The 576,716-nt window shown below is 41.2% G+C and overlaps 2 protein-coding genes and 1 long non-coding RNA gene across 9 annotated transcripts; 1 reads left to right on the top strand and 2 right to left on the bottom strand.

Annotated features, from left to right (window-relative positions):
- Nucleotides 1-15,462: 15,462 nt before the first annotated feature.
- LOC133381079 (uncharacterized) lies at nucleotides 15,463-28,991 on the bottom strand. Of its 2 annotated transcripts, XR_009761617.1 has the most exons (5): nucleotides 27,362-28,991; nucleotides 23,206-23,344; nucleotides 22,102-22,165; nucleotides 18,745-18,833; nucleotides 15,463-15,546 (listed from the first exon to the last, which is right to left on the bottom strand). It is a non-coding gene; the product is annotated as an uncharacterized LOC133381079 (long non-coding RNA). The 2 variants fall into 2 exon arrangements; XR_009761618.1 differs by lacking the exon at nucleotides 23,206-23,344 and having other exon boundaries at nucleotides 27,362-28,990.
- On the top strand, nucleotides 27,468-468,038 carry MAST4 (microtubule associated serine/threonine kinase family member 4). 6 transcript variants are annotated; one of them, XM_061619535.1, is made up of 30 exons: nucleotides 27,468-28,441; nucleotides 106,268-106,421; nucleotides 120,078-120,199; nucleotides 171,519-171,593; nucleotides 209,222-209,253; nucleotides 346,902-346,990; nucleotides 366,192-366,261; nucleotides 371,522-371,600; nucleotides 380,519-380,676; nucleotides 382,615-382,690; nucleotides 383,882-384,091; nucleotides 389,993-390,094; nucleotides 397,686-397,818; nucleotides 403,391-403,458; nucleotides 412,339-412,424; nucleotides 425,982-426,190; nucleotides 427,978-428,116; nucleotides 429,464-429,596; nucleotides 430,282-430,447; nucleotides 433,718-433,819; nucleotides 437,608-437,730; nucleotides 437,921-438,033; nucleotides 440,357-440,484; nucleotides 440,989-441,221; nucleotides 446,572-446,772; nucleotides 448,430-448,602; nucleotides 453,416-453,538; nucleotides 458,025-458,161; nucleotides 460,503-460,684; nucleotides 461,922-468,038. In XM_061619535.1, the coding sequence occupies exons 1-30, from the start codon at nucleotides 27,962-27,964 to the stop codon at nucleotides 465,746-465,748; spliced, it is 7,923 nt and encodes a 2,640-aa protein (XP_061475519.1). In that variant the 5' UTR covers nucleotides 27,468-27,961; the 3' UTR covers nucleotides 465,749-468,038. The 6 variants fall into 6 exon arrangements, with proteins under 6 accessions (XP_061475519.1, XP_061475510.1, XP_061475540.1 ...); XM_061619526.1 differs by having other exon boundaries at nucleotides 27,469-28,441; nucleotides 448,373-448,602; XM_061619556.1 differs by lacking the exon at nucleotides 171,519-171,593 and having other exon boundaries at nucleotides 27,469-28,441; nucleotides 209,225-209,253; nucleotides 448,373-448,602.
- A 9,874-nt stretch (nucleotides 468,039-477,912) lies between these two features.
- Nucleotides 477,913-500,070, bottom strand: CD180 (CD180 molecule). The gene is made up of 4 exons (XM_061608622.1): nucleotides 499,985-500,070; nucleotides 489,850-489,973; nucleotides 481,225-481,391; nucleotides 477,913-479,641 (listed from the first exon to the last, which is right to left on the bottom strand). The coding sequence occupies exons 2-4, from the start codon at nucleotides 489,937-489,939 to the stop codon at nucleotides 477,913-477,915; spliced, it is 1,986 nt and encodes a 661-aa protein (XP_061464606.1). The 5' UTR covers nucleotides 489,940-489,973; nucleotides 499,985-500,070.
- Between the last annotated feature and the right edge of the window lie 76,646 nt (nucleotides 500,071-576,716).

Consider the following 576,716-nt stretch of genomic DNA (forward strand, 5'->3'; position numbering starts at 1 on the left):
TACTAGCCGAAGTCCAGAGCCTTCAAACTGAAACCGTCTCTTCGAGCCAAGAATCAAGCCTTGCACCTCCAAATGACTCAGCTGGTGACCCAGGGACTCCCTGTACAACAGGTGCAGGGAGGTGCCCAGCCCCAATCGGCACCCTGAAGCAAACCTCTGGTGGGAATGCCAGCCCATTATGGGGGAAAGGTCAAGCAATTTTTCACATTCCTAGCACAGTGTGAACTGTATATGGGAGTGCGTCAGTCGGAATTCCCCAATGATGATGTGGAGGTGGCATTCATCATCAGCCTTCGGGAGGGCTGTCCAGTGGGCCACCCTGTTGTTGCTCAGAAATGATCCTGTCTTGACCCAGTATATCACCTTCGTTAACGCCATGGCTAAGATCTTCTGGGATCCCCAGCTCAAGGAAATGGTCTCCAGGCAACTGGAACACCTGAAGCACGGGAAAAACTCAGTTGGAACTTAAACCAATTCCTTTCACATCCTGGCACAAGAGACAGACTTAAGTGACTTTGGACTGATGTTCTTGTACTGCCAGGGGCTCAATTCAGAGGTACTGGATGAGTTGGCTCGAGCCCTGCAGCTGAACACTTTCTCAGAACGTGTTCAGTTATGCCTACAAATTGACGGCTGGCTTGGAATGAAGGGCTGAGATGGCTTGATCCCTGCCCCCCTTATAGCTCCTCCACATCCACAATCCACCCAGTGTGGGAATTTCACTGCAGTTGGGGGTGCAGCCCATGCAGATAGTGGGGGCTCACCCATGCCTGACAGAGAAGGAGAAGGAGCAAAAGGAGGGGCTATGTCTATACTGAGGGAAGGCAGGGCATATGGCCACATCCTGCCCCACTAAGTTGGAAAAGGTGCAGGTGCAGGAAAACTACAAATCCCAGCCCTTGTAGAGGTCCAAGAGCTGCGATTGACTGCAAGTCAGCGACCTCAAGTTAAGCCCTTCCCACCGAGATCCGCCTTACACTTACCCGTCCACTTAGGCTTGCCTGCAGGGGAAGAGGTTCAAGTGTTTGCCATGGTGGACTCTGGAGTGTCAAGTAATTTCATGGACTTGTACTTGGCATGGAGGCACAAAGTGCCTATTATGGAGCTCGAGTTGCCCCTCATGGTGGAGACCATAGACGGGCAGCCGTTGAAGTCTGGAGCGGTCACCAGAGCTACTGACCCTTTGAGGGTGGAAGTGCCCGGGCATGTGAAATAGATGTCCTATCTAGCCGCCTTACCCCGTTTCCCGGTGGTGCTGGGTATGACATGAGTGGCCCAACACAATCCTGTTATTTCTGGAAGGCTACCATGACATTCCAGTCGGACTATTGTGAGCAGCATTGCCAAACCCCCCCCCCCCAAGAAAACCATGCCTTTAACGCTGGCAGCTACGTCCCCGCCTGAACAGGTGCACCTACCTGCAAGGTACCAGGAATCCAAGGATGTGTTCAATAAAAAGGAAGTCAACCCACTGTCCCCTCACCATCCCTATGACTTGTTGCCAGGGGCCAGCATCCTGTCGAGGCGTATCTACTCCCTGTTGCCAGTGTTGTGGGAATTCCTGGATACTAACCTGCAGCAAGGTTTCATACAGCCATCCAAGGCTTCCACTGGGGCGCCACTGTTGTTTGTCAAGAAGAAGAGCAGGGAGCTATGCCCGTGTCAGGATTACCATGAGCTGAACAAAATCACTATCCCCAACCATTACCTCCTCCCGTTAATTTGGGAAATGCTGGAGTGCTTGTGCTCGGCAAAAATTTACACCAAACTGGATTTACCCTGAGCTTACAATTTGGTCAGAATCAAGGAAGGGAATGGGTGGAAGACTGCCTTCAAGACACGTTATGGACACTTTGAATACTTAGTCATGTGGTTCAGACTCTCAAACACCCCTGCTGACTTCTAGAATTTCATGAACGACATCTTTTGGGACTATTTGGACTGCTTCATGACAGTTTATTTAGATGACATCCTCATTTACTTGGACTCCCGCAAGCAACATGAGGCGCACGTAAGGGCTGTGCTGCAGAGACTCAGAGAGCATCACCTGCACGCCAAGCTGGAGAACTGCGGGTTTGATCTGACCGCTTTGGATTTCTTGGGCTATCGCATCTCCCCCGCAGAACTTGAGATGGATCCAGAGAAGGTGCAGTGTGTGCTCTCTTGGCACCCCCCTAAAACCAAGAAGGATCTCCAGCACTTTTTGGGGTTCGCCAACTACTACTGGCGTTTCATCACTGCCTTTTCTAACAAGACAGCCCCCCCTTACTGACTGTCTAAAGGGTTTGAGGCCCTTTCATTGGACTGACTCGGCGCAACACATGTTCAAAGAGTTGAAGCAGCTGTTCACTTCAGAACCAGTACTCCAGCACGCCGACCCCCAGCAGCCTTTTGTGGTGGAAAGTGATGCATCAGATGTAGCTATTGGAGTGGTGTTATTGCAGCCAGCCCAGAAAGGGGTAACCCTGCACTTACGTCTCCAGAAAGCTGACAAGTGCTGAGCGCAATTATACAGTGTGGGAGAAAGAGCTCCTGGCCATTCGGGATGTTTTTGAAACCTGGTGTCACCTTTTGGAGGGGGTGCGACACAAAGTGGAAGTGCACATGGAACATCGGAACCTGCAGAGCCTTCAGACAGCCCGGAAATTGAATCAGCATCAAGTGCATTGGGTGCAGTTCTTTGCCAGATTCCACTTCCACATTAATTATATCCCTCAAGCACAGAACTGTCAGGTGGATGCTTTGTCCTGCAAGCCAGAGTTCAGGGAGGATCAACCTGCTACTCCATTACATCACATTATACTGTTGGATAAGATGGTGGTTGCCAGTTGCCCTGATTCTTGGGTCAAGAATTTGTGCGGTGCTCAAGAGAAAGACCAGTTCAGTCAGGAGCAGGTGCAAGAGTTGGAGCACCTGGATTAACTAAAAGGGGAGGGCTGCTCTACCACTATGAAGCTTTGCATGTGCCTCCTGGAGAGTTGCGAACCAAGGTGCTCTGCTAGTGTCATGACACCCCCACTGCTGGGCATTTTGAGGTTTTTAAAACCTTGCAGAAGGTCATGCAAGACTTTTGGTGACCGAAAGTTAAACGATGTAGAGAGGTATATCCAATCCTGTCCAACATGCATGAAGGCTAAACATGTGCAGGGACGACCCACAGGCCTGTTGGAGCCTCTACCCATCCTGAGGGACCTTGGCAAATGGTGACTCTTGACTTCATCACGGATCTCCTTGCTTCCCAGGAGATGACTGTTTTGGTGTTTGTAGATACCTTCAGTAAAATGGCTTAGTTTATCCCCTGTGCTGGGTTGCCAACTGCTTGAGACACTGCCCAGTTATTTGTAGAGCACATTTTTCAGATCCACGGACTCCCCTCCAGTCTGGTTTTGGACTGGGGAACCCAGTTTACAGCCTGGTTCTGGCAAGCATTATGGCATTTGCTGGGAAGTGAGCTAAGACTATCATATGTGAATCACCCCTCCCGAAAGATGGACAAACAGAGAGAGTGAATGCTACTTTAGAACAGTATCTCTGTTATGTAAATTACCAGCAAGACAATTGGGTGACTTTGCTGCCTTTGGCGGAGTTTGCATATAATAACTCTGTGCATGCCTCAATGCAGCAGGCTCCATTCTTTGCCAACTTGGGGTATCACCTGCGCACTTTCAGCCACCCCAGTGCTACTCCGGCCATGCCAGCAGTGGCAGAGTTCATGTAGGAACTGCAGGCAATGCAGTATTTGCTAAAGGAGCAATTAATGCAGGTGAAAGCTGATTATAAACAGCTGGCAGATCAACATTACCAGCCTGGCCCAGAAATTCAGGTTGGAGATAAAGTGTGGCTGTCCATGTGCTATTTGTCCACACAAGTTCCTAGTCAGAAATTGCAGGCTCGAAGACTGGGACCTTTTGAAGTAGAGGCACAGATCAACCCCATGGCATTTCGTCTCTGCCTCCCTCCTTCCTTGAAAGTCCATCCCGTCTTACACCGCTCTCTGCTTACTCTAGAGCTGCCACCAGATCCCCACTGAACTTTGGAAGCCCTGCCTCCACCCCTTTTAGTTGATGGTCAGGAAGAGTATGAAGTGGAGCAGAACTGGATTCTCGACAGCGTCGGAGAAAGTTACAGTACTTGATCCAGTGGTTGAGGTAAGATTCAGAAGAACGTTCTTGGGAGGCAGTGATTGACGTGCATGCACCAGATTTGGTCAGAGAGTTTCATGAACCTTTTCCAGATAAGCCAAACCTTGGGTGCTTTGGCATGGAGGGGATGATGATGTTGTGACCCAGAAGGCGGGGGCTTCAAGGAGGGGGACTCTGACTTTGAGAACTGGGGCAACAAGTTGAGGGAGGAGGGCTCGCAGCATGCCAAGTCACCTGGCCACCCCACGGAAGCACAGGGAGAACTGTCAGAGACTGTTTCTGTGGACACCACCCCCTCGCCCATGCCCAAGACGCCACCTTACCAACTTGCTGATCCCCAGCTGGGCCCCCAGCAGCTTCCCATGCCTGAACAGACTGTTAGTCCCCACCATTTGAAAGGGGAAGCCAAGATTCAGCCCCCTTCACCCTGCTCCTGGTGGCTTCAGAGGCGCAAAGAGCAACAGCTGGGGTTAAGGAGGAGCCATCATTTACGTGTGAAAGAGAAACCTACTTAAGTGGATGCTGAGGAGGGGGGAGTTGCTGAGTCAACGTCTGTGGATACAAAGACAAGCTTAGTCAGTATTAATAAGTGAATTAGTTCCTAGAAAGCATAGTTAGGTGAATGAGTCGAAAGGCTTTTGACATATCTATAACTTTAATAAAAAGAGGAAAAATCACAGAACTGAATGCGCCTGAATTTCTTGGCTTTGGGCATGACACCCTGGTGCTGATCTTTGACCTCCACCTACCAAGCAGCAGAACCCACTGAATTACTTCTGAGGCAAGGGAGTGGACCAAACAGCTGGAAATTGCTCAGTCCATGATGGAGGCAAGTCTTTCCATGTTGTCAGTTGCCAGTTGCCAGCAATAGGTCCCACTAAGGACCTCTGAGGTGAGGCCTTGATGAAGGCAAGTCTTCCCTTGCTCCTAGATGAAAAAAGAGAACAGAATGCTGAATTAAAGAATAAAAGAAAGGCAATAGCTTTAGGGAGCAATCCAACTTGAGTTTACACTGGGCGGGGAGGGAATTGGATGTGGCAGACCCCCAGATGAGCTGGCAGGCTCCTGGCACCACTGGACTCTGCCAGTAGAAGCCCCCTGTCCCGGCTGAGCTGCGGCAGTGCTGGGGGTCCACTAGTCTGGTGAATGGAGAGCCAGTGGAAGCCCCGAAAATGGGGCATTCTGAGGGTGTGGTGAGGGAGGAGCTGAGAGGGGGGCTTACGCGGCATCCAAGTCCCCCTCACAGCACTCCTGTGGGTCCTGATCCACACAGGAATTCCGCCAGCAAAAAGGATGGCAGAGGAAAACAATTGAACTGCGAGTAAATGGGGACTGCTTACTCTCCAGTAGTGCTATTCTTAGGAGCCAGCTCTTCCGGCTCCTGCATGCAGTTCCCAATGGAGCCTGCTTTCAGCTGGGCCGGCAGCTCCCAAGCAGCAAGTAGATACCATGGAGATTTCTGCTGGCTCCTCCTCCTCCTCCGCCCCCTCCGCTGGCTACCCCTGAGTTGGATTGCTCTGGCCATCAGAATTCCATTTGAAGCACACTTCTTAATGGATAAGTCTGTTTTGATCCAAATAGTTTATTCATTATCATTTATTTGCTTAAACAACTGAAACCACAACAAAGAAACTGTATAAAAATCAGGTCGTATCCAACTCGGTTCTACTCAGAATACACTCATTGACATTAATGGACCTAAATTAGCCATGCCCATTAATTTCATTGGGTATACTCTGCATAGAATTTAGGTGCATACAACCCACAGTTTTTATACATTCTGTACAAAATGCTTATTTTTCTGGGAAGACTGTGTTTTGATGAGAGCTATTAATATATACACTTCACTTAGACAACTCTATGGGGAAAAGATAACTATTCATGTGCCACATTGTATATTTACTGTTAGATTGTCTGCAGATAAGTTCACGTGCAGAAGTTGTGCTGTAGTGGTCATGCTCCCAAACCCCCGATACAGTCAATGTATTCATGAGGTGACATCTGCTGCAAGCCTCAAAGACATGATTGGAAGAAAATCAACTCATCTGTGGCGAGCAGGAACTTTTCCTGGTGTGTGATGGTTGAGGGTGTCCTTTCAAGCAACCAGTTTGCATAATATTCTGACTTTCATACAGAAAGTTGTTCCTTCTGGAGAGATAACTTTCTGAATGCTAACTGCAGCATTCGTTTCTTCTTCAGCCTGCAGAGACACAACTTGCAGCACATCTGGGCTGTCCCTTCTTCCCAAAGCATTAGTATGAAGCCAATGCGTTTGCTATTAAAAACACTGTAGGAAGTGGAGAGATTAATAAAATGAGATCATATTTATAATGCTGATGGGCCAAGGAATCTGGGTTGACAGCTATAGTGTGTGTGAATGAGAGTGAGTGAAGCATCACACTTCTTTTAACATTGAAGAAGCTTGTGGCACTTTAAAGACTAGCAATTTTATTATGGCACAAGATTTTGTGGACTAGAGTCAGATGCGTGATATGTAACCCTAAATTTATATATCCAAATACAATTTACACAAGTTTTAATTATGGATGTTCTAATGCCTTTATTAAACTGTTTTAATATTATTTTAATTATGGGCAGCTATATTTTATAATTCGTTTTCATCTTTGTACCTCCAGTAGGGATGGAAAGATTTGTCAATTTTGGTTCTCTCTGATTCTCATTTTCCAAACTAAAATTCAGATTTTCACATTTCTGCAGCAATTTGAAATTTCGTTTTTAAAATCCCTCATGACAATTCTTCCGCATTTTAGTGCATATTTCTCCTAATAAATACCTTTTTGTAGGCAGGTTTGACTAATTTACACATTTTTGCAAGATTTGGCTTGAAATGTAAACTGATTCAAATTTCTTGCTCATCCCTAATCTGAGGTAGAGGACAGGCTTTTGGGGACAGAAACTGAGAAAGTGTTGTTCTAATTCAGCCACAAAAAATTGGGTATACTGTGGAGTAAGGTTGCCAGGTCAGAAGCATTCCAAACCCTAAGATTTCAGGGGCAGGCCCTAGTGATGTCATTAAGTATGATACCTTAAGCATCAACTACAGTTGCTTGGAGCATACCATTCAAACAAAAACATTTCTCTGACTGGAAATTAAGATAGAAATCTTAGCTAAAAGATTGTGTTCCCAGGTCCAGCTGGAGTGTCAGGATCATTCCTTCTCACCTGCTTAAAGAGCTTACATAGGAAACATTTAATCTAGTTTAGAAGGGTTTAAGTGCCCTCAGGCCAGGCCAGTCACCAGAAGGAGAAAGAAAGGAGCCTAGAGTTGTGGAGATGTTAGATGGGAGCACTCAGCAATAAAGATGGATGCTCCTGAAGGCTGCAATTCTAAGCACACTTTCTAAGAGACTAAGCCCCATAGAACTCAATAGGACTTCTGAGTAGAAATGGTTTGGATTGTACTATTGGTAAAGCTTGACTAAGAGATCCTCTGTGAAGATATCCATTATCCAGGCAGGGTTGGCAACCCTCTGCCCCTGACTTTTAACATGGCTGCTCATTTTTTGAGTTTGGATTGACATTTTTGGTAGTGTTAGCATTTCAGTTGCATTTGCAACTTTTGAAAAATAAAATCAGCATAGATGGTGTTTGTGCCTACCGCTTCAATTTTGATTGCCAAGAGCAGCTTGAGACACTAGAGTCTATAGCCAATTGCCTTCTACATTCCCTGAAGTCTTGATTAGGGGAAGTGATAAAAACTGCAAAGGATCTGATGGCATTTTAGAATTTGAGCCAGACATGTCAAATCAGTCAGAGAAATCTTTGTCCTCTTAAAACAAAAACAGGGCTCACAACTGTGAGACAGAAATTAATGAGATGAAACTTTCCTTAACATCAACATCTCTGTTCTGAAAAGGCTGTGCCAGTGGACTTTTTCCATAGCATGGAGCTGCTAAACAAAAAAGAAATCATTCTTGTTGCCATGCTCAGTGCTGGTCATTGCAAGCTGGTCAATGGAATCATGCACGCATTTCTGAACTGTACCAGAAAGTCTGTTAAAATAAGAGGTGGATGTCAATGTGGTACACATCCCTACCAATTCAATAAGTGTGTGGTCACACTTTATACCTGCTCATACAAAAATGAGGATATCCACAAATACGGAGTTTAAAAGGGTCAGCCAGAAATTTGCACATCCCTTAGCAATAGCTTGGGTCTTCTAGTGAGATTTGTCTCACATCTGAGAACCTTTGCATACAAAAAGTTCATGTTGTAGAACAGTAATAAAGAGTCATATGAATTTAAAATCCATTACATTACAGATAAATCAATTTGTGAACTGCCCCAAGGATATGGTCATTTGTATAGTATATAAATGCCATAAATAAATAATAAAAGGCATCCGTTTAGCTTACCCTTACATCTGTAGTTTAAAGAGAAGCATCTGGCAACCAAGTACAGCTCTAAGGTCACTATAGTTATAGTCTTTCCCTCTTACACAGTCTAATCACTGCACAGTGAACAGATCTACAATTTAATATAAAACGGATTCTCGGCCTGTAGTGAAAGCACCTTCTTTCATTTCTTGTCTTCAGTTCTAATGTGAAATTATAGCTACTTTGGAAGAGAGCACATTGCTAGAATTTTGCAAACCCTGTAAACGTAGAACCATTTTTTTTAAAAAAAGTAGTATCTCGTAACCTACAGCAACCATTGTTTCTAATCTCAGATACTTTTTACACTATTATCGAGAGGAGGCCAATAAGTCTGACTGTCATTGTCTTCATAATGCAGGTAACATTTAGTGAACTAAAATGTAATACTACCTTAGCTTTACCTTCAGAATAGTGTGGTGGCTGCAGTGCTTACTCCAGTTATTCTGAAGAGTCCAGTTGAAGTAAATGGCCTACTTCAGTATCATGTCAGAATTGTATCTTTATTATTATTTTCTCCACTGTACTTTCTACTTGTACATATAAAACTGGAAATTATGGACTACGTTCCACACATTAGATAAATGAAGATACAGTGCTAATAGATGAACTGCAGGAGGTGGTTTTGCAGGCAATATCGCTCTCATTGAAATAAATGGCAGCAAGATCCATTCCTAAAGTAGCAAATATATGCTTAGAAATATATTTAAATCAAAATTTAGATAGTTATGACTTATTGGTGCTTTTATAAGTCCACTAAAAAATTCTCTACAATCTTGGCCTGCTTGAGCTAGCCAGGATTCAGCTCTGAAACTTGTTGTTTCAGTCCTACAATGTGAACAAATGAAGTAATAAAAATAATACCTCTGACTGAGAATATACACACTGCTTTGCTGTGTCAGGGACAGTCCATTTAAACTAGTATTCTAACAGTGGCATTCCATAATCTGAGAAGACAACATATGGGTTCATTTTTTACATAAAAAAACAGTCTGGCTGATCCTGCTAAAGTTAGTGATGACTAAGTCCCATTGAAAGCCCCACTGTGATTTAAAATGAATCACAACCAAACTGAATTGCCCAATTGGTTAAACGGTTCTTGTGTTCACATTAGGTGAACTGGAGGTAATGTATATGGGAGAAAGGCACTGACTAAATTTTAAGAATCAACTATAGGTTTAAAATGCTTGCATTCATGTTTAATTTTAATCACATTATATTAAGAATAAAAGCATTGTATTTAAACACTTATGCAACTTCCGTGAAATGATCTCTTAGCTGGCTGCTCTAACCCCACCCTTTCAGGTTTGTAGCCAATAAGTGAAGTCAATAAGTGAAATGTGTTTTTTCTCTCTGTCAATTATTACTCACTGGAATTGGATTGGCAGTCAAAGTGAGTTTATAGCAGCCCGCAACGTACACAGAAAAGGGTAGAGAATCTTCTTACTCTTATTCATTTCTCAGACCTCTTTCAGAAGTGAAGGGTCAAATCTGTAAAGACGTTTGGAACAGCCATGTTGAAAGGTACGGGCAGGGTATTGTAGCCAGGGGATTGCCAACCCTGCTTGGATATGGATATTTTTTGCTGAGGATGCCTGGTCAAGCTTTACCAACACCACAATCCAAATCATATCTCCTCGAAAGTAAGTCCTATTGAGTTCTATGGGGCTTAGTAAGTGTGTTTAGAACTGCAGCCTTCAGGGGCATCCATCTTTACTCCTGAGTGCTCCCATCTAACATCTCCACAACACTGGGCTCCTTTCTTTCTACAGTGGCCTTCTGGTGACTGGGCTGGGTTGAGGGCACTTAAATCCTTCTTGCCAGAATCAAGTAGGCTAGATTAAATGTTCCCTATCCAGGTTCTATCTTTCAGCTAAGATTTCTATCTTAATTTCCAATCAGAGAAATGTTTTTGTTTGAATGGTATGCTCCAAGCAACTGTGGTTGATGCTTAGTGTATTATGCTTAATGACATCAGCGAGGCCTGCCCCTGTGATATCACTTGGGCCTGCCCTGTGACATCACTAGGACCCACCCCTGAAACCTCAGGCTTTGGCATGCTTCTGACCTGGCAACCCTATATATCACATATGCTTTTTTAAAAACTAGGACTGCATATATAGCTTTATTTGCATTCAGATTTGAACTGAGGAGTCCTGGAACTAGGAATGGGGGAGAAATTAAATTTAGTTCGCATTTAAACATGAACCTAACTTTACAGTTTCTGAAACAATATGTGAACCAAAACGAAGCCATCCTTTGAAATGCACATTTCTCTAAGTTTTGCGTTGTAGTTTTCCAGATAATATGTAAAAAAAAATGCATATACTGGGATAAAGTGTGCATAGAAATTCATATATTAGTGGGAAGTAGTCTACAAAAATGCATTGTATTCAGGAAGATTGCTTTGCAAAAAGGTGTATATTAGACAATATTATGTACAAAAAAGTGTATATTAGGAGAAATTTGCAAAAAATGTGGATGTATTTTCATGATGGACTTTAAAAAATCACAAACTGATGTGGAAATGTGGACAACTGAATCTAAGACTTGAAAAATGAGAAACAGAGAGAAACTGAAACTTGTTAGATTCACCCATCCCTACCTGGGACACACCTAAAGAAACAGAGAAGTAGCTTAGGTTGAGGGTTTGGGGAATTTCCACAGAGAATGAGTTACTGAATATATTATAAATGCAGAGGAAAGTGGTAGACTTCTTATAACTGAAAATAACGTCTTTGTGGATATGTTTCAATGAAGAAATACAGTTATCACAGGAGAAATAACTGGTTGGCTGCATGTTTAAGACTTTGAATAAACTAAATTAATTTGAGGGCACTCTTATTGTGACCTTGAAAGAGATAAATGCTTTCTGGATTTTCAGGTGAATGAACTCCACTGCCAATGGTTTGAAGCCATTTGTTTTAATTTCTCTTTCCAGGATGCAGACATGTTAGGATAAGGGCACGTACACAGCTTAAAGAGGCCATTCTGCAGACAAATGTTTGTTCATTCTCCAGCTTGAAATAAGCTCTGTTTATTACAAACACAAGAACAGTTCTGAAGAAATCTTGCATCAAACTAGCCTTTTGAACACAAACTGATCACAATGCTGTGGGGGAATCACACTTTTATTCTTGGTAATCAGCCTAGATGTTGGGGTTTTGTTTATTTCTTATGGATGAATAATGTACTTTTAGTTACATGCTAGAGAGCCAGTGTGGCGTAGTAGTTAAGGTGTTGGACTATGACCTGGGTTCAAATCCCCACACAGCCATGAAGCTCACTGGGTGACCTTGGGCCAGTCACTGCTTCTCAGCCTCAGAGGGAGGCAATGTTAAACTCCCTCTGAATACCGCTTACCATGAAAACCCTATTCATAAGGTCGCCATAAGTCAGAATCGACTTGAAGGCAGTCCAGCAGCAGTTACATGCTACATGCAAAACCCGCTCAGGTTTTGTTCAGGACGATGTAACATAACTGAAACTTCACTTACACTTTTATGGAGAAAAGTTTGCTAAAGAGTAGTAGCTTAAAAACTGTAATACTGCACTGACAACTTTATGTTGTTTCTTTTAACTTCTTAAAGACTCTTCCACTGAAATGGTGATTTGCAGTTATGCAACAGATGTTATTTTTGTTGGGTCAAATTCCCTTCTAGCTTTTGGCATCCTGTGGCCTCTAGGGCTGCTTGAGCTTTTATGTGCTGATAAGATTTTCCCATAGTCTGCTGTAAACATTGTTGCAGAAATGACAACAGGAAGGCTAGTTAACTTTTTTAAAAAAAACTTCTTTGGCTTCCCTGGCTTTGGCAAGGTGCCTGTGCAGCAGGGCTGTGGAGTCGGTACGCCAAACCTTCGACTCCGACTCCTCTATTTTTCTACTGTCCGACTCCACCCAAAATTGCTTCCAACTCCACAGCCCTGGAAAGGGCTGTAAATGTCTTCTTCAATTGGAAGCTCTCATAGGAGCATTTTTATCGCTGCCTGAATATGCGTTCATCTTGGCATCACAGCATTTGTCTTCATCTGGGTCCTGTGTCATACACTGACACACAAAATGTTTTCCATCTTGAGTTATGGTGAAATGCTCAACTACAGCTGACTTCATGGGAAGCTTCTTTGACATTTTGAATTTATATTTTAAAAAAATTGTCAATCAAAATTTATTTTGAAGCCGGAGTCGGAACATTTCTTCTGACTCCACCCAAAATTGCTTCCGATTCCGACTCCACGACTCCGACTCCACAGCCCTGCTATGCAGCCCAATATAAAGGCAATGAGGTATACAAACAGCTGATACTATTTCCATGAGATATCAGTAGGTAGTGCCTTAGTTAGATGAATTGGTTTGGGAGCCTAGGAAAAAAGGATCTGGCCATATGAGAAAGATTAAGAGATCAGTGTGAAAAGTAGTTAAACCATGGGGGGGGGGGAGAATGTCATGCTCTGTCATGACACAAAATATAGTCCATGTATAGATCTGTACCACCATCCACTCAATGACCTGAGATGGCATAGAACAAGGGTTCCCAAACTGTGGTCTGTGGACTACCAATGGTCCAGAAGCTTCATTCAGGTGGTTTGCGGCCTGTCCATATTACAATCTGAATTCTATGGTATGCAAATTATAATATCAAAAATACAATATAATAAAAGAAGAAAAAAATACAATTAAAAATCACATATTTGTCACAGTGCACTACAATTACTACAACAGGCAGAGACATCCTTAAGATCATCAAAAATTTTCAAGTGGCCCATGGGGAAATTTTTTTAGGAACCATCGGCATAGACCAAGGTCAAATTCTTACCTTGTTGCATATTTCCCATGTAGATATGTACTAGCTAAGCAGCAGACACTGGAGTGAACTGACTCATGTAATCAGGATGTTGTGAGTGCACCATCTACTTTTTGCATATTTGCATATTTTACATGCAAATGTGTGTAATAAAACCCCAGCAACTGCTTCTTCTAGGCTAGTATACCTCTTCATAATCTGTGGTCAACTTTAACTCTAATGTTAAATCTTCTTTACATTTTTTTTTAGATCATATTTCTCTCCTTAGTAAAAAAGAGAGGCAGTGACTGGCATGACCCATCTGAGGCGGAGTTGCAACCCACCACTAGAAGTCGAGACACTTTTTAGACCTGGAGCCCACCTTTTACCAAATCAAGTTATTTGGGGATCCGTTTCTTAACTTTTTTGTGTGTATGGTAGTAGTGTTGCTATTGAGACCCACTTTAGATGAGGCTATGACTCAGTTAATGGGTCTTGACCCACGAGTTGAAAACCAGTGTTTTAGACAAAGCACCAGTGGAGAGGTGGGAAGAAAGGGGTGCTGAATCCTTCCCCATCCTCCCCTGCTCCCCACCAATTCATTATCACTTCAGAGGGTTCCAGTGGATGTTTGAAAGAAACATCTCAACAACTTAATGGTGGAAAGAGCAGCTTGAGAGGAGGTTACAGGAGTAAATGGTAGTGGGGTGAGGGCTTAACACCCTTCTCTCATGCTTTACTGAAAATGACCCCCTCTCAGAGCTGCTTTGTAAAGAAGGCAGGACTAGTTCTCAGAGGCTGAAGTTACAAGATAGTAGATTTCAGTTGAACCTTAAGTGAAGCCTCTTATGGTAAGAGCAGTTAGACAAAGAAATCAATTATCTGGGGTGGGCGGCTTCCCCTTGCTGGAGCACCAAGCAGAAGCTGGTTAGCCAAATGCTGGGAATGCTGAGCTCTGGATTTCCTGTATTGAATGGGGGGTTGAACTAGATCAGGGGTGAGGAACCTTTTTGACCCAGAAGGTCAGATCTTTGTCTTTCCCCTGCCATGGGCCACCCTCCTGCCATTCATCTGACATGGTGATGATGTTAGGTGACTGATAGGTGGGCACTTCTGCCCACCTGTCAAAGTTGACCCATATGGGTGGGAGGAAGGGTCTGCTTCACCAGTGCATTTCCCACAGGAAGGGGGCTGGCACAGCAGCAACCAGCAGGATTGAACTCTCTGGCATGAGCTGATGAGTGGAGGATTCAGTCCTGCTCTCTGCAGGGGTCTGTTTTGGCAGCGCATTCCCTGTAGGAAATGTGCTGGCAAAGCAGCACCTATCAGGATTGAACCCCACCTGCCCATCAATTGATGTCACCTAGTGACATCAGCTGATGGACAGGTGGGCATGGTTTGGGGGAAATGGCCTCATGGGCCAAATTGGACCCTCTGGCAGGCCACAATTGGCCTGTGAGCTGGAGGTTCCCCACTCCTGGACTAGATGGATTACAAGGTCCCCTTCCAGATCATGGATAACCATTATGTCCATTAACATAATGGAGATTTATGGGTTCCAAAATGAGTTGATACTGTGATAATTCCTATTGATGACACTTGCCTTGCCTTCTCTGTCTCCTTGCACTCCTCTTCCTCGTTTGTGTTTAAATGTACATGTACAGATTCATGCAAGTGCCAACCATCCAGATTCATGCCCATAGAAAGTCTGGTAACATTAGCCTTACACAAATTGCTGGGGATTTCACCAATTCAAAAATATCCTGCAGGTATAGCCTAAAGTGCTTAGTTTGTCTGTAAAGTCTTCCTATGAGTCTTTACTGAGCAAGGTAGTATTAGGATGATTTCACATACTCGCCATTCTAATTACCACATTAAATGCTCCAGAATGACAGGCATAACTTACAAGATAGTCTATGGGTTGACTCTGAAAACTGAAGATATTCAGTTTGAAAGGTGAAGCTATTGAAAGAATCAGAGTAACATAGCTGTTATCAATAAATGCTGTCTACGTCCTTAATTGCTTTTGGGGGGGGGAAATTAATAACTTAATTTAAGAAGATTGAATAAGACAGCATGCCTATTTAAATGTCTTTCATACAAAGATTTAATATATATATTTTCTGTACATAACAATGTGCAGCAATATATTTATGATCTCAATCAATATATACAACTCTGAAGGAAATAATGTAGTCTAATACTTTGAGAAGACATCAAGTGGAATATCTGTGAAAATAAAGAATATATTGCTGTAACATTACCTTATTGTTGCATGTAACATGATTCAAACTACTTGGCACAGTATGTTCTGAAGGGAGATATAGGCACCACTTCCCTAACACTTTGTTCTTAATCTCTGGGGTCATCTAAACCTGCTGCTAGTGGTTAGCCAACTCAGGCACTGTCCAAGGGCTCCTCACCAGCATCACTTGGACATGCTGCCACTCACTGCCCTGAGGGGCCATATCAGCAGTGCACAGGTGGTGAAGTCACTTTTGAATGGGAGCTCAGCTCAGCTCCCATCCACTGAACTGTCTGCTAGGAGGAGGCAAATGTGTCAGTTTTGTTTTCTCTCCGTTTCTCATGTTTCCAATCTTAAATTCTCAGCATTTCCACATCAGTTTTGCTTAAAAAAAGTCATCATGAAAATTCATCACCATTTTAGTGCAAATTTCTCCCATTTTTGTATGCAATTCTCCAAAATGTACACATTTTTGAAAAACAATTTTTCCCAATATAATACATTTTGTATTTTTTACCAACATATTGTATTTTAACTGTTTTAAAAATGGTTTTAATTACTTGTTTTTAATTTTTATTATTATTTTTTGTAAACCACTTAGAGGGTTATTACAATCAATATAAAGTTTGTTAAATAAATAAATAATGCATTTTATGCACACTTTACACTAGTATATGCATTTTTGAACACATTACTTGGCTGGAGAACTGCGTTGCAAAATTTGGAGAAGGGCAAATTTCGGAAGATGGCTTTTGATTTGTGTACTGTTTCAGAAATTACCCATTTTTTTCCTTAAATGAGAACGGAATCAAATTTCCCTGCTGTCCCTACCTGCAGATAGGGGTGGAGAACCTTTTCTGACTGGTAAGGCAGACTGTTATCTGCCCACCCTGGGAGGCCAAATTTGACAGGTGGGCTGAGCTGCCCACTTGTCAATCATCTAATGTCATAGTGACATCAGATGACACTGCATCAGGTGATGCTGTCCTTTGAAGCCTGCTTGTTGGGACTTCAAAGCGCATCACAGAGCTGTTTGAAAGCCCTTTGTAAGGCTGCTTGCAAAGGGTTTTCAAACAGCCCCATGCTGCTCTTTTATGCTTCCAGTTTTCAGAGGTTTAAAGGAGCCGTGTGAAACTGCTTGCAAAGGACTTTCAAATAGCCATGCACTGCTTCTTCAGATCTCTGACTGGATTCTTCTGTATGGGTTAGATGTTGCCATCCCTCTCTACATTTTTTTCTAGTCTTCACAATCTTAGTTTTCAGAGAATACAATGCATTTGTATAACCATATCTGATCTGTAAACGATATGATGCTTTGGGGAAGATAATTTTGCCCGTCTTCAGCCTGAATCATAGTAACACATAATGGCCTTCTTACACCACTTCCAGTTCCTAATATCTCCTTGGCAGATCATTCCAAAGAAGATATGCATTTCAAATGACAGGCTGGATGCAGATCCAGATCAGTACCAGCCTATACCATATGCTTAGTAAGCCTTCCCATGTACTCCTAACTTTAAAATACATACTATCATTTTTTTGGTTCCATAGCTCAAGGATCTCAGTAGACTGGTAAGTAATGTCAGTGAGAGTATTTGCTGTTTTCTTAGAATTCTCTGTTCCTAATTCTTCATAGACCTACTCAAAGGCTAAACAAGGTACAGATTCAGGGGCTTTAGCTGGATTTTCTTGTAGTCCCCAGTATCTATTTTTGCTGGTTTTTTTCATTATACTTTGCAGTATATGCTCCCCAAGGGCATTTCTGCTTTCAATATCTGTCAGGTAGCACAATGACAGAGGGTTGTTGATTTGCTAGTTGAGCATGTGGTTAAACAGTCATACAGCAACTTCGCTGCATTCTGAACTCTGTTCTGATCATCCAACCCACATTTTCAACCTGTTGTTTTTATGAATTGTTAAGCTTGTGTAACAGATTCTTTCTGCACCCTTGTAGTCTGCTAAAAATTGACAGGGAGGAGGGAGCAGAACAAAGGGTATTGAAGAGAGAAAGGAACATTTGAAGGGTGATAGAATGGATACTATAACTATAACTTATAGCAGTATCTGTGAGACATAGAATTTCACATTCTAATCGCATTGCTCCCTGCTGGTTCTTCTTATCTTTCAGAGTTACATTGGAAATCAAAGTGGTTAGAATGAACTCTCACTGACTGAGCTCCCTAATGAAACATTTATATATCATGAGTGCAAGTGTTGCAGAATTAAAAATTAAGAAGGGCTCATATTATTATTTACATGAGGACTGGCACTAATTGGCAATACTGTTGACAGACTCAACAGGGAGGCCAAAGCCTGAGCAAGCATGGAAGACTTGCTCAGCTTTGAAAGTGTTTACTCCAGGTCAGTCATGGCACACGAAAACTGCTGAATCTCCCCAGGCCAATGTGGATAACTATTTTATGGAGAGGCAAATAATTGTCAGTGCTATCAGCCAAATCACCTCTCTCATGTGCTAATTCTATTTTTTAAAAGAAGTGTTTCTTTTGCAAACTGTCTCCTTGGGACCCTGGTGTGGAATCTTGCAGTTTCATCCCCATCCTGCCCTGTATAAATATGAAACTAAGCAAGAATGTATGGAGGTTTGGAGTCTGATGTAAACTGTATGCTGATGACACGCAGTTCTGTGTGTCCCCCCGCCCCGAACTCACATCCTGCAGTCTTGATGTTGAGACAATGATGAGAATGTGGATAAGCTAGATAAGACTGAAATCATGGAAGAAGATATAATCTTGTGACTTGCTGGGAAATAAATATCTCGGTGCCTCAGGTTTGCAAACATGCATGTTCCTAGACCTGCAGCTGCCCCTACAAGCCCAGATATTGATAACGGCTAGGATTCTGGAATGACTATCATTCATGCTTTTAACTTTGAAGCTAAACTAATGCTCTGTGTTGTGTGCCCTTAATTATTTTCCAAAAGTTTCACCTAGCTCAGATCATAGCAGCCTGTATCCTGACTGGTGAGTCAATTAGAATAAATTATATCTGCATGTACACAGGTCCAAAATCTATACATGCCCTCCATTAATATCCATACAAAATTCAAGTTTTGTCTAAATATTTTAAATGGCTTGGTTGTAATGTAACATGGTGACTGTGCCTTTAGAATCCCTCATGATTAAGATCAACCAACTCTTGAATATGTAAACATATTAAACTACCTTTTGCTGAGTCAGACTATTGGTCTATCTATCCCAGTAGTATTGAACAAATGTGGGTGGGCCACAGGACTTGTCTCATTTGTCACAGTCTAGAATGGAAGACAATAGAAACTGGAATAAATAAGAATGATAATAAATATATTATCTTTGCATTGTAGGGGGCAAACTTGATAAATCATTGTACAACTTCAGAATTTTTACAGTGCCAGTAGCAGTATTTGGTCAGTAGTTTTGGCCTGGCAGATAATAGTTGTAACTTGAGGTATGTTCAAAACCAGCTCTGTAAACATCGATATTTAAAAATGTTTGCATCTGATCTCTCAAAGGCTTATCATCACCACTTCTTCAATCTTGCCCTAATTAGACTGTAAGAATATCTACCATATTTTATTGCATGCCTGCGCCATACGAGTTATGGTGAGACTGCAATTCCCTTTAATGCCTCTTGGCACCACATCAGTGCAGCTTCTGTTATTGCTAATAATATAATGCAATAGAACTGAGCCTGTCTCCTGTGGGGAGTATGAGAATTTTAAAATAAATGACCCTTGGATTCTTTAACATTATATAGAAGGATTTCCCCTGCAACACAGCTCTCTTCATTATTTTCATAAGTGCTGCCCTTTGGCCTCATCATATCCCAGGCTTTATTTAGCCTTCCATCCTATTGGAGTACTGCAACAGAAAACACCACTAATAATAAACACAAGGTACAAATGTGTGTTTATGTACAAACAAGTATATTATTTGTTCATTCTCTACAAATTTACTTTTTAAGGGATGTTTTTTAATGCTGTGTCAAACTCTAAAGCAGGTGTAGGGAACCTTTGGCCTTCAAGGTGTTGTAGAACTACTACTCCCATCATCCATGGCCATGCTAGCTAGTGCTGATGGGCACTGTAGTCCAGCAACATTTGGTGGGCCAAAAGTTCCCCACACCTGCTCTAAGGAGTTAGAGTTGTATCCAACTAATGTCTACTCAGAGTAGACCCACTGAAATTCATAGAAATACCAATTTCAGTGGATATATTCTGAGTAGAAGTTAGATGCATAAAACTCCTAATTTTTTAAGAATAGCAGATCTGATATTGGAATACAATGTAGTCCAATGAAACAGGATGATATGGGTTAGACTTATCAATTGTCATTTAGTCCAAGTCCTGAAATAAAACAAAATACCCTACATCTAGGAGTCTCCTGGACAGATGTTCTTCTTGGCTTATCTACATTGTCCATTATTTTTAGGATTACATTGTCCATTGTCCTTATTTTCCAGAAAACTTAGGAAACTTTTGCTACTATTTACCCCAAATCCACAATTGGAAATATGGGAATAACAGTTTAAGAGGCTCCTCTAAAGAGGATATTTTCTCCCAATCCTTCACAGCACTGTTTTGATTTGTGTACCAGGCTAGTCACAACACTAGAAACGATCCTTATGTCCATAGATACTGATATAATGGTATTTTACTAAAGTGTGGTTCCAGTGGCAGTTCTTAGCTCCAAGGAGGGATTATGCTGCATAATTTCCTTCAGGGTTCTACAATCTCACCAAAAGGAAGGAAATGTGTGGCACTATTATCCAAGGCTGCAATCTTATGCACATTTATTTAGAAGTAATTTCAGTCAATATGGTGGGATTTGCTTCTGAGTAAATATGCACAGGATTTCATTGTACGAAACTGATTTTTTAGCCTTGGTTTATGAACTCTTACTATGACTATACCTGGGAACTGAAATTAACTTCATGCAGTATAGTTGCTGATCGTTCTGGCCCTACTGGTTGCAAAAGGTGACAAATTTTAATCTCAATTTTATTTATGACAGACTTCAAATATTTAAAACACCATATCATATCCTGCCTTTAACATTTCTCCAGGTTAAATATATTTATTTTCTTCAATTTTATCAAAGGCTTCTATTCTGATAACCTGATCCTCTGGGTTGGCACACAGCACTAGCCTTTAACAGCAATCTGTGTATGTTGGGAAGAATGTGTATGTGTAGGAAAAAACATTAGATTCTGCAGTTGTTGTTTTTCCCAGAAAAGGAGTAAGTTGTGAGTCCCCCCCCCCAACCTACTGCTGTGTGACATTGCCAGCTTCAATACACATCTTCCCCCAGTTAACTATTGTAGTTCCTTCTTAAGGTTCAGGCTACTTACCTTCATTCATCATTATTGTTTTCTCCTGTGCTTTCTGTGTTTTCTGTATGATTATCCCAAAAGGCTACACATGTATCCCCAACACACATGTATTGGGGAGTAAGTCCCATGTGGGAGTGACTTCTGAGTAGACATGCATAGGATTGTACTGTCAGAGCTTAAATTCAATTTTTCCTCCAAAAGCTGGCTAATACATGCAGGAAAGGGATAGTCTTATTCCTTTTAAAGCAAATAAATCCGAGGAGATATATACTCTGGTTCACATGTCACAGCAAGCCAAACTACTACTTACTGGGACAGTGAAAACCAAAAATAAACCTTGAGTATAGCTCATGTTTAATGAGGAGAGAGCTTGACACAAGCTAAGTCAAAACCCTTCAGATTATCTACAGTATGCCTGTTCCTGCATGAAGAAGGAAGTGGTGATTGCAATCTTGGTATATGCCCACCCATGTCATTGGGGAGGTGTGGATAGGAATGGGGGAGAATATCTGCCAAATTGGACCTGGCACCGGAGTCCAGCTGAATTCAATAGTTCTCCATCCTTTTGGACTGGCACCTATTTCTTGCTGAGGGCCGCAGCGGTTATTGGCATGGATTTTGCGGCTGCAGCTGCAAATTGGCAAGAATTTATTCTTTCAAACTTTCCCCCTATTTTACGTTATTTTCGTAATGCTCCATAAATGGCGCATTTCCATTAAGAAGCCAGTGTTTCATGCCCTTATAACCTCCATCACTTGTCAATCAACCACTCGCCAAGCCCTGGGCGTCGCCAACAAGGAAAAGCAGCTTCTATTAGCCAATTTAAAACTGCATTTCATTGTACTTGCAAATACTTGTGCCGTGAAGCCTCCTGGATTCATTGTTTAGCCCCGTTTTTCTCTACTCTCATGTCCCCTCACTTCCACAAATTTTAGGAACCTTAGTATTTTACAGAAATGTTCCCAATGAAGCCAGTTTTGAATCTAGATCATCCCAAGGGTAAAGGGTAACCTGTTCATAAGCCTGACACCATTTGGCTCCAATCAGGTAACCTCTGAGGCTTTTGCCTTGGAATCCGGAAAGCACTTGGTGCAAGAGGAATGGGAAACTGTTCCTCTCTTCCCAGAGGGTCCTTTGCAATCTGCCTTTCTTTGGTAAAGAAAAGATGAACAAACAACACATATACAGACGTTTAACATACATTATAATACCTTGTGATCTCCATGGCTCCCGACGTTGATAACTACGAAATTTTGGCCACAAAAAAAAAAAAAGCTGTGGATTGAATCACACAAAACGCACACAGCAGATCAGTAAGAATGAGAGCAAGTGGGAACAAAAAAATGGTGAATTGGGATTAAACACCCGACTATTGGAATGCAAGTGGATTGGAATGATGCAGTGAACCCCATCCCTAACCTCTGCCCCCCAATTGCTGGGACCACTGCCTACATCTGTTTTCAAATAGACACACAGTGCGGTAAACAGAATCAATCTGTAATGAGCATTTATTTTTGGAATGAAACCAGTTTCTCAAGAAGTGCTTTTCAGAGGCAAAAAAATGCAATAGATCTAGACAGTGTGTGCGCTATGTAGAATTAGTATTTAGTCCCCATTGATTCTAGAATAAAATGATGTGTGTACATAGCCTGTCTCTTCAAAAGCCACCTTTTTAGAGATGTTGGCACAACGTACTAGTTCCCTTTGTAATTCAGCTGCAGCTAAGGGTAGAAACATGCTCCCTATTCTACTGGTTCCAGTGCATCTCTACTACTCTCTTCTGAAAACTGGGGCACACAAGACTACTCAAACCCCACCCCTTTTTCCTGCAAAACCTGGTGGGAGATGTTTGAGTGCATTTTTTAAAAATAAAAAATCACTTCTAAGAGATTTCACAACCAATCAGCAGATAAACCCATTTTCCCTCCGGATGTGGCTAATGGAAATGCTTTGATCCGGCGACTAGTGAGTTTACAACCTAAGGTTATGTATATGCAACTGCAGCAACTGCATACGGCTTCCTCATTTATCCCAGCATCTACTTGCCTTCCCCTGTGACAAATTTCAGATTAGAAGCACTTTGGGGCAGGGATCTGTCCTCTTGTATGCTGGTAAAGCATTACATGCACTGATGATGCTATATAAACAATGAAAACTAGCAATATAGAAAAGAAATGAGTTCCTTATTTCTTTTTTCCCTGCCTAGAAAGAGCCACAAAATTCAGCCTCTTCCTTCTTCTGTCTTTTGTATGTACCTTTCCAGCCACTCTCACATTTCTGCCTCCCTCGCCTTGCTCACGAATCTTACCACTTACTCTCACCCAAGCAGGCTACTCCATGAGGAACCTTCCTTTCCACTTTCCAGCTCACTAAGCCTTCCCTTTTCTTCCACCACTCCAGCGTCTGCGTCTGGGGGCTACGGTACATGGGACTGTTCCTGAACTCCCATACTTTCTGTGTAAAAGTAGAAAAAAATAATTACATCAAATGGAATATTAGAAAAATGGATAACCACTCTGTTATCTGTGGGGAGAAGGGGAGGTCAAATTCACATGTAAGTGAAATTTTATTACTTTATCTTATTTTTATATCTGATACCCATTAAGAAGCTGCCACAATCCAAGTCCAATCTATATCTTTCATATGTAAAGTGATGATGCTAGGGAAGTCTCCCAACATTAGTGATGTGTGATTTATCTGATACTGAAGGAGTGGGTTGACTGTAAAAAGAGAGCTGAAATTAAAAGGAGGAATTAAGCTGATTATTAATTTCTGAAATGAGATGTGATGGATCCAGACTTTAAATTAATTTGGATGTGATTGTTGGAGGAGGGGGTGGATTATGCAGGGCCACATGGTACATATCTGTAATCAGATCTCCCAAGTTTTAAAAACTCTTAAAACAGGAATAGAAGGGCCCTGAATTTGATGGAAACATGTATTTTACCCTCCCAATCCAAATTGCTCCTCAAACGTGGTATTAGTTCCATCTGAACCTGTATTTTTCCTCTGTGGGGTTAATTAGTTTCAGGAGGGGAGAACCGAGATAATGATAAAGGATCCCCCTTGTTAGTTTGGGTCTCAGTGATGAAGAAAACACTTTCTGTAGATGAAACCACTTCATTATTCTTCTGAAAATAAATTTTGGGGGTACCTTTGGCTCAAGTTACACAAGGGTGCTACTTCAAATTTTGGGAGAGCCACAGGAATGATGTCTCATGGCGTTCTTAGAGCAGGGGTGGGGGACCTTTAGCTTATGGGCTGAATGCATCCCTCTAAGCTTCTCTATCCAGCTCTTTTGGGGCTCTTATCAGCCCACTGGCACTGTGTGCATCCCCCTCAAGTGCTTTTGCCTGACTGGAATGCGCCCTTCAACTGTAATGCCTCTCGCTTACCTGGCTGGAGAGAGAGAGAGAGAGAGTAAAAGCCACTGGACTTTGCACAGTTGGAACATAGTCTATGGTAAAAAGGTAACAGTTGCATCCATCCACTTTTGCCTCTGATCCTGTCCACTTTTGTGTCTGCCTCTGCCCACCACAGGCATTTTGACATTATTTATAAGCAGGTGTGCAGCCCTGTTGGGGCACTCTAGAATGCTGTCCTGTTACTTTTTTTGCAGGCTGCTGCCTTCTGGCCCCTTCCGATCTGCCACCCCTACTGCCACCCCAGAGAAGGAGAATGCAGAAGAGGATGGTCTCCTGGGCTGAATGACTGGAGCGGAGGCCTCAGCAACAGCCTCCCCAAACAGGGCCAGATCAAGGAAGAGGAAGGTCATACTGTGGGGAAAGAGACAGGTTGCAGGCTGGGATGTGCAGAAAAACTGGGGTGGAATTAAGTGGGTATTTGCCCACCCAAGCATGCAGCATGTGTCTTGCCCCACTGCATGGTGCCTCCTCTTCCTGTTTCTTTTTCTTCTCCACAGTCTGGCCCTGTTGTGGAAGCTGTTGCCTCCTTCTTCTCTGTGGTGGCAGTGGCTGATTGGCGGCAAATCCATAGTGGCTACCAATCTCATCCCTACAATCCACTTGCATGCTGATCGACTCCCACCATCTGTTGTGGGAAGGAGAGAGTCATGAGGAGTTGAGAGTAAGAGGTTTAAAGAGGGGCAAAGAGGGCAGACAGTCAAGCCCAGGTATTTACTTTAATTCTTTAGGCAGAGTTTCTCAAACTGTGGTCTTCGCCTCCTTTGCCCTGTGGCTTGGAATTACTTAAAAAAAAACTGTGTTGGGGGCTGGGGCTAGGGCTAGCTGGGAGGGTGGGAAGGGATATCACTGCATGCTCAGGCTACCAGCCAGCAGCAAACGTTTGGTGAGATGGGGGCTTGCTTTTAAAAAAAGTTATGGAGGGAAGGATGGAGCAATGGGTGGGTCCCTGCATGCTCAGAATGCTGCTCATTGCTAGCAAGGTGGAGCTGGTGGTGGGTGCTTCCTTGCCCCAGGGAGGATCTTTGGTGAAGGGTGTGTGTGCTCAAGTGGGGGGGGGAGGTATGTATGCAGGTGTGCTTACTTACTGAAGGGGGGTTGCTCAAGTAGTGAGTGAGTGAGTGAGTGAGTGAGTGAGAGAGAGAGAGAGAGAGAGAGAGAGAAGCTGTAAGGGGACATGGCATGACTCATGAAGGGACCCTGCACTTCTAAATTTGCCACTACACTACTGTTTGGGAATTAATAATATTAATAATAATAATAACAACAGTGTAGTGATTAGAGTGTTGGACTTGGACCTAGGAGACCAGGGTTGAATCCCCACTTGGCCATAAAGCTCAGTGGGTGATCTTGGACCATCCGCTGTTTCTCATCCTAACCTACCTCACAGGGGTGTTGCGAGGATAACATGGGGGGGGGAAACCATGTTTGTATGCCTCCTTGAGCTCGTTGGAGGAAAGGTGGGGTAGAATATAATAAAAAAATAAAGTGGTCCCCAGGGAGAATGAGTCCCTTGGGCTGAAAAAGATTCCCCACCCCTGCCTTAGAGAAAGGGAAGAGAACCTCCAGCAGTGGACTCTGCAACAAAGAATTCTCTATAGCAGGGATAGGGGCCATGTCATCCTCTAGACGCTGTTGGACTCCAACTCCCATTATTCCCAGTCTACATAGCCAATGGTCAGGAATGATGGGAGCTGCAGTCCAGCAGCACCCGGAGGGCCACAGGTAAGCCGTTCCTGCTTTATAGTGCTGCTGCCTTCTTTTTAAACACAGGCGATGCTTTCCCCATCACTATGTTGAAAAAAGAGCTTCATTCTTGCCTGCCATAGAGCTATTAGAGCAGGGTTGGGCAGCATGTGGGATTTGTTATTTATTGCAGGTGGAGAAAGCTTGAGAAGGGAGAGAGAGTAAGGGCTGGAGGGGATAAAGCTAAGTGGATGGAGTGATGGGAGGACGAGGAAGGGAAAAACTAAGTGATCGGTTCAGACCTCTGGCAGAGTGATTTATTCCTCTACTGGCAATCGGCTAAGCAGGCAAAAAGAGGAGAAAAGGGGCTACAGAGAAAAGGGCTGGCCCACCCACCATTTGTTTGCATCCTCCCCACTGCTGGCATGTGTCCCACCCCAGACAGATTACCCCCACCCCAAAGGAAAGTGGCCTTCTGTAGAAAAAGTTTTCCCCACCCCCTTTAAAACCCAATCTCACCCTGTATTACTGGAAAGAAACATCTTTCTTGTTCACTTGGTTAATACATCAAGCCAAAACCCATAAGATACTGTGGCTGTTAAATTTTAAGTAACCTGCTAACCACAGAGTTCTTAAATTTATTCATCATCTTTTAATGCCATCCTTTTTCTAAGGAAATAAAAGTAGCATTTTAGCCTACTGGCGGAGGTAAATTAGGCTGAGAGATAGTGAGGCCCAAGGCCACTCTGCCAGATTTACAACTGACTGGGGATCTGAACATAGATCTGCCATGTGGCTGTAAGCACACTAGTCGCCAGATCAAAACGTTTCCATTCACCACACCTGAAGGGGGAACGGATTGATCTGCCGATCAGCTGCAAAATCTTTGACGCTGATTTTTTTTTTTTTAAACAACACGCTCAAGCTGCTGGCAGGAGGCTTAACAGTGAAAAGGGGCAGCGTTTGACTCGCATTGTGTGCCCCCATTTTCAGAAAAGAGAGGTGGAGGCACACTGGAACCGGCAGAACAGGGAGTGTGTTTCTGAATGTTCTGGAAACGGCTGTTTTAGAATTGCAACTCCCTTGCAAAAGCAAAAAATCTTCTACAGTCGGATCCCAACCAAGGCCAGTGGAAGTGAATCCTACTTATTTCCAAGTCAACATGTTTAGGATTACATCCTAACAATCCAATCCCAAGAAGGTTTACTCAAAAAGGAAGTTCCTTCAGTAATACCTTTTATTGTCTGTATACGTTATTATTAAAATATTTGTAAATCACCTCGAATACCTTTTGGTATAAAGGCGATACATAAATAAATAAGCCCCTCTGGACACAACAGGAGCTTGCGGCCAGGTTACGTACGCGTAAAATTGCAGCTGAATATTGTTGTTATATACCCTCAAGTCGCTCTGCCGTGTTCAACGGGGCGTACTCCCAAGTAAGTGCGCACAGGGTTAGCAGCCTTGATTTCTGTGAGTTGCTTTTCTCCCCTGCTACAGCTTTCCCGGCTCCTCCTACCTACCCCTGCTACCTGCCGCTCTCTCACGTTGGCTTCTGAGCTTAGGATTCATCCCTCAGCAGGGCCTACCCACCGTCGCTGCCGCCTTCGCCATTGGCTGCGCAGGCTGCTCATCTTCCCCGCCCATGGCCCGGAGGCAGGTTCACGGAAGGCAGGAGCCGTCTCAGGGGCCGGCGAAGGAGAGACCTACTCTCCTGGAGCCCTTCAGGGTCCCCGCAGTCCTTAAGACAAGCTTCTGAGCCGACGGCGTTTCCGTGGCGGGACAGGGAGGATTTAGCAGGCGGTAGGCGGTGCCCCGGTGTGGCGCGGCTCCTTTCCCTTCCCCGTAAAGGATGCTGCCGTTGCTGATGCCGGCGGTGGAGGCGGGCGCCTGACTTTCTTCCCCTACCCGCCCAGGCAGCAGCGGTGGTGGTTGTCCCTTCTCAGCACTGAGCGGGGCGGCAATGGGTGAGAAAGTTTCGGCGGCTGCTGCTGCTGCTGCTGCTTCTGAGAAAAAGGAGGAAGAAGAGCAGCAGCAGGGCGATTACGGCGGCCGGAGGGTCTCGTCCTCTTCTCCCAGCTCCTCCTCGTCGTCGTCCTCTTCCTCGTCAGGCTCCCAAACTCTCTCCGAGGAGGAGGACGCTGTAGCCGCAGCCAGCCAGCCCGGCAGCGTTGGCGGCAGTTGCTTCACCCGCTTCATCCGGGCTGCCCCTCTCAGCCGTAGGACCCCCGAGTGGCAGGTGGTGGAGGTGGCTGGCCCGGCGGCGACAACTCCTGCGATTTTTCCCCTCGCAGGGGACCAGGAGAAAGGGCACCATGTGGACGGCAAGGAGGGGCAGCAGCAGCGCCGGCGGGAGAGTGAAGAGGAGGACTCGGCTAGTGGTGGCGGCGACGGCCACCTTCGTCCTGAGAGTGACGCCTCGCTGGAGGAGCAGGACGAGGAGGTGCGGATGCCGGTATTGGGGGGGGTGTATATTTGTGCGCGCGGGTTATGTGGGAAGAGAGACCTCGTTCTCGCGCCCGGAGTGATTTGTGGGAGAGCAGAGACGTGTGTGGAAGGGTGTGTGCGTGTGTGGGGAGGTGCAGGCTGGGCTCCTCTGCCTTATGGCTGCCGCCCAAGGGGCGAGCCCTGGCCAGTTGTGGCGGGAAGTGGGTTGCTGACCTCGCCTGACTGGTTCGGACAGGAGGCACCGACCGCTGGGTTTGCCTGCTGTGCCTTTTTCCGTCGGACTCGTCCGTGAGGTGGCTGTCTGTGGCTGGGCTCCCTGCCCGGTGTTGACGGGGGCGGGTATGCCTCTCCCTGATTGACTAAGAGGGCTGTGTTTATATCTGTGGGGCGTCTCTCCTTAATGTTCCCTGCGGCCTGCCAGAAATGAGGCTCTTGGAGCCGCTGCCCCGCCCCGCCCCGCCAGATTTGGGTCAGAGTCTTCGGCTGTGCCGCCACGATGACATAACGAGAGGTTCTTCTTTCCCCGCCGGTGGAGCTCGTTTCAGCTAGTGTGTTTGCGTGTGTGAGCGACAACACGGGGCAACGTGCTTGGATGGGGATGGATGGCCGCTGAAATGGCAGAGCCGGAGAGGCGAGCAACGGAGCAAACTGTCCCGAGAGTAGAGTCTTGAGTCCTTTTCCTCCAGTAGGGGGCTCGTTAGCGTGTGCAATCATTATTATAGTGTTCGTGTCATTTGGGTCCCTCGGAGCCACACCAGTACTGACTCTGGTAACAAAGTTGGAGCGTGTATCTTGTGCTTCTCAGAAGAACAGGCCCTTTGGGAGAGATATTTGTGGAGAGGGGACAGATTCCAGAGGAGTATCCATGTTAAATCGGCATAATGCACACAAGTGTCTTTAGATACTAGTTTGGTGCTGTTGACCAGTCTTCCTAAATCTGGAGAATTCTGAAGCCTGAGGGATTTTGTGTGATTTTTTGGTGTTTTCATGGTTACTCTTGAAGACAGGCCCAGTAATTAATTGTTACAGATGTGGAGTGGCCTTGTATCCTTTTAAAAACTCTGGTTAGGTGAAGAAAGCTGCTTCTGTGTTCACAAACCTGGCTGCTATCCTCTCTGAAGAAAGAATCTGCTTGCCTGAACGGGAGAACTAGGTTGCAAAGCCACTCTTTTTTAAAAAAACAACTCCAAGACTTGCATTGTAGGGAAACAGGATTTAATTTAGCCAGTGTTTGGTCCTGGCATCTGTTATCAAATGCTAGGACTCCAACTTGGAACACTAGGAAATGGTCCTGAGCAGGTGTGCAGCATCAGAAGAGGTAGTGTCTGCAAACAGATATGAGCCCCTACATCTTTCTAGAAACTAAGCCTATACTGTAGTAGTAGAAAAACTCCCCCCCTTGTGGGTTTTGCTTCTGGATGGCATTGCTGCTCTGATGTAAACTTGGTGTCAAGTCTTCTTGTAAGAGCTAAGTAGGAGAGAGACAGGGGGAGTGTGACTCTGTTGATTCTCCTTGATCTCTCAGTGGCTTTCGATACCATCGACCATGGTATCCTTCTGGGGAGACTGGCTGAGTTGGGAGTGGGAGGTACTGCATTGCAGTGGTTCCGCTCCTACTTGGCAGGTCACCTCCAGAAGGTGGTGCTGGAGGAACATTGCTCGGCACCCTGGACTCTCCAGTATGGGGTTCCGCAGGGGTCAGTTCTGTCCCCCATGCTGTTCAACATCTACATGAAACCGTTGGGTTCGGTCATCTGGAGCTTCGGAGTCCGTTGCCATCAGTACGCTGATGACACGCAGCTCTATTTCTCCTTTTCATCTTCTTCAGGTGAGGCTGTCAGTGTGCTGAACCAGTGCCTGGCTGCAACAATGGACTGGATGAGGGCTAATAAACTGAGGCTCAATCCAGACAAGACTGAGATGCTGCTAGTGGGTGGTTCTTCTGACCAGATGGTGAATGTCCAACCTGTCCTGGATGGGGTTGCACTTCCCATGAAGGAGCAGGTTTGTAGCTCGGGGGTTCTCCTAGAACCATCTCTGTCACTTGAGGCTCAGGTTGAAAAATACAGGCAGCCAATGTAAGCGGGTCAGAATCGGTTTTATATGTTTGAACCGTCTGGTCCCTGTTACCAATCTGGCCACTGCATTTTGCACAAGCTGCAGTTTCCAAATCGTCTTCAAAGGCAGCCCCACGTAGAGTGCATTGCAGTAATCTAACTTGGAGGTTACCAGAGCATGGACAACTGAAGCCAGGTTATCCCTGTCCAGCTAGGGACGTTGCTGGGCCACCAACTGAAGTTGGTAGAAGGCACTCTGTGCCACCGAGGCTACTTGAGCCTCAAGTGACAGAGATGGTTCCAGGAAAGCCTTTCCCAACTAACCTATAAAGCCTTACATGGCTTGGGACCACAATACCTGATGGAATGCCTCTCCCGATGCGAACCAACCCGTACACTACGCCCTCCTCCGGGTGCCTACTCCGGGGGAAGCTCGGAGGGTGGCAACAAGGGAGAGGGCCTTCTCAGTGGTGCCCCCCAAATTATGGAATGATCTCTCTGACGAGGTGCGCCTGGCACCATCACTGTTATCTTTTCGGCGCCAGGTCCAGCGTTTCTTTTTCTCCCAGGCATTTTAGCATGTGTTTTTAAATTGTTTTAAATGTTTAAATTGTGTTTTAAATTGTTTTTAAAAGATGTTTTAACTATGTGTATGTGTTTTTAGTGTTTTTAGGTACTGTAAACCGCCCAGAGAGCTTCAGCTATGGGGTGGTATATAAAGACAATAAATAAATAAACAAATAAATAAATAAAAAGAATAGTTTTCTGGATTAATGGGAGATTTTGCAAGTGACAGATTTTTTCCTGATCTAGTAGGTGAAAGTGCTCACACTTTGTATTAGTCTACATATTCTCTCATGTGTTTTGCAAACCGATACATCCAGATCAATAAATCAGGCTCAGCATGTGTAGAAAGCATGCATGTAAGAGGGAGTGTAGCCTAACATGAAGTGTGAACACTTTCACAACTACTGGTAATACAATAATACCTCAGTTAACAAATCTTCCATGAACTGGCTCCTTTTGAAAAAATGAAATGGACTGTCTTCAAGTCGTTCCTAACTTATGGTAACCCTATGAATACGGTTTTCATGGTAAGAGGTATTCAGAGTTAGTTTACCATTGCATTCCTCTGAGGCTGAGATGCAGTGACTTGCCCAAGGTCACCCAGTGAACTTCACGGCTGTGTGGGGATTCGAACCCTGGTCTCCCAGTTTGTAGTCCAACACTCTAACCACTACACCACAGTGACTCTCTACCTCCTCTTAACAAAGGCTTTTTAAAAGGTGAAACTGATTAGCTTTACTTTGCTATGGATAAACTTTCAAGCCTGTGCCTTTGCTTTAAGGAGACACTGACCAGCCATTGTCTTTGCTTTGCTATGGATCAACTGATAAGCCTGTGCCTTTGCTTTGCCAGGGTGAAACTGACAAGCCTGTGTATTTGCTTTGCATTTAAAAGATCTCTTGCTTTCTCCCAGGGCTGGGGAGAGAAGGATCCAATACGTTTCAGAGGAGAAGAAGGAGGGGAGGGGGATGGAAGGGATGTGGATAGTTACCAGGTAGGCACCCTTTAAAGCCCCGGTTGAAGCTGCCCCCACCATCTATGAGCGAGTGTAGGAACCTATCCTAATTCCTTCATGCTATTCCTACCTCTGGTACCAAAGTTTCTGTTAAAAAAGTAATGTTCAGAAACGCATCTCCTTTGAGGTATTACTGTACTTTTTAGTGACAAGTGTCCTAGGCACTACATAGAATATATGATTTTTGTGTAACAGACACTAAAGTAGTGCAGAACTGATCATTAACGATTTGCACTGCCTTTGTCTTATCTATAGGCAGTTGTGTTTTCTTTAATTTGAGGGCCCATTAATCTATTAATACTTTCAGATTCCTTTTATACCTTATACTCTCTAGTTCTCAAAATGGCCAAAGGATGTTAACCACTTCAAGTAAGAAGTACTTTAAAAAACCTGCTAGTTTAGAATGGATAAAGTAATGGTAGAGCTTCCTTTGGAGGAAGTTGCTGCTGATGCCATAATGTCACTGCTTCAATTTGTACATTAATAGTCTCTCTTCTTGGGAATAGAATTTTATACTATCTGCATTAATTATTCCAGGTCACTTTGCAGTTTGGTGTCTGGTATGCAGTTGCTATCATGTACTTTTTCTCAGTTTTGTTACAGTCAGCAAACTTGCTCATGGTTGAAATTGAACCTTAACAGTATGCTATACTTGGCCTCTCACATGTACCATACAAACAAACTGATATGTACTCAGGTAGAACATAACGTTTTCTGACTTTAATTGACTTCTAAGTTGTTTGAGGGATCTTAAGGGACCCTTCTTTAGTCAAGGAAAAACTGTTGGGTCTGTCCAATATTAGCAAAAATCTGTGAAAAGTAAGGGGCTGTCTGGGTTGGTTCTGACATAACACTAAATCGTAGCGTGGCATTATGACAACAAGCCTAGCTTTCCCCTGGGCTCATGCACTCCCTGTGCTGTGAGATGTGGCTGTGAGAAGGAGTTAATTTTTTTGTTTTGATTAACTACAGTTTGCTGTGCTGTCCAAACCTGGATAAAATGTGCTTAATATTAATTTTTGTTAGTAGAAACCAGTCAATTTAAAATATCATTTATGATTCTGACTTGTTTTCATTAAGTACAGTTAAGGTTCACCACAGTTTAGGGCTTGGACAGCATGCTAAATTGCAGCTAATCTAAAATGGAAGCAGAAGCTTCTGATCAATCCCACGTGGCAGTGCCAGGAAGGTGGGGGAGAGCTAGATCCATTATGTCCAAACAGTGATCAAATCCCAGTACTGAGGGCCACCTAATCAGAGTGGTGTCTTTTTGTTCATAAGTCTTATAAATTGAAATTTGACTCATAAAATTTCTATAAATCTCAGCTGGCTGTTTATACAGAAGCCATTTGTCTGTGGACCTGCTGTGATGTATATTTCATTTGAAAGTCCTGTGATACTCCTGCTCTGCTCCCCTTTACTGGCAAGGATTATGTGAATTTGAAAGGAATTCTGTAACGGAACAATGCATTAAAACACCAGCAGCACTACCACCATACATATATATGGTTAACATAAAATTAAGAAGCTGGTCCCATAATTTGTGTTTGAGCTAAAGGTGGGTCCTGGTTCAGAACAGACTACTGCATTAAAACATGTGGTCTTTTGAAAAGTCACTGCATCCACAGAGAGCAGCACAAGACTTTCAGAGGAATTAATGGAAACAATATGAAATAGATGAGCTTAAACTGTTGTAATAGTGCAAGCCAGCATTTCTCAAATAGTAAGCTGGAGACCACTACAGGAGCAAAAAATGAATGTAAAATGAGCAGGGAGGAGGGATGAAATTAACATGCCTTTATTTTGTACGTCGCTCAGAGTGGCTGGGTTTCCAGCCAGATGAGCGACTAATAAATCGAATAAAATAAATAAATAAACATCGGGGGTAAATAGGATACATGTTAAAGGTGAAAGGAGAAGGGGACAGGAATGATGAGAGAGAGTAAAATTCTTTGAGAGTCATATAGGTAGGGGGAAAGCTTGCTCCATTTGGAGCCTATGGATCATCAAATTCTCCCTGAAATGAAGCTGAGTCACTATAGCTCCAGAGGTAAACTGAACTGTGGCATTCCTTGCCACAAGGAATACATTGTGACTAATAATTTAGGAGTTTTCAATGAGGAATAAGTTATCAATGGAAAATTGCCAGCTAATTATGCCAAACACCACTTTCATCCACCACCATTTTGGGACTGGCAGTGTCCTTTTGTTATTAGTGGGCCACGGTACTTTTCTGGCCCCTCTAGTGGGCCCTGGCAATAGAAAATTTGAGAACCCCTGGTAAGCCATTAATTAGTTTGCCAAAGCTAAGACAGGTATATAGGATTGTTCTGTTAAAGAAAGCAATATATCGTTTTAGAAGGTGAATATAGCAACTCGTTCTTCTGAAGGTGCTTGGACACCCCACTTCTACACACTAATGTGCACATTTTAATTTTATTTGTAAAATGTAACAGTTTTACTTCTTCAGAGTATCTTGACATGACATTCAGATCAGACAAACTAGATTAACGGAGCAGGGGAGAAGCCAATATAAGACACAAATATTTCCAGATATTCAATATTTGTGTGTGTTTTTTCCTGCAATTTTTATTTAAATAAAGTTGCTTATATGTTTCATCATTCTTTATCAAGCTCTTTACTGATAGATTTTTAGAACTGTAAAGACATATATTCTTTTAATAATATTGCTGTTTGATGACACTCCTACCGTGGGAAAAATCAAATGCTGTGCGCAGTTCAACATATCAGCATGTGTCTGAAAAAGGAACTGATTACTACTTTTGTCCTAACTAAATGTTAAACTAGTATTGTTATAACATTATGATTGAGAGGATAGTGTTATAGAATGCTTGAAAGAGAAATTGATTTTTAAAAATGCTGCTTTGTCATGCTTAATTCATGCTTGCTTTGTATATGAAAAAATGAATTTGTATTAATAAAGTTGCAGTTAGTTACAGTCTTGAAGCGGGGCAAAACTTGCTCCCTGCATTTAATGTTTTGGGCTGCCAGCATCAAGCAGGGTGGCAAGTCTTGCTCCCTCCTAAGCTGCTTCTTGACTGTAGTTTTGTAAATGTCTCAATAAGACATGGCAGGTCCAATGATGTTGAGAACTCTAAAGTGCCATGTGTCTGGGAAAAGCAGTGTCGTTTCCTACCTGTGTGGATTTGTGTTGTACAGGAAGGAAAAACCTAACCCATAGAAGCCCAGCATTACCAAGTAACTGGAATTTATTTATATATTATTTATTACATTTATATCCTGCCCTTCCTCCCAGTAGGAGCCAGCTCCACGAGCTAGAGGGAGTCCCAGCTGACGAAGCATCAAGGCCCCAGCTGACAAAGCGTCAAGGCGAGTTAAGCAGCAGTTAAGCACCACTCTGCCCATCTGTTCCCTGACCTCAACTAAACCGCAGTTTCCAACCCATTGACGTAATAAACCTTAAACAAAATTATGCAGGTAAGAAGCCAGCAGGGGTGTGGGGGCTTTCCAGTGTTTTGTACCGCCTGCAGCATGTACGACTATCTGCCTGTTGGACAGAAGTCGTGGGTGTGCTCTTGGTGCAATGAGCTCCTGGCTCTCCGGGAACGACTTCATTTCCTTGAGGCCAAGGTGGCAGACCTGGAAAAGCTGAGAGAGGCAGAGAGGTGTGTGGAGGAGGCCTTCAGGGACGTTATAGCTGTGTCCCACTCCAATGATGATAGCTCTTCTGCTATCATGGAGAACGACGGTCTCAGGGAAGGAAAGCATCCAGCTGAGGAAGAGGGAAACGATCCCTTAGAAGGGACCCATTCCTTGGGGGATGAGCAGCTATCCTCTCGTGCCAAGGATATATCTCCAGGGGGTGGAGGGATCCTTGTAGTGGGTGATTCGATCATTAGGAACATAGACAGTGGGGTGTGTGATGGGCATGTAGACCGCAAGGTGTTTTGCCTGCCTGGTGCGAAGGTTGCGGATATCGCCCGTCGTTTAGATAGTTTGGTAGACAGTGCTGGGGAGGAGTCAGTGGTCGTGTGCACGTTGGCACCAACGACATGGGGAAATGCAGCCGTGAGGTCCTGGAAGCAAAATTTAGGTTGCTAGGTATGATGCTGAAAGCCAGGACCTCCAAGGTGGCTTTCTCTGAAATGCTACCGGTTCCACACGCAGGACCAGCCAGACAGGCCCAGCTTCGCAGTCTCAATACGTGGGTGAGACGATGGTGTCCGGTGGAAGGGTTTGGATTTGTTAGGCACTGAGGAACATTTTGGGACAAGCCGGGCCTGTACAAAAGGTACGGGCTCCACTTTGAACCAGAATGGAACCAGACTGCTGGCACTTAAAATTAAAAAGGTGGCAGAGCAGCTTTTAAACTGACTGAGGGGGGAAACCCGACAGGAGCTGAGGAAGGTCCAGATCGGAATAAACCTCCCCCCTGGGATAAAAACCAAAGAAATGATGAAATTTTAAAAGGGGTAGGCCTAGAAGTAGGCATTGTGAGAGCAGGGGCACAGGATATAAATTCAGAAGAGCAAAATTACCACAGGCCAAACCACAAGTGCCAAAGACACTTGAAGAGAGACACTGCTTACAAGTGCCTGTACGCCAATGCTAGGAGCCTGCGAACCAAGATGGGAGAACTGGAGTGCTTGGTCTTAGAGGAGAGCATTGATATAGTGAGCATAACGGAGACCTGGTGGAATGGAGGAAACCAGTGGGATACGGTTATCTCTGGATATAAACTATATCAGAAGGACAGGGAAGGACGTATTGGTGGCGGAGTCGTTCTATACGTGAAAGAAGGCATTGAATCCAGCAAGCTGGAAACCCCAAAAGAGTCGGACTTCTCCACAGAATCGTTGTGGGTGGTGATACCATGCCCGAGGAGGGATTTAATTCTGGGAACGATCTATCGTTCCCCTGATCAAAATGCTCAGGGAGACCTTGAGATGAGATATGAAATTGAGGAAGCATCCAAACTAGGAAATGTGGTAGTAATGGGTGACTTCAACTACCCAGACATAGACTGGCCGCATATGTGTTCCAGTCATGACAAAGAAGCAAAATTTCTAGATATTCTAAATGACTATTCCCTAGACCAGTTGGTCATGGAATCGACCAGAGGGACGGCAACCCTGGACTTAATCCTCAGTGGGGACCGGGACCTGGTGCGAGATGTAAGTGTTGTTGAACCGATTGGTGTCATGGCCCCATCAGAGGACTCCTCCGATGAGGACGACTCGGGAGTAACAGCAGCAGACCCAGAAGGAGACATGGAGGAGCCTCCTGAGAATCCAGCTCCTTCTCCCCCTCAGCTGCAGAGCACCCCAGAGACAGCGGAGGCCCTGCAGCCAGACGCAGACAGTGAACAGGATACTCCCCCCTCACCTGCAGAACATAGACAGCAGAAGGTCAGGCAGAAGAGGGGCAGGCCTGTCCCCTTAAGGCCCAAACGCTGAGGGCTCACACCTGCTGTCAACCCTGCTCTTTATAAGGCACACCTTGGCTGCAGCTTGTTGCTGACTGCAACGTCAGGCGTGGCTTCGTGTATTCCTTGTTTCCTTGCAATGTCTCTTGGACTGACCCCTTGGCACTTGACCCTGGACCTCTACTGACCTCGCTTCTGGACTTCTGACTCGGCAAGTAAGCTTCGGACAGGCCTGGCCCTTATCAGGTTCCCTCCTCATAGACCTGGCAGATTTACGACCAGACTGCCGGCTAAGGACTTTCCTTCCCTGCCAACGACCCAGGAATTTCCAGCCCCCACCGGCACTGCTGACTCAGTGCAGAGCTGACAATTGGGAGCAGTGACCATAGTGCTATTAAATTAAACATAGATGTAAATGGCCAATTGCCAAGAAAATCCAACACGGTCACTTTTGACTTCAAGAGAGGAAACTTCACAAAAACGAGGGGATTGGTAAAAAGAAAGCTGAAAAACAAAGTCCAGAGGGTCACATCACTCGAAAATGCTTGGAAGTTGTTTAAAAACACTATATCAGAAGCTCAACTGGAGTGCATACCGCAGATCAGAAAAGGTACCGCCAGGGCCAAGAAGATGCCAGCATGGTTAACGAGCAAAGTCAAGGAAGCTCTTAGAGGCAAAAAGTCTTCCTTCAGAAAATGGAAGTCTTGTCTGAATGAAGAAAATAAAAAGGAACACAAACTCTGGCAAAAGAAATGCAAGAAGACAATAAGGGATGCTAAAAAAGAATTTGAGGAGCGCATTGCTAAGAGCATAAAAATCAACAACAAAAAATTCTATAAATACATTCAAAGCAGGAGACCATCTAGGGAGGCGATTGGACCCTTGGATGATAAGGGAATCAAAGGCGTACTAAAAAACGATAAGGAGATTACAGAGAAGCTAAATGAATTCTTTGCATCTGTCTTCACAGTGGAAGATATAGGGCGGATCCCTGAACCTGAACTAACATTTGCAGGAAGGGATTCTGAGGAACTGAGACAAATAGTGGTAACGGGAGAGGAAGTTCTAGGCTTAATGGACAATATAAAAACTGACAAATCACCAGGCGCGGATGGCATCCACCCGAGAGTTCTCAAAGAACTCAAATGTGAAATTGCTGATCTGCTAACTAAAATATGTAACTTGTCCCTCGGGTCCTCCTCTGTGCCTGAGGACTGGAAAGTGGCAAATGGAACGCCAATATTCAAAAAGGGATCCAGAGGGGATCCTGGAAATTACAGGCCAGTTAGCTTAACTTCTGTCCCTGGGAAACTGGTAGAAAGTATTATTAAAGCTAGATTAACTAAGCACATAGAAGAACAAGCCTTGCTGAAGCAGAGCCAGCATGGCTTCTGCAAGGGAAAGTCCTGCCTCAGTAACCTATTAGAATTCTTTGAGAGTGTCAACAAGCATATAGATAGAGGTGATCCAGTGGACATAGTGTACTTAAACTTTCAAAAAGCGTTTGACAAGGTACCTCACCAAAGACTTCTGAGGAAGCTTAGCAGTCATGGAATAAGAGGAGAGGTCCTCTTGTGGATAAGTGATTGGTTAAGAAGCAGAAAGCAGAGAGTAGGAATAAACGGACAGTTCTCCCAATGGAGGGCTGTAGAAAGTGGAGTCCCTCAAGGATCGGTATTGGGACCTGTCCAAACTGAGTGAATGGGTGGAAAAATGGCAAATGCAATTCAATATAAACAAGTGTAAAATTATGCATATTGGAGCAAAAAATCTTAATTTCACATATACGCTCATGGGGTCTGAACTGGCGGTGACCGACCAGGAGAGAAACCTCGGGGTTGTAGTGGACAGCACGATGAAAATGTCGACCCAGTGTGTGGCAGCTGTGAAAAAGGCAAATTCCATGCTAGCGATAATTAGGAAAGGTATTGAAAATAAAACAGCCGATATCATAATGCCATTGTATAAATCTATGGTGCGGCCACATTTGGAATACTGTGTACAGTTCTGGTCGCCTCATCTTAAAAAGGATATTATGGAGTTGGAAAAGGTTCAGAAGAGGGCAACCAGAATGATCAAGGGGATGGAGCGACTCCCTTACGAGGAAAGGTTGCAGCATTTGGGGCTTTTTAGTTTAGAGAAAAGGCGGGTCAGAGGAGACATGATAGAAGTGTATAAAATTATGCATGGCATTGAGAAAGTGGATAGAGAAAAGTTCTTCTCCCTCTCATAATACAAGAACTCGTGGACATTCAAAGAAGCTGAATGTTGGAAGATTCAGGATAGACAAAAGGAAGTACTTCTTTACTCAGCGCATAGTTAAACTATGGAATTTGCTCCCACAAGATGCCGTAATGGCCACCAGCTTGGATGGCTTTAAAAGAAGATTAGACAAATTCATGGAGGACAGGGCTATCAATGGCTACTAGCCGTGATGGCTGTGCTCTGCCACCCTAGTCATAGGCAGCATGCTTCTGAAAACCAGTTGCCGGAAGCCTCAGGAGGGGAGAGTGTTCTTGCACTCGGGTCCTGCTTGCGGGCTTCCCCCAGGCACCTGATTGGCCACTGTGAGAACAGGATGCTGGACTAGATGGGCCACTGGCCTGATCCAGCAGGCTCTTCTTATGTTCTAGGAGCCCAGGATGGCAATTTATGTCTGTGACCTCCAAAAGAAGTTGTCTTTTGATGTATCACACTAACTGGTATTTCTAGATGTGACCTAATAAAATGCATCCTTCTAGGAAGTAAGTAGTTGAGTTTGTTTGTGTGTTTGCTTAGAGTTTCTTGGAAACACCATCCATTTTCCTTAATCTTGAATTTGATTGCATTGCATTCTAGATTTGTTAACAATTTTTCTTATCTGTTGTCAAACCAGATATCATTTATTATTATTCACTGGAAAGAATACTCAACTGCATTTATTTTGGAAACCATTGAAAGCTGCAAAGCTGCATTATTTCTTGAGCTGTCGCTAGTAAGAAGGATCACTAATGCTCTGACAGCTGAAATACTTTTTCTTTGGAGCTCTAACTGCAGACATTGGCAAGATTCAATCTATTAGATCCAATTACCTGTTCAAACACTGCATTTCTGCAGCGTTACTCAGAAAATTTAAAGTGATGCGCTTCCATGTTCTGCTCGGTTTCATTATCTGTAAGGAGAAGAGTAATTAGACAGAAGTTTAGGCAGACTGCTGTAATTGTCAGCAGAGTTTGGTGGGAGAATGTGTTAACATAGGAATATTAAATTCAAATGGGCATAGAGGGGCACATTCCTCACTTAGCAAATGTGGAGTGTTTGCATCCATAATTTTTTGCCAAACAATGTTACTACAACTTCCTTATAGATGCTATGCAAAAGAAAAGATTGCAGCAGTATTTACTGTGTCAGCTTTACCCTAAGTAAAATGGGTAACTAGGGAAAAAAACACTGGCTGAATACATTAGTTATTCTTGTAAATAGCTGAGTGACAGCTGTATAAACCAGGGATGGGAAACCTGAGGTCCTCCAGATGACTTTTCATTTCAGTTTGCATCACATGCCCAGTGTTCAGGAATGTTTTGAGCTGTACTTCAGCAATTTTTGGAGGGCCACAAGTTCCCCATTCCTGATATAAAAGCTGTAACTTTTGATATGTTAGCATAGCATATTAAAAGAGCTTTACAAACTGATACACACTAAATGCATTATTTTCCTTGTTCTTTTCCACATGGCATGCTGTGACATTTTAAAATGCCATAGCACTTTCAAAAACTGTATTATGTTTAAAATCCATACTTAACTGGTGTTTGTAGTTCTCTGTTTATTACAGAACTTTATGATTTTTGAAGATTGATGTAGCTTCTACTTAAAATTGTTTGCATCAGTTTCAGTTTCATCGTGCATCTTTTAAAAAACTAACAATGTATGCATGTGTAGTTGAGTATAATAGTGACATTCTCAAGTTTTATGGTGGCGTGCTACTTGAGATAAGAACACCTGGGCTGAAAGAAAAGGTTGGTATATCAAACGACTTCATAAATATGCTTCAATGTCATCCGTGCTCCCTTGATTGTTCTCTTGTACTGTAATCAGAAATCTGAGTAGCACACAATTATATTAATTGGGGAGGAATTGGGAGGAAGGGCGGGATATAAATCAAATAATAAATAAAATAAATATTAGCATTTTAACAAACTAAATATTGGTATCACTGAAAGCTGAAGGAATTTTATCTAACATTTGCATAATGACTACAAAGAACAAATAAGACAAACTAGAAATTTAGAAATATATTTCTACCTATATCACAAATAATTTCATAGGGTTGTATCAAACTAAATAATTGTTGTATAAAACAACTGCTGTGAGTGCAATGGAACTTCCCCTCCATTTCCCCCATGCCACTCAACCTGCTCTGGGGGTTCCACTAATTCCCCATCAATTTTAATCATAATAGTCAAGTGATGGGGAGGTGGTTTAAATGTGTGTCAAATTTTGAAAGTGTAATGGGGTTTTCTGAAAGAGGATTACAGAAAGGCAACACATGTTAGTCACTTTTTTGATGATTGATGGTTCATCATTTTTTAGCGATTCAGTCAGCAGTTACATTCCTTTGGAACCCTGGTATCACAGTGGGCCGTTCTGTTTTTTCCAGTATCTGTCAAAAAGTTGCTCTAGTACTATTATTATTATTTCAATTTATGTCTTGCCCTTCTTCCCAAAGGAGCCCAGGGTAGCAGAATACCCATAAAAATATTGTTAAGACATTCTAAAAACAGCTAAACAATCACATTACTCAATCATTAATTTCAGGGTTGCCAAGAACAGCATCTTTCAACCTACAAACACCTAGATAAAGAGGAATGTTTTTAATATCCTCCTGAAAAATCAATAATGAGGGAGGCTGTTTTTGGCAGAAGTACTGATGTTTTGGGGTTAATGGGGCTAAGCGAGTATATAAATCAGGGTTGCCAACCCTTTTGGACCAGTGGGCACATCTTGAATTTTGAGGAAGTGCTGTGGGTGCTAGTCATAAAATGATTGCTGGGGTGGGGGGATAGCATAACACAAAACTATAAAGTACAGTCATTGCTCCTCTCCCCCTCCACGGACAGCCCCATGCTTGAGTGGGAAGTCACCTATGTTTTGCTGGTCCTGATTGTGGAGATCACACAATGTTGATTTACAAACACACAGTCTAATAACAGGGAGCGTTCCCAGTACCAAGAAAAATACAAAGTGGCTATACCACACTCTGTCTCTCACCCCTACAGACTATGGATATGCATGCATCTCTCTCTCACTCACTGTTCGCATATGCATGGAACCACATCTCCTCTCCACATGTGCATTTCTCCCTCGCTCTTAAAGACCACACATCTATTTATTATTAAATTTATATCCTGCTCTTCCTCTCAGGAGGAGCCCAGGGTGGCAAACAAGCAGCGATATAGCAAGAAAAACAATTCTAGGACGGGTGCAGACTGGGAAAGAACTCTACTTAAAAGGCTTGTTGGAAGAGGAAGGCCTTCAGTAGGTGCCGAAAAGGCAACAGAGATAGTGCCAGTCTAATATTTAAAGTTAGAGTATTAGGTGCCACAACACTAAAGTTCTGATTCCTATATTGTGTGGAACAGGCCTCCTGAAAAGATGGTATCCGGGTTTATAAGGGGTGAGACAATCTTTCATGCCACACAGACCACACATTCCTACATACCTCTCCCCCCCCAGACCACAGATACATCCTCCCTCTCTGCCCAAGTGCATCTCTGTCAATCACACAGGCACAGCATATTCCAGAGAAGCCACTCCACAGGTGAAGGAAGTGTCTGTCATGTTGATGGTGGCGGTTCTTGCGTGACACAGCATACGTTACTTTGGAGTTAAGGTGAGCAAGAAACTTCTCAGATGCATTAGATCAGGTTAAGAGTCTTTATTAAGACATTAGGGCCAACAGGCTTAAGAGTAAATACATGTAGAGTTTCTTCAGTCACCCCCCCTTCTGGTACATCTCTCTCCAAAGGTAAACACAGAAGACAACCTCTCAGTTCAGAGGCAATATACAGAAGACACAACTTACAGACTCCGTTAGAACTTTCCCAGTTGCTATCTCACGTTACTATGACAACCGCTGGCCTTGGATGTCTGCTCTCTCTCAGGCCAGGAGATAACAGTTACTTCTCCAAACTTGCAGGCTTTATGGAAAACAACTAGAGACAGTAATGCCTATGGGTCAAGAGCCCAACATGTCATTCCCACTTCCCCCTATTCAAAAAATGGTATAAATGGTTAATAACTTTACTAGTAAGTTATTTTTCAAATGACCACTCATGGAATCTTTCCTCAAGGGAGTCTACTTTTCTTGGTATAAGGCCCAGAATTCTCAAACTGTGCCATGGGCAGGTTGGGTAAAAACATATTTTTTTGTAACATCACGTAATTTTTTTTTAATGTTAATAAAATGCCAGATATAATTCTCATTTTAAAATTACTTGATTTAGGGAGCAATCCTAAGTCTTTTGGAGGTCGTCTACCTGAAACAACTTTGAAGGAATAACAAGCCAAACAAGTCAAGTGTGGTGCGTTGAGGTCTCTAGCTGTTTTTTTAAAAAAAGCAAAAACGTTTATAAATTCCATATAAGCATCAAATAACTGGATCCCCCCTTAGCTTACAGTATATGCATTTCAAGATAAATAGTTAAATGCTTCTGCAGTAACGGAGGTAATTGGCTATGTTTGCTTTGGTTTTTAAGATAAGAGATATGTGGTATTTGACAAAACCATACTTCAGAGTAGGTCCATTGTAATCTACAGATTTAAAGTTAATCTAAATCCATTGATTGCAGAGGACTTACTCTGAGTATACTTAGTCAAGTACCACCCCGTTCTGTTTTTTTTTTATGGGGGCAGGGACCCACCAACGTTTTCTAATAACTTTATCTTTTGATCATCAGTTGAAATCTGCTATTGGATCCATAACAAAACATGATTAGCTCTCTAACAAGAAGATAGGATTGCATTTGAAAAAATGTTAACATGTCATTTTATAAGATGTAGAACTCCTGCAATAAACAACATTTTGGAGGATTGTTCTGAGCCAAATGTTAGGCTAGAATATCTCTCTTCCATCTGTTCGGTCATCAGTTGCTCTGTTCCCATAAGAATTTTTTCTCTTTCCCTTCCTCCCCCTCCATCTTAAATTTGCAGTTATGAACACTGGGCATAAATGAAGAAAATTATATTGTAACCATTTATTTTAGTGAAAGCTTACTGTCCTCTTCATTATACTTCACTCTGTAGATATTTGCCCAATAATCTGAACCTGTGATAGCTGTATTTTAGTTCTGTACTATCTTCTACTTGTTTACATGGGCTGAATTGGTTTCTTAACAGCTACTTTCTGATACCAGTCCAGATCAGTTTTTAGCATCTAACTTGTCTTAAAAACTGATGCTGGGTTCAGAGTTTGGTTGTCAGCTTTATTCTGATTTAGCATGCATGTGACAAGATGGTGATTAGAGTGATTGACATAAAACTTACAGCTCCAAACAGAGGTATGCATGGGGTCAAATGGTTGTGTGAAAATACAGGTTTCTGGGTAAATAGGGGACGGTCCTGTGTGGCAGGCCTTTTTAACCGGAAAGACAATACAAATTTCACATTCACAACTAAATTATCCTAGTATTATTCCTGCTGCTAAAATAATTCCAAATTTTAAGAAACATAATTAAGGAACAATAAATATTTAAAACAATGTACATAAGTAAAACAAACAAGAACCACAAAAGCAAATCACATCAAAGTACATCAAGATACAACATCAAAGTACAACATAATTATAGTGTATATCATCTAGAAAATCTCATAAATAATATAATCATTGAAATAATTCACATACACATTCACACTACACTAAACTAATATAAATGCACAAGCCCCACATACCCAATCATTCAAGTCACACTCTCTTTACACCCACTGCATCATTCCATTTGCTCAGTTCTCACGTCAATAAAACACTTGTTCAACTGGCCAGTCAAAATGTACATAAAAATAGATCTGCTGAATAAGAACAATCCAATAGAAACAGAAAACAATCACCCTTCATTTTCACTTCATCTTTCACCTGTGGCAATACCAGTACCCTCTCCCTATGTCTCACCTAGGGAGATTAAGCTCTTCCCCTTGAACAGATTCTTATCCTGTAATGTGTTGGGCACAACCACCAGCACATATGATGCTTACTGCCTCACAGGGAGCATCTCAACCAATCAGATACTAATTAAAACAATCTCCCTTAAAGAACAATAATGACCCAAGAACAAATCAAGAAGGGGGGGTATTCTCGCCCTCATGACTACCCACAAGTGGCAACCCAAAAGAGTGATCCTATTTGGTGCTGGCCTGGTGGCAGTTGGACTTGCTTTTTATCTCTGGACAGAAGATGATACTCAGCTGATTTGAGTCCTCTCAGCCATTTTTACACCTCCAGCTGGTTCTGCTGCAGCTTCATAGACTATATTGGGAGCCAGAGGGAGGGGGCAGGTGTCCAACGCTATTGTACATCTGGATGTTTTATACTGGATGTACCCTAGTCACTCAACTGGATGGCTTTCCAGTTTGGATTTGGGGCTGAGGACATGTGAGATGCTCATTTGTGAAGCAAATAATTATTATTCTATTGCCTTCTGTTGATTTGTTCATATTTAGGCAATTGATTTCTAGCCCACCTTTTAGGGTAGATACCCTCCCATGGTAGTTACAGATCAATAAACTATAACATTAATTCCAAGGACTATAATAACAGTAAAAACAATTAACAACATTAAAAAGTTCTTAATAAAAAACCATAAAATCATTCAAACGCAAGCTGCAATAGTAATATGTCTAGGGTTTTACTAAACACCAATGGAAGAAAATGAATACGAATAAACCAGTAATGATTTGAAACGAATGCCGATGAAAGTTAAAGAGGAACGCCCAAAAGCAGGACTACAGCTGAATGTTAAGACTAAAGTAATGACAACAGAAGATTTATGTAACTTTAAAGTTGACAATGAGGACATTGAACTTGTCAAGGATTATCAATACGTCAGCACAGTCATTAACCAAAATGGTGACAATAGTCAAGAAATCAGAAGAAGGCTAGGACTGGGGAGGGCAGCTGTGAGAGAACTAGAAAAGGTCCTCAAATGCAAAGATGTCTCACTGAACACTAATGTCAGGATCATTTAGACCATGGTATTCCCGATCTCTATGTATGGTTGTGAAAGTTGGACAGTGAAAAAAGCAGATAAGAGAAAAATCAACTCATTTGAAATGTGGTGTTGGAGGAGAGCTTTGTGGACACCATGGACTGCAAAAAAGACAAATAATTGGGTGTTAGAACAAATCAAACCAGAAGTATCACTAGAAGCTAAAACAATGAAACTCTGGTTATCATACTTTGGACACATAATGAGATGTCATGATTCATTAGAAAAGATAATAATGCTGGGGAAAACAGAAAGGAGTAGAAAAAGAGGAAGACCAAACAAGAGATGGATTGATTCCATAAAGGAAGCCACAGACCTGAACTTACAAGATCTGAATAGGGTGGTTTATAACAGATGCTCTTGGAGGTCGCTGATTCATAGGGTCACCATAAGTTGCAATCGATATGAAGGCACATAACAACAACAACAACAACAGCTTTCACTGGTGGATCAGAGAGCAGCACCTCAGATGCTTATCTTAAAGCTCAGGGAAGTACATGTGAGTGTAGGTTGGCCTTCAGATAGCTTTTAAAAGCTGTAAATGATTTTGGGCCAGGCTAATACCAGCACCTTGAATTGGGCCTGGAACTGAATAGGCAGTCATGGTAACTAGTGAAAAATAAATGTAATATTCTCCAGGTGCATGGCTCCTTCAAGTGCTCTTGCTGCTGCTGCGTTCTCAATTAATTGAAGCTTCTCAGCCATCTTTTAAGGACAATGCTTCAACAGATTCTGTTGTTTGTCTTCTCTTCCCTCTTTCACAAAATTGAGGGAAGGGCCATAGTTCAATGGTACAGTATCTGCCTTGTATGCAGAAGGTCACAGGCTCAGTTGCCACATCTCCAGATAGTACTGGGAGAGACTCCTGCTTGAAACCCTGGAGAGCTACTGCCAGTCATTGTAGACAGTACTGAGCTTGATGGACCAGTGGCCTGACTCAGCTTCCTAACTTCCTAAAATAATCTATTGGTTATTAGAAAAACAATTCCAATGAGGACTTTAGAAACATTCCTCACTTGAGGTGATATCTAACATGAGTCATACTTGGAACAGAACCATTAAAATCAGACTAACTTAAGTACACTAATTTCAATGGTCTACTACGAGCAGGACCTAATTGGATATCGCCCTAAGTGAGAAACAGCATCTGAGGTTAATACTTGGTTTTTCTTATGTCACAAACTGTTTCACTATGGTAGAAATATGCTGAAATCTTTGGTTTCTGACCTACTTAATTTCTCCCAAAGTCTCCGTTACAGACTCCTTAGTTTTCTCTTATAAACAAGCATTACTTATTTTGTGATTTCAGCTGTAAAAGAAAGTCAGTGGCAGGTTGCCATTAGTATTCAGTTGCAGTGTGCAGTGTTTCTGAAATCCTACTGGTCTTATCTTTTTAAAGGGCAAATTAAAATCAAGGTTGTCTCAAAAAGGAATCATATGTTACATGATCCTGGCACTATTTGCTTTATTCAGTCCAGAATATTTGTCAGTGGGGTGTCTCCCCCCCTATGCAAATGCTAGAGAGAAGAGGGTAATATATAGACCCCCTGGAGTTCTTCTTTGCTTTGCAGGGAAAAAAGATAGGTACAGGTAATGTCAGTTTATGGGGAAATGGTGAAGAAGGAAAGAGTTGAATATTTATTTATTAAATTTACATCCTGCCCTTCCTGCCAAAGTAGTCCGGGGCGGCAGACACTAAAGTGATAAGACAGTACAGTTAAAAATAAAAACATCTAAAACAGTCACATACTCTCACAGCTAAAAATTTCAAGATTGACAGGAACAGGAACTTTCACCCACCACATGCCAGGGTCAACAGGAATGTTTTAAAATTCCTCCTGAAAGTTGTTAACGAGGAGACAGAATGACCTCACCAGGAAGTACATTCCACAAATGGGGAACTGCTACTAAGAAGGTCCTGTCAGGGGATGTCAGCCACCCAGCAGCAGCACCCCCAACAGGGCCTTCGCTGCTGACTGTAGGGCCTAAGATGGATGAGGGAATTACTTTTTTACTTGGGTCCCAAGTAGGTTGCCAGGTCTCTGGTTTTTGCATGGAGACTCTGGTTTTGGGGGGTTCTCTCCAGGTAAGTCACCTTAATCTCCAGACTCTTGGCTTTCATCTTAAAAAATGTAAGTTTCTAGGTGGTCTGGTTCAAAAGATATAAACCAAAATGTCAGCCTCCCCCCTCCCCACAACTTCTGCTAGTACTGGCTGCTCTAATTCTTGCATTGCAGGTTTTTAGCCAATAAGTGAAGTCAGGGCTGTGACTGATGAGATTTGTTGATCCCCACAGTTTCCTTTTCCTGTTTGTTTCACATCAGGAATATGAATATTCATAAATATATAACTTTCAGCTGCATAAAGAGTACTTCCTTTGTACAGGATTGGGACTTGCTTCTAAGTTAACATACATAGGATTGCACTACAACATAAGACCACAACTGGATCTTGGTACACATAAAAGTGTACATGCAGGGTTTTTTAATTACTTGCAAATATGGCATATGTTTTAGCTTTCAAATAGTTTTTGAACAGAAGTCTTAAAATGTACATGCTACAGTGTTATACTTTGCTAATTAAGGAGGCAAACTAGTTTAAATTTTACTGGACTGTTGAAGAGGGCAGTTTATTTGTCTTATTCATGACCTGTTTTGAAAACCTTCCCAATATGAAGCTTTTCTGGGAGTAAAGCTGCAATGTTAATTCCACATACCTGGGAGCTAACCCTGTTGAATTCAGTAGGCCTTACTTTTGAGTAGACATAATTAGGATTGTGCTGAAAATCAACTGGACTTTTGAGTGAAGGATTGTGTTATGAATTTCTCCCCCTCTGATCCTTTTTTTTAAAGCAATTAGGCAGGGCTTACTTAGGTGTCACTGCTTTTATTTGGCAGGAAACTAATACTTATTTTTTTAAAATGTTCTGCAATGACCAACTAGTTTTGACAAGAAACTTATTATATGGGGTGTATGTATTTCTACATCTCCAGTATGTGTATATATGGAATACTTCCAACAATCCTGTGAGATAGGATTGGAAACCAAGGCAGCTCACAACAATAAAGCCATTTAAAATCCAGTAATCATAAAACAAATATAAACAGTTGCAAAACAACTTAACATGGTGTAACCCACAAATATCACTACATTAAATAGAAGTGGGCGGGTTCAATCTTTTCTGATTCCCATCCATGGTTGCAGGAAAAAAACACAAGGATCAAAATTAAATATATATATTAAAGAAAAACAGTTCTCATATATTATCAGAACAGATAATAATATTTAGTACTATTAACAATCTGGCTGCTATTTCTTCATAGCCATAAAGCAATTACAATTCTTTTCTTTTTTTTAACAACTAATAAGATGCAAAGAAGAAAAAAAAAACCCAAACAATGAGTTCACAGTCCTTTAGATTTGCTGTTATTTTCTTGTGCAGGTGGTAAAATCTGCTTTTGTTGCTGCTTGGCTCCTTAAAACAATTAAAGCAGGCCTGTGAATAACATAGAGTTTGCTGGCCTTCCCATCCCCTCTGGAGCAGCTTCCTCTTCTTGAGTTGGGCTCGTCTGCTTGAATCTTCTCAGAGAAGCCAGACCACCCTGGAAGTTACTTACTGATCATGTTCCAATAGCTGGTTCTAGAAAGAGAGGGACTGACAGGGCACATAGATGGCCTCACCTCTGCAGGTATCCTGCCTGCATCTTCAGATGGCAACAGCCGAAACTGATCCCACAGGCTGTAACCTGGTGCTCCAGGAACTTCCAGTGGGCCTAAACCTATTGTGGTGTCAAGTTTGGCATGGATTTGAGCAATTTTGCTCTCAAAAGCACTTCGCAAATCTTTCACAGCAGGCTATTGAGTAGTCCTTTGTTAATGATGTGGTACTGATCAGCACATTAGTTTACCATTCTAAACAGTTCTGCTGTGTGATCCACTGAGGAAACGATAGAAACGGAGATATATGTTCTCTTTGGTACCACCACTGTGATGATATAGGCATGACTGTGTTCTTGTTTCACTGAAGTCACAATAGAGGCCAAAAGGGATGTTCTCTTTACCATCACCACTGTTAAGTGTTGTTTGCTGCTGCTCCTCTGCTCCCAACAAACCTACCTAGCCTGCTATTTGCTGTACCATCCTCTTCCAGCTACCCTTTCCCAAATGTGTAGATACAGATCAGTTTTGGAGGAAATGGTAAAGGAGGAAAGGGTTAAATACCCTTTCCCAGATTTAAATTTGTCACTCCACATGGCTGTTTCTTTTTTTAAAAAAATACTGATAAAGTGGGAGATCGTTATTATGGATCTTCTGCACCATATCTAACTTGGTTCTCACCTGCCCTAGTTCTCAGTGCATGTGGACGACTTGGACTTGGCAGCATTTGTTCTCTCTCTCCCCTTTCTGCTGTGCACAAAGAATTTGGTGGAGGAGAGAGGTGCCTAATTTTGTATTGGATATCCAAGGTAGGCAGTAAAATAGAAGGTTTATAGTTCCCTCTGGCAATCTGATGGCACTGTGCATCTGTACCACAGCATTTTTGTAAGGTACAGATACAAAATGTGTTCTTACTGTAACTGGATTAAAGGAAGAAGACAAAGTCTTGGATTTGAGCCCAATCAAAGCATACATTGATTGTCCAATTGTCATTTTTCCTTTTATGGAGTAGTTTTGGATTTGAGTCAATTGAAAACATTTGTGGGTTGAGCATGAAGGTAATGGCGTTCTTTTAAAAAAATTGGACTGACTCCTGAATATGTTTGGAAAAATGAGGATGTCTGCATAGCTACAGCTAAAAGGTTAGTAGAAGAGTCATATAGATAAGCGGCAAGCACCTTAAAGTAATTTTAAACAGATTGAGCAAATGTATTATGTGTAGAAATTCTGCATATCCAATCAACAAGATGGCCAGTTTCCAATGATAACTTCTGGGATTTAATATAGAAGCTGGATGCCGAAGTAAATAGTACTTGGAATACTCATGTTAGAACATATTTGTTTTGGAGATATTTTATGAAGCTTTAGACATCGGAGTGAAGAATCAAATGCAAAAGTATAAGATGTAGGACAGTAGACTAAGCAACAGTATTTGCATGGAGGAAATAAGAAAGCAAAACAGAACAGGAACCAACAATGTGATGTTTGGCACAAATGACAAATGCTACTTTAGGTAATAAATCTAAATCAGGACTTGGGAAATAACGACTTGGGTTACAGGAAAATGCTCCAAGACAAGACTATTGTGCTAATAGTAGGAAATATAAGTCCTTGCTTGAGAAGTTTAAAATTTACTTAGTTAATTTTCTGGGAAGTACATTCTTTAATCATTTCAAACTGAGAAAGATATTTGATAGCCTGCTAGGAGTGCCTGATGGAGCAGGGAAGGTTAGACAACAATGTAATGTGAGGAGGATGCCCAGCTGCCAACTTCTTCCTTCTATTTTGGCAAGCTATTGCTTTACCATGGCCAGCTGGATGCAAGCCCCTCTTTCTTGCCCTAGGCTCCTTTGGGAGGAAGGGTGGGATATAAATTTAACAAATAATAAATAGGCATGCAGATGGTTAAGTGGGAGCCAGCACTTCAAGTCTCTATCCTATTCTCTATTCAGTGTTCTGTGTTTGCCATGTATTTGTCACATGAATAACAATAAAGATTATCTGGTCCATTGTGCCTACTTTTTCCCTTTTAATGGGTAGATTCCTCTACTATCTCCGCATACAAGGTGCTTCCAAGTTTGGTGTTCAGTGTGAGATTACCATGGTTTATTCACTCACTTTTTATGGGGCTTTCACATAATACAGTTATAGAGTTATTGTGCTCCTGTATTTTCTCTGGGTCTTCCATCCAGATTGCAGAAAGAACAGAAGAGTTGTGAAAGCTCCACAGGTGTAGATGCCTTCAGTGCTGTTCTTCCATCTTTTAACAAGGGTGGGGTTTGACATGTGCAATAATGTACTAGGAAAGTGAACTTATCATAGCTTGGCATATATTAATTTTAGCTTTTGTGCTGGGCACTATCTTATGATCCATATTTGTTAATATTTTAATTGTCATTAAAACACTTCTACAGCTATAATCTTTAATGAAGGAGAGGTATAGTACTAGTAACACCATGCTGCTCTTTAAAATTATTTTTAAAAATAACTTTCTGGTAACCACCATTAACTGGGTTGCTAAAATGGAAGTAACCCAAAAGGGGTTTTAAATATGATTTTTGAAGATCACCATTATTATAACAGAGTGTTATAATGTTATTTTTTTGTATTATAGTACTATAGCATTATGGTGTTATAATGCTGCACATCTCTTTCACTTAAAGAAAATTATACCTGGAAAACTGTTTAAGTGATAATTAAAAAAAAGATTTTTAAAATAAAAGTAGTCATAAAATGGCACTGAATGTGACTATAATGAATGTGTGCTGAGCTTCAAATGGCCCCATCTACAGCAGCTGTGTCATGCTGATTGGCGTGGATGGAACTTGATGGGATGTACATATACTCTGATAGCCTGGAAAGTCAATTACAATCCTGCTTATAGTTTACAGTGGAAGAACAAACATTGGGTAGTGCTAGGAGCCACCTGTCTGGAAATAACGAGAGATCTGTGGGTGAGACAATAAACCAGGAATATTTTTAAATTGTTGTTGTTGTTATGTGCCTTCAAGTTGACCATGACTTATGGCGACCCTATGAATCAGTGACCTCCAAGAGCATCTGTCATGAACCACCCTGTTCAGATCTTGTAAGTTCAGGTCTGTGGCTTCTTTATGAAATCAATCCATCTCTTGTTTGGCCTTCCTCTTTTTCTACTCCCTTCTGTTTTTCCCAGCATTATTATCTTTTCTAATGAATCATGTGTTCTCATTATATGTCCAAAGTATGATAACCTCAGTTTCATCATTTTAGCTTCTAGTGACAGTTCTGGTTTCATTTGTTCTAACACCCAATTATTGGTCTTTTTTGCAGTCCATGGTATCCGCAAAGCTCTCCTCCAACACCACATTTCAAATGAGTTGATTTTTCTCTTATCCGCTTTTTTCACTGTCCAACTTTCACATCCATACATAGAGATCGGGAATACCATGGTCTGAATGATCCTGACTTTAGTGTTCAGTGAGACATCTTTTTGCATTTGAGGACCTTTTCTAGTTCTCTCACAGCTGCCCTCCCCAGTCCTAGCCTTCTTCTGATTTCTTGACCATTGTCTCCATTTTGGTTAATGACTGTGCCGAGGTATTGATAATCCTTGACAAGTTCAATGTCCTCATTGTCAACTTTAAAGTTACATAAATCTTCTGTTGTCATTACTTTAGTCTTTTTGATGTTCAGCTGTAATCTTGCTTTTGTGCTTTCCTCTTTAACTTTCATCAGCATTTGTTTCAAATCATTACTGGTTTCTGCTAGTAGTATGGTATCGTCTGCATATCTTAAATTATTGATATCTCTCCCTCCAGTTTTCACACCTCCTTCATCTTGGTCCAATCCTACTTTCCGTATGATATGTTCTGCATATAGATTAAATAAATAGGGTGATAAAATGCACCCGTCTCACACCCTTTCCGATGGGGAGCCAATCAGTTTCTCCATATTCTGTCCTTACAGTAGCCTCTTGTCCAGAGTATAGGTTGCGCATCAGTACAATCAGTTGCTGTGGCACCCCCATTTCTTTTAAAACATTCCATTGTTTTTCATGATCTACACAGTCAAAGGCTTTGCTGTAATCTATAAAGCACTGGGCGATTTTCTTCTGAAATTCCTTGCTCCGTTCCATTATCCAATGTATGTTTGCGATATGATCTCTGGTGCCTCTTCCCTTTCTAAATCCAGCTTGGACGTCTGGCATTTCTCACTCCATGTATGGTAAGAGCCTTTGTTGTAGAATCTTGAGCATTACTTTACTTGCATGGGATATTAAGGCAATAGTTTGATAATTACTGCATTCCCTGGGATCCCCTTTCTTTGGAATCACCAAAGGCTTCTGAGGAAGCTTAGCAGTCATGGAATAAGAGGAGAGGTCCTCTTGTGGATAAGGAATTGGTTAAGAAGCAGAAAGCAGAGAGTAGGAATAAACGGACAGTTCTCCCAATGGAGGGCTGTAGAAAGTGGAGTCCCTCAAGGATCGGTATTGGGACCTGTACTTTTCAACTTGTTCATTAATGACCTAGAATTAGGAGTGAGCAGTGAAGTGGCCAAGTTTGCTGACGACACTAAATTGTTCAGGGTTGTTAAAACAAAAAGGGATTGCGAAGAGCTCCAAAAAGACCTCTCCAAACTGAGTGAATGGGCGGAAAAATGGCAAATGCAATTCAATATAAACAAGTGTAAAATTATGCATATTGGAGCAAAAAATCTTAATTTCACATATACGCTCATGGGGTCTGAACTGGCGGTGACCGACCAGGAGAGAGACCTCGGGGTTGTAGTGGACAGCACGATGAAAATGTCGACCCAGTGTGCGGCAGCTGTGAAAAAGGCAAATTCCATGCTAGCAATATTTAGGAAAGGTATTGAAAATAAAACAGCCGATATCATAATGCCGTTGTATAAATCTATGGTGCGGCCGCATTTGGAATATTGTGTACAGTTCTGGTCGCCTCATCTCAGAAAGGATATTATGGAGTTGGAAAAGGTTCAGAAGAGGGCAACCAGAATGATCAAGGGGATGGAGCGACTCCCTTACGAGGAAAGGTTGCAGCATTTGGGGCTTTTTAGTTTAGAGAAAAGGCGGGTCAGAGGAGACATGATAGAAGTGTATAAAATTATGCATGGCATTGAGAAAGTGGATAGAGAAAAGTTCTTCTCCCTCTCTCATAATACTAGAACTCGTGGACATTCAAAGAAGCTGAATGTTGGAAGATTCAGGACAGACAAAAGGAAGTACTTCTTTACTCAGCGCATCGTTAAACTATGGAATTTGCTCCCACAAGATGCAGTAATGGCCACCAGCTTGGATGGCTTTAAAAGAAGATTAGACAAATTCATGGAGGACGGGGCTATCAATGGCTACTAGCCATGATGGCTGTGCTCTGCCACCCTAGTCAGAGGCAGCATGCTTCTGAAAACCAGTTGCCGGAAGCCTCAGGAGGGGAGAGTGTTCTTGCACTCGGGTCCTGCTTGCGGGCTTCCCCCAGGCACCTGGTTGGCCACTGTGAGAACAGGATGCTGGACTAGATGGGCCACTGGCCTGATCCAGCAGGCTCTTCTTATGTTCTTATGTTCTTATGAATTAGGATGTATATAATACGCTTTAAATACATAATTTATATTGTTGTCAATGTCAGTAAACAAAATTAATAAAATAAAATCCCCTGTTCTGTGATGAAAAGTCAGTGCAATCTATTGTTGTGTCTTAGTATGCAGTATAAGCATATTTGTTGATTTCATGTGTTCTAGTGGCATTCGATATATTTTTGCAGTAAACTGCAAAAGAAAGTTTGAATCCTGAGATTGTGTGTGTAAATTAGAGAGAGACTGGGACTGTTGCTTTACTAAGTGGAGCTTCCTGTTCCCTATCCTCCTAAAAATGGAAGCCCTGCCGGAGAGCTTTAAATAGTTGTTCTCCGCAAGTATTAAGGCTAGTCACTTAATTGTTTCCACTTCTAACCATTTTCATGTGGATTTCTGGGAGTCTTTACTCACTAGAGGCCATACTATTTTCTGTCAGGGTGGTTCCTAGATCCTATTTCCTAGGTGTGAGTGCCTCCAGCTTTGTTAGTTTTCAATAATTCTTGTTATATTGCTGCAAAGTATACAAGGATCCCTTGGTTCAATACACTCAATGAAGTCTGAATGTTTTGCCTCTCAGCAAGGCAGAGGATATCTAATAGATGCAGTATTTCTAAGTACCCATTTAAGCTACATTACTAAGTATTCTGTTTAGTATAGAATGGCAACATTAGCAACGTTGGAGCTTCATGGATCATGATTCCTAATTGACATGATGACATGGTAGCAGCAGACTTCTGTGGCAAATAAAGAGCTATGGGAGCAATAAGTAGTATGTAGCAGGCCATAAGTTAGTCCATTTTCCGTGGAAGAACTTTGCCTCTATGATGACAGGGTATGTATTTGCTTTTGGACATATAGAGTATATATCTGAAAGGCACTAACTTTGTCTCAAATAATTTTTAACCAGCAAAATCCATGTTTGGCTTTGAAAACAAAGTCAAGAGTTTTTGCATTCTTTTACACTATGGTTTGGCCAGTGCTCCTGTACAAATATTGCCAGACACATATTCCTTGCCTGCTTTGGTGAAAACATTCACAATGAACTTAGGGGCTCATTTGTAACAATGAATGAATGAATGAATAAATGTCTGCTGTTATCATTGGTGTGAGCACTGGGTCATAAATGGCCAGACCTCGTTAAATATGCTAAGGTGAGAACTTCATCCATTGTCAAAGCTCACAAAAAGATCTTAAACAGTTATTATGTGTTTCAAATTGCTTACAGTTTGTATGGCCAATTGTGCTAAACTAAGTTTGAATAGCACACTTGGCAAAGAGAAAAAGTAATTATTTGAGTAATAACCAAAAGACTGACTAAATGGATTTTTAACAGAATTTTTTCTATTTTAAAAGGTGACAGCTTTGGTGTAGAGGAAGGAGCAGAAGAGATCTTGTAAATTGCAAAGGATGAATTTCACCTTACCTTCATAAGTGTTTAATTTTTAATATTTAGAATTCAATCTGGAGTCATTAGAACAGCTTCTTACAATGTTTAGAGACACCACAATTGTCCTGGCTAATAAATGAAATGGATGTTTTTTACATAATGTCTGATATAACATAATGGTAATTCATAAATCTGAAATGTTTGTTTTTATACCTTGGTGAGATTAGGAGCACTACAGAAACAAATCTTTTCATGCTGAATGATGGTTGCAGGTGACCAGAAAACAAGAAAACAAACAGAGCAGTACTTTGCTCATGTTTCTGGAAATACTTTTGTCTAGAATTGTTTGTTGTCTATCTAGAATACTGAGGGCCAAACGTCACTTTATCTTTTGTACTTGGGCATAGATACCAGAGTATGAAATAACTGGCCTCTTCTAAAGTTGGAAGGGTACAGTTTGTTTTTCAATATACACTGCCTTGCAAAAGTACTCAGACGCCTGACCCATGCTCTCATATTACTGAATTATAAATGGTACATTATAATTTTGTTCAGTATGATATTTTATTTTGAAACACTGAAACTCAAAATCAATTATTGTAAGGTGACATTGGTTTTATGTTGGGAAATGTTTGTAAGAGACATAAACTGAAACATATTGCTTGCATAAGTATTCAACCCCCACACATTAATATTTGGTAGAATCACCTTTTGCTGCAATAACCACTTTAAGTCTTTTGGGGTAGGTATGTGCCAGCTTTGCACACAGTGTTGGAGGGATTGTGGCCCATTCTTCTTAGCAGATTCGCTCCAGGTTGTTCAGGTTGGTTGGGTGTTGTTTGTGGACCGCAATTTTCAAATAGCACCACAGATTCTCAATGGGATTGAGATCAGTACTTTGAATGGGCTACTGTAGGACACTCACCTTTTTGTTCTTGAGCCACTCCAGTGTTGGCTTGGCCTTGTGCTTGGCATCATTGTCCTGCTGAAAAATGAATTTTCTCAGAAGCTTCAGCTTTTGAGTGAACTGAAGCAGGTTCTCTTGCAGTATTTCCCTGTATTTTGCTCCATCCATTCTTCCTTCAATTAAGAACATAAGAACATAAGAAGAGCCTGCTGGATCAGGCCAGTGACCCATCTAGTCCAGCATCCTGTTCTCACAGTGGCCAACCTGGTGCCTGGGGGAAGCCTGCAAGCAGGACCCAAGTGCAAGAACACTCTCCCCTCCTGAGGCTTCCGGCAACTGGTTTTCAGAAGCATGCTGCCTCTGACTAGGGTGGCAGAGCACAGCCATCATGGCTAGGAGCCATTGATAGCCCTGTCCTCCATGAATTTGTCTAATCTTCTTTTAAAGCCATCCAAGCTGGTGGCCATTACTGCATCTTGTGGGAGCAAATTCCATAGTTTAACTATGCGCTGAGTAAAGAAGTACTTCCTTTTGTCTGTCCTGAATCTTCCAACATTCAGCTTCTTTGAATATCCACGAGTTCTAGTATTATGAGAGAGGGAGAAGAACTTTTCTCTATCCACTTTCTCAATGCCATGCATAATTTTATACACTTCTATCATGTCTCCTCTGACCCGCCTTTTCTCTAAACTAAAAAGCCCCAAATGCTGTAACCTTTCCTCGTAAGGGAGTCGCTCCATCCCCTTGATCATTCTGGTTGCCCTCTTCTGAACCTTTTCCAACTCTATAATATCCTTTCTGAGATGAGGCGACCAGAACTGTACACAGTATTCCAAATGCGGCCGCACCATAGATTTATACAACGGCATTATGATATCGGCTGTTTTATTTTCAATACCTTTCCTAATTATCGCTAGCATGGAATTTGCCTTTTTCACAGCTGCCGCACACTGGGTCGACATTTTCATCGTGCTGTCCACCACAACCCCGAGGTCTCTCTCCTGGTCGGTCACCGCCAGTTCAGACCCCATGAGTGTATATGTGAAATTAAGATTTTTTGCTCCAATATGCATAATTTTACACTTGTTTATATTGAATTGCATTTGCCATTTTTCCGCCCATTCACTCAGTTTGGAGAGATCTTTTTGGAGCTCTTCGCAATCCCTTTTTGTTTTAACAACCCTGAACAATTTAGTGTCGTCAGCAAACTTGGCCACTTCACTGCTCACTCCTAATTCTAGGTCATTAATGAACAAGTTGAAAAGTACAGGTCCCAATACCGATCCTTGAGGGACTCCACTTTCTACAGCCCTCCATTGGGAGAACTGTCCATTTATTCCTACTCTCTGCTTTCTGCTTCTTAACCAATTCCTTATCCACAAGAGGACCTCTCCTCTTATTCCATGACTGCTAAGCTTCCTCAGAAGCCTTTGGTGAGGTACCTTGTCAAACGCTTTTTGAAAGTCTAAGTACACTATGTCCACTGGATCACCTCTATCTATATGCTTGTTGACACTCTCAAAGAATTCTAATAGGTTACTGAGGCAGGACTTTCCCTTGCAGAAGCCATGCTGGCTCTGCTTCAGCAAGGCTTGTTCTTCTATGTGCTTAGTTAATCTAGTTAATCTAGTTAATCTAGTTAATTTAACAAGATGCCCAGTTCCTGCTGATGAGAAGCATCCCCACAGCACGATACTGCCACCACCACGCTTCGCTGTAGGGATGGTGTGTCTTGAGGCATGGGCAGTGTTAGGTCTGCACCACACATAGAACGTTTGGGCAAAACTGAAAGCGCTATCTTGGTCTCATCTGACCACAAAACCTTTTCCCACATCACAGCTGGGGTACTCTCATACTTTCTGGCAAACTCCAGATGTGCTTTCAGATGAGTAATGGCTTCTTTCTTGCCACCCTCCCATACAGGCCAGTGTTATACAGAGCTCTTGATATGGTTGACTGGTGCACCATTACTCCACTCCCAGCCACTGAACTCTGTAACTCCTTCCAAATGATTGTTGGTCTCTCTGTGGCTTCTCTCACAAGTCTCCTTGTTCGAGTGCTGAGTTTTGAGGGATGGTCTTTTCTTGGCAGTGCCTGGGTGGTGTGATGCAGCTTCCACTTCCTGATTATTGATCCAAGTGTGCTCACTGGGATATCATAACACTTGGATATTATTTTGTACCTTTTTCCTAATCTATGCATTTGTATTAGATTATCTCTCTCTTCTGTAGAATGTTCTTTGGTCTTCATTTTCCTTCAGAACCACAGCCTGACCAACGATCCTTCAACAGCGGGGTTTTTATCCTGACAATGTGACAGCAACTTTAATGGTTCACAGGTGGAGACCAATGGTAAGATAACTGTGTCCTCAATAGGGCAATTTCTTTCATCTGTGTAAACTGGGAGCTTCCACAGCACAGGAGTTGAATACTTTTGCAAGCAACATGTTTCAATTTTGTATGTTTATTACAAATATTTCCCAACATAAAACCAATGTCACCTTACAATAGTTGATTTTGACTTTCAGTGTTTCAAAATAAAATATCATACTGAACAAAATTACAATGTACCATTTGTAATTCAGTAATATTGGTGAGGGGTCTGAGTACTTTTGCAAGACACTGTATCAGAAAGAGGCATGATTACTTCTATAGCATTTCAATTCATCTGTGGATGGATTTTGAACTGATAGGATTCTGTTTGTAGTATAAGCTTCTGGTTGTGTTTCATTTAATTTACATATAAATTATAAAGTCTGACATGACATGCATCGAGGTTGACAAGTTTCCATTATAATGGCAATATGTTTTGAGTTTAAGCATGTCTATTATGGTTGTTGCTACTTATTGCAGCTGTTCTAGTTATAGCTGAAAGCCCTTATTTTTCCCAGGCTTGTAACGTTCTGTAGAGCCACAATTTTCCAATATTTGTTGTTTGTTTCCCCCCAATAATACTCTGGGGGATCGAAAACCTAATTTTGCATGGAAGGAATTCCAAGAGCTTAATGTGTGTGTTTTGCTGGGGAAATGTGTCTCACTGAGAATAAGGGCTTGCACTATAGCTTTACACAGTTTAATTTAGGGCCAAACTACATGTTATATTAAATGCACTTTTTTTATTAAAAAAAAGACAAAACAGCAGGTGTAAGGAGTCTGATCAGGACTGCTGTTGGAAAGGAAGGAGAGATTAATCTTTCCCCCCTGCTGTGGTCCTGAAGCTGCTATTAGTGTTAGTTCCACCACTGTGGTAATTCCAGTGGTGGTTACTCTTGCAGATTGTATTTGTGTGGAGAGGACTTGTAGTATTGCACTCATGCGTACTTGTGCATGTAGATGATTTGCTAATTTTGGTATATTATGTTAGTAGTTAATGGTTTACTGTGGATGTACAGATGGCTCCTGCTCCACTTCTTGGTGTGAGTGGAAACGACAAGCTACGATTATTTGCAAGCATCGCATCTGAACTGGAGATTGTGGTTTGTTATGCTTCAAAAAAAGCATAAGAACATAAGAAGAGCCTGCTGGATCAGGCCAGTGGCCCATCTAGTCCAGCATCCTGTTCTCACAGTGGCCAACCAGGTGCCTGGGGGAAGCCCGCAAGCAGGACGCGAGTGCAAGAACACTCTCCCCTCCTGAGGCTTCCGGCAACTGGTTTTCAGAAGCATGCTGCCTCTGACTAGGGTGGCAGAGCACAGCCATCACGGCTAGGAGCCATTGATAGCCCTGTCCTCCATGAATTTGTCTAATCTTCTTTTAAAGCCATCCAAGCTGGTGGCCATTACTGCATCTTGTGGGAGCAAATTCCATAGTTTAACTATGCGCTGAGTAAAGAAGTACTTCCTTTTGTCTGTCCTGAATCTTCCAACATTCGCTTCTTTGAATGCCCACGAGTTCTAGTATTATGAGAGAGGGAGAAGAACTTTTCTCTATCCACTTTCTCAATGCCATGCATAATTTTATACACTTCTATCATGTCTCCTCTGACCCGCCTTTTCTCTAAACTAAAAAGCCCCAAATGCTGCAACCTTTCCTCGCAAGGGAGTCGCTCCATCCCCTTGATCATTCTGGTTGCCCTCTTCTGAACCTTTTCCAACTCCATAATATCCTTTTTGAGATGAGGTGACCAGAACTGTACACAGTATTCCAAATGCGGCCGCACCATAGATTTATACAACGGCATTATGATATCGGCTGTTTTATTTTCAATACCTTTCCTAATTATCGCTAGCATGGAATTTGCCTTTTTCACAGCTGCCGCACACTGGGTCGACATTTTCATCGTGCTGTCCACTACAACCCCGAGGTCTCTCCCTGGTCAGTCACTGCCAGTTCAGACCCCATGAGCGTATATGTGAAATTAAGATTTTTTGCTCCAATATGCATAATTTTACACTTGTTTATATTGAATTGCATTTGCCATTTTTCCGCCCATTCACTCAGTTTGAAGAGGTCTTTTTGGAGCTCTTCGCAATCCCTTTTTGTTTTAACAACCCTGAACAATTTAGTGTCGTCAGCAAACTTGGCCACTTCACTGCTCACTCCTAATTCTAGGTCATTAATGAACAAGTTGAAAAGTACAGGTCCCAATACCGATCCTTGAGGGACTCCACTTTCTACAGCCCTCCATTGGGAGAACTGTCCATTTATTCCTACTCTCTGCTTTCTGCTTCTCAACCAATTCCTTATCCACAAGAGGACCTCTCCTCTTATTCCATGACTGCTAAGCTTCCTCAGAAGTCTTTGGTGAGGTACCTTGTCAAACGCTTTTTGAAAGTCTAAGTACACTATGTCCACTGGATCACCTCTATCTATATGCTTGTTGACACTCTCAAAGAATTCTAATAGGTTACTGAGACAGCACTTTCCCTTGCAGAAGCCATGCTGGCTCTGCTTCAGCAAGGCTTGTTCTTCTATGTGCTTAGTTAATCTAGCTTTAATCATACTTTCTACCAGTTTTCCAGGGACAGAAGTTAAGCTAACTGGCCTGTAATTACCGGGATCCCCTCTGGATCCCTTTTTGAAGATTGGCGTTACATTTGCCACTTTCCAGTCCTCAGGCACAGAGGAGGACCCAAGGGACAAGTTACATGTTTTAGTTAGCAGATCAGCAATTTCACATCTGAGTTCTTTGAGAACTCTCGGGTGGATGCCATCCGGGCCTGGTGATTTGTCAGTTTTTATATTGTCCATTAAGCCTAGAACTTCCTCTCTCGTTACCACTATTTGTCTCAGTTCCTCAGAATCCCTTCCTGCAAATGTTAGTTCAGGTTCAGGGATCTGCCCTATATCTTCCACTGTGAAGACAGATGCAAAGAATTCATTTAGCTTCTCTGCAATCTCCTTATCGTTCTTTAGTACGCCTTTGACTCCCTTATCATCCAAGGGTCCAATTGCCTCCCTAGATGGTCTCCTGCTTTGAATGTATTTATAGAATTTTTTGTTGTTGGTTTTTATGTTCTTAGCAATGTGCTCCTCAAATTCTTCTTTAGCATCCCTTATTGTCTTCTTGCATTTCTTTTGCCAGAGTTTGTGTTCCTTTTTATTTTCTTCATTCGGACAAGACTTCCATTTTCTGAAGGAAGACTTTTTGCCTCTAAGAGCTTCCTTGACTTTGCTCGTTAACCATGCTGGCATCTTCTTGGCCCTGGCGGTACCTTTTCTGATCTGCGGTATGCACTCCAGTTGAGCTTCTGATATAGTGTTTTTAAACAACTTCCAAGCATTTTCGAGTGATGTGACCCTCTGGACTTTGTTTTTCAGCTTTCTTTTGACCAATCCCCTCATTTTTGTGAAGTTTCCTCTCTTGAAGTCAAATGTGACCGTGTTGGATTTTCTTGGCAATTGGCCATTTACATGTATGTTTAATTTAATAGCACTATGGTCACTGCTCCCAATCGGTTCAACAACACTTACATCTCGCACCAGGTCCCGGTCCCCACTGAGGATTAAGTCCAGGGTTGCCGTCACTCTGGTGGGTTCCATGACCAACTGGTCTAGGGAATAGTCATTTAGAATATCTAGAAACTTTGCTTCTTTGTCATGACTGGAACACATATGCGGCCAGTCTATGTCTGGGTAGTTGAAGTCACCCATTACTACCACATTTCCTAGTTTGGATGCTTCCTCAATTTCATATCTCATCTCAAGGTCTCCCTGAGCATTTTGATCAGGGGAACGATAGATCGTTCCCAGAAATAAATCCCTCCTGGGGCATGGTATCACCACCCACAACGATTCTGTGGAGGAGTCCGCCTCTTTTGGGGTTTCGAGTTTGCTGGATTCAATGCCTTCTTTCACGTATAGAGCGACTCCGCCACCAATACATCCTTCCCTGTCCTTCTGATATAGTTTATTCCAGGGATAACCGTATCCCACTGGTTTCCTCCATTCCACCAGGTCTCCGTTATGCTCACTATATCAATGCTCTCCTCTAAGACCAAGCACTCCAGTTCTCCCATCTTTGTTCGGAGGCTCCTAGCATTAGCGTACAGGCACTTGTAAGCAGTGTCTCTCTTCAAGTGTCTTTGGCACTTGTGGTTTGGCCTGTGGTAATTTTGCTCTTCTGAATTTATATCCTGTGCCCCTGCTTTCACAATGCCTACTTCTAGGCCTACCCCTTTTAAAATTTCATCATTTCTTTGGTTTTTATCCCAAGGGGGAGGTTTATTCCGAACCGGACCTTCGTCAGCTCCTGTCGGGTTTCCCCCGTCAGTCAGTTTAAAAGCTGCTCTGCCACCTTTTTAATTTTAAGTGCCAGCAGTCTGGTTCCATTCTGGTTCAAGTGGAGCCCATCCCTTTTGTACAGGCCCGGCTTGTCCCAAAATGTTCCTCAGTGCCTAACAAATCCAAACCCTTCCACCCGACACCATCGTCTCATCCACGCATTGAGACTGCGAAGCTGGGCCTGTCTGGCTGGTCCTGCGCGTGGAACCGGTAGCATTTCAGAGAAAGCCACCTTGGAGGTCCTGGCTTTCAGCATCCTACCTAGCAACCTAAATTTTGCTTCCAGGACCTCACGGCTGCATTTCCCCATGTCGTTGGTGCCAACATGCACCACGACCACTGACTCCTCCCCAGCACTGTCTACCAAACTATCTAAACGACGGGCGATATCCGCAACCTTCGCACCAGGCAGGCAAAACACCTTGCGGTCTACATGCCCATCACACACCCCACTGTCTATGTTCCTAATGATCGAATCACCCATTACAAGGATCCCTCCACCCCCTGGAGATATATCCTTGGCACGAGAGGATAGCTGCTCATCCCCCAAGGAATGGGTCCCTTCTAAGGGATCGTTTCCCTCTTCCTCAGCTGGATGCTCTCCTTCCCTGAGACCATCATTCTCCATGATAGCAGGAGAGCTATCATCATTGGAGTGGGACACAGCTATAACGTCCCTGAAGGCCTCCTCCACACACCTCTCTGCCTCTCTCCGCTTTTCCAGGTCCGCTACCTTGGCCTCAAGGAAATGAAGTCGTTCCAGGAGAGCCAGGAGCTCATTGCACCGAGAGCACACCCACGACTTCTGTCCAACAGGCAGATAGTCGTACATGCTGCAGGTGGTGCAAAACACTGGAAAGCCCCCACACCCCTGCTGGCTTCTTACCTGCATAGTTTTGTTTAAGGTTTATTACGTCAATGGGTTGGAAACTGCGGTTTAGTTGAGGTTAGGGAACAGACGGGCAGAGTGGGGGGCCCTGGCCTCCTCGCCCTGCTGCCGAACTCGCTCTGCTGCTTAACTCGCCTTGACGCTTTGTCAGCTGGGGCCTTGACGCTAGCTCGTGGAGCTGGCTCCCTCGCTAGGGTGCTCTGACTTTATATGAGTGGCTGGTTCCTCCCAGCTACTGCTGCCAGCCAATGATGTGTTACTTGAGGCTGATGGCTCAACTTATCAGCTGGGGCTTAACTCTTTATGATTATCTCAGGCTTCCTTCCTTTGAAGGCAGGAAGGCAGGCTTCCTTCCTGAGCGAGGGGCGGGGTTGTTTAAGCTTTTGGCTGATTTTAATCTAAGCAAGGGGCTGCGACTTCCAGGCAAGTCTTTTTTGTTTCTTGTTTTCCCACCTAGAACAGCTTGACCTTTCTTTAACCTAGGGAAACAGAGCTTGTGGTTGTGTTTCAGGAAGGCTAAAGCTGCCCTTTTTAGAAAGGACTGAGCTGACTCTCTCCCTGTATGTATCGGTGGAGTTTCCTTTTTCCCCTTCTCTCCGACTGGAATTTAGCCTTGTTTACAGTGTCCCCTGAAGCTTTCCTGCTAGGGTGGTGTTGAAAACTAGCTTTCTATAGGCTTCCTTCTCCTAGGATCTGTCTCCTAAGATATAGGTTCTTTCAGGATTTGGCTCCTAGCTCAGGGTGACCTTAATAATATAATAATAATAATATTTAATTTGTGTGTCGCCTATCTGGCAGATAGCCACTCTAGGCGACGTACATTAAAATGGGATAAAATACAATAGTATCAAATGCAGTCACATTAATCTCAATAAATAAAATACTGGACAGTCATCAGTACATTTATAAAAACATTTACATATACAGCATATAATAGATAACAAAATCATGGAGATTAACCCATCCCAAAGATCTCTAAGGCCTGTTGAAATAGCCACGTCTTCAGGGCCTTGCGGAATATATCCAGGGAAGGGGCATGTCGGAGATCAAACAGGAGGGAGTTCCAGAGACTGGGGGCCACCACAGAAAAAGCCCTCTCCCTAGTACCCACCAACCTAGCTGTTTTGGTTGGTGGGATTGAGAGAAGGCCTTGCGTAGCTGATCTGGTCGGGCGGCATTTGGTGGCGGTGGAGGCACTCTTTCAGGTAAACTGGGCCGAAACTGTACAGGGTTTTAAAGGCTAATACCAACACCTTGAATCGGGCCCGGAAAACAACCGGCAGCCAGTGTAGATCAAATAACACCGGCGTAATCTGATCACGGCGGCGGCTGTTGGTAAGTAAGCGCGCCGCTGCATTCTGTATAAGTTGCAATTTCTGGGTCGTTTTCAAGGGTAACCCCACGTAGAGCGCATTACAGTAGTCCAATCGAGAGGTGACCAGGGCATGTATTACGAGTGGGAGCTGTTGAACAGGGAGGTAGGGTTGTAGCCTACGTATAAGGTGTAACTGATACCAAGCTGCCCGGCTCACGGCCGAAATCTGAGCCTCCATGGACAGCTTGGAATCAAGAATGACCCCAAGGCTATGGACCTGGTCCTGTAGGGGCAGCCTCATCCCGCCAAACACCAGGTCAGCATCTCCCAACCTTCTCTTGTCTCCCACAAGTAGTACCTTGGTCTTGTCAGGGTTCAGCTTCAGCCTGTTCCTGCCCATCCATCCACTCACGGATTCCAGGCACTTGGATATGGTCTCCACAGCCCTCTCCGGTGAAGATTTGAATGAGAGATAGAGCTGAGTGTCATCCGCTTATTGGTGGCACTGCAGCCCAAATCTCCTGATGATCGCTCCCAGCGGCTTTACATAGATGTTAAATAGCATGGGAGAGAGGATAGAACCCTGTGGCACACCACAATTGAGAGGCCAAGGGTCTGAAACCTCATCACCCAATGCTACCTGTTGACGCCTATCGGAGAGAAAGGAATGGAACCACCATAAAACCGTGCCTCCCAATCCCAAACTCTCCAGGCGATCTAAAAGGATACCGTGGTCGACGGTATCAAAAGCCGCTGAGAGATCTAGGAGGACAAGGAAGGTGAATTCTCCCCTATCCAATGCCCTCCTCATATCATCTACCAGAGCGACCAAGGCTGTTTCAGTTCCATGTCCAGTCCTGAAACCCGATTGGTATGGATCTAGATAATCCGTTTCATCCAAGTGTGTCTGCAGCTGATTAGCCACCACTCGCTCAATGACCTTGCCCAAGAATGGTAGATTCGAAATTGGGCGAAAGTTGTTTAATATTTGGGGATCCGAGGAGGACTTCTTTAAGATGGGCTTTATAATAGCCTCCTTGAGGGCTAGTGGCATAACACCCTCTTGCAAGGATGCATTGACCATTGCCTTGATCCCCTCGCCCAATATCTCTTTGCAGCTCATGAGGAGCCACGACGGGCAAGGATCAAGTAGACAAGTGGTAGGCCTTACAGATGAGAGCACCTTGTCCACATCCTCAGAAGGAAGAGGCCGAAATCGATCCCATTTGACCGGTTTGCAACTGGCCAACTCTAGCTCACTCACTGTATCCACGGCGCACGGAATCAAGCTCCTCAGGTGCTCGATTTTATCAGCAAAGTGCTTTGCCAAATTGTCACAGGAGGCCTTGGACTGTTCCAAGGGTTCCTGAGCAACTGGACCGACCAGGCTTCGGACCACCTGGAACAACCTCCTGGGACAGCACTCTGCTGATGCAATAGAGGCAGCAAAGAATTCCCTCTTTGCTGCCCTTACCGCCACCTGGTAGGCAGCTATTGCTGCTCTAACCTGTGTCCGAGCATCTTCGGAGTGTGACTTCCGCCACCGGCGCTCTAGTCGTCTCACCTCCTGTCTCAAAGTACGCAACCGTGGTGTGTACCATGGTGCTACTTGAGTTTTGTTCAGGGGGAGAGGACGTTTCGGAGCCACTCGGTCTAACGCCCCGGCGATCCTCTCGTTCCACTCCATCACCAGGGCTTTGACCGGGCGACCTTCAGCAGGTTCCAATTCCCCAAGCGCCGTCAGGAAACCATCTGGATCCATCAGGCGCCTGGGCTGCCCTTATTACTTATTACTCTGAGCTGTTTTACTTCAATTAAATAACGGAATAAATGGGAGCTACTTACCGTCTTTTCGCTCTGCTGCTTAACTCGCCTTGACGCTTTGTCAGCTGGGGCCTTGACGCTTCGTCAGCTGGGGCTCCCTCTAGCTCGTGGAGCTAGAGCATGATGTGAAGCCAAGGTTTGTTCATGTTCAAGGTTGTGAAATCTCTAATTTAGATGTAATGTTAATCCAGGGATAATGTTTGTTGCTTGAGCTGATTCTAGGGGAGGAGCGATCTCTTTGTTCACTGTAAACCATTACCTATTGTTTGTGATGTGTGAATGGAGCCTTTGACTGCCAGAAAAACTTTGATTTCAGAATGTCTGTTTCATGGTCCTGGAAATGGACTGTTTTATGATCTCATCTCAGGGTCTTTATCTCCTTTTTCTTCCCCCTCTCCCAAGACTATATATAAAACTATTGAAATAATTAATTGCACAGCTCATATGCTGACAAGAATGGACGTTTGGCAGTAAAATGGCAATACAGTGCAAACAAGTGTAAAATTGGGGCAATTTTTTTTCATTTCACACACATTCTCATAGGATCTGAACTAGCAATGATATTCCAGGGATAAGACCTTGGGATCTTAGTGGATAGTTTGATGAAGATGTTGACTCAGTGTACAATTCTGGTTTCCTTACTTCAAAATGGGAATTGTAGACTTGACAAAGGTTTGGAAAAGAGCATCTAGCATGGTGGAGATAGAATAACTCCCCTATGAAGAAAGGTTACAGCATTTAGGACTTTTTAGTTCAGAGAAAAGGTGAGTAATAGGCGACGTAATGGAAGTGTATAAAATTATGTATGGTATGGACAAAGTGGATAGAGAAAAGCTTTTCTCTCTAGAACTCATGGACATCAAACGAAGCTGAATGTTGGAAGATTCAGGACAGACAAATGAAACTATTTCTTCACACAGTGCATAGTTAAACTGTGGAATTTGCTCCCACAAGAGGGGCTGATGACCACCAATTTGGATGGCTTTAAAAGAGGATTAGACAAATTAATGGAGGATAAGGCTATCAATGTCTACTAGCCATGATAACTATGTTCTACCTCCATTGCAGTATGCTTCTCAATACCAGTTGCTGGGAAAAAAACAGGAGGGGGAAGTGCAGTTGTGCTTAGGTCCTCCTTGTGGACTTTCCATAGGCATCTGGTTGCCCACGTGAGAACAGAATGTTGGGACTAGATAGGCCACTGGCCTGATCCAGTAGACTCCTCTTATGTTCCCATCAGGGTATGACAATGAATGAATCCAATCAACAAGTTTTATTCTTTTATGAAAGTAGTTTTAGCATTTTATTATAAAAGTTTTAAATACTGATACTTCAGGACTAAATAAAACAAAATTTAATGTAAATCAGCCATGTGGTTACTGAAATGACAGTAATAAAGATTACTGAAGAAACTGTGGGCACAAGGGTATATCCTGTAGCACATTATCTTCAGTTTTGCTGAAGCAGGTTTTTATGTATCTGTTAAAAGTACTGCTGAAAGTTTTAAGTGGCTTAATCAGTAGATTATCATCTTAAAACTTTGTTTGCAAAGTGCCAGGTTTAATTGGTAGACCTGTGAATTAAAAATGGAAATAGACTGCCTTCAGGTCAATTCCAATTTATGGTGACCCTATGAATAGGATTTTCATGGTAAGCGATATTCAGAGGGGGGTTACCACTGCCTTCCTACGAGGCTGAGAGGCAGTGACTAGCCCAAGGTCACCCAGTGAGCTTCATAGCTGTGTGGGGATTCGAACCCTGGTCACCCAGGTTGTAGTCCAGCACCTTAACCACTATACCGCACTGGCTCTCTGTTGTTGTTGTTAAGTGCCTTCAAGTCGATTACGACTTATGGTGACCCTGTGAATCAGTGACCTCCAAGAGCATCTGTCATGAACCACCCTGTTCAGATCTTGTAAGTTCAGGTCTGTGGCTTCCTTTATGGAATCAATCCATCTCTTGTTTGGCCTTCCTCTTTTTCTACTTCCTGCTATTTTTCCCAGCATTATTGTCTTTTCTATTGAGTCTTGTCTTCCCATTGTGTGTGTGATAACCTCAGTTTCATCATTTTAGCTTCTAGTGACAGTTCTGGTTTAACTTGTTCTAACACCCAATTATTTGTCTTTTTCGCATTCCATGGTATCTGCAAAGCTCTCCTCCAACACCACATTTCAAATGACTTGATTTTTCTCTTACCTGCTTTTTTCACTGTCCAACTTTCACATCCATACATAGAGATCGGGAATACCCTGGTCTGAATGATCCTGACTTTAGTGTTCAGTGATACATCATTGCATTTGAGGACCTTTTCTAGTTCTCTCACAGCTGCCCTCCCCAGTTCTAGCCTTCTTCTGATTTCTTGACTGTTGTCTCCATTTTGGTTAATGACTGTGCCGAGCTATTGATAATCCTTGACAAGTTCAATGTCCTCATTATCAACTTTAAAGTTACATAAATCTTCTGTTGTCATTACTTTAGTCTTTTTGACGTACAGTTGTAATCCTGCTTTTGTGCTTTCCTCTTTAACTTTCATCAGCATTTGTTTCAAATCATTACTGGTTTCTGCTAGTAGTATGGTATCGTCTGCATATCTTAAATTATTGATGTTTCTCCCTCCAATTTTCACACCTTCATCTTGGTCCAATCCCGCTTTCCGTATGATATGTTCTGTGTAGAGGTTAAACAAATATGGTGATAAAATACATCCCTGTCTCACACCCTTTTCTATTGGGAACCAATCGGTTTCTCCATATTCTGTCCTTACAGTAGCCTCTTGTCCAGAGTATAGGTTGTGCATCAGGACAATCAGATGCTGTTGCACACACATTGCTTTTAAAGCATTCTGTAGTTTTTCATGGTCTACACAGTCAAAGGCTTTGCTGTAGTCTATAAAGCACAGGGTGATTTTCTTCTGAAATTCCTTGCTCCGTTCCATTATCCAACGTATGTTTGCGATATGATCTCTGGTGCCTCTTCCCTTTCTAAATCCAGCTTGGACGTCTGGCATTTCTCGCTCCATATATGGTAAGAGCCTTTGTTGTAGAATCTTGAGCATTACTTTACTTGCATGGGATATTAAGGCAATAGTTTGATAATTACTGCATTCCCTGGGATCCCCTTTCTTTGGAATTGGGATGTATATGGAACGCTTCCAGTCTGTGGGCCATTGTTTAGTTTTCCATATTTCTTGACAGATGTTTGCCAAAATTTGGACATATTCAGTCTCAGTAGCTTGTAGCAGCTCTATTGGTATATCATCTGTTCCTGGTGATTTGTTTCTTCCAAGTATTTTAAGAGCAGCTTTCACCTCACATTCTAAAATTTCTGGTTCTTCATCATACGGTTCCTCCATGAATGAATCTGTCATCCTTGCATCTCTTTTATACAGTTCTTCAGTGTATTGCTTGCATCTTCCTTCTATCTCATCTTGGTCAGTCAGTGTGTTCCCCTGTTGATTATTCAACATCCCTACTCTTGGTTTAAATTTCCCTTTCATTTCTCTAATCTTTTGGAACAGGGCTCTTGTTCTTCCCTTTTTGTTGTCCTATTTCTATACAATAACTATTGTAATAGTGCTCTTTGTCTCTACGTACTAGTCGCTGTATTGCTGCAATTAGGGTTGTAACCATATTTCTGTTTCCTTTTGCTTTTGCTTTCCTTCTCCCTTTAACCATTGTAAGAGTTTCTTCAGTCATCCATTGAGGTCTTTCTCTCTTTTTAACTAGAGCAGGGGTTCTTAACCTTTTTTGTGCCATGGACCCCTTCTCAGAATAATGTTTTTAAATGCATAAAATAAAATGCATAGAATTACAAAGGAAACCAATTATATTGAAATACATTTATCAAAATATTAAAAAAACCAAATGTGTGATATATTAATATATGTGCTTCTTTATTAATGCATTAAATCACAAGACAATACATTTAAAATATAGGCAACTTAAAGTTAAATTTTATTTTTTAAAGACATAGTGAAGGCTGTTGTTGCTTAGCTTGAATAAGAATATTAAGCTGTGGGGTGGTCTTTGACGAGGCAACACGCATGTCATGTTGGACATCCAGTCAATTTTGTTTTTGATGATTACAAGTGTTGAAAATCCCAGTTTGCAAAGATATATTGTTGCTAATGGAATTAAAGCTTCCATAGCTTGCTTTACAAGGCGAGCATAGGCTTCTCTCAAGGAACACCAGAATTCTCCAAGGCTTTTTGAGTTAAACTCCAATTGTAGCAAGTTTTTTTGTCCTAAGAGCAATGAGTTCATCTTTGGCTAGGTCAACATCTTCGATACGGTTTATATCAGAAAGAAAGGATTGCGGATTCATGGTTCAACTTTAATGTCATCAAGATAGAAATAACTTTTGAAAGAGTTCTGAAGTGTTTTCAGGTGTTCGCAGATTGCTCTTTTCGAAGAAATTGACAGAGAATTTTGTATCTCAACTCCATCTTGGTAAATCACTTCCTCCAACATTTGAAAGTTTGCAAGGATGTCGGCCTCTACTCTCTTCTTCCATATCAGTAGCTTAGCCAAGAAAGCTTGTAATTTTTCAGTAGCATCCATAATGGTGACTTCAGGACCTTGAATTGAAAGATTTATCTCATTCATGAGAGCCAGTGTGGTGTAGTGGTTAGAGTGTTGGACCATGGGAGACCAGGGTTCAAATGCCCACACAGACATGAAGCTCACTGCCTCTCAGCCTCATTCATATGGTTAAAAATATCTGCCAGGTAAGGAAATGCTAAATTTCAGTTAGAGGTTAGTGAAAATAAAGATGTAATTTTTTCCCCATCCAAGTTCATGGACCCCCTGAAATCTATCCACAGACACCTTGGGGGTCCATGGACCCCAAGTTAAGAACCCCTGAACTAGAGGTATTGTCTTTTTGCATTCTTCCCTGATAATGTTTCTGACTCCAGTCCATAGTTCTTTTGGTTCTCTGTCAACTAAGTTTAAACCCTCAAATCTGTTCCTTATTTGATCTTTATATTCTTCTGGGATGTTATTTAAATTGTATTTTGGTATTATGATTGCTTTGTTGTTGTTCTTTAGCTTTACTCTGATCTTTGATACGATCAGTTCATGATCTGTACTGCAGTCTGCTCCTGGTCTTGTTTTTGCAGAAAGTATGGAACTTCTCCATCTTCTGTTTCTAATTATATAATCAGTTTGATTCCTATATTGACCATCTGGTTGCTCAAAAAATGTGTTGGGAAGAAACAAATCATTGGCTTCACAGAATTCAATAAGTCTCTCTCCTGCTTCATTTCTGTCTCCTAAGCCCCATTTCCACACAATTCCTAGTTCTTCTCTGTCCCTATGGAATGCTTTTAAAGAAATTTAAATTAAATTAAATTAAATTAAATCTAAAGAAAATAAATTTTAAAGAAATGGGGGTGCCACAGCATCTGATTGTCCTGATGCAAAACCTATATTCTAGACAAGAATACTGTAAGGACAGAATATGGAGAAACCAGTTGGTTCCCCATCACAAAGGGTGTGAGACAGGTGTATTTTATCACCCTAATTTTTTAATCTATGCGCAGAACATATCATACGGAAAGTGGGATTGGACCATGATGGAGGTGTGAAAATTGGAGGGAGAAATATTAATAATTTAAGATACGCAGACGATACCATACTATCAGCAGAAACTAGTAATGATTTGAAGCGAATGCTGATGAAAGTTAAAGAGGAAAGCACAAAAGCAGGACTACAGCTGAACATCAAAACTAAAGTAATGACAACAAAACATTTATGTAACTTTACATAAAGAGATGTATCGCTGAACAGTAAAGGCAGGATCATTCAGACCATGGTATTCCTGATCTCTATGTATGGATGTGAAAGTTGGACAGTGAAAAAAGCGGATAAGCGAAAAACCAACTCATTTGAAATGTGGTGTTGGAGGAGAGCTTTGTCTATACCATGGACTGTGTAAAAGACAAATAATTGGGTGTTAGAACAAATTAAACGACAACTGTCACTAGAAGCTTAAATGATGAAACTGAGGTTATCATACTTTGGAGACATAATGAGAAGACATGATTCACTAGAGAAGACAATAATGCTGGGAAAAACAGAATCGAATAGAAAAAGAGGAAGGCTGAACAAGAGATGGACAGATTCCATAAAGGAAGCCGCAGACGTGAACTTACAAGATCTGAGCAGGGTGGTTCATGACAGATGCTCTTGGAGGTCGCTGATTCATAGGGTCGCCATAAGTCATGATCGACTTGAAGGCAGTTAACAACATCAAAAATTCTAAAAATACCATTTAAACAGAAACTAATTTTGCTGATTTTTTAAATTGCAAAATTACATTATCTTTACATAGATAAAGTAGATTAAGTTAACAACATTGTTGCAGCTTCTCTACATTGTGCTGCAAAATATGGCATTAGGCTAGGTGGAAATAATAATTTAAGATAACTTCCATACAAATCTATATAACCCTTTCAAGCTTAATCGTAAAACTTTGGTGTCCCTCTTACCTCTTCAGCAACCAACGTTGTAGAAACAATTTGCTTCCCTTTACTGAAATAATTTAATATGGAGTGCTTCCACATGAGTTGGAGCTGTTTTTTGTAATACTCCTATGAAAACCTATCAGGTTTACTACATTTTTTGTGGCTGTCTATTCCCCTGAAATAGTAATCACCTTAACTTAGCTTTTTTAAATGCAACACGCACTATCTGATCTTGTATGTATTGGCCTGAATTCAAAAAGCTCCTTAACGTTCTGGAACAGGCAGGTGCTAACCTAGTGGAATGGTTGGGGGTTTTCTTTTTGGACAGCCAAGTTGTGTGTCTCACTGAAAACTGATTTACAAACTCTCCTCCATTTCAGAAGCAGCTGCCCATGTGGGGGCTGCTGTACTAGGAAAAACAAAAGCCCTGACCATATTGGGCTCAAACTATTTTCACAGGTCTTGGATCATAACCATTGATAGCAACTAACTACTAAAGTCATAAAGAACTACTAAAGCCATAAAAGAAAAATACTAATGAGAAGTTTTTTTTACACCAAGAAAAAAACCCTAAAGTATGTACAAGTAGATATAAAAATAGTGGTGGCATTGTAGTTTTTACCTTTCTTTGGACTTCAATATTAACTCTTCCGGAATAATAGAATATATACTTCTCTTGGTAGTTCCCAGTCACATGAATATTTGGCGAGGTAAGTCTTAATAGTCAGAGTTGATGCCCCAATGGAACAGTTTCCTGCAGAATGAAGTCATTTCTGAAAATTTTCTTAGTTGTGTATCCAAGAATACTTATGACCCTGAATATTTATTCTTCACATGGCAATTTATCAGTCTCCTTCACTCAGCTTCCTGCTGTTTGTTTTATTCTTCCAGTTTTTAATATTCTTAAAGTAAAAATAGATCCCAACATACCAGAAACCCTCCACACATTATCCATCATCTGGGTAGATGTACCCACTATCTTTCCTTTTGAGTATATTCCTCCAGTTAAGCTTTCCAGTTTCTTAATTCAGGTTTATTTTATTTTATTATTTATTGTTCAGCTATCTTATACAGAGCAGTGTTGCTCTGGCATCTTCTCAACAGCCTGAACACTTTTAATGCAGCTAGCTAGTTAACAGTTTAAAAGGGTGACAATGCACTCCTGGTATGGGAGGAAAGATTGGTTTCTTTATTGTGGTTTTATGTAGGTATCCCACTGGAAGGGTAAGATTGATTCTTTGTGATAAGGATTTCTAGATGGATGGATATTTAGGCAGGGATCATCCTGTTTTTCTCTGAGATAGTTTTCTAGGTTGGTAGTATGTTGCAGGTTTGAGTTTTTAATGGCTTAAGATTAAAGTTAGGGATGCTTTCCTGTTGCAGTAATGGGGGAAAAAGACAGTTGTGCTTCCTGACCAGAGAGGAGTCTGGGCTTCCCCAGAGTAAAGAATACCTTCCTGACAATATCAGGTATAGGAAATGTACTTATCTTTCATTTGCTGCTTAGTCTTTACTGCCTTAATGTTTTTGCATGAAAAACATGAAAGTGTGCTTTTCTGAGGGTCCTGAGATTGTGATGGAATCCTTGATGGCTTACTTCTAAGCTAAGCAAAATACTCATTTTTATATTGCTTAATAATAATGTGGGTATGAAAATGATACATTATTCAGATACCTTTATCATTTTTATTGCTAGCTTGACGCTTGCCATTAGATGGTATTAACAGTATATTATGAGGTACTTCTACATTTCAGGTTTTTTTAATTTATTGCAATGTATAGTAGTTTTTCTGCAGAATTGTTTCTAATATTTATTTATTTATTTGTCCTACCCTTCCTCCCAGTAGGAGCCCTGGGCGGCAAACAAAAGCACTAAAAATACTTTAAAACAACAGACGTCAAAATATATTAAAACAACAACCATTAAAAACATATTAAAACAAAACATATTTAAAAACATTTTTAAAAAAGCTTAAAAAATTAAAAAGTTTAAAAATATATTAGAAAGCAATTCTAACACAGATGCAGACTGGAATGAAGTCTCTACTTAAAAGGCTTGTTGAAAGAGGAAGGTCTTCAGTAGGCGCTGAAAAGATAACAGAGATGGTGCCTGTCTAATATTTAAGGGGAGGGAATTCCAAAGTGTAGGTGTTACTACACTAAAAGTCCATTTCCTACGTTGTGTGGAACGGTCCTCCTGATAAGATGGTATCTGCAGGAGGCCCTCAGCTGCAGAGTGCAGCGATCGACTGGGTATAGAAGGGGTAAGGCGGTTTACGATTTAATTCCTTATAGTTGTAGTGAGGAAAACAAATGATGTTTCCTTTAAAAAAAACACCTGAGGGCAAGAATCAACTGAAAACACTAATTTTACCAAGGAAACTCAGTCCCTGTGCAAAAGTCTTAAGTAAACAAACTGCTTCCTGTAAAGAAATCTACAGTAACACACAATTTATAGTTTAATTTTTAAAGAACTAAAGACACTTTGGCAGGTGCTAATTTAAGGGATGTGAGTCGTATATTCGTTAGGAAATTGCGGTAGTACTGGGAGGATATTTTTATGTTGCCACTTTTCATAAAGATCAGCTTTCCTTGTGAATGTTTTATTAAATCTTGTGGAATACAACTACCTCATTGTACTAGCTGTAGCTACTATCCATGCAATGATATGATAGTGTAGGCAGCTCCTCTTAGCAGAAAGCCATCCTCTCATATTGTGCTGCTTAGACCATTGTGTCATGCAACATGGATGGCATGTCTCTTGCCTCAGACCTTTAATTATTTGGCTTATTTTGGACAACTGCTGCCAAAACGCCCAGCCAGCACAGCTATGGAGGCTAGGACTGATGAGAATTGTAGTTCAAAACAGCTGGAGGGAACAAGATTGGAGAAGGCTGCTATATTGGCTTTTCCCTTTTTCATTTCTCTGATCGTTACTCAAACTCAGTCCATTGTGGTTCACATTTTGGTAAGGGGAACGCGGCCCAGACATGTCGTGACTGTGCCGTGTTCCGGTCCTTCTCACACCCGCAGGGTTGTTGGTTGTCCTGTCAGCCAACTCTCAGATCTCCAGTTGCTGCTTCTTAATGCCAGATCGGTACTTAATAAAACCTCCCGCGTCCACGACTTAATTGTGGACGAGGCAGCCGATCTGGCATGCATAACCGAGACCTGGGTGGGTGAGCAGGGAGGAGTTAGTCTCTCCCAGCTATGCCCACCGGGATACTTGGTTCAGCACCATGGTAGATCTGAGAGTCAGGGAGGTGGGGTTGCTGTGGTCTATAAGAGTTCCATCTCACTCGTCAAGCACCATGTCCATACAGTTACGGGTCTGGAGTGTTTGCACCTTGTGTTGGGCCAGAGGAACAGGCTGGGAATCCTTTTGGTGTACCGCCCACCTTGCTGCCCAATGGCTTCCCTAAATGAGCTGACGGAAGTGGTCTCGGAGGTATTGCTGAGATCTCCCAGACTATTAGTTCTGGGGGATGTCAGCATCCATGCCGAGGCTACTTTGTCTGGGGCAGCTCAGGACTTCATGGCTTCCATGACAACTATGGGGCTGTCTCAATATGTTAATGGTCCAACACATGTGTTGGGGCATACTCTAGACCTTGTTTTTGCTACTGGACATGGGGATAGTGATCTGGGTGTGGGGAGTTTTACATCTATCCCTTTGTCATGGACAGATCACTGCTTGTTGAAGTTCAGACTTTCAGTAGCCTCTTCCCTCTGCAAGGGTGGGGGACCTATTAAATTGGTCCGCCCATGGAGACTACTGGATCCTGAAGGTTTTCAAAGGTCTCTGGGGTTTTTTCCGGCTGATAGGACAGGTGCTCCTGTTGAAGCCCTGGTTGATCTGTGGAATGCGGAGATGACCCGAGCCATTGACACGATCGCTCCTGCGCGCCCTCTCCTGTGTAGAGCTCATACAGCTCCTTGGTATACTCCAGAGTTGAGAGCGATGAAGCAAGATAGGAGGCGGCTTGAGCGGAAATGGAGGCGAACTCCTGACGGATGCAATTATGTGCTGGTTAGTGCTTCGACCAAGCTCTATGTAGGGGCAGTGAGGGCAGCGAAAAAATAACATTTCGCTGCCACTATTAAGTCATCCCTCTGCCGACCAGCGGAACTCTTTAGGGTTGTCCGGGGGCTTCTTCAGTCTGGCCCTCAGGACACGATAGACTCATCGGTGGTCCGCTGTAATGAGTTTGCCGATCACTTCCAGAATAAGATCTCATGCATCCGTCGGGACATAGACTCCCAAGTTATAGCAGTTGATTCTAGTGAGGTGTCTGGAGCACAGTCTTGTCATGTTTTATTGGATGAGTTTCAGCCGGTTCAGCTCGAGGACGTGGACAAGGTGCTTGGACTGGTATGTGCAACCACTTCAGTACTGGATCCTTGCCCCTCTTGGCTAATAAAATCTAGCAGGAATGGAACAGCTGGTTGGGCCAAGGAAGTGATAAATGCCTCCTTACGAGAGGGAGTGGTCCCTAGCTGTCTAAAAGAGGCAGTGGTGAGACCACTTCTGAAAAAGCCCTCCTTGGACCCAGAAAATTTTAACAGCTATAGGCCAGTGGCGAATGTCCCATTCCTGGGCAAGATCCAGGAACGAGTGGTTGCTGACCAGCTCCAGGCATTATTGGATGAAACCGATCATCTAGATCCATTTCAGTCAGGTTTCAGGCCCGGTTTTGGTACTGAGACAGCCTTGGTCGCCCTGTATGATGACCTATGTCGGGAGAGAGACAGAGGGAGTGTCACTCTGTTGATCCTCCTTGATCTCTCAGCGGCTTTTGATACCATCAACCATGGTATCCTTCTGGGGAGGCTCGCGGAGTTGGGAGTCGGAGGTACTGCTTGGCAGTGGTTTCGCTCCTACTCGGCGGACCGTCTCCAGAGGATAGTGCTTGGGGAACATTGCTCGACACCGTGGGTCCTCCAATATGGAGTCCCGCAGGGATCAGTCTTGTCCCCCATGCTTTTTAATATCTACGTGAAGCTGTTGGGTGAGGTCATCAGGAGTTTTGGAGTGCGTTGTCGTCAGTATGCTGATGACACGCAGCTCTACTTCTTTTCATCTTCTTCAGGTGAGGCTGTCGATGCCCTGAACCGATGCCTGACTGCAACAATGGACTGGATAAGGGTTAACAAGCTGAAGCTCAATCCAGACAAGACTGAGATGCTGTTGGTGGATGGTTTCTCTGATCGGATGGTGGATATATACCCTGTCCTGGATGGGGTTACACTCCCCCCAAAGGAGCGGGTTCATAGTCAGGGAGTCCTTTTTGACTCTTCCCTCTCACTTGAGGCTCAAGTAGCCTCGGTGGCAAGGAATGCGTTCTACCAACTTCGGTTGGTAGCCCAGCTACGCCCCTATTTGAGTAAAGAGGACCTTACATCAGTGGTACATGCTCTAGTAACCTCACGCTTAGACTACTGCAATGCGCTCTACGTAGGGCTACCTTTGAAGACTGTGCGGAAGCTACAGCTAGTGCAAAATGCGGCAGCCAGACTGCTAACAAGGACCAAGCGGTCCGAGCACATAACACCTGTTCTGGCTCGCTTGCACTGACTGCCAATAAGCTTCCGGGCTAGATTCAAAGTGTTGGTATTAACCTATAAAGCCTTATACGGCGCAGGGCCACGATATCTGTTGGAACGCCTCTCCCGATATGAACCGGCCCGTACACTACATTCCACAACGAAGGCCCTCCTCCAGGCCCTGACTCATAGGGAGGCCCGGAGAGTGGTGACAAGATCTAGGGCCTTCTCAGTGGTGGCCCCTGAATTGTGGAACACTCTCCCCGTGGAGGTGCGCTTGGCGCCGACGCTGTTTTCTTTTCGGCGCCAAGTGAAAACCTTTCTTTTCACCGAAGCATTTTAATTTAGTTTAATTTAAATTTATACAAATTGTTGTAATTGATTTTTGATTGTTTTTATGTCCTGTGGTATTGTATTATCATTTTACTGTACTCTGTTCACTGCCCAGAGAGCTATTGCTAGTCGGGCGGTTTATAAGCTTAATTAATAAAATAATAAATAAAATAAATGTTGGCCTGGTACGGCAATTTGCGAAAATAACATTGTTGTTTTCAATTCTGATGATCTTATCTTACATAATGGATATCAGTTTTATTCCTATATTTTTTGCTATTTACAGTACTAGAACTGTTATTGATTGCTTCTCATCAAGTAGCCATCTGCTCCAGGCAGGTTTACTTTAATCCTTATTTACTTGGGGGGGGGACTATGACAAAACAAAATATTTTAAAATCATTGTCTGTGTGTGAATGCCACGGATCATCAAGACATCCCCAGGAGAGGAAATAACCCACTTTCACCCATTGTAACACAAAAACAAATCCAATCATCTTCACCCTGCTTTCCTCTTCCTCTTTCAAAACTGTGAATGGCCACATAGAGAAGAAAAGGTGACAAGAGCAGTTGCTCAAAATGCAAAGAGCAGCAGTGTTGTAAATATTGACCAGTAGTTTGAATTATGGCATATATGTGAGTCTGGGGAGGAGGATGCCCACTGATGATGATGAAAGGCAGAACATGAAGTACATGGTTAGGGTTACGTTCCCTTCCACCCCATCAAATAACAAACAAAAAATAAACCCCATGAAAATGATGCAGAAGCTTGGGGAACTGAGCTGGCTGAATTTTTCCTTAGTATTTTGCAGTAGTAAAACTGATTTAGTTTTTGTACAACAATGTGTGAGACTGATTCTGAGTAGCTCAGGGAATCATGCTTTCTTTTAAAATTTGTTTGTACATTTATGAAGCTACTGTGATTAAGCATTACTAACATAACCCCCCCCCCCCACACACAATCATGTAATGGAAAGCTATATAAGTAGGAAGACAGGGTAAGAAACATAACAATAATAATAATAATAATAATAAACTTTAATTTATAGGCCGCCTATCTGGCCAATGGCCACTCTAGGCGGCTTACAGTAAAATATGATAAAATACAATAAGTAAGATATAGTCAATACATTACATACAGTTCAGTATAACAAATTATCAGCATTTCAATACAAGGCTAATTTACCCTAGAAGTCTCAGAGGTTGTAAAGGCCTGGTTAAAGAGCCAAGTCTTCAGGCCCCGGCGAAATATTTCTAGGGAAGGGGCATGTCGAAGATCTATTGGGAGGGAGTTCCAGATCGAGGGGGCCGCCACAGAGAAAGCTCTGTCCCGAGTCTTCACCAACCTAGCCACTTTAGTTGGCAGGACTGAGAGCAGGTCCTGTGTGGCCGATCTCGTAGGGCGGCACAATTTATGACGGTGGAGGCGCTCTGTCAGATATACTGGGCCCAAACCGTATAGGGCTTTAAAGGTTAATACCAACACCTTGAATTGAGCCCGGAAAATAACTGGAAGCCAGTGGAGATTGTAAAGCATTGGAGTAATATGATCGTATCGGCGGCTATTCGTGAGTAAGCGAGCCGCCGTATTTTGTACCAGCTGTAGTTTCCGGACTGTTTTCAAGGGTAGCCCCACGTAGAGCGCATTGCAGTAGTCTAAACGAGAGGTGACCAGAGCGTGCACTACAAGTGGGAGCTGGTGAACAGGAAGATAGGGTTGCAGCCTTCGAACGAGGCGCAGTTGACCCCAAGCTGCTCGGCACACCGATGAAACTTGGGCCTCCATAGACAGCTCGGAATCAAGGATCACCCCAAGACTGCGGACCTGATTTTTCAGGGGCAATTGTACCCCATTAAATATCAGGTCGATGTCTCCCAATCTTCCCTTGTCTCCCACGAGCAGTACTTCAGTTTTATCAGGATTCAGCTTTAGCCTGTTTCTTCCCATCCATCCACTCACAGATTCCAGGCACTTGGACATGGTTTCCACAGCCGACTCTGGTGAGGTCTTAAATGAGAGGTAGAGCTGAGTGTCATCCGCATATTGGTGACACTGCAGCCCAAACCTCCTGATGATGGTTCCCAGCGGTTTTACATAAATGTTAAATAGCATGGGAGAAAGGATAGAACCCTGTGGCACACCGCAATTGAGGGGCCAAGGGTCTGAAACCTCATCTCCCAATGCTACTTGCTGTTGTCTACCGGAGAGAAAGGAACGGAAGCAGTGTAATACTGTGCCTCCTATTCCTAATCCCTCCAGATGATCCAGCAAGATACTGTGGTCGACAGTATCGAAAGCCGCTGAGAGATCCAGGAGGACAAGAAATGTGAGTTCTCCCCTATCTAATGCCCTCCTCATATCATCCACCAGAGCGACCAAGGCTGTTTCTGTTCCATGTCCAGTCCTGAAGCCTGATTGGTATGGATCTAAATAATCCGTTTCATCCAAATGCGCTGACAACTGATTGGCCACCACTCGCTCAATGACCTTGCCCAGAAATGGTAAATTTGAAATTGGGCGAAAGTTGTTTAAATCTTGGGGATCCAAGGAGGACTTCTTCAGAATTGGTCTTATAACTGCCTCCTTGAGGGCGAATGGCAATACACCCTCATTCAAGGATGCATTTACCACCGCCTTGATCCCATCACCCAATTTCTCTTTACAGCTCATCAAGAGCCATGACGGGCAAGGATCAAAGAGACAGGTGGTAGGTTTCACAGTTGACAGTACCTTGTCCACATCCTCAGAAGGAAGAGGCCGAAACCGATCCCATTGGATCACATTATGACTGGTCAACTCCGGTCCACTATCTGCATTCACGGTATGCGGAATCGAGCTTCTTAGATGCTCGATTTTATCAGCAAAGTGTTTTGCTAAATTGTCACAGGAGGCTTTTGAACATTCCAAGGGTTCTTGAGCAACTGGACCGACCAGGCTTCGGACCACTTGGAATAGCCTCCTGGGACAACACTCTGCTGATGCAATAGAGGCAGCAAAGTAGTCCTTCTTTGTTGCCTTCATTGCCACATGATAGGCAGTTACTGCTGCTCTAACTTGTGTCCGGGCATCTTCGGAGCGGGACATACGCCACCGGCGCTCTAGTCATCTCACCTCCTGTCTCAGAACACGCAACCGTGGTGTGTACCAAGGTGCCGTTTGAGATCTTTCCAGGGGGAGAGGACGTTTCGGAGCCACTAGGTCTAATGTCCTGGTGATCTTTGTATTCCATTCCGTCACCAGGGTTTCAACCGAGTGACCTTCAGCAGGATCTAATTCCCCAAGCGCATTTAGGAATCCTTCTGGATCCATCAGACGCCTGGGGCGGACCATTCTAATAGGTCCTGCGCCTTTGCAGAGGGTGTGTGGCAACGAGAAGTCTACATTTACCAGACGGTGGTCTGACCATGACACAGGGGTAGAAGTCATAGTCCCTAACTTCAGAGCACTTTCCTCCTCCCCCAGGACAAATACAAGGTCGAGAGCATGACCGGCTACATGGGTGGGCTCAGTATTACTAAGGTGCAGTTCCCAGGAAGTCATGGTTTCCAGGAAATCCCGAGGGGCTCCCTTGAGAGTGTTAATGGCTACCATCAGCATCTCAATAAAAGAGTTCAATGTAATACACATTTCAGCACATCTAGTAACATTGTTGTTATGTGCCTTCAAGTCGATTATGACTTATGGCGACCCTATGAATCAGTGATCTCCAAAGTAATATTAGTATACAAAATCATTATTAAATATGTCCTGCATTCAAAAATGGTGTGAATTTCCTGAATTTTTTTATCTGTATCTACAAAGATAGCTAGTGCTCGCATCAAAACAAATGGCTAGCTTAGTAGGCAAATCAGTGAACTGCTACAGAGCTTGCATTTATGTTCAAATATTGCGTAACTTTCCACCAGCCCTAGTTGTCTCTGTATACTTCTTAAATATCTTTGAATTCTGTTTGTGCTTTTGGTCAAACCTAAAATCTTTACATAATTGCACCTTTTTCCTCTGGCTGCTACATACCGCTGGAACATTTTTCGACTTGGCATCTTCTTGACCCAATTGATTCTGACCATCAAACTATTAAAAAATTGCCTTTCCCATGCGTAAGTTTACTCCTTTTGCCCTCTTTGTCTATTTCCCCCTCTTGATAGATTCATGTATATTTTTTATAACAAAGTGGATATTTTTGCCTAAATCACATGGCATTCCTTGGTGTATACAATCTATATGAAGAGAGCTGTTTTCTCCAGGACTCATCTTCTTCTCGAACCTACCCACTCACCTGCCTTCCCACACTTCTGTTTAGTTGTATCACACTGCCATAAGCAGTGGAGGCATAGCCCAGGCTGTGTTGCTGTTATGGGGAAAATAGAGCACAACACTGACTGTTGCATGTGCTTTGTTCCTCTGTTCCTTGTCTTAACATTATGAATGCTTAACATATTTAATACTGGAATTTAATGCAGGAATACTACATATTTTGTACTATACATTACAAAAAATAAGCTATCAAATTGCCTAGAAACAAAGACCTGCTCTGGGAAATTAAAGCCACTGCAATGCACTAGTAGCCCTGACTTGCCTTACTTGACTCTGCTTACTTGCTAAACTAATTTCAGTCAGGAAATTGAGGAAATCTGAATCCTGCTTAAGATTTGTGGCCCCTGTGTTTGGATGCCACCTTGAGCTCCTTGGAGGAAAGGTGGGATATAAATGCAATACACTAATAAATAATTTAACAATCCCAGTTCACTCTTTAAAACAGCTAAATTCTAACCCTGTGGTGTGCAGATGACTTCGGGGGGTGGGAGATGGCTAGAGGATAAGACAAAGTTCTAGAAGAACAAGCCCACTATTATTGTTTTTCAGGTCCTAACTTTTAGCTCTGGGATTCGAAAAATGTTAGTTTGCATTTGTAGTTTTATACTTGCATGTTAACAGAATGGAAAATGAGAACTAATTGAGCTTGGGTCGAAGTGCATAGACCTGAATGAACTAGTTTTCTGAAACCTACATTGTATCCGAGCAAATGAAGCCATTTTAGGTAGCTTTGAAATTAGTTGGTGACAGATTAAAAATGGATTGTATAAATGAAGTAAGTACTAAACTTATTAGTATTCCTGGTAAATACAAAACTCTCCTTCCTGTGAATAAGTATTCTATTCTGCAGATTAAAGCATTTTTACTAGCCAGATGATGATGATGGTGTCAACAAACTATGAATATGAATGCCTCTTTTTTTTAATATAATTTTTTATTCAGATTTCTAAAACAAAACAAAAGAAAAAGAAAAAGAACAAATTAATAACTAATACAATAAAAATATTGACTTCTGATTTGTCTTAAATCAGCTATAGGTCTATAGTATATAACAAACCTGTCCCTTAATATATTACAAAATCACTTTCCTCCAGTGGTTATCTTGGTTGATCATTAAATCTCATTAACGTCATATCATTTTATTCTTTCCACAAAAAGTCAAAGAGAGGTTTCCAGTTCTTGAGAAATATTTCTATCGATTTTTCTCCAAATAGACATGTCAATTAATCCATCTATTCAAGTCTAATAAATCCAGTAGTTTCAACAGCTATTCTTCCATTATCAGTGTTAGTTCCATCTTCCATCGTCCATCCTTGCACACATAATTCTGCTGTCATAGTCATATAGTAAGAGTCTAATAGGAATTTCCTTCATCACAAATATTTTCTTGCCATCAATTCTGACTGTGTTACTGAAATATTGTTGTAAAGTCATATCTCTGTTCTTTTTTACGGGGTGCACTAGCACATCTCTTGAGAGTTTTTCCATTGTCACATATCTGGAATTAATTCTATAAGCTTTCTCTATCTCAGGTTCCATCAGATCATTCCAGTCCAGAAATTTTTTTGAAACATTGATAAATTTATCTCTGATATCTTCACCAATTCCTTCAGAGACAGCGCTGAATTCCAAGCAATAATCTTTGTCACTAGGATCCATCACAGCTATAAAGTCCAAATCTTTTTCAAATTCCACATTTGATATATCTATTCCAATCTCCAGGACTTGCACCTTCCCTTTAATTTTTCTTTCATTTCCTGTTGCTTGTCCAGTTATATCTTCTTTTCTCATAGAATCCTTTATTTCTTTCAGCTCCTGTTTCATTTTGCCAAATTCAATGTTCATCTCTTGTCTGCTCTGTCTCAATTCTTGTTTCGTTATCTTAATCTCATCCATTATTTTCTGAAACATGTTTAAAGAGAGAACCCCTTCCTGTACATCCAGGGTCTCGGCCGCTTTCTTGATTGTCATTCTTAAGACCAACCCCCCCCCTTCAATTTCCAATATAGCCACTATTCTCAAGCAAAGAGCAATTTATTTTTTTTTCCAGCAACAAAGGAGTTAATAGTCCAAGCCTGTTGACATCATCTTCTAGACAGACTGCCTTATCTCTTATGTTACCAAGAGTGCAAAACAAACTTAGTTCCCAGCATCAAAATAATTAGTGGCATAAAGAATAAGCAGATTCGTCAAAATAAAGTAGACCAGAAAAAATAGTCCCAAACAAATAGTACTCAAATGTTCATATTAATCAGATATTTCTCTTCAAATTAGATGCCCCTCATCCATTTATATCTTTATAATGCTCAATTCCATGCCAGCTTTTTGCAATAAAAACAAAGATAAGCTATTTCGATTTTCTTCTTCCTTAATTCCGTGTATAAAAAAGAAAGGTATAACTCACCCAGGGATTCTTTGTTGCTGATTCTATAACAAATCTCTTTTACTGTAACAATGATAAGAGTGATAGTAGATAGTAGTAGAAAGAAGGATGCTTGCCTGTTAAAATCCATTTTTCTTTAAAGAAAAAAAAAAGTCTCGCTTAGTCAGTTTGAGCTTGCTTGAATTCCCTGACTCCGTCAGATGCTGCTGGCTACACCTTCGTTCATAGGCGATCCTAATGAATTCCAGTCCCCAACAAACACAACGAAGCTTCTGTGGGTGATCTCTTCATTTCTCCCTTGCCTGGGAGAAAGTTTTTACCAGTCAAAAAATTCTTCTGACTGGTTTTAAAACTGAAAAAGCTTCCTCTGAGACGGGAGCTCGTCTCAGAGGCAGTCACAGGCGGAGCAATCCTCCTGGGAAGTCCGAATATGAATGCCTCTTTAATATGTAATTAATTTTTGTCCCTTAAGATTGAAAGTGACTTTAAAACTAAACTCGCTGATTTTATCCTGTGGCTGTGAAACTGTTACATTTTTTGTCTTTTTAAATAAATCCGCATTTAAAACCAACAAATATGTTAATGGCTGTTTAGAAATACAAACTATTGTAAATATATTACAGTTGATATGAGTATTCAACAGTTTTAACAACTATTTCTATGCAATAAGAACGCTGGTTGGGTTTCAATATTTTCCTGAGAGCAATGAAAAATGATAGCCTTCTAAATTAGGGAACCTGCCTATTTTGTCTGCAAATCTCTTGACTGTCTCAACATCCTGTAAAAAGCACCACATCATACTTTTCCCCCATGGACTGCCATAATATAGCCCTGAAGAGCCAAAACAGCCCTTTGATGAGCATTGGTCTTGTCAACCGTTCTGGTATTAAGCCTGGCTAAAGAGGAGAATTCTTACATTCTTGTAAGAAACAGTACCTTTTTCAAAGGCAGCATTCTTCCATACTAATTGCATAGGATTATGGGGTGATCTGAAAGGTATTATAGGAAGGGTCTTGGGCAGTGGTGGCTGGTTGCCACTGAACTGGATGGGGCTGCTAGGTGGTCATGGAGGTGTGACCAATGAGGTCACAGAGGCATGACTAAGTTGTTCAGGGATACTTAGCACCTCACTAAACTGAAAGGTGTCTTACTTTGGTTCAGAAAGGGTCCCTGCTGTCACAGTTGCTTCTCTTCTGGGAGAAAGGTTATGTGGCCTCCACCTGTTTTGGCCCTCTCCATATCCTCCTCCTTTGCAAAGAAACAGTGAAACACTGCAGTTTTATTAATAAATAGCACCTAACTAAGTGCCTTACCTTTTTTCAAGAGGGGTGTCTGCTATCACAATTTCTAGTATGGGTTTATGCCACAATAACTGTACATTACTTAAAAGCAAACCCCACTGAATTTCATGGGGATTGTTCCTTGAAAAGTATGTACAGGATTGTAGTCTGAATAACCAGTTCAGGTCTTAATAGTGCCACACAGGCTGTTAACAAGGGGCCCCATAAATTCCCAAACTTACGGGAAAAAATTATTCCCCTTCCCTAGCTTATTCATTTCTACATCTTCTTTCAAGAATATGGAATAAGGTGGAGGAATACTAAGTGGACTAGGACCTGGAGACCAGGATTAATATAACCAGTCATCCATGAACCTCACTGCCACAATAGCTGTACCATGGGCCAGTCACTGTCTTTCAGCTTGACCTACCTCACAGGGTTGTTGTGAAGATAACATGGGGAAAAGGAGATTCATGAATCCCCCCTTAAACTTCTTGAAGGGAAGGAGGAATGGATATTAACATATTACTGAAAAATAAAAATGGACTGCCTTCAAGTTGATTCTGACTTATGGCGACCCTATGAATATGGTTTTCATGGTGGTATTCAGAGGTGGTTTACCATTGCCTTCCTCTGAGGCTGAGAGGCAGTGATTGGCACAAGGTCACCCAGTGAGCTTCATGGCTGTGTGGGGATTCGAACCCTGGTCTCCCAGGTCGTAGTCCAACACTCTAACCACTATGCTACACTGGCTCTCACTGATAAATAAAGAATAATCAAAATTAAAAGTATGACCATGCCTGCTGACCATGAATTGGGGGAGGTGTGTGTGTACGGGGCCAGGTTTGGAATAATGAAGAAACAATCCAAAAATAATAATAAAAGAAATCTGAGACACAACCAGGACATCCAGGCCTGCAAACATTGAACTTAACATGTAGGTCTTTGATAAACCCAAGGTATGGCTGTCTTTTGGAAGAAGCTTACATGGGTGGGATGTTCAGGCAGGGTGCAATACATACTCTGTTACTACATATAGATTGTGTGCACTGAATTCTCATCTCAACCATTCCCTACACTGCCCTACCTTTTGTAATAGCACTTTAAGTTTGCCAAAGTGTGTTATACAGTGCCTTGCAAAAGTAATCAGTCCCCTGACCAATGCTCTCATATTACTGAATTACAAATAGTACATTGTAATTTCGTTATGTATGATATTTTATTTTGAAACACTGAAACTCAAAATCAATTATTGTAAGGTAACATTGGTTTTATGTTGGGAAATGTTTGTAAGAAACTGATTACTTTTGCAAGGCACTGTAGTCTTGTTTCATTTCTGCTATTAGCCACGGCTAGTTGGGTATCCCTTTGATTGAAAGTATACAGGAGTAATTTACCGAATACTATGCAACGAACCTGTGTCAGAGAGGGAGAATTTTAAATTAAGTCTCCAGATTTTCTGTTGTTATTTTTTTTTAATGTAAAAGGAAAGGCTCTTGCAAGCTGGCTTACTGAAAAGGAAAATGTGCAGGCAATATGCTATCCAATGAAAGCATGATACTGCCTAAGGGGTTTAACTATTAGTGTGAAATGATCTCAAACCATTTCCTTTTTGTACCAACACAGAATTAAGAGTTTTTGTGTAGTCCCCTAGTTCATATCTACACAGACAACTTATTTGACAAATATTGTCACCTGAGCTTCCATGTTTTTTGCCAGAAGTTAGATCTGTCTAGGTCTAGGTGAACTACGGTTGAGGTCCCACCAAATGACATACTAAGGTATAGGGATATCTCAGGAAATATAATGGGAATTCAACAATGGAGCATCTTTATAAATCATATCATATTTGTCCTTTATACATTCATTTCATACATAGAAGTACATGTGTATCTGGCTTTCAGCCAGTAAATCAGAATCACATAGGTCAGGGTCAAAGTCCTGACTAGTTATACACATATAAAGCAGTCAGTCTGTAAGCACCTTGAAAACAAGGCAGCTATTACTAGGAGCCAACATGGATTTATGAAGAACAAATCCTGCCAAACTAATCTTATCTCATTTTTTGATCAGGTAACCTCCCTTGTAGACTGTGGGAATGCTGTGGACATACTATATCTCGACTTCAGCAAAGCTTTTGACAAAGTGCCCCATGATATTCTAATTAGCAAGCTAGTTAAATGTGGGCTGGATGGAACAACTATCAGGTGGATCCACAGTTGGCTCCAGAATCATACTCAAAGAGTGCTTATCAATGGTTCCTTCTCAAACTGGGCGGAAGTAACAAGTGAGGTACCACAGGGCTCGGTCCTGGGCCCAGTGCTCTTCAACATTTTTATTAATGACTTGGATGAGGTACAGAGCATGCTTATCAAATTTGCAGATGATACAAAATTGGGGGGCATAGCTAATACCGTGGAAGACAGAAACAAAATTCAAAGGGACCTTGATAGGCTGGAGCATTGGGCTGAAAACAACAGAATGAAATTCAACAGGGATAAATGCGAAGTTCTACACTTAGGAAAAATAAACCAAATGCACAGTTATAAGATGGGAGATACTTGGCTCAGCAATACGACATGTGAGAAGGATCTTGGAATTGTCATTGATCACAAGCTGAATATGAGCCAACAGTGTGATGTGGCTGCAAAAAAGGCAAATGCTATATTAGGCTGCATTAACAGAAGTATAGTTTCCAAATCGCGTGAAGTATTATTTCCCCTCTATTTAGCACTGGTTAGGCCTTATCTTGAATACTGTGTCCAGTTCTGGTCTCCACACTTCAAGAAGGATGCAGGCAAACTGGAACAGGTTCAGAGGAGGGCAACTAGGATGATCAAGGGACTGGAAACAGAGTCCTATGAGAAGAGACTGAAAGAACTGGGCTTGTTTAGCCTGGAGAAGAGAAGACTGCGGGGAGATATGATAACACTCTTCAAGTACATGAAAGGTTGTTACATAGAGGAAGGCCGGGGTCTCTTCTCGATCGTCCCAGAGTGCAGGACATGGAATAATGGGCTCAAGTTGCAGGAAGCCAGATTTTGACTGGACATCAGGAAAACCTTCCTAACTGTTAGAGCCATACGACAATGGAACCAATTACCTAGAGAGGTAGTGGGCTCCCCGACACTAGAGGCATTCAAGAGGCAGCTGGACAGCCATCTGTCGGGAATGCTTTGATGTGGACTCCTGCATTGAGCAGGGGGTTGGACTTGATGGCCTTATAGGCCCCTTCCAATTCTACTATTGTATGATTCTATGATATAATAACATTTATAAGGCTTACATTAGCCTTAGCCAGTAGCTCTCTTATATATTCTAGTTTAGGACTATCTGTTAGGCATATATATCAGTGTACATTGCAGTATACAGTTAACATAGTTTATAAAAGTATAAGGTTCTATTACTGCCTCCACAGCACAAGGGTTGAATACTTATGCAAGCAACATGTTTCAGTTTTTTATGTTTCTTACAAATATTTCCCAACATAAAACCAATGTCACCTTACAATAATTGATTTTGAGTTTCAGTGTTTCAAAATAAAATATCATACAGAACGAAATTACAATGTACCATTTGTAATTCAGTAATATGAGAGCATTGGTCAGGGGTCTGATTACTTTTGCAAGGCTCTGGAACTGTTTAGTGATATGATAAAGAAAAAGGGGCATCCAGTGCCATCTATGTAACATTTTAAGTACACCATTGCCAAATAAATATCCTTCGCAAGCAGCATGTTGTAGACTTGAGTTGAACCAGAGTGTTTATGCTCCTGTTCAAGCAGATCTATTTTAGCTAACAAAGAACTTGTCAAAAATTCCCTTGACTTTCAGTCTGTTCACTTCCATGCTGCAGTGCCCCCTGGCAACAGTCTTCATTGTGTCAAATAATGTGCACAATTCTTTTTTCTTTAAAAGAGTATTCTAGTCCAGATCTGATGTTGGCAGTGGCCACTGTATCAGCTAGTATATTACCATTACATTTCCAAGGATACGAACGAGGGCAATTAGCAGAGGCTAATAAGTTTAAGGAAATAGGGGTGTGATCCGAAAGAGATATAGGTCCTATCTCCGTGTCAAGGACCCTTCCCCACATCGCTTTGGAGATGAAGAAATAGTCCAAGTGGGAATATGAGTGACGCCTGGGGGTGAAGGTGTAGTCTCTAGCTGTTAGGTTCAAGTCTCTCCAGATCAAGCGACGTCATCAAGTTAGCAAACTTACAGCCAGTTTGGTTCTTGCATAACAGAGGGACACTTTTATCCAAATTAGCATTGCAAAAAGTGTTAACGGCCTCCCCAAATTGGACTCATAGCAAAGTCTTCCAATTGTTTCATTGTGGCAGCTACAAAATCAGGTGACCAGAGTTGGGCGAGTAGATGGTCGCTAATGTCGGTTCCTCTCCACATACAGAGCCTCGCACGAACACGAATCTGCCTTGCGCGTCTATGCGGAAGTCTCCAGGAATAAAAGGGCAAGAGCATGCAATTATGATGGCAACTCCACGTGATTTAGAGGAACCAGGTGCACACACCTGTTCTCCCAGCCATCCTCCCTTTAAAAGTTGCTGGGTGGCTAATTGCTTTTGAGTTTCTTTTAGCATAATGATATCACCTCTGCTCTTCTGAAGCATAAATTCTACTCTCATTCTCTTTGGGGCTGTACCCAAGCCTTTCACATTAAGTGAGAGCAGTCTGAGTGAACAGGGTTGAGGTAGCTTACAGTGTTAAATCTTCTGTGGAATTCTCAGCCAGCATCATTTTTGACAACAGCTTGAATCAGCAGAAAATTGTACACCAAGGTAACATATAATAAACACCCCCCCCATTAAAAACAATAAACAGAAAAATCCTTGACAGGGGCTCCCTTCCGACAAAGGGACACTAAGAGGCACTGCTGAAAAGTGTATTCTGCCGTGGCGAAATTTGGGGGTAGGCAGAAACCTGTCTAGCATTTATAGGTTCTCTACCTCCACAGGGCTGATTGTTAAGTGCAGAATAAGCAAACAACATGACAGTTCTATCTTAGAAAATGGTGGTGGCCAACAGTTGCAATGAGTTAAGAATTACCGTGCTGATCTGGAGGGATGACGTTTTTCCTTTTTTTGGTCTCTTTTCCCTTAAACTTGCTGCCATGGGTTATCCCCTTTGTTGTTTGCACCTGTGGCTTCTGGGATGTCAATATGCAGTTCCTTCAAAAAGTTTATCATTTGATTTTCCTCTGCAGCCATATATATTTTGCTTTTATCCTCCACCACCAGTTTAAAGGGAACACCCATCTGTCAGAAAGATGGACATGTCTGAGGGCTATGGTGAAGGGCCAAAAAGCTCTTTGACATTTAAATGTTTCTGGACATTGTCCTGGTGTATTTCTATAATGGAGTCACCATATTTAAGTTCTCTTTGGTTATATAGTTCTTTATATGCCAGTTCTTTAATTTTGTAACGTTCAAATCATGCCAGGATAACATGAGGGGAGGAATCTGATTTTGGACTGGGGCTGACAACTCTGTGAGCCCTTTCAAGGTCATCTATCGACAGGGTAAATCCTAATTTTGAAAAATCAAACCATTCAGCTATAAAAGAGGGCATTATCACTTCTTTCTCAGGCACCCCCCTCAGATGGATGTTTTTCTGTGGTCCTGATTCTGCCCCTCTTCCTGTCTCAGTTCAAGGGCCAACATCCTCACTTTCATGTGTTTAACTTCATTGCCTGTTTCCAGGCTTAAATTCATAGCAGTATTGGCTGTTTTGCTATACCAGCGTTACCCAACCTTTTTCGACCCAACGCCCCTTTGCAAAATCTCTTTGTGCCCAACGCCCCCCTCAGATTAAGTATATGCCAATGCTTCCTATTAATATACTTAACAACAAACTCATTCAGTTTACCGGCATTGTTTCATTAAACAAGTTCATTTAAACATCACAGAAACAACGGGTAGCGAGTGTGTCCCATTCCTGAAGAAAACCAGCGAGTAACTGTCTGCGTCACCAGTTTGCACACGGCACTCATCCGTTGGAAGAATGCGCCCTCCACCAATACACCCAGCTTATCAAACACTGTCTCGTGATTGGTTCCAACATCCCTCAAGACAGCATCAGAACATTACCTAGTGCCGGGGCGTGACTAATATCCCCTTTCCTTGATATGACACTGGCCGCTATTCAGAATTTCTTTACTAAAGAGCATACACTATTTATAGTGTTATTTCCATGAACTGAGACTATTAAATACATTCTAACTGGGGACAAAACAGTTTAAAAATTAATGATTTGTGTATTAAATAAAATTAAACTTAAATGCTTCACCTGTCGCATCAGACTGCCAAATGTAGATGCCCCCCTAATGAACCCAAATGCCCCCCTAAACTCTGTAGTCATGCCAATGCCCCCGGAAAAGCTGTAATGCTCCCCAGGGGGGTGCTACCGCCCATGTTGGGAATCGCTGTGCTATACCATTCAGTTTGAAAGAGACAGTCTCTATTTTCCCCGCTAGGAGTTGTAATGCTGTTTCCCAGGCTGTTGCCAGAGCCTTCCTCATGTATTTCACATGTTCATCAATGTTAGTACCGTCTGGAAGGCGGCTAGTCAGTTTCCCGCTCTTGGTCACTTTAGAACCTCTCTGTGCCATTTCAGCAGCTTCCTTGCTACTACCTGAGAGCTCTGAGTTCTAATATTTTCATGATTACCCAGTTTAGGGATTTTATGTTTTTCCAGGGAATGTCCCTATGCATTACCTTTGCTTAGCCACCAAATTCAAATAAATTTGCAGTGTTTAAGGAGTGATCTCTCTTGCCTTTAGCCCCATGGCTGCAGGAGACTCTGCTCTGTGCCATCATTTCTCTTGCAGGCAAGCCATGCCTCCAGTGTGATTCTTTCAACAGCTGGGTAACATGTTGGTGATATCCTGTCCTAGCAAGCAGTTGAGCCACTGCATTTTGCATCAGCTGCACCTTCCAGACCAGCCTCTAGGGCAGTCACCACATCGAGTGCATCCAGCCTGGAGGTTACTAGCGTGTGGACGACAGTGATCAAGCTATAAATCCTGGTCCAGAAACAGCTGTAGCTGTCTTACTAGCCACAGAGTCCAGGCACCAGTCCAGGACTTGCACGGCTTCTCCCGATTAAGATGTTAATGAGAAACAGAGCTGGGTATCATTAGGGTACTGCTGACACCTCACCTCAAATCTAATGACCACTCCCAATGGCTTCATATATCTTTCCTCAGGGTGTTGTACACAGTTAAATCTCCTCCCTCTTTCCCTCCCTCTTTAGAAACTATGTGTTAGGTTAAAGTGAGTGTAACTGACTTTAGTTCATGCAGTGAGCTTTATGGCAGAATGGGGGTTTGAACCTGGGTCTCAGTAGTTCTAGTCTAACCAAAGCACCATACTGGCTTTCAATTTCTTGCCATGATCATCTGTCTTTCCCCCCCCTTCTTCCTGTTTTTCTCTCCCTTTCATCTTTTGCTTTGACTTTTTTTAAAAAAACCTATAACCAACAACAAACAAAAAGGAAATTGTGTCACTGCTACAACCCACAGGCACTGATCCTAATGATCTTATGTGATATACCTTCCATATACATAGAGTACATTTAAAAACAAAACCTGCAGAGTGCATACAGTCCAAACTTGCACAGGACTGTGGTGTACATGCACAAACAATTACTCTGTTTTTGTGCTTGTTAGTCACTTCATATTCATAGTGATAATTCTTGTGCTCATATTAGAGCTATTAAATTGTGGCAAAACGTGCTAGGATTACAAACTAATAATCTAGCTGATGGTCCACTTCTGTGGAAAGAATCAGCTTTCATTATAAATCTCATGCAGTTTGTGCATTTTTGAGATGAATTTAGATAGGGATAAGTCTTATTCTAGTGCATGGGGAGGAGGGGATCCCAATTTCATGTTTCCATGGTTGTGGCTACCTAGGAAGGAAAACATGGGAGTGTGAAGTTTCAGGAGGAAAACAGAAGAGAAATTCATGTTGAGCATTAATAATACAGAGGCAAGCCTGAAGATAAGACTGTCAGAATTGTAATGCCTTCATATCAATCTATGATGTAGCCAGAATTGGAATACTGTGTATATTTTTGGTTGTCACATAATAAAAAAGACACTGTGGAACTGGCAAAGGAAGCCAAAATATTCAGAAGTTTGGAGTACCTTCCCTGTGAGGAAGGGATAAAGTATTTGGACTTTTTTTTTTTTAGTTTGGAAAACAGGCAACTTCAAGGAACATAGAAGAGGTTTAGAAAATGATGCATAGTGGAGAGAAATGGAACTGGAAGGGACTTCAAATGCCATCTAGTCCAGCCCTCTGATAATGCAGGAAATTTACTACTAAAGTTTCCGTGATAAATGAAGAAGAATGCACCACCTTCATATGTTCAGAATTAAAGTGTCATTCTCTAGCACTATTTCACAATGTGTACTTCACTGCCAAGAAGTGTGATGGCCCCAGGCTTAGATAGTTTGAACAAGTGATAAGACAATTCATGAAGGATAACTTATTGGTCACCGTGGTTAAATGGTTGCCTTCATTCTCAGTTTGTGGGCTTCTGGCCAGCCACTGTTGGAAATGGGATGTTGGACAAGATGATCCCTTGGTCTGACCTAGCATGGCTCTCTTTTATGGCAAGGTTGTAAATGGAATGTTCAAAACTTGATATTGTCTTACCTTTGTTTTGTGAAATAGATGGACTTCAGCATTACTTACGCTGGTAGAAACAAACTGGCTTGGCAGAAAAATAGATTATGTGACAGGAAAATTAAATGGCTATCTTAAATAAAACAAAAACCTAAGGCAAATTCTTCTTCCTGAAGACATAGTCTAAAGATAATTCCTTTTGTGTGTATTTGAAATGCACTTGGTGTTAATTTAAAAAAGGTAAAGGTGTCCCTGCACTTGTAGTGCGAGTTGCTTCCAATTCTTAGGGTGACGTCTTGCGACGTTTACTAGGCAGACCATATATATGGGGTGGGATTGCCAGTTAATTTAAGATACACTAAATTTTGAGACATGTGGAATTGTTTGTTTTGTTAATTATAGTATAGTGCCATCTGGTGGCTTTTCCACCTCTCTCTACAGTGTAATTAAAATGGAGCTCTGTGGATATGAAACCGCTGGAGTCAGTCAGTGGTAATTTCTCATAATGCTGCTCTTCCCAGCTCTAAAATCTGAGTGAGTCTTCTTAATATGTATATATAGCCACAAAAGTGGCTGTATACTATAGCCAGCGTGGATTTTTCGCATTCTGCAGTGTTAAATTGAAAATAGCCCCATGCCATTCTGATGCTTCCCATAAGCTCATTTCAAAACAAAACCTTACAAAACTTATAGTCCTGAATTCAGAAACCCTTGCTTAACAACCCTCTAAATTTTCATGGCGATACACAAAACAGCAAGAGAATCGAGAGTTCAAAGTTTAAAAAGAGAAAGAAACAACTCAGACCCCTTTTGGACTTTTTTCTGTTAGAGTTCATAACTTGTTCAAATTAACTAAAAATCAGCCCTGTTCACAGAGTACCTGTAATCCTGTTACTGACCTTACCCCATACTCTGACCTTCATTTTCTTCAGTTTAAAAGTTAAAAAAATGCCTACTGATTTGTAATTAGTTTAAGAAATTTAGCATTGAACTGTATGATAAGGCCAGGCATGCTCAGTAAGAACCAACTGTCAGTGTTCTAAAAGCCAGACTCACAGCTGCTGAGCTTGGCTAATCAGGGCCACACCCACACCAGACTTTTATTTCACTTGAGACAGTCATGGCTTCCCCCACAGAATCTTGGGAAGTGTCGTTTGTGAAGGGTGCTGAGAGGAGACTCCTGTTCCCCTGACAGAGCTCCAGTGGCCAGAGTGGTTTAACAGTCAGCTGCTCTGATTGAAGCTCTGTGAGAGGAACAGGTCAGTTTTACCTGTCTTAAGAATGATTGCATGGGAGTAAATCCCACTGAACTCAATAAGCATGCAAATGATCAAACCTGCCCTTCCCTCCTCCTTCCTCCCATCTCCAAAGATGAAGAATTACATTTTTTATGTTTGTTGGTGTTCTTACTTTGTTTCTTTCCTGTGTTACTATTGTTTCTATAGAGAATCTAATCTAGAAAATTTTATTTCCCTCATTATTTATCCTAGAAACTTGTATGAAATTTATTCTTATTAATTTCAAAGCCGTTTTATTGGTCAGTGTCATATGATCACGAAGACAGCCTTTTGCGTTTCAAATTGGAGGTTATGTTCTATTTCTAATTTGGGTGCATTGACACTTGAATCCAATACTGCAGTTTGATGTAAAATCAGACTGATTACAATATGTTGCTACTTAAGCAATGACTCTAGCTGTTGGAAAAAGCAAACTTGGCCTGCCCATGATGCATGTTTTCAGCCCTCCATGTTTAAACCACTTCATTTAAAGAAAGGTGGGCATGGTCAATTAAAAACATAGAGCACACCTAGAATTTTGCTAGAATATATTTCACCTCCCATTGTTTTATCTTGTGCAAACTGAGACACTCCTGATGTCCACTGGAGACTGTTCTGCGGAATAGTGAGTGCTATTATTCCACAATTGTTTTTGGTGTTTTTAAGTGTATATTTTGCAAAGTGTTGCTGTATTTTACATATTCACAGAAATAGAAGCAAAAGAAAATTATTTACTATAGCAAACTTCACTAAAATTGCAAAGTAAATCAAACATATTTAAAGTGACTATCTGAACTATATCAACTGTATCTTAATATTGTTCCTTCCTCCCTGATAAAACAAGATCAGCACGGCACATGTCTTGTTTCTGTTATTTGGGCTGATTGCAGGTGTTGCCACCGCTCACCATATGCCCAGAGGCACATGTTCCCAAATTCTTCCAAGCTACACAGGAAGTGGATTGGACTGTGAAAGACCAACCCAAATTGTGTTTGCATTTTGACAAATTTGTAGACCGGTATACCATCTCTCTGAGGTCAGGTCTCCTGTTCTCCTGGTGCATTCACTATAGCTGTCCAGTTTCCTTGCTTTTTAAAGTTCGATGGAAATATCTGTGGGCTATAAGTACATTCTTAAACCGCAAGGATTTTTGCCTGTTAGTGAATTGTGTGTAAATCATAAAAGCAAGTTTTTAATAGTCGGCTGAATGTATATCAGTTAATTCTAATTATATTTATAGGTGGTTGTGTATGTATTACAGATGTTTGTTTCATGAGATTAATAAATGCATATAATTTTTGGAGAAAATACCTGGGTTTTTGAAGTAAAATTTTAGAATTCATTTTGTTGACACTAATCAGGTGAACTTTCTGCATCTACAAGTAATGCTGTTGGTATTTCAGGCTGGAGCAATAGGCCTTAGCTGTGTTTAGAACCTGTTCGTGGGATTCCATCGAAAAGCTGTATATGAAGTCAAACCCAAATTCTGTTCATCCTTTTTACTGTAAAACCTGGTGGGATCAACTTAAGTGCTTTTTTAAAAATTCAGCTTCAAATAGATTTTGCAACTGATCGGCAGACCAACCCTTTGCCTCTCCAGATGTGGCGGATGGAAGCACTTTGATGCACTTTTTAAAAGAACTTCCCAAATTTGCGTCCCAAATGGTGGTCATAATTAGTAGGGAACAACTGGACTAATCTAGGAGACAAGAACTCTAAAGTCTGGAAGTCCAATTTTTTTTGTTGCCCTTAGTAGTTAAGCCAAACTCTGTGGTCATTGGGACCTTGTCCCTCCTTTTCAGCACACCCCTGCTCATCTTTGTTTGGAAGTAAGTCCTATTGCGTTTAATGGGAATAATTCATAGAATCACAGCCGTGGTCCCTGACCTGGAGCTGAACCTCCATGGGAGACCAGAGGCGATCCTCTGTTCTTCTCTCTAGCTAAAGACTTGGGGCTTGTTTTTGATCTGGCAGGCTGAGGGGCTCTGACACCTGCTACCCCCTTTAGTTTGGAGCTAAGCCCCTATCCACACAAAATCCCTTTCACAGAAGGGCTTTATAATCGAAAGTGGGCATGCCATTCCCCCCCTTTACCTCCTGAAATAACTGTGGCTTAATTTAGGTATTGCTCAGCCCCTTATTTGTTCTCACTACCAGAGCTCAGTCCAAGTACAGGAGTGATCTCGTTGAGGGACAAGTTACCATTACCCCTCTGTCATGGACTGATAGTTCCTTGGTCCAGTTTGGAATGACAATTCCCCTCTGCAAAAGGTGGGGACCCATTCACATAATCTTCTCCTGGAGATTTATGAAGTCTGAGGGATTCCCAATTGCTCTGGAGGATTTTCCAGCTAACATGGCTAGTGTTCCTGTCAGGGCTGTGGAGTTGGAGTCGGAAGCAATTTTGGGTGGAGGTGGAGTCGGAGTCGGAGTCAGAAGCAATTTTGGGTGGAGTCGGAGTCGGTAGAAATGTACTGACTCCGACTTCAAAATAAAATTAATATTTTAATATTTATTAAATTTATTTAATAATAAATTTAATAATAAATTTAATAATATTAATAAATTAATATTAATTTATTAATATTAATACATTAATATACATTTGCCATTTATGAAGGAGTCAGAGTCAGACAGTAGAAAAATTAATATACATTTGCCATTTATGAAGGAGTTGGACAGTAGAAAAATAGAGGAGTCGGAGTTGAAGGTTTGACATACCGACTCCACAGTCCTGGTTCCTGTTGGGGCCCTAGTTTCACTATGGAATAGTGAAAGGTCATTAACATGATTGCTCCTGAACATCCTTTCTATTGCTGTAGAATGAGAGCAGAACTGTGGGCCCTGAAGCAGGTTGGATGATGACTGGTTGGAGATCTTGCATTGAATATGACTGACCACAGGTATGAAGACATAATCATGCCTACTTGGTGGTGGTGAAGAGAGACCCTATTGCATCCTCAAGTTGTCATCCAGCTGAGCTTTTTAGGGTAGTGAAGGGGGTGGTTGGTTTCAGGCTTTCTTCAGGGTCAACAGAACTTTGAGACAAACTGTGGTAGATTTGCAAGGCACTTTGAGGGTAAATTGTTCATATTTGCTCTGAAGTGGATGTCATTGGGGCTGCAGTGCAAGCTGAGATGTCCAGGGCATCATTTGGTCTGATAGTATGGGATGAGTTCCAGTTGTGGCTGAAGGATGTTGACAATATGTTTGTCCCATCACTTGTGCTCTTGATCCTTGCCCACCTCAGCTTATAAGAGGTAGCTAAAGGGGATTGGCCAGGTAGGTCCAGGAGTAATAAATGCCTCTTTGTGGAAGGGGGAAATGCCAATGACATTGAAAAAGAAACTAGTGTACCCGCTCCTCAAGAGGCCCTCCCTGGATTCTGAAGTATTAAATAACAACCACCCAATATCCAGTATCCTGTTTGGGTAAAATGATGGAGAAGGTGGTTGCTGTTCAACTTCAGGTGTTGATTTTCTAAACCCATATCTATGTTATTTAGATCAATCTGGTTTCAGACCTGCATTTGGCACCAAAGCTATCTAGGTCACCCTGGTTGATGACTTATACCAGGAGAAAGATGAGGATGTGCAATTCCACTGATTCTCCTGGATGTCTTGATGGCGTTTGACATCAGTAGCCGTGGTATCTTCCTGGAGTGGCTCTGTTAAGTGAGAGTTGGATGTACAGTGATTCTGTGCTTCCATTTCTGTCTGCAGGACCATATCAAGAGAGAGGTGTGGGGAATCAGTTAGGCCTATGGTTGGTTATTGCACTACAGTACACTGCAGAGTTCTCTCCTGTCCCCTGTGCTCTTAATTTTTTTATTAGATTTCTTACGTACCCTTCACCATAAGATCCAAAGATGGGTTACAACAAAATAAAGTAAAAGTATAAAACCAGATCAAACCGTTATAAAACAAGTAAATTGTTCAAAATGGAACAAGACTGTATAAATTCAACAAAAGTTGTAGGTCTCTTGAAACAAGACTATATGAAGCCACTGGGAGCAGTCATCTGGGGATATGAGATGAGGCAGTATGTTGATGACACCTAGCTCTGTTTTTCCATTCTGTTGGAATTTGGCAAGGCAGTGAAGGTGGTGGGCTAGTGCCTGGAGGTGGTAATGGTCTGGATGTGGACAAATAGTCAAAAATCTTAAAAAAGTGGAGGCTCTTGTCAGTGGGTGGTCTGGTCTCTGGGTGATAGATAGAAGGCCTGTTCCAAACAGGGTTGCCCTTCACTTTAAGGAGCAAGTGTGTAGTCTAGATCCATTTTCATCAATGGAAACCCAAGTGTCCTCTGCCTAGTAGGGCCTATTTCCAGCTCTGTATGGTTCACCAGCTATAGCTGCTCATGGACTGGGTTAGCCTTGCTACAGTGATCCATGATAATTCTCATGTCTGGATAACTGTAATGCATTTGACATGGTGAAGATGGGTTGGAGGCTGCAGCAGGTACAGAATGCTGCCTCTTGGTTATTGAATTACATTCAAATTTGGAGTCATGGTATGCCTGTTCCTTGTGATATGCACATGCTGCTTATTTGTTTCTGAGCCCAATTTAAGTTGTTGTCATTAACTCATAAAGTTCTAAATAAGTTAGGGCCCAAATATTTGATGGAGCATCTCTCCTGTTATGTGCCAGCCTGGTCACTGAGATCACTAAAGGGGGCTTTTCTTAGGGTATTTCCACTGGGCAAAGTCTGAGGGATAGTGATCTAGTCTACTGCACCCACTTTGTGGAGCTTCCTGCCTTTGGAGATTTGTCACTCATCAACTGTAGTCCAGTTCCATTTGCTTTGTAAGATGTACCTTTTTACTCAGGCCTTTGGGTCTTCTTGAGGTTGCTGTTTAGTTAGGTTTAGGAAGCCTGTGACTTGTAGAACAGTCTATGAGAATGTTTTATTTTGCTGATGTTTAAAGGTTTGAGAATATATTTTATGATTTTATTTTGTTTTCTGGCTGTGTATTTTATATTTGTAAATCACTCTGATTTTTTAAATTGTGAGATGTATAAATTCATCAAATAAGTATACATGCACAATGATAATTTCTGTTAATGTGCATAATGTGGCCCCCAAACTATGGAACAGTCTCCCTGACGAGGTGCGCCTGGCGCCAACATTGCTTTCTTTTCGGCACCAGGTTAAAATGTACCTCTTTTCCCAGGTATTTTAATATATTTTAGTATATTTATAACATTCTGGTATACTAAATTAATTGTGTAATATGTTTTTAGCTTTCAGAATTGCTATTATGTGTGCGGTAATTATTATGTGATTTTATCTTATTGTATTTTTATATTTATGTTGTTCACCGCCCAGAGAGCCGTCGGCTGTGGGCGGTATAGAAACTGAATAAAATAATAATAATAATAATAATAATAGTTTTATTATTAAGTAATCATGATTGGCTCCCAATACATTTGGAACAGAAAGTGCTTTAAAAATAATGAAACATTGTCCAAACTCTACAGCTACACCTGAAAGCTACAGCTGAAAAACAAAAGAAGGAAAGTCATGATAACACTTGAATGCATCTTCAAGAATGCAGTACTTCTAGATCTGTTCCATCTTTTCCAAGTGACCACTTTTCCCCCCACATACTTACCCGTTTAACACACACTCACATAGTCAAACTGCTGGCTTTCCAACTGGAGGTGGATGCTTCCCTCACTTTGCCCTGGACATCCTGCTTTCCCATCCAGTATCTAGAACTTGAATCTCAACACTCAGTTGTCAATACCGGGACTCAGCCTAACAATGAAGTAGTATAGGATGTAAGCTGCATAGTCCCAAGGAGCCCAGTTGCCCCCCAGCTGGCAGTTGTGGACAAGGAAGGGGCTGGCTTTTGCAGCTGTGGCAAGCTGAGCAGGCCCTAGCCAGCTGGGGAGGACTAGCCTCAGAGGGAGGCAATGTAAACCCCTCTGAATACTGCTTACCATGAAAACCCTATTCATAGGGTAGCCATATGTCGGGATCGACTTGAAGGCAGTCCATTTCCATTTTTTTCTATTTGTTTGCAAGCCTGCCTTGGTATTGTTTTTTTCTTTCTCAGTAATAAATAAAAATTGTTAAATGTCTCCCCCTCTCCTCTCCATCCCGTTTTGAGCTTGCAAGTGAAGAGGCCCACCACAGCAAAGGACCACTGAAACATGGTCATAGTGGCATGGTCATCTGAATTTTGAACTTTTCTGCATATATAGTTACCAGTTGGAATTCCACAAGCAAATCTTAAAAATAGCTAGAGTGTGTATTCTTTCATCCTGAAATAACAATACTATTTGTATATTCAGAACACATTTTTCATTACCATTAGCAAATGAACTAGAATTATATGGAAAACATAAAGCTGACAGTTTATTAGCATTCAGACAGAGATGGCCCAAACAAAAGTTGACAGGCAATATTTTTTTGAAGAACTGAAAGTGGTGTGAGAGTTGGATCTCTTCACAATACACAGCCATTTGTTTTGTCTATTCTGGTCAAATAGTATTTGTAGGTTTTTGACATAATGTAAATTGCTTATATTTAAATGCATTTTTATCCTGCCCTTTCCAGATGCAAAAGTGGGATGTGCACAATGACCAGATACTCTTTCAAACTGCCTTCAGCTTAGTGGGAAGGGGAACATTTATTTATTTATTTATTCAACTTTTATACCGCCCGACTAGCAATAGCTCTCTGGGCGGTGAACACAAGTACAATAAAATCACAAGTACAATAAAATCACACAGTACAATACAACAGAGCATATAAAAACAACACAAACTAAAATCAATTACAACATATTTAAAATTGAATTAACTTAAATTGAAATTAACTTAAATGTCACCTGTGTGCCCCTACAGGCTTTGATAGCATTCCATCTCCTGATTCAAATAGCTTAAGTTAACTTGGTGTTCTCTGAGGCTAGTGAGAGCTCTTTTTTACATTTACAAATCTGTTATTCTTTTAAAACATTCACGTGGAGAATGAATTTTAACTCCTGCATCCGTTTGTTTCTTTACAGCATGATAGTATATTGTCTCCTCCATTTATGCCATTTCGGAAATCCAGCAATCCTGAAGTTTCTTCTGGCCCTGGCAAGTCACTGAAATTTAAAAGGCAGCTCAGTGAAGATGGAAGACCATTTAGAAGAGGAAGTCTTGGAGGAGCACTGACTGGTAAGGGAAATGGCACGTGTAAACACTGGTGGATATATTCTTAAACATGCCTATTCTTAAAAACAGAACTCTGCTAAAGCAAATGTGGCCAATCTTAAAAAAAGAAGTGGTGACACCATTCTGGCTCAGAGTTCTGTGTACTGACTAGAGACAGATGTCTGGGGGAAGATAACAGATAGATATCCCTATGAGCCCATCTTGGGAATCTCTAGGATACTGTCACTGTAAATTAAGATTAGCAGTTACCCCAGTCCCCCAGCAAAACCCATTGTATCAGTTATTGTAATCTTTTATTTAAACCAAGCGTGGGCAACACTTTTCTGCTTGAGGGCCACATTCCCTTCTGGGCAACTTTCTGGGGGCAACATGCCAATGTTGGGTGGGGCTACAGGCAAAAGTGAGCAGAGCAACAAATGTAAATTTTACCTTTGTACAGTAGGCTAGTTTGTATATACACCTCTCTGTCCCTCCTTCCAGTAAAGCGAGAAGCATTATCAGTTCAAGGGAATATTCCAGCAAGGCAAACACACTCAAGGAAAGTGTGAAGCAGGGCCAATGTGGGCTGTTGCCTGGGGGAGAGTGTGGTGTAGAGAGAACTCCAATGACCAGATAGGTATGGAAGGCTGCATTTCATCCCCCCCTTGAGGTTTCCCATCTCTGATTTAAGTGTTAGCCTGCTAGCTATAGGTGAGAAGGAACTGGATGCAGGTAAGTGAGCTGGCTGGTCCCAGTATATACTGTACTCAGTAGAGTGTCGCTAGCTCCAGCAGGCTAGTAATTGTTTTTGCAAGTTAGTAATTTTTGTGGACATATACAAGGCTGATTATACAGCCACAAGAGTGGCTGTATACTGTAGTCAGCATGGATTTTTTGCAGTCTACAATGTTAAATTGAAAATGCCCCCATGCCATTCTGCTGCTTCTGATAAGCTCATTAAAAAAAAAATCCTTATAAAACTTATAGTCCTGAATTCAGAAACGCTTGCTTAACAATCCTCTAAGTTTTCATGGATATACACAAAACACTCAGAGAGAATTGAGAGTTCAAAGTGCAAAACTGTTGGGTGTTCTTCTGTCAGTGGTTTCATAATCTGTTGAAATTAATTAAAAATCAGCCATGTTCACAAAGTACCTGTAATTGTATTACTGACCTTGCTACGTATTCTGACCTTCATCTTCTGCAGTTTAGAAGTTAAAAAGAAATGCCTGGCTGATTTTTGATTAACTTAAGAAATGTAACATTGGAGTCAATGATAAGTGTGGGCATGCTAAGTAAGAACCAACTGTCAGTGTTCTAAAACCCAGACTCACAGCTGTTTGGCTTGGTTAATCAGGGGGCCACACACACGCCAGACCTTTTTATTTCACTTTAGACAGTCATGGCTTCCCTGAAAGAAACCTGGGAATTGTAGTTTATGAAGGGTCTGACAGCTGGTAGGAGACTCTTCCCCTGACAGAGCTGCAATGGCCAGAGTGGTTTAACATTAACCTCCTCTTCTGGGGATTGTACATCTGTGAGGGGAACAGGGCATCTCCTAGCAACTCTCAGCAGCCTTCACTAACTACACTTTCCAGGGTTCTTTGGTAGAAGCCATAACTGTCGAAAGTGAAATAAAGGTCTGGTGTGGATGTGGGCAGGGACAGCTTTGGCTTAAATTTGGATGAGAGACTACATGTGCCTGCTGTAGAATAAAAAGGTAGGGGAAACCCTGAAAAAGAATGATACTGTTCACAATGTTTTCCTTTTGGACAGGAAAGGGGCTTTCCCTCTGCCCACCCAATCTCCTCCCTCTCTCTCCCATCTTCCCCTATATCCCTCCCCTTCCCTCCCCTTCTATCTCCCTTCCTCCTCCTCCCCCCTCCCTGCCTCTCCCCCAGGTCAGTTTCACCTATTCTAAGCATGATTGTGCAGGTGTAAATTCCACTGAACTCAATAAGCATGCAAATGATCAGACCTGCCTTTCCCCTCCTCCCTCCCGACCTCTCTCCTCCCCCCTCTTCCTCCTCCCCTGCCCACCCCAGCCCTCAGGCCCCCCCATGTGGTCAGTTTCACCTATCCTAAGGGCATGATTGCACAGGAGTAAATTCCACTGAAGTCAAGCATGCAAATGATCAAACCTGCCCTCCTCCCTTCCCCTTCCAGCCTACTCCCCTCTCCCTCCTCCCCTCCCCCCTTCCTCCTCCTCCCCTCCCCTGTTCCTCCTCCTCCCCTCCCCTTCCTCTGTAGTCAGTTTCACCTGTCCTATGCATGATTACAGGGGGGTAAATCCTGTTGAACTGAATAAGCATGCAAATGATCAATCCATTGCACAGGATCCCATTTCTTAATTCACTAATAGGCAAAAAACCTTGTGGTTAGCCAACAGATATTTCTTTGTTGTTCTTATGTGCCTTCAAGTTGATTATGCCTTATGGCGACCCTATGAATCGGCAACCTCCAATAGCATCTGTTATAAACCACGCTGTTCAGATCTTGTAAGTTCAGGTCTGTGGCTTGCTTTATGGAATCAATCCATCTCTTGTTTATGGAATCAATCCATCTCTTCCTCTTTTTCTACTCCCTTCTGTTTTTCCCAGCATTATAGTCTTTTCTAGTGAATCATGTCCAAAGTATGATAACCTCAGTCTATTTTAGCTTCTAGTGACAGTTCTGGTTTAATTTGTTCTAACACCCAATTATTTGTCTTTTTGCGGTCCGTGGTATCTGCAAAGCTCTCATCCAACACCACATTTCAAATTATTTCTATTAAACTTTCAAAAGCAGCTACAGTGAATGCACCAGGGGAGCAGGAGACCTGACCTCCTCTCTGAGATAGTGTACTGCCCTACAAATTTGTAAAAATGCAAACACAATTTGGGTTGGTCTTTCACAGTCCAATCCACTTCCTGTGTAGCTTGGAAGGATTTGGTAACGTTCCTCTGAGCATATGGTGAGTGGTGGTAACACCTGCAATCAACCCAAAGAACAGAAACAAGACATGTGCTGTGCTAATCTTGTTTTAGTAGGGAGGAAGCAACAACATTACTCCTGCTTGACACCCTGGGCTCCTGCTGGGAGGAAGGGTGGGATATATATCAAATAATAAATAAATAAATAAATATTTAAATAAATATTAAGACAGTCAATATTATAGTTTAGATAGTCACTTTAAATACATTTGATTTACTTTGCAATTTTAGTGAAGTTTCCTATAGTAAATCATTCTCTTTTGCTTCTGTTTCTGTGACTATGTGAACTACAGCAACACTTTGCAACACTAAAAAAAAGCTCCAAAAATAATTTATTTATTTATTTATTGCATTTGTATACCGCTGCATAGACGAAGCTCTCTGGGCGGTTTACAATAATTAAAAACATTAAAAACAAATATACAAATTTAAAAACACATTTTTTTAAAAAAGCAATTTAAAAACAATTGTGGAATAATGACACTGACTGTTCTGCAGAATTGTTTCCAATGGACATGAGGAGTGTCTCAGTTTGCACAAGACAAAACAGTGGGAGGTGAAATATAATCTAGCAAAATTCTAGGTGTGCTCTGTGTTTTTAATTGACAATGCCCACCCTTCCTTACGTGGAGTGGAAGACATTCCTCTTTCAACAAGCCTTTTAAGGTGAGACCTTATCCCAGTCTGCGTCTATGTTGGAACTGCTTTTTAGTATGTTTTTAAACCTTTTTTTAAAAGATGTTTTTAAAGCTTTTTTTAAAACATGTTTTAAAATATGTTTTCTTTTAATGTTTTTTAAAGTCCGTTTTCGTACAGCCATCCTATCCCGAACATGCCCAATCTCGTTTGATCTTGTAAGCTAAGCAGGGTCAGGCCTGTTTAATACTTGGCTGGGAGACTGACTGGGAATACCGGGTGCCATAGGCTGAGAGGAAGGCAATGGTAAACCACCTTTGAATACCTCTTACCATGAAAACCCTATGAATATAAATCATCTATCTAATCTATCTACTCTATCTATCTATGATCTATCTAATCTATCTAGATTCATAGGGTCGCCATAAGTCGTAATTGACTTGAAGGCATATAACACCAAAAAAAGTCTGTTTTAAAGTGTTTTTAGTGCTTTGGTTTGCCACTTTGGCTGCTACTGGGAGGAAGAGCAGGATATCAATCAATTAATAAACAATAAATCAAATAGTAATAGCTCTATTCTCTGTAACATCTGAATCGGAAGAGGCCGTGCAAGTCCTGGACCACTGCCTGGACTTGGAGGTGGACTGGATGAGGGCTAATAAACTGAGTCTGAATCCTAGCAAGACGGTAGCGCTGCAGGTTGGTGGTTCTGAGTTCAGATAATAGGTCAGTTACTTGCTTTGGATGAGGCCGTACTCCCTCTGAAAGAGTAGGTCTGTAATCTAGGGGTGCTCCTGGATCCATCTTTGTTGCTAGAGGCCCAGGTGACCTCAGTGACTAGGAGTGCCTTTTACCAGCTTTGGCTGGTCAGCTACGGCCATTTCTGGACCAGGATAGCCTGGCCACTGTTGTTCACACTCTGGTAACCTCCAGGCTGGATTACTGTAATGCACTCTATGTGGGGCTGCCCTTGAAGTTGGTCCAGAAGCTGCAGCTGGTGCAAAATGTGGTGGTGCGACTGCCCACTGGGGCAGGGTATCACCAACATGTCACCTCACTGCTGAAAGAATTTCACTGGCTGCCCATTTGCAGCCGGGCCAGGTTCAAGCTTCTAGTTTTGGTGTACAAAGCCCTATACAGCTTGGGACCAGGATACCTGAAAGGCTGTCTTATCCCTTATATACCCAGTCGATCACTGCGCTCTGCAGATGAGGGCCTCCTGCAGATACCACCTTATCAGGAGGTTCGTTCTGCACAATATAGGAAATGGACCTTTAGTGTAGCAGCACCTACCCTGTGGAATTCCCTCTCCTTAAATATTAAACAGGTGCCATCTGTTATCTTTTCGGCACCTATTGAAGACTTTCCTCTTTCAACAAGCCTTTTAAGTTGAGACCTTAACCCAGTCTGCATCTGTATTGGAGTTTCTATTTAATAATTTTTTAAACCTTTTCTATAAAGGTCTTTAACCTTTTTTTTTTTTTAAAAAAAGATGTTTTGAAAGCTTTAAAAAAAGTTTTTAAAGATGTTTTGATTCAATATATTTTAAAGTCTGTTTTTATGATGTTTTAAAGTGTTTTTAGTGCTTTTGTTTGCTGCCTTGGGCTCCTGCTGGGAGTCAATCTAGTCCAGCATTTTGCTTCTCACAATGGAAACTAGATGAAGTTCAGAAGCAGGGTTTGATGTCAGTCATGCTTTTCTGTTGTTTGCCTCCATCAGCATATTCGGAGGTACACTGCCTCCAAACTGGAAAGGTATCCGTCAATGTATTACTATATGGAACCTCCAGGTTTAGAGATCGTGTATCTCTGAATATTCTGAAGTTGGACAGAATATGCTGAAGTTGGTGAGAGGGGACTGCTTGAAGACAGAGGAGTGTGTGTTTTGAGGGCAAAAGCTTTTTTTGTTAAACAGGCCCCCCCACTCACAAAAATTCTCTCCACCCCTGGCAACAGCGCACATGTGCGTGTGTGCACACACATATCCTTTTTAAGCAGTCTCTCCACTTGCATTTCATCACAAGCCTCCAGAATGCATTCTTCTCCCCACCCAACAAAGCAATTGCTGATGAACATACACATCCCCACTCTCCCCTGCCTCCTCTTACAGCTCCCAAACCTTAAGAAAACCAAGCTTGGTTTTTTGTTTCCCTCCCAGGAGACAGAAGGTAAGCACATCTAGGAAGCCTGTCAGTCAGTGGAAATGTATTAATATTGTGGGTGTCAGAGAAAAACTGGACTATGGCTTTGGAGGTTTTGGGAGGTTCAGAATCTCAGGAGGGTGCCGCCCCAATTGGCCTGAGAGAGCAGCCTTCTCTGACTGACTCAGTTGAAGAGTTGTCCGTTACTCAAAAGATCTGTTGATGATGGAAGAAGGGAGAATTCTAAAGTCAAATTAGATGTACTGTTTTTAACTAGATTCTCCCTGCCACTCTGACATACTTAGCTACTTGTGTATCTGGGAGCTACTATTGACCTCAAGAGAGAAGCTTGTCAATCTTGTTACTTCATAAAATTGTTCATGGAGGATGATTTCTCCCACGCAATCATGCTTAGGATGGGTAAAACTGACCGGAGGACGGAGGGAGGGAGGGCTGAAGTGGGCAGAGGAGGAGGAGGGGAGAGGAGAAGAGGGAAAAGGCAGGTCTGATCATTTGCATGCTTATTGAGTTCAATGGGATTTACTCCTATGCAATCATGGTTAGGATGGGAAAAACTGACCTGGGGGAGGGGGAGGGGGAAGGAGCAGATTGGAGGGGGCAAAGGAAGGGGGAGGGGAGGGCAGGTTTGATCATTTGCATGCTTATAGAGTTCAATGGTATTTACTCCCATGCAATCATGTTTAAGATAGATAAAACTGACCATGAGGAGGAAGAGGGGGAAGGGGGGAGGGGATTGGAAGGGGATGGGGATGGGGAGGCAAGGGCCAAGGCATGGGGAGGGAAGGAGCAAGAGGGAGGGGATAGGAGGGAGAAGGGAGGATGGATTTGATCATTTGCATACTTTTTGAGTTCAGTGAGATTTATTTCTGTGCAGTCATGTTTGAAAATGGAAATGGACTGCCTTCAAGTCAATCCCCACTTATGGCGACCTTATGAATAGGGTTTTCATGGTAAACGGTATTCAGAGGTGGTTTTACCATTACCTTCCTCTGAGGCTGAGAGGCAGTGACTAGCCCGAGGTCACCCAGTGAGCTTCATGGCTGTGTGGGGATTTGAACCCTGCTCTCCCAGGTCGTAGTCCAACACTGACCCAGGGAAGGGGCAGGGAGGATAGGAAGGGAGGGGAGGAGATTGGGTGGGTGGGCACTGGGAAGAGGGGAAGCCCCTTTCCAAAAGGAAAACATTGTCAACAGTATCATGGCTTTTCAGCGTTTCCCCCACCTTTTTTATTCTACAGCAGGCACATGTAGCCTCCCACCCAAATTTAAACCAAAGCTTTCCCTGGCCACATCCACACCAGACCTTTATTTCACTTTAGACAGTCATGGCTTCCCCCAAAGAATCCTGGGAAGTGTAGTTAGTGAAGGCTTCTGAGAGTTGCTAGGAGACTCCCTGCTCCCCTCACAGACCTTCAATCAGAGCAGCTGACTGTTAAACCACACTGGCCATTGGAGCTCTCTCAGGGGAACAGGAGTCTCCTAACAACACTCAGCACCCTTCACAAACTACACTTCCCAGGATTTTTTGGGGGAAGCCATGACTGTCTACAGTGAAATCAAAGTCTGGTGTGGCCCCCTGATTAGTCAAGCCAAACAGCCATGAGTCTGGCTTTTAGAACACTGATGGTTCTTACTGAGCATGCCTGTGCTTATCATTAACTTCAATGTTACATTTCTTAAATGAATTAAAAATCAGCCAGACATTTTTTTTAACTTTTAAACTGCAGAAGATGAAGGTCAGAGTATGGGGCAAGGTTAGTAATAGGGTTACAGGTATTCTGTGAACATGGTTGGTTTTTAATTGAAAAAAAAAATGAAGTGGACTGCCTTCAAGTCGATCCCAACTTATGGTGACCCTATGAATAGGGTTTTCATGGTAAGCGGTATTCAGAGGTTGTTTACCATTGCTTTCTTCTGAGGCCGAGAGGCAGTGACTAGCCCAAGGTCGCCCAGTGAGTTCTTTGGTTGTGCGGGGATTTGAACCGTGGTCTCCCAGGTAGTAGTCCAACACTCTAACCACTACACCACACTGAGATTGATTTTTAATTAATTTCAACAAATTATGAGAACTCTGACAAAAAATTCAGAGTGGTTTGTTTTGTTCCTCTTTTTACACTTTGAACTCTCGATTCTCTCTGACATGTTTTGTGTATCACCATGAAAATTTAGAGGGTGGTTAAGCAAGGGTTTTTGAGTTCAGGACTATAAGTTTTGTAAGGTTTTGTTTTGAAATTAGTTTATGGGAAGCAGCAGTATGGCATGGGAGTATTTTCAATTTAACATTGTGGAATGCGAAAAATCCATTCTGGCTATAGCATACAGTCACTCTCGTGGCTGTATAATAAAAATAAAAGTTGAAGTTCTTATAATTAATTTACTATGCTCTGTAGCTATTTTAGTCAATTGTTTCAGGCAGTAAGATGCAGACTAAACTGATTTTATGCCATATTCACTAAGCTACAAAGGAAATGGATTGGATGGTGAAAGACCAACCCAAATGGTGTTTGCATTTTGACAAATTTGTAGGGCAGTACAATATCTCAGAGAGGAAGGCAATGGTAAACCACTTCTGAATACCTCTCACCATGAAAACCCTATGAATACATCCAAAGGATTCATAGGGTCGCATAAGTCGTAATCGACTTGAAGGCATATAACAACAACAACAACAATATCTCAGAGAGGAGGTTAGGTCTCATGCTCCCTTGGTGCATTCACTATAGCTGCCCAGTTTCCCTGCTATTTAAAGTATGATAGAAATATCTGTGGACTATAGGTACGTTCTTAAACCACAAGGTTTTTTTGCCTGTTAGTGAATTTCTCTGCTTTTTAATCCTGGAGGTAAGAAATGGGATCCTGTGCAAGTTTGCTGAGAATGGATTGCTCATTTGCATGCTTATTGAGTTCAGTGGGATTTACTCCCCTGCAGTCATGCTTAGGATAAGTAAAACTGACTGGGGGTGGGTGGGAGGGATGCCTGGAATGGGCAGGGGAGAAGGAAGAAGGAAGAGAGGAGGGGAGGAGGAAGGGAGAGGAACGGGGAAGGAGGAGAAAGGCAGGTCTGATCATTTGCATGTTAAGTTCAATAGGAATTACTCATATGCAATCATGGTTAAGATAGGTAAAACTGACCATGGGGTTGGAGGAGGGGGAGGGGAGAGGAGAGGGAAGGAGAAAGGGAGCAGAGGGGAGCAGAAGGAGGGGGAGGGGGAGGGGGAAGGAGAGGATTGGAGGGGGAGAGGCAAAGGAAGGGGGAGGGGGGCAGGTTTAATCATATGTGTGCTTATTGAGATCAGTGGTATTTACTGCTGTGTAATCATGCTTAAGATAGATAAAACTGACCTTGGGCAGGAAGGGGGAGGGGATGGGATTGGATGGGTGGGCACTGGACAGAGGGGAAACTCCTTTCCAAAAGAAAACATTGTGAACACTGTCATTGTTTTTCAGCGTTTCCCCCACCTTTTTATTATACAGCAGGCACGTGTAGCCTCCCACCCAAATTTAAACCAAAGCTGTCCCTGGCCGCATCCACACCAGACCTTTATTTCACTTTAGGCAGTCATCGCTTCTACCAAAGAATCCTGGGAAGTGTAGTTAGTGAAGGGTGCTGATATTTGCTAGGAGAGGCCCTGTTCCCCTCTCAGAGCTTCACTCAGAGTGGCTCACTGTTAAACCACTCTGGCCACTGGAGCTCTGTCAGTGGAATAGGAGTCTTCTCTCAGCACCCTTCACAAACTACACTCCCTAGGATTCTCTGGGGGAAGCCCTGACAGTCTCAAGTGAAATTAACGTCTGGTGTGTGCGCGGCCCCCTGATAAGGCAAGTGCAACAGTTGTGACTCTGGCTTTTAGAACACTGACAGTTGGTTCTTACTGAGCATGCCCGGCATTATTATTCAGTTCAAGCCAAAATTTCTTAAATTAATTAAAAATCAGCCAGGCATTTTTTTAAATTTTAAACTGCAGAAGATGAAGGTCAGAGGATGGGATAAGTTTTTGGATTACAGTTACGCTGTGAACATGGCTGATCTTTAATGAGTTTCAACAGATTATGAGAACTCTGACAGAAAAAAGTCCAAAAGCTGTCTGGGTTTCCCCCCTCTTTTTAGAATTTGAACTCTCGATTCTGGCTGTTTTGTGTATCACCATGAAAATTGAGAGAGTTGTTTAGCAAGCGTTTCTGAGTTCAGGACTATAAGTTTTGTAAGGTTTTGTCTTGAAATGAGCTTATGAAAAGCATCAGAATGGCATGGGCGGTATTTTCAATTTAACATTAGAGAACGCAAAAAATCCATACTGACTATAGTATACAGCCACTCTTGTGGCTGTGTAATAAAATTAGTCGCACAGTTCGCATGTAATACTATGCTAAACCATGGCTAAATGTGAATCAGTGAGTGTATAGTGCATGCATCAGAAATCGCAAGTGCTTTGCTCCTTCCTCAGTCCTCTTGCTGCTATGCTACTATGCACTAAACCATGGCTTGGCTTAGGGTTATGTCTGAATTTGGGCTTGTGGTTTGTCTTGAGTAAACAAAGAAGAAACTCTGAATATATAAAATTGTGAATAGTGTAGATAGAGTAATGGAGAATCCTCCCCCATCCCCTTATACCAGCGGAATTCATGAGAAACTAGTTTAGCTTTTGGTTCAGGATGGATAAATGAAAGTAGTATTTCATACAACACATATTTAACTTAGAGAATTTGCTGCCCTAAGAGAGCCAGTGTGGTGTAGTGGCTAAAGTGTTGGACGATGACCTGGGAAACCAGGGTTCAAATCCCCACACAGCCATGAAGCTCACTGGGTGACCCTGGGCCAGTCACTGCCTCTCAGCCTCAGAGGAAGGCAATGGTAAACCACCTCTGAATACCGCTTGCCATGAAAACCCTATAAATACAGGGTTACCATGAGTCGGAATCGACTTGAAGGCAGTACATTTCCATTTCAAGGTGTGGTGATGCTTTTGATGACTCTGTAAAAGGATTAAACAATCAAAGAGGCTAGATCTACACTACTATTAGCTATAATACTAGACTGTGACATCCATGTTCAGAGGCAGGCCCTGAATATCGTATACTGGGGACAAACATTAGATGCTTATTGTGTTCATGCCCTACTTATAGGCTTCTCACTATCTAGTTTGTGTTGAAAACAGGGTGCTCGAATACTTGGATCCTTGGAGTGATCCAGCAGAACTCTTCCTGTGTTCTTGTGCTGTTGGGGCTGACTGTTGTTTCTTCAATACTTTTTGTTTTAGTTGAATTTTAATTGAAGTTCAGTTGGTGTCTTTTTAACTTGATGCAAAGGTGCTGTAAATGGGAGGAAGAAATGTACGAAACTTAAAAGAACTTCAAACTGTTGTATATCCAGAATGACAGAAGAATTGTTATAAAGCAGTTAGACTTCAAACAGTTGAATGTTTCCTAGATACTTGAAAAAGTATTGATATGAGAAATAAATGTGAAGGTATTTTAAGCAGGACCTATTTTTCTCTATATCTATTTGCTTCTTTTCTCAGATGCAGTGAGCTATGATATTTTATTTAAGAAACAGGCTACTCTATCCAAAATAGTGTGCTTTTGCCACACTTTCTAAGACATTTCTGAAGACTTGTAATTGACTGAAGTTTATGGATGTTAATTGTGGCTTAAGGGTTGGGCTGAATCGCATTTCTTCATTTATTACAGATCATATTGAAATAATAGTAGTCATTCTAAAAGAGCAAAGAATTAAAATAACCCTAATTGTAAATGTTAACTGGGCATTTATTCCAAACTACTGAGACTATTTTAGCACCTCATTAATGTGAGCAAGATAGGTTTTATTACTGTGTGAAGAAGGGTAGGGGCATTAAAGTGCTGAATTTAGTTAATGGGGTTCTTTTTGTACAGTGGTTTCTCTTGCAATAGCCTAGGACAACATAATTAAGTCAGCTGTAATTCTAGCTTTGATTGAATTATATCAGTTTTAATGGACAGATGGGGGGGATGTTCATCTGTATTTTAAATCTGGCAGAGAAAGAAGCATTGTCCGTTAATTTCAACCATATACAGCTGAGCAATACACTTGACAAATGCTAGTTTCCTTAAGTTGTAAGCAGCAAATGATGCATGAATTAAACAGCAACATACTTTTTTTTATGCCTGCTGGTATTTCTCCCAAATTGGATTTAAGTAAAGTTTTTTGATGGAACCAATATATTTATTTATTTATTTATTAGATTTATATTCCGCCCTTCCTCCCAGTAGGAGCCCAGAGAGGCACAATAATGAAGTATTTCATAACAATGGTTTTAAAATTAATCCATTTTATTTTTCTTTTAAATCTAAAGGGGGATGGTTGTAATTCTCCAATATATGGAGAATTAATACAAACACTGATATTTTTTGTTTTAATTCTTTTTAATAATTATTTTAGAATTTGTAACCTGCCCTGGGACCTATTGGTGAAGGGCGGGCAAATAATAATAATAATTTATATATTTTTTCCTGGTGGCACTAGAACTGTTTGAAGACATGCAGTAATAATATATGACACCCTAAGGTTCCTAGAGTTTGTTGTGATCAGACTGTGAAAAGGTTAATCCTCTTACTGCTCCCAACCCTCCAGTTAAATGCAGCCATTGTTTCATGCAGATTATTTTAGAATTCCTGTATTACTGACTGTAGAATATATAGGCATGATCCAGCCACAGTTAATGTCTACTCAGAAGTAAGCTCCACTAAGTTCAGCAAGACTTACACCCAGGTAAGGGTACATAGGACTGTAGTCTTAAGCTTTTCTTAACTTTCTGTGTTGAAATGAATTGCACTTGAGTCCTTAGTTTTGGTCTGATAGTGCCTAGATTCTTTGTTGTTGAGATAATAGAAGGTTTTAAAAGGCATTTTCTATTTTCTTGTTTCTCGAAAGAACAAAGGGGAATAGTTCCTTTTAGGATTTAGCTGCCCAGCATGTATTTATATCACAAGAACAGTTCAGTCTTGCTTGGTATTTTGAAAATGCGGTATACATGGTGATTTACTAGAATATCAAAATGAGCATAAAGCTTCTAAATATATAAATTAAGAATATTCAATACCTTCACATTTCAAAGTAGCCCACATGGCGCTATTAATGAATCTCTTATAATCATAGATCTGTAAGTGATTTACAGCAAAATAAATCAGAATAGCAGCCCCCATCCCCGGCCCAAACACACTTTTATACCCAGACCTAACATGCTAACAGTTTTTCTGGCAGAAGTTTCCTTTTGAAGGCTCCTTGTGCTGGAAGACGGTGCAAGGTGGGTGGAATCTCCCAGTGGCAAGCACTGAATCTCTCTTGTCTCACAGTAGTTCCCTTGGAAACAGCTCCACTATGAAGGTTACTGGAACCAGAGGCTGAAATGTATTAGATATGTCACAAAAGGGTAAAGCAAGTCTTTTCCCAAGGAGTCCTCAATCTAAAAAAGCCAAAAAAAAAAAAAAAAAGCGAGAAGAAAGAAAGTGGACAGCAAGAATACCCAAATGGGCAAATTAATTCTTAGTGCAAGTAATGTAAACAAGGAGGCATTGAGAAAAATGTGTCAAATCATAAATGAACCAAATAGTCATCCTATGATCTATTCATAAGTCTCATTTCCTCCTACGTCAGTCCTTTATAAGTAGGCAAAACTGACCAGCTTGCCATCCGCGTGTGTGCGTGTGTGGTGGATTTAACATGCAGCGTGAACAGTAAAAAATATTACTTGGAGTGTATGACTAAATTCAAGGCTAGCTGAATATCTAATTAAGAAGTGTTTGTGTTTTAAAACTTGCTAAGTCATACCAAATGTGTCCAGTTGCAGCATGTTGCATAGAGTAATATTGTAGACTGTTAACTGTGCAGAAGGCTGTGTGTTGACAACTTTCCCCCTCCCTAAACTTTTGACAGGTAGGTACTTGCTGCCAAATGCTGTTGCACAACAGTCATGGCAACCTGGAGAAACTTCGAATCTTGTCCGAATGCGCAGTCAAGCTCTTGGGCAGTCAGCACCTTCTCTAACAGCTAGTTTGGTGAGTTATATTTTCAACTATTCATTTATTCCTAAAACTAATGTTAATATAATATTATAGCAAGGAGTTTATTTGCACAAGAGTCAAATAATCCAAAATTGTTTTCAAAAGACACAGTAATTCAGGGCCTTTTACATAACTATTGTTGGTTACTATATATAATGGTACTAAACATGTTCAGTGTATCTGAGTTATGTTTACTGGGGGAGCTGTAAGTTTGAATTGCCTTACTTGCTTTCCTATAAAATCTCAGCTGGGAGCACATTTTAGTGTAGGTTTTTTTCCATTTAAGTAGCCTATTTAAGAAAAAGAGGCAGTCACACTTCTTTAATAATACACTAGTTTCAAATACTGGTATTTTTTTTTGGAGGCATCTTATTCTTCTGTTTCATTTTGTGCATGTAACTGGCTTACTAAAGGAATGTGGTCTCTGGCGCATGTATTTGAAGCTCAGCATGCTAATAGGTAAAATAAAGTTGGATATACTATAGTACTTTTTTTTTTTTGCTTTGGGTGATGGAATTAAATCTCAACATTTGAGGAATGTTAGGCATGGATCCAGTTTTTGCACCACCACCAAGTTCTGCCACTCCAAGTGGTGGCAGAGTAGCTCCACAGCATTCCTTCTTCATTTTAAATAGAATAGAAATTACATAACATTATGAAGCATATGTTTTTTTAAAAATGATCTGCTGCATCACTGGAATGGTAAGCCTCTCCCCAAAATGTGGTGAGTCCCTGAAGATTATTCCAATCTTTGTGGGGAGTTTTTACCCGATCCCTCCAAAACCAGTGAAAAAGCTTGAGGCTGATACTTTAGCTCAGTATTAATACTGATAATAAGAAAATACTCATGTTTATCACAAAATGTCTTTTTAAACCAATAGTTATGTTTACTTCTGAAGACACAGAGACAATGAGCTTCATGTGTAAAACCAAATTAAAATAATTCATACATGAGAACTGCAGTATCAAGTAGGATCTGTAGTAAAACGTTGCTGTGTGGAGTGCTGCTCTTCTGGATTCTAGGCAGGTATGTTCTTTTCCAGGATATTGCATTCCATTCTGCCCCCCTCCCCAGTTTTCCATCCCCTCGCAACAGTCAGTCAGCTTTCTGTGTAGGCTGAGTTCTCACTGAGCTTTTTGGGGTGGTTTTTTTGATTTTTCCTAAAGATATTTTGTACTTCTGCAAACTTTGGAGTTTCCCTAAGCCTGCTGACACCTCTCCCTTTGCGTGAATTTGTTACATACGAGTATACACCTGGAGAATGAGTTTGCTATTAATATAGGATATTCCTTGGAGATGTGTGGGTATATCTGCATATCTGTGTGTACACAATTTCTTTGTTAAGTACATGTATTATACAGGAATTAGGTATAGAACTGCATTTGAGAGAAGGACAGGCTCTTCAGTACTCTCCTGCCCCTTGTCTTGAATGCTATAGTTGTTTGCCACAGTTACACTCGACTCAAGTTAGCAGTTTTAGCTCACCTTTCACCTCCTACTGTGGATATGGATATGGCACCTGAATAATCTGTAACCAAAACATATAGGAATGGATGCTAGCTTATCACTCTGAATATTGTACCAATAGGAAGAAGGCCAAATCTGTTTGTTTGAAATGCAAGGGTAGAAACTCTTCCCAACTGACTGTGCGCTCATATTATCAGCCCCAGGGTTCAAAAGACAAAGTCTGTGGTATTTATTTTTTATTTGATTGAAATTGATGTTGCTGCACATATTTAGCTCACTCGTCTTCTCGATGAAAGAGAACAGAATATAACAGCAGGTGTGTTTGTTGCTGACATACTTATAACTATGACACTGACAATATTTATAAAAAGGAGGTGGATGGAAACATCAAATAGTGAGGCAACCTAATTACCCTAGAAGAACCCACAAATGCTGGAGCAAAATGCAATAATGAAAGCTGTAGCAGAAAAGGCATTAATGCAGATAAGGAAACTAAAGACCTTAGATCATGACGTAGCTCTCAAAGAAGGACTCCTAGAGGTCTGGCTTGGTTCTGGAAGAGTGAAAAAGAACTATTATCTGTCCTTTGTTCTGTTTCTCTCACATGTATTTTTTCTGTCCAGATAGGCAGACAGAAGGATCTGGAAACTAGTATAACTTGGTAAAAAAAACTTGTTTGTGAATAACTTCAAATTACTAGCAGTCAACATGGCTTTATGTCACAATATAAAGTAGAACCTCAGTATAAAGTAGCTCGCTGTACCTCGGGTTTGGATATATCGCGGGTATGACGATGTCCCTGAGTACAATACTGTATGTAGTACCATAGATTTTGTTACAACGTGGTACTCTTATAATGCGAGTGCATCTTTTGTGCCCCAACCCCCACATTATAATAAGGTTCTACTGTATTCTTGCTTTACGTAGAGGAAACTAGATGATCAACTGGCTCTATAAATGAGGGAAATACATGTTATATCAACCTTACAAACATTAAATCAAGGATGGAGAAGTCACTCACCCCTTGCTCTGTTTGCCTGAATTCTGATCCACCACTATTGGTTCCCTTGTGCCATTAATATCTTCCTGCCTTCTGGTGAAGATGGTTGCTCCGTTCATCCACTCTTCAGCCCTGGAAGCAGTGGAGATTAATCTCCATGCTCATCCTCCCATTACAATAGATGGACTACTATAGATGTATTCTTCCCCCACTTGTCTATAACCCTTGTCTCAGTTCTAGGGGAAATTACAGTGGAAAGAGATCTCCGTATTGTCACTGCATCAGGAACATGGGAGACAGTCTATGCTGCTACTCTCTTTGGATCACGGCATGAATCAGTGATGTGAGGCTGTGGTACAAAAATCAAATTGAATTATCTGGTTTCTGTTTTAAAAACCCTTTCCCCATTTTGAGTTGCTTTTTGCTATTTCTGTGCATCTGCTGCATTTTCTGCCAAAGATATTTACCAGTTAATCTATATTACTCAAGCGTTGGTGCCCTAGTGCATGTCTTCAGAGAAACAAGGCACTTATCAGTTAACTAGCACAAATCTGTTAGTTAAGAATTGTCCACCTACAGGTAGGCATGACTGGAAATTTACTTTCTTTGGTTGTTCACTTAAGTAACAAATAAGAGCCCTGCTGGATCACATCAGTGGCCTATCTAGTCTACCACTCTGTTTCACAGTGATCAACAATATGCCTATGGGAAGGATAGGAGCACAATAAAAAGAATACATATTCACTGTTATTTTAGTCCCTTTGCACGTATACAGAGTGATTCCATGAAAGTTATAATAGTGGGATTTGTGTTAATGTGAAACATATAAAAATATTTCTGTCCATTTTTATGGTACTGAGTCTGGTATAGCAGTGAATGAGTGTTAAAATCTACTCACTTAGAAAAATAACTTTTAGATGAGACTTTGTGGAAATAGAATTGTGGTTAATTTGACTGAAAAAAGGCTTTTCATTTGATTATTGATTCCCAGTAGTAGAAGTTTTCTAACTTACCTTACTCTACAATTTTTCTGCATTACATTTTAACAATGAGATGTGTTGCTCTCTATCATTTGGTCAACATTGGCCTAGCTGAGTGCTGCTGGTTTATGCCAGCATGCTTGCTGTTGGGAAAGAGCTAAATATTAGTTGCTGAGATATTCCTTTCTTGCTTTTTAGAAGCATTCCTGTGTAATCACTATTATTTGCACAAATTAAAGTAGCATTGAGGAAAGAATTGGCCTTTTTTCTTGGAGTTTACTATACTTGTTTAGAAGACAACAAGTAAACCCGTTGTTGGATGTGATGACTGCTACTAAATTGTCATATATCTTTTGTTAAATTGGTTTCCAACACTATATAACTTTTCATATTTGTATGTATTTCATCAGTACTTCAACACCGTTTTATGTTTTTATCCCTCATATAAAAGGGTTCAATTACCTGCCTAAGAAGTTTACCTTAGGTACATAATGCAAATATAAATAAGTGTTCCTTCAGAAACATTAATTGGGAATGTATGTGAATGTCAAACACAGGGTTGGTTGTAAAATGTGCTTTTTAACAATACTGTTGAAATTGCTGCTCTGTAAAATGGGCTGTTTAGGCGTATTGAAATGGGTCAAATAACTTTCCGATTACAGAGCGATGAACACTGTAATAGGGTCTACATCTTCAACATAGTTAAAAAGAGTTATTGCAGCTGCTCCTCTCTTTACATACATACTAACACAATCTGTGAGTCATGCGGTCTATGCATTCTGTAGATGCTGCCTTCTGTGATCATCTCATAGACTTGCTGAGGGCATCCATTCTGTTGTATAATCTGGGGGTGTTCCCAGATAGGGAGCTCTGAGTGCTACAAAATAATTGCTGTTCTGTTGGGATTTTCTGCTCTTCTCTTTGGGAAATTTTTTGGAACAAATTTTCTGCTTCCAAGACTTAGTTATGTGGATGGGAAAGAGGATTCCTGCCCAGATCTCAGACCTGAGGCCTCTGTAGAAAAGGAGCAGCAGGACCCTCCAACAACCCTGAAGAGCCAATGGATCCAAATGTATTTGCTCCAGGACTAGAGGTCCCCACACCAACTGCCTATGTTCCTGGTGGTTCTCAGACTCCCCTTTCATATCTTCCAGGGCTAGAGGAGCAGAGGATATGGCAAGCCAGACAGAAGCTTCAGGCTTACTGCCAAAGTGTCTGTATGAGAGTCTACTTGGCAGGAAGGGGAAGCACATTGAAGCGCCTGCTGAGATCAGGGCCTTTCTTCCTCTGTTCCTCTGTCCCCAAGACATCTTTTTTTTTTTAATGCATTGTTTGGGAGAAAACAACGTACATGTAGTGCTTTGCCAGGATGGTTGGCAGCTTTTTCCAATGAGAGGTCGGATTCATTGCAGTTTCATGTCTTTTTTTTAAACTGAGGTGAGGCAGTATTTGAATAATTGTATTTATACAAGCGAGCCAGCTCTCAGAGAGCGAGTGAAGAGGAGTTCGGAGAGGAAGGTCCCTTTTCCCCCTGTTGTACAGTGCACCACATACCAGTGGGATTCTCTTATTTGCCCTGAAGGAGGACAGGACAAAGCATAGGCCATTCCAATACAAGTAGAAAGAAAGAGACAAAAGGCAAAGGAGACTATGGACTGGGAGGACGCTCCAGTGGTGGTGACCTGCAAGGTGTGTGCAATGTTTTCTTGCCTGAGAACAACATGGCGTACATGTGGAACAAGTGCAAGCTGGTGGCGATGTTGGAAGAAAAAGTGAGGGGCTTGAAATGGTGGGTGGCCACACTGTGGAGTATAAGAGAAGATGAAGAGTTCTTAGAACGTTGGAACAACAACAGCAAAGAGAACTACAGGAAGTGGACGAACAGCAGTGTGTTGAAGCAGAAGAGGAGACTGTTGCGGAGAGCAACAACGAAGTGGAGGAAACTCTGTCAAAAAGGGTGACAGTTAAGAGCAGAAGAGCTTGAAAACACCCTTCAGCAGTGGAACTACAAAACTGCTTCCAGGCACTTGAGGATGACTGGAGGACAGCCTGCAGAGGAATTACAGGAGACCTCATGTGACAGTCAGCAAGAGGCTGAAGCTCAGTCAAGCAGAGGCAATGAAACCATGCCCCACAACAAGAAGAATACTCGCCAGGTATGCTGCCTTCGTGGAGGACGAATTAGAGATATGATGGAAGGGTTGCCATTGCTCATAAAGCCCACTGACAGATATCCCTTTCTACTCATCCATGTGGGAATGAATGATACTGCCAAGTGGAGCTACGAAGAAATCATGGCAGACTTTGAAGCTCTGGAAAGGAAATGCAAGGACTTTGAGGCTCAGATAGTTTTCTCATCCATCCTTCCGGTACTTAGGAGTGGAAAGGGAAAGAAAAATACTCCAGATGAATGACTGGCTACAATGGTGATGCTGACGTGAGAGATTTGGGTTCTGGGACCACGGGCTATGCTTCCTGGAAGATGGACTGCTGACAAGTGATGGGTTGCACCTCACAAGGAAGAATGTATTTGGCCACAGCATGGAGAAATTCATCAGGAGAGCTTTAAATTGACTCCTAAGGGGGAGGGAAACTTGGCAGTAACGACTTACTTGTGCACAGTAAAAGGAACTGAGGGAACGGCTCTAATGGGGCCCAGTAATAGTCTTCATAAAAATGTAGAAAGGCCGACCAGCCATGAATCACATGGTTTTCGATATCTGTATACTAATGCCCAGAATATGGGAAACAAACAGGACGAACTTGAACTCTTAATACAGGAGAGTAAATATGACTTGATAGGTATAACTTAAACTTGGTGGGATGACTTCAGACACTGAAGGATATAACTTGTTCAAAAAGAACAGAATAGAAAGGGAGGCAGAGTTGCACTATATGTTAAAAAATATATATCGCTGCGCAGAAATACAGAAGAATGAGCTTGGTACCCCACCGAGAGTATCTTGATTAAAATAATTGGACCAAGGAATAAAAGGAACAAGGTATTTGGAGTCTACTACCAACCACCCAATCAAGGAGAAGACGAGGATGAAACGTTTGCAAAGCAAATTGCCAGTGTCTCGAGGAGGCATGATGTAATAGTAATGGGGGACTTCAATTATCCCGGTATCTGTTGGGAGACAAATTCTGCCAAACATGGCCCCTCCAAGAAATTCCTGACTTGTGTTGGAGATAACTTTCTCCTACAGAAAGTGGAGGAAGCAACTAGAGGATCAGCTATCCTTGACTTGATTCTAACCAACAGGGATGACTTGGTGGATGAAATGGCAGTTACGGGAACTCTGGGGGAAAGTGACCGCGCTATACTAGAGTTCTTGATTGTAAGGGAAGCAATAGCTGAGAGTAGCTATACGTGTACCCTGGACTTCAGGAAAGCTGATTTTAATAAACTCAGAACAATGGTAAGTAAGGTTCCATGGCAAATGACCCTAATGAGAAAAGGAGTCCAAGATGGGTGGGTGTTTCTAAAAGAGGAAATTCGAAAGGCACAATGGCAAACAATTCCAGCAAGGAAAAAAGGGGGAAGATAGCAGAAGAAGCCAATGTGCTTTCACAGAAAGCTTAGAGATGACATGAAAACAACAAAGGGCACATAAAGGAAGTGGAACGAAGGTCAGACCACAAAGGAAGAGTGCAGACAGGTATCACGGAATTGGAGGGTTGGCGTCAGGAAGGCTAAAGCAGAGAATGAGCTGAGGTTAGCAAGAGATGCCGAAAGCAACAAAAAAAAAAGTTTTCTTCAGGTACATCCATATTAAAAGACAGAGAAAAGAAATGGTGGAACCAGCTACTCAGTCAGGATGGCAAAATTGATAACAGATGACAAAGAAAAGGCAGAAGTGCTCAACTCCTACTTCGGCTCAGTCTTCTCCCAAAAGAGGGTCTATGACCCTCCTGGGAAATGTGAAATTGAAGGGACAGGATTGCAGCTTGAGATTGACGGACAAATGGTAAAGGACTACCTAATAACTTTGAACAAGTTCAGATGTGCAGGACCCGATGAACTGCATCCTAGAGTATTGAAGGAACTGCCTGAAGAACGTTCGGAATCTCTGTCTATTATAATTGTGAAATTGTGGAGGATGCATGAAGTGCTGGATGACTGGAAGAGGGCTAATGTTGTCCCTATCTTCAAAAAGGGCAAAAAGGAGGAATCTGGGAACTACATACCAGTAAGCCTGAAATCGATCCCTGGGAAAACTCTGGAGCAGTCAATCTGTAAGCACCTTGAAAACAATGTAGTGATTACTAGAAGCCAACACGGATTTATCAAGAACAAATCTATGTTTGGGCAGAGTTCATTGGCGTACATGAGGCTTTAAAGCTACTGTTACTCTGACCTTTAGTTGCATATTTTACATGTTTTTATATTGTAAGCAGCTTTGTGTTCAGGGTTGGCGCCAGGCAAGACTGGGACACCAACTTGTCCCGGGCCTGCAGAGCTTTAGCTCAGCACTCCCACATGGAGGTGGCATGGGGCTACTAAGCCCACCAACGTGCCCCACTTACCTTTTGTGTTTTTTGAATGATGTGCACACATTGTGTGTATGCCTGCCATCAACCAAGATGAGGGCATCAGACCCTTAGGGAAGTCTCTGCCACCATCGTGGGTGATGGCAGGCATGCGCGCACAGTATTCACACTGATGAGAGCGGTAGAAAGGGCATGCATGCCAGCTTATTTAAGCCCATGTTGTGTATTGAAGGGGTGCCTGGGAGCTCCCTCTCCATGATCCGCAGCAGGGTCGGGTTGCAGGACCCGATGCTGCCATGGATCACAGATCGGGAGATGCAAGATTTGCTGAATAGGTTGGTTTTGTTGGTTAAAGTTAACATTTGCTGGTTTAGCAAAAAATCTCTTGATTTAGTTTTTGGTATTCATTTCACTAGGAATAACGTAAGAGCAAATTGAATTGTGGCACAATCTTGAGAAAATGCTGCTGTTCCTCTTGTCTCTAAATATCTAGGCTACTTCACCTCAAGATTATTTCAAAAGCACACATCTTGAAATTATCTAAATGTGGTAGCTTCTTGCCAAAAGCTACTTTAGGGGTTATTAAAACAAAGATTTTATGTTAGTTTTCATCAATTTGGCAAGTAATTCTAGTGTACACAAAGCAACGAGTGTTTCAAGGTAAAACCAAACTATTTTCAGCAGTGGGTGGGTGATTTTTATAATGTATGAAGTAGACTACTATAAAAGTACAAATCTAATGTTTTGTGCATGTGATGTTCACTAGGTGGCACAAGAGCCAAGTGTGTAGTTGGTACTGTACTATGTCATATATCTGATACCTACTCTTATCTTCTCCTTTCACTTTAATTTTGTTTTAATTTGTTATAGTCAAACTGCACTGGCAATCAAGATACAATTATCACATAGATGCAACAGTGCCTATTTCAAAATATAAAAAGAAGCTCCCCATGTTGGGATTCTGAACAATTTTAGTTGAGCTCCCTCACCCCTGCATAGATACATATAGCTTTTACTTGTGTACTAAAAGTTACATTCAACACACTTAACAGGATCACAAAAGATTTGCTCCTCTTTGTGTAGGTGTACTGTGGAATGAAAATAATACTAGATTTTAATACACCTGTTGTTTGAAACCAGATAATAGATTTTGAATGGAAACTGAAGTATGTTCTTAGACATTTGGTTCATGTTTTTGACTGCTTTCACTGTCTGCTTATGATTACAATATGTACTTCAAAGGAAGTTTATTGTCTATGTCAGGAGTGGCTAACCTGTATCTTGCAAGCAAGATTTAGCCCATCAAACCACATGAAGTGGATTGCACTTCTCTGATGAGATAAATGATCTCTTAAGAGTAGGCAGAGGGATCTTGCATTGCTGATCTTAGTGCTAAGTTAAAGCCCCCTGCCTACTCTTTGAAAAAGGCAGCATTTCCACCCATACCCAGGTGTGTAGTCACCTGGAGCACGGAGGTCGTAGACGCATTGCTTTTTGGGGAAGGGGTCTCAGCCAGGTCCCTATGTATGAGCCAATCAGCATGCTTATTGACTCCTAGGGACATCTGCTGCAGTGGAGTGTGGACTCGCGAAATGACAGGGAGATGAGGGAAAGTCGAAAAGGGGGTGTGGCTGTAGGGGGCATAGTGTGACTGTTGTGAAGGGAGCCTGCATTTCTGAATTTGTCACTACACTATTGTCCTTACCCACTGCAGTGGGGAGAAATGCTGTGTTTTATGTCATACAGAATAATCTGCAAAGTAAAAGGCAGCTGGAGTGGAGAGGGCTGGAAATTCTCCTTCTCTCACACACACGTTATATTTTTGTGTCTGCTTTGGCAAGAGTTTTTATGTGTGAATGAGTGACAGTATGTATATATGTGTAAGAAAAAGAGGATGTGAATGTGGTGTGTCTGCATGTGTGGTGGTGAATGTGCATATGTGTGTGTGTATGCACATGTGCATACGTTGGTCACATTTGCTGCTGGCATGTGGACTTCAGAGTGATGATTGATTATCAGTGCAGCCCTTGTGCTGAAAATGTTTAGCCACCCCGGTCTAGGTATTCTTTTTTTTAGAAAGTTGTGCTGTTCCAGGCACAGTACCATTTGTCTGATGCTAGAATTTTGGCAGCAGCAAAGGGCCAGTTCAATCCTAGCTTCTCTTAGAAAATTTAGTGCTGGCATGGTGAAGACAGGGTCATTCAACTTATGATCAATGGAATTATCACATGGTAGCCTAGTTGTTTTGAAGCAGATAGATGGTGCATGTGCAAGGAGAGTAAAAAGTAATCTAGCCAAATGATTATATTTTTTCACCAGAACTGCCTCAGAACCTTAAACAAATCAGATTAATGCTTCAGAATAAATTAAAAACAAAAATATAGGCAAACCTGGTTGGATGATATGCTTACTGGATCCAACTGGAGTGACTTGTGATGATAAACATAAGTTCATCTAGGTTTCTACAGTACGCTATCTCCAAGTGATGTGAGCAATGGACAATACAGATCTGTTTCTATAATGCTTCGTTCCACTGAAACAGATTGCCTAGAGGAGAAAAGGAATAGGATTATATTCATAATCTGCACACTGTTCATCCTCAGTGCTGTAGTGCTAAACCAGTGTCTATACTATTAAGTCAATTGTCCACCATATGGATTTTTTTTAAAGTGAGTTTTAATATACAACAAGTATATTGTATATGTATATATCTGTGTTGGTTAGCTTTGCAGGATTTCAGGCAGTGCAGAATATATCATCCATCTAAATCCACATTCTGAGTAGATAAACTCCAAGATACTAGAAAGACAGTGTGTTGGCATTTGGAGTGGGAAAAGGTAGATGCTATGTGACTGAAGACTTATTGAATTCTGTGAAGCCAATAATTTGTTTCTTGCAAACACATTTTTTGAGCAACTGAAAAGACAGCTGGATACGTGGACATCACCAGATGGTCAATATAGGAATCAAATTGATTATATAATTGGTAACAGAAGATGGAGATGTCCCATACTTTCTGCAAAAACAAAACCAGGAGCAGACTGTGGTACAGATCATGAACTGGTCGTGTTGAAAATCAGAGTAAAGCTAAAGAAGAACAACAAAGCAATCATAATGACAAAATACAATTTAAATAACATCCCAGAAGCATATAAAGATCAAATAAGGAATAGATTTGAGGCTTTAAACTTAGTTGACAGAGAGCCAGAAGAACTATGGACTGAAGTCAGAGACATGATCAGGGAAGAATGCAAAAAGACAATACCTCTTGTTAAAAAGAGAGAAAGACCTCAATGGATGACTGAAGAAACTCTTAAAATGGAAGGAAAGCAAAAGCAAGAGGAGACAGAAACACGGTCAGAACCCTAAATGCAACAATACAGTGACTAGTACATAGGGACAAAGAGAACTATTACAATAGTTACTGTATAGAAATAGAAGAGGACAACAAAAAGGGTAGAACCAGAGCCCTATTCCAAAAGATTAGAGAAATGAAAGGGAAATTAAACCAAGAGTAGGGATGTAGAATAATCAACAGGGGAATACACTGACTGACCGAGATGAAATAAAGGAAGATGGAAGCAATACATTGAAGAACTTTATAAAAGAGATGCAAGGATGACAGATTCATTCACGGGGGAACGAAGAACCAGAACTTTTAGAATGTGAGGTAAAAGCTGCTCTTAAAATACTTGGAAGAAACATATCAGCAGGAACGGATGGCATACCAATAGAGTTGCTACAAGCTACTGCGACTGCTACTGCAGGGGTGAGACTGTGCTGGGACCATCAAGGGGCAAGCTTTTCCACTTGCTTTGCTTCCTCACTCCTGCTCTTAGTGACATTTTTCTGGGGACTGTCCTTTACCAGGAAGATGAATGCTTTTGGATTTTAGCCGTTGTTGCTTTTTAGAAATGCTAGGATTTTGTTGGCTTGAATTTTTGTAAATTGTGTTTTTATTTGTATTTTGTATTGTGTCTTTCTATTTGTGTGCAAGCCTCCTTGGGGGCCTTTTTGGCCAAAAGGCGGCCTAGAAATAAATCATAACATAACGTGTTTTGCTAGCCTTGCAAAAAATAGCTCAAGGACTACCTATTCCCATGTGAACCTGCCTCAATACTGTGCTTGCCATCTGAGGCCCTTCTTTATGTTCCACTGTCAAAAGGAGCATGGGGGGTGGTTACCAGAGACTGGGCCTTCTCTGTAATATCCCTCCCTCCTCTGGAAATCTCTCCCTAAGGAAACATGCCTCCTGCAAACTTTATTTATTCTTCTGGGTTTGTGGACACCTTTAAAGATAGTGTTGTTAATCACGGCTTTAGTGTGTGTTTTTAATTGTAATTGTACTTTGTTGGTGTGTGTGTGTATTGAGGTTGCCAGGTCAGAAGCATTCCAAACCCTGAGATTTCTGGGGTGGGGCCCTGTCATGGGCTGATGTCCATGGGCTGGGCCCTAGTGATGTCATTAGGCATGATATGTTAAGCATCAACCACAGTTGCTTGGAGCATACAACTCAAAAAAAGGTCTCCAACTGAAAATTAAAATAAAAATGTTAGCTAAAAGAGGGTGTTCCTAAGTCCAGCTGAAGTGACGGAATCATTCCTTCTCACCTGCTTAGGGAGCCTGGTTGGGGAACATTTAATCTAGCCTACTTGCTTCTGGCAAGAAGGGTTTAATTGCCCTCAGGCCGGGCCAGTCACCAGAAGGCCATTGTAGGAAGAAATGAGCCTAGTGTTGGGGAAATTTTAGATAGGAGCACTCAGGAGTAAAGATGGAGATCCCTGAAGGCTGCAATAATAAATACACTTACTAAGGGACGAAGCCCCACAGAACTCAACAGGACTTACTTCTAAGTAAATATGGTTTGGATTGTGCTGTTGGTAAGGCTTGATAATGTGAAACCAGATACGTCAGATACATATTGAGACGTAGTATGAGGAAATGTTTAAATAAGCATGAATGTCAAAGATGTTTGTTCTTTACACAACCTGTAAAAATATTTATAGTGCAATCCTATGCATGTTTACTCAGAAGCAAGTCCCAATGTATTCAATGGTGGCTTACACAAACAGGAAAGTGTGCACAGAACTGTAAACTCATGATAAGGAACTTCACTCATCCAACCCCAAATTCAGAATCAGGCCACTTTAAGCCGTTTTGGAATTGTTTTTACTTGTTTTATGGATATTGGATTTTAAATGAATTTATTTCTTGTTGTGAGCTGCCTTGGTTTCCAAAACTACCTCACAGAGTTGTTGGAAATATTCCATATATACGCACACTGGAAATGTGTGTATATATATATATACACACACATATATATATATGTGTATATATATATATACGCACACTGGAAATGTGTGTGTGTGTGTGTGTGTGTATATATATATACACTAATATATATATATATTAGTTTATTATCAAAACCGGTTAGTCATTGCTGAACATTAAAAAAATCAGTATTAGTTTCCTACCACATAAAAGCAGTGACACCAAAGTAAGCCGTGCTTTTAAAAAAAAGGATTGGAAGGGGAGAGAAAGATTTACAACACAATCATTTGCTAAGTTCACTCAAAAGTCCCACTGATTTACAGCACAATCCTATCCATGCCTACTCAAACGTAAATCCTACTGATTTCAATGGGGTTTACTCCCAGGTGTGTGGGATGCTCCTGAAGGCTGCACTTCTAAACATAGTTATGAAGGGACTGAGCCCCATAGAACTCAACAGGACTTCTGAGTAGATATGGTTAGGATTGTGCTGTTGGTAAGGCTTGACTACAGATCCTCTGCAAAGATATCCATATCAAAGCAGGGTTGGCATCCCCCTACCTGAAATGCCCTGCCTGCCTTTTAACGTCACTGCTCCAAACTTGTTTACCGGCTTGGCCCATCACTGCATGGAGAGGTTTGAGAAATGAGTAAGAGTTAAGGAGATCCTGTACCCTTTCCTGCCTATCCCGTGGGCTGCTGTAAACTCACTTCGACAGCCAGCCCAATTCTAGTGGGTAATAACTGACAGAGAGAAAACACACATGGTTTGGTCTACCTTCACAGGCAGGAGATTGGGAACAACAGCAATTGCAACCACACTTCCTAGTATGTGAATTCTCTTTTACCACTATTGGGCAAGAAGCAACCCATCATGCAAACAACTAGATGCATCATCAGTGGGTTTAAAGGGGTTGAGCTGATCACATGCAACCACTGTTACTGCTTTTATGGATGTAAGGGTGTAAGGTCAGAGGTAAATGAAATGCAAATAGAAAAGAAAAACAAAAGACAGTGATGATGCGCAAATGCAATACCATACCAACCACAACAAGATTCCCATGAGTAAGACAGAAAACTCAGCATCCCACAACCAGTCAGGGTTCCTAACCAAAAACCAAAACTAAAAAAAACCTGTCAGCCAAGGTCACAGAAATCCCCATGCAGCTCAACCTGACCTGGGGACTGCAATTAGTGCGGAATGCTGTGGCACGATTGCTGACATCAGTGAGACCCTATCAGCACATAACATCTCTGCTCTGAAATCTGCACTGGTTGTTGATTTACTACCGGGCCAAGTTCAAGGTGTGCTTTCCATGTTGCAACTGCCACTTAGTACTTGTTCTGCTCTTATAAGAAATCGATCCTTTAGTGTGGCAGCACCCACACTTTGGAACTCCCTGCCTATTGTCATTAGGCAGGTGCCTTCGCTGTACTCTTTTTGTCACTGCTAAAAACATTTTTTGTTTAGACAAGTCTACCCAGGCATATAGAAGCTATTATGCATTTTATCAGTTTTTAACTCATTGTTGGTTTTATTATTTTGAATGTTTTTGAATACCTGTTTTTAACTGTTTTTGCCAATAATTTTATTGTTTTAATTCCTTCTATAAACCGCTTTGAGGTTTTTCACAGTAAAGTGGTATATAAATGTTAGAAGCAAAATACATAAACAAATTTCGGAGTCACTGTGTCCCTTGGGTCTTTTTCTTCTTTTAGGAACAAAAGAATCTGCCTTATACAGACTCAGGCCATTTGGTACTAGCTAGCTCAGTCCTGATGACACGGATTAGCATTGGCTCTCCCGGATTCCAGGCAATAGTCTTTTCCACTGATTGGATTTTGAACCTTTGCATGCAAAGCATGTGCCCTACCAGTGAGCTACAGCCCTTCCCATGTTTAAAACTTATCTTTTAAAATTCATTAATTTTTAATTCACGAATGAATGCACAACATACCTAGGGCAGATCCACACCATGTATTTAAAACACATTTGTCATACATTTGAATCCCACGAATCCCACCACAGAATCATGGGAACTGTAGTTTAAGGATGGTGGGAACTATAACTGTGAGGGGGAATAGACCCCAGCATTCTTTGGGGGAAATCATGCACTTTATATGCAAGTAGGATGTGCTTTAAATGTATTATGTGGATCTGCGTTACTTCATAAACTTTGCCTGCATATAAATAATTTAAATTATTTTTTAAAATGGAAATCAGCTGCAAAGTTTACTTGGTGACCATGGGCTACTCACCATCTGGCAGCCTAATCTGCCCCTCAGGATGAAAACAGTGGAGGGGGATCATGACCACCCCAAGCAAGAAATATCACACTTAAAATGTAGAGGAAAAAATAATTTACAACCATATTGTGAAATCGGATACATTTTGAGACATAGTATGAAGCAATATTTATATAAACATGCATGCCAAAGTTGTTTATTATTTACACAACTGGGAATGATATTTATAGTGTAATCCAATGCATGTTTACTCAGAAGCAAGTCCCAATGTATTCAGTGTATTGAAACAGAGAAGTGTGCACAGGACTGCAACCTCAAATGACAAGGAACTTCACTCACCCAATCCAAAATTCAGAATCATGCCACTTTAAGCTCAAAACCAGTTGGCCATTGCAGAACTTTTTAAAAAATCAGTATTAGTTTCCTGCCAAATAAAAGAATTGCGCTTGGGTGAGGGTGGATAATAAATTCTAATTTTAATAATAGAATTATTAGAACACTTATTCACACCTGCACTGAAATAAAAATATTGTTTTTAATTGTTTCTCTGTGTCCATCCAATGGAGTGAAAAGCAAGCAAATGGTTAATGTATCTCTCCTAATATGACCCACTGAGAAGTTGGAGGTACCAGCATATTTGGGGCAACTCACAAGGTTCAAATGTGCAAAACCGAGCTTTAGAAAAATCCAAAGAGAAAAAAAATCATTCGGACGAGAACTGAGCTTTTTCAGTGGTCATAGAATGCAGGTTGTCTGGGGGCAAAACATGGGAAACTAGGGAGGGGGATTGGAATTTAATTATCCTATAAGAGGGCATGGATGACTGGCCGAACAAGAGCACTCCACACTACAGTGTTTTGTTGTAGGTCTCTCTTGTAGCACTTTCAGTTAGCTCAAGACTTAGCTTTTGTGCAGAATGACTTCTGTCAAGGTTGAGTTCCATTAGCAGGCTAATAAAGTCCTGGGATTGCTTTCAGTATGAAATGTACCTAAAAGTGAAAGGATGTTGTGGGGCAAACAATGGTAAATAGTTGTTACCTCAGAAATACAGTTTGACTAATGTGAAGTTGTCTAGTGCATTTACAACATATAAATTGTCAATAATGAATCAAGGATTTATATACATGCGCAATCAGTCACTACTTTCCAGCATGTAGATAGGTTTTTTTGTTTGGCCTTAAATATAAAGTATAAACTGGGTGGTGCGCTGTGAAATACTGGTGCATGCTTCCTCTCATATCTAGAGATCAGCTAAAAATTATTGGAAGGATATATAGAAGGAACACAGAAGGACAGAAGAATTATTGGAAGGAAATATAGAAGGATAGAAGGAAAGCAAAAGCACAAGGAGACAGAAAAATGTCAGAACCCTAAATGCAACAATACAGTGACTAGTACGTAGGGACAAAGGACTATTACAATAGTTATTGTATAGAAATAGAAGAGAACAACAAAAAAGGTGGAACAAGAGCCCTATTCCAAAAGATTAGAGAAATTAAAGGGAATGTTGAATAATCAACAGGGGAACACACTGACTGATCAAGATGAAATAAAAGGAAGATGGAAGCAATACACTGAAGAACTATATAAAAGATGTATGACAGATGCATTCAAGGAGGAACTATATGATGAAGAATCAGAAATTTTAGAATGTGAGGTGAAAGCTGCTCTTAAAGTACTTGGAAGAAACAAATCACCAGGAACAGATGGCATACCAATAAAGTTGTTACAAGTTACTGAGACTAAATATGTCCAAATTGTGACAAAAAATGGTCAACTATGGAAAATAAAACAATGGCCCACAGACTGGAAGCGTTCAATATATATCCCAATTCCAAAGAAAAGGGATCCTAGGGAATGCAGTAATTATTGAACTATTGCCTTAATATCCCATGCAAGTAATACTTGCATGGGATTCAACAACAAAGATTCTACAACAAAGGCTCTTACCGTATATGGAGTGAGAAATGCCAGATGTCCCAGGTGGATTTAGAAAGGGAAGAGGTACAAGAGATCATATTGCAAACATATGTTTGGTAATGGAATGGGCCAAAGAATTTCAGAAGGAAATCGCCCTGTGCATTATAGATTACAGCAAAGCCTTTGATTTTGTAGACCATGAAAAACTATGGGATACTTTAAAAGAAATGGGGGTACCACAGCATCTGATTGTCCTGATGCGCAACCTGTATCTGGACAAGAGGCTACTGTAAGGACAGAATATGGACAAACTGATTGGTTCCCAATTGGAAAGGATGTGAGACAAAGGTGTATTTTATTACCTTATTTGTTTAATCCATATGCAGATCATACGGAAAGCAGGATTGGACCAAGATGAAGGAGGTGTGAAAATTGGAGGGAGCAATATCAATAATTTCAGATATGCAAACCATACCGTACTGCTAGCAGAAACCAGGAAAGATTTGAAGCGAATGCTGATGAAAGTTAAAGAGGAAATCACAGAAGCAGGGACTATAGCTGAACGTCAAGAAGGCTAAAGTAATAACAGACTTTAAAGTTGACAGTGAGGACATTGAACTTGTCAAGGATTATCAATACCTTGACACAGTCATTAACCAAAATGGAGACCATAGTCAAGAAATTAGAAGAAGGCTAGGACTGGGGAGGGTAGCTATGAGAGAACTTAAAAAAGGCCTCAAATACAAAGATGCATCATTGAACACCAAAGTCAGGGTCATTCAGACCATGGCATTACCGATTTCTATGTATGGATGTGAAAGTTGGACAGTTAAAATAGCAGATAAGAGAAAAATCAACTCATTTGAATGTGGTGTTGGAGGAGAGCTTTGCGGATACCATGGACTGTGAAAAAGACAAATAATTGGGTGTTAGAACAAATGAATCCAGAACTATCACTAGAAGCTAAAATGATGAAACTGAGGTTATCATACTTTAGACACATCATGAGAAGACATGATTCACTAGAAAAGACAATAATGCTGGGAAAAACAGCAGGGAGTAGAAAAAGAGGAAGGCCAAACGAGATGGACTGATTCCATAAAGGAAGCCACAGACGTGAATTTACAAGATCTGAACAGGGTGGTTCACGACAGATGCTATTGGAGGTCACTGATTCATAGGGTCGCCATAAGTCATGATCGACTTGAAGGGACATAGCAACAACAATTATTGGCCTACTTTGCAGCTTTCATTTGGAATTGGAGCAACCACTTAATTGATCATTAATGAAGACTGTTGAGATGTTTGGTTTTAATGTTTTTTTCAATGCATGTCACATATATACTGTATGAATGTGGGATCTCCATAAATTTGTGATTCTGTGAGATCAAGGAGATGTTTATAACGCTCATGATCCAGGTAAGTATGAATATTATGGCTTATGTACAGTAATGGAGGTCATCTGCAAATTCGGAGACTTGGACTTTGTGTTGGGAAATGTAATGTCTAACCTAATCCCTAAGAAAGTTAGGTAAAATGTATGCAAGGCAAGATTATTGGTGGCTACTGGCTGTGATAGCCTCCTTTTGGGAGGAAGGGCGGGATATAAATTTAATAAATAAAATAAAATAAGAGTGTTTTAAAGCAGTACTTTCAGGATTAGAGCTGACAAAGTAAGGCTGAAGTCTAGTGTGGAATATTATAGTTTAATAGAGAACATGTCATAATGAGTGTGTTCTGTTTTTAAAGGGGAATCTCTTACAGGAGAAGTTCACCCTGTTCAGATATAATACTGCTAAAATATCTTGTTCCCATTGACAGGAGAAAAAAATGAAATTGTACCTCCTAATAAAACAAATTTGCAAATATTTTGTGGTGCATGTGCAACCAAAGTAGAACATCTTTCTGTTTGATTGATGAGGTGATATGTATGGAGACATTTTGGTATATATCATTAAGTATATGTGGGTGTCTTTGTTAGGCTGTTCAAACACACAACTTAAAATTTATGGTTTCCCTTTTGAAATGTCAGTTTTCAGTATCCTAATTCCTGTCATTCTTACATATCAGGTTGTGGTGGGCAATATGACAAACACAATTAGGCCAGGAAGAAATTCAACCCTGTAGTTTACAGAAAAAGATTAAGATAATTAAATATGCTGCATGTACACCACTGTTCAGACCTCAGATTATATTATAAAGCCCTATAATCCAAAACAATAAATTGCAAATGGTAGGATAGATCAAATAGCAAACTTCCATTGATCTGTTCTGTAACTGATAATAAATACTGATAATAAATAAATTAAAAAATCATTATTTATTTATTATTTGATTTATATCCTGCCCTTCCTCCCAGCAGGAGCCCAGGGCAGCAATTTATTTATTCTTTAAATTTTTAGAATTTACAGTGGGCATAGTGGTAGATCAGAGGATGGTTTTCCTTGTTTTAAAACTAATTTATATTTTCCGTTGAAGGGCCGTACTCTTTTATTTTAAGCCATGCCTTAGTTGCAGATTTTCAAAAAACTGCACACAATTGTATGCCATTAGAAGCAGTGATTCAAAAAGTAGTCATGGAATCTTGTAGGAACTGTGTTGCTAGTGATGATATGACACGAGCAACAACAAATGAGTCTTTGTAATGAATAGGTGTATTATGGACAGTTGTCTGCAGCCCTGGAGCATTTAGTAATAGTGATGAAGCTTTTTGTGGCATTTGTGATTCCTGACAAGCCATGAGATGGTGGCAGATGAAATAAAAAGCTGGAATTTGAATTGCTGGAGAAACGAAACCTGGTGGAAGAGTATCTGGAAGAAAGAAAGCAGGAGGAGAAATTGTCCAATAGAAGATTATTACATTCCAAAGTGTCAGTATCAAGCAGCAATGCCCTGTTTCTCATGCATTATAGTATATTAAGTTGCTTTGAGTCTATGAGAAAAAGTGGCACAAGTAGTATTAGGAGTACTATTATTACATAGCGGTGTAATAATTTGTGAATTACTGCAGATGAAATGTATCTGTCATTCTATTCTTTTTCTTAGTCACACTACAAATTACATTATATGTGTAGCTAGCAACTGGGTCTGGGATTTTTCTTTAATTACAGGTGGGGGAGGTTCATTGGCACCTCAGCGCATAGGGGAGAAGTTTAACTCTTCCCTCACCAACTGTCCCCCAGAATCTGAGAGTTAGGAGGGAAAAAAGTTTCCATTGGTGTTCTCGTACTTTAAAATATCTTGCTTAAAGTCCCCCCAACACCTGGTACCAGCACTCTACTTATCCATGTGACACAACATTTGAGTGGAATGCACTGTGTGCCAGCATCCTTCCCCCCCTCAGGCTATAATTATAATTATTAATTAAATTTCAATCCAACCTTTCCTACCTGATATGGTGCAATAAAGCATTCTTCAGCTGGGCAATAAAATGCCATGGCAAGTGTTCACATAGAGGCCAGCTAAGCGTGTTACTAAAACTGTAACATATATCATTTTGGGTTGAGGTGATTGACAATGTGATGGCCTCACAACTCAAGACACATCTGGATGATCCGAATTATTTGGGCACATTTTAATCAGGCCTTTGGCTGGGATATGAGCCTGAGATTGCTTTGGTAAACTTGGTAGATGACCTACGCTGGGAACTGAATGTGGGGAGTGAGGTCCAGTTTTCCTGGACCTTTTGGTGGCTTTTGATACCATCCTTCTGGACTGCCTGGCTGGATTGGACCTTGGGAGCAATGTATTGTAGTTGTCCTTTCTTTTATGACTGCTGTTTGACATCATGGCTGTTTGCCTTTTGTGCCATACATGATACCTCTGGGAGAGGTCATTTAGAGCTTTGTAGTGAGATGGTGAGATGTGACCAATATGTTGACTCAGCTCTCTTGCTCCTTGCCATCTAATACCAAGGAAGCAGTTGAGACTAAATCCAGACAAGATGAAAGATCTTCGCCTTGAAAGATCAGGTTCATAGCTTAGGAGAGATCCTTGATCCTGCGCTGCCCCTAGGTTCTCAGTTTTATCCATATCTGGTGGTTGTATAACAATGCTAAGGAATGTTGGCTACAAATAAGGAATGGAATAAAAAGAACAAAGAAAGTACAGTTGGATCTAGACCCTTTTTTATTTTCATTAACCAATACAAAATTAACCCATACAACAATGTTTGTTGCAGCAAGATTGTGCTTCGGTCAATATTGGGAAAAGGCGCAAATTCCTCTCATAACAGAATGGGAAGCAAAATTGTATGATTATGCTATTATGGTAAAGCTTGCAAATTATTTAAGACTGAAAGGCAGAAACTTATGTTTAGACAGAATTGGGCAATGTTTATTGAATGCTGGTGTAACAAAGAACATAATATTTTCAAAAAATATATTTGAGATTGTGGGTGGCATTTGACTAATGAATCCCATCAGTACAAGGATTTCTGCTGTATATCTTTCCCTTTCTCTTCCCCCTGGTGTGCCCCTGCCCTCCCAAAATCTGTTCCAGGGGCTTGCAGGAACCCCTAGAACAGATTTGGGGGCATGTAGGGGGAGGAGAGGGAGGGGAAAGTCCTGCTGTAGAAATCCTTGCACTGATGAGACCATGATGTAGTCCTATGTTGGATGCAACCCTATATATGATGTATCTAATTATTGTAATGTTTTGAATTTATCTTTTGTTAATTTTCTTTGTAAATATGTCTGGTTTTACAAAACTGAATAAAAAATACAAATTAAGAAGTCACTGTACAGTCCAAGGAACATCCCCAGGAAGGAGGCTGCAAACTTTCCTGCTATCTCTGGATGTAAATACTGAAGAATTTCCCAGCATCACTGACTGAAGGAACCAATGACGAATAGAGAACCTTAAAGAGCAAGACACATAATAAACAGCTACAGGACACTCAATAAGTCTCAACTAATTTGATAGTGTACAAAAAGCACACTACAAGGGAAAAATATAAATTGCATCACATTAACAAAGAAGAATGCTTCTTGAGCCTGAGTTGTCCCTGGGTTTCCAGGAGGTGGTGGTAAGGAGTGCATTTGCAAAGTTACATGTACCAGCTGCAACCTTTCCTGAGTTGGTCTGATTTGGTAACAATTATCTATGCCGTAGTCACATCACATTTGTGCTTCTGCAATGGTCTTTAAGGGGAGCTACGCTTGAAGAGTGTCTGGAAGCTTCAGTGTGTGTAAAATGTGGCAGCTAGGCTGCTAACCAGTGCACAGTGTTAGGATTGTATTAGTCTGATAGTGAAAGATCTGCACTGGTTGCCAGTTGTTTTCCAGGTTCAATGCAAGGTGGTGCTTTTAACTTTTTAAATCCTAAATGGCTTAAGACCTTTTGAGGATACCGTCACCTGCAGAGGCCTGCTTGAGATGCATGCATGAGAGGGCTTTTTCATTTATTGTTCCCAGATTGTGTAATGCTGTTTATAATTGTTTTGTTCCTATTCTTTTATACCATTTTGATGCTTTTGAGAAAGTTGGTGTAAAAATATTAAAAATGAAAACAAAGTGGTTCTTACTTTTATTGTCAAAGTATTGCATAGTTGCATTTTGTCTATGTCAGGAGCAGACTACTTCATTCTGATTTAATCAGTCTAGATTAATCATTATGGATTGGGGGAATCTTTTTGTAAATATTTGCCATGGTTTTAAAGTCATAGTATATGTTACTTGAACCACATTGTACTGGAGCATATGAAACCACACAAAAATCAACAATTGTGCTGGAATAGATTTTAGTTTCTAGTGGCAGCAATGACCAAACAGGGTATTCAATGAATGTTTGGTGACAAATGAGAGGTTGACGTACCTGTAAATCACATTTGGAATGTAGAATTTTAAAATACTGTTTGTTTATAGTGGCCTTTGTGATACTTGTGAATTGATGGATCTCAATTCTAGCATCTGACATTTTGCATGTGGTATATCTGGAAAATTCAGTCACGTTTCTGTATTCAACAAACTGACAAAAACTAATTCGCCAAATCTAAGACTTAACTTCTCATACCTGGCCAAAAATACATAAGTATGTAGCAAAGAGAGTCATTTTATTTTACTGCTTCCTCAATAGATATATTATTGCCCAGAGCTATTATTTCAACAGCCTTTTATTTTGTCCCACAAGTTTTTGCCCCCAGCGCGTAATAGAATTTTTTATGTATGTGTGTGCTTCTCAAAGTGATGCTTTCTGACAGGAAATCAATACTTTTTCAAACTAGATTTGATGGTGTGATTGTCATAATCCTCATCATAGACTTTGTTAATAGCTAAATACTAACCTGTATTTTTTATCTTTCTCTTTGGCCTTTGGTAAGAAATGTACCTTTCACCTCTACTGCACAGTGTCCTTGTTCTTCCCTCACTTCTCAAGTCTCTGCAGATATTTTGAAAAATGTGTTGGAACCAAGAATTTTAAACAGTGGTTGCTTTGGAGAGATGGGTACTACTTCAGTAGCTCCATGGAAATAGGAAAATAGGTTCAGTTTCAATATATTTCCAGATATACTTATACTCCTTCTGTTAGTTGGGGAACCATTACAAAGATTATTCTTAATGAGCCATACACTGCCAGTCACCATCACAGGATCTATCTCTCGCTTGAGTGCTACATAAAATCTATGCAATCCGTCTTGGGACCCGCATTCCAGGTGAGAGAAAACCAAAATATTTTTTAAATTATTATTATTATTACAGACTGAAGTTGGGTGGCAGAGCGCTGAAGTGGGGGAATGAATTTCAGCCTCCCTTTCTCACCAATAAAACTCTATGGAAACAGAAAAACTAGTAAATGAGGGAGAGAGGTTCTAGCTTAGTCCTTTGATTAGTCTTTTGCTTGCCGTGCTGCTTTTCTGTTTTAGGTAGGTGTCTATCAGAATTGTGATTACATTCCTGCAGTAGTTCTGTATATTCTGTCATCTCACAGTGTTTCATGTGTAAATGAGGCCTGAGAAACAGTATGTGTGTTTTGACCTCATGCTTTGTAAAATACCGAATGTATAGTTGTCAATTTGTCTGGATTTTAATCCTCAAATAGACTTTAGAGCAGCCTTCCCCTAACCTGATGCCTTCCAGCATTTTGGACTACAATTTCCATCATTCCTCAACATTGGCCATGCTGGTCTTGATGAGATTTGTAGCTCAAAACATCTGAAGCTTTTGTGGGTCATGCTGATGATTTGCAGAGAGGGCCACAGAGATAGGGAATTAAGAGCAGGAAGCCCTGAAGGAGAAGTTGGCTGAAGAAAAGATGCGGAGTAGTCTGAGCAAAAGGCATCTGAGGGACAGTAAGTGAAAGAGGAGATGAGGAAGATAACTTAGAAAATGGTTATCTGAGGAAAGAACAAGCAAATGAGAGAGAATGCTCTTAGGAAGGAGTGGGGAACCTGTGGCCCTGCAGGTGTTGTTGGACTCCATTTTCCACCAGTCTCTACCAACATGGCCAATGATGAGGAATAATGGGAGTTGTAGTCTGGCAACATTTGAAGCACCACAGGTTAGCCATCCCTGCTATAAGGAAAGGATGCTTATACTACTTAAGGTCTGGCAGGCCTGTATATTGTGTGATGTGGGAAGACAGGAGAGCTAGGGAAGCTGCACAAGTTACTTGGTAAAAGTGTGACATATTAAGCAGTTGAGCGAAAAACAGGGATGTGAGGAAACAATAGGTGATAGAGACATGGGGCCGAATAATGGGGAAGCCATACTGATTTTGATTAACAAGCTGAGTCTTTGGCTGCAGGTTTCTAGAAAGAATTACTATAAAGAAACAGTGCAATAACATCTTCCACCCCAGAAGTTATATTAGATGTATGTACTGCCTTCAAGTCGATTCCGACTTACGGCGACCCTATGAATAAGGGTTTCATGAAGCTGAGAGGCAGTGACTGGCCCAAGGTCACCCAGTGCGCTTCATGGCTGTGTGGGGATTCGAACCCTGGTCTCCCAGGTCATAGTCCAACACCTTAACATAAAACTAATAGTGATATATACTGTCAGTTAAGTTTATTGCGTGTGATAGGAGTGAATTCGAGCCCAAGTTTGTTGAAAGAATGGTTGCTTGTCAGGGGACCTTCCAGAAGAGCATGGGAGGTAGCTCTGGAGCTGCAGATGGAAGGGGCAATTGAAACTGCAGATTGACAATCTGAATAAAATCCCCAATGTGGAAGCTCCTTCATGAAGCCTGTGGACCGAGTAAACAGCCTCCTAGATCTTTCTCAGGAAAATGTACCAGGGGCATACTCTGGTTATTCTTAGTAAGTGCCTCTCCTATTCCAGGTGCTTATGCCCTTTTAGGGAAAACTTCAGACTGTGAAATGTGAAATAAGGGGGAAATACATTGTTTTCTTTTTGTTAGGGTTAAACATAAATTAGCTTTATACAGACAGCTTCCTGAGCCCCAGGCACCTTGGCCAATGGTCAGGGATGATGGGAGTTGTAGTCCAGCAACACCTGAAGGGCTGCAGAGTTTGCTTTCTTTCTGAATGGCCTCCTGGGTTCACTTATATAGTAATTGAGGGAATATTTGTTGTAGGTATGTCCCTGTGATGTAACTGGCATGTTTTTGTCCACATACATTGAAATGGAAAAAGATGGTATTTGTGGAGGCTTTTTCACACACTACCCAGGTAGTGTCTTGTTCCACTGGTGACAAGGTTTTTGCTCCACTGGGAATCAAATTTTGATAATGGGGAGTTCTGATAATTGTCCAGTGTATCTCAGTCTCTCTCCCCCATGCACTCTATCCATGAAATGCATTTGGTAATCTGTGATCAAGTGACCTTTTAAACAGTATAATCAGTTTAGTTCTGGTTTCTTATAGTTTAAAATGTAAGCATGTGTATTCTCTGTTTTTGCGTAGGGACATTCAAATGCTGTATTTTTGTAAGCGTTTATAACTTTCAATCCATGTATATTTATTGTGATCCTATATTCCTGGAGTCATCTTGATGTGGATGGGTCCAGGAAATGGTCAGTGTCTTACTATGGGAGGGAGTTATGCCCACTGCCTTGAAAGAGGCGGTGGTGGGGCCTCTCTTAAAGAGATCCTCCCTGGATCCATAGGTAGTTTTAGAAAACTACTATTCAGTCTCTAATATTCCCTTCCTGGGCAAGGTGAGTGAGAGAGTGATGGCTGACCAGATGCAGACATGCCCGGAGGAAACAGGTTATCTAGTTCTATTCTAGTCTGGTTTCTGGCATGGTTTTGGCACTGAAACAGCTTTGGTTGTTCTGCTTGATTACCTTCATTGGGAGAGAGAAAGGGGCAATGCGACCTATTGGTTCTTCTTGATCTATCAGCAGCTTTTGACACGGTTGATCATGGTGCTATTCTGGAGCAACTGAAGGAGGTAGGAGTTGGATAAACTGTATTACAGCGGTTCTGCTCATACCTGCAGGGATGCTACCAGAAAGTAGTACTAGGAGACTGTTGCTCAGCTCTATGATTTTTAAGCTGTGGGGTCCCACAAGGGTCCATTTTGACTCCTATGGTATTTAATATCTCTATGAAATGGTTGGGAGCTATCATCCAGAGATTTGGAGCAAGGTGTCATCAATATGACACCATCTGAATCAACATAGGTTGTTGAACAGGTATCTGGAACTAGTGATGGGCTGGATGAGGGTCAATAAACTGAGGCTGAATCCTAATAAGACAGAGGTTGCTGTGGGTGGATGGTTCCTTTGTCCAGGAATTCGGTGTACAACCTGTTCTGGGAGGGGTTGTACTACCCTGAAGGAACAGATTCATAATCTGGAAGTACTCCTTGATTCCAACTGGTCACTAGAGTCCCAAGTGGCTTCTGTGGCTAGGAGTGCTTATGCCCAGCTGAGGCTGATTTGCCTGCTATGGCTATTCCTGGCCGGGATAGCCTGGTCTCAGTTGACCATGCTGTGATGATTTCCCACCTGGACTACTGTAATGTGCTGTATGTGGGGCTTGAAAATGGTTCAGAGATTTCAGAATATTGCTGCTAAACTGCTAAGTGGAGCAGCCCAATGGGACCATGTCTTAAAAGCACTGCACAGGCTGTCAGAGAGCTACTGGTCCTAACTGAGGGTGTTAGTACTAACATATAAAGCCCTAAATGGCTTGGAACCCAAGTACCTCAAAGAATCCCAGGTTCATCCATCTTGGACCCTATGATCGGCAGGTGAGGCCTTGTTGGTAGTGCCGCCACTGGGGACTGCCCACTTGGCATTGGCCTTTCCAGTGGTGGCTCCCCATTTGTGGAGTACCCTCCCTGGTGTGGTGCATCTGTCTCCATCCTTACTGACTTTTAGGAAAACATTCCCATTTACTCAGGCATTTGATGGCTGAAGGAGACTGTTACTGGCAATCCTGTGATCTCTGCTTTAAAGAATGCCTTTATCTGTAACTGTTTTGTTATGTTTTAAATGGTTTTTAGAACGCGTTTGTGTGTTGGTTTGTTAAATTCTTTTGTTGATGTGTTTGCTGCCCTGAGCTCCTTCGGGAGGAAGGGTGGGATATAAAATCAAAAGATTATGATGTGTGCACTGGACTGAAAACTATACTCACGCTAGCCATTGCTATCTGATTAAGATGCATGCTTTTTCTTGCACAAGTATGAACACTCATATAATGAGCGTAGTATGTGAAGCAGCTCCTGAAACTGTATCAGAAGAATAATTTTCATGACAGTTCATTAGTATATTTGAAGAGATCCTCTCTGAGTTAGGAATTAAATATGTATTCACAAGAGTTTGTCCGGTAAATCTAAAGAGAGATGCAGAACCCATTTTTGAAGCATGACATGCAATCGATTTAGAGGTAGATAGACTCTTAAATCCCTAAGCAATTTTTAATGACACAGTCTAATCAATTGATATCAAGCCTAATAGCCTGATGACAGCTTAAAAAAAATCAATCATTGGTTTAACCTCAGCTGTACTGATAAGGCAAATCAAATAATCTTTCTCTTTTTCCTTTCAAAATTTGTTTGTTCAGAAATCATGGACTCTGATAAAGATGTGACTGTGGTTAAGGGGGAAGTTGGTTCCTGTTTTCCTTCTTTGACATTAAGTCTGCATTGTCTACATACAGAAATTTGAAAGTGTAGGAATACAGTTTCTTATAATCTGGTGTTGTGGTACACTATTGCTGTGGCAATATGCAAGCAATAAAAACTTAATATTCATCTGCTTCCTATCTTGAACTGGAATAAAATGGAAATGATCAGAGTAAGCAAGTGGAAACAGAGTGTGAAATTATGCATGATGGAGAGAAAATAGTATTTCTATACACTACTTCATCTCCTTAGCATAAATTAACTGTTTAACTGATTACTGTATTTAATCAGGTATTATACTATGAATGTTAATATTGTAAATGTTTTAACATCTATAGGTAGAGTGTACTTCCCAGGAAACAAAACAAATTTGCATTCAAGTTTTTACAATAAATGCCCCTGTCGCCTGGAAAGCTGCCAAGCAGCTCTAGTGTTTCTGCATTTTGTTTTCTTTGATGTCATTGAAACGATGAGAGCCAGACTTTGTTGTGCTGCTTGAGTGACCAGCTATGCTTCGGTTTTTCACTATCGGCTTCTGCCTTCTCTTGAGGTGTCACTGCTGATTAACTCAGACATTTTGACTTTACACTTCCTCCCAAATGCTTGACCTATAGTCTGTACATAAAACTGTTTGCTGTTAGCACAGGATGCCGGGGTTATTGTTTTTTGAGCGTAACAGTTCTCTTGCAGGATTTCCTCTGTTGAATAGCTGCTCCTGCCTAGATAAATGTGCTAGGTATCTGGAGCCCACTTGCTGCTTTGTAACGCAGTACTGCAAGCATGCATGAGCTCAGAAGTTACTGAGAGAATAACTGGCCAAAGTCAGCTGACTATTCCTCTCCAATCAGATAAACTGTGATGTAAGTGTTTAGCAGCTGCTAGGATCTGAATAAGTGTGCTGAAGTCTGAGGTAGTACAGCATGGCTATATTGTTGTGGAAGGAATGAGGGGAGCAATGGACGAGTCCAGCATTCTGAGGAGACGAGGGCTTCAGGTAGGATACCTACTTCATGAGTTATGCTTTTTCAGTGAACAATTCTTAATTGTAAAAGTTTGATTTACATTCATGTATTGTGCAAAAATGTAGGGGCAATTTTAAAGTGTTGGGTGTCATGTCACAAGTCCAGCATGATAGATGGCTCATCAGATAAGAATTCCTTATCATAAAACTGTCTGCTTCCCTTTCCTGGGAGAGGTGAAAAGTGTGTTATTTAGTCAAGTATAGTAACATTATGTTGACTGATATTTTCCAAAATAACCTTAAGCATGGAACCATTTAACATTCAAATAAATGTTGACAGCTGCTGATGGTTGTAATTCTCAGTATTAGCATCCATGGTATTGAGAGTTTTTCATTGCAAGTTTGATACTTGCAGTAATATTGGTTTTACAAATAAAGCACACATCTAAGGTACAATATGGTTTATTTTCAGTTCATAGGTAGATGGTGTTCTTTGTAAAAATGAGGGGCAAGCTAGGCTATTAGGACTTACTTTTCTGGGAATGTAAACAAAACTGTGGCAATATTTCAATGCACTGCCAAATAACTTGAGAATACTTGTTCTATCACCAAAGGTTTCAAACTTACAATTTTTTCTGTTCAGGCATGTTATGTCTTTTGTTGTCTGGACTTGGGAATGAATGCCACATAATTTTTAAACTATTGTTTTTACGCATTATTAAATTAAACACACATAATTCACTATTTTATCTGAACTACTAATTGATGTATCAGTTTTAAACAAAGTAATATAAATTATACAACTGAAGATGGGTGTAACACCACTTTTAAACTTCATTGTTGTAGTCTATTGTTTAGGAATGAATATTGCTTCGGTCATTCATCTTTGACTAAACTTCCTTTCCTGTGTTTCCTATACAAACCTATTGTTTCAGTGTGTAGTACAAAGAAGTTTTATATTTTTAGCGTGCTGGGAGTTTTATAAACTCTACAGCTTTTAGCAGAAAGTTCGTATTGAAAAATGCTTTCTAACTATTCAGTGCTACAAAGTGTGACAATTTTCATATACAAACAATAGCATCCGAAAGAATATCAGTGTAACTTGAGCTATTTGACACATTTTGATAAAATGGCTTTTTAGAGTCTGTGGAGCCTTTTTTTTAAACACAATATGGTTTCCTTTGTTTGCATTAGAACTATTAGACAAAATAATCATTTATAATAAAGACTGATTTTGAACTCATGTATCCTAAATCATTGGGATGATTGTGCTAAATTGAACCTTGCTTATTATTGTGGGAAGTATCAATGAATTTCTTAAAAATAGGGTTTAAAAGGAGAGGTTGTTACTGTTTTAGTGGAGATAGTCCTTGGGTAAAACAAATCAAGTTTGTTTTTTAATTGTAAAGGACTGTCTTTCAGTATAAATCAAGCAATTTCTGCAAAGATATAACACTATGCAATTCTGTTACTTCTTTAATGTGTTTCAACAAGTTTTATTATCTGTATACTTATTTCTAATTTACTCAATATATACTAACTTCATTGAAAATCTTTAATTTGTTTTCAGCTGAGAATATATCAAAATCCAACAAATGTCATTTGTCATGTGCCTAGGGGAAAACTATCCTCCCTACCAATATGCCTTTAGTACTTAATGAAGTGTAATATTTTCTGGTTATCTACCTTTCCTTTATGCATTACATTTTACATATTTTGCTATCATTGTGCTTGTATTTAGTCAAAGAAAATGATTCCTTAAACCCATTTAGTAAAATATTAGCACTGTTAACAGATGGCTAGGTATGCTGACTTCACTGTGCCTTTTATTACATTGAGATGTGTTAATTACTATATGACCCTCCCTGAGTGTTGTTAAAACTCTATAGAAACTTTCATAATAATATATCTGACCTGGTAGAAAGTCACTGCAAATATAAGAATGTCCTGTTTACTGATTTTGATGAGCAACAGTTAACTTTTTTTATATATGGGAATAGGGCAGATGAGATTAGTGTTGATAACCTGAAAGGGTTGGGTACATTTACTCCCTCCTCCTAATGTGTGAAGGACTATGGATTGAAGGATAAGAAGGTTAGGTTGTGGGACAGAGGCATTCCTTGCGTAAGTAGGTATTTGACATATTTCTCAACAGAGAGGCAGATAAGTGGTGCAAGTTGCATCAGTAGTAGATAAGACAGACTCTGACATCACATCTTTTAAAGAAGAGAGTGCTACAGCAAAAAAAAGTGTAGATGGCAACCCCCCACCACCACCGTTTTTGCTCCTGCATCATTGTATGGTGCCATTCAGTGGCTTTTATATACATCAGCCTTTGTTATGGGAGTGTGATACTGAGACATCCTTTTATAGCTTGTTGGTTAAGTATCCCTTGATCAGTGGGAAAACTTTACACAGTTCATATTTTTAGATCTTTCATCAGCTCATCACTATGGGCTTTTGGCATGGAACTGCCATAATTCCTGGTGGGGAATCTCAGGGAGTTTTTACGTTTTGTAGAATTGATTCTTCTCTCTCATCTCTATCTAGCATAGACTTTCAAGGGAGAGTGTCTGGGAATGCTTTTTATAGAAAACACTATCTGATGAGAAGACTGAATCCTTCAGATTCTGAACTAGCTATTGTCATTATGCTTTTATGTTCTCCTGTTGGAGCTACCCACAAAGCTTTAGATGGCATACAATATGGAACTACTGATAGGTTATGGGGTTTAGTTGCTTCCTATAGAATTCTGGAAACAATACTTTCTGATTTTAAAGCAGACTTGCAATTTTCAACTTTGCTTGATTTAGCTGTGAACCTTTCTGATGGAACTTCAAGGGAGAGAAAGTAATATATCTTCTGGGCAGGAGAAATGATAGCCTGAAAGATGCTATGTCACAACATAGCACCTTTCAGGTATAATGGGAAAGCCCAGATAATGGCTTACAATATGCATATAATGTGCTGAAATCATTTACATATGCTTAGTGTTGCTTAGAAGATGCTTAAGATTTATTGAAATAGTTTATAAAGTCTGCTTTATGCATAAGAGCCAAATAGTAAAATAGGAGTAGTTTGAAACTGCCTCCCTTATTCCTCTGTCTCCTGACTATAGCTGTAATTTTCTAGAGAAACAACTGGAATAGACAAAGCATTATTTTCCCATAAAGTTGAGTACGGTACAAGATAACAGGTCTGGGCAGACAGCCAATGTGTCATCTAAACTGTCAATATGAAGTAAGAGGAAATCCTTATATGGTGAGGTTAAGCTGACTAGTTGAGAAAGAAAGACTCAGAAGGAGCATCTGATGAGAGTCTGATGAGAAGTAGCAAAAAGCAGATAAGACCATGAAAACATACCTTCCCTTTGAAAAGAAAGAGTATAAAAGGCCAGGTTTTATAGCACTCAGGGCCCCTTAGCTCTGCTAGAGTGGAGGGTTGAAGAAAGCCAGAGAGAACCATCCATGTATGCCATCCATGACATCTCGGGTGATTTATCATGACATGCATTTTCATGTACTTTATACTTTGGCTCTGTGATATGACTTAGTGTAACTAAGTCCTTCAGCTATTGAAGCTTGTTTTAACCAAGATGTGCCTTCAGAGTCTTATACTTTGATGTTAAATGGATATCGAGCAATTTCTTTCATGCTGATACATGTATTACTGTTTTTTTGTTTTCTGTTTCTGCAATGATGGCTAAGGCCACCTACAAGGCATTTTATAAGTTGTAGTGTGCCAGATATGAATAAATAGCATATATTATAAAGACTGCTCTGCTGTCTGAAGTCTGACTCCCAAACAGAAAAATTTTGGTACCACCCAAGACTCAAGAATTCTTGAGTGGAGTCTCCTCTATTCTCTGCCTACACTAGATGACTGCTGTTGATAACCTGTGAGCTTAGGTGACCTAAAGTTCAACATACGAGGACTCTATGTAGACACAAGGGAAGGGAGAAGGCAAGAACCCTCAACCCTATGCATTCATTGGCAAGGGGGCTAGTTTTGCCTGTAGCACAGGGAAGGTATTGTGGGAAAGTGTTTTGAAGGAGAACTGTGGCCAAAAAATAAAGCACCAAAATAAATCATAAACCATGGAAAAATCAACTATTGCTTTTCAGATAAAGTTCTCCACCTCTCTGAATTCCGTAACTTTTCTCCTGCCTCCTCCAAATTGCAGAAAATGCTCCCCTTTTGTAACTTGTGACTTGGCTTATGAGAGTGACAAGGAATCTTTGACACAGCATTAGTTTAAAGCATTGCTTATTACCCGAAAAGCCCAACATGAGGACTAGAAAATGTCCAGTGTAATGCACATGAAAACGGATCTAGGGGGATGCATGAAAGTATAGGTCACCTAGTTTAATATTTTGTTCTGGATACTTGGGGGGGCTCCCTCCTTGCTCGCCAACCCCCACCCCAACACACACACACCAGGCCCCCCCAAACACACAGCCGGCCTCTCTTTCTCTCTCTCACACTCACACACACAGACTCCAAAACACATATACTTGCAAATGTCCCCAACCCCCTTTGCAATTTCCCCAGTGCCTCCAGGTGTTGCCCACTGCTGACCCATACTGTAACTCCCCCCTTGACAAATAGTGCCACCATCTAGCTGTGCCAAGCTTGCTTAGGCCACCTAGGACATTTACCTGCATCCCGCCCAGGATGCCATCACTTGTCCCCCTGGCTGTCTGCCCGCCTCACAGCTGCTCACTTGCCTCACTTGTTTGTCTGCCTGCCCGCCCCACATCCGCCCACTCGTCTCACTTGCCCTACACCTGGAGGCCCCATTTGCTTGGCCATCTGCCTCCTCCCAGCCATCCTTGCTTTTCTCTTGCCTTCGCCTCGCTTGCTGCCCTGCCCCTGCGTGATGCTATGTGATGGCTTAGGAATATATTATATAATTACAATGTTTTGCTGAAGAAAAGTCAAGATGGCATCTGCAATGGTAAGTCCTGTCTCACTAACCTTTTAGAGCTCTTTGAGAGTGTCAGCAAATGTGGATGGGGTGTTCCAGTCACCGCTGTGTACTTAGTCTTTCAAAAAGTGTATGGCAAAATCCCTCACCAAAGGTTCTTCAGCAGACTTAACAGTCAAGATACAAGAAGGTGGGTCTAACCCTCTAACACTAATTGGTTAAAGAACAGGAAGACATGAGGTGGAATAAATTGACAATTCTCATTACAGAGGGATGTAAAGTGGAGTCTCCAAGGATCTGTATTTGGAATGGTGCCTAGATTTAGGAGTAAGCAGTGTGGTGGCCAAGTTTGCTGATGACACAAAATTATTCAGGGTGGCAAACCATAAAAGGAAGTGTGAAGAGTTCCAAAAGGATCTCTCAGAACTGGGTATGGACATTAAATTGGCAAATGTGATTTAGTATCTTGGGTAAAAAAAGCTGAACTTTACAGACACGCACACACTGATGGGGGCTGAGCCAGCAAGTGGCCTGACCAGAAAAAGGATTTTGAGTTTTGTGGTAAATACCTCAGTGAAATGTTGACTCAGTGTGCAGCAGTGGTTTAAATGGTTAGGGATCATTCAGAAAGGTGTTGAAAATAAAACTGTCAGTATTTTGACACCTTATACAAAACTGTGGTGCAACCACACTTTGGAATATTGGCCTGCTTTACATGTCATGCTAAGCCAAATTGTGGCTTAGCTTGACCATGTAGCCTATAGGAGAGGAGATCTCAGTTATTTTGCTCCTCTCAGGTTGCTTTGCTGGTGAACCACTGCTTTTTAGAAATGCTAGGATTTTGTTAGTTTGATTTTTTGTAAATTGTATTGTTTTTATTTACATTTTGTATTTGTGTTTTTCTGTTTGTGTGTAAGCTGCCTTGGGGGCCTTTTTGGCCAATTCTCTAGCAGAACATTTCAAATATGTAAAAAGCTTTTTGCGACTCCCTTTAGTCCTGGCTTTGTATTGGTAACACAGCCGTATTTTCCTTGAAGGTCTGAGACTATTTAAACTAGTTGTTTAAAGATTAAGGTTTCATTCATGTTTATGTATATGGATATTGTTTATGTATTTTGCTTTGTAAATTAAATTAATTTGAAATGTTTTTATTGTACCTTGTGTATTCTATTGTAAACCACTTTGAGATCTTTTAGATATTAAGCGGTCTATAAATGGAAGTAGTAGTAGTAGTAGTAATAATAATAATAATAATAATTAAAAAAAATCTGTAAACTATGGGGCAAACTTTGTAATTAGTTTTGAGACCTTGAGCCTGATGACATGCTAACCCAAAGGTAAGGAGGTTTGAATTGAACTGATTTTATTCCTGCTGTTGTGGTTGGCCCCACTCCATGGGCAAACTTTGACAGGTGGGTGGGACACCCACCTGCCAAAATCCCTTGCCCTTTGCAATTCTCCCCATGCTTCTCCTTTCTACCCACAATGTTGGAGGTGGAAAGGGGAAGCATGGGGTGGCTTCAAAGAGCAGTTTATTTGTTTATTAAATTTATTTGTCGCCCATCTGGCTGGTTTACCAGCCACTCTGGGCGACGTACAACATAAAAACATATAATTCACATTAAAACCTTAAAATCCCAACAATAAATTAAAATTCCCCACCCCTGCACTAAGCCATGGCTTAATCCTGTGTGGCTTAGCAGATAACTATAGAGCAGTGAACTGGTGGGGATTTCCTCTCCAGGAGCTCACAGATTTGCCATGGCTTCACTTAGCATGACATGCAAACCAGACCATTGTGTATAGTTTTACTCACTGCATCTCAAAATTGATATTGTAGATCTTGAAAAGAGTAACCCAAATAAGCAACTTGCCTAAAAACATTAAGGGCTGTTTAGTTTAAAAAAAAAGGGGGGGGGAAACATGATAATGCTGTTTAAAATTATGCATACTGTGGAGAAAGTGCGTTGTTGTTATGTGCCTTCAAGTCGATTATGACTTATGGCGAGATCTTTATCTCCCCCAGCTCTATGGGCCAACTTTGATAGGTGGATGGGACAACCCACATGTCAATCATCTAACATCATGAAGACAGCCATGATAACTTATTGGTGGGTAGTTCTACCCACCTTTGAAAATAACCTGGGGGAGGGATCTGTTTCCTGAGTGCTGGGTGGTCTGGTGATGTTAGCTGATGAACAAGTGGACATGGCTTGGGGGAAATGGCCTCACAGACAATCTTGGACCCCTTGGAGGGCCAAGATTAGTGTGTGGGCTAGAGGTTCCCGATCTCTGCTTTAAATGTTAAGACCAGTATTTTGAATTTAGTTTGGAAACCTTGTTGTTGTTGTTATGTGCCTCCAAGTCGACTACGACTTATGGCGACTCTATGAATCAGCGACTTCCAATAGCATCTGTCATGAACCACCCTGTTCAGATCTTGTAAGTTCAGGTCTGTGGCTTCCTTTATGGAATCAATCCATCTCTTGTTTGGCCTTCCTCTTTTTCTACTCCCTTCTGTTTTCCCCAGCATTATTGTCTTTTCTAATGAATCATGTCTTCTCATTATGTGTCCAAAGTATGATAACTACAGTTTCATCATTTTAGCTTCTAGTGATAGTTCTGGTTTAATTTGTTCTAACACCCAATTATTTGTCTTTTTCACAGTCCATGGTATCCACAAAGGTCTCCTCTAACATCACATTTCAAATGAGTATATTTTTCTCTTATCTACGTTTTTCATTGTCCAGCTTTCACACCCATACATAGAAATCAGGAATACCATGGTCTGAATGATCCTGACTTTGGTGTTCAGTAATACATCTCTGCATTTGAGGACCTTTTCTAGTTCTCTCACAGCTGCCCTCCCCAGTCCTTGCCTTCCTCTGATTTCTTGACTATTGTCTCCATTTTGGTTAATGACTGTGCCGAGGTATTGATAATCCTTGACAAGTTCAGTTTCCTCATTGTCAACTTTAAAGTTACATCAATCTTCTGTTGTCATTACTTTAGTCTTTTTGACGTTCAGCTGTAGTCCTGCTTTTGTGCTTTACAGTAGGCTCTTGTGCAGAGTATAGGTTGCGCATCAGGACAATCAGATGCTGTGGCACCCTCATTTCTTTTAAAGCATTCCATAGTTTTTCATGACCTGCACAATCAAAGGCTTTGCTGTAATCTATAAAGCACAGGGTGATTTTCTTCTGAAATTCCTTGCTCAGTTCCATTATCCAACGTATGTTTGCGATATGATCTCTGGTGCCTCTTCCCTTTCTAAATCCAGCTTGGACGTCTGGCATTTCTCGCTCCATATATGGTAAGAGCCTTTGTTGTAAAATCTTGAGCATTACTTTGCTTGCATGGGATATTAAGGCAATAGTTCGATAATTACTGCATTCCCTGGGATCCCCTTTCTTTGGAATTGGGATGTATATGGAACGCTTCCAGTCTGCGGGCAATTGTTCAGTTTTCCATATTTCTTGACAGATTTTTGTTAAAATTTGGACAGGTTCAGTCTCAGTAGCTTTTAGCAACTCTATTGGTATGGCATCTATTCCTGGTGATTTGTTTCTTCCAAGTATTTTAAGAGCAGCTTTCATCTCACATTCTAAAATTTCTGGTTCTTCATCATACGGTTCCTCCGTGAATGAAACTGTCATCCTGGCATCTCTTTGATAGAGTTCTTCAGTGTATTGCTTCCATCTTCCTTTTATTTCATCTTGATCAGTCAGTGTGTTCCCCTGTTGATTATTCAACATCCCTACTCTTGGTTTAAATTTCCCTTTCATTTCTCTAATCTTTTGGAACAGGGCTCTTGTTCTACCCTTTTGTTGTCCTCTTCTATTTCTATACAGTAACTATTGTAATAGTTCTCTCTGTCCCTACGTACTAGTCACTGTATTGTTGCATTTCGGGTTCTGACTGTGTTTCTATCTCCTCTTGCTTTTGCTTTCCTTCTCTCTTTAACCATTTTAAGAGTTTCTTCAGTCATCCATTGAGGTCTTTCTCTCTTTTTACTTAGAGGTACTGTCTTTTTGCATTCTTCCCTGATAACGTCTCTGACTTCGTTCCATAGTTCTTCTGGTTCTCTGTCAACTAAGTGTAAAGCCTCAAACCTGTTCCTTATTTGATCTTTATATGCTTCTGGAATGTTATTTAAATTGTATTTTGGCATTATGATTGCTTTGTTGTTCTTCTTTAGCTTTACTCTGATTTTCGATACGACCAGTTCATGATCTGTACCACAGTCTGCTCCTGGTCTTGTTTTTGCAGAAAATATGGAACTTCTCCATCTTCTGCTGCCAGTTATGTAATCAATTTGATTCCTATATTGACCATTTGGTGATGTCCATGTGTACAGTCCTTTCGGTTGCTCAAAAAATGTGTTCACAAGAAACAAATTATTGGCTTCATAGAATTCAATAAATCTTTCTCCTGCTTCATTTCTATCTCCTAAGCCCCATTTCCCCACAATTCCTAGTTCTTCTCTGTTCCCTACTTTTGCATTCCAATCCCTCACGATTATCAGCACATCTTGTTTTGGTGTGTGATCAATTTCTTCCTGTACTTCTGCATAAAATCTCTCCAATTCCTCCTCTTCTGTGTTTGCCGTTGGAGCATAGACTTGGATGATGGTTATGTTGATAGGTTTCCCGTTTAGTCTCATTGATATAACTTGCTCAGACCTTGCGTTGTAGCTCCTAATTGCTTTTGCTACATCACTTTAAAGCGACCCCATTTCTTCTTAATTTCTCATTTCCTGCATAAAATATTTTGTAGTTGCCTGATTGAAAATGTCCCATTCCTGTCCATTTTAGTTCGCTCACACCAAGTATTGTAATGTTGATACATTCCATTTCTTGCTTGACAATTTCTAACTTTCCCTGGTTCATGCTTCTCACATTCCATGTTCCTACTGTGTGCGTCGTACAACTCCGGACTCTCCTTTCGCATCTGTGTGCATCAGCCTCTGGGCTTCCTTTCGGCTTTGACCCAGCTGCGTCATTAGTCACAGCACTGCTAGTACTTGTCCTTTGTTCTTCCCCAGTAGCTCGGTGAGTGCCTTCTGACCTGGGGGTCTCATCTTCCAGCACTATCTTGTGTTGCATTTTGGATATTCTGTTCATTGGGTTTTCATGGTAAGAGACATTCAGAGGTGGTTTACCATTGCCTTCCTCTGAGTTTGGATGCATCTTAGTCTGGTATTTCAGCTTTGATCATTTCGCCTTGTGTGCCCCTGCTAGGAGTCTAGCCTCTTGGTCTAGATTCCTGACGGCATTGCTCTTAGCTTCTTCAACACTCTCAAACCTCCTCACCACATTAAGGTGTGCATCCTAGAGGGGGTTGGAAACCTACTAAGAGCCTATGAAGTTGTTCCTACTGCAGGTCATGTTCTTACTGCAAGTGTAATCACAGTGTTCTGGATTAGTTGAAAATTCAAAATTTTCCATAGCAGCCCCACATAAAATGCATTGCAGTAATCCACGCAGAAATAACTAGGATGTGAATAACACTGGTCTCTTGGGACACTGACGACTGTTGTACCTATCCACTGGCCCAAATAATGCTTTTTCTGCATGGTGGTTTTAGGCATGAGTTAGGTGCCAAAACAACCTTGCTCACTCTTATGAACCACCTTTGTTGGGAGGAGTATGAGGGAGTGTGACTATTTGTTCAGATGTCAGTTTGAACAGGATTGCTAGCAAGCAGATAGGAAGTACTTTGTAAAAGTGGTACTTAATGTTGCTGGGATTTAAACCTATTGTTAGCTTTGCATTAGATATAGGTGTAACTCTAGTTATACCTTTGTGATGGATGTTGCTAGTCCACTGGAATTGGAATCATTTTGAAGATTGTTGGTGACCAGAGTGTGATCTGTGACTGTTACTAGAACCAGGGGTCTCCTGATCTGTTGCCTGTTGTCATTGTCAGTCACTGAAGAAAGTAATGAGACAGTTGTCACTGTTGTATTGTCCTCCCAGTGAAAGAGTGGATTAATTGAATTTAACTTGTTCTCATTGTGAATTTGATAGTGTGTTTAATGCCTATTACAAAAGTTAAAATTTCTAATTCGAAGGATATCATTTTTTTTATATTATTGTTATTGCCACTGGTATAATCACAAAATGTTACCCTCTCTTATGAAGTCAGTGGAGTCCCCATTTGCACAGAATTCTGGAAAGACTGAGATTTTTAGGCCTTACTGTGAATTTAATTGTAGAAGTGTTCCGTTCAATTTGCAGAAGCCTCAGTACGAACAGAGAGTGGTTGATCACAAGAGAAGGTTCGGATAAACTTCTAAGGATCTCTTAGAATGAAAGAATGGAGGTGTTCAGTGTAACACTCCCATGATGCATTGGGAAGTGTGGGGAAAAATCAAATTGCAGATAGGAATAGGTGGAGAGAGGAATAGGGAAAGAGAAGAAAATGATGAAAGAATACAAGATTTGATAACTACCAAGATTTTAGAAAAGGGATTGTGAAAGAAGTTGTTTTGACAGTTAAAAGTCTAGAAGGGCCCTGACAAGTCAGTAGCCTATACATCAGATAAGGAAAGCTATTTGATCATAGGTTATATTGAAGACCAACTTCAGCCAAGTGTTTGGCAGGCTGTTCTCCCCAAGGTGAATAGAGATATCCCCCACAGCCACTTCAAGAAGACAGGATATCCCGCTGCATGTTCCCCTTTACTAAACCACTAAGTAACCAATACCAAAGGAAGGTGCCAAGATCATTGGCGGCTGTCTGCCTCTTTGCCTGAAACAGAAGGTTGTGTCTGTAGATCTCAGTGCTACAAGGCAGTGAGCACAAAAGAGATGCTAATTATTGTAGGCCTTCAGTGGAGGTGACCACATCTCCCTTCTGCCCAGAAGAAGATGCTGTGGTAGCAGCTCCAGAATACTCCACGATGGTGATTCTGCAACAGAGGTGTTAAGTAGTTTAAGCCCTCTGTGATGCTGCCTACTAGGTGTGCAACCCATTTTCCCAGCCATCCCCTGAAAGCTGTTTTCTTCTGCCTGCCTTGTGTAACCCTTAAAGGCACTAGCTTTCAGTGTGTGTGGCACAAAGTGGGGACAGTCCTAAATGCCACTATAACTCTAATAGAAACACTGGTGAAATCACTATGAGGGAATAGTACCTCCCCCCCACACACACACCAGGGCTGGATAAGTATGGGGATCTAGAACCAGGGTTTATGCAAAACTTCCACTCCTCCCAATGCAGGATGAGTGAGTCAGCATTTGGGTTGCAACTGATTCTTGCACTGGCAAGCAACCAGTATACTCTTCATTTTGTGGCTGTAAGTGCCTTTTACCATCTTTACTTGGTAAGACAGCAATGACCATTTCTAGACCGGAATAGCCTGTCCATGCGCTGGTAATCTCCAGAATGGATTATTACAAAGCACTCTATGTGGGGCTGCCCTTGAGATTGGTCCAGAACTGCAGCTGGTGCGAAATGCAGTGGCTCAGCTACTCACTCCTGGGGCAGGATATTGTCAACATGTTACCCTGCTGCTGAAAGAATTGCCCTGATTGCTAATTACCTACTGGGCTAAGTTCAAGGTGGTGTTTTTTGTGTATAAGGCCCTGTACAGCTTGGGACGAGAAAGATTGTCTCACCCCTTATATACCCAGTTGATCATTTCACTCTGCAAGTGAGGGCCTCCTGCAGATACCATCTTATTAGGAGTCTATTTTGCACAATACAGGAATTGGGTCTTTAGTGTTATGGCACCTACCCTTTGGAATTTCCTCTCTTAAATATTAGACAGGCACCATCTTTGTTGTCTTTTTGGTGCCTACTGAAGACCTTCCTCTTTCAACAAGCCTTCTAATTAGATACCTTTATCCCAGTCTGTATTATATTAGAATTGTTTTAAATGTTTTAAAGATGCTTTGTTTTTGATATGTTTTGATTTTATTACTTGTTTGCTGCCCTAGGCTCCTTTTGGGAGGAAGGGTGGGGTATAAATAAATAAATAATTTAAGTTTAAGGAGAGTAGGAAAAGTAGTCAGGACTGTGCAAGCTGAAATTGTAGTCACCACTGCCATGTTTCCCAACTGGCCAAGCCTGACTGGCTCAACAGAAATTGAGAGAATATTGCAATTGGCATTACGATAGCTGCAGCTGTAAACTCCCCAGTTAAGGCAGGTCAGTGCAAGGAAGCCAAAGCCATTCAGCATACTTATCTGTCCTCTGTTCACAAGACCAAGTCAGCCCAATCAAGGAGACTCGCAGAAGAGGGCATTGTTGCTTACCAATGGCTGACATGCAGTCACCTCCCGCAGACAGCACTTGCATGGTTAGGAGATTAATCATTTAAAGTACATTTGGGCATATTTCTATTCTCATAGAAAGTATTATCAAATTGCAGATTAAGGTTATAATCAAATGGGCAAGGGAACTGTGCATGTGGCTGGAACTCCAACAGTCAAGAAGACAAACCACTTTGAATTCTCAAAAGAAGTTGCAACTGTGTGTGTATTTCCCATAAAAGTGCACAAACCATTCCTTTGCATTGTAACCCACTCTACTCCATTCCACACAAAGGGGTGTGGGGTGGTGGTGAGTGAGAATAGGTGCTCATTTAAAACAGCAATCATATCAAATACCGAAAGCAACTTGCATCACATATAAAAATACTGTTTTAAACAACAGAGTAGATTGAGTTCTAACATAATTTTTAGCATTCGTGGTCTCAGGAGTCTAGGGTAATTGGATGTCCTTGTGGGAAAGGAAGCTCTGCATCCTGTTGGTTATAGTAAAATGATATTTTTTTGTAAGGTACTGGAAATAAACATGAGTTGAACCATTACTATAAGCATTAGCATGCTTTATATCTGAGGAAGTGAGATTGAAAATTCCAGAGATTGTGTATGTAATTGTTCCTTTTGTTGATTTAATTTAGTGCTGAGAAATTTGTTGACTTAATCAGTATTTACCATGGTAATAGCATGATGAAGAAAAAACTGATTGTACAGGAAAATAAGTGCTCATTAGACCTTTTTTAAAAGGGCAAAATGCTTTTTAGTTCAGTGAAACAACTGAAGTTTTGAATGGATCAGAATGGAACTAAACACTGTTTTTCCTGGCGGGGGGGCACTTTCATATATTCCACATGGATTTTTTTAATGGGCTATACATCATTAATACTAACATTCTCAGCTATGCGCTTGAGCATACAAACATTTGATTGCGTAGTCATACTTTGCAACCATGGTTGGATGTAATCTCATATTTTTATAGTAGGTCAGAAGTTCAGTTTTGTAGTACAGAAGTACTGTTCTGTAGTTTACTAGATTCATTTTACAGGTTTAGCTGGGTAGTGTTCTAGAATCTAAACATCTTTATTTTGTCATAACAATAGGATCCTTCTTTATTGTTTTTATAATGCTTGAATGATGCACACCAATAGCTGTGGTACAAATGTCTAAAGCAAATTACTGCTGTGGCTTTCAGATGATATACCTTTTGACCGCATTGTCCACACAATTTAAATCCACAGTTTTGCCAAATAGGAGTCAAAGAGCAGCATTCAATGAAATAAACACACTATTATGTATGTATGTATGTATGTATGTATGTATGTATGTATGTATGTATGTATGTATGTATGTATGTCCCGCCCTTCCTCCCAGCAGGAGCCCAGGGTGGCAATTAGCACTAGTGCAAGGGGACTCACCAGGGCCGGTTCTAAAGGGCGGCCAGGTTGGGCACTAGCCTGAGGGCCCCAGAGCTACAGGAGCCCCTGAGGGGCCCTCCGTGCCCCCCCACCCCCACTTACCTGTCAGATGGCTTTTTAGCATTGCCGTTAATGAAGATGGCGGCCACAGCTTCCCTAAGGTACTGAAGCTGCTGCCGCCATCTTAGTTGATGGCAGAGATGTGCACGCATAACATGCACATGTGCCATCAACAAAGATGGCAGCGGAGGCTTCATTCCCCTTAGGGAAACCGCGGCCACCATCTTCATTAAGGGCAATGGTAAAGAGTAGACAGGTAGGGGGGCATGGGGGGTGCGTGCATGGGGGCGCATACATGCACATATGCATGCATGTGCACACCCACCCACCGACCAGGGGGCCAGGGCATCCTGATGCCCAAGGGCCCCCGCATGCCTGGAGCCGGCCCTGGGACTCACCGCTTTCCTCTCCTTGCATATGCCCCACAACATTTTCAAATATGCTCCTGAGAGTTGGGGGAGGCCCCCAGAACAATTTGGGCACATGGGGGGAGGAGAGGGGAAGAACATTCTGTTGCACAAGAATAAATCCTTGCGTGAATGGAATTGTTTGCTTAGTGCTACATTGAATACGACCCAAAGTGCGTATTGTCCCAGTGAGGAGAACCTAGCTTCTTCCTTTGTTCAGAATGTCATTGACAGATGTATTCATTAAATATGGATCCAGTAAAAGGTTTTGCTCATCTTGCCGTGCATGCTTTATGTGGGCTCACTACCTTTAAAAAGAAAAAACAAAGTGCTGAATATAAGTTCATGGTCACTATTACACCTTTTTTCTAAACTACTTAGAGGAGGTTTTCTATGATCAAGCAGTATATAAATCTTGTTAAATATTAAATAAATAAATAAATAAAAAATCTGCTCTGAAGAGACAGGTGTAAATGACTGTTGCCAGGGAGCCACTGAATCAACACTGCACAACCAGGTTCAGCTGCAAACAGGAAGAATATATATCTTGAGAACATGGTCCTTATTATAAGCTTGTACATCTGAACAAAATGTGATGATTGCGTTTCTATATCGGGGTCACTGCTCAAATTATTTTCTGATTAGGTGACTCTTCTATTGGCATAACAGAGAACTTGCTTTGTCTGATGTTTTCAACACATTTATCTATTATGTGTTTGCCAAGCTATCTCAAAGGCTCTATTTGTGACAGTCTATCGTGCTATTATTAAAGCTATATTAAGCTTCACAAAAGAATTAACAGTTTCCCATGGGTTCATTCCTTCTGTAGTCTAGTGGCCTCATGTAGCAGAAAAAAGAGCTGCTACATTAATAGCTGGAGCATTTGGCATTTGGCCAAACTAAATGTCTGTGGCTTGTATCGTACTTCTCATTAATGCCTTTTGATAATTGCACCAACATTTCTTGATAATGTGTACAATATGTTACAAAGCTGACTGTTTGGTGTTCTGTTTGAAAGGAAAACCATAAACTTAATGTTCCTTCATGTCAAATCCTTTAGCAAGCAATATGTCTCTATAGAGGTATCCGAGGATGGTTTGAATCCAATTCCATTGCATTTTTGGAGCCACACCAAATACCATTTTCCTAGTCCTCTGCATACTAGTTAGCTGTATTTTCCAAATCAACCAACCTGTTCCAGTTATCAGTATTTGGCATTATCAATATTTGGATATGCACCAATTTTCTTTAATTTTCTGTTGATAGTGCTGCTAAATAGTGCAAGTAGCTACTAGAGCTGAAATCTTATTTGTTTTATTTTTTTGAAGTTACCTAGATTGTGTGTGGCAACTTCTCAGACTGAACTGAGCAAATGTAAAAGTAATTGTTTCTGTTCCTACTTTACCTTTCAGACAAGACCATTATCCTATTGCTGTTTTACAACAGAATAAAAATACATAATCTAATTGCATGAATACATTTTAATAGTAATGGTCTTTCTGCCTCCTTTGAGAAATTTTCATTAACAAACATACTTTCATTCAGATTATGTTGTTGATATGTGCCTTCAAGTTGATTTCGACTTATGGCCACCCTATGAATCAGTGACCTCCAATAGCATCTGTTACAAACCAGCCTGTTCAGATCTTGTAAGTTCAGGTCTGTGGCTTCCTTTATGGAATCAATCCATCTCTTGTTTGGTCGTCTCTTTTTCTACTCCCTTCTGTTTTCTACCCTGAAATATTTGACCACTGAATTTTCAGATACATTTTAACATTAATATAAACATAATTTCTTGTATGAATTAAGGGATGTTTCTACTCAGAAGATATGTCATGTTCATATCACTCCTTATTACATAGAACTATAGTTTGTTAGATGGTGGCAATGCCAATTATCTGTCTTGGTAATAAAATGACCTTTGGGAAATATGCTTACAGAAAGATAATTTCTTCTGAGCTATTACCTTTCCACACAGCTTTGTTAAAGCATTAAATGAATTACTGCATTGAAAATGTCTTTCTGAAAACTCCTGATGATGGAGACAGGGTATGTTTATGTTGTATCATGTCACCCCTTGCACATATGAAATGTTAAACATTTGTGGTAAATGTGGGGCAGGAAATAAGGGCCATTTTGATACCTTATTGATAAAGATTCATTCATTCAGTAACTTGGTACTGATGCAGTCACAAGAAACAATTGTATATAACAGGTTTAGCTGATATGGTACCATCCCGATGTGGACTACAATTTCCATCATCCCTCACCATTGACCATGCTGGCTGATAAAAGTCCAAAATATCTGACAGGCACATTGGATAGTTCTGGTCCTGGACAACTAAAGACTAATGCATGGATGGGGAACATTTTCGGCTACATGGGCTAGGTCTTTATCAGGATCGGCCTTGCAGTCCAAATGTGACAGACAGGTGGGGCCATCTTCCTGTCAATCACACCCCATCATTGTGAAGCCACATGATTGACAAGTAGGCTGTTCTGCCTACTTGTCAAAATCCTTTGCAGTGTTCCCAAGTGCTTGATAGCCTGCTAGCTGGTGGGTGCTTTGACACTGTGGCAGGTGGGAGGGGAACAAAGGGGAGACAGAAGTTCCTTTCCTGTGCTGCTGCCGCCATCTGAATTTAAAGTGCAGCCTTCTTTCTTGTACATAGTGCAGCGGGGGGGGGGGGAGGCCTGCATTTTACAGGCCTACATTTTTCTTTGGCAATGCGTGCCTTTTCCTTTGATGCAATTTTTAAACATTTTGTTAATTCTTAAATACTTTAATTTTTTTACTTTTGAAAAGGTGATTCAAAAGTTCTTGTAATTAATATTTTTCCATTGGTGATTTATTGTTCAACTTTATCCAGATATTAACATTCCCTTTTATTAATATTAATTCTTATTATATTTCTTATATACCACCCTTTCTTTTATGAGAGCTCAGGGCAGCTAACATTAAAATACAGCATTAAAAGCAAAAGTAGAATCACAATACAACAATCAATAATTGGATTATATTAATTTGTCTAGTACCTGAAATGGATGTTAACATTTCACCCAATCAAATGCTTAAGCTGCATCCAAGAACAAAAGAGTTAGATTATTTATAGTTGAGACAATATTAATTGGTCACTAATGTCCTCCTTTTAATCATCCCAGTTTGATCAGTGTATCAGTTCCAGATAACAGAATTTAGGCTCCTTGCCACAGGAGGCCAGAATGTTATAATTACCTTTAATAATGGAGAAATTGATAATCTTTACTTTCTTTTAAAATAGGTGCAATCTTCAGTTTGCATGTCTTCTTCTTCTTTTTTTGGAAACTCAGACTGGTATGGTTTCTTATAAGCCAATCTCTTTGCCTTGGGAACTAGTCAATCTCCCAGTCACAGGAACTGGCCACACACAGTGCCTTTATCTTCCTAGGGTTTTAAGTTTAGTTTATTGGCCCTCATCCAATCCACCACTGTGCCCACATAATGGTCCAGAATATGCTTAGCTTTTCCTCACTCAGATTTTATTGAGAAATAAAGCCGTGTCTACCAATTACTGCACCGAAACTCCTAATAACCAGTCCAATCAGCTTCATAGAGATGTTGTACAGCATTGGTGACAATATTGTTCCATGCAGCATGCCATGATGCAAGAACAAAATCTTGCAGTGCTGTTATTTGGACATGGCCCTGCAGGTAGGAATGGAACCACTGTAAAACAGTGCCCCCAGTGCCCATTCCATAGAGCTGGTGCAGAGGGTACCATGGTCAGTGATATCAAAAGCTGCTGAGAGAAAGTGAAGTGGGAGCAGAGTTGCATTATCCTGTTCCACTCTTGATACAGGTCATCCATCATGATGACCAAGGCTGATTCAGTCCCCAAACTGCTTGTGAACACAGATTTAAATGGATCCAGATAATCCATATCCTTTAGGAGCTTTTGCAACTGCTCTGCTTTCACTTGCTCCATAACCATGCCCAAGAACCCCTTCTTAACGTCCAGATGGTGGTAGTTATAAACTACAGGGTCCAGAGTGGGCTTCTTCAGGAGTGAACGCACTACTGCCTATTTAAGAGCAGCAGGCATTGCATAAGGACATGTTCACCATACCCTGCACCCCACCCTGACTGGCTTTCACTAGGCAGGATGGACAAGGGTCAAGATATCAAGTAGCTGGTTGTATCACTACAAGGGTCCTGTCCAAATCGTCATCCACAACTTTTGATATGACCTATCATGAGACCCATGGTTTTGACAGCGTTTGACAGATGATGATGAGGAAGCAGAGTCTATGAGTGAGCCTGGACAAACCAGGAGGGAGGATGAGGATCCAGCTGCTTTGTCTTTAAATGTTAGGGAAGGACGGCAGATTCACTGGGAACTGAGGAAGTCGTTGACCAGTTGGGAGGGGTGGTAGGGCAGGTGGAGGAGGAACCAAGAGGACAGGTCACTTTCCATCACCAAAGGCTTGACAATGTCTCTGTTGTTGCAAGCAGATGCAGCCCCCCGCAGAAGCAGTATTCTTGTATGGGATGAAAGTTGCATTCACCGTGCCTTGCTCTTTAAAAGCTTGGTGGGAAAAGGTGTTGAGACATCTTCGTTGCTACTACCCAGTCCTGAATTCCTGGTTTTGCTTTTAGACTCTTGTATTGTGATCCCTGTAACCCAAGCCTATTGCTGTACCTACTGTATATCACAGCCTGTTTGAATAAAGCTTTCTCTTGTACTTGAAAGTAACAGCCCTTGTGGTGTTTTGGGATGGTGGGCCAGGATATGACCAGTCTCTAGACCACCTGAAACAACTCTGCTTGACAGTTCATTGAGGACACAATTGTTGTGGCAAAGTGCCTTTGCTGCCACATGGTAGGTAGAACTGTGTTATCAAAGTATTTGGAGCGGGTTTTCTGCCGCCTGTGCTCTAGTCATGCCCAAGGCTGCTTCATTGTCTGCAGCTCCTCTCTAAACCAAGGCATGGTGTGGACTGTGCTGCATCAGAGAGGACCCTTGGGAGTAGTAGCATAGTGGCAAATTCAGAAGTGCAGGGTCCCTTCATGATAGTCACAGCCATGTCCCCTTTTTTGCTGTGAGGTTGAAAATGAGATCCTTGTTAATGCCTTTTCACACAACAACAGACGTCTCTAGGAGCCAATAAGCATGAAAGGGGAGAGCGTTAGATACTGAAAAGAGTCTTCTCTGTGTCTCACTAATCTCCTTTCACTCTGATTGATTCCAATCAGCAGGAAAGGACAAGGAAGCATGATAGTAGACTCTTCTAAGCAGCTGGCACACTCCTTTTTCATGCTGAGTAGCTCCTGTCTGGAGTTAAACCTTCGTCATCTTCTGAGAAATTGTAGAGGTGTAAATAAACCCTAAACTTTATGTTGTATGGGTTTTGCTGACTTGAGCTTTATCCTGGGCACAGATCATTGTTTAGTTAAAGGGATTATTCCTGAGCAAACCTGGAATTTGAAACCTTCCTTATTACTTGTTAATTCTGTTGGTACATGTCTTTCTGAAGTCAGTACCTCCTTTTCTGACCCTTCTGTGGTTTGGGGTCAATGTAAGGCCTGTGTCATAGAGGTCACCCAAACTATAGATTCTGATCCACTGAGATGAATCAGAGAATAAAAACCATATTTTATGCACAGCTCCTTACATTTAGTACTTGATTGATTGTGATTCCTTGTGAACCCCATACGCTAAGGACATTTAAAATGCTGGTGTGATATTACAGGTGTTGTTGATTTAACTTGCATTCTTATCACTTCCATATCCACACCATATTTAGTTATTTAAAAATATCTTGCATGTAATAAATTGAGTGGTGTATGAATGTGGAAATATTCTGTATGGGGTTTGTTGGAAATTTTGGACCAAACAGGCTGACACTAACATAGATCAGAGACGGAAACCTCTGGTTCTCCAGATGTTGTTGGACTCTAATTCTCATTAGCCCCAATCAACATGGCCAGTGGTCAGGACTGATGGGAGTTGTAGTCCAACAACAACTGGAGGGCCACAGGTTTTCTACCCCCATCCTAGATGATTGCAGCTTTAAGGTTAACATTTTTTAAAAATCACATAAAGTTAATAAATCACTTTACCCACACTTCCCATACTTTACATGTGTTGTGATTTCTCTTATAAACACCATTTGCTCAGTAGTAGGGTATAGCACAACTGAGCATTTAAATATGTAGGTAGGTGTAGAGGGTTTTAATCCATTAATGCAATAGATTAAAAATAGGTGTATTGTTAGATGATTTAAAATTAAAAACAGCAAAGAAAAATAGCTAATTGTTAAAGAGTTCTGAATGGTATAGATACTAATTTTAAAGCAGTTACGTTTGATATTAAAATATGATTTTTATATTTGAGATCTTAATACAGTGTTTTTACCTTGTGCCTTTGTCAATGGTTGTCAATCGCAAGAGTATAATAAAGGTTTGGTTTAGGGCTACATGTTATAAAATTAATATGGTTAGCAGTTGTATTCGTTTTAATAGATACATTTACTAGTCATAAAGGATGCAATCCTTCCAGAACTGAGCCCTATGAAGACCTATGTGTGTTAAGCAAGTGTTTAAATGTCTCCCATGAAACTAATAAAAAATAACTATTCTATGGATGTGATTCAGCCAAAGTTATCACATTGTGATATTACTTTATATATATATATATATATATATTCTTCATATTGATGTTGCAGTATTGTTTCATTACATTCTTAGAAGGCGAGTGAAAGAACACTTTAGTTAAATAGTCTCCTTCTCCCTTCTCTGGTCATTTCCCATTTCATCCCCTCCCACGATCCATCTTTCCCTTTTTGTTTTTTTCCCTCCCTTTGCCACCTTTTATTCACTGTCAGGTAGGGACACCTCAGAAGAGCCATTTCAGCTCAACAAGACATCGCCAGAGGCTAGTGGAACCACCAGCTACAAAAGTGAGTGGATTTAAGGAGAACTTAAAGGTGCTAAACAAGGGGAATGTTTCAAAGCTTTTGTGAAAGTTTGCTGTACATTTTGTTAGTGCTGCTTTTGACATTGATTTCTTAAAAACCAATGATAGTACTTGGTCTGAAGAATGAACCCTAAAATTCCAACACTTTTTCTTGAATTTGGAAAAAGAGTAGTTTGTTTTGCCATCTTGGAAAAAAATGGTGTAAGTGAAAAAAAAAGAGAACCTCTTGTTTTTATCTTATCATTAATTGTAAAATATAATATGAAACTGATCTTAACTAGGAGCTGATCATCAGCAGTTATGTTGAAAATATCTGGAAATCCTATGGGAGCCATAAGAAATAGTTAATGTACAGTTCAGATTTTGTGCAGTAAAGAGAACTTTGTTAAATGGAACAATATAAAAATTATTAGAGGATTTGATAATTGTTATCTTTGCTCCTTAATATGAGGCATGGTAGCCGCTAAATATGCAAATAGATTTAAGATGATGGTGAGGACTGTGGATTTTTCAAAACCACTGGTGGCTCCCTGAAGCAGGATATTCTGAAGCAGGGTATAGTTTCTAGGGAAAACAGGACATTTGGTGATCTTTACTATCTTTCCATTCCTTAGCTTTCCAGCAAGGAAAAGACAACGTACAAACACTGGACATAAACCATCTGAAACTGGTTAAGATATTTATTCTGTTTTTTTATTGCATTAATCAATGTATAATGTGCCCTTCAATAAAATATATCAAAGCACTATACAAAACTCTATATTGAAATAGCATCATAAGCTAAAACACTGCAGATCAAACTTAGTACAACTACTGTTTTTATTTCCCAAGGCTTAAAACCTTCATCTAATATTGAGGGGGGGAAATCACTCTAATGGTTTTTCATGGTGTTTTTCTATCCCAGTGGGATTTTCAGTGTATGGTGGGCTGATAACTTAGCCCCAGATAAAATTTGTGTCAGATGAAGTGTGCTTGACAATATGCAAACACTCAGAGTCAGAAAACGCTTACTCAGAGGAGGTAGAACTTTTCTATGCAGTAAAGGTTTGCATGTTCCCCTGCATTTTGAGTAAACACAATTTTGTTTCCTTTAATAAACTATTATTTTTATTTTTAATCATGAACAAAAACTATATTTTAAAGTAAAATGTTATGAAAATATTATAATCTGTCTAGAAAAAACTTTATTATAACTGAGAACCAACATTAATGGTTTTGTGGGGTATTCCTCTCCTTTGAATGCCATAAAGGGGGTACTCGGAATCAGTGCTGGATGGATGCAGATTAGTTTTTCCCCTTCCCATCCCACCCCATTTTCTCCCATAAAATTGGGTGGGGGGCAAAAAATGGGCCTTTTCTCCTTTGAATGCTATAAAGGGGTGGGAGGGAGGGGTGTTCATAACATTTCCCTGGCATATATAATTCCCACCATTTGTAAAATAAAACTTACTTTGCTTGGAGAAGCCATGGTTTTTTTCCTCCAAGAGCCAAAGAGTGTCCTCCTGCAACAATGGGACCTTAGAGATGTGGTTTCAAGTTTGTTTACTGCTTTGGCATGTGACTGCAAGGTTATTTGTTTGGGCGAGGGGTTGGACTTGATGGCCTTATAGGCCCCTTCCAACTCTACGACTCTATGAGTAGAAAATTGTTTAAGTGCTCTTTGTTGACCTGTCCCAGGTCTTTTTTCTATGACAAAAGCATGGAGTGTTTAACTACCCCAATCCATTAACATTGGCTGGCTTATAAATACACTCCAATGGCAAACTGCTTTGCATTTCTGGGACATTTTATATCTTGGGTGGTTTTTTGTTTCGAGAAGGAAAATGGTAAGTGATAACTTGCTGAAATTTGGGGCATTGTACAGGTGACAATTTGTGACAATGTCTTAGAAACTGCTCCCAGGATAAGTTTTTATCCCACAAAATTGGATAAAGCAAAGGGCTTCACCTGTTGCCAAAAATATAACCTAGATGCCAAGCAAACTCCTTAGGAAGACCACTCCACAGAGCCATGTCACATCTCTTTTCTCAGTTGCCACTCTTCTCATTTGGAGAAGAGAGACTGAATATTACTTCTTGTATTCCAAGCAATGGCCTCAGATGTATGGGAATTCAATCTTGTGGGGAAGGGGCAAGGCAAACCTTCTGGTTGCAGCAAGGTAAACGTTTGCTATTCAGATAGTACTCTTGAGAACTCACTGTGGAATCCTGGGTGGAGACTCGTAAGACCAAGTAGAGAACCCTAGACTGAGTTTTAAATGCATCAGCTTGACTGGCTCTGCTTTTGGTGAGAGAAGCCTCTTCAGTTAAATGGGCACAGCCTATTTTAGTGTTAAATGATTTCATTAACTCCAATGGAACAGAGCTTTTGGGATGCAGTCCTCAATGTTAGAGGACAGCAACATAATATCCTTGGCCATAGAGGTTCTGGCACAATGCCTTTCTTTTTAGCTGGCACTATTGTAGGGACATCCAGGATTGGCTCTGAGGGAAGTTCCTTCTGCTTTGATACAAACCTCCTGATGATGAAGAGTTGGAACCGACTGTACAGCCAAGCTGATATGGAAATGCATGTCTCAAGCCATGAAGGATTTTAAAGGTCACAACCAGCACCTTGAATTGTGACCCGAAATGGTCAGAGATCCATTGCAGCTGTTTAAGGACTGGCAAGATATGTTCCCAATGCCTGGTCCTAATTAGCAACCTCACAGCTATATTTTGCAGCTTTTGGACAGTCTTCAAAGGCAGACCTATGTACAGTGCATTGCAGTAGTCTAATCTAGAAGTTATTGCTGTGGATACTTGTAGCAAGGCTGTTTCTACCCAGAAGGCCTTGCAGTTGGCACACCAGCCAAGTTGGTGAAAGACATTCCATGCCAAAGAGGCAATTTAGATTATTAATAACAAAACTGGATCAATGAACTCTGCCAAACTCTGATCTTTCATAGAGAGTGTAACCTCATTTAGAGGTTGAACACTATCATCCAAAGCAAGAGAACCATCTACTAAACGTACTGACTTGTTAGCATTCAATTTATTGGCCCTTATCTAGCCCACCAGCAAGTCCCAACATTTATTCACCACTTCCATTTCCTCACCTAAGTCAGATGTCATCAGCATAATGGTAATGCCTCACTTCAAATCCCAGGTGATCTTACTCAAGAGTTTCATGTAATAGAATTGGTTGTCTAAATAGGAATAGGAACAATGTAAAATGGTGCCCCAGTTCCCAACCCAGACAACCTATCCAGAAGGATGCCGTGGTTGATGGTATTGAAAGCCACTGGGAGATCGAGGAAAATGATCAGTGTTGGACTCCCTCCCCTTCAGTGCTTAAACTGCTTTGCGGCGTTGTGCTAATACGGTGGCTTTCAATTAGAGTAAGGCCCCACTCATATGGCGCTTGTTCCGCTTTTACGGCATTTTTCGGGTGTCGGGCACCATTCTATTGAATGAGTTCTGCTTTTCGGCAGGTTTTGCTTTTAGGTGGGGGTCTGGAACGTAACCCGCCATATGAGTGGGGCCCTACTGTATATGAGAGGCAAGGAGGCCTAAGTTTGAGTCTGGAGACTAAGGATGGCATTCAATGCTAGTCCCACTCAGAGTAAACCCATTGAAGTCAATAGACATGACTAAGTTAGGTTCACTAATTTCAGTGGATCAACTCTGAGTAGGACTTAGTTGAATAAATATACAGCCAAGGAGGCTCAAGTGAGGTCTGTGCACACCTCATGCTAAAAGGAAGCAAGTAAACATGCAACACATTGCAAAATGTCTTAAATTAACATATTTTTTGCCAAGCACTCTTCAGCTACTGCCATTGCTACAACCATTATTCCAGAAAGGGATATTTTAATTAAAAGAAAGGGGTGAGACACCTCAGACAAAGCAGGGATTACCTGAACAAGGTGAGGATGAACCATACCCCTCCCAACAACAATTAGAATCAAAACATCAGAAGAAAGATATATCATAAATTGACTGGTAATGCTGTACAAAAGAGGCAACCAATGTTAGGAGACTCCTATTCCTCCGACACAGCTCCAGTGGCCAGAGTGTTTATTAGTTAGCCCCTCTTCCCAGAGAATTCTGGTGATTGTAGCTCTGTGAGGGGAATTGGCTTTGTCTTCACCATCATATGATTTTGACCAATAAAAAGGCTTTGAAATTGATAAAAATAAATTTGACACATATTTCTAGCATGAATAATGAGTGAAAAATAATTTTCTAAGATAGATTCTGTGTAGAAACAGTAGTAACACAGGAAAGAAGCAAAGTAAGAATTTGTCCAATCCTCTTTTAAAGCTATCCAAATTGGTGGCCATCACTGCCTCTTCTGGGAGTGAATTCTAGAGTTTTAACTATACGCTATGCAAAGAAGTACTTTCTTTTGTCTGTTCTAAATCTTCCTATCTTCAGCTTCATTGGATGTCCATGAGTTCTAGTGCTATAAGAGAGGAAGAAAAACTTTTCTCTATCCACTGTCTCTATACCATGCATAACTTTATACACATAGATGATCAGTTCTGTTGTAGGCTTTTTAGTGTATCTGCCTGTAAAAGAAAAATCATTTTTTTTTCCAGTGAAGGCAAATATTATATGGGAACAAGTCCTAGCATTACTGCCCTAAGTAGCCTCAAACAAGGAAGTCTGATAGATTTATTAAGGGGAAACTGGCATTATGGAAATCTTTTTGTGCTACTTATCTTTTCTTGGTTTTGTTTGGCTTTTGTTATCTCAGAACTCAGCAGGCGGCTATCTAGATTGTTATGCCCCACATCACGTTTCAGATAGAAATCATTGCTAGGGAATCTGACCTGGCAGCAATTTACAACTGCAAGATGTTACCTTGATATCTTTTCTTGAAGGCAGAGCATACATTTGAAGAATATCTTGAGTGGATAAATGGGATTAGGTTAAGAAGATTTTCACAGCTGTATTTTTGCTGTCATAGAAGGGCATTATAAGGTTATAGAGAAGTGTTGGTTACTATAGCTCTGTGGATCTGAAGACTTTGAGAATGGATCACACTATTTCCTAGACTGCAGACTTCATCTGGACATGAGGAATAATAGTTCAGTATTAGTATCCTTCCTTTCAGCAGCACAGATGTTGGAGTAATTATTGAGTAAAATAAATCTGCAAGTTTCCAGGCGGTAGATGCTTGGTTAGCTGCTAAATCTAGAAAGGCAATTTGGCAAGTCAGGTCTTTGTTAGCAGAAGATTTTTGCTATTTAATTGTAAGTTGTTTCTCTGTAAAGTTTGTGTATGTGTTAAGTTGGTATTTACTAATTTGCTGTGTTGCTTTCTTAGTTTTAGATTTTTAACTGACCAAACTAATTATAGTAAATTTTGTAAGGTATCTTCTGGGTTTTAATTTTTTTTAAGGAGTATATGGTATATTAATATGTTTGGACAAGATAAATCGAGTTATCAATGGCTATTGTAATGTATGCACTATCACCTAAAATATCTGGCATGTGGCCCTTTAAGAGAAACAGATATGGTCCAGAAGGCTAGCTGACTCAGAGGCATGGTCTGGCTGGAGAAGTTGCCTGGTACTGTATGCAGGCTCACCGGCTTCTTCAGAAATTACATTTTTTTTTACATTGGCGATCACTCGTGGCCGAGTAAGATTGTCTTTCAAGACAAGGTCTTTAACAGTGGGTCTGTAAGTGACTGTGGAGGCCAATTCTGCATCCACACAGCCTCCCACAGTGAGGACATAGGTTTCCAGATGAAAGATGGTCACAATGAGGATTTGCTTGACGTGCCTTCTGCTTAGCTCGTTTGTCCCTTAAGCCCTGTGCTCGTGCTTCTTCAAAGTCCATAGCATCTTTGATAATGGCCGACCTCCAATTGGGACGCTCATGGGCCAAGGCTTCCCAGTTCTCGATGCTTATGTTACATTTTTTTAGATTAGCTTTGTGAACATCTTTAAACCTCTTTTGCTGTCCACCGATATTCCATTTTCCGTCCTTAAGTTGGGAGTAAAGTAGCTGCTTTGGAAGACGGTGATCAGGCATTCGAACAACATGGCGAGTCCAGCGAAGTTGATGTTGGAGAATCATTGTTTCAACACCGGTGGTCTTTGCTTCTTCCAAAATGCTAACATTAGTCTGCCTATCTTCCCAAGGAATTTGCAGAATTTTCCAGAGGCAGCGTTGGTGGAATCTTTCAAGAAGTTGGGAGTGGCGTTTATAGATGGTCCATGTTTCACAGGCGTACAGTAAGGTTGGTAGTACAATGGCTTTGTAAATAAGCATTTTGGTCTCCCTGCGAATATCCCAATCCTCGAACACTCTACACTTCATTTGGGAGAATGCGGCACTCCCAGAGCTCAGATGATGCTGAATTTCAGCGTCGATGTCAGGTTTTACAGAGAGATGGCTGCCAAGATAGGAAAAGTGATCGACATTCTCCAGCATCGCACCATTAAGCTGGATTGATGGTGCTACAGAGGGATTGGTTCGTACTTGCTGATGAAGCACTTTGGGTTTTTTGATGTTAAGCGAGAGGCCAAGCTTTTCATATGCTTCTGCAAAGACATTTAGGTTAGTTTTAAGATCTTCCTCTTAATATGTGGAGACTACATTATCATCGGCATATTGAAGTTCTGTGACAGGAGTTGTAATTACCTTACTTTTTGCTTTCAGCCTACTGAGATTAAAAAGCTTTCCATCTGTTCGATATGTGATTTCCACACCAGTGGGAAATTTCCCCTCAACAAGGTGTATCATGGCAATGAAAGTAGCAAATAAGGTCAGAGCAATGACACATCCCTGTTTGACGCCTGATCCCACTTTGAATGGATTATTATTATTATTATCACTTTGAGGGCCACTGTTATCCAAGATTGTTGTTGTCATGTAGGAGTCGCAAAATATTCACAAATTTATCACGGCATCCAATTTTCAGAAGGGTGGTCCAGAGAGCGGTTCAATTTACAGCATCAAAGGCCTTAGTCAGATCAATAAAGCCATATACAGAGGTCGGTTTTGCTCCCGGCATTTTCCTGATGCTGTCGTGCAGTGAAGATCATGTCCACTGTCCCCCTGGAAGGGCGGAAACCATTTTGGGATTCAGGGAGGATGTCTTCTGTGATAGGTAGGAGGCGATTTGCGAGGATCCTTGCAAGGATTTTACCTGCGGTAGCTAGAAAGAATATGCCTCAGTAATTCCCACAATCTGTTCTATCACCCTTCTTGAAAAGAATGATAATTATGGCATCCCTAAAGACTTTCAGGATCTCCTCCCTCATCCAGATTTTTTCGAAGAGCTTATGAAGTTGTTGTGTAAATTCAGGCCCACCTTCTTTAAAGACTTCAGCAGGAATCCCATCAGGTCCACCAGCTTTGTTATTCTTCATTTGATTAATGGCTTTACTGACTTCATCCAAATTAGGCAATACTGCAAGCTCATCTCTAATTTGTTGTTGCGGGGTTTGCGAGAAGACCTCCTCAGCCACAATGAAGTTACAATTAAGGAGGTTGTGGTAATGCTCTTTCCAACACAGTGCAATAGACTCTTTGTCCTTTAGAAGTTGGCACCATCTATTGAACATAAGGGATTTGTACCATAATTTGTTGGTCCGTAGATGGCCTTTGTGGCATTAAAAAAGCCCTGTGCATCATGAGCATCTGCAAAATGATGGATTTCTTGAGCTTTCTTTATCCACCAGGCGTTCTTAAGTTCTCTAGTTCTTCTTTGGACCTCAGCCTTTGCACTGGCATAGATTTCTTTCTTAGCAGCACAGTTAATATCTTTCTGTCATATCTGGAAGGCTTTCCTTTTCTCGTCAATGATATGTTCAATCTCACTATCATTCTCATCAAACCAGTCCTGATGTTTCTTAGTTTGGTATCCAATAGTTTGTTCACATGCTGCAATAATGGAAGTCTTCAGTTTAATCCAGTGTTCCTCAACGTTTTCAGGGAGTTCCGTAGGTAGATGTTTCTTGAGAGTTGTTTGAAAGCAAGCTCGCTTAATAGGATCTTGAAGGGCGTAGATGTTCATTTTACACCTTGGTTTTCTTCCTTGGAGCCTACGTTGAGGAACAATATTAATGGCCATAGTGGATCGAATTAATTGGTGATCTGTCCAGCAGTCATCGGCACTCGTCATGGCCCTGGTGAGGAGTACGTCATGATGATCTCTGGCACGGACAATTACGTAATCCAGGAGATGCCAGTGCTTCAACCGAGGGTGCTTCCATGATGTTTTAAATTAATTTTTCTGATGAAAGAGTGTGTTTATAATAACAAGATTATGCTCTGCACATTTAGTCAGAAATAGAATGCCATTCAGGTTGCTATTGCCAACTCCTTCTTTCCCAATGGTTTCTGGCCATAAATCAAAAACACGCCCAACTCTTGCATTGAAATCGCCCAGGAGGATAATTTTATCCTCCTTAGGTATCTCTGATAAGATGGTGTCCAGCTGGGTATAAAAATTTTCCTTGATGTCTTCATCAGCATCTAATGTTGGTGCATAAGCACTTACAATAGTTGCCTGCTGGTTTTTGGCAAGTTTTAATCGGAGAGTTGAGAGGCATTCATTAATGACAGTAGGGACTTCTGAGAAGAGCTTCACAAGATCATTTTTAATAGCAAAGCCTACTCCATGTATTTGTCGTTCTTGTTCAGGCAGTCCTTTCCAGAAGAAGGTGTAACCTCCTTTTTGTTCCTTCAATTGTCCCTCTCCTGCTCTTTGAGTTTCTTGGAGTGCTGCTATGTCAATATTAAAACGTCTCAACTCCCTTGCAATGATGGCCGTCCTGCGTTCAGGACGTTCACTATCTGTATTGTCCAGCAATGTCCATATATTCCACGTTCCAAAGTTCATTTGTGTTTTGCGACCGCTAAGTGGTGACCCCACTGGACGCGGTGATCCAGTCAGGGAGAGAGATGAGGCAGACTATGTTTAGGGCACCTTTTCCAGCCCCCTCCCCATATGGTGTGAGCAGAGTGGATCCTGAATAGGACTGCTCAGTCGTGGATACAGCTGCTGAACTACTCAATTGCCTCGGTCCTTGAGCTGGGATGACTGAGTCTGTATCCACCACCCATGTGCCGGTCTATGACTAGGGGCTTCCGGATTTCACAGTCCTGCCCCTGTTGCCATTTCGCAATCTCCATGGGACTTTTAGTTTGGTTCGGTTTGGTTGGAAGATGCCTGTGTGTGAATTTGTTTTATGTAGGGAGATCGGCGCACAACGATCAACACACAATCTTGACAGAAAAAGGCTTTGATGCAATGGCATGGATATCACCACAATTGGAAGTCTTTTATCTCTTGCAGCCTTCATTCGCCTTCACAGCCGTTGTAACATACACATTGTTATCCTCCGCGTGTTCTGCCATTGAGGGCTTTCTTGGATGGTTCTTTGTCAGCTTCCTCTCCCTTGACCTTACCACCATGAGTGACCCTGCTGGGAGTACAGAGTCAGAGGAGACATGATAGAAGTGTATAAAATTATGCATGGCATTGAGAAAGTGGATAGAGAAAAGTTCTTCTCCCTCTCTCATAATACTAGAACTCGTGGACATTCAAAGAAGCTTGAATGTTGGAAGATTCAGGACAGACAAAAGGAAGTACTTCTTTACTCAGCGCATAGTTAAACTATGGAATTTGCTCCCACAAGATGCAGTAATGGCCACCAGCTTGGACGGCTTTAAAAGAAGATTAGACAAATTCATGGAGGACAGGGCTATCAATGGCTACTAGCCGTGATGGCTGTGCTCTGCCACCCTAGTCAGAGGCAGCATGCTTCTGAAAACCAGTTGCCGGAAGCCTCAGGAGGGGAGAGTGTTCTTGCACTCGGGTCCTGCTTGCGGGCTTCCCCCAGGCACCTGATTGGCCACTGTGAGAACAGGATGCTGGACTAGATGGGCCACTGGCCTGATCCAGCAGGCTCTTCTTATGTTCTTATGTTCTTACATGACTCCCGACAGCATTGCTCACAGGGTTCATTGGGACATGCAAGCTCACTCACCACTGCAAGGTGATGATTCAGCGAGGGGATTCTTCAGAAATGTTTCTTCAGAAATAAAGTTTGTTTGACCATTAACTTAGATCATAGTGAGTTTCTACTTACATAGCAGTACATGGTGTTAGCAGTGGGATGGACCATGGTCTTCGCAGAGAGCAGGACAAGGATTCATGGATTTTGAAACTGGGAACACAGCTGAGAAATGGACAAGACAGAAGGAGTTAATGGAGCTGGTATTTGCAGGACCAGAGGCAGATAAGCGGTCTGCAGCCCAAAAAAGCTGCTCATATTCCAATATGTATTTTGGGCAAAAGGGCAGGGACATGTGTAGAACATGGATCTTTAGTGGAAACCTTACAGAAGCAGAGAAGACAGACCCAAGCAGGCTGTTTTAATTTTTTTAACCTATTGCATGCCAAGAAAAACCAGGGCCCAACAGAAACTACTGATGTATGGGTAATTCACCAGGACTGAATGCTAATGGAATCAAATTCAAAAGACATACAGGAAAAACTACTCATGGAGGACGACGTTACATTAGCAAAAGTATTAGGCAAAGCCAGAGTACATGAAACATCTAAAGCACAACTGATGATTAATGGCGCCGGGTGAGTTTCCTCTTTGCTCTCTCCCCGGCCAAACTCTTAACCTTATTTAGAGAACCCCTTGGACAGTACTATTTCAAAAGAGGCAAGATCCCTAATGCTTGCTGCTTGCTGCTCTGATTGTATCTTTCTCGGAAGAAGAAAAGCAGCCCGATATTTAGTCTAGTAAATAGTAACCTGATAAATCACTGTGTCAGCGGCCTTGAAAAATCGTCCAGCGCGTGCTTAATTGCATGGCTTACTAACTGAAGGCCTATAATTTATCCCCTCCCTCCTGCCAGATGTCAAACACTGTTCTTGGTTGAATAGGCTGGTTATTATTAACTCCAAATTCTCCAGGTGGTATGGAGTATTCAAGCAGGACCACCTTAGAGCGAGTTATTTGGCCTACCCCCTTGCAATAAATCTCCGGCAGGCCTTTACGGCACTAAGGTTCCAAACAATGCCGAATGCAGTGCTGCTCAGACGATACAAGCAGGTTCCATGGTCTCAGCGGCTCTGTATATGTAGAGCGGCAGTGGTTGAAGATCTGCCCCATTATCTATTGGAATGCCCTTTGTACTCTAATCCTCGGATCAAATTTTTGGGAGGTCTTCTGCCACGGCAGGGAACGCTTTCGGACCCACATATTATCTCCCTTCTTTTATCAGATAAGGATGACAAGATCACGTACAGAGTTGCTCAGTTTGCACTCGCGGCACAAAAGCTCCGGGTGAAGCACATAGAAGAGCAGACATGCAATTGCTCAGAGACGCTATAGGGCAAATAGCACAGTTTTAGATTACACCATATTCGTCTTATATTTTATTATGTAATTTTAATATGTGTGTAGACGAAACTAGATACTTTGTATTTTGTATTTTGTATGCTTTGCGATGGCCTATGGCTAAGCAATAAAGGTTGACTGACTGACTGACAACTGAAAATGCTTAACAATAACCAAAATGTGGATGTGATACAAGAGAGAAGCAAGGGTACAATTGTGCAGATTATAGGAAAAGAAAAATACATGACAAGAAAGCAAATCTCACAGGTCTGCAGAAGATGTGCATTGCAACATGCCAAGGGTGATTTATGTCATGCCATAGGACAAATATGCAGAAATTGCCAAAAAGCAAACCATTTTGAATGAACATCCATGCAACTACACAAAGATGCAAAGGGAGAACAATGGACACAAATCGTAGAACACATGCAAGAAGAATTCAGTAGGAATTATTCAACAGCGTTTCTAGCTACTATTCAGGGCAAAGAAAAGGAAAAGGATGAAGCCTATGTGACCGTCCTGATAGGCCCAAAGAGTGTACCCATAATGTTTAAAATTGACACAGGAGCACAAGTGAATTGCATTCCCACTAGAGAATATAGGAAACATCTAGGCAACAGTGTTACATTGATATCGCCTGGAGCAGAACACTTAGCGGGCTATAGAGGACATCCACTCAGCATTGTAGAATTCTCTGCTAAAAGCACATACAAAGACAGGTGCCAGAGACTGGACTTGTTTGTGATAAAAATGGAAATGGACTGCCTTCAAGTCAACCCCGACTTATGGCGACCCTGTGAATAGGGTTTTCATGGTAAGCGGTATTCAGAGGTGGTTTATCATTGCCTTCCTCTGGTGGTTTGTGATAAACACCTCTCAAAACCAGTATTGAGACAAAAGGCACTGCAATCCTTAAAACTAATAAAAATCCTAATGATAGTGGAATTGATAAATGGGCTTCTTACAGCACAAGAGATTAAGAAAAGATTTCCTGATGTATTGGAAGGCACGGGATGCCTACCTGGCTACTGTAGGATTAAGCTATCAAAAAATGCAATGCCAGTGATTCATGCACTACACAGACTCCTTCTAACAATGAAATCTGAAGTAAAAAAACAACTTCTCATGGAACAGTTAGGGTATTTGAATGGGTGGAAGAACCATCTGAATGAGTCAGTTCAGTGGTTGCTGTAGAGAGAGAAAAATACTGGAGCAATCAGGATATGCATAGATCCCGAGACTTGAATAGAGAAATCACGAAGAGAACACAGTAGTCAATCCACACTGGATGACATAACTCACAAACTATCAGATGCTAGGGTATCCAGTGTTCTAGGTAAACATGAGAACATAAGAGGACCCTGCTGCATGAGGCCAATGCCCAGTCAGGATATTGGCAGATCAGATTGGACAAAGACCGCAGCAAGCTCACAACCTTCAATACTCCATTTGGAAGATGACACTTCAAGAGAATTACAATAAGAATAATAAGAGACCCACAGTGTGCAAAAGGTTCTGTATTGAACTCAATAATAGTAATATAAAGATACAAAATGCAATAAAGTCCAAAAGAAAGTCTATGATCATGAATAACACCACACTGGTAGATACAAATCAGTTTTGACTAAATGTCTTCCTCAGCTCTTGTTGTAAATGTACTGTACTTGGCAGGAGTGATAATAAGATTTGTAAAATCTTGTAAGTGTAGAATTCCTCTTACATTTGGTATATGCCGCTGCTGCCATATGATGATTTGTTTTGCAAATGTTAGATCGCTGTAACAGTTAATTTACCAAGCTGCTTCCAATAGATGATTTCTAGCCAATAAAGAATTTTAAGAATATTTTTCAAACACTCCTCGAAGAAAAAGCCCAAAAGTCTTTTGGATTTTATTGTTTTTTGTATCTTTATATTATTACTGAGTTCAATACAGAACCATTTGTACACTGTAGGTCTTTATTAGTCTTACTGTGTTCCAAGAGAATGCCATTTGTTATCTCATCAGCACAGGAGATATTCCTTAAAAAGGTCCATGAAGTCCTAGAAGGTCTAAAAGAAGTAGAAGTTACAGTTGATGACATTCTGGTCTATGGAAGCACCAGAGAGGAATTTGACGTAAACCTAATAGTATTATGCAGTGCGCAGAGAAGAACCTAAGACTAAATCATCGGAAACTGCAAATTGGAGTAGAGCTACTTTGGTCACATTCTTGAAAAGGAGGCATTCGGCCAGACCTGAGCAAAGTGGAAGCCATGAAACAGCTAAGAGCACCAAAATTCCAAAGAACTGGAAACTATTATTGGGATGATGTTATATCAAAGGTCATGTTGAGACTCACAGGAATCACAGCCCCCTTAAAAGATCTAAAGAAAAGAGACACTGAGTGGTACTGGAATAACAATCTTGACAAGACACTTGAAAACATGAAAGAAGCAAAACGGAAGTATTACAATGAAAATAAAGAATTAACTCTGCAGGTAGATGCCTCACAGGTAGCCATTGGGGCAGCATTATTACAGAAAGGGTACCCTGTGGTATATGCTTCAAGAGCACTAACATCTACTCAGCATTGTTGTTATGTGCCTTCAAGTCGATTACGACTTATGGCGACCCTATGAATCAGTGACCTCCAAGAGCATCTGTCATGAAACCACCCTGTTCAGATCTTGTAAGTTCAGGTCTGTGGCTTCCTTTATGGAATCAATCCATCTCTTGTTTGGCCTTCCTCTTTTTCTACTCCCTGCTGTTTTCCCCAGCATTATTGTCTTTTCTAATGAATCATGTCTTCTCATGATGTGTTCAAAGTATGATAACCTCAGTTTCAACATTTTAGCTTCTAGTGACAGTTCTGTTTTAATTTGTACTGGCACCCATTTATTTGTCTTTTTCGCGGTCCATGGTAAAATAAGATCACAACATCAACAAAAAAGTTGTTCTTTTAACATGAAACACAAATGAGAGACAGCATGCACATAGTGCCATTAATTAGAACTAAAAATATATATCCTGATTTTGGATTGAAAAATATTTTCTGTTTTGATATTCTAAATATGTCAAATTGAAAAAGAGAGTGAAGCTTGTAATTTAGCCTTTGACAATGCCTGGATTCTTGAATTTTGTTTTGTTTATGCTTGTGTAATTGCTAAAGGTATAATTAGTGATATCTCAAAAAATTAAAAATAACACGCTTGGATAATTTTTTCCAGCTTGCAATGTCCAGATGTATTCAGAGGAGAAACCCCTTGAACTTTAACTCATTCTATGCTTATAATTCAAATCAAGAATGTTATGAGGTTATGTGCTGATTTTGTGTCTCTGCAGTTTGAATTCATCATGCTACATACTCAAGTCAGCAGCCATTGCTTGCCCATGCCCAGAAGTTGATTACTTTAACGTCTTATTCATAATACACTTACAGTGGCTTTTCCCCTCTGCAAGGGTGGGGGACCTATTAAGTTGGTCTGCCCCCAGAGACTAATGGATCCAGATGGTTTCCAAAGGGCTCTGGGGAGTTTTCCGGCTGATAGGGCTGGCGCTCCTGTTGAAACCCTGGTTGAACTGTGGAATACAGAAATGACCCGGGTGGTTGACATTATTGCTCCTGAGCACCCTTTCCTGTGTAGAGCTCGTACGGCTCCATGGTATACCCCAGAGCTGAGAGTGATGAAACAATATAGGAGATGGCTTGAGTGCAGATGGACACAAACTCCTAGTGGCTGCAATTATACAGTGGTAAGTCCCTACAGTAAGCTGTATTTAGGGGCAGTAAGGGCAGCAAAAAAACAATATTTTGCTGCCACTATCAAATCATCAATCTGCCTACCAGCGGAGCTCTTCAGAATTGTCCGGGGGCTATTACACTCTGGCCCCAGGGACATGGTAGAACCATCTGAGGCCCTCTGTAATGAATTTGCTAGGCACTTCCAGGATAAAATCTTTAGCATCAGCCAGGACTTAGACTCCAGTGTTATAGCAGGTGAATCAAGCGAGGTTTCCAGAGCACAGCCTTGTCTCAATTTCTTGGATGAGTTTCAGTTGGTGCAACTTGAGGACGTTGACAAGGTGCTTGGACAGGTTCGTGCAACCACTTCTGTGCGGGTTCCTTGCCCTTCTTGGCTAATAAAAGCTAGCAGGGATGGAACATCCGGCTGGGCCAGAGAAGTGATTAATGCCTCTCTGTGAGAGGGGGTGGTCCCTGGCTGCCTGAAAGAGATGGTAGTGAGACCACTCCTGAAGAGACCCTCCCTAGACCCAGAAAATCTTAATAACTATAGGCCGGTAGCAAACGTTCCATTCCTGGACAAGGTCCTTGAACGAGTGGTTGCGGGCCAGCTCCAAACATTCTTGGATGAGACCAATTATCTGGATCCATCTCAGTTGTGTTTCAGGCCTGGTTTTGGCACGGAAACAGCCTTGGTCGCCCTGTATGATGACCTTTGTCGGGAGAGAGACAGGGGGAGTGTGACTCTGTTGATTCTCCTTGAACTCTCAGCAGCTTTCGATACCATTGACCATGGTATCCTTCTGGGGAGACTGGCTGAATTGGGAGTGGGAGGTACTGCATTGTGGTGGTTCTGCTCCTACTTGGCAGGTCACCTCCAGAAGGTGGTGCTGGAGGAACATTGCTCGGCACCCTGGACTCTCCAGTATGGGGTTCCGCAGGGGTCAGTTCTGTCCCCCATGCTGTTCGACATCTACATGAAACTGTTGGGTGCAGTCATCCGGAGCTTTGGAGTGTGTTGCCATCAGTACGCTGATGACACGCAGCTCTATTTCTCCTTTTCATCTTCTTCAGGTGAGGCTGTCAATTTGCTGAACTGGTGCCTGGCTGTGACAATGGACTGGATGAGGGCTAATAAACTGAGGCTCAGTCCAGACAAGACTGAGATGCTGCTAGTGGGTGGTTCTTCTGACCAGATGGTGGATGTCCAACCTGTTCTGGATGGGGTTGCACTCCCCCTGAAGGAGCAGGTTCGAAGCTTGGGGGTTCTCCTAGAACTATCTCTGTCACTGGAGGCTCAGGTAGCCTCGGTGGCACGGAGTGCCTTCTACCAACTTCAGTTGGTGGCCTAACTATGTCCCTATCTGGACAGGGATAACCTGGCTTCAGTTGTCCATGCTCTGGTAACCTCCAAATTAGATTACTGCAATGCACTCTACATGGGTCTGCCTTTGAAGACAGTTCGGAAACTGCAGCTTGTGCAAAATGCAGCAGCCAGATTGGTAACAGGGACCAGACGGTCCGAACATATAAACCCGATTCTGGCCCGCTTGCATTGGCTGCCTGTATGTTTCCGAGCTCGATTCAAGGTGCTGGTTTTGACCTATAAAGCCTTACACTGCTTGGGACCACAATACCTGATGGAACGCCTCTCCCGATACGAACCCACCCATACACTACGTTCAAGATCAAAGGCCCTCCTCCGGGTGCCTACTCTGCGGGAAGTTGGGAGTGTGGCAACAATGGAGAGGGCCTTCTCAGTGGTGGCAACCAAATTGTGGAACGATTCTTTTGACGAGGTGCGCCTGGCGCCAACACTGTTATCTTTTCAGTGCCAGGGCAAGACTTTCCGCTTTTCCCAGGCATTTTAGCATGTGTTTTCAATTGTTTAAATTTTTAAATTGTGCTTTAAATTGTTTTTAAAAGATGTGTTTTTAAATTTATATATTTGTTTTAATGTTTTTAGTTACTGTGAACTGCCCAGAGAGCTTCGGCTATGGGGTGGTATATAAGTACAATCAATCAATCAGTCAATCAATCAATAACTGTGATTGACATGAACTTCTAAAAATGGGATGATAAGTGACAGAACAATATCTTGGTTACAGTCCTGAGAAACCAGTTAGCCCAGTAATGAGGCAGAATGAGACATCTTTCTTAGGCAGCAAGGGTGTGTGTGTGTGGTGTGTGTGTGTGTGTGTGTGGTCTGCACTCCCCTCTGTCCCCGCTCACTTTTATATTGTGTACCCAGTGAACCAAGGCTGTCTGCTACCTCCTCCACCTTCTCCTCCTTGGTCAGAAGAATGCCTGCACTGCTGCCATTTCCAAAAGACTGGGGTTTTACTCACACTACCTGCAGCCCATATTATCCACAATCCAATGGTCTGGCAGATTTGCCACAACACCTAGAAAGGTTTTCTAAACTTTATTTAAAAGTCCAAACAAAAAATCTAAAAAGGCTTTATAGCAGTGGCAGTGCAGGCACTCTCCTGACAGCATCACTGAGAATGCCTGGCTGTGAGGAAGCACTCCCTTGGCCCTTTTTCAGAGTGAGAAGGGGCAGGGAGGAGGAGGTGGTGGAGAACCTGTCAGTGCTGCTGCCATTAATACAGCAGTAAAAAAAGTGTGGTGTAGTGGTAAAGGTGTTGGACTATGACCTGGGAGACCAGGGTTCGAACCCCCACATAGCCATGAAGCTCACTGGTGACCTTGGGCCAGTCACTGCCTCTCAGCCTCATAAAAACCCTATTCATAGGGTTGCCATAAGTTGGAATTAACTTGAAGGCAGTACATACACACACAAAAAAAGTTAAAAATAAATGTAAAAAAGTAAGAGAGGGAAGCAGGAGGAGAAATAGGTGTGATGTAGGGGGAAAAGAGGAGGATGTGCAGTGTGGAAAGTGGAAGAGGTGGTGGACCTGAGCCCAGTAATTTCCAAGTTTGAAAATGTTAGGTCTGTCCCAAAGGCATGTATTGCCTATCGTCAGCATGATCCTAGACTGGGATGGGCAGTTGATTAATTTTGCTAATTGGATCCTGTCCTATTTGGCAAGAGCTACATAACTAAGCAGGATAGGTCAAAAGGCCCTGTGGCATGTGGAGAAGAGTGAAGAAGGTCAAAGTCTATCTTGCTTTGTTGTATGAAATATTCCTGTCTGTTTATTTGATATTTCCAGCTTGCTGCTTTTCTTGTACAGTAGTGTTGGTAAGGAAGAGATTTTAGCACTGAATGAATGACTTTTCCCCAAAGTGGCCGAGGCAATGTGCAGCCTTCTTGTACATTACATTGCCCAAGTGACATAGTGAATATGTGCATGTGTCTTGGAAAAGAATGTCTGTGCAAAAGAACAGTGAGAACATCAAAAATGTGAGTTTCTCTCTTCTCCCACCTTCCAGAAGTATTCACTGTTGCCTGTAATTGTTGGCTTGATTTTCAATCTAGTTAAGATTTTCTCATCATTCAGAATAATAGGACAAAAGAAAAGGGCTTTTACAAGCAAAGACCAGGTACAGATGAATCACGGTATCATAATTGGAAGGTCCATTGATCTGGCTCAAATATAATGTCATTTGAGATGCCTGTTCTTGTTAATCTAATAAAAAACAGCAATAATAATATGTAATTGTGACATAGGGAGATATTCAATATTAGTCATACTCAGTCATACTTGATTAGTCATACTTGTAATCAATGCACTTAAGTTCATTGTTTTTACTGAGTCTGCTCTGTGTATGACCATAGAGATTAGAATAATTTCTGCGTAAAATAGGTGAGGCTAGCACACTCCCCATGTACTGCATGGGGAGTCCTCCCACCAGTGGTTATGGATCAAATTTCAAGACTGCATGACAGTGGGCTGATGAGAAGGAAAAAGAATTATGCAGATTACCCTGTCTGAAAATTCTAAAATGTTCTGCCACTACTATATATTCAGTTGAAGTATTTCTCAGTACTGGTATGTTCTAGAATTATCATTTGGGGAAGAGCTATAGCTCAGTGGTAGAGCATTTGCTTTGCATGCAGAAGGTCCCAAGTTCAATCCCTGGCATCTCCAGGTAGGACTGGGAGAGATCCCTGCCTGAACTCTTGGAGAGCTGCTGCCAGTCAATGTAGAAATTACTGAGCTAGATAGACCATTGGTCTGTGTCAGTGTAAGGCAGCTTCCTGTGTTCCTACTTTCATTATTTTGGGGTGAATCTTTCAATGTATTACTAAACTGTAAGAATGGTTTTGGAAATCTAGAAGTGAAAATTCTTTTGATTTGTACAGATTCAGTTTTAAAACATTAATTGATCGATATATTTACCAGTCAAACATAGAGATTACACACTGCCAATAGCTAAAATAGACTATTCAACAGAAGATCAGCGTGCAGTGGGGATTCTCTTAACTGTTAGATGAAATTATTGAAAGGGAAAACGTGTGAATTTCCTACATGTTTTAGTTAAAGTAACATTATTCATTGATATAGCTAGCAACATATCTATGCTGGTCAGAGAAACAATATTTCTTTTACTTTTAAAAAATGAATTCATAGCAAAAATAGCATTCAAAACATGCGCGCTCACACACACATATACACACAATTGCAACAATAAATACCTGTTTGAAAACCCTAAAAACTAAGAAACAGTATATTAAAAAAAGCAGAATAATCACCAATAAAATCAGATCATCCAATAAAAATTAGTTACTATTAAAAGCTTGGGGAACAGCATGGATTTAGACTGGCATCTAAAAGATAAACATGGCAGCTGACAAATATTACCTGTAGCGAATTCCACAGCAAAGGTTCCAACATAACAAAGTCCCTGTCTCCACTTAACCTCTAAAAGTGGAGGCACCTGAAAAAGGCTTAAAAAGATAATCTCAATTGATGGACAGTAAGGCAGTCCTTTCAGATGGATGTTTTAAATACACAAACAAAAGGTATGAACCCAAGCGAATTTACAAGAGCTGGATCCAGGTTTTGTGCTTCTGCACTGTTCCCTCAGATAAAGGATCTGCAAGATACTGCAGTCCTAACACACTCTCACTGCTGGTTGTCTGAACAGTGCAGTAAAGAGCAGTAGAAGAGTAGTGTAGTCGTTAGGGATGGCACTGGTTTGGTAACTAAGCTTGATGGACCATCCAGCAATCTATGTAGTTTCTTTATTTAGAGAAGAGGGAGAATGCATGTTTTCCTCATAGTGATCTAGATTTGTATGTGCCCAGATCTGATGTTTGGAAGAAGGAGGAGAATCGTACAGCTTCAGCAGCAACTCGGTACATATCTCTTTCAAGCCACAAGAACTTCTACCAGCAGCGTAGTGGCAAATTCAGAAGTGAAGGGTCCCTTCTTGATAATCACAGTCATAGTCATAGTCACAGCCACATCCTTCCCCCCTTTTTTTGCTGCTGGGTGACAATGAAATCCTTATTAATGTCTTCTCCAACAACAACAGAAGACCCTAGGAGCCGATCAGCATGAAAGGGGAGAGTGTTAGCTACTGAAAGGAGTCTTCTCAGTAACTCATTTACCTCCTTTCACTCTGATTGGCTCCAATCAGCAGGAAAGGACAAGGAAGAATGTTAGAAGATTCTTCTCAGTGGCTCATGGGAAGCTGGAGACATAGGGACCCTGCTGGGACCGTGCTCCCCAAAAGTTAAGGAGTCTAAGACCCCCAACACCCCTGACTTCCACCTTAATTGATAGGGTCCAGTAAGTAGCTGCCTATAGTATGCAAATACAGTTGGTATAGCACAGTGGGGAGGAGAGCCTGGCTGGGAGTCCAGAGTCTGTGAGTTCACATCCCCACTTGTGTCTCCCGGGTGTAAAGGGCCAGCTAAAAAGATCACTCCCACAGTGAGTGGCTCAGGGGTTATGTTCCCTGCCACCTGTGCAGCCATGAGCAAGCTGCAGAGTCCCAAAGAGCCCAGTTGCCCCCCAGCTGCAGACAAGGAAGGGGCTGGCTTGTGCAGCTGTGGCAAGCTGAGCAGGCCCTAGCCAGCTGGGGAGGACTAGCCTCAGAGGAAGGCAATGGTAAACCTCCTCTGAATACCGCTTACCATGAAAACCCTATTCATAGGGTAGCCATAAGTCGGGATCGACTTGAAGGCAGTCCGTTTTTTTTTCATAGTATGCAAATGAACTTGGCAGCATAATTTTCTGAAAGAAGAAACATGAAAATGAACTGAATATTGGAAGAAGACTGAAGAGTTTTAGTTATAACTTATAAGAGACATTATATTTGTATTACAATATATTTTTTATGCAAACTGCTTTGAGAGTATCTGAGAAAGTGGAATAAAAATGTTCTAAATAATGCAGTGGTGATCTGAAAGTCTGCAATATAATACAGAGCTATATCTGATTCTGTGGGCCAGTAATTGGAAATACTGTCTGTGGACTTGGCTTTTGGTGGGAGCTTAAAGAGAGGTAGAGAGACCAAAAACAAATAATAAAATTATGTGTGTGAGTCCAGGAATTATTGCTATACAGAATATTTAAAGGCATTTATAAAACAGGTAAAGATGAATAATATTCTTAAAAGACAGAACTTGTTAACTTCCTGGAATATGGAAAATAGAGCTGTGCCAAATAATGAAAACTTTTAACAGTACAATACCAAACCTGCCTATTCAGAAGTAAGTCCCATTGAGGTTAATGACTTTACTCCTAGGTAAGTGTGTATAGGATTGAGGCCTAAGTTTATTATGAGTTTTAATTGTTGTTTTTGTTGTTATGTGCCTTCAAGTCGATTACGACTTATGGCAACCCTATGAATCAGTGACATCCAAGAGCATCTGTCGTGAACCACCCTGTTCAGATCTTGTAAATTCAGGTCTGTGGCTTCCTTTATGGAATCAATCCATCTTTTGTTTGGTCTTCCTCTTTTTCTACTCCCTTCTGTCAGCCACCCCCAACTTCTGTCAGAAGTTTGGCTACTCTAATCCCTGCCCTTTTGAGTTTTTAGCCGATAAGTGAAATCAGAGTTGTGATTGACAAGAGATTTGCTGACCTACAGGCAATAGCTAGAAACCATTGCTAATCTTGAAAAGAGTTTCATTTTCCTGCTTGTCTGCACATCAGAAGTGGAGTGAGTATACAGCAGCAGCAATATTGCCTTTCTACAACAATAAAGCAGGAAATCTAGAACTGAAGAACACAGCAGGATCATGGTAGGGCATGCACAGTAAACAATTTCAGTTATGATTATAATAAAAGTGTACATTAGGGATGTGTTCAAATTTTACAAAATTTGAATTTGAGTCTGGATTTCCTATTCGCTTATTTTTGTCCTCACAGATAAGGTTTTTTCTAGTGGACAGCTGATGGTGGAAAGAGTCTGGTTTTCCAGAAAGACAAAAAGGGGTTAAAAGGCAGAGCTGCTCAAGGACACAGCAGCTGGCACAGAAGCCATAAAACCTTGAAAATGAAACTGCACAGTGTGGGGGTTGTTAAGTTCGTGAAAGGAAGGTGTTTGTTACTGTCTGTTTGAATCTTGTTGAGCTTTGCCAGTAAAAAGACTGATCTTAACTAAAAGACTGGAATTTGTCTTTGGATCACTTCGGCGCTCATACACTCGCTACTGTATGCCACGCACATACACGCATCACACACCAACAAGGGTTATGGGCCCAGAGCGTGGCACGGAGCACGTACAGAGTGCATAATAGAAAACAAGTAAGGAACGACTTGTTCACCATCGGGAAAGGGCAGCTGTGGAGAGGTGACTGACGAGGAACAGTGACTGGCAAAACAAGAGAGACGTGTCTGCAGAAATGGCTGTGTCCTTATCAGCTGAAATGCCTTTGGAACGCCTCACTGAACAGAACTATTCATGTTGGAGGTTACGAATGGAGGCTTTCTTAACAAAAGAAGATTTATGGCAGGTAATTGAGAACGATCCACCGGCTGACCCACCTCCGGCTCCATGGAAACATATGGAAGAGAAGGTGAGATCATATTTAATTCTGGCAGTGGATGACTCTCAACTGCTGCACATTCAATACAAACCCACCACGAAAGAAATTTGGAATACTCTGAGAGAAGTGCATGTCAGAAAAACAGCGAGTAGTAAGATTTATTTAACACGTAAACTACATCAAATGAGGCTGACGGAAGGTGTGTCAATGTCTGCTCATTTGTTGGAAATGAAAATGTTATTTGTGGAGTTAAAAGAGAGAGAGGTTGTGCACTCTCAATTACAACAAGTGTATATAATATTATCATCACTGGACTCTTCCTGGGATCCATTAATCAGCTCGCTGGAGGCAATGCCAGATGAGGGTTTGACGGTACAGTACGTGTCAGGTAAACTGATCCAGGAGTGGGAGAGGCGTGCGGAAACAAACGGAAAACAAGAAAGGAGAACTGAAAGGAGTGAAACAGAAACAAGGACTTTTGGACTTAAGGCATGTTATAGTTGTGGATCAAGACAGCATTTACGGAAGGACTGTATGAACAAAAGGTATGGACATAAACAGTCACATGTGCAAATAATAAAAATGGCAAGTTCCAAGAAGATGGATGAAGAAAGCACTGACTGGGTTGTAGACTCAGGTGCCACCCACAGCATGATAAAGAATAAAGACTTGTTCAAAACCATGCGTCCCACGAAGGAAGCTGTAGTACTGGCTGATGGTACATTCAGGCAAGTCGTGGGGAGGGGTACTGTGCAATTGGGTGTACTCAATACTATAATGACAGATGTATTGTGTGTTCCTGACTTAGATAGCAACATCCTATCTGTAACGAAACTAAACAGCATGGGATATGTAGTCAAATTTGAAAAAGGGAAATGTGAAATTCAGCAAGGAAATGATGTATGTGTAAAAGGGAGTCTCAAGAATTCATTATTCTATGTAAGGCTCAGTCCAACAGGAAGGGCATCGAAGATAACGAATGAAAAACCGCATAATAACTGTGTCCACATATGGCATAGAAAACTAGGGCATGCCAACTTCGAAACAATTGAGAAAACACCCAAACATTGTGAGGATGTGACATACCAAGAATGCACGAGGCATGTGGAATGCGAAGTTTGTAATCAAACCAAAGCAACAGTAGCTCCAATAAACAAAGAAGCTATGAGCAATACTAGTCAACCGTATCAAACAATACATGTGGACCTAGCAGGACCATTCCAAAGGTCGCAAGGTGGTGCTAGATATTTTCTTGTAATCGTAGATGATTATACCAGATATTGCACTGTGTACCTGTTGAAATCTAAGAATGAAGCAGAGGAGAAACTGAAACTATTCCTGAAAAAGATTGAGGTGCAACATGACACACATGTGAAGCAAATACACTCGGACCAGGGTGGGGAATTCACTAGTCACACTTTAGAGCAGTATTTGGTGGACAAGGGAATAGAACATGCGAAAACAGCCCCATTTTCACCATTCCAGAATGGATTGGCGGAAAGCAAAAATAGGGCACTTCAGGATGCAACCAGAGCCATGTTGAAGGACTCTGATCTATCACATGTTTTTGGGGGAGAGTGTTTGCTATATGCCACATACATCCAAAACAGGCTCTTCCACAGAGCGCTGAATATGTCACCGTACGAGAAGCTTCATGGAAAGAAGCCTCGACTGCAGCACATAATACGATTTGGTGCAAAGTGCTGGGTGGATATTCCAAAAGGGAGGAGGCAAGGCAAACTAGCGCCCAGGGCACAGAAAGGTTATATGCTAGGCTTTCAAAATGCATACTATCGAGTATGGCTGCCACATCAGAAACAGGTTATTCTTAGTAGGAGCGTGAAAGCCCAGGAACAAGATTGGGAGAAAACTGTTTTAGTAAACTTGGAAAATACACAGAGGGATAATGAAATGACGGAACACAGCATAAAACAGGAGGAAGTAGAGTCAGTTCTTGTGACACCAGATGAGATTGAATCTCAGGTAATACCCAGAAGGTCTGAAAGGGCGAATATAGGGAAACCACCTGAGCGCTTTCAGGTTAGCACTATAAAAGCACAAGAAGCAAATGAAATCACACAGTATGCAGAAAGAAGGACTGATGAAGAAACGTTATACCTTGAATGTATCAAACCGAAACATTAAAACTGTGTAGTATAAACAAGTAACTGTATGTAAAATGTCTGTAAAAAGAATAAACGTCTTTATGGAAAAGGTGGGGGCTGTAGACAGCTGATGGTGGAAAGAGTCTGGTTTTCCAGAAAGACAAAAAGGGGTTAAAAGGCAGAGCTGCTCAAGGACACAGCAGCTGGCACAGAAGCCATAAAACCTTGAAAATGAAACTGCACAGTGTGGGGGTTGTTAAGTTCGTGGAAGGAAGGTGTTTGTTACTGTCTGTTTGAATCTTGTTGAGCTTTGCCAGTAAAAAGACTGATCTTAACTAAAAGACTGGACTTTGTCTTTGGATCACTTCGGCGCTCATACACTCGCTACTGTATGCCACGCACATACACGCATCACACACCAACATTTCTGTGGCTGAAGTGGATTTTTAAAAAAATTGCCTGAAAAATATTGATACTAATATCAACATTAATGTTGATATTTCTAAAAAAAATCAGTATTAATATTGATATTTTGAGGAAAATAGTGATACTTCTAAAAAAATCTATGAAAAATAATCTTTTAAAAAAATTCAATATTAATGTTGATATTTTTGCAGAAAATAACCTGAATCAGTATTTATTTCAAATAGTGAATATTGATCTCTTACCAAGTGGTACTGAAAGGAAGTTTAATGGAGCGAAAATCAAACCGACACCGAAATGCAGATCTCATTCCTTATGTACATGCAGGTTTTAAAAAAATTATTTGCAAAAAATAGCATGTTATACATTTTATCTTTGAAATAATTTTTCAACAGAAATTTGAAAAAGTGTACATGCTGCAGCTTATGAAGCCATTGCAATGTTTTATACTTTTCTAATTATAAGGAGTCAAACAACTTTACATTTTCCTGGGCTGTTGAAGAGGTCAATTTATTTGTCTAATTCATAGCCTGTTTCAAAAACCTGCCTTTAATCCTGTACCCACTTTTCTGGGACTAAAGCTGCAATGCTAATCCCACACACCTGGGAGTAAACCCCATTGAAATCAGTAGGGTTTAAGGCATGGTTAGGATTGTGCTGTAAATCAGTGGGACTTTTGAGTGAACATAGCAAATGATTGTATTCTGAATCTTTCTCTCTCCTTCCAATCCCTTTTTTTAAAGCAATTATGCAGGGCTTACTTTAGGTATCACTACTTTTATTTGGTGAGAAGGCAATACTGATTTTTAAAAAAATGTTATGCAGTGACTAACCAGTATTGATAATAAACTGTTATAGGGAGTATATGTATTTTTACATTTCCAGTATGCATATATATGAAATATTTCGAACAACTCTGTGAGGTAGTTTTGGAAACCAAGGCAGCTCACAACAAGAAATAAATTCATTTAAAATCCAATATCCATAAAACAAGTATAAAACAATTGCAAAACAGCTTAAAGTGGCCTGATTCTGAATTTGGGGTTGGATGAGTGAAGTTCCTTATCATGAGTTTGCAGTTCTGTGCACACTTTCCTGCTTGAGTAAACCATCATTGAATACATTGGGATTTGCTTCTGAGTAAACATGCATAGGACTGCACTATAAATATCTTTACCAGTTGTGTAAATAACAAACATCTTTGACATTCATGCTTATTTAAATATTTCTTCATACTATGTCTCGATATGTATCTGATGTATCTGGTTTCACACTATCAAGCCTTACCAACAGCACAATCCAAACCATATCTACTTAGAAGTAAGTCCTGTTGAGTTCTGTGAGGCTTAGTCCCTTAGTAAGTGTATTTAGAATTGCAGCCTTCAGGGGCATCCATCTTTACTCCTGAGTGCTCCAATCTAATATCTCCACAACATAGGCTCCTTTCTTTCTACAATGGCCTTCTGGTGACTGGCCCGGCCTGAGGGCAATTAAATCCTTCTTGCCAGAAGGAAGTAAGGTAGATTAAATGTTCCTTACCCAGGCTCCCTCAGCAGGTGAGAAGGAATGATTCCGTCACTTCAGCTGGACTTTAGCTGAGCTCATAGCTGGCTACTCTAACCCCGCCCTTTCAGGTTTGTAGCCAATAAGTGAAGTCAGGGTTGTGATTGACAAGGGATTTGTTGACCTCCAGGCAATAGCTCAAATGCATTGCAAGGCCAGAAAACGTTTCCTTTTTCCTGCTTGTCTGAACATCTCATAAACCAAGTAAATTTATAGCTTTCAGCAATAGCAAAAGTTTATCTCTTGTGTGTAGGAGATCTAAATGCTGTTACAATCTGTTATGCTTTTCTAATTATGAGTCAAATAAGTTTAAATTTTCGTGGGCTGTTGAAGTGGGCAGTGTTCTGAAAACCTTCCCAATATGAAGCCTTAATCCTGTGCTCACATTCCTGGGAGCAAAGCTGTAATGCTAATCCCACATACCAGGAGTAAACCCCTTGAATTCAGTAGAACTTACTGTTTAGTAGACAAGGGTAGGATTGTGCTGTAAATCAATGGAGCACTTGAGTGAACATGGCAAAGGATTGTGTTTGTGTTGTAAATCTTTCTCTCACTCTCCAATTCTATTTTCTAAAGCAATTAGGCAGGGATTACTTAGGTGTCCCTGCTTTTATTTGGTAGGAAACTAACACTGATATTTTAAAAATGTTCTGTAATGACCAACTGGTTTAGACAATAAACTATTATATGGGGTGCATGTATTTTACTTCTCCAGTGTGTGTGTAAAAGGTAAAGGTAAAGGTGTCCCCGCACTTGTAGTGTGAGTCGTTTCCGACTCTTAGGGTGACGTCTTGCGACGTTTACTAGGCAGACCGTATATATGGGGTAGAATTGCCAGTTCCTTCCCCGGCCTTTCTTTACCCCCCAGCATATGCCAGGTACTCATTTTACCGACCATGGATGGATGGAAGGCTGAGTGGTCCTTGACCCCTTTTACCGGAGATTCGACTTCCTCTTTCCGTTTGAATCGAACTCCGGCTGTGAGCAGAGCTTCGGCTGCGTTACCGCAGCTTACCACTCTGTGCCAAGGAGGATCTTAGTGTGTGTGTACATGGAGTATTTCCAACATCACTGTGAGGTAGGGTTGCCGACTGGAAACCAAGGCAGCTCACAACAAGAAATAAATCCCTTTAAAATCCAACAACCATAAAACAAGTATAAAACAGTTGCAAAACAGCTTAAAGTGGCATGATTCTGAATTTTGGCTTGGTTCCTTATCACTTGAGTTTGCAGTTCTATGCATGCTTCCCTGTTTGAGTAAGCCCCGTTGAATACATTGGGACTTGCTTCTGATTAAACATGCATAGGACTGCACTGTAAATATCGTTATGTGTAAATAATAAACATCTTTGACAGTCATGGTTATATAAATATTTCTTCATATTATGTTTAAGTATCTGATTTCTCCCTATGATTGTACATTATTGTTTCCTCTACATTTTAAGTGTGGCCTTCTTCTTTGGGATGGCCATGGCCCCTCTCTGTTTTCTCCCTGAGAAGCAGATTAGGCTGAGAGATGGTGAGTAGCCCATGGTCGCCCAGTAAACGTAATTAAAATGGTTTACATGCAGGCAAAGTTTATAAAGTAGATCAACACTCCAACGATGTCCCACTCCAACTATGATAGCTCTCCTACTATCATGGACAACGATGGTCTCGGGGAAGGAGAGCATCCAGCTGAGGAAGAGGGAAACGATCCCTTAGAAGGGACCCATTCCTTGGGGGATGAGCAGCTATCCTCTCGTGCCGAGGATATATCTCCAGGGGGTGGAGGGATCCTTGTAGTGGGTGATTTGATCATTAGGAACATAGACAGTGGGGTGTGTGATGGGCGTGTAGACCGCAAGGTGTTTTGCCTGCCTGGTGCGAAGGTTGCGGATATCGCCCGTCGTTTAGATAGTTTGGTAGACAGTGCTGGGAAGGAGTCAGTGGTCGTGGTGCACGTTGGCACCAACGACATGGGGAAATGCAGCCGTGAGGTCCTAGAAGCAAAATTTAGGTTGCTAGGTAGGATGCTGAAAGCCAGGACCTCCAAGGTGGCTTTCTCTGAAATGCTACCGGTTCCACGTGCAGGACCAGCCAGACAGGCCCAGCTTCGCAGTCTCAATGCGTGGATGAGACGATGGTGTCGGGTGGAAGGGTTTGGATCTGTTAGGCACTGGGGAACATTTTGGGACAAGCCGGGCCTGTACAAAAGGGATGGGCTCCACTTTGAACCAGAATGGAACCAGACTGCTGGCACTTAAAATTAAAAAGGTGGCAGAGCAGCTTTTAAACTGACTGAGGGGGGAAACCTGACAGGAGCTGAGAAAGGTCCGGTTCGGAATAAACCTCCCCCCTGGGATAAAAACCAAAGAAATGATGAAATGTTAAAAGGGGTAGGCCTAGAAGTAGGCATTGTGAGAGCAGGGGCACAGGATATAAATTCAGAAGAGCAAAATTACCACAGGCCTAACCACAAGTGCCAAAGACACTTGAAGAGAGACACTGCTTACAAGTGCCTGTATGCTAATGCTAGGAGCCTGCGAACCAAGATGGGTGAACTGGAGTGCTTGGTCTTAGAGGAGAGCATTGATATAGTGAGCATAACGGAGACCTGGTGGAATGGAGAAAACCAGTGGGATACGGTTATCCCTGGATATAAACTATATCGGAAGGACAGGGAAGGACGTATTGGTGGCGGAGTCGCTCTATACGTGAAAGAAGGCATTGAATCCAGCAAGCTCGAAACCCCAAAAGAGGCAGACTCCTCCACAGAATCGTTGTGGGTGGTGATACCGTGCCCCAGGAGGGACTTAATACTGGGAACGATCTATCGTTCCCCTGATCAAAATGCTCAGGGAGACCTTGAGATGAGATATGAAATTGAGGAAGCATCCAAACTAGGAAATGTGGTAGTAATGGGTGACTTCAACTACCCGGACATAGACTGGCTGCATATGTGTTCCAGTCATGACAAAGAAGCAAAGTTTCTAGATATTCTAAATGACTATTCCCTAGACCAGTTGGTCATGGAACCCACCAGAGGGACGGCAACCCTGGACTTAATCCTCAGTGGGGACCGGGACCTGGTGCGAGATGTAAGTGTTGTTGAACCGATTGGGAGCAGTGACCACAGTGCTATTAAATTATACATGTAACTGGCCAGTTGCCAAGAAAATCCAACACGGTCACATTTGACTTCAAAAGAGGAAACTTCACAAAAATGAGGGGATTGGTAAAAAGAAAGCTGACAAACAAAGTCCAGAGGGTCACATCACTCGAAAATGCTTGGAAGTTGTTTAAAAACACTATATTAGAAGCTCAACTGGAGTGCATACCGCAGATCAGAAAAGGTACCGCCAGGGCCAAGAAGATGCCAGCATGGTTAACGAGCAAAGTCAAGGAAGCTCTTAGAGGCAAAAAGTCTTCCTTCAAAAAATGGAAGTCTTGTCCAAATGAAGAAAATAAAAAAGAACACAAACTCTGGCAAAAGAAATGCAAGAAGACAATAAGGGATGCTAAAAAAGAATTTGAGGAGCACATTGCTAAGAACATAAAAACCAACAACAAAAAATTCTATAAATACATTCAAAGCAGGAGACCATCTAGGGAGACAATTGGACCCTTGGATGATAAGGGAGTCAAAGGTGTCCTAAAGAACGATCAGGAGATTGCAGAGAAGCTAAATGAATTCTTTGCATCTGTCTTCACAGTGGAAGATATAGGGCAGATCCCTGAACCTGAACTAACATTTGCAGGAAGGGATTCTGAGGAACTGAGACAAATAGTGGTAACGAGAGAGGAAGTTCTAAGCTTAAGGACAATATAAAAACTGACAAATCACCGGGCCCGGATGGCATCCACCCGAGAGTTCTCAAAGAACTCAAAGGTGAAATTGCTGATCTGCTAACTAAAATATGTAACTTGTCCCTCGGGTCCTCCTCCGTGCCTGAGGACTGGAAAGTGGCAAATGTAACGCCAATCTTCAAAAAGGGATCCAGCGGGGATCCCGGAAATTACAGGCCAGTTAGCTTAACTTCTGTCCCTGGAAAACTGGTAGAAAGTATGATTAAAGCTAGATTAACTAAGCACATAGAAGAACAAGCCTTGCTGAAGCAGAGCCAGCATGGCTTCTGCAAGGGAAAGTCCTGTCTCAGTAACCTATTAGAATTCTTTGAGAGTGTCAACAACCATATAGATAGAGGTGATCCAGTGGACATAGTGTACTTAGACTTTCAAAAAGCGTTTGACAAGGTACCTCACCAAAGGCTTCTGAGGAAGCTTAGCAGTCATGGAATAAGAGGAGAGGTCCTCTTGTGGATAAGAAATTGGTTGAGAAGCAGAAAGCAGAGAGTAGGAATCAACGGACAGTTCTCCCAATGGAGGGCTGTAGAAAGTGGAGTCCTTCAAGGATCGGTATTGGGACCTGTACTTTTCAACTTGTTCATTAATGACCTAGAATTAGGAGTGAGCAGTGAAGTGGCCAAGTTTGCTGACGACACTAAATTGTTCAGGGTTTTTAAAACAAAAAGGGATTGCGAAGAGCTCCAAAAAGACCTCTCCAAACTGAGTGAATGGGCAGAAAAATGGCAAATGCAATTCAATATAAACAAGTGTAAAATTATGCATATTGGAGCAAAAAATCTTAATTTCACATATACGCTCATGGGGTCTGAACTGGCGGTGACCGACCAGGAGAGAGACCTCGGGGTTGTAGTGGACAGCACGATGAAAATGTCGACCCAGTGTGCGGCAGCTGTGAAAAAGGCAAATTCCATGCTAGCGATAATTAGGAAAGGTATTGAAAATAAAACAGCCGATATCATAATGCCATTGTATAAATCTATGGTGCGGCCGCATTTGGAATACTGTGTACAGTTCTGGTCGCCTCATCTCAAAAAGGATATTATAGAGTTGGAAAAGGTTCAGAAGAGGGCAACCAGAATGATCAAGGGGATGGAGCGACTCCCTTACGAGGAAAGGTTGCAGCATTTGGGGCTTTTTAGTTTAGAGAAAAGGCAGGTCAGAGGAGACATGATAGAAGTGTATAAAATTATGCATGGCATTGAGAAAGTGGATAGAGAAAAGTTCTTCTCCCTCTCTCATAATACTAGGACTCGTGGACATTCAAAGAAGCTGAATGTTGGAAGATTCAGGAGAGACAAAAGGAAGTACTTCTTTACTCAGCGCATAGTTAAACTATGGAATTTGCTCCCACAAGATGCAGTAATGGCCACCAGCTTGGACGGCTTTAAAAGAAGATTAGACAAATTCATGGAGGACAGGGCTATCAATGGCTACTAGCCATGATGGCTGTGCTCTGCCACCCTAGTCAGAGGCAGCATGCTTCTGAAAACCAGTTGCCGGAAGCCTCAGGAGGGGAGAGTGTTCTTGCACTCGGGTCCTGCTTGCGGGCTTCCCCCAGGCACCTGGTTGGCCACTGTGAGAACAGGATGCTGGACTAGATGGGCCACTGGCCTGATCCAGCAGGCTCTTCTTATGTTCTTATGTTCTTATGTTAACACGATACATTTAAGGCACATCCAACTCACATTTAAACTGCATGACTTACCCCAAAGAATCCTGGGAAGTGTAGTTTCCCCCTTAAAGTTATAGCTCTCACCACCCTTTAAACTACAGTTCCCATGATTCTGTGGTCGGATTCATGTGCTTCAAATGTATGTTGAATGTACTTTAAATAAATGGTGTGGATCTGCCCTAGGTATGTTGTGCATTCATTAGCGAATTGAAAAGAACAATTTTAAAAGATTCATTTTTAAACGGGAAGGGCTGTAGCTCAGTGGTAGGGCACATGCTTTGTATGCAAAGGTCCAAAATTTCAATTTCTGGAAAAGACTATTGCTCGGAATCCTGGAGAGCCAATGCTAGTCCATGTCATCAGTACTGAGCTAGATGGTACCAAATGGTCAGTGTCGGTATAAAGCAGTTTCCTTTGTTCCTAAAAGAGGAAAGAGACCCAAGGGCCACAGTGACTCCAACATTTATTTATGTATTTTATTCACAACATTTATATATCGCTTTTTTGTAAAAAATAAAGCGGTTACAGAACAAATTAAAATGATAACATCATTGGCAAAAACAGTTAAAGACAGGTGTTTATAAACATTCAAAATAATAAAACTAACAATGAGTTTAAAAGCAGATAAAAAACACAATAGTTTCCACATGCCTGGGTAGGCTTGCCTAAAAAAACATTTTTTTAGCAGGTGCCGAGAAGAGTTCAATGAAGGCACCTGCCTAATGTCAATAGGCAGGGAGTTCCAAAGGGTAGGTGCTGCCACACTAAAGGAGTGATTTCTTACAAGAGCAGAACAAGTACTGTGTGGAACCCATAACATGGAAAGCACACCTTGAACTTGGCCTGGTAGCAAATTGACAACCAGTGCAGATTTCAGAACAGAGGTATTATGTGCTAATAGGGTCTTACTCATGTCAGCAGTCGTGCTACAACATTCTACACTAACTGCAGCCCCCGGGTCAGGCTGTGCTGCAAGGGGATTTCTGTGACCTTGGCTGACTGGTTGCCAGGATTCTTTTAGTTTTTGTTTAGGAATCCTGTCTGGTTGTGGGATGCTGAGTTTTCTGCCTTACTCATATGAATCTTCTTGTAGTTGGTATGGTATTGCTTTTAGGAAGTTATCACTGTCTTTGTTTTTGTTTTTGTATTTACATTTTATTTGCCTGTGACCTCACTCCCTTACATCCATGGAAGCAGTAACAGTGGTTCCATGCACTCGGCTCATCCCTCTTAAACCCACTGATGATGCACCTTGTTGGTTGATGGATGGTTTGTTTCTGGCTCAGTAGTGGTAAAAGAGAATTTATATACTGGGAAGTGTGGCTGCAACTGCTGCTGTTCCCAAGCTACTGCCTGTGAAGGTAGACCAAACCATGTGTGTTTTCTCTCTGTCAATTATTACTCACTGGAATTGGATTGGCTGTCAAAGTAAGTTTATATAGCCCACAGGGTAGGCAGAAAAGGGTAGAGTATCTTCTTACTCTTACTCATTTCTCAAACTGCTTTCTGAAGTGAAGGGTCAAGTCTGTTTGCAGCAGCCATATTAAAAGTCAGAGGCAGGGCATTCTAGACAGGGGGTTGCCAACCCTGTTTGAATATGGATATCTTTGCAGAGGATCCCTAGTCAAGCTTTACCTACAGCACAATTAAAACCACATCTACTCAGAAGTAAGTCCTATTGAGTTCTGTGTGTGTTTAGAATTTATTTATTTATTGTATTTGTATACCGCCCCATAGCTGAAGCTCTCTGGGCAGTTTACAGCAAATAAAAACATCAAAAACAAACATACAAATTTAAAACACATCTTTTAAAAACAATTTAAAACACAATTTAAAAAATTTAAAGCAATTTAAAAATACATTGCAGCCTTCATCTCTATTTTTGAGTGCTCTTATGTAACATCTCCTCAACACTAGGCTCCTTTCTTCCTACAAGGGCCTTATGGTGACCAGCCTGGCCTGAGGGCACTTAAACCCTTCTTGCCAGAAGCAAGTAAGGTAGATTAAATGTCCCCTACCCAGGCTCCCCAAGCAGGTGAGAAGGAATGATTCCGTCACTCCAACTGGACCTGGGAATGCCATCTTTTAGTTAAGAGTTCTATCTTAATTTCCAATCAGAGAAATGTTTTTGTTTGAATGGTATGCTCCAAGCAACTGTGGTTTATGCTTAATGTATCATGCTTAATGACGTCACTAGGGCCTGCCCCTGAAATCTCAGGGTTTGGGATACTTCTGATGTGGCAACTCTAGTCTTCAATCTTTTTTGAACCAGAGAACACATTTTAAATTTTGAGAGCGTGCTGGGGCACCAGTTCCAAAATCACGAAATGGCTGCCATTGGGGCATGGCATAACACAAAATTGCTGTCACGGTATCTCTGGCATAACACAAAATTAGACAGTAGTCATGATGAAGCTTGTCCATAACTATTTCCATAATAGAAAAGGCTTGATATTTTGAATTTCTGCCTGCTGTACATCTATTAAAGGCACAAGAACCCTCTTTTCCCCCAATGCCAATCCTAAACCAAAACCTAGGCTGTCATTCTGTATACAGTTATCTGGAAATAAACCCTATTAAACACAAAGAGACTTACTTTTGAGTAGACATGCATACCATTGTACTGTGTTAACTTTACAGTGAATTCATATTGAATCCCAAGCAGGAGACATGCTTAAGCCCCTTTGCAAAATTTTAACATTTGCCTTTGGGGGGGAGGGGTATTCTTTAACATTCACCCACACTTATCCTGTCAAACTAATCTCATCTCTTTTTTTGATCGGGTCACTAGCTTAGTAGATGGTGGAAATGCTGTAGATGTCATCTATCTAGATTTCAGCAAAGTGTTTGACAAAGTCCCCCACGACCTTTTGATTAGCAAACTGGTCAGATGCGGACTAGATGGAAATACTGTCAGGTGGATTCACAACTGGTTGGAAAACCGTACTCAAAGAGTGGTCGTCGATGGCTCTGCTTCGGACTGGAAGGAGGTTTCGAGTGGAGTGCCACAGCGTTCTGTCCTGGGGCCGATACTCTTCAACATTTTTATCAATGACTTAGATGACAGGGTGGAGGGAAGCCTTATGAAATTTGCGGATGATACGAAACTGGGAGGGATAGCTAACACAATGGAAGACAGGAATAAAATCCAAAGGGACCTGGATAGACTAGAAAATTGGGCTGAAATTAATAAAGTGAAATTCAATAAAGACAAATGCAAGATTCTGCATTTAGGCCACAAAAACAAAATGCACGGGTACAGGATGGGAAATACCCGGCTTAGCAGTAGTGCGTGTGAGAAGGACCTTGGAATTGTAGTGGATCGCAAGTTGAACATGACCCAGCAGTGTGATGCTGCGGCAAAAAAGGCAAACGCGGTTTTGGGCTACATAAACAGAGCTATAGTTTCCAGGTCGAGGGAAGTAATAGTCCCACTATATTCTGCATTAGTCAGGCCTCATCTGGAATACTGCGTTCAGTTCTGGGTGCCTCATTTTAAGAAAGATATAGACAAGTTAGAGCGGGTTCAGAAGAGGGCGACGAGGATGATAGCCGGTATGGAGAACAAGTCTTATGAGGAAAGGTTGAAGGAACTTGGCATGTTCAGTCTGGTGAAGAGAAGGCTGAGGGGTGACATGATTGCACTCTTTAAGTACCTGAAGGGCTGTCACATAGAGGAGGGTACAGATTTGTTCTCTGCTGCCCCAGAGGGTAGGACTAGGTCTAATGGTTTTAAGTTGCAGGAGCGTAGATTCAGATTGGACATTAGAAGGAACTTCTTGACAGTAAGGGCAGTTCGGCAATGGAACCGACTGCCTAAGGAGGTGGTGGGATCCCCTTCGCTGGATGTCTTCAAGCAGAGGCTGGACAGCTATCTGCGGGAGATGCTCTAGCTGTGGATTTCCTGCTGTGAGCAGGGGGTTGGACTCGTTGGCGTACAAGGCCCCTTCCAACTCTAGGAGTCTATGATTCTATTCTTATTGTGTAGCAGTATTTGCAGAAAATAACTTCTACCACTACTTGGTCTCAGGCGAACCCAGCAAAGGAAAGATGCTTTCTGGTTGCTAGGGAAAAAGGAAGGACAAACTATAGATCTTCCAAGGACTTAGAGGGGGAGAGACAGAAGTAGGAAAAGTTCACTAAAAGGAAGGGCAAAACGGCAGCTCTATAGGACCCAAGGGATTCCTATTGCCTGGTGTGCTAACAACTCATTTATTATTGACAGTTCTGACTTCATTCATTGGCTAATAATACTGAGTGGCAGGAGCAGTCAGGCTGGCTCATTTTGCAAAAATCTCCTAGAAGGGTATCTGCACATTTTGCTGTATACCTTTCTTTCTAGGAGGGCTAGAGACTTTTTTTTAATGAAAGCTCAGAGTCCAGACTAGCTGTGTGTGTGTGTGGGGGGGCACCACTGAAGGCCTTAGTGGGTTCCATGGTGACTGTGGGTGATGGGTTGGTGACCCCTGGGTTGGGGGACCCTGTGGAACAGGTGCAAGGGGAAATTCATCATAATCATTATAACTTCCACTCCATTCTGCCAGTGTAATCCATTCTCTAGATCAAAAGCCTAATGTGGATGGAAAGAACCCTTCTACTCATGGGTGATTAAATTTGGATTAAAGGCTTGCATTAAGCTTTTAAGAGAGAATGTAATATTTCATAAGGATCACTTTTACATGCCATAAAGGTGAGTCCAGCTGAAAACTATCCAGGGCCCATTTTATAATGAATACAAGACTGGCAATCAGGATACTTAGGAATTTTCTGAAGTTGAAACATCCAGTTGCAGCTGCTTCCAAAGATTTGGCACTTCAGAATGAGATTTCCAATTGCAAAATTACACATTAAAGAAAGCACAGGTTTTATATAGAACAAATTTAGGAGGGAATTGCTAAGGCAATTAGCATCTTATTAATGAGTATGAGTTTAGTCTCAGTATGATTGAAAAATATTCCTATTGTATGTCTGGAATTCATTGCATAATGATATTTTCCTTCTTTTTCAGAAGGAGCTGAGCCTTCCAAGAAGGGGAAGCTTGTAAGTAGTCCAAGTTCTTCCTTTCAGTTTGTTCACTGAATGGGACTTGTCAGTTCTTCAAAATCTCTGCTTTTTCTCACTGGCTGATGAAATGAAAGTTAAATGTGGCAGTTGATTCTGTACAAAGAAAGCTAGGATTACAAAGCAATGCCTTAGGTCCTTGTGCTTCACTGAATGTTTCTACTGGTGTAATTGAATTATGTTTTGTGAGAAAGCATTATTAAAGGCTTCTAGGTTATCAATAAGGACACTAATAAAAAATTAAAATTTCTTAAAAACAAACCTAGTATAGACTATGTTCCTTCAAACAAATTATTCTTTGAGTTTCATGTAGTAATGGCATGAATAGCTGAAAGTCTTTTATACATAGTAAATATGATTTTGCCTTAATATGGATGGCAAAAATTAAACGAATTCCACGATAGGTTATTCAGTGTAATATTTGAACAATGAAAGTATGGATTGTCACAGCGTTGCAAGCATTTATTGGTTTGGAAAATAAATGAGTTTATTCTAATATGCTGACACTTTATGGTTAATTCTGTGGTGTAGGTTTATGTGCTTTGACTTTGTCTAACTTCACAAACCCATGTGTATTTACCCCCATTTTGTGAGTCATACTTTGTTCAGTAGTACTTATTACAAGTCTAAGTGCATTTTAAGCAATTATATTTTAAGGCCCATGTAATTTGTTTGAGCTAGTTGTATCTTTTTCCTAATGATGCTTAGGTAGCATTGATAGTCTACAGTGCAAAGCTGTCCTATAATCATAATTGATTATATCTGCAATAGTTGTTCGGTATAAATGTAGTACTGCTAAATGTAGCACTTACCTTGAGTATACAGGAGTTCCAGTGTAAAATAAGCCATGATGTCCTACAGCTGTCATTCAACGTGAAGCAAAAGTATCACCAGTCTGTAGTCGCTTTATCAGCACCTCTGTATTGTGTAAGTGTAGAACTGTTCAGCTTAAAGTGTAGAAAGTTCAGCTTAAAAATAGGGGTGAAATGAATTTCAGGATGTGTTGGGGGGACGGACCAGGGTGTGACTTCAGGAAAAAAAATCTTAAAATTTTTTTGAGGGGGGATGGGGTTCACATAGGATATCAGCAGTTGCAATAGGCCTCTTTTAAAAAGTGCTTTGTTTTTGGGTGTTGCCAAGCCAGGAGCAGTGGGTCTTCTTATGGAAGCTATTAGCTGCTAGTTTTCTTTTCCTCAGTGCCCCAGATGTAGTGGTGACAGCAATAGCACCTGGCCCCTCCCCCCAATGGTGTCTCCTTTTTGCTGCTTGTCTTATTGGGGAAAAGGAAATGGCAGCTGACTTCAAGGAACTCTGCTCCCACCATCTCAGCAGGGTAAGGGATGGCTGTGACGGCTGTCACATGAAGACAGGATTTATAGGGAATATATGGAGAGACTCTGTCTAACCTTTGGATCAGTTTGTTCAGGAATTTTCCAGAGCTTGTTCTGAAAAACTCAGGGCTTGCTCAGCACTCCGGTCCCAAAGGCTTTGGAGTTTCCTTGCCCTGTTTTCTGTGGGTCATCTCATCAGTTTATATAGTTCCCAGGAGGCTTAAAAAAAGTTTTTTGATAAATTTTGGCCAAACAAATACATGAAATTTGTCAAAAGTGTTTGTACGCACGCACACACACACACACACACACACAAAATTGGAGTGAGAAAATTAAGATGAAAACAAAACTAAAATTGTCAGCTCAACTGTAATGCATATTGCCTCTGTGTGCATTATGTATTTATTTATTAAATTTATATCCCACCCTTCCTTCTAGAAGGAGCCCCAGGCAGCAAACAAAAACACTAAAAGCACTCTAAAACATCTTAAAAACAAGATTTTAAAAATATTAAAACAAAATGTCTTTAAAAACATATTAAAACAAAACATCTTTCGAAACATCTTGTTTTTAAAAGCTTAAAAAAATCTAAAGAAGTAATTGCAACACAGATGCAGACTGGGATAAGGTCTGTACTTAAAAGACTTGTTGAAAGAGGAAGGTTTTCAATAGGCGCTGAAAAGATAACAGATATGTCTGTCTAATATTTAAGGGAGGGAATTCCAAATGGTAGGTGCCGCAACACTAAAGGTCTACTTCCTATGTTGTGCAAAACGGACCTCTTGATAAGATGTTATTGCAGGAGGCCCTCACCTGCAGAGCATAGTGAGCTACTGGATATATACGGGGTACGATGATCTTTCATATATCCTGGTCCCAAGCTGTGTACGGCTTTGTACACCAACACCAGAACTTTAAACTTTATGCCTAACTCCTTAATGCAGGCAATGGTGGCTGTACTCTCTAAAAAATAATTGGCCAAGTTGGGGACCCTTGTTAATAATTGTCCATTGTATGTTTATGCCACTATTTCTTGGATTAATGATGAGAACATGTAGCATGAGTTTTTTGTTTTTGATTTAAGTACCACATATCTTGCGTTGGACTAAAAAGGTTGAGAACTGAATGTACTTTTCAGAAATAACAGCAGACCCAAGCTGTTGCTCTAATTAACATTTAAAGTAGGATGTTACAAGTATGGAAACTAAGTAATCTGTGACAAAGAAATCCTTTTTAGTGTTATGGCTTTGGGAAACTGCAATATCACATTTATTAATTGAAGCCCTAGCTTTGATACAGTCCTTGCCATGAGTTTTCTTTTATGTTAGAAGCTCTGCTCTGCGTTGTGGGAATAGAATATTATATGAAAATAAGGCTTTACTTTAAAAAAATGGTAGAGGATTTTGCAATACCATTGTACCAATGTTTTTGGTTTCAACACATTTTCAGACTTATTTTGTCTTTTACTGAATCTCATTTTAATGAAATATGCCAAACTGACATCTGTGAAGATTTTGCATGGGACCATTTTGTTCTATTATCTTAATCAGTTTTCACACATAGAAAAATCAGGCTGTTGCAAGTTTGCCATATAATGATTGTAAACCTCATTATGTGTTGGCTGAAAAGCAGCTGATACCATCAGATGAGGTGCTGAAGAGAAGACTCCAAATGCATACAACTTAATAGGAATTGTTAAGCTTCTTTTTGCTTAAGGCTCATTCTGACAGGTTTCCCAGAAGTTGATAAGAGTTTGTAATTGGTCTCTTTATCAGTGATTTTGAGTGTGGATTATTGGATTACTTTAGGGAAGAAGAGATAAAGGTAGGAAATAGAATGAAATCCTACTATTACAACCAAACAATAAAAGTACAATGGAACACTCATACATTTTTATGCAGAAGCCTGTATTTTTCTATTGTTAACTGTATTCAGCTCTGCAGGTTTCATAACTGATTTTAGATTTTGTGTCTCTGAAGAAAAAAATTGATTAGAGACAATGGCCCAAACAGTACTACATGCCTGTTTGAAATTGCAATATTGGCACAGCAGTGTTGAATAGGTCTCTGTCAGCTTTATGATAGTATTCTAGGAGTAATTAGCAGTGCATAGTTGTACCTCTTCTGTTTATGAATTGTTGTATGTATCTCTACTTCACAAGAAGGGAGAGGTAAAAGCGGTGTAGTACTGTTTTCAGAATGCTTGGCTGCATATCAGTAGCAACTTCTACAGGGGATTAACTACTCTTTAATCCATAGTAGATAAATGAGAAATCAATTATAGTTAAAAGACAAATACAAATTAAAGTGTAGATTGTCAGGCATTAAAATCCTTTATGAAAGAATGTCTTGAAACCAGGGGGAAATATTACTAAATTTTGTGTGGGGTGAAATATGACCCAAGTAAGCCTTCCAACTTTAAATAAACATTAATTTCTCTTAATCCAAGGGAGACTTAATATGAATTATTGTACAGATGTTATCTTATTCCTCAGATTGCGTTGGATCTATAGTGTGATACTCAGGTGTCAGAAATGTAATATAAATTGAACAGACTTAATACTGAGTTTTGTGGTTATGTCCCAAAGCCCAACCTTATGTATATAATTTACAGTAGGCATTATTCAGATAACAGGTGTAATAGGAGCATAAAAAGTTGCCTTATACCAAGTCTGACCAATGGTCCATCTAGTGTAGTACTGTCTACACTGGCTGGCAGCAGCTCTCTAGGGTTTCAGACTAGAGACATTGTTAACCCTATCTGGAGATGCATGGGATTGACCCTGAGACCTTCTGTATGCTTTACCCTTGAGCAATAGCCATACCTTCTTTGGTCTTCTTTCTGATGGTGAATCATGATGTTTTTAACAATTGTCTTTAATTTCTCAGAAGGCAACAGTTGTTTAAGACAAGCTAGTTATAAATATATACTTTCTAGTTTCTGCTAAAGTAATTCATGCTTGCTAATGGAACTCCTCTAATTTTTCTACTGTGTCAGAATGGCTTGTGAAAATATTTGAAATCGTACATATGAATAAATGAACAAAAACTTTTAAAAGAAAAAATAGTCTTAATTCTAAATGCTTACCCAGCTGTCTTATATTTTGAATTGATTTTATGTAAGTGCTGTTGTTGTTTTTAACTGCTTTTATATTCATAACTGTTTTGTAAAATTGTTCTCTCACTCTCTCGTTATATATATAAGTTGTTATATTGTAAATCACGATTGGAAGTCTTTTATCTGCTGCAGCCTTCATCCGCCTTCACAGCCATTGTAACGTACATGTTCTCCTCTGCCTGTTCTGCCGTTGAGGACTTTCCTGGATCGTTCTTTGTCTGGTTCCTCTCCCTTAACCTTACCACCATGGGTGACCCTACTGGGAGTACATGACTCCCGACGGCATCGCTCACAGAGTTCATTGGAACACGCAAGCCCACTCACCAGTGCAAGGTGACGATCCAGCGAGAGGATCCATGCCATTGGATCAAAGCCTTTTTCTGTCAAGATTGTGTGTTGATCGTTGTGGGCCGATTTGCCCACAAAAAACAAATTCACACCCAGGCATCTTCCAAGCAAACCAAACCAAACTAAAAGTCCCATGGCGATCGGCGAATGGCAACGGGGGCAGGACTGTGAAATCTGGAAGCCCCTAGTCATGGACCAGCACATGGGCGGTGGATACAGACTCAGTCGTCCTGGCTTAAGGACCGAGGCAGTTGAGTAGTTCAGTAGCTGTATCCATGACTGAACAGTCCTATTCAGGATCCACTCTGCTCACCCCGTATGGGGACGGGGCTAGAAAAGGTGCCCTCATCTGTCTGCCTCATCCCTCTCCCTGACTGGATCACCGCATCCAGTGGGGTCACCACTTAGTGGTCGCAAAAGACAATTGAATTTTGGAACATGGCATATATAGACATTGCCGGACAATACAGACAGTGAACGTCCTGAATGCAGGACTGCCATCATCGCGAGGGAGTTGAGACGTTTTAATATTGACATAGCAGCACTCCAAGAAACTGGAAGAACAGGAGAAGGATAACTGAAGGAAGATTATACCTTCTTCTGGAAAGGACTGCCTGAACAAGAATGATGAATACATGGAGTAGGCTTTGCTATTAAAAATAATCTTGTGAAGCTCTTGTCCGAAGTTCCTATAGGCATTAATGAACGACTCTCAACTCTCCAACTTGCCAAAAACTTGCCAAAAACCAGCAGGCAACTATTGTAAGTGCTTATGCACCAACATTAGATGCTGATGAAGACATCAAGGAAAATTTTTATAACCAACTGGACACCATCTTATCAGAGATACCTAAGGAGGATAAAATTATCCTCCTGGGCGATTTCAATGCAAGAGTTGGGCGTGTTTTTGATTTATGGCCAGAAGCCATTGGGAAAGAAGGAGTTGGCAATAGCAACCTGAATGGCATTCTATTTCTGACTAAATGTGCAGAGCATAATCTTGTTATTACAAACACACTCTTTCATCAGAAAAATTAATTTAAAACATCATGGAAGCACCCTCGGTCGAAGCACTGGCATCTCCTGGATTACGTAATTGTCCGTGCCAGAGATCGTTGTGATGTACTCCTCACCAGGGCCATGATGAGTGCCGATGACTGCTGGACAGATCAGCGATTAATTCGATCCACTATGGCCATTAATATTGTTCTTCAACGTAGGCTCCAAGGAAGAAAACCAAGGCGTAAAATGAACATCCATGCCCTTCAAGATCCTATTAAACGAGCTTGCTTTCAAACAACTCTCAAGAAACATCTACCTACGGAACTCCCTGAAAACGTTGAGGAACACTGGATTAAACTGAAGACATCCATTATTGCAGCATGTGAACAAACTATTGGATACCAAACTAAGAAACATCAGGATTCGTTTGATGAGAATGATAGTGAGATTGAACATATCATTGATGAGAAAAGGAAAGCCTTCCAGATATGGCAGAAAGACATTAACTGTGCTGCTAAGAAAAAAATCTATGCCAGTGCAAAGGCTGAGGTCCAAAGAAGAACTAGAGAACTTATGAACACCTGGTGGATAAAGAAAGCTCAAGAAAGCAGGGATGGAACAGTTGGCTGGGCCAAGGAAGTGATAAATGCCTCTTTACGAGAGGGAGTGGTCCCTGGCTGTCTGAAAGAGGCGGCGGTGAGACCACTTCTGAAAAAACCTTCCTTGGACCCAGAAAATTTCAGCAGCTACAGACCAGTGGCGAATGTCCCATTCCTGGGCAAGATCTTGGAACGAGTGGTCGCTGGCCAGCTCCAGGCGCTATTGGATGAAACCGATTATCTAGATCCATTTCAATCGGGTTTCAGGCCTGGTTTCGGCACTGAGATGGCCTTGGTCGCCCTGTTTGATGACCTATGTCAGGAGAGAGACAGAGGGAGTGTAACTCTGTTGATCCTCCTTGATCTCTCAGCGGCTTTTGATACCATGACCATGGTATCCTTCTGAAGAGGCTCGCGGAGTTGGGAGTTGGAGGCATTGCTTGACAGTGGTTCCGCTCCTACTTAGCGGGTCGTCTCCAGAAGGTAGTGCTTGGGGAACATTGCTCGACGCCGTGGGTTCTCCAATGGGGGGTTCCGCAGGGGTCGGTTTTGTTTCCCATGCTTTTTAACATCTACATGAAGCTGTTGGGTGCGGTCATCAGGAGTTTTGGAGTGCGTTGTCATCAGTACGCAGCTCTACTTCTCCTTTTCATCATCTACAGGTGAGGCTGTCAATGTGCTGAACCGTTGCCTGGCCGCGACAATGGACTGGATGAGAACTAACAAACTGAGGCTCAATCCTGACAAGACTGAGATGCTGCTGGTGGAGGGTTTCTCTGATCGGATGGTGGATACATATCCTGTCCTGGATGGGGTTACACTCCCCCTAAAGGAGCAGGTCCGTAGTTTGGGAGTCCTTCTAGACTCTTCCCTCTCACTCGAGGCTCATGTAGCCTCGGTGGCACGGAATGCGTTCTACCAACTTCAGTTGGTAGCCCAGCTACGTCCCTATTTGAGTAAGGAGGACCTCACATCAGTTGTACATGCTCTGGTAACCTCGCGTTTGGACTACTGCAACACGCTCTATGTAGGGCTACCTTTGAAGACAGTTCGGAAGCTACAGCTAGTGCAAAATGCGGTGGCCAGATTGCTAACTAGGACCAAGCGGTTCGAGCATATAACACCTGTTCTGGCTCGCCTGCACTGGCTCCCAATATGCTTCCGGGCCAGATTCAAAGTGTTGGTATTGACCTATAAAGCCCTATACGGCGCGGGACCACGATACCTGTTGGAACGCCTCTCCCGATACGAACCGGCCCGTACACTACGGTCTTCTACGAAGGCCCTCCTCCGGGTCCCGACTCATAAAGAGGCCCGGAGGGTGGTGACAAGATCTAGGGCCTTCTCAGTGGTGGCCCCCGAACTGTGGAATAGTCTCCCTGAGGAGGTGCACTTGGCGCTGACACTATTATCCTTTCGGCGCCAAGTTAAAACCTTCCTCTTCTCTGAGGCATTTTAATCTCAATTTAAGTTAATTTCAATTTAAATTAATTCAATTTTAAATATGTTGTAATTGATTTTAGTTTGTGTTGTTTTTATATGCTCTGTTGTATTGTACTGTGTGATTTTATTGTACTTGTGATTTTATTGTACTTGTGTTCACCGCCCAGAGAGCTATTGCTAGTCGGGCGGTATAAAAGTTGAATAAATAAATAAAATAAATAAATAAATAAGAAATTCAGCACTTTGCAGATGCTCACGATGCACGGGGCTTTTTTAATGCCACAAAGGCCATCTATGGACCAGCAAATTACAGTACAAATCCCTTACGTTCAATGGATGGTAGCAAACTTCTTAAGGACAAAGAGTCTATTGCACTGTGTTGGAAAGAGCATTACCACAACCTCCTTAATCATAACTCTATCGTGGCTGATGAGGTCTTCTCGCAAATTCCACAACAAACTAGAGATGAGCTTGCAGTATCCCCTAATTGGGACGAAATCAGTAAAGCCATCAATCAAATGGCAAACAACAAAGTTATTGGACCTGATGGGATTCCTGCTGAAGTCTTTAAAGAAGGTGGGCCTGAATTTACACAATAACTTCATAAGCTCATCAAAAAAATCTGGATGAGGGAGGAGATCCCGGAAGATTTTAGGGATGCCATAATTATCACCCTTTTTAAGAAGGGTGATAGAACAGATTGCGTGAACTATCGAGGTATCTTTTTTCTTGCTACCGCAGGTAAAATCCTTGCAAGGATCCTTGCAAATCGCCTCCTGCCGATCTCAGAGGATGTCCTCCCTGAATTTCAAAATGGTTTCCGCCCTTCCAGGGGGACAGTGAACATGATCTTCACTGCACGACAGTTTCAAGAAAAATGCCGGGAGCAGAATCGATGTTTATATATGGCGTTTATTGATCTGACTAAGGCCTTTAACACTGTGATCCGAACCGCTCTCTGGACCATCCTTCTGAAAACTGGATACCCTGATAAATTTGTGAATATTTTGCAACTCCTTCATGACAACATGACAGCAACAATTCTGGAGAACAATGGTTTTCAGAGTGATCCATTCAAAGTCGAATCAGGCGTCAAACAGGGATGCGTCATTGCTCCTACCTTATTTGCTGTCTTCATCGCCATGATTCTACACCTTATTGAGGGGAAAGTTCCTACTGGTGTGGAAATCATATATCGAACAGATGGAAAGCTTTTTAATCTCAGTAGGCTGAAAGCAAAAAGTAAGGTAATGTCAACCTCTGTCGTAGAACTTCAATATGCTGATGATAATGTAGTCTCTGCACATTCAGAGAAAGATCTTCAAACTATCCTAAATGTCTTTGCAGAAGCATTTGAAAAGCTTGGGCTCTCACTTAATATTAACAAAACCAAAGTGCTTCATCAACAGGTGTGAACTAGTCCCTCTGTAGCACCATCAATCCAGCTTAATGGCGTGATGTTGGAGAACGTTGATCACTTTTCCTATCTTGGCAGCCATCTCTCTGTAAAAGCTGACATCGATGCTGAAATTCCACATTGTCTGAGCTCTGCAAGTGCCGCATTCTCCCGAATGAAGTGTAGAGTGTTCGGGGATCGGGATATTCGCAGGGAGACCAAAATGCTTATTTACAAAGCCATTGTACTACCGACCTTACTGTATGCCTGTGAAACATGGACCATCTATAAACGCCACTCCCAACTTCTTGAAAGATTCCACCAACGCTGTATCCGGAAAATTCTGCAAATTCCTTGGGAAGATAGGCAGACTAATGTTAGCATTTTGGAAGAAGCAAAGTCTACCAGTGTTGAAACAATGATGCTCCAACATCAACTTTGCTGGACCGGCCATATTGTTCAAATGCCTGATCACCATCTTCCAAAGCAGCTACTTTACTCCCAACTTAAGGATGGAAAACGGAACATCGGTGGACAGCAAAAGAGGTTTAAAGATGTTCTTAAAGCGAATCTAAAAAAATGTAACATGAACATTGACAACTGGGAAGTCTGGGCCCATGAACATCCCAAATGGAGGTTGCCTATTGTCAAAGGTGCTATGGACTTTGAAGAAGCATGAGTACAGGGCAAACAGGACAAATGAGCTAAGCAGAAGGCACGTCAAACAAATCCTCCATCTGGAAACCTATGTCCTCACTGTGGGAGGCTGTGTGGATGCAGAATTGGCCTCCACGGTCACTTATGGACCCACTGTTAAAGACCTTATCTTGGAAGACAATCTTACTCGGCCACGAGTGATCGCCAATGATGAACGATATTGTAAATCGCTTTGGGAAGTGATAAATAAAATCTATTGAGGCAAAAATTATTGTTATTTTTGTTACATAAAAATTATAAAAGCAAGCAAAGTATCCCAGAATAGATACTTTACTATCTGCATACATTCAAATTATGTCCCCCTGTGCCCCCCAATTGATTATGTAATAGGTTTAAGACCAGCAAAATAACTTTGATGTGGCTAATAGATTATTTTTAAAAACAGATTAGTTAAATTCATAGATATGGAATCTCTGTAAAATTTTGCAATATTACCAAAGTGGTGAGGATGACTAGCATAGGGTGGCCATCACCTTCATGCCTGTCTTGAGAGTTTCCAGAGACAATTGACATTCTGCAAGATAAATGTGTGCTTAAAGATGACAAAAAAGCCTTTCTTGTTGTCAACCTATAAAAACAAACATTCTGTTCTGCTTATAAAACCAAGTTTAATAACTTCCTATATAGTTAGCAGGTCACCTTTGGAACTACATCTTAATATGGACACAAGCATCAAAGTTTGCACAGTTTTGCATAGCAGATACACTGCTCTTAGTTTTGAACTAGGTAAGGCCAGCCCTTGGACAAACATTTTAATTGATAACATATTTTCTTACTTCCTGCCCTTCCTATTTATCAGTTTCAATTTCATTGAGCTGCTTTTGCAGAGCCCTTACTGGATTTTGAATGAAAGTGTGGGCAATTAAACTTGAAATCCGTCCCCAGTAAGGGGAAGTTGATGGGCTTGAAACGCACAGGATTTGGACTACTTGGTTTTTTCATCCTCTTGCTTTATAGCTCACTACTGTACTCTTTATGATAAGAGTTAACTTTGTAAGGAGCATCCAGGTGAGAAGTACCTTGATGTGTAACTGAGATTACTTTAGATCAGGCCTGTATTACTTTCATCCAGTTGTACATACAGGGGTCGTTTCAGACCATAAAATGGCTGTGTAGGTTGGAGGCAAAGTCTGCTGTCATGGTGAACGCCCCACTCACATTCATTGTATGTGCTATGAATGTTTTAAAATGGCCAAGGTAGAAAGTGAAAAAAAGGAGTAAGGCGATGGAACTAATTGGTAGATAGAGAAAGAGAGGAAGAATGAGTGTAAGAGAGGATGGGGGCATGGAATAGGGATACAGATGAATCAGAAACAAAATGAGAAGAGTGGGGAAGAGAAGTGGGCTGATGCGATTAGGAAAGAGGGTGAAGGTGGAGGAATAGTGAATGCAGAATCACCTGGAGAAGAAGACAATAGGGTAACCAGATTTGAAGGGGCTTTTGCCACTTAAAATGCTTTGTTGATATTGTCAGTACTGACACCATATTGCAAAACTCCTTTTGGTCTTATAATGCTAAAAGGTAGCTTCAAAAATACTTGAAGTGAGCTTCTGTACAATATTACTTCCGGCTACAGCGTTAGTGAGAAGAAAAAGGAAGTATGTGAATTCTGCTTGGTGGATGATTAAGACGCCCCTCAGCCATCCTCTTCATCCTCTGCTTACCTGCAGTCTCCAGTTGTCCATAGCTATATATTTCTTCCCTTAACAGACTTGTTGGCTGACCAGGACCTATACACTCTTGACCCGTACTTCTCAAGGAATATGCCAACCTTCCTAATTTGATTGTTTCTACTGCAGTATTTTTGTTTGTGGATGATGTGGACACCTGAATGAATAATAGGAATATTTATTGCTGCAATACCAGCAATACTTCTTGGTACGTAACACAATCTGACAAAAGCTCTGCCTGCTTTTGAACACATTGTTTGGAAATAAATTGTTCCTGAATTCCGGGAAGAGTGACTTCGCTTGTGCCTGCTTTTGGGACGGGCTCCCGCCTCAAAAGAAGCTTATTCAGATATAAATCAGTCAGAACATTTTTTTTTTGACTGATGAAATTTCTCCAGGGCAGGGAGAAACGTAGAGATCAACCTCAAAAGCCTGTTTTTGTTGGGAGGACTGGATTTCATTTATTTATGAGATAAGGTCCAGCCAACAATGCCGGACGGACTTCCGAACAAGCTCTATCTGTTTAAGCGATACGTTTATCTTTTCTTTAAAGAGAGAACGGACTAACAGGCAAGCACCCTTCTTTCTATTATTTTTTTTTACTTGGTTTAAATTGTTGCAGCAAAAGGAGATTTGTCAGATTGATCGGCTTTGGACAACTTCTGGGTGAGCTATAACTCTTCTCTGTTATTCACGAAATTAACAGCTTATCTCTGTTTCTGTCGCAAAAAGCTGTCCTGGAAGTGCATTCTAAAGATATAAACAGAAGAGGGATTTCTATTCCTGATTTCTATTCCGAGGAATATTATATTGTCTGGGACTATTCTCTTTTTGGTCTATTTTATTTTGACGAATCTGCTTCTTCACGACGCCACTAACTGTTTTGATGCTGGGAACTAAATTTGTTTTGCATTCTTGAACATAGAGAGATAAGGCTGGCTGCTCTGTTTATACTGTGATGTCATCAAGCCTGGAATATTAACCCAATTATTGCTGAAATAAGAAGGGGTTCTTCTTTATTTTTGTTTTGTTTTGTTTTCGTGGTTTTAAAAATGGCAATCAAGAAAGTGGCTGAGAATCTGGAAGTAACTATGTTTCAGAAAATAATGGATGAGATTGAGATAACGAAACAAACCCTGCGACAGGGTAGTAAGGAGCTGAAAATTGAACTGAGTAAAATGACGCAGGAGCTTAAAGAAATAGGGGATCCTGTGAGAGAGGAGAATGAGATCAGAGATGAGAAAAGAAAAAATAAAGGGAAGATACAAGCCCTGGAGATTGGAACAAATGTGGAATTGGAAAAAGATCTGGAGTTTATGGATTTTAGAAAATCTACTGTTTGGAATTTAACGTTATCTCTGAAGAAATTAATGAAGATATTAGAGATAAAGTTATCAATGGCTTGGATAATCTTCTGGACTGGAATGATGTGATGGAGCTTGATATAGAGAAAATCTATGGAATTAACTGCAGCCATGTGACAATGGAAAAACTCTTAAGAGATGAGCCAGTGCATTTTGTAAAAAAGAAGAACAGAGATATGACTTTACAACAGTATTTCAGCAACTTATTCAGAATGGATGGCAAGAAAATATTTGGGATAGAGGAAATTCCCATCAGACTCTTATTATATGACTATGGCTACAACAGCAAGATTATTATGGAATACTGATAATGGAAGATTGGACACTGAAATTACTGGACTTAACAGGACTATTGAAGAAGGAAGATGGAACTAATAGGGATAATGGAATAATGGCTATTGAAATTATTGGACCTAACAGATTCTGATGAGATGGATTAATCGAAATGTTTATTTGGACTATGGTTATGACAATAAGATTATTATAATTATTAACGAGATGGATTAACTGACATGTTTATTTGGAGAAAAATTGATAGATATATTTCTTAAAGAATTGAAACCTCTCTTTGACTTTTTGTGGAAAGAATAAAGTAATGTTTATGAGATTTGATGATTAATTAAGATAACTACTGGAGGAAAGTGATTTTATAATATGATTTAAGAGACAGGATTGTTATATATTGTAGACCTATAACTGATTTGCTATGTGACAAATGGGAAGTCAACATTTTATTTTTTTTGTTTAATCATTTTTGTTTTGTTTTGTTTTTTGTCTTTAAATGTTTTATGATTTTGTTTTCTATGCTTTATGAAAATTTGAATAAAAATTATTGTAAAAAAAAAAAGGAAATAAATTGTTCCTAATTCTTTTGGGTAACAGGATATTATCTAGAGAATGCAAATCAACATGTTGAAATTCCTATCTACCTGAAAAGGGCAGCTGAGAAACTAAAGAAAGAACACTGTAGATTTTTAGCGCACGTTCTATATTTCTCAGTTCACCTCTTCCTTTGTGCAGCATGTGTGTTCCTGGAGAAGTGTATCATTATTAAAAGAAAAGAATACCCTGCAGGTAAAAGGTCTCTAGCAATCACTAACAAGACCCAATAGATGAACCTGACAAAATTGGTCAGGAAGCAGCAAGCAGGACGAAGCCAAAAAGAAATAAAGTGGACCACCTGCCAATCTTATTTTATGTGGTATTTCAATGATGCTTTTTCAGTCTCTTTGTATATCTGGTAGACTGCTTCGGTTTATATAGTTCTTGTCTTGTCCTCTGCCCTGACCTGTTGATCCTGCATTTTTAAAATGTTGGTCCTTTCATTGTTTGGCTCACAAATAGTGAACAGTGGGGCAAGAGCAACGCGAGGATTAGATAGGAGAACATGTTTTATGGGTAGAAAGATAAGCAGAATTGATAGAGAAGAAATTGCCCTAAACAAAAGAACATTTTAAGTGGGTTTGTTTTCATGCAGAATGCAATTACATTGGTAAGTAAACAGAATATGGTATTATAAAATGCATTCAGAATTACTGTATAAGAAACAAATCCTTATATACCCATGACATTTCCAAGATCCAGCTCATAATACTTATCTCTAGGGTGGTATTCAGCACTAGTCATACTCAGAGTAGACCCACTGAAGTTAATGGAAATGACTGCAGCAGTTTAATAACAAATTTAGAAGTGCAGGGTCTGGTCATGAGTTATGCACACTTCCTTGCAGCCATGCCCCCTTCTAAGGTAATCAGTAAAAATAAGCTTTGAGCCACTTATTTATTTATTTATTTAATTTCTTAGTTGCCCATCTGGCTGGCTATCCAGCCACTCTGGGCGACATACAAAATAAGCATACAGATATAATAAACATTAAAAATCTGAACACAAGATAATAAAATCTAGCCCACCTCAAAAGCCTGCCTGAACAGCCAGGTCTTCACGGCCCGGCAGAAACTCATTTTAGAGGGGCATGGCGGAGATCATTTGGGAGGGAGTTCCACAGGGTGGGGGCCACAATTGAAAAAGCCCTCTCTCTAGCCCTCACCAGTCTGGCTGTTTTGACTGACGGGCTAGAGAGAAGGTCTTTTGAGGCTGATCTTGTTGGACGGCATAGCTGATGATGCTCTAATCGCTCCTTCGGATAGACTGGGCCAAAACTGTATAGGGATTTAAAGGTCAAAACCAACACCTTGAATTGGGCCCGGCAAGCAACTGGTAGCCGGTGCAACTCTTTTAGCACTGGAGTTATGTGATCTCGCCAGCGGCTGCCTTTAATCAGGTGCGCCGCCGCGTTCTGTTGAGTGATGAATTCAGGATGAGGGTATGTCTTTTTGAGGTTCAACAAGAAGACTGATAGCTTCCAGAGGTTCCAGCCAGAAACACATCTTGTTATATTCTCCCTGTTAAGAGTGTTTGGTAGATATATATTGCAGCAGAGTGCAGAAATAACTGGTTTGTTAAGACTGGTAGTTGGAAAAATAAAGTTTTGTTACTACAAAGAGGTAATGCTATATATGCTGAAGCAGCCATGTGACTTCCACTCAGGGAGCCGTTACTAACTGAGAACAAAAACAGGAAGAGAAGGGAAGAAGGAGAGGAGGAAAGCCTGCAAAACTAATGAACACTTTAAAGGAGGAATCAGCAGAGGGAATAATAGATTGCATTTCTTTCCATCACTCTGCACTGGTTCAAGTTACTTGTAACATGTTTGGTTCTTTACTCCCAGTACTCCCAAGAGCAGCAGTATAGGTTGTTGATCACTGTTTTGGTTTATTTCAACATTCTGTGGCCTCTGCTACCAGTGACTTCTTAAGGGGTTTTTTATGAGTCCAGAGTCCATAATTCAGTGGTTACAGTTTCTCAAAATATTAAGTCATCTCTTGTGGTGTTTTAGTTGGATCTAGACTTAGTCATGCTTAGAGGAGACTCACTGAAATCAGCAGTAGTCATAACTCATGATTAACTTTTCCCATTGATTTCAGTGAGTATACGCTAAGTCTGGCTAAATCTGGATCCAATCCTTTATGTGACTTCCTGTCATGACAAAAGGACGTTACCACCAGTAGACTTTGTTTTGTGATTTTTTTCCCCATTAGGTTGATGGAGCTCAAGTTAGTGGGATTCTGAAAAAAAAGTTTACAGCAATGCCAATGTTGATGTGGGGCCCTCCATGTATTGAGGCCCCCCTCATATGTGAGGCCCAGGGTAATTGCCCCCTGTGCCCCCTTAAAAAGGCCCTGGCTAGTCTGCATTGTCAAACACAAGACAATCCTGAAATCCTTACTACCACAAGTCTTTCTATATCTGCTGCTCCATTTGGTGTAATAACAGCACAAGCCTTTTAAGCAGAGACCTTATTTCATCCTGCGTCGGTGTTGGAATTGCTTTTTAATGTTTTTAAACCTATTTTTTAAAAAATAGGTTTTTAAGGTTTTTTTTAAATGTTTTTAAAGATGGTTTGTTTTAATGTGTTTTAAAGTCTGTTTTTATGATGTTTTAAAGTGTTTTTAGTGCTTTTGTTTGCTGCCCTGGGCTCCTACTGGGAGGCAGGGTGGGATATAAATCTAATAAATAAATAAGAATTAATAAATAAGAATTTCCCCAAATTTATTAAATCTAGATCAGTGGTAGTCAAACTTTTTCCCCCTCACAGACCACTTGAAAATTGTTGACATCATTGGTGGACCACTGAATGGTTTTTCTGCCTGTTGTAGCAATTGTAATATGCTGTGCTAGGTGCTGTAAGATTTTTAATTGTACTTTTATTTCTTATATTTTATTACAATTTGCATACTAGACAACACCATTCTCAGCATTCAGGGATACACCTAGTGCTCCATCTTCTCCACAACCCTTTTTTAAAAAAGTAAGCCCCAGTCTTTTCTCTCTCTTTCTCTTTTTTACACACACACACTCTCTCCCCACACCTTTTTTTTTTTTGCAGCATGCCCAAGTCTCCCCCAAAGTTTGCTGCTGGCTGGCAACCTGAGCTTCCTACTCTCCAACTAGCCCAAAATCCCAGCACGGTTTTTTAAAAAAATTAAACCCAAGCCAATGGGTGAAGGAAGTGTGTATCTTAGTTTGGGAACCTTTGCCTAGAAAGTCATACCTGGACTTGGCTGTCCCTCCTCTTCTGAGTAAACTTCCCTCTCTTAGTTCCTGTTGACTCTCTCCCTTCTTCTGTTTCTTTCCTCACAACAGACAGTGGGAGCCAATTAGCATGCAAGGAGATTCATAATGACTGCTGATTGGCTGTAGTGACTGCTGACCTCACTGGATTCACGGCCCATCTCTCCCAAGGCAACAAGGCAAGGGAGAAACTTTTAAATGCAAGCGTGCTTGGTGTGCAGTGGCTTGATTGGTTCTAGAAACACAGATGGGCTCCTGAGAGGGTTGGGAGGGGACCGCCTGCAAAAAAGTAACAGGACTATGTCCTTGATTTTCTCCCGTAGGAAAACACAGCTGTTCATTACATTTCAATGGGTCTGCTCTGAGTAGCTGAACACCAAACATAGTCTTTGGATTTTATCAAGCATGAGTTCCTATATGGTTAAACCAAGAAGGCCAGATTTCATCCATAATTATAAAACCAGAAAATTCTAAATGAGGGGTCACCTACCTTTTTTGAACTAGGGCACATTTCAAATTTTGAGAGTGCTGGGGCACCATTTCCAAGATCACAAAATGGCTGCCCTGGAGGCATGGCATAACACAACATGGCTGTCACAGGGTGTCTGGCATAATACAAAATTAGAGAGTAGTCAAGATGAAGCTTTTCCATAATTGTATTTCCATACTAGAAAAGGGTGGACCTTCTGAACTTCTGCCTTCTGTACAGCTGTTAAAGACACAAGAGCCCTGTTTTTCTCCAGTGCCAATCCTCAAACAAAGCCAAGGCTACCATCCCGTACACACTTACCTGTAAGTAAGTCCCATTAAACACAGAGATTTACTTCTGAGTAGATATGGATACCATTGTACTGTACATTTTCACTCAGTGGCTAATACTGAAAGGCAGGAACAGCCAGGCTGGCTCATTTCACATAAATCACTTAGAAAGAATTAAAGAATGTCCACAAAATATGGACAGGTTGATATTGTATCAGGTGTTCCTGTGGATGCGTATATCTTAAGCTGTATAGGATTTAATAGGTGAGCACAAGAGAGTTTAACTGAGTTTGGAAACACTGTTAACTAGTCCTCTTTCAATACTGGTAAAGTGTGAACCCAATGGGTAGTTCTGTTATTGTGGGTTTGTGAAAGGCATTTGTTTGTAAAGTGCTTATGGGTGTTTGTACAAAGGCCTGGCTTGTATCTGAATTGCCTGAGAGCGGTTAGGCTGAGAGTGATGGGGTTTGCTCAGTGACTTAATACAACAGTTAAAGATGGTTTGGTTTCAGTATATTGCATATTAATGAGTTATTCAAGACAAGTTGTCATGTAGGAAATGATAAATATAATAGTAAGTGCTGTTCTTGCTGTGGTCTACATTTTCTGTGCTCTTTGGTATACATACTGTGCATTTTTAAATTACATATGTCTGCATATGTTATGACATAAGTTAGATTCAGAGGTCAATTTTTGTATATGATCAGCCAGAGAGTTTCGTGGTTGAGCATAAAGCTGAAATCTGTCATCCGAACCTACACTCCTTTCAGTGTGTATTTTGGTTCACTGATATTTAACTATTTTAGAGCCATGGTAAAGTTATATTATGTCTACCCCCACCCACCCTGGAAAAGTCCAGTGTATTTCATTATCTAAAAACAAGGTAATTCTTAAATTAAAAACAAAAGCAAGAAGACACAAAGAGTTAGGCATTAGAGGTAATTTAATTCTCATGAACCAATCTCTTGTTTAGTTTATCTTAAGCTGCAGTGCACAGTCCTATGAACGTTTAACAACAATTTGGTCTGTCGGGAATATAAATTCTAAACCTTTTAATTCTGCAACTTGAAATTATATTTCTAATATTTGTGGTTAGAATTAATCTTGTGCATATTTGACCAAAAATAAAACTAGCAAAGTAGCCATTTAAGCTTATCAGAACATCACATTTGCAGACTTATAGTGCTCTGCTTATAAATTCTAATAATTCAGTTCTTAGTTGATTTTGCATGGGGAAGAATGTGTCCAGGCCAATAGTCATTAACCTTGTGCAACAACAGTTGTTGTTGTTTTGCTATCTAATATCAACTAGCTTTTTCATCTCTAGGTACAGCTCTCTTCTCATTTATGCTCCTGCTCTTCCCTAACTCCTTCTAAAACATTGATTCAAGCAAATTGATTTAAGCTACTTAACTTGCAATAATGACTGTTTTAGCCCTTTGACAACTATTATTATTTTTATTATTAGAATTTATTACCTGCCCTTCACCCAGAGGTCCCAGGGTGGATTACATCAATTTTAAAACACATAATTAAAACCATTGAAAACAACCTAAACAACATCATGGGAAGTAGGATGTGTCCTAAAAATATACATCTCAGGTGGGTGTCAAAGGCCACGGTAAAGAGGTGCGTCTTCAGCATTCACTGAAAATTGTACAATGAAGTTGCCAGAAGCACCTCGGTGAGGAGGGAGTTCCACAGTTCAGGGGTTGCAACATGCCCTCTCCTCCCCCCCGAGCTTCTGAGGGTGGCAGAACTACAAAAAGGGCCCCCTCTGCTTTAGGGAAGGAGGCAGTCTTTCAGATATTTGGGACCTAAGTCATTTAGGGCTCTAAGCACTAATGTGAGCACCTTGAACTGGGCCTGGAAACAAACTGGCATCTGTGGCCAACTCTTCTCTGTCCAAAAGGGCCAAAGCTGGCGAACCAACCAGAGCTGGAAAAAGGCACTCCTAGCCACTAAGGCCACCGTCACTATCCAGGAAAGGAATATTCTTTGAATGTTCTTTCAAGGAAAGAACAACACCATCCAGAACATGCTGTCTTGCCACGTCCTGGACATGAGAACTCTGGACACATAATACCTCTGTCTTTTCAGGATTCAGCCTCAATTTATTGGTCTGCATCCAGTCCATTACTGCTTCCAAGCACCGGTTCAACATCTCAACTGCCTCTCCTGATTTAGATGGAATAGAGAGGTAGAGTTGGGTGTCATCTGCATATTGATGGCGCCTCACTCCAAATCTCTTGATGACAGCTCCCAGTGGCTTCATACAGATGTTAAATAGCATGGGGGACAAGATGGAACCCTGCGTAACACCAGGATAATTGCCATGGTGCTGAACAGTAACCTCCCGTAACTACGTTTTGGAAGCAGCTCTGGAGGTATGAGTGAAACCACTCCGTGCTCCCAATCCCCACCTCCTTATTCTAGAAGGATACTGTGGGCAGCAATATAAAAGGCCACTGAGAGTTCAAGGAGAACAAGCAGGGTCGCATTCCTCTTATCTCTGTCCCAACAGATGTCATCAACCAAGGCAGTTCCAGTGCCATGGCCAGGCCTGAAGCCAGACTGGAATGGATCCAAGTAATCAGTTTCCTCCAAGCATGCTTGAAGCTGAACCACCTTCACCTTCTCAAGCACCTTGCCCAAAATGGGGATATTTGCCACAGGGCGATAGTTGTTTAACACTTCTGGGTCCAGGGAGGACTTCTTAAGGAGGGGACGCACCACCGCCTCCTTCAAGGTAGATGGTACCTCCCCCTCTTCCAGTGAAGCATTAATCACTTCCTGGACACACCCAGTCAGTCCCTTAAGGATAGTTCTCAACAGCCAGGATGGGCAAGGGTCAAGGGGGCACGTGGTGGGCCGCACTTCTTCAAGCAGCGTGTCCACATTCTCAGTCCACAATAATTGAAACTGATCCAATACAGGTGGAACAAACAGTGCTCTGGACTTGCTCTAACTGTGGCATCCAACTCTGTCTGAATCTGATCGATTTTGTCCCTAAAGTGCCTTGCAAAATTGTTACAGCAGGCCTCCAGGAGTATCAGAGTAGCACTCTCTTGGCCAGATGACAAAAGCCCATTTGCAACTCGGAAAAGCTCTGTTGGCCGGCTGCTTGCAGATGCAGTGGTGGCACAGAAGTAAGCTTTCTTTGCCACCACCACTGCCACATGGTAGGCATGATAGTGCAGCTTTACCTGTATTCAGTCAGTTTCAGACTGAGATTTGTGCCACCTGCTCTCCAGCTGTCAACCCTCCTGTTTCATTGCATGCAGATCACTGGAATACTAAGATGGCTTGTGTGCTCCATAGTGATGGCAGGGTCACTTAGGAGTGATCGTGTAAATGGCTCTACACATCTCACCATTCCGCAGTGAGACAAGAGTCTTGACAGGAGCACCTGCCATGCCAGCTGGAAAATCCCCCAGAGCATTCAGGAATCCATCAGATTCCATACGTCTCTGAGGGCAGGCCATCTCAACCTTGCAGAATGGAGTTGCTACATTCAATTCAAACCTTACCAGGAGATGGTCCATCCATGACAACAAACTCACAGTGAGCCTCTCAATCAGCAGAGTAGTACCAATCCACTCTGTGGCAAAGACCAGGTCGAGGGTATGTCTGGCCAAGTATGTTGAGCTGTTGCTATACTGGGACAGCCCTATGGACTTACAAAGTCCTGAACTAGCCCATTTGAGGCAGTGTCAGCATGGATATTGAAGCCCCAACACCACTGTGAAAGAGTTCTCCAAAACCACATCTAAGATTACCTCCACCAGCTTGGTTAGGGAGGTTGTAGGGCAGCGGGGTGAACAGTACACTAACAGCATCCCTGTTCTGTCTCTCTGGCCCAACACCACAAACAGTCCCTCAAACCCAGACACAGTGCAAATTGGTCTCCTGGTGAGGGAGATGAATTTTTTATGGATGATTGCAACTTGCCCCTCCCTGCCCCTCTTACCTAGAATGGTGCTGCACCAAGTACCCAGGCAGGCACAGCTGGGTTAGCACTGGGCCACCAAGCTCACCTGCCCAGGTCTCAGTTATACATGCCAAGTCTGCCCCCTCATCCACAATCAAATTGTGGATGACAGATGTTTTGGGCAGACCTGGCATTTATCAACACCACCACAAGGCCAGGAAATCAGCTCACCGGCATTCCCAAATTCTGAAACACAGCAGGCGAAGCAGAGGGGGCGAGGGCTTTGATGTAACTATTCCTGCTCCTCCCCTCTCTATGCCTTTGCCTACTGCTATGTCTCCCCCTATCACAGGGATGGCAGTCCCACTCCCAACCCCTCCCTGTTCGTGACCAAGACACATACTTCCCTGACTCACCACTAGTAAACAAGATATGCAGCAGAGGTTGGTGGCAGGGGACATCAAAACTCGTTAGACAAAGAAAACTATAGGATGCAGAAGTGTCCTTTGCCTTGTAATCAGTTGGATATATAAAACACGCATGCTACTCCAACATATGATTGCTTCCAAGCCTGATTCTGTAGTAAGAGTTAGGGTCAGGGAAAAGGATGGTCCATGGAAACCATAAATATTTTGGACCTTTGTATCTATTCATGGATTGACGTCCTCTGAACTGGAATTTCAACTCCTAGATAATGTTTAATTACTATCAGTATTATGCAATATACTTCGTCTCTCATATTGGAGGAGATATGTGAACATGACACATTTTCAAAGTTGGACGGCACATGTGCAACATTTCAGGTTCCTAGTTCATGTACAATTTTACACCAACAACTTTAATATCCCATGAGTTAGTCAGTCAGCCTGTGAGTCAGGTTCAAATGTCTTTAAGTAGGTATTATGTGTGTGTGTGACTCCTTTCTTGGTTTTCCTGTTGCTATACGCTTGTTTGAAAGCCATATGTTTAGCTGTGACAATAACTGGAAATGTCACACGGTCCTATCTCACTTTATTTAAAATAGGTTATTTCATCGCCTTTAAAGTTGACGTTAGTTGTTTCAATGAGAAGTTGAAACCACACAGATCTTTTTAAGCATTTACCATTCCTTAAAATTATCCTCCCATCAGCTTCATTTCAGCTCTTTTCTTTAATGGTTCAATGGCACCTCAGTAGGAGCCTGTCAATTGAGAGCCTGCCAACATTCAATTCTAGCTTGGCTGCCAGGTTCTAAAAAGTTTGATTGCAAACTAGCTGAGCCTGACATTACACTAGAGAATAAAACAGGATGTATTCTAAAGCATTTCAGTAGATGACATCACCTGAAATTTCTGTGTGCAAATAAGAATGATGTGTTTCTAACAGAAAATGGAAAACTAGATTTTTGCTTGAGCTTTTTCTATCAATATTTTAAACTTATTTGGTGTCCTTTTGACATAAAAGTTACCATATACAATAATACCTCAGTTGACAAAGTAGATGTGTTCCTGGGCGTTCCTGGGCATTCCTGGAAAGAATAGGGATCAGTTCCTATACCACAAAAAAGAAGAGCAGTTCGACATATTTCAGCAAACTTTTTATTCAAAGCTAACAGTACGGATGCCTGAAATGAAACAAACAGGTCAGGTAAGCCTTCCATACAGACCGCTTGAAAGCTTCTGTCAAAATGCATCCAGGGATGCCTGCCTTGCCTTGCCTTTTTTCTTTTATCATGTAGCGTTTTTCTATAACAATCTAAAACTTTGAGTACAGTTCTCCTTTCCATACACTCGAGCAGGCAGGCAAGGGGCAGCTGCCACCCCTGCCGTGCTTGGTCACTGTCTCTATGCCATCCTCCCCTACACTTGAGCAGACACATCTGCATTAAACAGTGTTTCCATGGCACCTAAAGCACTGTTTAAAGCAGAGGTGTTTGGGCTACCTGGCAAGGAGCACTATTCCTGCCACACGTGAGAGAACTGCCTGCAGCAGCCACAATCCAGTAGACAAGGAGCCACATTCTGACTATGTCAGAGTGTGCGCCCTCTCCCCACGTTCCCTGCACCTCAAAAAAGGCATATATCAGTTGACAGATCAGCACAATCAAAGCCCTTCATCCAGGAAGCATGTGAGCTTCTTAACTGGGAGGATATATATTTATTGCTGAGAACAGAACACCTGGCTGGGGTTTGTACAGTCACTTGCTAAGCATGATGGTGATATCTGACAGAATGGAAACTCAACCCACAGTTATTTCAGCAGATCACCAGATGCTTTAGTCGGCCAGTCATGAATCTCTTTGCAACAGGGGTTAATGCCCAGGCATGGAGATTCATATCTTAGTTTCCATTTCCAGGTCTTCTTAACGCATTTCCCTCTTTTCCTCTTCTGACCTAGACTGAAATGGATTGGACTATTGGAAGTGAAAATGGTTCTGATGGCACCATTCTGGCCACAGAGGCCGTGGTTTCTGCAGCTCCTTCACATGTCATCCTAGTAGCTGTAACAGCCTGGAAGCTGAGTGATTCTGGTTGATGAAGATTGGGTTTTTGGTGGCAATCCTGGATAGTCTCCTTGCATCCCATATGGCTTCCACCAATAGAATGCATGGATTTACCTGCGAGGTGTTGTTGCCCTGGTACACAGCTCAGGAATATTAAGGACATCCTCAGGTTCCTGCAATCAGGGTTGGAGAAAGGGCTCATCACCAGTACCACTAGGCATCAGGACATTGCCATAAACAGCATTTTTGGCTGCACTGGAAAGTATGTGCTGTCCCCCCCCCCGCTATTCAAGCACTTCTTCAAGGGGGTGGGATAGCAGAATCTGCCTGTAGGTCATAAGTCCTTCACATGGAATTTGAACATGTGCTGCCCTGGGCTCCTACTGGGAGGAAGGGCGGGATATAAATCTAATAAACAATATTTTTTATTATTTTATTTATTTATTGAATTTATTAGTCGCCCATCTGGCTGGCTGTCCAGCCACTCTGGGCGACGTACAAAATAGGCATACAATACCTAGACATTAAAAATCTAAAAACAATGAAGATAAAATCTAGCCAACCCCAAAAGCCTGCCTGAAGAGCCAGGTCTTCAAGGCCTGGCGGAAACTCATCATGGAAGGGGCATGGCGGAGATCATTTGGGAGGGAGTTCCACAGGGTGAGGGCCACAACAGAAAAAGCCCTGAAAAATATGTTACTTGGTCTGCCTTTTGAGCTGATAGTCATGTGTATCCTCAAGTTCCTAACTCTAAAATGGTGGTGTTGGTAGATGTTATGTACACGCAGAGGGTCGCTAAACTCTAAACTTGTTCTGCGATTCCCAGTCATGTATTTTCCAACAGGATAAGGTGGTACTCCGGGCAGATCCATCTTTTGTTCCTAAGATTAATTCAGTGTTTCACAGGTCACAGGAGATTGTTCTGTCCTCATTTTGTCCAAATGTGGATATCTCTCGGGCAGCCATGTGGGTTTCTCTTCATACCTTTGCCAAACTTTACAAAATTGGTGTCTCTTTTTCAGTCTTTCGCAGGAAGGTTCTGCAGAAGGAGGTTAGAGACTGAGGTTGTTTGATCCTGGAAGTCCACCCTAGGCACTACTGCTTGATATATCCCAAGAGACAGGAATTATCTCCATGAGACACTGGGAAAAAATAAAAACAATTATTACCATGAAATTGTTTCCAGATGTCTCATGGAGTACATACTATCCACCCTTCTCTTCTGGGATTAGCATGATTGTATTCAGTTAGTGGCTTCTGCCTGCATTGTGGTAGTCAGGGTCTCCTGGAGTTGTTCCTTTCTCCCATTGCTTAAGCAAAACAAAAACAAACAAAAAACCCACTGTTTGTTCTGCGGTGTATTTCCTTTTCTACTGACATCTCTCCTCCCTCACTGAGGGAGTGGGTAGTTGTGTGGGTAGTTTAGTGCCCTGTATCATGGTCTTTTTTCCAAGGAGGTCTGCAGAATCATTGACAGGGACTGAGCAGTTTTTCTTGTGTTACGACATGTGCTCTTGGGAACCTGAGTGTGTGAACTTGCCACCCACATGTCCCATGAAACACACCTCCTTGAGAGGAGGCGGATCTTTTGCTAGGGATAAAACAAGTGCTTTGCCCTGAAGTGTGCCTAAATGGTGTATATATATAACCCAAGAAATGCAGGTCCAAACCAAAATAAAGCAAAGCTTGATTTTATTGAGAGAAAGAGAAGAATAGCATTACAATATTACTGGGTGTGTGGCAGCTTAATCATTATTATCCTAACCCATTCATAACTTTAAACTAAAGAGATCAAAGGACCTTATTGCTATAGAGAGTGACAGGTAGGAGAGATTACCTATCCTAGGCCCAGAGTGGGCAGTTGAATACAGCTGGAGTGATGTGTAAGAGCTCTGAACCCAAATTCAGGGAGGAATCTCTTGGACTCAGTGTTTGCACTGAGACCCAGACTCTCTCCCTGGTTCTGTCCCTGCCGTCCCTCGATGCATTCTTTGAGAGCATGGCTACATGTGTTGGAGCTCAGATCACCATCGCCCCCCTTCTTCTCTTTTCTTTCTCTAGATTCATGCCTCGGTTTTAAAAGACTTTTTCTCTCTCACTCCCCCCCTTCAAAGGAGGGGTCTGGGCATCTGGTGATTTTTATGTGTGTGCATGTTCTTGCTGACCCTGAGAAAACTCAGGCTACTTCTAATGAACAGTGGGATTATTCTGCTAGACGGGAGGGAACTCTGCCAAGAAGATAACACATATTCATTAGCTTTTAGTTAATTTTGTGTCTCAGCAGCTGCCCTTGTTCTTTGCACAATACTTCAGGAAAGCATATCCAGCCATAAAAAGGGAAGGGTGTGTGGGGGTGGGAGTTATAGTTCCTGGCCTTGCACCTCCTGGGTTCCACTTGAACCAAAATGGGGTTAGTCAAGCAGTCGTAACACTTGCTCTGCTAACCAGTCTGGAGGGTGAGGTGGCCCCTTCCCCAGTGAAAAATCTTGGCCTGTGTCTATCAGCCAATGGGAGGTGCCATCCCAAAAGATACCAATGCACTTTGTGAGACAATGGGAAACATAAAATTATGGTATGAAAATTTTGGTTTTTTCCTTTCTGTCCTTAAAATCAACATTCTTTTAAAACCTCTTCACATTATAAGTAACACTTGCTTTTTAAGATCCTTTGAGATTGCAGAAGTTCCAACATGTAAAGCTGTTCACCATAATTTCCAAATGTTACATGACATTATATGCTGTATATTTCATGCTTGGTTCCATGGGACCTCCAGTATGGGGTTCCACAGGGGTTGGTTCTGTCCCCCATATTGTTTAACATCTACATTAAACCACTGAGTGGGGTTATATGGAGTTTTGGAGTGTGTTGTCATCAGTATGCTGATGATATGTGGATGTATTTCTCCTTTTCATTTTCTGCAGGTGAGGCAGTAGATGTGTTGAATCAGTGCTTGGTTGCGATAATGGACTGAATGAGGACAAATTAATTGAAGCTTAATCTAGACAAGACTGAGATGCTATTGGTGGGTTGTTCCTCCAATTGGCTGAGTGGTGTGTGGCCTGCTCTAGATGGAAGGAGTGAGTTCATAGTTTGGGGCTTCTTTTGGATCTATTGCTGTTGCTTGAGGCGCAGGTGACCTCAGTGGCACAGAGTGCCTTCCATCAGTTTAGGCTGGTGGCCCAGTTGTGATCCTATCTGAACAGGGATCACCTGGCTATAGTAATCTATGCTCTAGTAACCTAAAGTTTGGATTACTGCAATATGCTTTACGTGGGGATGCCTTTGAAAATGGTTTGGAAGCTTCAGTTAATGCAGAATGTGGGTTACTGATTATTGACGGGTTCAAGGGGAACAGATCATATAACACCAATTCTATTCCAATTATACTAGCTGCCTGTATGCTTCTAAGCCCAATTCAAGTGCTAGTTTTACCTATAAAGCTCTTTATGGCTCAGGACCCCAGTATCTTCTGGAATGCCTATCCCAATATGAATCTACCCAGACCCGTAGATCTTTGGAGGCCCTTCTCTAGTTGCTCGTCTTGAGGAAAGCTCGGAGGGTGGTGACAAGGGAGAGGACCTTCTCAGTTGTGACTTCCCATCTGTGGAAACGCTCCCCAGTGAAGTCTGCCTGCCACCTTCATTAACATCTTTTTGGCACCAGGTCAAGACTTACGTTTTTCTGCAGGTTATGTTATGTTACGTTTTATTTCTAGGCCTCCTTTCGGCCAAATAGGCCCCCAAGGCGGCTTACACACAAAAATACAAATACAAAATACAAATAAAAACAATACAATTTACAAAAAAAAAAATCAAACTAACAAAGTCCTAACATCTCTTAAAAAAAAACAGGAGCAGCAAACCAAAAGCATTCATCTTCCTGGTAAAGGGCAGTCCCCAGAAAAACGTCACTAAGAGCAGGGGTGGGGGGCAAAGCAGGTGGAAATGCTTGCCCCTTGATGGTCCCAGCACAGTCCCATCCCTGCAGCAGTATGTCTCAGCCTGCAGCTCCTCCTGATAAGGCCCAGGCAGAGGGGTGGGGCAAGGCAGGTGTTTGGTAGACTGAGACAGTGTTATTTGTATTAGTGTGCTGCCAAAACTTTCTGTGTCAGTATGGGGGTAGTTGTTTTGTTTTTATGGTAAGGTATATTTACTTTTGTTTTTAACAATGTTGTAAGTCGCTTGGAGATGTTTGGGTAACAAGTGATTAATAAATCTAATAATAACAATAATTCAATATAAGTTATGCATTTGATATAAATATTGAACTTTTTTCTTGTAAAAGCCATAAACCATGCTGTACTTTCTGTTAAAAACAGTTTGAGAATTCGGAACCATTCTGCTTTATGCTGAGTACTGTTATCTTGCACAACTCCTATTCAATTTGATACGTTGTTCTAGATAGCAAAGCTATGGGTTGCATAGCTTTCGATGGATTAACATGGATGTGATTTTCCTCCACAAACTGACTTTTTCGTGTACCTATAGAGGCTCATCTCTGTTTTACAAGAACATTTAATGCTTTCATATTGTAAGTCTAGGGATATTTGGCTTATGATGACTTAGATGTCTTGTGAAGCAAAATACATATATTATGCCTTAGGTTTATCAGTGTTTTGATTTATATCTACGGGTCGCACACAAATGGGTGAAGTTAATGAGACCGTGAACGAAACTGATAAGAGTAAATTATGTTTGTTAATATTTTGAATAGCATACAATGAGGAAAAGACTCAGACTTTTTCCCAGTTTATCTTTTGACTCACTGCCAATCTTTTGATTTGTTTAAACATTCATGGGAAGAATCAGAAGCTGAAATGATTTGAAAGAGGATTTGTGTCCTGGGAAAACCTGGGATTTTCAACATATGTTTCTTCTGTCTTGGATATGGCGGCTATTCTGCTCTCATAATATAAGCATTCATGAGCGCCATGTAAACTGTAAGCGTTGTTCTCTTGAATGCCAAATCCTAGAACTATTCACCTGAAATGTTTAGTACTGAAAGGGGGTGTTGGTAAAATACCTTGGAACATGTTGTATCCATATACAAAGAGCTTGTTTACCAATCCTGAGAGCACTTTTGGATCCTAGACAACAAGCAGTTAAGGCAGGATGCTGAGAATTTGCAAACTGTTTAAGTAGTATTTTGTAACATTGAATGGAACTGAAGTAACATAACATTTATGGGTCTGTGGTAGAAGGCAGCTGAACGTTGCAAATTACAGCAGTGTGTAAAAAATCCACATAATATGTGTTTGAAAATAATCTCAGATTGCTTTTTACATTTCATTTAAGGTTTCTTAAGTATGATATGCTGCTATTTCTGATTTTCATCTTCTTTAAAAGGCTGAAGTTGTGTATTTTATAGTACCCTTGTTCACCAAGGCTCTGGTGCAAGGCATGACCATGATTTCATTTACAACCTCATTTGTTTTTGCAGTACCAGAAGAGACAAAATAGGACCTAACAGAGAAGTTCTGCATTAGTGATATAACCCCCCAAAGAAGTATTAGGAATATTGTAAATATCCTATCTGGCGACATCATGATGGAACTTAACAGCTGAACATCAAGAAGACTAAAGTAATGACAACACAAGATTTATGTAACTTTAAGGTTGAGGACATTGAACTTGTCAAGGATTATCAGTACCTTGGCACAGTCATTAACCAAAATGGAGACAATAGACAAGAAAGCAGAAGAAGGCTAGGACTGGGGAGGGCAGCTATGAGAGAACTAGAAAAGGTCCTCAAATGCAAAGATGTATCACTGAACACTAAAGTCAGGATCATTCAGACCGCTGTATTCCCGATCTCTATGTATGGATGTGAAAGTTGGACAGTGAAAAAAGTGGCTAAGAGAAAAATCAAGTCATTTGAAATGTAGTGCTGGAGGAGAGCTTTGCAGATACTATGGACCACAAAAAAGACAAATAATAGGGTGTTAGAACAAATTAAACCAGAACTGTCACTAGAAGCCAAAATTATGAAACTGAGGTTATCATACTTTGGACACATCATGAGAAGACATGATTCACTAGAAAAGACAATTCACTAATAGGCAAAACTTGCAATTTAAGAATGTACCTATAGCCAACAGATATTTCTATCCAACTTTAAAAAGCAGGGAAATTGGGCAGCTATAGTGAATGCACCAGGAGAGCAGGAGATCTGACCTCCTCTCTGAGATACTGTACTGCCCTACGAATTTGTCAGAATGCAAACACAATTTGGGTTTGTCTTTCACAGTCCAAACCACTTGCTGTGTAGCTTGGAAGAATTTGGTAACATGTGCCTCTGAGCATATGGTGGTAGTTCTGGCCAGGGTTAGTTCTCCTTTGTGCTGCCATTAAATCAACACACATGCTGTTCATATAGTCCACTGCCTGTGCCTTTGTGCCAAAGCGTTTTGCTTTTGTTGGAACAAAGCTTTAAAGTCCAAACAATAGATAGAAAAGGAGAGAAATGTAAGAAGAGCAAGTGTTCTAGAGTAGTTACTTAAGACAGTAAGAAGAGCCTGCTGCGTCAGACTAGTGGCCCATCTAGTTCAGCATCCTCTTCTCACAGTGGCCAACCACCAGATGCCCATGGGAAGCCCGCAAGTAGGATATGAGGACCAGAACAGTCTCTAATCCTGTTGGTATTTAAACTTGCTTAAAAACTTCCCTGCTTGCTGTTGCAAACTTAGGGCATTGGCATTGTGAGAATGTGAGGAAAGTAGTGGCACAGTGTGACATGAGCATTGTAAGTAGTTTGAAGTGTAGAAAGTGACTCTGGGAGGTGGTTTGTGAAGATCATTTGGTAATAGTGGGCTGGGGTTGTTTTTTAGGAGGGTTTAATGAGGAGTTTGTTTTCTGCAGATATCCTTAATTTTGATACTGAACCTTTTCCATATATATGGGACATAAACATGATAGAACCTTAAGTTCCAGATGCGTTGGGTATTTTTAACAGCCTTTGGGCTTTTAAGCTTTGCAGATGCAATTGCCAATAGTTAATTTTTCTTTTAAGTAAATGTCAACAATGTGTGTATTGTAGTCTCAGTGAGATCATAGAAATATCAATAGCATAAAAAGATGAAGGCACTGAAGTAGATTTATAAGTATGGTCAGTTACTGATTTGTATATAATCCTTGCATCTTACTCTTCACATACTAATTAAAAATGGTGCATAGTTTTGTAGAGATAGACTTAGTTCATCAACTTATTTCATGTAACAAGCAAAGAAGGGGTGGTTGGGATATATCTGAGGACCTGGGGGAAGTTTGTGTCCAACTCACCCTTCTCCCGATTACTTTTGTAATCTTGCTGCTGCTGCCGGGAACCAGGAGATAGTAGCAACAGCCTGGATGAGGAAACTCCATCCACTGAGGGACTTTGCCATTCTAATTGTATTGTATTTTAAATGTTATACATCCATGAGAGTGGCTGTGTATTATAGCCAGCGTGGATTTTTCACATTCCTCAATATTAAATTGAAAATACCCCCATGCCATTCTGATGCTTCCCATAAACTCATTTCAAAACAAAACTTAGAGTCCTGAACTCAGCAACGCTTGCTTAACAACCCTCAAAATTTCCATGGCGATACACAAAACAGTCAGAGAATCGAGAGTTCAAAGTCTAAAAAGAGAGAGAAAAAACCCAGCCCCCTTTTGGACTTTTTTCTGTCAGAGTTCTTATAATCTGTTGAAATTCATTAAAAATCATCCATTTTCACAGTGTACCTGTAATCCTACTACTGACCTTGCCCCATACTCTGACCTTCATCTTTTGCCATTTAAAAGTTAAAAAAAATGCCTGGCTGATTTTTAATTAATTTAATAAATTTTGCATTGAACTGAATGATAATGTTGGGCATGCTCAGTAAGAACCAACTGTCAGTGTTCTAAAAGCCAGACTCACACCTGCTTGGCTTGGCTAATCAAGGGGCTACACCCACACCTGACTTTGATTTCACTTGAGACAGTCATGGCTTCCTCCAGAGAATCCTGGGATGTGTAGTTTCTGAAGGGTGCTGAGAGAAGACTCCTATGCACCTGACAGAGCTGTTCCAGTGGCCAGACTGGTTTAACAGTCAGTCACTCTGACTGAAGGTCTGTGAGGGGAACAAGGCATCTCCTAGCAACTGTCACCACCCTTCACTAACTACACTTTTCAGGATTCTTTGAGAGAAGCCATGACTGTCCAAGGTGAAATAAAGGCCTGGTGTGGATGTGGCCAGGGACACCTTTAGTTTAAATGTGGGTGGGAGGCTACATGTGCCTGCTGTATAATAAAAAGGTGGGGGAAACGCTGAACAGCCATAATACTGTTTACAGTGTTTTCCTTTTGGAAAGGAAAGGGGCTTCCCCTCTGCCCAGTGCCCACCCACCCAATCTCCTCCCCTCCCCTGGGTCAGTGTTGGACTACAACCTGGGAGACCAGGTTTTGAATCCCCACACAGCCATGAAGCTCACTGGGTGACCTTGGGCCAGTCACTGCCACTCGGCCTCAGAGGAAGGTAATGGTAAAACCACCTCTGAATACCGTTTACCATGAAAACCCTATTCATAGGGTCATCATAAGTCGGGATTGACTTGAAGGCAGTACATGTCCATTTTCAAACATGATTGCACAGAAATAAATCTCACAACTCAAAAAGCATGCAAATGTTCAAACCCATCCTCCCTTCTCTTCCCTCCTATCCCCTCCCTCTTGCTCCTTCCCTCCCCCTTCCTTGGTCCTTGCCTCCCCATCCCCTTTCAATCCCCTCCCCCCTCCTCCTCATGGTCAGTTTTATCAAAAGTATGATTGCGTGGGAGTAAATACCATTGAACTCTATAAGCATGCAAATGATCAAACCTGCCCTCCCCTCCCCCTTCCTTTGCCCCCTCAAATCTGCTCCTTCCCCCTCCCCCTCCTCCCCCATGGTCAGTTTTACCCACCCCTAACCATGATTGCGTAGGAGTAAATCCCATTGAACTCAGTAAGCATGCAAATGATCAGACCTGCCTTTCCCCTCCTTTTTCCCTCTCCCTTCCTCCTCCCCTCCTCTCTTCCTTCTCCTCCTCTGCCCAATTCAGCCCTCCCTCCCTCCCCCTGATCAGTTTTACCTATCCTAAGCATGATTGCACGGGAGAAATCCGACTGAATTCAATAAACATGCAAATGATCAAACCTGTCCTACTCCTCCCCTCCCCTTTCTGCCTGCTCCCATTCCCCTTCTCCTCCTCCCACCTCCCCATCGCTTGCAGTCAGTTTCACCTATCCTAAGCATGATTGTACTGAACTCAATAAGCATGCAAATGATCAATCCATTCTCAGCAAATTTGCACAGGATCTGATTTCTTACCTCCCGGATTAAAAAGCAGAGAAATTCACTAATAGGCAAAAAACCATTTGGTTTAAAAATGTACCTATAGCCCACATATATTTCTATCAAACTTTAAAAAGCAGGGAATTTGGGCAGCTCAAGTGAATGCACCAGGGGAGCAGGAGACCTGACCTCTCTGAGATATTGTTCTGCCCTACAAATTTGTCAAAATGCAAACGCAATTTGGGTTGGTCTTTCACAGTCCAATCCACTTCCTCTGTAGCTTGGAAGAATTTGGTAATGTGTCTCTGAGCATATGGTGAGTGGTGGCAACACCTGCCATCTCCAAAGATGGAGAATTACATTCTCCATGTATCCAGTCTTCAAGTCCTGAGCCTGCTCCTTCAGTTGGGAGCCAGGACAGCTCCCCTCCTCATAAATGGAAATGGGCTGCCTTCAAGTCGATCCTGACTTACGGTGACCCTATGAATAGGGCTTTCATGGTAAACGGTATTCAGAGGTGGTTTACCATTGCCTTTCTCTGAGGCTGAGAGGCAGTGACTGGCCCAAGGTCACCCAGTGAGCTTCATGGCTCTGTGGGGATTTGAACCCTGGCCTCCCAGGTTGTAATCCTAGGATAGGTAAAACTGATCATGGGGGTGGGAAGGAGGAGGAGTAGGGGGAATGAGGGGATTGGAAGGGGATGGGGGATGGGAAAGGAGGGGTGAGGGAAGGAAGAGGGAAGGGGCAAGAGGGAGGGGTAGTGGGAGGGCAAGAAGGGGAGGGGAGAGGAGCAGATTGGGTAGGTGGGCACTGGACAGAGGGGTCCCCCTTTCCTTTCCAAAAGGAAAACATTGTGAACAGTATCACTCTTTTTCAGGGTTTCCCCCACCTTTTTATTCTATAGCAGGCACATGTAGCCTCCCACCCAAATTTAAACCAAAGCTGTCCCTGACCACATCCAAACCAGACTGTTATTTCACTTTAGGCAGTCATGGCTTCTCCCAAAGAATCCTGGGAAGTGTAGTTAGTGAATGTGCTGAGAGTTGCTAGGAGATGTCCTGTTCTCCTCGCAGAGCTTCAGTCAAAGCAGCTGACTGTTAAACCACTCTGGCCACTGTAGCTCTGTCAGGGGAATAGGAGTCTTCTCTCAGCACCCTGCAGAAATAATGCTGGGAAAAACAGAAGGGAGTAGAAAAAGAGGAAGGCCAAACAAGAGATGGATTGATTCCATAAAGAAAGCCACAGACCTGAACTTACGAGATTTGAACAGGGCGGTTTATAACAGTACTATAACAGAGGTTGCTGATTCACAGGGTCACCATAAGTCGAAATCAACTTGAAGGCACATAACAACAACAAAGTAGGAGATGGCAGGTGAATTGTCTGCCAGAATTTCTGAAAGCAAAGTTTTGGATGGATATAGAAACTATCGGTAGGAACATGGAAAGCTGCCTTATACTGAGGTAAACTATTGGTCCATCTAGCTTTACATTGTCTATACTGACTGGCAGTGACTTTTGAGGATATCAGTCTGGGTTGTCTCCTAGCCCTACCTGGAGATTCAACTTGGGACCTTCTACGTGGAAAGCAGATGCTTTACCACTGAGCTACAATTCTTTGCCACCAAATGGGTGATATAATTAATTGGGTGATACCCAGTTGGTGCCCTTGTACAAGGGCTTTTGATGCAAAGGGGGAAAGGGAGGGAAATTGGCTTGTGGAAGGAACAGATTTTCTGGGACACTTGAAGCTACCAGGGAAGGGGAACAGAGACAAATGCTTTCTTTCTCTCTTCTATGAATGGTTGGTGGATGCCTAGTGCCTTTGCTTTCTCCATGAGTGAATGGCACATGCCTCTGCTGGGGTGACATATTTGGATACTGCCCTCTGTGTTTAAATGCTATTGGAGATGTTTCAGCTTCTACCATGTCTGTGCTAGACTGAGTGTTAAGCGATGTGCATGCTGACCAGGGCTGTGGAGTCGGAGTCAGAGTCGGAAGCAATTTTGGGTGGAGTTGGAGTCGGTAGAAATGTACTGACTCCGACTTGAAAATAAAATTAATATTTTAACATTAATATTAATATTAATTTATTAATATTAATACATTAATATACATTTGCCATTTATGAAGGAGTCAGAGTCGGAGTCAGACAGTAGAAAAATTAATATACATTTGCTATTTATGAAGGAGTCAGAGTCGGACAGCAGAAAAATAGAGGAGTTGGAGTCGGAGTCGGATAGTAGAAAAATAGAGGAGTCGGGAGTTGGAGTCGAAGGTTTGACAGACCGACTCCACAGCCCTGATGCTGATATTCTGAAAGCAGTTTCCTTATGCAGATTCTTCCTCAGAAAAAGGAGGGATATATTTGATGTATCTACAGTCAGATTTTGGGGCTGTGAATGAATGCCTTTTGGACAGCAGTAGGAATGGACAGAAGAGGGAAGATTTGACGTTCTGCTGCCAACAAGGTTTGGAGTAGATTGCAGAAATTTGCGAAGAAACGTTTTGTTCACTAAGAGAAGAAATGCTGAGAGAACGCTCTGGGGAGTAATTGGAAACCTATCAGAATTGCCATAATGGCAAAAATTCTGAAATGCAGGCTATTTAGGTGTTGAATGTACGCATCTTTAATTTATATTTCCTTGTAACATACTCTGAAATGTGTTACTATTATTCCTATTTTGTGGAAGGGACACTGAGGCAGATAGTGATATCACTCAAGCTTTTTCCACTAACTGGGGCTAAGGTGAAAGTTGAACCCAATTCTCACAAGTCCATGTTCAATATTCAGTCTCCTGGACCATACAGGCTCATTCTTATTTTGTCACACAGCTTATTAGAGTGGAGGGTGCACATGGCAGGGACAAATTTCTGGAAGTTTAATTTAAGTTTAAACTTAAAACGCTGAAGCAAACACACATAGAGAGATATATGTGACAACATAATAAAAGAACAGAATTCTTTCTGGTCGTTGGTGGTTTCATCAACAACTGAGAGGCCCAGCTGAAGAAACTCATACTATCTTCTGCCTTCCTGTCATGGCATATGGACCTTTGAGTATCACCTGGAAAAGTGGGGAGATGGGCTGCCCCTGCTGGACACCCTCAGGCCACCTTGAGTTTTGTTTGCATTTGCTTTCAGATTTTGCAATACTGAATGCATGTTAGTTAGGTTTATGGATCGTCACCTTGCAGTGGTGAGTGGGCTTGCGGGTTCCAATGAACCCCGTGAGCAATGCTGCCGGGAGTCATGTACTCCCAGCAGGGTCACCCATGGCGGTAAGGTCAAGGGAGAGGAACCAGACAAAGAACGATCCAAAAAAGTCCTCAATGGCAGAACAGGTGGAGGATAACAATGTGTACGTTACAACGGCTGTGAAGGCGGATGAAGGCTGCAGCAGATAAAAGACTTCCAATTGTGGTGGTATCCATGCATGGATCAAAGCCTTTTTCTGTCAAGATTGTGTGCCGATCTCCCCACATAAAACAGATTCACACACAGGCGTCTTCCAACCAAACCAAACCAAAAGTCCCATGGCTATCGGTGAATGGCAACGGGGGCAGGACTGTGAAATCCGGAAGCCCCTAGTCATGGACCGGCACATGGGCGGTGGATACAGACTCAGTCGTCCCAGCTCAAGGACCAAGGCAGTTGAGTAGTTCAGCAGCTGTATCCACGACTGAGCAGTCCTATTCAGGATCCACTCTGCTCACACCATATGAGGAGGGGGCTGGAAAAGGTGCCCTAAACGTAGTCTGCCTCATCTGACTGGATCACCGCGTCCAGTGGGGTCACCACTTAGTGGTCGCAAAAGACAAATGAACTTTGAAACATGGAATATATGGATATTGCTGGACAATACAGATAGTGAACGTCCTGAACGCAGGACTGTCAACATTGCAAGGGAGTTGAGACATTTTAATATCAACATAGCAGCACTCCAAGAAACTCAAAGAGCAGGAGAGGGACAATTGAAGGAAGAAAAAGGAGGTTACACCTTCTTCTGGAAAGGACTGCCTGAACAAGAACGACAAATACATGGAGTAGGCTTTGCTATTAAAAATGATCTTGTGAAGCTTTTGTCAGAAGTTCCTACTGGCATTAATGAATGCCTCTCAACTCTCTCATTAAAACTTGCCAAAAACCAGCAGGCAACCATTCTAAGTGCTTATGCACCAACATTAGGTGCTGATGAAGACATCAAGGAAAATTTTTATACCCAGCTGGACACCATCTTATCAGAGATACCCTGGGTGATTTCAATGCAAGAGTTGGGTGTGATTTTGATTTATGGCCAGAAACCATTGGGAAAAAGAGTTGGCAATAGCAACCTGAATGGCATTCTACTTCTGACTAAATGTGCAGAGCATAATCTTATTACAAACACACTCTTTTGTCAGAAAAATTAATTTAAAACATCATGGAAGCACCCTCGGTTGAAGCACTGGCATCTCCTGGATTATATAATTATCCGTGCCAGAGATTGTCGTGACGTACTCCTCACCAGGGCCATGACGAGTGCCGATGACTGCTGGACAGCGATTAATTCAATCCACTATGGCCATTAATATTGTTCCTCAATGTAGGCTCCAACGAAGAAAACCAAGGCGTAAAATGAACATCCACGCCCTTCAAGATCCTATTAAGCGAGCTTGCTTTCAAACAACTCTCAAGAAACATCTACCTACGGAACTCCCTGAAAACGTTGAGGAACACTGGATTAAACTGAAGACATCCATTATTGCAGCATGTGAACAAACTATTGGATACCAAACTAAGAAACATCAGGACTGGTTTGATGAGAATGATAGTGAGATTGAACATATCATTGACGAGAAAAGGAAAGCCTTCCAGATATGGCAGAAAGACATGAACTGTGCTGCTAAGAAAGAAATCTATGCCAGTGCAGAGGCTGAGGTCCAAAGAAGAACTAGAGAACTTACGAACACCTGGTGGATAAAGAAAGCTCAAGAAATCCAGCACTTTGCAGATGCTCGTGATGCACAGGGCTTTCTTAATGCCACAAAGGCCATTTACTGACCAACAAATTATGGTACAAATCCCTTACGTTCAATAGATGGTAGCAAACTTCTACAGGACAAAGAGTCTATTGCACTGTGTTGGAAAGAGCATTACCACAACCAACTTAATTGTAACTTCATTGTGGCTGATGAGGTCTTCTCGCAGATCCCGCAACAACAAATTAAAGATGAGCTTGCAGTATTGCCTAATTTGGATGAAGTCAGTAAAGCCATTAATCAAATGAAGAATAACAAAGCTGGTGGACCTGATGGGATTCCTGCTGAAGTCTTGAAAGAAGGTGGGCCTGAATTTACACAACAACTTCATAAGCTCTTTCAAAAAATCTGGATGAGGGAGGAGATCCCGGAAGACTTTAGGGATGCCATAATTACCACTCTTTTCAAGAAGGGTGATAGAACAGATTGAGGGAATAATTGAGGCAACTCTCTTCCAGCTACCGCAGGTAAAATCCTTACAAGGACCCTCGCAGTACCCTGCGTGCAACATCGAAGGCCCTCCTCTGATTACAGACTCATAAAGAGGCCAGGAGGATGACGACAAGATCTAGGGCCTTCTCAGTGGTGGCCCCCGAACTATAGAATAGTCTTTCTGACGAGGTGCACCTGGCGCCAACTTTGCTCTCTTTTCCCAGGCATTTTAATATTTTAATATTCTTGGTATATTTATTACATCTTAGTATACTAGAATAATTATGTAATATGTTTTTAGTCCTTGAATTTTGTTATGTGTGTGGTATTGATATGTGATTTTATTATATTGTATTTTAAATTTATGCTGTTCACCGCCCAGAGAGCCATTGGCTGTGGGCGGTATAAAAATTGAATAAAAGAATAATAATAATAATAATAATAATAATAAATTGCCTCCTACCTATCTCAGAAGACATCCTCCCTGAATTTCAAAATGCTTTTCCCCCTTCCAGGGTGACAGTGGACATGATCTTCACTGCACAACAGCTTCAAGAAAAATGCCAGGAGCAAAACCGACCTCTATATATTGCGTTTATTGATCTGACTAAGGCCTTTGATGCTGTAAATTGAACCGCTGTCTGGACCATCCTTATGAAAATTGGATGCCCTGATAAATTTGTGAATATTTTGCGACTCCTCCATGACAACATGACGACAATAATTTTGAATAACAATGGCTCTTAAAGTGATCCATTCAAGGTGGGATCAGGCGTCAAACAGGGATGTCATTGCTCCAACCTTATTTGCTACTTTCATCGCCATGATTGTACACCTTGTTGAGGGGAAACTTTCCACTGGCGTGGAAATCACATATCAAACAGATGGACAGCTTTTTAATCTCAGTAGGCTGAAAGCAAAAAGTAAGGTAATTACAACCTCTGTCATAGAACTTCAATATGCCGATGATAATGTAGTCTCCGCACATTCAGAGGAAGATCTTCAAACTATCCTAAATGTCTTTGCAGAAGCATATGAAAAGCTTGGTCTCTCGCTTAACATCAAAAAACCCAAAGTGCTTCATCAGCAAGTGCGAACCAATCCCTCTGTAGCACCATCAATCCAGTTTAATGGTGTGACACTGGAGAATGTCGATCACTTTTCTTACCTTGGCAGCCATCTCTCTGTAAAAGCTGACATCGATGCTGAAATTCAGCATCGTTTGAGCTCTGTGAGTGCCGCATTCTCCCAAATGAAGCATAGAGTGTTCGAGGATCGGGATATTCGCAGGGAGACCAAAAGCCATTGTACTACCAACCTTACTGTACGCCTGTGAAACATGGACCATCTATAAATGCCACTCCCAACTTCTTGAAAGATTCCACCAACGCTGCGTCCGGAAAATTCTGCAAATTCCCTGGGAAGATAGGCAGACTAATGTTAGCATATTGGAAGAAGCAAAGACCACCGGTGTTGAAACAATGATCCTCCAACATCAACTTCGCTGGACTCGCCATGTTGTTCGAATGCCTGATCACCATCTTCCAAAGCAGCTACTTTACTCCCAACTTAAGGATGGAAAATGGAATATCGGTGGACAGCAAAAGAGGTTTAAAGATGTTCACAAAGCTAATCTAAAAAAATGTAACATAAGCATCGAGAACTGGGAAGCCTTGGCCCATGAGCGTCCCAATTGGAGGTCAGCCATTATCAAAGATGCTATGGACTTTGAAGAAGCACAAGTACAGGGTGAACGTGACAAACGAGCTAAGCGGAAGGCACATCAAGCAAATCCTCATTGTGGCCATCTTCTATCGGGAAACCTATGTCCTCACTGTGGGAGGCTGTGTGGATGCAGAATTGGCCTCCACAGTCACTTACGGACCCACTGTTAAAGACCTTACCCTGGAAGACAATCTTACTCGGCCACGAGTGATCGCCAATGAATGACATATCCATGGTGGCTAAAGAGTAATATTCTCACAATTTCTCCGGTTGTCTAATTATTTTAGGTTTAAAAATATCCTGGAATCGTAAAAAACTAACAAGCTGAGAATTGCTGCTGTGTGTATGCTATGTAATTATATTGTGAGATTAATGAGCGTTCTTTTGGATTCTCTGTCTTGTTCATATCTTGCTTTAATAAAATATTATAACATTTCCTTTTTTAGTAGTCAGGTACAAGCTGTTCCAGTAAGATGATTAACTTTCAATCACAAATTAAGGAATATCAGTGCTTCAGTGTCAGTGTTTTCTTCGTAAAGCTTATAATTTCTGTATGCAGGGGGAAGGAATGTAACTTCCTTTGATTTTCTGCAGAAACAGAATTTTGTTCACCTGTAAAAGGACAATAGGACAACATAAACATGATAGACAAGGCTTGTTGTATCTTAGGTGTGTGCTGAATAAGATTTTAAGTGAATATTATTGCACTTATTTTTTCTCTCTGTTGTGAAATCTGACAGTGTATGGCAAGGGGGACTTTCATTCTGAAGAGAAAAGTCTGCATGTTAGCAAGGAAACTGCATCTTAGAATACTAGAAATGAGGTGATTGAGATACAGACCCTGAAGCATTCTTTCTGCTGGCAAAATCAGTGTAGTATGCTTGAGATTAACCTGAGAAAAAGCAGCTGACATTTCTTCATGACAGCTAGAAGTGGAAGGATCCAAACTTGCAGTGCTCCCTCCCCCAAGAGATTGTTAGTCCATTCCTTTATAGTGGCTCATTTGGGCTCACTGTCATCACCAGGATGCTGCCACTGAATGTATGTCATGGTTACAGTAGAATGTGGTAATGTAACAGCCATGAAAGCCCAACGGGAAAGGCTGCAAATTCCAGGGCTGACCTTGGAGTAAGTATTGTCTGCCTTTTAATATTTTGATGCTTTTTTTGCATGGCACTAGCTTGTGCAAGCTGTAGTTATTTAACATGCGTTTGTGCTGACAAGCTCAGAGCACTGCAGCCTTAGGTCGCAGGAACATTTTCAAAAAGCATTGCAGTTGCTGTTAGCAAATGTGTGAGCCTAAAGCAAGGATATTGCAGTATATTTTAGATTAAATTATGCTGCATATTTGAAGTCACCGAATGCATGAATGTGGGCATCCTAAAAGCATACAGTGAAATAATGCTTCAGTAGGCCATGGTGTTCCTTTCCGCCCCCCTCCCCCACCCTCTCTGTTACTGTTTGTTTATCTCAGAGCTTCCTTTTTGAAAGGCCTCTTTCTCTGCTGAATAATAGACAGCTCTGCAAGAAATAAAGGCATAAGAGGAATGCTATTTGTGAAAATTCATTGCATATGATCCATGTTTTACTATGTAGCAGAATACTGGTGAATTGTCTTGCATTCTGACATTTTTGCTTGGTATTCTGGTCTTTGTATTAAATGTGTTTTACTAAGTATGGGCTTTGTTTACCTAATGGTGTTTTAGAACTGATGGATTCAGTTAAATGATTCCAGCTTGCATTTAGAAAACAGCTACATGAAAAGCATGCGTATATAGTTTACAGTGACTATATTGACCATAGCATCTGATTCAAAAAGTGTCAGCCAGTGCAAAATGTATCTATTTTTGTGCCCCTCATCAATTTGCTGCATGGATATAGATGTGTATGAACACACACATGCAGTATTCTTACAGATTTTATTTTTATAGCGATTGAATAGATTTCAGATACCAGAATGGGCTTGCTGTAAGGTTAGGTTACTTAACTATGAACCATTTTGCCCATCTACCTAATATATAAACTATTTGATATATATTTTTGCATTTATGTATGCAGTGCCACTTACAGTAAGTTGTAACTGTCACAAAATATTAATTCTGTACTAAAAATGGCATGCTGATATCTTTGAGCACTTTAGATAACTATATTACAGAAACACTGGCCTTAATAAAGGTAGTAGTTTCTGTTAATGCTTCATTTAGAGTATCTAATTTGTAGATAGTACCCTAAAAGAATTACATAAATCCACTGGTAATGGCTTGCTTACTTGTTTGTTTACTTAAGGTATTCCTTGCTATAAAAAGATGGAATCCAGACTTTCCCTATACATAGGGTTTCCTTAAGTGTAACATTACCATATAGTAAAGTAGTAAGAAGCAGTAAGAAATTATTTTGTAAAGTCGTAGAAATGATTATTTCTAGGCTCTAAATTTTATTATTTTCTGTTATATAGCTCTTATGTCTGACTTGGGCTTGACAAGTTTCCAAGATCAAAACAATTCATTATGTTGTTTGTCTGTTGTATTGACAACTTGATAAAATCCCAACTATTACTTTAGTTAATTCCTATTTATCTTTTAGACGCACACAGTGTCCTCATTTGAGCTTTCCATTATACTAAAATTAATACTAAAATTGGTGCATTGATGGATTTTTTCTTAACGATCTTGTATTTCAAACTTCTGGCTGGAAGTTTTTCCTTGGTGCATTGGAGGGTTTGAAAAAAAGTTTTTAACCCTATGTTTTAAATGTTTTTTAATAATTCAAATAGCAATATTCCTGAATGGAGCCATGTACTTCAGTATGCATGTTTGTATCTTCTGTTACCATTATTTCTCAACTACATTTGTACCCCAGTTCTGCCTAATTTGCTGATATTTGCCATTGCTCACAATAATTTGAATGACATGGAGTTTTAATTTTGGTGGTTGGGCTATTGCCATTACTATTAGTGTTTTGGGTGGTGGAGTTATATCAGAATATTTAATGATAGTATTTTAAGAAGATCCACAGCACAAACAAATTTGGAAAATATATTGAATGACCATAAATTGGAATTAGGTGCAATGATACAGGATTATTGTTTGCATTAGATGCAACACAGTTGTGTTAAAATTTTACAGATGCTTTTTTGGAATGAATTTGAGATATCAGATATGCAAATATTTTAATGCTGCTATCATCAGTGGCTGTACCATATTTTTCACAAATGGCATTCTCAAAACAAAAGCTAATAGCAATATTGTTCATTTTACTTGATATTATTTTATTTTTATTTGCTCTCTAGGCCTTTGCAATTTTTCTTTTGCAATTTTTCTTAAGTAGATGTGGTAGTGGCACTTTTAAAGTACTGAAATAAATTTTCAATATTTAATTCAGAGTTTACGCAGTGCAGTATCCTAGCCAATGAGGTTAATCTGAGGCATAGACTCCCTCTGGGAGGAAGGGTGCAATATAAATTTAATAATAAATACATTAAATAAATTATTGCTAACTGGAAACTTTTGAAATGCATGGGAATTCAGAATTGAGGACTATCAGTTTTCTTGACAGTTAGCAGACTTTCTTTTGTGCATCAGTTTGTGTACCCAATTATGTGCACTTTCATTTTTGTGAGCAATGTATGAAATTTTGATAACTTGATTTTTTTTTTAAAGTCCATGTTTTTGAACATTTTCTTATAATGAAAATTTGCATGGCTAACAGGCCTCCCCTCTGCCAATTTTAATTAGGAGGTTACTGGAAATTGTTGGATATTGATAGCCATAGAATTTTTTGTTTGGCTTTGCATCACAGTGGAGAAGACTAGTTTCCTGTCTACTGATTGTGCTTGAGGACAGACTCAATTCAGTCATACTGTAGGCTTTTTACTCAACTTTTGTTTACTAGAGATGACGTTATTTTAACTTTCAGTCTCACCCCAAGAAGCCTGAGCCCAACCCCAACCAGCCCTTGCAGTCCATGCAGTCCTCTGTACACTTTTCATTTTTGGAGGTAAGCAACTATACTTCCATTGTTGCAGTTCTCTTCCTTCCACATTGTGGGGGTGGGGAGTAGATAATTGAAGCCTTTATGTATACATGCATAGCCAAGCAAATATTGGTAATTCTGAAAATATTCCCTCCAAAGTAAATTATTTTCTGTGTGTGGTAAGATCATACTGGTAGAATCAGAGAAACAAGCAGTGTTTGGAATAGGGAACATTTTTAGAGATAGTTTTTTTTTTAATGTGCCTGGCTATTCCTTACAGGAGTGATCTGCAGTGAATCTTGGGGTCACACATTTCCTGCTCCCCTCTCCTCCAGTGAGGTCACACAGAGGAGATCAAAAGCTTTTGCTTCCATTTTTTATTAAGTGACATTTAGCCCAGTGTTTGAACTCAAAACTGTGGTTAATGTTAACAAAACAGCTTCATAATCCATGGTTTGAATTTGGCTTGTTTTAAACAAATTGTTAAGGTAAACCATAGTTTGTCATATTGAGACAAAGCAGCAAGCTGCTGATAGTTTAAAACAGAAGCAAAAGTTTCCAATCTTGTGGCTGACAGGAGGAGCAAATGGGAGGGAGGAGCATGTGAATGAAGTCTTGCTATGACTTGTTAAATTTTAGGTTCTGATGACTTTGCATTCACTCTGCTGTTCAGTGTACTGTTAAACGTACAACACCTGAATTCATCAGTTAGTTTGTTGTCTCCCAAATGGGTTCGTTGCCCGGTGCGCAGTACAGCCAAATGACCACACCCAGGTTGAAGGGTCCAACAACTTTATTTCGTTCTGGCCAGAAAGAGGTGCAAGGCGATAATTCGCAAAACAAGCACACCTCTTATGGGGGTGCTACTCTTTTATACATTGCAAGCAAAAATTCATGGCACATTCTAATTGGCCCCTTAGTGCCAACCTGTCATCTTTCCATTGGTTGATCTTCTAACTATGGCCTCCACTTCTTATGCACATGGCACATGAATTTCTCCACCCATATCTGCATTCCAGTTAGCCATTACAGCAGCAGCTTACAAGCACGTATTTTACTGATAAGCTTCAGCAAGCATGTGACTTGTAAAATTTAGTTTCTCTTTTTTGTTTTTTCTCATAAATGCTTGCTCTGAGTCATCAAGTTCAGCCTTCTTTTTCAGAAATTATTTCACCAGTGGTGAGTTGTCTAGAAACTTAGTTATCCTTCTGGTGTATCATTGTTAGGATTGCCAGTTCAGAAGTTTAATAATTCATAGCTTTCTCAAGAATATTTTTGTATTCTGAAATTTTGTTCTATTTGTCAGTAATAAAACTGGAGCCTGGAGTGAGTGGACTTGGGCCAATGTGTCTGCCTAGAATGCTGAAGGCATTTCCTTCCCATAGCTATCTCTTCAGAAGTATCTATACCTAATACAGGCATACCCCTCTTAACGTTGCTTCACTTAACGTTGCCTCGCTATAACATACATACTCCATACGTCCCCATACCCTGCTTAATGTTCGCGCGCTTCGCAATAACGTACATTTTATTGGCATGACGCCACTGCCATCTAGTGGTGATTGCATGCAGTACAAGTGAAGACAATTGCTTCACTTAAAGTAGATTTTCACTTAAAGTATACTCTCCAGTTCCATTGTGAACGTTAAAGCGGGGTATGCCTGTATTTGATAGTGGGGCCCAGTTAAACATCTTGGAGAAGCTGATGTTGCGACTTTGCTGAAGCTCCCTAGATATGCTGCACTGGGCTCCTTTGGGAGAAAGGGTGGGATATTTATTTACTTATTTATTTATTTCATTTCATTTCATTTTTAAACCGCCCATAGCTAGTAGCTCTCTGGGCGGTGTACAAAATACAGTTAAAATACCATGTCACAATAAAATCCGATTCAAATAACAGGAAAATTTAAAACATTAAGATGAACAATTAACATTAAACATTAAAACTTTAAAATGCCTGGGAGTATAGCCAGGTCTTAACCGGGCGCCTAAAAGAAAATACCGTAGGCGCCAGGCGTATTTCCTCTGGTAAGCTGTTCCACAATTCGGAATAAATGTATGTATGTATAGTATGTATGTATGTGTGAATATGACCATGGGAGACCCCAGGAAAGTATATGGAAAATGGAGTGAAGTATAAAGCTGGCCATGCAGTTTATTTTCTAGTGTGTGTGCACACATATGTACACACATATAGTATTGATATAGATATAGCATTTCTAAAGAGACCTAATTTATTTGCTTTGCACAGGATGTACAGTACTTATATCTGTGCCTCCCACTCTGTAAAGCAGAGGTGGCTAACCTGTAGTCTTCTAGATGTTATTGGAGTCCCAACTTCCATCAGTCCCAGCCAGCATGGCCAATAATTATGGGTAATGGGAGTAGTAGTTCAGCAGCATCTGGAGGGCTACAGGTTAGCTGCTCCTGCTTTACAATATAATAACTACACGTATATTTACAACTGGGATGTCAGTCTCTAGAGGGAGGTCTTCCGCTGTAGAAATCAATATCAAATAATTGGACCAGGATATTGTTACACAGATGTAGCCAAAGTGATGCCCTCTAGATGTTGTTGGACTACGACTCCCATCAGCCCCAGCCAACATGACCAAAGGTTAGGGACAATGGCAGTTGTAATCCAACATCTGGAGGACACCATGTTGGCTACTCTTGTTGTGAGAAGGTGTTTGACTTTAACAATGTATGTCCTACATACTAATAGCAATCTCAATTTTTGAATCTCTTATGCTCATGTAATCAGAGCAGTACTGTTCACACACAAAAGGGAGTTAACAGTAGGCTAGGGGGAGCCCCAATACTATCAGAGGTAAAGTAGGGACTCCCTCCCTAAAATAGTCCAGTTAAGACTGAGTGTGCTTAGTGGCCGTGGTCCTATGTCTTCATTAATATGCATTTCACTGTGTGTACATGATGACATCCTTACCAATAAAGCAGCTTTCCTCCCATAAATATTTAAAGACTGTATATAGAATCTGTTACAGTGTAAAAATATACGATAAACAAAAACTTCTTGAAGTTTGCATAATAGGTAAGAAATTAGTCTTTTATATTTCCATAGTTGTTTACAAAATGAGGTAAATTGTGTTGTCAATTTAATGGGCTCCACAGCAGTACAGAGAAAATTGGGAAGTAAACTAAATGAGTTGGGTGCCATGAAAAAGTGAGGATTTTCGAAGCAAAATGTTATGTTCCATGTTGTTGGTCAGAAAGCTGTAATTTGTAAATGCTAAGGACCCATTTCTAACTCTTTACTAATTAATGCTGAGTAATAACCTTGCACCCTTATCATTAGTTGTGTAGATCTGATACTCCTTACAGTTCACTTGTTGTTTGTCCTATATTGTTTCAAATGTTGTCTCATCTCTCTTTCGAATGTATGTGTCCATGGTTCTGCTGTATTGAATGGTCTTTTATGCTGTATAGGGAAGGCTTGCTCAACTTTTACCTACAGCCATATCTTTTAGCAAATAGGATCACTTGTGGGAGTTGCACAGCTGAATGGCCAGAACACCAGAACGGTAAATTTGCACATGGGTCTATTTATGCAAACTGAAATGGTGGTGGTGGCAGGAAAGTAAGAGCCAGATGCAGTATAGGTTCACCTAAGCCTTCCTAAAGACCTCCAGATAATAGACTACAGTTCCCATCAGCCTCAGGTTGGTGAAGGCTAACCTTGGCTCATTGATTTTTCACTTTGGGAAGTATATATTGGAAGTGAAAAACATGATGAATGGGAAAGGCAAGACAAAAAAGTACTGCTGGCCATGGCAGATACAAGCAAGCACAATCAGTGGCATAGCACTGAGTTGGCTCTCATGAAATATATTAACGGCTGATTTACATGAGCATGTTGGCCAGGACCTGAAGAGCCCTGTGTGTTGCTGTTTTATTCAGCTTGCTGCATCCTTCACCATGCTTCATTGCAAAGAACACTGAAAGCTTACAAGATTCTCACTTGGAAGGACTGCAGTGGGAAGGATGGTGTCTAGAAAATCCCTAGTGCACATAAAAAAAAATCATGTGTGGCTGTTTAGATCCTGGCCACTGCTTTATTAGTTAAGATTTAAAAGCTGATGAATTGTAGCTGAATGTATAGACAGTTAGCATAAAAAAGTATCATACCTGGATTGATGTTCAATAGTTTATTGCGGTCGTTGACCAGTGTAAAGAGAGCATAGAACATAGGAATAACACAGTTGATTGTTATAATGCTTATCTAAAAAATCAGTACAGAATTATGGGGTAAAAGAAATAAGAAATATAAATTATACAAATATGATAAAATTTAAAATAGGTATCAGCTATTAAGCTTTAGTGATGTATCCCCAGGAGTATTTTTCAGGGGAAGGATTTAGAGCATTTAATTTGGGCTGCATAAACATATTTGGCAACTGAGATCGTAGGAGCCTTATTAAAACGGTTCAAAAGGCATTCCAGCATCTCCTCTTGAGACTTATTATTGAGCTTTTTAATAATTGGAAGTAAATATCTAGAGCGTTCTAAAGAATATAGTGAGCATGCAAATATTATATGAGGAAGGGTTTCTAGTTCACCCGTCCTACAAGGACATAAACGTTGATCATGTGGAATGCCTCGGTATCTCCCTTCCATTAGTGCAGAGGCTAGACAATTAAATCTTGCCTTAGTAAAAGAATGTCGAAGTTTAGGTAAAGTTAAGAAATCCAGGTATAGTGCATGGGATTTGATATTAAAGGTTAAGTTGGAGTGAAGAGGAGAACATACCTTCGAAGCTGCTGTTACTGAGGATTGTCGATCAATGTCTTTTAATCTGGTTAGAATTGTATGTTTGGCCACTGTTGGTTCTACTATGGATAGGTATTCTAATGAAAGGCCTAGTTTAGGGAGTTTAGCATGAAGGGTTTTAGACCACTTGGAAAGGTAAGTATCTTTCCAGAGGCACGATAGATATCCGGTTGGAGTGTCATAGCAAAGTTTGACCCAATAGTTGAAAGCGTTGGACCACGCTTGACATTCTAACAAATTTAGTCCTGCTTCAAGTCTGAGAGCAGCATTTGGAACGCACCTTGGAACACCAAATATTCGTCGTAGAAAAAGGGAGAGTACTGAATCTACGGTGCCATTGTAATCTGAAATCCAGAGCGGGACCCCAAAAAGGAGTTGTGGAATTACCTTTGCTCTGAATACTCGAATGGCAGCTGGAATATATTGCCCCCCTTTTATGTGGAAATATCGCAGGATACTTTTCACAGTCGCACGGGCAGACAGCACAGCCTCACGAATGTGTGTAGCCCAGGAGAGGGAAGAGTGGAACGTGATGCCAAGGTACTTATAACTCAGGACTTGAGCAATTTTTTGTCCATTAATGGTCCACTCAGCCTCTATGGGACGGTTGTTAAACACTAGAATTTTGGTCTTTGAAAAGTTGATAGTTAATTGGTTATCAGTACAGTATTTCATAAAAACTCGCATAAGACGTTTCAGGCCAATTTTTGAGAAGGCTAGCAGAGCAGCAGCATCCGCATAGAGTAGAATTGGGCATGTTCATCTAGTTTGGGAGAATGGAATTTTGGTGATAGACAATAAGTTCTCAGATCATTTAGAAAAAGGTTGAAGAGTAAGGGGGCCAAAACACAGCCTTGCCTTACACCCTTTGTTGTGGGTATTGAACTGGTTAAATTACCGTTGCTACCACAGCGTACACGTACGGAGGTGTGCTGGTGAAGATGGTATATTAATAGTATTAGCCTTTTATCTATTGTTGTTTTTTCCAACTTAGACCAGAGTATGTCCCTTGGGATTGAATCGAAAGCGGATTTTAAATCCACAAAGGCAACGTGTAAGGCTTTCCCCATTTGTTTTCTATATTTTTCTGCCAAATGGTATAGAAGTTGACAGTGATCCAGAACGGATCTGCCCCTCCTAAATCCTGTCTGCTCCCATCCTAAGATGTCTTCCTCTTCCATCCAGGTCATCAGTTTTTCTTTCAAATAGCTGACATAAAGTTTCCCAACCACTGAAAGGAGACTAATGGGCCTGTAACTTGCGGGGTCTTCTTGTGGTCCTTTTTCGTAAATTGGGATGATATTTATCAGGGTGAAGAGATTGGCAAGTATGGGGGCCCACCATTCTGGGTGGCATTTCAGTAGCTCCGGGGGTATGTTATCACAGCCCGGGGCTTTAGCAGATTTCAGTTTCCCAATTAGCTCTATTATTTCGCTCTGCTTCACTATCGGCCATCTAGGTAAATGTTCAAGGTCGACGTCAAAGGGGTGCTCCGCAAGGATATTTTGGACAGTTCCATAAATATCTGTATAGAATTTTTCCCAGATGTATGCAGGGATATTGCATAAGGCAAGATTTTTAGGTCTAATGTTTCCCGAAACAAGGGACCAAATTTTTTTTGAATTTTTCGTCTCAGAGGCATGAATTAAAGATTTCCATCCTTCGAGAGTGAACTGTCGTTTTTTAGAAGCTATCAATGACTTGTATTTACGTTTAGTGGCAAAATACTCAGGGGGGAGATTGCTAGTTCTTTGCACTCGATATTGCCAATATAGTTGTCTCAGTTGTCTCTTTGTTTGTGCACATTCTTTATCATACCATCTAGGAGCGCTAAAATTAGCATTTTTTTCCCTAGCTTTAGGTGCCAAAAATTTATCCAAGGTCTCGTTTAGAGTATCGTAAGCTTTAAGGGCCTGATAAAGGTTATCAATTTTCCCTATTTTCTCTTGAAGGTTCAGGGCAGAGGCAGAAGAGATGAAAGTGGCTAACGTGGTGGCCAAATAGGGGGACCAAATGAGCCTCCTAAATGAGGAATACATTTGGTTAGCTACCAGATTGTTCCCCTTATCTATGCGACATTTGTCTTTAACTTGTACTAGTAGGGATATAGGTAGATGATCACTATCTTGTCTTGTACCTACTGTAAATTTGACTATTAGAGATAACAGCTGATGGGAAACTATCGCATAGTCTATTACACTGCTTCCCCTGCCGGATATATAGGTATACTCAGCATGAGTATCTAATGAGTTTAAACCATTGAGTATATAAGTCCGTGAGTTCCCACTAGGCGGGTCAAGCAAATTCCCGAGTAGTTAATTTTTAGATCTTTGGAGGTTCTATCATGTATAGGGAAGTAGTGGTTGTTGTCCTCTCCCTTCCAAAGTTTTGATGACCAGAGATTATCATTGCTGGACCCAATTCTGGCATTGAAATCTCCCATGATGACTAATAAAGCCTTGGGAAACCGTGCCTCCAATTCAGTAATGTAAGATTCCAATTCCTCCCATGTCTGCTCTGAGTGGTCTCTTGCTAAGTTGGGGGGCAAATAGACATTGATCAGTATTAAAGATATAGTATTGAACTCCAGCAGAACCGCCATTGCAAAATTATTACAGGGATGGAGATTTGTGTGATGAGCTGTCAATATTGTAGAAATAAATATTATCATGCCGCCTTTGTTTCTGCCTTTCCGTTTGTCCTGGGGCAGAGTTGCTGGTAGTGTCAAGGCAGCAAAACCATCCAGGGATACATCATGAGTGGTCCATGTCTCCTGAAGGAATATTATATCATACTGTTTCAAACAATTACACAGTTCTACATTGTTCTGTTTAGCATTCCATCCCTCAATATTCCATGATAGGAAGTGTAGCCGCTGGTTTGTTGGAGTTGTTGTGAAGTAGATGGAGGGAGATAGTAGAAGAGGGACTGTTGAATTAAGAGAGAGATCTCAATGTTCTACACTGATTTGGTTGAGGGAGTTTGTTATGTCCATGAAGTTTGCTCCAGATGACTTGGGGCGCACTGTTGTTCTTGTAATCAAAGGGGTTAAGCTGGAAGGAAGAAATGCAGGATCCAGCAGGGGTACCGTGGAGCTATCACTTCCCGGACTCCTGTTGGGCTTTATTTCCACTAGCCGCTCTATGAGTTGTTGGAGCTTATTAATAATCAACTTTCGCTCAGGTTCTAAAAGTTGAGAATATAGTTCTGTAAGATGGAGTTCCTCCGGTTCCAGTTCTTGTATTACATTGGAAAACGCTTGGGTACGGCTGGGAATAGTATTAGGTTGCATTGACATAGAAGAGCTAGATTGCGAGTTGGTCATATGAAGCTCATCTATTGTAGTCATCTCTGTCTCCGAGATAGACGATCTAGATGATTGTGGAGTGTGGAACCATACAGGGACTGGAGAAGATAAGTTTATGTACTATCTTTGAATTGTTATGCCCCTTTCCTCGAGGGTCTTCTGTATATGAAATATTTGGTTGGCTATAGAAGAGGAGTGTAGAGTGACAATCAAGCGACAATGGTCCGCTGCAGTGGATATATTGGTCAACAATTTGATATAATTGGTCCTATATGGTGGAAGAAGGGATTGTACAAAGCATTTATCTAGAAACGGGATACTTGGGAAGGAGGGCCAATGCCCATATGCCCGCTTGTTATAAGATAGTACCAGTTTTCCCGGTTGTAATATCAGATTCCATGGGATCTGATGGGATTTGTCAGCTGCTATCCGTGCAAGCATTGGAGAGGACGTTGGCAGGTGTCTTACCTCCAGGTTCCTGTTGTCTGAGACATAACTAGGTGAGTTGTCCTCCTTATTTAAGAGTATGTCATTCTTCTTTCGGTAACAGAGTTTGGGTTTAACAGGACATTGTTCCTTTGCATTGCCTTCCAACTGTTTAAACAGTGGTTTGTAGTTCATTTTTCTATCGCATGGGGGTTTGCTGTTTTTAATGTTTTTAGGTTTCTTTGATTTTAAAGTGTTTTTCCGCCTCCTCTGTATTGAAGATTTTGTTTTCATAAGGTTATCCTTGTTCATATTGATTTGTCCTTCATTTGGCTCCTGCGCAGCGATAGTGCTTAGTGGAGTTGTCATGATTTTAGATTCTGCAATATTTTGCTCAGGATGAAATCCAATTAATTTGACCAGTGTGGTAAGTAGACCATTAGTCTCAGCAATGTATGCTTTGCTCTTGTTCATTTCTCCAATTAATAATGATTGCCAACTTGAAGGCTTAGGATCAGAGGGGGCTGCAGAAGGTAAGTGATGAGATTCATAGCTCGTCTCTTGTGATAATTGTGTACAGCTATGGAGATCTTGGAGTGAGTCCACTGTAATTATCTCAGAAGGCAGTCCATCCTTCATTGTATTATAGGTACTGTTGTTATTGCAGTTAAAACCAGCATCCACTAGTTCCTCTGCCCAACTTTTAGCAGCCTTACTATCAGCAAATGCTTTTATGGAGAAAGGGTGGTCTAATGTCCATTCGTATGTCCTTGGAGTGGAGGAATTCGTTTCTTGTGGTTTTGGGGAGTGCTGTAACGTATGTGCTGAGTCATGCGTAGGTTGAAAATAGCTCGTGATTTTAGCTTGTAACTTATCCTCCCCCATGGCTGTTCCTGGCTCCTGATTGGTTCTCTGGTTAAAAGTTTTGCATATGCAACTTAAAATAAGAGATTCTACTATTTAGGGCTATTAAAACCAAGTTCCGTTACAAAATCCTGTTTGCCTCCAGCAGTCTTCAAGGTCTCCAGAAGTTTGTTAGTAGTAGAATTGCTTTATTATTGCTACTGCCTCGGGCGTTAAAATCCTCGGCTGACGTGATTTATTTGTAGATATGGAGCGGTGATTTACGATAAACAAGCCCCCCGTTTGTCCTTGCTTTATACCCTGTTATCTAGGGATTGTAAATTTCTGGTTGATTACAGCCTTAGCTTAGTAGGTATTAGCTTTTTTTAGCTTGTTAAGCTCTGAGAATAAGAGCTGAATAAAGTTGCGTCCTACCGGAAGACGAGTCAAGCCGGAAGTCCGAATTGATGTTTGAATTGGAATCTGTTTGATAATTGGAATATCCTCTCCTTTATTAAGTCTGTAAATAGCCTAACAATATCTTATAAGAGAAAATTAAAATGGTTTGTTTGTAATGTAAGTTTACATCTATAAATAAAAATTAATTGAAGAAATAAGAAATGACAAAAATATTAATGGAACAGGAATATAGAAAAAGAAATGCAAAGGAAGGCAAACATTTATCTGGAAGAGGGAATAAACAAGGGTACGGAATGGTCTTTCAGGTCTGGGCTTGTTCGTGTGTTTTGAGGCAGTGATAGAAGCAGAGACTGATTCTGAATCTACAGCAAAATATTGTAAACAAAGTGCAAGATAATCTTATGGAGCAGGTATTATCACTGTTCACCCAACTACTGTATTCCCACCTTGGGCAAGATGGATGGTAGTTTTGTTCAGGAACCTCAATTTAGAAACTGAAAAGAGTGTTTCTAAATTGAGGTTCCTGAACAAACAAGCCAGCAATTGAAACAACCACCCATTCTTTGGATGGGGAAATCACACAAGGCCTAGAGTGTCTGCTAGTCCAGATAACTGGAAAATACTCTGAGCAGAACCCAGATTTTGGGCTTCTGTGGGTAAAGAATCTTTCCCTTCCTGACCTAAGACATTCCTCGGTGAGAGGAAAGGGCCATAGCTCAGTTGTAGAACATCTACTTTGTATGCAGAAGGTCCCAGTTTCATCTCCTGGTAGGGTTGGGAGAGAATCCAGTCTGGAACCTTGGAGAGCTGCTGCCAATCAGTATAGACAACACTGAGCTAGATGGACCAGTGGTCTGACTCGGTATAAGGCAGTTTCCTATGTTCCTAGGAGAGACCACCAAGACTCTGGATTCAAGTTCTGGGGGCATAAAGAACTAAACTGTTCAGCCTTTTTGTTGTCTAGCTCTCAGTGCTAGGATTGCAGATTCCAATAAGGTGTTCTAAGTTGTCATGGTGCTGGAATTATTGAGAAACAAACACACATATTTAAAATTACGTTGCAGAACTCATCTGCATTTTTCTGCCTTTATACAGTTTGGCCTTATGAGGCAGGGTAGGAATTAGGATTGTAGAATTAGTAGATAATAATAAACTAATAATAAACTTTAATTTATAAGCCACCTATCTGGCCAATGGCCACTCTAGGCGGCGAACAATAGAACACGATAAAATACAATAATAAATATAGTCAGTACAGTACAATACAAAGTTTACAATATGATAGATTTATCAACATTTTAGTTCAAGGCTGATTCACCTTAGAGGTCTCAAAGGTTGCGAAGGCCTGATTAAAAAGCCAAGTCTTCAGGCCCCGGCGAAATATATCCAGGGAAGGGGCATGACGAAGATCTATTGGGAGGGAGTTCCAGATTGAGGGGGCCGCCACAGAAAAAGCTCTCTCTCGAGTCCTCGCCAACCTAGCCACTTGAGTTGGCGGTACTGAGAGAAGGCCCTGCGTGGCAGATCTTGTAGGGCGGCTCAATTTGTGACGATGGAGGCGCTCCATCAGATATACTGGGCCGACACCGTACAGGGCTTTAAAGGTTAATACCAACACCTTGAATTGAGCCTGGAAAGCAACTGGAAGCCAGTGTAGATTATAGAGCACTGGAGTAATATGATCATAACGGCGGCTATTCGTAAGTAAACGAGCCGCCGTATTTTGTACCAGCTGTAATTTCCGGACTGTTTTCAAGGGTAACCCCACGTAGAGCGCATTGCAGTAATCTAAACGAGAGGTGACCAGAGCGTGTACTACGAGTGGGAGCTGATGTACAGGAAGGTAGGGTTGCAGCCTTCGTATGAGACGCAATTGACCCCAAGCTGCTTGGCACACCGATGAAACCTGGGCCTCCATAGTCAGCCCGGAGTCAAGGATCACCCCAAGACTGTGGACCTGGTCTTTCAGGGGTAATCTTACCCCATTAAGTATCAGGTCGATGTTTCCCAACCTTCCCTTGTCTCCCACGAGCAGTACTTCAGTTTTAGCAGGATTCAGCTTTTACACTTTTATATTGGATAGTGTTAGGCACAAACCCAACACGTGAGGCGTCTCTGTCTCCTCAACTCACATTCACCCGGGAGGGGTGCGAGAAGTGAGCAATTTACCCCACTATCAGAGATCAAGCGAGCAAGACACAATTCCTTTGCAAAGGGGAACCCAATACTTACTAGCCCAAAGGCAGGTCAGCGTGGGAACCCTGATTTATTGACAGGTCAGAGAATATATAGCCTTTCCCCGAGGTTACAATATTGGGGAGCAGCGTCATAAATTATAAAGAAACACTTTGATTGTATACAGCCTAAAGATATGTAAAGGAGGTGAAGGGTGCAGAGGAAGAACATAAGTAGAAACATTAAAATATCTTTCAGACTCTGGGTCTGCATATTTCACATGTCCTTGAGATAAGCACTCTGCAACTAGGAACAAAGGGAGATACATAGGAGGGGCCCCAGCTGCAACCGGGCGCCCCTCAAGTGACACCAGATTTAATATTGCTGGTCTTGCATTTCAAAGATTCACAAGTTTTCCTTTGTGGGGCAAAGGAAAACTTTAACACTTTTATGCATGTTATGCTTTGTAACTATGAGCGAGGTAATAAGCATGAATGTGATACAAGCTTAAAGGAGGGGAGGTTTCCAGTTTAAACCGGCCTTTATTCACTGAGCCACTGGAATGCAAAAGGGTCAGGTCATTAGGAAATAAACCGACATTATTTTATATCATGATCAATTTAATTTTTATCCCAACGATAGTAAATAAAAATGAGTGACTAGCATTCCAAAAGCAGATGCTTTCAAACACTCTTTTATACATCTAAACAAATAGAATACAATTCTGCTTTGTTCTGAAAAGTGACATAGTCACTCTGTAGATTCAAGGAGTTTTAAACAAAATCATTTCTAATTGATTTGTACTAATCATTGCCAGCTCAAAAGTAAAGCTGCATTTTCTTCCATTTACCCTCTTGTTGTCCATCATAGTTGTCCCTCCACTGTCCTGCCACCATCTCTATGCTATTCTGCCTCACTTTTCAGCTTATCTGCATTGCTTGTTAATGAAAGTGCATTTCAAAAATGATCACAGGCTAGAAATTGTAACATGCTGGTGGTAGTTCTGGCCAGGGTTAGTTCTCCCTTGTGCTGCCATTAAATCAACACACATGAAAAGGTCCTCATATGCAAAGATGTATCACTGAACACTAAAGTCAAGATCATTCAGACCATGGTATTCCCAATCTCTATGTATGGATGTGAAAGTTGGACAGTGAAAAAAGTGGCTAAGAGAAAAATCAACTCATTTGAAATGTGGTGTTAGAGGAGAGCTTTGCAGATACTATGGACCGCAAAAAAGACAAATAATTGGGTGTTAGAACAAATTAAACCAGAACTATCACTAGAAGCCAAAATGATGAAACTGAGGTTATCATACTTTGGACACATAATGAGAAGACATGATTCACTAGAAAAGACAATTCACTAATAGGCAAAACTTGCGGTTTAAGCCAACAGATATTTCTATCCAACTTTAAAAAGCAGGGAAATTGGGCAGCTATAGTGAATGCATCAGAGGCACATGTTACCAAATTCTTCCAAGCTACACAGGAAGTGGATTGGACTGTGAAAGACCAACCCAAATTGTGTTTGCATGTTTACAAATTTGTAAGGCAGTACAATATCTCAGAGAGGAGGTCAGGAGTCTTGCTCCCCTGGTGCATTCACTATAGCTGCCCAATTTCCCTGCTTTTTAAAATTTGATAGAAATATCTGTGGGCTATAGGTACGTTCTTAAACCACATGGTTTTTTGCCTATTAGTGAATTTTTTTTTTATTTAACAAAATGTATACACTCCTTAATTGTAAAAAAAATGGTTTACAAAAACAAAAATTATCAATAAAACAGTTAAAAACAAGCAATTAAAATAATTCAAAACTATTAAAACAACTGTTCTGACACCCCCTTGCATATTGGAGGGGGGAGAACAATAGCAAACAGATTAAAATGTATCAACATCTGTATGTCTGCATGGGTTTGCCTAGGTGCCTATCTGATGTCAATAGACGGAGTTCCAAAGCGTAGGTGCTGCCACACTAAAAGAATGATTTCTTACAAGTGTGAACGACTATTATGCAACACCTGTAACAGCATCTGCTCTACAGATCGAAGTGCTTGAATGGGCACATATGGGCAAGTACACTGGTCCCAAGCTATTAAGAGTTTTATATACAATAGTAACACTGTGAACTTGGCCCATTAATAAATTGGCAACCAGTGCAGATTCCCGAGCAGGTGTGTCATATAATGACAGGATCTCACTTCAGCCAGCAATCTGGCTTCAGAATTCTGCACTAACTGCTGTTTTCAGGTGAAGTGTTAAAAAAAGCCCCACAGAGAGTGCATTGCAGCAATTCAGTGTTGAAGTCGTCAGTGCTTCAATTCCTGTGGCTAAGCTCTCCCAGTCCAGGAACGGTCATAGTTATTTTACCAAGTGCAGCTGGTAAAGGCACTTCTAACCACTGCAACTAATATATTGTTGCACACCTCCCCAATCTCCGAGCGGTGAGATCTCAGGGGTCGCTGCGCTCCTCCAGGGTTTGGTTTCCTTTGGGGAAGAAGGTCAGCGGAGACTACGGTGTCTTTATGAAATATGGTTTGTTTATTTACACACATTCCAACCTGAGCTTAAGATGGAGGGGGTTCAAGGCATCAGCAGTCCAATATCCAGCTTTCCCATCAATGTTACAGGAGGCACCCCAAACACCATGGTGCAGAGAGCCAGTCTCTCTGACTGCCTGGTCACCAGCCTTTCTCTAGACACAACTAAAACTACAAAATTCCTGGGCTCCAGGGGGGGGGCGGTTCTCCTGAAGAGTTTCAATGACAAAAGGGACTTCCTGGCCCATTCACTGTTGCTGGGCAACTGATAGACCCATTATCCTTCCTGGCCAATCTATTTAGTTAACAAAGGAAATTTATCTGGTCAGCAGAGCCAGCCCCAAGGCATGGGATTCCAAATCAGAGGCTGGAGAGGGGACCCACAGGAATCCTCCATCCCAGCCCCCATGTTCATAACAATATTGTAAGTGATCTTGATAGTTGGTTAGTAGGTGAGGTAGAAATATTTTGTATAATAAACTATGGTTGTATTTTTAGTCTACATGTTTATTTAATCTAGATTATAAATCAATAATTTACCCCGGATGACAATTTTACTAAAAGAAACTAGAACAACTCTTTACACTGTAAGCAGAACAAAGAGGCCCACCTTCCACAAATTATGACCTGCCAGGTGCTTGGCAACTGTTCCATGCTATTTGCTGTTCCAGACAGGCAACAAAAACAGGAGACTTTGACAGCTCTGGTGGACTGTATTTGGCTTTGTAGGCCACAGGTTCTGCAGGCCTATATTCAGGTTCCCTTCTTTCAAACTGAAATGTGCAAGAAATCTCTCCCTTGCTGTGGCTCTGCATTTCTTCAGTTTCCTCTACTTTTTAGCATTTGGGTTGTACTTGACAAATCATTGACATGTATTTGTCTATTGAATACTATCTTATGAATGAGATCTAGGTATTGGCGACTGTGGCTGAGTCTCACAGTGTTAAATAGAGCTGTCACTAAGAAATAATTAAATGTAGCATATAAAACATGTATTTGTAAGCCCCTTTTGCCTTGTAAGCTGTGTTTTATCACTCTTGTGTACACCTGTGAGTGAATTAATGTTTATTTTAATGTTTTATCTTTGTACCACAGCTGTAGTGTTCCTTTTCAAGGGCTTTGAGTTGGTGATGACTGAAAGGGAATTATTAGTTATATAACTGCTAACCTCATATACAGCTCAAAGTATTTGTGTTTCTAGTATATTTTATTTTGGAGCCGGATGTGCTGTGGATATGGTTTTGCTTGATTAGCTTGGCCTTTATGAAATGAAAACCACTAATAGCACAATGTTTAAACATACTAACAAATTTAAAAGGGCAAGTTTTCCACAGGTAGCCTGCCATCACTTTGGGTTATACTGCCAGCTAGCGTCCGAAGGCAAGAATGCACTGTAGTCAAAACCTGGGGCGTCCGGCCCCTCCCACTCCAGTTTCATTCTTGCCTTTGTCCGAGGTGTTTGGATATCTTCACTAGCGTGGATAAGTTCTCTTTTTGTTTCTGTTTTGCCCCTCATTTTTTGTTTACTGTGGCCCTTTATTGGATTGTTCCCCCCCTTGGTTAGAGCAGCGGCGGCTGTCTCTCCTTTGCTTGGGAGCCCGCGGCTGTGGCTCCCCCTCCCTCAGGCTCGGCGCCGGGAAGCCTGCGTTTGCGGCGTTCCCCCTTCACACCTCCGTGATTCCCCCTCCTGCCTCCGCCTCTAACCTCGGCGGCGCCTCGCCGCTTTGCAGCTAGGAGCCTCTGGCGGCGACTCCTTATTTTTGTAGCACAGCTTGTTTGGTGGCGCCTAGCCCTGTTGGCGGAGGCGATCTCCCCCTCCCCGTCTCGTTCCTGCAGCCTTTCTGTTCCTCCGGCGGCTCTGGAAGCTCACGGAGCTCCTTTCCCGGCTCCATTTGGCAGCGGCTCCTCCCGCCTGGCTGTTAAGGGTTGCAGGTGCCCACCCAGGCTGCCATTGCCCCCTCCTTCGCAGGCTGCCATTTGCTTTCATTTTTTCCCACCCCCTTCTAGCGGATGCTATTTTTGTTTTTGTCCCGCTTTCCCGCCCTTTTTGTTGTTCTTCCTGTTTCCCTCCCTTGAGGAAGTATTTTTTCTTTCTGTGTCTCCAGCATTTCCTTTTTTTTGGCTGCCCTTTTTGGACAAAGCTTCTCCATAGCAACAGCACTGCTACCTGTAGGAACTGCATAGCCTGAGCATGCTGTTTTAAAGCGATACCGCACCTTCCCCATTGTGTGCATGTATCAGACTCTGTGCGTGCCATACTACTGCAAATTTGTTTATTGTAGTGCACTAGCCTGGACAGTGCACATTAGCGGTACCACACCTTCCCCATTGTGTGCGTGTATCTAGCTGTGGGCCACAATGCATTGGATTTTTCCTTGGCATTGAGCAGTGTATAGTAGCGGTCTCGCACCTTCCCCATTGTGTGCGTGTGCTTAGCTTGGCCCATATTCCATCTCAGTTTACTTTTTGGCACCCTGACCTGACCAGTGCAGTAGCAATACCCCCATTGTGGGCGTGTACCCACCCATTTTATTTAAGGTGCCATAGTGAACCAAATCTATTTTTCTATTGGCACTCAAGCCTGCACAACGCATCCTGTTACTCACCGTCACATTGCACAAGTGTGATACCGCACCTTCCCCACTGTGTGCGTGTATCTAAACCCTGATATGGCAGATCAGCAACCAGAGGCAGCCAAACCTCAGGGGCAAGTCAACAGTGCAAAGCTCCAGTGCAGCAAAAAGCATCTAAGCACAAGCATTCCAAAGCTGTTGCCAAGATGAAACATCTCTCTACACACAAAGCTTCCAAGCAGGCCTGATATGTCTCCACCCCAGCCTTAGAGGAGCCTGCTCAACAAGCTTTACCTGCTCTTTTTCAATCTCCTACCAGGTCATCAAAGGACGAGTTTGAAGGTTTCCCTAGTCAAACATCTCGCCACTCTGATTTTCCTCCCACACCTCCACCAGTGCAGCCACCTCTGCCTCCCCGGGAGCTCACTGTACCTTCTGACCTTACCTTGGAGCTACAGTTGACCCCAGAATTTTTGTCACAGCTGCGAGAGGTCCTTGGCTTCCGCTCCCAAGCTCAGCCTCAGTCTGAGTCTCAGGCATACTTGTCTCCTCAGCCAGCAGTTCCATGGCAGCCCACCTCTACACGACAACCTGGCTGTCATGATGATGTCCCTCCCTCTTTGCCAAACCCATTCGATATTTCCAGAGGCAGTCTTGGCGGTGAGCCATCAGGAATGGACAACTATTCATCCCTTATGCAGCCAGATCCTGACGAATGGAGTGAAGACTCTGATCTGGACAAGGACTACTCCTATCGCCTCTTCGACTCGGCTGATTATCTCCCCCTTTGCCATAGAGTGATGGACACCCTGAGCATCCAATGTGCACAAATGCAGCCTGCTGCTCCACCTGTGAAAGGTGCCAGGGTTCTCAAGTCCCCTAGGTCAGCAGATCACTCGATCCCTGTGCCAGATCCCATCAATAAGCTTGCCAAAGAGGAATGGGTCTGTCCCCTGCGTCCACATCGCTTTTCACCGGTAGCCAACAGACTTTATACTTTGGCCCCAGAATTCATGTCTTTCCTGAACATCCCTGGCATTGACCAACCAATTTCGAACTTGATTTTTAGGTCCCTCCTTCCGAAGGATGGAGATTCACAACTCAAGGACCGCTCTGAAAGACAACTGGACTTTGCACTACATAAGAACCATGAGGCTTCTGCCTTTTCCATCCGGGCCTCCACTGGTGCCTCGATTTTCTCCAGGGCCTCCATGATGTGGCTCGATGACCTGTTGGATGATCCCAATCCAGACCCAGCCATACTGCAAAAAGGCCTAGTTAAGTTGCATAAGGCGGCCGCATTCGTGGCGGATGCCACTTTGGATGCGACCCACCAAGGAGCTCGGGCCCTGGCCGCAGAAGTAGTAGCTCGAAGGACTTTGTGGCTCTGGCACTGGGATGCTGACACCACGGCCAGAACCAACTTGTCCATGGCTTCATACTCGGGGTCGCTTCTCTTCGGGGAGGACGCCCTTAAAACGGTCTTGGTTGATCTCAAGGACAATCGAAAACCTATTTTAGCCACAGCCAAGATAGATGACCGCAGACAGTTTCGGTGGTATGCCCCATATCGTTCTTTCCAGCCCTTTTGGGGGACGCGGCCTGGGGGGCGAGGCCGAGACGCTCGAACTCCTGATTTCCGCTCCTCCAGGCCACCCTGGCCCAGACAGCACTACCAGGGCAGATTCCAGTACCAAGGCCGACAAGCTCCATCCTCATATGGCAGAGGAGCTCGTCAACGCAAGCAGTTCTGACACCATTCCTATTGGGGGCAGGCTTCTTCTATTCACAAGTTCCTGGCTCCCCCTAACACAGGTCTCCTGGATCAGAAGCATTTTCTCCCATGGATACAACATTATTTATTTATTTATTTATTTATTATATTTCTATACCACCCAATAGCCGTAGCTCTCTGGGCGGTGCACAACATAAAAACATCCAATATACAAGTAAAACATAGAGTTTTGGCTGCCACCTCCGGACAGATACTGCCCCTCTCCAGTCTCCAAATCACGTGGGAGGGTCATGCAGGATGTCTTACGTCATCTACTCAACATAGCCGCAATAGACCCTGTACAACCAGCAGAGAGGTTGCAAGGTGTCTACTCCATTCTGTTTGCGGTTCCCAAGTGAGATTCTTCATGGAGGGCAGTCTTAGACCTTAAATTCGTAAACCATTTTGTCAAGTATCGCAGATTCAAAATAGAGTCACTGGCGTCTATTGTGGAAGCACTGCAACAGGGGGACTTTCTGGCATCCATCGATCTAAAAGACGCTTACCTCCACGTTCCGATCTGTCCTGTTCACAGACGATTCCTAAGATTGTCACTGGGCCAGCACCATTTTCAATACCGGGCCATGCCGTTCGGCCTTGCATCGGCCCGAAGAGTGTTTACCAAGGTGATGGTCACCCTGGTGGCTGCCCTCCACCTACAGGGGGTCCATATTTACCCCTACTTGGACGGCCTTCTTCTTCAGGCTCGCTCCAAGGACCAAGCCAACAGACAGATCCATTACACTCTAGAGGTTCTCAGATCTCACGGCTGGCTAGTCAACCTCGAGAAGAGCCATCTAGAGCCAACTCAGCAGCTCCAGCATCTGGGAGCAATACTAGACATGACCCAAGTCATGTTGTTTCTGTCTCCAGAGCGTATCTCCACCATCCAAAGCATGGCAGCCTCATTGGCACGACGTGCAAAGGCGGACATCATGTTCCTGGCAAGGGTTCTTGGGACGTTAGTCTCCACCATTCACATTGTCCCATGGGCTCGACATCACACTCGACCTCTCCAATGGGCCCTACTACCTTTTCAGGCAGACATTGCTACTTCCACCCATCGCGTGATCCACCTGGAGCCATTGCTGAGAGCGTCATTTCGCTGGTGGACAATGCAGACACACCTCAGCAGAGGCACTCTGTTTCGGGAACCAGACAGAGTCATAATAACCACGGATGCCAGTCTGACTGGCTGGGAAGCCCACTGCAACTCCAGCTTTGTCCAGGGCGTATGGTCCAGAGCGGAGCAATGTCAGAATGTGAATTGGCTGGAACTCAGAGCTGTCCATCTGGCCCTCCGCCACTTCCAACCAATATTCTCACTGCAACATGTTCTAATCCGAACAGACAACACATGTGTGAAATCACATCCGAACAGGCAGGGGGGCACCAGGTCTCAAGCCCTCCAGGCAGAGGCAACCCTAATCTTCGACTGGGCCTAGAATCATCTACTGTCACTAAGGGCGGAACATCTCAGCGGGGTGCTGAATGTGACCGCCGATTGGCTCAGCAGGCAGCATGTAAGTCCAGGAGAATGGAAACTCCATATGATGGTGTTCGACCTCCTCCAGCAACGATTCGGCAGCCTCTTGGTGGATCTCTTTGCCTCGAGCCACAATCACCAGCTGCCCCGCTACTTCTCGAGGTACCTGGACTCGATGGCGGAAGCAGTGGACGCCCTGACAGCACCCTGGCCAGGCAGTCTCCTGTATGCTTTTCCAGCAATATCCTTCCTGGGCAGGACGTTGAGGAAACTGCAGCTCAGCTCCTCCTGATAGCTCCACACTGGCCATGCCGACCGTGGTTCTCGGACCTCCTCTCACTGTCAGTCGCAGACCTCTGGACACTGCCTGCACCTCCAAGGGTATCTTGCCATCTCAGGCCACTGTGCAGCAGGTGTTACAGTTCCTCTATAGAGGGCTCAGAATGGGTCTGAGACCAAACACCTTGCGTCGCCATGCCTCCACTATCTCATCTATCCTGTCCGTCTCTTTATCAGCCATCGCTGTGGGTTCTCACCCCCTCATCAAACACTTTCTGAAAGGAGCAGCACGTCTTTCTCCACCTGTGCGCCACCACTTTCCTTCTTGGAGTCTCTCTTTTTTTTTTTACAATAATTTTTATTCAAATTTTCATAAAACATACAAAACAAAATCATAAAACATTCAAAGACAAAAAACAAAACAAAACAAAAATAATTAAACAAAAAAAAATATTGACTTCCCATTTGTCACAGATCAAATCAGTTATAGGTCTACAATATATAACAATCCTGTCTCTTAAATCATATTATAAAGTCACTTTCCTCCTGTAGTTATCTTAATTAATCATCAAATCTCATAAACATTACTTTAGTCTTTCCACAAAAAGTCAAAGAGAGGTTTCAATTCTTTAAGAAATATATCTATCAATTTTTCTCCAAATAAACATGTCGATTAATCCATCTCGTTAATAATTATAATAATCTTATTGTCATAACCATAGTCCAAATAAACATTTCGATTAATCCATCTCATCAAAATCTGTTAGGTTCAATAATTTCAATAGCCATTATTCCATTATCCCTATTAGTTCCATCTTCCTTCTTCAATAGTAAGTCCAGTAATTTCAGTGTCCAATCTTCCATTATCAGTATTCCATAATAATCTTGCTGTCGTAGCCATAGTCATATAATAAGAGTCTGATGGGAATTTCCTCTATCCCAAATATTTTCTTGCCATCCATTCTGAATAAGTTGCTGAAATACTGTTGTAAAGTCATATCTCTGTTCTTCTTTTTTACAAAATGCACTGGCTCATCTCTTGAGAGTTTTTCCATTGTCACATGGCTGCAGTTAATTCCATAGATTTTCTCTATATCAAACTCCATCACGTCATTCCAGTCCAAAAGATTATCCAAGCCATTGATAACTTTATCTCTAATATCTTCATTAATTTCTTCAGAGATAACGTTAAATTCCAAACAGTAGATTTTATTTCTAAAATCCATAAACTCCAGATCTTTTTCCAATTCCACATTTGTTCCAATCTCCAGGGCTTGTATCTTCCCTTTATTTTTTCTTTTCTCATCTCTGATCTCATTCTCCTCTCTCACAGGATCCCCTATTTCTTTAAACTCCTGCGTCATTTTGCTCAGTTCAATTTTCAGCTCCTTACTACCCTGTCGCAGGGTTTGTTTCGTTATCTCAATCTCATCCATTATTTTCTGAAACATAGTTACTTCCAGATTCTCAGCCATTTTCTTGATTGCCATTTTTAAAACCACGAAAACAAAGCAAAACAAAAATAAAGAAGAACCCCTTCTTATTTCAGCAACAATTGGGTTAATATTCCAGGCTTGATGACATCACAGTATAAACAGAGCAGCCTGCCTTATCTCTCTATGTTCAAGAATGCAAAACAAATTTAGTTCCCAGCATCAAAACAGTTAGTGGCGTCGTGAAGAAGCAGATTCGTCAAAATGAAATAGACCAAAAAAAGAATAGTCCCAGACAATATAATATTCCTCGGAATAGAAATCCCTCTTCTGTTTATATCTTTAGAATGCACTTCCAGGACAGCTTTTTGCGACAGAAACAGAGATAAGCTGTTAATTTCGTGAATAACAGAGAAGAGTTATAGCTCACCCAGAAGTTGTCCAAAGCCGATCAATCTGACAAATCTCCTTTTGCTGCAACAATTTAAACTAAGTAAAAAAAATAATAGAAAGAAGGGTGCTTGCCTGTTAGTCCGTTCTCTCTTTAAAGAAAAGATAAACGTATCGCTTAAACAGATAGAGCTTGTTCGGAAGTCCGTCCGGCATTGTTGGCTGGACCTTATCTCATAAATTAATGAAATCCAGTCCTCCCAACAAAAACAGGCTTTTGAGGTTGATCTCTACGTTTCTCCCTGCCCGGGAGAAATTTCATCAGTCAAAAAAAAAAAGTTCTGACTGATTTATATCTGAATAAGCTTCTTTTGAGGCGGGAGCCCGTCCCAAAAGCAGGCACAAGCGAAGTCACCCTTCCCGGAAGTCCTTCTTGGAGTCTCTCGAAGGTCCTACAAGCCCTACAGCACCCTCCATTTGAACCTCTTGCGTCTGTCCCCCTCCGGCTACTGTCCTTCAAGGTCCTGTTCCTGGTTGCTATAACATCGGCAAGAAGGGTCTCAGAGCTGGGAGCTTTGTCATCGGCACGCCATCTCTGCATCTTTCATAAGGACTCGGTGGTGCTGTAACCCATACTTACAGAAGGAACTGAGCCACTCAAGTGGGTGTATTCTCAATTTTGCTTGTATGGTTTTAATTTCATAATTTATAATTCTATACAATTCTATAATATATTTTATTTATTTAATAAATGTACAGTAGGGGCCCACTCATATGGCAGGTTACGTTCCAGGCCTCCACCGAAAAGCGAAAACCACAGGAAATTGGGGCCCTACTGTATTCCAGCCGCCGGGCTCCAGCTGAGAGCGATCAGCTGTAGCATGGGGAGCTCCAGTCACTGCCCTCCACCTGACAGCGATCAGCTGGAGCGTGCGAGCTCCCCATATTACAGCTGATTGCCCCACTGGCGCCGCCGTATTAGCAGAATGCCGAAAAGTGGGGCCCTATTGTATATCCCATCCTTCCTTCCAGAAGGAGCCCAGGAGGGCAAACAAATGTCAGAACAATAAAACCACCTACAAAACATATTGAAAACAAAGCATGCATGTATATATGTCATATCCAATATGTAGGAAAAACCACAACTGATCTATGTGGACACTTCAGAAACCACAAAATGGCAATCTTAACAAAAAAAGTGGAGCAACCAGTTGCAAACATTTCAAAATTGAGGGTCACAGCCTGGTGGACTTATAGATGGACTTTTAGTCAAAGCTGCTGGGTCTGTTGGCATCTCTATAGCTGTTATAGAAGATGCCAACAGACCCAGCAGCTTTGACTAAAAGGGAGAACTTTTGGATATACTCTCTGGACACATTGGCACCACATGGCCTGAACCTGGAGGACAATACAAACATTACTTAGCTTATGCAAAGGAAGCCCCTCTGAGGATTCCATCCTCAAAGCTCTATAACTGCCACCTTGGTAACAGCATTTGTATGTTAGCAGCTGATGAAGGCAGAAGCCGAAACGTTTTGGTAATACAATAAAAACCTTTGTTTTGTTAATCACAATTACGTGCATATATTTTTAGGTGATTAACGGAATCATTATAAGGATCCAGAGCAAGCTTGGGTGAAGTTCTGTTTGTTGCTTTCAAAACTCTCTCTCTTTCTCTCTCTCTCTAAAAAACAAATCTTTAAAAACATCTTAAAAGCAATTCCAACACAGATGTAAACTGGAATAAGGTTTCTACTTGAAAGGCTTGTTGAAAGAGGAAGATCTTCAGTAGGCACCAAAAAGATGGTTCCTGTCTAATATTTAAAGGGGAAGGAATTCCAAAGGATAGGTGCCACAATACTAAAGGTCCACTTCCTATGATGTGCAGAATAGACCTCCTGCAGGAAGCATCTGTAGGAGGCCCTTATCTGCAGAATGCAGTGATCGACTGGGAATATAAGGGGTAAGACTATCTTTCAGGCATCTTGGTTCCAAGTTGTATGGGGCTTTATACACTAAAACCAGCACCTTGAACTTAGCCTGGTAACTAATTGGCAGCCAGTGCATTTCTTTCAGCCGCGGAGTAACATGATGGTGATATATTGCTCCAGTAAGCAGTTTCTTCGCCACATTTTGCACTATTTCCAGCTTCTGGACCAACCTCAAGGGTACCCCACTTAGAGCACATTACATTAATCCAACCTGCAGGTTACCAGTTCATGGACAACAGTGGTCAGTTTATCCTGGTCCAGAAACAGCTCCAGCTGTCTTACCATCCAAAGCTGGTAAAAGGCTGAGGTCAACTGTGTCTCTAGCGACAAAGATGGATACAGAAGCTCCCACTCACAACGAACTTGCTCTTTCAGAGGGAGTACAACCCCATTTAAAGCAGGCAGTTGACCAGTTATCTGAACTTGGGAACCAGTTACCCACACCACCTGCAGCTTGCTAGGCCTCTTCCAGCCCACCACCGAGTCCAGACACTGGTTCAGGGCTTGCACAGCCTGTCCCAAATTAGATAACTAATTTTCAAACGATGCATTTTATGTCTCTAAAGCAGTGAAATAAGTTTAGGTTTAATAAGAACATAGTCCTTATATTTCTGTTTTATTTTTCTTTTTAAGGGAGGTACAATCCTCTCCAGCTTAATTTTTTTTACATTTTACATCTATATCTGTGACTTTCAAGTTGACATGGAAGCTCCAGCACATGTAGGATGAATTATCTTTATAGGATTTCAGATTAAGTTTAGCTTTCAAGCAGAAAGCAAGCAATGTCACTTGAAGTAGTAGTTTCAAATTGTGTTTTGAGGCATTATGGACTTTGTCAGAAGTTGATCAGGGGTTCCTCAATTAGCAAAGCAATAATGGTGACCAAGTTTCCCTTCAAGACAGCTTTCTTTTCATTGCCAGTCTTCTGCAGCATAGTGTTTGGTATATTTTAGGGCATAATTCCAGGTCCCCTGATATAGGTATAGTCCCAAAGGCTGTTCCCCATATAACTGAGAATATATCTATGATCTGCTAACCTTCTGGCTGGATCCCTACAATGTATTTATATGTGGGCTGTTTTTGAATATGGTCCAAAATAGGGTGGCCAGGTTATTGATGGAGATGGGTTGCCACTGGACATGGAGAGGGTGATCTGGAGCTGGGGAATTTTTCATCTATTCCTTTGTCATGGACAGATCACCGCTTGTTGAAGTTTAGACTCGCAGCGGCCTTTCCCCTCTGCAAGGGTGGGGGACCCATTAAGTTGGTCCGCCCCCGGAGACTGATGAATCCTGAGGGTTTTCAAAAGGCTCTGGGGATTTTTCCGGCTGAGAAGACTGGCGCTCCTGTCGAGGCCCTGGTTGAACTGTGGAACACGGAAATGACCCGGGCCGTTGACACGATCGCTCCTGCGCGCCCCCTCCTATGTAGAGCTCATACAGCTCCGTGGTATACCCCGGAGCTGAGAGTGATGAAACAAGAGAGGAGGCGGCTTGAGTGCAGATGGAGACGAACTCCTGGTGAATACAATCTTGCACTGGTGAGGGCCTGTACTAAGCGGTACTCAGAAGCGGTGAGAGCAGCAAAGAAGCAATATTTTGCTGCTACTATCAAGTCATCTCTCTGCCGCCCAGCAGAGCTTTTTAAAGTTGTCCGAGGGCTATTACATTCTGGCCCTCTGGACATTATAGAGTCATCGGAAGCTCACTGTAATGAGTTTGCCAGGCACTTTCAGGACAAGATTTTATGTATCCGCCAGGACTTAGACTCCAATATTATAGCAGCTGAACCTAATGAGGTATCCAGAACACAGTCTTGTACTCATTTATTGGATGAGTTTCAATTGGTGCAGCTTGAGGAAGTTGACAAGGTGCTTGGACTGGTGCGTGCGACCACTTCTGCTCTGGATCCTTGCCCCTCTTGGCTGGTAAAAGCTAGCAGGGATGGAACAGCCGGCTGGGCCAGGGAAGTGATAAATGCCTCTTTACGAGAGGGAGTGGTCCCCAGCTGCCTGAAAGAGGCGGCTGTTAGACCACTTCTAAAGAAGTCTTCCTTGGATCCAGAAAACCTAAATAACTATAGGCTGGTAGCGAATGTTCCATTCCTGGGCAAGGTCTTAGAGTGGGTGGTTGCTAACCAGCTCCAGACACTCTTGGATGAAACCGATTATCTAGATCCATTTCAATCTGGTTTCAGGCCCGGTTTTGGTACTGAGACAGCCTTGGTCGCCTTGTATGATGACCTGTGTTGGGAGAGGGATGGGGGGAGTGTAACCCTGTTGATTCTCCTTGATCTCTCAGCTGCTTTTGATACCATCAACCATGGTATCCTTCTGGAGCGACTTATCGAGTTGGGAGTGGGAGGTACTGCTTGGCAGTGGCTCCGCTCCTACTTGGTAGGTCGGCTCCAGAAGGTAGTGCTTGGGGAGCATTGCTCGACACCCTGGGTTCTCCAGTATGGGGTCCCGCAGGGGTCAGTTCTGTCCCCCATGCTCTTTAATATCTATATGAAGCTGCTGGGGGCGGTCATCAGGAGTTTTGGAGTGCGTAGTCATCAGTATGCTGATGACACGCAGCTCTACTTCTCCTTTTCATCTTCTTCAGGTGAGGCTGTCAATGTACTGAACCGTTGCCTGGCCGCAATAATGGACTGGATGAGAGCTAATAAATTGAAGCTCAATCCAGACAAGACTGAGATGCTGTTAGTGAGCGGTTTCTCTGATCAGATGGTGGATATTCAACCTTTTCTGGACGGGGTTACACTCCCCCTGAAGGAGCAGGTTCGTAGTCTGGGAGTTCTTCTAGATCCTTCATTGTCACTTGAGGCCCAGGTAGCCTCGGTGGCACGAAGTGCGTTCTATCAACTTCAGTTGGTAGCTCAGCTATGCCCCTATCTGGACAGCGACGACGTTGCTTCAGTTATCCATGCTCTGGTAACCTCAAGATTGGACTACTGCAATGCGCTTTACGTGGGGCTACCTTTGAAGACGGTTCGGAAACTGCAGCTCGTGCAAAACGCTGCGGCCCGATTGTTGACTAGGTCCAAACGATCCGAACATATAACACCTGTTCTGGCCCGTTTGCACTGGCTGCCTATATGTTTCCGGGCCAGATTCAAAGTGTTGGTTTTGACCTATAAAGCCTTACACGGCGCGGGCCCGCAATACCTGATGGAACGCCTCTCCCGATATGAAACTACCCGTACACTGCGTGCAACATCGAAGGCCCTCCTCCGGGTACCGACTCATAAAGAGGCCCGGAGGATGACGACAAGATCTAGGGCCTTCTCAGTGGTGGCCCCTGAACTGTGGAATAGTCTCCCTGATGAGGTGCGCCTGGTGCCAACTTTGCTCTCTTTTCGGCGCCAGGTTAAAATGTACCTCTTTTCCCAGGCATTTTAATATTTTAATATTTTAATATTCTTAGTATATTTATTACATCTTAGTATACTAGAACAATTATGTAATATGTTTTTAGTCTTTGGAATTTTGTTATGTGTGTGGTATTGATATGTGATTTTATTATATTGTATTTTAAATTTATGCTGTTCACCGCCCAGAGAGCCGTTGGCTGTGGGCAGTATAGAAATTGAATAAAATAATAATAATAATAATAATTAATACAATTACATTACACCATTGATTCGCCATCTGCACTGGCTACCAGTCCATTTCTGGGCCCAATTCAAAATACTGGTTTTAACCTTTGGGGTCCTAACCAGCTGGGGGCCAGGTTACCTAAAGGATTGCCTTCAGGTTCTGAAGCAACAAAGTGGAATTCCATAGCAGATATGAAGCAGTTTCTCAGCAGACAGTTTGAAAAGGGGTTTCTCAAGTTAAAAATTCTAGAGCCTAGTGATCTACAAAGAGAACAAAGTGGTTTTGGATGCTAAGCCTTTATTTTGATTTTGTGGGATACATCATGTTGTGCAAAATTTTTGAAGCTCTAAACCTGCTTTGCGAGTACTTGCATGACTTTTGGATCCAAGATCTGAAATAGCTCAGTTGGGATCTTATGTGAAGTTTCATAGCTCTGTCCCAGTTGTTTTAACTTTGTTATCTCAGATGCATGTTTGTTGAAAAGAGGTACATCTGGGCTTAGTTCATAATCTTTTTAGTGCCGGTTAAATCATGTTTACCTAATCAGGTGTTTTAATTTGTATAATCCCCCAGTCTGCTCTGTCATTTTTCTCTGCTGTCTTTTATGAAGGTTGCTGATTATAGTGTCTTTTTGTATTGTATTAGAGTTTAATCAATTTTTAATATCATTGTACCTTTGTTGAAGGGTGGTATAAAATGTTTTAAATAAAATACATTAAAAATGAAAATATGAAATTGTAGAATCTCACCCCCCCCTTTTATTGGGCATATTGTCATAAAAAGGCATTGGTTTATTAAAGAGAGTGCAGCATTCTTTTCTGCTGATTTAATCAATAATTGTTTTAAGCATATGTGAGGAATATATTTTGTCTTTTAAATGGCAGGCACTGATTCAGCACTCCCACTGCCTTCACTTGCATTCGATGAAAATGATAATTAGAGTTGGGTGCCATCCAGATATTGCTGACACTTTACTCCAAATCTCTGGTTGACCTCACTCATTAGTTTCATGTAGATACATCCAAGAGAGCTTTCCTTTGGTTGACATCTACCCACCTACAGGAACGGTTATATTACAACATCCTTTAAGGCAGCTAGGACCATTCCCACTCCCCACCTTCTGGATCCAGGTGAATGCTCCCTCTCTGCTAGATATAAAAAGCAGTAAGGGTTGGGTGAAGCATAGAAGTGGTCAACTACACTTGGCCAAGCATCTTGTCCATGTCCTCAGGCCTTAATAACTGAAAGCCATCCAACAAAATTGGACCAGATAGTGTTCCGAACAGTCTATGGCAGTCATCATGTCCTAAACCTTCACAGACTAGGCAGCCCTGGTATGGATGTTGGTACCTCAGGCAGTCATCCTGGGAATCTTCATCACCAGTTCCAAGATCATCTCTTGTCAGGGAGGGAAACTGTTAGGCAGTGGGGTGGACACTATACCAACAGAATCCCTAATCTGCCCTGAGTGACCAACACATGATATAAATACTCAACAATGAGACTTAACTGAGCTGGTAGCCTTGAGAGCAAAATGAAGTCCCTATTGACCACAGCAATATTCTTCCCTGCCTCTCAGGTGTTTGCCGGTGCTGAGCAGAGTATCTGGAAGTGGGGGGGGGCAGCTGGGAGAGGCTCGGCCTAACTGGCCACTACTGGCCAGAGCAGCCCTCTCATCTACAATCATCTACTGTTATTTTGGACTGACATGTCATTCAACAGCAGCACCAGCAGACTGAGGACAGACTGATAAATCAGTCAGGGATCATTTGGCTCAAGCAGAAACCAAATGTGCATAAGATGTATAATCATTATTTCCCTTCCTTGGCTGATAGGATTCCAGCACCATATGTCCCCCTACCATGAATAGTACTGCCCATGAATATGTGTATGACATGTACTGTATTTGAGGAATAGTATAAGTGTATGTTCTGACTGGAATTTTAACTTACTGCTTCATTGTTGTTTTCTTGCTTGTACTTGTGGCTGAATTATTTTGGTGATTGTTGATGCAAAATTGTGAATTAAGAAATCCAGCAAACTATTACAGCAGTTTAAGTATGTAACACATAAGCTAGTCAAAACTCAATAGTCCAGTAATCCGTTGGCAGTCTTTTCTTTTGGATTTCAGGACGAGATATTAAAGGAGTAGAGAGTCTGTCTGTTCAATATAGGATTACAGCCACTTCCATAAACCATTTATTAATTGACACTGTGTTTAATGGTCATAAGTAATTAATTAAAAATAATTACTTAAAAGCATGAATGTTATTTTTGTGTTTCTCTTAAAAAGAGTAAATGCATAGGGACCAATTGAAATGGAGGTTTGCAGTTTGACAATTGAAATCCATGAGCATTATAGAATAGGTGGGCTTGGGTCCTGCAAATGGTGTTACTCATGCTGTGTTTTACCTCAGTAAAAAACAACCTATTACAGAGCTAAGCTCCTCTACATTTGCCTGTTTCCTTTGCCCTATCCATGCAGCTGATCAGCAAGCAGTTTCAGGATCAAAAATAATTTCCCTCTGCAAGAATTAATCTTACAGAATTTCTAGGCTCCAGAATGAAATATTTCATTTATTTATTATAATCATTTTCATGTATATACTACCATTCATTCAAAATCACAGAGTGATTCTCAGATAAAAGTATAAAAGGAACAACAGCAAACGATGGAACAATGTAAGATAAAAAAATTAAAATCACAAAGCCAATCTCATCCCAAATTCTTAGGAGCTGATCAGGCATCTAGGATTGTTCTAGTCCCATGCTTTATGTATCACACAACATTTAATAGCTAAGAATGATTATTTTGTAGCATATATTTCATAATAATGGTTTCTATCAATGAGTGTAATTCTTCTTGATGAATATGCCCTAAATTTAGGAAGGTTCTTATGGACAGAGAGTATGTGATTTGGTTTCTAAAATTGTATACAAACTAGTAAAAATAGTCATAACTTGTTAAACAAATGCTATCAAATTACAGTAGGGCCCTGCTTTACAGCACTTTGCTAATACAGCGGTCTCAATTAGACGCAATTATTTTTATTTATTTATTTATTTATTTATTAGGCTTATATCCCGCCCAGCTAGCGATAGCTCTCTGGGTGGTGAACAGCAAAAAAGTACAATAAATACAATAAGAAAAACAATACAGTGCAAAAATCCAATTAAGTTATAATAAGTTAAAAAGTACAGTTAAAATGCTTTGGGAAAGAGGAAGGTTTTAACTTGGCGCCGAAAAGATGACAATGTCGGCGCCAAGCAGACCTCCTTGGGGAGACTATTCCACAATTCGGGGGCCACCACTGAGAAGGCCCTAGATCTTGTCACAACCCTCCGGGCCTCAGTGTGAGTTGGAACCCGGAGGAGGGCCTTCGTAGCAGAACGTAGTGTATGGGCCAGTTCATAGCGGGAGAGGCGTTCCGACAAGTATCGTGGTCCCGCGCCGTACAGGGCTTTATAAGTTAGTACCAGCACTTTGAATCTGGCCCGGAAGCATATTGGTAGCCAGTGCAAGCGGGCCAGAACAGGTGTTATATGCTCGGACCGTTTGGTCCTTGTCAACAGTCTGGCCGCCGCATTTTGCACTAGCTGTAGCTTCCGGACTGTCTTCAGAGGCAGCCCAACGTAGAGTGCATTGCAGTAATCCAAACGTGAGGTTACCAGAGCATGTACCACTGATGTAAGGTCCTCCGTACTCAGATACGGGCATAGCTGGGCTACCAACCGAAGTTGGTAGAAAGCATTCCGAGCCACCGAGGCTACTTGAGCCTCAAGTGAAAGGGAAGAGTCTAGAACGACTCCCAAGCTACGAACCTGCTCCTTTAGGGGGAGTGTAACCCCATCCAGGACAGGGAATATATCCATCATCCGATCAGAGAAACCATCCAGCAACAGCATCTCAGTCTTGTCAGGATTGAGCCTCAGTTTGTTAGCTCTCATCCAGTCCATTGTCGCGGCCAGGCAATGGTTCAGCACATCGACGGCCTCACCTGAAGAAGATGAAAAGGAGAAGTAGAGCTGCGTGTCATCAGCGTACTGATGACAACGCACTCCAAATCTCCTGATGACCTCACCCAACGGCTTCATGTAGATGTTAAAAAGCATGGGAGACAGAACTGACCCCTGCGGGACTCCACATTGGAGAACCCACGGTGTCGAGCAATGTTCCCCAAGCACTACCTTCTGGAGAAGGCCCACCAAGTAGGAGCGGAACCACTGCCAAGCAGTACCTCCGACTCCCAACTCCGCCAGCCTCTCCAGAAGAATACCATGGTCGATGGTATCAAAAGCCGCTGAGAGGTCAAGGAGAATCAACAGAGTTACACTCCCTCTGTCTCTCTCCCGACACAGGTCATCATACAGGGCGACCAAGGCCGTCTCAGTGCCAAAACCGGGCCTAAAGCCCGATTGAAATGGATCTAGATAATCGGTTTCATCCAATAGCGCCTGGAGTTGGCCAGCAACCACTCGTTCCAAGATCTTGCCCAGGAATGGGACGTTTGCTACTGGTCTGTAGCTGCTGAAATCTTCTGGGTCCAAGGAAGGCTTCTTCAGGAGTGGTCTCACCACTGCCTCTTTCAGATAGCTGGGGACCACTCCCTCTCGCAAAGAAGAATTTATCACCTCCTTGGCCCAGCCAACTGTCCCATTCCTGCTAGCTTTCACAAGCCAAGAGGGGCACGGGTCGAGTACTGAAGTGGTTGTACGTACCAGTCCAAGCACCTTGTCCACGTCCTCGAGCTGAACCAACTGAAACTCATCCAATAAAACATGACAAGACTGTGCTCTGGACACCTCACTAGGATCAACTGCTATAAATTGGGACGGATGCATAAGATCTTATGCTGAAAGTGCTCAGCAAACTCATTGCAGTGGGCTACTGATGATTCAACCATGTCCTGAGGGCCCACATGAAGTAGCCCTTGGACAACCCTAAAAAGCTCTGCTGGGCGGCAAAGGGATGATTTTATAGTGATAGCATAATGATGTTTTTTTGCTGCCCTCACCGCTCTCACATACAGTTTGTTACAAGCACTAACCAGCGCATAATTGCATCCGTCGGGAGTTCCACTTTTACGGTGGTTTTCGGGCATTGTGCGCCATTCTATTCAATAGGTTCTGCTTTACAGCGGGGGTCCGGAACATAACCCGCCATATGAGTGGGGCCCTAACGGTAAAGGTGTCCCCGCACTTACAGTGCGAGTCGTTTCCGACTCTTAGGGTGACATCTTGCGACGTTTACTAGGCAGACCGTATATATTTTCATGCTGCTGGTTTGGCACTAGAGCTAAATTGAAGTGCAAGTTGTTTTAGAGTGTGTGTTGAACTTTTACAATACCATTTGCTTAGAGAGAGCTATTGAAATTAATGGACCCGAGTTAGTCATGTCCATTAATTTCAGTGGGTCTTCTCTGAGTAAATCTAACCAATACAACCCCACGTTTTACCTTGCTTTCTCTATTCTGGTCCTTGATTCTTAATGTTTTGTTTTTTTTTACTAGTAACGTTTTGCTTGAATTAAGCAATGGAGAGCAAGTTATTTTAGTGTACTTTTTCATAATTTTCACTCTATATTGCTTTTCCAGTGAGATGCAGCTAGTGGGAATGTCTATAGTGTTGTCTTGATATGTTTCTAGGTTTAGGTGTAAGATGCATTTAATCTTTTAGATGACAAAGAGATGACATGTTACCTCCAAACTATCTTCTGTTTTCTTATACTTGCTTTTTATTAAGCTAACAGAACAGAAGATTTGATTTAAACTCCAAATTACATGTTATGGGTTGAAATTGTATGTTATAGGTTAGGTATGAATGATTCGATTCATACTCAAATAGGGCTAGTTATCCCAAGGGACTGGACGCACATGGTGCTTAACTTGGAATTTACATTCTTCTTCTTACATTTCTCTCACTCTCCAGAGAACAAATGAAATGAATGTGGAATACTTTTTTTTAGGGAAAAAAAACCCTCTTAAAATAGGTAGCAGTTAATTAACTTCAACCACTAGAGGGAGCGAAAGGTCAATCGTGACTAGGGTAAAACAAAGGATTTCATCTCATCATTTTATTTTCTCTTATACATTTTATAATTAGCCTTCAGTAGTGAGTATAGTTTAATCTGTGTTATATTTTGTTATATATCCCCAGCCACACGTTCAAATATAGAATGATAAACTTTAAGATCTTTGCACTTCAAAGATTGTGGATCAAATGATATATGGCAATTATTATTAATAGTATTAACACAAATGTCCGTTCTAAACAGTGTTTAACCCCATTAGGAGTGCCAAAAATACATCAGATATTGAGATCAGATGGTGTCACCATCTCCATTTAATTTCACACAATGCTGTGAGAAGGGTGGGTTACACGGAGAGTGAGTGAATTGCCTTATTAGCTTCAAGATTAAGCAGGATTTATAACTGGTTTTCCCTGGTTTAATCCACCACTCCTACTTTTTAAATTAAGTTTGAAACCCAGTGCAAATTTTATTGGAATAAAATAAAATAAAACTGTGTTGGAGATTGTTATTGTGATTCTTTCTCTCACCTTTAAACTGCCAGAAATTTCTCAGATTTCTGACTTAAGACTGCCAGAAATTATCATCAGGTCTGGTGCCAGGCATGACTGGGCCCTTGGGCACCAGCCTGCCCCAGGCACACAGCTCCTGCCTGTTCCACCTACCTCCTATTTCCTGCTGCTGCGTGCGCAGGCCTACCATCAACCAAGATGGCGGTGGAGGCTTCTCTGATGGACTGATGCCCCCACAGCCATCTTGGTTGATGGCACACATGTGCGGTACACTACATGCACACACGCCTGCCATCAACCAAGATGGTGGTAGGGGCATCAGCACCTTAAAGAAGCCTCTGTCACCATCTTGGTTGATGGGAGCTCTGCGCTTGTGACACATGCAGCAGCAAAAGACAGAGAGAGGTAGGTGAAGCAAGTGAACGGGTGGGTGGCTTGGAAACTCCCTCCCTGAGATCCGCAGCAGGGGAGCTCTACTCTCCCACTCTAATGAGGGGTCCTTCAGGGGCCCCTCAGCCAGGGCCCAACCTGGCCGCCCTTTGGTGAGGGCCCTGATTATCATGCTAAAGTTAACCCTGCACTCACTCTGATTCAAAGTCGCAATCACGTTTCTCAAGGCTGCCTCCAGCTTTTCCATGCTATATTTGTCATGGGACCTATGGAGAATATTTGGCAGGATTGGGAGAATGGGGAGGGTGTTGCAGATGCTGGAGAAGGCCCTGGTGAAACCATGGAGCAAATGGTTCCTGAAACCCCTGTCAGCTCTGTGCCCAATGGTCTTGTTAGTGTTTCTGCTGAGGAAGGCCTCTGCAACCCTCCCTCGTCTGTGGCAGAGAGGAATGTAGTCTACTTTCATCGCTGGCACCTAGCCCAAATTTATTTGTTGAGCAGCCAGGTCTTAATGAATTTGCAGGACAATTCCAGAGAGATATTGAGGGGGAATCTCTCACAGTCAGAGCTGACAGTTTCGCCAAGGTCACAGAGATGGGAGAAGAGATGTTTACAACTTGAGAAATTATCCTCTTTTCCCAGAAGAAGCCCCCACCTTGCTTCAAAGACTGGAACGTGCCAGATTTATCTTGTACAAGTATAGTGCCCGCCCCCTCTCTTGTATTTGGAGTGTCTTGGGATTAAAGCTTTGTTGTGACAACTTTCTGTTGCTTCCACACAATTCATGCCTAGTATGTTTTGATGCTACGCTCCTTGCTAACCTCTGGAATAAAACGGTTCAAATCCAGTCTTTGAGTTTGTTTCTCTGGTCGGGAGCCAGGGCAATATTCTGGAAACATTTAGGATTTACCAATTCAAGGGTGACACAGTGAGCTAATTATCCAGTTCAGCATCCTTCACCTGCAGAGTATATTTTAGACTGATTTATAGCTAAGGAAAACAGCTTTAGCTCATGTTTCAAATGTTTGTTTACAGATCCTATTAAGACTTAGTATTCAGGATTCACTGGTGCCGGGAACTGTCTCTTTTGCTTTTTATCTTTACTTTACTTTAGGAGGTGAGTAAGTACTGAGGTATTCTTTCTCAACCTAATTTCCTACAGGTGACAAGGCAGGGAAAAACAGAAATAAGGGAAGGAGAAAGAAGGGGTGCCAAAGAAAGAAAGGGATGCCTCACCTACTTAGTCTCTGGCACCACTTGCTCCATCTTTGCCTACTGCTGTCATTCAGCACCCAGCAGATTAATCCAGCAGATTAATCCAGAGGAATGCACCCCTGATAGGTTAAGAAGAAAAAAAGGTTTCCACTTCTGGAAGAAAAAAAAAAGGTTTAACCCTTCCTTACAAAACAAGCAATAACAAAAAAAATGTATCCAGCACTTCTCAGCTTGCTGTTCTTCCTGGAATGGGAGGACTTATTTCATGACACAGAAAATACCATCTGAAAGCATTAATTCAGTGCTAACATATGTAGCACTGTAATATGTTGTTTGTTGGAAGATTCAGGACAGACAAAACAAAGTACATCTTCACACAACGCATAGTTCAGCTATGGAATTTGCTCCCATAAGAGGAAGTGATGGCCATTAACGTGGATGGATTTAAAAGAGGATTAGGAAAAGGCTAGCAGTGGCTACTAGCTATAATGGCTATGCTGTGCCTCCATAGGCAGAGACAGTATGCTTCCAAATACCAGATGCTGGAAACTGCAGGAGGAGAGAGTGCTCTTTACACTCAGGTCCTGCTTGTGGGTTTTCCATGGGCAATTGGTGGGCCACTATAAGAACAGGATGCCGGACTAGATAGGCCACTGGCCTGATCCAGCAGGCGCTTCTTATGTAATGGTCATGCAGTGGTTGTGTCCTTTTGTTACACTTCCAGGGCATGGTGCAGTAAAAATGTTAGCTTATGCCTCTTTTCGTTGTTGTCTCCAAAAGCCCTGCTATCTGGTATGCAGTTGAAGGCTGCATTTTAGCATGTGCTATAGGAAGATAAGAAGAGCCCTAATGGATCAGGCCAAAGGCCAGTCTAGTCCAGTATCCTGTTTTCATATTGGCCATCCAGATGCCTTTGGGAAAGCCATAAGCAATTGCCAAGTGAAATAGCACTCTGCTCACTTCTGATTCCCTACAACTGGTACAGAGGCATAATCCCTCTGACAGTGGAGGTTAGAAAGTAACCATCATGTCTAGTAGTTGTTGATAGCTCTATCCTCCATGACTTTGTCTAATTCTCTTTTTAAAGCCATTCAAGTTGGGGTGGTCACTACATCTTGTGGGAATGAATTCCATAGTTTAACTATATGCTGTGTAAAGAAGTACTTTCTTTTGTCTGTCCTGAATTTTCCAACATTCAGCTTCATTGGATGTCCCAGAGTTTGAGTATTATGTAAGAGGGAGAAAAACTTGTTCCTATCCACTTTCTCCACGCCATGCACAAGTTTGTATCTTTATCATGTCTCCTCTAGCTCGCCTTTTCTCTGAACTAAAAAGCCCCATATTTTGTAACACTTTTTCATCCAGCCCCTTTATCATTTTGGTGGCCCTTTTTTGAAGCTTTTGCAGCTGTAAAGTATCCTTTTTGACATGTAGCAACCAGAACTGTACAGTAGGGCTCTACTTCCGTTAGTACGGCGCCAGTGGGGTGATCAGCTGGAGGGGGGCTGGAGCTCCCCGCACTCCAGCTGATTGCACCGGAGGAGGGGAAAATCAGCTGTAGCGTGCTACAGCTGATCTTCTTGGGGGGGGTCAGACTCGCGCACTCCAGCTGATTGCGCCCGAGGAGGGGAAGATCAGCTGTAGCTCACTACAGCCGATCTTCTCTTCTGGCGCGATCAGACTCCCGCTCCAGCTGATCGTGCTGGAGGAGGGAAAGATCAGCAATAGCATGCTTCTCAGGAGCGGTCAGACTTGCGCACTCCAGCTACAGCTGATCTTCTCCTCCTCGGGGACGGTCAGACTCGCGCACTCCGGCTGATCACGCCCAAGGAAGGAAAGATTAGCTGTAGCTCGCTACAGCTGATCTTGTTCTCGGGGGTGGTCAGACTCGCACACTCCAGCTGATTGCACCCGAGGAGGGGAAGATCAGCTGTAGCTCGCTGCAGCCAATCCTCTCTTCTTCTATCAGACTCCTGCTTGAGCTGATCATGCCCGAGGAGGGAAGATCTGATCTTCTCCTCCTCTGGTGCGATCAGTGGGTTAGGTTCCAGACTCCCGCGCTACAGCTGATCCGCTTTCTGGCGGTTTTTGCTTTCCGGCAGGGGTCTGGAACCTAACCTGCCGTATGAGTGGGGCCCTACTGTACACAGTATTGGAAGTATAGTCACGCTATACATTTGTATAATGGCATTAGTGTGGTGGTTTTTCTTTCAACTTGTTTCCTAATTATTTAACTGGGATTGCCATGCCATACACAGGGTTGACATCTTCCACTGGAAATCCAGGTGGTGTTTTTGGTCAGCTACTGCCAGTTCAGACATCATTATTGTATATGTGAAATAAGGACTTTTTGCCCCAATGTGCATCACTTTATACTTGCTTATATTGAATTGCATTTGTCATTTTACTGGCTATTCATCTAGTTTGAAGAGATCCTTTTGGAGTTACTTAGAATCCTGAACAATTTCACTGCCTCACTGCTAACTTCTGACTCTAGATCATAGGTCCCAAAACAGATCCTTGCAGGATTCCACTTTCTACATCCGTCCACTGGAAGAACTACAATTATTTTTACTCTTTGCTTCCTGTTCCTTAACCAGTTAGTAATCCATAAGAGAACCTCTCTTTTTATTCCATGACTGCTAAGCTTATTTGGAAGTCTAGGTGAGGTACTTTCTCAAAAGCTTTTTGAAAATCTAAGTATCCAATGTTGATTGGATCACCTCTATCTATATGCTTATTGAATCTCTCAAAGAATTCATCCTGTTCTAATGAGACAGGACTAACCCTTGCCAAAGCCAGGCTGGTTCTGCTTCTACAAGACCTAGTCTTTTATATGTTTGACAGTTCTAATAATGCTATCCACAAGTTTCCCAGAACAAACATTAAGCTAACCAGCATGTAATGTCCTGGATTCCCTTGGTATCTCCTTTTAAAAACTGGTCTTGCATTCCAGTCCTCAGGTATAAAGGCTCATCTTAGGGACAAGTTATGTTCGTTAGAAAATCAAGAGTTTCACATTTGAGTTCTTTGAGAACTTGAGTGAAAGCTATCTGGAGCTGGTGATTTGTCAGTTTTTAATTTGTCAGTAAGGCCTAGAACTTTGTCTCTTCTCACCACTATTTGCCTCAGTTGTTCAGAAAGTTAGTTCAGGCATTTGGATCTGCCCTACATCTTCCACTGTGAAGACAGAGGCAACGGATTCATTTAGCTTGCCTGCAATTTCTTTACCCTCCTTTGGCTCCCTTGTTGTCAAAAGGTCCATCAACCTTCTCCTGTTTCTAATGCATTTAACAATTTTGTTGTTGTTAGTCTCTATGGTTGTTTTTTGCATCCCTTATTGTCTGCTAGCATTTATTTTGCCAAAATTTGTTACTTTTTATTTCCAGTTGGGCAAGACTTCCATTTTTTAAGGGAAGCCTTCTTGTCTCTGATAGCTTCTTGGTTCTGCTCGTTAATCGTGCAGGAATCCTCCTGGCCCTGGTGGTAGCTTTCTTGATCTGTGTATACATTCTAGCTAAGCTTCTAATATTATGGCTTTAAACAACTCCTAAGCATTGTGAAGAGATTAGACCCTCCTGACTTTCCCTTTCAATTTTCTTTTTACCAGTCTCCTCATTTTCGGAAAATTTCTTCTTTTGAAGTCAAATGTGACAGAGCTGGATTTTCTTGGCAGTTGTCCATTTACATACATACTGAATTTGATAGCAATGTGGTCACTGTTCCCAGTCAGTTTAATAATACTTACATTTTGCACCAGATCCTGGGTGCCATTTAAGATTAAGTCAAGGTTTGCCACCTCTCTGGTTGATTCCATGTACAACTGTTCTAGGACACAGTTATTTCAGATATCTAAAGATTTTATCTCTTTGTCCTAACTGGAACATGCGTGTACCCAACCTGTGCAAGGGTAATTGAAGTCACTTACTATACAGCATTTCCTCTTTTGGATGCCTCCTTGATTTCATTCTCCATGTCAAGATCACCCTGAGCATTTTGGTCAGGGGCACGATAGTACACTTGCCATGCCCACAGTGATTTTGTGGAGGAATTTGTCCCTTTTGAAATTTGTAGCTTGTTAGACTCTGTCCTTCTTGACATACAGAACACCGGTATGACCTTCCTTGTCCTTCTTACTGAGTTTGTAAAGGTGTAAGTGTGTGTTAGTTTTACGTGACAAATTTCAGCCTATCTATCATTATGTCAAAAAAATAAAAAAGTTTAAGTATCTGGGGTGGGTGGGAAGCGTGGAGTGTGAGACACTTTCGCTCCAGGTTACCTGCACAACTGCCTATGGTTTCCAGGCTGTTCTATCTTGCTTTGTCTTGAAGATGTCAGGATAAAATATGGCATATAAACAAAATTTCAAAATAAAATCTTAAACAGATAAATATTTATTTATTTATTTGATTTATATTCCACCCTTCCAATAAATACAAGCTTTACTGTGGACATTAAATACCAGTATTCACAAAAGGTCACTTTTACTTTCCATAGGGAGATTCATTATCGTTAAACCACAAACATGCTTCTCTACAAGGTCCCATCATTCATACTGGGTATATGGCCTGTATATCAACAGATGGGCACATTTTTTGTGAAGCTTTGAGAGCCCAGTAGAAAATAGGACAAAATGTTGGGTCAAGTATTAAGTGCTGAAGTCATTGAGCCAGGAGTTGAGCTCACTAAATAGGAGTAGGCAAGCCATTCTCTTTCAGCTTGCTTCCTCTTCTGCAACATAGGGAGAAAATAATACTCTTAATACACTAACAGTGGGTTAAAAAAAAGAAACATGTGGATGTGTCGCATCTGACCCCACCAGCTGCCCCTTAAGGAGCAGTTCACCAAAGAAAGTAGGGGTGTCTGATAGATGGCACCCACCAAGAAGAAACCCTCCCACACAATGAATTTCATTTCATCATTGTTGGGGAACATGAGATTTTATGTTGTTGTTGTTGTTTAATCCATCTGCGGATCAGGAAAATCCTAATTAAATGGGGGAGGGGAGGGGGGCTGCAACATGGATGAGGACGTCATGTGGACTATGTGAAAAACATGCACATGTGGATGCATCGAAGACCATTACATTGCTGTGTTTGCACAGCCTAAGATTAAATTTATTTATTACATTTATATCCCACCTTTCTTTTTTCATGAAACCCAAGGCAGCTTACATATGGGTTCCCAGGCAGTCTCCCATCCAGGCACTGACCAGACCTGACACTGCTTAGCTTCAGCAGTGAGCTAGCCTTATGTGCCTTCAGACCATAGCCTGGGACCTGTTCCACTTTTATTCCCTTTTCCCCATAGTTCCTCTGTGCTGTCTCTAAGACTTGGTTCCCACAAACCAAATATGAGATAGTAAGCCTGGGTCTCAGTAGTTCCACTTCAGACTGCAAGTGGAAGATCACAGGATGGTATATGTTTCTGTGGGAAACATTCCTAAACACAGTCTAGTATTCTGTATGAAGAGATGTTATTTATTTATTTATGTCTAAAGGAAAAATCAGGCATGTGAATCCTCTGCTATGTTTGGAGTACAGTCCAGGCCTAAGTTTTTGCACAAGAAAAAGAAAATGTGCAGGGCAAGGGAAGTGAGGTCAGTCATAAATAATGGGTTTAATCCAGATTAACAGTGCAATCCTAACCATGTTTATCCAGAGCAAGTCCTACTGAATTCAGTGGAGCTTATTCACAGGTAAGTGAGGTTAGGATTGCAGCCTTAGTCATGCTTAGAATAGTGACAGAAACAATTTCTGTTCTAAGCATGAGTCTCTCTGGATCCAATTTACTGATTTTAAAAATAACTAGGAATACACCTTTCTTCATTCAAGAGGAAACTGGGACAGCGTTAGAGATGTTTCTTTTGTGGAAACCACAAGTCATACTTTGTATCACATTATGGGGATGAGTGGAAGAGAAACCATTCGTTTGTTGGGGGAGAGGGGAATTATTGTTGTGAATGTACATATAATACAACATCTGATTCTTCCCAGAATTAGATCTGAATAACCTATCATCTTTTAAAAGCTGCTGTTAGTAGTTTTTGGCAGGAGGGGGAAGAAAAGAGGGAACAGTTAGTAGCCTGATAACACTTCCAGGGTCAATATAGTTGATGTCCCTAAAAGCAGTGGTAACACAAGAATGAGAGCCTGGAGAAAAGCGATAGAACATGAGCTGAAGTTAAAGGAACAATGGGAGAATGACAGATGATTCTAGCATATTGAATCTAAATGTGGCTAAGGATATAAAACTGCAAATATGGAAGGATTAGTATTGGGAGTAATGGTGAGTGGGTGCTCAAGGTGCAGTCAGCTCTTCACTGAGACAGCAGTGTCAGTGGGGGTGCAGGCAGGGCTGGAGATTCCTTGGTAATTGCCAGGCCGTAAGTCCTCAGCCAGGCTAGCAAAGAGGAAGCAAGATAAGGGCAGAGACCGTTCAAAGCTTACGTGCCAAGCCAGAAATCCAGAAGAGACATCAGTGAAGGTCCGGGTCTAGTTTGCCAAGAGATCAGGCCAAGTCAAGGTTCAGGGGATGACGTTATAGTCAGCAACAAGCTGAAGCCAAGGTTTGACTTTTAAGGAGCAGGTTTGAGCCATCAGCGTTTTGGCCTTAAGTGGAGAGGCCTGCCCCTCTTCTGCCTGACCTTCTGTTGTCTACGTTCTGCAGGTGAGGGGGGAGTATCCTGTTCACTGGCTGCGTCTGGCTGAAGGGCTTCAGCTGTGTCTGGGGTGCTCTGCAGCTGAGGGGGAGAAGGAGCTGGGTTCTCAGGAGTTTCCTCCATTTCTCCTTCTGGGTCTGCTGCTGTTACTCCCGAGTCATCCTCGTCTGATGAGTCCTCTGACGGGGCCATGACAGGTGCCTTGAAGTGGAAGAAAGTATGGGGTGTGTATCTGCAGTCATTAAATAGTTTCTTCTGCCCCACCCCGTACTCTGGCTTTGCATTCTGTTTTGTTTTGCTTTTATGTTGGAATGGGCAATGAGTTTTAGTTATGAGAGGGATGACGGGATACTACCACTCTTCCTCTCAAGGTCTGTTTGTTCCACCCATGGGACAGATGTCGCAGCTTTGCTTATTATATATATGGTCTCAGCAGAGCAAATCTGTAATCTTAACAAGTATAGATTTAACATAGCATTTCCTAGTGTCACTTTCCTTTTAGATAAAAATATAAATTCACTGATATTAGATATAAGCAGAATTTAGTAGCATTTTCCCTTCCTAAATTGGGTGAGTAATATTTTTCTGCTTTGAATATGAGTGGTGATCACATAACAAATAGGGATCAATATGTACTTATATTTGTAAAAGGTGGTTCTAGAACCCTCTGGTTTGGATAACTTAAACCTTTTTTGCAAGCTTCTTAACTGAAATCCTCTCCTTTTATATCAGTGACTCCTAGAATTCTGGAAGAAATGTGTATCTGCATCTGAAAGATTGAGGAAGATTTTTCTTCCTTCTGTGGTAAAGGAGCCCCTGGTTTCATTTGCAGCCCCTCAGTAATCAGGGAGATAAGATCAAAAGGGATAGGTTTAAGTCCTGGAAAAGTATTTGAAAGATGAGCTCATTTCTAAAGTTGCAAAGGGGTACGGTGTGGTCTTTTAGTTTTATTCTTCATTAATTCTGCAGGCATTAAAACAGAATATGCTATTTATTTAATGAGATTGCTTAAACAGAATTGCATGTTAAAATGATGATAACAAAAAAAAAACTACAACAAAGAAATAAAAAATACAACTCCCCCTTTTGTCTGGACCTGAATGGTATCTTCCAAACAGATGACAAAGTACCTTTGGCTGAATCACCCGTACAGGGACAGGGTTTTCAGCAGAATGGGAAGGGCTACTATTGTAATTTAAAGCTTAGCAGCACGCAAATCAGATCGTTTACTTTGAAAAGGAATTTTTTTAAAATTGAGAATAGAAAGTTGTTTACTACTAAGGAAGCCTTTGAGTATTCAGCTACTTTGCCGTGCTTAAAGTTGCACTGAGCGGCGTTAATGTTTACATTTTCAGTGGGGAGAGGGATAATAAAATCAGGATTGTTCTCCTTTTTTCTTTTGGTCTATAACCCACCTGTTTTTAGCAATCTGTGTGTTTAAGGAAGGAATATGGATATGTCTGATCCAAATTTTTGGACTGCGTTCTCAAGTTTTACATTGCCTCTAAGAAGTGGAAACAGGCTCCGGCGAACACAAAGGTAAAAACTGAGTTCTGCAAACTTATATACCTACTTGTTTGTTGCCGTTCTTACAAAGTTCTCAAAATGTAAATAATTTTTGGTCCCAGACAGTTGCCGAACAGCTTGTAATGCAGGTAAATACTATGTCAGTACTTCCTGCTTCTTCGTTTTGAGGTTTCATGCTTCTTTTAACACTTTTAAAGCTATAATTAGCTTGTAGACTAATGGCTATCTTAAATACAGTTTCTATATTTGAATTTGTGGATCAGTGGAATATAATCACTGAACCTTTTGTTGATTCTAAAGAACAATTGTATAGTTTGAATAGGGAAGTTCTATCAGACTTCTATCAAATTGATTTGTTTTTCAGAAAAGTTCTTTGACTTCAAAAATAAAAAAATAGCTACCATTAATATTATATTTCTACTTATCATGAAGTGTTTTTCTGGCAGATTGTTAAAATAGCTAGAGAAATGTGACTTCAAAATAAAGTTTATTATTATTTAAATTATTATGTTAATCTGGCACTTTTGCTTAATGTAAAGTCTCTGATCATAGTATCCTTTCCTGAGGATTGATAGCTTGATAGAGACTAGAGATATGCTAGAAGAAACAAAATACTCTTTGGAAAAGAACTAGCCAGCATTTTCTCATACTACAGCTCACATTTATTTATGGTTGAACTTTTAGGCTGTCCATCAGTTAGAATCCCAGAATGAGTCACAAAACAATTAAATAAAAAGACATACATCATGCTACCATATTAACATAATAAAACATTATAAAAACAAATTACTATCTTAAACAATTAAGTACAGCAGTAGCAACCTATCTTCTATTGGAGTCCAGGTAATACTTAGCTTCAGAAATATAGGAGTTCACCTGGAACCAAAGGACCACAAGTGAGGGAGACAGATATACCTGCATAGAGGGGGAATTCCACATGGCAGATTCTATGTGTCTCCTAATGGGCAATCTTCCCAAACTACATTCCATGCCACTAGAAGGGGGAAATGGCAGCTTCCACATGCAGAGGCACTTCTGGAAAATTATTTTCCTTTTCTTCCTAGAAGTGTTAATATGAAAACGTTTCCAATTGCTTGTTAGTTCTGCCTTCATTAGAGTAATATATTGATCTGTTTTGCATATAGCACTGTCTTAGTGCAAATGTGTGGGTTCCCAAAGTTAAGACAAACCCCCGGTCCAACTGTTGCTGTACTACTGGGAGCTAAGCCATAGTTTGGCCTGTACTACATTTGAACCCAGGCTTGTGGTTTGTCTTCCTGCAGATAAACTACAAGCTGTGATCAAAGTTTGTTTCTGGTTTATTGCTGGTGGATTGTCTGGCAGAGACAAACCACAAGCCATGGTTCAGATGTAACACTAAGCCAAACCATAGTTAGCTCTGGGTAGTGTGGCAGCAGCAGGAACTGGGAATGAGTGCTATGTGTTCTCAGGGAACTTCCATGTTTGTTTGTTCCTGGTAAGCCATGTTAGTGATTTAGTATTATGTGCAAACTGGGCCATTGTTTCTCAAGTGGTGTTTGTTTTGGAATTTTTTTGTACAAATTCCTATAACTTTTACATAAGAACAGCCTGCTGCATCAGGCCAATGGCCCATCTAGTCCAGCATCCTATTGTCACAGTGGCCAACCAGATACCTATGGGAAGCTCGCAAGTAGGACCTGAGTGCAGGAACGCTGTCCCCTCCTGCACAATAACGGTCTTCCCTCCTGCGGTTTCCAGCAACTGGGATTCTGAAGAATGCTGCCTCCATCCATGGAGACAGTGCATTGTCTCATAGACTGGCTACACATGTGTTCCAGTAATAACAAAGAGGTAAAGTTTATAGATACCCTAAATGACTGTGCCCCGGAACAGTTGGTCATGGAGCTGACCAGAGGGGCGGTGACCCTGGTCTTAATCTGGAGTGACACCCAGGACCTGGTGTGAGATGTAAGTGTGGTTGAACCAGTTGGGAGCAGTGGCCATAGTGCTATTAAATTAAACATACATGTTAATGGCCAGTTGCCAAGAAAATCCAACTTTTGAGAACTTAAGTTTCTATAATTTAACATATATTTATTTATTAAATGTATTATTAAATGTATATGTATATCCCATCCTTCCTTCTGAAGGAGCCTCGGGTTGTTTATTTTGTATGTGACACCACCAATATACTTGTGTTATGTTTGCCAATTGGTCTGAAAAGCAGGGTATGAGTTGTGTTCAGTGCTAGTTCTACTCAGTGTAGACCTGTTAAAATTAATGAACCTAAGGTAGTCATATCTGTTGACTTCAGTGGGTCTGCTCTGAGTAGGACTAGCATTGAATACCACCCATTTTTATGTTACATGATAGCTGGGATTGTTAAGAACATTGGTAGATCACTAAGGAAGAATGTGTAGAGCCAAAACATCTTTGGTTTTTCATTATATATGAAATGATCAATGTTTATTTGCCTAAGAGTTACTCTCAGCGGTTGTAGGTTCAATATGATTTTTTTTGTGGAAACATGGCTTAGAGTGACTATTAATTTATACAACTGTTTCTGTTTTTGTTGTTGTTAAATGTATGTTATGAATCTTGAAGTTGTTGGCATTTTATAGTTTTTCAGTGTTTGAATACTACACATCCGAACTTGCTGGTTGTTCTTTACATAAAATATAATAGAGTCCAAGCTATTTCATGTACATTCAGAGCAATGGTTAATCTAGTCTTGACTTGTCTGTGTTCATCAAGTGTATTTAATCTGATAGGTAGGATAGTTCTTAGGTGTGGTCTCTGTTTTCCTTTACCAATGTGCACTTTTTTAATTGAGCCAATTCATTAGCTTTATTAGTAGGACATTTCTTTTTTTTAAAATTCAAACCCACTGCAACAGAAATCAGGATTTGATCACAAATAAATTTAATCTAGTATAGCAATTTCTAATATTATTCATTGTCTCAAAAAGCACAAGTGTCATGTTTTGGGTTAAATAATTACTGCTCCAGATGCTAGTATTAATTGATACTATTTTTCAGAACCATTGGGTGTAATTAACATTCATATGCTTTATGATTACTTAGATTTGCTCTGGTAGAACACTTTGTTTCCATCCTGAATAAAATTGAAGGCCAAATCAGCTTCTGGTGAAATCTTAAACCATACTTGTGGTTTTGATGAAAATGGTCCAACAGAGAAACAGCAGGTGTTGAAACAGTAGCAGTTTGAAGATAGGCTCTAGTCCCAGTAGACAGAAACAAATTTCAGAAGTTTGGTATTGTACAGTTACTTCCATACTGATTTGACCAATGGAGAAAGTTAAAAACAGCAACTGTACAGCATTAACTTAACTAGCTGTTACAGGAAGAAAGTATTGTTTTATCAGGGGTAGTGTCAGTAAAATACAAGTCATATTATGGTATCTGTGCACAAGTGGAACTGATGTCCTTTTGCACAAGCAGACTTGCCTTCCCCTCTTCCCTCTTGCAGCCTCTAACACACCCCAAAAATCTCTTCCAGAAGGTGAGGGAAGGGAGTGCAGAGGTAGAAGAGGAGGGGAAGTCTTGTGTGAGCAAAAGTCCTGTTACGCAATGTTGGATTTCACACTCTGTAATTAAGAGATTATTTCCCCCCCATTGGTTTATGTCTGAAAATGCTCAGTTATTTTTAAATGTAACTTACATTCTTGTTTACTGCAAAATCACTTTATTGGATTTTTTCTAAGGGTACAGTACTGTGTACAAGTATCGGAGCAAGTTCTACTGAGACTCCTCAATAGACGTGCATAGGCTACATCTAAGTAAACATACATAGGCATGGACTAAACATGAAGTTAAAAAGTATGTGAGAATGGTGTCATTATAACACAACTTAGTTTTATTGGTACTGGTAGAATGGCTACCTAGTAATCAAGAGCCAACAATATATTCAGAATTCTAGCAAATAAACAATAATGGATTTTTAACAATAACAAACTTGATTTTTTTAAAAAAAACATATTTATGCAAATACAAGGGAGACTGAGTCTGTAGTACTAAAACACTTACTTGAAAATTAGTTCTACAGCCTGAAATAACTGGATGGTGTCTATTTGTGATTTACTTTCAGTTATGAAACTAGCAATTTATGAGAAAGAGAGCTACTAAATATTGAATCAGACAGTTAAAACTTAAGTAATATAAGTCAAATTGTCTATTATATTATTCAAAGTCTGTCTTGCGAATATTTTGTTAGAATTTTCAGATGAAGTTTTGATGACGTTCCACTTCCATGAGTAGAAAAGTATGTTGAATGTAAAACACAGATAAATTTCTTCTTAGTTTCTATTCTTAAAGTAGTCATGAACACCCTATTTGGCAAACATACCACAAGTTGAAGTACAAATTATGACTATGACATTCTAGTGTATACTGAACCATGCATGCAGTAGTTTGGGGATGGTTTGGCCTCTACTGTTACTGAGCCAGCAACAGAAATAGTGCAGCACTGAAGAGGCATGCAAGGGCATCGACCTGATTCTAAGCCATAGCTAGGCCAATAGGCCCTGCAGCCACAGAGGGTCTGTTGTACCTGTGCAACAGGTTGGTCACTTATGTCCTGAACTATGTACATCTGTATCATAATACTAAAAATATAATTATATTGAATCTTTATCATAATACTAAATGTATGGTTTTGTTGCAATACTTTCCAAATACTTTCAATATTTACAGATGGACAGTTGAACATAAATAGTTGCTTGTTCGAGAATTTTGTCTTGGACAGGTTATGCAAGAATTTAGTATAATGTGATAAAATAGTTCATCCAAGAGCAGTACTATCTGCAGCACAGACATGAAAGAACTTGCATCCTGAAGTACTCTCTTTTTAAGAAGGGATGTGTTACAAATGGTTGTATTTGTAGCACTTACCATTTCAAGAATTTTATATTAATATTACTACTTATTTTCTTCTTACATTTTATCTTCAGAAACCACCATAGTCCAGTATAGATGGGACTTCCAAAGAGAACTGAACTGCCTCTTTCACTTTAAACGGTTGACTTTAAATGCTATTAAGTTAACTGGTTTTGGATTCGCTTTGGAACTAATTATATTTCCTCCCCCAGGCCCCACCTTGGGTGTTAAAAACAAATATGCTTACAAAGTTAATAGTAATATCCTGCTAAGTCATACTCAGTCAATATATTTCAATGATTCTACTTTCAGGTATGACTAATGTTGGATGTCACCCAAAGTCTTTTATGTACTTCTGCCTATATGATAGGGATTTTAAAAACTTTGCTAAACCCTCCCATTCTTTCTTGCTCATTTTAAAACACCTTTTTCTGCTGAAAATAGTATAGTCAAGAATATATAACTCGGTGAGATATCTTGGGTTTAACTTACCCATCTTACAGAAAATTTGCTGCCTTTGCACAGTAGTGTCGTGTTGTGCCTGGCAGGTGGGTAGCCAGGTTATTGCTAAGCAGTGCTAGAGCAGCTTAAACCTTCAGTGCCACAAGGAGCCAGTCAGCACTCTTGGTTGGTTCTTGGGGCTGAGGCCTGGATGCGGACCAGGATGAAGCCTGTGCTGGCCGTGGTCCATGCCTGAGCTATAAAAGGAGGCCTGGGATTACAACAGCCCCAATGTTCCTGTGGCCAATGCCCGGCTGGCACACCCACCCTGCCTCCCTTTGTTTAAATGTGCTTTGTTGGGGACATCAGTCAATTGCTGACTGGCAGGGCTGGGAAGGAATTTTACCCAAGACCCAAATTGGGCCTCAGTTTTCTGGGTTCTTTGCTTTAATCTCAGTAAGCCTCTGTAATGTTTTACCTTATTAAAATGTGTCACAACTTGGTGGGGGAAGACATGAGGCAGGATTCTTACCTTTAGGAGAGATCAGTGACCCCCAAGAAGGCCCCAACCCTAGCTTGGGGAGGGCAGTGGCCAGAGACCACACACCAGGTTGCTGAGAGACCCACCATACCAGTCCATACTGTGGTAGGAAACTGTCCACTGTTAACTCCTTAGGTTGTCCAAGGAGATGGGCTGGATCAAAGATCCGTCCAGCAGGTGGGCTGCCTGGAGGAACGGATTGTTACCTCATGCCATGCCAAACCACAGTGTTTCTAACCAATATAGTTGTGTCCTTGTTTGTCACCCATACACTGCCTTTGTCTGGCTCTTGCTCGTGCCTGCCTGCCTGCCTCTCTTGCACCTGGTTTGCAGTAGGCCTTATCTCCAAACTATGAAGACTAAATGTTTTTGTAGTAAAGTCAATTTGGCGACTCACAACTGTATGAGCTGGATCCATGCTCCATCCTTTTGCCCTTTTTCTAAAACTTTATTCCTATCAATATCTATTTTACAATGAAGAAGCCTGCATTTTTAACTGCAGTAGCAGTGAGTAAAGAGCATTTCATCTAGTATAAGTCTGTCTCTTAGAGAAATATTTTCTATCAAATATTTTTGACAAGTTAGAAGCTTTGTATTTAAAGGACTGTGTCTACATCAGAAATATCCATTTCTTTTGGAACAAAGTCTAACATTGTAGATGATTATTGTTAATTTTGGCCCAAGAGTACTGTGTGTTGTCAATAGTTGAATGAGAGGTAGGCCTTGCAATGTAAAACAATGATAATCCCTGCTTGTTCAATAGGATTGTAGAGCTATAATTCCTATCCATCTAAATGTGGTTTTTAAAAAAATTTTTTTTAAAAATGTTTATTGTCTTGACCCTGTCTTTAATTCTACATCTTTTTATCATTCAACTTAAGTGAAAAGACATTAACAATGTAATCTGATGTACATAATGTGTTTGTGCTGCAACATATACTGCCTGAAAGAGAAGGAAAAGTAGTTAAGCAAGTTTTGTGGCTGTCTGGTTTTCACTTAGAAGACTTATGCCAAAGCACATGACTAATGCTGTGCCACCCAAAGATTATTAATAAATGGGTCATGCCTTCTTTTACTGAGGGCACAAGAAGGAACATGTAGAAAGCAGGAGACAGTTTTCACAAACATTCATTCTGACTTCAGGCCTATGATTACTCACTGTTTTTTCTCTGCCGCTTCCTCATGTTAAAATGACCCTAGCATGATGTAATAGTCTTCTCATATGATCTGTGAGGTAGTTTCAGAGCTGACCTAATATATGTCTCCATTTACATCACTCTCTATTTCCTCTTTGTACATTCAGCAGAGGACTTAAAAGGACTGGTCGGTGTTACTAATTCAGATAGCTGTAGTAGAATAGAAAACTGGGAGAAGTCTTCCTAGATGAAGGCTGCTTGTTTGTTTGTTTGTTGTTCAAAAGCTTCTATTGCCTTGGCTGCTGGCAAGCAGAAATTCAGTAAGTAAGTGATGCTTCTTATATTAAGTTAGGTGACAAATACCCTCACAATTCAGTTTTATTAAAGAGCAAGGACCCCACCATTAAGAAGCTGAAGGCTTCTTTAAAAGAAAGTAGTTGAAGTCCTGTTAGGGGAAAAAATGGCAACACTACATACTGGGTCAGTAATGTAGTGGCAAATTCAGAAGTGCGGGGTCCCTCATAATAGTCACATCACACCACTGCACAGCCATACACCCTTCTAAGATTATACAATAAAATGAGCTTTTGTTTGGAGTACTTTCCCTTAATGATGCATTGCAATGTTCAATGCAGATCTCCATATGTTGCCTTCAGCTAGATCTACTATTTTCTATACAAGTAAATGGGCAAATGTACTAAGATGCTGTAAGGTAAGGACCTTCCTTGTTTCATGGTTGTCATACTAAGATTCAAAGTAACTGTATTTGGGCAAAGCTTTAGGAGGAAACTTGAACATGGAAATTCCTGATATTTAATTTCTGGTGTTGGCTGCACCACACATTCACACGCACTTGGGCATATTCCTTTGCATTTCACCTTACCATGCACAATACATATATGCAGAACATCATTAAAAGTAAAAAGACCATCACACACACACTCCCCAACCCGAACATTTGTTTCTTTTCCTCTTCCTCCCTCACTCCTGTCTTTGAGTTGGAACAAAACCTCACAACTTCCCCCTCACCCCCTTTTGTTGCTGAGCTGAGAATAAGATCCTTGTTAAACAAGCAGTGCAGCAGAGAGTGAGAGCCCTCCCTTCAGCCCAAGTTCTCCCCTCCCCTATCTCCTTTAACAGTTTCCCCTGCTTTCTTGCTCTCTGCTGTCATCTCTACACTCCTTAGACCTTCCCTGAGCTTAGATGAGTAATGTCTAACATATAAAGACTCTGAATAGATACGAGTAAGGAGACAAACCAAGCACCCTTGATTGTGTGCATTCATAAGAAGGGGGCTGGTCTTGGCTGGTTTCAGGAGGATCATCTGTATCAACAGTGGCCTCCACTCCAGTCTGCAAATAGCAATTCACTGTAAGTAACATTTCTTCTTTTCTGTGTATCAATTGACACAGCATTTCTAAGAGATAAGAAAGCACCAAATATCTACTCTTTTTAGTATACCTATATAGAGCCTTACTTTTAAATGCTTGCCTAGTAGTCAATGGTGGCAAGAAATTGCATGCTGATGAATGAGAACTCTGTCCGTCCCCTGCTTATCCAACATAGAAACCAAGGTGGGTGCCAGAGGAGGGAAGCCACATCCTCCATGCCCAGCATAGAAATACAGCTGGAGGAGCAACAGAGCTCTTTGTTCTTCATTTGCTCTAAGGCTAGTAGAAAGTTTTGCAGGCTTAATAAAATGGAAATTGACTTCCTTCAATTTGATTTTGACTTACGGCGACCCTGTGAATAGGGTTTTCATGGTAAGCAGTATTCAGAGGTGGTTTACCATTCTCTTCCTCTGAGGCTGAGAGGCAGCGACCGGCCCAAGGTCACCCAGTGAGCTTCATGACTATGTGGGGATTCAAACCTTGCTCTCCCAGGTCGTAGTCCTACACTCTAACCAGTACACCACACTGGCTGTCGCAGGCTTATTAACCTTAGTTTATTTACAAAGATTATCATAATTGACATAATAGATAATTTTTATCTGTTCAAAATTAGTTTTTAATTGTATGCTAACACATGCAGTATTGCCATTTGCTGTAGCTGTTTTCCTATGTGTCCTAATTTGTGCTAAATAGATTGGCCCCATTTGGGTTTGAATGTTAACTAGTCAAATAAGTAGTCAACATTTGAAAGAGTAAGGAAACTAGGGAATTAATGGTTGCTTTCTCCCAGCTCAGTTCCCAGTATCATATTGAATGTGTTTCTGCATTTGTTTTTTGCATGACACGGGAGAGAAGTGCTTAGAGAGATCATCTCTTCTGGTGGGAAACATATGGGCTGGGTTCACACCATTTAATTCTTCCCTAAAATTATTATTACCCAGGAAATGTTGATATTTATATCTCTCTAGGTCTCCGCGGTGGAGCATTTGCATTGCATGCAGAAGGTCCCAGCAATTGCTGGTATCTCCTGGTAGGTTTGGGAGAGACCTCTTCCTGAAACCCTGGAGAGCCACTGTCAGTCAGTATGGCCAATACTGAGCTAGATGGACCAATAGTCTGATTTGGTATAAGGGAGTATCCTTAGACTATTGAGAATTGTCCCTTAAAGAAGAATTATTATTATGATTACTACTACTACTACTACTACTACTACTACTACTACTACTACTACTACTTCTTAAATTTCTATCCTGTTCTTTTTATTCTATCCTTCCTCCCAAAAGGAGCCCAGGGTGGCCAGCAAGCAACAAAACATCTCAAAAACAAAACATCTTAAAAACATCTTAAAAAGCCAATCCAAAGATGCAGACTGGGGTAAGGTCTCTGCTTTAAAAGGCTTGTTGAAAGAGGGAGGTCTTCAGTAGGTGCTGAAAAGATAACAGAAATGGTGCCTGTCTAATATTTAAGGGGAGGGAATTCCAAAGAGTAGGTGCCACAACACTAAAGATCTTCTTCCTATGTTGTGCGGAATGAAACTCCTGATATGACGTTATGTGAAGGAGGCCCTCACTTGCAGAGTGCAGTGACTGAATGGGTAAATAAGGGGTAAGACAATAAGTTTCCTGGTCCGAAGCTGTGTAGGGCTTTGTACATCAAAATCAGCACCTGGTTTTGCAATCCTAAGTATAGAAAGCCAGTGTAACACATGCCAGCGTAAATTACGCTGGCTTAAGTAACCTCTTTTCCAAACTGTTCAGGAGGAATTTGACTTACATCACCCTTTTTGTTGGCTTTTTTCTGCCAGGTTGCTTGGTCATGTGACTGAGCTGAAAGGGGTTTGCCATGTTCTGCTCCTGCCATACCCCTGTAAGTGGAGTGGAGGGACAACACCAGCATATAGTGCCTTGCAAAAGTAATCAGACCCCTGACCAATGCTCTCATATTACTGAATTACAAATGGTACATGTTTTATTTTGAAACACTGAAAGTTTACAGTATAGCTTCTGATTTTTACTGATAAATATAACAACATAATCCAACCATTTTGTCCCTTACTAATATTACTTCTCCAAGAAAAAGTGTCAGGATATCACTGCAAGGAAGCTCACCCTGTTGTCACACATTTTTGTATGATGGGATGGTTTGGCTAGTGTTGGTATTATCATGCCAGACTACATCTCAGTTCATATACTTTTAAGGTTTAATACCAGATGGCAGAAAAATATTAAGAGGAGTGAGCCAAAAACAATGTTGAAATACAAAAGGTTCCATAACTGTTATCACAGGTTACAATAGACATCTCTTAATGACAAGAGCTTAGTTGCAATCACATTTTCTCTCATGGAGATTCCTAATTTAGAATCTGAACCTTATCTAACATTTGCCAAATGGTTTGTTAGATAAATGTGAGTGTTTAGGGTGGAATATTCTTGATTATAAAATAATATTAAATTATATTAAAATACAATATCTGAATGACTGTTTCATTCCATTTGACAGAGGTTGTGAAATTTCCTGGATTAACAATCCCCAAATTCAGTTATCCTGTGCCTTATTTACACAAAGTGTGACTCAAAGCTTGAAGTGAGTAGAGTGTCTGGAAAGAAGCGTTAGCAAGAACAAGGAATCTTCACTCATCTCTTTTTCATAAGTGATTATGAAAAGTAAACAAAAGGATTGCTATATTTGATAGCTGGAGTTCACAGTACAGTAGAAAACACAATGACCTGTGAATGTTTAAATGGTCAGGAACAGTATTTGGCTTTAACACCCCAAGATGGTAACCTATGAATCTTAGTTGTGTGAACAGAGTCTGTCAAAGAACCCTCTAAATATAACCGTTTGCAGCTTCTTGTACATATAAGGTGCTAGGCTAGTTTTTCTGTCGGGAACAGCAATTGGTTGGGTGCAGGAATCTTCTTGGTACATACCTATATACTGTAGATAGGCTGGTGCATGTGATACAGGACAAGATTGGATTATGGTACATTTAGATTTGCATTTACATGTCATTTTATGTCATGTAAGGAAGCTTTTACAGCCCCATTCCTTTCATCTTCTATACACAACTGGAAATGCTCCTTGATGACACTGATTACCTGGACCAACTGAGTTTAGTCTTGATTTTGGGATTGAATCAGCCTTGGTTGCCCTGATGGATGATAACCTGGAGGAAGGACAGGAAGAGTGTAGACTCTGTTACTATTACTTGATCTCTTAGCAGCTTTTGATACCATTGACCATGGTATCTTCCTGGATCAATTGTGTGGGATGGGTGTTGAAGGCACTGTACTGTAGTAGTTCCGTTCCTACCTAAATGGTCAACTCCAGAGAGTAGGATTGGGGTAGTTCCCTTTGACTCCCAAGCACCTATATGAAGCCACTGGGAGTGATCATTAGGAATTTTGAAGCACAATGCCATTAGTATGCTGATGACATGCAGCGCTACTTCTCCATAGCATATGCATCAGAGGCTGTGCAGGCTCTGGACCCGTTTCTTAATTCAGTGGTGAACTGGATGAGGGCCAATAAACAGGTTGAATCCTAGGAAGATGGAGGCTGTCTGAGTAGGTAGTTCCTGTCTGGAAGATAGGCCAGTTGCCTGTTCTGAATAGGGCTGCACTCTCTCTAAAGGAGTAGATATGTAGTTTAGGAGTATTCCTGGATACTGTTTTGTCATTAGAGGCCCAAGTGATGTCGGTGGCTTTTAACAGCTTCTTCTGGTATGCTAGCTGTGGCTGTATTTAGATTGGGATTACTTTGCCATTGGAGTCTATGCATTGGTAACCTCAACACTTGATTACTACAGTACACTCGTGCTTTGGGTCTGGTCTGGAAGCTCCAGCTGGTGTAGAATGCATTGGCTAGAATGCTGATGGGGGCAGATTGACAACATGTGATGCCTCTGCTAAAACATATGCACTGGCTAGCCATATGTTACCGGGCCATGTTCAAGGTTCTTATGTTGATATACAAAGCCCTGAACAACTTGGATCCAGGACACCTGAAGAATCGCCTGTGACCTTATATTCCAGCCTGATCACTGAGATTATCTGGATGAACACTGTTATTTGTCACCCATATTACAGAGGTCTGGCTGGCCTCAACCAGAAGTCAGGCATTTAGTGTTGACGGTTGCATGCTATGGAACATTCTTCTGGAAGAGTCAGAAAACGCCTTTGTGCTGTTTTTTTGAGTAACCAGTCATTTTAATGATGGTATTGTCTTAAAATATTTTTGTGGTGTTGTACTTTTCCATAATGGCTTGTGAGAGGGCAGTATATAAATACTTTTATAAATAAAAATAAATAAAATATCAGATGCTTTGCTTCATATCTTAGTAATTTCAGCTGTCGTTTTACAAATTAACCAAACAGCTTAAGGATATAGTCCTTATGAACATGGGTGGGTGGAAGCCTAACACATGAGTTTTGCTGAATTCTTACGCAACGATGTTAGAGGGATTTTAGTCTACTCCATTACATTATTCTATTTCTAGTACTGTGTTGGGGTGGGAAAGATTTATGCAATTTAACTGAATAAGAATTAAATGTTGGACTAAGATTTGGAATTAGACTTTCTTTGACTTTATTCTTTTCTCCCAGCTCAGATATCATGATTTTCTCATGAGAATGTGATGACTGAACTTAACGCCACAGACCTGAACTTACAAGATCTGAACAGGGTGGTTCATGACAGATGCTCTTGGAGGTCACTGATTCATAGGGTCGCCATAAGTCGTAATCGACTTGAAGGCACATAACAACAACAGCATGGCACATCATGGGGACTAAAGGAAATTAACAATGTGGGCTCAAGTAATTTTTGGAAAACACTCAGAAAGGAACCAATTTTCATGTAGTGGTGTCACTCCAAATAAAGCCATTTTGAAAAGAAATGTTTAAAACTGATCTGTTTAGTAACACATTATCCAACCTTCTGGAACACCCTCAAATAGTTCTGTTTTGCTGTACACATGCAATTGTTTGAAAAGAAAACCAAGAACTTGGCCGCCCTGGGCTCCTGCTGAGAGGAAGGGTGGGATATAAATCAAATAACAACAACAACTTTGTGGAATGTTTTTTGCTAGCATCTAGGCTCTGTTTGATGAACAGTAAGATCACTATTGGTGCAACAGCAAGACTCAGAAAGGGAAGGATCATAGTACATGCCTTATATGCAGACAAACCCAGATTCAATCCCTGGTATCAGGATCAGGTAACAGATGATAGGGAAGACACTGGAGAAAGACTGCCAGTCAGAGCTGACAGAATTGGGCTAAACAGGCAAGGTTGCCACTATAAGGTAGCTTCCAATGCAAAGAGAAGCTCGATGTAGTGTGTATACATTGGATACATTTCAAACTAAGTAGAGATATTTTATAACGTTTTGGAATACTTGATTTTGATTTCTTGGATGCAAAAGCAGAACTGATGGTTCTGATTTGAATTCTAAATTTTACTGGGTGATGTGATGTTCCTCTATTAGTGTAAATAGGGTAAGTGCTGTTTGTATAGGAGATACATGGTAAGTAGAATGAAAGAGGAAGGGGGAGTGAATGGGCAGTAGAATGCTGGATGATTGGCTGAATGTTTAAAATGGCTGACAGTATAAAAGGAAGAATGACAGGTAAATCTGGGTGGATGTTGGTGGACTTGAGAGGGTTGTTTTGGTGGGTTTTGAGAGGAGATTGTGTGGAGAGTTGGTGGATGTGAGGAGAGGGTGGAGTTCGGATTAATACTAAGACCAGTACCTCAGGAATAGATGTAACCATATGCTTGTGCCTTTTAAAGAAATCTTGTTATCTTTGTTATATTTAATAAATACTTTTGGTTTACCAAAGGCCTGATCCTTGGCTGGGGTTTCACAGACCAGAAGGGAGGGTAAGGTAAATACCAAGGCTGAACTGTAACAAATGGTGGCAGCGGGGAAGGGAAGAATAACACCACAAGCAGTCTGAGTAAATCAAAGGGATTGGGACAGCTTAAGCACGCAGTCACAGAGGTAACCTAATTGAGGGAGACTCAGACCGAGTCTCTGGGACTACTGGTTATAGGATGTGACTGGTGGTGCTGCCTAGCAGGGGGATCTGTTGAGATCTGTGCTAGAGTGGGAAGAGAAACCATAAAAAAGGACAGTCCGGACTGGTGGAGTCCCTGGTGGTGCCTAGAGACAGGCAGTAACCACGAGCAGGTAGGAACCTGACAGAGAGAGCCAGGGAAGGGCGTCACAGGTGACCATACAGACTCTGCTAATAAGTGTTACTTTTAATCATTTTATCTCAAATGTTTCAGTCCTCTCCCCCTGAACAGAACTCAAGTAGCACCATGGTACACACCACAGTTGCGTACTTTGAGACAGGAGGTGAGACGACTAGAGCGCCGGTGGCGGAAGTTGCGCTCCGAAGATGCTCGGACACAGGTTAGAGCAGCAATAGCTGCCTACCAGGTGGCGGTAAGGGCAGCAAAGAGGGAATTCTTTGCTGCCTCTATTGCATCAGCAGAGTGCTGTCCCAGGAGGTTGTTCCAGGTGGTCCGAAGCCTGGTCGGTCCAGTTGCTCAGGAACCCTTGGAACAGTCCAAGGCCTCCTGTGACAATTTGGCAAAGCACTTTGCTGATAAAATCGAGCACCTGAGGAGCTCGATTCCGTGCGCCGTGGATACAGTGAGTGAGCTAGAGTTGGCCAGTTGCAAACCGGTCAAATGGGATCGATTTCGGCCTCTTCCTTCTGAGGATGTGGACAAGGTGCTCTCATCTGTAAGGCCTACCACTTGTCTACTTGATCCTTGCCCGTCGTGGCTCCTCATGAGCTGCAAAGAGATATTGGGCGAGGGGATCAAGGCAATGGTCAATGCATCCTTGCAAGAGGGTGTTATGCCACTAGCCCTCAAGGAGGCTATTATAAAGCCCATCTTAAAGAAGTCCTCCTTGGATCCCCAAATATTAAACAACTTTCGCCCAATTTCGAATCTACCATTCTTGGGCAAGGTCATTGAGCGAGTGGTGGCTAATCAGCTGCAGACACACTTGGATGAAACGGATTATCTAGATCCATACCAATCGGGTTTCAGGACTGGACATGGAACTGAAACAGCCTTGGTCGCTCTGGTAGATGATATGAGGAGAGCATTGGATAGGGGAGAATTCACCTTCCTTGTCCTCCTAGATCTCTCAGTGGCTTTTGATACCGTCGACCATGGTATCCTTTTAGATCGCCTGGAGAGTTTGGGATTGGGAGGCACGGTTTTACGGTGGTTCCATTCCTTTCTCTCCGATAGGCGTCAACAGGTAGCATTGGGTGATGAGGTTTCAGACCCTTGGCCTCTCAATTGTGGTGTGCCACAGGGTTCTATCCTCTCTCCCATGCTATTTAACATCTATGTAAAGCCGCTGGGAGCGATCATCAGGAGATTTGGGCTGCAGTGCCACCAATATGCGGATGACACTCAGCTCTATCTCTTATTCAAATCTTCACCGGAGAGGGCTGTGGAGACCGTATCCAAGTGCCTGGAATCCGTGAGTGGATGGATGGGCAGGAACAGGCTGAAGTTGAACCCTGACAAGACCGAGGTACTACTTGTGGGAGACAAGGGAAGGTTGGGAGATGTTGACCTGGTGTTTGGCGGGATGAGGCTGCCCCTACAGGACCAGGTCCGTAGCCTTGGGGTCATTCTTGACTCCAAGCTGTCCATGGAGGCTCAGATTTCGGCCGTGAGCCGGGCAGCTTGGTATCAGTTACACCTTATACGTAGGCTACAACCCTACCTCCCTGTTCAACAGCTCCCACTCGTAATACATGCCCTGGTCACCTCTCGATTGGACTACTGTAATGCGCTCTACGTGGGGTTACCCTTGAAAACGACCCGGAAATTGCAACTTATACAGAATGCAGCGGCGTGCTTACTTACCAACAGCCGCCGCCGTGATCACATTAGGCCAGTGTTATTTGATCTACACTGGCTGCCGGTTGTTTTCCGGGCCCGATTCAAGGTGTTGGTCTTAGCCTTTAAAACCCTGTACGGTTTCGGCCCAGTTTACCTGAAAGAGTGCCTCCACCGCCACCAATTATGCCGCCCGACCAGATCAGCCACGCAAGGCCTTCTCTCAATCCCACCAACCAAAACAGCTAGGTTGGTGGGTACTAGGGAGAGGGCTTTTTCTGTGGTGGCCCCCAGTCTCTGGAACTCCCTCCTGTTTGATCTCCGACATGCCCCTTCCCTGGATGTATTCCGCAACGCCCTGAAGACGTGGCTATTTCAACAGGCCTTAGAGATCTTTGGGATGGGTTAATCTCCATGATTTTGTTATCTATTATATGCTGTATATGTAAATGTTTTTATAAATGTACTGATGACTGTCCAGCATTTTATTTATTGAGATTAATGTGACTGCATTTGATACTATTGTATTTTATCCCATTTTAATGTACGTTGCCTAGAGTGGCTATCTAAATATTATTATTATTATTATTATTATTATTATTATTATTATTATTCAGTTGTTTGAGACGTTTTCAGTAAAAGGGGAAAAAATGAACAAACTGGCATTTTTAATGAAGAGTCAGTTCATTTTGCATGGAATACAGAGAGATGAGTTTAATTGTGCCAACCTTAATATGTTCTTGTCTAGATAGGCTGTTGTTGTTGTATCTTTGTGATACCCCTGCTGTACACTTCAACAACATTTGTTGCTTGTCTACATTAAATAATCTCAGTTTAAGTCACATATGTTTAGTTCCTGAGCAAGCACGTTTGGGGCTATTCCTACAGTTCTAATTAAAGCAGGTATGGGGAACCTTTGGCCTTCGAGATGTTGCTGAACTACAACTGCCATCATCCCTGGCCATTGCTTGCTGGGGCTACATCTTTGATTTAACAGGGAAAATGAAATAAATGTTGAAACTGGGGACCAAATCAACATATTTTCATATATAATTTCTTACAAACACTTATGAACGGAGAATACATAAGGGCGAGCCAGCTCATAAAACACAATATTTTTACTGGGTCATGGGGAAGGTGAATACATGTTTCTTTGCTGATAGGCAGGTTTTCAAGAACTGGCTTGTGTTGATTGGATTTCATGAGTTTATTTACTTAAGACTCACAAGAGTTTGTCTGCAATGTTCTATAAAAATGATTACAAATTATAAAGCCAAAGTGTGGTGTGGAGTTATAGTGTAATAATGTATGTGATATATAAAGATTGAGAGATCCAAAGAAGAACAAAGATGCTATTACCAGTACCAAGATGTATAGGCAACTGAGGTTTCCCACCATACATAATTAGTGATTCTTGGTCTGTGAAGAACTGTTTTGGGCTGCAATCCAAGACACACCTAGGAGTAAGTCCCATTGAACCCAATGGAGTTTACTTCTGAGTAGACATGTTTTAGATTGCACTATTTGTTAAGGGGCATATGGGACAACAGAAATGCAAGGGCAGGTCCTGAAGGCAAACAATAGGTTTTTGCAGAATGAAGGAATCCCAACCTTGTTTGAACAAACTTTAGGCAGAATTCCCTGAGTGAAAGATGTAACAAAAACATTTGTTAGAAACAGAAAGTTAATCTTTGTAATTTCCTTCTTGCTCTTATGTTGAAGGAGGGGGTGGTGGAGGATATGAACTCAAGGCTCTCTACCTGAACTAGGCCATTGTCTTGGTTAACTTTTAGTAACAACCTTTATATCCTATCTGGTAGAATAGTAGAGTTGAAAAGGGCCTATGAAGCCATCGAGTCCAACCCCCTGCTCAATGCAGGAATCCAAGTTAAAGCATACCCTACAGGTGGCTTTCCAGCTGCCCCTTGAATGCCTCCAGTGATGGAGAGCCTACCACCTCCCTGGCGCCAACATTATTATCTTTCCGGCGCCAGGTTAAAACATTCCTCTTCTCCCAGGCATTTTAAGCATCTTAAGCGTTTTAACATTTTAACATTTAACATCCTATTACATTCCACTATTTAGTATGCTAGTATATTGGTATTTTAATGTGTTTAAATTGTTGATATTGGTTTTAATTGTATTTTGATGTTTTACTTGTTTGTTGTGAACCGCCCAGAGAGCTTCGGCTGTGGGGCGGTATAGAAATTGAATAAATAAATAAATAAAATAAATAATTGGTGCTATTGTCGTATCATTCTAACAGGAAGTTTTTCCTGATGGTCAGTCAAAATCTGGCTTCCTATGAGTCCATTATTTTGTGTCCTGCACTCTGGGATGGTTGAGAAGAGATCCTGGTCCTCCTCTGTATGACAACCTTTCAAGTACTTGAAGAGTGCTATCATATCTCTTCTCAGTCTTCTCAAAGCTAAATATGCCCAGTTCTTTCAGCCTCTCATCATAGGGCTTTGTTTTCAGTCCCCTGATCATCCTTGTTGCCCTCCTCTGAACCTGTTCCAGCTTGTCTGCATCCTTCTTAAACTGTGATGTCCAGAACTGGACACAGTAAAGATGAGGCTTAAACAGTACCAAATAGAGGGGAACTATACTTCTATTAATGTAGTCTGAATTAGCATATGCCTTTTTTTGCAGAGACATTGCACTGTTGGGTCATATTCTGCTGGTAATCAACAACAATCCCAAGATCCTTCTCACGTGTAGTATTGCTGAGCCATGTATCCCCCACCTTATAACTGTGCATTTGGTTTTTTTTTCAAAGGTGTAGAACTTTCCACTTATCCCTGTTAAATTTCATTCTGTTGTTTTTAGCCCAATGCTCCAGCCTATCAAGATCACTTTGAATTTTGTTTCTGTCTTCCGGGGTATCTCTTTTATAGAGTTCTTCAGTGTATTGCTTCCATCTTCCTTTTATTTCATCTCGGTCAGTCAGTGTGTTCCCCTGTTGATTATTCTACATCCCTACTCTTGGTTTAAATTTCCCTTTCATTTCTCTAATCTTTTAGAATAGGGCTCTTTTTCTTCCCATTTTGTTGTCCTTTTCTATTTCTATACAATAACTATTGTAATAGTTTTCTTTGTCCCTACGTACTAGTCGTTGTATAGTTGCATTTAGGGTTCTGACCGTGTTTCTATCTCCTTTTGCTTTTGCTTTCCTTCTCTCTTTAACCATTGTAAGAGTTTCTTCAGTCATCCATTGAGGTCTTTCTCTCTTTTTAACAAGAGGTATTGTCTTTTTGCATTCTTCCCTGATCATGTCTCTGACTTCACTCCATAGTTCTTCTGGTTCTCTGTCAACTAAGTTTAAAGCCTCAAACCTGTTCCTTATTTGATCTTTATATGCTTCTGGGATGTTATTTAAATTGTATTTTGGCATTATGATTTCTTTGTTGTTCTTTAGCTTTACTCTGATTTTCGATACGATCAGTTCATGATCTGTACCGCAGTCTGCTCCTGGTCTTGTTTTTGCAGAAAGTATGGAACTTCTCCATCTTCTGCTACCAATTATATAATCAATTTGATTCCTATATTGACCATCTGGTAATGTCCACGTGTACAGTCGTCATTTTGGTTGCTCAAAAAATGTGTTTGCAAGAAACAAATTATTGGCTAAACAGAATTCAATAAGTCTTTCTCCTGCTTCATTTCTGTCTCCTAAGCCCCATTTCCCCACAATTCCTAGTTCTTCTCTGTTCCCTACTTTTGCATTCCAGTCCCCCATGATTATCATCATATCTTATTTTGGTGTGTGATCAATTTCCTCCTGTACTTCTGCATAAAATCTCTTCAATTCTTCTTCTGTGTTTGATGTTGGAGCGTAGACTTGGATGATGGTTATGTTAATAGGTTTCCCGTTTAATCTCATTGATATCACTCAGACCTTGCGTTGTAGCTCCTAATTGCTTTTGCTACATCACTTTTTTTAAAAAAAGCTTTAAAAACATCTTTAAAAAAGGGTTAAAAGCATATTGTTTAAAATAAAAAAAATATTAAAAGCAATTCCAACACAGACGCAAACTGGTATAGGTCTCAACTTAAAAGGCTTGTTGAAAGAGAAAGTCTTCAAAAGGCGCAGAAAAGATAACACAGATGGTGCCTGCCTAATATTCGTTGTTGTTATGTGCCTCCAAGTCGACTACGACTTATGGCAACCCTATGAATCAGCGACCTCCAAGAGCATCTGTCATGAACCACCCTGTTCACATCTTGTAAGTTCAGGTCTGTGGCTTCCTTGATGGAATCAATCCATCTCTTATATAAGAGATATATTTATCTCCTAATATTTAAGGGGAGGGAATTCCACAGGGTAGGTGCCGCTACACTAAAGGTCTGTTTCCTTTAGTGGAATATATATATGTTATGTCCACACCATTCCCACAGGCTACCAGGGAGGTTACCTGATCAAAAAATGAGATAAGATTAATCTGGCAGGATTTGTTCTTGATAAATCCGTGATGGCTTCTGGTAATCACTGCATTTTTTTTTTCAGAGTGCTTACAGATTGACTGCTTTGTAATCTGTTCCAGAATTTTCCAAGGGATTGATGTCAGGCTGACTGGTCTGTTGTTCCTCCTTTTTGAAGAAAGGGAGAACATTAGCCCTCCTCCAATCATCTGGCACTTTCTCCATCCTCCATAATTTCGCAAAGATAATAGACAGTGGTTCTGAGAGTTCTTCAGCCAGTTCCTTCAATACTTTAGAATGAGTGTTACCAAAATGAAAATGGTCTGCCTTCAAGTCGATCCTGACTTATGGCTACCCTATGAATAGGGTTTTCATGGTAAGCGGTATTCCAAGGGGGTTTATTTATTTTATTTTATTTTATTTATAGACCGCCCATAGCGAATAGCTCTCTGGGCGGTGAACAGCAGAGTTAAAATACAAAGTTACAATAAAACATACAAAATCACAACAAAGTAGAATAAAAACATTAAATATAAAACATGAACGTTAAAATGCCTGGGAGTATAACCAGGTCTTAACCTGGCGCCTAAAAGAAAGTACCGTAGGCGCCAGGCGTATCTCCTCAGGTAAGCTGTTCCATAGTTCGGGGGCCACCACAGAAAAGGCCCTAGATCTGATAACAATCCTCCAGGCATCCTGATGGGTTGGTACCCGGAGGAGGGCCTTAGATACTGAACGAAGTGAACGGGTAGGTTCATAGCGGGAGAGGCGTTCCATCAGATATTGCGGTCCCACACCGTGTAAGGCTTTATAGGTCAAAAACAGCACCTTGAATCTGGCTCGGAAACAAATAGGTAGCCAGTGTAAACGGGCCAGGACAGGTGTTATATGCGTGGACCAATGGGTCCCCGTCAACAACCTGGCTGCCGCATTTTGCACTAGCTGAAGTTTCCGAACGGTCTTCAAGGGCAGCCCTACGTAGAGGGCATTACAGTAGTCCAATCTAGAAGTTACCAGAGCTTGAACAACAGAGGCGAGATCGTTTACCATTGCCTTCCTCTGAGGCTAGTCCTCCCCAGCTGGCTAGGGCCTGCTCAGCTTGCCACAGCTGCACAAGCCAGCCCCTTCCTTGTCTACAACTGCTGGGGGGGGCAGCTGTGCTCCTTGGGACTATGCAGCTTGCCCACAGCTGCACAGGTGGCAGGGCACTTAACCCCTGCGCCACTCACTGTGGGGGTGATCTTTAGCTGGCCCTTTACACCCAGAAGGCACAAGCGGGGATTTAAACTCACAGACTCTGAACTCCCAGCCAGACTCTCCCCACTGTGCCATAGCAGCTGTTGAGTGTTATCAAGCATACATATAATATGTATCACTTTTAAGACTTTTGGTAACATTAACATCGTGTTTCATTGGCTTCTGAACCAATAATGATTTACTTTTTATTGACCATTTAAACTTTTCTCACCAGGTTTTCTTTTTTAAAAAAAAATTATATAAGGAAAGCAATATAAAAACAACAAAAGATGTTAACAATTAGGTATAATGCACATTGAGAAATAAAGATTAATTCTTAACAAAAAAAGAGAACAATTATAACATAAGGATGGAATAATTCATTACACATACCCCCACAAGCTTGCTTATTATCCTGAAATTATTACTATTATTATTATTATAGCAAATTTACAACAAGGGCTACCTGTCTGTTGATCTTTATCTCCGTGTAAAATAAGTACATCTTGTTAAAAAGGCAATTTCTGAGGTGATTTTTTTAGTGTAATTTGTTTTTCACTGAGAAGCTGTACTAATACTTGCAACTACAAGTAGATTTAAATATGAGCTGTAAATCCTTTATTATTATTATTTCTTCCTTTAAATAATCTAATACAATTATTTTAGATCAGATGTAATATGGTATCACATAATTTGATTTCTAGTATTTTTTGATAGTTGGACATAGCAGATCTGCATTAAGTGATTGACATCTCCAACAAATACATTAGCCACATTAGGGTGAATAGCATTTTATCTATGTTAAGTACCAATAATTAATTGTGCTAAAGTTATTCGACAATAGGGAACCTCTGAGGCTTCCTATCTAGTCACTGTGGAATCTCTTATTTGGTGTCACCCTCTCTTTCTTGAGTTCTGTGCTGGCTCAGGAGGGGAGAGTAAATCACCAAATTGCTGGCACTGAGGGCCTTAGAGTTGAGGGTAAATTTGCAGTTGTCCCCCCCTATCTGGGCTGGCACCTCAGCAGGGGGTCAAAGGGATAGAGTCCAGATTGTACTCCTCCCCCCAGAACTGCAGTCGACAAAGTATCCAGTAATTTCAGTGGCTCTTTTTTGGGGGGCAATGCCCTGAACTATATGGGATTGCCATGCAAGACCCTGATCTGTATGGCACCACAGTGGTGGGCAAAAAGTTAAAACACCTCTGCCCCTCCTAGTATTTGAATTTGCATTGCCAAAAAAGGATAAATTAAAATTATTGGATCCTTCTTGGCAATGCATGTATACATGGTAAAAAAAACTTATCTAGGACCTAGGTGTAAGTGTAGTGTGTTAAACATGTGTGATTATGGGCATGTGTCTGGCCCCACCCCTTGTTGAAATGCAAGCCCTAAAATCTTTATCCTGATGCAATGTGGCTGACAGAATGAAAAAATGTTCCCCACCCTTGCTTTAAATTACATTATGAAGCTTCCATGCCCATTCTTTTTCTAGTGTGTTATGATCAGGAGGGAGAGCCAGAGTGGTGTAGTGGTTAGAGTGTTGGACTACGACCTGGGAGACCAGGGTTCGAATCCTCACACAGCCATGAAGTTTACTGGGTGACCTTGGGCCAGTCACTGCCTCTCAGCCTCAGAGGAAGGCAATGGTAAACCCCCTCTGAATACCACTTACCATGAAAACCCTATTCATAGGGTCACCATAAGTCGGAATCGACTTGAAAGCAGTCCATTTCCATTTCATGATCAGGAGTAAGTAACCTGTTGGCTGACCAACCAACTAAGCCCCAGAAAATGACCCACTTGTTCTTGCAGCTGATAAAGTGCTCTGCCGGTTCTAAGAGCAGATAGAGAGATCTTTTATCTCTCAGTCTGGAGATTAAGTAGCAATCTCTAAAATTTCTGACTGGGAAATAAAGAGATCTCCCTGTCCTTTATAGATTGCTGTAAAGATCACTCTAGAAAAACCCCTTTCTTGTAGTTTGAGCCCATTGGTTCAGGTTTTAACTCTTTGGAACAACATACAATAAATTTGCTCCATTATCTGCTGTATATGTCAGACTTTCAAATATGAAAAGATAGCTATCCTATCCTATTGTCTTTTGAGATTATTTAGAGGTGATATGTTAGCCATCTCCAAATATTTGAAGGGCTGTTACATTTATTTATTTATTTAGCTAGCTAGCTAGCTACCTAGCTGACTTGTTGGCAGATCTGGCTGAGGTGTCCAATGCACTGTCAAATCCAGTTTTGTGGGGTTACTTCCAATTAATGCAACCTGGGGATGTTGGCAATGTGCTTGGAGCAATGTGATCGACTGTGTGCTCTCTTCACTCCTCTAATTTGTAGCTTATTAAAGCTAGGTAAGGAAATTTGACAAAGTGGGTTCTGGGTATAGTAAACACATATTTACATGAGCATGGTGGTACCCACTTCTTTGAAGGAGACAGTGGTGCAACCGCATCTTGAAAATTCCATCCTGGATTCAGTGGTGTTAGACAAGTACCACCCTGTCACAAATACCCCCTTATTGGGGAAGAAGCTCAAGAGGGTATTGGTGGCAGAACTGCAGGCACTTTTGAAGGAAACTGATTATCTAGACCAGCTTTCCCAACTAGTGGGCCACCAGAGGTTGTTGGACCACAATTCCCATCTTTCCTGACCATTGGCAATGCTGGCTGAGGCTGAGTTGTGGTCCAACAACATCTGGTGGCCCACTAGTTGGGAAAGTCTGGTCTAGACCCATTTCAGTCTGTGTTCTGACCCTGCTTTGGTCTTTATTGAAGGAGGTATGAGAATGGGTGTGACCTTGTTGCTGCTGCTCAGTCTCTCAGCAGGTTTTTATGCCATCAGTGATGGTGTCCTCCTGAATTACCTTTGGGGGTTGGGGACAGTAAGTTATAGTGGTTCCAGTCCTACTAATGAGGGCATTCCAGAGAGTAGCACTGGGTGATTGTGATTTGGACCTTTGGGCGTGGATGTCATAGAACACTGTATGGTCTCTAATGCTATTTAATATCTGTACGAAGCTTCTGGGAGAAGTCATTAGGAGATCTGGGGCTTGATGTCACTGGTATGCTGCTGACACACAGCTCTATTTCTCTGTAATATCGGAGTGAGAAGCCATATGTATGGGTGGTTCCCAAGTCTGGAAGATTGGTCAGTTCCCTATTTTGGATGGGGTTGCACTACGTCTGAAGGAACAGATTTGTGGCTTGGAAGCGCTCCTAGATTCAACTTTGTTGCTGGAAACCAAGTGTTTGCAACTTCTATCAACTTCAGCTGGTACAGCAGGTGTGGCTTTTTCCTAGAAAGGATAACTTGGCTGCTGTGGTGCGTACATTGGTAATTGGTTATTGCAACATGCTCTCTGTTAGGGAAGGTTTGTCCAGAAGCTGCAGCTAGGTTGCTTTGTAGAATGACCTACTGACACTGTATATCACTATTGTTGAAAGCATTTCTTTTTTCTGCCTGTATGCTATAATTCCATGGTTAAGGCCTTACTTCAAGTTTATAAAGTCCTGAATAACATAGGACCATGTCTTTGAGATTGCTTGCCTCCTGTGGCCCTGCAGTTGGGCCTTCAGTATAGTTGCACTGGGATTGGAACTCTGTTCAATTTATGATTAGACGGGTACCTTCTACTGTATTTCTTGTTTCAGATTCCTTTAATTAGTCTTTTGTCAACTGAATTGTAACTGCTTTGCCTGTAGATCTGTTCATAATGAAGAGATTTTATATGTTTAGTCTTGTTTTTATGGTTTTAATGTAATTATGTATTTATATATTTTATGCAACACTTGGATATTTTAAATAATGAGCAGTCTATAAATTCTCATACAAATATGCTTATATTAATAAATAATATACATAGCTTATATATGATTTATCATTCTGGATTGAAATTAGTTGTTTTTGTTACCATATGGATAAATCTTCCAGGTTTTGTATTTTGCCTATTATTCATCTATAATGTTCATGATAAAACAGTGATATAAAATAATACAGACCTGGGCTAAATAACTATTTGTGTTGATACCAGTAAGGTGTTCAGACAATAACATCCTTAAATCTCATTCTGTAGCCTGACTTTGAATCCATAGTAGATCAAATAATCTCATATTTGAGATTAAACATTTTAATAGTTTAATCCTGTTTTAATGCTGATTTTATATGTTTATATGTTTTATATTTTTATAGGTTCTTAATGATATGTACTTATTTTTATCTGGAAGCCGCCTTGAGTTCCAGTTTGGAAAAAGGGCGGGGTATAAATAAAGATGATGATGATGATGATGATGATGATGATATCAACATATTCTTGTTCCATTATAAGTGTCTGGTTGGTTTATGCTAAGATAATTAGAGACCTGATCAGGTTATTTAACATTAAGATGATTGCTTCTTATGAAGTGAGTTTATGGATGCTCCAGCTAACTGTCCCCATCATAAAAACAATACAATTTGGCATTAATTGGTAGTATCGGTAGAGACCAGCAATTGAATTTAATGGGATTTTTTTTTGTATATTACTGATTTTTTGTAAGCTACACAAGGATTTGATCAGTGGACAGCCTTGAAATCTATATTCATAAAAATGTAAGCGTCACAGTGTGCAGTTTGTAGCGCCACAGACAGGTGATATTGCAAACTGCAGTGTGAACGCTTCCCCCCACCTGCATGCTGCTCACACCGCCCAGCACCACCTACCTCAGCAAGCAGGCAGTGGTAGGCGGCAGCAGCCTGAGCAGGTGGAAGACAGGTGTGCAACCTATGCAGCAGCAGAGTTTCTCCAGGGGAGGCAGTGTGTGGGGCAGTGGCAGGCTGGGCAGGAGTCTGTTTTGCAGCCTAGATGCACTATGTGGTGACAGGTTGTTTGGGGCAGGGCTGGGCAGGGCAGCAGTGGTGGAAGAACAGATGAGGCAAGCAGGTTGGCGAGGGGAATGGGGTTGCCAGGGTGTGGCAGGAGGGTTGGGAATTAGTGAGAGTTGGTGACTGGAGCAAGCAGGGGGGCATAGCCCCCCAGTATAATAAATATATAAAGTGAATGGACTAAGAAACAATGAACTGTTAAGCCCTCTTGGTGACTGTTAAGGAATATAATTTTCCTAGACTATTAGTTAATAACTTAGCTTCCTTTTGCTAAACATAAATTGTAAGGGAAGGGAAAGTTTGAATCAAGGAGATTGCTTTTTGTTTGTAATCTTCAGTATCAATCTTCAGTTGCTTGTTACCAGGGCACAATGGCCCTGTGATGGTTATATAGCGTTTCCTAGGCCTGAACCCTTATATGCCACCAATTTGTGACCAATAGTATGTTCTATTGTGGGGTTGTGAGGCTATTTTATTATTAATTCCACTACTTATCAGGGAGTAGTATGTTTGTGGCCCTGGTATGCTCTTATCCTTCTAGTTGCCATTACTTTAAACCATAAATTAAAATAAATACCTGCTTTATTTATCCTTTTCTTTTTCTACTGACTGCCACATTTATTTCTATGCTTTTATTTACAGCTTACCCTTTTACAAATTCTATGGTTATAGGCATGGGACAACAAACCATCGAGTCCTACTTAAAAGTAAAACAAATATATTATAAAAGATTATCATTATTATTATAAATTACAGCATATGTTTATTTTCAGTTAAGTCATAAAGTAAAACTTATTTGTTACAAGATATTATTTGTTAGAAGGTATTATTAGTACTAAATGGTGTTACTATTGCTTTAAGAAGATAACTAGGTGCCTGCCTTAGTTCGTTTCCCTATACAATAATTTAAGCCAATTACCCTTCCTAACTACATCCCAGTTAACTAAAGGCTGGTTCAGAGGGCATTACGTGAAGTCTTCTTTCTGGTCATGGTTTCACTAAAAAGATACAACTGAACTCCAACTCTTAAGACTGTTGCCATCCCTTGAACAGGTTTGCTTTAGCACTCCTCTGAAGTATTCCTTCTTGTTATGTACTTGAACATAGGAAATTGTCTTATACTGAGTCAGACCATTAGTCCATCTAGCTGAGTACTGTTTACACTGACTGGCAGAGGCTCTCCAGGCTGGTTTCAGGCAGGGTTCTCTCCCAGTCCTACCTGGAGATGCCAGAGGTTGAACTTGGGATCTTCTGCATGCAATGCACATGCTCTACCACTGAGCAGTGAAGACCAGGACTCAGCCACAAAGATGTCACAGTTGCCTCACATGATGTCTTTCTGCTTCCCAAGGCCACTCTGGCCAGAAACTATCCTGGAGAATTGCCTCTGGAGTTCCTTTCTCCTGGCTGGCTTCCTTCAGCTTCTACTTTCAGGGATGTTCTTCCTCTTCCTAGCTCTTAAATCCCTTACTATACCTAATCACAGGCCACCAATGACTGCCCAAACAATTCTCTCCAAACAATGCTGATCCTGGCCTTTCATTCCCTTCAGCCAGTCAGTTTGTTTCTGATGGAATTCCAAACCCTCATTGCCCTATAATTGTGGACCAATAGATCTGAATGGAATGACCAATCATCAACTGGCCATTTTTGGATGCCACTGCTCTGTACACAGAAGTAAAATCATACTTCTGTCTCTTTAACAAAAGTGAGCACCTGACTATTTAACTACTTAGTAGATTGCCAGTAAACCTTATACGTTATTCATTGTATTCAACTGTCCTACTCAGAGTAGACCTGGTTTACATGTAATGCGAAATCCTGGTTTATTTAGTGCTATATGAATGAGTCCAAACAAAGTGTCACGATCACTTGGTCTCCATCCCCCTTTCCTCTCCTCCTGTGTGGTTGAGAGGACTTTTGTCAAGTTTTGCTTCCACTTTCAGTCTTGTTTAGCATTACACATGAGCTAAGGTTTCTAGATGACAACAAATAATGATTAGCTGCTAAATTAGCCAACTTTGAGCTGTGGGTTATGAAGCTGGCTTGTTTAACTAGTCATTATTTGCATTCAACCAAGATTCCTGGTTTGTATGTAATGCTAAGTGGAGTTTATTTGAAAGCAGAAAACTGCCTCCTATCCACGTAGAAACACAGAAGGGGAATGTGTGAGCTCCAGTATTTCCTTGACATAGTGGAGGCTCATCCATGAACCAGTAAACCTTGGTTGCCACACAGATAATTTGAAGAGATATTTGGATTTTTGAAGCAAAATATAGGAAACCTCTGACATCTGTTCATAAATATAACCTAATATGGCCTTAATAAAGATTGTAGAAGAAATATTTTAAAACTATGGACTGTATTTGTACTGACTACACCCTAAGAGAATAAGGACGCCCTTTAGAGGATCAGTAGAAAGTACAATAATATGATCTCTACTAAAGGCTGTGTGTATGATGGAAATCATGTTTTAAAATGTGTACTCATAAAGGCATTAGTGTACAAAATTGGCTTGAGGCCTCATTGTCTCAAGTGTACCCTGTCACTCAGTAAGTTGGTTTATTTAGTAGCTAATTGTATAATACCTTATATTTTACTAGTCACAGATTCAGCTGAAGTATATATCAAGCACTATTCTGGATTAGGTAGCAGAATATTTACAAAAGCAAGGAAATGTGCCATTTGTATAACTGAAATGTCACAGAGTGCGCTGACCTAATGCAAAATTCAGAATGATAACGCACACAAAATGGTATGGGAACAGCATAAACCATGGTCTTCCAGAGATCCTTTTAATAATGTTACAGACAAAAATAGGTTAAATTTATGATGGGGTATGAGGTAAACTTTTTAAAAGTTTTTTTCCTTGCCTGCACAGATAACTCATTCCACTGACCTCTTTGTAATGAAATTCCTTTTTTCCTTTCTATGTGTGGAAACAGTTAACGTGCAAAATAGGTGCTGGGTTGCAGATTTAAGCGCTCATAAGATGTTTCAGGATTATTTCCACATCATTAAAATCTGACTGCACTAATTTTTCATATGTTCCTCACTTGGGCCTTATCTAGCTTGAAAGGTAACATTTGCATCAAAGGGCAGTTCCCTAACTGTTTAGATTTGCATATGTGCTATGATGCTTGGTCTTTTGCTGTGAAATAATTAAGGTTAATTCTGTCAGTGTGACAAGATGCGTGACTTTGGGGAGGTAGAACTCTCAGTGTTCGTCAGTGTAAAAATTAATCAATATTATGCTAGTAATTTATATTTAATAGATCAGTGCAGTATTTGGATGAATTTGTAAATGAAAATCTTCAATAAGTTGCACTAATACAGAGTACAGAGAGTTTTTTGTAAAGTATCTTATAAAAGTTTAGTTATTTTGTTGACAAAAACTCTTTTATTCTATATAGGGAATGCATAAGGGAATGCAAGTTTTTGTCCCTACATATCATTTTCTCATCTGCTAATAGAACAAAGTCAATGTCTTTGAAGTTCTCCTTCCAATTCTTCCTCTAATCAGTTTGTCTTTTTGATGAGATTTTTGTTTTGTTTTGTAAAACACATTTTTAAGGAATCAAAATACACTACCATTCAGGTGCCTTGCTAACATTCTTGCTGAAGGCTCATTAGAGATATGTCTGTAACCAAATAAGAGCATTCATTCTTCTCATACATAACAAACAAGCAAGAAGTAGGGAGCACACTGTGAAGCTCTGCCCGCTGCAGCGCATCACCTGTACACCATTTAGAGCCCTCCACAAATTTCAGAGTCTTAAATTATGCAGAGAGTCTCCATGAGTTACAGCTTAATCCCAACTTCAGCCTTTGCCCTTAGATTTGTGGAGGATTCTAAACTGTGTACGTGTTTGCTTACATTCAAGAAAACAGAATCTCTGAAGAGATATTATATGATGTACTAGTGGGAAATATGAAACTGGTTTGTATATACTGTAATAAGGCCATTGTTGTATGAAAGCTGATATAGCATAGTGAATTAGAGATTCTGTTGTGAATCACGAAGTCTTTGAAAACTATATGGCAATATATAAATAAGTATTATAAATATGGATGCTGTAATTGATGTCTCCATGACATGTGTTGACAATTGCAGAGGAGGAGAGCTGTATATGCAAGACATAATACATCTTTAGAGACAGTTTTCTTAGGATTTGCATGTAAAGGATTAGCATACAGTAAATACTGAAAACCTAGAGCTGAAAAGTGCTAAGGAACTGACTGATGCAATTAAATTCATGCTTCTTTGGGATAACGTGTCCTAGTGTTGTCTTTCAGCATAGAATTCTTGTTTTGCTTTGCTTCATTTGCTGCAAAAGATACAGCAAGAAGAATAAATAATAGAATTTGCTAGGGAAATATCCCCGATTGATGCAAGGGACAATCAGTTTGAATCTCTTTACCACCACCACAAAAATAAAATAAAAATAAATTCAAGGAATGACATTTAATGGGATCCGTATCTGTAGAAAGTTTATGATTAGATTAGAGTGTTGCTGTTACGACTCTACCTAGAGCCAATCATTAGTGTCATTTGCAATCTCGCATTAAAACTGTTCTGCTGTGTAACTAATAATAATGACTTCACTTGGTATCCTTACTTGTGTGAAGAACGGAAAGAGAGAAGTAGAAATTCACATTTTAAAACATAAATGCAGTTTCTGTGATAAATTATGCTTAGTAATAGATTATGATTAGTAATTAGGTTATAGTTGCCATCCTAATGCAATTTGACACTAAATGATGAATAAAGGATGAGATAACAATTTCAGGTGACTGCTTTGAAGACTGAGGAAGTGGGGATCTGAGAGAGCTAGTTTAATCCTTTTCCCAATCTAAGTTGCTAATTAGTTGCTTATTAGAAAGAAATTGGAGAATCCTAATCATGTACCTGCTGCATCACATCTAGTTTGGCCCATGACGAAATAACGGTCTGGTTTGGATGTGGCCAGGGACACCTTTGGCTCAAATTTGGGTGGGAGACTACATGTGCTTGCTGTAGAATAAAAAAGAAACCCTGAAAAACAATGATACTATTCACAATGTTTTCCTCTGGAAAGGAAAGGGGCTTTCCTTCTGCCTAGTGCCCACCTACCCAATCTCCTTCCCACTCCCCCTTCCTCCCTACCCTTACTGTACCCTCCCTTCCCCTTCCCTGCCCCTCCTCCAAGTCAGTTCCACTTATCCTAAGCATGATTGTATAGGAGTAAATCCCATTGACCTCAAAAAGCATACAAATGACCAAACCTGCCCTCCCCTCCTCCTATCCCCTCCCTTTTGCCCTTTCCCTCCTCCTTCACCTCTTTCCCCTCCTCTCCTCCCCTTCCCTTCCTCCTTCCCTCTCCTGTCCCCTCCTCCTCCTCCATGGTCAGTTTCACCTATCCTAAGCATTATTGCATGGGAGTAAATCCCACTGAACTCAATAAACATGCAAATTATCAAACCTGCCCTCCCCGCCTGTTCCCATCCCCTCCACCACTATGCCCTACCTTTGCCCCTTCCTCCTCATCCCCTACCTCTGCCCTTCCTCCTCCCCTCCCCATCCTCCTGTGGTCAGTTTCTCCAATCCTAAGCATGATTGCAGGGGAGTAAATCCCATTGAACTCAATAAGCATGCAAATGATTGATCCATTCTCAGCAAACTTGCACAGGACCCCATTTCTTATTAATAGGCAAAAAACCCTTGCTGTTTAAGAACATACCTATAGCCAACAAATATTTCTGTCAAATTTTAAAAAGCAGGGAAATTGGGCAGCTCTAGTGAATGCACCAGGGGAGCAGACCTGATCTCCTCTGAGATATTGTACTGCCCTACAAATTGGTCAAAATACAAACAAGGTATGCGTGCCCTCAACCAAGATGGCGGCAGAGGCATCAGGCCCTTAGGGAAACCTTGGCTGCCATCTTGGTTGATGGCATACTTGCGCCTGCAGCCTGGCATGCCTGGCGCTGCCCTGGTGACCAGCATTTACTTCGAGAGGTAGGTGGAGCATGTTGCAGGCAGCCATCACGGGCCTGCGTGGCTGTGGAGGGTGTGCCTTGGAACTCCCTCCCGTGATCCGCACCACTGATCATGGAAGCTACCACTACCCACCCACCCTAAGGAAGGGCCCTTCAGGGAGTGGTAGGTGGGACAGGTGGGCGGACGTGTGCCAGGGCCCGGGGCAGGCTTGTGCCCAAAGGCCCCGGCATGCCTGGTGCTGGCCATGGTAGTGGTGAGGCGTCTCTCTCTCTCTTCAAAGGGATCCCAGAAAAAGAGGAAATACCTTCAGGATTTCTATCTGAGTCAGGTTCATGGGCTGAATCAATTTAAGGGACTAATTTCAGCTTTCAGCCTGTGTTCATCAGGTTCTCACAATCAGTGACTTGGGCTGCAATCCAGTATGTGTCTACTCAGAAGTAAGCTCCATTTAGTTCAATGGGACTTACTCCCATATAAGTGTGTGTTGGATTGCAGCCTTGGTCAGTTCTTTTCAAACAAACTTCCACTTAAAAAATTACCCTTTTTCCTCAGCAAGTTAAATGTGCTTTGCAAATATTGAGACACATGTTTCTTCTTACATTCTTGGATCCAGTTCTGGTACTGAAAACAAAGCTATGATTGTGAGCTCTGGCATAAATTTAAGTCCTTTTATATTTTTTTTGCTCAGTTTTTGCCCTTAAAGACGAGACAAGGCAAAATATTTGTGTACTACTGTGAAATTAAGTTTGCTGATTGTAACAATGCAGTTATGAAAGCAACTGTGACTTGTAAATCCTTGTGTAAAATGAATATATATTACTAAACATTCATACCCCATTTTAACATTTGTGTATTTCATCATCTTGCTGCTGCATATTTGCATTAGATGGATAATAAACTTAAAATACGATGTGGACTAAGGCAGGGTTTAAGAACAATTTACTGTGCCCTTAGTCTGACTACATATATTTTTTTATTGCAGATTCATATCTTGTAGACAGCTATTTTATAGGCAAGCCTTTTCTATAGAGTTAAGCTAGACAATTTCTTACTTTCTTTGCTTTGCCTTGTTTATCACATTGTGACTTCAAAATTCATGACCAAAAATAGAGCAAGTAAACTAAACTATATTATGCATTTAGATATTATTTTACTGGTTTTGAGCTGTTCCTTTGGCAAACTTTACCTGTAATGTACAAAATGGAAATTACAATTTGCAATATGTCTTATAGGTATATGGTTAAGTGAGAGAAAGCATAAGAAATGTTGAAAAGCTCTCCTAAATTGCCTTTGATGCAACACAATATGAACTGCACAGTAAGAGACAAACTGGAGATCCTGCTGAGCATGCAGATATATTTGGATGTGTGCTCTTTGGACCTTGGCTATTGTAGCTAAACAAAAGGCTACAGTAGGAAGAGGTGGCTTCAGAAGGCCTCATGAACATATAGAGCCCTTGATCCCAGCTCATGAAAGCATTATAAGCTGAACACTTTATACTTCTATAAAACAGAACCATTTTACTAAGGTAGTGTATGCACATATATTTCTAGGTATGCTGAAGTGTTAGATTGATAAGAACATAAGAAAAGCCTGCTGGATCAGGCCAGTGGCCCATCTAGTCCAGCAGAGGAAGCTCTTAGAGGCAAAAAGTCTTCCTTCAGAAAATGGAAGTCTTGTCCGAATGAAGAAAATAAAAAAGAACACAAACTCTGGCAAAAGAAATGCAAGAAGACAATAAGGGATGCTAAAAAAGAATTTGAGGAGCACAATCCTATAGAGCATGGCAACTAGAGCATCATTCCTGTGCTGCTCTAGGTGCCATATTCTGTGGTTGGGTTGCAGTGCAGTTGGGTTCTGCTGTCTCTTCTGTCTCGCCTGACAATTCTCTTGTTTCTCTTCTTGAAGCCGGAATAGTGACACAAAGGTACAGGAGAGCATACAGAGGGAGGCAGAATAGAGTACTAGGGGGAATACCACAGAGGGGTGATAGAGCAACCGTGTGTCTGTGTGTGTATGGATGTGCGAGTATCTGTCAGAGAGAACAGTTGTTTCTATCCATTTTTGGATTTTGCACCCTAGACCTTTTTCTCACCTTCAAAAACGTTGCCTAGCCCTGCTTTAGGCACTGAGTGTCAGGAACCAACAATCACTGTCCCATGTGATAAGCCACATAATTGCAGCCTCGCAGGAAATAAGTTTCCAGATCTGGCCTAGCTCCTCTCATCCAAGCTGGCTATTGGCTTATCCTGAGCAGGAAGCGCATGGGGCACCAAAGCTCCCTCCACACACACACCCAGGTTGCCAAAGCTTTCTCCGCTCACCCACAGGTCACCAAACCTGCTACCCAACCTCCAAGCTGCTGTTGCTGCCGCCGCCTTCTTCTGAAGGCTAGCTAATATATAAGAAATGTGACTTAAGCTGAGAGGCTCATATTGCAAAGAATTTAAAACATGTATTGACTAGTTCTAGATTAGACTGAGTAGGATACATACTTACATATTTTATTGTATAGAGGTCATATTCACTACAATCAAAACGTAAAAGGAGGTAAGTACCGTATATTCCGGCGTATAAGACGACCCCCAACTTTTCCAGTTAAAATATAGAGTTTGGGATATACTCGCCCTGTCGTTTTATACATAAATGTGTGCAACTCAACTAAGGGAAAAACGCAGAAACAGAAAGTGTTTCCCCCCTAAGCATAGAAGATAGGGTTTTATTTTTCCAAAGATACAGTTCAAGCAACTATTATATGTAAACGGACAAAGAAAGGGGGGAGAGATCAACAAAGAAACATAGCTATGCCGATGCCTTGCTTGCAAGGTAAATCCAGAGGTCAAGAGAGATGCGCAAGGCAATCCTAAACAAATTTATTAGGGAGTATCCCCACACACTGAACTTAATGGGACTTACTTCTGAACATGCATAAGATTGCACTGTCAAGGGCCTGCCTAATTCTCCCATTACAATCAAAAGGACATAAAAGTGGATTGTGCCCATATTTTAAGATTATGGGTGCAATCTGAGAATAATGTACCCCCGTTTCTTAGTAGGAAAGGACGGGTGGGGGGAGGCTGCTGTCCTTCAGGCGTGCATAAAGGAGTAGTCCGGTACTATGCATCCAAGGTAGGTCCCAGTAAATTCAGGGAGGTTTTCTCCTAGGTAAATGTCCTTAGGATAGCCGTGCGGGGGGAGGAGCAGCAGCCTCGAGGACGAGCAAAGGGCGCCCTCGGGCGAGAGGACTACTCTGCGGCTGGCAGGAGGAGGAGGGAGGCGGGCTGCCGCTGCCGCCGCTCCCGCTCGCTCCTCCAGTCTGGCGTCTTTCGGCAGCAGGATATGGACTGGGGGGGCACAAAGAAAAGCGGAGCCTGGAAGCTGGCGTCACTCTACACTTTCAGTGCCTCTGCGGCGAAAGACCCCGGAAGGAATAGAAGCTGGAAGCTGTTCTACCTTTCCCTCTGGGGAAGGAAGGCGCCGCTCGCCCCGCCCCTCCTGGCTTGAAGCGCCTATTGGGTAGCCCGCTGCCCCGGAAGTGCTGGCCTGCTCTCGCCCTCGCTTCCGGAGAAGAGGGATGTCTGCGGAGTACGAGGCCGTCCAGCGGGGTCCTCTGCGCCTGAAGGGCGACGCCGGAGTGGCGCCCGCGGGGAAGCGGTAAGGGGCACGCGGTGGAGCCCCAATGTTCTATCGGTGCTTCTGAGACGCCGTTTAGATAGTCCTAGAAGGGAAACTTCCTGTATGCGGAGGCAGGAGTTCCTGATACTCTTGATGCATTTGTCTTCCTTTGAGTGGCAGGCGGGTGTTCAGCATTTATAAACGCTCGTTCGGTCTCTCTTGACCGCGACGGTCTCTCTGGACGGCGGCTGCGACTGCTTCCACTCCCGCTGCAGCTTTTTTTTTTACTTAATTTTCCCGCTCTTTTTCAGCACCCGGCGTATAAGACGACTCCCGACTTTGGAGAAGATTTTCCGGGGTTAAAAAGTCGTCTTATACGCCGGAATATACGGTAATACACAGCCAATAATTCACATTGCTCGATGAAGAAGACCTGATAAAGGTCAAAATGTGCTTGGTTAGAGACATAGTCTAAGATTAGACTGCCTTGATAGTGTGCATTCTTCTTTTGCAAAGTACTCATAATAGGACTCCGTTGTGAAGTTGGCATTGTTCAGATACATAAGATAGTGAGAAACTGTGTTATGCAAGTTTTCCATTTCAATATATGTTCATATTGATGATATTTTAACTGAGTATTTTGATTGTTTTAAATCATGTTCAGCTGTGTTATTTATTAAATTTACATTATAATTATATTAGTAATTCCAATAATTCAAGCTAATATACCACTTAGCCCAATTTTGTAATTCAGCTTTGTTGGGTTCTCATCCTGTGAAGTTATATTTTAGACTAGATGATCAGTTACACAAGAGTGACTTCTTTCCCAGGAAGGAAATGCTCGGCACATCCTCTGGGTCCTAATCCACTCTTGAATTTGGTCTCTGCATAGAGAGTTGGACTACGACCTGGGAGACCAGGGTTTGAATCCCCACACAGTCATGAAGCTCCCTGGGTGACCTTGGGCCAGTCACTGCCTCTCAGCCTCAGAGGAAGGCAATGGTAAACCACCTCTGAATACTGCTTACCATGAAAACCCTATTCATAGGGTCGCCATAAGTTGGAATCAACTTCAAGGCAGTCCATTTCATTTTTTTCATGTTTTAATTATGTTCACTCTGTTTGTTCTCAGGGTGGGGGAAACTAGCTATGAGAGGCAAGTCTGAGGTTAGTAGAAAAAGGCTTGTCTCTTCAAGTTTGATCTCCAGAGTATCCTTAGAAAAAATTTAATGGAACTATTTGTCTGAAAATAAACCAGAATTTTTCTGAGTTTTGAGGCATGAACATCTCTCCCCCATGTTTTTCTTATTTATTTATTTATTAAATTTATATACCGCCCCATAGCCGAAGCTCCCTGGGCGGTTCACAACAGACAATATCAAAATACAATAAAACATATATTTAAAACAATTCAAACAGCATTAAAAATGGGCTTCCTTAAAATTTTTTAAATTTAAAATGTTTATAACACATATTAAACACATATTAAAACACTTGTTAAAATGCCTGGGAGAAGAGGAAGGTTTTGACCTGGCGCTGGAAAGATAGCAATGTTGGCGCCAGGCGTACCTTGTTTTCCTTTGTTGTGCAACAGAGGCTAGGTAAGATTGAACTTGAAAAGCCCTGATCTGTTTTTCAGCTTCTAGAATCTAGATGCTGTTTTTATTCTTTTACTGTCTCACACAAATATTTAATGTTACATTGGAGTCACAGATGCTTAATATCATTTGTTAGCTAAAAATTACAGGGTATTCATGACTTTGCAACCTCAAGATTATAGATACAGAAGACAATTAAGAGTATTACTCAGAGATCTTTCCAGTTGCACAATGGAAATGTATTTGTTTGACAGGCCCTGGATTGTAACAAGTGTGGCAATTAAGGCAATGAATGATGTTATAAGCCTCCAAGAAATTAAAAAATAAACAAGTACAGGGCTACTTCTGAAAATTTTTGAAGATTAATGCTTAAGATGCTAATCTTTTGAAAAACATGTGATCTGGTGAAACAATACAGAGTTTCTGGAAAGGTATTTTAAAAACTGCTAAAGAAATAACAGGAGAAAATTTGACACACACGCCAGATAGCACCATTCAATGATTTACATAATTGCACTAAAATTAAGCAGGCCCAGTCTTAAACCAAATGGTACCCAAGTGAAGCCTGTATTTAGCACCTCCCTCTGTTTGTTCAACTTTGTAAGACTTTTTTAAAATTTATATTTGTAAAACAGGAATATCAAAATGTGATTTGCTGTCCTGGATTGTTTTATCTAGCCTTAGTTGGAATAAATAGCAGTTTCTTGAGTTTAAGTGTAGCAGGAAATTGTGTTTTATTAAAAAGTGAAACCAGAAGCTTTCAGTCTTTTTGCACATGGAGAAGGAAGAGAGGGAAAGGGGAAGCACACAATCCTGAGGACCATAGTATGTTTTCATAACAAATCTGAACTAAGTTAATATAACTAGTAGTTAATAAATGCCATTAACTGCTGTTGGTTTCAAGATTGTTTTGTGGAAGAAAAACGTACTTGTCTTGTCTTTATAAGTTGTTGAAATAAAGGGTTATAATAAAGTAGTAGTTTTAAAGTGCAAGTTGTTGTTGTTGTTGTTGTTATTGTTAGATTTATTAGTCCCTTGATACCCAAAGGTCCTCAAGCAACGTACACAATGTTAAAACAAAACAAAACAGACTATAAAAACAACAATAACCAATAACAACAAACGAGCAATACCACCCCCACACAGCCACAGGAAGGTTTGGCAGCATATAAAAAACAAAACATCATCTCAATCTATCAAATGCCTGGGAGAAAAGATATGTCTTTACCTGGCACCTAAAAGATGTCATTGACGGCACTGGATGGATCTTAGTGGGGAACATATTCCATAGATGGGGAGCAACAACTGAAAAAGCCCTTTCCCTTGTCACCACCCTCTGAGCGTCCCTCAAAGAGAGGACCTGGAGAAGGACCTCAGAGGAAGATCTAAGGATGCAGGTAGGTTCATATCAGGAGAGGCGTTCCAGAAGATATTGGGGTCCTGAGCCATAACGAGCTTTATAGGTTAAAACCAGCACTTTGAATTAGGCTCGGAAGCATATAGGCAGCCAATGCTATTGCAACAGGATAGGTGTTACACGCTCTGTTCACCTTGAATCCATCAACAGTTGGGCAGCTACATTCTGCACTAATTGAAGTTTCAGAACCATTTTCAAAGGCAACCCTATGTAAAGCGCATTGCAACAATCCAATCTTGAGGTTACCAGAGCATAAATAACTGTAGCCAGGTTATCACTGTCCAGATAGGATTGCAGTTGGGCCATCAGCCTAAGCTGATGGAAGGCACTCCACGCCACTGAGGCCACCTGTGCTTCAAGTGACAGCAATGGATCCAGGAGAACCTCCAAACTATGAACCCACTCCTTCAGACCCCATCTAGAGCAGGCCACACACCACTCAGCTAGTCAGAGGAACCACCCATCAATAGCATCTCAGTCTTGTCTGGATTAAGCTTATTGGCCCTCATCCAGTCCATTATCACAACCAAGCATCAATTCAGCACATCCACTGCCTCACTTGCAGAAGATGAAAAGGAGAAGTAGAGCTGTGTGTCACCAGCATACTGATGACAATGCACTCCATGGAGCTGAGTAATGCTCTTCAAGAACTGCCTTCTGGAGCCGGCCATCCAAGTAAGAATGGAATCACCTCAATGCAGTGTCCCCAATACCCAACTCGGACAGTCGCCCCAGAAGGATACCATGATCAATGATATTGAAAGACGCTGAGAAATCAAGGAGAATCAACACAGTCACACTCCCCCGTCTCTCTTCCGACACAGGTCATTGTATGGGGTGACCAAGGCAGTTTCCGTACTAAAATTCTAATTGCAGGCCTGAATCCTGATTAAAATGGATCTAGAAAATCTGTCTCCTCCAAGAGTACCTGGATCTGGTTGGCAACCACCATCTTGGATGGAAGTGATTTTATTCTCAAAACGCTTAGCAAACATGTCACAGTGGGCTTTAAATGGCTGTACCACCTCCCCAGGGCCAGTATGTAATAAGCCCTTAGCCACTCTAAACAGCTCAGTTGGACAGCAAGCTGAGTATGCAATGGAGGTGGAGAAGTAAGTTTTCTTTGCCTCCTTCACTGCCACTGAGTAGGCTCAAACATGAGGACGTACCAGTGTTCAGTTTCATTCGTTAGGAGTTTTTCTCCACCTATGCTTAAGCTGTCTCGCTTCTTACTTTGCTCTTAGCTCTAGGGTATACCATGGAGCTTTCTGAGCTCTTCCAATTGGGAGAGAACATTCAGGTGCAATTGTGTCAGTCGCCCAGGTCATCTCTGTATTCCACAGATCAACCTGGGCTTCAATGGACAAGCCAGCCATTCCAACTGAAAAACTCCCCAGAGCCCTCTGAAAACCAATAGGATCCATCAGTCTTTGGGGGCAGACCATCTTAATAGGTCCCCCACCTGCAGGGAAAAGGCCACTTTAAGTCTAAAGCTCACCAGCAGGTAATCTGACCATGACACAGAAACTGTTTTTATGACCCCCACCTTCAGATCTTTCTGTCCAGCTGAGAAAACCAAATCCAGAGGGTGCCATGTGTTGGCCCGATGACATGTTGGGACAGCCCCATGGTTGTCATGGAGACCATGAAGTCCTGAGCTGCCCAGACAGGGTGGACTTGGCATGAATGTTGATATCTCCCAACACTAACAGACTTGGGGTCCTCAGCACCACATCTCAGACCACGTCCGTCAGCCCAGGCAGGGAGATTGTTGGGCAGTGTTATACCAACAGAATCCCCAATCCATCCTGCCAGCCGAACACAAGGTACAAATACTCCATAGTGGCACTCAGACAAATGGAGCCTGTAGAGCAAGATGGTATTGCTGTAGACCAAAGCAACCTCCCCCTGGCCCTCAAGCCTACCCTGGTGCTGAACCAAATACCTGGCTGGGCACAAGTGGGAAAGGCTAACCCCACCCTGCTCTCCCACCCAGGTCTCAGTTATACACGCCAGGTCAGCATCTCCATCCTCAATTAAATTGTGGATAAGAGAGATTTTATTATGGACTGACCTGGCATTGACATGCAGCACCCAGAGATTTGAGGGCGAGGTGGCACAACCCCCACCAAACCTTTGGCTGGAGAAAAGGTCAGAACTTGGTATAGGCTGTAACTGTCTGTGCCACAGTCCAGACTTCAGCTGTCTGGATTGAGTTCCCCTCAACTGGCTCGTCCTTGATCCAACGCCATATCTCTCCTATCTGAGACCACTGAAATTGGACTCCCCTCTGCTACCCCAGAGCAGTCCAGAATTTGCTCTGCCAGGCACATGATATAATAACAGTTCCTGGCTGCCAAAGCAAATATGAAAGTAAAGAATTTGTAACCCACCCTCTAGTAGATAAAATAAAAATAAGCCATAAACATAAACAGTCCCCTCCCCAGCCCAATGTCTGTTATGTTGTTTTGGGAATTTCCCACCTCTTCCCTAACCGTAGGAGTCCTGGCTTCAAAGTTGCAAATCAGTGGGGGAATAGGTGTTTCTCCAGGGATAGATGAGGGCTCTTCTGTCCTTATTGGGAGGACAGTAGCGAAGGCAGAGCAATAACAGATGGCAACAGTTTGCTCTGCAGATGTTCCTGCTATTGCACCTCTCCTGCCATTGCTGGGGGTTGTCATAACTTTGCCAGTACTTTACATAGGCCTTGTTCAAACACTTTCTGTGGTTTTAGTTGCTCTCATCATTTATACTGAACAGATTATGTGCTGGATTGAATTTCCTGTACAGTATGCTGCTGTGCCACATTCAAAGTTGGCACTCTGGTATCTGTGGTTGGCAAAGACAGCAAGTAAATCAGAAGTCAGGACAACACATTTCATAACATAAAGTATATAACTTAAACTTGTTTAGTGTATACAAAGAGGACACATCCCATATCTTGCCAGAGATATCCTGCCTCTCCTGATATGATGCCTAGCTGTACATTTTAATAGTCAAGAAACTGCAGCTGTCATTCTCCACTCACCCGACTCCGTGGTAAGTGGTGGTAATGCAGCTGAAGCTCTGCTCACGGCCGGAATTCGATTCCAACGGAAAGAGGAAGTCGAATCTCCGGTAAAAGGGGTCGAGGTCCACTCAGCCTTCCATCCATCCGTGGTTGGTAAAATGAGTACCCGGCATATGCTGGAGGGTAAAGAAAGGCCGGGGAGGGAACTGGCAATCCCACCCCATATATACGGTCTGCCTAGTAAACGTCGCAAGACGTCACCCTAAGAGTCGGAAACGGCTCGCACTATAAGTGCGGGGACACCTTTACCTTTTACATGGCTTTTGGAATTTAAAATTGATTTAAAGAAGTTCATTTTTTCTATTTGGCCTAGACCAATTTAGCACTTTATTTGTAGTAGTTTTCTAAATGCAAGGACTCATTCTTTTAAAGCTCAACCAGCATATTATGATGTCAACAAAATTAAGGGCTACATTACAGTAGTCAGCACATGCTGTTAAAGGTGTTGCCATAATAGTTTACAGTCCATGTATCCATCTTCATTACAAGTGTAAATATTAATAATTAAGGATGTTAAAACGAAATCATTATAAATGATTAAAACAGATGTCAGATTTCATGTGAAAAGCATGATAAAAAGTAATTGCTGCCAGCACATCCCTCTCACCCAGCTCTTTTTAGCAATTAACCTTTATTGCCAGTAATTTACCCCTATATTCATAAGGCTCTCTCCGAAGAAGAAACATTAATGGTATCATACGTAACAGTGCCATTATCTGTGCTGGCTGATTGCCTTCTCATGAAAGCTGCACGCACTACACTGAAATGTGATTGTATGTTAATGTTGATTTATGGGCCCTTTATATGTTCAATTTGCTGTCTGTGTATATCTGTATAATGTGAAGGCTATGCCAAAAGAGTCCTGTCCATCTGTTGGTGGTCTGAGTTTTGATATCCTTTTATTTAATGTGCTAAAAAAGATGAACATTTTTGCTGCCTTCCCTATAAACACTAAATGGTCATCAGAGTGATTGTAGCCCAGTAGTTGGTCTATATTTGAAGCAGGGCAGGGCATAAGAATTGCTAGTGGTTTGTTAGCAATAATATTCAGCTTCAAATGTGACCTTTCTCACAAGCAGTAAGTTCATTTTAACAGTTAATAGGCAATTAAATGAATAGGAGAGCACCTCTTTGTACATGTGGGAACAGACATGACATTTTTTAAAAAACAGAAAATCCCTAACAGACATTTTACATTTAAATATAAGCTGTTCTGTATATATTGGTGATTTTAAAACAAAATTATGATAAAAATGAAGTCAAGGACATTTTTCTTTGCACCGAATATGTAACAGCAATCTGGTTATTTGTTTTTTCCCATGAGAATGTATCTAGATTTTTTCTATTCTCCGCCATTTAATAGTCGCTGCTGTGTTTATATGGAAGAAAGGCAGTATTGCCAAAAGAGTTCACATCTGGAAACAATATTATAAATAGGGTTCTTTGTACTTGGCATTAAAAATGAATGTATCAAAAAATTCACATTCTGTGTTCATAGGTATCCAAGGCCTTAGTAGGGCTGAGAGATAATAGTCGAGATGGAACACTGGGGTAGATCCTTTTGAAGATCAGTTGAGAAGTGGAGAATAGTGCAGGGTAGTTTCTGAAATAAGAAGTTTAACCAAAGAAGTGGATATGCGGAAAGACGAAAGAGCAGGCAGGAAGATAGAGAAGCTGGCAGAGGTCAGAGGAGGAAGACACACTGATCTAGAGCCAGACTTAGGAACCACATAAGGAAAGCTGGAGTGTGGCAGTTGCCAAGACCAATATTCAGAAGCATTTTTAGACAATCTTTGTAAGGAGTATAGTAGACTACCTCAGGGGCTGGAACCTGGCTGAGACCTAAGGGGACAAACTTGCTCTTTTTCCCCTCCACTATCCAGCCATGAGTGGTTTGCCACATAAGACACTAGCAGCCAAATACATTGGATGCTTCTGATAGATCCATAGCTCTATCAAGTGTGAGCCACTCCAGCAACTGACTTGATGCCCTTCAAATGTTGCTGGACTACAATTCCCATAATCCTTGACCATGTAGGCTGGAGCTGATGGAAGTTGTAGTCCAACAACTTATGGAGAACACCACATTTGCTAGCCATGATCTAACGCAAGCATTGTTAATATTGAGGCTAATATTGAGACTCCTGAAAAAGCCCACCCTGGACCCATTGGTCTGTGACAATTACCGACTGGTGACAAATACCGCCTTTTTAGGAAAGGTGATTGAGAGGGTTGTGGCGCAGCAATTGCAAGTACTCTTGGATGAAACAGATTATCTTGACCCATTCCAGTCTGGGTTCAGGCCTGGTTATGGGACTGAATCGGCCTTGGTCGCTCTGATGGATGACCTTTATCGGGAAAAGGACAGGGGGAGTGTGACCCTGTTATTTTTACTTGATCTCTTAGCGCTTTTGATACCATTGACCATGGTATCCTTCTGGACCAACTTGGTGAGATGGGTATCGGAGGCACTGTTTTACAGTGGTTCTGATCCTACCTCCAGGGTCATTTTCAGAGAATAGCATTGGGTTATTGTCTTTCGGCCCCCTGGCAGTTGTGCTGTAGGGTGCCACCATGTTGTCCCTCATGCTGTTTAACATCTATATGAAGCCCTGGAGGCAGTCTTCAGGAAATTTGGGGCAAGGTGTCAGCAGTATGCTGATGATACCCAGCTGTATTTCTCTGTAACATCTGAATCGGAAGAGGCCGTGCAAGCCCTGGACCACTGCCTGGACTTGGTGGTGGGCTGGATGAGGCCAATAAACTGAGTCTGAATCCTAGCAAGATGGAGCCACTGTGGGTTAGAGGTTCCCAAGTTTGGATAATTGGTCAGTTGTCTGCTTTGGATGGGGTTGTACTCCCTCTGAAAGAGCAGGTCCGTAGTCTGGGGGTGCTCCTAGATCCATCTTCGTTGCTAGAGGCCCAGGTGACCTCCGTGGCTAGGAATGCCTTTTACCAGCTTTGGCTGGTAAGACAGCTGCGGCCGTTTCTGGACTGGGATAGCCTGACCACTGTTGTCCACACACTGGTAACCTCCAGGCTGGATTACTGTAATGCACTCTATGTGGGGCTGCCCTTGAGGTTGGTTCGGAAGCTGCAGCTGGTGCAAAATGCGGCGGCGATACTGCTCACTGGGGCAGGGTATTGCCAACATATCACCCCACTTCTGCTGAAAGAATTGCACTGGCTGCCCATTTACAACCAGGCCAAGTTCAGGGTTCTAGTTGTGGTGTACATAGCCCTATACAGCTCAGGACCAGGATACCTGAAAGACTATCTTATCGCTTATATACGCAGTCGATCACTGCGCTCTGCAGGTGAGGGCCTCCTACAGACACTATCTTATCAGGAGGTCCGTTCTGCACAATATAGGAAAGGGACCTTTAGTGTGGCAGCACCTACCCCTAAATATTAGACAGATGCCATCTCTGTTATCTTTTAGGTACCTATTGAAGACCTTCCTCTTTCAACAAGCCTTTTAAGTTGAGACCTTATCCCAGTCTGCATCTGTGTTGGGATTGTTTTTTAATATGTTTTAAAACCTTTTTTAAAAAATGTTTTTTAACATTTTTTTAAAAAAAAAAAGTCTTCAAAGCTTTTAAAAAATGTTTTTAAAGTTTGGTTTTAATGTATTTTAAAGTCTGTTTTTATGATGTTTTAAAGTGTTTTTAGTGCTTTTGTTTGCTGCCCTGGGCTCCTGCTGGGAGGAAGGGCAAGATATAAATCAATCCACTAATTAATTAATTAATTAATACTAAGTCTATCATCCTGCTATGAGGAGGGGGAGAGCCAGTGTGGTGTAGTGGTTAAGGTGTTGAATCCCCACACAGCCATGAACTGGGTGACCTTGGACCAGTCACTGCCTCTCAGCTTCAGCGGAGGGCAATGGTAAACCCCCTCTGAATACCATTTACCATGAAAACCCTATTCATAGGGTCGACCTAAGTCAGAATCGACTTGAAGGCAGTCCATTTCCATTTATGAGGAGGGGAGCTGTCCTGGTTCCCAACCGAAGAAGCAGACTCAGGACTCGAAGACTGGATTTTTCTGCATGAAGCTGTATTCAGGAAATCACTACAGGAGCACAACATCACGCTAGGCATGACTGGAACATCTCTCAGGATACCAAAGTCTAGGCTTATCTGTGGAACAAAGCATGGAGGTGACAGCAAGGAGTTGCCGTAGTGGGGCTAAACAAGCATCACTAAAGCTTTATATCAGAGAGGGACAGAGACTGGCTCCTATGGGTTAATTCTAGGTCTTTTGGGTTTTAGCTACAAGGTGCAAGGTACTACAAGGAGCAGAAAGCATCTTCTTGACCTGCTGCTGCCATATGGTTTTTCGCTTTGACCTTGGAGAAAGTCATCTCTGATTCCGACAGACTGCTTTCACTTTGCTCTCTAGACTCTTGGTTAAGTTTTATCTGCACCCAGCTGGATGCCAGGGCAATTTATCACTAGACGGCTCAAGCGAAAGGAGGGGGGGTTCTGCAGTTTGCTCACTAATTCTGTTAGTAAGTTCAGATAATTCTGAAAACCTTTCCCCTGTCCTGTCACCCTTTTCCTCAAGACTCCTCATCTTTCCACTCTTGCCAATGTTTCTCCTTGGGGCCCATGACAGGAGCCTCTTATTGACCAAGAGACATCAACTTTGTGCTCAATAATTATGCAAGAGCTTACTTGAACAACTGGGGGGCTCTGCTAAACTTTCTGTTTATGCCTCAAAATATCAGCTGATATCTGTGTCTGATATTCTGGAGAGCCAGAGCCAGTCAGAGTACTGGGCTAGATGAACAAACAATCTAACATAGTCTAAGGCAGCTTCCTATGTTGTTGTTATTATTTATTAAATTTATATTCTACTCTTGCTCCCAAAGAAGCCCAAGGTTGCACTAAAAAGACAACAGAGACAGCACACGTCTAATATTTAAGGGGAAGGAATTCCAAAGGGTAGGTGCCACAAAACTAAAGGCCCTATTCCTATGTTATGTGGAATGGACCTTCTAATAACATGGTATCTGCAGGAGGCCCTCACCTGTAGAGTGCATTGACTGACTAGGTATATAAAGGGTGAGGTGATATTTCAAGTTTCCTGGTCCCAAGCTATATTGGAGTTTATACAACAAAACCAGCATCTTGAACTTAACCCAGTAGCCAGTTGGCAGCCAGTACAATTCTTTCACCAGTGGCATAACATTTTGGTGATATCCTGCCCCTGTGAACCAGTTGAGCCACCTGATTTTGCACCAACCTCAAGGGAAGCCCCACATAGAGAACATATTTATTTTGAAGATGTTTTAATTAAATAATTTTTATTACAAATGTTAAATATTTGATGAACGCAAGTTTGTTTCTTCAAAATTTTGTTAGCTTCAGGGAAATAATTTGTGGTTTCAAGATGGAAGATGATATTCATGGGTGTATTCGCTTATAATTACAAGTGTATGAATACACTTAAAACTTCAGAGGTCCTGCCGTTTAGTAGATGTCTGCGTTTACCATTCATGTCATAATTATCTGTAATGGAGAAAAATAGTGATTTGCAGTGCTTGAGATGAAAAATGTATGTGTGAGAGAACACATTTATCTTAGTAGGATGTGACTGGTCTATTTACAAAAAGACGCAGATGTGAACATTTCAATAATTAGATTTTTAATTAGTATATCATAAGATAGATAGATTATTGCTTTGGTTGGAGTTAGGAAATCCATGTATTGAATGTTGGCTCTAAATGGTGATCTTTTTTCTGACATTTTTATGCATTATAAATAAGGCTGTGTATCAGATAAAATGTCAGTTTTAATAGTGTAATGTCACAGTGGCAGGTGGATTTCTTTGCTGGATAATAACTGCATTAAAATTGTGGTTATAATTAATCTTAATGCATTTTATTCTGCTGATGGAATATCTTATTTAACATTCAGTATGTGATATAATTCTAGGGTTTCTCCACTTCTCCACATTCAGAATGCCTATCATGAGATGGTGATTCTAATAGAGGGTTGGGATGCTAAATAGTTGAGTCATATGTACTTTAAGTACTCTGTTCTTTTCCTACAGTTGCCGGACGAGTAATCGAAAAAGTTTGATATGCAATGGACAGTCCCCAGCTATGCCTCGGCCCCATTCACCACTTTCTGCTCATGCAGGTAATCCCACTGTTTTCATACATTTTAATATTTATAGAAAAATCTTGGAAGTCTGGAATTTTTTTATATATTGCTCTAACAATATTTGTGGTATAGCTTTGGCATTAGTATACAATTGTAATAGGTCTGAATGAATTGGTGTTGTTTTGGAGAACTCTTAGCCTAGCATTTTCAGCGATCACTGCTGAACCAGGTTAGAATGAAAGTTCAAAATTCCAGATTTTAATGCTGTTTTAAATACATAACATTGAATTTTAGCAGCAATGACATTAGATAACTTGTCAGTTCTGAGAAAATAAAAAGCTGTTTGCCTGGGGCTAAAAACACAAGAATTTTATAGGCAAGGTGCCACAACAGAGAAGGCCCTCTCTCCAGTCCTCACCCACCTCATTTCAGATAGCAGGGGGACTGGGGTAGGTCCTTTGAATATTAATACCATGTATGGGCAGGTTGATAAGTAAGCAAATGTTTCCCCAGATCCCCAGCCTATAGAGCTTCAAAGGATAAAACACCAGCACATGAAAAACGGGGAAATGTAGGTATCATTGGATTACAGAACTTACTTTAAAATCTGATGTTTTCAAATAGTGAACTGCCATGCTTGCTTTTATGTGATTAGCAATTGCCATTTGTACAGAAAAAGATTCCATATAGCTGATTACACAGATGCATACAAATGTATAAAAAAATCTGTTCATTTCTGTATATAGCTAGCACCTAAATAATTGATATTAGTTCCTAAAACTGAACTGTTTTTCCAGCTCTGGTTTCAAACCATCATGCACATAAAATGCTCAGCTCACACAATTCAAATTAAAGAAATGAGACACAGGAATGTCACACAGAAATACATTTAAACAAAGAATGCAGTCTTTATGCACTAAGAGAAAACATGAGGACAGTAAGAGAGAGAGGAACATAACTTACTATTGTAATTTCAAAGCTATTGTATTACATTAGAATGTCTGTGAAAAGAGAATACTTAATAAGCTACACATTGATTTCATAAGAACATAAGAAGAGCCTGCTGGATCAGGCCAGTGGCCCATCTAGTCCAGCATCCTGCTCTCACAGTGGCCAGCCAGGTGCCTGGGGGAAGCCCGCAAGCAGGACCTGAGTGCAAGAACACTCTCCCCTCCTGGGGCTTCCGGCAACTGGTTTTCAGACGCATACTGCCTCTGACTAGGGTGGCAGAGCACAGCCATCATGGCTAGTAGCCATTGATAGCCCTGTCCTCCATGAATTTGTCTAATCTTCTTTTAAAGCCATCCAAGCTGGTGGCCAGTACTGCGTCTTGTGGGAGCAAATTCCATAGTTTAACTTTGCGCTGAGTAAAGAAGTACTTCCTTTCACTGCAGATCTTTTCTCAACTTTGAAACGGTCATTTTCGAATCCTGATCTACATGCTTCTTTGCATTAAGAGGCATAATACGGATCAAATGGTATATGGAATAAAAATAAATGCCTGTTCTATGCCGGCAGCCATCAACATTTTTGTAGGTCCAAATTTCTCCAAACTCTCCTTCCCAGGGGTTTGCTTGGAGATATTGAATTGTATATTGAAAGTTAAAGTTTTCTTGAAAGCAAGATAGTTGCTACTGCCAGAAGGTCATTTATTGAAAGGTTAAACATTTACCTTTCTTGCAGAGAGAACGATACACAATTAGATTTAAGAGATAGCAAGCTGTTTTCTGTAGTGAGTTCTGTCATCTTCTGGGATGATCTAGAGTGAGTTGAGCTCCTGCAGGTCTTCAGCAGCTTATTCCTAAATATTTTTCTGTAGAAGTCATCTTGGATAGTTGGCTAAATTATAAAATTCACCAGCTTACTACAAACTAATAAAAGAGGACATTCAGTTATTCACTGGTATCTTCTATGATTATGATGATAAATGCTGAGAGACATTAAAGAGAGTTGTTAAATAGTGACAACAGGGTTTCCAACTTTGTATTTATAATCTTGAATTTAAAAGAGTAGTTATTATTAATCTCCCTTAACACTAATTAATATCAGTGTATCAAAACACATATTCCATTAAAATGCAGCATTAAAATGCAGCAATAATCTACAGTCAGTGCAACATTTGCCCTCTCAAAAGGTTTAGAGTTCTTCTGATATGATATACAATAGATGTGTATGCAGGACAGCTCCTCACATATTGCCATTAAATACAATATTTTAAAATGCTGATTACCTACTCTCAGTGTTTGCCTATCTCTGGAGATTGTAGTGTTGATTATATAATGCCAGATCCTACCAATCAGGTTTACTTTATCTGGCCAGAAATGTCAGTATTAGTCTCAGCAGCAAATGAAATATCTGAAAACCAAAACATAAAACAGCCAGCAAATTCCTGAGAACAGCAGGATTTGAGTAATAAGCAAGTAGTGTGCATATGGGCAGAGAATTAACTGGCACTGGTTGTCATTTGAAAATTTCCCAGGTGTTGACTTGCAGATAGGTGGATGAGTTCTGACAAAAACTCTGTGAGTGATGAAGGTCATAGATGGGACTCCAGTTGTTATCTTCTTAGCTTTTCTGGAATGCCACACTTTAAATTCACAGAAGCAGGATTCTTTTCCATAAAGTCTTTCTTGATGAGTGTTTGAGTTATTTGAATACTCAAACAATTCAGTTGTGCAACATGCTGTGGACTTTCTTGCATCTAAATACTGAAGTTGCATTTAGTTAGTGATAAAAGCAATAAAGTTTTAAAAGAAAAACAATACATTCAGCAAAAATAAATCTTCTGCTGTAAGGATGCATGTTCTTCCAGGCATCTTCCTCATAACTTTTTTTGCTTAAGACCTGTTTTCCCCAAATGTTCAAGATAAGATTTTCTAGTGACATTTGGGCTAGGGGTACCATTTTCTACCTGCAGGGATGGGGGACTAGTTAGGATGCTCAGCTCCCAGAGACATACAGATTCTTGAACATTCTGTGGAATTTTCTGGTGGATCCAGTAAATAAAGCTGGCAATCCTTCCTACGCCCTTATTTCACTGTGGAATGGCAAGATGCAAAGGACCATAGATACAATCACTCCTGAGTACCCTCTCCGATTCTCTGGAACATGTTTAGTCCCTAGTATACTTGGGAGCTACATACTATCATGAAACAGGCTGGACGAAGGCTAGAACCCAGGTGGCGAAAGTCCTGCTGGGAAGATAACCAAACATTCGTTAGAGCACACATAACCATGCCTACTGCATGGCAGTGAAAGCAGTGAAGAGGACCTCCTTTGCTGTCCCTATCACTTCATTGAGTAATCGTCCATTGGAGCTCTTCAGGATGGTCTGTAGACTTGACACCTTTATCAATGAATGGAGCAGACACCTCAAAGACTCTCTGTGATTTGCTTGCTGAACACTTTGAGGACAAAGTTGTTCACCTCCATAATGAGCTAAACATCTGATTGATGATGCTCCAAGGTGAGGTTACCAATGCTCCATCAAGCCTTGCTTTGTGGGATCAGTTTCAGTTTTTGCAGCTTGATGATGTTAACAAGGTGCTTGTGAGTATGTGCCCAACAACATGCTGTCTTGCCCCTTCATGAGTGGTTAAAGCTAGTGGGGGGGTGCCTTCTACCTTGAAGGAGGTGGTAGTGCAGCCATTCCTAAAAACAACGCCACCCAGAACCAGATAATATTCAACAACTCCCATCCAGTCTAGAGATGCAAAGGCCCAGAAAAATACCCAGAAAATGTCAGGACCAGGTTCCCATTTCCCCCCATTGTTTTCAGATATAATTCAGGGAAAAAACCATCCAAGTTTTCCCCCCAATTTTTCTGGTGTTTTTGTGGGCCTTCACACCTCTAACCCCCTTTCTGGTCACGTTACTTGAGAGGATTGTGGCAATGCAGCTGCAGAGATTCTTGGAGGAAGCAGTTTATCTAGACCCATTCCAATATGGGTTCAGACTTGAGTTAGGGAATGAATCAGCCTTGGTTGCTCTGATGGATGACCTTTATCAGGAAAGGAACAAGGGAGTGGAGCCCTTTCGATCCTGCTCATTGACCATGGTTTTGTCCTGGACCTTATAAGGAAGATGGGTGTTGGGGGCACTGTTCTGCTGGGATTCTGGCCTTACTTCCAGAGATGGTTTCAGAAGATAGCATTGGATGAGTGTTTCCTAGCTCTTGAGGTACAGCATGCCATAGGGCTCTATATTGTCTCCAATGCTATTTAACATCTATATGAAGCCATTGTGAGAAGATGTTAGGAGTTTTGGAGCACGGTGTTATTAATATGCTTGGATTCCTGCACTGAGTTGATGGCATTATAAGCCCCTTCCAACTCTACTATTCTATGATTCTGTTTTTCTGTAACATCTGAATAGGGAATGGCTGAGCAGGCACTGGACCAGTGTCTGCATACAGTGGTGGGCTGGATGAGGGGTAATCCTGGGAAGACAAAGGCTCTACAAAGTGAGTAGACTGGATGGGGTTGCACTTTCCCTGAAGGACTAGGTGCATAGTCTAGAAGTGCTACTAGATCTTGTTCTGTCATGGGAGGTGCAGGTGTCCTCAGTGGCTAGGAGTGCCTGTTACCAGTTTTGGCTTGTAAAACAGCTGTGGCTGCTCCTGGATCAAGATAGGTTGTCCACAGTTATCCATTACACCTCTGGGTTGTATTCCACAATGTACTCTGTGTGGGCCTATCCCTGAAATTGATCTGGAAGCTGTAGCTAGTGCAGAACATGGTGGACAGGTGAACTACAGACGGCATGTAACAACTTGTTTGCAGAATTTGCCCTGGTTGCCAATCTGCTTCCAAGCCAAATTCAAGTTTTGGTACTAACATTATAAGTTCCACTACTGCTCAGGACCAGGTTACTCATCCTTCATATAGCCATTATATCACTGCATTCTGCAAGAGGATTTCTCCTTCGAGTTCCTAAAATATTAAAAGCCTGCTTCACAGTAACCCAGAACAGAGCTTCCAGTGTGGCTGCCCCTGTTTTGTGGGACAGCATCCCTGTTAAGATTTGACAGGCACCCACTATATATTTTTTCTGGAAACAAGAAGACATTTTTGTTTTGATAAGCTTTTCTGGCTGGATGAAAGGGGATAAGGGGGAGGCAGACGTAAACTTGGTGGTAACGACTGATGAAAGCTTGTGCACAGTAATGGGAACAGAGAGATCGACTGTAATAGGGACCAGTAACAGTCCTCAGAAAAATTTAGTAAGGAAGCCAAGCCATAAATCACATGGTCTTAGATGTCTGTATATTAACGCGCAGCGCATGGGAAACAAGCAGGACGAACTTGAACTCTTAATACAGGAGGGTAATTACAACTTGATAGGTGTAACTGAAACTTGGTGGGATGACTCCCATGACTGGAATACAGCAATTGAATGATATAACTTGTTCAAAAAGAACAGAAGGAATAAAAAGGGAGGTGGAGTTGCACTATATGTTAAAAGTATATATCCCTGCACAGAAATACAGGAAGATGAGCTTGGTAGCTCCACTGAGAGTATCTGGATTAAAATTAATGAGGCAAGGAATAAAAGGAATGTGGTGCTTGGAGTCTATTACCGACCACCCAATCAAGGAGAAGACGAGAATGTAATTTTTGAAAAGCAAATTGCCAATGTTTTGAGGAGGCATAATGTAGTAGTACTGGGGGATTTCAATTATCCCGATATTTGTTGGCAGACAGATTCTGCCAAACACGGCCCCTCCAAGAAATTTCTGGCTTGTGTTGGAGATAACTTTCTCCTACAGAAAGTGGAGGAAGCAACCAGAGGATCAGCTATCCTGGACTCGATTCTAACCAATAGAGATGATTTGGTGGATGAAGTGGCAGTTACGCGAACTCTGGGGGAAAGTGACTACACCACACTTGAATTCTTGATTTTAACAGAAGCAAAAGCTGAGAGTAGCCATACATGCCCCCTGGACTTCAGGAAAGCTGATTTTAATAAACTCAGAACAATTGTAAGTACGGTTCCATGGCAAGCCACCCTAATGAGAAAAGGAGTCCAAGATAGGTGGGAGTTTCTAAAAAAAGGAAATTCTAAAAGCGCAATGGCAAGCAATTCCAACAAGAAAAAAAGGGGGGAAACAACAGAAGAAGCCAATGTGGCTTCACAAAAAGCTTAGAGATGACCTGAAAACAATAAAGGACACATACAGGAAGTGGAAAGAAGGCCAGGCCACAAAGGAAGAGTACAGGCGGGTATCACGGAATTGCAGGGATGGTGTCAGGAAGGCTAAAGCTGCGAATGAGCTGAGGTTAGCGAGAGATGCTAAAAGCAACAAAAAAGCTTTCTTCAGGTATGTCCATAGTAAAAGACAGAGAAAAAAACCAGTGGCACAGCTACTTAATGAAGATGGCAAAATGATGACAAAGAAAAGGCAGAAGTGCTCAATTCCTACTTTGGCTCAGTCTTCTCCCAAAAAAGGGTCTAGGACCCTCCCGGGAAACATGAAGTAGAAGGGGCAGGATTGGAGCTTGAGATTGATAGACAAACGGTCAAGGAATACCTAATCACTTTGAATGAGTTCAAATTGGCAGGGCCCGATAAACTGCATCCTAGAGTATTGAAGGAACTGGCTGAAGAACTCTCAGAACCGCTCTCTGTTATCTTTGTGAAATCATGGAGGACTGGTGAAGTGCCGGATGACTGGAGGAGACCTCATGTTGTCCCTATCTTCAAAAAAGGCAAAAAGGAGGAACCAGAGAACTACAGACCAGTTAGCCTAACATCAATCCCTGGAAAAACTCTGGAGCAGATTATAAAGCAGTTAATCTGTAAGCACCTTGAAAACAAGGCAGTGATTACTGGGAGCCAACATGGATTTATGAAGAACAAATCCTGCCAAACTAATCTTATCTGTTTTTTTGATCGGGTAACCTCCCTTGTAAGACTGTGGGACTGCTGTGGACATAATATATCTCTACTTCAGCAAAGCTTTTGACAAAGTGCCCCATGATATTCTGATTAGCAAACTAGCTAAATGTGGGCTGGATGGAATAACTATCAGGTGGATCCAGAATCGTACTTAAAGAGTGTTTATCAATGGTTCCTTCTCAAACTGGGCGGAAGTAACGAGTGAGGTACCACAGAGCTCGGTCCTGGGCCCAGTGCTCTTCAACATTTTTATTAATGATGTGGATGAGGTACAGAGCATGCTTATCAAATTTGCAGATGATACAAATTTGGGGGGTATAGCTAATACTGTGGAAGACAGAAACAAAATTCAAAGGGACCTTGATAGGCTGGAGCATTGGGCTGAAAACAACAGACTGCAATTCAACAGGGATAAATGCAAAGTTCTACACTTAGGAAAAAGAAACCAAATGCACAGTTATAAGATGGGGGATACTTGGCTCAGCAATACGACATGTGAGAAGGATCTTGGAATTGTCGTTGATCACAAGCTGAATCTGAGCCAACAGTGTAATGTGGCTGCAAAAAAGGCAAATGCTATGTTAGGCTGCATTAACAGAAGCATAGTTTCCAAATCACGTGAAGTATTAGTTCCCCTCTATTCAGCACTGGTTAGGCCTCATCTTGAGTACTGTGTCCAGTTCTGGTCTCTGCACTTCAAGAAAGATGCAGACAGACTGGATCAGGTTCAGAGGAGGGCAACAAGGATGATCAGGGGACTCGAAACCAAGCCATATGAGGAGAGACTGAAAGAACTGGGCATGTTTAGCCAGGAGAGGAGAAGACTGAGGGGAGATATGATAGCATTCTTCAAGTACATGAAAGGTTGTCACAAAGAGGGCCAGGATCTCTTCTCGATCATCCAAGTTGAATAATGGGCTCAAGTTGCAGGAAGCCAGATTTCGACTAGACATCAGGAAAACCTTCCTAACTGTTAGAGCCATACGACAATGGAACCAATTACCTAGAGAGGTAGTGGGCTCTCCGACACTGGAGGCCTTCAAGAGGCATCTGGACAGCCATCTGTCGGGAATGCTTTGATTAGGATTCCTGCATTGAGCAGGGGGTTGGATTTGATGGCCTTATGGGCCCCTTCCAACTTTACTATTCTATGATTCTACGAAAAGGTCTCTGCTTTAGTGGTTCATTTTGTATTGTTTTTAGACCTATCCTTGGTTGTTTTTGTATTGTTTTAAAAACAACTTTTAGCTGTTTTATGATATTTTTGTAAATCATCTTGAGACACAAAGGTAACTAATTAAATAATTATAATAGCAGTTTTCTATCTGTCACAGTTGCATACATGCATCTTCCCCTCACAATATAGGTATTTTTATTAAAAATATGGTAAATATTATTACTCAAACTGTGAAACTTAATTTTCATTTAACGATATCATGGGAAGAGGAGGAGTTCAATGCGGAACTATAAAAGTAACTGAACTATTGCTTAAGTTACAGATAATTGAGAATGAAAACAAATTGTGCTCCTGCATATTAGGACCACAGTGTATGGCACTGCTTATAGTCTTATCAGTGCATGATGTCCAATTGTGCACAACATTGTGAACAATTGTGAACAAACTTCCACTTGCACAACAGGACTTCCCCTTCTCCTCTGTTGTTTAGCCCTCTGCGTGCCCATAAAATCTGCTTCAGATTATTGGGGGACCCACAGGAGTAAATTTAGTGTGGTACAGGAAGGAGAGGAAGGGAAGATTTGCTCACCCAATGTTATATATCACCCAATGTGTGGCAGTTTTTCAGCCCCCAGAAGAGAATAAAACTTTTGCTGCTGTGAAATTATCAAGGACACTAGTCCTATAACAAGCATGTAACAGAACTCTAACTGAAAATTTAGGGTTGTATGCGTGGAGTAACTTCAGCAATTGCAGCAGAACTTACTCTCCATCTCCACACGCCCCTGTACTCTCCTCAAATCTGCTCTTGAAAGTTGGGGGAATCCTCACAGCAGATTGGGATGGGAGTGAAAAGAGTGAGGGGAAGTTCCGTTGTGCTTGCAGAAGTCATTTCATGCATGCAATGATTTAGTTAGATACAGCCAGTAGGCAGTTAAAGCAAAGTAATTGTCTCTGAAGAAGAAATGCCACAATACATATTCAGTGCAACAGAAAAAAATTCTTGGCTTTGGTATGAAGAATGAACTGGTCTTAAAAGCTGTTAGTCGGAATTAGGGAAAGTCAGTAGCCAGTCTCTCTTTGCTGCAGTCCATGGGTTTATGCCAGAATCCTGAAAATCTGTTTTTTATTTTTGGTTTCAATGGTAGTTGGAAAAGGTTCAATTGGAAAAGGTTCATAAAAGGGCAACCAAAATGATCAAGGGGATAGAGCGACTCCCCTACGAGGAAAGGTTGCAACATTTGGGGCTTTTTAGTGTAAAGAAAAGGTGAGTAAGAATTGACATGATAGAAGTGTATAAAATTATGCATGGCATGGACAAAGTGGATAGAGAAAATATTTTCTCCCTCTGTCATAACACTAGAACTCATGGACATCCAATGAAGCTGAATGATGGAAGATTCAGGACAGACAAAAGAAAGTATTTCTTCACACAGTGCATAGTTAAACTATGGAATTGGCTCCCACAAGCGTTAGTGATGGTTGCCAACTTGGATGGCTTTAAAAGAGGATTAGACAAATTCATGGAGGATATGGCTATCAATGGCTACTAGTTGCTGAAAACTGCAGGAGGGGAAAGTGCTCTTGCACTCAGGCCCTGCTTGCGGGCTTCCCATAGGCATCAAGTTGGCCACTGTGGGAACAGGGTGCTGGACTAGATGGGCCATTGGCCTGACCCAACAGGCTCTTAATGTTCCTATGTTATGGCAAAAGTTCTTATTAGGCAGTTAATGCTCAGCAAATAAATACAGGTACAGTTTAGATAGACCAATACTACTTCTGATTAATCTTGATGAATAGGACTTACGATAATAGAATAACTATAGTTGAATGATTAACCTTTTCTAGTTGAAATCTGGTATTTATTGTGACCATTGTTTAATTACTGTTTAAACTTCTACGGTGCATTACTCTTTAGTACATACACTGGATAATAATATATCACCAAAAGCTTGTTGTCAGATAGAAAATAAAAATCTTCTTTGCGATAACTCAACTTTAGCCACTAAAATAGCATACTACCACTTTATATATGAGAATGTGTGTGTGTGTGTTTCTCTGGAAAGACTATTATGCATTTTTGACAGAAACTACTGCTCATAAAAAGAACATTTTCGCTTATGTCGCCTTTACATTTCCCCTGTAGACAGTCCACATGCTCTAATTATATATGCAGGCTAGAATACTGGTGAACTTTACCTCAACAGCTGTCTGCCAAGCTTTCTCCGTGTTCAGCAGCAGGTTGAATGGTCTAATGTGAGAAAATAACAAGCCCCCAAAGGAAATGCCATCTTCCCAGTGAGCAGTCATATCTTCATATCATTTGAGATCATCTCACCATGCCTTGGTCTTACGAATCCTAGAAATAACTTTCCATCTAATTTTCATGGTGTGCTTGTTGCCACGTAGAACGAGGTGTTTTTTTTAAAGGTGAGGTGGAAATATTGGAGATAGAATTTAGGATTTCAGTATTTTGTTGCAATGTCCTTAAACGCTAAAATATTTGATGTATACTTATTTTATACACTTTTCTTTAAAAAATGCAAAGGTCTAAAAAAAATTCCCCAGAGATATTTCTGTAACTGAAGTGAACTGATTTTTGTCAAGATGTAATCCTGACAGCCAGTATTGACCCATGGATAGAAAGCAGGATGTACACTAAGAGACTGGCCTTCAATCACCCCCCCCCCATTGCTAGGGATCTTGCCCAAGCTACTATATTATTGCTTTCCCCCTCCTTCTCTTCCCAAGTGATTGACAAATATCTTCTACCCCATTTTAGAGAATTCACCACCTCCCATTCGGCTTACCCAGGTTACTCTTCTCAGGCCCACTCTGTCACCCATGTCTCGTCACAGATTTTATTACTTCTTTCCCACTAGTTTTAAAATTTATATTTTGCTTTTCAATCAAATTATTCTTGAGGCAGATTACAGCAAGTTTTAATAATACAGTGCGCTCCAAAATTCACACATGGACAGTAGCTCTTAGTCCTCTTGCCACAAGAAAGTACTTCTTCACACAGCATGTAATTAAACAATGAAATTCACTCTCTTAGGCTGCTAGTCATGACGGCTGTGCAGTATGCTTCTGAATATCAGTTGTTGGAAGCCAGTGGAGAGAGTGCTCTTGTTCTCAGGTTTTGATCACAAACTTCCTATAGGCATCTGGTTGCCCACTGTGGGAACAAGACATTGGACTAGATGGGCCATTGGTCTGAGCTAGCAGGCTCTTATTTATTTATTTATTTATTTATTACATTTATATACCGCCCTATAGCCGAAGCTCTCTGGGCGGTTTACAGCAATTAAAAACATTATGTACTTAGAGCATGATTCTTCTCTGGCTGATGGATGAACCTTCCTCATCGTTGCTTCTGTGTATAGCCAGAGGTACAGAGTATCTCTTTATTTATAAAATATTTTAAATATAACACTTTTAATAATATATAAAACTTTTAATAAAAAAAACCTTTAATATTGAGACTGCAACCCTGTGCTTACTTATCTGTATGTAATCACCATTGAACTCAGTGGGATTTGAGTTTACACATACAGGATTGCACTGTAAGACTGCAAATTTTAATAAAATGCAGAATCAATAAAAAACCAAAAAGCAGCAAAAAAAAAAAAAGTGTTAAATGGCAAAATAAAGGTGGGTCCATCCACAGTAAATTCTAGCTACCATAAATGGATAAATAAATTTAGCAACTAATTTGAATTAAACACTACAACAGTAATGCAACAATAACAAGGGCACAAGCTCAATCAAAACAAACAGAACCATTATTTGGGAAAACGGGACATATTTATTGTATTTTAAATTTTAATTTACTTATTTAATTATGTGGGTACAAAAGTCGGAATCGACTTGAAGGCAGTACATTTACATTTTACAAAAGATGCCTCACAACAATGGGTAAAAATCACAATACAATCTAAAACAAATACAGCAGAAAATCAAAACTGTTGCACACACAACCGATCAGAAAACAAAAAATCATCAGGAGTTAAAATATAACAATAAAATAAAACAACTAAAATGTCTCAAATATTTTCTGAAATAATAAAACTTGGTCATTTATTTTGGGGCAGCTACTTTGTTGATCTGAGGGCCACAGTGGCTAACTTATATTGTCCAAAGCCTTAAGACATACACATTTTCAATTTCTTTTCAATTCAGTTAATTGCCTTGTTGGTTGTTTTTGGTTGTTAAAGATCTTACACACTAATTTAAACCTTCCTTAATTTAAGCCATGCCCACTTCAAGTAAGATAGATTAAAATAGTTCCAGGTTACATAGAACAAACATAAAACCTGTTGTGTTTTGGACTTCCGGGAAGGGTGACTTCGCTTGTGCCTGCTTTTGAGACGGGCTCCCGCCTCAAAAGAAGCTTATTCAGATATAAATCAGTCAGAACATTTTTTTTTGACTGATGAAATTTCTCCCGGGCAGGGAGAAACGTAGAGATCAACCTCAAAAGCCTGTTTTTGTTGGGAGGACTGGATTTCATTAATTTATGAGAAAAGGTCCAGCCAGCAATGCCGGACGGACTTCCGAACAAGCTCTATCTGATTAATGCGATACGTTTATCTTTTCTTCAATGAGAAAATGGACTAACAGGCAAGCACCCTTCTTTCTATTATTTTTTTTACTTGGTTTAAATTGTTGCAGCAAAAAGAGATTTGTCAAATGAATCAGCTTTAAAGAACTTCTGGGTGAGCTATAACTCTTCTCTGTTATTCACGAAATTAACAGCTTATCTCTGTTTCTATTGCAAAAAGCTGTCCTGGAAGTGCATTCTAAAGATATAAACAGAAGAGGGATTTCTATTCCGAGGAACATTATATTGTCTGGGACTATTCTCTTTTTGGTCTATTTTATTTTGACGAATCTGCTTCTTCATGACGCCACTAACTGTTTTGATGCTGGGAACTAAATTTGTTTTGTATTCTTGAACATAGAGAGATAAGGCAGGCTGCTCTGTTTATACTGTGATGTCATCAAGCCTGGAATATTAACCCAATTGTTGCTGAAATAAGAAGTGGTTCTTCTTTATTTTTGTTTTGTTTTGTTTTCGTGGTTTTAAAAATGGCAATCAAGAAAGTGGCTGAGAATCTGGAAGTAATTATGTTTCAGAAAATAATGGATGAGATTGAGATAACGAAACAAACCCTGCGACAGGGCAGTAAGGAGCTGAAAATTGGAACTGAGCAAAATGACGCAGGAGCTTAAAGAAATAGGGGATCCTGTGAGAGAGGAGAATGAGATCAGAGATGAGAAAAGAAAAAATAAAGGGAAGATACAAGCCCTGGAGATTGGAACAAATGTGGAATTGGAAAAAGATCTGGAGTTTATGGATATTAGAAATAAAATCTACTGTTTGGAATTTAACGTTATCTCTGAAGAAATTAATGAAGATATTAGAGATAAAGTTATCAATGGCTTGGATAATCTTCTGGACTGGAATGACGTGATGGAGCTTGATATAGAGAAAATCTATGGAATTAACTGCAGCCATGTGACAATGGAAAAACTCTCAAGAGATGAACCAGTGCATTTTGTAAAAAAGAAGAACAGAGATATGACTTTACAACAGTATTTCAGCAACTTATTCAGAATTGATGGCAAGAAAATATTTGGGATAGAGGAAATTCCCATCAGACTCTTATTATATGACTATGGCTATGACAGCAAGATTATTATGGAATACTGATAATGGAAGATTGGACACTGAAATTACTGGACTTAACAGGACTATTGAAGATGGAAGATGGAATTAATATGGATAATGGAATAATGGCTATTGAAATTATTGGACCTAACAGATTTTGATGAGATGGATTAATCGATATGTTTATTTGGACTATGGTTATGACAATAAGATTATTATTAACGAGATGGATTAATCGACATGTTTATTAGGTGAAAAATTGATAGATATATTTCTTAAAGAATTGAAACCTCTCTTTGACTTTTTGTGGAAAGAATAAAGTAATGTTTATGAGATTTGATGATTAATTAAGATAACTACTGGAGGAAAGTGATTTTATAATATAATTTAAGAGACAGGATTGTTATATATTGTAGACCTATAACTGATTTGATCTGCGACAAATGGGAAGTCAACATTTTATTTTTTTGTTTAATCATTTTTGTTTTGTTTTGTTTTTTGTCTTTGAATGTTTTATGATTTTGTTTTGTATGTTTTATGAAAATTCGAATAAAAATTATTGTAAAAAAAAAAAAAAACCTGTTGTGTTTTGTCCCTTCCTGAAAACCAGGGAGTGTGGGAGAGTAGTCCATGTGGAAAGAGATCGCTGGATATCAGCATATTGATATCACCATAGCTCAGATCACCAGAGAACTCTGCCATTGTCCCCCTGGTGGTTCCAACTAGATGGGGAACATGATAACACATCTGTGGGACCATACACCAAAAGTCATTGGAAGTAGCTTTCCCTAACACTATGTTTTGGTGACCTACTCTCCAGAAAGGACCAGAGCCTTAGAAGCATGATGCTCCACTTTCTAGCTAGCAAAACCCAGAAGGATAGCAGATAAAAACAGCTATAGAAAAGCCCCAAGTATTAAAAAATAGCTGTGCTGGCTAGGTTCTTAGTGTCTTTTGAAAAAGTTTTTGATCAAGATAATCTGCTTAGTTGTTTGAAGCAATCATTTGAAGAAGTACTGCAGGAAATTCCCTTGGCTCAGAAAGGTATCATGGCCGGTGGCAGGGCCATCCCTAGGGGTGTGTTAGGCTTGGTGTAATCACACTGTGGGGAGCCCTCTGTGTATGCTAGTGTGATTTTCCGTCGTGTTTTGGCGAAATGCTTTCCTAACCCCTGCCTCCATCTCACTCTTTATACAAATTATTAGGGTTCAACTTCACCCTGCATAGTGGTATGCATATTATGCATAATATTCATAAAATATTTTTTTTCTTAGGCTGCTGTCACTGTAATCATGTGACAACATGCCTTCTAAATACTGTTGGTCATGGCAGTGACAGGCCAGCAGGTGTGTGTGTGAGGGAAGGAGGCAGGATAGGCAGGCAGGTGGATGAGGCTAGATGAGCTCCCAAGGAGCTTGAGGTGGTCAACAGCAGGTGTTGTGCGCCAACACCTGGAGGCAGTGGGGGTTTAGTGAGGGGTGGGTGGGGGTGCTTGGGTTCCCATTCCTGGGGTTAGATGCTGGGGTTGGTGCACAACACACAGAACTGGAAGCCCTTAGTAATTTATATATTATTGTTATTGTTTATAGAGCAAGCCTTCAGACATGTGAATTTATAACATAGATCTTTAATCCACCTTTTTAGTTCAAGGAACAACAGTTCTTTCTCATTGGAGCTAAAGTAAATAAAGTTCCACCCATTATTCATGACTCTTGACACTACTGTTTTGTTTGAAGCAATAGTTGTATAGAATATCACCAATATTAACTAATAGAACAGCCTTTCCCAACCTTTGAGTCTCCAGATGTTGCTGGGCTATAGTTCCTTTAATTCCTGACCATTGGCCATACTTCCTAGGCTGATGGGAATTGTAGTCCAGCAATATCTGGGGACCCAAACGTTGGGGAAAGCTGTAACAGAACACATATTAAGTTTGATTTCTGAAGTTACCCAATTTTGTATGTTACAGGTTCAATGACTTTCCACTCTGTCTGTTCCTCCAATTTCAGTCTCTTTTTCTGCAGAGCCACTGGTTATCTTTTGAATGTAGGCACACTGCATTGAGGCCCTGCCCTTTCTCCTGCCTTTCCCAGAGCAGCAGAAGGGCTTCTGGGTGAACACGGGGCTCCTGCCTAGCTGCCATTCTGGACCCTTTCCCAGACAGTGGGGCTGTTGGCTGTGGCTGCTGCTGTTAGCACTGTGTTAAAGTACAGCCTCCTCTCCCAAAGCATCCGGCCTGTGGCTGTCATCATGATTCTTATACATACACACCCTAGGACAGCTCTGATCAGTGGTATGGAAAGCTGAAGACAGATCTAGACAATCACCTCCAATATGTAGTAGTCTCTCTAAAGCTGCAATCCAATACGCTTACTGGGAAGCAAGTCCCATTGAACCCAAGGAGCTTACTCCTGAGTAGGCATGTATTGAATTGCAGCCTTAGTCTCTTGTGCTAATGCTAGTAGAGTACATTTACTAAGGGGGCTGCTGTAGGATCAGTGGGATGCTTCACTGCTCATCCAGGCAGACATGCTACACAAGCTATGTGGTTCGAATATTATTTGAAGGTTACAATGTTTGACAAACCAGGTTGTTAAGCATGGAGCGTACTAAATGATATACAAATAAGAACATAAGAACATAAGAAGAGCCTGCTGGATCAGGCCAGTGGCCCATCTAGTCCAGCATCCTGTTCTCACAGTGGCCAACCAGGTGCCTGGGGGAAGCCCGCAAGCAGGACCCGAGTGCAAGAACACTCTCCCCTCCTGAGGCTTCCGGCAACTGGTTTTCAGAAGCATGCTGCCTCTGACTAGGGTGGCAGAGCACAGCCATCATGGCTAGTAGCCATTGATAGCCCTGTCCTCCATGAATTTGTCTAATCTTCTTTTAAAGCCGTCCAAGCTGGTGGCCATTACTGCATCTTGTGGGAGCAAATTCCATAGTTTAACTATGCGCTGAGTAAAGAAGTACTTCCTTTTGTCTGTCCTGAATCTTCCAACATTCAGCTTCTTTGAATGTCCACGAGTTCTAGTATTATGAGAGAGGGAGAAGAACTTTTCTCTATCCACATTCTCAATGCCATGCATAATTTTATACACTTCTATCATGTCTCCTCTGACCCGCCTTTTCTCTAAACTAAAAAGCCCCAAATGCTGCAACCTTTCCTCGTAAGGGAGTCGCTCCATCCCCTTGATCATTCTGGTTGCCCTCTTCTGAACCTTTTCCAACTCTATAATATCCTTTTTGAGATGAGGCGACCAGAACTGTACACAGTATTCCAAATGCGTCCGCACCATAGATTTATACAACGGCATTATGATATCGGCTGTTTTATTTTCAATACCTTTCCTAATTATCGCTAGCATGGAATTTGCCTTTTTCACAGCTGCCGCACACTGGGTCGACATTTTCATTGTGCTGTCCACTACAACCCCGAGGTCTCTCTCCTGGTCGGTCACCGCCAGTTCAGACCCCATGAGCGTATATGTGAAATTAAGATTTTTTGCTCCAATATGCATAATTTTACACTTGTTTATATTGAATTGCATTTGCCATTTTTCCGCCCATTCACTCAGTTTGGAGAGGTCTTTTTGGAGCTCTTCGCAATCCCTTTTTGTTTTAACAACCCTGAACAATTTAGTGTCGTCAGCAAACTTGGCCACTTCACTGCTCACTCCTAATTCTAGGTCATTAATGAACAAGTTGAAAAGTACAGGTCCCAATACCGATCCTTGAGGGACTGCACTTTCTACAGCCCTCCATTGGGAGAAGTGTCCGTTGATTCCTACTCTCTGCTTTCTGCTTCTTAACCAATTCCTTATCCACAAGAGGACCTCTCCTCTTATTCCATGACTGCTAAGCTTCCTCAGAAGCCTTTGGTGAGGTACCTTGTCAAACGCTTTTTGAAAGTCTAAGTACACTATGTCCACTGGATCACCTCTATCTATATGCTTGTTGACACTCTCAAAGAATTCTAATAGGTTACTGAGACAGGACTTTCCCTTGCAGAAGCCATGCTGGCTCTGCTTCAGCAAGGCTTGTTCTTCTATGTGCTTAGTTAATCTAGCTTTAATCATACTTTCTACCAGTTTTCCAGGGACAGAAGTTAAGCTAACTGGCCTGTAATTTCCGGGATCCCCTCTGGATCCCTTTTTGAAGATTGGTGTTACATTTGCCACTTTCCAGTCCTCAGGCATGGAGGAGGACCCGAGGGACAAGTTACATATTTTAGTTAGCAGATCAGCAATTTCACCTTTGAGTTCTTTGAGAACTCTCGGGTGGATGCCATCCGGGCCCGGTGATTTGTCAGTTTTTATATTGTCCATTAAGCTTAGAACTTCCTCTCTCGTTACCACTATTTGTCTTAGTTCCTCAGAATCCCTTCCTGCAAATGTTAGTTCAGGTTCAGGGATCTGCCCTATATCTTCCACTGTGAAGACAGATGCAAAGAATTCATTTAGCTTCTCTGCAATCTCCTTATCGTTCTTTAGTACACCTTTGACTCCCTTATCATCCAAGGGTCCAATTGTCTCCCTAGATGGTCTCCTGCTTTGAATGTATTTATAAATTTTTTGTTGTTGGTTTTTATGTTCTTAGCAATGTGCTTCTCAAATTCTTTTTTAGCATCCCTTATTGTCTTCTTGCATTTCTTTTGCCAGAGTTTGTGTTCTTTTTTATTTTCTTCATTCGGACAAGACTTCCATTTTCTGAAGGAAGACTTTTTGCCTCTAAGAGCTTCCTTGACTTTGCTTGTTAACCATGCTGGCATCTTCTTGGCCCTGGCGGTACCTTTTCTGATCTGTGGTATGCACTCCAGTTGAGCTTCTAATATAGTGTTTTTAAACAACTTCCAAGCATTTTCGAGTGATGTGACCCTCTGGACTTTGTTTTTCAGCTTTCTTTTGACCAATCCCCTCATTTTTGTGAAGTTTCCTCTTTTGAAGTCAAATGTGACCGTGTTGGATTTTCTTGGCAATTGGCCAGTTACATGTATGTTTAATTTAATAGCACTGTGGTCACTGCTCCCAATCGGTTCAACAACACTTACATCTCGCACCAGGTCCCGGTCCCCACTGAGGATTAAGTCCAGGGTTGCCGTCCCTCTGGTCGGTTCCATGACCAACTGATCTAGGGAATAGTCATTTAGAATATCTAGAAACTTTGCTTCTTTGTCATGACTGGAACACATATGCAGCCAGTCTATGTCCGGGTAGTTGAAGTCACCCATTACTACCACATTTCCTAGTTTGGATGCTTCCTCAATTTCATATCTCATCTCAAGGTCTCCGTGAGCATTTTGATCAGGGGGACGATAGATCATTCCCAGTATTAAGTCCTCCTGGGACTTAATAAATAAATAATAAATAATTAATAATTAATAAATAAATAATAAGCAGAGCAAACTAGTTTATGGGGATTCTCACTATGGTTGTAAGGCTCTGTTCATTAGAGATTTTATTTGTCATGTTTTTATCTGGTTTTCTCAACAGGCAACAGTCCTCAAGACAGCCCTAGAAATTTTTCTCCTAGTGCCTCAGCCCACTTTTCATTTGCACGAAGGTAGGATATGTGTCTCTCTGTGTTTAATGTGTATGTTGATGGAGGTCATAAGCACCAATATAGTATTAAAATGCAGTGCAGTTTCTATTAGTTTTCAGAACTTGTTTCTTGATATTACTCAATTCTTGCATATAAAAGTTGATTCATATAAAAGCTAGAATAATCAGCTTGCTCCCTTCCTTTATAGAAATTGAAGCATTTTTTAATTTTAAAAAAGACTAGAAAGCTAGTATAGAACTTTCCAGAGGCCTATAATCCTACAAACTGTAAAAGTGAATGTATTGATCCTTATCATAATTCTAAAATCTCCCACTCATAAATAGGCATTTGGAATTCTATATGGCTTCTTGAAAGAGAGTAATTTGATTGTGAACTAGCTCTGCCACAGCTGTGTCATGTTTCTTTACATGAAGTACTGACGAAGTTATCAACCTCAGCGATTTCTAAAACCAGTTTCCTAATACACTGAAAGGAGTCAGCTGGGGTGGAGTACAGCGAGTATGGGAATAGGTCAAAAGAGATTGTCCCTTCATTGTCATTCTGCAGAACTATTAATTAAGCTGCAAGCCTATGGAATGAGTCACTCAAAGGAGAGTTGCCGTGGTTGATTGGGGTGAGCCTACTGATGAAGATGCTCTTAGCAGAATGAAACCAGAAGATAGAGGGAATGGAAGTCTGTATTAGAAAAAGAGTAGATCCTGCCTCATCTGGCATACGACTCACAGTTCTGAATGTGGTTGATTGGGGTGAGCCTACTGATGAAGATGCTTTTAGCAGAATGAAACCCAGAAGATAGAGGGAATGGAAGTCTGTATTAGAAAAAGAGTAGATCCTGCCTCATCTGGCATACGACTCACAGTTCTGAATGTAAAAACTAATGCTCTGAGGTGCTAGGTTTCATCTACCCAGAAACAAACAAGTGAGGATTCAGCTTTGTATAGTTCTCAGAAGATGTATTTGTGATGGTATATACTATTGCATTAATATAAGTGATCTGTTGGTCATCTGAAGTATTTGAACAAGCAGAAGCAAAGGAATACATTTACTTAGGAACACATAGTGGGTTGCGTAATGGGTACTCAGCAAAAATGAACCCATTCTATTCTATGGAAACCAGTGAATTTTTCTAAAATGTTTTCTAAAGCATACACAAATATCCAGTCCTGTTCAGATGCTATTCCTTCCTCACCACCTTTTTGTATGGTGTTAATGAGAATGACCCCAGTTTCTACAATGGGTTCAGTAGCCAGGGTAAGGAATATCTCTTGTCCAAATAACTGGAGTCTCCTGCGATTTCTACCTATAGTCCTTTCTACCTGTGGTGAAAGGAGGGAGAAGAAAGCCACACAAGCCTAAATACAATTCATTATGCCATCAGATAAAGAGATCATAGGAGGATTAATGTTGGGAGGCACAAACCCATGAAATGTTACATCTTGATTATACAGAAATTTGTTTGAAAATTCAGATTTGTTTATCTTACAGTTTTAATTCTTTCAACGTTTTCTTTAAGGATATATACATTTCCTTCCCAATTTATTTTCCATCACCTTTTGACATTCTGATCCATTCATTTGTTCACAAATACAAACCACCACTATTTATTTGAGAACAGCTGAGAGAAAACTAATTTACGTTGCATGCCAGTTCTATATACCAGAGGAAATGTCACTTTGAAAAAAGTAGATCTGTAGCATAGAAAACTGCATTGGTTCTCTTGAGTTGGAAGTACAACCATTGGCAGAATTCAAAGCCATAAATGCAGGACTTATCCCTTCTTTTCTCTTGAAGGAAACATTCTGTATGTATATAGGAATTTCCTTTTGTGCATACTAGGTTTTGCTTTGCTCATAGGAAAAAAACAGCTTTGTGCACATGTGTTTTATTTACAGCCCAGCCTACATGTTTTGATAATGAAAAGTGTTCATTTTGCTCAGTTTTAGAAAGACTGTGTGTGTTATGTGCCTTCACATCAATTATGACTTATGGCAACCTTATGAATCAGCGACTTCCAATAGCATTTGTTATAAACCACCCTGTTCAGACCTTATAAGTTCAAGTCTGTGGCTTCCTTTGTGGAATCAATCCATCTCTTGTTTGGTCTTCCTCTTTTTCTACTCCCTTCTGTTTTTCCCAGCATTATTGTCTTTTCTAGTAAATAATGTCTTCTCATGATGTGTCCAAAGTATGATAATCCCAGTTTTATCATTTTTGCTTCTAGTGATAGTTCTGGATTAGTTTGTTCTAACACCCAATTATTTGTCTTTTTCACGGTCCATGGTGTCTGCAAAGCACTCCTCCAACACCACATTTCAAATGAGTTGATTTTTCTCTTAGCTACTTTTTTCACCATCCAACTTTCACATCCATACATAGAGATCGTGAATAGCATGGTCTGAACGATCCTGATTTTAGTGTTCAGTGATACATCTTTGCATTTGAGGACCTCTTCTAGTTCTCTCATAGCTGCCCTCCCCAGTCCTAGCATTCTTCTAATTTCTTGACTTATGTCCCCATTTTGGTTAATGACTGTGCTGACGTATTGATAATCCTTGACAAGTTCAATGTCCTCATTGTCAACTTTAAAGTTACATAAATCTGTTGTCATTACTTTAGTCTTGTTGACATTCAGCTGTAGTCCTGCTTTTGTTCTTTCCTCTTTAACTTTCATCAGCATTCATTTCAAATCATTGCTGGTTTCTGCTAGTAGTATGGTATCGTCTGCATATCTTAAATTATTGATATTTCTCCCTCCAATTTTCACACCTCCCTCATCTTGGTCCAATCCCGCTTTCCATATGATATGTTGTGCCTATGTATTAAACAAGTAGGGTGATAACATATACCCCTGTCTCACACCCTTTCTGATTGAGAACCAATTTGTTTCTCCATATTCTGTCCTTACAGTAACCTCCTGTGCAGAGTATAGGTTGCGCATCAGGACAATCAGATGCTGTGGCATCCCCATTTCTTTTAAAGCATTCCATAGTTTTTCGTAATCTACACAATCAAAGGCTTTGCTGTAATCTATAAAGCACAGGGTGATTTTCTTCTGAAATTCCTTGCTCCGTTCCATTATCCAATGTATGTTTGCAATATGATCTCTGGTGCCTCTTCCCTTTCTAGCTATACATCTGAAAGATCTGACAAAGGTCTCCCTTTACTACTGCCATTGTGTGTAGGATGTGTGGTTTAAATATCTAACGTAATATATTTGAGCTGATAGATTTTTCCCTTCCAAATTATTGTTTTGTGAAAATCTAATTCAATGAGGAAATGTTCTGTTTTAGAAAAAGAGATTTCTCCCCCTGTCTTCTAGATTAGAGCAGCTCTTATACAATGTATGTTCTTCATTACATTTTTTCATAGCTTAATGAGTATGCTAGAAGTGGCAGAGTGCCATTACACCAGTAAAGTGTCCACTACTCCCTCCCCATTACCCTTCTACAGTATGAGTTCCACTACTGTCAGACTGCTATGCATATAGTAAGGATGCTGACTGAGAGAAATACATACCAGGATAAATCACAATGTGAGACTTGGTACTTGAACCATGGAGTAAGTTTGCTCTGTGGCAGTGCAGATGGAAAAGTAGGCAGAGCAAAAACATGGTATGGTAATGTGGAAGGAGAGACCATCCATTGGACAGAGCCGTTCTCTTTAAAAGGCACAAAAAAATAAATCCTCATGAGCCAAAGGTCAAGTATCCTGTTACTGAGTGGATGCCAAAACTTGCTTATTTTAGTTGCTCCTCCGGTCTTTGGAAATGTAACAGGACTATTACAGTTTCTCCATAGGAGAATATTCAGATTGTCTCACATCACTTTGTTGTAGGTTGTCAAAAACTTCACTAGCAGGAGGCTTGTGTAAATATTGATTAAGTACCCGGTTCTTGCACTTGCCTAAATGGAGTAATAGGTAGCAAACAGAATTTGAACATGCAGCGCAAAATCAGAAAGTTGCATCATTCAATTATAGGATGGAGAACTTGTGGCCGTATATTGTTGGACACCCAACTCCCATTAACCCAGCTGCCATGACCAATGATCAGGTATGATGGGAGTTGTAGTCTGATAACATATGGAGGGCCACAGACTCCCCATCCCTGAGTTTGTAAAACTGGAAGTAAAGTTTTTGCATGTGTCAAATGCCATGTGAATTAAGTCCCCATATATTTTGAAACTGTCTATGCAGGTTGCCATGTACTTACATTTAGACAGTTCTTGTTCCACCTGTTCATTTATTCTTTTTTAAATATACTTTGCACAATTATACTGCAGTCATGGGCATCGAAATGAGAGGTAACTGTCATGAAAACTTATTTCTTCGTTTTTATGGTTTATTTGATTTTAAATTTCATATTGTCTGACCAGGATTGCCAACTGACTAGAAACAAACCAGCCCAGCCAGGGTTCTTTCTTTCTTTCAAAACAATATTGCTGAAGGGAGAAGGGGAAAGCTGATTTTTTTCCACTTCCTAGATTCTACCCACAAAATTTTAAATGGCTCTCATCTACCACTGGAGTACAGGAAGGCAGCAATGAAGGAGCCATCTTGACCACTGGGCTGGCTCTCTCGCTTGCTTTGCCCTCCCTTGGTGTTGATTAGTGATAGCAGAGATGTCAGCTATGTCTGATGCAGACAGAGCATATAATGCACACATTGATTATTTTCTACTTTTTGTCTGTGGAACAGTTGTCTGGATAAGTTGTTATCTGTGGGAGCCTGTTATCATATGTGGATGGTAGTGCTTGGTGGCAGGGGAATTACAAACACAGGCAATAACTATACATTAACAGGGTGTTTAGGCCCCATCCAGCTAAAAAATTGAGTTGGCAGTCCTGTGTCAAATATAAGCTACATGCAGCAGAGTTTGAAATTGTCCTACATGGTACATGTTTTGTTCTACCAAAATTTATAATTTTATGAAATGTTGGATTTGCAAGTGAAGTTGCTGTAATTCCTGGTGCATTTTATGTATAATCCCATGTACGTTACATTTAGTAGACTGTTATGGTTGTGCATCAGTCTCTTTCCGACTCTCTTCATACTCAGTATTTTGCATTATCTAACCAGTATTATAAAAATCCCATACACAGTTAGACTACTTCGTGTGCTTTATTAGAAGCACCTTGTATAACGCTTGCTCATGAGTTTATATTTTCTGATGGTATATCATGTCATTTCATAAATTCTGTTCTAGTATTTTTGTATAGTAACATTGCAGTTGTCTTATGTGCTTAACTAAAATTTCCAACAGAACTGATGGACGACGTTGGTCATTGGCATCTCTCCCTTCCTCTGGCTATGGTACAAATACTCCCAGCTCAACTGTTTCAGTAAGTGCCTATATTTAAATAAATAGTTTCTACTTGTAATGTATTTTCAGATTCATCCTTGTGAGAGTTTTAATAAAAATCCTGAACTTACAAGATCTGAACAGGGTGGTTCATGACAGATGCTCTTGGAGGTCACTTTATCATAGGGTCACCATAAGTCGTAATCGACTTGAAGGCACATAACAACAGCTAGCATTTACAGTAGGGGGGTGCTTAACTGTGTTTGGCCTGAAGACCAATCATCTGGTGGCTGCATGCCAATGGCATGTATGGCCACAGCCCTCTAGCTGGGTTGGAGGGCAAATGGGTGCTCCCCCCCAGAGCTGTCCTTCACCTCCCCTAGGGTGGCATGACAGACAGTGACAGCCTCCATTTAAAGAATGACAGCTTGTTTTAGGAACAGGAGCAATTTAAGAATAGGGGCCTCTGAAAAATTCAGTGAATAAGGCAAGTCGAGTGCACAGAAAAAGCCTCACTTGGAAGAGTCAGTCTGCTCATTCAAGACTTTAAGGGTGGATTTTTCATGCTCACAACCACCCTATTATTACTTAAGTGATCCTGGAAAAAAAAGCATGTTTAGAAATATGATCCTTGAAAAGTTAAATATTAGAACTTTCTGTTATGGGCTAGACTCCACCCCTTGGACTTTCCTATGCTCTGCTTTTCAGTTGTGTTCTCTATCCAGCCAGCAATAAAGAAACATGTTTGCTGCAGTAAGAAGTAAGAGTTTGTTTATTTGGCAATTGTTATGGTGAGTAGAACAGGATTGGGTGCTTATTGCTAAAGGGTGAAACAAAGAGATAACTTAAAGCGATCTGAAAAAATATCTACACCACTCACCATACTCACAATCATAGTGCCTATTTTTTGTTGTTGTTCTTTTTCTTGAGTACTTGGCAAAGGACGAAAACAGCTGTAGAGGAACAGAAACGCTGCTGTGGACACCACAGTTGGCTGGCTAGCTGGCCACCTATGCTGTAATTCAAGCCTAATTTCTGATTTTTCCAACATATGCGCACTCGGCATGAGGCCTTTTCAGGATTCAATTACTCACAAGCATTTAACAATTTTTGTTCTTCTTGCATTTGAAAAAGAAAGACCAGCTAACCTTAATTTTGATTTAAAAATTTACATTACTTTAATTCTAGCAAAATAAAGCTGCATTGTTCTAAAGTATGATTTTTAGGTGCTATGCATTCTCTCTCTCTCTCTCTCTCTCTCTGAAAATGTGTATCATGACTGAGCCTCCAATTCAGAAAGCTTTCTTGCATGTTTATCAAGCATTTTTATACAATTACTAATGGAAGTCTGTTATACAGTAAATATTTTACAGAGTTAAGGACTGAATCTCATTGACTTCAACAAGAAAGTTATGCATATTGTTCTCAGCACCACAGTCCCTAAATGTTTGACTATGGTTGCATTGTAATGGGCTCTTACTCAGTTTCTAAACCTGGTTTGTTTTTTCCTTAATTGTGACACAAGATTAAAACTGAATTTTTGAGAAAACAAGCTCTGCATAAACTATTTTGTTTGTTTTACACCTTTTGGTATCTCCTTGTTCAGTGTATCTTTAACATTTTTTTTCTTATGAAACAAAAAAAAGTCAGTCATTTAATTATTGGTGTTCATACTAAATTTTCTGTTAACTTGACCTTCACATAGCCCTTTTTGTAAGTTAACATGCTCTGCATGGAAGAGGAGTGAGGGGGAAGGTCACTGCCTTGCCTTTCCCCTGGCCCTCACATCCTCTCCACCAGTGTGTGTGTGTGGAGATTGGCTGTAGCTGTGCATCCCCCCCCCAAAAAATGCCCCACCTAGAAATATGGATGCCCTATCTAACAAAGAAGGCTGGCTTTTGGGCTGTGTGGCCACCTCACATTCTTTGACACAGACACTTGCATTCACACAGGCACAGTTCCCCTCCTCCATTTATCTGTGCAGAACTGAGGAGAGGAGTCATTGTCCACTCATCATATGGTCGATCTAATAACCAGGAAGGGGAGAATTTGCATCCTTATTAGGACTCTGAGCTCTGCACATCCAAACACTGTGGCCACTTAATTTTTTTTATTTTGTTGTTGTTGTTGACCCCAGCAAAATCAGTGCGGCCTTGTGGGGGCTGGGAAAAAAAAGCTACGAAGTGATTGTAGTACCTTTATCACCTGCTTCATACAAACTGTGGCTCGAAGGGTGGAATACAGCACTTGAAGTTGCTAAACTCCACAAGTGGAAGATAGAACTCTTATTCCCACAATATACTTGGATAGGATTTCCAGCAAACACTTGCTCTGGAGAAAAATAAAGTCAAATATGTAGGATGGCTACATTACATTCTGTGCAGAAGCCCATAGTTTCTGTGTTGATGGCCTGGATTCGTTGCCAAGATCAACAAATCCAGTCAAACAAGATCCATAACTGTGGGTGCATTCTTGGTGCTAAGATATTTTTACTTAACAACTCCAACACAATAAATATCCTAGAGACAGGGAGGGCTCTGTGTACGTAATGGAAAATGTGCTTCAGAACTCTCCTTAATAGTGAAGTGAATAGAAAAGCCCTTTCTTAAGCAAGAGTTCAGTGCACACCCAAATCTTCTCCATAGCTTTGAAGCAGATTTCTTATTTATATCCACCTTGAGAAAATAAATCATAACTGTGCCTCATCCCATGGCATTTTTGTAGCTATTGTTGGCCAACCACACTTTTATTGCAAGACATGAAATGGTCCCATTATGGCAGTTCTGTCTCTTTTTGCAGTCATCTAGCAGCATACTTATCTATCTTGAGATAGATCTTGCATATATTCTGTATATCACAGAAATAGGGTAGCAATTAGTTGGAGGCAAATAGGCAAATGATAGAACATGTATTAATTACATCACATATGTTCTTTTAGTTTGTTCTTAGTTTTCTGATTGTTGTTGTTGTTGTTATGTGCCTTCAAGTCGACTACGACTTATGGCGACCCTATGAATCAGCAATCTCCAACAGCATCTGTTGTGAACCACCCTGTTCAGATCTTGTAAGTTCAGGTCTGTGGCTTCCTTTATGGAATCAATCCATTGCTTGTTTGGCCTTCCTCTTTTTCTAATCCCTTCGCTAATAAATACATCAAATATACTGCTTGTAAACTGGTTTCATTTAACTTATCCATTGCTGGTCAGCCTGCAAGCAATACCATATAGATTATTCAAGCAATACCATATACATTAATATTTAAATGATTTTGACTGGATAATGCACTTGTTTCTCAATACTAGTGATTGTCCCACCCACCCAACTTTGCTTAAAATAGTTACCATTTTATTTTTCTTTGGCAATCTATTTATTTATTAAAAGTATTTCTATACTGCTGTATCATAAAACATCAAAATGGTTTACAGTGTTAAAACATAAACACAATTAAAAAAAATAGAAATACTGATAATCATTAAGATGACTGGCTAAACAAAATAAAAATTAAACAGATGCAAAGGCCTGTCAGCATAAAAAGGTCTTCAAGAGACACCCAAAAGTCAAAAGCAAGGATGCTTGTTGAATCTCTATTGGAAGAGCGTTCCACAGCATGGGACAAGTGACACTAAATACTGACTTCCCGTTGAGGCCAGTAAAGCCTCTATAACCTGGAGAATAACTAATAGCGCTCCTTCAGATGATCTCAGTGATCAAGCTGGGATATAAAGGCTCAGGCAGTTAAGGTTCCAAGTTGTTCAGGGCTCTGTATATCAATGCAAGTACCTTGAGCCTGATCCGGTAGCATATGGGCAGCCAATGCAGATGTTTTAGCAGAGGTGTCACTTGTTGTCGGCCATCTGCCCACATAGCAATCTAGCTGCTGCATTCTGCACCTGCTGGAACTTCTGGACCAGACCCAAGGGCAGCTCTACATAGAGCACATTACAGTAACCAAGTCTCAAGGTTACCAGTGCATGGATTACAATAGCTAAGTTATCCCAATCCACATATGGCCGTAGCTAGTGTACCAGATGAAGCTGGTGAAAGGCACTCCTAGCCACAGGGGTCACTTGGCCCTCTTATGGCAAAGATATATCCAGGAGTATCTCCAAGCTTCATACCTGCTCCTTTATAGGGAGCATAACCCAATCTAGAACAGCCAACTAGCCTATCTTCCAGATACAGAAACCATATATCCACAGAGCTTCTGTCTTCCTAGGGTTCAAATGTATTTTATTGGCCTTCATCCAGTCCATCACTGCATTAAGGCATTCATCCTCTTCCCTTCTCATAAATCATGTTCTGGCTGCTCTTTGCCAAACCTGAATGCAAAAAATAAGTGCACTGCTTCTTCAACTATGCTTGAAAACACTAACAGACACTTACGCCAGCTAATAAAAGTAATTGCTGTGGTAGCCTCCTCTACATAATAAAGAGAGCCCTCCCCAAAAAAGCAATATCCAAGTAAAGCTGAATTTCTAAATTATTTGCATTTTTGTTGTCATCTCTTCTTCTGTAGGCATATTGCGTATTATAACCACTGCTGATTTTCCTTCCTTCATATCATATACAACATGATAGTATATTTTTATATATATCAGAAGATGCTTTGTATTCTCCTGAACAGAGCTGGCTCTAGCTTTCTGGGGGTCCTTGGGCACAGGTTATCCGTTCCCTTGGCCCCTCCCTTTCCTCCTCAAACTACACCTCTCCCTCTTAGCCGCATCCCTTTAAACTAAAACAAATTTTGACCAATGTAATCTATTGTCAAAGGAAATCACTAGTGTTTCATTAGCTGCCTAACTTTTTTTTTGTCCACAGTATACCCTAGAGGTAACTTAATCTGCTATCCTGTACACACTTACCTGGGAATAAGTCCCACTGAACTCATTGTGGCTTACTTCTGAGTAGACACTGTTACTGTCAAAGGCAGAAATTGAATGCCCAAACTGTGGTCTGTCATTTTATGGCTTTGCGCTGTATGTTGTTTTCCAGCCTCCCTCCCTCCCTTGGGATCCACATACCCCTTTGTCCAGCTCTCTCTTTCTTCTAAATCAGGGGTTTCCAAACTGTGATCCATGGACCACCAGCAGTCTACAAGATTCCTTCAGATGGTCCGCAGCATGTCCGCATTAAATATTCATATTGATTTTAATTGTTTTATTTTTTCATTTATTTCTTATATTTTATTACATTACAATTTGAGTTCTGTCGAATGCAAATTGCAATACGATTTTCATTTATTTCTTATATTTTATTGCATTACAATTTGAGTTCTGTGGAATGCAAATTGCAATACGATAAAACACAATATATAAGAAATACAATATAAGAAATAAAAGAAGCAATAAAAATACAATTAAAAATCATATAGCATCTATCACAGTGCATTACAATTGCTACAACAGGCAGAAAAATCATAAAGTGATCACTCAGACCATTAGCAATTTTCAAGTGGTCCGTGGAAAAAAATGTTTGGGAGCCACTGTTCTAAATGTTTATTTTGGAGACATGGAAGATTACTGGGTGTTGATACCATAATAACTGCATACTCCTACACAGTCTACTCAGAGTAAGTCCCATTGAACTCCAGGCTTATTATCCATCCCTAGAAAGTGTATATAGGATTTCAGCCTAAATTGGTTAGCCTACACAGAACTGTTAACAAGGGGCCTAATAATATTCTAGCCCTGGGGGGGGAAGAGTATCTCCCCCTTCCTTAATCATTCCTATATCTTCCTTCACAAAACTGTGGAGTAAAGCGGAAGGATTTTAAGAGGTCTAGCCTCTGGAGACCAAGGTTCAAATCCCCACTTGGCCATGAAGCTCACTGTATGACCTTGGACCAGTAGCTGTCTCTCAGTCTAACCTATTTCACAGGGTTGTAACAAGATACAAACATATAAGGAAGCATTGGTCGTGTAGAGAAAAATAAATACAGTAGGGCCCCGCTTCTTGGCGCTCTGCTTTTCAGCGTTCCACTAATACGGCGCCAGCGGGGCGATCAGCTGGAGCAGGGGCTGAAGCTCCCTGTGCTCCAGCTGATCTCGCTGGAGGAGGGGAAGATCAGCTGAAGTGCTCCAGCTGATCTTCTCCTCCTCGGGGGCGATCAGCGGGTTAGGTTCCAGACCCCTGCGCTACAGCTGATCTGCTTTTTGGCCGGGGTCTGGAACCTAACCTGCTGTATGAGTGGGGCCCTACTGTATACACAAAGCCAGGAAAGCAGCTCCCCACCCCACTTTAAGTGCAATGTTCTACAGTTCTGATATTTTACAAGAAAATACCCATGCCCAAAAAAGTTTGGCAACCTTGATGAATAACAACAAGCAACAAATACGCTAAGCATGGGTAAAATAAATGAATAAAATTTCGCAAATTTCAGCAAAACGCACACAAGAACGTTTTGCCAACCTTGATAACAACAACAAATCCTTTAAAAAAAAGTCTATAAGAATATTAACTTGCTGCTGTTGTAAAGCGCTTGATGATTTTACAGTTATAGTTACTGGCTGGTTTTGTATTTCTGATTTTGCATTTTCATTTTCATTTTATGGTTTACTGTATAATAATAAATAACCCCCCAGTAATAACAAACAGACCAATAGCGACTGTGGGGCAAGTGGAGACATATGCTTTAGAAATTCAAGAATGGGATGTGGGGGAGAGAGAGAGAGTGCAACATCACAATTTTCTTCTCTATAGGAAAGAAGCCTTATTTATTTCAGGGAAGTTACTTCTCAGGAAAACATACCCAAGCCAGCTAGTTGTGCTTTATATTGTAAAAACAGCATACTTGGGGGACTGAATTGAGTAATTAGGACTCGGAACAAAGACACAAACACATATCATTGCTTAAAGAAACTTCCAGTAGACTGGCTCAAAGTCTGGCTAGCAGCAATGAAAAGGAGCTGCTCTTGGTTTTGCTGCTCTGCAAGGCCCCCAGCCTCCCAAGTCCCAGGTGGGGGCGATCAGCTGGCTGGTGGCAGAAAAGCTGAAGGCAACAGGCAGCAGCAGCAGCAGCCATGAAAGCAAGAGTGCGCAGTGTGGCGAAGGCTGCAGCTGCAGCTTTTGCCACTCACTTGCACAACAATTGACTGCCTCGCTCAGCCCAACCTGTGTATCGCCTCTCCCATTCATTGCTTTTAATTTTCTGAAGTCGGTTCTGCCAGAGGTTCTTGTAGCAGAATGCAGCCGGGTGGAAAGGAGAAGGATGCAGGGGGGTCTCATTCCTCCTAGCAGTTCCTACTGGCGACAGGAGCTTTTGGCTCTGCTCTTTGCTGTCTTGGCAGCCCTGCTGCTTCTGGTCGGCTGGTGAACAGCAGGGGCAGCAGTGTTGGGTGCGAGGCTCTGTAGGCCCCCTGTGGTCCTTGTCCCTTGGCTAGTGTCTGACCTGGCTATGTTCTAGTGCTGGGCCTGCCCCTGTAACTCCCCTTCAATTTGAAAAAATTCTTTGGCAAAATTCCATGCATCATTTAGCCAAAATGTAAATAGTTATTATCCCCATGACAATTTTTTGAGGCCTATTCCCCCTACAGTAGATCCATGCTTTAGTGGAGCAACTCATTTTCAGTGTAAGATAGGTTTGGATGCCTGAATAATTGTGAATTAGGAAGTCTTATTCTGATAGATACAACCTAGCTATTCATAATTATTTTTAAGATATGTTTGGTTCAGAGAGCTAGAAGAAAATACGAGTTGTTGAAATATGAATAGGTTGTTAAGAGACTGCAGCACACATTGCCATGTTCTGTTATTGTTTTAAACCTTCTGGAAAATAGTTTGGTATGAATTGCTGTGATGAGCGCATTGTCACAAAGGCGTTGTGTCATTGGGAAGATGACTCTGAGTAACTGATCAGCATGTTCAATCTGAAGCTGTCAGCCCAATCCATTTAAATTAATTAGGATGTATACAAGCAGAGGTAAAGTAAAATTAATATAAACCTTTGCTCATTGCTTTTAAATCAGAGATTTTTTTAAAAGTGGATAATATTTCAAAAGGAAAATATAGTCACAATAATTTTCAAGCAAGCAACTATTCTGGTCTTCAGGTTTTATAAAGATGCTTGCATTGTAAATTTGGATTGCAGATCATCGACTCAACACATGCTTGGAGACTGGTATAGAAAATTTTGTAAGACATTTCTCCCAAAAGGTGTATGGCTGCATTTAGAAACTGCACCAACCTCTTAGCAGGATACTAATTGCTGTTCCCCATCATTGCTGCTCCCGATCTTGTGTTTTCCCTGGAAAATAAGACACAAATTTGTTTATCACAGCCAGTATACATAGAGAGTGCTCTCTTTACTACACTGAAGTAAACATCCATGCAGGGAAGAGTATGAAGTGGTGTGATTCTGGAACATAGGAACATAGAAAGCTGCCTCATACCAAGCCAGACCACTGGTCCATTCTATTGCCTAGAAATGGCTTTCTAAGGTTTCAGGCAGGGGTCATTTCTAGCCCCGCCTGGAAACACGAGGGTTTGAACCTGAGGCCTTTTGCATGCAAAGCATGTGCTCTACCACTGAGCATATGACCAATTTCCCCAAAATTGCTTTTGTAAGTTTCTAATACAGATAAGCCTGGACAAAGTCACCTTATGCATTATCTTATCTTCAAAGATGTGTTACAGCACTGCAAACAAAAGAGAAGGGGAATAAATAGATGATCATTTTCTATTATTTTTATACTGTGGTATACTTAGCAGTTTTGTCTATTTTAAATGCAAAGGTTAAGAGAATATAAACGAAAGAGTCCTTGAAATCTCAAGGCTGTGCCTGTACAGTTGCATATAAAGTATTTTTATAATGTTATTGCTTTTAAGAACTCCAAAGTTGAATTCTTGCTTACTATGTTCAGAAATCTTAAGAATAAGGAAATTGTTCTATATGCAATCCATGAAAATGTTTTAAATGGCTTTAGGGCTATAATATGAATTTATCTTCCACATTTATTGCAGTCATCCTGTTCCTCCCAAGAGAAGTTACACCAGTTACCATACCAACCAACTCCAGATGAACTACATTTTTTGTCTAAACATTTCTGTGCCACTGAAAGCATTGCCAGTGATAATAGATGTAGGACCACTCAAATGCGACCACGATCCAGAAGCTTGAGGTGGGTAAACCTGTTGGGAAATAGAAATTATATCTGAATGTAGGAACCTGTGGGAAACCATGCTTAGTTATAGCATTGTTTTATTTTTAGTTATAATATTTAAAAGTATTTCTAAATTGCTTAATATTTTAAAAATCTAAGCAGTTTATATGTATACAAACATAAAAACAGTAAAACTATGTCTTAAAAGCGGAGATTAAAAACAGAAATCAAGTTTTAACCAGGTCCAGTCTTGATGCTTCAGGGAAAGTCTGGGCAAAAAGGCATGTATTCTAATGTTTGTACTAACATTTGAGTTGCAATAAAATGTAGAGCTGATTGTGTTTTATGCTCTTTAAAAACATGGATATTAGTTTCCAAATAGTATTCTGTTGTCTTGCACATAGTTGTGCAAAATCATGGCCTTCACAATTAAGTTTCTAATTTTCATTTCAATTTGCTTCCTAGTTTAATAATCTTGATCATATGCTTGGCATATGTATTGAAATGATTGAAAACTTGCTTTGTGACAACATAAATAATTTAAAATTCCTATCTTTACCAAAAAAAATTCTGTATCGGTTTCTTCCTCTCACAGTTTTGAGTCCATTATAGAGATTAATAAAAATGCTACCTTCGTGATCTATAGAGCACTAGAATATTGTACAGACTACTACTGAGAAACAGTGTTTTATCCTTTACTTGAGTTTAAAATCCTCATGTACGAACTATACGTCAGGGATAGAGCTTGTCAGTAAAGGGAAGGACATTCTTCTCAGTCCCAATTACTGGAGAAGAATAAAATCTATTTTGAATTGTGTTAGTGTTGCATGTGTGGTGGAAGCTATGGTTCACTAACTAGATTCTATGTAACAGCAGCTCCCTATAGAATAGTGAGTTGCAGTGTTTGGGTCAGTGTAACCAAATCAGGCTAATCTACACAGGCACCTGGCTCCTCTTGTATCATCTCCTAAATCTCCCTCAGCCATGTAGAAACATGAGAGGAAACAAATTTGGTGATGGAAAAGTAGAAAGAGAAGATTGGCTATTGGACCTGGCCAGAGTGATGTAGCTGATATACAAGACTTGGGCCCTGCTATCAGAGGCTGCTAGTTTCCATTGCATAAAATGGGATTTCAGTCTGTGTAGCTAGGGCAGATAAACTCTACAAGTAGTAGTTTCTGGAGACACTAAATCTTACATTAAACTGATGCCTTAAATGTTCTCGTTGAGTGTGGAACAAATGAAAAGATCACCTTTATTCTCCAATATACAACCTGAAATCCCATGTCATTTACACAGACCCTCCGCCCCCATGAAAATTCAGTGCAACTACCTTATTCTTACAGCCCTTGGCCACAGGCCTAACCAAACAGCAGAGATTAAAAAAAGATGGGTGACAAGGATTTAGCGATATGTACTGTATGTACTAAAATCTGTTGTCCCAGTTCATGCAAACCTGTTTTATAAAGTTTTAGAACCCACATAAATTATATTTTTATATAAGGTGTCTAATTGGTGGCCATCTGCCAAAAGGTACATCTTTGCCACACTTCAGGAAGCACATACTCACTTGTCCTTCTTGTCTTATAAGTAGGAAAGGCCTTTACAGTGATTTCATTTAGGAATGAATTCAAAAACAATGAGTCTTGTGGCACCTCAAAGACTAACAAATTTATTTAATAAATAAAGTTTGTCTTTGTTGTTTTTACTGCAACAGACTAATATGGACACACACACACACACACACACCCCGTTGCGGGTGGAATGGAGTATTACAGAAGAGGGCATGGTTGGTTGTCTAGAACAGTGAATAGGACCACTTCACTCTGCGACATTTTGTTGCAGTCCTATTTGTACTATTAATAATGCGCAGTGTGAAAAAAGAGTACATAAATTGTAAACTCATTTTCATTTCATTCGATATAAGATTCAAGGGATAATTTGCTTTACTTGCAGTCCTGGACGTTCTCCTGCCTGCTGTGACCATGAAATAATTATGATGAACCATGTGTACAAAGAAAGATTCCCAAAGGTAATGAAAAATATTCACGGTGTCTTACATATGACCTGATAAGAAATCAATGTTCTGAAAAAAGCCTTTACAATTATATTTGGTATATCAGATTAATTTATTTAAGCCAAAAATGCTGCAATAAAGCAACAGTATTCTTTAAAATATCAGTCAACTGATCTGTAGCTGTTCTATCGCAGAAAGAATCATGCCAACAACATGCTTTAGAAAGTTGCATTGTGGTTGTCTTCACTTTGCAAAAAGCTTTGGTTTTCCTGATTTCCACTTCTGCCTAGTAGTCCTCTTGGCTGCAATGGTGGCTATTGTGCACAGTGCTTAACTTTCCAGAAGGCTATTCAGGGGTATAAGAGACTGTGATAGAAAAAATGGCCCTGAGAATCCCTTGTGCATACATGGAAGCCTGGTGGAAGCTGCATGTGTAACTTTTTAGAACCCACCTAAAATGCTTTATTACTGTATCTTTTCAAAAAGAAGGAATACTTCTGCCACATTTGCAAGCTTGTGCTTTAAAGTTGGCTTTAGAAATATATCTTATATATTGATTTTAGTGCAGCTATTGATAGCTCTGAATCATCAGAGTAATAGGGCTTTTTTGACAGTGGCTCCTCAAATATGGAATGGAATTCATGTCAAGATCAGGCAGGCCCATGTTTCACATATTTTAAGGAGGCTTTTGTCTTTTTTTATGTCTTTTTATGTTATAATGTAGAACCCCATTTTAAGTAATAATTTTGTTAATATATTTAATGGTAATGTCATACATTTGATGTTTGACTGATTATATAACTTATTTAAGTTTGTTACCCTGGACCTTTTTTTTATTTTGTTGTTTTTCAGCCAAGGATTTTTTTTCTGTTTCTTGTTTCCATCAGTGAAACAAGCCAGAGTGTGGTTCATCATGTTGTTTGAACCTGGACTCTTGATTAATGCTCAGCATTACTGGAAACAAACCACAGCCCCCAGTTTGGACTACAGAACAAGCCACACTCTAGCTTGTTTGTCTGCAATGCAGTGACAACACAAGCAGGGGAGGAGTGCCATAGGAACTTTTTTAATGTGATATGCAAATCAGGCTAGTATATGGTACTTTATGGGTTGAGCCTTTGTATTTGTCTTGCAAAGTTTTTAATTTAGAAGCCTAAGTATGTTGAATAACATCTTGATTAAACCTGTAAAACTTACATTGTATAGGCTACTGCTCAGATGGAAGAAAGGCTTCAGGAGATTATCACCAACAATTCTCCTGACAACGTCCTTCCCTTGGCAGATGGTGTTCTCAGTTTCACCCACCATCAGATCATTGAGCTGGCTCGTGATTGCTTGGATAAATCTCATCAGGGTCTCATCACCTCACGATACTTTTTTGAATTACAGCACAAACTGGATAAGCTCTTACAAGAGGTATGAACCACATAAAGATTATTTAGAAATTGCTGAGATATGTTAGTTGAAGGAAATACAACTCTGAAAATATATATGGTCACTGTCCTACAGAAATAAATACATAAAACACATATAGCTGTTTAAGTTGGTCTGTTCAGTTCAGTGACCTTTGCAGCTTCCTAAGGGAGCTTAAAGGGTATTCACTAATAGGCAAAAAACCCTTATGGTTTGGGACCGTACCTATAGCCTACAGCTATTTCTATCAAACAGCAGGGAAACTGGGCAGCTATAGTGAATGCATCAGGCGAGCAGGAAACCTGACCTCTCTGAGATATTGTACTACCCTACAAATTTGGAAAAGTGAAAACACAATTTAGTCTTTCACAGTCCAATCCACTTCTTGTGTAGCTTGGAAGAATTTGGTAACATGTTCCTCTGAGCATATGGTGAGTGGTGGCAACACCTGCAATGTTTGATTTACTCTGCAATTTTAGTGAAGTTTTCCATAGTAAATTATTTTCTTTTGATTCTGTTTCTGTGAATATGTGAAATACAGCAACACTTTGCAAAACTTACACTAAAAATACTCCAGAAACAATTGTGGAATAATGGCGCTGACTATTCTGCAGAATAGTCTCCAGTGGACATGTGGAGTGTCTCAGTTTGCACAAGATAAAACAGTGGGAGGTGAAACATATTCTAGCAAATTTCTGTGTTTTTAATTGACTGTGCCCACCCTTCCTTTAGTGGAGTGGTCTAAGCATAGCAGGCTGAACACATGCAACTTGGGCAGGCCAAGTTTGTTTTTTCCAACAGCTAGATTCATTGGTTAAGTAGCAACATATTGTAATCAGTCTAACTTTACATCAAAACTGCAGTTTCAGACTCAACTGTTAATGCATCCAAATCAGAAATACACTATAACCTCCAGTTTGAAACACAAAAGGCTGTCTTCACTATCATATGACACTGACCAATCAAAAGGCTTTGAAATTAATAAAAATAAATTTGACACAGATTTCTAGGAAGAATAATGAGAGAAATATAATTTTCTAGGTTAGATTATCTGTGGAAACAATAGTAACACAGGAAAGAAGCATAGTAAGAACACCAACAAACATACAAAAAATGTAATTCTCCATCTTTGGAGATGCAGCCCTGATTGTAGGTGTTGCCACCACTCACCATATGCTCGGAGGCACATATTACCAAATTCTTCCAAGGAGGAGGGCAAGGGAGAGCAGGAGGTTTGGGTGTGTGGCCACTGGGCAGAGGGAAACCCTCTTTCCTTTCCCAAAGGAAAACATTGTTAAAAGTATTATTATTTTTGGGGTTTCCCCCACTTTTTTATTCTACAGCAAACACATATAGTCTCCCACCCAAATGTAAACCAAAGCTGACCATGGCCACACCCACACCAGACATTTTTCCACTTTAAACAGTCATGGCTTCCCCCAAAGAATCTTGGGAAGTGTCGTTTGTGAAGGGTGCTGAGAATTGCTTGGAGACACCCTATTCCCCTCACAGAGCTACAGTCCCCAGAAGAGGGGCTGACTGTTAAACCGCTCTGGCCACTGGAGCTCTGTTAGAGGAATAGGGGTCTCTTAACAACTCTCAACACTCTTCACAAACTACACTTCACAGGATTCTTTGGGGGAAGCCATGACTGTTTAAAGTGAAAAAAAGTCTGGTGTGGGTGTTGCCCTCTCATTAGCCAAACCAAACAGCTGTTAGTCTGCCTTTTAGAACACTGACAGTTGGTTCTTACTGAGCATGCCTGTGCTATCATAGACACCAATGTTACATTTCTTAAATTAATTAAAAATCAGCCAGACATTTTTAAAAAAAATTAAACTGCAGAAGATGAAGGTCAGAGTATGGGGCAAGGTCAGTAATAGGATTACAGGTACTCTGTGAACATGGGTGATTTTTAATTAATTTCAACAAAATATGAGACCATCAAAAGAAAAATGTCCAACAGGGCGTCTGGATTTTTTTCTTTTGTTTTACAGTTTGAAGTCTTGATTCTCTCTTGAGTGTTTTGTGTATCACCTTGAAAACTTAGATGGTTGTTAACCAAGCATTTCTGAGTTCAGGACTATCAGTTTTGTAAGATTTTGTTTTGGAATTAACCTATGGGTAGCAACAGAATGGCATAGCCAGGTATTTTCAATTTAACATAGCGGAATGTGAAAAATCCATGCTAGCTGTAGTATACAGCCCCTGTTGTGGCTGTGTAATAACGTGGATATAACTGGCTTATAAAGCATCTAAAGATAGTTTATTTTATCCTAGAACATAGCCTATACATTCCCTCTGTGTCTCAGATGAAATAGTCTTTTAGTTTCCTCTGTGTAGACAAATGAAATATTATATTCTAGTTTAATTTTGTCCAGTGTAGTAATGTTTGCATGGGTATTTATGTTGCTTTTGCTAGGAACATAATTTTCTTACAAATTAGCTGAGAGGAGAACACAGGCAAGAAAAAAGATTTACTACTACTGTCCATTGTGCAGCAGATTTCTCCTCTTTCCTTGCCCCCATTTCCTACTTTGAGCACATTACCTTCTGTGGATGTAGAATTGCACTAGTGAAGGGAGACAGTCTCATTTCTCAACATAAATGGGTGTCCACTCTGTGCACAGCCTTTGAGAGTGGTACACAGGGGAAGTTCCACAAACACTACCCAAGGTCAGAATGACAGCTGTGTTACTAGATATATTAAAATACTTCCTAAGCATGTAATTTCATCCTTTAAGTACATAATTCTGTATGTACAAGATGTAATACCTGGCATCTCCATTTTGAAATATAGGGCTGGAATCTCCCTCTGAGAGTAGAGGGGACCACTGCCAACTCTAGTTAGCATACTGTACTAGATGGTCTATTTCAGCAGTGTGGAACTTCTGGCCCATGGGCCTAATTAGACCCACCCATCCCATTTTGGCCAAGCTACACACACCTGCTGTACACCTGACATCATATAAGACATCAAGTGTGGGGCAGGTAAAGGTGCAGTTGAGTCAAAAAGGGATTTCCAGTGCAAAGCCCTGCGCAGCTCTGTGCAAGCACCAGCAATCAGCTGATCATCAGTGCTTGCAGAGAGCAGTGTATGGTGCTTCACAGCCCTGATGATCACCTGATTGTTGGGACTTCAAAATGCCACATAATGCACAGGACTAAATGGTGTCAGCTGATGTCATTGTGATGTCAAGCAATTGACAGGTGGACAGCTCCACCCAACTGCCAAACTTGACATGCGGATTGGGGGAGAGAGAGAAGTATCCAGTTCCACCCCTGGTCTATTTGATCAATGTCCAGAGGCAGGTAGCTCCTTAAACCCTTTTAATGGACACGTTTCTGAACTGATGTTTGATTCCATCAAGTTTGTTTCTGGGCTTTTACTTGTAGTGGAGTCTTTGTTAATTAAACTGTAAGTTACTAGTTTTTGTTGTTTGTTTTTACATTTATTAATGAAATGGATGAAAATTTTAAAAAATAGTAATTTGCATGTAAATTAGTTAATTGTGTTAATATTACTGAGCATTTTGCTGAAGATGAAATACAGGCAAAACATTTGCATGTAGTTTAAATCAAATTTTTGAATCATTCTGGAGTTTTTAAAAACGTTTTTGGGTTTTTAAAAAAGGCTCTGAGTTCACACAATGATTCAGTGATATTAAATTATTGATAGAATAACTGATTCCAAAGACCGCAAACAGCATCTTTGAGCTCAAACTGAGCTTTTATAGTTTCCATTTACGTGTCCTTTATTTTCAAGTATGAAAACTCTTTGTGCTATCTTTACAGTGTTCATCTCAAACATAAATTCTTCCAAGGATGCCTGCTGTTTGTTGGAACTAAATTGTGGGAACACACTTTGAGTTTGTGGTGATGCATTTGTTGTCAGTTCCCAGCTGTGACATTCAGTGGATAGCTGTGTCTCCTGCTGCTTAGCACACTGTGATTGCTTTGCATGGCTAGGGGAAGTCACAAGGCATCTCAGCAGCTTGATAGAGCTGACATTTTTGTAGTAAGGTCAAGGTCAATTTGAGTTTAATGTTTTCTTGCAGCACCCTCCTTTTACTTGCATGGAATTTTTTGTTCACAAGCTCATCAAATATTGCAAGTTTAAGCATCTGATACAAATAGGCAGAGCTTGGAAAAGTTACTTTTTTGAACTACAACTCCCATCAGCCCAATCCAGTGGTCATGCTGGCTGGGGAGGATGGGAGTTGTAGTTCAAAAAAGTAACTTTTCCAATCTCTGCAAATAGGAATACATTCAACATACTAAGGTTTGCTAGAGAGAGACAGCTGAGCCGTGCATAGTGAAAATAATTTCTCCTCTTTTATTTCTCCTCTCTCATTTGCAGTATTATAAAACACAGTAATATATCAGTATTGCCTTTAAATAACTAGATTTAAACAGCTATCCTAAACTTATTTTTAATGTTTTTATTATGAGTTAGTATGTATGGAATTTTAATTCACAGGTAAAAAATTATTTCAAAAAGTCTCTGGTAATGCAGTTGCAAAGAACTTCTAACAATTGTATCCTGTTTAGTTGATTCAGCTTCATACTCATGGATACCCACCAGTACACTGGAGAATAAGTAATAAATGTGATTTGAACTTAATCCTACAGCTTCTGTTATTCAAACAAAGAAGTGTCTTTTTTGAGATATGAACAAAGGACCATTAATATATTTCAGACAGAAGAAGCAACATATGGCTTCTATGCATTCATTAGGTCTGTGAAAGTCTATTATTTGTTACAAGCCAAAACAAAAGTTGAAATAAACTTGGAATACAAGTCAAAACCTCTTGAAAATTCTTTCCCATTCTTCTTTTAAAGTGCTGTTTTTGTTCCTATTCTTTCATATTAATATTTCCAATTCTTTTCTGTTCATCTATGGAACTTACCATCCCATTACTTTCTCTTAGATTACTCACCTGCTATTTTCCCCAAGTGTGCAATTTAGTGCTACTTTGACAGAGACAAAGGTAAAATGTTTACTCCTAAAGTACATGATTGCATAGCCCAAATCTAAAGATACTTGCCCTCATTCAACAATGGCAATCCATGTGCAAAAACAGGCTTCCATGCATAAATTGCCTTGCTGAACATAATCTGTAAACTCATAAATGTGCTATGTGTTTTTTAAAATTTTTGAATCCAGCACCGATGCTGTTCCAGTAAAGATTCTTGTGAACAGAGTCCATATTTATACCATATAAATATAAGTTGGAGAGATGGTTCATTCTGAGAGACATGAAGTAATGGCTGGATTAAAATGTAAGAAATAACAAATAGTTGTACTGGCATCCTTGACAGTGCTGATCATCTGTGGGGGTGGAGGGAGGTGCATTGGTGCCTGCATTATCATGGTTTGGGTTTTGCTGAGCTATCAGTGCTTGCAATTACTATGAATGTATTTGTGGTTTAGCTATATAACACTATCCTTGTTTTTTAAACAAATCCAAACCAAATTACAATAAAAGTCAGCACAAAATTTTCTTTAAAAAAACCAACCCACCACAAATCATTTTCCCTACAAACCTTTGTAAAACTAATCTATCAAATTTATGTACCAACTCTGGGGCTAATTCCACAATGTGTCTATTTTACTAAACCTTCTGTCCCAGTTCCTACATTTAACTTGCACTAAGATGTTTTCCCCTTGCACAGGAGATGGACCGGGGGACACACACACACACACACACACGTGTCATGCATTTAACATAAACAGTTTTGGTTATCATCTGTGTTGCAAGAATGTTGAGGAGGTTATGTATGTGACTATAGAAATGATTATGTTGGAAGAATATACAGTTAACTTCACTGTATTATGTTTGGTTTGTCATATTAATCTTTTTTCTATGTCTGTATTTAACATCAACATTTTTTCCTTATCAGGCTCAAGAACGATCAGAAAGTGGAGAACTGGCATTTATTAAGCAGCTTGTCCGAAAGATTCTTATTGTCATAGCACGTCCTGCTCGCTTACTAGAATGTTTGGTAAGATTGTGCTTATTTTAATCAGTTTGGATTGCCATTGAAGGTCAATGGAAGGGCTCCAAGGAATGAGTGATGTGTATTCATTTTGTACTTTTGCTTTTAGTACATTTTTAGTATGTTAAATATTAGCTAACAAATTGCAGTATTAGATTTGGGTGCTATGTAAGCATTAAATAGTAGTGTAGTTGTTTCTTTGTTTGCATTGCTAGTTCTCTGGGAAAGCTAGGAAAATAGAGTGCAAATGTTTGCACGATGTGGTCTCTGGCTTGAATGCATTTGTTCTGTTGGTTTAATGAAAGATATTGTTTTGCTTGCTCTGGGTGTGGTGTTTGCATCCACTTTTTTATCTTTCAGTATTTTCAAAATTAAGGTTTTATTTCTTCACAAGCAGATATATACTTCTGTGTATTATTTCCCATATGCTAGAAGCCCATGTGTCTCCGCTGTAGATTAATGATTATATAACTGATACCAGTTCTTCTGGTTCTCTTTCAACTAAGTTTAAAGCCCCAAATCTGTTCCTTATCTGATCTTTATCTTCTTCTGGGATGTTATTTAAATTGTATTTTGGCATTATGATTGCTTTGTTGTTCTTCTTTAGCTTTACTCTGATTTTCGATACGACCAGTTCATAATCTGTACCGCAATCTGCTCCTGGTCTTGTTTTTGCAGAAAGTATGGAACTTCTCCATCTTCTGCTACCAATTATATAATCAATTTGATTCCTATATTGACCATCTGGTAATGTCCACGTGTACAGTCGTCTTTTCAGTTGCTCAAATAATGTGTTTGCAAGAAACAAATCATTGCTTCACAGAATTTAATAAGCCTTTCTCCTGCTTCATTTATGCAGGAGTACAGGAGGAAATTGATCATTGAAAGGTCAACTGTTGTCAAAAGACATCTTCTTAATTGCCTGTAGAAGCCTGGCAAAACAGAAAGGTTTTCAGCAGGCATTTAAAAGTTAAAACAGAAGGTGCCTGCTGAATCTCTGTTATCAGAGCATTCCAGAGAAGAGGGCCAATGACACTGAAGGCTCAATTTTGTGTTGATGTGGGAAGATCAGAGCCACTCCTACAGATAATCTCAGTGATTGAGCTGGGATATAAGATACCCTGAATGTAAGTTGTTCAGGGCCTTGTAAATTAATACAAGGACCTTAAACCTGGCTTGTTAGTGGATAGACAGCCAGTGCAGATATTTTAAGAGTGGTGTCACATATTGTCAGCCATGGACTCCCATCATTAGTCTGGCTGCCACATTTTGCACCAGCTGGAGCTTCCAAACCAGGGCCAAGGACAGCCCACATAGAGTCCATTGCAGTAACGCAATCTTGAGGTTACCAGCACATGGACTACAGAGGTCAGTCTATCCCTGTCCAGAACAGATGTAACTGGTGAACCAGACAGAGCTGGTAAAAGGCATACTTGAGCTTCTAGTGACAAAAGATTAATCCAGGAGTACCCCTGGGCTACAGACCTGGTCCTTCAGAGCGAGTGCAGCCCCATCCAGAAAAGGTAACTTGCCTATCTCTCGGACATGGGAACCACCTACCAAAAGAACCTTCGTCTTCCCAGGATTCAACACAGTTTATTAGCCCTCATCCTGTCCACTACAGCATTCAGATACTGAGCCAGAGTGTTCATAGCCTCTCCTGATTCAGATGTTATGAAGAAATAGAGCTGCAGGTCACCGGCATAATGCTGACACCTTGCTCTAAAACTCCTAATGACCACTCACAATGGCTTAATATAGATATTAAATAGCACTGGGGAGAGAATAGCACCCTGCAGAGTTCCATAGCACAAGTGCCAGGGGGCCGAGAACACTCGCCCAGTGTTACTCTGGACGCGAACCTGAAGTTAAGAGCAGAACCACCATAATACAGTGCCTCCAGTATCCATCCCAGTGAGTTGGTCCAGGAGGATACCATGGTTAGTGGTATCAAATGCCTCTGAGAGATCAAACAGAAGTAACAGGATCACACTCCCCTAGTCTCTCTCATGAAAAAGGCTGATTCAGGGCAACAAGGCTGATTCTGTCTTAAACCAGGTCTGAATCCAGATTGTGATGGAACTAGATAATCAGTCTCATTCAGGAATACCTGCAGTTGCTCTACAATCACCTTCTCCACCACCTTTGCCAAGAAAGGGGTGTTGGTGACTGGTCTATAGTTCTTACCCTCCATTGGGTCCAGTATGGGCTTTTTAAAAAGTGGGTGCACCACTGCCTCTTTAAGGGCAGTGGGCATCACATCATCAAGCAAAGATGCATTAACTATACCTGTGACCCATTTAATCACCCAACTCCAGCTAGCTTTAATAAGCCAGGTTGGACAAGGATCTAATGAGCAGGTGGTCGGGTGCATCACTGCAAACATCTTGTCCACATCATCAGGTTGCATTAATTGGGATTGATCCCTCCAACACTGGGTTCGACATTGCACTGGATACCTTGGTTGGAACTGCCACAGTAGCAGTGTCTAAATCACTGCAGAGCTGAGTATTTATCCAGTCAGTTACAACTGGACACTGTGTGTTCCAGAGGTCCACCTCGCTGGTCAAGAGTAACCAAACTCTGGACTGCATGGAACAGCTGAGCTGGGCAGCTGCTCAAGGATGCAATGGTGGCAGCAAAGTAGGATCTCTTTGCTGCCCCCATCTCCATGTAGTAGGCCCGATTATGAGCCTGAACACGTGTTCAGTCAGCTCTGGAGTGTGATCTACGCCACTTGTGCTCTAGTCCTCGCCCAGTCCCTTTCATCAGCCTCAGCTCCTCAGTATACCAAGCAGCAAAGTGGGCTCCACTGCACCAGAGAGGGCCCTCATGAGTGATCATGTCAATGGTCCTATGAGGCTCACCATTCTATAATGAGACTAGAGCCTCAACAGGATCACTTGCTCTATCCACTGTAAAATCCTCCAGGGCAGTCAGGAATCTATCAGGTTCCATTAGTCTCCAGGGTTGGACCATCCTTACTGGTCCCTCACCCCTGCAGGGGAGAATTGTCACTACAAGACCAAACCTCACCAGGAAGTGGTCTGACCACAACAGTGGGGTAATATCCGTCCCACCAATTTCCAGACCACCACCCTCTGCACATGGAACAAAAACTATATTGAGGGTATGCCGTACTCTGTGTGTTGGACTGATAACCATTTGAGACAGGCCCATAGTTGTCATGGAGGCCATGAACCCCCAAGCTGGACCTGAGGCGGCCTCAGCATGAATGTTGAAGTCACCCAAAACCGCCGTTCTGGGTTCCTCCAACATCACATTCGAGATTACCGTAATTCTCAACAGCTCCTTTAGGGAGGCTGTTGAGCAGCAAGGTGAGTGGTACACCAACAGTATCCCTGATCTGTCTCTTTGGACCAACACCAGATGCAGGCCCTCCAGTCCTGCTCCAAGAGAGAGGGGTTTATCGGGAGACTACAATCAGGGACTACAGCAACACCTCTCCTCCGCCCCTCTAGTCTGGGCTGATGTCATACTGTGTAGTCAGATCTGAGCTGCCCAGGACTTCCGGGAAGGGTGACTTAGCCTGTGCCTGCTTTTGAGACGGGCTCCTGCCTCAAAAGAAGCTTATTCAGATATATCAGTCAGTTTTTTCTTTTTTTTTGACTGATTAAACTTCTCCCGGGTAGGGAGAAACGAAGAGATTAACCTCAAAGCCTATTTTTGTTGGGACGACCAGATCTCATTAATTTATGGGACGAGGTCCAGCCGACGAAGGTGGGACGGATTTTCAACAGCAAGCTCTATCTGGAAAAGCGAACGTTCATCTTATCTTCTAAGAGAGAACGCACTAACAGGCAAGCACCCTTCTTTCTATATTTTTCTTTTACTTGACTTAAATTGTTGCTGTTTAAAAGAGATTTGCCAGATTGATCGGTTTTTGACATCTCACTGGGGAGCCGTAACTTCTCTCTGCTACGCACTAATTAATAGCTTATCTCTGTTTTTGTTGCAAAAAGCTGTCCTGGATTTGCATTCTAAAGATATACACAGAAGAGGGATTTCTATTCCAGATTTTTATTTTGAAAAATATTATACTGTTTTGAGACTATTCTCTTTTTGGTCTATTTTATTTTGACGAATCTGTTTCTTGACGATTGCCATTAATTGTTTCGATCTTGGGAACTGCATTTTGTTTACTTAACTATTGGAGAGATAAGGCTGTCTGCTCTGTCTATACTGTGATGTCACCAAGTTTGGAGTATTAACCCAATTGTTGCTGAAATAAGAAGTGGTTTTTCTATATTTTTCTTTTAAAATGGCAATTAAGAAAGTGGCTGAAAATCTGGAAATAACTATGTTTCAGAAAATAATGGATGAGATTGAGATAATGAAAATTGAATTGAGTAAAATGAAGCAGGAGATTAAAGATATAAGGGTCCCTGTGAGAGAGGTGACCCTGGAAGGGGTCCCTGTGAGAGAGGAGACCCCGGAGATTGGAACAGGGGTCCCTGTGAGAGAGGTGACCCTGGAGACTGGAATAGGGGTCCCTGTGAGAGAGGAGATCCCGGAGATTGGAACCAACGTGGAACAGGAACAAGATTTGGAGTCTATGGACTTTAGAAATAAAATCTATTGTTTGGAACTCAATGTTATCTCTGAAGAAATGAATGAAGATTCTAGAGATAAAGTTATCAATGGCATGGATAATCTTCTGGACTGGAATGATGTGATGGAGCCCAATATAGAGAAAATCTATGGAATTAACTGCAGCCATGTGACAATGGAAAAACTTTTAAGAGATGACCCAGTGTATTTTGAAAAAAAGAACAGAGATATGATTTTACAGCAGTATTTCAGCAACTTATTCAGAATGGATGGCAAGAAAATATTTGGGATAGAGGTAATCCCCATCAGACTCTTACTATATGACTATGGCTTTGACAGCAAGATTATTATGGAATACTGATAATGGAAGATTGGATATTGAAATTACTGGACTTAACAAGACTACTGAAGATGGAAGATGGAAAATGGAACTAATAGAGATAATAGAATAATGGCTACTGAAATTATTGAACCTAACAGATTCTGATGTGATGGATTAATTGAAATGTTTATTTTGACTATGGTTATGACAATAAGATTATCATAATTAGTAATGAGATGGATTAATCGATATGCTTATCTGGAAAAAAAAATTGATAGATATATTTCTTAAAGAATTGAAACCTCTCTTTGACTTTTTGTGGAAAGAATAAAGTAATGTTTATGAGATTTGATGATTAAGTAAGATAACTACTGGAGGAAAGTGATTTTATAATATGACTTAAGAGACAGGATTGTTATATATTATAGACTTATAACTGATTTGATCTTTGACAAATGGGAAGTCAATATTTTACTCTTTATTTTTTATTTTTTTTTTTGTTTTTTTTTTCTCTTTTTTCTTTTTGTTTAACTATTTTTGATTTTGTTTTTTGTCTTTGAATGTTTTATGATTTTGTCTTGTATGTTTTATGAAAATCTGAATAAAAATTATTGAAAAAAAAAAAAGAAAAAAAAAAAGATCTGAGCTGCCCAGCTCCCCACCCAGGTCAGCCCATTTATCCATGATCTAATCATGGATCAGCATGGTTTTATTACAGACCGACCTGGCGTTCAGCAGTAGAACCACTAAACTTTTGGGGACAGTGATAGAGCATCCATTACTATCAAGGATAGGGGAGACCCCAGAGGGGGATATCAGGTGCAAGTACCTATTATCAGCCCTCCAATGTCTCCTTCTACCATGCCTTCCCCTCTCCTTGATCTCTGAGACAGATTGCTCAACAACCCCCTCCTCCAGTATTCTCCCCCCAAGACACATCATACATATAGAAATACTTTACTAGGGAAAAAAATCAATATACCAGGCTATGGAGACAAATCTGCAACAGTTAAATTGCAATGCATTACATCTTAGATGTACCCACGCTCCAAAAAAAGGAACAAAACAAATAAGCAGGCATCCCACCAAATCTTTCACATGGGGCACATACAATCACATCTGTACCCCTGTCTCCCACCTAGAGGTTTTGAACACTCTGAGATGCACCAGACTCTCACACTGGGCACCCCAAAAAGCATAAGACCAGTGTGTGTCATGCAAATATCCTCTCACACACCCCAAATGCATGTTACATATAACGGAAAGAACAAAGTACCCATCGATGGAAAAAGAAAGCAAAACAAAACAAGAAACCAAAATGGGGTAGTGCCCTCACCCTTGTTCCAGCTCCAAAGTGATGACCCCAAAGGGATTATCCCACCAAAGGGGTGAGGGCTCCCCACTGGATGGTGGCCCACTATGTGGAGTGAGGCTGTGCTGTATTGCTCTGCTGCTGATAGCAGTTAACTGGCAGCAGCTGCAGAGTCCTCAAATCCTCAGCTACTGGGCTGTATGGCCTGATGGTGAGAGGTTTGCTGGATGATGAATGGCAACTGCAGGCAGGTACAAGGCTAGCAGGAGGATGAGGGGGCAGATGTAGTTGCCTGGAAATATTTAAGACCTCTCCTCTCTCTCCTTCCCATTCACCTGCATCGCACACACATGAAACTCTTGGTGTCCTGGACTCGCCGTGTGGGATGAGGGTCTGCTTAGAGCTTGGAAAAGTTACTTTTTTAAACTACAACTCCCATCAGTCCCAGCCAGTATGGCCACTGGATTGGGCTGATGGGAGTTGTAGTTCAAAAAAATAACTTTTCCAAGCTCTGGGTCTGCTATATAGCTCTGCTGCTGATAGCAGTTGATTGGCTAATTGGCAACAGTTATCTAATTTATTAGAGCATAAATTTGATCAATATAATCAGTACGTATTCTATTTTAGGTCTACAGCTTAATGTTTGTTTTTTAAAGTTATGTGATTTGGTTGCATGTATAATATAAATTCCTGATTTATATGCTTGGGCAAATATTTAAATGTATTGCTATGATAAGAGTCTTTTGTATCCAGAAGTTAAAGGAAAATCAGGAAAAGGTAAAGAGTATAGCAGGCAGTTATTTTCACCATGAGTATGAAACATGATTGGCCTGGGCAGGGCAGGGCTAGATTTGATTTGAGGGCAGAGAGAGTATCACAACAAACACTTCAAGGACAGGAAATTTGGCTCTAGAAAGAAAATGGCTGTGGGCACCTCATAACACTTTGCAGGGCTTCCTTGAGTGGCCTCAGCGAGGAAGGGACTGGAATTTTTTCATAGTTGCATCCCCATGCCAATGGCTAAAGGCAGTAGCTATCTTCTGACTCCCGTCATTCTTCATCTCAATTTATAGCTAGCCACCTATAATACATGGCTCCCTGCCCTCTGTATGCTGAGCCTTTGGAAGCTGTTTATTCCTTTTTAATATTTGTTAATATAAGATTCCCCTTTCTCCGCCCTACTTTCACACTGCTGTACAAACAGAATTTTAATTGTAATAATAAACCATTCTTCAGTGGTTGTGGCAGTGGTGATGTGTGCAGCATGTGGGGCTGCTATACTTCCAAGTGGTCTTCATAAGGAAAGCATCATAAGGACTCGCAACCAAATTAAGTAAAGTGTTTTTATTCCGTGCAAAAGAAGTCCGCAATGATTTTCTTTTTCTTTTTAGGAGTTTGATCCTGAGGAATTTTACTACCTTCTGGAAGCTGCAGAAGGACATGCAAAGGAGGGGCAAGGGATTAAAACTGACATTCCTAGATATATTATCAGCCAGCTGGGGTTGAATAAGGATCCTTTGGAAGGTATGAGAATGTCATGGACTAATAATCAGGTCTTAAATCAAGTTTATTATGTTTGCTGATTCCACTTTTCATTTATCTGATTTATTTCAATCTACATATTGATCTACAATCTGCATGGAATAAAATATGTCCCATTTTATATATTATTACTTTGGTTTTAGAAACCATACTGTTTGAAAATAGCAAGGTGTTAGAGAGGCAAAAGGAAGATAAAGGGTAAAGCTAGTTCATTGTTCATTTCAGAAGGTACATTGCTGATAAAGGAAGATACGGCTGAGCTACTCAATGCCTGTTCTCTCATTAAAGGTTTTCTTGAAGGAAAATGTGTGGTGCTGCAAAAAGCAGGAACAACTGCAGGTGAGGTCAGGTCACAGGCTAAGATGTGAATATAAATTATGCTAGAGCATTTCAAAGCATTCTTGGACAATCTGGATAATATTAATACGATTCAATCAAAGAACCAGAAATAAGTCATTGGGCAGATAGTTAAGGGGATAGCAGCATAGATAAAAGTAATGATTTGTTAAGAAACAAACATCAGATGGGTTTTTGTACGTGAATTTTTATTTCAGTTATGGTAAATATCTTAGTAAAAAAATCTGGTTTAAAAGAAAATTTCAAGGCAGTCCAAATGTGTTAAATAAGTTTGCATAGAATTTCAGATTTTACCTTTAAGTAAGTGATCCTGTCTGGTATCCTTGTATTTATATAGAGTAAGTCACACAGAAATATGTCCCTACACAGATACAATTCTGCAACACAAAAAACATAGAGACTACATGGCCAAAGCTTTTTGATTATGGTCCTAGGTTGTTGTTGTTGTCTCTGTTTCCTAAAATGTTAACTGATATGGCAACTAGGTAGTGTGCATGCTTCTGTAGGCAGTATATTAACCTCGGATGGGAAACAATTAAGTTAATCTTTCTTCTTGGAGATTTAAATCAGTTATGCAAATTGCCTTAATTTAAATTATTAATTAATTGCTTCATTAATTAAATTTATATCCCACCCTTTCTCCCAGAAAGAGCCCAGGAAGAGAAATTATCTGGTTGTGGAGCAGAGATAGAATATGGGGATACACCACCAATTGAGCCTCTTTAGATTTACCATTATTCTCAATTGAAAACCCGTAGTTTTTTGTTACTTGGATTTTTTTAATGTATTAGACTTATGAAAAATAGTTCTGTCAACAGCTTCTAACCATGGTAGCAAAATCTCCATGTTCAAAGGCAATATACTTCTAAGTACCACATTATGAGGACCATCAGGAGAAGCTATTACCTTCATGTCCCATGTCCTACATGTACGCTTCCAAAGGCAGATTGTTGGAAATAAAAAACAGGACTTAGATTGACCTTGTCAGATCTTGCAAAGCAGTTTTATGTTCTGAAATCCATTGGAAAGATGAGCACTGCTTGGCTTTTACCCACAATATCAAGCAGTATCTGTTTGTATACAAATTCTTAAATAATTATCCAGATTGTTAATTTACTGCAGGACTTGAGTTCCTCAAGCAAGTAAGAGTAAAGCAGTGCCCATTTACTTGGAAGTAAGTCCAGCTGAACAAAACTGGACTTAATTTCCAATTAAATATGCATAGGATTGTACTGTAATTCTGTACACACAACAATATCAGCATTTTGCATTATGCAGCATTATTTTCTGTTACATGTTTTCTAAATTATCTAATGAAAAATGCAATCCCATAATCTGCAAATTTTGAACCTTGTTATTAATTCTAGTGGTATGTAAATACAGATACATTCAAATAAAGAAAACTTATTTATGAAATTATAGAGGAGAAGGCATCCTCTGTTCTTTGTTAATATCAACTCAGATCTGTATAAATGTAGCAGTTGGATGTAATCTTATCCAAAACATAATTTTATGCTTCAATATTGCACCTGTGCACCAGGATGGTTCAATTTGTGTCATAAGCTTTAACCTTATGTAGAATATAGACAGTAACTTTTACAACTTGTAAAGCTTTATCCAATATGAAGTGTAGCACCTAATTATCGGTACGTTATAATGGCCGTGCAGATGCTGCTTGACTAAGTTTATAACAATGATGTGTTTTCAGTTGGAAGCAAGTGAGCCACTTAACACCACAATGGAATTTGTTTTCCAGTAATTGTGCTTAGGATTATAGCCCTTTATGTTTTTCTTGCTTTTTGCTGCAGTTTTTAAAGTATCTTTTCTTCAAGTGAAATGATGCATGCAGTATTTAGAGATAATGCCAGATAAACCTATACTGTACTAAAAGAAACAACACAACAGATTCATCATTTATTGGAGCCTGGTTGTTGTATTTCAGAAATGTTCCCTGGGGAGAAATGTTTCCCCATAGCTTTTAAATTACCATCTTTACCTTTTTGAATCATGAGTCTTTAGACATGGTTTAAATCAATGGAATAAAAAAGCAGATGTTTAATGGTATTTAGATGAGTTTTAAAAAATGTCTTCAGGCATTGCAAAATGGTTCCTTTACTCCCAGCTTTAAAAGCTGACTCTTGGTTTCATTCCATTACTACCTACTGTTTACAAATAATGTGTGTTTCTCAGATAATGGTTATTTTGCAAAAATGATGTTTAAAACTGAACCATTTTAATTTTTTATTTATGAATGTAATTTTTGGATTGAGAAGGTTGTCAAAGTACATTAATGGCTTGGTTCTTCCCAAGCCAAAAAGAGAACATAAACTATCTCTCAGCAGTTTTATTATAAAATCCCACATTTTATAACTTGCTGGTAAAGCTAATCCAAAGTTTTATCTTGCTGAGGATAGCCTTAATTTAAATGTGAAAACATGTTGACTTTGATTTAAAAGAAAGAAACTTCCTGATGTATACTTGACCTGGATTGTATTAATGATTTCTTCCACATTTGTGATGAACTATATATTTAGCTTATTAGTTTATGTTTACAGTTTCCTTTGTGTTTTCTTTTTTTAAGCCGAACAATCATCTACATATATATGCTATGAATTGGATCCTGGCTTGTGCTCAGTGGAGTTCCACTAGTGCTAGGCAAAGGGGGCAAGGTGGTGTAATTTCTCATGCCTCCCAGTGAAATTGCTGCCTTGCCCCCTTCTTGCACAAACAGAAGGAGCCCTTCCATTTGCACTGAAGCAACCTTGGACCCAACCCAGTTAATCTACATAAAAATAACTTTTAAGCTTTTTATCTTCTCTAAAATACTGTGTTACACTTTTTTCTAGTGATTAAAATATCCCTCCTGAGGGAAGTGTACTATGTAATTAGAATTTCAAAGTAATGAAATATGAATATAATTTGCTTTCATATATAGTATCTGTATACTTTGTATTGTTACACTCCAATCTTGTGGGTTATTGCACCAACCTTAATGGGTGCAGCAGTTAACTCTGCCAAGATTGTACCACTGTGCCAGCACTGCAAGTCTTATCATGAAGTTATGTTGTTATAACAGTTTAAGTAGGAACTTCTGTATTCTATGTTGAGAACACATGCATCACTGTGATTTTGCATGAGGGGTGCATCCAGACAGGCATTTATTGTGGAATTGGTACCTTTCACGGATGCAAGGGTTTTTTTTCACAACATCTTTGGCATGAAAATGCCAGCCCATATTTTTTCCCATTTAATACAGATTTACCCTTTCCTTGGAAAATGTGATAAGTTTTTTTAAAAAACTGTTGCCAGTGACCTATTGGTGGTAATGACCCATTCACAGTATTAAGCCCCTGGAACCATCTAAGATGTCATATAGCACAAAAATCAGCACAAAACTCCTGATTAAGGTCTCTGAAGCTAATTCACCTACATACCATCCCAAATAATTTTATTGCAAAAAGACTTGTTACTTGATACAGTCCTGTGCATGTAATATTTCATTATTAGTTCTTGAAATGGGGTAGCAGCTGATACCTGATAGCCTATCAAAATTCACTTACCTTGCACAGAATGGTGCAGTAGAAAACTACTGATGCAAGCCACTCAAGTGCTGACAGATATGTGTATCTGTAAATCTGGAAGTGAGTTAATATTGAAAATAAGTGCTATCTTTAACAAAATCAAAACTGGCATTTGTGGGCAATATGTACAATTAAAACTCATAGTTAGAAACTAACTTGAGATTTTAAATAAGCATGTATGTCTAAAATGGCCTTTAGCTTCCAAAACTCTTGGAGAGTGTGCTGCATTCAGCTTTTTAACGTCAAAAGGATCTCCTTTGTCTGGTTCTTAAAATACATTTTAAAATTAAAACTTTTGTAGGACAGTTGAAAGCTGAGAAGCATATAAGTTGAATTCTTGTGAATTTTCAGAAGGCAGTGAAGATTTGGGGTCAGATCCAGACTTTAGATGTGAAGTTCCACTAACATGACACTTCATAGCAGAGTGGGGGAAGTTATTTTCACCAGTTCCTATTTTACCAGTTCCTCCTTCCCCCTGTATGTCCCCACCCTGGAACAGTGTAGAAGGTAGTAGCTGCAGGAAGAAGGAGGAATAAGAGGCAATTCCTCTAAAAGGAGCCTCCACTGGATTAGAGTCCTTTCAGCAAATAGAAGAAATTCTTCTGGTTGTGCAAGGGCATTCCTGGATTCAACTTATTGAGTACCATAAGCTCTACTAAACTGACTAAGATAGATCCTATTAATCTGCTTCCTTTATTCATACGTACAACTGTAAGCACTGAAGTATACAGAGAAACTAGCCTACAATATAAAGCAGGGGTGTGGAACCTTTTTCAGCCCGAGGGCAACACTCCCTTCTGTGCAACCTTCCTAGGGCCACATGCCAGTGGTGGGTAGAACCAGAGGCAAAAATGGGTGGAATAACAAATAACACATTTTTCTTTTGTACAGTAGGCTAATTTCATCACACACTCACATCCCCTTCTCTATCCTCCATTCAGATAAGCAAGATTTTTTTTTAAGAACACATAATCCAGTCAGGCAAAAACACGGGCTGCAAATCAGGGCCAGTAGAGGAAAAGTTCCCAGGGTCAGATAGAAAGGCCTGAAGGGTCACATTTGGCCCCTGGACCTGAGGTTCCCCACCCCTGGTGTAAAGGCAAAATTTACTTTTGTTGCTCTATCAATCTTTGGCCTGTCACAACTGGCATGTGATCCCCAGAAGGTTGCCCAATGTTTTTGGCCCTCAGGCTGAAAAGGTTCCCTCACCCCTGCTGATCCTAAAGTTATTCAATAAGCTTCAAGGCTGAGTAAGTGTTTGAATCTAGGTTTCCCTAGTCCTCGTCTAACCACTTCATAATAACTTTCAGTTCATAAAAATAGCAGTGCATATTTTATTTTATACTAGCCACCTAAGCATTATGGAAACTACAAACGCATTCTTAATAATGACTTTAATTTTAAAGATAAAAGGGCTTTGTATTAAAAGTTGATTTACCATTTAAATGAAATGCAATTGAACTTTGAAGTGTGATCCTGTTCTATCTAAAGTAAAATTCATTTTCCCGTAACTATTAAAAACTGGGCCCCTCTGTGTTGTAGCCCAGTATTTTAATAAATATGCAACTGTGTTCTAAATTTTATTTATTTATTTATGTTTTATTTTTGTATTGTAGAAATAGCTCAGCTAGCTAACTATGACAGTGGAACTGCAGCAACTCCAGAAACTGACGAATCAGTTAGTGTAAGTCTTTTGCTACTTTGGCTTATGTTTTGTTATAATGACTTCAAACTAAATGGTTTACTCTATTGTTTCATCATTAACTTGTAAAGGTGTGCATATTTTAGTAATCAATATAAATATAAAAATTATATGAAAAATTATGTTGAGGGGTTAGGTTTTTTTAGACTCTTACATACTTAGTTGTAATCAAAGACCATTCTTTTTTGACACTATTATTTTTGTTACATAGTAAATAGAAGTAATTTGTACATTTTGTGAAATAGAAGAGAATGACTAACTGCACTGCAATTCTGTTAATGAAGTAATTTATCCATTTTAATTAAGAGGGAAGCAATGATGATCTTTAACTTCAAGTTTTCTTTGCATAAGCAAATGAATGAAACTGATGCAATAGGAAGCATTTACTGAGAGTTAGCGGTGCAATTTGCGAGCATAAAATGCCAACAGAATCTGGTTACGAATAAAATATAATTCAGTGTTCTTTACTGGTTATGAAAGTCTTTGCAGACTAACAGATAAGTAAGTAGAGACCCCTGGTTTTTCTGTGTGAGTTAGTTAGAAATATCTTAAGAAAAGAATTCAGTGTTCGATATCTTATTCCAGTGTGGTGCAGTAAATAGACTGGGGAGTGCAGATTTGCATAGGGAAAAACCTACTTCATGTACCAGCTAGGCTGCAAAGTTCATTGGTGGTCTTGTCCAAGTTACTGTTGCTCAGTCTTCACCTACCAAACAGAAATATTATGTGTGATCACCTTGACACCATATATTTAAAACATACAGCTTTTCCCAAAGAATCCTGGCAAATGCAGTTTACCTCACAGAGCTGCAATTGCCAGCAACCTTAACAAGCTACAGTTTCTGGGATTGCTTAAAGGAAGCCATGTACATTAAATATGCTTTAAATGAATGATGTGGATACTCTGAATAGACCCATTGAAATCACTGGTCAAGTTATGTTATTTCAAATGCTGCATTAGAAGCACCTATGGGTTACAACTAATCATGTTTGGTATAGACAACACTATGCCATACTCGAAAACAGCAGGAAATGGCCAGGCAATTTGCATTTGAGTGAAGAGCTAGCAACTTGCATGTCTGTCTCAGAACCTGGACTGCAAACCGCTTTGTTCTCTGTTCCAAGCTACAGTTCCCTGAATAGTCCTTTCCATCTTATCAGGTCTTCCAGTCAGTATTAGAGGTATCACTTTCATAAGTGCAATACTTACCATGAACAAAGACAATAAAACTCATTGAAAATGTGCTGTTCAGAATAACACAAAACACTAGTGGCTTTTTTCCTAATGTTTTACTGGGTTGGATCCAAACTAACAGAGCAATCCAAATCATGGGAACCAGGTGGAGCGGGGACTGACAGAGGAGGAGCCGTTGGCAAGCTCTGCGGCATCCACTCCCCATTTGGGAGCTGCCAGCCTGGCTGAACACAGGCTCTGTCAGGAGCTGCATACAGGAACTAGAAGGGAAGAGCCAGCTCCCGTGAATAGCACTACCAGGGAGTAAGCAGTCCCCACTGACCCTCAGTTCATTTGTTTTCCTCTGCTGACCTTTTTGCCAGAGAAATTTACATACAGATCGGGACCTGTTAGAGCTCTTTGATGGGGACTTGGATGCCACATAAGCCCTCCGCCTGTGGCTCCATCCCCCCACACCCCCAGAATGCCCCATTTTCAGGGCTACCACCAGCTTCTCCATCCCTGTGGACCCCAAGTGGCACCAGCAGGCCCTGGTATTTGAAGAAGTGAGATATAATTAACTAGTAAATTTACTTATTTTTTAAAAAAATATTCTGAAAACAAGAAAGTAGTACAAGAAATTTTGCTAAAATATTAAATGTGTAGTTCCAAGATTAAAACTTTTTTTAAAATCACAACCAAACTATTGGAGAGATGACAGAATGGTGATACAGAAAGAAGAATCTGCCTAATAAAAGTTCTACAAATATACTGGTATACATTGTAGTCATTTCTTCAGTCCCATTTATTAATTTGCTTCTCCCTTTTTAAGTGTCTTGAGTAAATATTAGAAAATAATTTGATTAATACTTGTTTTGAAGCTAAAAAAATTTCTTGTATTGCTGAGCAGCTCAAATTGCTTCCAACACATATGTGGATGACACAGAATAGACAGTAATTTGATGAATTGACAGCATATCTGAAAATCCATTAAATACCTTGATTTTCCCTATGAGTCCGGCCATCACAGTGGGTATTAGCTCCACCTATCGTGCGAAGGCAAGAATGTCTTTGAAGTCAAGACTAGGGGCGTCAGGCCCCTCCCACTCTCCAGTTCATTCTTGCCTTCGTACGAACAAGATTGGATCTTAAGAATAGCAAGTAGCTTTTAGCTAAGTTTCGCGTATTTGTTTGAAGTCCTTCCTTTCCCTGTTTGTGTTTAACTTTCCATTTAAGTTTGAGGGTTCCCTCAGAGACCGCGGCTGCGGTTCTCTACGTTTCTTGGCCAATTTTAAGCCTTTTATTTTTTGAGCCTTTATTTCAGCTTATCTCCTTACTTGTTTGAGGCTTGTTTGAGGGTTCCCTCAGAGACCGTGGCTGCGGTTCTCTTCGTTTCTGTCCGCTTTTTATTTAAGCTTATTTCCCTTACTTGTTTGAGGCTTGTTTGAGGGTCCCCTCAGAGACTGCGGTTCTCTTCGTTTTTGTCCGCTTTTGAGCTTTCCCCCTGGCTCTGTTGCATCCATTGGGAGCTCGCGGCTCTTTTTTTCCCCTCTGCTGGGCTGTCTCAAGCAGCGCTCTGAGGAGCTTTTGGAGAGACCGCGGCTGTGGTTCTCTCCCAGGTGGGAGCTTGTGGCTGCGGCTTCCTGCCCTCTCTTTCTCCCTCTCTCTCCGTGACTTTAATTTTCACCGCGGAGAGTCCTTTACTCGGCGGCGACAGCGGCTTCCCTCCTGCTGCCTTTCCTGACACAGGCGTCTCTCGGCAGTCTCCTTTTGGGGTTTTTTAGAGCCGCAAGTGCGACTAGACCCCGCGCCTCCTCCTGCGAGACTGTGCTGGGCAGCCCTTCCCCCAGTTCGTTACCAGTCGGCCGCCATTGCTTCTTCCCCCTCCGCCATTTTCGGATCATTTTTTCCCGCTCTTTTTTCCGGGCGCCATTTTTGTTGAATTCAAATTTCCCGCCTTTTTTGTTAACCCTTTATTAACCAACGGATACCTTCCCTGCAAGTTATCTGTATGGGTGTTGTATGTGTGTTGTAGACAGACTTACAGGGCTTCCTTACACACAAATTTACAGTGGCTGATTTGTATTAAATTTGAATTATATTCAGTACCATCAAGGCTGGAGCTTTAATATCAGTGGCTGACTTGTAATAAATTTGAATTATATTCAGTATTATCAAGGCTGGAGCTTTAATATCAGTGGCTGACTTGTACTAAATTTGAATTATATTCAGTATCATCAAGGCTGGAGCTTTAATATCAGTGGCTGCCTTGTACTAAATCTGAATTATATTCAGTATTATCAAGGCTGGAGCTTTAATATCCGTGGCTGACTTGTACTAAATCTGAACTATATTCAGTATTATCAAGGCTGGAGCTGACTTGTACTAAATCTGAATTATATTCAGTATTATCAAGGCTGGAGCTTTAATATCAGTGGCTGACTTGTACTAAATTTGAAGTATATTCAGTATCATCAAGGCTGGAGCTTTAATATTAGTGGCTGACTTGTACTAAATCTGTATTATATTCAGTATTATCAAGGCTGGAGCTTTAATATCTGTGCCTGACTTGTACTAAATCTGAATTATATTCAGTATTATCAAGGCTGGAGCTTTAATATCAGTGGCTGACTTGTACTAAATCTGAATTATATTCAGTATTATCAAGGCTGGAGCTTTAATATCAGTGGCTGACTTGTACTAAATTTGAATTATATTCAGTATCATCAAGGCTGGAGCTTTAATATCAGTGCCTGACTTGTACTAAATCTGAATTATATTCAGTACATCCTGCCCCCTCTGTGGCCGTGTACCACGCCTGAAATCCAGCCTACAGCACTAATCTGAACTATATTTTGTACATCCTGCCCCCTCTGTGGCCGTGTACCAAGCCTAATATACAGCCTATATTACACAGCCTATATTGTTTTAACGCTGATACCACAGTGCATCCTGCCCCCTCTGTGGCCGTGCACTTAGCTATCTGCCAGTGTATCCTACCCCCTCTGTGGCCGTGTACTGTGCCAGTTCGGGTCTTTACATCCTGCCCCCTCTGTGGCCGTGTACTGCACCCAAGTTAATATAAGATGGCAGAACAGCCAGGCATGTCGCAAGCAGCCAATATGATGCCAGATCAGCCAGGCATGTCACAAACAGCCCAGCCGCAACACTCTAAGGCGACTAAGCCTAAGCATGTTAAAGCAATGGCTAAGACAAAACATCTTTCAAGCCATAGCAAACCAGATCAGCCAGGCATGTCGCAAACAGCCCAGCCGCAACACTCTAAGGCGCCTAAGCCTAAGCATGTTAAAGCAATGGCTAAGACAAAACATCTTTCAAGCCATAGCAAACCAAAGCGGCCACGCTATGCCTCTGTGCCAACCCCCACCACTACCACAGCAACTCAGGCACACATAAGCGATATACTTCATTCCCCTGCTGCTTCCTCTGACGAGGAAGATTTTGCTGGCTTCCACACTCAGCCTTCGCCTAACCAGCCTCCCTCCGTTTTACCGTCCCAAACATCTGCTCCAATAGCCACTCAGGCACAAACATCTACCACAACTGGGCTGCTGCCGTCCCCTGATTTCCTCTTCCAACTTCAAGCCATGCTGGCATTTTTCACCCAAATGCAGTCACCACCACAAGTTCCTGCCATACCCCAACTCAACATGGACCAACGTGCGTGTCATGAAGCTCATCCTTCCTGTTCACCTAACCCCTTTGATGTAGCCAGAGGCAGAGTTTTTGACGAAGCCTTGTATGCGGAGGAGTCATCCTTCACTGACCACGTTGAAGGAGATGACTGGAGCGAATATTCAGATCATGAGGAGGATACATCGTATCGCTTGTTTAATGCTTCAGACTATCAGCCCCTGGCATGCAGGGTAGTTAATACCTTTGGTCTCCAGACTGCGCCTTCAACTTCCTCCACCCCAGCCATCAAAGGGGCCAAGGTTCTCAAATCCCTTGCACCTACTGAACATTACCTTCCGGTGCCGGACCCGATTGCCAAATTGGCCTCTGAAGAATGGGCTCACCCATTCCATTCTCGCCGCTTCAAGAACCTGGCTGACAGGTTTTACGCCCTAGCTCCGGACTTTGCCACCAAGTTAGACGTCCCTGGCATAGATGAACCAATCGCTCATCTCGTTTCACGTTCTCTCTTGCCCAGGGAAGGGGAATCCCAACTAAAGGACACTACTGAGCGACGAATAGACTTCGCCCTCCGCAAAAATCACGAGGCCACTGCCCTCTCCATGCGTGGCTCCGCTTCAGCCTCCATTTTCTCCAGAGCAGCTATGATGTGGCTAGATGATCTTCTAGAGGACACTAGCCTGATCCTGTCGCCCTCAGAAGGTCACTGGTAAAGTTGCGTAAGACAGCAGCTTTTGTGGCCGATGCCACCTTGGATACCACTCAATTGGGGGCACGAGCCATGACGGCTCAGATAGTCGCTCGACGAACCCTCTGGCTTCGCCACTGGCAAGCTGATTCAGCAGCCAGAATGAATCTGTCCAGGGCGGCCAGAATGAATCTGTCCAGGGCTCCTTACTCCGGATCGTTACTCTTCGGCGAGGAAGCTCTAAAGGCAGTGCTGGTTGATCCCAAAGACGCCCACAAACCGGTTCTGGCCACTGTCCAGAACATCGACAACAGGCCTTTCAGGCGATCTCCTTCCTTCCGTACTAACCAGCCCTTTCGAGGAACGCGGCCAGGAGGACGAGGCCGCAACTTCAGATCCTATGACCCCAATTCATTCAGGGGCTCCTGGAACCGACGCTTCCAGGGCAGAGACCTACGGCTGGCTTGTCAACTTCGACAAAAGCCATCTCCAACCAACTCAACGCCTACTACATCTAGGGGCAATGTTGGACACCCTGCAGGCAATGGTATTCCTGGCTCCAGATCGTATCACTGCCATCACAAGCATCGCAAGGTCCCTGATGCAACAAACATCAGCAGATGTCATGCTTCTAGCCAGGGTGCTCGGAATGTTCATTTCTACAATCCATATTGTGCCATGGGCTCGAGCCCACACTCGGCATCTTCAATGGATTCTACTGCCCTTTCAACAGGACATTGCCAGCTCCAACCATCGCAAAGTTCACTTGACCCCTGCGCTGCGCCTATCATTCCGCTGGTGGATGAGGTCCCAACACCTCTCCAAGGGCACGCCGTTCAGACAACCACACAGAACTGTTGTAACCACAGATGCCAGTCTCATCGGCTGGGGAGCCCACTGCAACTCCCAGTACGTTCAGGGGGTTTGGTCCACCACAGAGCAGACTCAAAACATCAACTGGCTGGAGCTAAAGGCTGTACATTTAGCTCTACTTCATTTTCAGTCTCTGTTCCCTTTGGACCATGTCCTCATTCGAACAGACAACACCTGTGTAAAATCACATTTGAACAGACGGGGGCACCAGGTCTCGTCCTCTGCAGGACCTAGCCTCCCTCATCTTTGTCTGGGCAGAACATCATCTACAATCCCTGAAAGGAGAACATCTCAGAGGGATTTGGAATGTGACAGCAGACTGGCTCAGCAGACAACAGGTTTTTCTGGGGGAATGGAAACTTCACCCAGCCATTTTCCATCGTCTTCAGAGTCGGTTCGGCGAATGCTCAATTGACCTGTTTGCCTCCAGTCGCAATTGCCAACTTCCCAGGTACTTTGCCCGATACCTGGATTCAACAGCGGAAGCAATAGATGCTCTGACAATACCGTGGCCAGATGGTCTCTTGTACGTCTTTCCTCCAATACCATTGTTAGCCAAAACCTTGAGGAAGGCTGCTAACCGAGAGGGCACAGCTGGTTCTGATAGCACCATTTTGGCCACGCCGACCGTGGTTCTCAGATCTTCTGGCAATGCCAATGATGGAGCCATGGACACTTCCAGTCAGGCCAGACCTCCTATCCCAGGGTCCAGTATGGCACCAGGACCCTACTTGGCTCAATCTAACAGTGTGGCGTTTGAACGGAGACACTTGAGGTTAGCTGGCCTGTCTGACGCTGTGATTGATATTATTTTGGCCTCGAGAAGATCATCTACCACTCGTATTTATCAACATACTTGGGTGGCTTTCTCCAAGTGGTGCCAGTTCCACCACCACGATCCCTCCCAGGCCACCATGCAACAGGTGCTGCAATATCTCCATAGCGGCTTCATGATGGGACTTAGACCCAACACTCTATGCCGACATGCGTCCACTCTGTCGTCCATTCTCTCAGTGTCCTCTCCTGGAGCTCCTATTTCCTCACATCCGTTCATCAAACGTTTTTTGAGGGGAGTCGCCCTACGCTCTCCGGCTGTTGTCCATCGGTTTCCCTCATGGAGTTTGCCGAAAGTTCTGCAGGCCTTGCAACGCCCTCCGTTTGAACCCGTCAGGACTGTGCCCCTCCGTATACTGTCCTTCAAGGTCTTGTTCCTGATCGCAATCACATCTGCCAGACGTGTTTCGGAGTTGGGCGCATTGTCTTCTGCTCGACACCTCTGCGTCTTCCATAAGGACTCGGTTGTGCTGAAGACTGATCCTTCCTTCCGTCCCAAGGTTGATTCGGTTTTTCATTGCAACCAGGACGTTGTTTTGCCTTCCTTTTGCCCGAATCCTACCCATCCTCTCGAGAAGGCTTGGCATTCGTTAGATGTCCGGAGGGCTCTCAAGACCTACCTGTCTAAGACCCAAGAGATTCAACGAACGGAGTCTCTGTTTGTATCCTTTCATCCAAGGTCTATGGGACATAAAGTATCCAATTCTACCTTATCCCGTTGGTTAAGGGCATGTATTACTTTAGCATATGAGTCTCTGAAGCTGTCAGTTCCAGCTAGTATAACGGCTCATTCTACCAGGTCAGCTGCCACTTCGGCTGCTTTTGCCACTAATGCTCCTGTTGCCGATATTTGTAGGGCTGCAGTCTGGTCTACCCCACACTCGTTTATAAGGCATTATAAAATTGATCGCTATGCCTCTGCTGACGCTTCTTTTGGCAGACGAGTGTTGCAACAGGTTCTTAATCAGGACTAGCATGTGGTCCCACCCTGTATGGTACATCCCACTGTGATGGCCGGACTTAATCAGGACTAGCATGTGGTCCCACCCTGTATGGTACATCCCACTGTGATGGCCGGACTCATAGGGAAAATGGACCATTGGTCTCACCTGAAGGGTGATTTTCCTATGAGTACAGACATCACGGCCCTCCCAGTTGGAGGATGACTATATATTTTCTAATGTGTTATATATTACTGTTACGCTATTATATTTAAATTTAAGAGTGAAGTCAAGACTTCTAGTTCTGTTATACCGCTATGTTGGAGTCATGTTACTATGCATGGTACTATTGTGTTATTTTCCTGCTGCCAGGCCTGTTGGCCTTGTTCTTGTATTTTTAGATATTTCTCCTTAGACTCGCTGCGAATGAACTGGAGAGTGTGAGGGGCCTGACGCCCCTAGTCTTGACTTCAAAGACATTCTTGCCTTCGCACAATAGGTGGAGCTAATACCCACTGTGATGTCCGTACTCATAGGAAAATCACCCTTCAGGTGGGACCAATGGTCCAATTTGATAGCTATAATGAATTGGCCAAAGCTACTTTCTTTTTATGGACCTGGCCTTCGTATACTACTGTATATTGCAATATTTTGTGCCTAGTGTGACTGGCTTTCTCTCCTTATTTATTTTAAAGAGTTCCAATGCATCCCTTAAACTTAAAAGGAAGCCTCGTGAAAGCGATTTTGAAACAATTAAGCTGATTAGTAATGGAGCATATGGGTGAGTACTTCATTAATAACTAAGACTCTCATGGTTTTTGTTTCTGCTGCTTATTATAATAAATGGTGTGCAGGGTGCATATACTCTTAATACAATTTCCTATTTTCTTTAGGTTTGTTTACAATATCCACACATCATATGCAATATCACTTTTCTTTTAGAAGAAAGCTAGATTTTTACTGTAGAAATAAAAGGAAATGAGTACATGAGAACAATAGAGTGTTTGTAGTTTGTATGCTGTTTAAAATGAAACTCTTACTTCTTGATTGGTAAATAAGTTTAAGTGAAAGTCTATAATTTGATCAAAATGATAAAATAAGGGGGAAGGAATCCCAGTATTTTTCAGCTTCATATGCTGATTATGAGATCAGGTGAAATGCAAAATAGAAGTGCTACATTTATTTGAACATTTAACATGAATCAAATCCTCACATGAAATTCCAGGTTTAAGAAATGCTAGATGAAAAATAGTTTTAAGAAAACCAAGGTTGCTCAGAATTTAATATTGTGCTTTAATTTGCCGATAGTATGTCTGCAATATTTGATTGAATCTGAAATAAATGCAGGATGCTTCACTTATTTATTATAATGATTTTTATCCCATCCTTCACATGAGTTTTCAGAGCAGTTTACAAAGACATGGCTTGTATATGGTTGCCTTTTTCTTTCTTGAAGAGATAGACCAGGGATGGGCAATCTACCCCAGCCAGCATGGCAAGTGGTCAGGGATGATGGGAGTTGTAGTCCAGCAGCATCCAAAGGGCCATAGGTTCCCCATTACTCAGTCAAATAATCAAATGAAGAAATAAACAAGGTAATAGGAGGACGTGTTTTTAAATTTGTATATTTGTTTTTAATGTTTTTAGTTATTGTAAACTTCCCAGAGAGCGTTGGCTATGGGGCAATAAATAAATAAATAAATAAATATTGGCTCTACAGCATGCTGAAGGAGGAACCCAGTATGTGAGCATAACCATTGCACATAACATAATAAGCAATAGCACAATAAAACTGAATAAAAATCTGATAGGAACAGATAAAATGGGGTGAAATGACACCTGTTAGAAACATAGTAAGTTGGATAAAGACTTCACCTTCCATAGACAGCAAGGCTTTCCATTCATGTAAGCCTTATAATTTAAGTTTAAATGAAAGTCTATAATTTGATCAAAATGATAAAATAGGGGGGATAATCCCAGTATTTTTCAGTTTCATATGGCAAGCAGAAGTCACTTTTTCCAATTTCCGTCTCCACCTGCAGCCTGTGCAACACCATCTCTCACATTTCCACCATACTGGAGACAGGAATCAGCAAAAGTCACTTCTACTAACACATGCATTCCCTAAGCTGAACTCTGCTTGGTGGATGATCCCTCTGGCAGTAGGGAACTCTATTTAAATTAAAAGCTATTTAAATTAAAAATAGATTAAAATACAGAGAAATGGAGAAGAACAACTCTGTATTGCAATCTGTTTTTAATTTAAATGGGCTGGATCTAGAGTTCACTACTGCCAGAGGGAGCATCCACCAAACAGAGTTCAGCTCAGGGAATGTACCTGTTGATAGAGGTGACAAGCCAAACCCCTGTATGATTTATTTTTAAAGGAGAGTTTTGTTTGGCTTCTTTGCAAAGTTGTGTACATGTAGATGGCATCAGGTAGGAGTTGAGCTCCTCCTAGTGGTTTAAGGCAGAATTGCTGTTCAAATTTGTAGAAGCTTCCGGCACTCCATTGCAGTCTCTGCCCAATTTGATTCTGTCTTCACCTCACTTGAGAGCTCTCAGCGCTATTCTCTGGTTCATGCTTGTTGGACCTTTTATGTCTGTTTTTTTCTCATTTGTGTATGCGTGTGTGGTGAATTTCCTCAGTCTAGATGTCCTTTCCCCAGTAGTTTAGTCTTTTTTGCCTTAGCTTTTCTTTCCTGCACTTTCTCCGCTTCCTGCCATTTCTCCTCAGCTCCTTCTGTTCCTTTATTAAAACCACACAAAAAGGTACCCTTTATTATAACCTATTCCTATTTCTCCTTCCTCCTTTCTTGCTCCAAAGAAGACTCCTTTCCAGCCTCATGTCTGTCCTGGCAAGCTGCCCTCCATCTTGTTTCCCCACCCCCGCTAAGTTAACTTGTTAGTGGCACTCCCATCTGCTGTAGGCTTTGCAGTGATGAGAAAGACCAAGCAAAAGTCGGTGGCCCCAACTAAGTGCTGCTCTCCCACTTCGTGCCAAAACACAAGCCTCAGCCATGGCCTCTGCATCAGCATTTCTGGAGACAGATCCAACCCTTCCATCTCCTAGCGTGGGAGTTCTTTGACACCTTCTCTGTCTAGGACTACTGGTGCTTGGGACACAACAGATGACTTTGGGGGACCCCATCTGGCACCCTTTGTCACCACTGAATTGAGGGAGGGAGGAGCTAACACCAGCGGGTGTTATTTACTCTGCCAGTTAACTACAAGTTTCTCAGAGAAGGGGGTGTACTGGCTGTGTAAGAGATATGGCCATTGAGAACAGCCAGTGTCCTGCATGCAGAAGCTTGAGGGCAGAGGAAGAACTGTCTGAGTAGGAAGAAGTAAATTTTGAACTTTGCTTGGGTCACATTTTTCTGCTGAATCCTCTCCTGAGTTACTTAGAGGGTTTCAGGACTCTCCCATTGTTCCTGTTTCACATTGCTCTCCATGGCACCAGGTGTTGAGCAGTTGTCTACCCTGCCTGATGCCAGTTGTCTACTGGCAGATGAACTTCAGGTAACTCCTCCCAATGCTGCAGCATTGGAAGAAAGCACTATTAGCTGACCTGGCTCAAAACTTAACTACCCCTGTGTCTTCCCTGCCTCTGCCAATGTCTCAGCCTTGTTTGGACCCTAGAATTCCTGCTACTGTTCTCCAGTCCCTCTCAGTTACTTAGTCTGTTATGCAGCCAGCCCATCTGTCTAGGGTTCAGCAGCCCAGAGTTGCACCCCACAATTCTCCTGATCCACATACTGTTCCCGGGGGAAAAAGAAAGCATTAATAGACTGGACAGGAATATTCAGGACTCCATTGAGGACCCTGATAATGAACTTACTATTTTGGATGAGGAGGAATGGAGTAGGGAATCTTATGTAGAGGAAGCCTCTTCTAGTTGCCTTTTTAGGATGCTCACTTTTGCCCCTTCTCTGTAAGACTATGGAAACCCTGGATTTAATTACTCACAAGGAATCATGTGCACCTACTTTTTTCATAGTAGCAGCAGGTTAAACCTAAATCTAGGTTGGTGAAACTTCCTTGCTTCCTAAGATCATCAAGGCCAAATGTGACACTCCATTACAACACAGAAAGTTCATAGCTGTTGCCAACAAGTACTGTATCCTACAGCAGCCTGTTATGGACCTATTGAATCTCCCATTAGTCGACTCCCCTGTTGCAGGATTGGTACATAAATCTCCATCCTAAAGATTCTGATACTCAGATGAAGGATCTATTTGAGAGGAAACTTGATATGGGTCTCCACTACTCTCCTGAAGCTAATGCACTGTCGGTGTAAGCCACCACTTGTACATGAGTCCTTGCCAGAGCCTCATTGCTCTGGCTGGAAAATCTTCTAGATGAATCTCAATAGGGCCTGGTTAGACTACATAAGACTCTCCTTAAAGTCTGTCATGGTGTGACCCTTACAACTAACGCTTCTATAGTTGCAGTACAGTTTTCTATTCTAGCATTGGTGGCAGACGTGTTCTCCAGAAGGACACTTTGGCTTTGTCATTGGGATGCAGATGCTGTGGCACACTCTGACCTAGATACAGAACCTTATGTTGAAGGAAAACTGGTGAGTTGGCTCTGCAAGATGTCCTTGTGGAGTCTAAGGACAAGAAGAAATTGGTGTCTTCAAACCAGAAAAAATATGACAGATGTTCCTTTGCAAATCTTACCATCCCTACCAGCCATCTGGGTTCTTTCATCCCTTCTGACCCTTGGCAAGAAGAGGTGTTTGGACATCCTAGAATCATAGAATCAGAGTTGGAAGGGGCCTATAAGGACATGAAGTCCAACCCCCTGCTCAATGCAGGAATCCAAATTAAAGCATACCCAACAGGTGGCTGTCCAGCTGCCTCTTGAAGCCTCCAGTCTTGGAGAGCCCACCACCTCTCTAGGTAATTGGTTCCATTGTCATGCCGCTCTGACACTTAAGAAGTTTTTCCTGATGTTCAGTTGAAATCTGGCTTCCTGTAACTTGAGACCATTATTCTGTGTCCTGCTCTCAGGGATGATTGAGAAGAGATCCTGGCCCTCCTCTGTGTGACAACCTTTCAAGTGCTTGAAGAGTGCTATCATATCTCTCCTCAATCTTCTCTTCTCCAGGCTAAACATGCCCAGGTCTTTCAGTCGCTTCTCATAGGGCTTTGTTTCCAGTCCCCTGATCATCCTTGTTACCCTCCTCTAAATCTGTTCCAGTTGGTCTGCAATCTTCTTAAAATGCAGTGTCCAGAACTAGATGCAGTAAAGATGAGGCCTAACCAGTGCCGAATAGAGGGAAACCAATACTTCACATGATTTAGAAACTATACTTCTGTTAATGCAGCCTAAAACAGCATTTGCCTTTTTTACAGCCACATCACACTGTTCGCTCATATTAAGCTTGTGATCAACAACTATCCCAAAATCCTTCTCACATGTAGTACTGCTGAGCCAAATATTCCCCATCTTATAATTGCATTTGGTTTCTTTTTCCTGTGTAGAACTTTGTATTTATCCCTGTTGAATGTCATTCTGTTGTTGTCAGCCCAATGCTCCAGCCTATCAAGATCCCTTTGAATTTTGTTTTTGTCTTCCAAGGTATTAGCTATTCCTCCCAATTTTGTATCATCTGCAAATTTGATAAGCATTCCCTGCATCTCTTCATCCAAGTCATTAATAAAAATATTGAAGAGCACTGGGCCCAGTAGCAAGTCCGGCAGTTCCCCGCTCATTACCCTCCCCTCAGTTTGAGAAGGAACCATTGATAAGCACTCTTTGAGTACAATTCTGTAGCCAACTGTGGATCCACCTGATAGTTCTTCCATCCAGCCCATATTTATTTAGCTAGCTTGCTAATCATAATATCATGGGGCACTTTGTCAAAAGCTTTGCTGAAGTCAAGATATGTTATGTCCACAACACTCCCACAGTATACCAGGGAGATTACCTGATCAAAAAATGAGATAAGATTAATTTGGCAGGATTTGTTCTTGATAAATCTGTTTGCTTCTAGTAATCACTGCATCATTTTCAGCATGGTTACAATTTCACCGCATTATAATTGGCTCTATAATTTTCCCAGGGATCAATGTCAGGCTGACTGGTCTGTAGTTCCCAGGTTCCTCCTTTTTTGCCCTTTTTGGAGATAGGGAAGAAAGTCTGTTGAGTGGCTAGTCCCACTAATGTCATTAAGCATTCTAAGATACATTTTTATGCCTTGGCTGAGGCAGCCTTTGGTAGATGTGTCCTTCCGGGCAACTAGACAGCCCCTTGCTTTTTTCCTCATGCTATATGGGTCAGGTTAGGTATGTCCCACCTGATGTCATCTACATGCACAACAGAAGAGACCTGTGAATGAGTCTTTTTCATGCATGTAATGATTACAACATTGTCTCTCCCTACCAGTTACATAGGCCACCTACCTGACATGTTGTCACACCTATTTTTTTGAACATACATATTTTCCTGTTTGTGCAGAGGATGTCTTTCCCCCATTTCATCTGGTGTCTCCTTTTGTTATGTCTTATCATAAAATTGGTCAGAGACTGCAGTGGAACACCAAAAGCTTCCATAAATTTGAACACTGATTCTGCTTCAACCACTAAGGGGAGCTGAACTTCCACCTGATATCATCATGGCATGCACAAAGAAAGCCTACTCATATTTGTGGAAGGCAAATTGCTATGCAAAACACCTGAAGCTTTGATCATTGGAAATACTAGTATGCCCCCCTCTGGCTTTGGAGACTTTATCAAGCATTGCCCACACTCTTTCAATACAATCTTCATATTAAGTAGTCATTTAAGTGATTGTTCCCCCCACCCCAGTTTTCCAGGATTCAGGCACAGTATGTTGGTAGCAATTGCAACAGTACTTAAAATGATTTGAAGGGCAGTGCTAGGAGATAGAATGTGCTGACCTGCAGGAATTTGAGCAGGAGGAGTCTGGAGGGAGGCACCCATGTAACTTGCTGAAGATCATAAGTCCAAGCAGCTTCACATTGCAACTGTCATAGGACTTTCGGTCATGACCAGAAAATATAGTCGGTAGTATGGGTAGAATTTGAATTTAACAAAAGCATATATATTTTACAGCAAATGATACATTGAAATTAAAACATGAATTTGAAGTTAATAAGTGAGATCCAATGTGACATGGGTGGGAATCCACTTGAGCAATAGGGTTTCTCTTTCTTCTCCCCTGTTCAGGTTCCCATGCACTGCCAAAATTTCTCAAGGATTGGGAGACACTCAGGAGCAAATTTTGGAGATGCGCAGGGGGCTAGAGGAGAGATAAGAGAAAACAAAGTCCCATTGTGCAAGCGGATTTCTGTTGCACAAGCAGGCTGCCACAGTTGGATCTCACCCAATATGTTTGCATGGAAAAGTGTAATGTAGATAATTATGTTATATTGGTGATGGAATGAACCACTCTTCTGCAGAGAAAGGGATTCTCACTTTATTATTATTATTTATTTGGTACAGCTTCTGTTTAAATTATGATCTCATATGTTACCTTGCATGCTAGGCAGCGTAAGCTTAAAGCTTATGTTGAAATCGTTTGGACTTTAAAGTGCTTAACTGTGGCAGGGTTTTGTCCCTGGTATTTTCCATAGTTTAGTGTTGAGTGAACACATCCATTGGCTTTCATTCTTTGTTTAGATTATGAAGTTATTTGCACAAAGTTCAGAAGGTTTGAATTCTGGTCACCAGTGTTGTTCAGTCAAATTGTGTCACTAGTTCCGAGCTGACAATGAAATATAATAACAACATAGCTCTTAAGAATTTTAGTACCTTTAGACCATAATTATACTATTTTTGTGGAGGCAAAGCAATAAACTGCTTCACCAGCATTTAATGCTGTTTATTACTAATGTAAACAGAAAATAAAGTTAATGTTGTCAGACAATATTTTTTCTTTTGGTGTTTTCCAGCCAATTAATTTTCTGCAGTCCCATAAATAAGTGAGGCCTTGCTTTATGGTTCATTGATTTATTTTCAAGAATGTCAACGGGTATATTTTTGTGATATAGTTCATTAATATTTTTATTATGATCGTGCAATATGCTATTTCTTCTAAATGAAAGCATTGTGATTGAACCAAGTGTTGTGGTTGTGTGTGTGTGTGTGTAGTTCAATTAATTTGGTTCTGTTATGGATTTTGGTGCCTTCCTTAGTGAGTTTAAATGGTCTGTTTCAAAATATAATTGTTGATTTTGGCATACTTTAGTAGAAATTTGTCAGATGTATTATATTTGATGAGTTAAAATGTGAACCTTTTTTCTAAGTTTCAATAATTATGCTTTTAGAAAGCTGGCTTAAAACTGGGGGAATAAATTCATTTGCAGCGTAATTAAATAACTTTATGGTACATGAGGTACACCAGGCTATTGGGAATGAATGGTTGAGAATATACAAGAAGTTAAACAAGCTGTGAATCAGTGAACATGTAGGATGCAGGCCAAGTCATTAATGGCTTCACAAGCTGTCTTAGACTTTCTCTGCAAGCCAGTTCTTTGTTACTTGCCTATAAATTGGTTCTTACTGTAAATGCAAAATGGTTTTTCCCCCCCTCTCAAAATTATTTTAACTTTGGAACAGAAGTTTCGTTCATAGTTGTGGCACTTGCATAATCATTAATCATCATAGTTTTTTAAAACAGCTCGATAGCTGCTTCAAGTTTCTTTGGAGACTGCAGAATTATAGTTGCTGTATACTACAGTTTGATCTTTTCAAGATTTTGCTAATGAGTAGCAGTGAAATAATTGTGTGTGGCAGATATATTCATAAAAGAATGAAAAAACCCTATTGATAATTGAAGATGTTTAAACTTAGGAGGTGTGGTGATCTTTTTTCACCTTCATATGTATTCCTGAGTTAGAGGATCAGTGTTTCAATAAGCCTCATTATGCCTAGTAGAATAAAAGCATTTTTAAATATTCTATATAACTTATAGAGATAAATATTAGGGCTGGGGGGAAATATTTGGTTCAGAACCAGCTTTGGTTCAGATTGTAGGACTGATAGTGTTGTTTTTTAATTCACATCCAAGGCATATGTTGGGGGCTTGATCCAAGGGAATGTTTAGGGAATCTGGGAGTTTAGGATCTGGCAGATCCAAGAACATTCTGAAATGCCCTGGAATACCCTGTTAGCGATCCTACCACAATTAGAACACTGATGGTAGATTTGTGGCCACAGAACTCTCTGTGGGCATGCCAAGGAGCCCCATCAGCAGATCTTCCGTTTGCCAGTGGGTGGGCATTTCTGCCCCGTCCTAAAGAATTCTAGGGAAGGAAAGGTTGTATCCAGACATGTCCCCACAGTAGAGGGGGAGAGATTGTTTTTGCCAACACCCCTTCTCCCTGCATCCCCAAACCTCCTATACTGCTCCAGAGGGTTCCCCAACCCCTAGAGTAGTACAATATATTTTGGGGGGCATATGGGAAGGCAGGTAGAAGGAGGAATCTGAGAAAATTGCCTCCCTGTCCCAAATTCTTCCAGCTCAGCATTGCCTCCAACCCAACATTTTCTGAGGCATAAAATATTTGGTATGAGTGGTGGTAAAATATATCCTAAACAGGAGGACAGTCTTGATTCAAGGCATTTTTTTTTAATAAAAGGGAAATGAATTGTACAATACATTAATTTTTTACAATGCAAATGGAGAACATTTGATAAAACGAGAGAACATACATCTTTAATGCAAATAAATAAATTGTTGTTGTTATGTGCCTTCAAGTCGACTACAACTTATGGCCCTATGAATCAGGGATCTCCAACAGCATCTGTCGTGAACCACCCTGTTCAGATCTTGTAAGTTCAGGTCTGTGGCTTCCTTTATGGAATCAATCCATCTCTTGTTTGGCCTTCCTCTTTTTCTACTCCCTTCTGTTTTTCCCAGCGTTATTGTCTTTTCTAGTGAATCATGTCTTCTCGTGTCCAAATTATGATAACCTCAGTTTCATCATTGAATTGCTCTAAATATGGAGTTCTTAACTGAGGTTTTTTAGCCAATAAACGGACTAAAAGCATTAGCCTAGGAAAAAAATTCTTTTATACACAAAATATGTTTTTCTAAGGTTAAACCAGTTAAGTGAAAGTGTGACTGTGGGTTTTTCCATTATTTTTATCAAGAGGTTATGGGTACATTGTTGACTGATAAACTGCACTTCTTTCTGTTGCCCAAATTTAAAAGATATTTGTCATCTGATGTTTGGCCAACAGTATTCAACATAATTGGACTAGCTTCCAGAGAATAGGATGTGAACAAAAGAGTGGACCATGTGAGCAGCTGAAGGTGACAAGCTGTAGTTTGAACTTCAGCTTCAATGCTGCTTGTCTGTGTTGAACACTGATAATGACCACAGGGAGAAGCACATGTAAATTTCTGGCTGTGTGTGGTTCTCTGCTGTGTACATGTCCATTGGTTAAATCATGATTCTTATACATGAGTATTTCAAAACGTACATATTTCATTGATTTCAATGGGTCTTCTCTTATTTATGACTAAGTCTGGATCCAGCCCATAGAATTAAATAAAAATGTAATAATGAAAATGAGGAGGAAAGTGGAGAGAAAAGCAAATTAGATTAGGAAAAAATCAGTAAATGTGGGAACCTCATACAGAGAATAGCTATTAATTTTTACTGTAGCTGGTCAGTGCAACAATAAAATCTTAAGAGCTGCTTAGACATAGAGATATTCACATTGCTACGTTTTTATACAGATAATGAACTAAGAACAATTTCAAATAAAACTTTTTGGTACACAACCATGAGCATATTTCATCTTTGTCACATGGCAATTGTGACAGAGTTATTTATTGTGTGAATGTGAGAAAAGGGATTTCTTGCTTCTCACTGTGGAATACTTCCCAGTAAGAAGCATCACTTGCACTAATTTTCTATTCTTAGTGTTTGTTGCCAGAGGACTAGAAAAGCCATCTGTACATTAGAAGGTCTCTTTCATTGATAATGTTTCATTGATTGATAAAGTTTCATTTGTTGCAGTAGCCTTGCCGTTTTAAACAGACTGAATTTGTTCCATAGTGCCATCTGCTGTGCTACATTAATGGTATATAACAGCTGGTATAGCACAGTGGGGAGGAGAGCCTGGCTGGGAGTCCAGAGTCTGTGAGTTCAAATCCCCGCTCGTGTCTCCTGGGTGGCAAGGGCCAGCTAAAGATCACCCCCACAGTGAGTGGCTCAGGGGTTACGTGCCCTGCCACCTGTGCAGCCATGGGCAAGCTGCATAGTCCCAAGGAGCCCAGTTGCCCCCAGCTGGCAGTTGTGGACAAGGAAGGGGCTGGCTTGTGCAGCTGTGACAAGCTAAGCAGGCTCTAGCCAGCTGGGGAGGACTAGCCTCAGAGGGAGGCAATGGTAAACCCCCTCTGAATACCGCTTACCATGAAAACCCTATTCACAGGGTAACCATAAGTCAGGATCAACTTGAAGACAGTCCATTTCCATATTAATGGTATAGTCTTGAGTGTTTGGTATTTGCTGTATAGCATTTATGTTGAACTTTCATTACGTTGCTTAAGCAGCCATTCTTTGATGTAAAGCCTGTTCAGTATATCACAAAATTAATCTCAGTTGCTGCCTTGACTGTACAACTTGGGCAACTTTAAAGGGGGATTAGACAAATTAATGGAGGATAAGGCCATCAGTGGCTACCAATCATGATGACTGTGTACTACCATGCCTCTGAATACTAGTAGCTGGGGATCACCAACAGGAGGGGGCTATTGTGCTCATTGCGGCCCTTCCATATACTTTTGGTTGGCCACTGTAGGAACAGAATGCTAGACAAGGTAGGCCTTTGGTCTGATCCAGTAGGACTCTTCTTACATTCTCACGTACAGTCAATTCACTGAAGCTTCATCAGTTAATTGGTTGGTTTTCAGTGTATTGGGGAGCAATTCAGAGTCTCACTCCCTCCCCCGAACATGGCAAGTTTTTAAGGAGCAGTGGGGCCACTGTTGCATTTGCAGCGCTGCCACACCCAGCAGCTGGGGTGGAAGATGGGGAGCAGACAGGTTGCAGCACCATCCTGGAGGTGGAACATTGAGGGGGCCAGGATTAGTCCTGATGCAATCACCTGACTACAGTGGGGCCAGATTGGGATTCAGCAGATCCAGACCTGTTCAGCCCCGCCTCAGGAAAGCCCCATTTCAGGGTTTTCTGCTGGCTGCTGCTGGCAGAGATCCTGCCTGCCTGCATATTTGGCAGGCGGAAGTGAAAGCTTTGTGCCAGCAGAGAGATGCTGGCATCAGCAGAGTTGATGCTGGTGGCCAGCATGGCTGCCAGACGGACACCTCCAGCCAGTCTAACCCAGCAGCCCAATGCAAAGGGTATATGTATGTGTGTATTGGTCTGTTAGTCTTTTGTCAGGTCTATGGCATCTGGTAAGGGTCACTTGCCTGTGAATATGATAAATGGGCTCATAGCATTGAAATCAGAGAAAAAATATTCAAGGTTGAACAGGGCAAACTTTTCAAATTCAAGTAAGAGAGTGGACAGTGCAAAGAAACAAAAGGGATAGTGAATTAAACTATGGAGAAAGATGAAGTATATTCATTCCATAAGGTTTATGGCAAAGCAGTATACAAATAAACCTGGTTGTGTTTGTGTGTGCATATACACATGCATATTATAAGTGGCTTGTGAAGAGCTGAAGGAAAAGAAGCCAACTGAAAGAAATTACTAGGCTGAATCACATGGCTTCGCCTTGGGAGGGGCATATTTTAAGAGTAAAACTTAAGGAAGTACAAAGGATGTGATGTGCTTTATATTATGCCTAAGTTTCATTGTCATTCTGATTTCAGTGTGGTGCAATCTCTTTTATCTGCTCACACTGAAATGGAAACAGTGCTGTCAGAATGAGAGAAATTGAAGAAAAGTGTATCTCAAGAAATGTACTAAGGGAAGAAACTTCGACTATGTGAAAAGATGCTAAGAAGACCATGATAAAACCATACTGCAGGGTGCAAAAAGGCCAACTTCTGGCATTTTAAAAAGATTGTGGGGATACAAATAAAAATAAACAGGCATAATTCAGCCCTGTTTGCTCTTCTGTCCTTGCCCTCTATTCTTTGTCTTCCATATGTCTGCTTCCATATGTCTTATTTAGTCTGCTAATTAAAAGATTAAATGACCCTACACTGTTGAACTGAAATGTTTCTAAGAATGTAAATAGTTATAAGATTCCCTCAAGAAATATTTAAAGAAGTATATCTCAGTGTAATCATGTCTTCTGAACCCTGAATGCAGCAATACCAGCCCTGCCCAGTTATTTTTAAATTTTCTCGGTTTCTATGAAATTTTATTATGAAATAAAATTGAAAAATTATGCAACAAAACACACACTAAAGAAGCTCACTGAGTACAGTCCTTAGTACAGTGTGGATATACTTATTATAACTAAATATTGGAAAACTGGTATATGATAAAATGGGTGGATGGATAGATAGATAAAATATTACACATATGTAACATAGTCAGAAAAATATAGGCATCTGATTGGGGTTTGATCAGAAGTTTGCAGGGCTTCCATGTAGAAGTCATAGGGCTGATGAAGTATATTCTGTTTGTCAGCCTATCCTACAATAAACCTATAAAAATTGTATCCCCGGGGGAATTAATCAGAGGCTAATAATGTAGGTAATTCTATGTTGACTCAGCCACAGCACTTCTGCCCCAGTAGTGATAAATTCTGTTCATTGGTAACATCTATGACAGTATACTACTTTCACAGTTGGGAAAGAGAAGCTGTCTCATCATTAAGCTCTCAACCTGTTTCCTTTGTGTTTCATTCTGAAGAGTCAGAAACAGAGTCATAGATATGATGCACTCTTGCAGAATAAGCAATCTCAGGCTTAATTATAATATTGGGCCATAATAGTTTTCCCCATCATAAAACCTTTTAGTGAATACTGCCAAAAACATTTTGGATGTTTTTTGTTGTTTTGGTAATTGAATTTTTCAGTGTTTGACTGGTTAGATTCACTAGAAAAGACAATAATGCTGGGAAAAACAGAAGGGAGTAGAAAAAGAGGAAGGCTAAACAAGAGATGGATTGATTCCATAAAGGAAGCCACAGACCTGAACTTACAAGATCTGAACAGGGTGGTTTATAACAGATGCTGTTGGAGGTTGCCGATTCGTAGGGTCACCGTGGGTCATGGTCGATTTGAAGGCACATAACAACAACTGGTTAGCTGAGGTGGCAGCTTAGGTTAGAAAATCACCATTCAAACATTAAACATGTCCTATTAGCACACTGTATTAAGAACTGTAGATTATAAAATGATCTCATCCTGATGAATTCCCCCCCTTTTTTTTTAGTGCTGTTTATTTTGTGCGGCATAAAGAAACCAGACAGAGGTTTGCCATGAAGAAGATTAACAAACAGAATCTCATTCTTCGAAACCAGATTCAACAGGCTTTTGTTGAGCGTGATATCCTGACATTTGCAGAAAATCCATTTGTAGTCAGCATGTACTGTTCATTTGAAACTAGACGCCATTTATGCATGGTCATGGAATATGTAGAAGGTACAGTATTTGTTCTACTTTCAGTGGCAAGCACAATGTAATACTGGAAAATAAGAATATATTTATAGCACAGATTCCCCTTCCCCAATATACACAATACATACTAGAATGTAGAACTGTTGTGTGTTTGATCATTTGTTGGATCAGAAGATGAATCTCACTCATTCATAATGCTCACCTTTATAAGCCAGGGGGTGGGAACCTTTTTGGCTCCATGGGCCAAATCCTTATCAGGTTCTGCCTCGCAGGCCAAATGTGACAGGTGGGCAGGGTTGCCCACTGTCAGTCACATAGCATCATTATGACATTACATGATTGGTAGATGACAGGGTGTCCTCTGACAAAATCCCTTTTGCTTCCCTTAAGTCTCTGTGATTGGGGAGTTAAAAGGGGAGGGAGTAGACTTGGAAAAGCCTCTTCCAAGTCTCTCCCCTCCACCTGTAAGTCTCTGATTCCAGAGAATAAAAAGGGAAACTTGGGGAGACTTGGGAAATGATTTTGCAAGTCTCCTGTCTTCCCCTTTAAATCCCCAGTTGCAGATACTTAAGAGTAGTATGGGGAGACTTGGAAAAGACTTTAAGACCGCCCCTGTACTCCTGTTTGAGCAAAGCCTTGCAAAAGCCTCTTGTGCAGAAGCTGCTTAAAAGAGCACTTTGCATGAAGCTTTAATTGCTGCACATCTGGTGAGTGGGGATTAAATCCTGAAGCCTTGGCACTAATGATGTCAGCTGGCATGCATGTTTTGGGGGAAATGGCCTCACTGGCCCTAATTGGTCCTGAAACCGGAGGTTCCCCAACCTATTATGAGGGCTTAGCTGAAATGACTGCCTAATTCACACTGCGGCCATTTGGGGTTGGGTGAAAAATGGCTTGGGATAGTTGGGGAAGTGATGAGGCACCTTGCTTACAATGGTGGTGGTGCTGTGCTTTTTTCCCTTTCCTCTTTTTTTTAGCTATAGAAGAAAACCAGAAACCACCAGCTTAGGAAGTTGAGTGGGGAGACTCATGGGGTTGGGGAAAAAATGGGACCATGTTGTACAAAACATTTTGAATGCTATAGGGTCTGATTTGACTTGTAACTATGCTCAGAAGTAACTGAACTTTTTTTTTACTTTGGGAAATAGCTGGGTTAGCCGAGCTCAGTTACAAAAGAGGCTCCTTAGGGGAATTCACCCACCACTACTAGAAATAGATAAGATGGCTTCCTTCCTTGTTTTTCCCCCTGCAGGTGTCATTGTGTTTGTAATGCAGCCATCCTTCAGTGCTAGGCATTCATGCTGAAAGATCATGACTTCTCTCTCTTTCTTAGCCCATGTTTCTGTTAGTGAATTTGCATAAACTATGTGGTATATGACAAACATTAAAAAAGAGATACATTCTCAACATTAAATTCTCAACATTCTTTAACTAGTTTGAACGTGTATACAGCCATTTTTAAAAGATTTATTTTTTTCTTAGTGCTATTGCTGTTTATATTTTTTGTTTCAGTCAAGCAGTTATATTTTACCCTGCCCTTTGACACCTGAGACGTGTATTTTTAGGACCCACCCTATTTTAGGATTTTAGGTTGTTTTTAAATTGTTTTTAATGTCATATTCTAAAATTGTTGTAACCTGTCCTGGGACCTTTGGGTGAAGGGCGGGTAATAAATTATGATGATGATGATCAATATGTCTGTTCACAGTCTCACACTGTCCTTAATTATAGTTGTGTCAAACTGAATCTTGAAACATCTCTTGCTAGTTGTTCAGCGTGGAATAGGTATATTAATCCACCTTATGTTTCAGGTGGGGATTGTGCTACTTTAATGAAAAATATGGGACCTCTGCCTGTAGACATGGCCAGGATGTATTTTGCAGAGACGGTTCTGGCATTGGAGTATCTTCACAATTATGGAATAGTGCACAGGGATTTGAAACCAGACAAGTATGTGTATAGTATGTAACTAATAGTCTCTTGAAAAGCTAAGCATATAGAGTATGAAGCTCCAGGGTGGAGAGAAGTGTAGTTTGGCTGGTTTTTCTCTTCCCTGCTTTATATATGTACCATATGTTTTAACTCATTTTACATTAGAAATTGTATGATTTTGGTGTTTTGTTTTGTTTTTAAAGGGTCTGTGGCCACATAATAAAATGTTATTGATTGATTAATTCAGAATTCATAATATATTTTTTAATTTTTGTTTCTTTTAAAAAGAACTGCAATTATAGTGAATTTATTGGATAGTTCCTTTTTTATATATTTTTATAACAAGTTACAGCACTGGGCTTCAAGGAGGAATTGTGATCATAGTCTGTTGTGAAGGGCAACCGTTTTGTACATGCTTTATCCTGTATTTGAATTAGTGCAGTTTCTTCAAGTGTCAAATCATGAAAATGTTTAGAGATTCACCTTCGGGCTGTAACAGTCCAATTATGTTGTTTAATGTTTTTCTCAGGTGTGAATTATTTTAAGTGGAGCAGCTGAATGGTGATACTCTACATAGTTTTCAAAATTTACAATTTAGCTTTTTTAGACATGTCTAAAAATCCACACAGATTTGTTTTGTTGCTGTACTATGATGGTCCCCATCTGTGTAGAAACATGTTTATTCTGTTTTAATAGTTGTTGATGTCTTTTTTCTTCCTATTACTAAATGAGAAAGAAAATACAGATCCTATTTTTGTTATAGTTATTATAGGTTTCTAAATATGTTTCTCACTTCCCTAATTTATATGCTTATTAAGTACTCATTCTTCAGAGACATTTAAAATTACTTCTATGATGGTTTGAGGCCTATATATTTATTATAATATTTAATGAAGCCTAATTACTACTCCGTTTGCATATTTACTCATGTGAGGGCACTCACATGTAGCAGCATGAGCAGGATTGCACATCTGTCCCTAATGATGTATCACCATGCCACCCTGATGTTGGTGTGTTAAATGTGGTTGTCTGAAAAGGAAATGGGATTCTCAAATTGTACCCACACTTGTCCTTCCATGAAATGATTCTTTAGTTTAACAAAGTCCTACCAACTGGCTGTGGTAGTATGGAACTGTGACATTCTCACTAGCAGCACTCCAGTTCTGGAAACAGAGTCGAAGACCCCACATAACACTGTATCGCTTGACAATTGTCATATCCATATGTTGGCTTTGTTCCATGATGTTTGCAGGCAGACTGTGACTGTAATATAGACTTAAAATTTATGTGCTACAGTGAAAACGCTATTCTTTTATAGCAGTGAAGTAGAAGGTAATAGTAATTTACTGTCATTCTCATTTGCAGTTTATTGGTAACTTCCATGGGACATATAAAGTTAACAGATTTTGGGCTATCTAAGGTTGGTCTCATGAGTATGACCACCAATCTTTATGAGGGTCACATTGAGAAGGATGCGAGAGAATTTCTGGATAAACAGGTAAGAGATAGGTCCTTCCCCTTGAATTTACAGAACACTTTAAGATGCATTGTGCAAACTGTGTAGTTTTTATTTTTTAAAAAAATTATGTCTATGATGTGGCTACAAATCTATATGTAAAAGTTACCTTTACTGTTGCAGACTCCCCCCCCCTTTTCCGTTATGGTGTATTAATAAGATGAACGATCTAATTGTGAGCAAGTGAGATTGTAAGAGAGACAAATGGAACGTTGTTTTTATAAAGAATTCAGGAGTCTCAGCAGAGTACTTGTGGAACTCATGATGCATTGTACAATCAAGGGTGCTAAAAATCCTAGCTATGGCCCATTTCCCTTTAAGCATGCCTCATTACCATTTGCCCACAATCTGTTCACTGTAAGAGTTACTTAAGGTAAAACCATTGCAGTTTTCATGTTATAAGGAGTCAATTTTGCTTAGTATAAATATGTGTAATTTACTGTGACTTCACATTACCATTATATATGAAATATTCTTGCATACATTCAGTTGAGGGCTGAAATACAGTTGAATTTTGCATTAATTTGAAATATATACATCCTCAGCCAAAGCAAAATGAGAAAATTTGAAATTCTTGGCATAACTATTTTAAAACATTGATTGAAATAACTGAGAATTTTATGAACAAAAACATAATTCAGTTTTATTTTTCTTCTCTCATTTTTAGGTCTGTGGCACACCAGAATATATTGCTCCAGAAGTCATTCTAAGGCAGGGCTACGGCAAGCCAGTGGATTGGTGGTCTATGGGAATTATCCTTTATGAGTTTCTTGTTGGGTGTGTTCCATTTTTTGGAGATACACCAGAGGAGCTGTTTGGACAAGTAATCAGTGGTAAGTATCTCAAGACTGAAACAATTATCCTTAAAACCATCCTCTCTAAGAATAGCCACTTGAACAACTATAAAGACTCACTCAGGCCTTTGTGGGGGTGGGGAGGGCGGAAAGTTTTAAGAGGGAAAAAGACAGTCGTCTGTTCATGTAAGAACCACTTAAATCCATATTTTTACTAAGTTGTTTGCAACAATTAAAAAATGTAATTGCCCGCAAAATCCAGCAGAATTACAATACTAGAAAGTGAACTTGTGAAACAGAGCAGGGCTAATTCAATGGTCATCACTATAACATACTATTTCTAGAGTGCTTACATGTAGTAAGCCCTTTACAATAAAAAATTCAGAACAATTTCTGTCAGTATTCAGTCTTGTCAGTCTAAGGCAATAATGATCAAAGAAACAGGAGAGGAAAATAACAGAGAGAGCGCAGGCTACATCAGTGCTGGTGAGTGAGAGTATAATCAGAAAACCATAGAAGCTAAGATATAAATAATTAATACAAGAACAACCATACTAGAAAAGCAAGAGAAAAAGTTTTTTTTTTTTTTTAAGACAGGTAGCCACAAAATAGAGAATAGGAGCTTTAGTCAGAAAAGAGATCTGTCTGGATTGCCAACATTTTTGGAATTAGTACAGTCTTTTTAGCCCTTAATTTAAAAAAAGAAATCAGCAAAAAAAAGTTCATATGTACTTAATTTGCATAAATGAGAAAAGGCCTAAAGGCACAATACAATAAATTAACAGAAATGTAATAAAAACTCTAAAACAAATGTCTTCCAAATAATAAATAATGGGGAAAAGAAGGATTCAAATGCAGTTCACAGATTGTTAATGATTTCACTGGTGGCCGTTACAGTATAATGTTATTTCTGTAACAGCTGTTCTTCTTTCATTTAAAATTCAATAACCTTTTAGATCTTAACCTGCAGGCCGACCATAACTATTGTTATGCAGCTTGTGGCAAAACTAAATGATAATTAAACAGTATCTATCACTATCCTACCTGCTGTTCTCATAAATTTTCCAGATGCATAGATGTAGATAGCCACTGTTTATGCCAAATACTTACAAGAATGACATTTCTGTTACTAGTTGTTTCCCAATCCATTCTATAAAATATGGTGAAAAGGTCCACTAGTGAAGTGAGCAGGGAAGGCTGCAGTTATGTATGTAATGAGGTGTTCTGTTAGATCATCCAGCTAGCATGTTTGTAATCTAATGAAATGGATTTGTGGGTTGCCCTCAGTGAATGACTTCTTTATACAATATATTAGCTGTTTATAGATTTATAAACATACTGTTTTCTGAGGCCTGAGTTGCAAGGGGGAATCAGATGTTTAATTAACACAAATAGCAAATGTTTTTGATCCCTTAGTCAGCAATAATTTTCATATTTTATTTTTCAGATTGCATTTAAATAGCTTCAGAAAGGCTGTAGGGCAAATGCAAAATTAACTCATGCTTTTGTTGTGTTTCTCTTGTCATGTACATATGCACAGTTGGGTGCATACTTATCATAATATGTAATAAAGAAATAGGTAGGGTGGGTTAGAATGGGAAGAGCGGTCCATTAGCATCATAGAATTAAAAATAATTTAGGCACTTGAACATTTTAGCAAAAATTGCAGAGAGTGAAAACGTGCATGTCATTTTAGTTTCAATTTTTTGTTGAAAGCATACTCTAGTTCCCATTGGAGCCAGAAGGGGAAATTAGTGTATGAGGAGAAGAAGCTGGGGAGAGGAAGTGTGCAATCTTCTCAGTTATTTTACCATAGTTAAGGGATGTTACACTTTCACTAGCCTTTAGTTTTAGATTTTCACTCTTTATGATGATGATGTGCAGAGTATGCCAATTACATGCGGCTAAAGTATTCAGGTTAGTTGTGTCCCTGCAGTTCACAATATAGCTCCTTTGTGGTCCAGTATTTCTTAGTACAGGCCTAGTAACTCCAACATAAGGATGCTGTATTCCCAGTAACTTTTATATACTTCTTCTTTCCTAATCCTTTTTAATTAGGACCATATCTGTTTCGCTACACTATTAAATATTGTTTAAAACCTGCAGCAGAGTATAATTAATATTTAGAGTATTTTTAACTTCAAAACATTGGCATTGCTTAGGAAGTACTTTTTCCCTAGTGCTTTCCTCCTCTACAGTGAGATTCTTTACAAATTGACCCCTAGGGGCAAGGAGGACTATAGCTGTCTGACTCACCTCTGAGTTCAGAGAATATGTACTCATCACAGCTTCTCAATTAACTATCCCTCCCTCTTTCCCTGCTTTTTTCATACACATTCTGTGTTTGTGCAATGGAGTGATTTGTGGCACCAGCAGCATCAATGAAAGCTATATCTCTTGCTGTTTCTGTGTTCACCCCATCATAATTGTGATCCTTAATCTGGCCTTCATGGAGAACGCTAGCCCAGTGACCTTTGCCATAGAGTCTGGTCTTGCATCCTCAGTATAGTTTTCAAGTTGCATGACTAACTGTTCTACAGGGTACACACTTTTGAAACAGTCTTAAGTCTTGAACTTCAGTCACCATTTGGGATCTAGTGAGCATTAGTTATGAGTGAAAGAAGCACGTATGCAGTGTTAAATTCAAGATTCTTGACAAATTTTCACAATAAATGGAATATTTAGCCTCTGATAGTATTTTGTTTTCTTTTATATGATTATTACAGGGTCTAATGAAGGTCTTAGAAATTGTTATGTCATTTATTCTCTCAAAAATCCAGGGGGTGGGTGGAATCCAGTATACGAGGCTAGGCCAGTGCCACCCACTAAGGTTCATGACTGAGTTAGCTTATAAAGCTTCATCTTCCATGTTCAAATCTAGCATACTATCCATTGTACAACACTGGACATGAAACCTACACATACAAAGCACAATAGATTTCCTATTAATTTGAATATGAGAAGAAGCAAAATATTATAACAGCAAAATGTGATTCAGATAATAAGAAATAGAAAAATAAATCTAGATAATTATGCTGACTGAGAGCCAGTGTGGTGTAGTGGTTAAGGTGTTGGACTACGACCTGGGAGACCAGGGTTTGAATCCCCACATAGCCGTGAAGCTCACTGGCTGACCTTGGGTCAGTCACTGCCTCTCAGCCTCATGAAAACCCTATTCATAGGGTCGCCATAAGTCGAAATCGACTTGAAGGCAGTGCATTTACATTTTTATGCTGACTAGATTGCACAAGTCAATGCTGAATGCTAGATAGCTAAAACAGATTGACAAATTGTGTACCTCTCTACTAGATGAGATCAACTGGCCAGAAAAGGATGAAGCACCACCCCCGGATGCCCAGGATCTGATTACTTTACTTCTGAGACAAAACCCCTTGGAGAGGTTGGGGACAGGTTAGAAAGTGTGGCTTCTACATTCTTATTTACCTGGATTATAGAAACAGTATCTCTTTGGCTTGATCTGGGCCTTTCATTTTATTGCTGTTTTTTGTCTGAGAAACATCTGACAGTGATTGCGTTATGTAAATTCATTACAATACCAGCATCTTCTAGTTTGCTTCACTGATTGATAATATTTTAAGAAAGCAGTCATTTGACCAAACTCTACCTTGTACAGTTTTTACAATGTTTTCATCTGTCACCGTATTTTAATAAATATTGAGACTGCTTTTCATACACTAAACAGTTTTTCTTAAGGAGAATGTCAACGATAGCACTTCGGCAACCAGTACAAATGGGTGAGATTCTAATACTTGCAAAGAGTCTAGACAACAGTGCTTCACAAGTCTTCAGGAGCAGCTGTCTGAGATGAAATGGGTGGTAGAGATTTACAGTGGTTCCGGTCCTACTTCAATGGCCATCTCCAGAGCGTGGTGCTTGAGGAATGCCACTCAGCCCCATAGATCCTCCAGTGCAGGATGCCACAGTCTCATGCTATTTAACATCTACATGAAACTGCTGAGTTGGGTCATCACGTGATCTGGAGTATGCTGTCATCAATATGCAGATGACATGCAACTCTATTTCTCCTTTACATATGCAGGTGTGCCAGTGAATGTGCTAAACCGGTGTTTGACCTCTGTAATGGACTGGATGAGAGCCAATAAACTGAAACACAATCCAGATAAGACCAGTGTAATGTTAAAGTATGGTTACCTAGAACAGATAGATGGGTTTCAACCTCTTCTGAGTGGGATGTATTCCCCTTAAAGGATCAGGTGAGCAGTTTGGGGGTACTTCCAGACCCACTACTGTCACTGGAGACACAATTGGTCTCAGTTGCAAGGAGTGCCTTCCATCTGCCTTAACTGGTAGCCCAGCTGTGACCTTATCTAGACAGACATAGCCTAACTTCTGTTGTCTATGCTCTGGTAACCTTTGGGTTATATTACTGCAATTCATTATATGTGGGGCTGCCTCTGAAGACAGTTCAGAAACTGCAGCTAGTGCAGAATTCATTGGCCAGATTGTTGAGTGGGACTAGGAGGTCAGATCCTATAATACCAATCCTGGCCCAACTGCCAATTAGTTTCCAGGCTCAGTTCAGAGTGCTAGTTTTGAACTATAAAGCTTTATGCAGTTCAGGATCCCAGTACCTTAGGGTCCACTTTTACCCATATGAACGTACTTGGAGCCTGCATTCATCATCTGGGACCCTTTTCTTTGTGCCCCCTCCAAGGGAGGTGCAGAGGGTGGCAAAGAAGAACAGGCTCCTTGATTGTGGAATGCTGTCCCCAGATATGCTTGGTGCCATCATTATCAACTTTTAGGTGCCAGAGAAAGATGGTCTTGTTCACCCCAGTTGGGGGTCATCAGGTATGATTATATTCAAGTCTGCTTTGGTGTTCATTTTATGTATTTTGAATTTTGTATCATGTATGCTTTTATAATTGTAAGTCGCTTTGAGACATTTTTGTCGTAAGCAACAAATAAATGTAATAAATAATAATGAATAAGTGTACATTTGCTCATGTTTGTAACTAATTTTTTTTCTCCTGAAGAGAAGGCAGGAAACATCTGAGGATTCTACTAACAGATCCCAGTTCCCTGTATATATGTGATGAAAGCAACAACTTCTGATCAATATCTGGAGGGTTGTTAGTGATTATACGATTGACATAGGTCCACCCCAAATCCTGTGGGGATTTTGTTAAAAGTTTCTGCTTCAGGCATTGAAATAAATGATCTGCTGAAATAACTGAAGTGTCAGTCAGCTGTGGATTCTGGAATCTAGAGATCCTGTGCTGAACCCTTTCCTGTCACTGAAAATTGATTTAATCTGCTTACTTTATATCATGTTCAGCTACTCACTCAGTCTTTCACACTAATACACACAGAAGCAGTCATACATAATTCCATGCCAACCCAAAAATCACAGGCAGTATTTGCACTTTCTTCATAAGCAGGATCATGGCTACTGTATACTAGACTCCAGTTGTCTAGTATAGAATTATCCTGGGTCCCATACCACATTGACTGAGCTGCACTAAACTTTAAAGAAGCCCAGCATATAGATACATTCTCCCACTATACAGAGGCATTATAATAATTGCACTTCAACAGAGGACCCCCAAATTGGCTGTGTCCTCCTGTATAGCATGACAAACTTTACATCATGATTAATCGATATACAGGACCATTTTCATGTGCCACAGTTAATGCTGTCCAAACACTAGACATTAGTGTGAGTGACTGAACTTTTATTTTGACGTAATGCAAAGAAAAGGGTTGAGTTTGGATCACACAATACTGTCTTACCCTCTTCATTCAGTGCAACTATTTTGCAGAAGAAGAAAAAAAGGGAAGTCAAAACATGAGAAATTGAAGGAGATAAAAGGAAAGCTGTGATTAATACAACTATTGCCTTTTGTACTGTACTGGCTGTAATATATTGCTGTCTTATTCTCTAGTTCTTTGTAGAGAGGTTGATAATATGCTAGTAAGACCCATGCTAGTTGCATTGGCTTGTGATAAAATTGTGCATATATAAAAAACACTAAAAAGTCTTTCTTTGAACTTCAGTCTTGGTATTTCTTTGAATGTCAGTCTTACCCATTTAGAGAATGTGCATTTGAGTTGTGGGCAAAATTTGACAGTTGTCACAATTTTTGATGGGTCTAGATTGTTTGACATTCAGAATGCTATACCAGCATAACTTTAAATTTTTGGAGATAATACTGTTTTAGAAATTAATGTAAGTATGATGTTTGACCCAGTGTTTTTTTAAAACCAGTGGTCAGGTTCTGATAAACTTTTGACTTTCACTATCTTTCTAGATAGCATGCAAAATACTGTGAAGTGCTTTCCTTCTAAGTGCAGAAATACCAAAGAACTGCCTCGTATGTTCAATCCATTGTATGTGAAATTCAGCTCTCTTTCCCCTCCCCATTTCTTTTTGACCCAAATTGCCCCCTATAGCAGGTGAGGGGAACCTTTGGCACTCTAGATGTTTCTGAACTACAGGTCCCATCATCCTTGGCTATTGGCCATGCTTTCTGGGGCTGATGAGAGTTGTAATTCAGCAACATCTGGAGGGTCAAAGGTTCCCCACGCCTGCCCTAAAGGTCCAACTAGCAATATATATATGGTTTTAAGGAAACAGAGAATGTTTTTAGCAACCATTTTAGCAGGGCCGGTTCTAAAGGGCGGCCAGGTTGGGCACTGGCCTGATGGCCCCGGAGCTACATGGAGGCCATCAGCTGCCCCTCCGCTCCCCTTCCGTGATCCTTGGGCGCCCCCCGTCCACCTACCTGTTTGCTGTCTTTTACCATTGCCCTTAACGAAGATGGCGGCCGCGGTTTCCCTAAGGTACTGAAGCCCCTGCCGCCATCTTAGTTGATGGCAGAGATGTGCATCCATAGCACACACACATGCCATCAACAAAGATGGTGGCGGAGGCATCATCCTCTTAGGGAAACCGTGGCCACCATCTTCGTTAAGGGCAATGGTAAAAGACAGGAGACAGGTAGGTGGGGATTGGGGGGGTGTTGTGCATGCGTGCATGCGTGCGCGCACACACACACATGCCGGGGGCCAGGGCAAGCTGATGCCCAAGGGCCCCGGCATTCCTGGAGCCGGCCCTGCATTTTAGAAATAAATTGTATTATTATTATTTTAAAATAAATATGACTGAAGGATTAATTTATAGAAATAATTCAGATTGGCTTCTCTTGCTTCCACAGGAGGTGCTTATGAGGTGAAACAGCACCAGTTCTTCCAAAATTTAGATTGGAATAGTTTGCTGAGGCAGAAGGCAGAATTCATTCCTCAGCTGGAATCTGAAGATGACACAAGCTACTTTGACAGTATGTTTAATTTTCTATAGAAGTCATCTTTTAAAGTTATCTTCTGTGTTTTACTGCCGTAGAAGCGGTTTTGTTTTTTAAAAAAAATTGGATATATGAAAGCCCAATGCATTTCTTTGTATTAACAACATAAAATTACACTTAGTTTTCAAACTATAGTAAATTCAGACAAATTGCCTGTATTTTATAGCTCGTTCTGAGAAGTACCACCATATGGAAACTGAAGAAGAGGATGATACAAATGACGAAGACTTTAATTTGGAGATAAGGCAGTTTTCCTCATGTTCACATCGATTTTCAAAAGTAAGCATTGGCTTGTTTTTGCAAGACATATCGTAAGATGTACCACATTTGCCGTGAGTGAGATGCATGAGAGAACAGGGGGAAATGTAGTGGTGAATTTTTGAGAGCCTTTTTGGAATATCCATTTAAGAGTCTTTTTACAAGCACCAAGTTTTAAAATCATCTTCTATAAATATTACTAATGTGTCTCTTGTTGGGAGCAATTGTCAAAACAAGCTGTTCTGTTAATTAGTATAGTTTAGTTAGTTTAGTTTAATTTCCTATTAATTTAGTATGGTTTACTTTACTAGGGCTGTTTGAGAAAATATCCAAAAAACAAGGAAATACATTAGCATTATACATTTTCATTCCTTCAATCAAATACTACAATGGTGGCACTCTGTAGCAAATCCTGAGCTGGGGTTCCTTTTCTTCCATGATGTTCAGTCAAGTGGTTGGTCAAAAAAATAAAGACTGACCCAAACTTGCAGCTCCGTTAATTCATCATGTTTCCATATGATGAGTATGTAAGACAGGAGTAACTGAAAGCTTTACTTTTAGATTTTTAAGGTGATAAAGAAATGAACATAGGAAAGAAAGTGAGGGTCAGTATTTAGGCCTTAGTTCAGTTTTATCCTATCCAAATTACACATTGGCAATTATAAGTGAGATTATTGCAGTACTGAATATATAAAGATGAACATTCTAGGTCATTTAACTAAGGTACTCATTGGTATATTTAAATATAATTTTGTCCAAACTGAGTATAATGGAATATTGTTTTTAAAAGGGCAAGAACATCTTAAAATATATGGCAGGGGTTTGTTTATCTGTTATTACATTAGCTTCTCTAAACTCTTGTGATGAGTTGGGCTATAAGTGTAAATAGACTACACTCAGAATATACCATTTCCAAATGCTTTTTGCAGAATATGATTCTGTGAAAGAGATTTAAAATTTCTATTCCTGTTATTCATGGTTTTATGCTTCTCTGTTTGTAGAAATCCATACTCCTCATTCATCTTCATCTTTAGAGGCAATTTAAGAATGGGACAGTGGGAAAGGCAAGAGATGGTCTTGCTTTCCATGTAGTGATGTGAAACCTTTGTCATGGCTTGGCAGCTGGAATTATTATTATTATTATTAACTTTATTTATACCCTGCCGTTTTTCCAAATTGGAACTGACGGCGGCTTCCAGAGAAAAGACACATACAATTAAAAACCTATCAAAAATAAAAGCATATAATACATAAATGAATAAGTATAAACGGATATAATTAAAAAATCAACTCTAGTTTAAAATAGCATTAAACTGTTTCTAATAATTAAAAAACATAGTCATAAAATCAGAATAATTAAAAAATAAACTGGTAAGAACAATATAACATCCTTTTGGGCCTATCCTTGGCCGCCTTCGGAATCAAAGGCTTGCTGAAATAAGAAAGTTTTTAACTCTGCGAAAGGACTGCAGGGAAGGGGTCATCCTTATCTCCCTAGGGAGGGAATTCCAAAGCCTAGGGGCCACCACCGAGAAGGCCCTATCTCGTATTCCCACTAGTTGTACTTGTGCGGATGTAGGTATTGAAAGAAGGGCCTCTCCTGAAGATCTCAGGGTCCGGGCAGAAACATAGAGGGCAATGCGATCTGATCCAATTCTCAAACAGCAAAGAGTATTTAAATAATCTCTTTGCAGATAACTTTGGTGTGTTTGTAAGATAGTATTCTACAAGAATAGTATGATACTGCTACCTTATAGCTCAACGTTTTTCATCGCAGACAAGCGCAATATGCAGGTTATCAGATAAACAACCGGCTTTTTATGACCAGTTTTTTCCCTCCCTAAATCTTTTAGTCAAATAATTTAGTCTCATCTTTGCAGTCAATTTCAATTCACTTTTCCCCCCTGCTTTGCATTCCTGAGTGATGGCCATTAAATGACTTGCTGGGATTTTCGTTTTGTTTTTCAACGACTTTATGGTTAAGTAATTTAAGATGTGCACTGATCCTGTGATCTAGAAATCCTGAAGTGTGTATAGATTTAGCATGCCATATCCATAGTACATGTAGTCAAAAGTGAGGAAGAAATGAGATCAATTCATAACAGAAAATATGCTACTAGCTACCCTGTTGCTTAGCAAAGAGACCATGGAGAGTAGAAATGAAAATCATTTTAAGAACAGAGCTACTGTAAATGCATTTATCATCTACTGAAGTCCTTTAAAACTCCAAGATACTGCCTATAAGTATTTAGAGCATGCAGAGCTCTGCATGATATGTATTTTTCTGAAGTTCTTATAGATACAAACAACTGTTAGCCATAATTTCTTTTGCCCCCATGCACAGGTTTTTAGCAGTATAGATCGAGGAATTCGAAATCAAACTGCAGAGAAGGAAGATACAACTGAGGGAACAAAGAACATGACACTAACATCTGCAGAATCTTTAAGTTGGAGCTCAGAATATTCTGAAATGTAAGTATTTCACATTTTTCCCCTCCCAAGGTATAATGACATGTCAGAGTCCAAACACTTCATGAGAATCATATCCTGTCTACTTAGAAGACATTGTTTCTCTTTTACAGCAGAAATTATTGAAAATTATGTGCACTGGTCATAGTGGAGTATTTGATTAATTTTTCTGTTTTCTGCAATATCTGTTAAACTTTGCATGTACTTTCTGGCTTCATTTGGTGTTCACCTGTTTAATTATGAGAGCCAGTGTGGTGTAGTGGTTAGAGTGCTGGAGTATGACCTGGGAGACCAGGGTTTGAATCCCCACACAACCAAGAAGCTCACTGGGTGACCTTGGACCCGTCACTGCTTCTCAGCCTCAGAGGAAGGCAATGGTAAACCACCTCTGAATACCACTTACCATGAAAACCCTATTCATAGGGTCACCATAAGTCAGAATCGACTTGGAGGCAGTCCATTTCCATTTTGTTTAATTATATTGTGTAAATATCATTTTAAATGTAGGCAACAACTATCTACATCTGTCTCTTCTGGTACTGAAAGTTCAAGGCAACATCATAGTTCAGGGTTGCTTCCAAAATTGGCTATATCAACAGAAGGAGATCAAGAAGAATCCCCACGTTCTGCTGGATCCCGTAAAGATCAAGAAAAGGCTGCATTTGTTAATGAAGAAACTATTTTAGATGAAGTGGAGGTAACAACTCCAGCAAGCACGATCAGTAGCTCCACACTGTCAGGTAAGATTCAAACATGGAGGTATTTTCTAAAGTGTACATGTCTTGTTTCTCAGTTTTGTATAAAGATAGAAATTGCAGCTGACCTTGTCCTCCCCAAATTCTGAGATCAAAAATTTGTCTTGAATTTTAGGGCCAAACTTCACACAAAATGTGTAGTCTAAATGTGTAATGGAACATTGGTGTTTTTTTTCTTAATTAACAGCAAGTTTAGGTAAGGATGACTTTCATTGGAACTGCAGCATGTGGGGAGGAGAGGCTTAAGTTTTTTTCTTTCACCATCCCCACTTCCAGCTGTTAGCCCAAGGAAAGCAACTTTCATTGAAAGAGATTTTAGTTGATACTACATCAGGAGAGGAAAGGGATGAATCTTCTTTCCCTGCATACTGAGATCCTGATAAAAAAATGCCTTCCCTACCTTTTATTATGAAAAAAACCCTGATGTGATTCCTAATTATACAGCCATGAAAGTGGCTGCATACTATAGCCAGCATGGATTTTTCGCATTCTGCAATTTTAAATTGAAAATACCCCCATGCCATTCTAATGCTTCCCATAAGCACATTTCAAAACAAAACCTTACAAAACGTATAGCCCTGAACTCAGAATGCTTGCTTAACAATGTTAAATTGAAAATACCCCCATGCCATTCTGATGCTTCCCATAAGCTCATTTCAAAATAAAACCTTACCAAACTTACAGTCCTGAACTCAGAAACGCTTGCTTAACAACCCTTTCAATTTTAAAGGCGATACACAAAACAGAATAGAGAGTTCAAAGTCTAAAAAGAGGGGGGGGGAACCAAAGCCCTTTGGGACTTTTTTCTCTGAGAGTTCTCATAATCTGTTGAAATTCATTAAAAATCAGACATGTTCACAGAGTACCTGTAATCCTACTGACCTTGCCCCATACTCTGACCTTCATCTTCTGCAGTTTAAAAGTGTAAAAAATGCCTGGCTGTGTTTTAATTAATTTAATAAATTTTGGCTTGAAGCCAACGATAAGGGCGGGCATGCTCAGTAAGAACCAACTGTCAGTGTTCTAAAAGCCTCACAGCTGCTGAGGTTAGCTAATCAGGGAGCCACAAGCACACCAGACTGATTTCACGTGAGACAGTCATGGCTTCCCTCAGAGAATCCTGGGAAGTGTAGTTTGTGTTGAGAGGAGACTCCTATTCCACTGAGAGAGCTCCAGTGGCCAGACTGGTTTAACAGTCAGCCACTCTGATTGATGGTCTGTGAGGGGAACAGGGCATCTCCTAGCAACTCTCAGCACCTTTCACTAACTACACTTTCCAGGATTCTTTGAGAGAAGCCATGATTGTCCAAAGTGTAATAGAGGCCTGGTGTGGATGTGGCCAGGGACAGCTTTGTTTTAAATTTGGGTGGGAGGTAGGGTTGCCAGGCTCAGGGCCTGAGACTGATCCTGTATCTGTAGGAGAAGAGAAAGTCAGCCAAGTGCAGGTGTTCTTGCAACATTGTAATGGGAAAAACTTACAAGGTGGAATTCTCCCTTCCCCCTGCACAACTTTTAAAGACCTCTTGGTTGCCAAGCAAAAAACCTTGTGGTTTAAGAATGCACCTATAGCCAACAGATATTTCTATCAAACTTTAAAAAGCAGGGAAATTGGGCAGCTATAGTGAATGCACCAGGGGAGCAGGAGACCTGATCTCCTCTCTGAGATATTGTACTGCCCTACAAAGTTGTAAAAATGCAAACACCATTTGGGTTGGTTTTTCACAGTCCAATCTACTTGCTGTGTAGCTTGGAAGAATTGGGCAACGTGCCTCTGAGCATATGATGAGTGGTGGCAACTAGAGACAGTAATGCCTACTGGTCACCAGCCCAACACCTCTGAGCATATGATGAGTGGTGGCAACACCTGCAATCAACCCAAATAATAGAAAGAAGAAATGTGCTGTGCTGATCTTGTTTTAGCAGGGAGGAAGCAACATTATTAAGACAGTTGATATAGTTCAGATGGTCACTTTGAATATGTCTGATTTCCTTTGCAATTTTAGTGAAGTTTCCTATAGGAAATCATTTTCTTTTGTTTTCTTTTGCTTTTATTTCTATGAATATGTGAAGTACAGCAACACTTTGCAAAATTTACACTAAAAAAACTCCAAAAATATTTGTGGAATAATGGCACTGTCTTCTGCAGAATAGTCTCCAGTAGACCTCAGAAGTGTCTCAGTTTGCTCAAGATAAAACAGTGGGAGATGAAATATATTCTAGCAAAATTCTAGGTGTGCTCTGTGTGTTTAATTTACCATGCCCACCTTGCCTTAAATAAAGTGGTTTAAACATAGCAGGCTGAAAACATGCATCCTCTTTTTCCCAACAGCTAGAGTCACTGGTGAAGTAGCAACATATTGTAATCAGTCTGATTTTACATCAAACTGCAGTTTCAGATTCAACTGTTAATGCACCCAAAATAGAAATAGAACATAACCTCCAATTTGAAACACAAAAGGCTGTCTTCACCATCACATGACATTAACCAATAAAAAGACTTTGAAATTAATGAAAATAAATTTGACACAGATTTCTGGGATGAATAATGAGGGAACTAAAATTTTCTGGTTTAGATTCTCTGTAGAAACATTAGTAACACAGGAAAGAAGCAAAGTAAGAAGAACACCAACAAACATACAAAAATATAATTCTCCATCTTTGGAGATGGCAGGTGTTGCCACCACTCAACATATGCTCAGAGGCACATGTTACCCAATTCTTCCAAGCTACACAGGAAGTGGATTGGACTGTGAAAGACCAATCCAAATTGTGTTTGCATTTTGACAACTTTGTAGGGCAGTACAATATCTCAGAGAGGAGGTCAGGTCTCCTGCTCCTCTGGTTCATTAACTATAGCTGCCCAATTTCCCTGCTTTTTAAAGTTTGATAGAAATATCTGTTGGCTATAGGTGCATTCTTAAACCACAAGGTTTTTTGCCTATTAGTGAATAAGCTTCTTAAGTTTTCATGGTGATACACAAAACACTCAGAGAGAATCTAGAGTTCAAAGTGTAAAACAAGAGGAAAAAAATCCAGACCCCTGTTGGACTTTTTTCTATCATTGGTCTCATAATTTGTTGAAATTAATTAAATTCAGCTATGTCCACAGAGTACCTGTAATCCTGTTACTGACCTTGCCCCATACTCTGACCTTCATCTTCTGCAGTTTAAAAGTTAAAAAAAATCCTGGCTGATTTTTAATTAATTTAAAAAACAGGTGAGGCTGTCAATGTGCTGAACCAGTGTCTGGCTGCGACAATGGACTGGATGAGGGCTAATAAACTGAGGCTGCTATGAAGGGTGCTGAGAGTTGTTAGCAGACTCCTATTCCCCTAACAGAGCTCCAGTAGCCAGAATGGTTTAATAGTCATCCTCTCTTCAGGGATTGTAGCTCTGTGAGGGGAATAGGGTGTCTCCTAGGAACTCTGAGCACCCTTCACAAACTACACTTGCCAGGATTCTGTGGGGGAAACCATGACTGTCTAAAGTGAAATAATCTGAATAATCTGCCTTGGGCATAGAATACTTGGATATATCTCGGCAGAACTAAATCAAGGTTTCTACCAAGATGTGCCTTCCAGAAATTTTTAATTATATCTAATTCCCATGTACCATAGGTACGTACTTCCAACATTATGCTTGTGTAACCAACCTCTTCTGAAAGTACTCGGTTGGAAACCAGGATTTTCTGTGTAGGATATTTTTCTAGAAACTCGTCTAAAGATTTGACCGTGCTTACCAGAACTGACTACACTGCAGAGTGCACAACTTGTCTTGCTGTCACTTTTCATTTTTTCTCATGTTATATAAGCCAGCATCATTTTAACAATAAGTCAAAGTAAATAGAAAACTTGTTTGCAACATTTTATGTTGTTTTCATTTATTTGTCATATAGCTGCTGTATTGCAGCTAACAGCAAAGTTTAGAATAAGGAAGAACCAAATAAATGCTAAAAATCACAATAGGTATTAATAGTCACCATCAGGCTTTATAGATACAAAATAAGCAACCAGTAAGAGGCTGGACCTGTGGCAGACTTTAATGTGTCTGAACCTGGGATCATGGCAAAGGTCTTCCCTCCTTAACTATGGCTACAGCCTTAGGACAAACCTTGGCTACAGATTGTTGTTAAGAAGCAGAGACCTTCATCACAATCCCTGCAATGACCTAAAAAGCCTGGTGAGGAGCAAAAGGGGGGCTGCATTCTCTGCCTTGGGAGCCAGCACGTTCACGGTACGCTGTGATTTGGCTTAGCATGACATGTGAACACAGCCACTGTCGGTGTGAAGTATCTCAATTGCTGATGACCAAATTTTTGCTTATAGGTGTCTCCATGAATCTTTGATGCTTCAACAACAGTTGTTGCCAGTGAGGCACAGTGTAAAATACCTAACCTAGAAAGAATAGAAACATCACATAAAGAAGTACTACGCAGTGTGTTCACTGCTGGATTGTTTTTATTTTGTTGTAGAAGATGTGCATAAGCACTTACATGACATGTGTTGTGCCTAAATTATGCAGGCCATCTTAGGCTGTTCATTTCTTTCCTTATCAAATTGATCTTTATTCAGATTTTAAACTTGTAAAGTTGACTCTCTGGGCTGATGCAGATATAAAACAACTATGATTTTGAGATCAGGATCAGTCTGCAGTATCACATAATTCCTACTTTCCCTCCACTCCCGCTCATGAATTCATAGAATCATAGAGTTGGAAGGGGCCTTGTAGGCCATCGAGTCCAACTGCCTGCTCACAGCAGGAAATCCACAGCTAGAGCATCTCCCGCAGATAGCTGTCCAGCCTCTGCTTGAAGACATCCAGCGAAGGAGATCCCACCACCTCCCTAGGCAGTCGGTTCCATTGCCAAACTGCCCTTACTGTCAAGAAGTTCCTTCTAATGTCCAATTTGAATCTATGCTCCTGCAACTTAAAACCATTAGACCTAGTCCTACCCTCTGGGGCAGCAGAGAACAAATCTGTACCCTCCTCTATGTGACGGCCCTTTAGGGCTTTGTCCCTTCTCTATCCTGGTTGGATGTCATATTGCATAGCTACCAAACCTGAATAAGGTCAAGCATCTTTAATCAGGGTTGTGATGATCCAGAGTGATATCAAACAAATGGGGAGGGAGATCAATCTTATGGCTCACTCCTGATCCCCTAGACATGGTTAACAATTATGTCAATAGTGGTCATAATATTTTATAGTTTGTATTTGTTGCCAGAAAAAAGATTCCTCACCTTGTTGTTTGATTCCCATCCCACCCCCTCAACAACAACAACAAAAACCCTGTTTGTTTGTTTCTTCAATTTGTTCATCCTTTTCTTTTGTGAAGTTGGCAGTTTTTCAGAGCACTTGGATCAGATAAATGGAAGAAGTGAGAGTGTGGACAGCACTGATAATTCCTCCAAGTTACCCACTGAACAAGCATCTCCTACGGCTCGTCGGCAATTAGAAACAACAGAGAAAAAGAAAATCTCTGGAAAAGTCACGAAGTCCCTCTCCGCCAGTGCTTTGTCCCTTATGATCCCAGGAGGTAGAGATTGTGATTATAACTATGGAACATTTTCTTGCACCAAAATGTCACATATTTTCCTTGGTGTTTAATTTGTAGCAATAATTAAGACTGCAATCTATGCAATATGTTGTTAGTCCTGTTTGGCTTCTCCTTTGTACTACAGTGGAACGGAAAATAAACATTACTTTTGTAATACAAGATTAAAACTTTGAACATGATCTAATGTCTGCAATGCATCCATAGTTCTTTGCATGCAAAGGAGGTTCATTTGGTTGGATAAAGCAATCTGCCTGCTGAGGGGCGTAAGCAGAAGGTGACTTTCCCATCCCCTCCTTTTCCCAGCAGCCCCTCCTAGCTTCCCAGTCAGCCCCTCCAAGGTTTGGGGGATCATGCTGAATGGGGTGGAATCTGGTACAAGGGGCTGAGTGGGAGGGGGGAGATTGCAGAAAATTGGGCTGAGGCACTTTCTGTGAGTGGAGCTCTTGGTCACAGAAAAGCAGCCAGAGCCACTTTCTTTGATTTCCCCCTTTCCCCTCAGCCCCTTGTGCCACAGCCCACCTCATTCAACAGTCCCAGACACTTTGGGGTGGGGGGCTGCTGGGAAAAGGAGTGGTGAGTAAGTCACCTTCCACCCACCCCCTTCTGTGGCAAATCTCTGGATCTAACTCATTTTTATTTTATTTTTTGTAAATAGAATAATAATAATGTGTATGTGTGAGGATCTCCATAGGAAAAGAACAGGAAATTATAGTGAAAATGCACCTTTTGATAATTCCTGAGTTTTTAATTACAGTTGATAATGTGAGTTTCCACATACTCTTGGAGTACCTGATTTTCAGAATCCTACCAGCCATGATGGCAATGCTCTCCCTCCATGGTCAGAGGCATTGTGCTTCCGAGTGCCAGTTGGTGGAAATTGTAGGAGGGGAGAGTTGTCTTGCACTCAGGTCCTGCTTGTGAGTGTCCCATAGGCAGCTCTTTACCCACTGTAAGGACAGAATGCTGGACTTGAGGGGCTGAATGTAGACATCCATCTGCAACTATATGTGGTCATAAAATGTCCTTGAGAATGTGGGCTGTTTCTCATGTTGCAGTCAAACACAAAGAGCCATACTCCTGCATTTTGCCATCTGAGAATGGCCATCCCAGTGTTCTTTGCTGCTGGGCAGGAGGGAAAAGGCTGTTAATCCTGGCTGAAAGCCAGTTGCTACTTTTGCATGGCTAGGCTGAAAAAGATCCTTCAATTGGTGTTCCATGCTACAGAACGGATGTCTTCATATACAAGTCCCTCTGATGTATTCTACAAGAAAGAAGAGATAAAATTAACAGTTAGAACGTGTCTGTGTTTCATGAATAGTCCTTCAATTCGGTCTTGGTCTAAAAACAAAGATTTCCCAAATATGAACTGGGTTTAACATTGTCAAAAGCAAAAAAATTCTAAGTTGATAATTTTCCCCTGCCAAGTAAAAGATACAAATTGCAAATGTTTTGGAAATTTTTCTGGTTTTGTGGGGGAGGGGAGATTTTTTTAAGCAGCAGCTTGGTTTTCAAGTCTACGCATGTAGGATGAATGTACACAAATTCAGAATGCACTTAAATAGAAGACCATTTGTTCCAGATATATTTGGTGTGTCTCCTTTGGGAAGTCCAATGTCCCCCCATTCCGTGTCTTCAGATCCCTCATCCTCCAGAGATTCTTCTCCCAGCCGTGACTCTTCAACTGCTTCTGCAAGTCCTCATCAGCCCATCATAATCCACACTTCAGGCAAGAAGTATGGATTCACTATCCGAGCAATCAGAGTGTATGTGGGGGATAGTGACATCTACACAGTGCATCATATTGTTTGGGTAAGGCTTCTCTTTGCTGTTTCAAGTCTACATCAGAATATAATAGGTACATCTTTAACACACTGGTATTATGATAGGTTTTCTGTGTCTCCCTGTAGGTTGGGGGCTCTTTCAGTAGGAAGGGTAGGATATAAATTGAATAAATAAATAATATGCCATCCTAGACTTAATTCCACTTTTTGGGTTTTCTGTGCAGTTGTTAAGTGTCTGCTGTGTTTTAAGCCAGGTGTCATATGTCCAGATTCAAACAGTTAGTCACATCTCAGGCAGCTGCTTACAGCTGATCAGACTGATTGGGTTAAGGCATCACAGTTTCAGTCGCCCAACATCTATTGGCTTCTCTAACTCAACAGATCAAGTTCCCTTTCCATATTACCTGGGCACTGAAATGAAATTCTGAAGCAAAATCTTCAGGAACAAGGTTGAGAGCTTGTAGCAGGTTCATTGTAATCATGACCTCAACGATGACAATCACGGAACTTGCGTAGTCAGGGAGTATATCCCTTTAAAACAAGTTATTAGTTTCAGGGGGATAAAAATACTAATGTAATGCAGTCTCTTCATGAGGTAGATCCTTAGGTGAAAAAGGTTTTATTGAATAATGAGAATGAAGGTTCCATAGCTTCTATTTATCATAGGCCAGTCTGAATTATTAAACTTGCTTGCGTTAATGTGAAAGGAAAAAATTAGTCAGAATATAATTAATTTTCTGTTGCTTCTTTTGTTTCGGAACAACTTTAACGTTTTGGGCTTTTTCCAATAACTCAGGAAACTCTTGCCACATAAATATTATGCCCCTTAAACGAATAATTTCATTGCTCTACAGCTTTATCGATTACAGCAAAGCCTTTGACTGTGTAGATCATGAAAAACTATGGAATGCTTTAAAAGAAATGAGGGTGCTACAGCATCTGATTGTCCTGATGTGCAACCTATACTCTGGACAAGAGACTACTGTAAGGACAGAATATGGAGAAACCGATTGGTTCCCAGTAGAAAAGGGTGTGAGACAGCGGTGTATTTTATCACCCTACTTGTTTAATCTATACACAGAACATATCATACAGAAAGCAGGATTGGACCAAGATAAAAGAGGTGTGAAAATTGGAGGGAGAAATATCAATAATTTAAGATATGCAGATGATACCATACTACTAGCAGAAACCAGTAATGATTTGAAACGAATGCTGATGAAAGTTAAAGAGGAAAGCACAAAAGTAGGACTACAGCTGAACGTCAAGAAGACTAAAGTAATGACAACTGAAGATTGATGTAACTTTAGACTTCCGGGAAGGGTGACTTCGCTTGTGCCTGCTTTTGGGACGGGCTCCCGCCTCAAAAGAAGCTTATTCAGATATAAATCAGTCAGAACATTTTTTTTTTGACTGATGAAATTTCTCCCGGGCAGGGAGAAACGTAGAGATCAACCTCAGAAGCCTGTTTTTGTTGGGAGGACTGGATTTCATTAATTTATGAGATAAGGTCCAGCCAACAATGCCGGACGGACCTCCGAACAAGCTCTATCTGTTTAAGCGATACGTTTATCTTTTCTTTAAAGAGAGAACGGACTAACAGGCAAGCACCCTTCTTTCTATTATTTTTTTTACTTGGTTTAAATTGTTGCAGCAAAAGGAGATTTGTCAGATTGATCGGCTTTGGACAACTTCTGGGTGAGCTATAACTCTTCTCTGTTATTCACGAAATTAACAGCTTATCTCTGTTTCTGTCGCAAAAAGCTGTCCTGGAAGTGCATTCTAAAGATATAAACAGAAGAGGGATTTCTATTCCTGATTTCTATTCCGAGGAATATTATATTGTCTGGGACTATTCTCTTTTTGGTCTATTTTATTTTGACGAATCTGCTTCTTCACGACGCCACTAACTGTTTTGATGCTGGGAACTAAATTTGTTTTGCATTCTTGAACATAGAGAGATAAGGCAGGCTGCTCTGTTTATACTGTGATGTCATCAAGCCTGGAATATTAACCCAATTGTTGCTGAAATAAGTGGTTCTTCTTTATTTTTGTTTTGCTTTGTTTTCGTGGTTTTAAAAATGGCAATCAATAAAGTGGCTGAGAATCTGGAAGTAACTATGTTTCAGAAAATAATGGATGAGATTGAGATAACGAAACAAACCCTGCGACAGGGTAGTAAGGAGCTGAAAATTGAACTGAGCAAAATGACGCAGGAGCTTAAAGAAATAGGGGATCCTGTGAGAGAGGAGAATGAGATCAGAGATGAGAAAAGAAAAAATAAAGGGAAGATACAAGCCCTGGAGATTGGAACAAATGTGGAATTGGAAAAAGATCTGGAGTTTATGGATTTTAGAAATAAAATCTACTGTTTGGAATTTAATGTTATCTCTGAAGAAATTAATGAAGATATTAGAGATAAAGTTATCAATGGCTTGGATAATCTTTTGGACTGGAATGACGTGATGGAGTTTGATATAGAGAAAATCTATGGAATTAACTGCAGCCATGTGACAATGGAAAAACTCTCAAGAGATGAGCCAGTGCATTTTGTAAAAAAGAAGAACAGAGATATGACTTTACAACAGTATTTCAGCAACTTATTCAGAATGGATGGCAAGAAAATATTTGGGATAGAGGAAATTCCCATCAGACTCTTATTATATGACTATGGCTACGACAGCAAGATTATTATGGAATACTGATAATGGAAGATTGGACACTGAAATTACTGGACTTAACAGGACTATTGAAGATGGAAGATGGAACTAATAGGGATAATGGAATAATGGCTATTGAAATTATTGAACCTAACAGATTTTGATGAGGTGGATTAATCGAAATGTTTATTTGGACTATGGTTATGACAATAAGATTATTATAATTATTAACGAGATGGATTAATCGACATGTCTATTTGGAGAAAAATTGATAGATATATTTCTTAAAGAATTGAAACCTCTCTTTGACTTTTTGTGGAAAGAATAAAGTAATGTTTATGAGATTTGATGATTAATTAAGATAACTACTGGAGGAAAGTGATTTTATAATATGATTTAAGAGACAGGATTGTTATTTATTGTAGACCTATAACTGATTTGATCTGTGACAAATGGGAAGCCAATATTTTATTTTATTTTTGTTTAATTATTTTTGTTTTGTTTTGTTTTTTGTCTTTGAATGTTTTATGGTTTTGTTTTGTATGTTTTATGAAAATTTGAGTAAAAATTATTGTAAAAAAAAAAAAAGATTGATGTAACTTTAAAGTTGACAATGAGGACATTGAACTTGTCAAGGATTACCTATACCTCGGCACAGTCATTAACCAAAATGGAGACAATAGTCAAGAAATCAGAAGAAGGCTAGGACTGGGGAGGGCAGCTATGAGGGAACTAGAAAAGGTCCTCAAATGCAATCACTAAACACCAAAGTCAGGATCATTCAGACCATGGTATTCCGATCTCTATGTATGAAGGAGCAGGTTCGTAGCTTGGAGGTTCTCCTAGAACCGTATCACTGAACACCAAAGTCAGGATCATTCAGACCATGCTATTCCAATCTCTATGTATGAAGGAGCAGGTTCGTAGCTTGGAGATTCTCCTAGAACCATCTCTGTCACTTCAGGCTCAGGTAGCCTCAGTGGCACGGAGTGCCTTCTACCAACTTCGGTTGGTGGCCCAGCTACACCCCTATCTGGACAGGGATAACCTGGCTTCAGTTGTCCATGCTCTGGTAACCTCCAAGCTAGATCACTGCAATGCGCTCTACTTGGGGCTGCCTTTGAAGGCGGTTTGGAAGCTGCACCTTGTGCAAAATGCAGCAGCCAGATTGGTAACAGGGACCAGACCGTTTGAACGCATAAAACCGATTCTGGCTCGCTTCCATTGGCTGCCTGTATGTTTCTGAGCTCGATTCAAGGTGCTGGTTTTAACCTATAAAGCCTTACACGGCTTAGGACCACAACTGTGTACAACCATAGCAGTTGTTTCAAAACCAGAATACCTTGTATCCTAATACATTTGACTCCAAGTAAAAATGTACATCAGTTGTGCAAGATGTTCACTTTTTAAATGTTCTCTCTTTGATGTTACTGAAATTATTCACATTTCTTTTATCACCTTCAAAACGTAATCAGCTTAAATGCAGTTAAAGTTTAATGCGAATGAACTGCATACATGATGTGTCATATGAACCCAGACTTGTGAATTGTTTTTCTCCAAACAAGCCATGGGCAGTAGCCAAGACCTGTCTACTTGTACTATATTTAGGGGGAACAAGCAATGATCTTTGGTCCAGATGTTTGTTGCTCCTGACACAACCAGAAGGGAGAGAGAGAAAAGAAATGGGAAGTTTTGAGAGTGTACATTAGCTCACTGTTCTTTCTTGTTAAACGATAGTCAGACATTTACTGTAGTTTAATGTGACATGAATGAGGTCAATGCATGCCTTCTGGATTGTTATTTTGAAGTCATTAAAAGAATGACTCTCTCTGTGTATGAGGTGTGCACATGCTTATTGGCTGGATAATGTACAAAATGCAGCTGAAACACACGTGTTCTCCAAAGCATGTTGAGAATTGTGCATAATGGCCAGGAAATGTCCAAAATACAATTGAGATAAGCATATTTCTCAAGAGGATTATATTTATTGACCGGCAAACATGCACAGTTCTCTTTTTATGGACAAATTATATGTACATTTTCCATGAAACCTGGCAAATGTGCACAATGGCCAGTTATGCATATTAAGCGCTCAGCTTAAATTATTCTTAACAAAGATACAGATTTCAAGAAGACTTCTGGTTCAAAAATATCTCTCTTTTTCCCCACTTTGCTTTCTAGAACGTTGAAGAAGGAAGTCCAGCTTATCATGCTGGATTGAAGGCTGGTGACCTTATCACGCACATCAATGGAGAGCCAGTGCATGGCCTTGTTCACACTGAAGTCATAGAACTGTTATTAAAGGTACAGTATTTTTAAAGAAGTTTTGTAACAGAAACCTGTCTCTTATTCTTCATTCTTTACTTCTTGAGACTGAACCTTAGTAGGAGCAACTTGTCCTTATCCAGGCTTACAGTTGATATACCCAGGGCTCACAAATTTGACTGCAATGAGAAAAAAAGATATAGCCATGGGTCCACAAATTCACTGGAGACTTGATCTTCACCCAAATATTTGGAACATAAGTTGTATCATATAGCTCCACACTTCCTAATTGGCAGTTAAATTCATGAATATAAATTTAAATAATCTAACGATAAAGTAATTTATGAACATATTTCTCAGTTAGTTGATCCAAATTTTAAACAGAACATAAAGATATAAAATAATTCCACTGAATATTTGATCATATTGTAAATGAGTCTTTCACATTTATCTCTTCTAGTGAACTAGAGGAACTCTCAAAACCTATAAATGACTTAGTTAACAACAACCCTCCTTTCGTGGTGGTTCTGAACCACATATATTTGACTAGTCAAGTAGAAAATTGCTAGAAGCCTAGATTAATAAAACCACTTAAACATAATAAAACTGAGGCCTGAAGGCTCCCCTCACAGAGATGGGACATGCAGTGTAGGTGGAGACGCATTCCCAAGTCAATGAAGGGGAAAATAGCGCAAGTGTAATAATATAAAATGAAGCACTTCTTGCAATTATCCATCCTCTGAACTGTGTAATCCCATTTCATCCTCATTCAGTTTTTCTGATAACCCCTAACAAATGTCACTGCTATATTAAAGGGGGTGTTCAGCAGCTGGCCCTCTCAACTGCACTCTGGTCTTTTCCATGTTACTATCAACACATGCTGTATATAACTCTGTTTTTGTCATTTAGAAAGATTTCGGGATTTAAGGTATATTACAACAGAGTAGTCAAGATTTTTTTAAAAAAAGTAGTATGAGGACGTGTGCTCTCCAGGTTTGTCACCATGTACCGTTTTCATAGCTGTTATATTCAGTTATTTGTCATAATTTTCTTAGTTACTTATATAGTCAATAGATTAGTCAGATGATGGTTGTAAATACAACATCAATCCAACAGGTGGTGAAAGAGAATGGGCCTACATGAAGTCTTAATCTTCACTCCTTCTTCTCAAAATAAGTGAAGATGTCATACTGTGTTCCTACTGTGTAGTCAGTATTACTCAGTAAGCACATTAATATATTTCGATCTGCCAGTACTTGAATTCTAAGTTCACAGGCAGGATTCTCCTTATATATATATATTGTACATATGTATATCTGAAGTATGTGTCTCTACAGAGTAGAGAGAGAAAAAATTAGGTACTCAATACCTAAAAAACTTTCTTTTTTTAAAAAAAAACTGCCTAATAGAAAAGCAACAAATCCCAATCTTACTCTTTTTAACATATATTATATCACACACCTCCTCTATAGATTTGTGATCAGATTAGTTCCAGTGTAGTAAGAAACAAAAAGTACAATTTAAAATAATAAATGACATGTTTTATATTATTTCTTAAACTAATCGAACAAATTAAAACAAACTAAAATAGCAACAGCCAGTTTAAATAGAGCACTTAGATTTTACTATCTAAGTTAAAGAATACTTAGCAGTTCTTAAAAAACTGGAAGAACCTACATGTTTTTACCTGGTGCATAAATGACAGCAGTGATGTCTCAAGGTCTGCCATCTTGGAGAGGGCATTCCAAAGCTGAGGAGCCACCAAAGAAAAGGCTCTTTCTCTAGTTGTCGCTTGCCATCTTTGAGATAGCACCGAGAGAAAGGCCTGAGATGAGTGGATTTATTCAGGAGAAGGCAGCCCAACAAATATCTCTGTCTTAAGTCATTTAAAGTTTTAAGTTTAAAACCAGCACTTTGAATTGAGCCCAGAAATTCACTGGCAGCTAACAGAGTGGTTTCAACATTGGCAACATAGGATCTCTTGTGTAATCCAGTCACTGTTCCGGACTAGCTGCAGTTTCCAGACTGTCTTCAAAGGTAGCCCCATATAAAGCACATTTCAGTAATCCAGATCAAAGTGACCAAGGCATATATAACTTTAGCTAGGCTGTCTCTGTCCAACCTTAACTGATAGAAGGTCCTTTGTGCCACCAAGGCTACCTGAGCCTCAAGAAATAAAGGTGAAACTAATAGCAGTCCCAGACTGCACATCTTCACAGCGGAGATAGCTGATGTGGTACCTTCCGGATGTTGCTGGACTATTTCTCCTGTCATCTCTGACCATTGGCCATGATGGCTGGGACTGATGGGAGGAGGAGTCCAAAACATTTGGAAGACACCAGGCTGGCTATCCATGCTCCAGGGGAGTACAATTTCCTCCAAAACTGATTGAACAACAACACCTTGGACAGACAAACCACCAACCAACAGAACCTCTATCCCATCACAATTGAATTTCAGTTTATTGACTGACCCTGTGTGTTAGTGCTTCCAAATACCAGATCAGTAATACTTTTGCATCACCTGAACTTGCTGGAAAAAGAAAAATAGAGCAGGGTGTCATCAGCATGTTGATGACAACTCCAAATCATCTGATGAACTCATTCTGCAGCATTAAATAAATGTTGAAAAACATGGGAAACAAAATGGATCCTTGAGGGACCTCATTACCTAAATGTCATAAAGCGTATTGTGGTTAATGGTATCAAACACTCCTGAGAGATCCAGTAGAATCAACAGAGTTGCATTCCTCTTGCCAGTCTCCTTGTACAGATCATTCATTAGGGCAACCGTGGCAGTTTCATTTCCAAATTTGGGCTGTAATCCAGATTGAAATGGATCCAGATAATCAGTTTCATTTAGTAGAGCTTGAAGTTTGCCAGCAACCACTCGAAATGAAAGGGATATTTGCAGCCAGTCAGTTGTTGATAGCCTCTAGTTTCTTTAGAAGTGGTCTTATAACCACTTCCTTCAAGGTGGCTGGAGATATATCGTCTATTAACAAAGCATTTATGACCTCCTGGACTCAGCTTGAACAATCCCTCCCTGCTAGTTGAAAGAAGCCCTGAAGATAAAGCTCACAAATTGTGGGCCAGGCCCCTCCAAAGTCTACATCCTCAAGTTGCAACAATTGAAATTCATACCACAAAACAAGACTACACTGTTCAGTGGACTCTTATCTGGATTGACTCATTTAAGAAGTGGCATCAAAGTGGATGCGAACAATTTTGGCCTTTTAATTATTGAACATACTTCAGAGCTAAATTGCCCAGTACTGTCATTTCATAAATGTAATTGGGCAGTTCTTTTAGCACACTAAAAGCCACAGAGCTTAATGCATATGCACAGCAGTGTGTCTGTGTGGCATTGGAGCTGTAGCTCTGCACAAGCTGTATGTTTTCTGGCAGCAACCATTCAACAATGAGATTGAGATCATAAGGGCTTAGTTTTTTTGAGCTTGATACATCCATGAAGAGGACATGCATTGCTTTCCTTCCAAAACAAAATGCTAAAATATAAACAATTGAGAATGTTTGAAAAATACAAAGAGTTTCTAGGCACAGCCAAAGAGTTAGGCCATGCCCAGTGGAATTTGACTTTCTATTTTTACAGAGCAGGACCACACATCCCACCATCAGTCCTCAGTTTCAAAAGAGATTTGTCATGCAGCAAGTGGGACTGATACACGTTCAAAGCTCCCTTTGTTGTCTGGCATTAGTTGTGCAGTTGTTTGGATCTGGAAAAAAATGGAAATTGACTGCCTTCAAGTCGATTCCGACTTATGGCAACCCTATGAACAGAGTTTTCATGGTAAGTGGTATTCAGAGGAGGTTTACCATTGCCTCCCTCTGAGGCTGAGAGGCAGTGACTGGCCCAAGGTCACCCAGTGAGCTTCATGGCTATGTGGGGATTCGAACCCTGGTCTCCCAGGGCATAGTCCAACACCTTAACCACTACACCTCACTGGCTCTCTGTTTGGATCTATGCTGCCATTTTTCAGTTCCCCTAATGATCCCTTAGAGTTCTACAATTTGACTTTACTTGTCAAACATACAAAACATAAGTGGAAACTAACAGGAGGAAAAAAAACATTGCTCACACTAAAAATCTAGACCTGGAATTGCCTAGCTCAATGAAATGATAGGTTCAGTGCTGCATTAATTATCAGTAGTAGTCATAGAATTCTAATTTTGAAGCCAAACAAAATCTCATTCAACTTGTTGTCCTGTGACATTCCTGCATATATAAACCCCATTACATATTAGTGCATCATCCAGGTTATAGGTCAGTGCTGTTGAAGTGCAGAAGTGACTAAAATTTTCCCTCAAAAGGCCCTGCAGGCAAGGACTAGTATAATAAAACAGGTGGCTCAGCTAGGTGGGACTAATAAAGTCCAAAGATTTCTAGTGAAATTGATATAAGGGGAAATTTTCTTTGTAACCATAAAAGAGTAGCTGTCCCCTAAATTGTTCCATTTGGAATAAAACGGTACAGTAACAACTTCTTGAATATTTTTATTTGACAGAGTGGCAATAAAGTGTCAATTACTACAACCCCCTTTGAGAATACTTCAATAAAAACAGGACCTGCTAGAAGAAATAGCTATAGGGGCCGAATGGTTAGACGAAGTAAGAAAACAAAAAAGAAGGAGAGTTTGGAAAGGTAAGTTGTGGTTGATAAATAAGGAATATATTATTCATAATCTTTGTGAAATATATGCCTCTGCATCTTTAAATACAGGGGGGGGGTTGCCCTTCCAGGTACGCAAGCTTTCCATGCTGTCTTATAAGCATGAAATATCTTCTGAATTCAATTCTACTAGCTAATCTGCTTTTCTCATGGTCTAAAATCAATAGTTGATTTAGCATGCAGATACAGATTTCCTCTGCATCTGTGGCATTGCTTGTCTACTCTCAAATTGGGGTCCCAGGTCAGATGGAAGGCAGGTCACTCACTGTTAGGAGGGGGGTGTTGTATCTCAAAGACCAAGGCAAGTCCAATAGTCCAATCAAGTCTGGTGGCAATTCAAACCTGGTAGTTCAGTCCAGGTAGGTACTGCCAGATAGGGCAAGGCAAAAGACAACTGGTCAGGAATCTGGAGAGCACCGTGTCCATAGTTGCCTAAAACTGCTGTTGCATCAGCAGCATGCTAAAGGCTGGCTGACCAAATACCTCCTGTTAGCCCCACCCCCTCTGAAAAGCTGTCTGTTCATTTAAAGAGCCATTGCCTCATTCTGTAATCACTGACTCCTATGATATGGAGGCAGCGAGGGCAGAATTGGAGGGTTGTCCTCTGACCTGGAGGAGTCAGGCAAAGCCACATCCTGTGGCCTACATGGTCTCAGTGTGTGCCTCTGAGCTTAACAGAGGATTGTTGCCAGAATACATGACACCACCTCAGATGAATGATAGTTAGAATCTTAACAATGTATATGGTTCTATTTGTATTGTGAAATCACGTCAAGATGCTTCATAGGAAGCACTTCATAAATAAATATTAATAATTGCTTAACATTTGTTTGAATTATGGGCCTTATTTTTGTACATTTGGATTGCAAGTGAATGAGATGTGCCTGATTTGTGTCACCCCGCTGCTGAATGAATTGCACTGGCTACCTATTAGCTACTGGGCTAAGTTCAAGGTGCTGGTTTTGGTGTATACAGCCTGGGACCAGGATACCTGAAATACCGTCTTACCCCTTACATACCCAGTTGATCATTGTGCTCTGTAGGTGAGGGCCTCCTGCAGATACCATCTTATCAGGAGGTCTGTTCCACACAACATAGCAAGCAGACCTTTAGTGTAGTGGCACCTACCCTTTGGAATTCCCTCCCCGAATATTAGACAGGCACTATCTCTGTTACCTTTTCGGTCTACTGAAGACCTTCCTCTTGCAATAAGCCTTTTAAGTAGAGACTTTATCCCAGTCTGCATCTGTGTTGGAATTGCTTTTTAATATTTTTTAAAGCTTTTTTTTAAGTATGTTTTTAAAGATGTTTGTTTTAATATGTTTTTAAGGATGTTTTGTTGTAATATATTTTAAAACCTGTTTTTATGATGTTTTACAGTGTTTTTGGTGCTTTTGTTTGCTGCCCTGGGCTCCTGCTGGGAGGAAGAGCAGGATATAAATCTAATAAACAAACAAACAGTGAACAAATATTTCCTTTAATTTAAAATCAACCTAGTATAATATAATGACATGTATTTGTTTAGAAGACATTGTGAGGAAGTTTTTAGAAGTTAAGATTTGGGGTCTGGATTTATTTTTATTTTTTAAAAAAGGTTTTACCTACAACAGTGAAAGGCAAAAGCTTTTTACAGCCATTTTTAAAAAAAAAAAACAATTATATTTTGCATTGAAAGCCACATGGTGCACGTCAGAGCTCTGTCCCACATTTCTAGAATCATAAGGTCAGTGTTTATTGATTATTATGGATCTATGCTGTTTATTTATTTATTTGATTTATATCCCGCCCTTCCTCCCAGTAAAAGCCCAGGGCGGCAAACAAAAGCACTAAAAACTCTTTAAAACATCGTAAAAACAGACTTTAAAATATATTAAAACAAAAACATTCTTAAAAACATATTAAAACAAAACACCTTTAAAAACTTCTTTAAAAAAAGTTTTAAAAACCTTTTTTTTTTTTAAAGGTTTAAATAAATACCAAAAAGCATTTTCAGCATAGACACAGACTGGGATGAGGTCTCGGCTTAAAAGGCTTGTTGAAAGAGGAAGGTCTTCAGTAGGTGCCAAAAAGATAACAGTCTAATATTTAAGGGGTGGAAATTCTAAAGGGTAGGTGCCACTACTGAAGTTCACACAGCTGCATTTCTAAACTTTTGGCTGCAGTGTTACCTGAAACCTTGGTAGTGCTTGAATATTTTTTCACTCCTTGAGGGTAAAGGGAATGTTGTTAAAGCTGAGAAAATCCTGTGACATCCTGCTTTAGTCGTGCTGTTGGGAGCATGCATTTTACAGAAGCACTCTTGTCTTCACCTTAGGAGAAGATCTCTCTTCAAAAAGCTGGCTAAGCAGCCTTCACCCCTTCTTCATACTAGCCGGAGTTTCTCCTGCCTGAACCGATCGCTGTCATCAGGGGAGAGTTTACCTGGTTCTCCAACTCACAGTTTGTCTCCCCGCTCACCAACACCAAGCCTCCGCTCCACCCCGGATTTTCCCTCAGGTGATTAGTAGAAGATAAAGATATTCATGGAAGAGAAAGAGATTATTTGATGAAAACAAAGGGCCAGCTGTGATTGCACTCAGATTCTCACACACGTGACCAGGCTTCCACAGTCACTTCAGTAAACTGGGCAGATTTATTGCATCTTGAGCAAGATCTTAACTTTCTAAAATGAAAAACAAAACAACCAACTTTGAATATTTCTGTGTGTTCTTACATTAGCAAAAAGTGTACATTCTTGAGCCAGGAAAAATTGTTCCAGTGCAATATTCATTTCATCAGCTACTTTGTATTTCTTTTTTGCTTCACTGCACAGAGAATGTTTCAGAAGGCCCCTGGGATGAGCAGAGCTCAAAGTTCTCTCCCTCAGTAGTCCAAAACACAAGCTAATCACATTTAAAGCTTTTGAAAGAGCTGCTTATATTATTCAACTATATATACAGTGGCTTGTGCTCACTGTATATTCACTGTATATCAGCTCAGGAAGCTGGGATTGGATCATATAGCAGAGTTCTCTGCATAAAAAACAAAGTAGGTCAAGTTCATTTAATTTAAACTTTAAGGGAAAACACAGGCAAGGAAGATTCAGAAGCTAAAGAAATTTGATCTTTGAAAGCCAGTAATTTTCAAGCCATTTAGGTTTGATTTTTTTCCCCTTTGTCTGTATAGAAACAAGACTTTCTGAGCATGTAACATCAATTCTGGCACAAATACACTGGCTACAATTAGTTACAATTAGGACCCCAATACCTGAAAGGCCGCCTCTCTCCATATGAACCAACCCAGACCCTGTGTTTGGCGTCTTCGCTTCTTTGTGTGACCCCTCCAAGGGAGGTACAGAGGGTGGCAACACGAGAGCAGGCCTTCTCAGTCCCCCCCCCCCCCGCTTAGGGAATGCTCTCCTCAGGGAGGCATGCCTGGCACCACCATTATTTATTTTTAGGCACCAGGCAAAAACATTACTCTTCTCCCTGGCATTTGGCTCCTAATTTTGGGGGGTTCTTGATGTTGTAGCCTCTTTTAGGGGATGGGTTGTTCCACCACTGTTACTATTTGTGTGTTTTTTCCTTTTTTATTTTGTTTAAGTTTTTATACTGGTTTTAACTTTTTTATTGATTGTAAGTCACTTTGGGTTCACTTTTGTGAAGAAAAGCAATTAACAAATTTAATAAATAAAATAAAATATATATCATAGGCTTAAACTGAAGATTCTAGTGAAGTTTTGTTTCTCTTCCAGGTACAAATTCTTCTCAGAGTAGCTCTCCGAGTTCAAGTGCGCCCAATTCCCCAGCTGGCTCTGGACATATTAGGCCCTGCACACTTCATGGTTTGGGTCCCAAACTTGGTGGGCAAAGGTACAGGTCAGGAAGACGCAAATCAGCTGGTAGCATTCCTCTCTCTCCTTTGGCACGGACTCCTTCTCCAACACCTCAGCCAACATCTCCTCAGCGGTCTCCATCACCTTTATTGGGGCATTCAATTGGAAGCACAAAAATAGCTCAGGCTTTCCCAACTAAAATGCACTCTCCTCCCACTATTGTCAGGCACATTGTTAGGCCTAAAAGTGCAGAGCCTCCAAGGTCTCCTTTGCTCAAAAGGGTTCAGTCGGAAGAGAAACTTGCCCCTTCTTACGGCACTGACAAGAAACACTTATGCTCACGCAAGCATAGCCTAGAGGTAACTCAGGAAGAAGTTAATAGAGAGGTATCTCAACGGGATATTACCCTTCAGAGTCTGGAGGAGAATGTTTTGGATGCCCCATCACTCACACGAGTGAGACCTGCTGAACAAGGCTGCTTGAAACGCCCCATTTCCAGGAAGCTGGGCAGGCAAGAATCTACTGATGAGCTGGATAGAGAAAAATTAAAGGTTAAGATAGTTGTGAAAAAGCAAGATCTGGCAGAAAAACAATATTTGCAGAAAGCAAGCAGTGTACATGAACTTTGTGGTGAATTAGATAATCCTGTTACCTCATGCTTGGAAGAGAGAGATGACAAGAAAGCATTTCAGAAAGCTTTGGAAAGATCAAACCACCTTGAAGCTAAAATTGCAGCTCTGGAGACCCAATCAGTAGGTGGCATGCTAAAAGACACCCTTCAAAAGAATGCAAGCATGAAATCAAATGACTGCACTGCTTCGGATGCATACACATCATGCCATGGGTCTCCACTTAATGAACTCAGTCATTTGTCTTATGACTTCAAAAGAATTCCCCCTCCGTGTACATTGCAAAATGTTCTGCCTCACTCATCTGACAAAAAGCCAAATGGAAAAGGGGAAAATATAGACAAAACTGCGCCAACAAAAGAATTTATCAAATTTGAAAGATTAGATAGCAAGCTTGCAAATACTGATTATTTCCGCAAGAAAATGTCCTTTGAAGAAAAAGATGACAACCCCTGTCCAGTGCTAAAGTCCAAACTGACATCAAATGTACATGAATGCCATCAGTTAAGTACTGTCAGACCTATAAGCATGCTGCAAGATTCCAATTCAGTGGCTGATAGCCGATTATTTATCAGCAGTGTTCATGCTACTCAGATTAACTCTGTTCCTTTTGTTCCTCTCAAGGCCTTGAATGGCCGAACAGAAACTGGTATGGAGAAATCAGCCCTGATTTCCGCAGAGTCACCTGTCCGAAAGAGTCCTTCAGAGTACAAGTTAGAAGGGAGGTCTGTGTCTTGCTTGAAGCCAATTGAAGGCACATTAGATATTGCTTTAATTTCAGGGCCACAGGCCTCAAAGACAGAAATGTTTCCATGTGGAGTCTCAGGGGGCCAAAATGCCAAAAATGATGACCAATCTCTCATGTGCCAAGGAGGCATCAGTGTAAAGTTTGAGCTATCTTGTCAGAAAGAGCAGCCACCAACCTTTCAGCAATCCAGTCCTTCCAAAACTGATTTCCTGGAGTTACAATATTCAAAGCCAAATAAAAGTACTCAAAGCTCACCAGCAATGCCTGTGACCGTTGAACAGCAATCAGAGAAAATACTCTCCAATATCAGTGCTAAATATGACCCCTCTGTAAGGGTGATTAACCAAAAGAATGAGGTCATCCAACTTTCTGCAAATGAGGCTAAATCTAGCAGTTTCCAAAAGCAGAGTTCTGCCTTGACAACTTGCAAATCTACCCAAGCACAGGGAAACCCTGAGAAAGCGAAACGAAAAGAGAAGAAAACTCACAAAGAAATGCCTGACAACAATGCAAGAGCTCAGCAGAGTGATAGCATCCTTCCAGAGAAACCTAAGGTAGTGGAGGATTCTCTACCAAAGAGATGTCTTACAGAAGTGCCCCCAAATCAGGACACTAAACACATTCAGAGATGTTCCTTTGATTCAGCTGCTCAGCTACAAATGCGTGGAACAGCAAAAGTACAAATAACAAGCTCAAAGATGAAGTCCAAAGACATGCTCAAGCAATCGGTAAAAGAGGATGATAACATCACTAGAGAATCTTCAGGAAATGAGTTGGACATGCAGAAAGCAAGTGGATATTCTAAGCCTGAAGCATCACTTCTCCAGAAGTCTCTACAAACATCATCAGATGCTAATTCTGCTAAAATGGAAAAAAATCTGGCTGGTGTAACTATGCAGATGGATAGCTCTCAAGACCTGGGAGCAAAAGAACAAAAGCAGCCCAAAACCTCAGAGCTTCCAACTGGTAATAAAGAGTCCAACTTTGCTTCTAAGCAACAAGGTAGCAATTCCGATATTCCTAATATGAAAGAATCATTAAACAGGCCTTGTATATCAAATGCTCCTGTTTGTTACAGCAACCAAGATAGTCTCAGACCAGCAGCATATATGGAAAATAGCACTGTGAAATCTAGACAGGTTCTTGATACTTGTTCATCAAAATTAAAACAGTCTGAAAAAGTGACACAAAAACAAATAGCTACAAATGTAAAAGAAAAAGAATCTGGTTCTCATACTTTGGATGGTTCTTGGAAGGAGGGGAAAAACATAAATAAGACCACAGTAGATTCTTTTTCGCACCCTTCAAGCTCTCAAAGAAAGCTAAATAATGAGTATATCCAGGTAGAAAGGCATCTGCTCATAGAATGTGGGTCAGAGCCCTCAGTCCAAATCAGTAGCATCTTACCTGAAAAACAGCTTAAGCCCTCCAATAAAAAACAGGCAGCAGCAGTAGCCCCAGATAGCACTAAGCATTTTCAAAGGCAAGAAATGGCAAGCTTACATGATCCTGTTGATCAAAAGCTGTTCCACATTCGTAACAAGCAAAGCATGCCTCCAAAGACATCAGCTGGAAAAGAGTATCCCCTGTTGAGTAAACAGGTGGACAAGGGGTCCAGCAATCAGACCAGCTCCACAGAAATACAACCTGAAGGGAAAAAATGCACCGATGCACTTTATTTTCAAACTGACCATGGGAAATTGGATCCTAGCCTTTCCCTTCTTAACTGTGATGCCAAGGGAAAAGCTGTGGAAAAGGCAGTCACAGGTGGCAGGAACTTTCATGACACTAAAGGAAAAGGGCACATGAGTCAGAAACAACTATCGGAGGGGAACAAGCAGCAGGCTGCAAAATATTCCTCCTCAGCTGCTTTGCAAGGTTTCTGTCGCACAGCTACAAAGCTTGTTGACTCCCCATCCAGCTTCCCTGAGTCTAGGCAGGAAAGCCCTGTTTTGCCTCTAGCAAAGGCTAAGCTGGGATCACCAGAACCACTTGCAGTGGGCTGCAAAGAGGTAAAAAAGCAAACCAGCTCTTCTGCAGTAGATGGCAGGACAGAAATGACTAAAAGTGTTTCGCTGTTCGGCTTGCACTGTACTCCATCCCTTGTGGAAGAGCACATTCTTGCCTCAGACTTAGGGGGGAAGCACAGAAGCCAAGAGAGGTCTCACTCTGCCATGGATGTAAAGGGAAAAGAGCCCAGTCTGCCTCCATCTTCTGCCGCAAGAAAACTGACTGTAAGTAAAGATTTGCCAAAGTCAGGGACTCCAGCTGACTCTCTCAATGCACTTTTATCTGACAAAGACTCTGCCCGGCAGAGACGAGGAAAAGACACCTCCCGAAGTAGTCCTCACAAAAAGCCCTCCCAATAGCAAGACTTGCAAAATAAGACTATTTAATTGAAAGTCTAGTGTCTTGTCTTACCTTCAGCACTGTGTAGTATTTTCATGCTGAAAAAATGTTCAATGCCACTTAAGCAGGGTGTGTAAAGAAAAGACTTCTTTTTTCCCCTCGAAATGCCTTCCCAAATGTAACCGGTTAAACTGTTACCATGTTGTATTTGTACAAAAATACTTTTACAATTTGAGAGACAGGTTGTGGGGGTGGGGTGTGTGTGACAAACTATTTGTAAATACTCACTAGCGTGTATCTTTTTGAATGTAGTGTATCTACTTTGCTGCTGATTGCGTTGTTTACTATATCTTTTTAATGATAGTTGCTTTGCCACTGGTTTGCCATAATTTAAGAAGAAGCAGAATTACTAAAACTTGGGCCTAGGCAGAACTCACAAATAATATTGGCCTGAAGGGAGGCCGGTGGTGCTCCATTCTTTACTTTTTCAAAATTCAATACAGAACTATAACTATAAGAAATTATAGATCTAGTGGCTTTCATTGAGTTTAGATGTGTATTTTAAGAGGTAGAGAGGTTGGTAGTATTGTTGTGAGCTAACTTTGGTAGTTTAAATAGATGACCAAACTGCAGCTGTGTCTGCCTCTTGTTTGCCGATGCCTGTGACTGGGAAAGGGAAGGGTCTCTGTCATTTTTCTTACACCATCCCAGTCACAGTATAGTTGTCTGGTGAATATGAAATCATTCTTATCCTAGACTTAGACTTAAACATCTTTGTGAGCTTAGTTTCTGCTGCCTTGATTCAGGTCACATTTATGTTCAGGCCTTTCTGGTATGAAGACCGTAAAGATGCACATGGCATAAAGTGTTAAACAATTTTTATTTACACTGATGAGTCATCTTTATTATCATGATAGATTTGAGCATTTAGCAATTCAGCTCTTTTCTGTTTTATGACAAAAGTGGTGAAGCAGCGGGAGGCATTTTTCAGCATTGTATCTAGATGATATATCCAACACCTGATAACATTTTAATACCTAGTTGGGGCCTTATGTTGTAGATTAATCTTGCTGTTTTTAGCAAGTCATCCTAGGTTTTAACATTCTCCTTGACGTATATTAAGTAGCTCTATACATTTCATATTGTGATCTTTATTTGTATGCAAAATAAGTAAATGTATTTTTTTTAATGAAAAGAAGCATATTTGTAAAAAACAGGCTGTTGGAGCTATTTGGTGCTAGAATGTTGGTGTCCTTTTCACTTTTGCTAAGCCTTATTTGAATTTTGTGTATTGTGGAATATGTCACATTTGTCTGATTAAATTTGGAGGAACAGTATTTGGTTTCATTGGAAAATTGTTCAGAAATACTCCAGAAAGGTTATCAAAGATAAGTACGCTAAAATGACTGGGATCCTGAAAATAACTCTGTTTTTTCTTCCACATTTCCTTGCAAAAGCTCATTTAATGCTGACCCTCCTCCAGAGCATCCCCCCCATTTCCCTAACTATGTTCACCCAAGCATAACACAATTATGAGTTAGCTGCTTATAGGATATTTACAGGGGTGTTACATGCATTTCCCTGAAAAAAAGAAGTAAACCAGTTGGGATTTTGTTTATTTTTGAAGTCTTTGCTAAGAAAATAAAATTGCCAGCAAGTCCTTGTAATTTTCCATACAGTGCTGGTATATTCCTTTCCTTTCCATGTGCTCATGAATTATTAAAACAACTGAATTTTTTTTTGAAGAGTGGTCCTAGCATTTACAGCCTATATCTGTGCTTTGGAGGTTGAAATAATTAAACACTAATGCACTCCAAAATCATGACATTTCTTTCTGGGAGACATTTCATACTTTACAGTTGCTTGCAGTTTAAAAAACCTCCCACTTGGTTCCCCTTAAAGCACACCTAGCTATCTTGTTTACAAATATATCTTTTTATGTATATTTTGTATAGTGCTTTATCACTTCTGCCAAATATTTTTCCCCATTTTAGAAGTGTAGTAGCGCCTAAGCTTGCATTCATGTACTCCCTGTTTGTTGATGTTTACCTTACAATGAACTGTTAGAGATCCTCTTAATGTGTACTCTTTAGTCAGTCTATGTGTTGGCTGTATATTAAATTGTCCCTTTGTAGTACTTCCTACTGTAGATTATCAAATTATTAAAAAAAAAAGTTAGGATCTGTGCAATAAAGTGTTTGCAGTCTTATTTTCTTTAAGAAACCCACATGGGTGTTCTAACCTTTGGATATTGAATAAAAATATTTATACTTATGCAGTTGAAGAACATTGAAATAAAACTGAGCATGAAAGGGAATTGAGTCTGTTTCTTGAACTGGCTTCCTTGAATTCTCACTAAATATAAAATTATAAATACAAAAGGTATAAAGGAAGGTGGACCCAAAGTGGCATAACTTTTTACTTTTGTTCCACTTATGAAACATAAGCCCTTCACATGCAAATTGCATAAAGGGACATCATACATAGAAAGAAGCTGCTGGACCCCCCTCCCAGCTGACATGCCGCCACTCCCCAATGTTCACACCTGTAGCAAGGACACATAGACCTTTCATACATTCTGGAGTCTAGAATGTGGAAAACCTGTGAACATAACGGGTAGATATAGACTGACTTTTTCCTATAGATGTCCATGCCTAACCCATGGGCACTGGAATGGGGCCAGGGACCCACATGGCCTCAGAGTGGGGCTAGCATTGCAACTCCACAGCTCCTTTCTTTATGTAAAAAGGGCTCATATACATGACCAAATAAACGTGAAAAGGGACCACAAGAAATCTTTTATGTTTAAATGCTGGGTGACGATGGTTGTGCTTTGGCTATATAAAAAATATCACTATTGAAAATTGTTTGTTTTAACATTGCTGAGTTGCTTTGTACTATGTACTCGGAGTGACATACAGTTGCAGCTCAAAATCAGCTAGAATGCATATTATCAAGACACATGTTTTGCTCTATCCTCTTGGAATCATTTTTTCTTAAGATTTTCCTCTGGCTACATCTTGTAAAGGAGCAAGTATAAATGTGCTTCTTTGCAAATGTACAAAGTGGCTGGATGTGGAATAAAACTAAGTTATTGTTTAGTGTTAATGTGCATGAGCCTGAAGTTTGCACACTCTCCTCTTTTCTGGCATGGCAGCAAGGAGGAGATTGGAAGCTTTCACTTTCATTTTTAACTAAAAGCAGTTATGTGTGAATGTGGAACTATGGTTAATCTTAACTATGATTTAGGGAAACAAGCCAGGATCAGAAACCACAGTCTGAAGTTGGGTTGTTTCCCTTAACCATAGTTACAAATATCTGCAATTTGTCTCCTTCACAAACAATGACATACTGCAGTTAGCTGAAAATGGAAATGATCCCTTCCAATCTCCAAACAGCTGCACTAGAGGAGGAGAGGGAAGGGAAGGGAGAAGCCATTGCTAAACTGTGGTCCAGTGTTGCAGCTGAATGCAGGCAATGTGTTCACCTTTTGTAAAGGAGCATACATAGCATGTGATGTAACCCCATAAAAAAATTAAGCCATCAGTATATGATTTTATCTATATCCTAGTATGTTAAAATATGAAAATGCTAGACATTATTAAGAGAGAAGGGGCAATTTGTATAAATCTTACATGTAAATGTAAACAATATGTAAATCAAGAGTTTATTTTTATTTGAAGTTCTCCAGCTGGGCACTACAACAAGAACTTCATCAGGAAACTATCTAGTTAATATCTTCACTGCCACTGCTAAAGTGGCAACAAAAGGGGGGAAAGGATGGAAGAAGGGACGGAGGTGGAAGAGGGCCACCACCAGTGTAAAACTAGATGCAACCGCCCCTGCTTTATGTGTAAGTGGGTAGGTACATGAATTAAATACATATGTCAGCCACATCACATCCAGGTTAGCCCATAGTGTGTGTGTGTGTAATAATTGTCCTCTTTAACCCTTATGAATGCATGTAAAGCAGGTGGTATGGAAAATGACAATTGTCTTCCTATTTATTTCTAGTGGCGTTTTTTTTCTCAAAATGACACTGAATGCCCAGCTGAGAGCATTTCTTCCTTTACCAGTCTAACATACTTTCAAGCTATGCCTTGTCCCTGAATCAGAGCTTGGAAAATTACTTTTTAAAATAATAAATTACAGTTACAGTTGCATGGCCCCAAAAGTAGTAATTACCGTTGCAATTGCTCTGAAAGTAACTGATTACTTTTACTCAAAAGTAATCACTGCAATTACATTTTAGTTACTTTAAAAAAAACTACAAGGTGCTGGCCTTGGCTGCTGCACATCTAAGTAACCTAAAACATTAAAAATAAGCGCACACACTTTTTTTTACAGATAATTACAGATTTTTTTTATCTGTAAGATTAACAGAATGGCATAACAGAATCTCACATCCCCCACCCTCGGCAATGATGATACCCCAACATACATAAAATTCACTTGAAAACAAATTTTCCACTTTAAATGCTGCTTTTACAATACATTTCTGTTATGTCTCAAAAGAGCAGGATGCTCAAAGAGCACGTCAGACAAGGAATGTCTTTTTACAGATCATGTTGCCACCAGTACTGAACAGGCATTCTACTGCGGCGCTTGAAGGCATGCCTGTGTTGTGCTGCAAAAAACAACGCAGCACCCCTTTCAACTAAAACACATGTTCACCATCCCTTATCATCAAAGAAAAATGCAAACTTTAGTACTTTACTAGTTGCCTTTGTAATTTTTTTGGTCAACAGTATAACTTAGAGATAACTTAATCCTGTACATACTTACAGGAAGTAAGTCCCATTTAATTCATTGGGTAGACATGTATGCACAATTGAACTGTCAGAAGCAGAACTTAAGAGACATAACGTAGGTAAACAGAAATGCACATATCAAAAGTAATCCACCAGCATAAACGTCATCCTTTCTCCTGCAATTAAAAATGTGGCTTTGGCCAGCATATAGTGAAACTATGGAATTTACTACCATAAGAAGCAGTGAAGGGCACCAACTTAGATGGCTTCAAAAGAGGATTAGACAAATTCATGGAGAATAAAGCTATCAGCGGCACCTAGCCATGATGGCTATGTTCTACTTCCACTGTCAGAGACAGTATGCTTCTGAATATCTGTTGCTGGGAATACAAGTAATGAGAGTGCTGCTCGTGCACTCAGGTCCTGCATATGGGTTTCCCTTTAGGGCATCTGATTGGCCACTGTGAGAACAGGATGCTAGGCTAGATGGGCCACTGGTTGGATCCAGCAGGCTCTTCTTATGTTCTTGTATGTTTTGCAACAAACAATGAAAGTTACTTGTGGCGCCTTACAGATCGGGGCTAGCCAACATGGTGCCCTAAAGATGTTGTAGGACTACAATTTCCATCATCCCTGATAATTGGTTATTTTGTCACAATGCTGAAGTTGGTTCCTAGTTCCCAGTTCTCTGAAAGTTAAAAACACTAAAAAAAACAAGAAAGGTTCACAGCTACAGCAACTCATTTCTCTGAACCCCAAAATAGATGTTGGGGTACTCCATATATATCGCTGTGATCTGGGGATTCTCCCTGTCAGGAATAACAACAAATTCATTCAATCAAAATGATCAGGCTTCTGAAATGCTCATAAATACATAATGATGTCATAAAATCATAAAAAATAAGTAACTGAAGGTGCCCACCCCAAAATCTGCTGTGGGCCGGGACAAATCATACACCCCAGGAAAGAGGAGGGTGTCCTCTATGAGATGCCAGTACGTCCCGCCTGGCCCACAACTTTTGCTGGGTGCAGGGCAGGGATAAGGGCAGCTATGCACAACCAAAATGGACAAAAAGATGCAGGAAAAAAAATAAGAAACAGACGGTGCCCACCCCACAATCTGCTCTGGGCCTGGACAAATCGTACACCCAAGGAAAAGGGAGGATATCTTCTACAAGATGCCAATGCTTCCCACCTGGCCCAGAGTTTCTCTTGGATTCAGGGCATGTATAAGGGCATCTATGCACAACCAAAAGAGACAAAAAGCAAAGAAAAGAATAAATATCCGGGGGTGTTCACCACAAAATCTTCTCTGGGTCAAGACAAATCAGACACCCCAGAAAATGATAGGGTGTCCTTTATGCTATGCCAGTGCTTACAGCCAGTGCTCTATGTGGATTTAAATTTTTTTTGTATTGGTCTTCCCTGTTACTTTGTTCAAGTGTACTGCCTTCAAGTCGATTCCGACTTATGGCAACCCTATGAATAGGGTTTTCATGAGGCTGAGAGGCAGTGACTGGCCCAAGGTCACCCAGTGAGCTTCATGGCTACGTGGGGATTCGAACCCTGGTCTCCCAGGTTGTAGTCCAACACCTTAACCACTACACCACACTGACTTTGTTATAGCTCAGTTATTACTATTTTTAAAAGCCATTGATGTTGATGACGGACTTGTGGCAGGGTCAATAATTTCTTGAAGATGATGTAATTTCATAGATGACACTCTAAAGTATGCATGGATGGCATCTCATAGAACACACTCTCCCAGATGCATGGAATTATGATATGTGGTGCCCCAAACCATCTTTTAGGATGGGCACTCCAGATTCTTATTTTCTTTCCTCTACATATTCACTATTTTTCTAATACATATATCCGCTTCTCTGTACCGTACATACAAAAAAAGCTCTGAACTGGGTGGGAACCCTCTCCTGCATGCATGGATGTATGACTTGTAGTGCCCAAAGCATGTTTTGAGGTGGGAACCCATAGTTCCTTATATACGTTCTACATTGCTTGTTGTGCATAGATGCACATAACTGTTTTTTTTTTTACAATAATTTTTATTCAAATTTTCATAAAACATAGAAAACAAAATCATAAAACATTCAAAGACAAAAAACAAAACAAAACAAAAATGATTAAACAAACAAAAAAAAAAGTCAAAGAGTGGTTTCAATTCTTTAAGAAATATATCTATCAATTTTTCTCCAAATAAACATGTCGATTAATCCATCTCGTTAATAATTATAATAATCTTATTGTCATAACCATAGTCCAAATAAACATTTCGATTAATCCATCTCATCAGAATCTGTTAGGTCCAATAATTTCAATAGCCATTATTCCATTATCCCTATTAGTTCCATCTTCCATCTTCAATAGTCCTGTTAAGTCCAGTAATTTCAGTGTCCAATCTTCCATTATCAGTATTCCATAATAATCTTGCTGTTGTAGCCATAGTCATATAATAAGAGTCTGATGGGAATTTCCTCTATCCCAAATATTTTCTTGCCATCCATTCTGAATAAGTTGCTGAAATACTGTTGTAAAGTCATATCTGTGTTGTTCTTTTTTACAAAATGCACTGGCTCATCTCTTAAGAGTTTTTCCATTGTCACATGGCTGCAGTTAATTCCATAGATTTTCTCTATATCAAGCTCCATCACATCATTCCAGTCCAGAAGATTATCCAAGCCATTGATAACTTTATCTCTAATATCTTCATTAATTTCTTCAGAGATAACGTTAAATTCCAAACAGTAGATTTTATTTCTAAAATCCATAAACTCCAGATCTTTTTCCAATTCCACATTTGTTCCAATCTCCAGGACTTGTATCTTCCCTTTATTTTTTCTTTTCTCATCTCTGATCTCATTCTCCTCTCTCACAGGATCCCCTATTTCTTTAAGCTCCTGCGTCATTTTGCTCAGTTCAATTTTCAGCTCCTTACTACCCTGTCGCAGGGTTTGTTTCGTTATCTCAATCTCATCCATTATTTTCTGAAACATAGTTACTTCCAGATTCTCAGCCACTTTCTTGATTGCCATTTTTAAAACCACGAAAACAAAGCAAAACAAAAATAAAGAAGAACCACTTCTTATTTCAGCAACAATTGGGTTAATATTCCAGGCTTGATGACATCACAGTATAAACAGAGCAGCCTGCCTTATCTCTCTATGTTCAAGAATGCAAAACAAATTTAGTTCCCAGCATCAAAACAGTTAGTGGCGTCGTGAAGAAGCAGATTCGTCAAAATAAAATAGACCAAAAAGAGAATAGTCCCAGACAATATAATATTCCTCGGAATAGAAATCAGGAATAGAAATCCCTCTTCTGTTTATTATCTTTAGAATGCACTTCCAGGACAGCTTTTTGCGACAGAAACAGAGATAAGCTGTTAATTTCGTGAATAACAGATAAGAGTTATAGCTCACCCAGAAGTTGTCCAAAGCCGATCAATCTGACAAATCTCCTTTTGCTGCAACAATTTAAACCAAGTAAAAAAAATAATAGAAAGAAGGGTGCTTGCCTGTTAGTCCGTTCTCTCTTTAAAGAAAAGATAAACGTATCGCTTATACAGATAGAGCTTGTTCGGAAGTCCGTCCGGCATTGTTGGCTGGACCTTATCTCATAAATTAATGAAATCCAGTCCTCCCAACAAAAACAGGCTTTTGAGGTTGATCTCTACGTTTCTCCCTGCCCGGGAGAAATTTCATCAGTCAAAAAAAAAATATGTTCTGACTGATTTATATCTGAATAAGCTTCTTTTGAGGCGGGAGCCCGTCCCAAAAGCAGGCACAAGCGAAGTCACCCTTCCCGGAAGTCAGATGCACATAACTGTTTTGTGTGTTCACAAGAAAATCCATTCCAGGCAGGATGCAGTGGCATCTCGTTGAGGGCACTCTCCCCTTTGCTCAGTTGAATGATGTTTCATGGCCCACAGCAGATTTTGGACTGGTCACCCCAAATTACATACTTTTCTTTACATACTCTTCATTATTTTAGTTCTGCACAGATGACCTTATGAGTACCCTGCGCCCAGCAGAAACTATAGGCCAGGTGGGAAGTACTGGCATCTTGTAGAGGCCACCCTCCCCCTTTCTGGGATGTATGATTTGTCCTGGAAGCAGGGGTGTAGTTGTCCAGGGGTTCAGGGAGTCCCAGACACCTTACTTTTTTGGGAGCAGGGTCCCTATGTCTCCAGCATCATATGAGCTGATTGTCATGAAAGGGGAGTGTGTTGGCTATGGAGAAGAGTCTTCTAATATGCTTCTTTGTCCTTTCCTGCTGATTGGAGCCAATCAGAGTGAAAGGAGGTGAGTGACCCACTGAGAAGACTCTTTTCAGTAGCTAATATTCTCCCCTTTCATACTGATCGTCTCCTAGGAACATCAGTTGTTGTGGGAGAAGACATTAACAAGGACCTCATTCTCAACTCAGGAGCAAAATAAGGGGGGGAGGGGGGTCTGGCTGTGGCTGAGACTATCATGCAAGGACCCTGCACTTCTGAATTTGCCACTACACTACTGCCTGACACAGTGCAGAGTTTTGGGTGGGCACCGCCAGTTTCTTATTGTTTTCTGCATATTTTTGTCGCTTTATGTTGTGCATAGATGCCCTTATCCCTGCCCTGCATCCAGCAAAAGCTCTGGGCCAGGCAGGACGCACTGGCATCTCATAGAGGACACCCTCCCCTTTCCTGGGGTGTATGAGTTGTCCTGACCCAGAACAGATTGTGCACACCCAGTTACTTATTTTTTATGATTTTATGACTTCATTATGCATTTATGAGCATTTCTGAAGCCTGATAATTTTGATTGAATAAATTTGTTGTTATTCTTGACGGGGAGAGTCCCCAGATCACAGTGATATATGATATGGGATACCCCAACATATATTTTGGGGTTCAGAGACGTGTTAACTGCGGCTTGGAGTTACTGTAGCTGTGAACTTTTTTTTAGTGTTTTTAACGTTCAAGCAAATAAGGAACTGGGAACTAGGAACCAGCTTCAGTGTCGTTATGTTACCTGAGACTGATGGGAGTTATAGACCAACAACATCTGGACAGCACTATGTTGAAGACCCAATTAGATTAACACAACTCCCTTCCTACCTACCCATCTGTTTCAAACACATTCAGAAAAGTATGCCTCTTAAATTCTATGTTTGACAGTGTGTTCCTTTCAGAGGTAAAAATTAATCTGCAATTCTATATACTTGTCCATTTAACTCAATGAGGCTTAATTTGGAGTAGACATATATAGGACTGGACTCCACCAGAATACATTTCAGCATTTCAGGGGCTATACTTTATTCATGCTGTACCAAATACAACTACCAACTGCCACTTATGTACATATATTGTCTCAGCCTAAGCTACCTCACAGGGTTGTTGCAAAGATAAATGGGGGGAGGGCGTGGCAGTGGTCATGGCATTCACAAATCAAAAATAAATCTGAGGAGGGGGCACACAGAAGTAATAAGATGTCTGACAGAATGTTAACAGGTAAAGCTTTCCCCATAATTGTATTTTCATACAAAAAAGGCTTACTCCATTTAATTTCTACCTACTCCACAGCATAAGAGCCTGATCTCCAGCAATGCCACCCCTAGAACTCAAGCAAAAGAAAACCCTACAGAATTTGGGCAATTTTTTTTTAAAAAAGAACATCTGTAACAGTATAAAATACGACATTCTCAGGCAAAAGGAAGTTATGAGACAGTAGACACACACACAAAGCCTTGAGAAAGAGCGACAAAAATACTCTGAGCATGAGCATTTTCACATTTTAAATTTTTACTCATCATTGTTTTTGCTTATTTATTGCCTTGGGCCAGTCACTCACTCGCAGCCTAACCTACCTCACAGGGCTGTTGTGAAGATACAGAAGGCAGAATTAAAATGGAGGAAAAGGAAACTAAGGCTGCAATGCAATACATGTCTACTCAGAAGTAAGCTTTATTGGGTTCAATGGGACTTACTCCCAGGTAAGTGTGTACACAATACACACTTGCCTGGGAGTAAATCCCATTAAACCCCATGGAACTTACTTCTGAATAGACAAATACTGGATTGCAGATTAGTCCTTGTATTACATGCATCAAATTTTACTTGCCTTAAACAGTTTGATGCATCTTTGTACTATAAAGGGTCATATTTTTTCTCTCACCCCCCCCAAATTGGTACAGCTTCAACCAGTCTTTATCTTACTTAATTAGTGCAATCCTATACCCCAATTGATTTACCTGGGAGTAAGCTCCATTAAACATAAAGAGACTTAGTTCTGAGTAGACTTGTATATATTGTACTGTAAGTCAGATGTACAATCATTTTTAACAAGTGCCTGGACAAGTGCCTGCTTGAAACTCTTTGCCTTTGCCATGGGGAGGAGGATTTGCACAAAAGAGCTTCCAGGGAATATCTTCCTCACAAGACAAAGATGCATCCTGCTTGTTAGGAAGAAAGGAAAGGCAGGGAAGAAAACTGGAAACAGCAGCTCTTTAGGACCCTGAGTGCTTGCTGCTGCTTGCATCTTTCCACTGGTAAGAGAGGAGAGGTGTGGAGGGAGGCAGAAGCCACCTCGAGCTTTGCGCACCACACACACACATCATTGTCTCTTACCTCCACAGCCAGTTCTTCATGTCCATTTTTCTGCTGCCTCCTTGCCCTCTGGCTCTTTTCTCCCTCCACTCCTGTCCATTTTTAAACAATTGTTTTCTCCACCCCGTCTGGCTCTCCACCTTCTCCCTTGTCACCTCCTAAGCACCCACACAGCACGAGGGAAAAGTGATGCTGCACAGAAGCCAAATTTGAAGCACATGATTTTTATCCAGAAATCAGAGGAGTAGAAGACTTCCTCTGCTCCCCCCCCCAGTAACGCCCCAAAGTAACTCTGGAAACATTACAGTTACAGCTCAAAAGTAATGAAGTTACTGCTCATCCTATTACCAGCAAAATTAATGAAGTTGCCCACTAGTTACTCAAAAAAGTAATAAATTACAAGTAATTCGTTATTTGTAACTAGTTACTTCCAAGCTTTGCCATGAATAAACTTAGGCAAAGTCTTCTTAGTCAGATCTAGTTTGATCACCTGGGAAAGTTACTAGTAAATTTTTGCCTATCTGTTATACATGCGATGAGCCAGGTGCACTCTGCTACAGTTAATTTTGGTCTCCTGATACACCACAGACAGAATGAACTCTATATGGACAATGCAAGACTACACAATAAAATCTTGCTTTCTTTTTTTCTGTACTTTGCAATAATTTCCCTTGCCAAATCTATCTCATGTCAAAATCAAGTTAACTGAGTGCAGCACTGATGTAAAGAACAACAGGAACAAAAAGCAAGTGTTAGAAAATGGAATTTCTGTATAAACATCTTCCAATTTCTTTTTTTAATGTTAGTCTTCTGTAACTTGTCCAAGAGCTTAAAACTGTTGGTACTTTCTCTTTAAAAAATGTAGGATCAAAATGAAAGTCACTACAATTACTGTTATCACAGCAAAGGTAATCAATATTACTTGTGCAATGCTATACCCACAGGACAGATTTATAGAGAAGAGCTTAGCACCCGCTAGTGATTTGGGCTTGGAGCACACTGTCTCTTCAGAGTCCTCAATTTTATCAATGTTTTGCTTGTACCAAGTTAATAATCCAATATTGGAACAGGTGCATTCCAGTGGATTGTAACTTAAATTGATTACACTCTGGCCAGATAGGCTAGTCAACATATCACGTGGGATAATATGGATCCTATTATTGGCAAAATTGAGATATATGTCCCTGAGATTTGAAAACGCATCTGAAATGAATGTAATAAGATTGTTGTGGCTCAAATCCACATGTCTGAGCTTTTTGAGGGCAGAAAATGCTTTGATTTGTATAGCCAACAATTTGCAGTAAGATAACGTTAACACCTCTAAATTGGGTGCCTGCTGAAAGAGGTTGTCTGTCAGGATGGCCCCAGATTCAAAGCTATTTCCATTTAGATTCAAGACAATAAGACTCTTTAGACCTTGTAAAATGTGTTGGATACTTAGATCAATTTGAGAGTAAGAAAGGTTCAGGATCTGCAAAAAATGCAGGTTGCAGAAGGGTCCTTGGGAAGCATTGGTGAGAATGTGTGTGGAAGTGAGATCCAGAATCTTAAGGTTAGCACTTTCATTAAAGGCTGCATTCTGGAGCATGAGCTTGCCATTGTAGCTCAAGTTGAGGTGTTGCAAGCTGCTCAGACCACGGAGCTCCTTGCTACAGCAATCAAAACTTTTTATCTGACTATTGCTCAAGTCAAGATGTTGAAGCTTTGACAAGGATTCTAAACATCCAGAGCCCAAATCCAAACCATTCCGATTTCCTCTGAGGTAAAGATGGGTGAGGTTGGGGAAAGCAGAAGACCTGATGTTGCAAAGATGCTCAAAGTAATTCTTGTTGAGATTTAATTTCTTCAGAATATTCATCTGAGCCAGGCCAAAGGGTAGTTCGGTTATGGATGTGTGGGCTATGTCCAACTTTTTGATTTTGACCAAACATTGGAATGTGTCAGCGGAGAAGTCTAGGAAATGGCGATATGGCAGATAGACGGAGTCCACAGAGATGCCACAGATGCCCTGCAACATGGCAGGAGTTATGGGAAGAACATGTCTATCCAAAAAAGTCCCAAGCCTAAGAGCAACAGTACTGGCATCTTGCAGTCCTTCCAGGATCACCGAAACATTAACACAACTGCCAAAGTCCAAAGTGTAGAAAAAAATGGAACTGAAAGCCCTGGTCTCAATGTGCATAATGTCATTGTCCATAAGAATGAGTGTCAGATTCCTGACTTGCTTTAACACCCTTATGTCTTCAGCTGATATTTTTTGTATGGTGTTCATCTGAAAATCCAAATATTTGAGATTCCTAGTGGGAAAATTTGGTGGGAGTGCTAGTGACTGGATGTAGTTGTTTTTTAGTATTAGTATCTCCAAGTTTCTTAGGTCCTGCATTGGGATAAATTGTAAACTTGTGAGTCCTGTTTGGGTTAAGTCAAGATGCTTCAGACAGCAAGGTCCAGTGAATGCTGTGTCTGCCAGAAACAGAAGATGGTTTCCAGTCAAGACAATGGCCTCCAGCTGAGAATTGTTTTCAAAGGCACCACCATATATCCAGTTAACTTGACACCTTAAAACACCAAAAACAATTCTAGCATTAAAACACAACAGTTGTGTGTTCTGATCTCATTATTATACATGTAGAGAAATAATAAAATGGATTTCCTGCTTTTGTTTAGGTTATGACATGGGAACAATACAAGACAACTGGTAAAAGGGATCAGTATGTATATTCATAAAGAGTAAACATGAACAAATTTTAGACCAGTTGTGGGGAAACTTTGGCCTTCCAGATGTTACTGAATTTCAACTATCAAACCTGGCCACTGGTCTTGCTTGGTGGGACTGATGGGAGTTGTTCAGCAACATCTGGAGGACCAAAGGTTCTCCATCTCAGTTTCAGACCATTATTTTAACCAAGTAATAGTATGGCCCCTTTTTAATCAACAGGAGTATCTGCTAATTGCAGGTTCAGCACCGCTGTATGTTTGCATAGCCATGTAATATATTGAAGGAACTGCTTTTCAGACTACCCAGCTGTTATTTGAAATGGAGCAATGCATGCTGGGTTTTTTGTTTGTGTGTGTTTGTTCTTAACATTAATGTTTTCTGCACAGGAGTGGGGAACTTTTTTGGTCTGATGGACCAGATGTTTATGTCCCCCCATGGGAAACTTTGACATGTGGGTGGGGCAACTCACCTGTCAATCATCTGACATCATGGCCATCTGTCCAAGTTAACTCAAGGGGTTGGGGCAAAGCAACACACAGCAGGCTTGAACCCTCCGCTCACCAGCTGATGAGCAGAAGGTTCAATCCTGTGGACTGCAAGGCGTCTGCTTCATCAGAATGTTCCTCACAGAGTACAGGTACAGTAAGTTTGTTCATTTTTGCTGTCAGTTCAAGCATGAACCATTAGTGCCCATCTGTGAAAAATACTTAATCCCCACCCTAGCTAGCCTTAGTAGCAACTACAAGCAGAGTAGTGCTGCTACTTCCCTGGAAGGAACAGGTACAATTTTCCATCAATGTGCATGATGCTGGATATGTCAGTCAGTTTACATAGATATCAGAACCAAACCATGTGTGTGTACATACACACAGTTTGTCATACAGAACTTACTCTAAGACTCTACTGCAGGGTAGTGAAGCAAGCTCTATGAAGGCACTGTTAATTTCTGGACTTCTGATGTGCCTTGGTGATGTTTTATTCTGCCTTTCAGGTGACTGCACAGCAATATGGGACTTCAGACAATATTTTGAAGTAACACCTCTGGATTCCTTATAGCATAGCTGAAAGTTTGTGAAGTTCCTATCTAAAGGCTGATGTCAATTTACCATAATTACCAAATTTCCTACGAAATATTGATTCACAGTGCAAATACTTGTGAGGGCATGTTTTGACTAATGAGAGTTCTGGTTTTGAGGCTTGTAGAGCTGTTGACTGTAACCACAAATACCTCCTGTTTGAAAAGTTGAAGTAAAATTCTATTTTTGTGATATTGTGACTTTAGGTTGTTTTTAACTGTTTTTAATTATGTATTTTAAAACTATTATAACCCGCCCTGGGACCTTTGGGTGAAGGGTGTAGGTAATTTTTAATAGTAATAATAACAACAAATTACACAAAAAGAGGTGAGGAAAAATATCATACCTCGTTAAGTCTAAATAAGTTAGATCTTTCAACTTGCTGAATGTTGATTGTTGAAGGGAATACAGGAAGTTAAAGCTGAAATCAAGGACTTTGGTTATGTGAGGTAATTGTCCAGGAATCTCTGTCAGTCCCAGACCTTCACAACTGTAGCTTCTGTTAGCTATAAACTGTAAAAATTACACACAGATTTATGGACCCACACATGCATTAACACACATACAGTATGCATCTCTATTGACACAATGCATCCTAAAAGAACGTGGTATTTTTATTATTTTATTTTTAAAATGTATTCTTCTAAAACATCTATTAGTCCATCTCTAAATTGGTCTGAACCTGGACCAGTGGCAAGATTGAACTCTGCCTGCGAATCTGACCTCCTCTCAATGTTTTGTGAGAAGGGCAAAATATAAATATTTACAATCATTTCCTTAGTTGTTGGAATGAGGGCATTAACAGTGGTCAGCTAGGGCAATTTCTCTCTCTTTCTAAGGCGTTTTCAGAAACTACTGTGTTTGTCTTTAAAATGGTCTGGGTGATAATGGAAGAAAGAACTATAAGATAACTTTAGAAGAACTTTAGAAAGAACTACAAAATAAAGGCAAGGCTGAGGTTTCTTTTTTCCCCTCACATGTAGGATTCTGTTTTTGACACACCTACATTAGCCCATTTAGTATATAGCCACAACAGTGGCTGTATACTATAGCCACCGTGGATTTTTCACATTCCGCAATGTTTGCCATTCTGATGCTTCCCATAAGCTCATTTCAAAACAAAGCCTTACAAAACTTAGAGTCCTGAACTCAGAAACACTTGCTTAACAACTCTCTCAATTTTCATGGTGGTAAACAAAACAGTCAGAAAGAATCGAGAGTTTAAAGTCTAAAGAGAGAGAGAAAAACCCCAGAGCCCTTTTGGGCTTTTCTCTCTCAGACTTCTCATAATCTGTTTAAATTCATTAAAAATCAGCCATGTTCACAGAGTACCTGCATTCCTGTTACTGACCTTTCCCCACACTCTGACCTTCATCTTCTGCAGTTTAAAAGTTAAAAAAAATGCCTGGCTGATTTTTAATTAATTTAATAAATCTTGCATTGAACTGAATGATAATGTTGGGTATGCTCAGTAAGAACCAACTCTCAGTGGTCTAAAAGCCACACTCACAGCTGCTTAGCTAGCCTATTTAGGGGGCCACACCCACACCCGACTTTGATTTCATGTGAGACAGTCATGGCTTCCCTCAGAGAATCCTGGGAAGTGTCGTTTGTGAAGGGTGCTGAGAGGTGACTCCTATTCCCCTGACAGAGCTCCAGTGGCCAGAGTGGTTTAACAGTCAGCTGCTCTGATTGAAGCTCTGTGAGAGGAACAGGACATCTCCTAGCAGCTCTCACCACCCTTCACTGACTACAGTTCCCAAGATTCTTTGAGAGAAGCCATGACTGTCTAAAGTGAAATAAAGGTCTGGTGTGGATGTGGCCAGGGACAGCTTTGTTTTAAATTTGGATGGGAGGCTACATGTGCCTGCTGTAGAATAAAAAGGTGGGGGAAACCCTGAAAAGCAATGATACTGTTCACAATGGTTTTCTTTTGGAAAGGAAAGGGGCTTCACCTTTGCCCAGTGCCCACCCACCCAATCTCCTCCCCTCCCCCTCCTCCTATGCTCCCTGACCGTCCCCTGGGTCAGTGTTGGACTATGACCTGGGAGACCAGGGTTTGAATCCCCACACAACCATGAAGCTGACTGGGTGACCTTGGGCCAGTCACTGCCTCTCAGCCTCAGAGGAAGGAAATGGTAAAACCACCTCTGAATACCGTTTACCATGAAAACCCTATTCATAGGGTTGCCATACGTCGGGATCCACTTGAAGGCAGTCCATTTCCATTTTCAAACATGATTGCACAGAAATAAATCCCATTGAACTCAAAAAGCATGCAACTGATCAAACCCACCCTCCCCTCTCCTCCCTCCTACCCCTCCCTTTTGCCCCTCCCCTCCCCCTCCAATCCTCTCCCCCTCCCCCCCATGGTCAGTTTTACCTATCCTAAGCATGATTGCTCTGGAGTAAATACCACTGAATTCAATAAGAATTTCTTTGCCCCTCCCCCTCCAATCCCCTCCTTCCTCTCCCCCTCCTTCTACTCCCCTCTCCCCTCCCCCTGCTCCTCCCCTGTAGTCAGTTTTACCTATCCCAACCATGATTACATAGGAGTCAATCCCATTGAACTCAATAAGCATGTAAATGATCAGACCTGGCTTTTCCCTCCTTCCCCTCTCCCTTCATCTTCCCCTCCCCTCTTCCTTCTTCCTCCTTTCCTGTCCACTCCAGCCATCCCTCCCTCCCCCCTGGTCAGTTTTACCTATCCTAAGCATGATTGCATGAGAGTAAATCCCACTGAACCCAATAAAAATGCAAATGATCAAACCTGTCCTCCTCCCCTCCTGCCTGCTCCCCTCCCCCTGCTCCCCTCCCCCTCCCCCTCCTCCCCTCCCCTCCTGCCTGCTCCCCTCCCCCTCCTCCCCTCCACCCTTCCTCCCCTCCCTCCTCCTCCTCCTCCCCTTCCCATCCCCTGTGGTCAGTTTCACCTATCCTAAGCATGATTGCAGGGGAGTAAATCCCACTGAACTCAATAAGCATGCAAATGATCAATCCATTCTCAACAAGATCGCACAGGATCCCATTTCTTACGTCCTGGATTAAAAAGCAGCGAAATTCACTAATAGGCAAAAAAACCCCCAGAAAGTGGATTGGACAGTGGAAGACCAACCCAAATTGTGTTTGCATTTTGACAAATTTGTAGGGCAGTACCATATCTCAGAGAGGAGGTCAGATCTCCTGTTCCCCTGGTGCATTCACTATAGCTGCCCAATTTCCCTGCTTTTTAAAGTTGGATAAAAATATCTGTGGGCTATAGGTATGTTCTTAAACTGCAAGTTTTTTTGCCTTTTAGTGAATAATATACCTGTATAATCAGAGCTTTGAAAAGTTACTTTTTTTGAACTACAACTCCCATCAGCCCAATCCAGTGGCCATGCTGGCTGGGGATGATGGGAGTTGTAGTTCAAAACAGTAGCTTTTCCAATTTCTGTGTATAATGTATGCTATGTGTTGGTAGGTGCAACCAACTTTCCTGCTACAGCCTGGTACCGTTTTTGCCAACCTGGTGCCCTCCAGATATTTTGGAAGTTGTCATCCAAAACATCTGGAGGGCACCAGGTTGGCGAAAGTAGGCCTAATTGTTTAAGACCCATTGCCACCATCGTCAGCAATCAGCAGGCAACTGAATGACATTTGGTTTTCTACAGATTGCACTTTATATGCTATTTTATAAAACATTACTAATTAGTTTTGATATAGTATCCAAAACTAGTTTATAGGGTAGAGCCAGAGTAGTGTGGTGGTTAGAGTGTCGGACTAGGACTGGGAAATGAGGGTTCAAATCTGCACTGAGCCATGAAGCTCACAGGGTCATCTTGAGCCACTCACTATCTTGCAGCCTAATCTACCTCACAGGGTTGTTGTGAATATAGAATGGGAAAGAGGAGAACCATGTGTGTCAATCTGAGGTCCTTGGAAGAAAGGTTGGGTATAATGTTAATGTAATAATAAAAAATATCAATTCCAGATACAGATGCTATGGCAACTGTTTTGTAAATGCATACAAGCTCTGAATATTTTGCTTGGCAGCTCAAAAATAAAGCTTTATAAAGCCATGTGCAGATATTGCACATGGCTGAAAATCTTTGAGTTGAAGATGGGATCCCACTCATGTCCTAAAATGTTCCTGTGTATGCCAGCCCCAACCTTCTCACATTGAGGGAGTCAGTCAGAAAAGAGTTTCTAAGCCCATTCACTGAACACACTTTGGTTCCATCTGTGCTATACATTTAAAGCAGAATTATACCAATTTAAATGGTCATGGCTTCCCCCAAAGAATCGTAAGAACTGTAGTTTGTGAAGGGTTCCATAGATTGTTAGAAGACCCTCTTATTCTCCTCACAGAGCTACAATCCTCAGAATAGTTTAACAATCAATCCCTTTTCTGAGGGAACTCTGGGAAACAAGAGCTGGAACCCTGATAATTCAAAGTTCCCAAGCACAAAAAGGCTCCTAAGGGCATTTGGCTCAACATGGTTAGAAGCCCCTTCAGGATTTCTTGCTCAATGCAAGAACATAGAGAGTGGAGCAGGGACCTCACTCTGTGGCCCCCTGGCTACATGTTGGTATTATTCACTGTTCAGGTATAATGCCTGAACAGGACTATTCAGTCATGTGAATGTGTGGTTTTTAAAAACATATTTTACCCAAAGTAGCCACAGGAAGCCACAGTCTGGACCAGACCCTTGTGAGGAGACAGGCACTTCTCTGTTTCTCTGTGGGCCATTTTTCTTATCAAAACTGCTCCCTCTGGGAGCTGCTTTTTAAGCTGTGTGTGTGTGTGTGTGGATACAGACATTATTCATATCTGTAAGAAAATATCTCTGCAGAAATGTGATAAGAGACACCCTCCCCCAAAACATCAAGTCCAGATTGCAGCTTTTGCAGCTGCTTTGGGTAACAACAACAACACCTTAGGAAAAACTATCAAATGACTGAGGCTGCATTCTTCTATCTCATTGGGACTTTATAGCATTATGCTTTGAGTGTCACTTCCATTTTGATTTGGAGTCTTCTTCCTGAAAGAGGTGGGTGAGATGAGTAAATATGGCAATTTGGGCTTCTCTCAGTTTCTCATTTTTCCAATCTTAAATAAGTTCTCCGCATTTCTGCAGCAATTTGCAATTTTGTTTTTTAGAAGGCCTCATGAAAATTGATCAAAATTTTAGTGTGAATTTCTCCTAAGAGTAACTTTTGTATACAATGTTGCCTAATATACACATTTTTTGCAAAGCAGATTTCCCTAATATGATGTTATTTATTATTAAATCTATATCCTGTCCTTCCTCCCAGAAGGAGCCAAGGGCAGCAAACAAACAATAAAACACTAAAAACATCTATAAAACATTTTAAGTACAAAGCATCTTAAACATCTTAAAAACAGAACATCTTAAAATATCTTTAAAATATTTTTTAAAAGATCCTTAAAAAGATCTGAAAAACAATTCCAACATAGATGCAGGCTTGGATAAAGTTTCTACTTAAAAGGCTTGTTGAAAGAAGAAGGTCTTCAGTAGGAGCTGAAAAAATAACAGAGATGTTGCCTGTCTAATATTTAAGGGGAGGGTCGGTGCCACAACACTAAAGGTCCATTTCCTACATAGTGTGGAAAGGATCTCCTGATGAATGGTGTCTGCAGGAGACTCTCAACTAACAGCATAGTGATTGACAGGAGGAAGTTATATGAAAGGATTAGTATTCTTTTTTTACCATGCAGCTATTTTATAATGGAAGAACAATGGGATGAAAATAATTTTATCCAGTGAGAAAAACCAGAGTACGCACAAATATATTTGTTTTTATTCATTCATTTATTTATTAAATTTCTATCCTGCCCTTACTCCAAGAAGGAGCCCAGGGTGGCCAGCAAAAATACTAAAAGCACTTTAAAACATCTTAAACACAAAAACTTTAAAGTATACTAAAGCAAAACATCTTTAAAAACATATTTAAACAAAACATCTTAAAAGCATGTTTAAAAAACAACTTTAAAAATATCTTAAAAAGCAATTCTACCACAGATGCAGACTGGGAAAAGGTCTGTAATTAAAAGGCTTGTTAAAAGAGGAAGGCACTGGAAAGATAACAGAGATGGCGCCTGTCTAATATTTAAGGAGAGGGAGTTACAAAGTGCCGGTACCACAACACTAAAGGTCCACTTCCTCTGTTGTACGGAATGGACCTCCTGATAAGATGGTATCTGCCGTAGGCTCTCACCTGTGGAGCACAGTGATCAAGACAATATTTCAGGTATCCTGGTCCCAAGCTGTGTAGGGCTTTGTAGACTAGAAGTAGAACCTTGAACTTGGCCCGGTAGCCAATGGGCAGCCAGTGCAATTCTTTCAGCAGCAGGGTGCCATGTTGGTGATACCCTGCCCCAGTGAACAGTCGTGTTGCTGCATTTTGCACCAGATGCAATTTCTGGACTTACCTCAAGGGCAGTTATAGATCGCATTATAGTAATCCATACTGGAGGTTACCAGTGCATGGACAACAGTGGCCAGGCTATCCTGGTCCAGAAACAGCCGCAGATGTCTTACTAACCAAAGTTGGTAGAAGGCACTCATAGCCACTGAGGTCACCTGGGGCTGTAGTGACAAAGATGGATCCAGGAGCACCCCCAGACTACGAACCTGCTCTTTCACAGGGAGAACGGCCCCATCCAAAGCATGTAACTGACCAATTATCCGAACTGTGGAACCACCAACCCACAATGCCTCTGTCTTGCTAGGATTCAGACTTAATTTATTGGCCCTCATCCAGCCCACCACCGAGTCCAGGCACTGGTCCAGAGCTTGCACGGCCTCCCCTGATTCAGATGTTGAAGATAGTTAGAGTATATCAGCGTAACATTGATACATTGCCCCAAATCTCCTGATTCCTGCTCTCAAGAGCTTCATATAGATATTAAACAGCATTGGGACAAGATGTGGTGTCCCACAGCATAATTTTTAGCAGCATAAAAAACAATCGCCCAATGCTACTCTCTGAAAATGACCCTGGAGATAGGATTGGAACCACTGTAGAACAGTGTCTCTGATATCCATCTCACCAAGTCAACTCAGAAGGATACTATGGCCAATGCTATCAAAAGCCACTGAGGGATCAAGTAAGAATAACAGGGTCGCACTCCTTCTATCCTCCCAATAAAGGTCATCCATCAGTGCAACCAAGGCTGACGCAGTCCTGTAACCACTCCTGAACCCAGACTGGGATGGGTCAAGATAATCTGTTTCATACAAGAGTACTTGCAATTGCTGCGCCACAACCCTCTCAATCACCTTCCCTAAAAAGGGCGTATTTGCAACCAGGCAGTAGTTATCAGAAACCAATGGGTCCAGGGTGGGCTTTTTGAGAAGCAGTCAGATCACCGTCTCTTTCAGGGTGGCTGGGACCACTCCCTCTTACAAAGAAGTGTCAATCACACCCTGGATCCACTCACTCATACCCCCTTGGCAAGCTTTAATAAGCCAAAAAGGGCAAGGTTTGCATTGTCACAAGCACCTTGTCCATGTCATCAGGCTGAATCAACTGAAGCTGATCCCAAGAGGTTGCGGCAGACATTGCACTGGATACCTCACAGGGGACCACAGTGGATGTAGATGGGGCATCAAAATTGCTATGGAAGCAAGCAACTTTACCCTTGAAGTGCCTTGCAAACAATTCAAAGTGGGCTTCCAAACAGCCTAAAACTCCATTTCCTGGAGTTGATGTTAACAGACCCCTGTTTAATGTTGCATCTGCTGGTTCAGCTATTTCCATTTAGAGATATTCTGGATTTGAAGTACAGTTACTACAGTATTTTTCCAGCAATTGTATAGATAAATGCCACCTCTTTAAATGAATTTTGAAAACGTGCAAATGCACTAACCAAATCTTCCTTTTGCACTGTCTACATATCAAGAAAGCAATTGCTTGATAAGGTAAAAGGCTGAAAGTAATATTTAGCTTCTAGGGTAAATGTGAATAGTCTTCCCTGCTACGCCTATAATGGACATTACTGCTTCCAGCAGAAAGAGTTCTAAAAAGAAAAACCTCACCCCAAGGTCTAGTTCTACAAAAATTAGGTGCATTTAAACTGCTTATAAAGCAAAGCACCTGTTCTGAAGCCCCTGCTGCACACAGATTAAAGGCACCAGTGGTCTGTTTCATTACAACCCCCTCTGGTTCCAGCAAAATGTCCATGCTCACACACACACACAGAGAGAGAGAGAATCTGCAAAATGTGTACACTACCTCAAAAATGGGTTATATAAACTGTTATTGCTTCTCATTTCTACATGTCTGTTTTAAATTTCTTGGCCACAATTAGAGACAAGAGCTATAGGCTTATCCTTTTTGTTTCAGTTCTTGATAGGATGTGCTGTATAACTGCCTATGGGAGATGTGCCTAAATCTTTGGTGCAATAGACAGTAGTGGATCTGATTCACCTAAAGTAACCGTGCATGAGTGACTCCCAGATAATTGTATACAGGATTGCATCCATAGGCTGAAATCCTAAATACATTTACTAGGGAGTAAGCACTATTGAACACTGCACCATTGAACACAGTAAAGCTGCATAGGATGCTAGAAGGCTGAAATTGTAAATACACTTACAAGAGAATAAACTCCATTAAACACTGAGATGCATGCTTCTAAGTAAACATGCATAAGACTGTGCTTTTAAGTCCCACTGGAAAGGCAGAAGTTTATCGCTGTTAATTTGAGGTCAAAGTCTGCTTGCTTTTGGGCAAGAAAGGATCTTTCAGGTCTAGAAAAACAGTTCCCTGTCTATAGCCAGTTTTGGTGAATGTATTTAAAAGGCACACCATTATCTGATATTTTTGTCCCACCTATGGCAATTCTTTTATCTCTTTAAAAGAAACATGATGTTAGCATGCAAGTATTTACTCCTACAGATTAATTATTGATTCTCTCTTGAAGATGTTTTTCCCCCAATAGAGAGACAAATAAGTTATCACTTACCTCAGTGCACATCATATCTGCTGGCTTGGTTACTTCACAGCTAACACCTAAAAGCCCCATCAGAACCCAGCAGTACGTGTACCAGGCCATTAAGGAGTTTTATTAGATTCTCCACACAGACAAACTGCAGGAATGGAAGCCAGATGAAAAATAATTTTTTAGAATGGGGTTTAGAAAGTTTTGTTAAACTGGAGATCTGAGAAATGAAACAGTCATAATGGTAAAAAAGAACTTTCCTTTTGAAGCCAGGTTTTTTATGTGCCACTATAGTTAACTTTTTCAGTTCCTTCTTTTTGCCTTCCTCCTAAATCTTTGCACCACCCTGGCCAATTCTGCTTGAACTGTTGGAAAATACAGATGTGAAAAGAGGATTTGGTCCCTGTGGTCAGTTTCCCTTGCTGCATTCACAGGTTGAAGAGCCATTCATGGACTGTGCTTCTTCATCAGAGGAACATTCCAAGTGAAGCATCAGAGGAACATTCCAAGTGCTTCTTCATCAGAGGAACATTCCAAGTGGTGTCACTGAAATCTTCAAAATCTAGTGTGTGTCATTTCTTTGGAATATAATTCCTTCTATTTCCAATATTCAGGGGTTAGTGCTGTTGCTTATGTACCCAAAATTCCATCACCCATGCATCAGAAGAAGGTATCAGCAGACACTGAGGAACCCTGAGATTTACAGAAGAACCATTTTTTTAAAATTCGAAGTGGGATGTGGAGAAATCAAATCGTCCAGCATTAATTCTGTGTGATGTGGTGCTGAAACAGTGGCTCAGAGGACTGGACATGGGGAAGGGCTGCAGCTCAGTGACAGAGCATCTGCTATGCACACAGAAGACCCCAAGGTCAATCCCTGGCATCTCCAGGTAGGGCTGGGAGAGACTCTCTGTCTGAAATCCTAAAGAGCCACTGCCAGTCAGCGTAGGCAACACTGAGCTAGATGGACCAATGGTGTGATTCAATATATGGCAGCTTCTTATGTTCCTATCCTAGTACTTATGTAAGGAGACAACTTATCTCATGCCACTGTTGGGAACCAACCCTAGACCAAATGTTGTAAATCAATACACTTTTTCCACTTTGCTGTGCATGGCCCATTACTGCTATGGCATCTTTTATTTTATTCTATTTATGATTTGGGTTTTTTTGTTTTTGGTTATTCTAAAGCTTTTATACCTCACATGAGCTGCCCAAAAGTGGCTTACAACTCAAATATTAAAAACAATTGAACACAATAATTTTTTAAAAAACAAGCCATGTAAATCAAACACTATCCAGGCAACAGACCTGTTGAAATCTTTTTTTAAAGTTTTCCGGGGGCTTAAAAACATTGCCAAGATAGGAGCCAAATAGATCGCCCAGCACAGGAAGTTCCACCATTTAGGAAGTTCCACAATTTGGGCAGTACCACAGAAAAAATAATAGCGCCTCTGATGGTGGTGTCATGCATGAAGAACTCTCCTGATGACCTAAGTCAGCCTTTCCCAACCAGTGTGCCTCCAGATGTTGTTGGACCACAACTGTCATGGCCCCATCAGAGGACTCCTCAGATGAGGACGACTCGGGAGTAACAGCAGCAGACCCAGGAGCAGCAGGAGACACGGAGGAGCCTCCTGAGAATCCAGCAGAGCACCCCAGGGACAGCAGAGGCCCTGCAGCCAGACACAGACAGTGAACAGGATACTCCCCCCTCACCTGCAGAACGTAGACAGCAGAAGGTCAGGCAGAAGAGAGGCAGGCCTGTCTCCTTAAGGCCCAAACGCTGAGGGCTCACACCTGCTGTCCATCCTGCTCTTTATAAGGCACACCTTGGCTGCAGCTTGTTGCTGACTGCAACATCAGGCGTGGCTTTGTGTAGACCTAGTTTCCCTGCAGCATCTCTTTGACTGACCTCCTTGGCAATTGATCCCGGACCTCCACTGACCTCGCTTCTGGACTTCTGACTCGGCAAGTACGCTTCGGATAGGCCTGGCAGATTTACAAACCGACTGCTGGCTAAGGACTTTCCTTCCCTGCCAAAGACCCAGGAATTTCCAGCCCCCCCTGACACTGCTGATGCAGTGTAGAGCTGACAACAACTCCCATCAGCCTCAGCCAGCATTGCCAATGGTCAGGAAATATGGGAATTGTGGTCCAACAACATCTGGAGGCACACTGGTTGGGAAAGGCTGACCTAAGTGGATAGGCAGGTTCGTGTATATGAGAGGTGATTTTATGGCATGTGGAGATATCTTTGTCCCAGTTTCTAAGTATAGCAAGCTGTTTTATTTGCTGTTGTGGTAATGACTATTTGCATTGCGGCATTTCAAGAATGTGTACAGGATCAAGCTGTAAGAGGGGTTATATGGTCACTGAAATGGGGAGCACAGGAATAGTTCAAAGAAGCAGCAATTTATGGAAAAGGTTGAATCTTGAGACAGAAAATTACCTTCGTACTTCACAAGAAGTCTGTCTTGTCACTGTGTACGGTGCTGATGTGCAAAGGAGAAACAGGTTCCTTCTAATAGGCTATGGTCTGAAGTCACATGAGGCCAGCAGGGTCAGGACTGGTCAGTGCTTGGATGGGAAATTCCATTATTCTAAAAGGTTCCTGGAATCCCATGCTCCCATGATCTCACTTGTTCAGAACTACCACAACCACCAGTTTAAAGCCTACTTTCCTAGATGTTGGTCACATTTCCTAATCTACCATCTCCTTTTCTCAATTTACACACACACACACAATCCTCACTGCATGTTTTTGCCCTTCTCCCTATTTCAGATGCTGTTTGTGCCTTTGACAGGCTGCCTAATTTGTTTAAACTGTATCCATTATTAATCCAAGTTTTGTTGCTCCCCTTGTGGCAAGGGCATATTCTCATTTCATTCCACAATGCACTTAAAATAAAGTGATTTTTATCAGTAAGTTCAAGGTCTCTTAGTTTTTCTCCATTATCCCATTTTATGCTCTCCTGGGCACTTTGTGTTGCCCACTTCATATCCTGTTCAATTACTCAGAGGAATGGGATTGCCAATAGCCCACTGCCTTGCCTTGCAGCAGTCACTAAATCAGGCCATTTGCTGAAGCATTGGTCTAATCCTAGTGGGCATATTCTTACATCATAAAAAATTCTGATTGCATAGATTAATTTATCTGCTTCTATCAATGCTCCAGTTTTCTCTGAAGCTGGTATCAAATGCTTTTGTTAAAATCAATATGCTTTATTAAGATAAGATTTAGTCAAGAAATAGTCTCTCCCCCCTTTTTTTTTGAGGGGAATCTCTCTCAGCAATCTGCGGAGCAAGTATGCATAGTGTGATCTAAGGTAAAGGTGTCCCCGCACTTGTAGTGCGAGTCATTTCCGACTCTTAGGGTGACGTCTTGTGACATTTACTAGGCAGACCATATATATGGGGTGGGATTGCCAGTTCCATCCCCGGCCTTTCTTTACCCCCCAGCATATGCCGGGTACTCATTTTACCGACCACGGATGGATGGAAGGCTGAGTGGACCTCGACCCCTTTTACCGGAGATTCGACTTCCTCCTTCCGTTGCAATCGAACTCCGGCTGTGAGCAGAGCTTCGGCTGTGTTACCGCCATTTACCACTCTGCGCCACGGAGGATCTAGCAAGGCACAAATTCTCTTCCTCCTCCTCTCAGTATTAGCCCTCTTCCTTTATTTTCCCTGTTCAATGTGACCATTGCTTTGCCTGTGACTGAGAGCAGAATCCATCATCTCCTGCTAATTCAGTACAAGGGAAGCTAGGATATGAATGATGTTTTGCGTGTGACCACTTCTATTGTGACAAGAAAAGTAATCTGACTGCTGGGATATTTAAAGGTCTGTTTTGTAACTCTTGAGATAAACAAAAACTGTCTCTAGACCAAGAAGCAGGTTCTGCTGTGTAGTCGTTTTAAAGAAGCCTCTTTACAGTACTGCTGTAAATGCCTTATAGTCTGGAGGTTGCTGAGCTGATCTCCGGCATGGTGGCCTAATGGCAGGTGTTACCAAGGCCCTTTGGGTTTTGCACAGAGGATGTGGTTAAATGAGGCTGAAATGCAAAGCAGGCAGTGAGAGCCTTCTGTTTCACGAGCACCAGATGTATCTGCCCACCCACATCAAGGTCAGCAGGAACCATATGAACATGTTCTGGAGGCCAGGGCTGGGTTGTTAAATACACACACTTAGAAATGCTACAGAGTTGTTAGTTATTGATCTGCCCTCCTACCAGGCATTTAGCAAACAAAGTCTAATGCGACGACAATGAATGGGAGTCCTGAGCATCTAAACTGCTGAACAGATAGCAGCTCCACTAATTCAATCAATTGAGTTTGAAGCAATCAAGACACCATCTGGACAGAATCTATCTCATTGCCCAAGAAGATAAAGACATCTGGACTTCCTGGTTGCCAAGGACATGCATGCTTAGTCCCGTAGCCTGTAGGATGCAGCCAGACTCATGCTGACAAGTTTTCTTAATTATGCTGAAATAATCTCACACTGCAAGTGCCAGGCACTCCCCTGTTTCAGAAGGTTAGAAGGTTCATGTTTCACAAAGCAGAACTGGAGGAGGAGATGCCTCTCATTTTGACTGGAGGAAGCCAAAGTCAGCATTTGTGAGAAGGGGCAGATAAAATTACAAGGTGGGGTTGGGTCTATTGGTATAGTCATTTTCAAATTTTGTCTTGATTTTTTTTTAAAAAAAGTATTTCCCATTTAAATCAGGAAATTTCAGTATGTGGAATGAAATACCTGTGGTACTGTTATCTGCTTCAGTGCTCCAGTGCTAGTCACAAATGCTCCCAACATGCTCAGATAGAAGTACAAGCCAACTCAATTTCCACCGATGAGCATTTTCTCTATACTCCTTTTGTGCAAAGCAGGACAAATGAGAACATGGCCAATTCCAAATGTTTGTGGCTGAGTGAGTCTGGCTTATAGGGTATCTTGAGGCACTGAAGCAGGATAGACAAGAGCTGGAGCAACAGTGGAACAAATCTCAAGTAACACAAATCTCACAGGTGAGACTGCATAATTTTGTCTGCCTCTGGTGGAGATGGTGAAGAGAGCTTACTCCTCTCTCAAGCAGCTGGGGCAGTTATGTCTAAAATTAGAAGGAGAACCCTAGGAGACCTGCTGTGACAAGTGTGCAAGGCGCTTAAGTTGCTCACAGTCACCTTTTTGCCACTGCTTATATGGATCTGGAGACACCATTCTGATAACACCATTATCTGGGATCAGTTTTAGTGGCCTTAGTGGCCTGCGGATGTGGACAAGATATTTGAATGAGTCTTACCTGACCATTTGTGCTTTTGGGCTTATAAGAGGTAGAAAGAGTGGGTCCAGGAAGTGGTAAATGCTTCCTCGTAGGATGGGGTAGTACTGGAGACCTTAAAGGAGGTGATACTGCCATCCCTCCTTAAGAGGCCTTCCTTGGACTTGGAGACATGTGACTATCACCTGGTTGCAAAATTGGGGAAAGGTGTTCGAGAGAATGATGGCCATCTCTTTTAGGGGTTTTTAGAACATGGTGCTGCCAGTATATGGATGGCACCCAGCTCTATTTCTCCTTGTCATCACAATCAGGTGAGGCAGTGCAAGGATTGGACCAGTGTCTGAAGGCAGTGATGGATGATGGTCAGTATTTATTTATTATTTGATTTATATTTATTTATTACATTTATATACCTCCCCATAGCCGAACCTTCCTCCTAGCAGGAGCCCAGAAGGCTGAACCTGAATCTTAACAAGATGGATATGCTACTGTTGGGCAGTTCTCATGACTTGAACCTGGAGAAACAGCCTGTTCTAGTTAAGGGTTACACTCTTTTTAAAGGAACAGGTTTGTAGCGGAGGGAGGGGTGATACCAGATCCAACAAGATCATGGAAGGCCCAGGTGGCACCAGTGGCACACAGCAACTTTTTCCAGCTCTGGCTGGTTCAACAGCTACAGCCATTCCCGGATCGGGATAGACTAGCCACCATTATCAATACCTTGTTAACCTTCAGGATAGATTACTGTAATGTGTTTAATAGGGGACTACTCTTGAAGAAAGTCTGGAAACTGCAAATGGAGAAAAATGTCACTGCCAGAAACTTGAGTCAGATAATAAGGCAAAGTCATATTACACCAATTCTGAAGGTGTTGCCCTGGATATCTATAATTCTATAACTAGCATTTTACTTCCCAGGTATTAAGTTCTGCAGGAGAGGCTCTTCTTGTGGTTCCACCAAAGAGTGAGACACAGATAGAGCCTTCTCTGTGATAGCACTCCAGCTATGTAATTCCCTCCCTTCTGAAATATTGGTGTCATACTTAGCTATCTTTCAGCACCAGGTGACAATATTTTGTATTCTCCCATGCTTTTGGTAGAGACTGATGGAAGATACTCTGTTGTATGTATATGCTGCAGTGAGGTTGCTGGAGAAGGTTTTGGCATTTGCTGCAGTAATTATGTTAGGACAATCTTGATAACTACTGTTGCCTGCTCTTTTATATAATATTTTACTGTTTGTTGTTATCTTTTAGCTTCTGTTACAGCTTTTAAATTGATGTTACACTCCCTTGGATGACAAAAGTGATGAAGTGTGATATATTGTTGTTATGTGCCTTCAAGTTGATTTCAATTTATGGCAACCCTATGAATCAGCGACTTCCAATAGCATCTATTATAAACCACCCTGTTCAGATCTTGAAAGGTCAGGTCTGTGGCTTCCTTTATGGAGTCAATCCATCTCTTGTTTGGCCTTCCTCTTTTTCTACTCCCTTCAGTTTTTCCCAGCATTATTGTCTTTTCTAGTGAATCATGTCTTCTCATTATGTGTCCAAAGTATGATATCCTCAGTTTCATCATTTTAGCTTCTAATGATAGTTCTGGTTTAATTCGTTCTAACACCCAATTATTGGTCTTTTGGGCGGTTCATGGTGTTCGCAAAGCTCTCCTCCAACACCACATTTCAAATGACTTGATTTTTCTGTTACCCACTATTTTCACTGTTCAACACTTTTCTCACATCCATACATAGAGATCAGGAATACCATGGTCTGAATGATCCTGACTTTAGTGTTCAGTGATACATCTTTGCATTTGATAACCATTTCTAGTTCTCTCATAGCTGCCCTCCCCAGAGGCCCATGTTACCCAATTCTTCCAAGCTACACAGCAAGTGGACTGGACTGTGAAAGACAAACCCAAATGGTGTTTGCATTTTGACAACTTTGTAGGGCAGTACAATATCTCAGAGGGGAGGTCAGGTCTCCTGCTCCCCTGGTGCATTCACTATAGCTGCCCAATTTCCCTGCTTTTTAAAGTTTGATAGAGATAGCTGTGGGCTATAGGTACATTCTTAAACTGCAAGTTTTTTCCGTATTATAGATAAATCTAACAAATAAAGAAGATTCTGCTAAGGTCTTTTATGCTTTATGTTGGCTAGCTAAGGCTTAATTTGCTGGATAACTTCAAGTTAATAACTAACTTCCTCAAAGAAACCCAGAATGACACACATAAAGTTTTCACGCATTCTTTCACCTAGGAATTTGTGTAACTACATCAGTTATATTCAGACCTTTCTCAGGTGAATTTTCTTATATGGGTTGGATCAGATTTGGTATGATTAGGTTAGGTCCCACAGATTTCATTGGGTCTCCTGTAAGTATGATTGGATCCAACCCAGTAATGATATATGTAGCACATAAGAGTTTTCAAAGTACTTGCACATAATCTCTCTGGGCCAAATAAGATGAGACGTGCAAAATGCATTACTGGATTTCCTTAAGCAGCCAGCGAGGGGTGGAGGGGAATTGGACTGGTGCCATGGTGCTGAGGTTAACTCTTTTTCATCTCTGCCATGCTCCCAATCTAAATTGTCCCTTCTAGACTTTGGTTTGCGTTACTGGGGGGAAAGTAGCAGTCAAAATATCAGAGTGCGTAGGGGATTTAGATTAGGGAACAGTTAAACTTTGTTTAAACTGTTCTCCAGCACAGTGGAGCTGGTCTAATTTGGACTTCTTATAGCTGTTACCACAGCTTGCTGATGGTTGAAGATTAGCTAATCTGGCATAATTTCCCCTAGACTAAAGACCAAAGGCTAAGGACAGCTATGAGAAAAGGGCATGTAAAAAACAGAACAAGGGAACAAAGAAGGCAAAGGTTCAAAGGACAGTTTTTAGCAAAAAGGAGAAGAGGATAAGGTCAGCACCCAATATCTGAACAAGTGAGAGCCCTTCTTTTACAGCAGCTTCACATCAGCAGCTCCACATCCCTGACTAGTCCAAGCTGGCAATGAACTGGGTCGTATAAGCAGAAATGTACTGGCAAATTCAAAATTGCAGGGTCCCCTCATGATAGTCATGCCACACTGCCTCACAGCCACACCCTTTCCCACTTTCCCTCACCTCCGTTGCTCTCTCTATCATCGTGTGGCCACATTCCACTACAACAGAGGTCCCTAGGAGCCAATCGGCATGAAACGGGAGGCTGTTATTAGCTACTGAGAAGAGTCTTCTCAGTGGCTGACACACCTCCTTTCACTCTGATTGCTCCAGTCAGCACAAAGGACAATGACTCTTCTGTGTGGCTAACACTCTCCCTTTTCATGAGGATTGGCTCATACACAGGGACCTGGCTGGGACCCTGCTCCCAAAAAAGTGACAGGTCTACAACCCCCCACAACCCCTGATTACTACAAACCTGATTATAAGAGAGAATAGGGAGTGAATGGAAGTGCAAATGTGAATGCTAATAAATGAAGTTTTTTGCCTTCCTCCCATATACAGTCTCAGCTACTCATTATCAAAAAAGGATCACCACAATAGTGTCTTTGCCCACTTCCCATTAGGAATGGCTTTCTGAAAGGCAAAGCCACCTCAGGTTGGACTCCATCCTCGCAACACTAAAAGGATACCACAGAGGGTTACAATGTGTTTGCAAGAGTTACAATAAGTCAGTGTAGTAGGTCCTTAGCCAAGAACCAAATCATGGGCCACATTTATGTTTCCCTCGGGAATAAAACTGAATTTCCATAACACTTTCTATTAAAACCAGCAGTTCCAAAACTCTGGTGTCTGAAATAACTAGAAACGTAAATCTTACTGTATCTTATAGTGAAGTGACACATGCATACAACTGAAATGGACATTAAAATGAAAAAGTTGCTTATGGTTCTTTATAATTGAAATGTCAGTGTCTTACAAGCAGGCTTTTTTAAAAAAAACACCAATATTCAGTGTTGAAGCTCATGCAGTATTGCCATCTAGTGGACAATCATACCACATACTGGAGAAAGGTGCCATCTTTGTCAAGACAGCTAATATGAATGCTGATAGTCTGGTTAAAAACTTATTTATACACTGCCTTAGAGGAGAAAATCATGTGATCCTAAACTTGGAACAAGAGAGGCCTTTCTGAAGGAGCCAAGTGGTTTCTCATATGTAATACCACAGGGTGCTAGCCCTGGGGCCAGAGTTACTGCCAATTCAATGGTTAGAGGCAGTCAGTTCGTAAATCCCAGTTAGGCCATTAAAACAACAAGAGGTAAACAGTCTAGCAACATTTATTGCTCAGCTGAAGTGGAAAATTCCACTCTCAGGGGTCGCTGGTATTAGTATGTAAATAAGGTGGAAGGGGATGGATGTTGCGACAGGATGGGGCAGACAAAAGATGAGTATGTGCATTCATACTTCCTCTTAATGGAGAATTACCTGACGAATCACGGAGCCAGGTGGGAGCGGGAAACAGGTAAAGCCCCTTATTGGGTACCTTGGGACACATGACTGTACATTGTAAAAACCTATAAAAGACCCTCAGTTTGGGGAAGAAGGCAGACTTCCACCATAGCACATGCTAGTAGGGACTCCTTACAACTGTAAGTATAGTAAACAGCTGTAAGCTTCAACCTGCCTCAGTGTCGTTTCCTGGACAAGGACTCCATTAAGAAAAAAATTCCACAACACAGCATACACACACAAAAAAGCATCAACATCTCACATGCCTTCTGCAGTCTTTAGGAGCTCCCCTGAAGGTAGGTGCCTGCCACTGTGTCACCTCTGGGAGAGGCCTCTACTACTGGCTAGAGCAGGTGGCTGTTGTGACCTGCTGTGTGTGTGTGTCTGTCCTCCTCACCCCCCTCTCCTCCCAGCAGCTCTCAGCTCACCTCCCTGTCTGGTGTGACAGGCTGCTGGTTGTAGTCTGCCTGATTCTTCCCTCAGAGGGATCAGCACCTGCATGCCTGCTTGCCTCCTGGACAGTGGAGTGACTTAATACAGGTGGAACGTTCCACTCATGAGAGCTTACCAGTCTCAGTGGAATAGGAAGGGGACCACCCAGGACAAGTCTAGACATGCCCTCCCTATAATAAAGATGCAATATTTAACCCTCTCCACTGCATAGGGAAGGGGCTTCAACATACAGCATCCCACAATATAGCATTTGAGAGGTAATCTGCAAAGGTCACCTACACCTGCTTGGCGATACACCAGTCTTGGCAACACATCATAATATTTGCTTGGGCACTTCAAGGCAAGCTTAGCATCCTCTTCCAGGTGCAATCTGTACAGAACTACAGGAATGAAAGTCACCCGATGTGGGTTAACCTTCGTGACCAGGGCCGGCTCCAGGAATGCCAGAGCCCTTGGGCATCAGCTTGCCCTGGCCTCCGGCGTGTGTGTGCGTGTGTGCATGCGTGTGCACATGACGCACGCACACACGCATGCCCATGCCCCCACGTACCTTTCTGCTGTCTTTTACCATTGCCCTTAACGAAGATGGCGGCCGCGGTTTCCCTAACGGGATGACGTCTCTGCCACCATCTTTGTTGATGGCACGCATGTGTGCTATGTGCGCGCATCTCTGCCATCAACTAAGATGGCAGCAGGGGCTTCAGTACCTTAGGGAAACCCCGGACGCCATCTTCATTAAAGGCAATGGTAAAAGACAGCAGAAAGGTAGGTGGGGGTAGGTGTGTGTGTGTGTGTGTGTGTGTGGATCGCGGAAGGGGCCGTCGGGCCAGTGCCCAACCTGGCCGCCCTTTAGAACCGGCCCTGTTTGTGACCCTCATTAACAATCAAAAGAGCAATTGATGCAAACTGGATTGGAGAGATGCTTCTTCAAACTCCAGAGTGGACGTAGTTCTGAAAATGGAGAGCGATGTCAGTTTGAAAACTGTAATACTACTACACCCAAACTTTTCTGAAAGGATAAGGACCCTGAAAATGCAAATCTTAGGCAGGTAGTGAAGTGTTGTAGTGTTCAGTACATTAAGGCTTGCAGTTCTGTCAAATGGAGACATCTGTATGATAGCTTTGGCTTGTTATAGCTCTGTGGACTTAACTCTTTTTCTCCTTGCTCTGTTGGTTTAACCTTCCCCTCCCCTTCCAAAGCTGTTATCAGCTGAGGATAGAGAAAAAAGACAGGTAGTCCTACCTTGGACTACAAGTGACCAGGTTTAGGGATGCCCTGAGCATTTCAGGAGAGCTGCTCACATAGGCAAAAACTCCTCAGATGTTTGTGAGCAGGATCAGGGTGAACACAGCCCTACTCAGCAGCCTGCTGTGAGCAGTACTGCCTCCTCCTTCCCCTGTGCCTTAAGCAATGGAGAGTCAGATGTATTCTCAGGCTTTCTGTAAGACTATACACTGCTTCTTACTAATGGGACTTAACTGTTAATTTTAACAGGACACAACTGAAGCTTAGAGCCTTTACAGTCAGTCATGTTATCCATAACAGCTACTACTACAAGTTGGGTCTAATTAGGCCTGTAGGCCAGAGGTTCGCCACTCATGGTCTAAAGAATTCAGATACCAAATTTCTTCCCTCCTACTGCCAATATTTCTCTGGAAGGCAGATAGTCCCTCCTGCAATTATTAATGCTTCACTTTCCATAATACTATTGTACATACCTTACCACAGTCCCAAGGCAAAGAAGATACCTTGGGACAGCTGAAGGCAAATGCAAAGATGATGACTAGGTAGTTATGTATCCTTCTGTAGAGTCGTCTCTTTGAAGGTTTTTTTGTAGTCCTCTATTTTGAAGGCCTGCCTGGTTCAAGTCCACTTTGAAGAAAGACAACCATAAGAAAGGAGAGTTGGAGCCCTGAAGTAGCTCATCAACAGTTAGCACCTTGACAGCAGCAGGCACAAACAGGCAACCCTGGTCATAGTCTTCCCTACCATGGTCAGCTGTATTGTATTTCTATTTACATTATAGTAATTATTTCTACATTTGCATTGCTCTGTATAAATTTGTCTATGTAACTTTTATGCAAATATGCCCTCTTTTGTCCTCTCTTTTGGTGATGCATAAATTCATTAATGGCCCTCCCAATAGTAGTTAGGAGTGACAGCAGGCCAAGTGCCTCAAGGGTTTTGCATGCATTCAGTTTCAGGATAAGCATAGGGATGCTCATCTATCCATACGGCAGGCACACAAAGGGCACATATAGGTGTGAGAGGATTTATGTTCTTAAAAGAATTGTGTCCTTGGTATCTGTGCAACCTCTTTCAACATCCCAAAATACTTTCATGAGGGCAGACCTGATCCTTCAGTGCTTGGAATCAGCTTATCTTTACAAATGACACGCTTCTCCTTGGCTTCTATCTTTGTCTGAAATCTTTGGGAAATGCTAATTTTTCTTCTTCCTCACATTATATGGCCACAAGAGTGGCTGTATACTATAGCCAGCGGGGATTTTTCACATTCCGCAATGTTAAATTGAAAATACCCCCCATGCCATTCTGAGGCTTCCCATAAACTCATTTCAAAACAAAACCTTACAAGACATATAGACCTGAACTCAGAAACGCTTGCTTAACAACCCACTCAATTTTCATGGCGATACACAAAACAGTCACAGAGAATAGACAGTTCAAAGTGTAAAATGAGAGAAAATAACCTCAAAGCCCTTTTGGACTTTTTCTTTCAGAGTTCTCATAATCTGTTGAAATTCATTAAAAATCAGCCATATTCACAGAGTACCTGTAATCCTAATACTGACCTTGCCCCATACTCTGACCTTCATCTTCTGCAGTTGAAAAGTTGAAAAAATGCCTGGCTGATTTTTAATTAATTTAATAAATTTTGGCTGGAACCCAATGATAATGCAGAGCATGCTCAGTAAGAACCAACTGTCAGAGTTCTAAAAGCCTCACAGCTGCTGAGCTTAGCTAATCAGGGGGCCATACCCACACCAGACTTTGATTTCATGTGAGACAGTCATGGCTTCCCTCAGAGAATCCTGGGAAGTGTAGTTTGTGAAGGGTGCTAAGAGAATCCTATTCCCCTGAGAGAATGGTTTAACAGTCAGCCACTCTGATTGAAGGTCTGTGAGGGGAACAGGGCGTCTCCTAGCAACTCTCAGCACCCTTCACTAACTACACTTCCCAGGATTCTTTGAGAGACGCCATGACTGTCCAAAGTGAAATAAAGGCCTGGTGTGGATGTGCCCAGGGAAAGCTTTGGTTTAAATTTGGTAGGAGGCTACATGTGTCTGCTGTAGAATAAAAAGGTGGGGGAAAGCCTGAAAAAGAATGATTCTGTTTACAATGTTTTCCTTTTGGAAAGGAAAGGGGCTTCCCTTCTGCCCAGTGCCCACCCACCCAATCTCCTCCCCTCCCACTCCCTGCCCCTTCCCTGGGTCAGTGTTGGACTATGACCTGGTTGACCAGGGTTCGAATCCCCACACAGCCATGAAGCTGACTGGGTGACCTTGGGCCAGTCACTGCCTCTCAGCTTCAGAGGAAGGCAATGGTGAAATCACCTCTGAATACTGTTTACCATGAAAACCCTATTCAAAGGGTCACCATAGGTGGGGATTGACTTGAAGGCAGTCCATTTCCATTTTCAAATATGATTGCGTAGAAATAAATCCCATTCAACTCAAAAAGTATGCCAATGAGCAAACCCACCCTCCCTTCTCCTCCCTCCTATCCCCTCCTCTTGCCCCTTCCCTCCCCCTTCCTTTGCCCCTCCCTCCCCACCCCCTTCCAATCCCCCCTTCCCCCTCCCCCTCCTCCCCTGCCCCTCCTCCCCTGCCCCTCCCCTTGGTCAGTTTTACCTATCTTAAACATGATTGCACGGAAGTAAATACCATTGAACTCTATAAGCATGCAAACCTCCCCTCCCCTCCCCCTTCCTTTGCCCCCCTCCAATACGCTCCTTCCCACTCCCACTCCTCCTCCCCCATGGTCAGTTTTTCCTATCCTAACCAAGATTGCATAGGAGTAAATCCCATTGAAAATAAGCATGCAAATTATCAGACCTGCTTTTCCCCTCTCCTCTCCTCTCCTCTCCCTTCCTCCTCCCCTGCCCACTCCAGCCCTCACTCACTCACTCCCCCCCTCGGTCAGTTTTACCTATCCTAGGTATGATTGCACGGGAGTAAATTGCACTTAATTTAATAAACACGCAAATGATCAAACCTGTCCTCCTCCCCTCCCCATCCTGCCGGCTCCCCTCCCAGTCCTCCCCTCTGCATTTCCTCCCCTCCCTCCTCCTCCCCTCCCCATCCTCTGTGGTCAGTTTCACCTATCCTAAGCATGATTGCAGCGGAGTAAATCCCATTGAACTCAATAAGCATGCAAATGATCCATACATTCTCAGCAAACTTGCACAGGATCCCATTTCTTACCTTCCAGATAAAAAAGCAGGGAAATTCACTAAAAGGCAAAAAACCTTGCAGTTTAAGAACGTACCTATAGCCCACAGCTATTCTATCAAACTTTAAAAAGCAGGGAAATTGGGCAGCTATAGTGAATGCACCTAGGGAGCAGGAGACCTGAACTCCTCTCTGAGATATTGGACTGCCCTACAAATTGGTCAAAATGCAAACACCATTTTGGTTGGTCTTTCACAGTCCAATCCACTTGCTGTGTAGCTTGGAAGAATTTGGGAACATGTGCCTCTGAGCATATGGTGAGTGGTGGCAACACCTGCCATCTCCAAAGATAGAGAATTATATTTTTGTATGTTTGTTGGTGTTCTTCTTACTTTGCTTCTTTCCTGTGTTATTAATGTTTCTACAGAGAATCTACACTAGAAAATTTTATTTCCCTCATTATTCATCCCAGAAATCTGTGTCAAATTTATTTTTATTAATTTCAAAGCCTTTTTATGGGACAGTGTCATAGGATGGTGAAGACAGCCTTTTGTGTTTCAAATTGGAGGTTATGTTCTATTTCTGTTTTGGGTGCATTAACAGTGGAATTTGGACCTGCAGTTTGATGAAAAATCATACTGATTCCAATATGTTGCTACTTCAGCAATGACTCTAGCTGTTGGGAAAAAGAGGATGCATGTTTTCAGCCTGCTATGTTTAAACCACTTCATTTAAGGCAAGGTGGGCACAGTCAATTAAAAACATAGAGCACACCTAGCATTTTGCTAGAATATATTTCACCTCCCACTGTTTTATCCTGTGCAAATTGAGACACTCCTGAGGTTCACTGGAGACTATTCTGCAGAAGTCAGTGCCATTATTCCACAATTATGTTTGGAGTTTTTTTAGTATAAATTTTGCAAAGAGTTGCTGTACTTCACACATTCACAGAAATAGAAACAAAAGAAAATGATTTCCTATAGGAAACTTCACTAAAATTGCAAAGAAATCAGACATATTCAAAGTGACCATCTGAACTATATCAACTGTCTTAATAATGTTGCTTCCTCCCTGCTAAAACAATATCTCAGAGGGGAGTTCAGGTCTCCTGCTCCCCTGGTGCATTCACTATAGCTGCCCAATTTCCCTGTTTTTAAAAGTTTGATAGAATAGCTGTGGGCTATAGGTACGTTCTTAAACCGCAAGGTTTTTTGCCTATAAGTGAATCACCTCTTGTATAATCAGGCAGGTCCACATTGATTCTCTGTTCTCTCCCATTCCATACCATATTTCACAGACAGAGTTCCTATACGATGTCTTCACAGTAATTTCACCTTTGAATCATAAATGGAATTCTTCTTTACACATGGTTTGATCAGTCACAATGATGAAAGAACAAGTCATTTTCCATTAGAACAGCATCTACATCATCTAAAGCAGTTAAAAAAAATAAAACAGCCTTCTGTCATGGTATTTCTGAGGAATTGTCTCTGGAAATGAAGAAAATGGTGATATTGTTCTTTAAAAAACCAATCATAGCAGTGGGGCTGCTTTAATAATAATATAGAAGTACTGTAGAAGTAATGAATTCTAATTGATCTTATTCCTTGAATGGTTTTTAACATTTTATGTTCACTGCTCAGAAATTCTGTATATTAGACAGTATATATACGGCCCACAGACCTGAAGTGTTCGATATACATCCCAATTCCAAAGAAAGGGGATCCCAAGGAATGCAGTGATTATCCAACTATTGCCTTAATATCCCATGCAAGTAAAGTAATGCTCAAGATTCTTCAACAAAGGCTCTTACAATATATGGAGTGAGAAATGCCAGATGTCCAAGCTGGATTTAGAAAAGGAAGAGGCACCAGAGATCATATTGCAAACATACAATGGATAATGGAATGGACCAAGGAATTTCAGAAGAAAATCACCCTTACAGCAAAGCCTTTGATTGTGTAGATCACAGAAAACTATGGAATGCTTTAAAAGAAATGGGGGAGCCACAGCATCTGATCGTCCTGATGCGCAACCTATACTCTGGACAAGAGGCTACTGTAAAGACAGAATATGGAGAAACCGACTGGTTCCCAATCGGAAAGGGTGTGAGACAGTGGTGTATGTTATCACCCTACTTGTTTAATCTATATGCAGAACATATCATACGGAAAGCAGGATTGGACCAAGATGAAGGAGGTGTGAAACCTGGAGGGAGAAATATCAATAATTTAAGATATGCAGATGATACCATACTACTTGCAGAAACCAGTAATGATTTCAAACTAATATTGTTGAAAGTTAAAGAGGAAAGCACAAAAATAGGACTACAACTGAACATCAAGAAGACTAAAGTAATGACAACAGAAGATTTATGTAACTTGAAAGTTGACAATGAGGACATTGAACTTGTCAAGGATTACCAATACCTTGGCACAATCATTAACCAAAATGGAGAGAATAGTCAAGAAATTAGAAGAAGGCTAGGACTGGGGAGGGCAGATATGAGAGAACTAGAAAAGGTCCTCAAATGCAAAGATGTATCACTGAACACTAAAGTCAGGATCATTCAGACCATGGCATTCCCAATCACTATGTATGGATGTGAAAGTTGGACAGTGAAAAAAGCGGATAAGAGAAAAATCAAGTCATTTGAAATGTGGTGTTGGAGGAGACCTTTGCGGATACCATGGACTGCAAAAAAGACAAATAACTGGGTGTTAGAACAAATGAAACCAGAACTGTCACTAGAAGGTAAAATGATGAAACTGAGGTTATCATACTTTGGACACGTAATGAGAAGACATGATTCCCTAGAAAAGACAATAGTGCTGGGAAAAACAGAAGGGAATAAAAAAAAGGAAGACCAAGCGAGATGGATTGATTCCATAAAGGAAGCCACAAACCTGACCTTACAAGATCTGAACAGGGTGGTTTATAACAGATGCTATTGAAGATTGCTCATTCATAGGCTTGCCATAAGTTGTAATCGAGTTGAAGGCACATTAAAACAACATCACAGTATATAAATACCTGAAATAAATAAGGATGAATGAGATTTGAGATTTGCTTGTGGCTGGCATGTAGTGGATTGTACAGAAGTAAGAGTCACATCTGTTGCCCCACCCCCTTTGCCTCTTGCCCTGCCCACCAATGCTCCCAGAAGGTTGCCCATGAGGAAATGTGGCCCTTGAGCTTCAAAAGGTTTCCCACTCCAGTGAATGGATTAAATGGGAAAGTCAGTTTTTCTCTGGCAATATGCTCCATTGCCTAATCTTAGTATAACATTCTTTTTTGTTGTTTCTTTCTCTAACTCTGCTTCTGGTTCATTTTTCATTTATCTACCCACTGAAGAACTCAGGGGCCAGCTCAGGTGGGTTCTCAAATCCAGCATGTCTGTCTTACAAGGTCAAAACTATTCAGTTTCAGCCATAGAGTTGCATTGTTACTTACCTTCAGGCCATTTTCTGGTCTCCTTTTCATGGTCAAAAAAACAGGGCCCTTTTGACATCTGTCTGAAACAGGGACAGTGGACCAGATCCTTACCTCCTCTACCTAAGTTATACTAAGTTATATTTAGTGGCAGTGCGGGCAGCAAAAAAACAACATTTTGCTGCCTCTATTTAATCTTCTATCTGCCGGCCGGCAGAGCTTTTTAAGATTGTCCGAGGGCTATTACATTCTGGCCCTAAGGACATGATAGATCCATCTGAAGCCTGTTGTAATGAATTTGCCAGGCACTTCCAGGACAAAATTTCTTGCATCCGTCAGGACTTGGACTTCAATGTTATAGCAGTGGATTTAAATGAGGCATCCAGAGCACAGTCTGGTCATGTTTTGTTGGATGAGTTTCAATTGGTACAGCTCGAGGACGTTGACAAGGTGCTTGGACAGGTCCATGTGACCACTTCTGTACTGCATCCTTGCCCCTCTTGGCTGATAAAAGCTAGCAGGGTTGGAACCACCGGCTGGGCCACAGAGGTGATTAATGCCTCATTACGAGAGGGAGTAGTCCCTGGTTGCCTGAAGGAGGCGGTGGTGAGACCACTTCTGAAAAAATCTTCCTTGGACCCAGAAATTTTTAACAATTACAGGCCGGTAGCGAACGTTCCATTCCTGGGCAAGGTTCTAGAAAGAGTGGTCGCGGACCAGCTCCAGGCACTCTTGGATGAGACCGATTATCTAGATCCATTTCAATCGGGGTTCAGGCCCGGTTTTGGCACTGAGACGGCCTTGGTCGCCCTGTATGATGACCTCTGTCGGGAGAAAGACAGGGGGAGTGTAACCCTGTTGATTCTCCTTGATCTCTCAGAGGCTTTTGATACCATTGACCATGGTATCCTTCTGGGGAGACTCGCTGATTTGGGAGTTGGAGGTACTGTATGGCAGTGGTTCTGCTCCTATTTGGCGGGTCGTCTCCAGAAGGTAGTGCTGGGGGAGTCTTGCTCGGCACCCTGGGTCCTCCAATACGGAGTTCCACAGGGGTCAGTACTATCCCCCATGCTTTTTAACATCTACATGAAGCCGCTGGGTGCGGTCATCAGGAGTTTTGGAGTGCGTTGCCATCAGTATGCTGATGACACGCAGCTCTACTTCTCCTGTTCATCCTTTTCAGGTGAAGCTGTCATGGTGCTGAACCGATGCCTGGCTGCGGTAATGGACTGGATGAGAACGAATAAATTGAAGCTCAATCCAGATAAGACTGAGATGATGTTAGTGGGTGGTTCCCCTGCCCAGATGGGAGAGGCTCAACCTGCTCTGGACGGGGTTGCACTCCCCCTGAAGGAGCAGGTCCGTAGTTTGGGAGTTCATTTAGAACCATCCCTGTCACTAGAGGCACAAGTAGCCTTGGTGGCACGGAATGCTTTCTATCAACTTCGGTTGGTGGCCCAACTACGCCCCTATCTGGATAGGGAAAACCTTGCTTCAGTTGTCCATGCACTGGTAACCCCAAAATTGGACTACTGCAATGCACTCTACGTGGGGCTGCCTTTGAAGACAGTTCGGAAGCTGCAGCTCGTGCAAAACGCAGTGGCCAGATTGCTAACAGGGACTTGGAGATGTGAACATATAACTCCGATTCTGGCTCGCTTGCACTGGCTGCCCATATGCTTCCGGGCTCAATTCAAAGTGCTGGTTTTGACTTATAAAGCCTTACACGGCTTGGGACCACAATACCTGGTGGAACGCCTCTCCCGATATGAACCTACCCGTACTCTGTGTTCAACATCGAAGGGCCTCCTTCAGGGGCCCACCCAGAGAGAAGCCCGGAAGGTGACAACAAGAAAACAGGCTTTCTCTGTGGTGGCCCCCGAACTATGGAACTCTCTCCCTGATGAGGTACGCCTGGCGCCAACATTGCTGTCCTTCTGGCGCCAGGTAAAACCCTTTTTGTTCTCCCAGGCTTTTTAACAACATTTTAACAACATTTTTAACATCTATTGTAATACCTACATTTGCACTTACGCTCTTAATATTTTAGTAATTTTAATTACTTAACATCTTAATACTTTTAATTGATTTAATACGTTTTTAATATTTGAGGCTTGTGTTGTAGTTGTTTATATGTTTATTATGTTTTACTACTTTTGGTATATTGTTTTTAAGTTGTTGATATATGTTTTTACTTGTATATTGGATGTTTTTATGTTGTGCACCGCCCAGAGAGCTACGGCTATTGGGCGGTATAGAAATATAATAAATAAATAAATAAATAAATAAATAAATACCCCAGTAGGTCAATCACATGACATCACAGTGACATCAGACGTGCTTTGAAGATTCAACAATTAACAGCTCATTGGTGCTTCAGAAGCCAGGTGTGTACGCTCCTGAAGCTTCAACAGCCCACACCTGATGTAATATATAGTGTCAGCTGATTGGCAGGTGCGTGTGGCTTGGCCAAAATGGGGAGGCCTGGTGGGTCTAATTAGGCCTGTGGGCCAGAGGTTCCCCACCTCTGGTGTAAAGAATTCAGATACCAAATTTCTTCCCTTCCTCCTACTGCCATTATTTCTTAATGTTCATGTGTCTACTGTGGGGTTTTTTTAAAGAGAGGTATTTATCCCTCCTCCCTCCCCACAGCTCCTTACAAAGGACTCAAAGAAAGAAGAAAACAATTATCTGAATATGCAAATAAAACAGGCTGCCATTTTTTCCCTTTAACTAAACAAGACAGTTATATATTTTTGGATGACCAGCAGACCAGCACACACAAAGACAATGAAAGAAACTTGGGAGAAGGCACATTGCTAGATCCAGCTAGACGTTTTGGAGGGAGGAGGAGAGGTATCTAGGCAAATAATATGTTGCAGCTTTTAATGAGGGTATTTATTTATTTATTGTTAGCAGCCAAGCCACAGAAGTGCTCTAAACCTCTCTGTCTCCAAAGCTGGTTGACAAGATTTGGGAGATAATGGTTCTATGCCACATTTCTGCTTTTTTCTCAGTTTATGGACATGTAAAAACAAAATGAATAGTTCTTTCCTCCCCTCTTAACAGGTGCTTTAGTGGTCTTCAGGGGTGGTGCGCTAATAGCTGTGAACGCACACTAGTATATGGTACAAGTTGTTCCCACCAGAAAATATAAACTGTTCCTTATCCTCATTTCCAAAGCACTTAGAGCTGAGCCAAGTGCGAGGGGTGTGCAAGAGACACAAGTGCCTGTCAATCTGAAAAGCCCCTTTCTGAATTGCTTCCTGACCCTGGGAATTGGCTTGCATGAACAGTGGTTTTTAAGGAACAACAAGAGGCAGCAGGCGACCCACATGGCATTTAATAAACAAACCACTTGCTCCCAAACTACCTGTGTGCTGTTGTGTGCCAATGTGAAAGGAATATCAATGTCTCTTAATACGCCATTGTTTGGCTGTTTAGCATTTCCTCCCCTGGATTTGCTTACCATGACTAAATGAAAAGAGGCAGAATAGCACTTTAGGGGGCAATCCTTTCCTCGCAGGTAGAAGTTTATAGAGATAAATGATAGGACAAGAGAAATAAAGAACAGAAATAATTGCTTCCATTGATGATAACATCTTCACAGCTTGCCTTATAAATTATTCCTCCAGCATTTATCACCTGCTTCAGTTAATTCTTTTCTAGTTTCTAAGCTGTGTTAGGAATACAAATGTGATTCTTCCCCCTCCTCCCACTGGACCAAGGTCTGAGTTATTCTCTGTATGCAGGAATAACATGAAGCTGCCTTATCCTCCCGAGTCACACCATTGGTCTGCTTCAGCCATCGTTATCCATTATAACTGGCAGCGGTTGCCATGAAGCTTAGGCACAATCTTTCCTAGCTTTGCCAGTTGATATCTTTGCAATGAAAGATGCTGGGAATTGACCTTTGGCACTTCTGTGTTTAGAAGCATGCAGTCTCCTCCCAAGCATTGGCCCCTTCCCCTCTATAGCTGAAGCATAAGAAGTGGCTGTGTGGAGAAACATTGGACTTATGTCTGTGTATGTTTGTGTTTGAAGGGTGAAAATATTTTGTGACCTCTGTGACTGTCATGAGGCCTTATATTGTTACCAAGTTACAAACCTGCTTAGCAGTGGCTGCTTCGTGACACATTCTAAGAAAAAAGAGACATGATTGCTTTGAGGATTTATTAGGCGGGGCTGGGTCAGGGAAATTTATTCTGATTGGTCTAGGTGACAGAAATCTCTAACTGGCTGGAGGTTCCAGTCAATTGGGAGTTAACTCAGTGAGAGAATCAGTTACAAGGGTCAGTTGGTTTTCGTCAGATGTAGAGCAGTGAAATAGGGAGATGGTTCATGAGGGCAGTCTGAGGAATAAGACCAGAGAATAGCTGAGGGGAAAATGGAGTTTGATAGAAATATCTGTGGGCTATAGCTACGTTCTTAAACCGCAAGGTTTTTTTGCCTATTAGTGAATTTTAATATTATTATTACATAGAACCTTGCTATAATGTGGCTTGCCGAGAGACCATCTTGGCTGGCCTCTTTCCACCTGGCCTGGAAGGGTGGGGCCTTGACTGACTGCAGCTGTAAAAGGTATCACTACCTGAAGATGCCAGAGACCACCTTGACTGTGGGGTATTCTTTAGGGCCTTCTGTTTGGGTAAAAGTTTAATTTCTGATGGCTGTTTTTTTGTTTTGCTGTTATTGGGGTTATGCTTCTGTATTTTATTGTTGGATTTTATTAGGAATTATAAGGATGTGTCAATTTATTGTATTTTTATGATGTTTTTGTTAACATTGACTATTTGAATTTATTTCTTATAGTGAGTTGTGTAACTTTTTTTCCGTCCATGTTGTGAGCTGCCTTGTGCATAAATTGTCATGCAAAGGCGGCATACAAATAAACAATGATGATGATGATGATGATATACATATACTATGGGTACGATTATGTTCCCTGAGTAACATACTGTTTACAAATGGTGGCTTTCATGGTAACGCAGAAACCCTATAACATAGACGCATCCTTTGGCCCCCAACTCCCGCGTGACAGCAAGGTTCTACTGTAATGGTTAATTACATTTATTAGTCACTTTTCTTCACAAAAGTGAACCCAAGGTGACTTACAATCAATAAAAAAATTGAAACCAATGTAAAAAACTAAAACAATAACAAGTAAAAAACACAATGCATAAATGTAAAAGGAGGCGGAACAGCCCACTGAAAAGAGGCTACAACATCAAGCCCTCTAAAAACCTGCCAAAATTGAGGAAAGCTTTAAAAGACATGGAAGAAGACAAAATTAAAGAGATGGAAACAACTCATGGGAAACAAAGTCAACAGGAGCATGCCGAGGAAGGAAAAGAAGATGATAGACCAACGGGAGCAACAGACACAGACTTTTCTAAAATACATGTTTAAAGATGGATTACAAATATTTAACTTGGAATATAAATGGAGCCAATACTCCACAGAAGAGAAAGAAAGTGTTTCATTATTTGAAAAAATTAAAATTGGATATAATTTGTTTACAAGAAACCCATATCAAGAAGAAGGATTCCAAATATTTCATTTGTAAAAATTTGGGTGAAGAATTTATTTCGGCTGGATTGAAAAAAGTAAATGGAGTTGTTCTCTATATTAACTCACAATTGTCCCCCAAATTGATATTATTGGATGATAGTGGTAGATTTGTGGGGGTTGAAATTACCTTACAGGGTAAAATTTTTTTGATAGTGGGTATTTATGCCCCCAATGAAGATAAAACAAGGTTTTACACGGGACTTACGGAAAAACTGTTAGATTTCCCATATGATCACTGGTGTGTTATGGGTGATTGGAATGGGGTAATCTCACCACAAATTGACAGACTTTCTGAAAAAAACATTAAAGAGACACAGGGTAAACTACCGAAGATTTGCTTTGAGTTGATGGAAAATTTAGAATTGGTGGATACCTGGAGATACATAAATGACAACGCAAAAGAATTTACTTACTTTTCAGAAAGACATAAAACATTCTCGAGGATTGACATGATTTGGATGTCTAAAAATCTAGTGAAAGACATCTCCAAGATGGACATATTACCAAAAACCTTCTCTGATCATAATCCTGTGATATTAACTTTTAAAAAGAAAAATCTTGGATTTAGATGGAGACTAAATGAATCTTTATTACAGAATGATAAAATAGTACAAGAATGTAAGAAGAAATTAAAAGAGTTTTTTGAACATAATTTACATAAAGGAACAGATGAAAATACTGTTTGGGATACAAGTAAAGCATTTATGAGGGGATATTTTATTAAATTCAACTCTGAATTAAAAAAGAAGAAACAACAGAAAATGCAATTAATCTTGGAAGAAATAAAACAAAAAGAGGAAGAACTGAAAAAAAACCCAACTAAAGTTTTTATTGTAAATCAAATTAAAATATTACAGAATCAAGTATCAATGCTGACAGTGAGAGAAACTGAAAGGAAAATAACTTTTGCTAAACAAAGGACTTTTGAATTTGCAAATAAACCAGGGAAATGGTTAGCATACAAATTAAGAAAAGAACGACAAAAAAACCTTATTTTAAAGATTCAAGAAGGAGATGAGATATTGACAGATAATGTGAAAATTCAAAAGGTTTTTCATCAGTATTATTCAACTTTGTACAAGTGTCAAGAAACTTCCTCTGAAAAAATAGAAGAATACCTATCTAAACAGAATTTGCCTAAAATTACAGATTCCCAGAGACAAGCTATTAATGGTCCCATCACGTCAAGAGAGCTATCTGTAGCTATAAGTAAAATTAAATTAGGAAAGGCACCAGGACCGGATGGGTTACCAGCAGTGTACTACAAATGTCTAGAGGAGGAACTCTTGTTACCTTTACAGCATACAATGAACTCTATTTTACAAGAGGGGAAGATTCCTGAAAGTTGGAAAAATGCTAATATAACACTAATACCTAAAGAGGAGCAGGACCTAACTAAAACAAAAAATTATCGGCCGATATCTCTATTGAATAATGATTATAAATTATTTACAATGATTTTGGCAGAAAGAATGAAAATAATATTGCAACAATTTATCCAGGAAGATCAATCAGGGTTTTTACCTAAAAGACAAATACGTGATAACGTTAGAAACGTTTTGAACGTGTTGGAATACTTAGAACAACGAAATGATAAACAAGCAGCTTTGATCTTTTTGGATGCTGAGAAAGTGTTTGATAATTTAAATTGGAAATTTATGTTTAAGGTTCTGGAGCAAATGGATTTTGGAGATAACTTTATTAAATGGATTAGATCGATTTATACATCTCAGAAGGCACAGATAATTGTTATACCAGATTCATGTGAAATACAAAAGGGTACAAGACAGGGATGTCCGTTATCTCCCCTTTTGTTTATCCTGGTATTAGAAGTGCTGCTTAGAGATATAAGGCAAGATGAAAGGATTTCGGGATTAAAGATAAAAAAGAAGTATATAAACTGAGAGCATTTGCTGATGACTTGATGATTGTATTAGAAAATCCTTTGGATGGAATTAATATATTGATGGATAAATTAAAAGAATTTGGATCGTTAGCAGGATTTAAGATTAATAATAAAAAAACAAAGATGTTGGTGAAAAATTTATCTGCAAGGGAACAAAAAGAGCTAATGGACAAGATAGATTTTACAATAGAGAAAAAGTTGAAATATTTAGGTATTATTATGACAAACAAAAATTCAAAGTTGTTTCATAATAATTATGAAAAATTATGGACAGAGATTAAGAAAGATATGTTAAGATGGGATAAATTACAGTTGTCATTAATGGGTAGAATATCTGTGATAAAAATGAATGTATTACCGAGAATGATGTTTCTATTTCAAACAATACCTGTAATATCCTCTGATTTACCTTTTAAACAATGGCAAAAAGATATCTCTAAATTTGTCTGGCAGGGAAAAAAACCAAGAGTTAGATTCAAATTACTACAAGATTCCAAAGAAAGAGGAGGATTGGGACTACCAAATCTGAAACTTTATTTTGCTGCTTGTTGTTTAGTTTGGATAAAAGAATGGATCTTACTGAGAAATAAAAGATAATTGGATTTGGAGGGCCATAACCTGAAGTGGGGATGGCATGGATATATTTCGTATGACAAAGTCAAAGTTAATGTGGACTTTAATAATCATTTTATAAGACGTCCTTTGTTGAAAATATGGAATAGATATAAACCAAGGTTTTGTTCTAAAATACCGCTATGTGTCTCAAGTCAAGAAGCGTTCTATAGAAGGGAAATGGCTGGAAAAGAGAAATGGTTAACTTATCAAGAACTATTAGAAAATGTGACTTCCCAGGAGGATCCCTCCGCCTGTGCAGCCTCCGAGATGGACTCCTGTCTTGGATGAAACTTTTTCAGCTTTAACCAGTTAGAAGGGTCTTTTTTGACTGGGGATAATTTCTTCCGGATAAGGAAGAAACGTGAGATTTTCCACACAGCTTTGTTGTGATTGTTGGAGACTGGAATTCGTCAGAATTGTCTGTGAAAGAAGGTCTTCCAGCTGCACAGACGGAGTGAGGATTTATAGCTTAGCTCAGCTGAATAAGTGACCCGTTTTTTTAAAGAAAATGGACTCACAGGCAAACATCCTCCTGTCTACGCTCATTATTTTCTTATCTATACAGCTAAAGAGATTTGTCAGAGGATCAGCAATTAAGAAAACCTGCGTGAGCCAAAACTTTCCTTTTTTTTACTTATGGAATTAAGGGGGAAGAAAATAAAAATAGCCTATCTTTTTTTTATTGCAAAAAGCTGAAATGGAAAATAGCATTTTAAAGATTACAACGGATGAGGGGTTTCTGATTGGAAGAGAAAAGAAAAATCTTTTTGATTTATAAGACTTTTGGGTAATAAAAGTCTGGGACTATTTTTCCTGTTCTACTTCTTTCTTTCTTTTTTTGACGAATCTGCACATTCTTTCTGTTACTAGTCATTTGGACGCTGTGAACTAAAGCTGTTTTTGCACTTCTGGGCATACAAGAGATAAGGGCTGTCTAGAGTGTGACGTCAGTTGGTTTGAAAGATTAACTCCTTTGTAACTGGATAAAGAAATAAACTGCTCTTTGCTTGGGACATTGAAAATTGAAAGAGTTTTGTTCCTTTGGCTTTAAGAATGACAATTAAGATCATGGATGTACAAGAAGGGACTTTATCTTTAGACATGTTTCAGAAAATAATGAATGGGATTAAGTCAATAAAACAAGAACTAAGAAATAATAGTGAAGCATTGAGAATTGAATTCGACGAAATGAGACAGGAGCTGAAAGAAATTCAGGATTCTATGAGAAAGGAGATTAAAGATAGATCTGGAAAACCAAAAAAGGATGAAAGAGAAATTAAAGGCAAGGTTCAAACTATGGAGATTGGATTAAATATGGACATGGAAAAAGATTTGGATTTCCTGGCTGTGATGGATCCTGGAGATAAATATTATGCTTTGGAACTCAGCACTGTCCCTGAAGGAATTGAAGAGACTGGAGATAAAGATATTATCGGTTCAAAAAAATTCCTGGACTGGAAGGACTTGATGGAACTTGAAATGGAGAAAGTTAACAGAATTAATCCCTGTTTTGTGTCAATGGAAAAATCTTCAAGAGATGTGCTAGGGTATCATGTAAAAAAGAGGAACAGAGATGTGGCTTTGCAACAATACTTCAGTGATACGTTTGGAATTGATGGCAAGAAAATATCTGTGATAAAGGAAATTCCTATCAGACTCTTATTATATGACTATGACAGCAAGATTATTGGGTGCGTAAAGATGGAAGATGGAACCAATACAGATAAAGGAAGAAGAGTGATCTGTAATTACAGGATTTAGTAGTCTTGATGAGTTGGATTAATTGACATGTTTACCTAGAAAAAAAAATTGATTGACATATATCTCAAGGATTGGAAACTTCTCTTTGACTTTTTGTAGAAGAATAAAATGATATGATGTTGATGAGATTTAAAACCAATTAAGATAGCCGCTGGAGGAAGGTGTTTTTATAATCTATTAAGAGACAGGCTTGTTATATATTATAGATTTATAGCTGAACTATGACAAATCGGAAGTCAATATTTTTTATATTTCTTTTCTTTTTTTATTGTGTTGGTTATTGATCTGTGTTTTTTCTTTTTGTATTGTGTTGGTTTTGAAAATTTGAATAAAAATTAATTGAAAAAAAAAGAACTATTAGAAAATATGAATGGAGAATATATAATGAAATCAAGAGAACAATTAATAAAGGAAGGACATAGTTCTTAATGGTTTGCCTATTTACAATTGTTGGAAAGATATAAAATGGATAAGAAAATGTATGGTTTCGAAATAAGTAAATCTGATTTTGAAATATGTCTGTGTACTAATGATGAATGTATAATTGCGAAAATGTATAAACTTTTGTTAAAAATGGAAATGGAAGAAGAACAAGTAAAAGAGTGTATGGTAAAATGGGTAAAAAATTTCGGCTATAACATACAAATGGAACAATGGGAAAATATGTGGAAAAAAGGATTGAAATTTACATTATGCTATAATCTTAAAGAAAATTTCTATAAAATGATGTATCATTTATTACCCAAAACTCCAGAAAAGTTGTCGAAAATGTATAACAATGTTCCTAATGTTTGTTGGAAATGCAAACACCAAGCAGGATCATTTTATCATATGTGGTGGTTGTGTAAACAGGCGAAATCATTTTGGGCACAGATAGGTAGGATGATGCAAATTTTTTTAAAGATAAATATTCAATTAAAGCCAGAATTTTTTTTATTGGGTTTTATGGATAAACGATTAGAAAAGAAATCTGGAAGAATAATATTATATATGATTACGGCAGCAAGATTATTATATGCACAAAAGTGGAAAATGGAACTAACACCAACAATGGAAGAATGGGTATTGAAACTAATAGAATTAGTTGAGATGGATAAATTGACATGTTTACTTAGAGAAAAATCGATAGATACATTTCTTAAGGAATGGAAGCCTCTTTTGGACTTTTTGCGAAAAGACTACAATGAAATGATGATAATGGGATTTGACGATTAATTAAGATGCTTATTGTCGGAAGGCAGAGCTGGGGTCCCAATCCCGGGGAGCTGGATCCCGGAGAGTTGGGAGAAGAGTATTCGGATGGATGGCAGAGGGAAGGAGGAGGAACTTCCCCCCTTTGGAGCGAAGACGAAACAGAGGAACCTGGTCATGCCGTTTGGGCTTTGTGGAAGTCCAGGAATTTTTCAAAAATTCATGAACGACGTGTTTAGAGACTTGTTCGACACGTATGTAATCTGTTACTTAGATGATATCCTGATGTTCTCAAAGAACCAGGAAGACCACGACCAGCATGTGAAGACGGTGTTGAAGAGACTGAGAGAAAATCACCTGAATGCTAAATTAGAGAAATGTGGATTTGACCTCAAGTCTTTAGACTTCCTTGGATATCGAATCTCAGCGGAAGGCATGGAGATGGACCCAGGGAAAGTAAGCTGCATATTGGACTGGGGCCAACCTGTCACCAAAAAGGATGTACAACGGTTTTTGGGGTTTGCCAATTATTACAGAAAGTTCATTCTAGGGTTTTCCAAATTAACAGCTCCTCTGACTGACTGTTTAAGGGGGAAGAAGAAGTTTCAATGGACAGAGAACGCCACCGAGGCCTTTGAGGAGCTGAAGAGAAGGTTTGCTACTGAGCCCATTCTGCGCTTTGCTGATCTGAACCGCCCTTTCGTAGTGGAAGCAGATGCTTCAGATTTTGCCATCGGGGGGGTCCTGCTACAATTAGACCAAGAAGGGAAGGAGCTGCACCCCTGTGCGTACTTCTCTCGGAAGTTAAAGCCTGCAGAGAAGAACTACACAGTTTGGGAGAAGGAGCTGCTGGCCATCAAGGACTCTTTTGAAAACTGGAGACAATACCTAGAGGGGACCTCTCATCGAATTGAAGTGCGCTCCGACCACAAGAATCTTGAAAGCCTCCAAACAGCCAGAAAGCTGAACCAGAGACAGATAAGATGGTCCCAGTTCTTCACTAGGTTTAACTTCCAGATTACTTACCATGCCCAAGCCAAAAACCAGAGAGCGGATGCCTTATCCAGACAGCCACAATACAAAGAAAGTGAATCCGAGGACCAGCCTCAGTACGTAATCCCGCCAGAGAAATTAACGTTGGGAGTATGCCAGCCTTCATGGGAAGAGGAACTCAAAAAGGCACAACAAGAAGATGCAGACATGCTAAAATATCAGCAGGAGACGGGACAAGGTCAAGACTCAGAAGTAACCTTTCACTGGAGAAATGGACTGTTATGGTTCAAAACCGCCAGATATGTGCCAGAAGGGGAATTAAGGCTCAGAATCCTACGCCAGTGTCATGATTCCATCACAGCGGGACACTTTGGGATTTACAAGACCATTCAGAACGTGGCCAAGGACTTCTGGTGGCCTAAAATGCGTCGGGATATTGAGAGTTATGTAAAGTCCTGCTCTGTCTGTCTGCGGACAAAAACACAAACAGGGACACCAGCAGGACTGTTACAACCGTTGCCTGTCCCACACGAACCCTGGAAGGACCTCTCCATGGATTTTATAACTGATCTACCCAAGTCCCAAGGAATGACAGCCATCTTAGTAGTGGTGGATCTACTTACCAAAATGGCACACTTTCTTCCTTGTGCAGGGGCCTTAGAGGCTAAAGAAACGGCCAAGTTATTCATAAAAGAAGTCTACCGGCTGCATGGATTGCCAAACAGCATAGTCTCAGACCGAGGAACTCAGTTCACAGCCAAATTTTGGAGAGCAATGTGGAAACAGTTGCAGATGGAATTAAAACTCTCCTCCGCCCATCACCCCCAGACAGATGGGCAGACGGAACGCTTGAACGCCGTTTTGGAAAGATATTTACGAAGTTATGTGTCCTATCAACAGACTGACTGGGTATCATATTTGCATTTTGCAGAGTTCGCCTACAACAATTCTCTGCACTCCAGCACTCAACAAACCCCGTTCTTCGCTAATTATGGATTCCATCCTAAAGTCTTTCCAAGCAGCTCAGAAGGAATGCTGGTACCGGCAGCTGAGAACTTCCTTAAGGAATTGCAAGCGGCGCAACAGACACTGAAACAGCAGTTAAACGAAGCCAAAACGGAGTACAAGCGAGTTGCTGACCTGCACAGGAAGGAGGGGCCCCCCCTTCAACCGGGAGACCAGGTATGGCTGTCCACCCGCTTCCTCCAGATGCCGGGCAAATGTAGAAAATTACAAGACAAGAGGGTGGGTCCTTTCAAAATAGAAACTCAAATCAATCCCGTGGCGTACCGACTGAAGCTGCCTGACATGTTTAAAATACATCCTGTGTTCCATCGATCCCTCTTAACGAAAGCCGCCCCTCCCAGTGAGTTACGGCAGAGGAACCTCCCGGAGCTCCACTCCTGGTAAATGAGCAGCTTGAGTTTGAAGTTGAGGAGATCTTAGATTCCAGGATCAGACGCCACAAGCTGCAGTACTTGATTCACTGGAAAGGCTATGGGGTGGCTGACAGATCATGGGAAGATGCAGCTGATGTGCATGCTCCAGAATTGGTAAAACTTTTCCATCAACGTTTTCCCCACCGTCCCAAGCCAGACAAGGGGAGGGGGGCACAGCCTGGGAGGGGGGATGGTGTCGGAAGGTAGAGCTGGGGTCCCAATCCCGGGGAGCTGGATTCCAGAGAGTTGGGAGAAGAGTATTCGGATGGATGGCAGAGGGAAGGGGGAGGAACTTCCCCCCTTTGGAGCGAAGACGAAACAGAGGAACTGCCAGTGATAAGGTCGCTTAGCAACGGGGAGCCTGAGCCCTCCCTGGACATTCTCACGCCCCCCCTCTTTCAGGCTCAGAGCAAGAGGGGGAAGAGGGAGGGCTGCTCACAGCCGAAAAGCGGGGAGGCAGTTTACCATCAGCCCCTCCCCTATCCCCCATCCTGGAATCGGAAACTTCAGAAGAGGAGGGGGTGATGCTTCCCCCCTCACCGCGCACACGCAGACAGCTGAAAAGACAGGAGAGAAGGGGGGGAAGGTGGGCAGTACCTGAGGGGCAGTTAAGGAGGAGCGAAAGACTGCGCGCCCGTTTGGCCCCTTCTTAAAGAACAGGCGGGAAGAAGTCCCTTGCTCTGTCAACTTTCTCCCAATGCCGCAGGACCTGTATCCCTGTATTGATTCATGAGAAAACGCAGTCTTTGTTTGGACATTACCCTAATAAAACACGAATTAACTACAATCATTGGTCTGGTTCCTGAGTCACATCCTGGGCCTGACACTTATGGAGGAAAGTGATTTTGTAATGTATTAAGAGACAGGTTTGATATATATTATATACATATAGCTGATCTGCAACAAATCGGAAGTCAAGATTTTTATTGTATTATTATGCTTTTGTTCTTTGAATTTGTTTTGTTTTGTTTTTTGAAATTTTGAATAAAAATTATTTTAAAAAATAAAATAAAAACCTGCGAAAATTGACAGTCAAATGCCTGGGAGAAGATACATGTTTTTGCCTGGTGCCTAAAGATAGATAATGATGGCACCAGACGTGTCTCCCTGGGGAGAACATTCCATAAATAGGGGCCATCACTGATAGGACTGTTCTTGTGTCGCTACCCTTTGCATCTCCCTAGGAGGAGGCACACAAAGTAGAGTCTCAGATGCCAAATGCAGGATCTGGGTTGGTTCATATGGGCAGGGACGGTCCTTGAGGTATTGGAGTTCTGAGCCATATAAAGTTTTATTGGTCACAACCAGCATTTTGAATTGAGCCTGGAAAATAATTGGTAGCCAGTGCAGTTGTGCCAGAATTGGTGTTATGTAGTCAGCCCATCTTACATCTGTGAGCAATCTGGCTGCTGAATTCTGCACCAGCTGCAGTTTCCGAACTGCCTTCGAAGGCAGCCCCATGTACAACACATTGCAGTAATCTAGCCTAATACCTAGTGTGGTGTTAATACTTGCCTAGTGAAGAACAGGCTAAGGGAGCCAGTGACTGAGCTGGTCTCAGAGGCTGCTCTGTTTAAAGGTATTACAAGAGGAAGGTGACACAAGCTGTGTTTAAAAGTTGGCAGCCAGGAATACCACTGGAGGAGCTTTGGGGTACAGAGGTAGATTGTCCCCAGTAGCTGGACTGGGTTGTGGGAGTATTTGTTTAGGGAAGTTTAGGGAAATTGGCCTGAGGTAAAAAGCCACTTAGAGGCTTGTGTTAGCAACAGCGGAGTCTTCAGAAACTATGAACAAGCACCTTAAATTCCCAAATATGTCAATATTCCCTTATTTACATAGTATCCCTTTAATAAACCAACAATCTTAGTTTAAGGTTTATCCTGTCCTCTATTGTTGGTGTCCCTTTCACACCTAAGCCTACCATAAATGTTACTGGGATGTTTTCAAAGCCTTCTGAGTGAATTAGTGGCAGAGCAAAATTAAGGAAGCCTGTGTTTATACAAAGTGAGGCTGAGGGAACCAGGCTGTTTCAGGTAACTCCAATATGATTGTAAATTATTCATGATGGTTATGTATGCTTTTTTATATTGAGGAATTTGTAGAAGGCATTATCTTCAGTAAGAAATCGAAAGTGGCTAACAATCAGCAAATGATTATTTTAAAATACATTAATTTATGTTGGATTGTACCCAGTTATGTGTCTCCACTGATGGAAAGCTCTCTGATCCAGTGGAGGCTTCTGTGAATGGAAGGGGAGGAAGGTCATTTAAAAAAATCCGGTCCCCTTCCCTGTGCAGTTCTCTGTGCCCCTACAAATCTGTTGCAGAGCGTTAGGGGATCCTTTGATCCTTTGGAACAGAGTAGCAAGGTGACATGGAGGGGGGAGACTGCAGAAGGGGAATTTGCAAAATCATCTCCCCCCTTTCCACTCATGGTTGCCTCCACTGAATCAGAAGGAACGCAATTGGATACAACCCATTCAAAATGACTCAAAGCGAACAATAACAGCTATCATCAAAAAACAAAAAACAAAACAAAAATAATAACAGCTATCATCAAAAAACACATCAATTAAAAGCATGTCTTGGGAAGGTGATGAGAGATCAACGCAGCCAGTCAAAAACCTGTGGAAGGCCAATAGAGGTCTAAATGGGCCTCCAGAAGCAGGGAATTCAGTGTCTGTGCCCAAGAAGACCCCTCTCTCACCTCCTTACTCCACTTTTCTATAGAAACATTCAATGTGGCTTACAGACAAAATAAGTATAATCACTGTTTATTATTATTATCATAAAATCAAAACCAATACAAAATTATAGAATAGCATTAAATATACTAAAACAACTATTTAAAGCAGCAGATTATATATATATATTTTAAAAAGCATACAAATTAGATGTTAAAACCTGTTGACGGGCATTCTACACTCTTGGTGCCACCACCAAGAAGGGCCTGGCCTGCTCTGTGTATGTCCTATTTGCATTGCCACTCAGAAACTGATGTATTAAATATCTGAATAATCAAGGACTAGTACAGTACTGTGTAATCTGATTTAGGCCTGATTTATGCACACTAGAGCATGGCTGAAAATGCTTCCCCATTTTTAATGACATGTGGGGGAGATGGCAGTTGCATTCCTTCCATTTTCAAGAGGGGAGGAACTACACTTATTTAAGATAAAGCGGCAGAGAATGTTGTCCTTTCCCTCTCTTTCTTTCTTACACAAGAAAAAAGAGGAAGTGGTGGGCAGGAGAAGCACCCTTCTATTTGGGCCATTCCGCAGCAAGGGGGAAGAGGCCACCAGACTGCTTTAACTGCACTTCGGCTGTTGCTAGGGATGGGGGAATATGTCAGTTTTGGTTTCTCTCAGTTTCTTATTTTTCCTATCTTAAGTTCAGTTTTCCTCATCAGTTTGTGATTTCTTTTAAAAGTCCTTATGAAATTCATCAGCATTTTAGTGCAAATTTCCCCTAATATACAGATTTTTGCAAAGCAAATTTCCCTGTTAGAATGCATTTTAATGTTATTTTCACTAATACATGCAATTTTTTTTCCTGGATAACTGCACTGCAAAATTGGCAGGAGGACAAACTTCAAAGTACAGTTGTGTTTTGGTTTGCATATTGTTTTGGAAAGTCCAGTTAGGAAGGTTCATCTTTAAATGTGAGCTAAATCATTTTCCCCTCCATCCCTAGCTCTTGCTGCTTCAAGCTGTGGAAAAGTCTTTTTTCTTGTGAAAAAAAGCAAGAACGAAAGAAGGGGGGACTCTGCTTCCTCATCTTAAATAATGGTAACCCCAACAGAACAGACTTTGTGCAACCTCCAAAGATGATTACGCCTTGAAACCAACAAAAAAACTCTGGGCTGAATATCCAGCCCTGCTTTTAATGCCTATCAGCTATTAATATGTTGCTGATTTCACATGCTTTGGTTTTCTGATATGATGGAATATTGATGTCAATTCTTCTTCTTTGCTACTCTTATATATTGGAGTAAATTATTTGGCATATTGTTTTGTGGGACCCACCTAATTTTGCTTAATTTATACTGTTCTGTTCCATGTGGAACAGCTTTACTTGTATTTAAAATTGTAATGGTTTTCTCTCTTTTTATAACTGTACATTATATTATTGTAACCCACCCCGGGGCTGCATGGTGAAAGGTTGCTAAGAAATCATAATAAACAAACAAATACTGAGTTTGTATTATTGATGGATTTCTATTCTCTCTCCCCCCCCCCCATATATAATTCAGGCTTCTCTTGGAGAAGACATGCTGTTCACTAGATATGAAGGTCATACTGTTTGCCAAGTGTGCTTTTCATCATTTGTACTTGACAAGTGGACCACATTGTTCAATTTCGAGTGTCCCCATAACCAGAGTCGCTTTTGCTCTGGATTATGTGTAAACTCTGCAGAATTGCTGCAGGATACTCTTCCAGGGACCATTTCTAAGTGACAGCTAGTTTAGGATTCTTTTGGTTGATGGCTCTGAAATTCAACAAGCTTAAACCTGAGGACCTGTGTCAGCATGTTGCTGTCATGGGCCAGAATGCCCTCTTATACTGTAGCATATTATGTTTGCTCTTCATTAGCAACTCTGACTGGAGGTGCCATATTGTTAGGAACAGCGAGACTCCAGCGGGGCAGGTGTGACTGACAGCCCAATTTCAAGGACATTTTCTACAATAGTTAACAACAGGATTGAATCTGGCTAGTTTCACATTGCAAGGAGATGTGGGTCTACCTGGCCTCTGGCTGCTTTCCTTTTTTTAAAAAAAAAGAAAGATAAAACCGTATTTTAATTGTGGATGTAGTAATATTGACACAAGGAAGATCCTAGAAAATGCAGCAAAGTCAAGCAAAATACTCTGACTAACTGTTTAGGCTTAAAACATCCTTCTGCAAAGTGAATATTGGTCCATCTAGCACCTAGCAGTGACTCTCCAAGATTTCATGCAGCAATACGTCCCAGCCCATCTGGAAATGCCAGCTGTTGAACCTGAGAATTTTCTGCAAGCACCGAACTATGGTTCTTCCCTTTCATATGCTTTATTACTTATTATCAATTTATCAAAATAGTTTATATCCTACCCCCTCCAGATCCTTCCAAGGCAACAACACACAAAAACAATACAGTTAAACAATACTGAATCATAAAACATGAAAGAATAAAACATCAAAACAGCAGAAACTGATAAAAGCCTTTGTGAAAAAATGGAGGGGGGAGGGGAGGGTTTAAGGCAGAGGGTTAACACAGGGAGGGAGTTCCACAAATATGGGGCCACCACTGAGACGCCCATTCCCTGCTATGCACCAGTCTGATCAACCCTATTAGTGGGCCAGAAAGACTTCTGAGGTCAATTTTATGTTTTGGAAAGGTTCATCTAGATGTAGGTGGCTGTTCAAATAACCTGGCTGTAGGTCATTTAGAGCTCTTATAGATGAACGGGCAGAGGGTTTTGTCCTTTCCCTCCTTTTCTTTCTTAACCTGGCTGTATGTCATTTAGAGCAATTTAAAGCAACCCTTTAAATTGACCCTGAAAAAAACTCTAACATATAATAAATTGGCAACCAACAAAGCTGGTGTAAAATTGATAGCTACATTCACCTAGGTAAGACTGTCTTGCTGCATGCCAGTAGTGGGTGAGGCCAGAGACAAAAGAAGATGGAGCAACAGATGTGATTCTTACCTTTGTACTGTAGGCTGCATTCCAATCTGGCAAAAGTTAGAGGTTTCTGCACCCACATGTCTTTCTGTCCTTTATCCAGGCAAGCAAGAGGTCTTACTACAATTTGACGATATATTCTAAACAGGCAAGAGCACTCAAGGAAAAGGTAGAGGAAGACCAGTGGGGGGCATGTCCTGGGATGGGGCACACCCTCACAATAGGGATAAGTGAATCTGTCCATTTTGGTTTTGCTCAGTTTGTCCATTTTCCAATCATAAGTTCAGTTCTCAATATTTCTGCACCAGTTTTCAGTTGTTTTTTTTTAAAGGTCCTGATGAAAATTCATTAATATTTAGTGTGAATTTCTCCTAATATACCAATTTTGATATGCAATTTTGTCTAGTATGCACATTTTTGCAAAGCAGTTTCCCCTAACATAATGCATTTTTGTATGTTATTTTCACACATTTACATACAAAATTTATCCTAGCATATTATACACACTACTTGGTGGAGAACAGCACTGCAAAATTCAGACAAGTATGCATTTTGAAGGATGACTGTTTCAGAATATAAAAAGTAGGTAAGTTCACCTTTAAATGCAAACACAGTTGAATTTCTCAACCATCCCTACCTGCTGGAGAGTCGTAAGGACCAGACAGGGACTCCTTGAGGGATTCAGCCAGCCTTCAGGCCTGAAATTCCTCACCCCTGACAAATATCATTAGGTTTTTCTACATTTTCTGAGATCAGACTGGCAGGTGGAAGAGGCACAGCCTTCTCAATAGTGGCATCCTTTACTTTGGAGCTGCCTCTCTAGTGGAAATGGTCAAGCATACTGTTACATACTTGGGATGAAATGTAAAAATATTGTGCCAGGTTGGAAGTGGACAGTAACTGAATTTATTTTTTATCTTAGAATTTTTTTAAAAAAATTACCCTGTTGCTGATTTTTGTGTGTATAATACACACACACACACAAATATTGTTATGGTTTTTGTAGTTTAATTGTGTTGCATATTTTTCATGTCACTCTCAAGCTTGACTGTCATGTGGCAGGACACACATTTTATAAAAATAAATTATATTTCACCAAATGAGCACCTCCAAGAATATTCAGGACTGTTTGTGTGGACCAAAAACAACAACACACTGTCATGTGAATTTGCAGAAAATGACTTTGCTGAAGGGGAATTTTTTGAGCATCTGTTGATAGATCAGATAAAGTGAAAGTATGTGGGTTTTGTTGTATGACTCAAAACATTATTTTCCAAGGGTTTTGAAGACAGAATCCACTAGATGGCGATGGTTGACTACCTCAGACTACCTTTCTCTGTTTATGTTATTGCTGATTTTAAGGAACTTGAGGGGCTTTAACATAGACATCTTTGCTGGCAGGCATTTTGGTGGCTGTGCTGTAAAAGGACTCCTGGGGTAGTGGTGGGAGTAAAATGCCATCTGTTTCTGAAACCACTAACTATCTGAATTCCACAGACATATCAGTAGTTCTGATCAGTGAAACTGCATTCCTCTGTTGAGAGGATGAGAAAGTATTGCCAGATACCATGGTGAGTTAAGGAGGAATAATATATTCATGAGAATTCTTAGGGATGTGCTTACTGCAGGGAAGCAAAACTTAGGCTGCCATCCTAACCTTTCTTACTTGGAAGCAGGGTGGCTGCATGTCATGCTGTACGGAGGACAGTTCTCTCTTTGAAGGAGGCCATCTGTTCCACGTCTGGTTTAAAGCTAAAGAACCATCAGAAAGGAAAGTGAGGAGGGATCTTGAAGTTGCCCATCAACAATTAGCACCTGTACAGTAGACCAACCAGGCACACAGGTACCTGGTCATTGTCTTGTTCCCTGTTATGGGAAAATGTATTCCATTTCTGTTTTACATTATAGCCATTTATTTCTAGATTTGCATCTATACATATAAATTAGCATAGGCAAAATTTATGCAAACATGTCACTTTTGTCCTCCTTTGTGACCTCTCCCCCATTTGAAATAAATACCTATGAATAAGTCAGAAATATGATTTTGACTCAACATTTATGCTGCAATAGTATGCATAATTACTTGAGAGAAATCCTCATTGAATATGGTGAGACCTGTCTCTGAGTAAACTTGTAGAGCATTGGTTCTTAGCTTTTTTTGGATCACGGACCTCTTTGAGAATTTGATGAAAGCTATGGACTCCCATAAATAAAAAAAATAAATAACAATTAATTTTATTGCCCTGGAAATTGTATTTATTTATTGTGCCTGGTTCATGGACTCCTAGGGGTCCATGGACCACAGGTTAATAACCCCTGATGTAGAGGATCAAGCGGCTGGGCCTTTAAACACAACCAGTTAATGCACAAAATTGTGTATTTGTTCCTTATTTGTCATGCACACCTTGCATATCTTCCCTTTCCAGGAACGTTTATTTCTGAGATACTGCTTTCCCTAGCATTTAAGACAACATGAGAAACTGTGATACTTCTCCCGACTCCAACACTGTGCTCATTGCTGCTGCTTATTATCTCTTTATCACAGTTGTAGCCAATCCCTCTTTCTCTTAAGTCTATTAGGGTTGTCCATATTCTTGGGTTGTATCCAACTAAGTTCTGCTTAGTAGACCCATTGAAATTAATGCATCTAGGTTAGTCATGGTATTAACCTCAATGGGTCTACTCTGAATAGGGCTAGCATTGGATACAACCCCTTATCTCAGGAAACCTGTGGCCTTCCAAATGTTGCTGTATTGCAACTCCCATCACCTCAAGAAAGCATGCCCAGTGGTCAGGGATGATGGGAGCTGCAGTTCAGCAACATCTGGAGGGCAAAAGGTCCCCCACACCTTTCATTCAACCCTATGAGCTAGGCTAGCTGGAGATATAGGGAACTGGCCCAAGACTGAACAGAGATTTGAATCCAGCTGTGTCTGATTTGAGGGTAACCCTCCATCACATTTACTCTTGTATTTGTTATGTGTAATACACCATGTAATGGTATGAGCCAGTTAACTCCTGGACATTGTGGTATGAATGGCACTGAGTGATTGTAGGCTGCTAACAGGCCCGGTGCCAGCGGGAGACCAGGTTGGGCACTGGCTGAGGGCCCCTGGTTCGGAGAGGTACCCCTTTCACTGGGTCTGGATGGGCGTAGCTCACGCTCTACACTCCATGCTAGAATCAATTCTGGTGCATCATCGCACTGCATGTGCATGCTTCCCCTCACCCAAGATGGTGGCAGGAGTGTCAACACCCCTCATCTTGGGTGAGGGCAAGCCTCCACACACAAAGCACTAATCCACTGAAGTGGCAGGGCCTATTTAAGTCCTTGGTGGCAGCAGTAGTGCCGCCACTGAAGGCCCTTACAGTCTGGTGCCCAAGAGACCACTGCAGGCTGGGGCTAGCCCTGCTACTGATTAGATGTGATGGATACAGACCTGTAAGTTAGAATGAGGGTTGATGCTGAATTCTTATACACATGTGGTGGATACAAGAAATGATCTAAATCACACTTGCTTTCCCCCTCTGATACCACCTCCTGCAGGCTGATTTCTCTCAAGTGGGGCTCCCAGACCAGGAGCAAATACCAGGAGAACAAAGATGGGGGGGGTGTTTTCATGAGGAATGTGTTTTCCTCCAGCCCACCTGTCTGTACTTTAAATTGTCCCCTCCCAGGTTAATATGAGTTTGGCAGTAACTCACTTTCTTGAACTAACAGGTTTGCAGCTGTTGTGTCCAGAAAGCCACTGGTACCACTCTCATACTCACAGAAGCACACACAAATCCTACCTGTTTTGGAGATCTTTGTTTTAAATTTTATTTTGCTTTAAGGATCGCTTTGTCTGAGCTGTATGACTTCCACACACAACAGGAAGACTCATCTACCAATATTTTTAAAAAGTGGCAAGGAGCAGCAAAGAGCCTTTCTATTTGTGTAGGTTTCCCCCACAGTTGCAACCCCAAGGAAATTTACCCATTGAACTCAGTGGGAGTGACTTCAGAGCAGGTGTGCATCAGATTGCATTGCTTTCAGTTCTTTGAGGACTGGGCACGATTCCTCTTTTCTGCTGGAGCACTCATCCATCTGGTATGTGTTGCTATTTTGACCTTTTTTTCAAGAACAAGCCCTTGGTTATGAGTGGAGTGGTGGTGGTGCAAACAATGAAGACTGCCTCTGACCATCGGAAATTAGAAGAAAGGACTTTTCAGTTCAAGATGACAGGTACACCTCTAGCTCTTTAAATCAGATTTTTCAACAAGTCATTTCCTTATTTGTTCCTCTGTGTCATCATGTTCCATCCTCTATTAACTAGATTGCAAGACAGCCCTGATTGATATCTTAGGGCCATGTCCACATTGCAGAAATCAGACATGCACATGAACTGTCCATGTTCCCCCAAATGTCTTAAGGGTCATCCCCATTTGAAGATGCTATTCACCTTGGGGGCCATAACATTATACAGGAATGGGTTATGAGGAGCATAGTAGAGACATTTTGTAGATGAGCATGTAGCGTAGCCACATGTCCTACTTTATAGAGGACAGTCCTCTGTTTGAAGGATTCCCCTGTTTGAAGGGCTGTCCAGTCCAAGCTTGGTTTAAAGAGAAAGAACTTTAAAATGAGAGAGCAGGAATCCTGAAGTTGCCCATCAACAGCAGACTGAGCAGACATTCAGATCAGCTGGACAAAGCCTTCCTCCCACATTTTGAGATGTATTGTGTTTCCATTTAAATTATAGTAATAATTTTAAAATTGGCATCTGTATAAACTAGCATTTGCAAAATTCTATGCAAATCTGTGTATTTGGGGGGGGGATATGACTTCAGGCATGAGGCCCTAATTTTACTCCCACGAAAAGTGGTTTTCTGGTGTTGCTGGCTGTAAAGCCCAGTCTAATAGAACAGCTGCAATGGACATGGATGAAATGATTCCTAGAGTGCTTTGTTCTTCTTTGGGGTCATGGAGACTTTGTTTCAATACTTCATTATCATAGGTACTTGGTGTGCCTGCTCATTTACACTAAGATAACCGCTATCAAGGAAAGGAGCTGACGCTGCAAAAAGCTTTCAATGCCTGCTGGTGGCTGTGTGCCTGTGGTGATACTTAGTGGGCCAAGGGTGTGGGGGCAGAATGGCTCACCCTGGCAAACTGGAAAAATGGTTGACTTATTATTTTCCTCTGCAACAAAACCCAGCAACAGTACAGTTGCTCCCAGCTACTTGTGGGAAGCAGTTCTTTACTCATAATTGCACAACCTGGCACAGATGGTGGAGGTTGCTGTGGCTAGAATGAATAGGGGGCAATTCACGTTCATGCCTCTGTCTGTTAGGAGGAAGCCCACCAGACTTTCCATCTTAAAATGCTGATTTGCATGGGTTTCTAATTTAGCCATAAACAGTGGCTCCACGCCAGCTTTTAAAGACTTGCCTTGATTTGTCCCTCCCTTTCTCAAAACAAATAAAATAACACAGAGGAAGACAAAACATTCTGTTAAAGACTAAAGATTTGAACTTTTTTTAGTTCTGAAAAAAGATATCAAAAGCCCTTTTCAAGAAGTCTGATCCAACCTACCATTCACACATTCAAATGCAAGTTTGCAACATGCCTACACTTATATACATGTCTGCCAGTGACAAACCAGCCCTCCATTGATTCAATTTTCTTTTCAGTCCATCTAAGCTACTGATCAGGGGTGAAACCTGCTCCCCCCGCCTTCCATACACACATTTGGGGAAGAATCTTGAACTTCAAATTTATTGGCTCACTGCCTTAATCTCTAGGCACAAAAATACAAACAGCAGATAACAATGCTGCTGTTTTAATTATTTATTTTGATGGTATGGTTTGTTTATTTTTGCTGTTTTTAATGTATGTGTTTTATTCTGGACGCTTGGAGGCCTTTTTGGGTGCTGAAAGGCATGGAAAAATGGTCTAAAATAAACAAATTAATAAAAAAAGAATAAAGCTTCACTAAATCTCATAACGTTGTACAACAGGGTCAGAGCTATATTATCATAATATTACAATATTGAGAACCCATCAGAGACTGATAAGGCAATTTTGTAAATTAGGCACTTATTCAATGCATGTACATATCAGGAAAAAAATGATAGTTACTACAATTAAAGGTGCTGAGTTCCTAGCAATCTAGATAATTACGAGCATGGATTTTTTAAAGGGGTCTTGCTGAATGTAAGTGAATGACAAAGTGCTTCAGTTTTGAATCGTAAGAACTGACTTTGAGTCCAACCACATAACTCAGGAGTGAGGAACATTTTTCAGATTCAGTGGTATGCAGCACCAGAGACAAAATTGGGCAGAACAATGCATGCAACTCTACTTTTGTACCGTCGGATATATTCAAGCCATGCAAGAGTCAGAGGTTTCTGTTTTTTCTTTTTTTGAGCCAGAGGTTTCTACACCCTGTCCTACACCCATATCTCTTCACCCTCCATCCACGCAAACAAAAGGTATCATCACAGTTCATTGACCCATTCCTGCCAAGCAAAAGCACTCAAGTTGAGTGCAGGTGAAGGCTGGCAAAAAGTGTGGCTGTGAAGAAGGGGTGGCCTTGGGAGAGCCTCAAGGGCTCAAGGCTACACTTGGCCCCCCCAGGGCCCTTCCTTAGGGTGGGAGGATAGCACTGCTGTTCTGTGATCTGCGGCAGTGTCTGCTCCCAAACCTGCTGTGGATCATGGAGAGGGAGCTCCCAGACACCCCCCCAATGCAGTCAGCACAGGCTTCAATAAGCCCACATGCACACCCCACCTACCTCTCCCTGTGAATGACTTGTGGGCTGTGGGCATGCCTGCCATCAACCAAGATGGCGTGGGGCTTCCCTAAGGGGCTGATGTCCAAGGGCCCAGTCATGCCTGGTGCTGGCTCTGCCTCCCCTACCCTAAAATAACTTAGTACTGCTTCAAAAATATCCTAGTAGTAGAGTCAGAAACGGTAGGCCAGCAGGTGCTTCTCCCTGAATTTTAATTCAAGTTGCAGACCTTCTTGGGAAAAACACCTTTGCAACCATTAGATGGCTTCTGTATCTGTTACAGAGCTATTTAATTTGCACTTGGAGAGAGAGAGAGAGAGATTCACCTGTTGACTATTTCTACACATGGTAGAGAAATACTACCAACTCCCTCTTGCTTGAAATTGGCCTCTGAGAATGTCTACACACCTTCAGGTATGCATTCTCTGAGCCCAATGCTTTCAAAGGATCCTTTAAACTGCAAGTGTGTTGCCACCTTACAGTTTAAAAATCTGTGCAACAAATCAGAGGTTGTCCATATTGCATTTGTTTCAATGGAACATGCATCCTAATGCATAATTCACTGAAAGCAATGCAATGCAGGTAGACAATACAGTAGCTAAATGCACTTCTGGTCTGTCTATGATTGTACATCTGACTGAAGCTCAGGTCCTGATCCTGATAGTGGGACATGGGGTGGGAGGCAGCTTCTGTGTATGAATCTTGATATATCAATTGAGGAAGAAGCATGGGTAGGCATGTGTTTAAAGAGGGACAGCCAAAGGAGGGAAGGGGAAAGTAACTATGAAAAGTAAGAGCAAAATACATAAACCATAACATAATTTTTGTGGGTTTGCAGTTGTAATTACTTATATTTCAGTATCAATGTCTGTGTATGCAACCCTCACTGAAGGATTTGTAGTGCCACTTCTCAGTCCTGGATTTGCATGAAGTCAAGGGTGAGATAGGGAAGCGAAGAGCAGGCAGGTTGTACACCGGAGTGGGAATGACAAGGGAGGGGGAAAGTGGTGGTTTAAAACAACAGGAGATGCTTGAATAGACAGGAAAGGGAGGAACACTGAGGGTTTTTTTTTAAGTTTTAAAAGGGAGAAATAGCAGAGATGGGTACAACACAGACGCTAACACCAAAAAGCAAACACAATGGAGCCTTTCCCAACTCCCTGCTTGCTGTGCTCAATCCTTGTTTTAAAATGCACCTTTTTCCTCTCACTGTCCCCCCTCCTCACTTTACTCAAACTTCTGCCATTGTTTAAAACCACCATTTTATTCCTCGCAATGCTTCTTCATCCCCGCTTTATTTAAACCTCTACCATTGTTTAAAACAACCACTTTTCCCCTTTCAGTGTCTCTCCACCCCTGTTTTACTTAAACTTCTGCCATGGCTTAAAACAGCCACTTTTTCTCTTTCAGTATCCCTCCTTTCTCACTATACTCAAACATCTCCCTCTTCCATTCCTCAGCTGCCTCATGTGAGAGACATAAAGGATGTGGAACCTTCAAATATTCCATAGTACCCTCACACAGTGTGTTTCACTCCTGGTACCATATGTTGTCTTCAACATAAAGTTCCAGATTCAATGTAGTAATTTAGAACAGGTATTGTATTAATAAACAAACACCCATATATGTACAATAGGGTTGCCAGGCTCAAGGCCTGAGACTGATCCTAGTTGTGCAGGGGGAAGGGAGAATTCTACCTTGTGGTTTTTCCCACTACAGTGTTGCAAGAACACCTGCACTTGGCTGACCTTCTCTTCTCCTAAAGATACGGGATCAGTCTCAGGCCCTGAACCTGGCAACCCTACGTACAACTAGGGATGGAAGGATCTGTCAATCTCTCAATTTCTCATTTTTCTAATCTTACATTCAGTTATCCACATTTCTGCAGCAATTTGTGTTTTTTCTTAAAAAATATTCTCATGAAAAAAATCCAGCATTTTAGTATGAATTTCTCCTGATCAACACATTTTTGTATGCAGTTTTGACTAAAGCACACATTTTTTCAAGCAAGTTCTCCTGATACAATGCATTGTTGTATGTGATTTTCACACTTTCCTTTTATATATGAATTTTTGTAAACATTCTTTGTTTGGAGAACTGCGCTGCAAAATTTGGATAAGTGCGAAATTTGAAGGATGGCTGTGATTCAGGTCTCATGCTGGTTTGGAAAGTGCAAATCTGATAGATTTGGCTTTAAATGCAAACTGAATCAAATTTCTCTTCCATCCGTATGTACAACATACATCAACTGAACTTAAATTCTCTAACTGATAAGCTAACTGACAGGCTTGCTCTTAAGATTCTATTCATGGAATAGCATGGAAATGGGGGATGGTCTGTGTGCAAGGGGGAGTTGAATAAAAGGAGGAGGAGTGAGGGAGGGTGTGAAGGTGAAAAGGGGGTGCAAAGGGTGCAAGAAAGGAAGGAGTAGGAGGCATGGGGATGAAGATGAAAGCAGGGGAACAAAAGGGGCTGTAGAAGAGGAGCTGATGATGGCTTCACAACTGGATGGAAGCTGAAAAGGGTGCTTCATAGTTGCAATGAGTGGGAGGAGGAAGATGCAGGAGATTACCATGGGGGTGGTCTGTGTGCAAGGGGGAGTTGCACAAAAGGAGAAGGGATGGACATGGGGTGAAGGTGACAATGGGTGCAAAATGGGGCTGAGAGGAGCAGCTTCAGAAATGGGGTTGGAAAGGTGAAAAGGAAGCTTAGTAGTTGCATGGGACAGGAAGATGAAGCTGTTGGGGGTTAATGTGGGGGGAGTGAACATAAGAAGATCCTGCTGGATCAGGCCAATAGCCCATCTGGTCCAGCATCCTGTTCTGGTGCTGCTACTGGTGGTTTAAGGTGCTGAATGAATAAAATGAAAATATTTGCAGATGCCTTATACAAGAGTAATACACAAAGTTACTGAAAAGGCACAAACCAGCCACAAAATAGCCTGTTTTTTTAGCAAGAAAAGCAACACATAATAAACCAGTCCTACACCCCTTTGAAAACACATGCTTTTATTTGTTACCAAGATATATAACTTTTCTTTTTATATATACGGCAAGCTCTGATTACAGACAGAGCCCACCCTCTGAACTAAAATGTGATTTCCTACGTCTCTTGTTTTATACACTAAACTCTCATAATGAGTCCATTAAAAATGATCCTCCAGAAAACATATATTTATTGTACTCTGAACTAGTTTCAACAGAAGAACTATTTAAACAGGCTTACGCTATATCTGGGGGAAAAAAAGTGTAAAGCAGGTCAGAAATCTGAAGTACCTTGGACAGCTTCTTGAAAGTTCAGACTAAAAGCCTGAGCGAATTCCACTGCCCCATTGACATGGAGCCGCCAGCCACCTCTGCTAACTGCCCTTCATTTGCAGTGATTAAGCTTTTGCCTTTTGTGCTTCTAGATTATAATTTCCCTCCCTAAACCCACTGTCCCTTGTTTAGTTCTAAACTGGGATAGGAAACTGTGGCTCTCCAGGTAGCATTGGACTCCAGCTCCCATTAACCCCATCCAGCATGGCCAATGAACAGGGGTGATGGGCGTTATGGTCCAGTAGCATCTGAAGGGCTACAGGTTAGCTACCCTTGATCTTAATGAAGAGAAAGAGAAACGCTTTGGCAAAAGTACTTTTTCCATGTTTCTTTTCTCTTTCCGCCCCCTTTTGAAAGTAGAAGCCTCTCCACACGGAACCTATTTGCTTGAGTCTCTCTGGAAATGATTTTTCTTTCTATATTAACAGCAGTGAATAAAAGGCAGTGTTTGGGAAATTGAGCAGTGCCCCATTGGATTGGTTGAACCAATTCCACCTGATTGTGAAATATGCAAAGACATGAAAATGGTCAATACTGTTTGAAATCTGATGGCACTCTTCTTTGAATCTGCTTCCATTGCCCTGCATTTGTTGTAGAAATTAATTTCACTCCTGCCTTTGGGCAAATGAGTCAATTCTTTATTGAACATACCTGAGAGAAAGCATAACAGGCACTTTTTTTTCATTTTAATCTTTGGCACTTCACAAGCTGAAACAATAACTGGATTCTTGTTTGCCTATGAAATTATTTCCTAGATGCTCCCTAATATAAAAATAAAAAATAAAAAAATGGAACACTGTGTCTTAAGACAAAAAGCCAACAGAGGGGTGGTGGAAAAACATTGGCTGTTGTCATCTCAAAACAATTTCATTATGCTTTAATGCAAAATGGGGAAATCAATCATGTGAGGAGGTTATTGTACCACCTGTTTTGCAAAAGGCAATTGCATGCAGTTACGGTATTGAAGAGCTGGATTTCAACTCACATTGTGAATAAGAAAGAGCATACTTTTGAGCACTGCAGGGGGGGGGAATCCATGGAAATGCAAAGAAGCTTTGCTTTTGTGAAGGTTAATTAATCCCTGGATGGTAGCCACTGTATTTCTAGAACTGGACTGAAGCTTGAATCCGCATTGACTGCTTTTACTTTTTCCTCTTTAAACATTTTTAATCAATGCTAGGAAATAAATGTTTTCCACCTATGCCCTCCATTAGTTACAACTCCTGCTTACCAGTTCCAAGATAGAGACAGTCAGTTTGGGGAAATGAAAAGACTTACTGAATTTACAAAGCCTGGTAGATTTGGTTCAAACCCCAAGTCAGCCATGGGATGGTTATTTTATTGATTTAAATGTCAATCTTTCATGTTCATGGCAGCTTAAAACAATGAAAAAGACACAATGCAAAGTTTCTGCAGATCCACACCATACATTTAAAGAACATCCAATGCACATTTCAAGCATATGACTTCCCTCCAAAGAATTCTGGGAAATGTGGTTTTCCGTTCACAGAGCTAAAATTCCTAACTACAGTTCCCATGATTATTTGGGAATAATGTGTTGGATGTATTCATTTATTTATTTAATTTAATTTATATACCGCCCTGGGCGGTGTACATAACAATAAAACAATCAGAAAATATATAAATACAATAATACAATGGAATCAAACCAAACAGACATAAACAAAAATAATCAAAGCAGCAGCAAGATACATCAATAAATATTAGTAGTACGCGTTAAAATGCCTGGGAATATAAAAAGGTTTTCACCTGGCGCCCAAAAGATAGAAAGTATGGTGTGGACCTGATAGCCGTTTGTGTTTTGCTTGGGCTAATTGAACCAACTTTGCTTGTTTGTGACTGTGCTCAAGTCAAGAACCTCTTTTGACCATTCTGGCTTTTGATCTGGTTAGTTGTGGGGAGCCACATGACTTTTGTTAAATGACATCAGTATGCTACTTCTTAATGAGAAAGCGGCACAATTACTTATAAGCAAAAGCACGTGGGCAAATGAAACCAAGGGCAGTAATGGCAAAGGATAATGATCAGGAAACTGGGACCACAAATCAGCCTCCACCAGGAGAACAAAACAACCTCTAGAAGGGGCTGTACCTGCCCCCTTGATGCTGACATACATACGGGCCACATCCCCGGCCAACATATGATCAGCATCACTCTGAAAGAGGCATGTGTCCGTCTGTCCGTCCGTCCGTCCGTCCGTCCATCCATCAGGCTGATGATGCTCATGCCTTGGCCAGGGATGTGGCTGGCATGCATATATGGAGCAAGGCTAGCCTACACATTCTGGATAGCCCCTTTCTGTGTTTTGTACCCATGAGTTCCAAACACCTGAATGGGATAATGTGAATATCTGTTGAAAGGAGTTCACATGGTTGTGGGGCAGCCATTGTGTGTGTCTGTGTTTCAGATAGTTGAATTTGGCATGTGGATGCTGCAGTCAGAACAGGCACTCTTGCTTTACCAGAAAAGCCTGAAATGGCTTGTAGGGGAGATGGCAGCAGACATGTAGGAGATGCACCATTTTGTCTTCTTATTTGAAATGCATAACTATGCTAAAATACTCTAGCTGAGTAACAAAAGCAAAAATCTGCAAAAAGTCTGTGGAATTTGCCCACCCTTTGCTTGTGTAACCCAGAGCTCCACAGCCCAACTAGACAGGACTTACAATGCTTCATATAAATGGAGACAGAAGGAGAGGGTGGCTGCTGGGCTGAGGAATCCTCTTCTAGGTTAGATTTCTTTTTGTTAACGCAGAGGCTATCCAGAAATTGTAATGAAGCATTAATTAGGTTGTGTCCATCAGGGATTGTAGGAGCTTGAAGTCCCTCAGGAATCCACTGACCTGTTCTTTCTGCCAGGAAAGATCTCTCCTGGCCATGTTAAGCCTTTGACAGCCAGCAAAGACAGCCATTCTTCCCTGGCTAGGAAACGAAAAGGGCCCCATTCATTTCAGTGTTCCATTTGTGAAATGAAAGCACACCCTTATTAACAACCCCAGCAGTGGGCACAGCTTTTCCTGAGTGGAGTACACTAACTAGGATGAAATAAAGGTCCAGCTTGAAGGTAGTTGGCTTTTCTTCAAAGTGCCAAGCACATCTACTTTGAGCAAACAGAAACTGATCCAAATAAATGTAACAAGACAGCATCGTTTCTATAGGGCAAACCCCAGCAGCTTGAGTTGAGCAGGAAAAAAATATGGAAAGCTAGTGCAAAACTGTGTCACTGTTCCTGAATTCTGAGCTGTTGAAAGTGAAACCATAATCATCAAGGGCCCCATGTGCACTATACATTGAAAACAGTATCAAGCCACTTTGAAAGGTTATGGATTCCCCCAAAGAATCCTGGAAACTGTAGTTTGTTAAGAGTATTGTGAGATGTTAGGAGATCGCAATTCCCCTCATAGCACTACAATTCCGAGTTTCCTGGGTAGAGAGAGGGAATAGGGATCTCCCAACAGCATGGGCTGATGGGAGTGGTAGTCCAAAAACTTCTGGAGGCCACGAGATTCAGGAAGACAGCTCAATTGCTCACTGAAGCTGCTGTAAACTGGAATTTCCCCTGCCAAGACTGCATTAGTAAAGCAAGAACCAAGAATCATCCATGTAACACTTAGATAGCTAGTTCCCTGCCCATCTCTGCTTATTTCCTAGGAATCATGATCAAAACTGCTTTTTGCAAAGTGCTTTGTAATCTTTCCAAAATAAAAAGTGGCGAGATGCACCATTATTTCCCCATTTGGAGGTGTAGGTTGGGTAAGGCTCAGTCATAAGTGATTTACTCAACGCCATCTTCTGAGCATGAGAGATGGAACTCGAACCAGGTCCATGTTCACCGGAGAGGCAATGTGGCTTCCAAACACTTGGGCAGAAGCTTGTGTTTCTTAAATCCAGGGCTTTCTCCTCCCTCATTTAATAAGATCCATATTTGGTTTTGACCACTGGACAACGCTGTATCAGATTGGCTAGTGGGTCCCAATGACGTTAACTGATAGGCAGCAATAATTCGTCCTGGCAACTTGCTATGTGCTTTGACTTTTGGTAAAGCAACCTTACCGGTCACCATGTTCCACAGTAAAAATATTAAATTACATGAGTCTCAGAGGAATGGGCAGGGACGAAAGCTGAGAATGGTTAGCAGAAAGAATGTGGGTTTGGTTTTCTTCTTCTATTCCTTTTGGTAGACAATTAGCTTGGCAAGATGAAGCATGCTAAAGTTGAGGGCTGAAAAATGAGTTAGTCAAAATTTTATACAAACTATCTGCGTCTCTCTGCGTAGCTCCATTTAAAATTTTGGTAGGACAAATAAGGGGCAAATAGATTTTCATTGTTGGGTGAAAGGAGGGCTCATGATTCAGCTGCTGCCCAGCTGAGTGTGAAAAAAATGTTTAGGAGGGGTTGTATCAAAAGCAGGCATGAGGAACCTATGGTCCTCTAGATATTGCTGGATTACAACTCCCATAATTTTGACCATTGATCATGCTGGCTGAGGCTGATGGGAGTTTGTAGTCCAACAACATCTGGAGTGCCACAGGTCCCCCACTCTTGCCCTAGGGGATGAGGCACATAGTTTGTGGGTGCAATTGTGACTCTACCTACAGTACAGAGTCTGAGTGTCCTCTGTAGCTTGGAGACTCTTTAATCAATTTAGGCTGACCAGTTATTAGCCATTAGGCTGCGGGATCAGGCTAAGTGGCCCATCTAGCCCAGCATCCTGTTCTCACAGTGGCCAACCAGATGCCTATGGGAAGCCCTCAAGCAGGATCTGAGTGCAAGAACATTCTCCTCTTCTGCAGTTTATAGCAGATGGTATTCAGAAGCATACTGAAATGTGTTATATGTGGGGCTGCTTTTGAAAATGGCTCAGAAACTTCTGTTGGTGGGAAGTAGGGCAAGAGTATTAACTGGGGCTGGACAATATGACTGTATTGCACTTCCATTGCATTTCCAAAGCCAATTCTTATTAACTGTTAACACTCTAAATGTATTGGGGCATGGTTACTTGAAGGAGCCTATCCGATTATATATACCTGACTATGCCATAAAGCAGGGTTTGCCAAACTTTTTTGGCCAGTGGGCACATTTAGAATTTTCAGAAAGTGCTGTAGGCACCAGTCACAAAATAGCTGCTGTGGGTCATGGCATAATGTCTTCGCTTTGGAGAGGGCCAAGCCAGTACAAACAGGAACGGAGTGGATGGAGCAAGCAGTCTCTCACTTATTGTGGATGTTTGAGGGGATATATTTACTGAGACCTTTCACGGATGCCATAGCAGGTACTAACAGCCCCACTGGTCCCTATAAGTGCCACTTTGGAAAACCCAGCCCTAAAGTCATCTCCTGAGGCCCTTCTCTGGGTAGCTCCACTGAATGAAGTGAGGCTTGTGGCTACTGAGTGGGTCTCTTCAGTAGTGGAGCCCTGTTTGTAAATTGTCCTCCCTAGACAGGCTTTCTCTTGCTGTGACTTTTTTGGCACCAGGTGAAAACTTTTCAGACCTTTTTAGAACCTTTGCACTAGTTTCATTCCAGTTTTATACTGTGCTATTTTAGTTTTAGATTTTACATGTATGTTTTATTTATGGTTTTAGTAATTTTTATTGCAAATCAGCCCAAGACCTTTGGGTTTGGAGCAATATAGAAATTAAGTAAGTAAATGATTCATAGCAAGGTGCAAGATTTAGCTGCATTTTTTTTCTTTTCATTTGCAAGTGTACAGTTTTATGTTATATCAGGATATTTGTCTCTATAAACACATCTGTATAACTACTTCTCTGTGTTCAGGGAATAATTCCTTCTGGGATGTGAATGACTGTGGGGGGAGGGGGAGCGAATTAAATGTTTTGCTAGGAGAACTATTTCCCAATGTAATCCTGGCTCTATGCCATCAAAGGGCAGGCTGCTGTCAGTCTGGTAGAGCTTCCCAAATTAGTTTGTTTAATCAAAATGCTAAGAGGAGACAAGCGTGGCCTACATTTTGATAGTCTAGGCTGGGCAGCAGAGTGCCTTCATCAGGTACAGAAGGGAACAATGGAGGCCAAGCCAGAGGTTTTCCAGAAATAAAGCTTTAATTGAGAAAAAATATAAGAAAATGAGCAATTAAATGGTTAACTATGAGGCTTCCTGAGAGAAAAGAGAGAGAAGGAGGGGTTGTGGGTTTGAGAGGCACAGCTACATAGTCTGGCTTCTGAGAAGAAGGGAGAGAGGGAACAGGAGAGGAGTTTCAAAGACCAATAGGAGAAATGAAAAGTTAAAGACAGTGGGGTGGAGGGAGAGAAATGTACCTATCCTTTCATTTAGCCTCTGTTAGGGAACAAGAAATGGGGCGGGGAGACTCTTGGAGGACTCAGAAAGTCGAGAGGCTCTGGAATAGGGTAGAAGAGACTCAGGGGAACTCTGACATGCCAGGACAGTTATAAAATTTGGTGGAAAGAAGCTTGGGTGATCCTGGAAGGCTGGTTTCCAGGTTTGCCCCAAAGAAGCTGTTACTTAACAAAGGAGTGGGATATGCTGGGAGTGGAATTAACAGTACAGTGACGTTTATTTATCAGGGTTCTAAGTCGCCAATTGATAGGTGAATGAGCCCCCTTCAAATATTCTAAGTGGGTGTTGCGTAAACAAGCATGGAGGCGGTTAAGCACGCCAGTTCTGCACCCTTGTCGCTGTGAGGGTGACCATCTGAAATGGGAAACCTCCTGTGCTCATGGCGCCTTCCTACGTGTTTGAGAATCCCGATGTTCTTTTCTTTCTTCCTTTTTCTTTTTTTTTTTTTTCAATAATTTTTATTCAGATTTTCATAAAACATACAAGACAAAATCATAAAACATTCAAAGACAAAAAACAAAATCAAAAGTAGTTAAACAAAAAGAAAAAAAGAAAAAAAAAACAAAAATAAAAAATAAAGAGTAAAATATTGACTTCCCATTTGTCAAAGATCAAATCAGTTATAAGTCTATAATATATAACAATCCTGTCTCTTAAGTCATATTATAAAATCACTTTCCTCCAGTAGTTATCTTACTTAATCATCAAATCTCATAAACATTACTTTATTCTTTCCACAAAAAGTCAAAGAGAGGTTTCAATTCTTTAAGAAATATATCTATCAATTTTTTTTTCCAGATAAGCATATCGATTAATCCATCTCATTACTAATTATGATAATCTTATTGTCATAACCATAGTCAAAATAAACATTTCAATTAATCCATCACATCAGAATCTGTTAGGTTCAATAATTTCAGTAGCCATTGTTCTATTATCTCTATTAGTTCCATTTTCCATCTTCCATCTTCAGTAGTCTTGTTAAGTCCAGTAATTTCAATATCCAATCTTCCATTATCAGTATTCCATAATAATCTTGCTGTCAAAGCCATAGTCATATAGTAAGAGTCTGATGGGAATTACCTCTATCCCAAATATTTTCTTGCCATCCATTCTGAATAGGTTGCTGAAATACTGCTGTAAAATCATATCTCTGTTCTTTTTTTCAAAATACACTGGGTCATCTCTTAAAAGTTTTTCCATTGTCACATGGCTGCAGTTAATTCCATAGATTTTCTCTATATTGGGCTCCATCACATCATTCCAGTCCAGAAGATTATCCATGCCATTGATAACTTTATCTCTAGAATCTTCATTCATTTCTTCAGAGATAACATTGAGTTCCAAACAATAGATTTTATTTCTAAAGTCCATAGACTCCAAATCTTGTTCCTGTTCCACGTTGGTTCCAATCTCCGGGATCTCCTCTCTCACAGGGACCCCTATTCCAGTCTCCAGGGTCTCCTCTCTCACAGGGACCCCTGTTCCAATCTCCGGGGTCTCCTCTCTCACAGGGACCCCTTCCAGGGTCACCTCTCTCACAGGGACCCTTATATCTTTAATCTCCTGCTTCATTTTACTCAATTCAATTTTCGTTATCTCAATCTCATCCATTATTTTCTGAAACATAGTTATTTCCAGATTTTCAGCCACTTTCTTAATTGCCATTTTAGAAGAAAAATATAGGAAAACCACTTCTTATTTCAGCAACAATTGGGTTAATTCTCCAAACTTGGTGACATCACAGTATAAACAGAGCAGACAGCCTTATCTCTCCAATAGTTAAGTAAACAAAATGCAGTTCCCAGGATCGAAACAATTAATGGCAATCGTCAAGAAACAGATTCGTCAAAATAAAATAGACCAAAAAGAGAGTAGTCTCAAAACAGTATAATATTTTTCAAAATAAAAATCTGGAATAGAAATCCCTCTTCTGTGTATATCTTTAGAATGCAAATCCAGGACAGCTTTTTGCAACAAAAACAGAGATAAGCTATTAATTAGTGCGTAGCAGAGAGAAGTTACGGCTCCCCAGTGAGATGTCAAAAACTGATCAATCTGGCAAATCTCTTTTAAACAGCAACAATTTAAGTCAAGTAAAAGAAAAATATAGAAAGAAGGGTGCTTGCCTGTTAGTGCGTTCTCTCTTAGAAGATAAGATGAACGTTCGCTTTAACAGATAGAGCTTGCTGTTGAAAATCCGTCCCACCTTCGTCGGCTGGACCTCGTCCCATAAATTAATGAGATCTGGTCGTCCCAACAAAAATAGGCTTTGAGGTTAATCTCTTCGTTTCTCCCTACCCGGGAGAAGTTTAATCAGTCAAAAAAAAAAGAAAAAACTGACTGATATATCTGAATAAGCTTCTTTTGAGGCAGGAGCCCGTCTCAAAAGCAGGCACAGGCTAAGTCACCCTTCCCGGAAGTCCGCCCTTTCTTCCTTTTTCAACAAGAAAAACTTTACTTCTGCAAGCATCATCTTTCCTGCCCTGTGTTCCTGAGACAGAAGGCCCCATGGAAATAACAAGAGGCATTTGGGGGTGGGGAGAGACGGCTGCCCCCATTGGCAGGGAGAGTGCTTTACTTCCCTGGTCCGGCTAGTCCATTTGGGACACGGCTGGCTTGAAAGCTTGTTGCGCAACATCCAGCCAGCCTGACCCACAAGTGTTTCCAATTAGTTCCTTCTCACTCTCAAAGGTTAAGTATTTCCTTTCTGATCATCCAGGTTCTTTTCTTTGGTTTCTGAAAATCTGAGCATTTATTTTCATTGTTGTAGTGGAGTAGTCCATAACGGTTATTAAAATACTAACTCCATTGTTGCCATGAGTACTCATCATACTGGGTGCAACTGGAAATCTCTTGGAGGGCAAGGACTGGTTTCAAACACTCTATTCCAGTGCAGAAGGAAGGAACAGGAAGCACAAGTGGCCGGCACTTCAAGCTCTTTGGACTTTGTGACATTTGTATTGGAAAAAATCCCACCTCAATAAAATGCATGCAGAACTGGACTGTAGGGGGAGAAGCAAATTTTCGGTTTGACTGCTATGAAGAACATAAAAACATGAGTCACTTAGATTTCCAGTCTACAGGCCTGCTGTCAGTACATGGCACTCTTGGGCAGATGCTGAGTCTTCCTGGCATCTTGGCAGGGCCCACAGCAGGCACCTGCCCAGGGGTCCTCTTTAATTTTTTTCCTAGAGCACTAAAAAGGGCACTGAAGACCAACCCTTGGACACTTTTTAAGCAACCTCTTTAGTGTCTAAGATAATGACAGGAATTGCCCACACATTTTCAAGTATATTTGCACAGCCTTATGGGCTAGAAACCTGATTTTTAATTTAAAAAAATGAAAGGTAAGATTTTCAGGAGGCTGAATTCTGCAGGGGGAAAAAGAGTTCCCAGTGCTCTGATGAGTGCCAGCCAATTGAGTCTGGGAGATCCACCATTGCTTCAGAGCATTGTCAGGAATTTAAATAGTAGTTCTCCCATATCATTGGAGCACTGCTGCCCATCATGAGGTAAGCTGACTAAAGGTCAACTGATGTAAGAAGGGAAATATCAGAGGGCACTTTGCTGAAGGCAAAGTTAGAGCCAGCCCTGCTGAGCTGATCCCATCCTCTGTGTGAAATGTCACAAACCTAAGGGGTCCAAACATGCCATCTGTGGGCACCATGGTGTCCTCTGATGCCCCCTTGGTACTCTTCAATGCTTCCTGTTCTCCCATTTTTTAAAATCACTGTGGGTTTTTTGGGGTGTGGGTGTTGTTTGGTTGGGGATGTTGCCTTTTTGGGGGGAGTGTTGCCTGTTCCCCCCAAGTTTTATTTGTTTGAGGGGGTGTAGGTCTTTTGTCAGTTTTTTGGAGGAGGTCTGAGCATTGTGTTTTTATCCTGTGAAATGGGATTTTGTGGTGCCCACAACAGTTTCTTAAATTTCAAAATATACCTCCAGACCTCTTTGGGGACCCTTGGCCTAAAGTGTTCTGACGCTTCTAGTTTTTCTACCCACTGTGTTTATAGACTAATTCCTGTGCATCCTCTGTCTGACATCACTGAGAAAAATACTTAGATAGAACAGAATGGCTCCATATGTTTGCAGCGTATGTACATATACTTGTGATTCTGCAATGGTGACATTTAGACATGTGCCACGAGTAACATTAGAAAGAAATCCAAAATGTGCCACTTTGCTGTCACAGTAGGACTATTTAGTTTTAAATATGCTGTGCTTCTGCATTTTCCTTTTAACTTCTATCTTTTTTAAAAATTGTTTAGCCTACATGAAGGAACCTTGGCCCTCCAAATGTTGCTGAATTATAACTCCCATCAGCTCTAGCAAACATGGTCACTGGCCAGGGTTGATGGGAATTGTAGTTCAGCAACATCTGGAGGGCCAAAGGTTCCCCACACCTGGCCTACATAGAAAACCAGGGGTAGATGGTGAATCCAGTTGGTACAGAAGCTTATCACAGATTGCAAAAAGAAAAGGGGAAAAAAGAACATATTGAAATGTAAATAGGAACATATTTACATTTTCCCAGTGTGATTTTAATTCATTTTTATGCAATCCTAGAGGTTATGCAGCAGATCAATTCCCACTTGAAAAGAATCCAGCATTGCTAGGCCTTCCATGAGTGTTTATTATACAAAAGAACACTTAAATCTGGATGTTATAGAGAACATGGTTCAACAATAAAACCTGCGATCTGAATGCACAAGGTCCCAGTTTTGCTACCCGACATTTCCAGTTAACTAAAGCTCAGGTTGCTACTGGGAGAGATCTCTGCCTGAGGTCTTGGAGAATCACAGCCCATCAGAGTAGTGGATTAGGTGCACCAATACTTGCCCGTCTCTGCATCAGGCTGCTTGCAAATGTTCTTTTAACTGGAAAGGAACCCATAAAAATTCTAGATTATTCTAGTGCCCAAACTAGATATGATGTTTGTCATGTAGCTTGGCATCTTGTATCTGGGTTTTGTTACACAAATAACTAGCATGGTTGTGGTGGGTCAAACCGGATAGGCACCATGACATGTGGGTAAGGGGGCTTTAACCTTTCACCCCTGGTGTGGTCCCAATCAGAATCTCTACCCCCACCTTTCTTTCTTCGGTTGCTTTCTTTCTTTCCCTTATAAATGGCAGGCACATGGGATAGTGGTGATTCTAATCAGGACAGTGGTGGAGCCAAGGGTTAAAGCATCCATTCCCCTCCTGCCCCATGGCATGGTCCCAATCTAGCTGTCCCTGTAAGCTCTCAGCATCCCAGCTTTTGGAGGCAGCCTATGAGTATTGGCAGGCTGCCCTCTTACAGATATCTTCCCAAATGGGCAGACAGGGTTGAAGGGAGGCTGGTGTGGGGCATGATGGGTGGGGTGGCACAGCAAGCGAGTGTGGCCTCCTCTCCTGCCTCACAAGATTGTTACTGCATGTGTTGAATGCTCCAGAAGGGCTATTGTGTGTATAAGTAGACAAAATAGTGATTAAAAATGGCAATACTCTCCGCACTATGCCTTTAAAGCACATTTAGGTCACTTTAAAGGTCATGGCGTAGTATCCCCTACTATTCCCAGGATTCTTTGGGGGTGCCATGTTCTTTAAATGTGCTTTAAATGCATTATGTGGATGTGACTTTTGTCTTTTTTAAAACCACGTTCTGACTCTTGGAATTATGGCCTTTCCTCAAGTGAACTGTCCTTGATTTAACATGGCTTGTTTTGTGCTATGTTGCTATTGCACTCCCAGTAGTCATGCATGGGAGTTCATGGGAAGACTAAGGTCTTAGATTATTGTTTTAGGTGGCAACAAAAGCTATCTGTCTTATCTCCCCGTGTCCATGCTAGGAAGATGAAGGGCTTTCAGTGTGTCAGGGGAAAGACATGTAACATTTTTTTCAATTTCAAATTTTTGGGATATGTGGATGAATTGTAGAAAAAAGAGCGGCGTGACACAGAGCTGGGAAAAGGCAGCAGATGTTGTAAAAGATCTTCTTTCATGTTCCCCGTGTACCAGAAATGTGGAGGAATATGCTGCCAGAGCCTCAGTTGGAGCACAGAGCGAGGCTATCTCTTGCACATCTGGAAGCTATTTGGCAGGGTGTAGAGTTCAAATGCTTCCTGCCTCTGATGATTTGAGGCATACCTTTTTCAGAGCTGGAGCTTGCTTGACTTGGGGCAGTCCCATGCACAGAACATTCGCGTAGGGAGAGGCGGGGGGGGGGTACCAGATAGGCTTTACCACAGCTCATTTCAGCACTTCTCTGAGGTCTGCCTTGCTGTTGCTGCCCCACTGTCTTTCCCTCTACCACTTTGGCTGCACTAAAAATTGTGACTAATGACGGAGGAGACGGCAGAGGGTGGAGGGGGGGGAGAAGGAGAGCGAGAAGCTAATGGCACCACAGCTGAGTGAAGGCTGGCCCTCTCTCAAAAGACAAAATGTACTTGGACAAAGTCCAGTACATGAGTTAACTTGAGTGCAAAGCAAACCATTCAGAGTACAGAAAGAAAGAAAGAAAGAAAGAAAGAAAGAAAGAAAGAAAGAAAGAAAGAAAGAAAGAAAGAAAGAAAGAAAGAAAAATAAGGTCTTTGCATCAGACTTAGCCAGAAAGGTCACCCTTGGAGCCCCCTTTTCACTCCTTGCTGAAACCTACCACAGTTTGTTGTTTATATTAAAATGGAAATAGAAAAGGGCACCTCTGATGACCTGGGAAGTTTTTTTCTCCCCCATTTTCTGTCCCATTTGTTAACGGTTTCTGCACAAGGAAAAGTGGATCTTCTTTATCTGGCAAAGACTGCTATGCACTCAAGGCCTTTTGCACTTGGCCTGGAATGCAAAATATGGGCCTCCCATGATACTGAGTATTGGTAGGAGGCCAAGTGGCCTTTGAAGTGGAATGTCCCAATTTCTGCAGGGACTTTGTTTTGACAAGCCCCAAGACATGTAAAACTGGAAGGCCTATGGAAGAGAATGGCCTATAGAGGAGGATGGAAAGCCTGGGGCTGAGGGGGGAATGAGGACGAAGGGCATTGAAACACATGGTTAAATCTTGGCAGCTACAAGTGCAATCCTAACCATGCCTACTCAAAAGTAAATCCTATTGAATTCAGTGGGACTTACTGCAGCCTTAGCAGAGTCCAGAGTTAAAGTCAAAGTTCTGGCATTCTGGGCTGTATTCAACTCAGAGTAGTTCTGTTAAAATTAATGAACCTAACTTAGTCATATCTATTAACTTTAGTGGGTCCACTCTGAGTAGGACCAGCACTGAATACCACCCGGTGTCTTTTACTGGTGCTGCAATAACTCATTACCTTACCCCATGCTTTGCTTGCTTGTGATTCCCCATTCATTTCCTGGTGTCTCCAGTTAGTTGCCTTACACTTGGTTAGACTATTTGTCTGTTTAGTATAGTATGGTCTACTAGGGCTGAAAGCAACTGTCCAGGGCTTCAGGCAGATGTCTTTCTCATTCCTTCCTACTTGATATATTTTTTTTAACTGGAGATGCCAAGGATTGAACACAAGACCTTTTGAGTGCAAAGCATGCTCTCTATCACTGAGGCTGTGTACACACCATACATTTCCTGTTTACGATGATGCTGGGACTTCCCACATAGAATCCTGGAAACTGTAGTTTAAGGGTGCTAGGAACTGTAGCTCTGTGAGGGATAAACTACAATTCCGAGGATTCTTTGGGAGAAGTTATCTCCTTTAACTGTATGGTGTGTGTACATAACCAATGTTATGGTCCTCCCCCCCCCTTTTAAGAAGAAAGGCTCTTGGTTGGCACTGTCAAAATAGTTTGATTTATAAGTGGGCACAGTAACTTGAGCTATTTTCTAAGAAAATAAGGGAAAGCTCTGCATGCTGCTCTCTTGTTTAGAAGTGAGCCCCCTGCCAGCTTTTATCCCTTTCCTGGAGCGTGGTCCAAGATCAGTTGTAGTTTTTATAAAGCAAGATGGCAACTGAAAGGGGGATTTCCAGGTGGACAAAAGGGGAAGGTGAATAATCTGGAACTTATCCATGGATAGGTGTGCGTGGTATTAGTTGGAAGAACTCAGGGGGTCTGAACTGTCAATTAATAACTGCCAAGCCATTCTCCTGATTGCATTAAATTGTGGGAGCTTTGCCTTTTTTGTGTTCAAGAGCTCTTTAGCCTAAGGGCCAGGGGGCCAGGAGGTTTTCTAGTAAGTATTGTTAGTGGGTGGTGGTGGCTGGCCCTGAAAACACCCCCTGCCATGGTTAGCGAGTTCTTTACAGCTAACCTTTACAGACGAGAGAGAGAGAGAGAGAGAGAGAGAGAGAGAAGTGGAAGTATGGGGACAAAATGGGGCAACTTAATGCTCTCTAGTAATGTAGATGAACCAAGTGGGCTTTTTCAATGTTCCTATTGGATGCTAAACTACCCCCCCAAGTTTATTTTAATGTTCAGCAAGAATACTAAAAACCCAATTAGTTTTGGTAATGGGGAGATCTGCAGGGGGTTCTCATGTCACTACCAACCACTTTAGGATGTGTGTACAATGCACATCCATATATGATGCTATTAATAGCCCCCCCCGACTTATATGTCACGTGGTGATTCTGTATGGGGGTTAGGATGCCAGGGAAGAACTAGAGACTGGATTTTACCTGAGGAGACTGATCCATTTTACACACACCTCTAGCAGTTGCGGCCATCTCTATGGCTGCTAGAAGTATAAAGACATTCATTTGTGTCATGTTCTCTAGCCATCATTCTCCATCTGGCTCAAAGGCATCATGTGGAGATCCATTCCTCCCTGCTCCCAGGCCATCCAGGCCAGAAGATCATAGAATTACAGAGTGACTTTTTTGAACTACAACCCCCATCAGCCCCAGCCAGCATGGCCACTGGATTGGGCTGATGGGAACTGTAGTTCAAAAAAAGTAACTTTTCCAAGCTCTAGAAGGGGCCTATAAGAAGTCATCAAGTCCAACCTTCTGCTCGATGCAAGAATCCAAATTAAAGCATACCTGACAAGTGGCTGTCCAGCTGCCTCTTGAATGCCTCCATTGTCATTCCACTCTAACAGTTTTTCCTGATGTTCAATTGTAATCTGACTTCCTGCAACTTGAGCCCATTATTCCGTGTCCTGCACTCTGGGACGATTGAGAAGAGATCCTGGCCCTCCTCTGTGTGTCAACCTTTCAAGTACTTGAAGAGTGCTATCATATCTTCCCTCAGTCTTCTCTTGTCAAGGCTATACATGCCCAGTTCTTTCAGTCTCTCCAGTCCCCTGATCATCCTTGTTGCCCTCCTCTGAACCAGTTTGTCTGCATCCTTCTTAAAGTGTAGTGTCCAGAACTGAACACAGTACTCAAGATGAGGCCTAACCACTGCTGAATAGAGGGGAACTAATACTTCACAAGATTTTGAAACTATACTTCTGTTTATGCAGCCTAAAATAGCATTTTTCCTTTTTTGCGTGCTGCTGGGGCAACCACTTTTCGTGGGCAAAGCCTAGCAAACAGTGCCTGTCGTGAGTGTTCCAGGATTCTGACAAGCTGCCTTTTTGCCCTTCGTTGTCCCTCATTGGGATCTAGTAGTGCCTCCTGGATTTGACTAGACAACCAGACTTGCCTTGTCATGACCCTGCTTTTTGGGATGTGTCCTCTGTCCTATCAGTGAGTGTCCTGGTGTCAACCTAGCCTCCTCGGTACCCTAAGCCAGAAGAAGAGCAGGCACTCTGTAACCATGGTTACCATACCAAGCAAGCTATGTACTTCTCTAGAGGCTGATCTTACTTATGTAATATAATTAGTACAGTTGCAGATGAGCCCTGTTGATAAAAAAAACTTTACATGGACCTTGCTATTGTGTATATTGGATACTAGATTTGCATTTGGGGAATGAGATGAAGCAAGACAATAAAAACATATACTATTTAAATCGAAATTATGTTTTTTAGGGAAACCCTGAAATATGAATTTAAACTCTTGGGTTTGCCAACCACTTGTACTCATTTGTCATATAATGAATCCCTTCTATAATTTTGCTCAGTCAAAAATTGGAGGGTATAATAAAGTTCAGATTGACCTTGACTTTGTACTATTGTCATTGCTTTCTCATTTTTGTTTTTCCCTTTGTGGCCATTTCACAATGTGGTGCTTAGAGGTACACAATGCACAGTTGCGCTATCGTGTCTCTGAGCTATCCCCTTAATGATTGCCTTTGATTTACGAGCTGGTCTCCCAGTGACACAAGCCAGTAATCCATTTGCTCTTTCTGATTGCTGTCAGACATTGGCTGTTAGTTTAAAATGTATATCTATTCCAGTTGCCAGAACATTTTCTTTTCAGGGTCATGCAGCTTGTTTCCATTTAAGGCATAGTTTCACTTTTTTGTTGTTGTTGTTGTGCTTGACCTAGTTCTCAACAGTGAGCAGTTTTCCACATTAAAATTATACTACGCACATCTCCAGTGAAACATCTCCACCCCCACCCCTTCTTTCCATGTATCCAGACAAATTACTGGAGGTAATTTGCCTTAACTGGATGCTAGCAGTGCTATATTTTAGCAAGCATTTCTTTCCACACTGTTCAGCACATGGAGGTACTAAGATGACACTTGTTGGTTGATAGAGAGGGAACATGCCTGGGGTACAAAGTATGCATACTAAAAGGCTTTGTGGTTTGGATAGGTGAAGTGCTGGGGGGGGTGTCACAGCTAGCGATGGAAGGATCTGTCAGTTTCGGTTCTTTGTTTCTCATTTCCCCAATCTTACATTCAGTTCACATTTCTGCAGAAGTTTGCGATTTTAAAAAAAATCTCACAAAAATTCTGCAGCATTTTAGGGCAAATTGCTCCTAATAAATCCATTTTTCTATGCAGTTTTGATTAATGTACACATTTTTGCAAACAGTTTGTCCTATGTATGTTATTTTCACCAGTATATTCATTTTTATGCACACTTTCCCCTAACATATGTATTTTTGTAAACATTGGTTGGTTGGCAAACTGCCTTGCAACATTTGGGTAAGTGTGGATTTTGAAGGATGGCTGGGTTTCGGTTCTCATATTGTTTCAGAAAGTGCAAACTTGATAGATTTGGCTTTAAGTACAAACTGAATCAAATTTCTCCTCCATCCCCAGTCACAGAACTAAGGCACAAGCCAAGCCACTCTTGTGTTGTGTCAAACGTGCATGATGCTTGTATACTGTCCTGCTGTACAGTTACTTAATTGTTATCCGTTACCAGAGTTCAGCTTTGGTAATATTTTGTGGAAAATAGATAAGCTCCCTCCCAAAGGGGAGTTGTGAGGTACTTAAGGTAACTAGTGAAAACTAAAGAGTTAATTGGCTATGTGTTAATGGCAGCTGGACCATTAACCATGCTTTTGGAAGTGCATGGATAAACCTATGGTGGAAATTTGGTATGACAAAGTCTAGTTTCTGGCCATGCCAGAAAAGCTAATGCAAAAAAGGATGTGAAGGAAATACATTATTAAATATCTTTATTAAATACTTTATTAAATATATAAATGTGGGAACAGAGGCTCAAATCAGGCACCAGTGGGCTGCCAGGTTGGGCACTGGCTGAGGGCCCTTGCACCTGACAGGGGCCCCTGGGGATGGGTGGGTGTAGCTCCTGCTCCATGATCTGTGCTACCATTAGGTCACTGAGTATGTGCCTTATGACCTGATTCTGCCGCAGATCAGAGACTGGGAGGCACTCTTCCAGGCAACACCCTGCCGCTGGCCCAGGCTGGCCATGCCACTTCCCGCCTCACCTCACCATGTAAATGCATTGCATGCACATGCATACCATCACCTAAGATGCTGATGTGGCTGGGCGTATTTAAGCCCCAGCAGTGGCAATACTGCTGCTGCCACCCGTGGCTGCTGCCTTTGAGGGCTGTTGCAGTCTGGTCCCCAAAGGCCCGCTGCAGTCTGGTGCTGGCCCTGCTCCAAATACACCACCAAGGTATGTGAGTTCATGGAACTCTTAACAACAAAAAGACTTACGATGGAGATCAGTGACCTCTGATGTTTGGGGACCTCTGTGCTGCACATTATGGAATCTCTGAAAAGAGAGAAAAATCAGTCTAAAGACTGACTTGTGTTTTATATCTGATTTATTTTTACATACTTTTGTTGTAATCCTGAGGTTTTCTCTCATATGCTTGTTATTTGTGATTTGTAGCCTTGCATTTTACAAAATTAATATATATTTTAAAAAAGATAACTTGTGAGCACACAGGGTAGCTTCTCCTCACTCCATATTAGGGAAGCACCTTTATTAGGCTAATAACCAAAGTGTCAAAAGTAGTGTGCAAGGTTTCAAGTTCTCCAGAATGCTTCATCAGGCTAAGGGGTAGAGGAGAAAAGGTGGCTTCCATTTTGGGGGATATATTTGGCCCCTGAATGCTCCTTCTGCCCAGCAACCCTTTGTGCAAACTGAAACCTGCAGAGAACCCAACAGAGCCTAATTTTAATGTCTCCTACCTCCTCCCACATTCCACCTTGAGATAGTGATCAGATGCAGACTGCATGGCTTCACTATCAGCCAGCCTTCATCCACACACTGGTTGCTTTGTTTACCACCTCGCCTGATGAAGAGTTTGAGGATTCAAAAACCTTGCACCCTGTTTTGTGACATTTTGGTTGGCCTTATAACACTATTGCCTTAATATGGATTTGGGATTTTTTTTTTCATATGAACCATCATGGCTACCTTTACTTTTTGTGTGAATTTTCCTCACTGTTTTACTGACTGAATGCTGATAGAAGCAAACAGTGTTGAAAGATTGGAGCGCTTAGTAGCCATGTCTCTTAACGTTGTGGTAAGGCCATTCCTGAACAATGGAAGAGTTTAAATATGCAAGATAGAAGAGTAATCAACCAACCAACTGGGAGATGACCTATTTTCCTTTCTCCAGTGATAGCTAGTCTCATAGTTGCATAACTAGCTAGCATTCCAGTTTGGCTTAAGCCTGTACTGTTGCATACTGTGTATCTATTGCACACTTTGTATCATCCAGTTCTGGCTCGAATAACTTCCTCTTTTGTTTAGCATCCCTTTGCTGTTACACCTTTCAATACGCAAGTAACCATGTGTAAATATGAACTCTTCCCTTTAGACCAGCATGTTATAGGTTAATAGCATTTTTGCTGTCTCAGCAGATGGAAGGTACCCTTCTGTCTCCTTCATTACATGTGCAGCAAATGCCAAGGAGGAATAGATGGATTGCAATGGCAACAGAGCAGGGGCATCCACCAGGCCTAGGAGGAAGAGCTTTGGATGCTAATATGTCTGGAAGGGCTGAGGCTCAGTGGAAGAGCATATATATCGTATTTCATGCAAATGGCCCTTGGTTCAATCACTGGCATCTCCAGGTAGGGCGGGGAAAGAGTTCTGTCTAAACCTCTAGACCCTTCGTCCCAGACACTGTAGACCAGGGTAGGCCAAACGTGGATCCATTCATCACCATTAGTTCAGTGGAGAGCAGCTGAGAGGGGAAAGGGCTTTGATGTTTTACAAAGTGTGCAACTGCAGAGTCTTCCACTGCAAGAAGGAGTTGCAAGATCTTCAAAGGAGAGGGGGAAATGTCTCAGAAGAAAGGTAAATGTGTTTGTTGCAAATATGCAAAAAGTGTCTATGCATTTTCGAATTGCATGCATGCAAGTTGTGGGATGCAATTGCAATTTGAATTTGGAAGCTTTGAAGAGCTGTAAGGCAGGGCCTGTGTACTGATGTTATTTGCATTCTTCTGCTGAGATTACTGAGTTATTTTTGCCTTTTGCATAGTTGGGATAGATAAAAGATGTTGAGAAGTTTTTGATTTTTTTTAAACACTTTTTGAAAAAGTCTAGGGAGAAAATAGATGGTGAAACTTGAGTACAGTGACTAAGAATCAAATATATACGTATTTCCATGGGATATAGCTTTGTGTGTGTTTGTGTGTATGTTAGTGTTAAAGGTGTGTGATTGTGTAATGGGTCTTGGCCCAACAGATTTCTGTAGGGTTAAAGTGGCTGTTGTGGAATTTTCTCCTTAATGGAGTCCTTGTCCAGGAAACGACACTGAGGCAGGTTGAAGCTTACAGCTGTTTATTATACTTACAATTGTAAGGAGTCCTTGCTAGTATGTGCTATGGTGGAAGACTATCTTCTTCCCCAAATTGAGGGTCTTTTATAAGATTTTACAATGTACGTTCATGTGTCCCAAGGTACCCAATAAGGGGCTTTACCTGTTTCCCGCTCCCACCTGGCTCTGTGATTCGTCAGGTAATTCTCCACTAAGAGGAAGTATGAATGCACATACTCATCTTTTGTCTGCTCCATCCTATCACAACATCCGTCCCCTTCCAGCTTATTTACATACTAATACCAGCGACCCCTGAGAGTGGAAAATTCCACTTCATGGCTGTCAGCCCAACTCCTTCTAGATGGACAATATGTTAAATCGCTGCAAAGGCACATACTGCATCATAATTTTAGCTGGATGTGTTTTATATTATTTACACTGTTCCCTTTACAATTGCCTAGAGGTTTCATTTTATATCAGCAAAAGAAAGAAAATGGCACTACAAAAGGCATCATTACTGCTTAGATCAGGAAAATGGAGTATGATTGCTAGTAATCAAATAAGAAGCTTGGATAAACTGAATATTAACTCTGGATAAACTGCATCAAACTCTCAAGTAATATAAAGCTGCTATGGGAGCTTGAATACACACTTCTGGTGTTAACATCTAGGAATGAATTACAGGAATAGTTAATAGTTTGTCTGTGATCCCCCCCCCCCCGCCACTGCTCACAGATAAAGCTGAAAGACTTACGGTACAGGCAAAAGCCTATGTAATTCTGAGATCTTTTGCAGAAGCAATGCAAAGCCAGCAGACCTGAAAGTGAGTAGGTGGAAGAGCCATCTTTTAAAAAATGTTCAACTGAGAATGTAGAGCTCTCCTTCCAAAAGTACAAGGGATAGAGAACATTGCATAAGAGGATAATGAATGTAATTAAAGGACTACTTGGAGCATGGAAAGAACACAAACACAAACAAGTACTCTCTCTCTCTCTCTCTCTCGTAAATACTGAACCCATTTTATAGTGGAGTAAAAAGCAGTAGACAATACTGCACAATGTGGTGATGTCTTCCATGCAGATGGCATGGGGGGAGCAAGGACTGCACCCACATAAAATGGCATATAGAGGGCAGAAGGACCCTGAGTGAGAGGCAGGGAAGTGGTGATCTCCCAGAGTGAGGGCCTGGGAGAGGAGAGGAAAGCTCCCAGGTGAGAGCTGGGAGAGTTTATTTGCTGTGAGGGGGGAGGGGGTATTAAGGGTTACTTGTGTATAGACAGCAGATTGTGTTCTTGTAATAGTCAAGAAATCAGAAGAAGGCTAGGACTGGGGAAGGCAGCTATGACAGAACTAGAAAAGGTCCTCAAATGCAAAGATGTATCACTGAGCACTAAAGTCAGGATCATTTATGGCATTCCCAATCTCTATGTATGGATGTGAAAGTTGGACAGTGAAAAAAAGCGGATAAGAGAAGAATCAACTCATTTGAAATGTGGTGTTGGAGGAGAGTTTTGCGGATACCATGGACTGTGAAAAAGATAAATATTTGGGTGTGAGACAAGTTAAACCAGAACTATCACTAGAAGCTAAAATGATGAAACTGAGGTTATCATACTTTGGACACATCATGAGAAGACATGATTCACTAGAAAAGATAATAATGCTGGGGAAAAACAGAAGGAAGTAGAAAAAGAGGAAGGCCAAACGAGAGATGGATTGATTCCATAAAGGAAGTCACAGACCTGAACATACAAGATCTGAACAGGATGGTTCACGACAGATGCTGTTGGAGGTCACTGATTCATAGGGTCGCCATAAGTTGTAATAGGCAGATGGACTTTTTTGTGGTGGTGTCCTGCTTGCCAAATGACCTCAACAGAGAGGCTCACACACCATATTCCTTTAGGCTCCAAGTGTGTTCTCAGTTGCTGGACTTTATGGTGCTTTTAAATTGTTTTAATTGCTGTGTTTTATACTGATTTTACTTGTTGCTTTTGCTGGGCTTTTTGCTGTTGTGATTGATTTTATCTTGGTTTTAGTTTTTATTGTGAATTGTGTTTATTTTGTTTTATTCTTTAAGGAAACTGCCCAGAAAACTTGATTGCATGGATGATATACAAGTGTTAATAACAACAACAACAACAACAACAATAATTAATCGCCCTCTTTTTGGAGCCATATTATGGCACAACAGTCAAGGGATATCATATGAATATGGAATAAACAATGCATATTTCTGTAAGAGGCTTTCTTTCTGGCTATTTGTTGTTGTTGTTATGTGCCTCCAAGTGATAGTGAAATCTGAATATTCCAATACTCTTGTTTGAAACAGGTTATCTTGACCCATATTAGTCTGGATTCAGCCCTGGGACTGAATCAGCCTTGGTTGCCCTGATGCATGACCTTTATTAGGAGAAGGACAGGGGGAATGCGACCCTGTTATTCTTACTTGATGTCTTGGTGGCTTTTGATACCATTGACCATGGTATCCTTCTGAGCCAACTTAGTGAGATGGGTACTGGAGGTTTTACAGTGCTTCCAATTCTATTTCCAGCATCAGTTTTGGAGAATTTCATGGGGTGATTGTCTTTCAGTCCCCTGGTAATTGTTCTGTGGGGTGTCGCAGGGTACCATCTTGTCCCAGTGCTGCTCAACACCTATATGAAGCCATTGGGAGTGGTCATTAGGAGATTTGGGGTGAGGTATCAGCAGTACACTGATAATACCCAGCTCTGTTTCTCTGTTACATCTGAACTGGGAGAGAAAAGAAAAGGCATTGTTATAACTTCCTTTGAATTTGGTGTCTAGACATGTCACATGGACATTCTTGTCCAATAAAGGTTATATTTTTACCATGAGCACCCTACTCACTGCATTTTTCTGTTTCAAATAAATCAGGGATATTGGCATTTTGATTCAAAGCTTTCAACATTTATTAAACTTATTTAGTTGTCTAATTTTTCTTTTTTTACAGGACAGTAAATGAACAAGAATAAAGACAGCTAATGTAGACATTTGCTTTCCATGACTATTGTAACAGCCAGGTTCAATAGGTAAGAATGCCTATGCATTTGTTTATAGAAATTGAACACTGGTAATAAAAACAACCATTTTTAATTGGTGCAGCAATCTCGCCATGGGTTAAATTATGTGTGCCGCCAACAGCTAATTGGTTTTGTAGCAGGGTTAGCATTCAAGAGATGAATGAGCTGCCTACCTTTTATGGGAAAGCTTGTATCTAAATCCTAGTTTTCAATATATTCATATAATTTAGTCACCATGTGCACTGGACCTTTTAATCTCAGGATCTGAATTTGAAGAGCCAGGCTATGTTTTCAGCCAGGTTAATCTTGAGGTTTGACTGTGGTGTGCACAGCTTGTCAGACTGTCTGAGAGACAGCTCAGCTGTGAGAGCAGAAGATAGACAAACAAGGGAACCTCTTGGCTTTCCCCTTCCCCTTTAAAATGTTTTGTTGCCGTCATTATATGTCTGCTGTATAACAGTCGACTGTTTACTATAAGATAATAGGGCTGGTTTGGTTTCCAAAAGACGAGCATTGCAGAAGTGTATTGTTTATTTTAATGCCTGCATCAAAACTCTTGGCAATTAACATAGTGTTTGGAATCTCATAATCAACCTTCGCCATCTGCAATCAAGGGCTTTTCCTCTCTTTTTTAAAAAAAAGTCACCACCAGCAATGACTAGTGAAATAGTGTGAAGGTTCTTCTTGAAAATTATATGGCACTTTTCTAGTTAGTCCCTTAGTGGTGAGGTAGCTCATGCTTCAGTGCAAGTAGTGTAGATACAAATGCCCTCTGCAGATGGCATGCCCTCTGTAAAATGAACATGTGAGTAGTGCCATAACTCAGTGGTAGAGCACAGTGATACCAAAGATCCCAGATTCAATCCCCCGCATCTCCTGTCTCCTTAGTCTTATGGGGAACTGTAAATACATCAAATGAATATAACATAGGTAAAATTTTAAGTCTACCCTAGGAAAGCCATGAAAACTGTGGGCAGGTTGCCTGTTCTATGCCTGTACGATATACTGATGCTACCCTTGTTCAACATTTTACATTGTCAGTCTGCAACGACAATTCAGGAGGGCACTTCAACTTTTAGGCAAGTCTACTCACCCAAGTCTTTGTAAGGGAATCAGACTGCAATAATTACTAATGAAATTCAGCGTATCGCTAGTGAAGCTCAACTCATTATGACTTGTTACATTTTAAAAAGGTCTGTTCAATGCACACACCCAGCTTCTATATTTAGTCTACACACCACACCTGACCTAAGTACAATACATAATCTTGGTCGCTGTGAAGGTTTTTGAGTGAACATGTGTGGTGTTGCTATTTATTCTAGAATTATTCCTCTTTTTCTCTTTTTGCAACCACCGCAAGTCTTTTGAACAAATTGAATAAATGGCCTGTTTCAGGAGATATGATTAACCAAACAACCTGCTAGACCAGGGGGTTCCCAACCTGTGGTCCATGCGCTACCAGTGTTCCATATGCTTCATGAATTACATATTCATCTTGATTTTAATTGCATTTAATTGTTCCTTTTATTGTATTTTATTGCATATCACTTTGAATTCTACGGAATGCAAATCACAATACAATAACATATGACATAAGAAATAAAAGAAGGAATAAAAACACAATTAAAAATCATACAGCATCCAGCACGGCACATTACAATTGCTAAAACAGGCAGAAAAAAAATCAGTAAGTGGTCTCCCAAGACCATCAACAATTTTCAAGTGGTCGTAAGGGGAAAAGGTTAGGAACCACTATGACAGACACAAGTGTGTGCAATCAAATATGTGCACACTAAGCATGGTGAGCTGCTTAGGACAGGAGAAGGAAGACTTCGATAGTAAGCTGAGGTTACAAGGAAAGTGTGTGGAAATCAGTGACACCACAGGTAGGGTCACCATGCAACAGGTGACATGTGTCTTGGTTTCCTGCAGCACTGCATATGTGGCTATTTATAAACCCTTTGATTCCTTTTACGTTCAGTGGCTCAGTCTCTACTGCAAAACTGAGAAAGCAGAACTTCTTTGCCTCAGAGCAGCCGGCTGTCTTACATAAACCACATTAGGAATGAAAGTATATCTATGAATAAATCTTGGCACATTTCCACAGAGTCCTTCTAGGTGGAACAAAGCACTGAGTGAAACCCCCCAGGAACATTTCCAATGAAAGTTCCATTAAAATGAGCTGCATATCCTTGCTCTTAAATATATTTATAGAGAGAGAGAGAATTGAAGTGAATGAAAGGAGGATCTATTCAAAAAGTAAGGCTTGCTGCTAAAAAGGTAAACATACTTTTTATTTATTTATTATGTATTTTAAAAACTCATATCCCACTTTCTTCCTCCACAAAAGGTATTGCTCAAAGTGCCTTACAAATGTAAAAACAGTGATGTTCTAACCACTAAAACACAGATGACCAAACTAAAAACAGCATCAAAAAGCAGAAACAAAAAGTAGTACACAACATTAATGCATTAAACAGCAACAGAATTAAAAGTTTGCTTAAAAAGGGGTGCTTCTAATTGCCAGAGGAGCACAAATAAAGAGGAAGATAATCACTTTGCCTCTTTGGACAGGAAGTCCCACCACATATGGGGCACTGCCATAACTGTGGTTCTTGACCTGCTCCTAATGGAAAAAAGTTGCCCTTGACCCTCTCCCAATGAAGCATAATTTTCTCCCCTTTCCTTAAATTCAATTTTTCTGTCTAATTAATGAAATGCAGTTAATGGGTAACCACTTCACAAAACTCATTGAAACACTGTTTACCACAAAGGAGTTATTGAGTCTTAGCCGATTACATGCATGGATAGTAGCACTTGATTTGCCAGTTTAGGAAGCAAATTTCTTTGAAACTGTATTCAGCACTTTTGGTTTCTAAAAAATATTTCTTGCTACGAGTTCTGATTTTATTGTCTGAAAGAGACAACATGAATCATGTTGAAACATATATTTGGGACTTCAACAATGACCATCCTCAGACTGAGTTTATTTCATGGTTAGTTTTTGCTTTCTACCATTAATAAATTGATTGCAGTTTTTAAGGTGGTCCTGTTCAATCTAGTAGTGAGTGATACAGCAATTGCCATACAAGATCAAAGGTCTTACTCCTCTTGTGAAGTATATTAACTCCAATAAAGGAAGCGTGTGGTGCAGCCATATTGCTGAAGGTAAGCAGGCCCGGGTCTGGTCATGTGCATTACTTGATGACTTGCAGCTGAATGTGTGAACAATTTCCATTGGAACTGTTGTGTTTGTATTTATGTCAGGTCATATGTAATCTCTGTTCATTATGATTTATCTGTGAAGGCTCATTCATGCATGCAAGAAATCACTTGACAATGAAGAGAGTCAACAAGTGGTAAAGTGGGAACCAACCCTAAATTGTTTCACGTAAGTGCAAGAGTCCAATATGTAGATGTTCAATTGCCACACACAGTTGGGGTATTCAAGTGGACCCCACTGATGCTCAATACACAGAGCAGGGACCAGAACTGCATCTGCTTTCCTCACCCTCAGTGCTGTCTGTATATCTTCCAGCCCCATCCCTGACATACATGCATCGAGCAGGACATCAGCAAGGAGGGCCTATGCCCATACTTGGGCTCAGGTAACCCCCTCTTGCTGATGTTCCATTCATTGCATGGAGGTTGGGTCAGGGCCAGGAGTTAGGGTGGTCCAATGGATGTGGCCTCACTTCCCTCCATAGACTCAGTACATGTGTGTGTGTGTGTGGAGGGACGTACATGCAACCCTTATGAGCAAATTTACAGTATCATTTCAAAATTCAGATGAGTTAGCATCTAGATTTCTGTTTATATGTGCATCTTAACTCACAATCCATGTGCCAGATCAAGCTGCGACTCCCCGACACCAGTTATTTGGACACACACACACACAGGTCCACCCAGGGGTGTTGTTCCTGCTGTGCTTGCACATACATGCTTTCTTCCTCTGGTGAGACACCATTGCAAGAAGAAGGTCTTTGTGCTTCAGCAACAAGAAGGAAGGCTTCTTCCTATGTGCTGGGACTTAGCAAATAGGAAGGAACCTTCCTTCTTGTTGCTGAAGCACAAAGACCTTCTTGCAATGGTGCTGCACCCGAGGGAGAAGAATCTAATTTATGAGCCCTTTGAATCAAGTTTGTTTTCCTCCTTATTACAGTGCTGCGCTGCAATGGAAAGGACAAACAGTGGAACCACCACCCCTCCTCTGCTGGGCTGTGTGTCCATCTGAATGTGTGCATTCATTATGCCTATCTGTTTGTTTCCCCCCTCAAATAGTAGGTGTGTGCCTAAGTGTGTCTGTGCGCACTTCTGCCTGTGTGACTCCTTCTGCTGCATGTGTCTGCCTGCCTGCATGAATGTGTGTGTGTCAATATGACCCCCTTATGCTGAGTGTGTGTGTCTGCCCACCTGTTTATGTGGGTGTATGTATGGTGTGCGTGTGTGCATGCCTCTTATCAATGTTCTGTATGTGTGGGGTGTGTGCTTTGGCCATGCCCACTGCTCGCTTCTGCCACTCAGAGAGTTGTGGCCAATAGTCAATGTAGCTTTTAAGCTAAAAAATCACTCTGATTTTATCTCATCTCCCCTGCAAAGTTTACAATACCTACAGCCTCTCCATAGATGTCACTATAATGCCAGATGTAGTGCAAACAGTGCTAGGAGAAGCACCTATGGGTAAAAATGAAGTGCTGGCAGAACATTTCTGTAAACCAACTAATACTTCTTTTTGTGGAAGAGAAATTAAGACAGATAAAGAGATAAACCTTTCCAGTCCAGTTCAGCCACTGAACTAATTTCACACAAGCCATCATCTAGAAGGAAAGCACAAAAGAATCTTTGGGCACTTGTTCCAACATACATTGGGATCATTTTCTAATGGACATGGGTTGCAATGCAAGCAATAAAAGACATATGAACATAAGAAGAGCCTGTTGGTCATCTAGGCTGGCATCCTATTCTCACAGTGTCCAACCAGATGCTCATGGGAAGCCTACAAGCAGGCTTCTAAGCACAAGAACACTCTATCCTCCTGCAATTTCCAACAACTGGTATGAGGGATTCAGGTTGGAGAATAAGCCCATATGCATTTTCAATTGTGTAAACCAGCCTTCGTTAATATGGTGCCCTCAAGATGTTTTGTACTACCACTCCCATCAGCCCCAGAGTTACAGCACAAATCATCTAGAAGGCACCATGTTGGTGGAGGCTGTTGTTAATTCACCTTATGTTCACATCCCAATCTTATAGACAGGCTCCTTCAAAAGCAGTTTCAGCATCAACTTTACAAATCGTTCTCAATGTTCTTAGTTAACTTGCTGATAGTAGTATTCAGCAGCATTGATAGTCAATGAATGCACCTCCTTGTCATTTCACAAGTTCTTTATTTACTTCCTGCTTTTACATGTTCGTTCTGTGACACTGGCTTTTTTTAGTACACAGTTTATGCAAATAAATCTTGGTGCATGAGCCAGTTCAGTTTGATGATTCATTATTTCTGATAAGCCACAAAAAACTGAAAGCAAATAATGAATTATTCTACTGGCACACAAATCCCCCTATCTGCATGCTAATGCAAATATTTGTATGGAGGATAGCCACTCCCTGACATTTTGTTGAAAAGTTATGAAAATGAAGAGGCATGAGCCTATTATTAAAACAGAGCAGAAGCTTTAAATGGGAACAAACATTGCAATAAACAATTTTATGCATTTTTGTCCAGTTGTATTTTTTTTCTATATGGAAAAAAGAAAAGGAAACTGGACTGTGAAGAATGTGCCATTCTGAAATGCATTTTGAGCTCTAGATTCTAGACGAGTCAAGACTGATTGGTCTGAGGGCTCCTCTGGGTGATCTGGTTATTCAACATTTATCCTGATTTGCTTGCCCAAAGGGTATGCGGTGGTTAGACTATGTCCAGTGTTCACTGAATATTCATTCTGATTTGTTTGTGGGGCAGTTATATGACAATGAGCATATATCCTGATTTGCTTGTGGAGTGTTTACACATCTTCTAATTAATCATTTGTTCACCCCATACTTTTCAATGCATTTCCTTGTCTCTTTCCAAGCCACATTTTTTTAAAGTGGATTTGTTGCACTAGGGCGACAGAGTGCTTTAGCACACTTTAGTTGTACATATCTAATGTTCTGGTATGTGCTTAAATCTCTTCCGCAAAATAGTGGCAGTCTGGAGGCAACCTAAGTGGTAGATAAGGGAGGCACAAGCACTTTCCCAGATTTGGGATATTATTTTCCTCCAGATCTCTGGTTGCAGAGTATGTGGCATTCTAACATGACTACCATAAAGGAAGCACCACAGCATTAAATTAAATTAAAAAGCTTGGATTTTTTTCATTTCCTCCCACATATTTGCTTGTGTTTCTCCTCATCATTTTCTTCCATCTTCTTTTCAGTTTTTTTTCTCCATTAGGAATACACAGGAAGCTGACCATTGTTCCATGAAACTCAGTATTCTCCAGGCTGACTGACAGTAGCTCTATCGGGTTTTAGGCAGGAGACTTTCAGGGCAGGAGACTATTTGAACATGACAGGAATTGAACCTGGGACCTTTTGCATGCAATGCCTGTGCTCCACCACTGAGCTACAACTGCTCCCCAAAGTTTTTTTTCTTGTTGTGGTGCAGTTACATTTTTCCTCCTCCAAGGCTGCTTTCAGACATGGGGCTTATTGTGTTAGGGGCTGAGCTTGGGACCGTTTGCAGGCAAAGCATGTGCTCTGCTGCTGAGTTACAGCCCTTCCAAATACATAGGTGAATTGTTATATTGGGCTGTCACTTGTCCATAAAAGAAATTGGTAATTATGGTCAGTATTAGTATTTGCTTTCCACATATATATCTCATGGCAATGTACAAAATATAATAAAAACAACTAAAATAGTTAAAAACAGCACAAAAACCAATGTTATTTTAAAAAACAATACAAAATCACCATCCATGTCAGAGGCGTCCAGCTGGAAAAGCTTGTTGGAACAAAAATGTCTGCAATTGTTTGAAGTGCAGATAGTGGGTGCCTGTCATATCTCAATGTGGTTGCTGTTCCACAGAACAGGGGCAGCCACACTGAAAGCCCTGCTCTGAGTTACTCTGGAGTGGGCTTCTGATATCTTTGGGACTTGCAGGAGAAGCTCTCCTGTGGACTGCAGTGACCTACTGGGTATATAATGATGATGATGATGATGTCACTTTTCTCACCAAGTGACCTAATTAAAAACAAAAGAACCTATGAATTGTATATAAGGGATAAGGAGGTCTCTCAAGTACCCTGGTCCCTGAGCCTTGTAAGTTAGTACCAAAACACACATGTTACTTGTGTGTAGAGGGCAAATGTGGTGAAAGGGGCTGTGCATTTATCTCATTCCCAAAGTTACACTGCTCCTCCTGCCCCCCCATCACTGCTGCCATGTTGAGCATCATGTTTGCAGCTCAGAGCCTTCTCTGTATGTGAAGGCTCCCTGTACAAGGTAGGGTTCTAAATTGCATGGGGAGCCTTCGTTCACAGAGGAGGTTCCCTGGTGCAGGCATTAGGCTCAATATGGTGACAGTGGTGGGGGGCAGGTTGAGCAACATGGCTTATGAGTGAAGTGAAACAAGTTGGCCCCACAGCCCCTTTCAGCAGATTTGCCCTTTACCTTTTAGTAATACATGAAGAAGCCTTCTGTCTTCCCAGGTTATATATGTCAATTCATATTAAGCAAATTCCTCTTATTGACCTTTCCGTGGTTTGAGGCATTGAATAATTTTCTATTATATTTCCATTGTTATCCCACAATAATCTTAAATACCTCCAGATTTGTAGATATTACTGCCCTAATTCCAAAACGGCAGCTAGACCTAAAAACAATGGTGCTTGAAAGAAGTATTGATTTCTGAAATAAATAATAATAATAGTTTCATGTAAAAATATTTTTAAGAATGATAACTGATATCAAATGTTTCTACATCTCTTTGCATGGGCTTCCATGTCATTCTGCCCGATGTAATTCATGCTGTATTTTCACTCATTTCATGACCCTTTTAAATTATAAGCAGCAGTTTGGAATGATTTAGTTTCCAAAACCTTTGGCCACCCATTACATTCAGTGCTCTCCACAAGAGGATTTAGTGACGACTGTCACATGTGCAATGCCGGCAACAAGAGCAGTTTTATTCGGCATGTAATCTGTAGAACAAATAAATAAAATGTGGGCAACCATGAGATTTAGCTCATGGTTTCAAAACAGGCGGCAGATAATCTTGCCTTTAGGTCATGAACAGGTCAGGACAAAACCATATAATTAATGTTGATAGCTTTTCAGCAGAATATGTGAAACAAATAAGATGTCAGTGGCTTTTGAAATTATTTTCTAGCCATCCATCCTAAGTTGTTCTGAAAGCTGAATCTGGTCAGGAAACTCTGCTTTTTGAGCCTCTGCTGATAACTCACCGGGGACAGTATTGCCTATGTTGTATTACACTCTTTATTAATTCCTTTCTAACTTAGAACAAACAAACAGAACACCCAGATCTTATATAGAGTCGTTTCTTTGGGGGGGAACTGCCTCTGTACAAGCTGCTTCTGTGCTTCTGAAAGTGGTGTCATGTTAGCAATCTACATGGCAAGGTGGCTCTCAGAGCTGGCCCAAGACTTTTCACTACCTGAGGTGGAGCCACAAATGGTGCCCCCCCAGTCATGGTGTGTCATAGCTAGGGATGGGTGAGCCTGTCAGTGCCAGTTCTACTAAGTTTCTCATTTTTCCAATCTTAAGTTCAGCTCTCCACATATCCACATCAACCTGCAGGCTTTTTAAAAAGTCCTCATGTAAATTTGTCAGCATTTTAGTGCAAATTTCTCTTAATATATACTCATTTGATAGGCAATTTTGTTTAATATGCACATTTTTGCAAGCATATTTTCCCAATATTTATATTTTCCCCTGATATAATATATTCTTGTATGTTGTTTTTGCTAATATGTGCATTTGTTGTGCACTTTATCACAGTATATGCATTTTTGTGCATATTACTTGGCTGGAGAACTGCACTGCGAACTTTGGAGAAGTGTGACTGTTGAAAGATGGCTGCATTTCAGTTTGCATATTGTTTCAGAAAGTACTAATTAAGTAGGCTTGCCTTAAATGTGAACTGAATCCATTTCCTCCCCCATCCCTAGCTCTTCCTGCTTAAGTAAAGTATTTTTTCCTGACAGAGAATAAGAGATAGGTAAATAGATAAATAATACTCAAGGCCAGCCAACGTGTTTTGCCATCTGAGGCAGAAAATCCCACAAGCACCTCTTCCCTCCCCCCAAAAATAAAGTAAAAATACAACAATAATAAATTAAATAACGAACAATTTGCTGCCCTTTCATCACAAATCACTCTGCCTAATAATAGGCCCAGCCTCAATATTGTCTCTTTTCTCCTTTTTCTAAATCACATTGAGGAGTCATGCTTTCAAATGCCACTAATGAAGTACAGCAGAACTATAGTACCCAGGTATCATTCCCTAAAGTATTGAAGGGAAAAGAAAGATCTTAATATGTTATATTCTTCTTCTTTATCTAAAAATAACCTGTATTTTCATTTAAGCTCAGCAACAAATATATAACAAAAGCTGTAGTCCCATGCACATTTTCCTTAGGAGCACATTCAACTGACTATGCTGAATATGACTGGAAAACACTGGAAAGTTTTCTGTCAGATAAACTATAGTATGAAGTACATATTTAGAACCCACCAGCAAACCAAATTCAGAGGGCCTATTCAGAACACACTCACTGCCCCTTGGAACCTTTGTGGTTAGACTGGAAGTTGATCTTGGGCTCACACATGCTTCCCTTCCAGTCTCTCAGGTAACGTCTGAACTGGGATATATCACATTTATTTCCTAAACCTGTGATTTAAAACTTGGGAGATCTGGAGCATGTGGTCTGGGAGATTCTACATTAAGATAAATGTGGTATGGATTTCATTACATCTTGAACCCCACGGCCAGTTGTAGGGCGAGCAAGACGAGTGGATAGCTGTGGAGCAAGCAGGCAAGTGGCCCGGGGGGCAAGTGGTGGTAGCAGTGTTAGCCTGGGCAGGATGCAAGTGAATGCCCCAAGTGGGGAGGTGGCCTAGGTGCACTGGGCAGAGCTGTGTGTTGGCACCATTTGTCGAGAGGGCCGCGATGGGGGAAGTGACTCAGCACAGGAACAGGCAAGGAATGTTAGTGGGCCCATGGCAGCTGGCATGTGCCAGTGCCTGGAGGTACTGTCAGGAATTACAAGGGCAGTGGAGTGTCAGGGGGGTGTTTGCGAATGCCTGGGGGGTACATTTGCAAGTATGTGCGTTTCAGAGTTCCTGTGGGTGGGTGAGTGCCTGGGGTTGGGGGTTGGCAAGCAAAGCGAGCAGCAGGGCAGAGCCCCCCTAGTAATAGATATAGTTTAAGAGTGCACAGTAAGAACAGCTGAAGGTCTGAATACAGCCAGTGTGCATTCAATAGTTTACAATACAAGAGTTTAGCCTCTGTGATCAGGGACCCTGACTTTTGCATGGATGTTTGTATCATCCCATGGAAGACCCTTTGTACAAACAACTTGTAAGCTAAAGCACACAAGTTCATATGCTAAAACACTTCTCTTGCCTGGCCTTGTCTGCCCTGGAACCAGCCTGTCTTCCACCATGTAATCTGCATTGTTTCTCTACATCTTTGTCTACCAACTCTTGGGTGTAACCCATTTGTGTATGGAGGTCAAGGGCAAGGATAACAGGCAAGACACATTCCTTCCATTCATACTAATGCCACAAATGTGTGAAAGGGACTACAGTGACCTTTAAAGTCCACAATGAAGTGGTCGAAGTAATGCTCCTCTCATTCTTCTTCGCTTTCATTGCCTTCTCCGTGCCAGATTCAGACATCTCCCGTACATTTTAATCTTGACTGTTAACTGGATTAGTTGGAGCAGATGCTCTGCTGTTCTCGTCTCTTGCTTCCTTACTGTAAGAACTCTGTTTGACAGCAGCTTTTTTTTGTCTTACCGTATGAAATGTAATACTGCTCCATTGTATCCTATATAAGGATATGAAGGATATCATTAAACACAGCCACTTTCCATCCTGCCTCTTTTATTGAAATTGTGAAACCAAGGATGCAGGATGTTCGCTGAGTCACATTGTGATGCCCTGAATTTAACTTTTCACGGGGGATGGAAAACATCTGGTTTGAGCAACCTTAAAGCACGTTAGCATTTTGGTCCAACATAAGCATGAAACTGTTTTTTATAAAAACATGCGTGTGGGAGAGATCACTTTTTTATGCCTGAAAAAGTAGGGTTTTTTTAAAAAGGTGAATGACAATATTCTACTCACTTTTTGGAGAAGGCTCATATAAGTGCTGAGAAGATGATCAAAATGCGTACATGTGTATGTGTGGAGCAGGCGATTGGGACTGCATCTGCTGGACCTCCTCCAAACCTCCACAAGTTGATCATCACTTCTGCACAAAGGTCTGGGTAAGGAGTAGGGAGCTGGATCTGGCCAGTTGGTCGGATCCTTCTATCCCCATGAAAGGGTGGAACCACCCACCTGTCATTCACCTAACATAATGTTTTTTATTATTTTTATTTGTTAAATTTATATAGTTAAATTATATGTGAACGACACCTGTCAAAGTTCAAAGTAGGCTGCTGTAACTGCCAATCAGCTGGAAGCGTGTCTTCAAAGAGGGTCCCTACAACTGCCCATCAACTGATCTTTGGTTACAGGGAACCCCTTTGAAGTCTCTGCAGAAGGGGAAATGCTTCTAAAAACTGATAATTTCCCCTTTACAGAATGTGGTTTTCATTCAAAGTACTTCCTCCAGCACTTTCAATGCAAACTGCTTCTTCTGGAAAGAAAGAAAAAAATGCTCCAACAATTAGGTAAGCTGCTGTTATACTAGCTGTAGTCTGTAACAGCTTCTTCCAGTCGTTGTATGAGTCAAGCCAACCAAAGACATCAGCAATGGTTCCATGATGTTCTTCAGTAAAGAGGAGGGTTTGTGGAGCAGCTCTTAAGGCCCTCCAGATTACCTGTTTATTGATTATGGACCCTGATTTACTTGCAGTAAGCTTATGAAGAAGTATATGCAGTTTTTATTGTGAATTCATTCTGTTTTGTTGTGGGGTGACTATGCAACAATGAGCATTCATCTTGCATTCATGCTGATTTTCCTTGCAGGGTGTTTATGTCTTTCTGTTAATCATTTGTTCATCCCGCTTTTCAATGCATTTCCCCATCACTTTCCAAACTGCAAAAAGTCTGATTCTTTTTTTAAAGTGGATTTGTTGTACTAGCATAACAGAGCCCTTTAATCAACTTTAACTGTAGAATCCTAAAGTGCCGGTATGCACTTGAATCCCTCCTGCAAAATAGTGACAGTTTGGACAACCCCAATAGAGCTGCGGCACCAGCAAGGATCTGCTACCAATGGATGCCCAAATACTGACAAGAAAGGGGAAGTCTCCTTGCTCCCCCTTAGCCCCCACGTTACTGAAGCTTGTTAAAAGGCCAAGGATCAGGCAGCCAGTTTTGCTTTTCCTGGGCCCAACTGTGATGTATGTGGGGGAAATTCTGAGATTTCTCCTTAAGAGTAGAGTATGATTCAAGGAGAAGTGGGCACTTTTTCGGTAGGTAGATGTTATTTATCTAGAGCTTGAGGTGTGGAAAGGGCTGGCACTGGTTCCAAGGCTTTTCCTACCTTTTTGTGTGGAAGATCTGAAGGCTTCTCCTACCATGTGATTTGTAGTTAGGGATGGAACGATCTGTCAGTTTCCATCTTCTGTTTCTCATTTTTCTAATCTTAAAACCAACTCTCCACATTACTGCAGCAATTTGCGAATTAAAAAAAATCTTCATGAAAATTCTTTAGCATTTCAATGCCAGTTTCTCCTAATAAATACATTGTATGCAGTTTTGACTAATGTACACATTTTTGCAAGCAATTTATCCTGATATAATGCATTTATGTGTGTTATTTTAACTCATATTTTCATTTTTATGCACCCTTTCTCCTCATATATGCATTTTTGTAAGCATTGCTTGGTTTAAAAACTGCATTGCAAAATTCGGAGAAGTGAGAATTTTGAAGGATGGCTGTGTTTCCGTTCCCATGTTGTTTCAGAAAATGTGCTTTGGATAAATTTGGCTTTAAATGTGAACTGAATCTAATTTCTCACCCATCACTATTTGTAGCCTGTACTTTCTCCAAGATCTGCCTTGACTACCTATGAATGTAGCAAGGCCTTAATTGTCCAACATTGGGTTGGCAGAGCCTTTGTGTTAGTGGTGCTGCTGCAACCAGGCTAAGGGAGCAGTCTAGGGTCCCACACAACCACAAATGACTCCAAGATTGCCCAAGCAGCACCATGATAGAAAGCAGTGGCGCTTCATGAGGAATTGACAGCTGCTCACCATATTAGTTTTTTAAATTTCTGACCCAGGGTGAGAGAGGATGTGCGCTTTGCTAGTCAGATGTCAGCTTTGGGGTTGTGAAGCTAATGAGGGCACAGGAATAGCAAGGAGATGGGACACCTCAGCCCATCACCTTGCTACTCTGATGCTCTCATTGGCCCAGCAACTCCAAAGCTCATTGGCAGAGCTCACTGTTACTCTCACCCTGGATTAGCAGTTTTTAAAATTAAAATGGTGGGTGGCTGGAGGGTTGCAGGAGCTGACTGGTGGGGTGCTTTGCTTTTGCCAGCAGCCTTGCCTCAGCTGCCAGCTTGCCTGCCGGCCACACACCTAGCCAGCAAAAAGAAAAGAAAGGGGGAACCGACATGGTAGTAGGTGTCTACTACAGACCCCCTGGCCAGGAAGAGGTGGTAGACGAGGCCTTTCTCAAACAAATCTCCGAAATCTCAAGGAGGCAAGAAGTAGTAGTGATGGGGGACTTCAACTACCCGGATATCTGCTGGGAGACAAACTCTGCAAAGCACAAAGCCTCCAACAAATTCCTGATGGGCCTTGCTGATAATTTCCTCTTTCAAAAAGTAGAAGAAGGAACAAGGGGATCGGCAATCCTGGACCTGATCTTAACTAACACGGACGAATTGGTCACGGGAATTAAAGCGGTCGGTACCTTGGGGGAAAGTGACCACGTAATGCTGGAATTCGTGATTCTGGGGAAAGCCAAAGAAGAATATAGTCAAACATGGACCTTGGATTTCAGGAAAGCCGATTTTAGCAAGCTCAGGGAAATGATGGGTAGGATCCCGTGGCTAGATAGACTAAAGAAAAAAGGAGCCCAAGATGCGTGGGAGTTCATGAAGAACGTATTACAAAAAGCGCAATCGCAAACAATTCCAAAGAGGAAGAAAAATGGAAGACATCGGAAAAAGCCAATGTGGCTACACGGAAGACTGGTGGAGGAGGTAAAAGTAAAAAAGAGCATGTATAAAGAATGGAAGGAAGGACGCATCACCAAGGAAGAGTACCGATGAGCAGCTCGGGCTTGCAGGAATAGCGTAAGGAAAGCTAAAACCCAGAATGAGCTGAGGCTGGCGAGGGAAGTGAAGAACAACAAAAAGGGGTTTTTCAGATATGTTTGAAGCAAGAGAAAGACCAAGGAAACGGTGGGACTGCTGCTCAATGAGGATGGCAAAATGTTGACAGATAACGAGGAAGAGGCAGAACTGCTCAACACCTATTTTGCCTCCGTTTTCTCCCAAAAAGGGAACAGTGTGCAACCTTGCATCGGTAGCAATCTCAGTAAGGGGTCGGGACTGCAGTTCGAGATTGATAAGGAGATAGTCAGGAAATACCTAGTTAACCTAAATGAGTTCAAATCTCCAGGGCCTGATGAACTGCATCCCAGAGTATTGAAGGAACTAGTGGATGTACTCTCGGAACCTCTTGCCATCATCTTTGAGAAATCCTGGAGAACGGGAGAGGTGCCGGAGGATTGGAGACGGGCAAACGTCGTCCCACTCTTTAAAAAGGGTAAAAAAGAAGATCCGGGGAATTACAGGCCGGTCAGTCTGACTTCAATACCGGGAAAGATATTAGAACGGATAATAAAAGAGTCCATTGGCAACTATCTAGATGACAATGCTGTGATTAGAAGGAGCCAGCATGGGTTTGTCAAGAAAAAATCCTGTCAAACTAATCTCATCTCTTTTTTTGATCGGGTCACTAGCTTAGTAGATGGTGGAAATGCTGTAGATGTCATCTATCTAGATTTCAGCAAAGCGTTTGACAAAGTCCCCCACGACCTTTTGATTAGCAAACTAGTCAAATGCGGACTACATGGAAATACTGTCAGGTGGATTCACAACTGGTTGGAAAACCGTACTCAAAGAGTGGTCGTCGGTGGCTCTGCTTCGGACTGGAAGGAGGTCTCGAGTGGAGTGCCACAGGGTTCTGTCCTGGGCCCGATACTCTTCAACATTTTTATCAATGACTTAGATGATGGGGTGGAGGGAAGCCTTATGAAGTTTACGGATGATACGAAACTGGGAGGGATAGCTAACACAATGGAAGACAGGAATAAAATCCAAAGGGACCTGGATAGACTAGAAAATTGGGCTGAAATTAATAAAATGAAATTCAATAAAGACAAATGCAGTATTCTGCATTTAGGCCACAAAAACAAAATGCACGGGTACAGGATGGGAAATACCCGGCTTAGCAGTAGTGCGTGTGAGAAGGACCTTGGAATTGTAGTGGATCACAAGTTGAACATGACCCAGCAGTGTGATGCTGCGGCAAAAAAGGCAAACGCGGTTTTGGGCTGCATAAACAGAGCTATAGTTTCCAGGTCGAGGGAAGTAATAGTCCCACTATATTCTGCATTGGTCAGGCCTCATCTGGAATACTGCGTTCAGTTCTGGGTGCCTCATTTTAAGAAAGATATAGACAAGTTAGAGCGGGTCCAGAAGAGGGCGACAAGGATGATAGCCGGTATGGAGAACAAGTCTTATGAGGAAAGGTTGAAGGAACTTGGTATGTTCAGTCTGGTGAAGAGAAGGCTGAGGGGTGACATGATTGCACTCTTTAAGTACCTGAAGGGCTGTCACATAGAGGAGGGTACAGATTTGTTCTCTGCTGCCCCAGAGGGTAGGACTAGGTCTAATGGTTTTAAGTTGCAAGAGCGTAGATTCATATTGGACATTAGAAGGAACTTCTTGACAGTAAGGGCGGTTCGGCAATGGAACCGACTGCCTAGGGAGGTGGTGGGATCCCCTTCGCTGGA

The sequence above is a fragment of the Rhineura floridana genome, chromosome 1, assembly GCF_030035675.1.
Source record: "Rhineura floridana isolate rRhiFlo1 chromosome 1, rRhiFlo1.hap2, whole genome shotgun sequence".
Taxonomy (NCBI): Eukaryota; Metazoa; Chordata; class Lepidosauria; order Squamata; family Rhineuridae; genus Rhineura; species Rhineura floridana.

Bases quoted from the DNA above. Each gene is read 5' to 3' on its own strand.
- MAST4 (XM_061619526.1), top strand. From the start codon at position 27,962: ATGGGTGAGAAAGTTTCGGCGGCTGCTGCTGCTGCTGCTGCTTCTGAG. The intron at 438,034-440,356 runs GTAAGCATTGGC...CCCCATGCACAG, and splicing joins GTTCACATCGATTTTCAAAA to GTTTTTAGCAGTATAGATCG. The intron at 446,773-448,372 runs GTAGAGATTGTG...CATTTGTTCCAG, and splicing joins GTCCCTTATGATCCCAGGAG to ATATATTTGGTGTGTCTCCT.
- CD180 (XM_061608622.1), bottom strand. From the start codon at position 489,939: ATGGCCTGGTACACGTACTGCTGGGTTCTGATGGGGCTTTTAGGTGTT. The intron at 481,392-489,849 runs GTAAGTGATAAC...TAATTTTTACAG, and splicing joins CAGATATGATGTGCACTGAG to TTTATAGCTAACAGAAGCTA. The intron at 479,642-481,224 runs GTATGATATTTT...TGGTGTTTTAAG, and splicing joins ACTTATTTAGACTTAACGAG to GTGTCAAGTTAACTGGATAT.